The sequence below is a fragment of the Pleurodeles waltl genome, chromosome 1_2 (assembly GCF_031143425.1).
Source record: "Pleurodeles waltl isolate 20211129_DDA chromosome 1_2, aPleWal1.hap1.20221129, whole genome shotgun sequence".
Classification (NCBI taxonomy): Eukaryota; Metazoa; Chordata; class Amphibia; order Caudata; family Salamandridae; genus Pleurodeles; species Pleurodeles waltl.
The window spans coordinates 451,301,692-451,878,407 of record NC_090437.1 but is presented as its reverse complement, the minus strand read 5'-3'; the positions used below and the strand labels follow the sequence as shown (position 1 = coordinate 451,878,407).

Here is a 576,716-nt window from a genome sequence, read left to right as displayed (position 1 = left end):
GCTGGCATGACTGCAAGGGCTGGACAAAGTAGAAAATGGCAAGGAACAGAAAGGCAGCACTGCAGACCGGAGGTGGGAGTCCAGCACCGCAAGAGGACCTGGACGAGATGGAGGAGATGGTTGCAGCCGTCATCCCGGAGGAAATCATCACTTGTATCGCAGGACAGGACAGCGCAAACTACCAGGAAACCACACATAAGCAGGGTAAGTTGCATGAGTGACCAAAATGCCTAAATGTCAAGTGCAAGAAAGGGGAGGCACATACCTACTACAAAATGCATGTCAGCCCTGAAAATTAGACAGTGGAAAGGGCAAAGGGGCACGGCACAGGACTCCCTGCAGTGCCCGTGCCAGGTACATGGGCTGTGCAAGGGCATCCAGGGGCACAGTACTACACAACACCAACAACCTTTGCATGGGGGTACACCGTCATGTGAAGGCTGCTGGAAATGCTGAAGCATACCAGGAGGGTAGGGTAGAATGTAAAACTGGGATGCTGGTATTGTCAGAATATAAACTAGAGGACAATGCTCAATCTCAGGTCATTGGCTCAAGTGACATTTACAATTTACAGCACTTGCCACTACTACCTGTGCTGTGTGTGCTGGTCAATTAGGAAATGGCAGTTAGGTGCCCATGGCAAACACACTCGAAATGAGGGATCAGTGTGACTACATGATCAATCCCCAACAATCCCTATCCAAGTGCAATTCCTGTCAAATGCTCATGCCCATAAACTCAATAAACATCAGGGAGTTTCACGTACAATATGAAGTACATAGCAGTAATCTTATACCCATTCTGCCCATTCCAGGGTCTAACCCTGTGCCTGTGTCACAATAGCTGCAATGCCACCATGCAACATCTCAAGTGTCATAGTGCCAAGACAACAGCATTGAGGGGGAGGACATATTTGTGTAGCTAGGCAAACACACCAGCACAGTCATAAGACAAATGGAACTTTGCCAGGCCCATCAGTGCAATGCAATGTAGCACACATACGCAAACATCAACATGAGAAACTACCAATAGTGACACCTGTATTGTTCATTGGAACCTCATTACAACCTTGGCGGTAAATCCCGCTTACCGCCATGCTGACGGCTGTCAAGATACCATGGCCGCGGTGGAAATCAGCTACAGGTATTACGACCCACATCTCGTAATCTGCCACAATACAGACACCCACACAAGTCCGCCACACCAAAGGTCAGTGATAAACTGGTGATAGCAAAACCTACACCGTCATGCCAACAGGAATACGCCTACACTATCACGACCCACGAATCAACGTGGCGGTCATTTATCCGCGGTAATCCAGTGGTGGTACACACCGCCGCACTCAAAATACACACACATTGAAAAAAAATAAAACATTGGACAATTCACAATACACACACCTGATACACATACACACACACACCCACACACTCACACCACTATAAAACACACACACACATTACCATACAGCCCCTTCAAATGATTTTTTGGGAAGAAGCAGAGCGAGAGAGAATAGGAAACAGAACACCAGCATCCATAGGCACACAACACCATCACTTATACAACATCCATGCACCTCAAAGAACACACACCAACACAACACATCACACAGTACAGCAAACATCACCTCACACATCACCCACACCACATTATGGCACCTCAAAGACACCCCAGGTTTTCTGAGGAGGAGCTCAGTGTCATGGTGGAGGAAATCCGGGTAGAGCCACAGCTATTCGGATGACAGGTGCAACACACATCCATTGCTAGGAAGATGGAGCTATGGCGGAGAATTGTCAACAGGGTCAACGCAGTGGGACAGCATCCAAGAACACGGGATGACATCAGGAAGAGGTGGAACGACCTACGGGGGAAGGTGCGTTCCGTGGTATCCAGACACCAGGTAGCAGTACAGAGGACTGGCGGTGGACCCCCACCTCCTACCCCACAACTAACAACATGGGAGGAGCAACTCTTGGCGATCATGCATCCTGAGGGCCTCGCAGGAGTAGCAGGAGGACTGGACTCTGGTAAGGCAAATATTTACTACTATATACCCCACCCTACCTGCATGCTATCACAAACTACTAGCCCAACCCTCACACCCATCACCCCAACACCCCACAGATACCCCACTATCACAATCCACACATCCCAAAAACTAAGCCCTGCATATTACACCAATGCATGGACACCCATCACCAAAGCATGTCCAGTACAGATACTCACCCAGGCCCCAAAATCACCAATCACACAAGGGCAAAGACAATAAGGCAAGCACAGGAGTAGAGGGTAACTCACGCAATGCACAAGATGGAACACAGAGATACAATAACTATGCATTTACATCCCAACAGGACCCCTACCCAACGTCACCGGACAGGAGGTGCCAGACATATCCAGTCCCCCCACAGAAGAGGCCCACAGTGACAACAGCAGCTCTGCGAACCTGGATCAAGATGACCAGCCCAGCCCATCAGGGACCTCTGGACAGACGGTTCCCCTGACACAGTCACAAACCACCACTGAACCTCCCCCCTTAGGAAATACCACCACAGCACCCACCCAGCGGGCCCATCCCTCTGTCCCCAGGATACGTCAATCAGCAGTGTGTCCGGCACTAAAGGGACCCCAGGCAAACCCACTAACCCAAGACAATTAGGGACCTGGGGTCAGTGGCAGTGGGCACACGGTTCAGGGGACAGAGGCACAGGATAACAGGGAAGCTGGGAGGACTACTGTGCGACAGGGGGAGGACAGGCCCAGGGAACCCACTCTCCATGAGGCACTCTCCAACATCATGGGACCTTACCACCATTCCCAGGAGACCATGGGCACGGTACTGGCCAAGTTTCAGGAGACCCAGCGGCTGCAGGAGGAACAGTACCTGGGGATCAGGGAGTACTTGAAGTCCATTAACACCACCCTGGTCACCATTGCAGGGGTGCTGGCAGACATGGCCAACACCATCAGGGAGACAGTGGCACACCAACGGGCCCCTGACACTAGCTTGAACGATCAACTGCCCTCCACCTCTGCCAGCGCTAGTGGACAGGAGGTCCCGCCTGAGGACCAACAGGCCACCAGCACCCCACCCCCTGCAGAAGGAGAACCACCCCGCAAACGGTTTCTGACATCCAGGAACAAGACAGAGAACATTGCCAAGACCCCCACCAGGAAATAAGATTCTCCTGATTGTCACCCTTCTGTCCCACTATGTCACCCTGACAACCTTGAACTGCCATTACTCCACTTCCTATGCCCCCTTGGACAATGCACCTGTGATACCAATAGACTGGACTCCACCATGGACATTCCTCCACCATCAACCCAGCCCATTGCAAAGTCCCCTCCACTTATTGGCACAGACATAAACATCCTTGAATCACAAATCAATCTGGAGTCAGTCTGTACTTTCATAAAAGTGTAATTGCAACCTCTCTGAAAAATAGCAATGTCAATGTTCATTTTCACATACCAATGTTCGACAGTTGTTGGGCAGCAGTAAACATAGCAGAAAGCAGAAAGTGGTACCAAGATCTGTGAAATGGAAAGCCAAAGTGAACTGTCATGGTCCATACACAGAGGTAAAAAGGCAGAATCATGCAATGTCTTACTGTAGTCTGATATGAGAGGAGGAGCAGTGCCAGTCTCTTACCTGTGTCTCACTGGAAGTATTGCATGATGATGTTGTTTCGGTTGTCTATATCTTCTTCTTCTGATTCCTCTTTCTCACTGTCTACAGGCTCCAGAGCTGCCACAAGACCAACATCTGGCCCATCCTCCTGCAGAAAAGGCACCTGGCGTCGCAAAGCCAGGTTGTGCAACATACAACATGCCACGATGATCTAGCACACCTTCTTCGGTGAGTAGTATAGGGAGCCACCTGTTAGATGGAGGCACCGGAACCTGGCCTTCAGGAGGCTGAATATCCACTCTATAATCCTCCTAGTTCGCCAACGTGCCTCATTGTAGCGTTCCTCTGCCCTTATCCTGGGATTCCTCACTGGGGTCAGTAGCCATGACAGGTTGGGGTAACCAGAGTCACCTGCAAAAATCGAGGGACAACTGTTAGACACACACCAACCCTTAGGGACTCTCCCATACCCAGACACCTATTTAAACTGTGTGGGGAACCTGGGCTCACTTAATAGCCACACACGGTGCCTCTGGAGTTGGCCCATCACATAAAAGATGCTGCTATTCCTCAAAATGTAAGCGTCATGCACTGAGCCAGGATACTTTGCATTCACATGGGAGATGTACTGGTCTGTCAAACACACCATCTGCACATTCATGGAACGGTAGCTTTTGCGGTTTCTGTACACCTGTTCATTCCTGCGGGGTGGGACAAATGCCACATGTGTACCATCAATTGCACCAATGATGTTGGGGATATGTCCCAGGGCATAGAAGTCACCTTTCACTGTGGGCAAATCCTCCACCTGAGGGAAAACGATGTAGCTGCGTATGTGTTTCAGCAGGGCAGACAACACTCTGGACAACACGTTAGATAACATTGGCTGTGACATCCCTGATGCTATGGCCACTGTTGTTTGAAAGGACCCACTGGCCAGGAAATGGAGTACTGACAGGAGCTGCACTAGATGGGGTATTCCTGTGGGATGGCGGATAGCTGACATCAGGTCTGGCTCCAACTGGGCACACAGTTCATGGCTTGTGGCACGATCAAGTCTGTAGGTGATAACGATGTGTCTGTCTTCCATTGTCGACAGGTCCACCAGGGGTCTGTATACCGGAGGAAGACGCCATTCCATCATCTGCCCCAGCGGACGTGCCCTATGGAGGAGAAGGGTGAGCAGAGGGTCATACACCACATAGGTTTCACAAGGGTGTTTAGAACAATTGTGACATCATCGGTGTGTGGCGCTGTCTGTCCATATTACTGCACAAAAGTGATGTGAGGCAGTTAGTTGCCCTACCATGTGCCCCCCTGAAATGGCAGCTGCATGACCTGTAAGGAGGGACAAGGGGAAATGAGGTAACTGCGTTGGCGTTGTGCAGCGTTGCGGTAGGCGGACGAAGACCGCGGCACAATTCAGCATTGGTTATCATTGGCCCCTATGGGTTCCAGGAGCCAATGACGATGTACGCCGGCGGTGACGATACGCACGGCCGCTGTCCTGACCGCCATTTTATATCTGTTCACTCACTTGATACCTGACCTTCAACAGCAGAGGACCTACACTGCAATTACTGCTGTGACCTGAGTCTGGAAGTGACAATGGCTACAGTGTCTGGGGAAAGGGCCCCTGCCTTCAGCATGGAGATGTTGGACAACCTGGTGGCTGGGGTCCTCACCCAGTACACGCTACTCTAGGGTCCTCCAGACTGTGAGCATGATGGATGGGACATGAATGTATGGAGTGGCGTGGATGGAAGATACAGGGGGGAGTGGGCAGAAGCCAGCATGTGGGGATGGTCAGTGCATGTGTTTCTGGGCCAGGGTGGGAAGTTGTGGCCAATCAGTAAGAAGAACCGGACGGGCAAGTAAAATCCATTCTTACCTCACTTTTCCTCTAGGTCAGCGCTTACCAGAAGAAGGGTATTTGGCGTGCCATCGCCAAGGAAGTGCGGGCCCCGGGGGTCTACCATAGACGGAGCACCCACTGCTGCAAAAGATGGGAGGACCTGCGCCGCTGGGGCAAGAAGACGGAGGAGGCCCAGCTGGGGATGGCTTCCCAACGTGGAAGGGGTGACTGTCGCACCATGACCCCCATGATGTACCGGATCCTGGCGGTGGCATATCCTGAGTTGGATGGGCGCTTGAGGGCATCACAGCAGCCACAAGGGGGTGAGTACAGTCTCATTCAGCTGACTCCGTGCTTTATGAGGTGTCTGGGTGGGGGAAGTGGGCTGTGGGTTCCCCTAGGCCAGGGCAAACGTGCCAGGGTAGATCCATTGTTAGGCAGGCTCTGCGGCACTCCAACCCCAAAAGTGGTAGTGGCCATCTACACCTAGACAGGCTCCTGTGGGTACCAGGTGTGCATCAGATGGGTCTAGGCACAGTCCTCCAGGGGCATGTGATTTTCCCCTGAACTGTTAGTACATGGCCTAGTGCATAGGGCTGCTCCCTGTGTGTTGTGTCGCCAACGGTGGTGTTGTTGCAGGCATTGACCATGTGTCTCTTCTGTCTTTCCTCCCCTTTTTGTTTTGTCACCCTGTCCTTGTGTGCATTAGCCTCTTCTGGCGGAGGAGCAGTGGCACGGAAGCAGAAGGGAGCTGCAACCCACATGGCCCAGGAGGGTGAATGTACGGAGTCTGAAGGCACCAGTGGGATGGAGGGCGAAGGGAGCCCCACAACAGGGACAGGAGGAGACACTAGTGACAGCGACTCCTCCTCTGATGGGAGCTCCCTTGCGGTGGCGGGCACCTCTGTGCCCACCGCATCAAAAGGTACATCCGCCACCCTCCTACCAGCACCGCCCTCCCAGCAGCCCCTCAGCGTGTTTCCCGTGCCTGCTCACCCAGGAGGGTGGGCATCTCCTTTGCCCCAGGCACCTCAGCCCCTGCCCCAGTCAGCCCTGCTGCCCTCAGTGAGGAGGCTATTGACCTCCTGCGATCCCTCACTGTTGGGCAGTCAACCATTTTGAATGCCATCCAGAGTGTCGAGAGGAATTTGCAGCAAACAAATGCATACCTGGAGGGCATTCATTCTGGCATGGCAGCCCAACAGAGAGCATTTCAGGCTCTGGCCTCAGCATTGATGGCAGCCATTGTCCCGGTGTCCTGCTTCCCCCCTCCAACTTCCACTACCCAGAACCAATCCCCTCTACCTCAGCCTATCCCAAGCACACCATCAGACCAGCATGCACACTCATCAACACACAAGAGTGGACATGGCAAACATAAGCACCACACATCCCACAGGCACGCACACAAGCACCATACCCATGCAGACACACAAACATCCACTGTCTCCACTGTGTCCCCCTCCTCCACGTCCTCCTCCTCCCTCCCAGTCTCGTCTCCACTCATACCTGCTGCACTACATCCTCAGTCACTACCTCCATCACCAGCACGCCCATCACCACACACCGCTCACGTGCAATCACCACCCCCACTGCCATTCAATCGTCCCCTGTGTCCTCTCCCAGTGTGTCTGCGAGCTCTCCTCCCAAACTACACAAACGCAGGCACACACCCACTCAACAGCCATCCACCTCACAACAGCCTCCAGCCCATGCACCTTCACCCAAACTCAGCAGACGTACATCTCCTACAACCAATACCTCTTCCTCCACTCCCAAACCCCCTCCATCTTCCCGTCCCAGTGTGTTTAAAAAAGTTTCCTTGCTTAACACTGACCTCTTCCCTACACCTCCCCCCCATACTTCCCCTAGGGCCAGGATGTCCAGATCCCAGCCCAGCACCTCAGCCACGAAATCCTCCAGCACTGTGGTCCCTGTAAGTCCAGTAACATCACGGGCGGCACCCATCAGGGCTGCCAGTGTGCCACCTAGTGAGGCTAAGGATCACCCTATTCCACCACCTGCCAAGGTGAAGAAGGGGCCCACATGCCGTAGGGAAAAGCCACACCAACCACCCAGTAAGGCCTCCTCCAAGACAAAAGAGGACAGTGCAGAGGTCCCAGCAGCGACTTCCAAGGTGGGTAAGGGACACAAGGTCAAAGGGAAGTCAGCTCAGGGCACGGAGCCTCCGGTGAGGGACTGGTGGCACCCCTTCTGCAAGACAGAAAACGCAACCACCACCATCTGCACCGCCACCTGCACGTCTGCTGCCTCTGCTACAGTCCCCAGCATCATCCCCAGTGGGCAGCCGTCCAAGGCTGCAGGAGATGTCCTGCTGTCTCCCTCCACAGGTACTGACACATGCACCACCGGCAGCATCTCTGCCGCAGACACCGCCGCAACCACCGCCACCTGCCCCACGACGTGCTCAGACAGTGCCACCAGCTGACATGAACATCATCCCCAGTGAGCAGTTGTCCGAGGCTGTAGGAGACGTCCTGGACCCTGCATACACTACATGAGGCACCATAACCAGCACTGGCAGTACCAGCAGTTGGCAGGCAAAGTCGCCCCAGGGTGGAGTGTGTCTCTGCCTCCATGGAGTATCATGCTACCTGTTTCCAGAAAATCCCATGGCTCTGACACCCAGGTGAGGGAATGGGGACTGCCACACACCATGTGCAGCACTCTGGCCACCATGGCCCCTCCAGAACCAGTGGAGAAAAGCATCCACTACCCCAGTCCTTGGCAGGATGAAGCACTCTGGGCACCATGGCCCCTCCAGATCCAGTGGAGAAAAACATCCACTACCCCAGTCCTTGGCAGGATGAAGCACTCTGGGCACCATGGCCCCTCCAGAACCAGTGGAGAAAAACATCCACTATCCCAGTCCTTGGCAGGATGAAGCACTCTGGGCACAAATCACCCTCCAGAACCAGTGGAGAAAAACATCCACTACCCCAGTCCTGGGCAGGATGAAGCACTCTGGGCACCATGGCCCCTCCAGAACCAGTGGTGAAAAACATCCACTACCCCAGTCTCTGGCAGGATGATGTACTCTGGGCACCATTGCCCCTCCAGAACTAGTGGAGAAAAACCTCCACTACCCCAGTCCTTGGCAGGATGATGCACTCTGGGCACCATGGCCCCTCCAGAACTAGTGCAGAAAAACATCCACTACCCCAGTCTTTGGCAGGATGAAGCACTCTGGGCACAAAGCCCCCTCCAGAACCAATGGAGAAAAGCATCCACTACCCCAGTCGTTGGCAGGATGAAGCACTCTGGGCACCTTGGCCCCTCCAGACCAGTGGAGAAAAGCATCCACTAGAGAGACTGTGGCCTTGCACTCCCCAGGACCAATCAGTGGGCAAACCACCCACTTGAGAGAATGTGGCCTTGCCCTCCCCTGGACCAAACAGTGGGCAAACCACCCATTTGAGAGACCTGAGAGACTGTGGCATTGTACTCCCCAGGACCAAGCAGTGGGCATGGAGGCCCCTCGTGGAGCAGTGGCGTTGTCCCATCATCCGGCTGAGGTGCCTGTTTTTTTTCCGACCTGATGCCCCAGCAGTGTTCTCTCCATTTTGAGGAAGGTATCATGTGTGGGCTTCGCCCATGCATTTTGGGACCACTAGTCCACGGACATTGAATGGAACACTATCCAGACTTGTGTAGTTGCTGTACATATTTGTATATATTGATCTTTTACAGACATGTTGGCCTATCTGGATCTTCAATGATACACTTGTTACAATCATTTCATTTGGTCCTTGCGTTCGTCCAGAGGGTTACGGGGTGTATATGTAATGTTGATGCATGTATTTGTGTGTATGGTGTTGGGGGTGAGGGTGGGGGTGTTGCGTGTGTGTGTCACTCTCTTTTTCCTCCCCTCCTCCCCTGTGTGCTACGTTCAGTACTCACCGTGGTCGTCGCCGCCGTCTTTGATGTTCCTGCTAGAAGAGGAGGTAAACCAACATTGGTAACACCTGTAGTTCGGGCTCCATGGCGTCCTGGTTCCTCGTTGGGTGTCGAGAGGTGAGTGGTTTCTGTTCCAAGTCCTGTTTCCACCGTGCTTTTGTTGGCGTTGGTACGGCCCCGGAAAATCTGGCGGATTGGTGCCTTGTAATACAGTGGGTGGTACATTGTGTTACGCCTGTCTGTTGGCAGTTACAGTTGCGGTATTTGTCTCTACCACCGCAGTGGTCAGTGTGTTAAAGTGGCTGTCTGTGTTGGCGGTTTCCGCCATGGTCGTGATTCCATTTTTTTTCCACCAGCCTGTTGGCTGTACTACCGCCGCTTTAACACCGACCTCCAGGGTTGTAATGAGGGCCATAGTATTGTGCTAGGTCTCAGCACCGTATAGGTGTATGTGAAAAATGATAGACCGGGACAGGGCCTTATTGTTCTGTGTGGTGCATGTGGCATTAGCACACCAACAATCATTGCAAGGCCTCACCATGCTAATGGAAGCAGAGGGAGGGTTAATTAGGGCAATAAGGTGGCAAGCCACAATTTGGACAGAACCCACACCTAGAAGATGTGATGCAGACGATTCCACAAACTGCCCACAATACATGTGACATGCAGGTGGGGCATTGGGCTGAGAGACTGCAAACATTAATGACAGGAACAATGCATGGGAAAAAAGATTACAATGTACTACCAATAGGAAGTCAGTGACTTCACATTACAACTGGCACAACACAAACACACTAATTGTACAATAGCTCATTGCAGAGGACGATGGCTCTCCTGTGGATCTGTCTGTCCTGGACTACCCTGATGACCTGGATGATAGCTGACAACCATCAGCCAGGAAATCCGCCAAGATGTCCTGGGAACCCTCTAGATACCACCTCCAGTCGCAAGGAGGAGCACAAATGTAGCAGCCATCCCAGAGGACCCACCCACCACCCAATAGTATGACCTGCCAGCTCAACACAGCTGAAGACTCTGATGACACAGGGACCACCTTCGAGAGGACAGCAGTGGGAGTACAGCGGGAGCTGGCCAAGGAGGTGCGGGTGGGGATGCACACTATGGCAGCCAGCCTTGAGGGGATGCGCATATGCACGATGACGTCCACAGAACAGTTGGCAGCCATACAAGTCACACAATCCCTACTGCAAGGAGTCCAACATTGTGTGAGGGACCTCACAACTGCTGTGAGGGAGTTGCCACAACACTTGCCCTCCCAGTCTTGCAGCTGCATGCATGACAACCAGCTGGACTCCCTCAGGGCAGACATGGCTGCCTACCACAGTGATGTTGCTGCCATACTCAATAATCAGCAAATCCTCCTTGCTGCAGTGATGCCATATGTAGTTCCACAGCTGCCGGGAAGTAGGAGTCCACTTCTCCAACCACTGAAGTGTGTGTTGCCGCCTCCATCCCACCATCACCACCATCAAGGGCAGAGGAGAAGACACACACATCAGAGGATAAAGATGTAGAACAGATCATATTCACCCGTAGGAGTACCCGGTAGCACCAGCCCATGCCACATGTGCACTGATTTTCCTTTTTCCTGTCCTTGACAGCATGCCAGTGTTGCTACAGTTGGTGACATGCACTCTTCACCGACACACTGTTAACCTTACCACTATGGACTGCAATTGTGTCTCACTACTCAATTGGCAATTCATGTTCCTCTGCACTGAATGACACTTAATATCAGCATGTCCAATGGCGTGTCCCTCAACCTTGCACTTCTGTTGCATCACAATAGAATGCTTTACACTAATGGGCTCACAAACCTGGACTATGTAAATATTGCACTACAGCACTTTAAAATATACAGCACCCACACAACCACTTTGTCTCTGTGTGATATGACACATCTACTTTGATGGAAATTTGTGATGCAGGTAACATATCTATGGTCACAGAGTGTCAATACAAGAGTGCAGAAATAATGTGGGCAGATATTACAAGGGCTATGACTTCTAATTCTTCTGCGCTGCATTTGCCTTATTTTTGAAGTAAAAGCAGTACAAACGCAAAAAATGTCATTGTAATTTGTAAGTTTGCGCTGCTTTTGTGTAACAAAATGAGGCAAATACAATGCAATAATAGTATATTTCTGGCCCAAGGTATCTACAAGATGAAACACAATCCTAGCCACATCCCCTACAAGAAAGTCATTGTGTATGTGACATTTGTTTTAAAACATACATGCCTCACACACAGCATACAGCAGGAATGGCTGTGTAAGAGTGCTTGTCCAATAACGTCTGCTGGGAGTACAATTAAAACACATAGGCGTGAAATTTGTATACTTGACCTCATCTGAAATTGACACTACTCAGTTTAGCAGTGTTTACATGAACATCAGGCTGCAGGCAGACGTCCCACAGTGCCCAACATTCTGACACAGGGCCCAAACAATGACAGCTTTAAAACCACACCTACCTGTCGACTGTGACCATCCCATCTACCTACATATATGTTCTTCCCCTACCCTGTGCCTCAGGGGGTATGGGCATGCAATACATCATCATAACTGTCGAGGACAACCACAAAGCCATGTCCACTGTACATGGATTTAGTGAGTGGAACACATGTGAGGAGGGTTGCCACATAGGAATGAGGTATCCACAGGTCAATCACATCTATGTTCATGGTTCCATTTGTGAACAACCATCAACACCTGATCTGCCAACACAATTCCCAAATCACCCACATTGATGACAGCACACGTCTGGCCTTGACCTGCATTCACTCCTATTACATACCACATAAGTGTCATGTAAATGGAGTTCAACTCATGGGGCTAGATGCTGGGGGACAGTTACCCATATAGTCCAACTTGTACATTACAATACAGGGATGCGCAAGTTTGTGCGGAAAATGAATGCATCACTGTCTTGTGAAAATGAGGGTATGACTCAGTGACAATATTCTGACACTTGAGCACTGGAGTCAAATGTGGGTATACATGTGGCTATTAATCACCTTGTTCACATGCTGCTGCCTATTGCGCAGCACAAGACTCCCAAGATATGACTCTCTTCCTGTGAATGTCAAACCTTTGCATGGAACACTATGTCAACATCCAGTCAAGTAATACATCAGATCACGTGCCAGCTCATCATATCGTGCAATGAGTGCAACACACAAGAGTCACTCACACCACAGCTGCAATCACTACACAGGACAGACATTTTCACACTTACTGGATACATCTGGATCCTCAAACCGAGCCACTTTCCTGATGGTATAGGGGGGCAGTCCACCTGTAAGACATCGAAACGAAATATATGCTCAATGTCAGATCACTGTACAAACGTGTGGACAACATATCACGGTGTGTAACATTTTATATGAGTAAGCTGCTGATCATGCATGTAGACACTCCAACAGACATACCACTGCAAACTCACAATGACACTGACACTCCAGTGAGTGATAGACACACATATGCACACATGCACTAGGCCTAACAATCATGTTGTGCGAAACCTGATTACAAACATTTGTGGCTAATCCATTTCAGATGGTACTCCATGTCATGACTTGTAATTGGATGACAATTTCAATGGCACTTCCGTGGTGCACTGCAATACAAGTGACTCAGGTATTGTGGCTTGTGCATCAAGGGACAATGAGTAACTGTGTGATGGACATGTGGGTCAATTTTCAGTCAGCAATTATCGTGCATTCAGTGCTCCATAACAGATGTGGCACAGTTGTATGTTGGTAACAAATGCCCCATTGGCAGTGTCCCCTAAGCTGTATATGCCCCCTTTGCCAACCTGATCCCAGGGATCATGTGTGTGTAATGATGACAGTGAAGCACTAAACATGAATAGCCCACTTTGCTGTTCCAATACAGTGAAATGTGGTATGTTGACAGTGTCTTAGCTGATCATCAGTGACAGACAGCATGGGCACAGGTGTTGTCATTGCACCTGAAATGTGTTGCTCAGGGCCACATGTACCAAGATCAGGTTTTGTGAGTCACACATTGCAAGACTTAGCAACTAGCAATTTGCAAGTAGGATGATCTGAGGTACAGCACTGTCAATAACACTGTTTGCAATTCACAAATGGGGTAGCAAATGACCTACCTCATGAATTTTGATGAGGTAGGTCTCATTTTGCAAACCCCTTAGGAATGGCAGCACTCACAGGGATGCTGGCCTGCTGGGCTCAGCAGACCACCATGTCGGTGACTGCTTTCAAATAGGGATGTATATTTTTGTTTAAAGGCAGCCTTATTTCAGCAGGGATAAACAGAAAGCATTTAAAAAAACAATATTATGACTGAAATAATTTTTTGGAAGCAGTCAGTGGTCTGTGGGATAACTTCCTGCTCAGAAACAATTTTTGGGCATGCATTCACAAAGGGAAAGGGATCCTATAGGGACTCCTCCCCTTTTGCAAATGGGTTAGCACCAACTTGAAATGGATGGTAACTGCAATTGTTTGGTGGCAGCATTTGTGGTTAAAAAAGAATCAATCAGCAGACTGTGACTCAATAATAGGAAAGGAACGCCCTTTCCTAAATGCCACTAGCAAACTCTGTTTTGTGATTGTGCAATGTGATAGAAGAATGGCAAAATTGGGAGTGTGCATTTAAATGAACATTTTTCCTGACATAAACTCAATAAATCTGAAAAACAGGCCGTTTGTGAGAATTAAAAATAGCTTGGTACATGTGGCCCTAAGTAATAGTCGAACATGACTCAACAAAGCTCAGAACTGCATTGTTAACATGTATAGACATGTGGAATGCATCTCAGTACTGGGACACTAACAGTTTGTTCTGCTCGCATTCAACATGGCCACAAACATTGCATGCAGCACATCAAGACATCTTCTACTGTCACTCAGGAGCATTCTACTGTACACACTTGTCAACGTGATACTCACCAGCAGGGCCACCGATCACCTCACCCTTCGCCGACATGTTCATGCACAACACGTTAAACAGAAAAAGGGAAAAAGGAAGGAAAATAAATCTGAAAAAAGGAAACTTACAACCCAAAATACAAACCCCAACTAACCCAACTAATGTAACCCCCAAACAGACACCCAACAGTACAAATACAATCCAAAGAACACTAAACTACACAAAGCACTTAAACAGGTACAATATACAAATAGAATACACAAAAAGACACAAGAGAGACACCACAAGATACAAGAAACCCAATCCAGACACGAGCAACACCAAGACACAGCCACACAGTCAAGAAAAAGCACAGACTGTAAAGTGAAAGTGAAAGTACATCCACAGTACCATCTCTGTAAACAGGATTTCCTATTACATCACTTCCTGTCCCCTCTGTGGCCCGTTTTCCGTATTGCGTGTATTTTTTTTACGCATACGATGTTTATGGAAATATATTCGACGCACAACCTACATGTGTGGCAAAATACCATGCCTTACTGGGAAACTTCTATTATAATGGATATCTGCATGCGTGGGTGCGCTGGTGGAATTAACGCTAAGGGCCCATGTATGTTTAGTTAGTGTTTGCGTCAAAATTGTTGACTCAAACTGTGTTTGTGTGAATTTCAATTATTTAACATGCATGCACCCTGTATGAAGATGGAGATCGGATGGTATGGCCTGCAGTGTATGGTATAGTGGTTGGCCACATGTGGTGAGCATGCAACTGAGGCCCAGAATTAAACTATCTTTGAGCCACATTTCCTTCATTTTCAGACGCAAAAGTGGCACAACTGTATTTTGTAAGTTTGCGGCACTTTTGCGTCAATTAGTGACGGAGATGCGGCACTACGAAAGTATAAATCATGGCGTGTGTTTTGTGTGTGAATGAACTGTAACACCAATATGTGTGCTTCTGAAGGAATGGCATGCAATACATGTGACGTAATGCTCATGTATGAATGTGTTACAAATGGGTATCTACCTTAGATGGCAATCAGTGATGTACAGCAGTCATGTTATGTGTTTGTAATATGTGTCAACTCATTTGATGTGTGTAGTTGTTTGACTTTGGGGAAACCACATTTTCCACGACAAACAAAACACAGGGATGATTGAGAATGGCTGATGAGGGCTCTGTCAGAAATGTTACCTCTCATATGTCATAAATTGTTGGCTGCAACTTCATTGTGACTTGTGTGTGAACTACCCATATGTCGGCCATTTGTACATGTTTGGTACATACAGTGTTTGCAACACTGTGCCTTAATTCCACTCTTAAAATTGTTATGTACACATCAGTTTGACTCATGAAAATTACCTATGTTACTCTTGTTGCTGTGGTGGACCTGCTGCCCCGGCTGCATGTGTTTACATATTTTCAGATGTGCATTCCATGTAAGTGTCCTGTTCAAGTGTATGGGCATGTTTACCCTGTGCCAGGATTGGGCTCCATGGTGTTACGGTTTTGTTCGGGTCTAGTCAGGAGTTTGTTGGGGCAACCCTAAGGTTCACAGAGAATCTTGCAAGGAAGAAGTGTACCAAAGCAGAAGAGCAGTTAAAGGCATACAAGAGGATAGGGCAGCTATGGTAAGGCAGATAATACAGAAGAGTGAATACAGAGCAACCTTAGTGTGGACAAATATGCAACGGTTCAGTAATGGACAAACATATAGGGCTTATCACTAAGATTGTACACAGGGTAGGGCTCAGAACTTCCCACAGCAACAGGGAACTCAGTGCCTCTGTGCAGATTCATCTCACAGCTAGTCACCACGCAAGCCCCATAGAAAGGTGGCAGCAGAAGTGAATCTGTGTCTGGACCTATAGGGCACAAACAATGATTGTACTTACATACACAAGACTTGCCCTTGTTGGTCGGGCTGGAGACACAGTAACAATTCCTGGAATACAGACATAGCACACTGTCACTGTTAGGCACTAATGACTACATACAACACTAATCAAAGGATGGGGGCTGGATTAGCCTCCTGGAAACCAGGTGCCAGAACAAATACAAAGTTAAACACTTCTAGACAGGTGAGGACTGATAGTACACTTACCAGACACGATACCCCAAGAGGAAACAGAAAGCAGGGGAACCAACTAGGAGGCACAGCCAAGCACAGGGAACAGGCTCTTGTTGACGCAAAGGCTGGAACAGGTCTCGGTAACAGAAAGCAGACTGTGGCAGAAACAACCATGAACAAGGCTGAGAAACAGGGAGCAGAGTCTGACTGGAACAAGCAGGAACAGCTCTGGGTAAACAGAGAGCAGGTTCAGGCATAATCAGGACTGTAACACAGTCCAACAAGGGATCTGGAACACAAAGGAATCGTACTCCAATGCACGATAAAGAGCTTCAGGGAATGGCAGCTTCTAAGCAGTTCCAGGCAGCAGCAAGGCCAGGGAAGAGTCACATGGCTGGGCTGCACAAGAAATGTGACAGGTGTCTGCAGCTTCAGTCTCTCACAAATCCTGGTGGAGAGCATCCAGTACAAAGGGACAACCGGACTTTTCCCGTAGAAAGCAATGGGCAAACGATTACAAGTCTTACTGACTACCAGGCAGTGCATTATGGGATCTGAAGTCCATGCAGGCTTATGTAGTTCTTCTATAGCATGCCATATGGAAAAGGGAAGCAAACAGGAGTCAGATTGGGAGTCTGGGTGAGTGTTAATGATGATTCCCAGAGTACAGATAATCAATTTACAGCACCACCTAGAGATGGGAGGGCAGAGACTTAACATATGGCAGTGGCAGGAATTATTTCCAGGGATGTGCAGGGCATGTGTTGTGAACATTGCTTGTCATACCTGGGACACTCATGCTATCCATTTTCAGAAATGATGCACCTCTTGTCACACAAGCTCCTTACAGAGACAGCATATGTCACACTTAATAATGTCAGGGGTCTGTTCATACATTCCTGTTACCACTGATATTTCACATCCACTGCCTCATGTATGAGACACTTATTTACCTTATGATTGGAGATGTCATAGTTGTGTGTCATGTGCTACTGTAGACCATGTTGACAACGTGGATGTGTGTCATATGCTGTAGTCCTATGATTTTGTCCTTCATATGTGAAATTCAAAAGATTATTTTTTTGTATGTGTGTGATGTTTGCTGTACAATCATACACATCACATGTGATGTTGCATCAGAAGTAGTAAGATTTGTCTTTGTGACATGCTCCCTGAGGTAATACTCACACTCCTAAAGAACATGTGATGGTGAAATAAGTAACCAGAGCAGGATTGTGTGATAAAGTGAGGTGTTTAATTACATATCATAACAAGGTGTTTAGAGTGACCAGTGGTGAAAAAGGTTTTGAACAATCTGCTGTCTGCGGCGCATTCCTGCAGCTGTGTTTGGATGTTCCCCCTCATTTTCCCTGGCACCATCCTCCTCCTTCTCTCCCAGTGCTGTTAGCCCATCCTGCAACCGCAGTTGGTGTGTCAAAGGAGGCCAGGATTTGCCAGAGGCTGTTTTGGTCAAAGTTTGACAGGCTGTCATCCCCAGCCAGATCGTCTTCACAGACAGGCAGCTATCCAGGAGGTGTAGGTACATCCTTCACAATCAGAGAGAGAAATGTAAATGGTGTCCTATGTTACATGTTAACATGGCCTTTACTGACCTTGTGGATATGGAGTGAGGCAAGGCAGCGTAAGTTACTGCGTTGCCTTACTTTGCATCAGTGGTCATACCATGGTCATTGCACTGGATTTTCAAAGGCAAAAGCCATGGTTTTTGTTGCATTTCCTGATTTACAAGGATCTGTGAACCTGGGACTGCAAAACATTGTTATACCTCACCAGGGGAGCCATAACAAAAAGTAATGTTTTTTAATCCTTGTTTTCTCCTCTTTCTATGTGTGTTGCATTCTGCAGCACACACAGTAAGTGGACAAAGCCTGACATGATTGTTTTTGAAATCACAAAGTCTATGTAAAGATGAGAACCACTTTCTTAAATTTTTTATATATCCAGATAGTTTTTATTTAGAAAATCACAAATCCATACCATGGTAAGGTAAGTAAAGGTTAAACAAACATAATTCCATGGGTGTTATCCAGACTTGGACTGTGTATCCGTCAAATATCACAGTCCACCGTACCATGATATGGATTTGTGATTTTCTAAATAAAGACTATCTGGATATATAAACAATTTATGAAAGTGGGTTCTCATCTCTACATAGACTTTGGATTTATTCACAAGGGTTTTTTTGGTCCATACCCCCAAAATTTGAGTTCCCACTCAACTCTACTTTATTGTGGCATTCTAAGGGAAGGGAGTTTTGTACCTTTCTACATGTGGTAATATATGATTGTTTTTGAGCAGGAAGTTATCCCTTCCTGCACAGGGACAATCCTGTCTGCAACACAGGAATCCTTGCAATATGGTACAAGGATACCTGCGTTGGCGTAGGCAGCCCAGTGTGCACCAGTGAGGGAGAGAGGACAGGAATGCATGCAATTCCTCCCCTCTCCATGTTGAACAGGACAGCAAGATGACTAGCAGGGCTGCCCTGCGCTACTTACCTTGTGATTGGGGGCCCCATGTTTTTTACTTTGTGTTGTGGGACTTGTAGTTCTGGTGGCTCATGTTGTGCAATCCACTACACATGCCAGTATACAAAGAGGAACCTACACTGATGCTGCACTTCACACATGTAATGCATAAACGAGATGGAGCCTGTTTAATCGTTGCAACATGTAACTGGGCAATGTGTCTGACGTTTCTGTGCCATTTAACAGGACATGATCCAGATTCCTGCCCTTTTCCCTGCTGACAGCACAATGGAGTGCTGAGACATAGCTAGCTGCATTGCACAACATGAGCTTTTTGCTCACATTGCTCCTTGTTAATACTTATCCTGTGTCTCTGGTATGTTCCTCATGTGCTGCACTGTCATGTCCTAGGACTCCTGCCACCAACTCATCTGGGATGACAGCTTCCACTTGCTCGTCCAAGGCATCCAGCTCCTCCTGGGGGGCAGGGCTCCCTCCTCCGGCCTCATTGCTGCCTTCAGGATGTTGGCCAGTTTCTCCTTTGTCCGGTGCTTATAATCATGCCAGCGCTTCTTGCAGTGGGTGATGGTCCTCTTCACTTGTCCCATACTGTTGGCCTTCTCCACTATGGACTGCCAAATAGTCTCTTTCCTCCCTAGTGCCAATTTTGAGGTGACAAAGAGCTGATGTTGGTACTCTATCACCTCAGTGATCAAGATGCCATTCCCCTTCTCACCGAAGTTACAGTTCCTCTTCCTCTTCCCCTTGGAGTCTGTTCGGACGGGTTGTTGTCCTTGCTTCTGCTGCCTGCTGCTTTCTCCATTGCTGTCTTCTGTGAAGTGTACCAGTTTTTTCAAACAAAGCATCATATTTTGCGCATTTGTTTGATGCATTCAGCAGTCAAAAGTGACGCAGGGCCACTTTGTGTCACTTTACATCCCAGAGGTCATCCCTGCATTACATCTGCAGCAGTAGCGTTAGGTTTCCCTATACCATGGTGCACACAAATCCAGCATTGTTTTTTATGCAAGCAGGATCTTTATGCCATGGTGGCGGTATTGTAAATACAACGCATCCATGGCATAAGATTCTGTCATACTAAAGTGCAAGTTATTTTGACAAATTGCAGACGTAACACAGCGATAAACCATTTGTTGTAAATATGGCCTAGTATCTCTTAGTGAGAAACCTGGGGGTGACTCTCTGATGCTTGAATGCTGCACTGAAAGTGGGCAGTAATGCACCCTACTGAAGTTCTTGCAGTAAATCCTTGGCTCCTTCTCAACATTTTGCTTAAAACCAAGGGTGCCTTAGAGTGTCTTTGCCGGCTGACAATAGGTGCAAAAAAGAATTGACCATTTGAAAAAAAAATGCCTATTTCCATGTTTGTGTTGCTAGGCCACTAAATGCCTCTCATTGAGGGGGTTATTAGCAAAAGTCTTTTGCTGATGCTTGAGTGGCCCAGAGCGACCACAGATCACTGCATACATATTGATACTATGGTAAAAACATGCAAGCACACTACAAAATTGCTCAATGTCACAAAAATTCCCCCACAACCCTTTCAAAATCTAGGCCCACGTTTGGTCTTGGGCTTTATCCAGCTAGACTTCTCATCTTTCCTCTCCTAACTTTCCCAAGTGGGTGGGTTCCCTAAGTAAATTCTTTAAATTTCAAGCACTGTCTGTTGGCTAAAATGTAGATCATATTGGTTCAATGGGTAAGTATTTTGGAGCTAGTGTTCGTACCCTTCTTACCCATTGATATTCTATAGGATTTTGTAAACTGTACATTTAAGGTACCTTGCTTTTATTGTCCTTCACCCATAATAGTAAAAACAGCCTGTTTTGTTCCCAATGAGATAAGGAACTGTAGGAATAAAAGGCTTTTTTTAATTCTTTAATTCTTTCGTTCAGTAGACCTGCCATATTTGTTTTACCCACCCACATTTTGAGCTGAAAAGTCTTAAATATTAGGTAAGACTTTGTGTGACATATATCTCACTGGGAAAGAACAGACTGTTCATACTATTATGGGTGAAGGGCAATAAAAACAAGGCACCTTCAATATACATGATATAAAGGGCCTGATTTAGGTCTTGGCGGAGGGAATACTCTGTCACAAATGTGATGGATACCTCGTCCACCTTATTACGATCTCCATTGGATATCATGGGATCGCAATAAGGCGGACGGGATATCAGTCACCTTTGTGATGGAGTATTCCCTTCACCAAGACCTATATCAGGCCAAAAATCTCAGAGAATATCCATAGGTAAGAAGACTGTTATAACAAGCTAAAATATAAAGGAGGAAAATTAAGGGTGTCCCTTAGGATCTTTTTATTTCACATTCATGGCAACAATATACCGTACACATACTAATCAAATTTGTATGAAATTAGACATGGTAAAAAATAATATAATATATAATAACATCATGCCTATTGATGCTTGATATGTATAAATATACACCATGTTGCTAATTGTGTCTTTTTGTGTTAATATGTGGTATGTATAAAAGCATTTCAGTAATAACATTTTATAACCAACTATATATGTTTAGATAATCTGTTTAACAACAGTGTTTATGGAGATATCTATTTTATGTTTTCTCCTAGTTTTAAATCAGTTATTGGCTCTAAAGAAGGTGGGGTAAAGGTCAAGGAGCCACTGCAATGCTGTGTTGACACTTTATAGTATTTTGAATGTATTCCGTTGTTTTCTATGCTATTTTTAGACCAAATGTTTTTGATGATGTATCTGGTTCAATGGATGATGAACTATATTAACAAATGTCACTTGTATTATATATGTATTTTGTTATTTAGGACATTCTAAATATTATGGTTGGAGCATAATTGGTTATTGCTTGAGATCAAGTGATATCTGTTGTTCTTGTACTGATAATAAAGCATCCACAAAGAGAAGGTTTAGATTTTAACAACAAGTCTAGGGGGAAAGCCTTTGTGTTGGGCAGGAAGGGGTGAGGCCAAGCTGGAACTGACTTGATAGGAATAAAGGTCAACTTCAAATATGAATGATTGTGGTGCATCCTTACAGTTACCCATTACTCCTCCCAGTAACTCTGATCCCCCAGGCATTACTGATACCATGTGTAACATGAAGGGTGGAGTTACTGAAGGAATACAAATGGAACCCTAAGAGTCTATCCTTTGAAATTAGGAATTACCAGGGAATTGGAAAATCTGGGTTTTGATTTTCCCAATAAATTCTCATGCCCCCCATAGATTCACGTGTATCTGTGGAACTTCCATAGAGCTTGTAAGTTCAAAGAGAGCACAAACAACAATTATGGCCTTTTGGGATTATTTGACTGTATACAGGGGTATCCTTCATATTTAGAGATGGTATCTCCCTATTTAAAGTGTATATAAAGTGAATACGCAGGAATACACTCCAAATGGGGCAGACAGGGAAGACTGGTCAGACAGGGCAGCAGGACATCTGCAGTTTAACCCTCTAAATATTTCTACACAAAATGTAAAAGATTTACTTAACAGTTCCAAGAAAAAAGGTTTCTCACTGAGGGCCAGCTTTACAAAGCCATCAGAGGTTGCAACCTTCCTATTCACCAAATGTCAGGGTTTGTGACATTAAATGGGCTTAAAAATGTAGTAAACTCAAAACAGAGTAAAATGTAATAATTACTTGACATCAAAATGACAAAAATCCAAGCAGTAGAACCAGAGTTATGAATTTTTTAAGTTTAAGGTTCAAAGTAGCGACTAAAAGATAAAAGCCGACATCTGGGCGCGCAAGACCGCGTCAAAGTCAAAAGCTAAGACTCACCACGATTGAGTGCAGTTTGAATACAAAAAATGGATTGGACCCAGTCAGCGCTTACCTCTGGAGTTATAAAACTTTTGATGAGAAAATGTCTGAGAAGGTAAAAGTTCAACAGGGCAAGACTGCAGGATTGTCTGAGAAGGGAGCGTCATTGTCAGATGGCCTTGGAGCGAAGCTGTGGTGAAGATTTTCACCTGCAGACCTAATTGCTGAAATGGAAGTTGAAAATCTCCAGTGGGACGAAGCAGAGGGCTGTAGCTGAAGACAGTTCCACAAGGTCAGATACCCCTTTGGCAAAGGACCACTGAAAAATATTTGCTGCTGTGAAGAAGAATGTACGGAAGAACGTGTGAAGTCAAGCCAACCGGCAATGCACCTCTGGCGAATAGGCAAGCAGGTTGGTGCCGATCTCTTCCCGGTTCTAAGAGCATTTTTTAGCCCAATTTCGTCCTAGTCCTCAACATTGGAAAATGGCCATCCGGGCACCTTTAGCACCACAACCAATGGTGCAGGAGTGGATGGAGATCTTTTGGGTGCTCAAAACTCACTCACACTGGCTCCAGGTACCGGTTCAAGATGGTGGGACCCTGTTATATCCCCGGGTGTCACTACTCTAATGCATGGCTGATCCCGCCCCCTTGCCACAATGGCTCTCTGTTTCACTAACCCAGGGCGGTAGCTCAACCAGTTTTTTCAAAACATTTTCAGATTCTTTCCTCGGTCTCAAATTATATTGTGACACTCCAGAAGTCGTATGGTCCGGGAAGACCTCTGCAGATTCATCAGGTGATATAGCACGGCCTTTCTCCGTAGTCAAAATCTCTCGATGATCGGTCAGCACAGTAGGTTCCACCAAGGTAGGTAGCACTCTCTTGCAGTGAGTACTATGGACCCAATTCTTTCGGTTCGTCACTCGAACTGCTGTTGTTCTCACAACGAGCACCTGTTCTGGGCCTCGCCATCTTGGTTCCAAGCTGCTTGATCTTTCAAAGGACTTAATCATCACCTGGTCGCCAGGTCGGAGTTCATGGCCTTCACCTGTAGATCTGTCAGGAAGTGCTTATCGAACCTGTTGATGAATAGAAACCAAATTGTCGGTTAACTGTGCCAAATAATCATTCATCAGGACACAAAATACATCATATACGGATTTTGGCTTAGGAACTCCCCAAATATTAATTGGCCTCCCGAATACCACCTCATAAGGACTAAGGCCGAGTCGGGAGTGTGGCACTGACCTAATAGACAATAATGCCAATGGTAATGCTTCCGGCCAAGTTAAGGATGTGGAAGCTTATATCTTCGCTAACTTCAGCTTCAAAGTAGCATTATACCTTTCCACCAACCCTGCTGATTGTGGGTGGAAAACCGCATGGAACTTCTGTTTGATCCCTAATCCTTTCAGGACATACTTAATAACTTCCCCAACAAAATGAGGTCCGTTATCACTCCATAAAAGTCTGCAAACACCAAACCTAGGGAAAAATTATTTCAAAAGCACCTTCGCTGTGGTAATGGCAGTATTATCCTTTGTGGGGTACGCCTCTATCCATTTACTGAAGGCACAAACCACCACCAAGACATACTTTAAATTGTTGCAGCGTTCAAGCTGAATTAAAACCATTTGTAGAACTTCAAAAGGTGCAGTTGGTGTAGCAAACCCTCCCGCAGGAGTACTTGTCCCTTTTCCAGGATTGTATTGTAAACAGATCAAACAAGACTGTACTGCTCTCTTAGCTGTACTGGAAATTTCTGGATGATCCCAAACTTGCGAAAGCAACTTCGTTATTGTTGAAGCTCCAACATGTGCCAGCCCATGTGCCATCTGAACCATAGGTTGTACAAAAGCTATAGGCAATTTCCATTTATCCATCTGCTTATTCCGCCAACAGCCCTCTTCATCCAATTCTCCATCTTCAGACCATTGCTCACGTTCTTTCACAGAAGCAGATTTCTGTATATCTAATACGTCTTGTCTAGCATTATGCCAACGTTCAGCTTGTGACTTCACTACATACATAGAAGTAGTACTTCGCTGCATCGCAGTCTCACGTGCTACGCGGTCTGCAAGAGCATTACCTTGCCCTATCTTATCGGTCACTTTCTTATGTGCACTACATTTCACAATAGCTCGTTTCTTTGGATATGTCAATGCAGTCAAGAGGTTATGCACTAATTCTCCGTGCATTATCTGTATCCCGTGGGATGTGAGAAAGCCTCTCTCCTTCCAAAGCAAACCAAAATCATGAGCCACTCCAAAAGCATAGCGGCTGTCTGTATAAATGTTCACACATAAGTCAGTACTAAGCTCACATGCTCGTGTCAAAGCTATTAGTTCAGCTGCTTGAGCTGACTTCTGTGGTATACGAGCAGTCTCCACTACCGTGTGTATTGTGGTGATTGCATATGCAGCTGAGGTCATACCATCTGGCAACTTCAAACAAGACCCATCAACCCACAATTCCCCGTCTACATCTAAAAGGGGCGTATCTTGTAAATCAATACGACCCTTTGTCTGTTCTTCGGTAAGGAATATACAATCATGTGTTTCTTGTGACTGAGGCTGAGTCACCAGATATGGCAACAAAGTGGCTGGATTTAGTGTTGCACATCTCTTCAGTGTAATGTGAGGAGCCAGCAATGTCAACTCATATCCTGTTATACAGGCGCTAGTTAAATGTTGTGTCTTTGTTTGATTTAAAAGAGCATCAACCGCATGGGGTACTAACATCAACAGCTTATGTGACAAAACTATCCCTTCACTCTGACGTATTGACACAGCTGTTGAGGCAACTGAACGAAAACACCCAGGCAACGCTCGAGCGACAGGATCAAGTACTGCTGAAAAATATGCACAGGGACGCTGCTTATCGCCATGTGTCTGTACTAAAACTGACAATGCACATCCATCTTTCTCATGTACGTAAAGTGCAAAAGGCTTCATGTACTCTGGAGTACCTAACACTGGTGCGGAACAAAGGGCTTGTCGCAGCTGCCTGAAAGCAGTCTCACATTCATCTGTCCATGGGAGGGGCATTGGAGTATCTTTAGTCACAAGTGCTAGCAAAGGTTTGACAATGTGTGAAAACCCTAATATCCATTGCCTACAAAAAGAAGTAAGACCATGGAATGCCCCAACATCTTGCTGAGTAGAGGGTACTGGTGTGTCTAAAATTGCTTGAATACGATCTGATGTAAGTGCACGGCCCTCCTTAGACAAAAGGTGACCTAAATAGGTTACCTTTGGTCTACAATATTGCAATTTCTTTCGTGACACTTTATGATGGTGTGAAGCAAGAAAAGAAAGTAAGGACAAAGTGCACTTTTCACATTGCTCAGGGGTATCAGCCGCCAACAAAATATCATCAACATATTGTATGAGAGCCACACCTTCAGGCAAAATAAAAGAATCAAGTTGTCGTTTTAACGCTTGACTATAAATACTTGGACTCTCCGTATAGCCTTGAGGAACTCTGCAAAATCTATATGATCGTTTATTCAAAGTAAAACCAAACAAATATCGGCTGTCAGGATGAATAGGGATCGAAAAGAAAGCATTCTCCAAGTCTATCACAGAGAACGTAGTTGCTGTTGGGGGAACCAAAGTGAGGAGTGTTGTGATGTCAGATACCACAGGATATTGTGGTATCACAATCTTATTGATTTTCTTGTAAATCAATAATGAATCGGTAAATCCTAGTATCAGCATCCTTTTTCAGAATAGGAAGAATCAGACTGTTACAAACATTATACAGAACTTCCTCAACAACTCCAACTGCAATAAGATCATGCACAATTTGCGTGAGTGCTTCTTCGCCCTCCTGTGAAATTTTGTATTGAGGCAAACGTGGCAATACAGCTCCCTCCTTAACACTAATATGTACCGGTGGAATAATCATTTGTCCCACATCAGTATCTGAAGTAGCCCACAAAGTACTAGGGAGTGAAGCTAATGCAATATCCTCTTTAACAAGACAAATTCTTTCCATCACAGGATGATTATCATTCAGGAGAGCATCGTATTGTAGCCCTGAAATACTTGAGCATATCAAGACCCACAATATTGTCTGATGTATTTGGAGAAAGCAAAAATGAACATGGAGCAGTAAATTTATCAACATGGAATGCAAGTGGTTGTGACAATGGGCTAGGGGAAGGTGTTCCATCGAAACCTATTGATGTAATGGTTAAGCCAGACAGGGGAGCCCTTGGAATCAATTGTTTAGACAAGGCGCTACGAGTAGCTCCTGTATCAACCAGAAACTGATCAGTAGAACCCAAAACATGTGCTGTAACATAGGGACCCCTCTGATCTACTGGAACTTCAACTGATTCCTTACCCCATCCTAGGCAATCCTATGCATAAGCAGAATCTTGGAAATCAAGCTGCACATAGTTAGACATCTGGTATTGGTTCCGTCTATCAAAAGTGTTAAACCCATCCTGCCCTCGTACATTAGCATCAACCCTAGCATGATCATTCGTGCTTCTTCTAGGTCCTGAATATCCTGAGCGATTTCTCATTTGTTCCCGACCACGTGAACACTGCTGAACACGTAGTGCTGGACAATCGGCAGCCCAATGCCCAAATTTCTTACAATACGCACACTGATCAACAGACAAATTCGAACGAGTGTAAGAAGAACCATAAGATCCACGTCCACCTCTATCACTACCTCTAAAAGGCGGACCATAAGCTTGAGCCAACATAACCTTCGTCTTTAATTCTTTAATCTTTTTATCCTCGCTACCTTTTGCTTCTAATTCCTGACGTTCATAATACTGAGCCATAGGCAAAAGAGAAACCGGAGTAGAGGTAGTCCATGAACTTTCACTAGCTTTTAGACGACTAGCTATTCCTGGTAACAGATTTGCAATATATTTATCGACAAACAAATGTCTGCCCGTATCATCTGCCAATAACTGACCGCTAAAATCATGAAATGCTTCTTCAAAGCGTGTAAAGAAATCAGAGACCGATTCATATGCCTTTTGCTTACAAGACGCTAAAACAGTCCAATCTATCTTTTTAGGGGGAATAATCGTTTTTAACTTAACTAATATGGCTGCAGGAAGATCTAGAATCAACTGATATGGCTTTTTCGCAGGTTCCCTATCCCCGTCCATCTGTTCTAATTCTTTCCATGACGCCCCAAAAACTGCACGATCATCAATTTTACGAACAGTTCTCCACATATCTGGCGATAATATCAATCCGAAAAATAAATCAATGTCAGCCAAAGTCATAGTACAAGAACTAATTGCTCCCTCAACTTCCTCCTAAAAGGCGGCTGGATTTTTCTGCAGGTCAGGTAATGCTGTTTTAAGTGCCATTACATCTGCCCTATTCCAAGGAGTATACACCCAATTACAAATAAAATAACCCTTAGCATCAACAGAAGTTTTATCATCACTTGTACCCAATCCTTTAGGAGGAACATACAAAGGTGCGGCCTCCCGCATTGGTTTCGCGTGAACTATCATAGTCTTATCTGTTCCGAAGATGGAAGCTTGCACCCCGTCGGTCTGAGATGTCCGTGCAACTACGTCCACAGCCCTTATCTCCTCTTGCAAACGGACTGCCACAACACATAATTTCATTAAACGCCTGATTGCATCAACCACCTGGGAGAAAACAAAAAGACCATCACGCATTTGCTTATGATCAGCTGCTACATCATCGGGCTCTAACTCATCAGAATATTTCCGATATAGTTCAATAACTTCTGAGCCAAATGCATCAGTAAAATATAGCTGCTCCTTTTCCATCCACCCTTTCATGTTGTCTAAAAGTTCAGAAGCAGAGACAATGCTACGAATTGTTTTACGAGCAATAGATCTAAGCTCAGACGCACGGTCAGCAGGCAACATAGAGCGACTGTCTCGCATCTTCTGTTGCTCTGAACTGGAGACCTTAGCTAACTCATGAGGGGCAGAAGGGACGACATACAGAGGTGGAGGTCGATCTAGTAACAATAAATCATCATGTGGTTTATTAAGGATAGGATAGAGAGGTTGCCTAACGTTGTATTGGCCAGTTACCTGTAATTTACGTTCTTTCTCTTCTAGCTCCTTTAAGTCATTTATTACTTTCTTTCTCATTTCCAATGCTTTCACATATACATTCTTCCGCTGCTCTTTTTCAAGCAAGGCTTGCTCACGCTTCACTCGTCCATGCACTTCTTTCTCCCACATTCGTACATAGTCAAACATATCTTGCCTAGACTTTCGCTTACACATACATTGTTCCACATAATCAATCTTTCGCAAATCAAATGACCCATGCATAGGCCAACGTAACTCAGGATCCGCACGAGTGTATTTATTCCATAATGTGCTGTACATTATAGAAGAAAGACCATGTTTAACACACATCTCTCTATTTGGCGTCCCCTCTGGGGGTGCCGGTTGTGATTCTTCCAGTCTCAAATTGGTACCATTACAAAAGCAACACATCCTACGAAGTGCGCTAAAAACAGGCATGCCAAAAATAGTGCAAAATATGCAATATTATAATCAAAGTAGCACTTAAGGTGCCGTTCAAATCAAAATTAAATTGGAGAAAATTCTCCTCATTACCTGCCTATATAAATTGCAATTTAGATATCAATTCAAAGGATACAAATTGACTAGTCACCCAAAACACGAGAGCCACAGTAAGTAGTGCTAAACTACATTACCAAACAAAGGCATCAAAACCCACAGCAAGTGCCGTAAAACGTCTCTTACCAATCACAGGGTGTCCAGGTTCCAACTGCCAAGTTCTAAAATCGACCAAATGGTCACTGCATGACGAATGAACAAAAAGGATCTCAGTCGAGGACCGGCGCCACCTGGATGGTCAAATCAGAAAGAAGGGAAAAACGCTGTGGTTGCCAAGACTCGGGTCTCCTCAGGCATTGATCGTCCGCAGCGAGATCCCAATCCTTCGTCGCGACCAATCCGTTGGGCGTCCGAGTCACCGATGAGTCCCTGTTCGGGCGCCAATTTGTTGAAGTAAGCCTCAGCAAGGCCTACTAGTGCAAGGGGTTCACCTTTCTCTGCACAAAGTCCTTAGACCATGTACGAAGAAGTTGGCACAGGAACTGAAATAAAAGACAACGTTTATTAACCTCATGAGGTGGTACTACAGTTCAAACAGCGCCCTTAGGTAATGTCTGAAGTAGCACACTGAACTGAGAGAGCATGGTCCTTTTATACCCACGCAGGGGCTAAAAGGAGGTGGTACAATTATAGAAGCAAGACTTGTATGCATGTAAGGTCATGTGGAAAATGCACAGTCGACAGGTAGGAGGAGCTAACAGTTTTCAAGGACTAACAGCTGCAGACCTTACTGAGCATGTGCGAAAGTGGGAGATGCTAAATATAACTTGTCACTAGGCAGATTTCAAGAGTAGTTAACAGAAAGGTAGGACAGAGCACATAGTGAGCACATGGCAGCATGTGGCAGAGAAAATGGCTGCCATGAATACAAAATGGATTCCGCGAAATGTTCACAATAGTTACAAATACAAGATGTCTTCTGCTAATGCTTAATCTAATCGCTGCTAAACTACAACACTACCTTAAGGCTGCACTGCATTCAGTGGCAGGCCTGGAACACAGTTTAGAGTGCTACTTAGGAGTGTGGCACAATAAGTGCTGCAGGCCCACTGGTAGCACTTAATTTACAGTTCCTGGGTATATGGAATACCATTGTACAAGGGACTTACAAGAAAACTGAATATGGCAGTGGGGTATAACCAATTTGATTATGTTTTAGAGAGAAGGCATATGCAATTTAGCACTGCTTAGCAGTGGTAAAGTGCAAATGGTCCTAAGGCCAACAAAAACAAATTCAGCAAAAAGTAGAGGGTAAAAGGCAAAATGTTTAGGGGTGACCCTGCAGTGAGGGCCAGGTCCAAAAGTGCCTAGTGTAATTGTTTGGAACTGTAATTTCGGTTGCAAGCCATTGATATGTTTCCAACTTCTCAAAGGAGTTAGTAACCTTTTGGAAAAGGGAAAGGGGTCCTGTAGAACCTCATCCCCTATATGAATGCAGAAATATGTTTTGTTGTACTGGACAGCGGCTTAGAGAAGCACTGACATCTTCTAAACAAACTTTTTTAACCCCTTCACTTCCAGGCCTTTTCCCCCTCCTGTGCCGAGCCTTTTTTTGGCTATTTGGGGTAGTTTGCACTTAGGCCCTCATAACTTTTTGTTCACACAAGCTATCCACGCCAAATGTACGTCCTTGTTTTCCAACACCATAGGGATTCTAAAGGTACCCAGAGTTTGTGGGTTCCCCTGGATGATGCCAAGACATTGGCCAACATACAGCTAAAATGTTGACGGTATTTTGGAAAAATGGGGAAAAAGGGCTGCAGAAGAAAGCAGGTGGTTTTTTTCCCTGCAAATAGCACCAACAAAGGCTTTGTTGTGCTAAAATCGCCATCTTGCCAGCTTTCCGGAACAGGCATACTTCAATCAGAAAACCACATTTTTCAACACAATTTTGGCATTCTACTGGGACGTACCTAATTTTTTCTATTTTTTGTGCTTTCAGCCTCCTTCCAGAAAGTGACAGAAATGGGTGTAAAAACAATGGTGGATCCTGGACAGCTAAGCATTTCTTAAAGGTATACAAAATTCTGAATTCAGCAAGGGGTCATTTGTGTAAATCCTACAAGGTTTTCGTACAGAAAATGACAGCTGAAATAAAAAAAATATTGAAATTGAGGTGAAAAAAACAGCCATTTCTGTCCACATTTTACTCTGTAACTTTTTCCTGTTATGCCAGATTTTCAAAAGCAATATACTGTTACGTCTGCTGGACTCTTCTGGTTGCGGGGATATATAGGGCTTGTAGGTTCATCAAGAACCCTAGGCACCCAGAGCCAATAAATGAGCTATACCTTGCAATGGGTTTTACTTGTATACCCGGTATACAGAAATTAATTTGGTAAAATATTAAGAGTCAAAAATAGGTATCAAGGAAACCTTTGTATTCCCAAAATCTGCACAAGATAAGGTATTGAGAAGTAGTGGTTATTTGCACATCTTTGAATTCGGGGGGTCCCCATACTAGCATGTGAATTACAGGGCATTTCTCAAATATACGTCTTTCTGACACACTGCCTTACATTTGGAAGGAACAAATGTAGAGTAAGACAAGGGGCAATAACACTTGTTCTGTTATTCTGTGTTCCCCCAAGTCTCCCGATAAAAATGGTACCTCACTTGAGTGGGTAGGCCTAGTGCCCAAGGCAAGAAGGGTCCAAAACACAACGTGGACACAACAAAATTATCTATTACAAAACTACTTGTTTTTGCAAGGGGGGCACCTGCGTTTTTGGTCCTGGGCTTGGCAGCTATCTAGGGAAACCTATCAAACCCAGACATTTTTTAAAACTAGACACCCAGTGGACTCCAGGGAGGTGTGGCTTGTGTGGATCTCCCATTTTTTTCCCAGAATCCCTTCAAACCTCAAATTTAGCTAAAAAATCACATTTTCCTCACTTTTCTTTGTAGGATCATCGCACCCTTAGGTTATGCTGAATAGACCCCTCACCCACCAACCTAGTGGGTGGCATGCTTCATCATCGAGGTCCCACCCGAGACACCTAACATGTCACGGGTGTCCTTCGATGTCTTATTACAGTGGAGCGGGTTTTTTCATTTTTTATTTTACCACACATACTGGTTGAATTTGACAAGAGGGTGAGTGATGGTTCAATTAACCAAATTTTATTAACAAGAGATTTCACAAAAATTAAATGCATTGTTAATAACTAAAAGGCCAAAAAGCTGAACCAATGACTCACAACTCGTTAGCTGTCAAGGCACCAACCGCTTTACAGTCATTCACACACCTTTCATACGTGACATGCACAAGACTATTCATGCCGCCAGCCGTGGGCCCAGCACATTATAACACTCTCATCAACAGACAGTGCCATTAAAGGGCCCATCATTGTCATACGTCTGCATGCCTGACACAGCAATCAAACCAGCTGACGGAGTCTCTGGACTGGCATTTGGCTAGCAGTGTGTTGTTGTGGCCAACAGCAAGTCACTATTTACACCGCCAGCCACGTGCCGGTCCACGCACACTGCCAGGCAAGCGCCACTCCACGCACACCGCCAGCCAACCGCCACTCCACGCACACCGCCAGTCATGCGCCACTCTACGCACACTGCCAGCCAAGGACCACTCCACACACACCAACAGCCAAGCGCCACTCCACGCACATGCCATCACTTTTATCTTAACAAAAAAGAAAACACTAACTAAGGATAAGTAAGTACAAAACTACAAACACAAAAGCTCTAACTAAATATAGGACAGTAATGCCAATGGTGAAGCTAAATAAAAAAAGATCAAACAATACAGAAAAGGCAGTTTACTCTCACTGTAGTTTCCAATAATTATTTTGGGTTTGGTAACTTCTGAAACAGCCGGCCACACACAGCCTAAGCTTTGAAGGACATTTGGGGCAGTATATACGAGTCTCCCTCCGGATACCTCTTCGGCCACAGATTCTACATTTCTTAGTGGGAAAGTATTTTTTGGGAGTGGGAGGAATGTGACCAGGAAAGTGGCAATCTTTCAATCTAGCCACATCCTCCACCACTGCTACTGTAGGAACTCTTGCCTGTTCCACCACAACAAGGCTCTCTATCACTGACTCTATCACTGACTCCTCAAATTTAACAATTGTCATCTTTGACTCAGGAGAACAATCCATGAACACAATAAAAGCATTAAAAGTTGTTAAATGGAAGCGATGTATAGCCAACTTTTTATACCAAACGTAAGCCTTACGAACAGCAGTGTAAGGTTCCAACCTCTGATAAACTCTGTCTGCACCACCCAAGTGATTATTATAACCTAAAATGCACAGAGGTTTGCGCACTTCGCCAACCAGCCAGACCCCAAACAGTCACAGGGGAAGTATGCTCATCATGGATGGTAATCAGCATGTACACATCCCTCCTGTCTGCAAATTTCAGAGCTAGCAGCTCATCATTATGCAACACACTGCACTGTCCCCTCTCAAGTTTTTTACAGACAAGCTTCCTTAGATACCCTTTCCGGTTAGAGTGGATTGTGCCACAAGCAACAGTGTCCACTCTGAACAATTCCCTGAACAATTGCACTCCAGTGTAGAAGTTATCTAGGTACAAATGGTGACCTTTGTTAAATAGTCATCTACCAAGTTCCCACACAATTTTCTCACTAACTCCAAAAGTGGGTGGACAACCAGGGGAGGTCAATACTTGAATCCCTGCCAGTGTAGAGCCAGACATTTTTAACATATCCTGCACTACTTTCATACAGCATATACATCTTAATTCCATACCGTGCCCTCTTGCTAGGAATGTACTGCCTAAAAAACAAACGGCCCTTGAACAGGACCAAAGACTCGTCCACAGCTATTTCTTTCTCCGGAACATAGACCTCTGAAAATCAATGTACAAAATGATCAAGGACAGGCCTAATCTTAAAAAGACGGTCAGAATCAGGGTGATCTGGTGCCAAGGCTAAAGCATTATCCACAAAATGCAGCATTCGAAGAAGAAGCATATACTGATTATAATTCATGGTTACGGGAAATATAGCTGTTGGCATCAAGGGACTAGTAGACCAATGCGAAGACAGGGACGGCTTCCTTATCAACCCCATCAAAAAAGTGAAACCCAATAACTTTTTCAACTCTTCCAGATTTGTGGGAATCCACTGGGTAGCTCCAGAGTGTGGCATAAGTCTAGCTCTGTTGTCCCTCAAGTATTGCTCAGCATATTAGTCTGCTCAACAATCTCTTCCAATAATATATCATCCATAAACAACTGAAAGAAATTGATAGGAAAAAAGGTTTCTGTGTTCACTCTACACCCCGGGAGGCCAGTAATGCAACTCTGGCTGCTCAATGTTTGGGGCAACCCAGAGGTCAGGTCTTCCAATGGGGAGCCTTTCAGCCGCAGACTGCTGCACAATTGGCAGATCAGTGTCTTCCTCTACAAAAGGTACTTCATCCACACTCAGAGTGACTTCATCATCAACTAATTCTTCTCTGACAGAAAATTCACTGCCAAAATCTAGCACTTCCTCCTCTGCCTCAGATGCAGAGTCAGTCTCACAATCATGGTCAGAAGATGACTCAAAAAGAATACCAACAACCTGCTGAGCAGGCACCCTGCAGCTAGCCGTGATCCTTCCTAGTAAAAGTAACTTGACAAGTGCTTCACCAACAACCAGCACTGTGTAAAATAAGTAATAAATAAAGTATGGCTTCATCACAAAGACTTATGTACTCAAAAAAACAATACCACTCATTTGCCTGAAAAAGCTAAACTCACCAGCAACTATTCTGCACACACAGCAATCACCAATGATATCCCACTAGAAAGGAAAAAGAAAAGAAAATTACATTTAAGACAACACAAATATCATCGTGCACACATCTAAGGACAATTTCACACACAATCCAGCATTTAGTACACCATTTACAAAAATGTAATTCATGCATGGCAACAATACTCATTTGGAGTAACTTGTTTATTCTTACACAAAACATGCAACTATGCAAACTGCCGGTCAGCCGTTGCCAAAACCGCAAGGATTCACAGGAACGGAAGAAAAAGCTTTGAACTAGAACAAAAAAGAGAAATAAACCGTTATATTAACAAATGCCCGCCACCAACATTTAAACATTTTCCCTGGTGTCTAGTGGTTTATGCCCCCCTTGGGGCAGATGGGCCTAAAACAAATAGGCAGATCTGCCCCCTAGGCGGGGTAGATATGGCCAACAGTTGTGTGCCCCCTTGGGGAGCGACCCTTGCCGAAGGGGTCACCCGACCAAACAAAAAAGCAAACTAAAAGAACACCCTGGTGTCTTTGTGGCTCCTGGCCACCTTGGGGGCAGATGGGCTTCAAAATAATAGGCCAATCTGCCCCCCAGGGGGGGCAGAAATGGCCAAATATCATGTTCCCCCTTTAGGGGTGCGACCCTTGCCCAAGGAGTCCCACCAACACAGAAAAAACACACGCACACAACAATTCCTGGTGCCTAGTGGTTTTTGACCCCCAGGAACCAGATCCCCTGAGAAAATTGCTGATCTAGCCCTGGGGGGGGCAAAAAATTTAAAAATATATTGCCCCCGGGGCAGCGGGCCTTGGCCAAAGGGTCGCTGCTCTAAACATAATTGTTTATGAATCCCTGGCACCTAGTAGTTTTCAACCCCTGCAATCTCTCCCCCCCCCCCCCCAAGGGGAAGAGCGGCTGAAATAACAGCCGATCTAGCCCCTGGGGGGCTGAAACACAGATCGATTATTGCTCCTGGGGAGCGACCCTTGCCTTACGGGTCACTCCCCAAAATAAAGAAAAAAACATCCCTGGTGTCTAGTGGATGGATTCCTGCTCCACGATTGTGGGCCTCGACCGCGATCGTGGAGCAGGAATCCATTCAAAACTGGCACAGGGGAATGGAAAAACTCTTTCATTTCCCCCTTTGCCTGTTTTCCCCTCCTAAAAAAACCCTAGGAGAAGGACTCACCAGTTTGCTTCCTCTCTGCGCCGCGCTGGATGCAAATAGCTTCCAGCAGATCCCTGGCAGCCTCTGATGACGTCAGCGAGCAGTGAGCGCGCCAATGTAATAAGATCACCGAGGGGGGTTGAGGGTGCTTACCCTGCCATCCCTGACCAGGGTGTGTGGATGAGTGGCCCACGGGGGGAGCGCTGCAGCCGAGGATAAAACCAGATCATCTACTGCACTGCACGGGTTAAAAAGTACTTTTTTCTGACATGGGAGAACTGTTTCCTGAATGAGCTGCAATTATTAAAAAACAGTACTTTATTTAAATTTGACAGCAGACATGGTTGTACGCTGACCCCAATAGGCCACCATCTCTGTGATAGCATTCAATCACAGTGAATCGCAATTTGCAATCTACCTCATAAATATTGATGAGGTAGGTCGACTTGCAACACACACTGAATGGAGATTTTCTGAGCCAATCTATTAGTAAATAGGTTGATTTGCAAAAATTAGTGCACAATGTGCAACTGCTTTTTACAAATGAAATCTTAGTACCTCTGACCCCAAATTTTCCAGAGTTAATGTCATATTTCAGATATATTTCAAAGTAAAAGTTTCAACTGTGTACACAGAAAGCAAATTTTAGCTCACTGTTCAGTATTAATAAGTGTCCTCTTTTAGTGTGGAAAACTTGTCAAAGACAAAACAAGCCCTGGCAAAGCAAAATGGTTTCACCTATTCAAGGCTTTGTCAGTGCTTTCTATTGCATGTTGCACAGCAGTGCGAGCTGCTGTACAACATGGCTTAAAGTAAAAAACAAAAAAAAGTGCTATGACACAACCAGTGTTGACCAAGTCGTATCACTTTTTTCCCTATAAGCCCTGTTCCACACCAGCCCATACTGTTGTGCAATTTGTCTAAAAGCATTGCTTAAACAACATGAGGGGGTGGGAGGTGTGGTGAGAAACCGCTAGTGGAAGAAGGGTGTGGATGGTAAACACAAAGCATTAAACAACAAACATGGGCAGAGGAAGTGATTAAACAGGAGGAAGGTGGGAGGTACTAAAGAGGACAGAGAGGGATGATTAAACAACTGACATGAGAGGTGGGCGTGGAAATATCCCACATGATAGGAGGGCGGAGCTGGGGAGACAACCAACAGCAGTGGGGGTAGAGAGATAACGAGCAGTGGTGGGGGATGGGAAGACAACAGAAAATGTGGGCAGAGGGCAGTGTGAAACAGGGAGACTGAAGACCAGGCACTCTAGAAGAGTGCTTGTGCAAAAGTAAAAAAGAGAACCTGGAGGAGCCTGCGGCAAAGGGATCCATGCTCCACGGCAGGGACACAGACGAAGACTCAGAACAAAGCCCAAAGTGAGTAGGAGGTGCTGATCAATAGGTTGCAAATAAACAAGAGTGACATGGAAGCCAATGTATGGTAACTAAATGTAGGAAATGGGTGACCCTAATCCCCTTTTAAGATTTATTTTGTTAGAAGACATTTCGCAAGTGCAGTGTAATATAACTCCTCTTCATCCACAAACCATGCGAAGTCCAGATGTGAATATAGATAGAGGTTTGTGGCTCATTAATGTCCATCAACAGCAGCCACATCCCCACATCCTCACAGCCTGATATCTCTTCGTACTCCCTCTCCATTCATGTCACCCTTATACCTCATCCAGTCTCCCACCAATCGAGCAAGCTACAACACATCCCCTTTACTACCAAATAAAATAAAATAAACAAGAACCTTAATATAATTGTGCATAATACACATCATACATATAAGATCAAAATGTAATCATAGCATACCATAATGCATACATTTCCAAAATACATTAGAAGAAAAGAAACAATATCAAGTGAATATGTACAACTCAACATATTATGAAGAAAAGCAAATAAGTTTGTCCATAACTGTTAAGAAACTTTACTGTAATATCCACTTTTAAAGGAAAATGATTACAATAATATGTGTGACACGAAACTAAATATTTTAACCATCCTGGTCTCTTTCTCTGCCTTTTATTCTGGTCACTCCAGAGAATAGTTAGAGGATTCTTATCAACAGAGGGAAGAACTCCAGAATTCATGGGATTCCTGTTGGATTTTTTTAAAGTATTGAACTTTTTAGATGCAATTTCAACAATTTTTACAGTTTTTTACATAGTCCATACATCTCCTGATTCTAGTACTACTTATGCATTTCTCCTCAACTCCTTGATTTTGAAAGGAACCATAAAATTGGATTCCCCTTTCTTCACAAACCTGGACTTCTTAAAATGCACCCAGTCACCCACACACCATCTTCCCCTCTTTGCACCATGCAACCCATCAAAATTGTTTTTATATTCCAATTAATGTTTCCTTATCACTCCACCTTCATGCACCTTTATGTTAGGAGGAAGTTTGGTCCTAGCAACTCTACCTCAATCCCTTAACCCCTTCCCCGCCCTGGACGTAAAGGTTACGTCCGTGGCTGCGGTGCTCAGGCGCCACGGACGTAACCATTATGTCTGGGTACCGGCCCTTGGGGAAGCGCTAGCGCTCCCCCGAGGGCCACCACTCCAGGTCAGGGTTGGAAGAGGAATCGCTTACCCTTCCACCCCCGACCTCCCCCACACCTCGAATGAGGTCAGCGCTCGATCGCACGCTGACATCATCAAAGGGTGCAAGACGTGCTGGAAGCCATTTGCTTCCAGCGCATCCACAGAGGAGGAGGTGAGTTTTTTTTTTCCGCCGGGTGGGGGGGTTGCTCAAAAAGATGCATTGGGGGAAAGGAAGGAGTTTTCCTTTCCCTCAATGTCTCTTTCAGCATTCCTTCTGCCCGATCGTGATGCGATCGGGCAGCAGGAATGTCCACTAGACACCAGAGAATTAGTGTGTATGTGTATACAGTGTGGGGGAGCGACCCCTTGGGCAGGGGTCGCTCCCCTTGGGGGGGAATATTATATTTATCGCCGTTTCTGCCCTCCTTGGGGGAAGATCAGACTTTTATTTTTTTTCTGTTTGAGGGGCGCCCCCTTGGGCAATTGTCACCCAAGGGGCAAAAAGCACTATGGGGCAGTTCTTCCCCCCTTGGGGGCAGATCGACCAATTTTTTTTAGGCCCATCTGCCCCCAACGGAGGCAGAATCCACTTAGCGCCAGGGATCATGTGTATGTGTGTGTGCTTTGTGTGGAGGGGTGGCTCCTTGAACAAGGTCTGCCCCCCCAAAGGGGGCAATATAATCTGTGCCACTTCTGCCCCCCTTGGGGGAAGATTGGCCTATTGTTTTTAGGCCCTTCTGCCCCAGAAATCATCTAGACCCCAGGGATTTTTTTTGTTTGTTTTCTTTCTTTTTTTTTCTGTGTTTGGTGGGAGCCCCCTTTGGCAAATGGCGCCCCCAAGGGGCAAAAAGCTCTATTGGGCAGTTCTGCCCCCCTTGGGGGAAGATAGGCCTATTTTGTTTAAGCCCATCTGTCCCCATGGGGGGCAGTGTCCACTTAGCGTCAGGGATCATGTGTGTGTGTGTGTGTGCTTTGTGTGGGGGGATGGCCCCTTAGGCAAGGGTTGTCCCCCCAAAGGGGGCGATATAATCTATGCCATTTCTGCCCCCCTTGGGGGGCGATTGGCCTATTTTTGTCAGCCCATCTGCACCCAAGCAGAGAACAGTAGACACCAGGGTAAATTTATAAATGGTTGGTGGCAGGTGTTTGTCAACTGGTGAAGTATTTGCATTTGTGATTATAACAGTTTATTTCTACATGTTGTTCTAGTTCAAAGCTTTTACTTCCTTTGCTGTGGCTTGTTGCGGTTTTGGCAGTGGTTGTCCTGTGGTTTGCGTACTTGCATGTTTTAGGTGAGTAAATAAATTTACTCCAAAAGGAGTATTGTTGCCATGCATGAATGATATGTTTGTAGGTGGTGTACTGAATGCAGGATTGTGTGTGAAATTGTCCTTAGATTTATGCACAATGATATTTGTGTTGTCTTATGTCTAATTTGCTTTTCTTTTTAGTGGGATATAATTGGTGATTGCTGTGGCTGTGCTGGTGAGTCAAGCTTTTTCAGGCAAGTGAGCAGTATAGTGTTTGAGTTTATAACTCTTAGTGATAAAGCTACACTTTGTTTATTACTTATCTTACACAGGGCTGGTTGTTGGTGGTGCATTTGTCCAGTTACTTGTTGTAGGAAGGATCCTGGCTAGCCGTAGGATGACCACTCAGCAGGTTGTTGGTGTGCTTTTTGAGTTGTCTTCTAACCATGATTATGAGACTGACTCTGCATCTGAGGCAGAGGAGGAAGGGCAAGATTCTGGAAGTGAATGTTCTGTCAGAGAGGAATCATCTGACGATGAAGCCACTCTCAGTGCTTATGAAGGGCCTGTTTTAGAGGAGGACACTGATGTGTCAATGGTGCAGCAGCAAGCGGCTGAAAGGCTTCCCATTGGAAGACCTGACACGTGGGTTGCACCAAACATGGAGCAGCCACAGTTGCCTTCGTTTACTGGTTTCCCTGGGTGTCGAGTTAATACGGAAAACTTTTTGCCTGTCAACTTCTTTGAGTTGTTTATGGACAATATATTTTTGGAAGAGATTGTTTAGACTAATTTGTATGCAGAGCAGTATTTAAGGGACAACGCTGCCATACTTAGGCCACACTCCAGAGCTAGCCAGTGGATTCCCATAAATCTGGAAGAGTTGAAAAAGTTCTTGGGTTAACCTTTTTGAGGGGGCTGATAAGGAAGCCATCACTGTCTTCATATTGGTCTACTAGTCCCTTGATGGCAACTGCTATATTTCCTGCAATCATGAGTCGTAACCAGTATGAGCTTCTTCTTCGGATGTTGCATTTTGTAGATAATGCTTTAGCCTTGCCACAAGATCACCCTGATTCTGACCGTCTTTTTAAGATTAGACCTGTCCTTGATCATTTAATTGATCGGTTTTCAGAGCTCTATGTTCCAGGTGAAGAAATATCTGTAGATGAGTCTTTGGTCCTGTTCAAGGGTCATTTGGTTTTTAGGCAGTACATTCCTAGCAAGAAGGCACGGTATGAAATTAAATTGTATATTCTGTCTGAAAGTAGCACAGGATATGTTTATAATTTCCAAGTCTACACTGATAGGGATTCCAGTATTGACCCCCCCGGTTGTCCACCCACTTTTGGAGTTAGTGAGAAAGTTGTGTTGGAACTTGGTAGACGACTGTTTAACGAAGGTCACCATTTATATGTAGATAACGTCTACACTGGAGTTCAGTTGTTCAAGGAGTTGTTCAGAGTAGGCACTGCTGCTTGTGGTACAATCCGCTCTAATCAGAAAGGCTATCCAAGAGAGCTTGTCTGTAAAAATCTTGAGAAGGGGCAGTGCAGTGCCTTGCAGAATGATGAGCTGCTAGGTCTGAGTTTTGTAGACAGGTGGGATGTGTACATGCTAACTAGCATCCATGATGAGAGTGCTTCACCTGGGGTCTGGTTGCTGAAGTGCGCAAACCTGTGTGCATTTTAGACTACAATAAGCACATGGGTAGTGTTGATTGAGTAGATCAGAGGTTGGAACCTTACACTGCTGCTCATAAGTCTTATGTTTGGCATAAGAAATTAGCAGTTCACTTGTTCCACTTGGCAACTTTTAATGCTTTTGTTGTGTTCAAGGATAGTTCTCCAGAGTCAAGGATGACATTTGTGAAATTTCAGGAGTTTATCACAGTGAGTCTTGTTGTGCTGGAACAGGCAAGAGTTCCTAGAGAAGCAGTGGTAAAGGATGTGGCTAGATTGAAAGATTGTCACTTCGCTGAGCACATTCCTCCCACGGCCCACAAAAAAAACTTTCCTGCTAAGAGATGTAGAGTCTCTGCTCGAAGAGGTATAAGGAAGAAGACCAGGATGTACTGCCCTGATTGTCCTTCAAAGCCTGGGCTCTGTGTGGGTGGCTGTTTCAGGAGCTACCACACACAGAAGAATTATTGGAAATACCGTGAGCGAAAACATATTTTGATATGTTCAGTTTCACGGTTGGCATTACTGCATTGTATTCAGTTAGAGCTTCTGTGTTTGTAGTTTGGTACTTATTTATAATTAGTGGTTTCTTTGTTGTTTAAAAAAAAAAGTGATGGCGATGTGCATGGACTGGAGCTTGGCTGGCGGTGTGTGTGGGGTGGCGCCTGGCTGGCGGTGTGCGTGGTATGGCGCTTGGCTGTCGGTGTGTTTAGGGTGGCGCTTGGCTGGCAGTGTGCCTGGAGTGGCACTTGGCTGGCTGTGTGAGTGGGTTGGCACTTGGCTGGTGGTGTGCATGGAGTGGCGCTTGGCTGGCAGTGTGTGTGGAGTGGCACTTGGCTGGCGGTGTGCATGGGGTGGCGCTTGGCTGGTGGTGTGCGTAGGGTGGTGCTTGGCTGGCGGTGTGCGTAGGGTGGCGCTTGGCTGGCGGTGTGCGTGGAGTGGCGCTTGGCTGCGGTGTAAATATTGACTTACTGTTGTCTACTGCAACACACTGCCAGCCAAACACCAGTCCACACACTCCCATCAGTTGGTGTGATTGCTGTATTAGGCATGAGGGTATATGTAAGTGATGGGCCCTTGAGTGGCGCTGTGTGTCGATGCGAGTGCTGTAAAGTCCTGGGCCCGTGGCTGGAGGCGTGAATGGTCTTGTGCATGTTATGTATGAAAGGTGTGTGAATGGACTGTAAAGCAGTTGGTGCCTTGTCGTGGCTTTACAGCTCACGAGCTGTGAGTCATTGGTTCAGTTTTTTGGCCGTTCAGTTAATAACAGTGGATTTCATTTTGGGGAAATCTCTTGTTAATAAAATTTGATCTACTGAATCATCACTCATCCTCGTGCCAAATCCAAACAGTATGTGTGGTAAAAATAACAAAACCTGCTCTCCTGTAATCAGGCATCGCAGCACACCTGTGACATGCTAGGTGTCTTAGGTGGGACCCCGATGATAAAGCATGCCACTAACTTGTTTGGTGGGTCAGGGGTCTTTTTAACATAACCTAATGGTGTTTCATTTCACAATTTTTGTGTTTGGAACATCACATAAGTACGTGGACACATCAAAATAATCTATTGCAAAACTACCTGTGTTTGTGGGGGGCACCGATGTTTTTGGTTCCGGGTGCAGCCTTCATCTAGGGAAACCTACCAAACCCAGACATGTTTTATAACTAGACACCCCAAGAAGTCCAGGGAGGTGTGGCTTGCCTGGATCCCCCAACATTTTCTTTCCCAGACTCCTCTGCAAACCTCAAAATTGTCTTAAAAAAACAACTTTTTCTCACTTTTCTTTGTAGGATCACTGTACCGGGACAAATTTCCTACCATCCAGCGTTCCCCTTAGTCTCCCAAGTAAAAAGATACCTCACTTGTATGGGTCCCCAAAGCAGAGTCAGCCTAAAAGATGTATAAAAAAATAAAATGTGCTTATCAACTCGCTGCGCTAACCCCTCAATCACTAAAGGTTATTGACATTTTTGTTTTGCAGGCACCTGGGCCACCTACACAAGTGAGGTATAATTTTTATCGGGACACTTGGGAGAACGATGGATGGAAGGAAATTTGTGGCTTCTCTCAGATTCCAGAACTTTCTGTCACCGAAATGTGAGGAAAAAGTGTTTTTTTAGCCAAATTTTGAGGTTTGCAAAGGATTCGGGTAAGAAAACACTGGGGGATCCACGCAAGTCACACCTCCCTGGACTCCCTTGGCTGTCTAGTTTTCAGAAATGTTTGGGTTTGGTAGGTTTCCCTATATGGTTGCTGAGCACAGGACCAAGAATTCAGGTGCCCCCGCAAAAACAGTTTGTTTTGCATTTGATAATTTTGATGTGTCCCAATTGTGTTTTGGGGCATTTCCTGTCGCGGGCACTAGGCCTACCCACACAAGTGAGGTACCATTTTTATCAGGACACCTGGGAAAATGCTGGGTGGAAGGAAATTTTTCACCCAAATGTTGAGGCTTGTAAAGGATTCTGGGTAACAGAACCTGGTGAGACCCTCACAAGTCACCCCATCTTGGATTCCCCTAGGTGTCTAGTTTTAAAAAATGCACAGGTTTGGTATGTTTCTCTAGGTGTCGGCTGAGCTAGAGGCCACAAACCACAGCTAGGCACTTTGCAAAAAACAGCTCTGTTTTCTTTGGGAAAATGTGATATGTCCACGTTGCGTTTTGGGGCATTTCCTGTTGCGGGCACTAGGCCTACCCACACAAGTGAGGTACCATTTTTAACGGGAGACTTGGAGGAACGCTGGGTGGAAGGAAATTTGGGGCTCCTCTCAGATTCTAGAACTCTCTGTCACCAAAATGTGAGGAAAAAGTGTTTTTTTAGCTAAATTTTGAGGTTTGTAAAGGATTCTGGGTAGCAGAACCCGATGAGAGTCCCACAAGTCACCCCATCTTGGATTCCCCTACGTGTCTAGATTTTAGTTTTAAAAAATGCACAGGTTTGGTAGGTTTCCCTAGATGCCGGCTGAGCTAGAGGCCAAAATCCACAGCTAGGCACTTTGCAAAAAACAGCTCTGTTTTCTTTGGGAAAATGTGATGTGTCCACATTGTGTTTTGGGGCATTTCCTGTCTCGGGCTCTAGGCCTCCCCACACAAGTGAGTTACCATTTTTATCGGGAGACTTGGCGGAATGCTGGGTGGAAGGAATTTTGTGGCTCCTCTCAGATTCCAGAACATTATATCACCAAAATGTGAGGAAAAGGTGTTTTTTTGGCCATATTTTGAGGTTTGCAAAGGATTCTGGGTAACAGAACCTGGTGAGAGCTCCACAAGTCACCTCACCAGATTTCAATGTAAAAATGTGATTTGTCCATCTTGCGTTTCCTGTCACAAGCATTAGGCCTACCCACACAGGTGAGGTATCATTTGTATTGGGAGACTTGGGGGAACACATTTTTTTCTTCCAAATGTAATACAGCGTGTAAAAAAGACGACTATTTGAGAAATGCCCTGTAATTCACATGCTAGTATGGGCAACCCTGGAATTCAGAGACGTGCTAATAACCACTGCTTCTCAACACCTTATCTTGTGCCCATTTTGGAAATACAAAGGATTTGCTGTACACCTGGTATAGAATGAAAACCCATTGCAAGGTGCAGCTCATTTATTGGCTCTGAGTACCTAGGGTTCTTTATGAACCTACAAGCTCTATATAGCCCCACAACCAGAAGAGTTCAGCAGACATAACAGTGTATTGCTTTATAAATTCTGTTTATTTCATCTCAATTTCAATATTTTTTTATTTCAGCTTTTATTTTCTGTAGGAAACCCTTGTAGGATCTACACAATTTACCTCTTGCTGAATTTAGAATTTTGTCTACCTTTCAGAAATGTTTAGCTTTCTGGGTTCCAGCATTGGTTTCAAACCCATTTCTGCCAGTAACTGGAAAGAAGCTGAAAGCACAAAAAATAATAAAAGTGGGGTATGTCCCAGTAAAATGCTAAAATTGTGTTGAAAAAACGGGTTTTCGGATTCAAGTCTGCCTGTTCCTGTAAGCTGGGAAGATGGTGATTTTAGCACCACAAACCCTTTGTTGATGCCATTTTCAGGAGAAAAACCACAAGCCTTCTTCTGAAGCCCTTTTTCCCTTTTAAAAAAAAAAAAAACATTGTTGCTGTATTTTGGCTAATTTCTTGGTCTCCTTCAGGGGAACTCACAAAGTCTGGGTACCTCTAGAATATCTAGGATGTTGGAAAAACAGGACGTAAATTTGGTGCGGGTAGCTTATGTGGACAAAAGGTTATGAGGGCCTAAGCACGAACTGTCCCAAACAGCCAAAAAAGGGCTTGGAACCTTAGGAGGAAAAGGCCTGGCAGCAAAGGGGTTAAAAGGAGAAATTTCCTCTGTCTTATTTAGAGTAGTTCTGTGAGCCCACAATGTTTCTCTGGGTGTGTTTGTCAGGGACATACCCTTTAGCAATACCCTCTGTACACACCCCTTTACGATTTTATTCATGACTTCAATTAAACCATTTGCTTGAGGATGATAAATTGTGATACGTTGATGCTCCGCACTCATAGCACCCAAAAATTCCTCAAAATCATGTGACACAAACTGAGCTCCATTATCACTCACCATGTACCTGGGTATCCCTTCTCTGGCAAATTCTTCTCTCAAAAATTAAATAACCTTCCTTGAAGTAATTGAGCCAAACCATTTAGCAAGAACTTATTTGGTGGTATAATCAACCAGAACAAACCTTTCAGACGTTTTCAACAATCCAGTGGCCCTACAATATGTATATCAAGATTTTCCAAAGGCTCAGTATGTATCTTCACTGGCTCTAATGGGGATTGTCTCACAGTTTGGGATTTGTCAGTTTGTGCAAACATGACACAATCTCTTACAACATCCTCTACCATTCTGTCAATTCCTGGCCACCAATATACTTCTCTCAATATGGCCTTCTTCAAATTCATTCATGAGCTAGACACACTAATGTACTCTTTAGACACTCAGGTGGAATTTTCCTGTTGCACTAACAAAACACATTCATTTCTAAATACATATTTTCCTTGACAACCTGAAAACGTCTTTCATCTCTGGTTAAATTCTTTGTATCTAGCCAGCCAGCGATCACAAACTCACTGATCTTGTTATAGAGCTTATCATCTTTTCTAGCCAGCTCCCACTCATCTTTCTTCACAGTATCTTGACCATCCAAAGACACTAATTCCTACCCTTCAAACTTCTCATCTTCCCTTTCAGACTGGTAACCTCAAGAGGTAATCAGCTACTTTGTTCTTGATTGCCTAACATATTTCACCTCAGAATTAAACATCTCCACTCCTACCATAGATGGATTAATCCTGGGAGTAAAATGCTCACTATCCTTACATGAAAACATATAGACCAAAGATTTGTAGTCACTCCTTACCACAAGTGGTATCTCTCACAGGTAAAACTCAAAATGATGAATATCCCATGTGCATGCCAGTGTCTCTTTCTCTATTACGGAATAATGGCTCTCATGACAGACTTCTGGGGGCAAACACCACTGAAAAGACACTTCTCTCGCTTCACTTGTTCTAATATCTGGTCATGATCTATCCTGTTCTTACCGTAAATAAAAATGTCATCCTGGAAAAATGTCATTTGTCTTACTCCTTCCAGTACATTCCTCATTGAAAACAAGCGGCAGCTGATGCCAGCCAAAAGACATCCGTATAAACCGGAAAGCTCCTAGGGCAGGGACAAAAGAAATTTGATGTCTTAACTTTTCATGCACAAATACCTGTTGAAAGGCTGAGGATAAATCTAACACACTGAATACCTGAGCATCTTTAAGCAATGACAATTCCTCAGATATGTAAGGGAGGGGGTTGAGTGTCTACCCCAATATTCCTATTCAAGTCAGGGAGATCCACAAACATTCAAATATTCCCCCATCCGTTTTTAGGTGCCAAGACCACTGGGGCTAGCCATTCTGAGAATTCAATTTCCTCAATTACCTCTAACTCCTTCAGTCTGTTAAGTTCTTCCTTGTGTGGTTTCATCTTGATATTAGGAACTCTATGTGCTTGTGAACAACCGCCTGCACACCTTCCTTTAAAATGATTTTGTATTAGATTCCATGTAGTAGTCCCAGTTTACTAGTGAACCCAATAGGGTAACAGTCAATAATATCAGCATCCTCACCCACATGCGCCACCATCATTACCTGATTGGAGAATTTGGATTTCGGATAATACCCAGACCACGCCGATGCCTCCAACCCAAAAGGTTGTCACCTCTTATCACCATGTAAACCTTGCACACAGTTTCACTACCTTTATATACAATATTCATTGGTACATATTCCAACAAATCCACATTCACACACCCATAACTCACTCGATTAATGTCAGGTTCAAGCAGTGTGATATCATCATTTCCAAAAATGGTGTTCCAGTTCTTATCCCCTATCAATGTATATGGGAATCCACTAACATACTCATCACTTTCCCTCCAATCGTAACTTGACACTCCGGTACCTTTATTACACTCTCATCACACTCTGCTCCCAACATTGGGGTATCCGTTACCCTAAAAGTAATCTGATTAAGACCCTCCTGTAACTCCTGTACTTGTTGAATAGTTCCTCTGGGGTGATAATGGACAACCTGCCCCAGTACAGATCATCTCGTCCCCACATAATGTAACTTGTTTCCCTCCGCAAATCACACAAAGTCCAAGCCTGAAAATGGATTCAGATTTATTGCTCATTAATGTGTATCATCAGCAGCCCGCATCCCCACGTCATCACAGCCTGCTATCTTTTCTTCACTCCCTCTGTATTCCATTTCAGAACCCTTCTACCTCATCCAATCTCCCAACAATCAGGCTAGATATAGCGAAGTGCAAGCGATGTGCAGTCGAAAACCTAAAAAGATTAACAGAATTTTACTCAGTGGATGCCAGCTTATGTTTATGGTAGGGGGGCCAGAGGTGGGTCGTGGACACAGCATAATAATAAGAAAAAAAAGCACTTATCTTCCGACGTCTTCTGCTAGGCGTCCTCCTGCTCCTGGAAGCTTCATTGCACGGGACCAGGACATGCCACTAACCAATCCTGCGCTCATGCTGGTAAGACAGCAGGGTTAGAGATGTTCAAAGTACCTATGTGTGGCTGGCCGTCACAAGACCGCCGGCCAAAGGGGCATATGCACTTTAAACATGGTGCACAGCTTCCTGGTGCCACTCGACAGCAATTGCCCCGCCCCTTCCTGACACTCGATTCAGGACATGATGCTGAAAAATAAAATGGTAATAAACAAAGTTTATTACCATTTTATGTTTCTGTTATGGGGGTGATAACGCGTCCCTTTATGATAATTTATTACACATCAGGACTCGTTTCAGGCCAATGAATCTTTTGACCCAGTTGAGAGATACCTTAGGACGAGATAGCTAATTAATATGCCAATCAATACGTCTATGATGTCATCAATATTTATCACAACAATGCATTTCACTTTAGTCAAAGTCATTAATCAATTCAAAACACTACCATGACCTTGCAGTCATGAATAACCACACCAGTTTAGTAGAATTTTATGAGTTTTATTCCCTATTGGTTACAATTCTAAAAGCAGATGCGTTAATCTCAAAACCAAGAAACACAATAGCATAGTCACGACATGGCAAATTTGATAAGATTTCATTAAGGCAAGAATCACAAACACCAAAACATAACACGGCGTAAACATAGATCAATTTAGCAGAGTGTCAATAACGCGTCAGTTCAACAAAGCATAGTTTTGGTCGTTTGTCTATTCGCGTCAGTTTAGTGAATACCTGTCCTAACCACTGATTAGCATTAGCATGTTGGGCTTCATGCAAAACAATTTAGAACACCAATTTGGAAAACATCTAACTATGGTCCCTGTCAAAAGTAAGCAGTTGGTACCTAGAAAGGAAAAGCAAACAGACAAATTACAATTGTATTGTCATAATTACCCTCCAAAGTTTAGGTCAGCGCACAGGTTCAGTCTTTGTCTTCAGGACATCAGACAAATCGCCATCAGCCAGAACTCAGCTCCGGGGGAAAATGCAGCACTTCCCTCATAAGGAGGTAAAGTGTAATATGGGCAAATCTAAGGGCGAGGATGGTTTTAAGTAAGCCAACAAGTCACCAAACAGAGTGACAAAGTTTCTTGATAAAATCAATAGCATTCCCTACCTAATTCCTCATGACTCCCTGTGTCCCTACCTAATTCCTCATGACTCCCTGTGTCATGGGTTTTTATCCCTTTTTCGTTGTACATTCCCCTATTATTTGATTGGTCCGTGGTTATACCTCAAAATCTTTAACCTATTAGAAAATACATTAGGTCATTAATCTTTCATCCCATATTATTTTACAAGTCTCTCATTGGTTCTCCTGTTCGATGTCTTCAGAGGTAGCACGTCCGGTATGATTTCATCTTTCTGTAATTCTTTGCACATCTATTGGTCAGTAGCTCTATTGTCTTCACCGGTTTGAATGACTTTGTACATTACATTAATCTTCACTGTTGCATTTTGTTTAATATCACCCTACAAGCAATGAAGAATTCGTGAGAACGGATCTGCTATGGCTACATTCAGCTTCTGGTTTGAAGAAAACAAGAGGTCATGTCCTTTTGCGAGTCAGCACACTGCAAGATAGGAAAAATACATTTAATATGAGAGCCAAGCAGCTAAGCTTCGGCTCATGCTAATTTAAGGCCTACAAAGATTTCAGCACAAATTCAATAGCGCCATTATTAATAATTAGTATAAAACGTATTCAGTATAATATTTATAAACATTTTAGTCATCATTATTAGTCCACGTATACATTGGCGGCCACTCCCCGTGGTCTCATTTCAAGTGCATGTTTAAACAAATACATCAATACAATTACTTAAGTGCCATTATTACACATTCATTCATAAACATTTCAGGTTAATATAGATTATATAAGCTACGCTCTCTCAGTCCCTCCTCTGATGACTTTCGGCATCACACAAACCTTTTCCTTTGAACTTTCACTTAATTTTTCACCTTGCGCATAATGCGCATTTCAACATCTTGTCCCTTGTGTGAACTTTCCCAAATTTCATTAAACATTTTCTCCCTTTCACTTTCTTCATTCTTCTTATTTCTCTTTGTCCAATTTCTTCTAATTTTGTCATTAATTTTGCATGCTCCCCATAAACCTAATAAACAGGCCAGAATAATTAATAGACCCCCCAATATTTTTGCAAGAAACCCATTCCAAATGTTGCTAAACCAGCTCCCTACTCTGGCAATTCCTTTTCCCACTTTCTCCCACACTCCAGGTTCCTTCAAATCCTTCAAATCTGCACTATCTCTAGTTAGGTTAGTAAGCATACCTCTAATCTTTTACTATTATCTGGTATATACGAGCAACAATGTCACTTGTTGAGCATCTTGCAGACTCCTCCGCTCTGTGCTAAAAGAATGTCTAAAGCAAGCCAATTTCATAGCTCTTTCCGCAGCAATTTCAGTATCCATCAGGAGTATAGCCCCTGTAAAGTATGTCAGCATGTTATCCACAATAGTAGACAACTTTCGCATCTTTATGGAGTTTAGAATAACCCCTACTGAAGGAATTATGGCTCCAAATATGTCACCAACGACAGCAGCCGCTGACTCTCATTTTTGTCTAACATGTTGTAATTCAGACGCTTTAGGTATTTGCTTTAAGTCATCAATCTGGTAAATCTTTGGGAAAACTATCCCCAAATAACATGTCCCATACCATCCCTTAGGGAGACGGTAATAAGCATTAAGTCCACAGATATAATAGATCCCAGGGATCGCTGGTTCCTGTCCATTTAACATGAATGTCCACTTCCTCTGGAACAAAAACACATGCCTGCATTCACATAAAGTGGCATGTTCAGATTTCGTCCTATATATACAAAGCCTTCCTACGTGTAATGCATCTATAGCTAGTTTGCCCTGCATCTTTATTGCAGTGTAAGCATAATCATTTGCATATGTACGTTTCTCTAGCCCTTTTTCTAGTCGCTCTTTCAATGCCTTGCGTCTATCATCAGTGTGATCTAAGAAGCTTTTCTCTACAGGTGTTAATAAGCAAGTCAGATTGTTGCGGTGTGCATAAGCTGTCCCAAATGTAAGTGTTGGTTGGAAGAAACCTCTAACTATTTTTATGCTATGCTCCTTAGCTCATTTGTTCAGAAACTCAATCACTGGCACAAAAGAAAACACCACATCCAAATTTGAGTAAAAATATTGCACATGCTCTTGATTATAAAATCTTGTTAGTAGCAAACTACAACTTATCCCGTATGTTAGAGGAAGCCTATGATAGGTGACACCTTCTTGCACTGATGAAGGGGTCTTTGTGCACACAACAATTTTTCGCATCCATGGTTTCAACATACTCATTCAGCAAGCGATAGAAGACATTGGTGGAGAGTTCCTCTTTTGAGTTAGTTCCGTCATGCAAGTGTTTTGTATCTTGCTCAAACTTTTCCCACGGTGTTAGTGTTGTAGTCTCAGGTTTTGAAGCATTGTTAGTCGCTTTCTTATCCAACCATGGCATTCCCACAGTCACACCTACAATTATTATTGCACACACAATACCTAATATAAGGCTTAACCAACCACACACTTTACCCTTCTTGCTACTAACTCTATTATAAGCCATGGTCTGTAAAAAATCAGATAGCAGAATAACTTCAAAGCAAACAATCAACTTGAGGACAATTTAAAAGCTCTCTTTTTTTTTTTTCTTGATGCAAAGTCTCTCTCTCTCTCTGCGTGTATTTACAGCGTTTCACTCACTCCAGGACCCTTTTTGTCAAATCAGGTTAGCAGCTTGTCATAATCGGGTTTTCAAAGTCAATTCAGGTTATCAGTGTCACATTCGGTAATTTATAAGTCTCTTTCTCAGCTTTTCAGCTTTCAATTTAAATTTTAACACAGTCTTTTTCTCTGATTGATTTCAGGTACCGCAGTATTGGCCTGGTACTTCTCGATCAAAACAGAACGCTAGAAATTCTTGTTGCCATTCAGATGTCGTTGCATATGCCCATTCAGGACCTGCGTACCTTCTATTTGCAGTTCTTTTTCTTTTCAACCTGGTTTCACTTTGCAATTCTCCTTCACTTAGATCCTCTACTCGGGATGTATCAGTTACTTCTGTTATTGTTTCACCTGGTACAACCTTTTCTTTCGCAGCCTGCTTCTCTGGCCAGTTATCACCCATATGCGTCTTCTTCCTGCTTGTCTTTTTACGACGCTGAACAGCACCCTCCTCTTGTGCTATGGTGTTTTCTCTTGACGGACCTGCAACTGGTTCAGGGGATGCCGGTGTGCTTTGACCTCTCTCTACTATTTCCCCTTCTTCTTTTTCTTCTGGGTCTGTAACAGGTTCAAGCTCTAACCCGTATCCGTCTACTTCTGGGAGAACCTCTCCTTGATTTAGTTCTCCTGCTGTCTCTACTGAGATAGGCACACTGTCACCTCTCTCGAACTCGTTTACTGTTTGAGGGACTAGGCTGTTCTCAGTGGGCTCTCCTGCAGTCTCAGTTCCTCCTTGGCCCTGAGACTTCCTTCTCTGGACTTGCTGAATCGGAAACTTCAAGTTCCTCATCAGTCGGACACGTTACCTTCTTTGTGTGACTGGCATGTATCCAGTTTGGAACGCCTGCACATTTCACAGCAGTGGTTGTTGTCAGTATTACTTGATATGGCCCCTTCCAGCGCGGTTCCAAACACGACGTTCTCATGTGCTTCTTGACAACCACCTAGTCACCGGTTTGCAGGGTGTGACCTGGATCACTGATCGGTGGCAATGTGTTGGCTTCCACCTGGTGGGAAAAAAAGCGAACCACATCAGCCAAACCTTTGCAGTAGTCCAACACCATATCATCCGTGATATTCACAAGAGCATTTGCGGGCACTGCGGGTAGCCTCATAGCTCTGCCCATAAGGATCTCATGGGGTGATAGTCCTGTCTTCTTATCAGGGGTGTTTCTCATCGACATCAGCACTAAGGGCAATGCATCTGGCCATTTCATATTGGTAGCTGCGCACATCTTTGCCATTCTCGACTTCAAGGTACCATTCATTTGTTCTACTAGTCCTGATGCTTCAGGACGGTAGCTACAATGCAGCTTCTGTTCAATGTCTAATGCAGCACAGAAGAGCTTAATCACCTCATTGTCGAAATGTCTGCCCCTATCTGATTCTAAAGAGACCAGAAAACCGAACCTGGGTATGAGTTCTCTAAGCAACAGCTTTGCAACTGTGAGACTGTCATTTCTACGTGTGGGGTAAGCCCAATGGCTGAAAACACACACAATCACCAACACATATCTTAATCCTCCACAAACAGGCATCTCAATAAAAACCATTTGCATTTTGCTAAATTGACCTCCAGCTCTCCCTATGTGGCTCAAAGTTACCACAGTCCCTTTTCCTGCATTCATCTGTTGACAGATGATGCACCTGTGACAAGTAACTTCTGCGGCTTGTCTGAATTTCGGGTTAAACCAGTCAGTTTTGAATAACTTGATCATTGCATCTCTCTCAAGATGTGCCTGTCCATGGTAAAGCCTTGCAAATTGTGACAAAAGACTGGTTGGCAAAACCAGTTTCCACTCCTCTGAGACCCATAGGTCGTCAGCTCTCTGTACACATTGCATTCTCTGCCAGGAGCGTTTCTCCTCTCTGCTAGCACGACCCTGTAGTGATGTTAGCTCATCTAGTGTATCAACCACCCTTAATGCAAAGTTCAAGCATGTTTAATTTTCAGTTTGCGGTAACAATTCCCACTGATCCTTGAATGACATACAGTTCAATGCACAAAACCTTGCAACTTGATCTGCATAGCCGTTTCCCATTGACACAAAGTCTTGATACTTAACATGAGCATTGCATCTCACCACGTCAATTTCAAGAGGTAACAGAATCGCATGCAACAAGTCCTTAATGTGTTCCCCATTTTTCACTGGAGAACCAGAAGAGGTCATAAAACCCCTCTGTGACCACAATTGGCCAAAATCATGTACAATTCCAAATCCGGATCAGCTGTCAGTATAGATAGTGACTCTCAGATTTTCAGCTGCGTGGCATGCCTTAGTAAGGGCAATTAATTCTGCCACTTGCGCCAAATACACTCTCTCGAGCCATGAAGCTTCAATAATACCAGCTATGGTACACACAGCATAACCAGCTCTCAGCATTCCGACTGAGTCTCTCAAACAGGATCCATTAACAAACATAATGCAGTCATTTTCTTTTAACTGCGTATCTTGAATGTCAGGTCGGGGCTTGGTACATAGTTCTGTTACCTCAAGACAATCATGCTCCACTTCCTCTTCATTATTAATCTCAGTACTTTCAACAGGAAGTAGAGTTGCCGGGTTCAATACAGTACACCGCTTCAAGGAGACATTTGGTGACCCCAAAATAATTGTCTCATATCGGGTAAGTCGGGCATTTGTCATGTGCTGGGTTTTAGTTCAAGTCAACAGAATTTCAACTGAATGTGGAACCATTACTGTTAAGGGATGTCCCATCACTATGCCTTCACACTGCGTGAGGCTTTGACCAACTGCTGCAACTGCACGCAAACAACCCGGTAAGGCTGCTGCAACGGGGTCCAAGGTAGCTGAAAAATACGCTACCGGACGGTTTGCACCTCCATGGACCTGTGTCAAGGCAGACAAAGAGCAAGCATCACGTTCATGACAAAACAGTAGAAAAGGCTTAGTGTAATCAGGCATACCCAAAGCTGGTGCCCTGCACATACACCCTCTCAATTACATGAATGACTCAAGCTCTTCTTTGGACAGAGTTATGGTGTACGTGTCATCCTTAGTTTCTTTGCCTGTCAGCTTTATCAATGGGTTAGAGATAATTGAAAAGTTGGGAATCCACTGGCAACAATAGTCCACCATTCCCAAAAACATCCTGACATCTCTCTTTGTGGTCGGGGGGTTCATCTGCAAAATAGCTGTCACCCTTTCCTTTGATATTCTCCTGGACCCTCTCTCAATCAAGTGTCCTAAGTACTTCACCTCTTTTTGACAGTACTGCAACTTCTTTGGAGACACTTTATGTCTGTTCTTTCCCAAATGATTCAGTGAGGCAATTAGTAAGTCATCAATGTATTGCACCAGAGTCGAACTGAAAGGCAGTTCCAATGACTCCAAATCCTTCTTCAATATCTGATTGAAGATGGACGGTGACTCAGAAAACCCTTGAGGAATTCTGCACCAACTGTACACCTTGTCCAGGAATTTGAAATTGAATAAAAACTGGCTGTCCTCATGAAGAGGCACCGAAAAGAAGGCTTGTGATAAGTCAACAACAGTGAACCATTCAGCATCACACAGAACCTGAAACATGATCACTGCTGGGTTTAGCACTATAGGGCGACATTTTACCACAATCTCGTTTATTTTCCTCAAGTCTTGCACAATTCGAACCTTCCCACAAGGCTTTTTCAGACCCATTATTGGTGAATTACATGGGCTGCTCAATACTTCTTTTAGAACTCCTTGCTTTACAAAATCCGTAATTATTTGCAACACCTGAATAAGGACATCTTGTGCCATGTGGTACTGTGGCATCTGGGGAAACACTGCATTTGGCTTCACTTGTACTTTAACTGGTTCTACTCCTTTTATCAGTCCCACTTCCTTTCCTGTTAAGTCCCACACTTTCTCTGTCACTGTTCCCTGTAATTCAGCTGGTAAGTCAGTCACTCTAAGCATCTGGAATAAGGTTATCAAAGGGTAATCCTCATTCGTGGTCTCTGTCTCTAACTCTGAGAACTGACCATCATCCCCTTCATCATCACTGTTTGTCTGCACCTCAATTCCATCGTTGGAACAGGTAATTGAACATTTCGTTTTGCACAGTAAGTCTCTTCCCAGTAGGGACACGGGACTTGAATCGCAGACTACAAACTTATGCAGTCCCTGGAAGTTGCCAATCTCAACTTGCACCGGATCTGTAATCGGGTTTGTCAAGTACTGGTTTGCTACTCCTACCACTCTTATGGTACGCCCTGAAAGTGGTAATTTCGGAACCTCTGCACTTCTGACTGTAGAGCGCGTGGCTCCAGTATCAACCAAGAATGAAACCTTGTGACCCATCACCTTTCCCTCTACATAGGGTCCCCTCTGGTCTACTTCTAAGGACGCTGCAAGCCTACACTCTTCACTGTCTGAACTCTCATTCGACCATTCATCATTCATTCCATCTTCACAATGCAATGGGACTTGCTGTACTATATTATTTTGGCTCACTACTTGACCTGTGACCTGCTGAGGAAGCATCACCTGTTGCTGTCCCATTGGAGCTAATGGTAATTGCATTTGCTGTCTAGGTACCATGGGAACCTGCTGTTGTACTTGCTGCATTTGCGCTGGTTCAACACGCAGCATTTGCATTTGCTGCATGGGCTGTAGCCCCTGTATCTGAACCATGTTATTCTGGACGTTCTGATTCTGACCTCTCAATTTTGGACCTCTCATGTTTTGAAATGTACCGACATCAGTGCTTTGTTGAACGACACCATCATGCACCACATTTGGGCATTCCCGCTTCCAATGCCCCACACCCCCACTCGCGTGACATGGTGACATCTTTTTCATCCCTTGTATGTCATTTTGAACCACCACAGTATTCAAGTCTGGACCACGATTCACAAAACCTCAACCTCTCGGAAGCACCTGAATTACACCATTCCCTTGCGGTTGCTGCTGTATCATCTGCTGGATTCCATTTCCCTGCATACCTGCCTGCGCTGCCCTTATCTGCATCACCATCACTTTCTCCTTCAACTTTCTCTGCTTCAGCTCAATCTCATCACTACAGTATTTCGCATACTGCAACACCTCATCAATCGGCTTCGCTTGCCAACAAATCAAATGATTCTTAATCATCTGGCTAACCTCTGGTCTCAGCCATTCAACAAATCTGAACACAAGATGATTCATGTATTTCGGTTCAATAGTCTCAGTGCCACTGTAATGTTTGAATGCTTTCAACAACCTCTCATAGTAAGCATGGATCGATTCTTTAACCTCCTGTGAGGTCCGGTCATTTTCTGCCAATCTGTCACTTTCGGCAATACTTTCTGTTTCAAAAACTCAATCACTTTATGATAGTACTTCATCACCCCCTCGGAGGGTGCTCCGGTCACCTTATCCCTTGCCGGCTCCTGTGTCGGCCAGTCTACACCTCTCTTGCACTCAAGCCATAAGTCGGGCGGAACAATGATCTCGAACAAGGTATGCAAGTCTTCCCAGAGACACTTTGCAAGCTTTACAAACCTATCTGTCTGCTGATACCATTCTATCGGCTTCTCCCTCAACCTGGGATAATCATTTGTGAATGACAGAATGTCTCCCCTAGTCCATGGTACATGGATCAGAACCCCACCCGCTGTTTCTTTCATCAGTAACATCTTTACTGATCCCGTATCTGGTGAAGCTTTAGCTTGACTTGGTCCCGGACCATCGCTTTTCTCTTTATCTCTTTTCTTTGCCCATCTGCCTTCCCATTTTTCTAAGGCTCCCCAGATCTGAGCACTTTGCAGTATTTCTTTTAGATGTGCTTTCATTTCGGCAGACCTCATGTGCTCAAAGTCCTTTGAATCGAAGTGTAATCTATAGCTTCTTTTCAAATGTTTAGTATTCTCAATATTAATATTGTATTTGTCTGCCAGGTTCACCAACCTCTGATGTACCTTACCTACTACTTTAGTGATTTTAGGGCACAGATATCTCAATTCTGCTTCTGTATATGACTCTAATCTGTTTACCCCCATTGTTCCCTCCACTAGTTCAGCAGCCTCCACTCCCAGTCATTACTCCCTGATCACACATGCCAGGCTTACCTTGTGCATACGATGGCACCGGTGGACCAACAGTAATTGGCAATGATATGGCAGCTGGTGTCTGACCTGGTCCCAAACCCCGTGGAGCAGCAACTCCAAAGGTTTGATTCTCTGAAGCCGGGGCGGGTACTAATGGAGGTCCTGCTGCTGGATTATACCCTGTTATCAGCTGTTGCTGGGGCAGCAATTGTGGAGTTGGCTCAATCTGCACTAACCTCGATTTTGTATATATCTGGTTGGGCGGCACTATCAGATTCGTAGTAGTCTCTAGTACTGGGACGTCTGGATATATTCTCTGTAGCTGCGGTGGAGGTTGCAACTGTATCTGCATGTCTGGCGCAGTGGGTACACTGACACCATTCTGTGTCAAAACCGTACCACTAGTCTGTACTGTATCAGTAACTCCCTTCTCCTGCGTCTGATTCCCAGGACCCGCACTAGTGCTCTGGACATTGTCGCTTACCGCATAAGGTGGCGGGCGATCATGTAATATCTGATTTAGGAATTCTTCTTCGTATGAATCATCTTCATCTATCCAAGACCTCTTGGTCTCTTTAGGCTTATTAGAGTCCTTATCTGTCTTACAGGTGGCTTTCTTCCCCTGCGTCTCATCTCCGTGTTATTGCTGGAAACAATTTAAGTCTGTCAACTATTCCTCGTCTCCACATTTTGCTCTCATTGTCCCATCTAGCCTCAGCTAAAGTCTTTTCTGCTCTTTTTATTCTCCTTTCGAATTTCTGTTGTCTTTGTTTAATAGCCATTAAATCCCAAATTGCTAAAGCCTCATACTGAGCTGGCCCAGGAGGTGGCTTCTGTACACTTAACATCCACCTCAAATTCTCTAGAACTCTCGTATTGAACGTTCCATGCTCTGGGAACGCCAAACATCCCTCTTTCTCTGTCAGTTTGCGCCACTGTTTCATCCACAAGCAAGGCGCGACACCCTTTTCCTCCATGACTATATAAGCTGGAGTACCCTCAGGCGGTGTAGGCTCCCCTTCACGCGCCATAATGTATGCGTCTCCTTTCAGAGCGCTCTTAAAAGCCTTAATAAAATTCATCTTTGCGTCTTTTCTTTTGTTGTATTTAATCAGAAAGTGACTTTAATTCCCAGGACACTCTTCACCCACCTTTCTCAACCTTTTGCCTCTCACGGACGGCAGCCAATCCGTGCGCGACTCCTCTCGGCAACTGACCTATCTCAGCGCGGCACCACTGACGTCACACTCACACACTGCAGCTGACAAAGTCTTGTGGCTCGTCCGCTCCTCACTAGATTCACACCAAACTAATGCAAAATTACTGCGAGCTCCTTTAACAACAACAACAACTCAAATTTGCTGGTTTACTACAGGAAGGGTAACACATTCGCTTCAGAACTTTACAGAGATTTCACTTGAAGCCTCTGCCACTACTTTCTCCTTCTCAGTTCCCGCATACGCAAGCAGAATTTGACCCGCAAATCCTACTCTCGACTTAGCAATGGTTTGTTCTAGTGCACTTTAGAACTTGCCAAATCTCCATCAAAGGTTTCACACATACAATTTGACTCACACTCGACTTGTCAACCACGCCCAATTGACCTAATTAAACCGCACAAATTACAACATAAACCCAAATGTCTCCCACACTTGTCGATATACTCCGGAGTCTTAGAACACAATGGGTCCGTACACTAACAACCAACCACAAGGATAATTTTGAGCACAAAGCACCACACTCATATGAAATACTCCGACTTCCTTACTCTCATACTGTGGAGTACGCCCACTCCTACTAAAACAACATTACCTGGCCTGAATACACACAAACTTCACAAATCACCTGCAAAATGCATAAGCTGAGCAAGTGCAAATCCTACACCACACATGCCAAAACACCGAGAACATCCCCAACTCACTTAGGCAGGCTCCGAGATCCCAGGAAAGTCATGGTGAATTTAGAAACACATCGGCCCGTATTTATACTTTTTGACGCTAAACTGCGCTAACGCAGTTTAGCGTCAAAAAATTTAGCGCCGTCTAACGCCATTCCGAAGCGCCATGCGGGCGCCGTATTTATGGAATGGCGTTAGCCGGCGCAAGCAGACCGGCGCTGCCTGGTGTGCGTGGAAAAAAACCACGTAGACCAGGCAGCGCCGGCGTAGGGGGAAAATGGCGCTAGGGCGTCTTAAAATGGCGCAAGTCGGGTTGACGCTAAAAAATCGTCTTAACCCGATTAGCGCCATTTTTTCGACGCCCAGACGCCATTTAAATGACTTCTGTCTTAGTAAAGACAGGAGTCATGCCCCCTTGCCCAATGGCCATGCCCAGGGGACTTCTGTCCCCTGGGCATGGTCATTGGGCATAGTGGCATGTAGGGGGGCACAAATAAGGCCCCCCTATGCCACCCAAAAAAAATTGAAAAAAAACAAAAATTATACTTACGTGAACTTACCTGAATGTCCCTGGGGTGGGTCCCTCCATCCTTGGGTGTCCTCCTGGGGTGGGCAGGGGTGGCAGGGGGGGTCCCTGGGGGCAGGGGAGGCCACCTGTGGGCTCATTTTGAGCCCACAGGCCCCTTAACGCCTACCCTGACCCAGGCGTTAAAATGTGGCGCAAATGCGGGGTTTTTTGACCCGCCACCTCCCGGGCGTGATTTTTGCCTGGGAGTATAAATACGACGCATTTGCGTCGCCGTCATTTTTTTAGACGGGAACACCTTCCTTGCATCTCATTAACGCAAGGAAGGCGTTCACGCTAAAAAATGACGCTCTTTGCCAATACTTTGGCGCTAGACGCGTCTAACGCCAAAGTATAAATATGGCGTTAGTTTTGCGCCGAATTTGCGTCGATAAAAACGACGCAAATTCGGCGCAAACGGAGTATAAATACGGGCCATCATATCTCCAATTTGCATTATCTCAGAAAAACAATTTAAACAATAATTCTCCGTCCTATGGCCCCTGCTTTTACTATAAAATGATTCTAGGTGAATATATAAAACATATCTTTAAAAAGACCATAAATATCCTCGAATGATGTTGTGTTGGCTGCCATATAAATAAAGGGCCTGATGTAGAGTTTGGCGCCGGGTTACTTCGCAGTATTTCGATTCACGTAGGATAAAATGGGATCTTAATACACGTTTGTGATGGTAACCCAATCCGCCAAACTATAAATCTGGCCACAAGTCAGGAACCCCACAGATTGCATTTTAAAAGTTGAGCCTGTTTCGATCGAGTCTGTAATAATACTCATTAAATACCACATTCAACACAATAACTAGTACCACATTTGTAATGTGATTTATAAATTACGGAAGAGCTGCAGAGTCTTGCTTACTTCATTTTTCAACCTAAAAAGGTGTAGTTAAACCGGAGAGCACCAAACAGAAATCTAAGAAATTAAACTTCTTCACTAAGCAATGCGAGAAATCGCATCTCGTTAAAATAAAACGCTGCTTTATGGACTGTAGAATCTTTAAATACACAAAGGAATAAAACGGGGGGGACAAATTGCCTGTATATGTAGCAAATTATGGCAATGGTAAGTTTTCTCTCTGCCAAAAAACGCATTTTAATAAAAAATTTAATTACAAGGCAGTCTGGCGCAAACCTCACCAACTATAAACATTTATGTCGGGTAAATGAGACCATTTAAACTTTAAATACACCATGGTTTCCACTTTCTGGTCCAAAATGCAGCAGTGTCAATGGAGCTCATGAAATCAAGTGGACCAGCATTGCGTTGACACAAATGCTAGACAGCAATAAAGGAGACAGTCGTTATTTAATTATTCCAGCCGGCTGACACTATTAATTTTTTATGTGACCCTGGCCGGTCCTAAAAAATAATGCAAAACAGGTTTTCTCTTTCTGGAAAAACGCCAGTTTTCAACTGACGTTTTGGCAAGTTGCTAAATGTGCAACTATGTTGCTTTATCTTATGCTTATGGATATCACGATGATAGAGAATACAAAATTAAATGTTTTTTTGTGAAGCATAAAAACTATCCTGCTTATTTTTACTACAGCAGAGTACACATTTCTCGTCCATTACCTAAATATATTGGCGCTGTTTATGAAATCGTTTCAGCCACACAATGCCATCTCTGAGATGAATTCTATGTCAGGACCGGAGGCTCAGATTATGCTTCTCTTTCCATGCTTTATTTTGAACAGCAGCCAATGAAAATCATGGAAAACAAAAAACGACATATCCCAACACTTGATATGTCACGTGATGATCGTAGAGGAGGAAGCCTATAAAGTGTTGCTTCACACCCAGCCACTCCTCTTTCTTTGCTGCTTCGCAGCCAGTTAAGTGGTTTTCCTATTTTCTCTCATGAGTTGTATGTTAATTGATTTGTGTCTGGGAGCGGTGTTTCCCTCCCTAAAAGCGTCCGTTTGGATCGCTTTTATCCTTGTGGAGTTGAAAGCAGGGGAGCGAGGACTCGCGCGTTCCCGTGCAGTCCTCTCTTTATTGCTGGTACTGTTAATTTAATTTATTATATATATCTTGCACGCTCTCTGCGTGAGCGCGTCTTCCTGGAGTCCGCGCAGTCCCCAAAGTGCGCGTTTTCTCTCCAGAGTGTGTGCCCCGAAGGCTTTGTTTCTCCGCCTGAAGCAGAGCCACAAGAGCGTTTACTCTGCCCCAGGGGGCTGGATATCTTTACTCACGTCCCGAGCGTTTAGTGAGCCGGGCCGAGTTTGATGTTTACTCTGCCCCGGGGGGCCCTTTTAACAAGCGCTCGTGCCGGGGCATTTTGGAAGACGGCAAGTAAGCCTATTAGTGCAATTTCACGCTCGTTTGAGCATTTTTCATCGGATTGAAGGGGGTTTTTCCCTTGTTACACGCTCATGACTGGAGCGTTGTTATTTTAAACAATAAAACTTCACCTGCTCAGCTCCCCACCTACACCCCAGTGCCTGTACACTGGGGTTCCAATAAATTATTATTCAGGCTGGGCCTGCTCTAAGGGTGTGTTTTTTCTCATCTCAGGGCAGCTCCCTCCACGTCCTAAACTAAAGTTGTTTTTTTCTGCCCTGCTTTATTACAACTATTGGCACTGCTCCTTTGGAGCTCATCTGCTGTATTACAGTATGGCTGGCTATGAAGACCAAGCCGAAGATTTATGTTATCTGGATGAACTTGCTGGTTCCTTTGATCAAGACTTGGTATATGCGCTTGACACAGGAGTGCGTCATACTGTTAATCAAGCTTTAGCTCAAGCCATTCAGCCCATTAAACACCATCTCTTGGGTTTTGTGGAGCAGCAAGGTTGGATAGCTCCGTCGGGCACCCAACCCATTGAGGAACTGCCCCTTCTGGCGAACACCCAAGCTTCTAATCAGAGTACTAATCCGCATTCTGCTGACTTTGAATCCCTTATCAGGAATATGGCAAAGGGAACATGATTGTAATTCAGGATCACAAAAGAAAGCTGTAAGTGACCCAGCTTCTTCTTCTTCTGAGCAGTCCTCCGAGCAGGGAGATGATCCCCCTCACACGCACAAGAAGAAGGTTCATCATCAGGAAGCACCTACCCCTAAGGTTCCGACATTCGAGCCCGAAGACATTGTGCACCCCAGGTCCTCGCTTTGGTTACCACCCCCTGAGGTGGCGGATTATGTGGAATCCCACATTATACACAGTTTCAATAAGAAGGTCCGTTCTAGGCTGAGGTCTGAATGTCCCAGACCAGATTTCACCTCTAAGGTGACTGAAACTGACGAATTAGACCCTACTCTGGTCACTTTTCTCAAGAAATCCGCAAAGGACCCAAAGAAGGGTATAGATCGTGCCTGGCGTGGATGTCAGGATAAGCTGTTGGATGTCTCCGGTCCATTAACAAAGATTTTGGAGTTGGCTTTTCAGGCCAAGGAGTCAGGTGAGCCTATCAACCCTGACATTTTAGTGGGTTGGGCTCAGAGAGCACTTTGCTTCCTGGGCAATGACAATTGTGCCATATCTTCTGAACATCGCAGATCAGTATTGATGAAGCTAGACCCCAAATTGGCAGACCTCGCTACCTCTGAATCAGGCCCCGTGGCCCAAGGTTTGTTGTTTGGATCCCCCTTTATGAAAGAGCTTTCTAAATTTGTTTCTACTTACGCCAGTTTGGACAAGGCACAAGGTTCCATCAGAAGAGTGCTGCGTCCACTTTTTAGAGGGGCCGGACGCTACAGAGGGCATGCCTTCGTACTACCAGCAAGGAAGAGGAGGTTTTCAGGAGTACAACTCCTCCTCTTCTACCTTCTACCCATCGAGGCCAAGATCTGGTCGGGGCAGATTCCGCAGGGGGAGATCCAAAGGTCATCAATCTTTCTCCCAGGAGTCGGGAGGCACAGGTGAGCTTGGTTGTAAGTTCAGATGTAATGTTGGGGGGCAGAACTCAGAGTTTTCTGGGATCTTGGCATCTGATATCTTTAGATGCTTGGGTCTTAGAGACCGTACAGGGGTTCAAGCTAGAATTTTACGAGTCCCCGTTTCAGGTGTGTCCACCCAGGCCAGCATATTTTTCCCATCAAAAACACAATCTCATTTCCGCAGAAATTGCGGCTCTGGTAAAGAAAGGTGCCATCGTCAAGGTACCTCATCACCCTACCGGTTTTGTCAGCCCAGTGTTTCTAGTGGACAAGAAAGGGGGTGGGTCTCGCCTGGTTCTAAACTGAAAAGTCTTCAAGAGTTTCTTACTGTATCGTCAAGATGGAGGGCATCCATTTGTTGAGAGATGTTCTCCAAGAGGGAGACTGGATGGTCCGTTTAGATTTAAAGGACGCTTATCTGACCATTCCTATTTTTCCTCCTTATTGGAGATTTCTCCAGTTCCAATGGGAGACCGAGTATTACGAGTACAAAGTTCTCCCTTTTAGTCTATCTTCTGCCCCCTGGTGTTTCGCGAAGGTAATGCGTCCAGTCGTGGAATTTTTCGTTCCCAAGGGGTTCGGTTAATAATTTATCTAGACGATATCCTGATCATGGCCCAGAATCAGGATCTGCTGCTTTCACATCTGGAATGCACAGTGTCGCTGCTTCAGAGTCTGGGTTTCATAATCAATGCCCAGAAGTCCATTCTGACTCCCTCTCAGCAGATGGATTTTCTGGGGTTCCAGATAGACTCAGTTCTATCTCAATTGGTGCTTCCCCCCGGGAAGATTAATTCGATCAAGAGAGAGTTGAGGTCTCTATTATCCAAACAGACTGTATCCTTGAGGGCGATGGCCCGCATGGTGGGCCTGTTTTCCTCCTCGATCCAAGCAATTTTTCCGGGCCCTTTACATTATCGAGCCCTGCAACGTTTAACGATCTCCCACCTTCAGAAAGGTCTTAGCTATGCGGATCAGGTTCTCCTATCAAAGGAATCTCGTGCAGAGATGAGTTGGTGGTTGGAACATATGGAAGCCTGGAACGGCAGAGCTATTTTCAGTTCTTACCCAGATGTAGTGATAGAGTCCGACGCCAGTCATTGGGGATGGGGAGCCCGTTGCGGATCAGTGTCCACGGGAGGTAGACGGTCCAACACGGAGTTGAATCTCCACATCAATTGTTTGGAACTCCTAGCCGGCTAATTTGCGATCAAGAGCCTCTCTCCTCTCAAGGCGAACTGTTGTGTTCTTCTTCGCATGGACAATATCTCGGCGGTGAGATATGTCAACAAGTTGGGGGGAACTCGTTCCCGCATCTTGGCGGAGATAGCCAAGGAGTTTTGGCATTTTTGCCTTCATCACATGATTTCAGTCTTCGTGGAGTACCTCTCAGGAGCCAGCAATTTGGTGGCGGACTAGAACTCGCGTCACCTGAGAGATTACAGCGATTGGAGGTTACACCCCAGAGTTTTCCGGGCACTTGCTGCTCGGTGGGGTCCCTTTTCGATAGACCTGTTTGCGTCTCGCCTCAATCGACAGGTCAAAGTTTTTTCAGTTGGAGACCAGATCCGGAAGCATAGAAGATGGATGCTTTTCTACAGGACTGGTCCCAAGAACAGGGTTACGCCTTTCCCCCCTTCTTAATGATACCCAGGGTATTGGCTCAGATCAGACGTCAGCAAGCGGAGTTGGTTCTGGTGACACCTCTTTGGAGATCTCAGGCATGGTTTCCGTTGGCAATGGAGTTGAGTTGCGATCATTCGATCCTACTTCCCTTCCGGGAGAATCTTCTCCATGAGCCTCTCGGTCTTTTGCATCCATTGATCCGGTCAGGTCAACTATCCCTGGTGGCTTGACGTCTTTCAGGGAAAGATGGCGCATCCCAGGACTTTTGCAAGAGTCTTCCGAATTCATTGCGGGTTCCTGGTCCTCCAGTACTCACAAGAGATACGCTTCGGCTTGGAAGCGATGGTCTTCTTGGTGTAGTTCTAGGGGTGCGAATCCTTCTTCAGCAGATTGCTGTCTGGTCCTAAATTTTCTATCTCCTCTAGTGGCATCAGGTCTAGCTTATCGCTCCATTAATAACTATCGGTCTGCTATTTCAGCGGGACATTTACCAGTGGAGGGCAAACCCATTGGGGAGTCTCCCATTGTTTGTAAATTGATGAGAGGTATCAGATTGGCTAACCCTCCTCGTCCTCGTTATTCTTCCCTTTAGGATGTGACCACTGTTCTTCATTTTTTTGGAATCATGGCCTTCCAATAGATTTTTGTCTAGGAAACAACTTTCAGCTAAACTCACAATGTTGTTATGTTTAATTTCATGTAAGAGGGTTTCAGATGTTAGAGCTCTGGATTTGGCTGGGAGAGTTTTTTCTCCTGAGGGGGTTACTTTTTCTATTTCACATAGAACTAAATGCAATTTGAAGTCCGTTTCTTATCTCTGTTTTGTGGGCAACCCCAAACTATGTGTTGTGCAGTGTCTTAGAGCTTACGAGGTGAGTACAGAAGAGTTTTGTTCTGATATGGGGGGTCAATTACTCATTTAGTTCGTTAAGCCTTATCATCCTGTTTCATCGGCCTCCCTTGCTAGATGGATGCGATGGTTACTGAATGAAGCAGGCATTGATGTTTCGAGATTTGGTGCTCACTCTTCCAGAGGTGCTATGGCTTCAAAGTCTTTTGCTTTGGGTTCTCGTTTAGAGGACATTCTAAGGGCAGCAGACTGGTCTTCTCCTTCGACTTTTAAAACTTTCTATTGTAAACCTATTGTGGATATTGCATCGGTGGTTGTGAATCAGCTTTGAACAAGCATAATCTGAGCCTCCGGTCCTGACATAGAATAAAAAAAGGAGGATTATCCTGCCACCCTGTTGTATATGTTATATTGTGGTACATAATATTGATATGAATTTCATGTACAAGTTTACTGTATTTCAGTGCTAACCCACCCTATTTAGTAGTAGAAATAAGTATCATTTTATGATATTCAGTTTTTATGGCCTGAATTTTCTTTTTTTCCTAGGAAATGACGAGAAGTAAATTCGATCCGTTCTGGTACCGTTCAAGTTTCCAGTCAAGTTGGTTTCCAGTTCTTCCTTTTTTCAGGATTACGTTTACAAGTTTCATGCTAAGACTTTGACTTATCTGTTGCGAATTTTGGACAAAGAAAGAGGAGTGGCAGGGTGTGAAGCAACACTTTATAGGCTTCCTCCTCTATGATCATCACATGTCATATCAAGTGTTGGGATATGTAGTTTTTTGTTTTCCATGATTTTCATTGGCTGCTGTTAAAAATAAAGCATGGAAAGAGAAGCATAATCCTCTCCTCCGTGTCCTTAATAGAATTCAAAAATTCTTAACGCGAATGCTAGATTTTTTTTAACCTTTCACCAGATTTGTATCTCCTCCCACCTTAAACTCCACAAATGGCAAGCCGCATAAGGTGAAGCCAGGGCACAAACGTCACCACTGATTGAATTTGAAATATTTTGAGCCCGTACCATGTTCTGAATTATCTAGTAAATCGATGAAAAATGCGTATAGCTTTTGAAAAAACATTGGAAAGGTTACACCCCAAACAAGTTTCCCAGCAGATTTCTTGGTAGATCACGTGAACGTCAGAGTCCACTCACTCTGTCCAGAGCTCGCCATGGCAGAGAATTCCAGACAGGGGAAACGGACTCTCCTGTGCACATTCACAGTTTTTGGTATTTTTTTCCTAAGGGTTAACATACAAGGGTTTTCCCCTTGGAAAATCACCTTCCCCTACAACACTACCATGTTTGGGGGGGATCTCTTCATACCTCTGAAGGGAAGTAATTACAACCCTTTGCAGGAGTAGATATCCGATATTTTCCACGGTGGGAAGTCGTCATGTCGTAATTTGGGAATGCCGACAAATTTCTAAGTTTGTGTGTGTTTCCAAACATTAAATTCAAGCCATGTTTTGAAACGCCGACTCTCCCCCTCCCCAACTCCCCCCTTTGAGAGATGGAGATCTCTTCTCCATAAAAGGACACCTGATAGGAAACCATTTGTGAATTCCTTACAGGAATAAAAATGGTTAATCTGTTTGTAAACAAACGTTTACAACCAGATTAACTGTTGCAAATAGAGGCCCATTGTGCTTAGTTACACAAAGATCTGAGTTCAATGGCTCTGTTATGTAATCTACAATTGCATATCATGCAAGGTATTTAGGGCTAAGGGATCTCAGGGGTAAGTAGCCAATCCTTGCAAGAAGGATTAGCTTTTGCCTCTGGAACTTAAGTAACTAGATAGAACTGTAAGTTCATTCAATGCCAAAAACTGCATTTCTAGACTTAGGCTGTAAAATCCTATTTAGGGTTGACTGAAGTCTTACTCTTCAAGTGTAGCATGGGGCACAATGCTCAGATAGAGATGACACTAGAATGGGGTGCAGGAAGTATTATGTCCTGGCATTATGTTATTGTGAGGCATTTGGAAGACGCTGCCAATAGGGTACCCAGAACACACGTCTCAACCCAGTGCCTTCCATATAAGAAAGATCCAAACATGTGATTGTCATGTGACACAGAGCATGACTACCTCACTACACCTCGGGCACACCAATGAACTTCACCTTAGATGGGTTCCATGTGGGAGGAAGTTAAGTCTAGAAAAGGAGGATGTCGAAAGAGGGGACAGTCCAATCATCTTTCTTCCAACAGTATTACAAAGGCTCTCCAACTCGGGGTAGGCAAGCCTATGGCGGCTAGTCATAGCCAGACTCGGGGGCATGGCGCAAGCCGCGGTAGACCTCGGGGAAGGCACGGCTTGATTGGATCAAACGGGCGAGACCCAGAAACACATTAGTGCTTCTGAAGTCGTTGTGGCCGCATAGCGGCCCCAGCCATAAAAGGCATCACAAGGCAGCAAGCAGGTCTCTTTTCCCACTCACTGCCCCACAAGGTGGTCCCCAAGCTGCCCCACGAACCTGCCTGGATTTTGTTTCTCTGTATGTCCTTTGCTTTGTTTCAAAGCTTGTGCCCCCAGGAGCTGCATGGGATAAAGTGTATCTCACCCGACCTGAGGTTTGTTCGCTGGTGGCTCTGGTGGTGTGCTTGGGCTGCAGAGGTGAGGGGCTCAAAGGGAGATCAGGGGCATGCTGCTTTTGAACCCAGAAAGGCCATCTTAAGCAGCGATTTCTGGCATTCTGATTTATGAGGGATTGGGCATCTAGTATCTTGTGTGGTTGCTAGTAATTTAGTGTAGGACCAAGGCGCCACACTGTTTCTTCTTTTGTGGGGCAGCACTTTTTGAAGGGCCTATTTGGACACAGTTGCACTTCGGAGGCTGAGTTATGTTTGGAGTGCAATGTTTTGTTGTGACTTTCTTAGAGCAGCAGCACACCTGTCTATATGCACTAACGGGTTCGGTTGTGGCTGATGATCCTAAACTTTTTTCAGGATTGGACTCGGTGTTGTGTTTTGTTTGATCCGATTTTCTGAGTAGTTGCCCTACCGTCAGAGGAAATGTTTGTGTTCCTTTGCGTGCCATGGAGTAATTTGGCACCACACCCTTTGGAAGAGGCCTGGTGGGCTGCATTCTTGTTTGGTCTGTGTTCAGACTGATGGACAGGATGCCAGGCGGTGCAAGAAAGGGCTCCAAATGCACAAAGGTGGAGGTTGATTTGGAGGCATTGATGAGCAAGATGGATGCCATGGATGAGATATTGTCCCTTCTGCACCCACAGGCAACTGGGTATGAAGCCAGTAAACTGGTGCATGCCGCAGAGAGGGCTAGGCAAATGGGGTGGCACCCAGGGTGGCATTTCCCCTTGTTAAGAAGTGGGGTAGAAGTCAGAGACTTGCTGGTGGGTGTGGAGTTGGAGTAGAGGTAAAGGACTCACTGGGGAGGAAGTTGCGACTTTTGGGAGCCCCTTGCAGCCTCCACCATTGGCCAGCACTGACAATGTTGTTGCACAATGGGGGGTTCGGCAGTGATGGAACCAGCAGCATTGTCCAGAAGGGAAATAGTTGCATGGCAATTGGAGTTACACCCCGGGGGGAAGTGACCCAACCTGATCTCGTGGCTAATTTAGTAAGTATCCTGCCCTGGCTATCCAAGGTGGGGATGTTTTCTTCTTCCATAGTGGGTGGTGCTTTGGCCGGTGTGGCAAAGGGAGATAACAATGAGAGGGCCACGAGGTTGGGGGCACACCTTGATGGTTCAAGAGGGGCAGGTTCGTAGACTCAAATGGAAATTTCTGCTGCGATAGGGATCAGCGTGCCATCCTACATTGGTCATGCAGCCATGCGGAGTAAGGAACAACTAATAGTGTTATTCCAGTGGCCAGCTGTGTGCCCCCCATAGTTCCAGTGGTGACAGGAACACCACCTCCAGCTCTAGAGACAGCGGTTGAAGGTACAGGGCAACATTGCCAAGTATTGGGCAGGTGGATGTTCGCTGTGAGCATGACCAGTTGGGCAGACATGTCCCATTGGAGATAAAAGAAAAAATTTGGAAGGGGAGTTATGTTGTCTTCTGTGAATTGATGTGGATAGGCCTGAAAGATAAGAGGACAAGTGGTGCAAGGAGTGCCCACATTCTAGGTATTGCTGTCATTGGCCTTACAAACAGAGGGTGGAGGAGACACTAGTGAACTGGGTGAAGAGATTCATGATTTTTAAAGCTATCACAGTGGAACGTTTCCCAAACATGGGTGTACAATTGGCCTGCTATCAGAGCATGATAGTTAGTGTGCTTGATGAGTTTGGTGGTACAACTTGGAGGGACTACGATAAGGAGTTTCATAGGATTAAAGCCATTAGGCTGACACAAGCATGGAATCAAATAGATGTAAACACCTGGTTGTGCTTTATGAAGCATCAGCACCTTAAGTCCACTCCTAGTCAGACCTTTCAGGTGGGTGGGGGTGCAAAAAGTAGCCCAGATGATGGGGGGAGAAAGACTCTTCTTGTGATTTCAACAAAAGATCCTGCACCAGACACTTTAAGACATGCAAGCTTAAGCATTGCTGTTCCTTCCGTGGCTTGCCATCCCATGAGACAAAATGTTTCAATAAAATCCCCTGTCCAAGCAAGGACCCTCACTCTGAGCAGTCAGGCTTAACTTTAGAAGGCAATGTGTAAAGTATTTGTGCAATAAATCATGCAATTACACAGTAGAACACCACAAAAATACACCACACAGTGTTTAGAAAAATATATAATTTTTATCTGGTAAGATGCAGGTCAAAACGATTAAGATGCAATAAGTATATTTTGAAATATCACTGTAAAAATGATATAGAGTGTCTTTAGTCTCTTGAAAGCATCAATTGTCTCTTGCAAGCACAAAGTACCTGGTTTGCGTTCAAAATCCCTGAAAGGAACCACAGAGGAGGAGATGCGTGGGAAACAGGGCGGTGTGCTTCGATTTCTCGGGCTGCATACAGTGATGCGTCATTTATTTTCTATGCAGGGAAGGCTTTGCGTTGATCTCTGGTGCTCGGACTTGGATCCTCTTCCGGTTGCGGCGTTTTCGAACGCCCCAGGGACAATGCGTTGAAATCCGGCGCTTGCAGGACGAAGTCACAGAGGCTGCGTCAATCCACTGGGCATTGCGTGGAAATTTCTAATGCACGGCAGGCGGTGAGTCGATTCCTCTCAGGAAGTCGGGCTGCGTCTGCCGGCTCAGCTTTGGATTGATCCAGTGGCCCGTGCGTCGAATTTCCGCTCCCTACGCTGGTGCTGCACCGATCTTCTCCTTGTGAAGTTGGGCTGCATCGTTACAGTTCTTTGTGCGGTGATTTTCTCACCGCAATGCAGGCTGTGCGTCATTTCTTGCAGGCTGTGCATCAATTTTCACAGCACAGGGAGTTCTTCTTGCAGGAACAGGGGGCAAGCTCTATCCAAGCCCTTGGAGAGCACTTCTCACCACAGCCAGAGAGCAGCAAGGCAACAGCAAGGCAGCAGTCCTTCTCAGAAAGCAGTCAGGTGAGTCAGTTGGGTAGCCAGGCAGTTCTTCTTGGCAGGTTGCAGGTTCTGGTTCAGGGTTTCTTCTCCAGGAAGTGTCTGAGTTGGTAGGGGCCGTGGCCCTGTTTAAATACCTAAATGCACCTTTGAAGTGGGGAAGACTTCAAAGAGTGGCTTAGAATTGCACAAGGTCCCCTTTCAGCTCAATCCTGTCTGCTAGGGTCCCAGTAGGAGGTGTAGCAGAGCTTTGTGTGAGGGCAGGCTACTGTCCTTTGACATCTAAGTGTTTGGCCCTCCACCCTCCCAGCTCAGGAAGACCCATTCAATATGCAGATGTATGCAAGTGTGACTGAGCATCCTGTGTTTGGGGTTTGTCTGAGTGAATACACAAGGGAGCTGTCAACTAAACCTAACCAGATGTGAGTCGTAAGGCACAGAAGGATTTAAGTGCAGAGAAATGCTCACTTTCTAAAAGTGGCATTTCTAAAATAGAAATATTAAATCCAACTTCACCAGTCAGCAGGATTTTGTATTACCATTCTGGCCATACTAAATATGATCTTGTTACTCCTTTCAGATCAGAAGCTACCACTCAAACAGTACATGAGGGTAGCCCTAATGTTAGCCTATGAAAGGAGCAGGCCTCACAGCAGTGCAAAACGAATTTAGGAGTTTTACACTACCAGGTCATGTAAACTACACAGGTACATATCCTGCCTTTTGTCTACACAGTACCCTGCCATATGGGTTACCTAGGGCCTACCTTAGGGGTGACATATGTAGAAAAAGGGGAGTTTTAGGCTTTACCAAGTAATTTTAAATGCCAAGTCGAATTGGCAGTGAAACTGCACACACAGGCCTTGCAATGGCAGGCGTGAGACATGGTTAAGGGGCTACTGACGTGTGTGGCACAAGCAGTGCTACAGCCCCTCTAGTAGCATTTAATCTACAGGCCCTGGGTGCTTATAGTGCACTTTCCTAGGGATTTATAAGTAAATTAAATAAGCTAATTGGGTATGATCCAATGTAATCATGTTTTAAGGGAGAGAGCATATGCACTTTAGCACTGGTTAGCATATATATATATATATATATAAATTTGTTTTTTACCTACTGGCGGTTGCAATAGATAGTTATAATTTGGACCTATTTTCATTGAAAAAAAGTTTTTTGGCTTGCGTATATCTTTGACACCAATCTTTACGAAATTTTCGAAAAAACATATACCCAAGAATCTTGTTGTGCATGGGAAGTTTCAGGGTGATCCATCAAGTGGGGGCCGAGAAAAAGGGGGCTCAAAAAAAGTGCATTTTCCATTTTAATTCCCATAGGGATTTTATACACGACTACAGCCCAAACTGCTGGACAGAATTACACCAAATTTGGTAGAAAGGTAGTTCTTGGTCCAGAAAGAGTGTTTTTTTTATTTGTGTAATCTGTTCAGTAGTTTTTGAAATATTTAAAAAAAATGTTATATCTGGAGTTGCAAAGGCTTTGCGAATACGCCCGATCTTGTGCAGAGATCTGATTGGCTGCCAACACTTCAACCAGAATGTGTTGCCAGCTGAGTTAAAAACAAAAAGAAAAGAGGTCAAGGAACTGTTACCCTACCCCCCTAGCCTTGGTGAAGGGGTCCCCCATGGACCCCACACCGCCCACATAGGCTTAAAAGTGTTTACATTTTAAATTCACAGTGAAAATCACAGCAGATCCTCAAAACTCCCATGATTTAACAAAAAAGGAAGCACAGTCTCTCGCACGTTCTGTTCATTTTGCCCCCTGGTGGGCATTGCCAAGAGGTAGGAGGAGGGCGCAGGGGTCCCTCTGCTAGGGCTTATGGCCTCCCCAAGGCATAGCACATTATGTAGGGGGCAGGCCCATGCAGCCCCTCTGCAGCCCTGGGGACTTCTATCTCCCTGGGACAAATCTAGTGAAATCATTACAGGGGGCCCAGGTGCCACCCCCATGCAGCCTCAGGGTCTGCCACCTTGCAGGAGGCTGGCCTGGCTTATAGTGGGTACCTGATGGTACTTACACCTTGTGCCAGGTCCAGTTATCCCTTATTAGTAGATTAGTGTTCTAGCAGCTTAGGCTGATAGAGGTAGCTGTAGCAGAGCAGCTTAGGCTGAACTAGGAGACATACAAAGCCCCTACTATACCACATATATCATATAGCACTATATCATAAGAATCACAATACTCAGAGTTACTAAAAATAAAGGTACTTTATTTTAGTGACAATGTGCCAAAAATATCTCAAAGGATAGACTCCCTTAGGAGGTAAGTAAAATGCACAAAATATACACACAAACCAAAATCAGGTAAGTAAATAGTTAGAAAGTATTGCAAACAAGGTAGAATACAATAGGATGCAATAGGCCTAGGGGCAACACAAACCATATACTAAGACAGTGGAATGCGAACCACTTAGGGACCCCAGGCCTAGTGTAGTGGGTAGAGGGTCACTGGGAGTGTAAGAAACCACTAAGGGTGTCCAAGCTACCCCAGCCCAAGACCCTGAAAAGTAGGAGTAAAGTTACCCTACTTCCCTAGAACACACTAGTTGTGATAGGAGATTCTGCAAAGACCACAACAGACTGCAAAGCACTGAGGACGGATTCCTGGACAAGAGTCACGAAAGTGTCCAGGGGGGCAGGAGCCCACTAAACCCCAGATGAAGGTGCAAAATGGTTGCCTCTGGGTGGAAGAAGCTGAAGATTCTGCAACAACGGAAGATGCCAGGAACTTCTCCTTTGCACAGAAGATGTCTGACAGCGTGCTGGAGGATGCAGAGTTGTTTCTATGCAGAAAGACTGCTAGCTGCAAGGGGTGTGGTTGAAAAAAATGGGTGCTGCCCGGGCCCAGGAAGGACCAGGAGGTTGCCCCTTGGAGGAGGAGACAGAGGGGGCGCTCAGCAGCACAAAGAGCCCATGCAGAAGCAGGCAGCACCCGCAGAAGTACTTGAACACAGGTTCAACAGAACTGAGCACAGCAGTCATCTCAACACTACAAAGGAGGGTCCCACGAAGCCAGGAGTCAACTCAGCGAGTTGAGCAATGCAGGACGGAGTGCTGGGGACCTGGACTGTGCTGTGCATGAAGGATTCCTTGCAAAAGTGCACAGAAGCCCTAGCAGCTGCAGTTCACACAGTACACAGGATTACTGTCTGGCGTGGGGAGGCAAGGACTTACCTCCACCAAATTTGGCCAGATGGACCACTGGACCGTCGGGTCACTTGGATCCAGTATCTGTGTTCCAGGGACCAAGCTCGTCAAGATGAGAGGGGACCCAGAGGACCAGTGAAGCAGAAGTTTGGTGCCTGCGTTAGCAGGGGGAAGATTCCGTCGACCCACGGGAGATTTCTTCTTGGCTTCCAGTGCAGAGTGAGGGCAGACAGCCCCCAGAGCATGCATCATCAGGAAACAGTTGAGAAAGCCGGCTGGATTAGGTGCTACAATGTTGCTGTTAGTCTTCTTGCTACTTTGTTGCGGTTTTGCAGGCGTCCTGGAGCAATCAGCTGTCGATCCTTGGCAGAAGTCAAAGAGGGAGATGCAGAGGAGCTCTGGTGAGCTCTTGCATTCGTTATCTGATAGGAAACCCACAGGAGAGACCCTAAATAGCCCTCAGAGGAGGATTGGCCACCTAACCAGGTATGCACCCATCAGGAGGGGTCTCTGACGTCACCTGCTGGCACTGGCCAATCAGAGGCCTCCATTTTGCCCTCACACCTCTGCATTCCAGATGGCAGAGATCTGGGACACACTGGAGGAGCTCTGGGCACCACCCCTGGGGTGGAGATGGACAGGGGAGTGGTCACTCCCCTTTCCTTTGTCCAGTTTCATGCCAGAGCAGGGGCTGGGGGATCACTGAACTGGTGTAGACTGGTTTATGGAAGGAGGGCACCATCTGTGCCCTTCAAAGCATTCCCAGAGGCCAGGAGAGGCTACTCCTCTCAGGCCTTTAACACCTATTTCCAAAGTGAGAGGGTGTAATACCCTCTTTCAGAGGAAATCCTTTGTTCTGCCTTCCTGGGACTGGGCTGCCCAGATCCCAGGAGGGCAGAAGCCTGTCTGTGGGTTAGCAGCAGCGGTAGCTGCATTGAAAACCCCAGAGAGCTAGTTTGGCAGTACCCGGGGTCCATGCTGGAGCCCCGGGGATGCATGGGATTGGCACCCCAATACCAGATTTGGCATGGGGGGACAATTCCATGATCTTAGACATGTTACATGGATATATTCAGAGTTACCATTGTGGAACTGCATATAGGTATTGACCTATATGTAGTGCGCGCGTGTAATGGTGTCCCCGCACTCACAAAGTCCGGGGAAATTGCCCTGAACTATGTGGGGGCACCTTGGCTATTACCAGGGTGCCCTCACACTTAGTAACTTTGCACCTAACCTTCACTAGGTGAGGGTTAGATATATAGGCGACTTATAAGTTACTTAAGTGCTGTGTAAAATAGCTGTAAAATAACGTGGACGTTATTTAACTCAGGCTACAGTGGCAGTCCTGTGTAAGAATGGTCTGAGCTCCCTATGGGTGGTAAAATAAATGTTGCAGCCCATAGGGATCTCCTGGAACCCCTTTACCCTGGGTACCTAGGTACCATATACTAGGGAAATATAACGGTGTTCCAGTGTGCCAATCAGAATTGGTAAAAATGGTCACTAGCCTGCAGTGGCAATTTTAAAAGCAGAGAGAGCACAAGCACTGTGGTTCTGGTTAGCAGAGCCTCAGTGACACAGTTAGGCACCACACATGGAACACATTCAGGCCACAAACTATGAGCACTGGGGTCCTGGCTAGTAGGATCCCAGTGAGACAGTCAAAAACAAAGAGACACACAAGTAAAATTGAGGGTAACATGCCAGGCAAGATGGTGCTTTCCTACACACCTCTGCAGGCTAATGAATGTGGGGCCCCCCAAAGCCTCAGGGATGGCTACCTCCCTTTCTACAAATGTACTTTAAATAAAAGCGTGGAGGCCTACGCCTAAGGGATCACCACCTCCCCAGGGCCCCAATACCTTAATGTAGGGGGTCTGTCGTGGCCCTGCAGCCAACCCCCACTGCGCATAGCCAAAGACAAAGGAGGTGCGTGGTGCAGGGTCCGAGTGGTTATAGGTGGTTGGCTGCAAAGGCTGACCGCAGGACCAGGCCCTGCAGCTAGCCAGCGCCATGCACGGCTGAAGGCCGTGCGTACTGGTGGTTGAATTAACGTATACTAATTAAAATTTCTTTATGTTAAAAGAAAACAGTCACTGAAAAAAACAAAGGTCACAGCATTGTTATAGTTAGGAAATAGAATTCAAAACACCATAGAAAATCACTTAAAAAAACAAAAGTTACAGGACAGTATAGTTAGGCTCTCATTTTTAACGTACAAAACCATAGAAATTCACCTGTTATAGTTACAGTTATCTCAAGTCACTATAACTCATGCCCTAAGGTAACTATAACTCACAATAACAATGTAATATTTGAAGTAAAACTTTTAACAAAAAACTGTGCATGGCGGGGGGTGAGTTATAGTTACCTTAGGACACTAGTTATAGTTACTTGAGATAACCCTAATAATAACCTTTGTTTTTTTAAGTGAACATATATATATATATATATCTACATATATATATATATATATAGAGAGAGAGAGAGAGAGAGAGATAGAGAGAGAGAGAGAGTTTATACTTGTAAAATAAATTTTTGTGGTAAAGGCATGCATGGTAAAGCATATGCATGGCAAAAATATTATAGGTAAGTATAAACCATATATATATATATATATATATATATATATATAACCTTCCTATTGGTGGTCCTAGTTTCCATTGGAAAAGCTTTTTTTGTGTTGCCAATAACTTTGGGGCTGCTTGATGAATCTTTACAAATGTTTCACAACTCATAAACTGTTGGCTCAGCTGCTGTCTTGAAAGTTCTGGGGTGATCGGTCAAGTGGGAGCTGAGAAAATGGGGGCGTCCCAAAATGCATTTCCCCATTTATTTTTCCATAGGGTCTTTAGACACGCCTATAGCCCAAACCCCAGAATGGAACTACACCAATGTTTAGCAGAAACCTAGGTCTTGTTGCACAGATTGTGATTTTTGTGATTTGGTGTAAATCTGTTCAGAAGTTTTGGAGAAATTAAAGGGCAAAATATATAGATATCTAGCGATGTGGATCCTCTGTAGAACCACCATGGGTCGAACCATGGATCCACGAGCCACAGGAAGAATCTCTTTAGTTGGCTGCAACCTAACAGGGAAGTTGCAACTGCCATTTTGTTTGATCAGGGAAGGGGATACGGTTCTCAGGGCTGAAATGTGGGGGCTATGGAGGTTATGGAGTCAGGGTACAGTTTCCCTGACCCCTTGGTACTAAATGAGATGGTTCCAAAGACTAAGGCTCTCATTACAACCCTGGCAGTCGGTGATAAAGTGGCGGTAATACCGCCAACAGGCACTTTAACACTCCGACCGCCACAGCGGTAGCAACAAACACCACGGCGGTAACCGCCAACAGCCAGACGGAAGATAATGTACCACCCACAGTATTATGACACACCAATCCGCCACCTTTTCTGGGACGGTACGAACCCCATCAAAAGCACGGTGGAAACAGTACACATAAGGGAAATGACTCACCTCTCGACACACAAGGAGGAACCACGACGCCATGGAGCCCGACTGCACATATTTCCAATGCTGGTCTATCTCCTCCTACACCAGGAACACGAACGGTGGCGAAGACGACCATGGTGAGTACTGCACCTAGCACACAAGGGAGGGGGAGGAAAAAGAGAGTGACAAACACACACACAACACGCAACACCCCCACCCCCAACACCATACACACAAATAGATACAAAAACATCGCATATACACCCTGTAACCCGTAGGAATAACGCAAGGACAAAAGGAATTGATTAAAGTGAGTGTAATATTAAAAATTTATATCTATACGTCCTTAACCACTTCGCTGCCAGGCCTTTTCCCCCTCCTGTGCCAGGCCTTTTTTTTGCCTATTTGGGGCAGTTCGCGCTTAGGCCCTCATAACTTTTTGTCCACATAAGCTAACCAAGCCAAATTTGCGTCCTTTTTTTCCAACATCCTAGCGATTCTAAAGGTACCCAGACTTTGTGGGTTCCCCTGAAGGAGGCCAAGAAATTGGCCAAAATACAGTGAAAATTTCGTTTTTTTCAAAAAAATTGGAAAAAGGGGCTGCAGAAGAAGGCTTGTGGTTTTTCCCCTGAAAATGGCATCAACAAAGGGTTTGCGGTGCTAAACTCAGCAGCTTCCCAGCTTTCAGGAACAGGCAGACTTGAATCCGAAAACCCAATTTTTCAACACAATTTTGGCATTTTACTGGGGCATACCCCATTTGTGCAATTTTTTGTGCTTTCAGCCTCCTTCCAGTCAGTGACCGGAATGGTCATGAAACCAATGCTGGATCCCAGAAACCTAAACATTTCTGAAAAGTAGACAAAATTCTGAATTCAGCAAGGGGTCATTTGTGTAGATCCTACAAGGGTTTCCTACAGAAAATAACAGCTGAAAAAGAAAAATATTGAAATTGAGGTGAAAAAAACATCAATTTTTCTCTACTTTTTACTCTGTAACTTTTCCCTGCAATGTCAGATTATCGAAAGCAATATACCGTTACGTCTGCTGGACTCCTCTGGTTGCGGGGATATATAGGGTTTGTAGGTTCATCAAGAACCCGAGGAACCCAGAGCCAATAAATGAGCTGCACCCTGCAGTGCGTTTTCATTCTATACCGGGTATACAGTAATTCATTTGCTGAAATATAAGGAGTAAAAAATAGCTATCAAGAAACCCTTTGCATTTCCAAAAAGGGCACAAGATAAGGTGTTGAGGAGCAGTGGTTATTTGCACATCTCTGAATTCCGGGGTGACCATAGTAGCACGTGAATTACATGGAATTTCTCAAATAGATGTCTTTTTTACACACACCCCTATATTTGGAAGGAATAAATGTAGAGAAAGACAAGGGGCAATAACACTTGTTTTGCTATTCTATGTTCCCCCAAGTCTCCCGATAAAAATGATACCTCCCTTGTTTGGGTAGGCCTAGCGCCCGCGACAGGATATGCCCCAAAACACAACGTGGACACATCACAGAAAACAGAGCTGTTTTTAGCAAAGTGACTACCTGTAGATTTTGGCCTCTAGCTCAGCCGGCACCTAGGGAAACCTACCAAACCTGTGCATTTCTGAAAACTAGAGACCTAGGGGAATCCAAGGAGGGGTGACTTGTGTGGCTCGGACCAGGTTCTGTTACCCAGAATCCTTTGCAAACCTCAAAATTTGGCTAAAAAAACACATGTTCCTCACATTTCTGTGGCAGAAAGTTCTGGAATCTGAGAGGAGCGACAAATTTCCTTCCACCCAGCATTCCCCCACGTCTCCCGATAAAAATGATACCTCACTTGTGTGGGTAGGCCTAGCGCCCGCGACAGGATATGCCCCAAAACACAACCTGGACACATCACAGAAAACAGAGCTGTTTTTAGCATAGTGACTACCTGTAGATTTTGGCCTCTAGCTCAGCCGCCACCTAGGGAAACCTACCAAACCTGTGCATTTCTGAAAACTAGAGACCTAGGGGAATCCAAGGAGGGGTGACTTGTGTGGCTCGGACCAGGTTCGGTTACCCAGAATCCTTTGCAAACCTCAAAATTTGGCTAAAAAAACACATGTTCCTCACATTTCTGTGGCAGAAAGTTCTGGAATCTGAGAGGAGCCACAAATTTCCTTCCACCTAGCGTTCCCCCACGTATCCCGATAAAAATGATACCTCACTTGTGTGGGTAGGCCTAGCGCCCGCGACAGGATATGCCCCAAAACACAACGTGGACAAATCACAGAAAACAGAGCTGTTTTTAGCAAAGTGACTACCTGTAGATTTTGGCCTCTAGCTCAGCCGCCACCTAGGGAAACCTACCAAACCTGTGCATTTCTGAAAACTAGAGACCTAGGGGGATCCAAGGAGGGGTGACTTGCGGGGCTCGGACCAGGTTCTGTTACCCAGAATCCTTTGCAAACCTCAAAATTTGGCTAAAAAAACACATGTTCCTCACATTTCTGTGGCAGAAAGTTCTGGAATCTGAGAGGAGCCACAAATTTCCTTCCACCCAGCGTTCCCCCACGTCTCCCGATAAAAATGATACCTCACTTGTGTGGGTAGGCCTAGCGCCCGCGACAGGATATGCCCCAAAACACAACGTGGACATATCACAGAAAACAGAGCTGTTTTTAGCAAAGTGACTACCTGTAGATTTTGGCCTCTAGCTCAGCCGCCACCTAGGGAAACCTACCAAACCTATGCATTTCTGAAAACTAGAGACCTAGGGGAATCCAAGGAGGGGTGACTTGTGTGGCTCGGACGAGGTTCTGTTACCCAGAATCCTTTGCAAACCTCAAAATTTGGCTAAAAAAACACATGTTCCTCACATTTCTGTGGCAGAAAGTTCTGGAATCTGAGAGGAGCTACGAATTTCCTTCCACCCAGTGTTCCCCCAAGTCTCCCGATAAAAATGATACCTCACTTGCGTGGGTAGGCCTAGCGCCGGCGACAGGAAACACCCCAAAGCGCAACGTGGACACATCCTAAATTTTGGAAAAAAACAGAGGTGTTTTTTGCGAAGTGCCTACCTGTAGATTTTGGCCTCTAGCTCAGCCGGCACCTAGGGAAACCTACCAAACCTGTGCATTTCTGAAAACTAGAGACCTAGGGGAATCCAAGGAGGGGTGACTTGCGGGGCTCGGACCAGGTTCTGTTACCCAGAATCCTTTGCAAACCTCAAAATTTGGCTAAAAAAACACATGTTCCTCACATTTCTGTGGCAGAAAGTTCTGGAATCTGAGAGGAGCTACAAATTTCCTTCCACCCAGCGTTCCCCCACGTCTCCCGATAAAAATGATACCTCACTTGTGTGGGTAGGCCTAGCGCCCGCGACAGGATATGCCCCAAAACACAACGTGGACATATCACAGAAAACAGAGCTGTTTTTAGCAAAGTGACTACCTGTAGATTTTGGCCTCTAGCTCAGCCGCCACCTAGGGAAACCTACCAAACCTGTGCATTTCTGAAAACTAGAGACCTAGGGGGATCCAAGGAGGGGTGACTTGCGGGGCTCGGACCAGGTTCTGTTACCCAGAATCCTTTGCAAACCTCAAAATTTGGCTAAAAAAACACATGTTCCTCACATTTCTGTGGCAGAAAGTTCTGGAATCTGAGAGGAGCTACAAATTTCCTTCCACCCAGCGTTCCCCCACGTCTCCCGATAAAAATTATACCTCACTTGTGTGGGTAGGCCTAGCGCCCGCGACAGGATATGCCCCAAAACACAACGTGGACATATCACAGAAAACAGAGCTGTTTTTAGCAAAGTGACTACCTGTAGATTTTGGCCTCTAGCTCAGCCGCCACCTAGGGAAACCTACCAAACCTGTGCATTTCTGAAAACTAGAGACCTAGGGGGATCCAAGGAGGGGTGACTTGCGGGGCTCGGACCAGGTTCTGTTACCCAGAATCCTTTGCAAACCTCAAAATTTGGCTAAAAAAACACATGTTCCTCACATTTATGTGGCAGAAAGTTCTGGAATCTGAGAGGAGCCACAAATTTCCTTCCACCCAGCGTTCCCCCACGTCTCCCGATAAAAATGATACCTCACTTGTGTGGGTAGGCCTAGCGCCCGCGACAGGATATGCCCCAAAACACAACGTGGACATATCACAGAAAACAGAGCTGTTTTTAGCAAAGTGACTACCTGTAGATTTTGGCCTCTAGCTCAGCCGCCACCTAGGGAAACCTACCAAACCTGTGCATTTCTGAAAACTAGAGACCTAGGGGGATCCAAGGAGGGGTGACTTGCGGGGCTCGGACCAGGTTCTGTTACCCAGAATCCTTTGCAAACCTCAAAATTTGGCTAAAAAAACACATGTCCCTCACATTTCTGTGGCAGAAAGTTCTGGAATCTGAGAGGAGCTACAAATTTCCTCCCACCAAGCGTTCCCCCAAGTCTCCCGATAAAAATGATACCTCACTTGCGTGGGTAGGCCTAGCGCCGGCGACAGGAAACACCCCAAAGCGCAACGTGGACACATCCTAAATTTTGGAAAAAAACAGAGGTGTTTTTTGCGAAGTGCCTACCTGTAGATTTTGGCCTCTAGCTCAGCCGCCACCTAGGGAAACCTACCAAACCTGTGCATTTCTGCAAACTAGAGACCTAGGGGAATCCAAGGAGGGGTGACTTGCGGGGCTCGGACCAGGTTCTGTTACCCAGAATCCTTTGCAAACCTCAAAATTTGGCTAAAATAACACATGTTCCTCACATTTCTGTGGTAGAAAGTTCTGGAATCTGAGAGGAGCTACAAATTTCCTTCCACCCAGCGTTCCCCCACGTCTCCCGATAAAAATGATACCTCACTTGTGTGGGTAGGCCTAGCGCCCGCGACAGGATATGCCCCAAAACACAACGTGGACATATCACAGAAAACAGAGCTGTTTTTAGCAAAGTGACTACCTGTAGATTTTGGCCTCTAGCTCAGCCGCCACCTAGGGAAACCTACCAAACCTGTGCATTTCTGAAAACTAGAGACCTAGGGGGATCCTAGGAGGGGTGACTTGTGGGGCTCGGACCAGGTTCTGTTACCCAGAATCCTTTGCAAACCTCAAAATTTGGCTAAAAAAACACATGTTCCTCACATTTCTGTGGCAGAAAGTTCTGGAATCTGAGAGGAGCCACAAATTTCCTTCCACCCAGCGTTCCCCCACGTCTCCCGATAAAAATGATACCTCACTTGTGTGGGTAGGCCTAGCGCCCGCGACAGGATATGCCCCAAAACACAACGTGGACATATCACAGAAAACAGAGCTGTTTTTAGCAAAGTGACTACCTGTAGATTTTGGCCTCTAGCTCAGCCGCCACCTAGGGAAACCTACCAAACCTGTGCATTTCTGAAAACTAGAGACCTAGGGGGATCCAAGGAGGGGTGACTTGCGGGGCTCGGACCAGGTTCTGTTACCCAGAATCCTTTGCAAACCTCAAAATTTGGCTAAAAAAACACATGTTCCTCACATTTCTGTGGCAGAAAGTTCTGGAATCTGAGAGGAGCCACAAATTTCCTTCCACCCAGCGTTCCCCCACGTCTCCCGATAAAAATGATACCTCACTTGTGTGGGTAGGCCTAGCGCCCGCGACAGGATATGCCCCAAAACACAACGTGGACATATCACAGAAAACAGAGCTGTTTTTAGCAAAGTGACTACCTGTAGATTTTGGCCTCTAGCTCAGCCGCCACCTAGGGAAACCTACCAAACCTGTGCATTTCTGAAAACTAGAGACCTAGGGGGATCCAAGGAGGGGTGACTTGTGGGGCTCGGACCAGGTTCTGTTACCCAGAATCCTTTGCAAACCTCAAAATTTGGCTAAAAAAACACATGTTCCTCACATTTCTGTGGCAGAAAGTTCTGGAATCTGAGAGGAGCCACAAATTTCCTTCCACCCAGCGTTTCCCCACGTCTCCCGATAAAAATGATACCTCACTTGTGTGGGTAGGCCTAGCGCCCGCGACAGGATATGCCCCAAAACACAACGTGGACATATCACAGAAAACAGAGCTGTTTTTAGCAAAGTGACTACCTGTAGATTTTGGCCTCTAGCTCAGCCGCCACCTAGGGAAACCTACCAAACCTGTGCATTTCTGAAAACTAGAGACCTAGGGGGATCCAAGGAGGGGTGACTTGCGGGGCTCGGACCAGGTTCTGTTACCCAGAATCCTTTGCAAACCTCAAAATTTGGCTAAAAAAACACATGTCCCTCACATTTCTGTGGCAGAAAGTTCTGGAATCTGAGAGGAGCTACAAATTTCCTTCCACCCAGCGTTCCCCCAAGTCTCCCGATAAAAATGATACCTCACTTGCGTGGGTAGGCCTAGCGCCGGCGACAGGAAACACCCCAAAGCGCAACGTGGACACATCCTAAATTTTGGAAAAAAACAGAGGTGTTTTTTGCGAAGTGCCTACCTGTAGATTTTGGCCTCTAGCTCAGCCGCCACCTAGGGAAACCTACCAAACCTGTGCATTTCTGAAAACTAGAGACCTAGGGGAATCCAAGGAGGGTTGACTTGCGGGGCTCGGACCAGGTTCTGTTACCCAGAATCCTTTGCAAACCTCAAAATTTGGCTAAAATAACACATGTTCCTCACATTTCTGTGGCAGAAAGTTCTGGAATCTGAGAGGAGCTACAAATTTCCTTCCACCCAGCGTTCCCCCACGTCTCCCGATAAAAATGATACCTCACTTGTGTGGGTAGGCCTAGCGCCCGCGACAGGATATGCCCCAAAACACAACGTGGACATATCACAGAAAACAGAGCTGTTTTTAGCAAAGTGACTACCTGTAGATTTTGGCCTCTAGCTCAGCCGCCACCTAGGGAAACCTACCAAACCTGTGCATTTCTGAAAACTAGAGACCTAGGGGGATCCAAGGAGGGGTGACTTGTGGGGCTCGGACCAGGTTCTGTTACCCAGAATCCTTTGCAAACCTCAAAATTTGGCTAAAAAAACACATGTTCCTCACATTTCTGTGGCAGAAAGTTCTGGAATCTGAGAGGAGCCACAAATTTCCTTCCACCCAGCGTTTCCCCACGTCTCCCGATAAAAATGATACCTCACTTGTGTGGGTAGGCCTAGCGCCCGCGACAGGATATGCCCCAAAACACAACGTGGACATATCACAGAAAACAGAGCTGTTTTTAGCAAAGTGACTACCTGTAGATTTTGGCCTCTAGCTCAGCCGCCACCTAGGGAAACCTACCAAACCTGTGCATTTCTGAAAACTAGAGACCTAGGGGGATCCAAGGAGGGGTGACTTGCGGGGCTCGGACCAGGTTCTGTTACCCAGAATCCTTTGCAAACCTCAAAATTTGGCTAAAAAAACACATGTTCCTCACATTTCTGTGGCAGAAAGTTCTGGAATCTGAGAGGAGCCACAAATTTCCTTCCACCCAGCGTTCCCCCACGTCTCCCGATAAAAATGATACCTCACTTGTGTGGGTAGGCCTAGCGCCCGCGACAGGATATGCCCCAAAACACAACATGGACATATCACAGAAAACAGAGCTGTTTTTAGCAAAGTGACTACCTGTAGATTTTGGCCTCTAGCTCAGCCGCCACCTAGGGAAACCTACCAAACCTGTGCATTTCTGAAAACTAGAGACCTAGGGGGATCCAAGGAGGGGTGACTTGCGGGGCTCGGACCAGGTTCTGTTACCCAGAATCCTTTGCAAACCTCAAAATTTGGCTAAAAAAACACATGTCCCTCACATTTCTGTGGCAGAAAGTTCTGGAATCTGAGAGGAGCTACAAATTTCCTTCCACCCAGCGTTCCCCCAAGTCTCCCGATAAAAATGATACCTCACTTGCGTGGGTAGGCCTAGCGCCGGCGACAGGAAACACCCCAAAGCGCAACGTGGACACATCCTAAATTTTGGAAAAAAACAGAGGTGTTTTTTGCGAAGTGCCTACCTGTAGATTTTGGCCTCTAGCTCAGCCGCCACCTAGGGAAACCTACCAAACCTGTGCATTTCTGAAAACTAAAGACCTAGGGGAATCCAAGGAGGGGTGACTTGCGGGGCTCGGACCAGGTTCTGTTACCCAGAATCCTTTGCAAACCTCAAAATTTGGCTAAAATAACACATGTTCCTCACATTTCTGTGGCAGAAAGTTCTGGAATCTGAGAGGAGCTACAAATTTCCTTCCACCCAGCGTTCCCCCACGTCTCCCGATAAAAATGATACCTCACTTGTGTGGGTAGGCCTAGCGCCCGCGACAGGATATGCCCCAAAACACAACGTGGACATATCACAGAAAACAGAGCTGTTTTTAGCAAAGTGACTACCTGTAGATTTTGGCCTCTAGCTCAGCCGCCACCTAGGGAAACCTACCAAACCTGTGCATTTCTGAAAACTAGAGACCTAGGGGGATCCAAGGAGGGGTGACTTGTGGGGCTCGGACCAGGTTCTGTTACCCAGAATCCTTTGCAAACCTCAAAATTTGGCTAAAAAAACACATGTTCCTCACATTTCTGTGGCAGAAAGTTCTGGAATCTGAGAGGAGCCACAAATTTCCTTCCACCCAGCGTTTCCCCACGTCTCCCGATAAAAATGATACCTCACTTGTGTGGGTAGGCCTAGCGCCCGCGACAGGATATGCCCCAAAACACAACGTGGACATATCACAGAAAACAGAGCTGTTTTTAGCAAAGTGACTACCTGTAGATTTTGGCCTCTAGCTCAGCCGCCACCTAGGGAAACCTACCAAACCTGTGCATTTCTGAAAACTAGAGACCTAGGGGGATCCAAGGAGGGGTGACTTGCGGGGCTCGGACCAGGTTCTGTTACCCAGAATCCTTTGCAAACCTCAAAATTTGGCTAAAAAAACACATGTTCTTCACATTTCTGTGGCAGAAAGTTCTGGAATCTGAGAGGAGCCACAAATTTCCTTCCACCCAGCGTTCCCCCACGTCTCCCGATAAAAATGATACCTCACTTGTGTGGGTAGGCCTAGCGCCCGCGACAGGATATGCCCCAAAACACAACGTGGACATATCACAGAAAACAGAGCTGTTTTTAGCAAAGTGACTACCTGTAGATTTTGGCCTCTAGCTCAGCCGCCACCTAGGGAAACCTACCAAACCTGTGCATTTCTGAAAACTAGAGACCTAGGGGGATCCAAGGAGGGGTGACTTGCGGGGCTCGGACCAGGTTCTGTTACCCAGAATCCTTTGCAAACCTCAAAATTTGGCTAAAAAAACACATGTCCCTCACATTTCTGTGGCAGAAAGTTCTGGAATCTGAGAGGAGCTACAAATTTCCTTCCACCCAGCGTTCCCCCAAGTCTCCCGATAAAAATGATACCTCACTTGCGTGGGTAGGCCTAGCGCCGGCGACAGGAAACACCCCAAAGCGCAACGTGGACACATCCTAAATTTTGGAAAAAAACAGAGGTGTTTTTTGCGAAGTGCCTACCTGTAGATTTTGGCCTCTAGCTCAGCCGCCACCCAGGGAAACCTACCAAACCTGTACATTTCTGAAAACTAGAGACCTAGGGGAATCCAAGGAGGGGTGACTTGCGGGGCTCGGACCAGGTTCTGTTACCCAGAATCCTTTGCAAACCTCAAAATTTGGCTAAAATAACACATGTTCCTCACATTTCTGTGGCAGAAAGTTCTGGAATCTGAGAGGAGCTACAAATTTCCTTCCACCCAGCGTTCCCCCACGTCTCCCGATAAAAATGATACCTCACTTGTGTGGGTAGGCCTAGCGCCCGCGACAGGATATGCCCCAAAACACAACGTGGACATATCACAGAAAACAGAGCTGTTTTTAGCAAAGTGACTACCTGTAGATTTTGGCCTCTAGCTCAGCCGCCACCTAGGGAAACCTACCAAACCTGTGCATTTCTGAAAACTAGAGACCTAGGGGGATCCAAGGAGGGGTGACTTGTGGGGCTCGGACCAGGTTCTGTTACCCAGAATCCTTTGCAAACCTCAAAATTTGGCTAAAAAAACACATGTTCCTCACATTTCTGTGGCAGAAAGTTCTGGAATCTGAGAGGAGCTACAAATTTCCTTCCACCCAGCGTTCCCCCACGTCTCCCGATAAAAATGATACCTCACTTGTGTGGGTAGGCCTAGCGCCCGCGACAGGATATGCCCCAAAACACAACGTGGACATATCACAGAAAACAGAGCTGTTTTTAGCAAAGTGACTACCTGTAGATTTTGGCCTCTAGCTCAGCCGCCACCTAGGGAAACCTACCAAACCTGTGCATTTCTGAAAACTAGAGACCTAGGGGGATCCAAGGAGGGGTGACTTGCGGGGCTCGGACCAGGTTCTGTTACCCAGAATCCTTTGCAAACCTCAAAATTTGGCTAAAAAAACACATGTCCCTCACATTTCTGTGGCAGAAAGTTCTGGAATCTGAGAGGAGCTACAAATTTCCTTCCACCCAGCGTTCCCCCAAGTCTCCCGATAAAAATGATACCTCACTTGCGTGGGTAGGCCTAGCGCCTGCGACAGGAAACACCCCAAAGCGCAACGTGGACACATCCACAATTTTGAGAGAAAACAGTGCCTACCTGCGGATTTTGGCCTGTAGCTCACCCGGCGCCTAGGGAAACCTACCAAACCAGTGCATTTCTGAAAACTAGAGACCTAGGGGAATCCAAGGAGGGGTGACTTGCGGGGCTCGGACCAGGTTCTGTTACCCAGAATCCTTTGCAAACCTCAAAATTTGGCTAAAAAAACACATGTTCCTCACATTTCTGTGGCAGAAAGTTCTGGAATCTGATAGGAGCCACAAATTTCCTTCCACCCAGCGTTCCCCCAAGTCTCCCGATAAAAATGATACCTCACTTGTGTGGGTGGCCCAGGTGCCTGCAACATAATAAGGCCCAAAACCTGAAGGGATAGAAGGGATAGCACAGCAAGTTTATAAGGGCATATTCTTTTATACATCTTTAGACGGACTCTGCTTTGGGGACCCACATAAGTGAGGTGTCATTTTACTTGGGAGACTGAGGGGAAAACTGGGGAGTAGGAATTTTGTGCTGGAGCGGTGATCCTACTAAGAAAAATCAGGAAAATATGCTTTTTTATGCAAATTGTGAGGTTTACAGAGGAGTCTGGGTAAGAAAATGTTGGGGGAGCCACACAAGCCACACCTCCCTAGACTCCTTGGGGTGCCTAGTTTTAAAAAGTTTCTGGGTTTTGTAGGTTTCCCTACATGACGGCCGCACCCAGGACCAAAAACATAGGTGGGCCCTCCCCCCCAAACACAGGTATTTTTGGAATATATCACTTTGATGTGTGCACATACGTCCGTGATGTGCCAAACACTAAAATTGTGAAAAGAAACACACTTAGGTTATGTGAAGAAGACCCCTCACCCACCAACCAAGTTGGTGGCATGCTTCATCATCGGGGTCCCACCTGAGGCACCTAGCGTGTCTCAAGTGTGCTGCGACGCCTGATTACAGCGGAGCAGGTTTTGTCATTTGTACCACACATACTGGTTGGATTTGGCACGAGGGTGAGTGATGGTTCAGTAGATCAAATTTTATTAACAAGAGATTTCACAAAAGTGAAATGCACTGGTAATAACTGAAAGGCCAAAAAACTGAACCAATGACTCACAGCTCGTGAGCTGTAAAGCCACGACAAGGCACCAACCGCTTTACAGTCCATTCACACACCTTTCATACATGACATGCACTAGACCATTCACGCCGCCAGCCACGGGCCCAGCACATTACAAGACTCGCATCCACAGACAGCGCCAGTCAAGGGCCCATCACTTTCATACGCCCACATGCCTGATACAGCAATCACACCAGCTGATGAGTGTGTGGACTGGCGTTTGGCCGGCACTGCCAGCCAAGCGCCACCCCACCCACACCACCAGCCAAGCGCCACCCCACACACACCGCCAGCCCAGCGCCACCCCACACACACCGCCAGCCCAGCGCCACCCCACACACACCGCCAGCCAAGCGCCACCCCACACACACCGCCAGCCAAGCGCCACCCCACACACACCGCCAGCCAAGCGCCACCACACCCACGCCGCCAGCCAAGCGCCACTCTACACATGCCATCCCCTTTTTTTTGTTTTTAAACAACAAAGAAACCACTAATCATAAATTAGTACAAAACTACAAACACAAAAGCTCTAACTGAATACATGACTAATGCCAACCGTGAAACCGAACATATAAAAATATAAAACACCAGTTTACGCTCACGGAATTTCCCAATAATTCTTCTGTGTGTGGTAGCTCCTGAAACAGCCACCCACACACAGCCCAGGCTTTGAAGGACAATCAGGGCAGTACATCCTAGTCTCCTTCCTGATACCTCTTCGAGCACAGACTCTACATCTCTTAGCAGGAAAGTTTTTTTTGGCCGTGGGAGGAATGTGCTCAGCAAAGTGACGATCTTTCAATCTAGCCACATCCTCCACCACTGCTTCTCTAGGAACTCTTGCCTGTTCCAGCACAACAAGGCTAGCTATGATAGACTCCTGAAATTTCACAAATGTCATCCTTGACTCTGGAGAACTATCCTTAAACACAACAAAAGCATTAAAAGTTGCCAAGTGGAACAAGTGAAGCGCTAATTTCTTATACCACACATAAGACTTACGAGCAGCAGTGTAAGGTTCTAACCTCTGATCTACTCTATCAACACCACCCATGTGCTTATTATAGTCTAAGATGCACACAGGTTTGCGCACTTCGGCAACCTGACCCCAAACAGCCACAGGTGAAGTACTCTCATCATGGATGGTGCTTAGCATGTATACATCCCTCTTGTCTACAAATTTCAGAGCTAGCAGCTCATCATTCCGCAAGGCACTGCACTGTCCCTTCTCAAGTTTTTTACAGACAAGCTCTTTTGGATAGCCTTTCCGATTAGAGCGGATTGTGCCACAAGCAACAGTGTCCACTCTGAACAACTCCTTGAACAACCGAACTCCAGTGTAGAAGTTATCTACATATAAATGGTGACCTTTGTTAAACAGTCGTCTACCAAGTTCCCACACAATTTTCTCACTAACTCCAAAAGTGGGAGGACAACCAGGGGGGTCAATATTGGAATCCCTACCAGTGTAGACCCGGAAATTATAAACATATCCTGTACTACTTTCTGACAGCATATACAATTTAATTCCATACCGTGCCCTCTTGCTAGGAATGTACTGCCTAAAAACCAAACGACCCTTGAACAGGACCAAAGACTCATCTACAGATATTTCTTTCCCTGGAACATAGATCTCTGAAAACCGATCTACCAAATGATCAAGGACAGGTCTAATCTTAAAAAGACGGTCAGAATCAGGATGATCTCGTGGCAAGGCTAAAGCATGATCTACAAAATGCAACATCCGAAGAAGAAGCTCATACCGGTTACGACTCATGATGGCAGGAAATATAGCAGTTGCCATCAAGGGACTAGTAGACCAATATGAAGACAGCGACGGCTTCCTTATCAGCCCCATCAAAAAAGTTAAACCCAAGAACTTTTTCAACTCTTCCAGATTTGTGGGAATCCACCGGCTAGCTCTAGAGTGTGGCCTAAGTCTGGCAGCGTTGTCCCTCAAAAACTGCTCTGCATGCAAATTAGTCTGCTCAACAATCTCTTCCAAAAATATATCGTCCATAAACAACTCAAAAAAGTTGACGGGCAAAAAGTTTTCCGTATTAACTCGACACCCTGGAAAACCAGTAAACGCAGGCAACTGTGGCTGCTCCATGTTTGGTGCAACCCATGCGTCAGGTCTTCCAATGGGAAGCCTTTCAGCCGCTGGCTCCTGCACCATTGGCACATCACTGTCCTCCTCTAAAACAGGCCCTTCATCAGCACTGAGAGTGGCTTCATCATCAGATGATTCATCTCTGACAGAAAATTCACTTCCAGAATCCTGCACTTCCTCCTCTGCCTCAGATGCAGAGTCAGTCTCATATTCATGGTCAGAAGATGACTCAAAAAGCACACTAACAACCTGCTGAGCGGTCATCCTACGGCTGGCCATGATCCTTCCTACTAAAATTAACTGGACAAATACACCACCAACAACCAGCACTGTGTAAGATAAGTAACAAAGTATAGGTTTATCACTAAGAATTATAAACTCAAAAACTATACTGCTCACTTGCCTGAAAAAGCTTGACTCACCAGCAACTACTCTGCACAGCCACAGCAATCACCAACGATATCCCACTAAAAAGAGAAAAAAAAAAGCAAATTAGACATAAGACAACACAATAATCATTGTGCATAACTCTAAGGACAATTTCACACACAATCCTGCATTCAGTACACCACCTACAAACATGTCATTCATGCATTGCAACAATACTCACTTGGAGTAAATTTATTTACTTACCTAAAACATGCAACTACGCAAACCGCAGGACAACTACTGCCAAAACTGCAACAAGCCACAGCAAAGTCAGCAAAAGCTTTGAACTAAAACAAAAAGGAGAAAAACTGTTATTATCATAAAAGTAAATACTTCGCCAGTTGACAAACACTCCGCCACTAACCATTTTTTCATTTTCCCGTGTCTAGTCTTCTCTGCTTGGGGGAAGATGGGCCTAAAAAAAAAATAGGCCAATCTACCCCCAAGGGGAGGGGGCAGAAATCACCCAGATTACATTGCACCCTTTGGGGGGGGGTGACCCTTGCCCAAGGTGCCACACCCCCACACAAAGCACACACACACATACATAGTATCCCTGGCGCTATGGGGATTCTGCCCCCCTTGGGGACAGAAAGGCCTAAAAATAGGGCCAATCTGCCCCCAAGGGGGGCAGAAATGACAATAAATACATTGCGCCCCTGGGGGGAGCGACCCTTGCCCAAGGGGCCACCCCCCAACACAAAGCACACATACATACATACTATTTCTGGCGCTATTGGGATTCTGCCCCCCTTGGGGGCAGAAAGGCCTAAAAAAAATAGGCCTCTCTGCCCCCAAGGGGGGCAGAACTGCCCAAAAATACATGAGGGCCCCTGGGGGCGACCCTTGCCCAAGGGGCCGCCCCCCAACACAAAAAATACACATCAACAATAAAATCCCTGGTGTCTAGTGGCTTTCTGCCCCCCTTGGGGGCAGATCGGCCTAAAAATAGGGCCAATCTGCCCCCAGGGGGGGCAGAAACGACGTAAAATACATTTGCCCCCAAAGGGGAGCGACCCTTGCCCAAGGGGCCGCCCCCCAACACAAAAAATACAAATCAACAATAAAATCCCTGGTGTCTAGTGGCTTTCTGCCCCCCTTGGGGGCAGATCGGCCTAAAAATAGGGCCAATCTGCCCCCAGGGGGGGCAGAAACGACGTAAAATACATGTGCCCCCAAAGGGGAGCGACCCTTGCCTAAGGGGCCGCCCCCCAACACAAAAAATACAAATCAACAATAAAATCCCTGGTGTCTAGTGGCTTTCTGCCCCCCTTGGGGGCAGATCGGCCTAAAAATAGGGCCAATCTGCCCCCAGGGGGGGCAGAAACGACGTAAAAAGCATGTGCCCCCAAAGGGGAGCGACCCTTGCCCAAGGGGTCGCTCCCCTACACTAATATTCACTCACACACACACACATACAGAAATCCCTGGTGTCTAGTGGGCATTCCTGCTGCCCGATCGCATCGCGATCGGGCAGCAGGAATGCTCAAAGAGACATCGAGGGAAAGGAAAACCCTTTCCTTTCCCTCGATGCCTCTCTGAGAGCACCCCCACCCCGCACGAAGGTGAAATACTCACCTTCTCCCTTGACGCGCTGGAAGCAAATGGCTTCCAGCGCGTCATTCCGCGTTTCCATGAAATCAGCGCGCGATCGCGCGCTGACGTCATGGAGGGGGGTGGGGGGGGGTGGGCGTGAAAGGGGAAGGGATTCCCCTTTCAGCCCTGGCCTGGGGGTGTTGGGGGGCGGCCCTCGGGGGAAGCGCTAGCGCTTCCCCCGACTGCCAGTCCCTGGACGTAATGGTTACGTCCATGGCGCCACACGGGCGCTGCCATGGACGTAACCATTACGTCCGTGGCGGGGAAGGGGTTAAAGCAATAAACAGTATGTACAATATATACAGATGGAGGGACAATGCCCACTCCAAAATGTCTGTGGCCCACAGGGCCATAACACATAGGCCAAGGCCACTCTTGACTCCTGCCTCAATACACTGAACACTGCAGGGGCATCAGGTCAAAAACACACAGGCACCTCAGGGGGGCGGGGAATGGGGGGGGCACCTCAGCCAGAAGATGGTACAACGCCACTGCTCCTGGAGGGGGCTACATGCCCTCTGCGATATCCTGGGGAGTGCAAAGCCACAGTCTCTCAAGTGGATGGTTTGCCCATTGCTTGGTCCTGAGGAGAGCAAAGCCACAGTCTCTCAAGTGGGTGGTTTGCCCACTGCTTGGTCCTGGGGAGTGCAGGACCACAGTCTCTCTAGTGGATGGCTTCTCCACTGGTTCTGGATGGGGGCTTTGTGCCCAGTGAGCTTCATCCTGGCAAGGAGGGGGTGAGTGGATGCCTTCTTCCACTGGTTCTGGAGGGGGCTTTGTGCCCAGTGTGCTTCATCCTGGCAAGGAGGGGGTGAGTGGATGTCTTCTTCTACTGGTTCTGGAGAGGGCCTTGTGCCCAGTGTGTTTCATCCTGGCAAGAGGGGTGAGAGGATGCCTTCTTCCACTGGTTCTGGAGGGGGCCTTGTGCCCAGTGTGCCTCATCCTGTCAAGGAGGGGGTGAGTGGATGTCTTGTTCCACTGGTTCTGGAGGGGGCATTGTGCCCTGTGATGCTGATCCTGGATAGTGCAAGGCCACAATCTCTCACCTGGGTGTCACACCTACAGGTGTTGCAGGGGCCAGGATGTACTACAGCCCATGTAGGCACGACTACACACTGCTCGCCAGCGGTGATGGCTGTTCAGTGGATGGCAGTTGTGCTGCAGGTGGCGGTGCTATCAGTGGTGGGGGGAGGCTCCAGCCCTTCTTCTGCAGCCTCGGACGGCTGCCCACTGGGACTGCTGCTGCTGGCATTGGTGCTGCAGGTGGCGGTGCTGCTGGCGGTGCAGGTGGCAGTGCAGGTGGCGGTGCTGCTGGTGGTCAGGTGGTGCTGCTGTCAGTGGTGGGGGAGGCTCCAACCCTTCCCCTGCAGCCTCAGATGACTGCCCACTGGGACTGCTTCTGCTAGTAGCGGTGCTGCTGGCGGTGCAGGTGGGGGTGCTGCCGGCGGTGCAGGTGGCGGTGCTGTCAGTGGTGGGGGGAGGCTCCAGCCCTTCCCCTGCAGTCTTGGACAGCTGCACACTGGGGCTGCTGCTAGTGGCAGTGGTGCTGCTGGCGGTGCAGGTGGCGGTGCTGCCGGCGGTGCAGGTGGCGGTGCTATAATTGGTGGGGGGAAGCTCCAGCCCTTCCCCTGCAGCCTCAGACCGCTGAAGTGCCATGGCTGGTGTTATTTGCCCAGGTGCTGCTCCAGCCCCAGGTACCAGATCCATCCTGTCTGTGGCGTCAGTTCCCTTTACATTGGCCTTGGCAGCTCTTGTCCCCTTTCTGCCCTTGGCAGATGGTGGTGCCTCCTTGCTTCGGCCAGCTGGTGTTCCCTTCCTGCCCTTGATGGCTGGTGTTCCCTCCTTCCCCTTGCTGGCAGGTGATCCCTCCTTCCCCTTGCTGGCTGGTGGTGCCTCCTTCCCCTTGCTGTCTGGTGGTACCTCCTTCGTCTTGCTGTCTGGTGTCCCCTTCTTGCCCTTGCTAGCTGGTGGCCCGTTCTTGCCCTTGGCAGGTGGTGCAGGCACACTGGCTGTGCTGACGGGTGCCTCCTTGGAGCCTCTCACACCTGCAGTAGCTGCAGGAACTACAGTGGTCGTGGACTGGGTGGCTGAGGTGCTGGCCTGGGTTCTGCCCACCCTGGCCTGAAGTGAAGGAGGGGGGGAGGGGCAGGGAAGAGGTCAAGGGTGGAGAGGAAAAGACGTTTACAGACACTGGGGCTGGAAGAGGATGGATGTTTGGGAGTGGAGGAAGAGGTAGTGGTGGTAGGAGGTGTCAGTCTGGTGTGTTTGGTTGCAGGGGCTGGATGCTGTTGTGAGGTGGATGGCTGTTGGGTGTCTGAGTGCTCGCGTTTGTGTACTTTGGGAGGAGGAGGCACAGACACAGTGGGAGAGGACACAGGGGATGTGTGCATGGATGTGACTGCCAGTGAGGGGCGTGTTGTGATGGGTGTGCTGGTTATGGAGGTGGTGGATAAGGATGTGGAGCATGCAGGTGTGAGTGTAGACGTGACTGGGAGGGTGGTGGATGACGAGGAGGAGGGGGACACAGTAGAGGCAGTGGATGTTGGTATGTCTGCATCTGGATGGTGCTTATGTGAGTGCCTGTGGGATGAAGTATGGTGCTTGTGTTTGCCTGAGCCACTTCTGTTTGTTGATTTGGGTGCATGCAGGTCGGAAGGTGTGGTTGGGATAGGCTGGGGTTGAGGGGAATGGGACTGGGTAGAGGAATTTGGAGGGGGGAGGCTAGAGACAGGGACAATGGCTGCCATCATAGAGTTGGCCAGAGCCTGGAATGCTCTCTGTTGGGCTGCCACGCCAGAGTGAATGCCCTCCAGTTATGCATTTGTTTGTTGCAAATGCCCTGCTAGACCCTGGATGGCATTCCGTATGGTTGACTGCCCAACAGAGATGGATCTCAGGAAGTCAATACCTTCCTCGCTGACGGCTGCAGGGCTGACTGGGGCAGGGTCTGAGGTGCCTGGGACGAAGGAGATACCCACCCTCCTGGGTGAGCGGGCACAGGAAACTCGCTGAGGGGCTGCTGGGAGGGCGGTGCAGGTACGGGGGTGGCGGCTGTACCTGTAGTTGGTGTGGGCACAGAGGTGTCCGCCAACCCCAGGGAGCTTCCATCGGAGGAGGTGTCGCTGTCAGAACTGTCCCCTCCTGTCTCCGTCGTGGTGCTCCTCTCACCCTCCGTCCCACTGGTGCCCTCACCGTCAGTGGATTCAGCCTCCAGGCCCATGTGGGATGCAGCTCCCTCCGTTGCCAGTGCCTCTGATCCTCCGCCAGATGATGCTAATGCACACAAGGACAGGGTGACAAAACAAAAAGGGGGGGAAGAGACAGAGGATACACTTGGTCAATGCCAGCAACAACACTACCGTTGGCGTACACAACTCACAGGGAACAGCCTTAGACACTAGGCCATGCACTACCAGTTACAATGCTAGTCACCAGGTCATGGGGTACAATGCATAACGCCATTAGCTGCACACCTGGAACCCACAGGACACTGATCAGTAGTAGATGCCCACTAGCATTATTGAGGTTGGAGTGCATCTGAGCTTGCCCACCATGGAACATACCCTGCCATGTTCGCCCTGGCCCAGGGGCACCCACAGACCCACATCCCCCACCCAGGGGGTGCACCTTAACGCGTGCAAAGTCATGATTCTGAATCTGTACTCACCCCCTTGTGGCTGCTGTGATGCCTTCAAGCACCCATCCAACTCCGGATAGGCCACCGACCTGGATGCGGAACATCAGGGGGGGTCAGGGTACGACGGGCACCCCTTTCTCGTTGGGAAGCCAGCCCCAGCTGGGCCTCCGCTGTCCTTTCTTGCCCAGCGGCGCAGCTCCTCCCACCATTATCGACAGTGAGTGCTCCACCTGTCAAAGACCCCCAGGGTCCACACCTCCTTGGTGATGGCACGCCAAATACCCTTTTCTGATGGGTGCTGACCTGCCAAAAAAGATACAGTAGAAAAGGTATTATTCATACCGTCTGGACTGTTATACTCATGGCTCACCATATCCCTCCCATCCCCTTACGCAAAGACATTGCCCACTGAACATGCAGCACTCTGCCCAGGACCCCTCAGCCCCCCCCACATGTGGTTTACACACACAGCACTCCATACATTCATGCCCCACGCATTGTGCTCACAGTGTACTCACATGTTTGTCTGGAGGACCATAAAGTAAAGGGTACTGGGGTAGGACCCCATCCACTAGTCTCTCCAACTCCTCAGAAGTGAAGGCAGGGGCCCCTTCCCCAGACACTCAAGCCATGGTTGCTTCCAGACACAGGTCACAGCAGCACTTGCAGTATAGGTCCTCTCCTGATGAAGGTCAGGTAGCAAGTGAGATAACAGATCGAAAATGGCGTTCAAGTCCGCGGCGGTGTGTACCGCCGGCGTACATCACCATTGGCTCCTGAAACCCGTAGGCCCAAATGATAACCAATGATTTGTTGCACAGCGGTCGTTGACCACCTCCCACAACGGCGCACAACGTCAGCGTAATGAATTCATTTCCACTTGTCTCTCCTCACAGGTCAGGCGGCCGCCATTTCAGGGGGGCACAGGCCATTGCACCTAACTGCGTCACAGCAGACATAGGCACATCAACGTACCTACACGTTCACATACTGTTTCTGTAAAAAAAGAAAGGCATATTAATCAGAGTATATGTTTGAATATGACCATCTGCTCACCGTTTTTCACCATAGAGTTCAATCGCTGAGGATGAATAGGAGATGGAGACATACCACGTGTACAGACCTGGTGACAATGATGGACAGGCACATTATCCTAACCTACAGCCTTGATAGGGCCACAATCCAAGAGCTGTGTGCCCAATTGGAGCCAAACCCGATTTCAGCTATCCGCCACCCCACAGGTATCCCCCCTCTAGTGCAGGTGCTGTCAGTGCTCCATTTCTTGGCAAGTGGTTCCTTCCAAGTGGCCATGGGATCAGGGATATCACAGCCTATGTTCTCAAACGTGCTGACCAGAGTGTGGTCTGCCCTGATGAAACACATGCGCAGCTACATCGTATTCCCCCAGGTGGATGATTTGGTCACAGTGAAGGCTGACATCTATGCAAAGGGACATATCCCCAACATCTTTGGTGCTATTGATGGTACACATATTGCCTTTGTCCCACCTCGGAGAAATGAACAGGTGTTCAGAAATCGAAAGAGCTTTCCCTCTCTGAATGTGCAGATGGTGTGTTTCGCAGACCAGTATATATCCCATGCCAATGCAAAGTATCCTGGCTCTGTGCATGATGTCTTGATCTTCAGGAATAGCAGCATTCCATATGTGATGTTTCAACTCCAGAGGCACAGGGTGTGGCTAATAGGTGAGTCCATAGTCCCCACCCAGTTGATGTAGGTATATGGGTGTGTGGTTGGCCCTAATGGTGAGTGTCTGGCTAACAGGTATCCCTCGATATTTACAGATGACTCTGGTTACCCCAACCTCTCATGGCTACTGACCCCAGTGAGGAATACCAGGACAAGGGCAGAGGAATGTTACAATGAGGCACATGGTTGTATAAGGAGGATCATTGAGCGCACCTTTGGCCTCCTGAAGGCCAGATTCCGGTGCCTCCATCTGACAGGTGGATCCCTGTACTACTCACCCAAGAAGGTGTGCCAGATCATCTTTGCATGTTGTATTTTGCATAACCTGGCCTTGAGACGCTAGGTGCCTTTTCTGCAGGGGGATGAGGCTGGAGATGGTCGTGTGGCAGCGGTGGAGCCTGTGGACAGTGACAAAGAGGAGGTAGAGAAAGAGGATGTGGACAACAGAACTACTATAATCAACAGTACTTCCAGTGACACACAATAAGACACTGTAACTTCACCTTCCATTGCAGTTTTGTGTTGGACATGGCAGCCTGATTTTCCTATTTCTATGGCCATTTACTGTACCCTTTGGCATCTCTATTTTCAGATATCTGTGCCCCACTCTGGTTCCTGGTGTGTTTACTGCTGCTCACTATAAGTCATACCTATGTATATATAACTGTACATTTGAATTGCAATATTTACAGCTTGTTAAACTAATACATATTTCAATCAATTGACAGACTCCATACTTGTATTTGTTCCAAGGGTGTTTATTTCTGTGATAATACGTGTGGGGGGTATTGCATTTGGCTGGGTTGATGGTGGAGGAATGTCCAGGAGAGAGTCCAGTTTATTGGTATCACAGATGCATTGTCCAAGGGGGCATAGGGAGTGGGGCAATGGCAGTTCAAGGTGGACAGGGTGACAGAGTGGGACACAAGGCTGACATTCAGGGGAGTCTTAGTTCCTGGTGGGGGTCTTGGCAATGTTCTCTGGCTTCTGCCTGGATCGCAGGGACCTTTTGTGTGGTGGTTCTACTTCTGCAGGGGGAGGGGTGCTGGTGGCCTGTTGTTCCAGTGGTGGGGCCTTCTGTCCACTAGCGTCAGGGGATGTGGAGGGCTGTTCATCTGCATGGCTAGTGTCAGGGGCCCGTTGGTGTGCCACCGCCTCCCTCATGGTGTTGGCCATGTCTGCCAGCACCCCTACAATGGTGACCAGGGTGGTGTGGATGTCTCTCAGGTCCTCCCTGATCCCCAGGTACTGTCCCTTCTGAAGCCGCTGGGTCTCCTGCTACTTGTCCATTATCTGGCCCATGGTATCCTGGGAATGGTGGTATGCTCCCAGGATGTTGGTCAGTGCCTTGTGGAGAGTCAGTTCCCTTGGCCTGTCCTCCCCCGTCGCACAGTAGTCCTCCCAGATTCCCTGTTGTCCTGTGCTTCTGTCCCCTTAACCCTGTGTCCACTGCCACTGACCCCAGGTCCCTGATCGTCCTGTGTTTGTGGGGTTGCCTGGGGTCCTTGTAGTGGTGGACACACTGCTGATTGACGTGTCCTGGGGACAGAGGTATGGGCCCGCTAACTGGGTGCTATGCTGGTGTTTCCTGAGGGAGGAGGCTCTGTGGTGGTTTGGGACTGTGGCTGGGCCACCAACTGTCCAGAGGTCCCTGATGGGCCAGGTTGGTCATCCTGATCCAGGCGTGCAGAGCTGCTGTCATCACTGTGGGCCTCTTCTGGGGGGGGACTGGATGTTGCTGGCACCTCCTCTCCGGTGACGTTGTGTGGGGGTCCTGTGGGGATGTAAATGTAATGTTATTGTTTCTGCGAGTGACATCTTGTGCATGGGTATGTTCCCCTCTATGGTTGTTATTACCAAGGCAGGTTTGGCTTGTGTGAGTTGTGATTTGGTTGGCTAAGTGATTGTCACTAGTGTGCATGCTGATGTGATGGAGGTCCATGCAGATCTGTGATGGGGTCCATGCATTGGTGTTGCATGCAGGGATTGGTATTGGGATGGGTGGGTTGTGATGGTAGGGTATATGTGAGGTGGTGGAGTGATGGGGTGAGGGTAGGGGTAGGAGTTTGTGATGGCATGCATGTGGGGGGGTGAAAGTAGTAAAGATTTGACTTACCAGAGTCCAGTCCTCCAGCTACTCCTGCCAGGCCCTCAGGATGAATGATCGCCAAGACTTGCTTCTCCCATGTTGTTAGTTGTGGGGGAGGACGTGGGGGTCCACCGGCAGTCCTCTGTACAGCTATCTGGTGTCTTGCAACCATGGAATACACCTTCCCCCGTAGGTCGTTCCACCTCTTCCTGATGTCATCCCTAGGTCTTGGGTGCTGTCCCACGGCATTGACCCTGTCCATGACTCTCTGCCATAGCTCCATCTTCCTAGCAATGGATGTCTGCTGCACCTGTGATCCGAATAGCTCTGGCTCTACCTGGATGATTTCCTCCACCATGACCCTTAGCTCCTCCTCTGAGAACCTGGGGTGTCTTTGTGGTGCCATGGGTGTAGTGTGTGTGGTGTGTGTGAGGGTGTGTGGGGCGATGTGTTGGGGCGTGTGCTGTGAGATGCGTGAATGGTGAATGGGTGGTGGTGTTCTGTGGCTCTGATTCAGTGGGTGCTCCTGGCATGTCTCTCTCTCAGTTGTCAATTTTTTTTTAGAAAAGGGTTGTGGGTAGTGTGTGTGTGTGTTTTATAGTGGTGTGGGTGTGGTGTGTGAATGTGTGTCAGGTGTGTGTAGTTTGAATTGTCCAATGTGGTGTTGTATTGTTGGATTGTGTGTATTTTGAGCGCGGCAGTCTGTACCGCCAATGGTTTACCACGGTCGAATGTCCGCCGCGGTGATTCTTGGGTCATAATGCTGTGGGCATATTTCTGTTGGAGTAACAGTGTGGGTTTTGGTACAGCCATTTTATCACTGACCTTCGGGCTAGCGGACCTGTGTGTGTCTGTATAGTGGTGGATTTCTATGTGTGGGTCATAATACGCGTAGCGGTATACTGACGCGGTTGCGGTTTGTTGGCGGCAGCCAGCATGGCGGTAAGCAGCTCTTACCGCCAATTTCATAATGAGGGCCTAAGTAATGGGTAGTGAATGCCTACAAATGCAATTTTGTCATTTGCCGAGATCTGCGGATCCAGCCTCGGGGCTCAGCGCGGCCACCATTGTAAATCCACAGGTGGATCCGCGGATCTCACGAAACATGAAAAAAAAAGTATATATCTGTATACATATATATATATTTTTTTTTCACGCCCACTCAAACAGTCAGACACTCTCCCATCTTCTCTCACACCCAGTCAGACACTCTCACACCCACTTTCATACCTAGACAGACACTCTCACACCCACTCTCACACCCAGACACAACCCCTCACACCAAGGCACACCCTTTCACATGCACTCTCACAACCAGACAAACTCTCTCACACCTATTTCCATACATAGAGAGACACTCTCACATCCACTGTCACACCCAGACACACATTCTCACACCCTCTCTCACACCCAGGCACAAACTCTCACACCCAGTCTGACACCCAGACACACACTCTCACATACACTCTCACAAGAAGACACGCCATCTCACACCCACTCTCATGCCCAGACAGACACTGTCACACCCACTGTCACACCCGCATAGGCACTCTGACACCCACTCTCACACCCAGAGACACACTGCCAGACCTACTCTAACACCCAGACATTCTCACACCCAGACACACACTCGCACACCCACTCTCACGCCCACATAGATACTCTTACACCCACTCTGATACCTAAAGTGAGGCACACCCTCAAACATCCACTTTCACACTCAGACACACAGCCTCACTCACACTCTCACACCCAAACACCCTCACATCAACTCTTACTCCCAGCCACACCTATTCTCACACCAAGAGAAACCCTCTCACACCTATTGTCACACCCAGAGAGACGTTCTCACATCCATTCTCACACTCAGACACACCCTCTCACATCCACTCGCACACCAAGGCACACCCTCAAATGTTCACCCTCACACCCAGACACCGTCACACCAACTCTTACTCTCAGCCAAACATTCTCACACCTACTTCCACACCCTGACACAAACTCTCACACCTATTCTCACACCCAGACAAACCTACTCACACATATTCTCACACCAAGAGACACTCTCACACCCAGACATACACATTCACAACAACATTCTTGTATCTGTAAAAGGGCCCTAGGGCTAAAATGTATGCTGGAATGCTTTCGAAGGGGTCACAGTAGAAGTTCCCCGACCCTACTGGCTTGATATAAATGTGGTGCAACAATTAATAATGGATGTAAATTTAAAGGATTTCTTTTATTTGGCATTTTTAGTGATATTGTGTGAAAAGTAATTACATGTTGGATGGGCTTTGGAGAAATTTGTATTTCTGATGTGGTTATTGTTTTAAAAATTCAACCACACCTGCTAAACCTGGTTTAAAAGTGGGCATGGTGCACTCAGAAACTGTTAGGAATTGTGACCTTCTCTTGTAGCAGAATGTTGCAGTTATCATAGCAACAGAGGTACGGAAGCATGGGGAGAAGGGAATAGAGAAGGACCAGACTGTGACTTTGTAGTTGCAAATCTAATGGTGATAAGTCATAACAGGTATTATGTTGTTGTTGTGAATATATTCTTTTATCGTAAGAAGTGTATATATGGCATTGTTTTCGAATACGTAGGAAAAACAAATGTTGTACTCCCTTGTGGATCCTCCATGAAGTTACACAGGGGGCTGCACTGAGGGCCACAGTGGATCTGTGGGTCTGGAACATCCCCCTATCAAATTAGGCTATCTTTTGAGGGAGTGTTGGAAAGTGCTAACTATAGAAGTCAGTCAAAAGTGGTATAACATAGGTTTGATATGATAGGGACATTATGATTGTTTTTTTCTGACTCACTAACCTTGAAAGGAAAGTTGAAAAAGGTTGCCATTAATTGTTGCCTAGTATGAGAGTGGTGTACCACTCTTCTGCTTAGTTTTTGCACATTTTTCAGTGAGAAGAAATTCTAACTGATATTGAAAGACTAACATACACTCCAAAAAGCGACTTAACAGGTACGTGTTGTCACGCCGCCGCAGGCACAGGCCGCGGCCGCGCAGCATTTGATGAACACCGCGGCCTGCATGCAAGCCGCGGGGGAAGCCGCGGCTTGCAGACAGGCCGCGGGAGAAGCCGCGAGTCTGGACAGGGGTCGCGGCACTCGCCACGCCCCCTTCTTTAGTTTCTGCCGCAAGGGCAGACGCAGCAGGGGTTGAGACCCCGAGTGGGTCTCAGACCTGCCGCGCATAGCGCATTTAGTGCGCTTTACATTCAGACAATTTATATAACCTTCTGCTTCACCACTTACCAGTACTAACAGGCAAAAGCCGAATACCTGCACATGGTGGTGTTTTTATGCATGCCGTTTCCCTTTCCCAGCATGCTGCCCACTTCCTCTCTTCCCAGCATGCATTGTTTCTCTCTGTTTGGACGCATGTTCTTTATTCACTGTTATACTCTTTTCCCCATTCCAAGATGGTGGTGTTTCTAATTCCTGTTTCCTACTTCCTGTATAGGGGTATATAAGGGGAATTCAGCTGCTTACTCATTGCGTTGCAACACTCCTTTGGTGGTAGTCACGCTCCGGCTGGTTTCCTCTTGTGGATCCAGTATTCCCTGACCTGTCTTCGTCTCCAGTGTTTCCTGTACTCTCGGATCTTCAGTTCTAACGCCCTTGTGTCCTCCTTCTGTTTCAGGGAGTTCCTGTTGGAGGTTTTTTACCCTTTTGGGGTTTTTCCTCTGGGACTCCTTCTGGAGGGCACGGACTGTAGTGGCTTGCTATTGTCAAACAGCACCGTGGCTACCGGAAGGGGTCGCCCCTACCTCGGCCAGAGCAGAACCTGCCGGAATCGGGGTCGTTCCCCAACCCTCATCAACCTCGACGGTAAGCCCAGTGAAAACCGTGACACGTGTAGTAAAATGCAATTTATTTTAAAATGTATTTGTAGTGTATGTAAGGTGAATGAAAGTGAGCAGCATGTTGATAAAATGGAAAAATGCAGTTTGTCATTAATATAAAGACAATTAGAAAACTTACCTCTGCTTTGGTTGTAGCTAAGCCAGAGAGTACAGTGATTTGTAATTAAAAGACTAAACATGTTGTACTGAGTTTTACAAAGTTAGATGTGCACGTCCACACTGATATGGGTAGATGTATATGCAATGTCCAATTCATAATGAAACTGACATATTTATTTAGAAAAGGATAGAGCTTCTCTCACAGCCAGTTACATATTGGTGCACGTATCAGAGAGCAGGTATGTATGGAACAGTGTCAAAGGTAGTTGGGTAGTGATATGATACAGTCTCTACAATGTATAGTGAAGTACTTACAGAATCGGGTTGCTCATTCACATAAGTAGTCCTTTAAACATGGTCTGGGTGTAGTTGCCAAGTAGTGATACAACCTACTTACCCATCCTGAGAAGTAGTATTTTAAACATGACTCTGGCCTACATTTTGCAAAGTCTAAGTATGAAGGTGTATTGTCAGCTCGACTTGGCATTAGAAAACCTGCTTAAGAAGCCTTAAACTGTCCTTTTACTACACACAACTCAGCACTCAGCTAGGCTGTAAGTAGGCCATAGAGCAGGGTGCTGTGTCATAAAAAGTTGAAACATGTACTTCTTATTTTCACTGAGGTAAACATGGACTTGCAGACCCCTATGCTCAGTTTTATATGCACTCTCAGACCCATGCTGTCACTCACATACCTATTTACAAAAGCCACACCTACAGCCAGCCAGACACAGAAAGAGACACTTATACATTTGTGTATACATCCACACAGCAGCTGTATATGCTGAAGTATTAGACCTGGTTGGCAACTGATACAGTCACTCTACTATGTAGTAAAGTACTCTCATAACCTAGTTGCTTATTCAGTGAAGTAGTCCTTTAAAAATGGTTTGGGCCTACTAATTGTGAGCCTGAGTGCACAGTTTTACTGTCAGCTTGACCTGCCATTAGAAAAGCTGCTTGACAAGCTGTACACTCCCCATTTATCACACAAATCTCACCCTGTGGCTGTAGGTAGGCCATAGAGGAGAGTGCTTTGTGATTAAAAAGTTAAACATGTCCTTATGAGTTTAACTATCTTAGATCTCAAGTTACAGGCACCTATACCCAGAAATGTATGCAGTCTAGTACACATACTATAACTCGTATAGCTAATTACAAAAGGATAGAGTCATTCACACAACCAGTCAAACACTGAGAAAGCCACTTATACATTCAAGTAGATTCCTAGAGAGCACTTATGTATCCAGTAGTATTAAACTCAGTTGCACACACGGTTAGATACCCTTGTACTCATCAGTTCAGCCAGAAAAAAATATATAGTGGCCTACATGCACATTTACAGGCTTATATACTTACTAAAAGAGCCAGATATATACTGCCATATTTATTTAAACATCTAGTGCTCATCCATAGAGGAACAGATACACTCACTCATACATGCAGGCAATTACTGAGACAACCTAGTTGCCTGCCTAGAGAAGTAGTCATTTCAGCAAGTCCTGGGAATACTACTAGACCTCCTGAGTGATAGCTATTTATAAAAGGATAAAGCCACTCACACACCCAATCAGACAGAGAAACAGACACTTACACATTGATGCATACACCCAGATGCCAGCTATATATGCTGGAGTATGAGACCTAGTTGGCAAGTAATACAGCCATTCCAATATAGAGTCAAGTACTCTCGTAACCTACTTCCTCAAATATTGTGTGGGTCTACTAATGGTAAGTCTGAGTGTACAGCTTTACTGTTTGCTCGACTTTGCATTAGAAAAGCTGCTTGACAAGCTTTACGCTCCCCATTTAGCATACAAAACTCAACTCTTGGGTAGCCTTTAGGTAGACCATAGAGGATTGTGGTTTGTGATTAAGAGGTGAAACAGGTCCTTCTAATGCTTAGAGTGATAGGCCAGATATGTATTAATGCATACAGTAACAAATGTAGGTACACACTGAAGTATACACTGACACACCCAAGCATAGGGTTGTGCATGCTGTGAAATACCCAGACTCACACTGGTGCATACACTGAGACACCCAGGCATACTCTGATGCATATGCTGACACACCCAGGTGATTCATATACGCATTTTTATGTAGATTTAGAGACTCATAGAGTTTCTAAAATAACCCGTTATATAATGGTATACTTACTTAAACATCTGCTGACACACCCTAAAATGACTGATACACTCATTCAAATATGTAGACAAGTACTAACATAACCTACTCACCCATCCAGAGAAGGAATACGACAGACACGGCTCAGGCCTACTACTGTACAGCGTGAGTATGCAGTTTTACTGTCAACTCGACTTGCTATTAGAAAACCTGCCTCATAATTCTTGTTCTGTAGAGCTAAATGTATTGTTTATTTGTGTTCCAGATATCTGCTTCTAATTAACTAAGAACATTCACAATGCCTAACAAAACAGAAAGAAGAAAGAAACAGAAACAACACTACTACCTGGTTAAAATTGACAGTAGAAAAGAAGCTAAGGTGGAAAATGTGCAGAGAAAGAAAACAGTCACTGGTAAGAGTACTAAGTAGTTTTTTTAAAAAAATGCAAGAAGTATAAGGGGAGAAGAGCTGTTATTAAAAGCAAAAGCAATATATTGAGAGTATAATTGAGAAAGCATTTACTGTGAAGAAGAAACTTTTTACCTTAATATTGAACAGAATGAAGACACTAGATATAACAGTATTGTGCATGAGAAAAAGGCATTAAGAAAAAGACTTATTAACAAAACTAATTTTTGATTTTTTTTAAAGGTGAATGGATGCACATATCTAGAACAGAACTGTTTTCAATGAAGAGAGCTATTTACAAGAGAATACATTAGTGCATGCAGTTGACACAACTGGTCATTGCTATGAAGTAAAAGATGGTATTCCCATAGAAAAAGAAGAGATTGTCCCTAGGAGTGTAGAATAAGTGATAGCTAACGAGGTACAACAGTCCCCTGTGTACAAGGGGAAGTGTAGCAGTATTTGTACTATCCGTCAGGAATCATTTGATAAATTGAGAATTCTCCTAAGAGAATTTTCATGCAGAAATCTCCAAAACTGAAAATTATAATGTTGCGAGGATTAGATCCATGCAAATAAAGGAAATACACTAACTTAAAAGGCCATTCGCTGGCATGTCTTTCAAAGAAAGTGTGTAAAAGCAATTTTCATCATTTTAGAATGTTAGCTGTGCATCATTTAAATATGCGAAATGTAGTAAGGTGACTTTACTATGTAAAAACTCCAGCTTTATGTTTTGGAGATATGAATAGATCTCCTTTGCATGGTACTGTGACAGAGGTACAGACAGTTTGTGAACATATTCAGCTTAATTTCTTTGTTCCTCAAAAGGAGTGTAGACAAAATGAGGAGGTAGTGACTGGAGGTGTAGAGCAACAGGAACAGAGATTAGTATTGAACAATTTGCACAACAGATTGGCAAATTCAACCCAGTATTTTCAGAGAAACCTGAGTATGTTTGTATTTGTTGTTGCCACACTCACTACAAAACCAAACATGCAATGTAATTGTATTTTCTAAATTTGAGCAAGATAACAGAAGTGAGTGGCAGGAATTTGTGCATATTTGTCGAACAACACTTTGATTTAGCCACAAATTAAACATTGTGTAAGTATTGTTATGTTTAATTAGAGAATAATAAAATACCAACTAGAGCAATACATAACATATTAGAATTTATGTCAATGCCAGAAGAACGTCAACAATTAAATGTTTAACAATCAATTGTAATACAAACTATTTCAAGCAATAAATAGTTTGAATGGAATTGGAGATAGGGAAACTGCCGCCAACAGGGCTACAGAAAGGACTTAAAGGAAGAGTCTATTTATGATTAGATTTTTAAAAAATGTCAACAGTGTAGGTGTCGAGAAATATGTAGTTGAACCAATCATCACTTTAGTAAATTGAGTGCCTGCCAAATGTAACAAAATCTGGTAAGAGTTAAAAAATGTGAGGAAAGTTATAAAAGCCACATTATACTTGAAAGAAATTAATAATATTAACAAAAATGCTGATATTATTGGAGATGTGACTTGTATTGATTATTATTTTTTATAATCAAGTGAACAAATAAAAAAGTGGATAAATAAAAGTCAGAAGAAATATATGAGCACTACAATATTCATCCACTTCATTCCAAAGATGCTTTGGGGGATGCCATTGATCTTGTCCAAATGAAACAAGCTAGAAGAGCTCCAATGAGTGTGTGGGAAAAATGTTTAGAGGCTTGCTGTTTTCCACAGCTATTTCCCAAGGGAGTAGGTTGTCAATACAATGACCGGCCTGTACAAATACCAACAGCAGAGTACAGGTCAACAAGACTATATTCAGAGGACCAGAGGTTTTGCCAGTGTGTTCAATATATATTCCATCTGCTCTTTTAAAGTGACTGGAATGTCTTATGTTGTGAACCATATTCTAAAAACAGGAGTCAATCTGCAAAATCTTTCTGCAAGGGGGTTTGTTGATAAAATACAAGGTAGGGATGAAAATCTAGAGTACAACTTAATTCATTTGATGCGAGTCAATGTGGATCTAATGAATATTGGTATCGTCATCATGGAGAACTTAAATGCATGCTCTGAAATTTAGGTACACCTACTTGGTTTGTGACACTTAGTTGCGCAGAATATGCACTGGATAATTTACTTAATTTTCCAAGAGACACAAACTCTAACATTAAGGATATTAAGTTGAAGACAGAAGGAGAACTTATCTCTTTTGAGTCTGCTCAAGTTTAAAGTGATGCTAGGTTTTATATGCAACAAAAGATATTCCCCTCTTGGTGAAGTTACAGATTTTATGGCGTGAAAAGAGTACCAGGCAAGAGGTTCTCCTCATATACACATGGATAAAGGATGCATCGCAATTTGGAATTAACAGTGATGAATATGTACTGTCTTTCATAGAACAGTATGTCACATGCAGCATCCCAAATGAGAATAATAAAAAAAGCCTAAGACAGCAAGTTCTACGCTTCCAAACACATAGATATAGCAAGTTTTGTTGCCAAAGATACAGATGTACAGGAACATTTTATACAAGGTGTCTTTTTGGATTTCCGAGACCTATCATTTCCAGAGGGAGAGTGAACAGCTTTTTACCTGTAGTCAGACATACACTGACATGAAAATCACCAAAAAACACATATAGTCTGAGACAATCAGAGGCCTTCAAGTATATTAATGTTTATAATCATATCATTCTGAAATTATGGAATGCAAATATGGGCATACAGTTTTTTGCAGACAATTCCATTGCTGTTGCTTGCTATGTCACTTCATACATCATAAAATAAGAGAAAATAGAGATAAAGGAAATGTGGAGGAGATTTCTTCAAGCTTCAACTTGAAAATTATTTTACATAGAGATACGTTCCTTGAAGTATTGTTACAGGTTGAGTTCACCTAGCTTTTACTCAAAGTATAAGGCGATTGTTTGGGTTAGTCTAGACCTTACCACACTTGAAACAGAGTCTTGAAGTCATTCTCAGAAATTCAGTCCCTAGCAGAGTTTGATCTGGAGAGTACTGATATTGTAAAAGCAAATATGTTGGATACCTACTATTCAAAAATAAGTCCACACCTCAAAAATATGTGTCTTTAAACAATTCTGCAATGCTATAGTCACAGAAACAATGTGGCAGAAAACATTGATGAAGGGAAATATGCTGTGGTTGGTTGCAATGGTTGTTTGGTTCGAAATGCAGAAGGTAACTTAATAAAACACAGAAAACTCAGGGGCATATTTATAAGCACCTTGCACCACCTTAGTGCTGCCATAGCATCATTTTTCTTATGTTCAGGTGGCTTTTCTGCTGTGCCATATTTGCAAAGTGTCAAAATGCTTGCATTGCACCACTTTGTGACCCCTTGCACCACACTATTCCTGCATCGGGAATAATGTTTGCGAGGGGGGGTATTCGGGCGCAGGGACAGGGAGACCCCAAAAAATAGCACAGTGAAATTTACAAGATTTCACTGCGCTATTTGTCCAGAAATTTTTAACACCTGCTCAGAGCAGTGGTTAAAATGATGCACTCATTATATTCAATTGCCCTTCCTGTGCTTCGCTGCAGTAGCATCAACATTTTTTACACTAGTGTAGCAAAGTGCCACAATAGCGTCAAAAATGTTGACGCTATTGTGCTATTGACCCCCATGGTGCAATGTGTTCAAAATACAGCACAACCATGATGTCGTTAGGGGATGGTTGGAGGTGGCTCAAGAAAAGTGGGACATCGTCTATGATGCACCACTCTCTTGTAAATATGACCCTTAATTGTGAAACTGCTGAGAAAAAATAATTGTTCTACTTAGCACTTCTCCAGTTATTCAAATTAAATGGAGTTACTTGGACAATATGACTTCTGTGAAGTCTCTTTTAATGCTGTAACATACAGCATTAGGTGTCCAATATTTCCCAACTACCTGAAAATGTTAAATGAAGAAATTGAACGAGAAAATAATTGCTACTGAGATAGCAAAGGATAGTTCACAAAGCAGCCAGAGTTCTGGACCTCTCTGTCAAGATCCTCTTGGACAGCCAACAATCAAAAATGAAGGCACCGTAGCGATGAATGAGGTTGAGAAATGTTGACTTAGAACAGCTAGTTGAACAACTGAGTGATGAGAAGAAAGAAATATATATATAAGTCAAAGAAAAAATACAGCATGAATTCCTCCATGAAAAGAATCAATGTAAATGTTCAACTTTTAAGCCAATTCTTTTACATATCAGAGGACAGCCTGGCACTGGGAAGTGCTTTTAATCCAAGTTCTAACTACTTATTTAATGAGGACTAAAGACTCCGTATTGTCATGTGTAGTGACAGCACCTACTGGATTAGCTGCACATAACATCAAAGGGATTACATTACATTGACTACTTATGCTACATGTTGAACACAATAATAAACTGAAATGCTAAAAGTTATCTGGTGGAGCTTGTCACTAAGGCCCGTATTTATACTTTTTTTGCGCCGCATGTGCGTAATTTTTTGACGCAAAAACGGCGCAAACTTGCAAAATGTCATTGTATTTTGTAGGTTTGCGCCGTTTTGCGTCAAAAAGCGGCGCAAATGTGGCGCTAAAAAAAAGTATAAATACGGGCCTAAGTTTCCAGAGTTTTGAAGAAATTAAAGCATTTAATCATCCATGAGGTGAGTATGGTCTCAAACTGAATGCTCACCTTTGACTATTTGAGAATACAACAGATTCTAAAGACAGAATATGATGTACTTTTTGAAGGAAAGTGTGTAATTGTTTTTGATGATTTATTGCAACCTACCCTTGTGAAAGGACATCCTGTGATTAAGACAATTTTACATGAAAAAAATCAAAATTATTTAGGAAGTATTGTAAATGTAAACATTTGGTTGAATTTCCAATACAAAGAACTAATTAGAAACATGTATCAAGTATCTGACATTCTGAAATATATTATACTGGGAGTACTGTCAAAGAAGGAAAATGCTGCTTGCAAACTTGACTTATAAAGAACATCCATCCTTCAAAAAATTCTGTAGCACAGCTAATGTTTGACTTTATTCAACAATAGAAATCCATTGTGTGTCTAATACCTACTCTTTAGGAATGTACCTCTTTTAATGAGCAATTGCTACAACTTGAAAAAGAACAAATATTGGATCTCACAGCAATTGAAAAAATGGAACATCAATGAGTATCAATACTGTTCAATGTAATTGATTAGAAAAGTGGTTGCATGTTTTAAAAATTTTTGTGGCATAATTCAAATGTTGAAGCATGATTAATTGATGGTGTAATGGGCAACACACCCAGGCACACGCTGATGCATACACTGACACACCCAGGTACGCACTGCTGCATACACTGACAAATCCAGGCACATACTCTTGCATGCACTGACACACCCAAGCACACGCTCATGTATATACTGACACAGCCAGGCACACATTGATGCATACACTGACACAACCAGGCACACACTGACACATACACTGGCACACCCAGGTACACACTGATCCATACCCTGACACATCCAGGTACAAACTGATCCATACACTGGCACAACCAGGCACACATTGATGCATAGACCAGCACACCCAGGCAGAGACTGTTACATATACTGATATACCCAGGCACACACTGATATGTATACTGGCATAGCCAAGCACATACTCATGCATACACTAACACACCCTGACACACACTCATGCATACATTCAAACACCCAGTTACACACTCATGCATTCACTAACAGAACCTAATACATAGTCATGCATATACTAACACACCCTGGGACAGACTCATGCATACATTTACACACCCAAGCACACACTGTTACATACACTACCACACAGACACTCACTGATATATACACTGACACACCCAGGCTCACACTGATACATACACCGGCACACCCAGGCACACACTGATACATACACTGACACACCCAGGCACACACTGATCAATATAATGACACAACCAGGCACACATGGAAATATAGACTAGCACACTCTGACACACACTGTTACATACACTGACACACCCAGACACACACTGATACATCGACTGACACACCCAGGAACACACTGATCCATACACCGACACAACAAAGCACATTCTGATGTATAGACAAACACATACAGGTGCACAGTGTTACATACACCGATATGCCCTGGCAGACACTGACACATTCACTGGCACACCCAGGTACACCCTTATCTATACACTGACACAACCAGGCACACACTGATGAATAGACTAACACACCCAGGCACACACTGTTACATACACTGATACACCCAGGTACACAATGATACATACTCTGGCAGACCCAGGTACACACTGATCTATGCATTGACACAGCCAGGCACATACTGATGCATGGACTAACACATCCAGGCACACACTGTTACAACACATTAATACACCCAGGCACACACTGATACATACACTGACAAACCAAAGCCCATGCTCATGCATACACTAACACACTCAGATACACACTTAGGCATAGACTCAAACACCCAGATACACACTCATGCATTCACCAACAGAACCTGTTACACACTCACTCATGGATACACTAGCACACCAGTGGCACACACTCATGCATACACTGACACACCCAAGCACACACTGTTACCTACACTAACACACCCAGACACACACTGATGCATACACTGGCACACCCAGGCACACACTGATAAACACACTCACACACCCAGACACACACTGATGCATATACTAACACACATAGGCCACACTCATACATACAGTAACACACCCAGGCACACACTCTTATATAAACTAACACACACTGATACATACACTGAAACACCCAGGCACACACTGATACACACACTGACACACCCAAACACACACTGATGAATAAACTAACACACATATGCCCACACTCATGAATACAGTAACACACCCAGGCACACACCTTTGCACACACTAACACACCAAGGCACACACTGATACATACACTAACACATTCAGGCATACACTAACACACACAGTGACACACTCAGGTACACACTGATGTATACTCTAACACACCCAAACACACATTGATGCATACACAAATGCATCCAGGCACACACTAATGCATAGACTGAAACAAACAGGCACACATTCATACATATACTGACACATCCATCCATAAACTGAAGCACCTAGGTACACACTTATGCATACACTGAGTCACCCAGGCACACACTCAGCCATACACTGACACACCCAAGCACACACTAATACATGCACTAACACACCCAGGCACATAATGATGCATACACTGACACACTCACTAATAAATACAGTAATATCCCTAGGCACAGACTTATTCATGCACTAACACACCCAGACACACAGTGATGTATACAACACCAGACCCAAGCACAAACTGATGCATGCACTAACATAGCCAGACACAAACTAATACATGTACTGACATACCTAAACACACACTTACATATGTACTAAGACACTCAGGCAACCACAGATAGATACACTCATACACTCAAGCTGACACTCCACTCATTTATACATTTATACAGCAAAGCACACACTAATGCATACACTAAAATGATTGCACATACAAAAGTATATATTCATACACCTAATAAAATACTCTGAACCATACAGCACAATAAAACAGACACAGAGTCAGCTCTATGATTTACGACTTAGCGGTTCTAAAAAGAAACTCTATGTTAAATTTTAAAAATAACTTTTTTTATTTTTTCTTGGTCTTTTTAATATTTTTAATGAAAAGAAGAAAAATAGAAACATTTTAAAAAACGAAACTGGATTGAACAAATTCCATTTTTTGGGGAGCAGTGGTGTAGCCCAACCAGAGCAACGAAAACTAACGAGCTCATTACGACTTTGGAGGTTGGAAAACTCTGACCACCAAAGCCACGGGGAAGAGGCAGCTGTCAGGCAGCCATCCTACCGACTGCCCGGGTCAGTACAATGTTCCCACCAGGCTGACTGGCAGGAACATCATATTACAACATTCCTGCTGGTCCGACTGGCTGGAAAGTGCTACGGTTTTGGCCTCAGCTTCATTAAGGGAGCCAAGGCCAATACCATAGCACAGCAGCCCCCTTGGAATGTGCACTGTCTGCAAAGCAGACAGTGTGTATTCCGAGGGTGCTGGGCAAGGAGGCCCCTGCACTGAACATTCCATGGGCGTGGTTAGTGCAGGGCCCCCCAGAGGCCCCCTGCCCTGTGTTTCTGCCAGCCTTTCCATGGCAGGGTCCCCGCCATGGAAAGGCTGACAGAAACAGGAGTCATGATCAGCACAGCGCCCTATGGCTGACCATGAGTTTGCCTGCTGTGAGCCAATCGGGAACCTTGTTCCTTGTGGTGACGGTGGTTCCCTGGCGGTCAGACCACCAGGTTGATAATTTGGCAGTAGGACCACCTTGTGTGCAGTGGTCCGACCATCACCACGGGACTGGCGGTCTCAAGACCATCAGCCTCGTAATGAGGGCCTAAGTCAATAAAAAAACTAACATCGGTATTTTTTAACTGTATCAAAAAATTCATTGACACTTGAAACCTTTAGTGCCACCAACATGTGACACATAGCACAATGTGTCATCATAGCGCTCAACTCTGGGCACCTGTTAGGCAAGGTCACCTCAGGAGCAGATGCTATTCCTCCTGATGTTGAGGCTCTACCAGCATCTTGAGATGTTCCTGCTCTCTCCCTGAGCATACAATTGTAAAAACGTTTGTGTATAGTTTTTAAGTGCTTCCACATACTGGAAGTACCTTAACTGTACTTTTTAGAAGTACTGTGTGAAAGGTGCTTGCCACATAGGTTGCACTGCATGAACCTCGCAAATACCTTTATCTGCTCTAAAGGGATGGTGAAGTATTTCTATACTTCACCTTCTCTTCTTTTCTGCAGCTGGATGTCCCTCCTCTTCCTCATCATGAAACACCTGAGGCTCTTCAGATGGAAGTGCACAGCCATCTGAAGCAAACACAGGAAACAACACCAAGCACATCCTTCTCCAACAAGATATGGCAGAGAAATAACTTCTATTGGTTGTGGCTCCAATAAAATGGTGTGGTGGAAGATACCCAATGAAAAGGCAGGTTTTTCCCTGTCATCGAGCAAATCTGCAGGTCTGGTCATGGATCCACTGAGCTGCTAATATCATAAGAAATTAGCCAAAAAATAAATACACAACATTATTTATATTATGCAAAAAATGTTCACCCTGATACCAATATTAAAAAGAGAGGCCACTATGAAGTAAAAATATTTGTTTTTAATTTACCAAATCAACGGTTCCGGATCTGCGGCTCTAGTCAGGACACATGATTGGTACAAAGAACCATGGAGTATGGTCCCTCTATGTTTTGGTACGGCAGTGGATCAGCGGATGCAAAAACAAAAAAAATATACCACTTGCTAATATTATATTTTACTGCTGAAATATTGCTCACTGTGATGTAACACTATTTTTTCTTTCACTTGTCTTTAGTCTTCACTATTTCTGATTGCAAACTCCTTTATTTTCATTATGATTCATTTACACTGGTACAAAAGTGTTGTGCTTTATCATTAACATAATCTTTTTCATCGCAGAATCAAAAATGATATAGAGCTAATTCATAATATGAAACTTATATACTATTTCTCTTTTCTTTCTTTTTATACTCATTAAAGGAACCGTTTACTGAAGTAATGTACGTGACTAACTACATCTATTTTATATGATAGACCATCCATAAACATACCAAAGTAAAGATAGCTAATTACAGCAATACAGCAATGCACAATTATAAAAACACTGCTATATCCACATGAGTTCTTCTACATACAGTACAGTAACTTACCCAGGCAGACAATTAGCAAAACACTGACACAACCATCCATACTCTGATATAGTCACAGACACAACCAAGCACACACTCATGCATACACTGTGACATGCAGTCATACACTGACACATATACTGATACACCCCGCCAAATAATAATACGATTAATCATACACTCAAGCATGCACTCATACATAGAGTAACGCATTCATGTATATACTAACACACCCACCAGCACAACAATGCAGACACCTACAGACCCACTTACAATCAGTCAAACACCCAGCCACACAGTCATACATACACTGACAAACCCAGGCACATACCAATTCAGACACTAACATACCTGGCTAATAACTTATGAATTCCATAACACGGGTAGGCGTACACTCATGCATACACTGGCAGAGCCACACACAGACTGATGCACACTCTAACATACCAGAAACACACTCATGTATACACTAACATACCCATGCACAGACTGATACATAAACTAACACACTCAGAAATACACTGATCTATAGACTAACCCAACCTCCTAGAAATTCAATGAAAAAATCAAAGATTACAGTGATGATTATAGTTAGGAGATAAAATATCAAAAAATAAAAAAATATCAAGAAAACTAAATAGAAACTCACAAAAAAAAACAAAGGTTACAGAAACATTGTAGTTAGGCTCAGTTTAACTCATACAACAACTATAGAAATTCAGCAGGTATAGTTACCAGACCTAATTATAATTTATGCACCCTCAATGCACTGCTTATGACTACACATATTACATCACTCATAAGATAGTCAGTGACATCACAGATTACATCACTGATGATATCTCAAGTGACATCACTGAGACTCTTGTGCACCCACTCACAGACCCACTCAGACTCCCACACACCCACTCACAGACCAGACCCACTGAAACCCTCATATCCCTACTCACAGACACTGACGCACCCACTCATAGACCCACTAAGACACTGATGACCCACACCCAAACAGACACACTCACAGCCACTCTCACACACAGAAACACCCTCTCACAACTATTCTCACACCCATTGTAACAGGGCACAGCCATCTTCTGCCATGCATGGCCAAAGGCTGTGTGCAGCACAGGTGATTAGGGGGTTGGCTGCAGCATCTGGCTGCAGGCTGAGCCCTGCAGCCAACCCCTGCTGTGAACAGCCAAAGACCGTGCATGGCGCTAGTTTGGGTGGTTATAGTGGTTGGCCGCATGGCCTGGCTGAAGGCCAGGCACTGTGGCAAACCCCTGCTGTGCAGTTCGGGTTGGGTTGTTATAGGGGTTGGCTGCAGGGCCTGGCCACAGCCCTGCTGTGCCAAAGGCTATGTGCAGTGCAGGGTTGGCTTGTTATAGGGGAAGGCTCCAAAACCTGCGGCCTACTGCCGCCATGCACGGCCGAAGGGCATGCGCAGCAGTGGAGGGATTAAAGTATAGTAATGAAAATTACTTTACATTTAAAAAAACATTGAAGTTCACTGAAAAAAAACAAAGCATTGCACTCTCACAACAAGTGTACAAGACGTTCTGCAATTTAACATATTCAGAAATAACCACGTGCACAGGCTGCAGAGAAATAAAGACATGCCTCTTAAATCATTTGCAAGACTTTGCTCTACCCTGTTGTGTAGCCATTTTAGCCATAGCTCCATGTATGTTATTTTAACACACTAGGCCAAGCCACTGTGCACCTTAACCTATATATATTTTATTATTGTTACAATAGCCACTTTTAGGTCTTGTTTTATTTTCAGTTTATCTAACTGTTTTTGCCTAGGCCAGCACTTTGTTCTCAAACAAGACATTCTTGATCACTCTGTGCTTCTTCCAAGGCTACAGCACAGTACATTGCCGGTGAACGTGGTAGAAGTTTAGTCTCCAACATTCGTAGAAAACACACATCCTTACGTGGGGACATTTCCCCAGAACATCAGCTGTGTTGTTAGAAAAAACACTTCCTTGTCCCTTACACGTTAGAGGGAGATTCCAGCCAGAGAACCTCAACTGTATGCTGATCGCTGAATGCTTTGCTACAGATGCTAACGCAGACCGCAGGCCTTTGATCAGGTATGGGGGATGATGTCTTCCCAGGGGAACCTGAAGGGCAAAATTAGGCTTAACATGCTGTGCTCTATCATAGCTTAGGTAGGAGTTAGTCTATTGGCAATCGTGACAATATGATAGCGTTATTCTTATGCTTCACCCTTCTCGTCATGTTGTGTCATCCTGGTTATTGCAGCTCACGCTTTGCTATGTAAGATGCAGTCACTTTATTAAATTCATTATTAAAACATACACTGCCTCTGTTTGTCATTTATATATGAGACAAAATGTTACTGAGAGACAAGGATGAGACCTGAGTGACCACGGCTTCCCTGAGAAACCAAGTATGTCATGCGCTCGGCTGAATAGTCATCCCTATCCCTGGGTAGAGATGAGGCACTGCTAGTTAGCCAGAGCAAAACCCGGATTGGAGTGACAGGCGTCACCTGCAGTGGATTGGACTTAGGCCCTCATTATGGAGTTGGCGGTCTGGGCTGCCATGCCGGCGGTGGCGGGAAATCCCGCCTTCCGGTATGGCGGCCCAGACCACCACATAATGATGACAGGGAAGGCCACCACAGACGGCCCTCATCCACCGCCTGGCTGCTTCCGACAGGCAGCCTGGTGGTGGACGGCATCATTATCCGACAGGGCAGCAGTTCCCATTTCCACTAGCCTTTCCCTGGCGGGTTTCCCCGCCAGGGATAGGCTGGTGAAAGGGGTGCTCCAGGGCCTTGGCATGGGCAGGGCAGTGCAGGGGCCACTGCAGTGCCCCATTGCTCAGGTCGGTGATCTGCACGACAGGTGCAGCTGCACCCGCCGCAACTGAGGCACATGGAGCTGCCGGCAATGTCCTGGCCAGGCATTCTGCTATGGCCGGTGGGGCTCCAGGGGGGCTGGCGGTCACTGAAAAGACCGCCAGCACGAACACGGCGGTGAAAACCGCCATGTTCATAGTGGCCCCCTTAGTCTCCCACACCGCGGGTGATTCTGCCACTCAAAATCCGGTAGTCCCATTGAAATAATGAGAGCCTATGCAACATGGCGCTGCCAACGTTTGGTCAGGCTCTAATTTTCGGGTCCTCCGGAGTATCTCTGTCTCATTATGTACAATGATTCTTCAATACTGTATACGGAGACGTCTGTGGTACTGAGGAGTTCCACCCCAGCTACGTAGGCTGTCCTATCTGAGGCTGGAGTTTGTTCAATCTTGAACTTTAAAAGAAAAACCTTATTTGGTGTGCCTTCTCTGAACATTTCTTCTAGTATGGCGAATCCACAGCAGATAGTAATAGCAGTCAATATGAGACAAACTCTGACTGCACATTTATTAGCAAACGGCGTAACGGCCCAGGGGGCCTAGTCAAATTTGTGGTGGACGCCCATCCAGCTTATAGAGCAGAACTCTTCTATTCTTGGGTCAAATTTCCAGCAGTTGATAGGAACACTAATACATTTGATTATTATGCACACGCAAACGCACCTGGAAAATACAGGGCATATGCATATTTAGAGATACCATTATCTTATCAAGAACATAATAATTGGCTTGATGGTGCCCTACCCCAGACAATATTACCAGTAAGGTTAGGTCCTCTAAGTAACGATGGTCCTACCTGGCCTTTTTTGGCCACCTATACACCACATCCTACAGTAGTGAATTTAGCAGTAGCTGAGGTTCGTCGCTTATATACTGAATTAACAGCGACTTATAGACGATCAGTACAGTTTGTGATGCAAACATTAGATACAAACCCAGCACATGCTGCTCCAGCCCAACCACATGCAGTAACGTCAGGTATAAACCCTGCTACTGTGCATTCGATCATGGGTAAAGTACCCGCCAAACTAGAGGAAACTCCGTTTTGGTTAGCACAAAAAATAAATGAGCTGGAAGCAGTATTCCCCATCCGGGACCTCAGGATAAATTCTAACGATGTGCTTGCCATTTGGGATGGTCCCTACAGTAGATAACTGTAATACTTGGGGCACGGTTTTTGCTGCGCTATAAACAACCGTGCACGGTACACCGACAATTGCCAATTTGCCGGAAGTGTTGAAAGAAATTCAAGATGAATACGGGGCTGCCCTGGCTTTGGACTTGGGGATGCAATTAATGGGCAATTTTGCCACAGTATCCTCAATCATTTTAGGTAATGTTAAAGGGGAAGCGGTCGCAATAGCAGTGCACATGCAGCTCCGTGACGTTCCTCAACAGGATCAGGAACGCAAGCTGCCTAAAATTATCACAGAGACATATTCTAGCATTGGTCGAGATAGTTTAGGGGCCTGGCCAACTAAACCACAATTTGAGGGCAAATCTAATAAAGATTTTTCCAAGCAAGCTCCTGAGTGATAAAAAACAGCAAACTCCTAAAAAAGAGAGGGGAGAATCTCCACGTATGGAGACCCCACAGAATAGATATAGTCTCAGAAATAGAGATAATATAAAAACACCTGATAGATATCAATATACTGATACACACCAATCTCGTTCCTTTCAGGACTCATCGGAAAAACGAAATGAGAGAAGTGGGCGGTCAGAGCGAAGAACAGTGTACATGAAACCGAGACAGGAATAACAACGCTCATTGGAGGTTTCTGTTAAAAAGGAAGAGAAACCTGCCAAACAAAAACCGCAATTCAAAAAGAAAAAGGTGACGGCAGTCGCAGTCCGACATGCCACACAGGAAAAGGGTCCTCTTGAAGAAGTGGGCTCTAGCACTGCTAGACAGCGCGGCAGAGGTCACAATAGTTTGCCAGAGTCTTCTAGAAAATCTGGAGGTGAAAGGAACTGATGACTTTATACAAAGAGAAACTGCCGACATGCGTGTCTCCACGCTTGATTGGGTGTATAAAGTAACGCTACAGTTAGAAGGAGACATTGAGCGTAGTAAATATACATGATGTTTTGTTTGCCGAGCAAGATTGGCCACCTGAATTTGTCCGTACCTGCCCATATGGGAAAGACGTTATTAAATCTTCCTTCTCACCCCTTGTTCAAGAGGAACTTGCTGAATCCTATGCCATTGATTGGGCTTTGGCACAGGCACCTGCGTTATACCGCAATCACGTAGGATGGGATAAAGAATCCCCCTACCATGTAATTCCTATTAAAAATCAACCACAACCTCAGTATCCAATAAAACATGATGCAAAGGCACAAGTGAGGGAAATACTCACGCAATTAGAGTACCAGGGCGTAATTGAACCCTGTGTCTCCCCAATGAATAACCCATTATTCCCAGTAGCAAAACCAGACCATTCATACAGAATAGTCTTAGACTACAGACACTGAAAGAGTCATACATGCACATATGCTATACAAAACTCACATGGCACAGCACTGATGAACAATATAGTGCGTAAAAAATACAAAACAACACTGGACATTTCCAATGGTTTCTTCTGCCAGAATATAGTGCCTGAGAGTAGAGACTTAACAAGTTTCAGTGCACTAGGCTCCCAGAAAAAAATTCTGTTGTTTACCTCCGGGGCATAAGAACAGCCCAGGACTGTTCGCAGCTTGTGTTATTTCAATTCTACACGAGATTGACCCTGAAGCATTGTCCTTTGTAGATTATATTTATCTCATGGATGATAAATTGCTACAACATTTAAGACGGGTAGCCCGCATTGTTGTCGGATTTGCTGAATTTGGTTACAAATCCAACTGCAAAAAAACAAAAATTGCCTTCCTCAGCATCCTGTTTTTGGGATATGAGCTGTCAAGTGAAGGAAAAAGCCTATGCCACAATTCTTAGAAAAATGCACACAACTGCAACCTCCAAATATGATTAAAAAACTCCAATCTCTATTGGGCTTCCTAAATTTTGGCAGAACTTACATTCCACATTATGCCACATGCATAAAACCTTTATATGATTTAATACGTCCTGATTTCTCAAGTAAATTTTGGACAATTGAACATACACGAATTCTTAGAGAACTGCAGACAGACATGCTTGCAGCACAACATTTACACATGAGGGACAATAAAACACATTTGGTCATCAGAGTAACTACTGGTGCCATTGGTTTCAGCTATGTGACATTTAATGAAGGTGAGACAGTCCCGATTGCATACAAATCACACTTATACTCAGGGGCAGAACAATGCTTTGCTCCCACTGAGCAAATGCTCACTGCTGTACAAATGGCTGTCATTAAAGAATGACCTCTAGCCCAAGGAAAACGCATTATTGTCGTTTCTCCAAACCCAGCCCTGGAGGCTGTTACAAAAGCCAGCATTCCAAACACAAAAGCATTACATCCACGTTGGATACAAGGGGCCACGTCTTTGACAGCTACTGATGTAGATTACATTTTTGACCCAAAATTACAAACACACTAATTTTTGCAGTATGAACTAGAATACCCAGTTCCAGCAAATACACTGCCTATCGACAATATCATAGAGTCATGTACACCGATGGCTCTGCACAACATGCAATTGCACAAAACACCAATATTCTGCTGCTTGAGCTGTCATAAGCTGCTATATGGAGGACAATAAATTCTGTCCCGTACATACATTTACGCAAACCCTAGGGGATTGCACTGCACAATTGGCAGAGCTAAAAGCGCTGCTGATGGAACTGGAACATACGGATCCTGCACAGCCAACGCTGATTGTTGGTGATACGTATTATTGTGTCCAGTCTTTTAATGAATGCCTGCATTACTGGTGCCAGAATGGGTTCAGAGATTCTAAAGGCAAACCATTAAACACAGACTTCTGTGGGGGAAAGTAGCAGATCTAAAAGAGACGCTACCCAATGTCCATGTTGTACACCAGCACGTTGGAATACATGTTGCTGGGAATACATTGGCTGATGAAGCTGCAAAGTCAGCAGTGGCTGTGGCTGCTGTTGCTGCAGTAACTCACTTGTTCAAAACCTGACGAAGACATATGAGCTGCCGTGACAGCTACTGCGGATGGTACGCCCTATCCAAAAGGATTTCCTGACAAATATTCCTACCGCATGGAAGGTATGCTGAACGCTGAGGTTAAGATACCAGGCATAGGGGTACGAGATATTCCCAACAGAGATATAAGATCACAATTAATTAAAGCAGCACATGAAGGGGTGGCATCTGCCCATGCTGGTGTGACGGCTACAATTTCAATCTAACAAGCCCGCTATTGGTGGCCAGGTCTTTACAAAGAGACCAAGCAGTATGTCCTTTGCTGTGACATCTGCCAACAAATCAAAGTTTCCACCGCCAAACACCTGCCGCAGATACCCCTCTTGATTTCAAATAAACCATTACAATGTATGTACTTGGACCATTGCGGTCCCCTAACACCGGATAGTGCATATAAGTATATATTAGTCGCCGTTGATTACTGCTCCAGATTTTTATGGGTGTGGCCACAACGCTCAGCTGACGTTTGGACTGTTATTAAAGATTTGCAAGTCTTTATCGGTACATAAGCGGTTGCGGCTTTCCACTCGGACCAAGGACCTGCTTTCGCCTCAATGGCATTCAGGGATGCCATGGCTTCATTGGGGGTCCAACTCCAGTATTCGTCTCCATTTCATCCAGAAGGAAATTGTGTCGTAGAGCGATTAAACCGTGATTGAAAGCAATCCTTAACAGCCAAAGCCTTAGGTACGGGTCGTAGTTGGCTTAATCACCTGTATGGAGTTCAGAGAGCACTTAACAATCTGCCTAGAAGGTCCCTGGGGGGTCGTACTTCATATGAGTACCTGTTCGGAACTTGAATGTATGTTCCTGATCCTTATGGTCCTGGCGTGGAGGCGGCAGAAACACCATAAATGAACACGTCACTGTCTTACAGGACTTGCAACAGTTCCGTGATGACAATTGTTCTACCAGTGCTGCCTCCACAGAAATCAAGGATGCACATGTAACGCCTACTGGCTGGATTCCCAGGGTTGGGGATCCAGTACATGAAAAGGTTGCTGTGAAAAAGGAATTTGCCCCTTTCTATCGAGCACCAGTCCCAGTCTTCGGGATACACAGTACCAGAACTGTGATTCTACTGCCGTTGGCAGGTGCCAAAGAAAATCGTTTTAAGCTCCATTGAAAATGTCAAACTACAACATGTGGCCGATCCTGCACAGCAGACCAAGAGGAACAACCGGTAGTTCCCGAATCCCTCTCACTACTGGTCAAACCGTTCCTCCACAAGTTAGAAGCAGCAACACTGACACCTCTCCGAGCTTGGGGAGGGTGGAAAATGATCTTGCATTGGTTCCACTAACATCAAATAATACAGAAATAGTTGATTGCTTCAATACAGCTTCAACACAAACGGCTGGTCCGATTTATTCTGTGCCACCGCGAGAAACACCAACTCCATCAATGAACACAACTCCAGTTTTGCACAAACTGCTTCGGGATATTTTGCCGACATCAATGATGACTTCTCTGACTCATTCGCCTCTTCGACACCTGAACTGTCAAACACACGTAAGGTAATGAACTGGCTTAAAATAACATATTTTGGCTTTCCTTCACAGTACTAGCCTTCCTACTTTGGATTGGTTTTGTTATCACTTTCCTTTTTATTAATACATGGTCATTTTCTTCCTGAAAAATCAACAGTTGAACTGGTGGATGAGGTCCTAAAACCACATTTTCAATCACATAAGGTCCAGAGAGACTTATCTTTTGTGAACATTTCCAAAATACCTGATGGGAGTGGTTGGGATAAAGTAATATTTGATGTATACGGTCCCAAGGAAGTTATTCAAATATCATATGTGTTCAAACTATCAAATAATTATATTATAATACCAGACATTGTTTCTGATGATTAGGATGTGAAAACAGTTGATTCTATGATGACTGAATTGCAGTATTATACTGTATTTGAAAACTAAGATGTTTATCAATCTAAAGAAAATTATGGTGATATGTTTTGCTATAATTATTATGGGCACCATTTCATACATAGAGCGAGCAGCCCCAAAACTGATTTTAATTATACACAATGGGAACATTGAGCGACTCCACCACACGGGAGTTCCAAAACATATTCTGAAAAGTTTACATATTTTTCTGGGCATAATGTAAAAAATGCGGAGTCATATTATTTTTAATTGCCACCTACTAAAGATATACATATACTATTGACAAATACGAAATGTATATATTCAGAATCCTTTGTTTCCCGGTTGTCTATAGAAGGCTATGAATATTGGCTGAAATCGATTGACTTGCAAAGTGTATGGGGAGCTAGACATTGGCAAATAAGGGGGAAGGAAGCTTTGTTCAGAGCATGCCTGATACTGGTACAAATGATATTCTTAAATGAAACAGTACAACAAGCAAGTTGTTTAGGCTTAGCAAAGATCAAAGAATTAAACACACCCAGTATACCTGCCCCTGCAAAGTTTTATAAATGGCAAAAATATATAAATGCAACTGAAGATCAGCTTGACGAATGGGTCCAGAATGGTACATTTAATGTTTCACTGACACGTCCTGGCGGGTGGTTATTATGGCCAGTAGATACCAATGGGTGCCACCAACGTTTTATCAACTCCTTGGTGGGTTTTAGAACTAATAGGCCGGACCCTCGCTATCTATCATCCAAACATGCGAGTATAGTTATAACATATATTGTAGGGAAACTATGCCAGCTAGAACTTCCTCATTAGATGCGGTTAGAGAACACCTCAATCTCCAGTCTAATAATACTGACTTGCAGGACTTCCTGTTAGGCCCCAGAAAACACACCAGAAAGTGTTTCTTATACGAAGAATATAATGAAATTTGTAAGCTTTCCCAACAGGAAACTGCTGCCCGGTTAAGGCAAATGGACCAGGAAAATCTGAAAAAGGCATTAGCTGTTGTAGATAATGGGATTAAAACCCTGTCCGACCAGATATACACCTTAAATAACATTGTCTCTTCTGCTATAGACATCATACAAACAGATATGACTTCATTACACCATGGACAAAGTCAGCTAAGGTCTATTATGCAGTTGAGTTGGACACTTCAAACATTGAAAGCAGGTCGCGTTCCCTGGCAGCATGTCAGCGCTAGGGAAATATTTTCTTTCTTTAATTTAACATGACAACAACAACTAATAGCTTAGAAGGAAGCGACTTGTGTCATGCTAAACATCGAGAAATTAGAAAAGTTGCCTTTTACTGTGGCTGAAATACCATCTGCTGAGTGGCTAATACACGGGATCCTCAATCTGCCTATTTCTACACTTCAATTCACCTCCTGTTTAAAACACATTCCGGTAGGCAGATATGAAAGGCTGGGAGGTAGTTAAATCCATGAGGTGTGGGAGCTTAGTTTCTCATACAAACATCTCAGTGGCATGAAAGAAGCCTTTCTTAGCGGTAGTGAATGTGAGACTTTAGTCAGCCATTCGATGGTTTGTAAACAGCTGTCCTTGCATGGGGTGTAACGGGTCCGCAGCAAACTTGGCTTGTTGTCTGAAGGGAGTTCCAGTATCCTTGATTAGACCTATGTTCCGGGTGCTTTCAAACGGCAGCTATGTCCTCCTCAACGTTGAAGACTGTTGTGGGATGCGAGCTGGAATAGTTTATGTTGTTTCCATCTCTAAGGCTGTTACATGCTGCGGGAACATACTTTTCCCCCCCACTAGGATAAAAGAAGTAGCCGACATTTGGCCTCACATTGCTCCTTCAAATGTGAATTTTGACAAGTTGAGCAGACTCAAGGCTTTATTGTTTCAAAAGCATGTGGCCCTTACATCTGCACGCGAGACCTATGCACTTCAGGTGGCAAGGTCGTTAGCAGAAATACTGTCCCTTTTAAGTACTAACTTTCCAAGACACTTTGGTGAACTCGTGGGACAGATATTTAATGCGTCCAGTACAACTGGAATCGCACATTTCTTTAAAGCTGTTGGTTCTGGTTTCATTCACACCTTCTCCTCCATATTCGGTTTAATATCATCAGCCATCCTCTCAATTTTCTCTAGTATTTTCGGGAGATTTCCAATAACTTTGGCTTTATTATCTGGCATCCTGCTGTTGCTATTTTTTATGCGCAATGGCTGTCCCACTGCAAAAAGGAGGAATTAAAGCACTCCCATCAGCGCAGCTGTGTCGTGAACGCATGATGCAGTATTTTGGAGCAACACTTCCGGAGCAATTGGAGTGTGGTTGGTCCTTGTCATTGTGACCAATTTTACATTGTGTGCAGCCTGTGTTTCGGTGCCTCTGGTGCTCTTTCGAACACAGTTTGTCTTTCTATGCAGCGCTTGCTTTCATTGGACGCTGATCTGTTGATGTTCTCGCTGAGGGTTCATTACCAGACATGCGCATTGATGTTGCATCTGCTACGAGAAGCTACTTATGAGTTGCCCTTCCTGGAGGATGTGGCTCATGACTCATCACTGGGCACACCACGGAATGCCGCCTTGGCTGAGGCTGAGGCTATGGAACACAACTGCTCCTTGTTCCTTCTTGGCGATGACTTTCCATCTTTAACATCGGCCGAAGTGGAAGATCTCCTGTCCTCTGTGGTCCCAGAATCGATTGGAACTTTTCAAAATTAACTTTGCCCTTTGAAATTCGGTTTTATGACACAAGTTCATGTTTTAAATTGTCCTTCTACATGCTCACGTGTCCCTTCGACTTGTCATAATTGACATTGCTTTTACATATATATTTTAGGTTGAGCTTTTAGTAGTAATTGTATCTGTCCTTAGGCTTTGAACCACCTTCAACCGACAGAGGAGGGTGTTGTGTAGCCATTTTAGCCATAGCCCCATGCACGTTATTTTAACACACTAGGCCAAGCCGCTGTGCACCTTAACCTAGATATCTTTTATTTGGCTTCATTTTATTATTGTTACAATATCCACTTTTACAGTCTTGTGTTATTTTCTGTTTACCTAACTGTTTTTGCCTAAGCCAGCACTTTGTTCTCAAACAAGACATTCTTGATTACTCTGTGCTTCTTCCAAGACTACAGCATGGTACATTGCTGGTGAATGTGGTAGACGTTTAGTCTCCAACATTCGAATACTGCCATGTTGTGTCGTCCTGTTTATTGCAGTTCACGCTTTGCTATCTAAGATGCAGTCATTTTATTAAACTCATTATTAAAACATATACTGCCTCTGTTTGTCATTTATATATGTAACTGAGAGAAACGGATAAGACCTGAGTGACCACGGCTTCCCTGAGAAACCAAGTATGTCATGCGCTCGGCTGCCCAGTTATCCCTATCCCTGGGTAGAGATGAGGCACTGCTAGTTAGCCGGAGCAAAACCCAGATTGGAGCGATAGGCGTCACCCACAGTGGATTAGACTTAGGGGCATATTTATACTCTGTTTGCACCGAATGTGCGTCATAAATTATGACGCACATTTGGCGCACACCGTGCACCATATTTAAACTTTGACATCCAAGCCCGCGGACTTCAAAATTCCTCTGTGTGCGTCATTTTTTGGATGCGGGAAACTGCCTTGTGGTAATGACATGCAAGGTAGGCGTTCCCGCCCAAAAAATGACTTTAAGGCCTGTGCGCCTTATTTATACTCCTGCGTCATTTTGACGCACAAGAGGGGGCAGGCCTTAAAAAACGGCGCACAGCCTGATGTGTGCCATTTTTTAACGTCTGGGTCAGGGACGGCGCTAAGGGACCTGTGGGCTCACTTCCATGTTTTCTGACCATGGAAGGAGTCCAGAGGTGCCCTTCCCTGCCCCCAGGGACACCCCCTGCCACCTGCGCCCACCCCTGGAGGACACCCATGGATGGGGGGACCCATCACAGGTAACTACATGTAAGTTGAGGTAATTTAATTTTTTTAAGTGGCATGGGGGGGCCTAATTTGGGCCCCCCTATATGCCACTGTGCCCAATGACCATGCCCAGGGCCATTGGGCAAGGGGGCATGACTCCTGTCTTTGCTAAGACAGGAGTCATTTCAATGGGGGTTCAATGATTTTTGACTCAAACCTGACTTGCACCATTTTTTGAAGCACAACCCCCATTTTCCCCTACGCCGGCGCTGCCTGGTTTGAGTCTTTTTTTTTTACTCAGACCAGTCCACAGTGCCGGCTAACATCATTGCTTAAATAAGGCGCCGCATGGTGTGTAGGAATTGCGTTCGCCGGCGGTAAATTTTTTTACGCAAACCTAAATATGGGCCTTAGTCTCCCACACATCGGGCAATTCTGCCGCTCAAAATCCAGTAGTCTCAATAAAATAATGAGAGCCAGCGCGACAACCCCACTTCTTGACACTTGTATCAACATTCTTTAAAACGTTTTTGCATCTTGCATAATTCTTAAAATAAGGGCATATTTATGATTTCCCTAGTGCCACCTAGCGCCAGCTTGCATCACATTTGCATCATTTAATTTTTTTTACACAAATGTGAAGTTAAGGTCGCATTTCCCATGTGCCATATTTACAAAGTGGCGCAATGCAAACATTACGCCACTTTGTAAACCCTTGCACCACGTTATGCCTGCGCCAGGCATAATGTATGCAAGGAGGGTGTTCCCATGTACGGAGAACCAGAAAAATGGCGCAGTGAAATTTACTAGATTATACTGCACCATTTGTAGCGTCATTATTAACACCTGCCTAAAGGCAGGCATTAAGATGACGCTCTCATTAAAAACAAAGGACCTCCCTGTGCTTTGCTGCATTAGCGCCATAATGCATGGCACTAATCCAGCAGAGCTCCACATTAGCACTATAAATTATGATGCTAATGTGGACACGATTGCCAATGTGCGCCATATTGTAAATACAGCGCACACATGATGTTTTTAGAGAGACGCAATGGGGCGCTAGAAAAATTGTACATCATGAATGATGCGCACTTTTCCACAAATATGCTCCATAGTGTTAAAAACCTCATGTTATGAGTGGCCTTATAGTTGTCAACAGTTGAGATAATGTGTCACAATGTAATGATATTCCTATATGTGACACTGTGTCACCATGCAATTTACTCCCCTCATATGGAAAAACATAAAGCACACAGGTTCTGTGCGACTTCATGTAAGATCTTCAAGATATTTTTGGTCCGAACTGTCAAAACGGAACTCTCCCTGTGAACTACCTTCTATGCGGGGTAGGCCGTATCCAGTCCAATGTGAAGCCACCTGTACTATAGACCTGTTTGACTGACGGAGATAGCAGCAGAAATGCACATATAGAAAATGCTAAAAGTGCATTGTGCCGAAACTGCAAAGGTCCATAAGGGGCAAACCTTCCCTATCAGCCCCTAAAATGGACGTAACATATGAGCAGGAAGTCTCCATATATAAAGTTCTAAAGTGCATATCTAAACAGGCTAGATAGGGACATAGGAGTAAAATAAGTATAAGCTGTGCTTTTGTCCTGGGCTTGTGGCCCCACTGAGACAGTTTCAGAATATTGAGGCTTATATTGTAACATGTTGACAGTTAATGTGCAAATCGCAAAGTAACAAAGTAATTGTGCTCACCGATCTATGAGATAGATAGAGTATAGCAGCAAGTGGGGATCTACACATCCTAAGGTGCAACAACTCGGATAACATATTAGCAGCAAATCCCCATGTATAAAGTGCAAGAGTGCATACCTAGATGCGCTACAGATGGATGTAGTAGTAAAGTAAGTAAAACCAACAAGCTATGCTTTTGTCCTGGGCTTGTAGCTACCACTAAGATAGTTTCAGAATATGGGGGCAAATCGCAAAAATAACAAAGTGACAGTGCATACCGATCCATGAAATTGATGAAGTATGGCAGTAAGTGGGGATCTGCACATACTAAAGTGCAACAACTTGGGCTCAGTCCCCCAGAAATAGAGGATCTTCATAAAATGGAATTTTGCAGCAATTACAAATCTGTACATCACAAAGTGCAACAGTGCCCCCAAAGTATACATATAACTGCAGGGAGGCGGTCTAAAAATAATTTCACAAAGGAATGATTCATAAAACCTGCAAAACCCCCAGCAGTGAACAGAGTGAAAAACAGTGATGGTGTATTAACAATCAGCACTAATACCCTTCTATAATTCCTACATGGTGACCTTAGGTAAATTACATTATATAATCCTTCAAATAACTAATAGATCACAGAACATCACATAGTTACACTGTGATAGTTTCCTGAAGGATGGCAACCCAAGGAGTTTATAGAAGTTCATGTGGGAACTAGTCTCACCTAGATATGTACATGAGGTTCCTATCCAGGTTATGGCTCCAGGGTGTTTCAGTTCCCAGAAGGAGGATCCTTCTAGATTTACATCTGTGTAACTTCAGTTCTCTGTCACCTCTGCGTGGTTGAGCCTTGATGTGTTTGATACCATAATAACATAAACTACTGGGATTCCACTGGTGCACCTCCCAAAAAGGTTTGGAAATAGGTTAGTTCCTATTCTGTTTTTTATGGCCCTGAGGTGTTGTAGGATGTGAGTCTTCAACTTGTTGATGATACTGCCCACATAGCACATGTGGCAGCCACATTCAGAACATATACAACAAAGTCGGTGTCACAGGATATCCTCTCCTTAACGGTTTATGATCTGCCTTCAAATGTCACATAAGAGGTCTTATTCGGACCATAATTACATGCTTTGCAGCTGTTGCGTTTCTTAAACCCCAAATATATTTGTATACATATATATATGCGTGTGTGTGTATATATATATATATATATATATATATATATATATATATATATATATATAAATATATAAACACACTCACATACATATATATGTATGTGAGTGTGTGTATATACCAAACCAAAGGTTACAGGAATGCTATAGTTAGGTTCACATTTTAAACACACAAAACCATAGAAAGTTTAGAAATGTTACAGTTATACTATGAATGGTGTCATTACTGGTGTAATATTTGGAGTAAGTAGCAGTGTATGGTAAGGGTGTGAGTTATAGTCACCTTAGTGACCAGAGCAGGAGCAAGTCTTTCATGTGTTTTCCTGCCTGCTTGACAGCGGGCAGGAAAGCAGATGAAAAGTCTTCTCCCTGCGGGCGGGAGCAGTTTACCTCCTCTCGCCCACTGGGAGCAGACTTACTTTTTGCTCTCACTTGTCTGGAGCTGTCATAGCTCCTGCCAAGCAACTGCAAACAACAATGTCCTGAGGGTGGGCACCTCAGGACATAGGGAGACAGCCCTGGGGGGTGGCAGTCCCCAGGGCAATTAATGGCTCCAGGAGGGGGGGCTTTACTCATTGTTTTCCATAGTACAAAACATTTCTGTCTTCCTGTCTTATTTTCATTATTTCTGAAGAAATTTCACCACATTCAATGTTGAGATGTCAGTAGGCAGTTGTTGCATTTAGAAGCAAAAGAAGGGGCATTCTTAGCCAGTCTAATAATAAGCTGAGTTTCATCAGCAAAGGAAAATGTTTTGCAACCATGAAATCTAATGAAGTCAAACAGAGAGAAGATATATACATTGAATATTCTGGGGGAGAGGGAAGAACTGCTGGATGGAGAAACATCTCCTGCATGCCTCTGGAAAGTGTGTCTCTACCTCACATTCATCAAGGAAAGGCATACATTTTGTATTCCTATTTCAGCACACACAACAATCATGTGTAAGTGCTGGAGACACAGACTGACCACCACAACAGGGTGGTACAGAGGAATATAGCATGTGCACCCTTCTTTGCAAGTGTGACTATTGTTAACTCAGTGAGCTATGGAGGACTCACAGTGATGATAGTGATACACTTTTAAGTGGCAAGATGGGCCTTTTTAGCTGCCGTTGCCTAGGAGATCTTACAACCTCACCCACATTTTAAAATTTGTCTGCTGGTCCCTTCCAACTGGGTCCTTTGCTTATCTATGAGTGCAGAGGAAGGATGTGAGGTGTGTATGATACATTTGGCTTTTGCTACACTGGAAACAATTCTGTATTTGTTACATCCAAGTGGTAGCTAAGATGCAGTGTAGATGACAACCCATGCAGTAAATGCCATTTGCAGTGCTTTCCTGTAATATTCCATGGATCTTTTGTGGGGGTCAGACTGTTGAGACTTTTGCACAGGAGACAGAATGCCACTTGAAGCTAAGGAGTTTCACCCTGTCCTTTACTTGCCCATTGTTCTCTGGAAAGGTTAAGCCGTACAATTTAACAGGTAGTCAAAGTGGACAGCATTCCTTACTTTTGTAGCCTTGTTTTGGGGTTTTCCTGTCTGGATCTTCTTATCTCCACCCTACCTTCCTGCTAGCACCTTATGACAAATACCTGGCTGGACCAGTCTGAGTTCCATAAGTGAGATGGGCAGAACTGCCCCGAACTGGTCTGCTAAAATGCACAGATACTGTCTACAATTTTAGTATAAATATGAGAGATAAACTTCCCACCAGTGTGCAGAGATTTCTCTAACAGGAATTGTGGCTCTCCACACCATTGGCAACCAAGAACCTCTCAGTACTCTAGGACTAGGATATTCACCACCAGCTTCCCTTTCCAGGTTCAGGCCAGGAAACCCAGGATCTTCAACTGCCAGGAGAGGCTGCCTGGACCCAACTAATTGCTCAGGAAGGTATGAGACCCAGGGATGCTGGAGTGGCCCTGAAGAGTTTTGCAAATTATATATCCTTATGGATAGAAAGTACTGAGGACTTGTGTCCTGTGGGTTTTGCTGCAGAACTGAGCACGAAGAAGTAACACAGTCCTAAGAAAAAGTGGACCACAGCCCCCAAAAGAAGAAACAAGAGTAGCAAACGAGAACCACAATTGCCAAGAAGCTTGACCACAATATGAATGCTGACACAACATGAAAAGGCGTTTAGATTGTTCTGGTGATGGGTACCTGAGGGAGAACCTCAGCCGCAAAATCTGTTGAGAAAGTGAAATAGCAAATTATCATGGAAAACAATATTGTGATACCAGAATGTTGTGTCAGAAATATTGTCAGTTCAAAGTTATTGTGGGACAGAATATAGAAGGTAAGAATATTGATATTGGTATTATGTGAATACAGCATTGTTTTTTTAATATAGTTGGATATATTATGGTTTACTTAAATATATCTGTTTTAAATATGGTTTTTAATTAATTTATTATATCACCTATATTATTTTTGGCATTTTTATAATAATAATTGTTTTAGTAGAGTTTGTGATCTTTAATCTATAAGTTCACTTTTTACATTTAATATGTAGTTTTTTATTTAGTATCAAGATCGTTGGGTTTGCAGAGGATTAGATTTGGAAATTATGTAAAATATAAAATAGAGTTCTTTATTTTTAATTTGTTGTTTATGTTAATTAAATAAGTGTAGAGTTTGAAAAAGGGTTTTTACATATATTATTTGTTTCAATTATTATATTTTAATAATGAATTTATTATTTTTACTGTTGTATTTATGACTTCTTAAAAAATGATGGTGGTGGGTTTTAGTGGGAGTTTTGAAGGGAGTATATTACATTTATTTTATTTATCTGTAATTAATACATTTTTTGAATATGTTCAAATATTGCTGTTATTTATTTATGTTTTTTATGTTTAGAATTTGGAACGATATATATCTAACTACTCCAAAGTGCAGCATCTTCCTCACCGTTGCTAAGATTGCAGGGCAATAGTAAATCTAACCTCTCCACTGTCCCACAATTTCTATACTGTTTCTTGTACTGGAGTGGGAATGGTAAATCTAAGCCCCCCCAAAGTTCAAAACACTTTCCCTGCTTTTGCTTACATTGAAGGGAAAATACAAAATCTAATCTCAAACACTTTCCTACTTTTGCTTAGATTGGAGTGGTAATAGTAAATGCAACCCCTTCAAAATCTAACACTTTCCTGGTTTAGTGTATATTATCGTGGGAATATTAAAATTAACCTCTTGAAAGTCCAAAACTTTCCCTGCTTTTGCTTACATTGGATGGGAATAAAAAATCTAACCCCTTCAACGTCTGACACTATCCCTACTTTAGATCAGATTGGACTGGTAATAGGAAATGAAACCTCTCCAAAGTTCAACACTTTCCCTGCAGTTTTTCAGATTGTAACCGCTCCAAAGTTCAGCACTTTCCCTTCTGTTGTTTAGATTGGAGTTCGAATAGTAAATATAACCCTTCCAAAGTCCAGGACATTCCCTGCTTCAGTGGAATGGGAATATTAAAAATCACCCCTCCAAAGTACTACACTTCCCCTATTACTGCTAAAAGTCCAGCACTCTCCCTGCTTTTATTTACGGTTGAATGGGAATATTAAAATTCACTCTTCCAACGTCCTGCACTTTCTCTAGTGTAACTTTTATTGGAGTGGGGATAGCAACTCAAACCCCTACAAATTTCAACACTTTTTCTAGTGATTTTTTTTGGGGAATGGCATTATTTATGTAATATTTGAATTAAGTATAAAATTATAATTTTTTTATTTACATTTTTCTTAATTTTGCATTGATTTGAATTTTTAGTAAACATGTTTCTTACTTTTTTGATGAAATTCTGTTCCACAATATTTTTGACAGAAAACGTTGGTAGTTTACATACAGAGGCCCGTATTAATACTTTTTTAGTGCCGCATTTGTGCCGCTTTTTGATGCAAAAGCGGCACAAACTTACAAAATACAACTGTATTTTGTAAGTTTGCGCCGCTTTTGTTTAATAAAATTACGCAAATGTGGTGCTAAAAAAGTATAAATATGGGCCAAAGTATGTAGGAATATGCCTTGAAAGGTTCGACTTTGTTACCCTGACAGTAAAATGCTTAAGGGTGTATTTGGTGCCCTATTTCGCATCTAATAGTAGGACTAAGTTCAGGATTACCACTGGTAAAAGGCTATGATTGACAGAGTGTTAGTCCAATAACCTCACATTGCCCTAGGACTCCTGAAAAAGGATTCCACATGAACTGTATAGAGGATATTGATCTCAGCAAATCCAAACGGAGGCAGAGAAAGACTCTAGTTAAAACTTTGTAAAGATGATAAGTACCATACTCCCAACATCTTTTTCAGAAAAACATCTCATGGGCAACAGTACCAAGCATGCTATAGAGGTCGATACAATCAATTCCAATGTGTCACCATCATCAATACCCTCTGTTTTCATCTATGGAAATAACTAGGGCTGACTTAAACCTGGTGGCCAAGCAGCACATCGATCTGAAGCAGCCTGGCCACTATTTTCTGCTTGTTGGAGAGTTATAGGCAGGCAGTTACTAAAATCTTTAGGATAAATGTTTGGCTTTTTCAGAAAAGGAGTAAAACCCCCTCAGTTCCAATGTCCTGACACAATACGTATACAAAGGCAGGTGTTAATTATGTCTGTTACTCTTGAACAAGGAAAGGTTTAAGTTCCCTTAAAAATTGTACTGGGCAAGATTGTCAAGGGAACCAGATTTGTCGCTCTCCATACTTTTGGAAAATGCGTCTTTAAAGGGGAGCTAAAAGTATGCCATTTAGGATTTTCCTGCTAATAAGATGGTAGTTCTAAATATAATTATTTCATTAGTAAGTAGGTGATGACACTTTGATTTACATTTCAATTATTGAGATAAGTGATTGGCTGTTTTTTTTACAGAAATCCTGACTAACTAGAACATTACTACAAAGGCATAAAGGCTCACTGAAGGATTTTTGTCAAGGCTTACTGAATTGTACCTGAGAAACATTTAAACTTTGCTGCAATTAATATTTTTTATAGATTTCTTAATTTAGGCCTAGAGGCACTTCTGTCTGCATCAGTATAAGATTTCTTCGCAGGCCTTTCAGGCTGCTTGGTAGCTAATTTCATCCATTTCATGGTGCCTGATAGCCACACATTATGAGGCGTCCTTCTGGCTGATTTTCTTCTTGTTTTAGGACCATCAGGGTTTTTGGCATTGTGAGATGCACACCGAGTTTAGACCTAATGATTCCCAAATCTGGCTTTCTGCCACTGGCAACATGTTGGCCAAAGTACCTTGAAACTAAGGGTTACTGATTTGGATGCAAAACTAAATTGTACAAAGTGGTGATCTGTCCAGCCCAAAGCAGTCAGAGGAAGTAGAGCTGTACTGTATTCTCCAAGGCCAGCAGTATGTCAAGATTGTGGGCTGATAGATGTGTAGTTCCATTCACGAGTAGTGGCACGCCAAAAATGTACATATTGGTAGTTACAGTTTGGACCTAATTTCCATAGGAAAAGCATTTTTTGGCACAGTTTGGCACCGTTTGACGAATCCTTATGAAATGTTCGAAACTAGTTTGCCACTCACTGCAGCTGCTGTCTTTAAAGTTTTAGGCCCTCATTACGACCCTGGCAGTTGGCGGAGAAGTGACGGTCTTACCGCCAACAGGCTGGCGGTAACAAAATTGGAATTTTGACCATGGCGGTTACCGCCATGGTCATCCGCCACCTCTCTGATCCGACCACCAGGGCAGAGACGACCGCTGGGCTGGAGACTTGGGTCTACAGCCCAGCGGCCGTCACAAGACCGCCGGCGGTATCACGACCCAGCTGACCACCATGGATTTCATGGGGTTGGGAACCGCCATGAAATCCATGGCGGTAAGCACTATCAGTGCCAGGGAATTCCTTCCCTGGCACTGATAGGGGTCTCCCACACCCCCACCCCGCCCCTGCTTCCTCCCCCCACACCCCCCACCCCCCCTACTACCCCCCAAAGGTGGCAGGACCCCCCTCCCCACCCCTAACCCTAACATTGCAACCCAGACACACACCGTACACGCATGCATACACCACCAACACACATACCTGCACACATATCACCAAACATGCCAACAGCCACACACACAGTTATACATGCACACCCACATACAGACATACACGCACACATCCATTCAGACATACAGACAGACACGCACACATTTCCAAACACAACACACCCCCTGCATGCATACATGCACTCACACACCCCCTCTACATACTCACAAGCACACCTCCGTTCACGCACACAACACACAACACCCCCCGCCCCCTCTCCCCTAACGGACGATCAACTTACCTGGTCCGTTGATCCTCCGGGAGGGGACGGGATCCATGGGGGCTTCTCTGCCGCCAGCACCCCGTCAACAGAACACCGCCACGCCGAATCATGGAACGTGATTCGGTGGGCGGTGTTCTGTTGACGGGGCGGTGGAGGTGGAGCAACCTCCACTTCCCTGCCGACCGCCAGTATAGCTTCTGGCGGCTCTCCATCAGGGACCGGAGGGAGGGCTGCCAGCAGTCATAATTCACCAAGAGGAAAACCGCCTGCACTGGCGGTCTTCAGCACGGCGGTCCTTCAGCGGTCTTGCAAAAAGACCGCTGAGGTTGTAATGACCACCTTAGTGTGCTACATGAAGCGGGGGCCGGGAAAAAGAGGGGTCCCAAAATGTTTTTTCCCCATGCAGTTTCCCATAGGGATTTTTAGGCATGACTACAGCCAGAACCACTGGATGGAATTCCACGAAATTTGGCAGAAAGCTAGTTCATAGTCCAGAAAGCGTATCTAGAGATGCGGCTCCTCCGAGGATTCAACAGATCTCATGCTGAGATCTGATTGGCTGCCAACACTTCAACCAAAAAGTGTTGGCAGCCATTTTTAGACCCTGAGTCAGCCGAGTCCTAAAACAAAAGTTAAGAAAGAAGAGGGAGCGGGGTAGTAATACCCTGACACCCTAGGCCTGGTAGTGGGGTCCCTCAGGGACCCCGATGGGCCTAACAAGCATTTTTAAAACTTTTCCCACAAACTTTATCGAGGATCCTTGAATTTCCACAAAAAGTTAAAAAAACAAGCGGGGACCACAGCGCTTGTTTAAGCTCACCCCCAGGTGGGGAAGGTCCCAGGGGCAATTTAAAATTAATAAGTTGGGGAGGGGAGCACACACTGCCCCCATCCCCATGGCCAACCTCAGCCCCAGGGTTAATCACCTCTCCGGGGCTGGCCAAATGCATATGTGGTGGAGTGGGGCTGCATTGCCCCCCTCTAAAGGCCATTTACAACTCCTGGACCACCACCTCCCTGAGTCTAGGCCTGAAAATAAGAGTGGGGCCTCACGGACCACCCTTGGGAGCCCAGTAGGGCCCCAGAAACCACTAGCTCCCTGGAGCTACAGAAATATATCCGAGGTGTGAAGAGCTGTGCGGCCCTCCTTCTGGGTCATATTCAGCCCCGAGGACCACCACCTTCTTGGGGTTTTACATTAATGGCCCTGGGAATGGGAATCACCACCCTCCAGGGCCAGCTCCCTACATCCCTAGGTGCCCATTCTTGGGACATAATTGTTTGCTGTTGCTTGGCGGGAGCTTTGACCTCTCCCGCCAAGCATTAGCAAACAGTAAGTCTGTTCTCAGCAGGAGTGAGCAGGAGTACTGCTCCCGGTCGCTGGGAGCAAACAGATGAAACAATTGCTCCAGCTCCTTGTGTGCGGAAGCAATCAGAACAAGGGGGAAATTGAGGCTCCCCCGTGTTCTAAAAAAGTGCACACTGGGTGCCCGGGATGGGGCCAGGGATCCCAAGAACAAGTGAACTGGTCCACAGGGGATGGGATGGAAAATCAGCTGGGGGAAGGGGGGCCACATGGCCCCCTCCCTATCTAAAAATTGCCCATGTCCCTGGGATGGTTCCCTGGGGCCAAAATCGGTCCGGGGAGGGAGTCACATGCCCCTCCTCCTATTTTTCTTTTCTAGATTGACCAGGCCTGGGGGATGGGGTTCCTAGAGCCAAATTTGGTCCAGGGAGGTGGGGGGCTTGCAGCCCTCCTCCACTTCCAATAATTGGCTGGGCCCCAGGGAATTGGACCCCCATGCTAATTGTGGCTGCATGGTCTCCCTCCACTTTTAATTTTTTGGATTGGATAAGCCCCGGAGATGGGATTCCCAGGGCTAAATTCAACTCAGGGAAAGGGGGTCACACAGCCCCCTCCTTCTCTTACAAATTGACTGGGCCGGGGGGATGAATTCCCCAGGGTCAAAATTGGCCCAGGGAGGTGGCCACTCTGTCCCCTTCCCCTTTCACAAATTAGCCAGGCACTAGGTGATGGGGTCCCCAGGGCTAAAATCAGCCTAGGGAGAGGGTCAGCACAGCCCCCCTCTCCTTTTACAATTGGGCTGGGCCCCAGGAGATGGGGGCCCCAGGGCTGAAAAGGGGCTCCATGCCCCGTCCTGGGTTACCTAAATATGGTGGGAGGGCCACAGGACATGCTGAAGGCCATGCGTGGCATGAAGTTGAGTGCCTACAGGGGGTTAGCCGCAGGGCATGGCCACAGGCCCTGCAGCCAACCCGCCACACATGGCCAAAGGTATGCACAGTGTAAAGTAGGGTACCTATGGGGGTTGGCAGTAGCATCTGGCTGCAGGGCCTGGCCTGTGGCCAAGGCCAATGAGCGGTGAAGTTTGGATTAAAATGAGGTAATTTCACATTACTTAACATAAAGAAAAACTAGAAATTAATAAAATAATAAAAAGGTTACAAGGACTGTATAGTTAGGAAATAGAATTTAAAAACCCTAGAAATTCCCTAAAAAAACAACGGTTATGCACTGCTAATTACCCCACATAATAAATCAGTAATGACATCTATGACATCATTCATAATATAACTGCAACATTTGCAATAAAATTATCGATGAGAAAACAGTGCACGGCGGGGGTGCGAGTTTGGCTACCTTAGGCACGAGTTATAGTTTCTTGAGATAAGTATAACTATAACTAATGAATTTCTATGGTTTTGTGTGTGTAAAATCTGAACCTAACTGTAACGTCCCTGTCACCTTTGGTTTTTTAGTGAAAATATGCATATATATATATGTATATATATATATATAGACGCAAACATATATATATATTACCTAGTGGCAATTGCCACTAGGTAGTTACAGTTAGGACCATGTTTCCATTCAAAGAGCATTTTTTGACTTGCCTATAACTTCACGAAATGTTCCCCCCAAAAAAAAGTGCCCCCGTGATTCTTGTTGCGCGTGGAAAATTTCGGGGTGATCTGTCAAGCAGGGGCTGAGAAAAAGGGGAGGTCAAAAAAGTTGCATTTCCCATGTTATTTCCTATAGGACCTTTAGACAAGACTTCAGCCTGAACCATTGGACATAATTACAGCAAATTTGGTGTAAATCCATCCAGTAGTTTTGGCGATATTAAAGGAAAAAATTAATTGGTATATCTAGGGCCGTGGATCCTTCTCAATGACTTTGCGAATGATAACGTGATTGTGCAGGGAAATGCACAGCTCTGATTGGCTGTCAAAACTTCAACCAGGCCCCATTCTCTCTCAATCACCTGGCCAATGGAAAACACTACGGCGCTTGATGCGTGTGGGTGCATTTCTCCACATGAAGGTGCAAAGAGGAAGAATGGCCTAACAAGCAAAGGTAAAATCACATATTTTTTTAATTCAATTTTGTTTTGCTGCATTCTTTCATTGAAACTGTACTGATTTCTATTATCTTATTTTCATACCACTGCTACTTTCTAAATACCATATGACTGTTGATTTCTGGTTTGACTTCTTTTTGGGACATCTGCTCTTCACTCTCTCTTCTCTTTGTCTTTCCTTACTGTTTCTACATTTATTACCTAGTGGTTCCTATTGAGTGAATTCCCTCTATATATTGCAATGTGGTAGCAATGTGGTAGCAAAAGTGCCAGAAGTGTCTGTTTAAGCCTAGAGTATAAGTATTGCAAACAGTTTGAATCACTGTTGTACAATGCTTCCACTAGTATTGGTGGTATTCCTGCAAGCTTTTCTACCATCAAAGTCACTCCTGTCATGCTAGACACAACTTTTTTGATGAAAAAACTATGCTGTCATGTCAAATGCTCTAAATATAACAGATATTCCACTACAGAAATTCAACTAGCAAAACTTATGATCAGTCTGTTTATATCTGCCTGACTGCCAGTGCCCATCTATCTGTCTGGCTAGCTAGATTTCTGTCTCTCCATCTATTCTTCTGTATGCCTGTCTTATCTCACTGCTCTTTTCTAACTCTCTCTTAATAACCAGCCATCTTTCTATCACATTCTATTACCCTCATTAAGAGTGGTCCATTGAATTCCAGTACATTCGGTAACTTCTGTTACGCACCAACTCAAATTATGTGTTTTACTGATATCATCATACCCCTGCAATTTTCCCAGGTAGACTTTAGCAGGTTAAACTTTACAAATTTTACTCAGATAAAAAATACCTGCTTAATACCGAAACAGTTGGATTTTACTGCAGTAAACACCCAGCTGAACATATTTTTGCCCCAAATCTCATAGTAGGCAACAATACCCAATCAGGCATATGCACAGAGTCATCCATTGGATCCATTTGGAGTGACCTAAAACCCACAATTGACAAGAACGAAGGGGCCACCCTATTGCTTCTGGACCTATCAGCAACATTTGAAACTGTCCACTACCATACACTACCACAAAGAATTTGTTATCTCAGAATATGTGAAGTCATTTGCCCTGTCCACTACCACTGTCACTAGAAAGACTCTATGTCAGAATATGTGAAAATGCTCTAAAATAGATTGTCTCTTACCCTAGAGATAGGCAAAGCATACTTTACCTAACAGCATTCACATCAGCTGCTCATACCCAACTACGTGTAGTCCCCCAAGGGTCCATCATAACTTCTCTATTAAACATGTACCTAACCCTCTTACTAGAACTGATTAAATCATTCAACCTCACGTTAGAACTATGAAAATGCCATGTAAGTTATTCTAAAAAAGGATGGACTGGAATACCTCTTCAACTCAAATCTTGATGGCTGCCTTCACACTAAAAATTCATAGATGATGAGTATCTAACACTTAACGCTGCAAAGACAGCGATCCTAACCTGGGGGCAAATAAAAAGACATTAGCCTACCACCATATGGTCCAAGAAATTCGAGGCCCATCCAACAATATCAAGAGAAGTAGGATACCAAGAAGTAACCATGGATTCAGATCTATCCCCAATACCACATCTCAACAAAGTCACAAATAGCAACTTCTACACAATGAAAACTCTATGTTGCATCTTCCCATAGCTTGGATACCAAGAAGAGTAATGGTCAAGGCACGCTGCATTGCCCACGGAGCTACCATTGGAAAAGGGCCATGATATCTAGAAGTTAAGTTCAAGCAATATGAACAAAATAGAACATTGCTATCCAGGTTTGCACTACAGATCATCATACCTCCTTGCTATAAGAAACTCATATGAGGCGTCGCTTTCGCAGTATGTCAAAAAACTCTAGAACTCATTAACAGTCAAGATTCGAAGCATTCAGGAATATATACACTTCAGAAGAGAGTAGGAAGCATGGCTATTTTCAAAAGAACTACATCCTCCCACAGACCCGGAGATAGAACCTGGCATAATAATCACACATTCAAGTACAATCTAAGTCTCCAGTGAACAGATATGGAACAGCCGAAACAGCATACAACTTTGTATGTCTAGGTAAGTTATGACGAGCTGACCTATTTATAGCCTTGGTATTATATAACCATCTTGACCACCACTACTACATAACACTCAGCTGTTGGTTAGCCGATTGTAGTTTGTATAGGCTGCACAATAATTTTCTTAAACTGCCTGACCCTTTTATACTCACTTAAGAGGGCACTGCAATGGGTCATTTCCATCACCCAGTGCTGTACCCATCCCCAGCCATAAACTTCCCATCACCAAATGAACATGCATGAAATAGCTGAGAGATCTGGCCCAAATTGTAGGCCAACATAGGACTCTAACTTAGTCCAACACTGCGTGTCTCAGCTAGCTACATACTACACCTGCCTATGGACATCTCACAGTGAGAAACTGGGAGGGGATGATAGTAACAAAGTCTATCCCAGCAGATCTTCCAACTATTTCTCTCTCTAACCAATGCCTGCTCAGGACTATAAACTATAACAAAATATCTCAAAACAGACAACCAAGTGCAGGACCCAGCTAAGTGGACTGCGATCATAAAAAAATACCATAAAGGAACCTGCAGAGTGGCTCAGAGCTGCCAGGATACTAAAACCATAAACTCTGTGCCTCTCTCTCATGCTTCTTCATCCATCACATTGCAAGGCAGTACATCCCATAACACGAGAACAGCACCTCTGTAGTCATCACTCAGACATGGAAAAATTTCCCATGTAGGATAAAAAAACACCCTTCCAACCACACCCCTTATATTGTGTAACATGCTGCTCATCTAGGCAAGCACTTCACTGCCCCACATAGAATTAGTATAAATGTTGCAGTATGGTAAAATACAATGCAATCAGTCTAAAAGGTCAATGCTTGACAAGGCACGGTGAATCTTATTTTAATTCTGCTTGCCTGCAATATGCATGAACCTGCTCAGAATTATAAGAGAATAATGTGCATGTTACCTCACATAGGCGACCACTGAGTTTTCTATAGTCTGTGCAACCACAGATATGCAACATGCCTGCGGGAAAAGCCATCTCATAAAGAATCAGTTACACTTGGATCAATTATGCCAGAAGGATTTAGCACAAATCTCTTTATCAATATATCAGTGCTATTGTCAAATCAGCAGCGCTCGGGGACAAAAAACACATTTAAGTCCAGACTTTCTTCAGCCCTTTGAAACTGGTGCAGGGGCCAACCCGCCTGAAAAGTCCTCGTTTCACTTTTCAACTCACTCAGTAATATCCTGAGTCAATAAATAGCCACCGTCGTAATTTGCCTGTTTAATTGCAGTGTTTATTTATTTAGTTGTATTGAATGCATTGCATTAGGGGGTTTATGTGGCCGGCATTGAAAGATGTTGAATTGTTGCTTTATCAAATATGTCTCCTGCAGGCTGAGAAAAAAGAAGCTGTCTCTTAAAACTGATGGAAATGAAAGACAGAGGATGAATCATTGCGGGAGGAAAGCAATTTATTTAGTCACTGTGTGCTGCTAAGTTATTTATTACTTGTCAGCACATGCTGTTAGTTCAATTAAATATAAAAAACGGAAGCTCGTCTCATTTTCAATCTCCCCGTCTCTGAACTGACAAACACTACCTAGAAGAAACATTGCGCAGTTCTTCAGATCTCGTTCAGAACTTTTTGGGTGTGATATTCAGTTTTCATGGTTAATCAAGCGAGATTTATCAGTGCATGGGAAGAAAAGTGCAGTGTTCTACATTGGCAGGAATCTCACGGGGTTCAAAAACATCTGCTGTAAATCCTAATGGAAACAAAATAAATCCAGTCGAAGAGACTCCTGCGGTAAACAGAGGGGTGAAGTTCAGCATCTCCTCAAAAATTACATTGTTGGCAGAGATGCTGGGCTTCCGCCATTGGGGCTTTAGGGGGCAGACGACCACCTGGAGGTCTCCTCCCTGGGAGGATTGGGGAAGTGGGACTGTCTGCGGCGACATTGGGCTTCATGGCCTCCTTTTGGGCTACATCCTAGCCCTATTGTATATAACCCTCCATTTTGCACTACCAGCAACCATTTTATAGAGGTGACATGGAGGCTGGTGGTGGGAGCGGCAAGCATTTTTTTAGATTGATAGTCATTTCCTTATAAAGTTGTTTCCATCCCCTAATCCTGAGGCGCTAGTTGAGCAGTTTGCTACAGTGATAGTGCGGCGTGACAAGACAGGCGATCTCACCGCGAACATGGATGCGAGAATTGAGATGGTGGTGGGGCTGCTCAAGGGGGCTGGCCGCCTTGATCTGCTTTAGAATGAGACCTCAGTGAATGTGAGGCCCGTGGGGTGGGGCTCTGAGGGGGTTGCAGTGGCAGTCCTCGCCTCTGCACCACTGCGACAGGCTCCAAGTCCAGAGGCAAGTGCACTGTGCAGCTTGCTAGTGCGCAGAGCAGCCCCGTGGACAGGGTGTAGGGATTGTAGCGGTGCAGTTGCCGCAGGCCGACGGCATGTTACCTAAAGTGCTCTGGGTGGCCTGCGGCGGTAGGGGAGGGAGGCGGGCAATGTTGGCCATCCCCCGGAAGTCGGTCCAAGCGGGCTCACAGGCGGCAGATGAGAGTCAGGGTGGGATGCATGCAAATGCGCGACAAGCATCAGGGAAGGGCTGGGGGAAGGAGCGGCCTCCCAGCAAACAGCAATGTAATGCCTATCCAATATAGGCAGGAAAAGGGATGGGAGGAGTGGGGACAGGACGGTAAGGCAGCCAGAAGCAGGACAAATGGGGAAAAGAGGCTGGAAAGCATTGTTGCCTCCCAGCCAGAAGGCGAGTAGGGTCCGATTCCAATAGAAGAGGACCCCCAGGAGGCAGATGTGCAGCAGGAGGGCATGTTTTTTTCAGGAACTGCCCCCTCTCCCCCAAGAGGGCTCTCAGGCACAAAAAGGAGTGCAGGCATCCATACTCAGCATTTGGTACATCTGGAGTGGAGTGAAGATGAGGAGGATGAGGTAGGCCTAAGGGACCAGGAGGTAATTAACATGAAGGTGAGGCCCCCAGGGAGGGTGTATGGCAGTGATAACAGGAATCTGGGGTGCAGGGGGTGGAAGGTGATGAACTCGAGGAGGCATGAGCCTAGTCATGCTGTAAGAGTGGGGAGAAGTGGGGGAGTGGGTGACAGTGCAGGAGGAGTCCGATGACGATGCCTCATGCATAGACATGGGAGAGGTAGAGGGGCCTGGGGTGGTGGCGTCTCTACGCCGGACCTCTTTTTTCTTTTTCAAGATGGAGCTGCACAGGCAGTTGAAGACTCAGGAGAGCCTAGTACAGCTTGGCTACACCAAGGGGAAGAGAAGGATGGGCCTGGGGTGGCTAGCCGGACCAACAGTGGATGGAGTTTGCACACATAACAAAGGGCAGCCATGGAAGCCTGCTCATGGATGCAGGAGGGCCGGGTTGGTACACCCGTCAGGGTCATAACCTGAACAAGGCAATGTCCTGGCGCCAAAGACGCAGGGCGCAGGAGTGAGGTGGAAGGCAGTTCACAATCCCAGGACCAGGTGTGGGTTGGTAAGGAACATGCAGGGAGAGCTAGTGCGTGGTTGGTATGTGAAGGGAGAGTGGTATGACACAGTGTTGGACTATGATGAAGAGAACATGGAAGAGGGGGAGATCAGAGATGAGGGCAAAGCAGAGAGGCAGTAGTGGGGAGGAGGTGAAGCAGAGGGGTGGGGCGACTACTTACCCATCTGTTCCTCAGCCGTTGCAGGTGGTAAGTGCGGCAGGGAGGCCTTTCGGGAATTGGGACACTTTGCAGCAGAGGTAAGTGGCGAGGCGAAAGGCTCTGGAACAGATACCAAGCTTGGAGCCAGGTAAGGTGCAGCAAAAGTAACACACGGTTTCGGTAGCAGTAGAGGCCAATAAGGCCATTAAAGGTGGGGGAGCCTGCTTATGCGAAGGTATTTATGTGATGGATACAGGGGTGGGGACTGAGGCGGCACTGTTGCACGGGACTGAGGAAAAGGGAGACAGGGATGGTGTGCAATTGGCTACAGGTGCTAGTGGGCTGCAGGAGCGGGATACTGAAGGAGTAAAAGGGGCACAACAGGAGGTTATGGGACAAAAAGCACAGGAAATGGACAGTCAAACGGGCAAAAAGGAGAGTAAGCAGTTGATAGTCAAAAAGCTACCATACGTGGGAACTGTGAAGCCATCAGGGTCACACCTGATGTCGTCAACCAAGGAGAAAATATGGAAAGGGGAATATGTGGAGATGATGAAGCTCCTACATAGGGAAGTACAATTGAAAGAGGGGTCAAAAGAGGAGGAATGTGAGTTGGCAAATGGCCAAAAGTGCCAGTCAAAATTGAAAACTGGACAGCGGCCTTTCTAACATTCACAAGTGTGTACTGCAAAAAGTACCCAGAGAGAGCAGTGGCGCTTTCCAAATACACGGACATTAAACAGATTAATTACGTTGGGTACGCATGGGTCCAATATGATGAGGAGTTCAGGGCACGGATGGCATTAGACTGGGAGTTTCAGTGGGGAGAAATCGGCTCCGACTTGTGGCAGCACACCATGGGGCCAGCTAAATTTGAGAAAACGATTTTCACTGCTAGCGGTCTCCCCATAGTGTATCCCCCCTTTCAGGGACGCCCCACCCAGGCTCGGATGGGGTCATCAGGGAAGAGTCAGACAAGTATGAGCAGAAGTAACACCAGCCAAGTCAGGGCTTGCTGGGACTTAAACAAAGAGATGCGCACTAGATAGTATTGTAAGTTCCAACACGATTGCGCCAAGTGCGTAGGAAACACCCACTGGTCAACTGCTTCAGATCAGGAAATGGAGCAGGGGGTGTGGGACGCCAGGGGAACACACCACAGTCTAGCGGAGGTCAGCAGCAGGCTAACTGGCTGCAGTCTTTCAGAGGTGCCGGGGGCGCAAAGATCCCAGAGGAAGAACTCCTACTCCAATTAAGTTGGAGTGGCTACATTTCTGGTTGGAGCAGTGTGAGAGGACAGATGTAGCCACAAGGTTGTTAGATGGGTTGGGTTTTCAACTGGGCTATGGGGGCCCACGTGAGCAGCACTGGCCAGCAAATTATAAATTGAAAGGGTCACACAAACAGGTAGTGCAGTCTCAGTTGAACAAAGCGGTGCAGGAAGGTCGCATGGCAGGCCCTTTTGCAGACTGGCCAGTGCAGAACCTTATCATTTGCCTGACTGGAATAGTACTGAAAAAAGAGAAAGGACAGTTTCAGCTCATAAAACACCTCTCATGACCAGAGGGGCCTTTGGTCAATGACATCATTCTAGAGGACATGGTGTTGGTGTCATATGCATCAGTAGATATGGCATTGGAGTCGAGGAAGTCGGACAGGGGGCATTGATGGCGAAGAGTGACATCAAGTCCACCTTACGCCTACTGTCAGTTTACCATGCAGACTGTGAGCTTTTGGGGATTCAATTAGGTGGGAAATGGTACATGGACAAAGCTATTGCATTGGGATGCTCCATATTGTGTATGTTTTTTGAGGCATTTAGCACCTTTATACAGTGGGTGTCTACAAAACACACAGTACATACACAGATCATGCACTATCTAGACGACTTCCTCTTGGTTAGGACACCAGGTTCTCAGCAATGCCAAGAACTATTGTAAGAATTTTAAGTCATCATGGAGGAGCTAGGGATGCCTTTGGCACCAGAAATGACTATGGTGTTTTTTGGGCATAGTGATTGATTGAGATGCAATGATGGTGCACCTCCCAGATGACAAGGAGGCCATGACTTTGTTGTTGGACAAATGTTGCGCAAACAGAAAGTTACGGTTAAGGAGATACAGGTCCTACTAGGCCACTTGAACTTTGTGTGCCAGGTGGTGCGGGCTGGCAGGACCTCTTGTAGACACCTAAGCCTTGCACTTGCAGGTAATTGGCTGCCACATCATCATGAACGCCTCACGGCAAAGGTGAAAGAAGATCTACGCATGTGGCACCTCTTTTTGGATCTTGGCAGGAATTGGAATGGGATGCGCAGACATTTTCAAATGCCGTGGGAGGTACAGGCTTTGTTGTCTATTGGCAAGGAAGTTGGTGAGCGGAAGAGTGGCAGAGTTAGAAGCGGTGTGGGAAGAGTATTGCCTTCCTGGAATTCTTCCCTCTAATGGTGGCGGAGACAGTGTGGTGCTGCCAACTGTCCCACAAGAGGGTGGTTTTTAAGGTGGACAATATGTCCATGGTTCAAATGGTCAATCGCCAGTCAGCCCGGGGCCCGCATGAGCTGCAACTGCTGCAAGTCTTTGTCTTAAGGTGTTGGGGGCATGATATCACATTTCGGGTCAGGCACTTCCTGGGTGTGGACAATGACATCACAGGTGCTTTGTCTCATTCACAGTGAGAGAGGTTCCATGGGGTTCCAAGACACAGATGCCCATGTATCTATGGAACCTAAGAGAGACAGGATGCTTTCATTGGTGCTGCAGTCATTAGCAGTTTCTACGAGGAACGCTTATACACAGGCCTGGCAGGAATTCTTGCAGCATGGGACAAGCAGAAGGGAGGTAGAATGGGAGAGGGTGGAGGATGTAGTGCAGTATTAGTTGGCATTGGTAGATAAGGGTCAGTTCAGGATAACGAAATCAGGTAAGATAGCGGGTATTGTTTTCATGGGAAACTGTTGGGGTTATGCACTGTCAGCATGTGAGTTAGGCTGAAGGATGCTAGAGGGGTGGGCCAGGGAATCAAGAAGAGCATGGACAGGGAGAAAGCCAATCACACTCATTCACTCATTTACTGGAGTGGCTAATACAGTTCCTGCCAGAGATGTGCACTGACATGAATGAAGCACTTTTATTTAGCACACTAATGTCCTGGATGTTCTTTGGGGTATTCCATTTGTCAGAACTGCTGGGAGCTAAAGGCCGGGCAGGAGTGCATTGGCAAGATGTACAATTCCATGAAGGGGAAGTGGGTATCAGGTTAGCAGAGTCCAAAACAGTCCAGGTTAGGAAGGGGAAGCCATATGCTTGAGGAAGTACACCCGGGCAGAGTTATGTCCACTGAGGTTGGGCTGCCAAATGAGTGCATTACAGCTCAGTCTGACTCAATTAGCCTCACTCACTCTCACCCTGACTCACTCACCATTCTCTGATTCACTCAGACTAGACTCACTCAGCAACATTCAGTTACATTCAGTCATTCACTCTCCCTCATTCATTCTTGTAGGAAAGTAGCCTCTTTCTAGCTTGGTTACCCCCACGTTTGGCCTGTTTGCCAGTGTGTTTGACTGTGTCTACTGGGATCCTGCCAACCTGGACCCCAGCAGTTGTGCTCGCTCCCTTAAATTTGGTTTATGGTTACTGTTATCACAGTTTTTCACCACAATTGGAATACTGGTGCCCTCTTATAAGTCACTAGTATGTGGTACTTAGGTACCCAGGACATTGGGGTTCCAGGAGATTCGCTATGGGCTGCAGCACATCATTTGCCACCCACAGGGAGCCCATGCAAAGGGTTCTGCAGGACTTCCATTGCAGCCTGCATGAAAAGGTGCAAGCACCCTTTCACTGCCATTTTCACTGCACCAGGTCACTTATAAGTCACCGCTATTGCAGGCTTTCCAGCCTAGAGGGCAGGTGCAAAGTGCCTGTGTGTCAGGGCACCCCTGCACTAGAAGGGGTGCCCCCATGACCTCCAGGCTCATTTTCCGAGACTTCGTCAGTGCGGGGACGCCATTTTACGCGTGTACTGGAAATAGGTCACTACCTATGTCCAGCTACATAATGGTAACTCTGAACAAAGGCATGTTTGGTATGAAACATGTTGGAATCATACCCCAAGGCCTTTTCAAGCATTGGTTGTATAATTCCATGCACTCTGGGGGCTTCTTAGAGGACCTCTAGTATTGCCATTTCAGCCTTCTGAGGTTTTCCACGCAGCCCCAGCTGCTGCCACCTCACAGACAGGTTCCTGCCCTCCTGCGCCTTGAGAAGCTCGAGCCCAGGAAGGCAGAACAAAGGATTTCCTTTGGGATAGGGGTGTTACACCTTCTCCCTTTGGAAATAGGTGTTACAGGCTTGTGAGAGGTAGCCTCCCCAAGCCACTGGAAATGCTTTGAAGGGCATTTGGTGCCCTCCTTGCATAAACCAGTCTACACCAGTTCAGGGACCCCCAGCCCATGCTATGGCACAAAACTGGACAAAGGAAAGGGGAGTGACCACTCCCCTGTCCATCACCACCCTGGAGGGGGGGGGGTGCTCAGAGCACCTCCAGAGGGTCCCTGGGTTTTGCCAACTTAGATTCAAGGTTGGCAGAGAACTCTGGGAGCATCTGAGTGGCCAGTGCCAGCAGGTGACATCAGAGCCCTCCCCTGATAGGTGCTTACCTGGTTAGGTGACCAATTCCTCTTTCAGGGCTATTTGGGGTCTCTCCTTTGGGTGGTTCCTCAGATTCAGATTGCAAGATTCCAGCAGGAATCCTCTGCATCCTCCACTTCGACTTCTCACTGAAGAAACTGCATCTGGACCCTCCAGGAACCTACTAGTTGCAACAAAGAAGCAAGGCGCCTTCTGCAACATTGTATCTCGGGCTCCTGCCAGCAACTGCAACAGTTTCCCGGTCGTGCATCATCTGAAGATAGCCCGTTTTCAGCCTGCATCAGAGGGAAGAAGGAATCTCCCTTGGGGTGAAGGAGTCACTCCCCTGCTTCTGCAGGCACAAACTGCGATGACGACTGGCTGCGTGGATCCCCTCTCCTGCTGAGCTGCGTGAATCCTGCATCATGGGTGGTGGACTGAAGTGGTACCAATGGTCCTCTCTTCCAGCTGTCCCACTTTGGTGTAGGTAAGACCTTGCCCCCCCACGCAAGACAGTAGCCCCGTGCACTGTCTTTTGCAGCTGCCAAGGCTTGTTGGCATCCTTCCTCCAAGTCTTTCATGCATTTTGTAGCTCCGGTCCCCAGCACTCTATCCAGCAACGCACAGCTTCCTGAGTGCTTCTCCAGCAGCATGGGAGCCTTTGTCGTTGTGCTGCATGGACCTCTTCTGCAACTTTCTTGTCCCTATCCTATGGGACTCCTGTGTATGCTGCCTGGTGGTTTGTGGGCTCTCTGTGTCGCTGAAGACTCCTCTGATTCTTCCTCCTGAGTAGAGTCCACCTGGTCCTTCCTGGTCCCCGGCAGCGCCATTTTCCGCTAACCACAAGCTTTGCGTGTGCCAAGACTTGTTGGTGGACTCCGACTACGCAAACCCGACTGCAATCCTCCATCTGGCGTGGGACATCACTTGCACACTCCAAGAACCCGGTTCAGTACTGACTTTTCTTCTCCACCGGTGGTTCTCCTTTTTCACCTTCATCCGGGTGCTTCTTGGACTTGGTCCCCTTCCTCCACAGGTCTTCTTGTCTAGGAATCCACTGTTGGTGTCTTGCAGTCTCCTCTGGGTTTTGCATAATTCTTCTCATTTCTGTGTGTGTTCTGGGAAAGTTACTGTGATTTACTCCTGCTTTCCTGGTCACTGGGGTGGGTTGTGGTATTTACCTTTGGGCTTTTCTAGTACTTCCAGCTCCCCTCTACACGTTACACTTGCCTAGGTGGGGGTCAGACCTTCGCATTCCACTTCCTGGTTTGTGCTCCCCCTAGGCCCATTTCTAACTGTTGTGATTTTCACAAATTGCACTGTTTTCTAACTGTTTAATGCCTATTTCTGCATACTAGTCTAAATAATTTGTGTATTACTTACCTCCTAAGGAAGGATAGTCTCTATGGTATTTTCTGTATTTGTGTCACCAAAATAAAGTACCTTTATTTTAGTAATACTGAGTATTTTCTTTCATGTGTGTGCGTACTGTGTTACTACAGTGGTGTTGCATGAGCTTTGCATGTCTGCTAGATAAGCCTTGGCTGCTCATCCACAGGTACCTCTAGAGAGCCTGGCTTCTAGACACTGCCTACACTGCACTAATAAGGAATAACTGGACCTGGTATAAGGTGTAAGTACCAAAGGTACCCACCACACACCAGGCCAGCCTCCTACAATTCTCACTTGTACTCACTCTTCTTATCACTCATTGTCCTCACTTTTACTCGCTCCTTCACTGACACTCTTAGCTTTACTCACACATACATACACAGACATACAGGCATGCTCACACACTCTTGTTACAACTTTGTCATCCCATCTCTAGGGGGCGCTGTGAATGGACCATCTGTAGCCTGGGAATTATCATTAACACTCACCCAGAGTCCCTTTCTGACTTCTGTTTGCTTCCCTTTTCGATATGGCATGCTATAGAAGAACTACATTTGCTCCCATGGACTTCAGGTCCCATAATGCACTGCCTGGTAGTCGGTAAGACCTGTAATCTTCAGTCCATTGCTTCACATCGAAAAAGTCTGGTTGTTCCTTTATACTGGATTCTCTCCTCCAGGACTTGTGAGAGACTGAAACTGCACACCTGTGACCTCTCTTGTGAAGCCCAGCCATGTGACTCTACCCTGGGTTTGCTGCTACCATTTCCTGAAGCTCCTCGTTGGTGCATTGGAGATCGATTCCTTTGTGTACCAGACTCCTTGTTGGATTGTGTTCCAGTCCTGTTCTGCATCTGCCTGAACCTGTTCTGTGTTTCTCAGCCCTGTTTCTGCTCGTTTCAGCCAGAGTCTGTTCCCTGTGTCTCAGCCCTGTTCCTACTTGTTTCAGCCAGAGCTTGCTCCCTGTTTTCCAGTCTTGTTCCTTCCTTGTTTCAGCCTGAACCTGCTCCCTGTTTCTCAGCCCTGTTCCTGCTTGTTTCAGCCAGAGTCTGCTCCCTGTGTCTCAGGCCTGTTCCTGCTTGTTTCAGCCAGAGCCTGCTCCGTGTCCCAGTCCTGTTCCTGCCTTGTTTCAGCCTGAACCTGCTCTCTGTATCCCAGTCCTGTTACTGCTTGTTCCAGCTCTCTGTATTCCAGTCCTATTCCTGTGTGTTCCAGCCAGAGCATGGTCTGTTTCCCAGTTCTGTTCTTGCTTGTTCCAGCCAGAACCTGCTCTCTGTTTTTCCAGTCCTGTTCCTGCCTTTGCTTCAGCTTGAGCCTGTTCCCTGTTCCTGCCTTTGCCTTCTAGTTTGTTCCTTCTGTTTCTGTTTCCTCTTGGGTTATCGTGTCTGCTAAGTGTACTATGATTCCTAACCTGTGTATAAGTGTTTTCCTTTGTACTGGGGTTGGCTCCTGGTTTCCAGGAGGCAATTCCAGCCCCCATCCTTTGTCTAGTGTTGTAGATAGTCTTTAGTGCCCAACTGTGACAGTGTGCTATTGCTGTTTTCCAGGAATTGCCACTGTGTTTCCAGCTGGGCCCACAAGGGCTAGTCTCATGTATGTAAGTACTATCCTTGTTTGTGCCCTAAGGGTCCAGAGACAGAATAATTTTTCCTGCCTTCCTTCTATGGGTGGCTATCTGTAAGAGTAACCTGCTCAGAGGCATTGACGTTCCCTGTTGCTGTGGGAAGTTCTGAGCCCTACCCTGTGTACAACCTTAGTGATAACCCTAGTGTGTTTGTCCATTACTGATCCGTTCCTTGTTTGTTCACACTAAGGTTGCTCTGCCTTCACTTTCCTGTTTTCTGTGCCTTACCATAGCTGTCCTTTCCCCGTGTATGCCTTTAGCTACTCTTTTGCTTTGGTACACTACCTCCTTGGGAGATATTCTGTGAACTCAAGGGGTGCCCCTATCAGAGTCCTGACAGACCCGCCCAGAGCCGTGACAACTCTCTCATGGACACACACTCTCACACACACAGTATTGAAAAGCAGTTTTTACTTACCTTGCTGTCTGTGTAGATCCCCTTTGCTGCTGCTACTTTCAGCTTTGAAATTAAACTTTCTCATCTTCGGACACTTGAAACTGAAACCTCAAACCTGCACAGTCGCAGATTTGAGTTTTCAGTCTGTGCTCATTCACCCCACACTTTCCCAACTCTGTGACGAGTCAGGAAAGGGTGTGGTGACTGGCTGAGTGACATGTAGCCATGGGCGCTGCAGGGCTTAAGCCTGCAAAGCTTGTCATAAACTTTATCTGTGACACTTCAACACGTCATGGACTGGGAGGCGCTGAGGCGTCCCAGAGGTCTGAGGCCAGGGCTGGGGATTTCATAAGCCCTGGATAATCTCTGATGACTTGTGCAGGTGCCTTTGTGTGCCTGCGCCAGACATCAGACATTCTCACTAACAGAGCTGAGGCTTCTGCTGCTAGACTGCATTTTCTATTTATACTAAGATGAAGAAAAGATTATTATTCACTCTTGGTATACAAAAGCAGGGGAGGTGAAGCCCTGGAGCCCCAATGGAAAAACTACCACTGGGCTTGGTATTCCAACATGGGGGCAAGAAATCAGTTACAGCCTTCTAGTTGTTAGCCATTTTGCACAAAGGTTTACACCATTTGGGGGTTCAGACCTTTGGCACACCTTGTTTTAGAATAGGTGTGGCGGTAGAAGGAGGCAGGAGATGGTGGCCCACGTATAGGTTAATGAATGTTAGTAGATGGAAGTCAGACTGCTATCAGTGCTACCTATGACGTGGTGGGGGGTGAAATGCAGGTAAGCTTCTGATGTTGTTCTTTGTGTCCGGCAGGTTCAGTCCCAGGTCCGAAGCTGACTGGGATATCCATATGGCTGGTAAGACACTCGTTTGTAAAATGGGCTCAGAGACGCACAGCAAGCAGCAATTACGGGATAAACCTTGGCTTAGATGAGTCTGTCTACAGGGTGCAATGGGAAGGAAAAGGGGGCATGCGATGGAGCAAATTGCTGCCATGTTTAAACAGATGCATGGTTAGGGAACAGTGTCCGGACATGTTGGTAGTACATCTCGGGGAAAATGATTTAGTGGTGCAGAAGGGTTTAGCGGTCATAAAAGCCATGAAGAAAAAACTGCAAGACATTTTATGGCAATGGCACAGATGTCACGTGGTATGGACAGCATTTGTTACACAATGGGTTTAGTGAGGGGCTCACCCGCCGGGGGCTATTGAACAGACATGCTGCAAAGTCAACAAGGAGATGAGGGCTTTTTGTAAGGTAGGGGAATTTCTGTGCTAGAAGTGGGGGATTTGAGATTTGAGGAATTCTTTAAGGGAAACAGAGTTCACCCCCTTCTTCATGGACATGGAGCTGTATATGTTTCAAATCAAGGACTCATTGAAGGGTTTGTTGCACATAACTTAAGTGAGGCCAAAGGGAGGGGGGGTAGAAAACATCTGGGGGCCTGGGTGGTTGAGGCATGGCAAGCTGCCAAGGCTACGGATATTAAGGGCTGTTTAGTAGAAGTACAGATGCTTAACAAAGGGTTGAAAACAGCAGTCATGGATGAGCCACGAAGTTAAATGTTTCATGGCCAGTTGAAGGATATGGCCGAAATGCATCGCCATGATGCAGGAATGAAAACTTATCGCGCACAAAAGTAAATACAATTTTGAAATAACTAGAGTGTGCTGCCATCATCTGTGGTCTCTGTGTGGCGTGTGAAGCGATACTGCGCCACATAGGAGATGGCAAGGTGATTTGAGTCAAAAGTTAAATGTTTGTTAAGAATGTAACTTAGTTACAGGTTTAGGGGCAGATTTGAGAGTCTCTAGCGCTACCTTAGCGCCGCCATACTGTAATTTTTTTTTACACTTAGGCGGTGCTAAAGTGGCATTTTCCCGGCGACATATTTACAAAGTGACGCAATGCATGCATTGCGCCACTTTGTGAACCCTTACGCCACATTATGCCTGCACCAGGCATAATGTATCCAAGAGGGTGTTCCCCCATTAGGGGGGGGGGCATAAAATGGTGCAAGGAAATCTAGGAGATTTTCAATGTGAGCGCACCTGTTATCAAGAAAGCAGCCTTTTCCACACTTAAGCCTCTGTCTGTGGTCAGTAATGTTCCCATCTCCCCCAAAATTGTATTTGGGCGGCGGTAACAAAAAGCTGCAGTACGCAGCCTGCATCAAAAGGAGAAGCAAATATGAAAGTCGGGGCAGAAGGTGCAGAATTGATCACCCCTGATAGCACCCAAAATTGAGGTTTATGCCACCTGGTAAAAATGTTTGGACTGCAAGTGGGTAGAAATGTGCAATGCCTGACTACCCGGCAGGGAATGGGGTGGGACCTGGTAGGCGAGGGAAGGGCAATCTTACTGCCCGGTCGTAAGTGGTAATATTACCATCAAGGCCCTGATCACAAATATAAGTGCTATTTATTGCACCTGATACATATTTATAGGTGAGATAAGTTTGTGTTTGTGTTTAACGCATCAAAATCTGCATGGTATGGTAAATAATGCATATCTTTCCCCTGTTAAAATTCAGCAGGTTTGACCTCCCGAAATTTAACAAAACATTACGCATCTGATAATTATCAGATGCATTAAATAAATGCCTATAGACTTGGAATTCCGACCCATGTATAAACAAGGGTTTAAACATGAGTCAGAATTAACCGACCAACTCGTAATCAGGCATAAGTCTTTCGCATATTTGATATAACTGACATTGCGTAGCATGGCCAACTCAGGCTCTTATGAAAACTCTCTGCATGCAGCACTGTGCAACAAAAAGTGGACCAGAACCCAAGATAAAACAGACTAGAATTGCCCCCTTTGGGACTGTGTAGATGCCTGTCCATCAAAAACAAGATCTGCCAACCACTGTTGTCTGTACTTCAGGCCGAGCCTCACCTTTGTAATATTTATGGATTGTAGGATAACTGACCACATATCCACTCACTACTCAAGTCATGTAGACTCGTGGATGCACCACAAGTAATATCTCAGTCCCTATTCTATCATGATGAGAGTTATAATCGGTTCAAATCTGATTCAAATGTATTTATTATGTATCAAAATACCAGTTTTTACAATCATTCAAATTCTTCTCATTGAGTCAAGTGCTATAAACTGCAGTTCATGCCAGAATACCAAATGCCAACGCATGTTTTGTGCTTCTGTATGGCATCCGCATGATCATAAACTTGATCTTAATTTAAATTTATTTGTGACATCGAGTAACAGCCTTTTTGCTATTCTCGACACATAAATGCTTAGTATTCATTAATCTAGGTCCATCATTTTTAGGCTATGGAACCTAACAGAGACTATCAGACTCAACGTGAATGCTATTAAGTAGCCAGAAATAGAATCCCTCCTCCCACTTAGAACTATATCCAAAATAGTGGTGAGTGACTCAGTGATGTGAGCAAGCCCATTACTTGTTTGTGGAGGTGGGAATGCCCACATTATTTTTTCATCCTTCCATAGCTCAGTTATTCCTTCAGTCTATCCATATATCCATCCATCCTTCCTTCCATCCATTCTTCCATGTCTCCAACCTTCTTCTCATCTTTTATCCTTTCATCCATCCATCCATCCATCCTTCTGTTGAATCCACCTGTCAGCCATGATTCATCCTTCTTTCCTTCCTTTACTTGGTCTATCAATCTCTCTCTCCTTCCACTCCTACCTCCATTCGTTTGGGCTACGTTTCATTCTTCTCAAAATTAATTCTTCTCTTCATCATCCATGCAGCAATCTCTCCATCCTTTTCACCATCAATCCAAGTACTCTTCCATCCTTCCTTCCATCCACCCACCAATCTAAATGAAAAGTTATCAGTGCTAAAATCATATATTTAATTTTCATATGCAATATGATACTCATACAACAAATAAACAATTACAATCGGTAGCTTAGAATTGTAGTTTATGAAGTGCTCACCCAAAACATAAATGCAATTAAGCAATAAAGACAATGGCCCTCATTATGACACTGGTGGTCTTCTGACCGCCAGGGCCACACTGGCGGTTTCACCTCTCTGCCAACCCACCACATCCCCGCCTGTATCACCAGGGTGGTTGGACCCGCAGGAGATTAGAATCTCCGACCCAGCAGTCCAATGAAGTACCGCCGGCAGTATTAGGAGCCAGCTTTCCACCAGGATTTCTGCACGGTAGCACCGCCATGAAAACCCAAAGGCTACCGGTGACAGGGAATTTCTTTCCTGTCACTGGCAGACAACTCCCCCACTCCCCTGCAAGCCCAATACCCCCTCCATACCAGACCCCTCACCCCCCTACCAGAACAGCGCCCTCCACCCCCCTTTTAGTACAGCACCCTCACCCCCCTTTCTTGTACAGCGCCCCCCACCATCATCCCCGCATACGCGCACACAGATACCCACACGCACCCCACATACACTCATTCACGCACCTCACATACACTCATTCACCAATACTGACACACACGCATTCACTCACAAGCATCCATACATGCATACAGTCACAAGCATCCATACACGCATTCACCTCAACATTCATAAACGCACTCACTTCAACATTCATGCACACACTCACCTCAACATTCATACATGCACTCACTTCACCATTCATACATGCACTCACCTCAACATTCATAGATGCACTCACTTCAACATTCATACACACATTCAAACATGCATACACACGCAAACACACATGCATTCAAACATGCATTCACACACGTATGCAAACATGCAGACACCACCCACTCACACACACAACCCCCCCACACTTCAACCCCCCCCCCTGTTGGATGCCTGACTTTCCTTGTTCAACAAGGAGGTCGTCTGGCAGGGAACAGGCACTTTCACCACCGGCAGCGCCCCGCCATCATGCAACCGCCAGGCCATATTACAGGTCGTAATACGTCCAGTGGAGTCCTTTTGGCAGGGCGGGGCCAGTGGTGGAACCACCCATGCTCTCCGACTGCCAGCACGACTACTAGAGGGTTTCCGCCCAAAATGTAGCGGAAATCCTGCAGTACTTGTGACATGGTGGGGGGAAGACTGACATCACTGGCGGTCTTCTGTCGCCCACGGCTTTGGCGGTCTTGTAGAAAGACCGACCAAAGTCATAATGAGGGCCAATATTTTCTGTTTGGATGTCAAATTAAATATGAGGCATATAAAGGCCTTAAACAATTTTTGGGGGACCTTATCTGTGGCAGCCTTATACCAGGTGAGTCAGACAACAGTTTTCCTCTCTCAATCTTCACATTTGTGCCCACATGTTCGCTCACATGTTGATGTGTAACCTCCATAGGGCCTCTTATACTGTACTGCAGTAACAGACCTTATTTTACAATGGGATTCACTGATATTTACAGCTCAGAACCTTAGTGTGGAAATTGCTCCATTGTGGCATTCACTCATAGAAGAGATCGAAAAATCAGGAGGTGCAAAATAAAAAAATGAGTGGGATTTTACAGGTCAGAGTCAAATTCTTCAAAATAATCTTGTAGCAATGAAACCCTCAGATCAGCGTGGCATGTCTTATATAATTACAATTAGCAGAAGGATCTGAAAATGTGCTAATATAGAAACCACCACCTTTTGAACAAATGGACCCCCAAATATTGCTGCTATAGTGGTATGCCATCCTGAAAAACTTTAAAAATACCAAAAAAAATGAAATGCTATGTTTTTCTTTGTTTTTTTTTTTAATCTTCCTAATATTCATTAACACCAGGAGAGATTTACAAAAAGCAAATTGCATTTTGGAGAGGTATTTGAAATGAGGAACTTTATGCAGATTTACCAAACTCGTGATGGCAGTCCGACGGCCGCACTCCTGGCGGTCCGAACACCAGATCACGACCCTGGCAGTCGGACCACCACTTCCACCAGGATCATAGATCCCGACAGGCTGGCGGTGGTCGAAGTCGTGGTCAGCCACGGTGGCCCTGAGTTCAGTACCACCACGCCGATCACGACTTTCCTTTCTACCAGCCTTTTCATGGTGGGGTCACTGCCATGAAAAGGCTGATGGAAAGGCAGTGCTGGAGGCCACAGGGAGGCACCTGCACAGCTAACAATCATGTTGTGGGCAGTTCAGAGGCTCCCCTGCCCAGCACCCTATGAATGCGCACTGTCTGCTGCAGCAGACAGTGCACATTCCGAGGGTGCTTGGGGCACTCTCTGTGCGACAGCATTAGCCTCAGCTCCCTGAGGAGCCGAAGCCAATGCAGCTGCACTGTTTCCACCAGGCTGACCCACCAAAACCTCCAAATAAGGAGGTTTCCACTGGTCAGCCAGATGAAAACATTTTAATAGGGCTGGGAGGGAGACCTCCAGCTCTGTGGCTGTCTCCTCCTCACAGGTCTGGCAGGTCAAAGGGCGGCCCACTAAACTCGTAATGAGGCCCTTAGTCTCATTGTTTCCAAATAGTAAAATACTTGCACACTGGAAACAATGGTGACATCAGCGATGGGTCCTGAAGTCATCTAGCGTCCACTTGCAGATCGGACTAGTTATAGCTACTCTCTTGGTAGCACCAGAATGGGGTGGATATAAATAAATTCAAAGACAAATTATGACTTGTGTCCTTTCTGTTGAATCCAAGAAAACTTCTGTGATCAGGACTTAGGTAATATTGGATCCCAGGGCAGGTGTAAATATAACAGAATCAAAGACACTCAGATGGTTTTCATGCTTCTGAATGAATTTGCAGTATACCTTTAGTGGGTGAAGTGATGCATGCAAACACAGGTCATTATCTCTGTCATCCATTGATGTCAATGGACGGAACTAACCCCTGTGAGTTATACTGAAGAATGACTTTACAGAGAATAATGGGGTTATGAAAAGGATCTATGGGATGACAGCTGTAAGTCAATCCTATTTCTATGCTGGTGGTGTCTGTCTTCTTGTGTCTGTTGCACCATCTACATTGTCAGTTTTATCAAAACAGAAATACAAGAGGGGGTTTGTACTACAGATACTAATAATATATTTTAGTTTATCTCAGGCTATGATAAAATTCGTAGCACTATGTTGTTTTGTTAATTAGTTAGCAAAAGTGAACTAAGCACATACTATGCAATTTTGAACATTAATTGATAAAACTGTACTTCTCATGCACTTTACAGATGGTTAGTAATTCTGTAACTATGACATGGTGGGCCTAACAACATTCTAATAGGCTTCACAGTTTGTGGCTTAAAGCTACATATTCCTGTAATATGAGATAGTTTTGTTGTAGATCTGCAACTGCATTCCTACTGTTTGTTGTCTGTCATGAGCATGACCATGTATTTATCAGTGGGCAATGAGCAGGATTTCATATGAGAATGCAACAAGCATCTAGAAAGAGTGTACATGAGTCTGTGTTACCATGAAAACATTTGAAGCCATACAGCAAGATTGGATTAATGAATACATACAAAGCACAGCAGTAATCTCAGCAAGGTATCCCAGCACTGAAAAATAAAGCCATGGGACGATCAGATCACCAATGTTAAATGTGCTTAAGGGAAATCAGGGTTCCTGAGCTTTCCTAAAAGCAAGGTGGTTAAAAATAGATCTAATAAAAGAGTGAAGGTTGTTCCATGCTCTTTCTGCTGAGAAGGAAATTAATCTACCTCTGTAAGTGGAGTGTTTATGCGGGAGGCACTAAAAGGTTTACTGATGGTCAGTGCACTGGACGTGATGGATCATACATCCTAAAACAAGAACTGAGAAATGTTCAACCAATCCTAGTCACAGAAGCAGGAATTTAAAGCTTTATGCAAGGGAGCAATATCTGATTGAAGATATATGTTTATTACCAATTGCATATAATTTGCACGAATATGATAAATACATCCATGTTCCTTGATTAGATGGACAAGCAGAATCAAGTAAACTGAATTAAAGCTGAGCTCTGTCACACTTTTGTAGTTAGTGAATGGAAAAATGAACAAAATGGGGGGATTTGTCCTGTTTTTCCACTGTTAGTTAGGAATGAAGAAATCCATGTATGGACACCATCTCTCACCCTCAACTCCCACAATCACTATTGGTAAAAGAGATGAAAGATAGTATCCAAAAGAGCAGATATGCTCAACAGGATTGAAAGTGTTGAGCTGCCTGTGACTAGTGTGCAATGTAGGACATCAAAGTTGGTCACAAGAAATTATTCAACACTATGCCCCAGACAGAAATCAGCTTGCTAAGAATTCAAGATAGGATGGACCTTATTCACAATGTTTAGTGAGTTTACTATTTTTTCCTTATTCACAAAATCTGAATGTGACTACTAAAAAACAAAAACACAGTATTAAGTCCAGCACCACACATATCCAAAAACTGGTACTACACTCTCCCAGAGAAAATAATTGAGACAGGGAATTAAAACAAAACGTAAAAGGAAATAATGCCAGATTCAGTTATTTGAAATAATTAAACTATAGAGAAGCACATTTAATATTAAACAATATTTGTAAATAGTGCACAGTATTAAATTATACACAAATTATAGATATTTTCTAATTGAAAAATTATTCTAACAATAATGTATATTACAATATACCTATAATAAATTTAATTAATTATATAGATCACTTTTAATAATTATTAATGCATAGTAAAAAAATATTTTTCAGGTGGGAATGCATTATTTTGTCCTGTGGGTCCATATCACCCACTCTCAACATTCACTGCAGTATCCAACAACTTGTTGAATGTTGAAAGTGAGTGAAATGGACCCACAGAACTATAAGGTGGTCTCAGCAGCAATTCGGTGACATAAGTGCAGACTCAACCTTGAGGGAGTTTGGAGATGGAATAAGCGATGTTGTGTTACAGGGGGTCATACTTGCTGTAACAGTACCATGCTCCACATTTAACAGCCCTGAAGACAGTCCCTGGGTGGGATTAAATGGGTTGGCTATGGGGAGAGAGAAGAACACTTTTTAAAAGAACGATGAGAATAAAGGAAACCTCTAAAAGAACACACTGAGGAGTCTTTGCTTCATGTGGCTGTGTTCGGATTAATTTGGACTTGGTTGACCAGTTAATATTTGGAAACTTTCTTTTGACTGGGAATTACTATATGGTGCTTGGCCCTCTGTTTCTATTTTATGTTAAATATTAATATAAATTCATTTCATATATTTATTTTAAATGAAGAACAAAATATACAATACTACAGTACTATTAACCTAATTTTGGAATAAATCTTTAAATAATATAAATATATTACATTAAATTACTTTAGTGAAGTTTCAATTAAAAAATAAGTATATATCCATCTTAAGAAACAAAAAGTTATTATGCATTGATGCCATTCACGTGGGGGCGGGTGAACCTGCAGATCCCATTTTTTAAGTCTGGACCCTCTAAATTGTATGGCATCAGGAAGTACCTGCCGGTCAAGGGAAAGTGTTTGCTTATAAATTAAAATGTATCTCATTTTCAAACATACATTGCTTTAAAATATGAACACAACACAAGCAAAAACTCAGGACTTGCTCTACAATATGCACTAAATGCTTCCCAAAAAGCAAACAGTATTTATTTTAACATACAAATAAATAAGTGCTACTCTCTGGGAAAAGAAAACTCATTGATTGCCCTGTTTTGCACACAAATATACTTATTTGGAAAATAATCATCAAAACGGCTCCTTAATGTTTATCTATTCAAGTGAAGAGAGTAAGTTTGAAAAAGTACACGTTGAACATCATTTACATAAATGTGACTTGCTTCTCCCAACCTCTTTAAGAAGGCATGGACAGAGTTTTAACAAACTTCATACCACAACCTATTTCTCACTTTATTACCCCTAATATCACATCTACATTTCTCATCCATCCTCACACTCAGCACCTTAAGTGACACCCCGGCTCTCTACAAGCACTTCTGCTCTCATGCCCCAACATCTGTAGTGTGTGAAAGCTGATTTTGATTTACGAAAAATGTGTGCTTACCATAATGAACATTTCTGCACTAAAACGAAAACACGGCACCTTTGAAATACTGTATTTTCCTGTATTTGACAACTTGGCCCAACTAGGCCTCGGCTCCATTTTGCTTTTCAATGCAGCTATGATGTGGGTTTTCATTTCATTTGGACACCGCACATTTTCAACTTGTGCCTTGATGCTCTGTGTTCTCAAAGAACTCCAGAGGAAACCTTTTGCTACATTCAAGGCTCTTCCAGCCAATAACACTGTGAATATGTTATGTGATGTGATGTTATGTGATATTATGTAATGTTGTGTTATGATATGTTATGCAAATTCTTAGAGCAAGCTATCACCTGGGAGGGCATCCTGGCATTGAGCAGGTGTCAGTCTAGGCACACCGAGAGCGTAGTGGGACTACCCCAAAAGCCTGGTCTTCGGCTTCTATTGTTTATGTAACTAGTTCTGCTCACCATATGCTGACTGTTCTATTTCCATAGATTTCTAATGTGAATTTGTCTACAAAAGCTGTAACATTTGGAGGGGAGCCAGTCTACTTTGCTCTGCCTCTATAAGAGAAGGAATGCCTCAGTCTGTTTCTTGAATCTGACTTACAATATTTATGCTTTGAGACTTCAGTTCATGCCAGACTTTTGCTGTATTGGATTGTGCCTTATGTTAATTTTCTATACTCTTTTACCACGCATTCTGCTTAACCATATCATTCTGCCTTCTGTGTTGATCCATAATTTTAAGATAAACGTTTATGATTTCTAAGTGTGCTTTTTTGATTCAAAGCTTTATCATTGGCTATGGTGGTCATTTGCTGTTGGAAATGTTATCTGTTGTATTGGACTTTTTTTCTTATGCAGGGTAATCCCCAATCTTTTTGCCTCCTGCCTCCTATTTTTTCTGACCTGTTGCTGTTGGCTGTTGAACTCTGAGCCCTTTACCACCGCTAACCAGTGCTAAAGTGCATATGCTCTCTGTGTAAATTGTATGTGATTGGTTTATCCATGATTGGCATATTTGATTTACTAGTAAGTCCCTAGTAAAGTGCACTAGAGGTGGTAGGGCCTGTAAATCAAATGCTACTAGTGGGCCTGCAGCACTGGTTGTGCCACCCACATAAGTAGCTCTGTAATCATGTCTCACACCTGCCACTGCAGTGTCTGTGTGTGCAGTTTTAACTGTAAATTCGACTTGGCAAGTCTACCCACTTGCCAGGCCTAAACCTTCCCTTTTTCTTACATGTATCCTCTAATTTCTGCACAGTTGGAGCACATTTTAACATAGTGGCAGGAGAGTTAACATATGTGCGTTCATCATTTCGGGCGGTGCAAATTTCTTTTAATATTCCTCACAGAATTAGCTGCAGTTGGGATAATTTGTCTACCACCTCTTTACAAGAACAGATGGTAAAATCATTGGTTTGTTTAGCTTGGGCCCTTTTTATCAAGGCATTTAGTTCTTCCAACTTGCCATCTATTCTGGAGACAAATATAGCCACTGTATTTAGCAAATTTACCTGAATGTCCATTTTATTTGAATGAAACTGAAGTGCCATAACTGTTGTTTGCATTGAGTTCAGGAAAGCGGACCACATTTAATTTGCGCTGATTACCGCTGAGGATTGTGATTGTGAGTTGGCCTTTTGGTCCCCTCTTGGGACTCCTTTGGTTGTATTTGCTTTGAAGAATTCATTCTGAGAGGTTTTCGCTTTCTCTTCCTCTACCATCCTGTTAGGTGCACCCGGTTTTGTATCCCACTGCTCCTGCTCCTCGCTTTCAAATCCATACGTCAGGAAGGAGTAGAGCTTGGGGCTGGGGCACATTGGACCATCTTGCTGGGAGTCTTGTTCTAGGGTTTCCACAGTTGCTACCATCTCTGAGTCCAGAATGGATAGGTTAGCTGGGCCAGACATCCGATGATGCTTGGCAAGATCCGAACAGGTGTTCCTCATGGTCTTTGCTTGTTTGGGTGTATGGGGGGCTCCTGTTGCGAGAGCTGGTAGTACTGGGGCTATGAGCAACTCGTCTCCCGTCAGAGGCTGCCAACCATGATAACTCCTGTTGGTGAAAGGGGAAGGTGGGTGGTAGATTCTCTCTGGCCTTCTTTCCAGGGCTTCCTTGTATTTGCAGGGCTTGAATGAATGGTGTACCGCCCCCTGAGTTTTGTTGGATTGTTGCCAGTGGATCACTCTTACTTTCACCATAGACGCTTGCCACCGAAAAGTAGTCAGTTATCTTACAGTGATTGAGTGGGGCAACTTGGCTAGTTCCCCCTCCTGGGATGTCCCAATTTTCCAATTGTCTAATTCTCCCCAGCTCATTTTTTCCATCCTAATATTTTGCTCAGCCGGGCTCCTGCCTGTTTTGTTAGGTGAGCCCTGCCCCTTGCACTGGCTGAAGTGATCTAAATCACTACTCGCTCTCCTTTTTACCATTACTTCATCCAAAACCTGTTCTCTTTTCCTTTTCCTCTTGGTTTGGTTAGTGGTTTGGTTGGTAGCGTTTCGTGCTTTACCTGATCTCATACTCCTTCTCCTGATTGATCAGTCTGTCTACTAAATGGGAGATTAATCCACTCTGGGGGACCTTCAGCTGTGTAGCCATGGACTGTAGGTAAGATTATTCTCTAGGTCTGTTCCAATACTGTTCGACTTTATTCCAGAGTACTCTCCAATTACTGGACTACGCACCAGACTGGTGATGCATTTGACTTTGACTATGACTGTCATAGCACTTCGGTTTCTTATGTCATTTGAGAGTCGAAACAGTAGTGGAAACCGGAGAGCAAGCGGGGCTTGCTATCCGCCCCACAAGCTCACCCGGGCCTAACCAGGCCGCCTCTGCAGGGGGCTGCAGCTAACTCTTTGCGATAGCTAGCTATTGCGCTTGGGTTCACCTGACCACTCAAAACTAGTCCAATGCTAGTCCAATGCCAGCACAGCCGTACCCAGTGCCAGGCCATGAGCTGGGCTGAGAGCTGTGCCGTGATGCACTGAAAGAGGCACCGGACCTGGTCCTGATGCAGGTCTTGATGCAGATACTGGTGGAAACAGAGAGCTCAGTGGCACTACTGATGGATAAATGGCAATACTAATGGTCTATGGTCTGTGGTGGTGCTGGTAGTTGGTATTTGGACAAAGTCTGCGTGGAGCCACCCCCTTTTTTTGCAGCCCCACTTTTAATGTTGAAATCCCCTTTTTTTGCACACACCGTACTTCTTGCAACTTTCTGTACCTTGGTGTTAGGTCCGTGCCACGTCCGTGCTCTGCTCCAGCTCCACTCTGCTCTGCTGCTCTGCTGCTCTGCTGCTCTACGCGGCTCTGTGCTGCTTAACCCACTCTTGACCCGCTCTTCATACCTTTGTGGTGCCTCTGGGGCCTTCTGGGCCTTTCGGTGAGGTTTGCTAGGTTCTCTAGGTTCTCTGGGTGACTTGCTCCCGCACTGCCCCACAGGCTCCACAAGCAGCCGATGCCACCTCTCTTTTTCCGTCACTTCCCTGCCTGCCGGACCACAACTGCCACCAGTCCTTCTCGCAGTCCTCCTCGCAGACTGAGGGCTGAGGCACATCAGCTGGCCACTTGCCGTGCTCGAGTGCTGCTCTGCTCCGCTGCTTGCCACTGCTTGCTGCTCGCCAGTCAGGCCCCTTAGCGCACACTGCGCTACGCCCGCGTCACTGAGTCAGGCACTCCAGGCTGGCCATGCACCACTACAGCCCAAAAAGTCAGTGACCCGTTGTCCAGGTGCCCAAACCTGTGCCGGGGGCTTGGAGGCTGGGGGTCGAGGGGCCGGGAAGCTCAAGCATCTGCGCTCATCCACCTCACTGCTCCTGCCTCACTGCTCCTGCTTCTGCTTCCGGTTCTGGAAAAATTGAAATATTGTGTAACTGGAACAGGTGCAATGACATGGGAACACAGAAACAAAGACACAGTCATATTGACACCTACACTTATAAGGAACATAGAACTCTTCCACTTTCATATGGACACTCAATGACATGGAGACGGGATGCTGACATGGGAATACTACCATGGATGGACATCTACATCTGGACTCTGACAATAGGACATGGCACATACACAGCGACACTGATACATTGTCACTGACACTGAGACAAGGGGTTCTGACTTGGGGGCACTGGTGGAGAGATACTGAGAGGAATACACAGAACATGAACTCAGGGACACAGCAGTACTAATTTTAAGGACACTGACACATGAACATGAGAACACAGTAGCACTAAGACACTGATACATGGTCAATGTCATTGGAAGAGGCAATAAATAAGGCACACTGAAACAGAATAAAGTTTATTTTGGTACGATTACTGACATCTAGAAAACAAGGCTGGGACACTGGCACAGGCTCTTGGGCCACAACACTGACACAGGAAAACTGGTGTAATGAAAATGATGGAAATAAAACATGGCAATGGGGACACATTATAGAACATGGACATGAAAACACTAGAACAGGAATACTGTAATTGTGTCATGGACACATGGAAATTGAGAAGCAAATTTACAAAATGTGACGTGACACGGTGCACTAACCAAAATTACTGCTCTGCATTGTGTCTAAGGAAGACAGCAGTACAGCTCAATTTATATTAAGATATGGCACTGTTTCTCTCTCTCTCCCAGAGCTGGTGGACTTTTGGCTGTCTTTTGCCAGCACACATACTGTGGTACAATAGTGCAAGGGTGTGTGTGTAATGTTTAGCACAGGTCATGTACTGAAAGAGTTTCCTTCAACCACAAAATATTATGCTTAGAAATAGTTTTAAAAATTTCTAACTTTGTATGTGTGCAGTACAGTACAGCACACATACACAGCGGAAATTTTTTATCTAATATTACACTGGCCTCAAGAAGGCATAGTTCTTTAATGTAAGACCCTGTCTACTAATGTTAGGGATTTTGCAGCAAAATCCATTGACAGTTTTATGGCAAAGCCTATATACCACGCATGGTACGCCCCGTGAGTAAAATTACGAGTTAGGTGCTATTTACACACCTGATAAATAAAAATACCACAAGTTACGTTATTAATAGGGTGAGATAAATAGTACCTCTTATGAGTTGGTGGAGAAAATCATGCAGATTTTGGTGTTTAACGCACCATAATCACATGTTGCGTTAGATACCATAAGCCTTTCTCCTATTCAATTTCAGCAGCTTTAATCTGAAAAAACTTAACAAAGGTTGAGGCATTCAAAGCATCAGAAAATTATCGGATGAATTCAATAGCAACTAACCGGAGTTTACGCACTGATCGGAATATACAGAGCAACTCGTAATGAAGGCCTATAATGCAAAGTAGTGCAAAGTAGTACATAGCATAACTTTGCATTACTCTAGGGCAACTTTCCAGTGCAAAACAGGTTTGGCGCTGGAAAGTAGATTTCACTTCAACATTTTGTGATGCAAACCCAGCTCAAAATGTTAGTACATTTGGGCCTGACAGTGGGGCACTAGTATTTGGACACTGATAACGAGAAACTAACATTAGAGTATTGGCATGGTAGCATGGTCATAAGGGAATTCACATGGGGACAGCACAAGTGGTACTTACCTGCTCATGTGTTTTAAAGAGAAGTTCTTTAGAACTGTCATCCACAAATTATTTTTCACTTTTTCCTTCCTACAGGATACCTATTCTCTACAGAATCTCTCATCTACTATCATTGGATGCCCTAATGGGTATCCATCCGCCATCCATCACTTTCTTACCTATCACTGCCATTTTGTTTCCCAATTAGAGTTCGATAGCAATAGCGCTATGCAGATAAACATCATGACAGCATTTTCACACTGAATCACAGATACTAACAATGGGCCTTGGACACAGTGGAGACTCTGATATCGACATAAACACTGAGCTTCTGCCATTAAATTTGACTGTGGAATAAGGGGACACACAGAAACCAACACTGAGAATGGAACACATTTACTGACATTGGAACATTGTCAACACTGGCCTGATGAAATGACATCGACAGGGAGATGCTGGGATACTGACACTTGAAGACTGGAAGACACAAAGAATATCTGAACTCTCAACACCAACATAAGGACAGAGCACCAGAATGAGAGGCACTGATATGGGGACAGTGAGACAGGAATACTGACACTGTCAAGGGACACTGGGAGTGATGAGATGAGAACACTGGCACATGGGCATAGGAACCTTAGGACACTGACACTGGAATACTAAAATGAGGGCATGAACACATGAATATGGATACCAGAACATTGGCACTGAGATATTGACATTGGGGCTCCGATGTTGTAACATATCAATAATATGTACATACTTACACTCAAGTTAATTAGCATTCAAAAGGCACCAAAAACCATTAGATATTCAAGAGCCAGAGCAGTCGAAGTTGGAAAACTTAAAAAGTGGTTCTAGAAGAAACAAAAGTTATTTAAACCATTCTTAAATTGTTCAACCCCACAAAGTTTCTTAGCTTAAAGGGAGATGATTTCACCATTTATACCCCATGATTTAAAATAATTTACTACCCAGAGAAGTGTGGCACAGTGGTTAGAGCGGCAGACCCTGAAACAGAGATCTGGCTCAAGACCAGGGTTCAAGTCCTGCTTCGGCAGATCTTGGGCTCAATTCCCTTGGACCAGATAATTCTCGCCTCAGTGCCTAATCTAATTAATGGGTGCAACTCTGGGCAATAGCTTGCTTAATCTCCACAATGGCCCCACCAGTGCTTGGATGCCTGGCTTCACCCTGGGGGTGCCCAGGAGTGGGCACCTCACAGTGAAAAGCCAGGAAGGGTTCCATAGTGGTATGAGTACAGTGCCTTGAGACCCTAACGGGTGAGTAGTGCGCTATACAAGTGCAAAGTTTACAGAGTTGTATTAATCTAGGGAACCATCCAGGAAAGGAAGGGTACAACAAGGAACATACATTTACATTCTGGGCTACCAGTGGGCCAACCCTTCTTAATTATTGATCCAGTGGATCTAAATAAGTGTATAGATGTCAGTGGAACCTACACTAGTTGGGGGTGTTGGGGCATGCTTTTTAGGCCCCACCACTTCCCAGTTGCAGCAACCACAATAGTGATAGCTATTATGTCTCAGAGTCACTAGCGTGGCAAGAAGCCAGGCACAGTGGCGTACTGACACTTTGGATCACATGGAGGCATGAGCATAATGGAGAAGTGAAACTGGAACACTGACCATGGTACTGTCATGGATATTTTGACAGTCATCAATGGTAATGCCAGTTAATGGCATAGGGACTCAGAATCTGACACAGATTGTCAATGGGGTCCTGGTATGTGGACATCAACTCTGGGGAAACTGAGACTCTGCTATGAGAACTTCCACTGGAACTAAGGGAACACATACAGTGGAAGACTATGGGCATGAGACTATGGACATCAGCACAAGCACCAGCCAAGCAGCACAATTTTACATTAACCCCCAGAGTCAAGAGACAATATAATCGGGAATGTTCAACTTTACTAATAAAATCTAAGATTTATATTGAATTCTAAAGTGATAGATTAAGCAAATATCACATGTATAGTCCTGTTTGCACAGGCTAGGCCACCCCATTTCTTTTCCATTATATATTTTAGTTTCTTCTTGACACCATTTCCCCACAAAAAACTACAGAGCAGATTATGTTGTAGAGCATTAACGTTGGGCTTTTGTGCTCAATTCACATTCCCTAGAGCTAAAGAACAGTGTGGGCTGAGCTTAAAGTAGATTTTGTTGCTTTGTACAAAGAAAGATGCCTCTCTGTTTCACCCATATCATCACAAAGCAGGCACCCACAGGTTCCATGTCATCTTCAGGCAGTCACGATATGGTAGCTGACAACATTCACAATGCTGGAGTGAACTGACCCATGTTTATAATGGTAAACATTTGCTAAATTTCAAAATCCAGGGCATTAACTAAAACGGTTTCTTGATGGCCTCCTGCCATGGGTCAGTTAGCAACTTTGTTCACTCCCTCACGAGGATCATTATGAAGCAATCAAGAGCATAATCTGGCTGTGTCACTATGGCTCTTAAAACATGAAATGAAGGGTTGGTTAATTTCCTGTAAAAAGTGAAAGTGTTTTCCATTTAACCAAGTTGCACTGAAATGTAAATGAGAAAGTGCACAAATGAATGAATGTTTCATGTATGCCACATTTAATCATTATTTGAAAACATTTTGTTATAGTATTTTAAACATGATTATTCTTTATAATCATTTTAGAAGACTTACAGAAATCATTTAATTTGAAAGTGTACTTAACATATTTAGCTTAGCCGGAGTGAAGGCCCACATTTGTCCTGTGTTTTAATTTTCAATGTAAAGTTTGCTTTTTGCACGTTTTCTAAAGCTGCAGGTGCTGAAACTAATAAGGTGCCTATTGTGCATGAAAGATAAGAGATTCCAAGAGAAGAGTTACAAGGAGCAACCTGAATTGGCAGTTATCGTTTTGAAATTCCTGAGCACGAGGCTGCACCAAGGCCACATAGAAGACTATTATTTGTTTGTTTTATAATTTTGTTTTTCAGGGAAAGAGTTCGTCAATGGTGTCATTTTAGAAGGATTGAGATTTCAGTGTGGCTTAGTTAGTGAAAGGTTCAGACCCCTTTATTCCTTTCAGTAGAGTGGACCTATTTGAGGTAAGGACCTCAAATTCCTAAAGATTCACCTGCTTTATGCTGCACACACATCTCTTGATGGAATCTTCTACAGAAGTTCTGTTATGCTGACATTTTCTCTGAAATCCTTCTAAATATTACAATAGTTAGGAATCTAGATTCAATGGTTAGGGAGGAGAATTTGATTTGGGATTTTAAACAACAAACACTTCTTGATTTTCTGCAATGTCATATGTTTATCCAATTCAATGTTGTGCGACGTTTAAATTCTCCTTTAGTGATTTTGTATATCTATACTACAGCTTTGAGATTTATGCAAGTTTGACTTTGAGTCTGTAATAAAGCCTTTTGAAAGTTTAAGTTGGTTTCCAGGATTGAATGTGTGGACATTTTGTTGCACTGTAATTCATCTCAAATAATTTGATGCAAGCCTTTACAACCCTCCGAACAGAGAAGGAAACATTCATCAGTCAACAATTGGAGATATAGTACAAGCTGGATCAGTTGGTAGTGACAAGGATGGTTTTCTTTCTGAAGTGAAGAGAACTAGAACCATACTCTAGAGTAGTTAGTCCGGTAGAGCACAGTCCCAAGTGCCAATGTCAAGAATTGGCGAAGTTGCAGAGACTAGGAAGAGAGTCATATTGGCATTGGGAACGTGAGTATAAACAGGGTTGTGCAGCAGTTCCCATTTAGCTTGCGATGATTGTGAGGTTTGATGGTGTCTTGCAGAGATGTTTGTATGTTGTGTGAGTGTGGTGATTTATGAAGGAGTTGAAATGGTTGTCGGGTCTGACGTAGCCTAAGATCCCGGGATAGTTGAAAAGATGTAGAATACACCATATTATATTGTCTGCTAAGAGATTGTCAGTTGTGAGACATTGTGAGAACAAAACACAACCAGGGCACTCCGAATAATAAGTCCACGATGAAGAAAGTTGCAGATTTCTTTATTCCTTTGTATTGATAAAGATCAAATCAATGTTCAGAGATAGCCATATCCTCATGTTTGAGAGAAATCACATCAATGTTAAAAAACAGCCAACACGTGTTTCGTCCACACAGACTTTTTCAAGGCTGAAACAAGGGAAAAGCGGAATCTCTTACAAATTACAAAACCTACCATCAGGTAGGTATGAAATACGTCAACAAACCAACTGATTGATTGACAGTAAAATAAAATAAAGGAAACTATTCTCCATAAAGTATATAGCCCTTAGGCGTGACAAGAAATCTAAAAAAGAGATACTCCCATGCTGGAAAGTGTTTGAGAAATGTTAACGAAAATAACCACCAAGAGGTGCCGGTAAAGAGAACAGAAAAGTGAGAAAGATCAAAGCACTAGGTAGGTGAGAGTAAAAAGATCACCACGTGAATATTAGGTACAGTCAAAGGTGAAAATTCCCAGAAGTAAATCTGGAATAACAATGATGCCGAAAAAATGCTCTAGGAAGGAGCTTCAGGAACCCCCGCAATACTATAATTGGAAACTGGTGTTGAGAAAGGCCAACTGCTAAGGTCCTCATAGAATGATCCCCCAAATGGGTCACATGAAGAGAAAAAAGCCCTTAGTAAGTGTACACTATAATGTGAAGTCCCTGCTGGAAATTTCGTGCGAGAAAAAGGAAAAAGGAGAGACTGATTCAGTCATACCAAAAGGATGGTTGACGACAGCAGTGTCCAGAGATGTCCCTTATTGCGCAGGGAAGTGACGGTCCTTGAAGATGTAAGGACTGTGTAGATCGAAGGAATCCGAAAATTATGGGATGGCACGTGTACGGGCCCTGATAAGCCCACACCTGTGTAGCAGAAAAACAATGAAGGCACAAAGCAAGTGAGAGGAGCCTGCCATCAAAACTATTGATCTTATCACTACCATCTCAGTGCTTAACAACAACAATGAATTTGCAATGCTAGAAGGTAACTTATCCAATACTGTAGACAACCTTCTGATCTTCAGGTCATTCAGAATACTTCCCACTGTTGGAATCAATGTGCCAAAGACATCCCCTACAATTTCAGCAGCCCTTGCTCCTCGTTTGGTTCTAGCTTTCATCTTCCACACAGGGTCTTCAAGGTGTTCCACATGATAGATCTTTGGAAACACTATAACTAGATAACATGCACCATGCCAACCTTTCGGCAACTTAAACTATGCCTGCTGTCCACAAATAAAATACACTCACTCTTTCCCCTGACATCAAAAACATGCTTACAATCACTTTTCCTAATAAACAATGGATCTATATTGTTCTGGTCACTGTGTATAGACAACTTCCTTGTACGTTGCCAGTCCAGACCAAAGCCAAAGCTGGCAAATTCCCTCGCACTTGATGTTCTAGTTCCTCTTTCTTCCATTTGTGTTGTGCTCTAAGATCCTTACCTGTTTTGGATTCTAATTCTCTTCGATCTTTTACCAAGTTTACGAATTTCTTTTCCATTTCAGTCATTGAACATGCTAAATTATGTCTATGGGCATATGTAGTGTCTAAAGGTTTTAATGATGCAAAATATTTCCCTGAAATTTAAGCACTTTTAACATATAGATTTTTGTTCAGATGCTTAAGATAATTTCTACACTAGGTCATAATTTGAGAAATAATATTGGAAATGTCCCTCGTTTTAAAATATACTCAATAGTACACTACAAGAAATGCCATATGTCAATGGAATATGATGATAAGTGATACCCTCAGATGCAAAAGAAGGTAACTGTGGACAGACATAGTAATCACTTGCCTTCATGGTATTGATATATTCATATAGGAATTTAAAATATACATTAGCTGGAAAATCTCCTCTAGACTCATCTAAATGTAATGCTTTCTCATTTAACATATAGTGATTATTATCCTTAGGACTAAAAGTAAACAGGGAAACTCTAGGGGATGATGCCTTCTCTTCAGAATGTTGAGAAGAAAACACTTCTATTGGCAACACTACTAATATTACAAGAAAATAAGCACCAAAGCACCTATTATGTGTTCACATCTAACTTTCTGATTTGGCTCGATTACATCTTTAGAATCAGATCTAGTATCAGATAAGCACAGCAGTGGTAAAATACTCCTTTGTTGGTTTCACCAATGTGAACAGCAAGAGAGTTAAATAAAAATTATCAGCAACATGCAGATCTTCATGAGACTTCCCTAGCCCTACTCCACGTTTTTCTAGGTGACAACCTAGACAGGAGAATTTGATTTTGGATTTTAAACAGCAAACACTTTTCTTGATATTTTGCATTGTCATATGTTAATCCGATTCAATATTGTGTGATGTTTTAACTTTCTTTTAGTAATTTTGTATATCTACACCCTAGTTTTGCGATTGATTTATGTAAGTGTGACTTTGAGTCGTAATAAAGCCTTTTGAAACTTTACGTTGGTTTCTGGGATTGAATGTGTGGCCATTTGGTTGCACTGTAATTGATCTTAAATAATTTGGTGTGAGCCTCTTCAACAATCCGAAAAGAGAAGGAAAGATTCATCTGAGTCATCAATTGGAGATATAGTCCAAGCTGGATCACAACCCAGAAATGTGTGCACTGTCCCATAAAAGTATAGATTTCCAAATGATAAGCTCTGACACCATCCAATAAATATGTGGTAGCTCTGTTGGGAAATGTTGAAAAGCACATCCACTACAAACGTGTTTCTATCATCAATTAAAACAGAGCAGACTTCTTGAGAAGGTCCTCTAAACGGATATCTAACTTTCTGAAATGAATAGGTAATCAGCTATAAATGTTTGGTAGGGCTGCAAAGAGTGTTATAACTGCATACAAAAATGAAGGCAGCACTGCACAAAAAGTGTTGGTCTAGTAGCATATAAGGTTTCTTAGCCCTGCTGAGAAGTAAATATGGTACATCAGTGACGTGATTGGTTCTACCCCAAATTCACCTATGAGCACTAACAACTGCCTAAAAAAATTACGTATCTCATTCAGTAACCCTTTCCCTTTTTAGGAGGAATTGGGTTTGTTTTCCATTTTTTCACTTCTTATTTGAGATATCTGTATTCTTAATTTTTGCTCTGTGTTTTAATTTTTTGCCTGAGTCCTGCTTTAGAATCATAAGAGTTGCAAACAATAGTTAAAAATGGCCTCTGTCTTCCTTTATCTGCAGTTCTTACAAAATGGGACTAACTTTGGATGTTTTGAGAGGCAAGGTAGATGGAACCTGAAGGCACTAGATATAAATAACTTAAACCTTTGCACGCTTATAGTAGAAAGGGACATTGTGTAGTCATTAATGTTCCGGCTATGGCCTTGTGAAGTAAGGCAAGTTGTCTTCTGTCTTAAAAATTTCATTTAATCAGAGTTTTGTGGGACTATTAAGTAGATTTTGTCTTTCTGTAAGGGCGGTAAATAATAAGATTTAGCCTGTATATCTGTTCTTTTTAAGGAGACTGAATATAATGAAGAACGTTCAATATTTCCTACAGTTTAAGAGATATGAGAACACCCTCATTCAACATATTTTTCATATGATGATGAATTAAAGGAAAATGGGAAATGTGGTCTCTCCCAGAGACCAACTACAACTACTGTGCTTTCAGGAGCATTGAAAAGAGGCACAGTAAGTGTTCTGTTTACTGTTTAAAGCATAAATAAGACACATAAATTCCTGCCTAAATCACTAATAATGAAGGCCAAACTTAGGCAGCATGTCTCCAACTCCACAGAATGGGTCATTGCAGTAATTGCTAGGGAAATATGAAGAATCCTTTTGCTACTTCAGGAGACTGCATAAGCAAACAAGTAAATACATGGCCCGTGCTGGATTTAACTCACCATGGATGGTTACATTCTCAAATTATTAACACTCATTGCATCTCAGGGCCTAATTCACAAAGGTAAACTTACACTTTGGTGTAAGTTTACTATTTTGTTTCAATACATACTATGACTTAAGAAGTTTATGACTGTGAAGCCTCTGCAGTTGGGGTGGAGAACGCTGCACAGAAAAGATAAGCCTGCCCGATGTTTTTATGTGTGAGGTTCTCCGCTACGACTGCGGAGTCTCTTCAGTCATAAACATACTATAAACTTGTCATTTGTGAATAGCAAAAAAAGGTATGTTTACCTTTGTGAATCAGGCCCTGAGTGTCTGCAAGCTTTCCACTCAACCAAATATTGTCTCGAACCCCAAGTCTCCTCTATATACAACTCAACATTCAGTGCTCTTATACAGATCATGGATCATGAAAAATCCTCTCCACCCAGAAGACCTGAAGGCTTGAAGAAGTTTCAAATTGCCTGTACCTGATTTTGATGTGGTTTAATGACTATAAACCCACATTTGAAGTGCCCAGTTCAACTCAATGTTCTATGCATTTGTAAACTTCGAATCAGGTTGGCATAGCTCAATGGCTTCTTTGACTACTTTTGCCCATCACCTTACATTAGCTTTCTGCATTCTTCAATACCAAAGATTAAATTCTTCATCTCAGGCTTTGTGGTGGCTTGCTGGTAACAACTACATTATTTGGATAGAAATATGCTAATCTTACTTTAAAGAACAGACTGATTATGCTTTTATTTTTGTTGGTGTAGATTTCAATAATAAATATTACTCAAGCCCCAATACCAAAGGTGAGCCATGATCCTTAAAGGAAAAGCTATGGCCCTCATTAAGATCTCGGCGTCCCAGCGCTGGCTGTCAACAGAAGACCGCCAGTGCGACGGCCCCTCTGCCGGCCGTATAATGTTTTCCCTGCTGGGCTGGCAGGTGGAAACAGCATTTCCGCCCGCCAGCCCAGCAGGGAAAAGGGCCTTAACATTGACAGCGGCTCCAAATGGAGCCGCCGCCAATGTTGGTGCGCAGCGGGTACACGAGTACCCATCGCGCAGATCACTGCCCGTAAATCGGCAGTGACCTGCACGACGGGGCACTGCACGGGGCCCTGGAGCACCCCCTCCGCCAGACTTTCCCTGGCGGGGGAACCCGCCAAGGAAAGGCTGGGTGAAACAGGGTACATTACCAGGAGGGCAGCGCTGCTTGCAGCGCTGCCCTATCACATAATGTATTCTGCCATCGTCAGGCAGCCTGTCGGTGGCAGCTTGGCGGTGGCGGAGTACCACCTGTGGCGGTCTTCCCTTGTTATTTATATGCCGGTTGAGACCGCCATGCCGGTGGCGGTAATTTCCACTGGCGTGGCGGTCTTGAGTGCCATGTACATAATGAGGGCCTATATTCACATTGTTGACAGAGTTCTAGTAGGAGGAGAGGGAGGAGTTTCTCTTAAATCACGATAAAGGGTTGAGAGAGCCCATCTGAGTACTTCAGAACCTTGTACCAATATCACTGGACAGACCCTTTCACATTAAAAGTCAGCTAGACTGAGCTAGGTCTCACTTTGCTGGTGATATGCAGAGCCTGATTGCCATATTGTACGCATTCCTTAGGAATGTGGGAAGCTGAAACATTAATGGGAGGAAATATGAGACAGAGTTAAATCTGATTCAGGGATGGAGGTTGCTCTGGATGCCCGGGCTGTGCTGCTCCAGGATACACCAGGTTTTCCTGAAGTCATGCACCAATGTCGTAGATGTTCTTAATGTCTTTGGCAGTGGCTAAAATAGGGATGCCAAGGTTATGAGTCCCATCAAATGACCCTTCAAAGTATTTGTGGCTCCATGGAAAGTTTAAAAAGGCAACATACTAGAAAACAATTTAATGAGCTGAATGATCAGATGTGTACATTTAAAGAAATGTTGGTTAGTTTCCTCAAGACCTGACTTGTGATAAACATAGCTATAGCTAATGATTTGTTTTGAATGCCTGGGTGATGTTAGATAGTAGATGAATGATATTTGGAATTGAAACACATCTTGAAGGTGGCTTATAATGTTAATTTAATTGTTTTTATATTGGTCTGCATACTTTGGCTCTCATTACAACTCTAGCGGTCGGTGATAAAGTGGCGGTAATACCGCCAACAGGCCGGTGGTAAAAAAAAATGGAATTATGACCACAGCGGAAACCGCTCAGACAGACAGCCACTTTAACACTCCAACCACCACGGCGGTAGCAACAAGCACCATGGAGGTAACCGCCAACAGCCAGACGGAAGACAATGTACCGCCCACAGTATTACAACAGGCCTATCTGCCACTTTTTCTGGGGCGGTACCAACGACATCAAAAGCACGGCAGAAACAGAACACAGAAGTCAAAGGGCTCACCTCTGGACACTCAGTGAACAGCCACGACGCCATGGAGCCTGAGCTGCACATTTTCCCCATGCTCGTCTACCTCTTCCTGCATTACGAGCAGCAACGCTGGCGAAGACGACCACGGTGAGTACTGCCGCCTAGCACACAAGGGAGGTGGGAGGAAAAGAGAGTGACACACACACGCAACATCCCCACCTCTAACACCATACACACAAACAGATGCAGTAACATTACATATTCACCCCCTACTCCTCGGGAATAATGCAAGGATAAAAAGATTGGAAGAAAGTGAGTATAATACAATCAAATAACATGAATAAGTGCATCAAAATACAAACGGATATACATATTTACAAATGGAGGGACCCTGCCCAGTCCTCAATGACTGTGGGCCACAGGGCCACAACACATAGGCCATGGCCCCACCTCACACCTGCCACAACATGGAGAGAACACTGCTGGGGCATCAGGTCGAAAACACACAGGCACCTCAGGGAGACAAGGAATGGGGGAGCACCTCAGCCGGAAGATGGTACAACACCACTGGTACTGGAGGGGGCTACATGCCCTGTGTGATGTCCTGGGGAGTGCCCCCTACCTGCATGCCATCACAAACCCCCACCCCTAGCCTCACTCCCATTACTTCACCACCTCCCACATCCCCCCCCATCACAACCCACTCATCCCAATACCAAGCCCTGCATGTAACACCACTGCATGGACACCACTCACAGACCTGCATGGACACCCATCACTAAAGCATGCACATTAAAGAGAATCACCTACTCACACAAGGCAAAGCTTCCAGGGCAATGACAACCATGGAGGGACAGTACCTGGGGACCAGGGAGGACCTCACAAAAATCTACACCATCCTGGTCACCATAGCAGGGGTTCTGGCTGACATGGGCAAGATCATGAGGGAGGCAGTGGCATAACAAAGGGCCCCTTACACTAGCCAAACCAGAGTCACCTGTAAATATTGAGGGATACCTGTTAGACACACACTAACCCTTAGGGACAACCCCATAACCAGGCACCTCCTTATAGTGGGGGGGGACCTTGGGCTCACCTATTAGCCACACCCGGTGCCTCTGGAGTTGGCCCATCACATATGGGATGCTGCTATTCCTCAGGATATAGGCCTCATGCACTGAGCCAGGATATTTGGCATTCACATAGGAGATGTACTGGTCCACCAAACACGCCATTTGCACATTCATCGAATTATAGCTTTTTCTATTCTTGTACACCTGTTCATTTCTGTGGGGGGGACAAATGCCACATGAGTACCATCAATGGCACCAATGATGTTGGGGATATGTCCCTGGGCATAGAAGTCAGCTTTCACTGTGGCCAAATCCTCCACCTGGGGGAAGATGATGTAGCTGCGCATGTGTTTCAGCAGGGCAGACAACACTCTGGTCAACACGTTGGAGAACATTGGCTGAGACATCCCTGATGTCATGGCCACTGTTGTTTTAAACGAGCCACTTGCCAGGAAATGGAGCACCGACAGGACCTGCACTAGCGGGGGTATTCCTGTGGGTTGGCGGATAGCTGACATCAGGTCTGGCTCCAATTGGGCACACAGTTCTTGGATTGTGGCCCTATCAAGTCTGTATGTGATGATAATGCGTCTGTCCTCCATTGTCGACAGGTCCACCATGGTTCTGTACACCGGAGGATGACGCCATCTCATCATCTGCCTCAGCAGTTGTACCCTATGGAGGAGAACGGTGAGCAGAAAGTAATTTACCACATAGATAGCACAACTGTGTTTGAATTAATGTCACAGAAGGAGTGTTTAAATTCGAGAGTCAGAATATGTGCCAATATCTGCTGTGACGCAGTTAGGTGCTATGCTATGTGCCTCCCTGAAATGGCGGCTGCCTGTCCTGTGAGGAGGTACAAGGGGAAATGAGGTAACTGCGCTGGCGTTGTGCTGCGTCGCAGTAGGTTGACGATGACCGCCGCGCAACTCCACATTGGTTATCATTAGGCCCTATGGGTCCCAGGAGCCAATGGCGGACGTCACTGCCATTTTCTACCTATTCACTCACTTGCTACCTGACCATCAACAGGAGAGAACATACACTGTGAGTGCTGCTGTGACCTGAGTCTGGAAGCGACAATTGCTAGAGTGTCTGGGGAAAGGGCCCCTGCCTTCACTGCGGAGGAGTTGGAGAAACTGGTGGATGGGGTCCTCCCCCAGTACATGTTACTCTACGGTCCTCCAGACTAACAGGTGAGTACACTGTGAACATGATGCGGGGGCCATGAATGTATGAATTGGTGTGTGTGTAAACCACATGTTGGGGGGTGCTAAGGCGTCCTGGCCTGAATGCTGCATGAGAGGTGGTCAGTGTATGTGCGTCAGGGCATGGGTGGGAACTGATGGACAATGAGTATGACGGTCCGGACGGGTGAGTAATTGCAATTTCCGCTGTTTTTTCCCTCTCGGTCAGTGCCCACCAGAAAAAGGGTATTTGGCGTGCCATCGCCAAGGAGGTGCAGACCCTGGGGGTCTATCACAGGCAGAGCACCCACTGCCGCAAGAGATGGGAGGACCTGCGCCTCTGGACCAAGAAGACGGCAGAGGCCCAGCTGGGGCTGGACTCCCAACGTGGAAGGGGTGCCCATCGCACCATGACCCCCAGGATGTTCCGCATCCTGGTGGTGGTCAATCCGGAGTTGGATGGGCACTTGAGGGCATCACAGCAGCCACAAAGGGGTGAGTACAGTTTCAGAAAGTTGACTTTGCGTGCTTTAGGAACTAGCTGGGTGGGGGATGTGGGCTGTGTGTGCCCCTAGGCCAGGGCGATCATGGTCGGGTAGGTCCCTTGTTTGCAGGCTCTGAAGCACCCCTACCCCAATGGTACAAGTGGCCAACTACTACTGGGCAGGGTCCTGTGGGTATCATGTGTGCAGATGCAGGCGTTAGGCATTGTACCCCATGGGCTGGTGACTACCTTAGTGAGTGGTTGGGCATGGCCTAGTGCATAGGGCAGCTCAGTGTGTGTTGTGTACGTCAACCGTAGTGGTGTTGCTGGCACTGACCATGTGTATCCTCTGTCTATCGCCCCCTTCTTGTTTTGTCACCTTGTCCTTATGTGCATTAGCATCATCTGACGGAGGAGCAGAGGCACCGGCGACGGAGGGAGCTGCATCCCACATGGCCCGTGAGGGTGAATTCACTGAGGGTGAAGGCACCAGTGGGACGGAGAGCGAAGGGAGCTCCACGACGGGGACAGGAGGGGATACCAGTGACAGCGACTCCTCCTCCAATGGAGGCTCCCTGGCAGTGGCGGACACCTCTGTACCCACCCCAACAAAAGGTACAACCGCCAATCCATCCTGCCAGCACCGCCCTCCCAGCAGCCCCTCAGCGTGTTTCCCGTGCCTGCTCACCCAGGAGGGTGGGCATCTCCTTTGCCCCAGGCACCTCAGGCCCTGCCCCAGTCAGCCCTGATGCCCTAGGGTGAGGAGGCTACTGACCCCTGAGATCCCTCACTGTTGGGAAGTCAACCATCCTGAATGCCATCCAGTGTGTCGAGACAACAAACAAATGCATCCCTGGAGGGCATTCATTCTGGTGTGGCGGCCCAACAGAGACATTTCAGGCTCTGGCCCCAGCACTGATGGCAGCCATTGTCCCTGTGTCCAGCCTCCCCCTCCAACTTCCACTACCCAGACCCAATCCCCTCTACCTCACCCTATCCCAAGCATACCTTCAGACCAGCATGCACACACATCAACACACAAAATTGGCTCAGGAAAACATAAGCACCACACATCATCACACAGGCACTCACACAAACACCATACCCATGCACACATACCAACATCCACTTTCTCCACTGTGTCCCCCTCCTCCACTTCATCCACCTCCCTCCCAGTAGTGTCTCCACTCACACCTGCATGCACTACATCATCAGCCACTGCCTCCATCACCAGCACGCCCATCACAACACACCCCTCATGAGCAATCACCACCCCCACAACCATGCACATTTCCCCTGTGTCCTCTCCCAGTGTGTCTGTGAGCCCTACTGCCAAAGTACACAAACGCAGGCACACACCCACTTAACAGCCATCCACCTCACAACAGCATCCAGCCCATGCACCTTCACCCAAACTCAGCAGATGTACACGTCCTACAACCACTACCTCTTCCTCCACTCCCACACCCCCTCCATCTTCCCGTCCCAGTGGGTCAAATAAACGTTTCCTGGATAACGTTGACCTCTTCCCTACGCTCCCCCATCTTTCCCCTAGGGCCAGGATGTCTAGATCCCAGGCCAGCACCTCAGCCACCAAGTCGGTGTCCGCTGTGGTCCCTGCAAGTCTGAGAGGATCCAAGGGGGCACCCGTCAGGGCTGGCAGTGTGCCACCTACCGATGCTAAAGACCGCCCGAATCCAAACCTGCCAAGGTTAAGAAGGGGCCGTCATGCGGAACGGACAAGACGCACCACCCACCCAGCAAGGCCTCAGCCAGAACAACAGAGGTCAGTGCCAAGGTCCCAGAAGTGTCTACCAAGGTGGGGAAGGGATACAAAAGCAAGGGCTAGTCACTTCGGGGCTCGGAGCCTCCAGGTGAGAGACTGGTGACCACCATTTGTCCTGACAGGCCAGCAACCTGTACCACGGTAAGCACTGCCGCAACGACCGCCACCTGCACCACCACCTGCCCCGCCATCTGCACCGCCCCCTGCACCGCCACTGCCACAATGACAGTCACCAGCATCATCCCCAGTGGGCAGCCGTCCGAGGCTGCTGGAGACGGCCTGGTGTCTCCCTCCACTACTGCAAGCACCTGCACCACAGGCAGCACCGGCAGCATCTCCGCCACAGACACCGCTGCAGGCACCGCCATATGCACCGTCATATGCCCAGCCGGTGCCACTACATCGGACATCAGCAGCATCCCCAGTGGGAAGCCACTTGAGGCATCACCACCAGCACTGGCACTACAAGCAATTTGCAGCCTAAGTCGCTGCAGGATGGAGTGTGGCTCTGGTTCCATGGAGTATCATGCTACCTGTTCCCTGCACATCTTGTGCCTCAGACACCCAGGTGAGGGAATGTGAACTGCGATACCCCAGGTGCAGCATCACTGGGCCCAAGGCCCCCTCCAGAACCAGTGGAGAGATGCATCCACTCACCCAATCCTTGGTAGGATGAAGCAGACTGGGCACAAGGCCCCCTCCAGAACCAGGGGAGAAATGCATCCACTCACCCAATCCTTGGCAGGATGAAGCAGACTGGGCACAATGCCCCCTCCAGAACCAGTGGAGAGATGCATCCACTCACCCAATCCTTGGTAGGATGAAGCAGACTGGGCACAAGGCCCCCTCCAGAACCAGTGGAAAAATGCATCCACTCACCCAATACTTGGCAGGTTGAAGCAGACTGGGCACAAGGCCCCCTCCCGAACCAGTGGAACATGTCACCCACTTGTGAGACTGTGGCTTTGCACTCCCCAGTAGCAAGCAGTGGGCACACCACCCACTTGAGAGACTTGAGAGACTGTGGCTTTGCACTTCCGAGGACCAAGCAGTGGGCAACCAACCCACTTGAGAGACTTGAGAGACTGTGGCTTTGCACTCCCCAGGAGCAAGCAGTGGGCACACCACCCACTCGAGAGACTTGAGAGACTGTGGCTTTGCACCCACCCACTTGAGAGACTTGAGAGACTGTGGCTTTGCACTCCCAGGACATCGCTGTGGGCATGTTGCCCCCTCGAGGAGCAGTGGCGTAGTACCATCTTCCGGCTGAGGTGCCCCCCCGTCCCCCTGAGGTGCCTGTGTGTTTTCGAGCTGATGCCCCTGCAGTGTTCTCTCCGTTTTGAGGCAGGAGTCAAGTGTGGGCTTCGGCTATGATTTGTTGGGCCACTGGTCCACGGACATTTGCAATGGACAGTGTACGGCCCTCTGTCATATTGTACATATTTGTAGAAACTGTTGTTTTCAATAGTTCACTTTATATGCAATTTCAAAATATCACAGATTTGACTCAATTCCCTTTGTCCTTGCGTTCTTCCAGGGGGTAACGGGGTGTATCTGGAATGTTGTTGGATGCGTTTGTGTGTATGGTGTGGTGGGTGAGGGTGGGGGTGGGGGGTGGGGCTGTTGCATGTGTGTGCCACTCTCTTTTTCTTCCCCTCCTCCCCTGTGTGCTAGGTGCAGTATTCACCTTCTTTCGAATTCCTGGTGTATTAGTAGATACACCAGCATGGAGAGGACCTGCAGTTTGGGCTCCATGGCGTCCTGGTTCTTCATTGAGTGTCGAAAGGTGAGTGGTTCCCCTAAAGAGTAGTGTTTCCGGCGTGCTTTTGATGTCATTGGTACTGCCCCAGAAAAGCTGGCGGATTGGTGCCTTGTAATACGGTGGGCGGTACATTGTCTTCCGCCTGTCTGTTGGCGGTGACCGCCGCGGTGTTTGTTGCTTGTCGGAGTGTTTAAGTGGCTGTCTATGATGGAGGTTTCCGCCGTGGTCGTGATCCCATTTTTTTGTCAGCCAGCCTGTTTGCGGTATTACCGCTGCTTTATCTCCGACCGCCAGGGTTGTAATGAGGGCCTAAATGTATTTTAGATTTATAACCAAACCTATAGGGCATGTTATTGCTTTTCAGAATTATCAGTATTAAAATAAACTAAAAACAGTAATGTTTTTGTTACCTGAGTCACCCATGGGAGATCTGCACAAACCCCAAGCTTGCACAGCTGCTACCTTTTCTCACTGTAGGCCAAATGTATTAAGCACTAGTCTCACAAATATTCATGAGGTAGGTTGAATTGCAACCCGCAATTTGTGACCAGTATTTTTGCAACTACTGTGGTATTTTGCAAACAGACCTATGCACTAATAGGTCAGTTCACACAATACCAAACCATATTGGATCGCAATTGAAACTACCTCATGAATATTAATGGAGCAGGTCACAAATTGTGACCGACTATGATTCTCTGCCATCACAGGGAAGATGTCCTGCTGGAATCAGCAGACCACCAAGTCTTTGATTGCTTTCAAATAAAGCAATCTTTTTTTTAAAGCAGCCCGGATGTGTTTGAAAAACAGAAAAGTTTAACAAACATTTTCCTTAACATAAGTGTTAAAAATGTTTTTGTCAACATTGGCAAAGGGAAAGGGAACCGTTGGGGACAACTTCCAGTTTGGGAATGGTTACTAGCTTGTAAAACAGTAATGTTTTTTGGCCGGATTGTAGTCGCAAGACATTAAAACATCCCACTCTGAATTGCTGTTTCGAAGGGATTCCCTAAACACTCCCCTTATAAATACTGATTTGGTATGTAGTTGCAAACCCAGATTTCAATTTGTGTTTGTTTCATACAAAAAGTCCGTGATTTTGCGAATCAGACCCTTTGCGACAACAAAAAGCGCTAGTACATCTGGCCACAAGTTATGCATTAACGAAACCAAGCGGTTACATTTCCCTAAAGAGTGAAAACGCTTGCGTCTGCAAAGTCTACTTTATATGGAGGAAGAAGTTACTGAAGCTATGAGGATAAGCTGGCAGTGGACAAATTTAAAGGACAATCCAATCACACGTGCACCTCGATTTCAAATTAAAAACTCATTATAAAGTCCTGCAGTTTAGTTATGGTAATATAAGCCTTCATGTTTATTGGTAAGTCAATCTGCAAGATATGGCGAAAAAAATGTTTATTATATTTGTATTATTTACGGCCAAATTTAAATGTTAAAATCCTGCGGTTTTTTTGTCAGGCCTCGTGTTTTATGGGTTTTAGTTTCCATTAATATTAAAATATGTAAACAGCACACATAAAAGGTAAGGGGGAGCCTGAAGCATGTTAAAAGGTTTCTGCTGCATATCCGTTAATCAAATTGACTTTGTAGTTAGACGAGGAAAGAACCGAAGAGCATAACTGTAAATATGCTCGGTTATTAAACTGCAGAGGACAAGTAATCATCTCTGTTAAAAAATGCATGCCCACACTGGTTGGCCAGCCCCTTCGGAAACGCATGAAGAGAATCCATTTTTGCACAAGGGACAAGTTATTTGCAGCCTGACAAGACGTCTGTATTTCAGGCTTACATATACATGTATATGAACAAGCTGTTTTGCTAGTGCCTTTGCCTTTAAAAGTGAAGGCTTTATTCACAAAAGAAAATTTCAGTCATAAACCTGTCAGGTGTAAATGGCTTTACTACTATGTAATTGGATGCCACAACAGAGTACAACTATGCAGTTTTAAACCCCACATAACAAGCGAGAGTGGGCAGATAAAGTTGTAGCTTGCATTGACAGTTTCTGATAACCCAAAAATGTGGAATTGTGTTACTATTCACAATCTTCTCTCATACCTCTTTCCAGCATGGAAATGGTTAGTGGTTTACTCAACCAAAAGGCTGGAGTAACTTATCTTCCCTGGTGGAAAGAGACACAACCTCCCCCTTCCAAAAACCTTCATGGGCAATATGGAAAGGGGTTTCTTCACGGGAGGAAAATAAATTACAAAATAATTTGCAAACAGGGTTGCCTTTCCCCAGTGTGGAGTTAGGACCGGTGAAGATAACAAACTAGGGAAATTAAGAAGGCATAATGCAAGCAGCATATGTTCTAACAATTGATTAGTTGGGAGGTCAGTGCAAGAAGGAGTGTTTAAGTCCTTTGAGTGAAGGCAGAGCACAGTCTATTGAGTTGTAAGTGGGGCTGTGCCCAGCTCTGCCCCACCATCATGCCAGTAATGGCCCATCCAGATACACCTAATCCCTCCAGTAAGTCGTATGATCCCGGAACAGGCTGCAGGCACCAAATACTTAGAGCAGTCAAATGCCAACATTCTAAAAGGGGCATTTACGAAATTGTAACTTAAGATCCGACTCTAACATTAAAGATGATCTAAAATTACAATTTCACAGACACCAAGCATGAAACCTTTACCAGTTTTCAATCAAAAGTTACCATTTATTAATTGTAATAAGGCAACCCAATATTATCCTATGGAGAGGTAGGCCTTACAGTAGTGAAAAATGAACGTAGATGTTTTTTGATACCAGGACATGTAAAACTTAAAAGTACATGTCCTGTATTTTAATTACAATGTACCCTGCCCTGCGAGCTACCTAGGCCCTACCTTAGGAGTGACTTATATGCAATAAAAGGGGAGCTTAAGGCTTGATAAGGGGGTCATATTGCTTAGTCGAATTGGCAATTTAAAAATGCATTCAGGCTGCAATGACAGGTGTGGAACTTGTTTTAGGGGGCTACCTAAGTTGGTTGCACAATAAGTGCTGCAACCCCACTAGAAGCATTTTATTTACAGGCACCGGGTTTATAGTTTTCTACCAGGGACTTGTAAGCAAATTAAATATTCTAGTCAGGTGTAAGACAAGTTTACCATGCTTTAGGGAGCGAGCACAAGCAACTTAGCACTGATTAGTAGCAGTAAAGTGCACAGAGAGCTAAGACCAATAAAAACAAATTCAGCAAAAATAGGAGCTGCAAAGAGGGCAAATCGAACAATATGTCACTGATTTCAGTGCCTAATTTGTAAGAGAATGAGTGCCTGTGCCTGAAGCTCTGCTCACAACTCCGGGGCCAGTGCAACTAAATGTTGCTGAGCTGAATGCCAAGGCTGTGTAATATTGAACCACTACCCAACACTCCCTGTCCCATTATCTCACTCTTGCAGGTTACTGCTTTCTTCCTTTGTTGCTGTTTTTCTGTCTTTCTTTTCCTCCGTCTTTCCATTGTCTGTATATTTCTCTCTCTTTAAATGTCTGATGTGGAAAAATTAGTAGTGGTTCCCATACATGAGTGCCAGTGATGGAGACCTGCAACCACTGCCTGCCTTAAATTAAGCACTGTCCAACTTGAAGTAGGAAGGAACACCCGAAACATGGCCCCTACAAATTTCAAAGCAGTAATCACACAATTTAGCAATAGCAGGGTCTGTAATGTAGTGATTTGCAGGGTTTAAAACCAATAAATCACTTGGCACATCTGGCCCATGGGTGATATTTTAGATCCCCTGCTTTGCGTCTTACAATTAAATTCTAGAGTAGCCTATTAGTTATATTTTGTTTTGAGACCATAACAAGTACACTTTGCCCTATTCTGTATCAAGGGAGCATCCCTGGGTGTTACAAGGGTGCCCCCATACTCCCATACATGGTTTGTGACATAAAGCCCTATTTGCTAATATGTGAAGGAAGGGTTTTGCTTTAAAACAATATGTGAAGAAGGCACAAGTAACAAAACTTTTTCATAAACTTTTTCCACTTTCCACTGTTCAGCACATATGCAAAACGGGAAAACTGCAGTTTGTCTACCATTGTATTTTGTACTGGAAGGGTACATTCCCAGTACAAAATCTGTGCTAGACATCATGCATGTAACGCACAAGATAGCCTGCTTGTGCGCCAGCGCTTGGAAATAGAGAAGCTATATCTTAGTTGGTATGGAGCTGTTCTGTTCGCGCCCTCTCAAGCAATGTAGTGCAGCAACACATTAGTAAATCTACCCCTACGTCCTAAAGAATATTGACTCCACACTTAAAATGGGAGTGCCAGTGCTGTCCTTTGGCCCATTCGAATGGAGTTGAGGGTTTCCAAATGTTTCTGAAAATAGTCAGGCAGTTATATGCAATAGCCGAAATTGCTTTTATAATCACAAATCTGTAAACTATCAGAAACATATTCACTGTAGACTTATTGAATATTACATTTGTTTTTTTACCTTTCTTTAAGAATGGGAAGCAAGGCAACAAGTGGAAATCGCATAAAAAGGGTATAAAGCAAATGCATTCTGACTCTGGGAGCCCAAAAGGACCTTTAGTGAGACCAAATGAAATAGATCAAGATGTGTGTGGTGCCCGATGAAGGATGGAAGTAAAACTCTTTCTTTAGGTAGATAATGCCCAGCAGTCATTTTAGATGCTGGTACTTCCACCCTTAAAATATCAGATAGATCTTGCTTCCACTTCCTTTGGGTAATAGTTACCTGAGAGATAATCCAAATATCATCATTTCAAGAGAATGCCATAAATGTGACTTTGCCAACTGGAATTTTAAACAGTCATTGACTTATCGAAAATATCTTAGAATCCTAATCTCTAAAGCAAGGAATTGTCCATTTTAATGAGCTACAACATCTTCGCATGCAGTTTGTGTAAAAAACCTGGAGATGGTCTATTTTTAATTTGGTGCATTGGGAAAAATTAAGCACCCCTGAAATGATAGTCCTAATGATGATTTTGTGTTTGTGTCCTACGTTTGTTATTTACCCCGCAAATAAGATGAAAAAAACTGTCAACTACAACTACACAATGACAATAAAAACATTAGATTTTGTCACATCATAAAACACTAAAACTTTGCCATTATAGATTCAATTTCATGCAATATTCAAGATTCTTCTACATAGAGTAACATTCAGTTACTGTAAAAGAAGACAATACAGATTCAGGGTGTGTTCAGAATTTGATTTGTTACCATATTCCATAAGAACAAGCTTCTCAGGGCTCATCACTGCAGAAGAGTAGGCTATACGTATTCCAAGTCTACACAACAAAAAACTCCATAAATAACAAACTTAGCAAACATTTGTAAGAAAATGAGCTATTGGTTGAGAGGGGTGGAAGCCCCACACAGGCAACAACGAAAAATCCTTGTCAGGATGAACCACAAAAGTCACTAAATTAGCCTGTGCTTAACTCTTTGGTAATTTAGTACATTGCAGTCAGACTTAATACAGAGACAATGTGTAAATTATTTATGCAACACACAAATGGTAATAAAGTGAAAACACACCACAAGAAACATTCTAAAGTAACATTTTGAAAAACAGAGTAAATTTTAATAAATACAGCAACACCAGAAAAACAAAATCCAATCAGCATAATCAGAGAGATTGAGTTTTCAAGTTTTTAGTCAAAATAGTACAAAGAAGCAGGCTATCTGTTCTCGCTGGACAAGGAAAAACATAAGTTCAGGCCGACTATGATGAAGCATGGGCCAGGTACAGGAAGCAAGTTAGTCCTGCTGAAAAGTTCTCAAGCCTAGCATGAAGAGATCCATTTGCATTGTAGGGGACTGTGAGGAGGAGGCTTTTGCCGTGAAGAGCAGGTTGAGCGTTACAGATTGTCTTTGCTGTAGCGTCAAGATCCGGTTGTTATTGACCAGGTCTCTTTTGGCGGCCGATAAGGATGGTCGTTGTCAGCACAAAGAGCAGGTCTTGATGTAACTTTGCTTGGTAGTCGTAGCGGGTTCGAAGAGCTTTGGCACAAAAGGGCCTGGTCACTGTCACGTACAGCCAAAACTTCAGGATTTTCAGCTTTTTGTTGTGGAGGAGCTCTCACTGATGTCAACCAAGAGTCTAGGATCTGGGATGAAACTCTTGGGAATCAGGACTCACTTTAGCAAAGGCCAGCAGCAGGGCTCATGCAGGTCCAATTGGTGCTGATCAGTTGCCTCTGGAAGCTTGTTGTGTCCGTGGCTCATACAGGAGGTCAGTAGGTACAATCTTTCTTCTTCATACAGTAAGGCAGTCCATTCTGAAGAAAGGCAGTACTTCTGGCAGGAGGACATGCCTTCTGATGAATCTTCCAGAGGCCCAGGAGTGTTCTGATGTGGGGTTTGAAAGTTCTATTTTTATGCCTGGTGCAGGCCTTTGGGTGTGGAATTCCCTGGCCTACACTCAAAACTGGTTCTGGTCAGTTTTACCCCTTCCCAAGGTCCTGGCTCCAAATTGTCTTGAGTAACAAAGGCAACGGCATGCCTAGTGTCTGGTTCCTTTGGGTGTGCTGTGGACAAAGTGAATTACAATCAGGGCACGCTACAGCTCTTCCTCAGCCATTCTGCCATGAAGACGATCCCCCAGCTACACCTACGTATTATTATTCACTATCTGAGCCTAATACGCATTCTTCATGGATTGAACCATTAACAGGCCCAGGCAGCTGGAAACTCTTAGATAGTCCTCAGAAACTTTGGGCATGAGAATTCCAACTTTTTAAGTGGCATTTTCAAAGTTATAATCTAAAATGTGACTACCATTGAAGAAGATTTTAAATGACAATTCCTTTGAGTGCAAACATCACTTCTCTATCTGCCCCAATCTGCAGTTAGCACTTGTTAAAATGTAATTAGTCATCCCGGTGTTAGCCTATTGGAAAGATAGCCTTACAAAACTGTTTTTAGGAGTTTTTCACTGCCAGGGCATGTAAAACTTAAACACATGTTCTACTTTTCAAATACCTTGCACCCTTCCCTATGAGCCTTTATGGCCTGCCTTAGGGTTGACTTATAAGTATTAAAAAAAGAAGGCTTAAGTCTGGTAAAAGATTAATTTTGCCAGGTCTAAATGGCAGTTCAAAACTGCCCTACCGACTCAAGTGGCAGGTTTGAGACACATTTTAAAAGGCTACTAGCTGGCATAATACGCAGTACACCTACAGAGGCCCACGTTCTTATAGCACTCACTCTGTACTTAACAGAAGTGAGGTTTTGAATAGCCATACAAGTGGAAGGGAGTTAGGGAGCTCACTTCAGAGGAGAAGATCTGGAATGAGAAGATCATGGTGTGAGTAAAGGGTGTAACTTCTTGCAGTGTTAACTGAATTTTACATTAGCAACAACCAAAGAGCGTTACCAAAAAATAAGCTGTCATAGCTGTTGTAAAACAGTACTTAACTTCACCACCTAAAATCCTTGTCTTATCACAACACCATCTTAGTGAACAACCCACTCTTCAGACCGAAAGACAAAGGGATGAACAATGATTATGGGTTGCTCAATAAGAAAGTTTTTTGTTTCTAACAAGGAACAATGCTCTAAAATGTACTCAATGAACGGTATACAAACACCAAAATATCTGAACTATTGTCATGGCAAAATTGCTCTGATGTTTCCTGATGCCCTGCTCCTGTTCTCAATAACAAATTTGTTTTTCTTTTGGAATCCTTAGCCTTGGACACTTGACTCTTTCTTACCTTTAAATGGGGCCCATCATCCTGCTGCCACCAGCCTACCCATGCACTACAAAGCACAGAAGACCTTACGCAGTTCCAAGAGCTAAAGATCATACAAGCTCTACCAGCTTTCCGTGAAGAGTCTTCAGTTGGGTTGCAGACAAGCTACGTGATTTTCTTTGGAAGGCATACTGCTTGTGAGGAAAACAGCTCCATGTACACGGCCTTTTTCAAGAAGTAAGGTGCCCAAGAATAGAAGTGACACTGCCCCCAGGATCCTAAAAGAGGAGCACCCCAACTGCTCATACCAAACAAGGAGAATATGGAGCAACACGGTTTGTGTGATCTCTATTTGTAAGGCAGCATCCCAAATGGCTGCTTAAATTATTCTGGCCACTCAAGACATATTGAATCTTGCCTTGGAGACCGACCATGCAAACACAGATAACCAGCTCTTTCATGGCAGTAGCATGGTTCAGATATGATGAGCTACAACTATACTGTCTTCCAGTGCTCTAGTGCGCTTGCCACTTTCCAGTAGGATGAGCACCAAGAATGAAATGGTCACAGGGGTCGACCATGACAACATCTTAACAATACCAGGTATTATCAATATGTGGAAGATGACCCTGCAGGTGGCACGTTGAATTCAGTAATTATAAAAGTTGAGGAAGTAGAGAGAAGGGGGCTGGATGGGGACACTAAATGATTTTGCTAAACGAAAAACATATTTTGTGATCTTCACAAACCTATGCCCTGTGATCTACTTACAAGAAATAAGTAGAAAAGTGAAAACTAGAATCACTGATCAGGCTTCAGTGATCAGAACAAAAAAAGAAGAGGCGCCCCAGACTTGATTGAAGAGATTCTCAATTGATAATAGCTGTTTATCTGAACATGTCTAAAACTGTGGGAAATATCAGTTAGTGACTGTAACATATTTTGCATTAAAGAGCTGCCCATTACTATTCTGTCCAAGTTTGCACCCACGTAAAAAATCAAGTTCATTATGTTAAAGAGATCTAAAGAATTGTGTTACCTGGAGATCTAGAAGGGCACCTCTAAAAGAATAAAACTAATCATTAGATAGTCACAAAGTAAATGTTAAATGATCACGCTCATGACTGAGTTATTAGAACCACATAAACAATTACTCATTATAATATTTCTTCCAAGGTGTCGCCTGAGTAAATATTGAGGCATGCAGATTTAAGAGATCAAAAGATTTTAGTGCCATGGAGATCCAAAGGAGATCGAATAGAGCCATTTAGTAGTTAAATTGATATAAAGACACGTTGTAAACACCCCAGAATAGAGTCAATCTAACCCAAAGAACATTTACCTGAGACAATGAATCACTTTTGTTTTAGTTCTCAGCATAAATGGGTCTTTATCATTAATGTATTACAAAGGAAAAACCGGACAAGATGCTGAGCTGGGAAACAGTATGTAGGAAAATGTTTAGGTTTGTCTGTTAATTAGGGTTTGCATGGCTTTGCATGGCGTCACACATATGGCTTAGTGGTTTGTGCCACACATGTAGCACGTTGTGTGGTGCAAGCATGGCGCAAACCGCTCATAAATATGCCCTCAACTGTCTACCAGTTTTCTCATTCTGTCTTTCTCTGAATGGCTGTTATTGTCTTGCCCTAACGGGTCAGAGGGCCTATAATGACACCAGAGATTAGAAACATACGAGTAGTAATTAGGAACTCTTATTCTTATTTTTTACCCCTCAAAGGTTTTCCTTTACTTCGGGCTATATATAAAAAAAGAGTATAAGGTAGAAAAGAAAACAACAAAAAAAATGTTTTTAAAACAGTGTTTTCAGCCACAAGAGGCTTGTTTACCTCGTCCTCTCTCCTTGTTAGTAAAAATGTCCAGTTTGTATTCACATACCTGGTCGAGCCATGCTTCATACTCGGATCTGACTATTTTAGAAGTTTCATTGGTGGGAGGGCCGATGCCACCAATGGAGTCTCATGCTTCCTTTGCCTCCTCGCCCTGATTCTGGTCACAGTGTCGGCTGGTCCGTCTTCGGCACTCCAAGTCAACATCTTCCTCTTTGCTTCTGGCTTCCCCTTATGGCCTCAAGGATTCCCTTGACAGTTTCTTTGTGTCTCCTTTTTGGGCCCATTCGCAGCATCTGGGTCGGTGTCAGCGTTCCCTTCTTATTCTTGTTGACATGAAATTATTCCTTTTTCATCAAATTATTCGGTTTTCTCGCTTCCCTTTTCAATGTGGACTGACTTCTCTCTTCATTGCTCTCCTGTCTACTCTTTTCTTTCTAGCAAACCCTGACTTGTGGCTTGATTTAGAATTAGGGCGGACAGGGCAAAAACTTGTCTGAATGTCCTGTACTCCAAACTGACAGTCCACCAGCTCTATTTGTAGTCCAGCAGACCACTCCAACAGCAGGGGAAATTCAACACCTATGGGCTGATGGAATTGGGGCAGTCAATGTAGGTGCATAAGCCCCATCCGCCTGTTTAGAGCACATGGTCTAGTGTTCTTCTTTTCAGTTTCAAAATGTAAACTTTTTTAGATTTTAAATTTTCCTGAAAATCTGTCATCAGCCAGCAAAAAGCATACATCAAGCTTAGCATGGGCCACCTCCTCTAGACTGGATGTGCATCTAGTACTAGAAGCTTCAGAAAACTACAGGCCAAGGAAGTCTTAAGTAGTAACAAAATAATCCAATGCCTTGGAGTTTGCCATTACCCTCTTTGAAGGAGGGAAGACTTGTGAAAGGATATAGTCCAAAACAGCCACCACAAACTGATTCCACTTGGACAGCTGGGAGAATGTAGATTTCAGGTAGCTCGCTAAGAATGCAAGCTTGTATTTAGTCCTATGTGTCAAGGTTAAGTTGGACTCTCAATTCTCCATTAACATGCCTCCAATCCCTACCTGCCTGTGAGTCATGCGGCAGACCCTGCAGCAGTATAAAATTTGCTGCTTTTACCCACCTGCCTCCTGATTGCACCCAAGCTGCAGGGGACGCTAGTTTGCTGTGTGGAGACCTACCATGCACACCACGGGTCTGGAGGGGTAAAGCCTTGTAAATTCTTGCTGCTTTACAGACGCCCTCCCTGCGCTCTATGTCACTGCTTTACTGTTCTTCTCTGGAGACAGCTCTCCCTCACCTGGCGTGGCATTTCCAAGCTGCCATGTTGTCTCCAGCTGAAGCGCACTGATACAGCTGCGCCGCCTACTAATCGTTGTAACTACTACTCATTCCTGTAATTTCCACTGCACCTGCGCTAGTTGCGTTTTCAAAGAACCAATTCCCTCAACTTGGCGCCACACTTAAGCTACGTTAAAACCCTGCACGAAATTGCCCACGGCAGGGTGCCTTGCACTGGTAGCTCCGTCCTACTCACCAGTTTTGGACAAACACCACTCACCTGTAAAGGGGCCTGCCACTGTCTACTAGTTTTCACATGAAGATTTGATCATCAGCAGACCAGACTTGAGGCAGCAGAGTAATGCATATCAGGGGTAGGAGAAGGTGCTGCCACAGAGAACAAATGCCTGGAAAAGCTGGAATGGCTGCTTAAGTCAGTGGCTATGAAGAATGAGGATATGGAAGCCCGGGGTCACTGCAATAATCTCTGCATACTGGGGGTAGCGGAATCCACAGACACTGGCGATCTTGACCTCTTTGTGGAATGCCAGCTGTCTGAACTGTTTGAAAACCAACCGTTTACTGCCACTTATGTTGTTGAATTGGCCTATCGATCCTTGGGTCCCTGCCCTCCCCCCACCGGTGCCACCAATTCACCAATAGTGGCCAGGATCCTCAATTTCCGTGATCGTGATGTTGCATTCTCTCTTGCTCGTGATTGCGGCCTCTGACAGTGGCAAGGGTCTATCATCTCTCTGTTCCCGTATTTTACCATGGCGGTTCAGGAGGCCTGCCGCAAATTCACTGAGGCTAAAGCTACATTGCAGGACCTGGGCCTACAATATACCATGTTGTATCCAGTTAGACTGCGGGTCAAAGACCATGGAGAGTCAGTTTTTTTGACACACCTGCAGATGTGTTGACCTTCTGAAAACAATACATAAAGACAGGGCCCTCTCTTCTGCATGTGTCCCTTGAATGCTCTCCACTTGACACACAATACACTACCAATGCTAAATTATTCCTCCTAGACTAACTCAGCTCCCCACGATAGGCCATATATGTGAAAAACCTGACCAGTTGATTGCACCTGTTTGATCCTCTCTTGAACTGTAATTCTTAACATGGATAATGCCTACACACTCTATTTCTTGGTCCATGCCTAGAAGTTTGTCATATTTCCAGTTTGACTGGGACGGTTGTGCCAAGGCGTTGCCACACCCTCTGTGGCACACACACCTATGGAGACTTTTCCTTTTCTGTTATGTTGGGGCTTTTCTCTTTAGGACTTGCTGGGCTTGTTCTTGCCTGGTATGGGTGGGAGTGGTGGATTGTGGGTTATGGGTTTGTTTTATTTTCAGTTGACCTTCACTCGAATGTCTATATGTACCGATTATTGGTGCATGGTGCAGGATGCTGACCCTCTATGTAGTGTGCAAAACCAGGCAGACTGTGTAGAGAGCCCAGGCAACCACATGTTGGTTTAGAGAGGTGAAACCTAGACCACCTAATGCTCTAATTCTTATGGTAGCTTGGTCAAGCAGTTAGTCTAATCTTGGAGAAGTGCAAAGCATTTGTTGTACTCATAGTACCCATAAAGCAAGACACACACTCAAAAGAATAACTTGAGACCAATTTACAAAAATACTTCAGATTTTTATAAAACGTTTGAGACCAGGATCATCAAAATCTGGTAAGTACTTTTTAAGTTATGACTTTTTAAAGTTCAGAAAATGTCTCAGTTCTGTGCATAATTAAGCACCATAGGAATCAATGAAGAAATACTTTAAACATGCATATAAAATCAGGCAATACGTTTACAAATGTCTCCTTTTGCAGATAGGTCGAGGTCATTGGTGGGCCCTGTGGACCAGCTGAAGAAGTTCGGAAGGCTGCTGGTTTCAGCGGGAGCAGCTGCAGAAAGTCATTGGAGCTGATGCAAGGCCACTGAGGGGGCCACTTGGAAAAGCACCTCACAGGTGGACGTCAAGGTGAGTCCAGTGGGTCCCATTGGAATGTCGAGGTCAAAAAGGCTGGAAGACCCTTAGGGCACAGCAGGATCTTTGGTGCAGGGCATATGGTGGCCGGGTGCCGAGCGAATCAGTGAGCCAGGAGTTGTGCGCAAAGGTGCCCTTGGAAGCAAGAGGTAGGTCACTTAGAGGGTCGTTTGTAGGTCAGTAGGGGAAATCTGATGAGAAACCCTGGTGTTTTCTACAGTCCCTCCACTGGAGATCCCTCCTGGCCCCTTTTTTAGTCCACATTGGACTGTACTTTTGGGTGTCCAATGTAGAGTGACCAGTACCTGGGGCTATTGCTCAGTTTTGCCACTGGAGGTCATAGTGCCACCAAACTACACACACTGGTAGGTTCTGTCCTCGTAGTCTGTCAGGTGAAATTTAGTCTGGCTGCAGTGTCCGGTTCCTTGATCAGCAGCCGGTCAGTGAACTGGACTTCACTGGTCTTTTGGTCTTGGTTGCAGGAGAGTGATGCCTTCACACTGGAGGGAGAACTTTAGAAATTTTTAGAAGAGTGGAGGTCCTCGGGGGTTTGTAGAGTCTGATGTCCGAGCAAAACCTCAGTGTCGATTGTCAAGTCCTGGGTTCAGCAGGCACAATTTGGCGCCTTCTTCTTGGTGCAGTAGGAATTTAGTCCTCATGCCTTGGGCCTTCCTTGTTGCTGGTCTTCTTTTGTCCTTGGAATCTGAATCTCTGGTCTAGGGGTGCCACTAAATACTGTATTTAGTGGACGTTTAGGGAGGTAGCTAGTGGTGACTAATGGGCCATCTACCTTAGGGTGGCTATATCCACTAAATGACCACTTCCTGTGGGCAGAGGTCACTTTACTACACCTGATTGGCTATTTTCCTTCCATGAAAGATGGAGGAAAATTAAATAGAGGGGTCACCTCGCATGCAACACCTATGGGGGAGTGCAGCCTGGGGCAGACCACTCTTCCTGTTCTTTGTGTGTTTTCCTGCCATTGCTCCCGCCAAGAGTTGGGGTTTGCAATGGGAGCAGCCATCTGCTGCTAACAGTAGGCTTGGGTGTTGAGTTTCAAAAGCAGTAAGCCCTTTGAAGCTCGTTAGCAGTGCAGTGCACATTCCTGAGGAAGAAGGTGTAACACCTCCACCCAGGAAGGGCTTTGTTCTGGAACCCAGAGAGCAGGAGCTCTCACCCCAGGGTTCCAGAATCTTGTCTGGTGGTGGCAGGCTGGTTGGGACCGGCCAGCAACCATGCCAGGGTTGTTATCTTTTGCAGGGGGTACCTCTAAGGTGACCCTGGGTACATTTTAGAATAAATCCAATGCTGGTACCAGTTTGGATTTAGTAATCAGAGTTGTTTGATACCAAACAACCCAGGGTTTAGAGTGGCCATCATGTAGCTGTGAAACTCGTACTGACCAGTGTCCAGTGCATACATTTAAAATGTCTGCTCTGTTCACTTACTATGTCCCAGGTTTGGCAAGGACACATTAGGGGCATATTGCTCTTGCATCTATGCCCACACATACAGTATAGGGCACCCTGCCTTAGGGCTGGAAGGCCTGCCAGAGGGACGACTTACCTATATTGCATGCAGTGTATACTGGTCAGGGGACACAGGTTGTCTGCCATGTCTAGATTGTATTTTAGGATTGCACCAGGACACTCAGCCTGCAGGGGCAGTGCTGGGTGCATCTGGATGCATGGCCCTAGAGGGTGGCTGCTGCCCTCAGGGGCCTACCCTTAGTACCCCATGCCCTGGGGGCCTATGTACCATTTACTAGGGACTTATACTGGCAGCTAAGGGTGTTGTCAATTGTGCCAATGCATCACAACAGTTTTGGGAAAGAGGTCTGGCCCAGGGAACCTGGTTACCAGGGGTCCTGGGAACTAACAACTTTGAGACCACATCAAATACCAGGCAAAATGTGGAGGCTAACCATGATAAAAGAGGCCTTTTCTCATGTTACCCCCACCCCCCCCACCCCACAGAAGAGGATGAGACTACCCTTTTCCTAGTGAGTCTTCATCATTTAAGTGGAAGAACCTGGAAAGGCATCTGCATTGGCATGGGCAGTCCCAGGTCTGTGTTCCACTCGAAAGTCCATTTCATGTAGGGAAATGGACCACCTAAGCAGTTTGGGGTTTTCACCCTTCATCTGTTGTAGCCATCTGAGAGGCCTTTGGTCAGTCTGATCTATGAAGTGGGAGCCAAACAGGCCCAAACCACAGGAAAGGCTTCCCTCGCTATGCCACTCCAATTGTATTCCCATGGGAGTAGCCTTCTGGTTATAAAATCAACAGGCTGGTCATGTCCACCATCACTTTTCTGGGCTAGGACCACTCCTACCCCCAGGTCTGAGGCATCCGTTTGTACATTAAACTGCCTGGAGTAGTCTGGAGCTTATAGGACTGGAGTAGAGCACATATCATTCTTCAGAGAGTCAAAGGCCTTTTGACAACTCACTGTCCAGTTAAACCTTTTGGGCATCTTCTTGGAGGTTATTTCTGTGAGGGGGGCAACTATGGTGTCATATTCCTTCACAAATCTCATTCAATACCAGTCAAGCCAAGGAATGCCCTGAACTTAGTCTGGGTTCTGGGAGCTTCCCAGGCCAGAATGGTCTGAATCTTGGGGTTGAACTTGGCCTCTACCAACCAGGTGGCCCAAGCAAACATCTTTACCCTACCCTATCTGGCATTTACTGGCCTTGATAGTGAGGCCTGTTTTCTGCAGAGCCTCAATATCTTCCCTAGGCAGATCAGGTGATCCTGCCAGGTGGAGCTATAGACAACTATGTCATCTAGGTAAGCTGCATCAAAGGATTGCAGCCCAGCAAGGAGTTGGTTCACCAACCTTTGGAAGGTGGCAGTGCATTCTTTAGTCCAAAGCGCATAACAGTGAACTGATAATGCCCACTAGGAGTGGAGAATGATGACCTCTCTTATGTTACTGGGGTCAGGCCAATCTGCCAGTATCCTGAAGTTAAATCAAAACTACTCAGATATTTGGCTGCCCCTAGTCTGTTTATGAGCTCATCAGCTCTTGGGATTGGGTGTGCATCAGTTTTAGTCACAGAATGGAGGCCCCTGTAATCCACACAAAACCTCATTTCCTTTTCCTCTCCTTTAGAGTGAAGTTTGAGGACTAAAATTATTGGGCTAGCACAGGGACTCTCTGAGGGTTCAATGACACCCCAAATCCAACACCTTTTTGACTTCTGCTTGTGTGCTCTCCCTGTCATGGTCTGACTGTCTGTAATTTTTTATTTTAATGGCAAGCTGTCACCAGTGTTCACATCATGGGTACACCAATCAGTCTTCCATGGGGTCAGGAAGAATAACTCAGCATTGTGGTTGAGAACGTGCCTGCAGTCAGCCTGCTGTTGTTCTGAAAGGGTGCCTGATAAGAGCACTCCACTCACAGAACGATCTTGTGGGTTGCTGGAGAAGAGATCTGAGAGGCTCACTCTCTTCTTCCTGTCCTTCATCTGTAACCATGAACATGGCCACTCCATCTCTGTCAGAATAGGGTTTTAGGCAGTTAATATGTATCATTTTGGGGGGATTTTTGCAACGGCCTAACTCCACCAAGTAAGTGACTTCCCCCTTCCGTTCAAGAATGGGATGGGACCCAGACCATTAGTCCTAGACAGCCCTTGGAGCAGCATGCTCCAATACCCAAACTTTCTGCCCTGTTTGGAACTCAACCATAGCAGCTTTTTGGTTAAACCAGAGCTCCTGGCTGGGATGAAGACTTTGGCTGCTTTATCCATGTACTCTGCTATCCTAGAATGTAGGCCAAATACATAGTCCACTATGTCTTGATTTAGCTCTTTGAGAGGTCTCTCCCAGTCTTCCCTTACATGACTTAACGCCCCCCTAACAGGATGCCCAAACAAATGTTCAAATGGAGAGAATCCTACTCCCTTTTGTGGCACTTCCCTGTAGGCAAAAAGTAGGCATGGAAGTAAAACATCCCATTTCCTTCTGAGTTTTTCGAGGAGTCCTCCAATCATGCCTTTTAGGGTCTAGTTAAATATTTCAACCAACCCATTTGTTTGTGGGTGGTATGGGGTTATGAACTTATAAGTCACACAACATTCCTTCCACATGTTTTTAGGTATGGAAACATGAAGTTAGAACCTCTGTCTGATACTACCTCCTTAGGGAAACCTACTCTGGTAAAACTGCCATGGAGGGCTTTTGCCACTACAGGAGCAGTGATGGTCCTAAGGGGTATAGTCTCAGGGTATCTAGTGGCAGGATCCACTATACCAGAATGTACCTAGGCCCTCATGCTGTTTGAGGGACAAGGGGCCAACAATGTCAACACCTACCCTTTCAAAGGGAACCCCAAACACAGGTGGTAGCATTAAGGGGCTCTTTAAGTGTCCACCTGCCTTGCCACTGGCTTGGCAGGTAGTGTAGGACTGGCCTACCTACTCCAAGTTTTGTTTTGGTCTAAATGCCCAGCTAGGAGAATGTCATGAGCTAGAGTCAGGAGAAACTCTCTGAACTAATGAGGTACTACCGCCCTCCTGGTTGCACCAGACTTGAGATCTCTGGCTACAGTGTACAGGAGTCCATCCTCCCAATAAAAAAACCCTGTGGGTGCCACTCACACTGCCCCTTTCTTCATGTGCAGTGTACTGCCTCAGGTCTTCAAGAGTGGGGCAGGTTCTCTGCCCCTGGCATAGATCCTCCCTTAAGGGTCCCCCTGTGCCCAAGAGCTCTGGGTGGTAAGGCCCAGGCTCTGCAAGCTCAGTTCCCTCTAGGAATGGCAATTCCTCTTCCTGGGAAGAGGGGTTCTGACTTGTGATCTGATTGGAAGCTGGTCCCTGTAGGAGGCTGGACTGGTTTGTAGCAGGTACCGAATGTACTTACACCTTATACCAGGTCCAGTTATCCCTTATTAGTGAAATGTAGTCAGTGTCTAGAAGTCAGGCTGTCTAGAGGTAGCTGTAGCAGAGCAGCCAAGGCTGAACTAGGAGGTATGCAAAGCTCCTGCAATACTACTGTAGTCACACAGTACGCACACACATGAAAGAAAATACTCAGGGGCTTATTTATACTTTCTGGTGCAAAACTGCACTAATGCAGTTTTGCACCAAAAAGTTTTGCACCGGCTTGCACCATTTGTTAGCACCAGCTGGGCACCATATTTATGGAATGGTGCAAGCCGGTGCAAAGGGTAGGCTAGCGTAAAACAAAATGACGTTAGGCAGGTTAGAGTAAAAATAAATGACTCTAACCAGATTAGCGTCATTTTTTTATGCTAGGGGGCATATTTATACTCTGCTTGCACCGAATTAGCGTAAATTTTTTAACTCTAATTCGGTGCAAAACTAACTCCATATTTATACTTTGGTGCTAGACCCATCTATCGCCAAATTTATGGAGTTAGTCATTTTTTGGAAGTGGAAACCTACCTTGCCTTAATGAGATGAAAGGTAGGCGTTCCCGTGCAAAAAAATGACTTTATGGCCTTAACGCCATATTTATACTCCCATGCAAAAATGGTGCAAGGGAGGGGTCAAAAATGGTGCAAAGCTTGCTTTGCACCTTTTTTTAAAGCCTGGGTCAGGGCAAGCGTTAGAGGACCTGTGGGCCTATTTCCATGGTGGAACACCATGGAATAAGCCCACAGGTGCCCTCCCCAGGCCACAGGGGCACCCCCACCCACACCAGAGGGACTGCGGAGGATGGGGGACCCCATCCCAGGTAAGTACAGGTAAGATTGCATTTTATTTTTGAAAGTGCCATAGGGGGCCCTGAAATGGGTGCAATGGCCATGCCCAGGGGACCCTTGTCCTCTGTGCTGGCCATGACTCCTGCCTTTTCTAAGGCAGGAGTCATGTGTTATGGTAGGTTTAGCACCATAAAATGACACTAATCTGGTTAGAGTCATTTTTTTTACTCTAACCTGCCTAAAGTCATTTTTTGGTGCTAAACCCCCTTCTTCTATACCGCCAGCCCCACCCGACTAAAGTCTTTTTTTTTTACTCTAGCCTACCCTTTGCACCGGCTTGCACCATTCCATAAATATGGTGCCCTGCTGGTGCACAGAAATGGTGCAAGCCGGTGCTAAACTTTTTGGTGCAAAACTGAGTTAGTGCAATTTTGCACCAAAAAGTATAAATAAGGACCAATATTTTGTAAGTTTGCGCAATGTTTGCGTCAAAAAATTACATTAATGCAGCGCAAAAAAAGTATAAATCAGGGCCCTGGTGCTAGACGGGTCTAGCAGCAAAGTATAAATATGGAGTTAGTTTTGCACCGAATTAGAGTAAAAACAATTACGCTAATTTGGTGCAAACAGAGTATAAATATGCCCCAGAGTATAAATATGCCCCTAAATATGGCGTTAAAAGTCATTTTTTGCACGGGAACGCCTACCTTGCATCTCATTAAGGTAGGTTTCCACTTCCAAAATATGACTTTAACTCCATAAATTTGGCGCTAGACGGGTCTAGCACCAAAGTATATAAAAGGAGTTAGTTTTGCACCGAATTAGAGTAAAAAAAAAATACGCTAATTGGGTGCAAACAGAGTATAAATATGCCCCTCAGTGTTACCAAAAATAAAGGTACTTTATTTTGGTGACACAAATGCCAAAAATACCTTAGAGACCATACTCCCTTAGGAGGTAAGTAATATACACAATATACACACTAGTATCCAAAAACAGGTAAGTACACAGTCAGAAAATAGTGCAAATAGTGAAAATCACAATAGGTTGCAATGGGCCTGGGGAACACAAACCATATACTAAAATGGTGGAATGCGGAAGTCGGTTTCCCACCTAGGCAAGTGTAGTGTGTAGAGGGGCACTGGGAGTGTGGAAAACACCAAATGTAAGTAATAGAACCCACCCCAGAGCCCAGGAAAACAGGAGTAAATCACAGTACGTTTCCTGAAACACACAAGAAATCGTGTTAGAAGATTATGAAAGAACCAGAAGAGACTGCAAGACACCAACAATGGATTCCTGGACCTGAAGACCTGTGGAAGAAGGGGACCAAGTCCAAAAAGCACTGAATAGTCCAGGGAGAACAGGAGCCCCTGCTAACCCGGATGAAGGTGCACAAGAAGAGCCACTGGTGAGAACAGAAAGTCAGTTATGCACCCAAAAAGACAGATACGGGTTCCTGGTTGGTGCAGAAGATGTCTCACGCCGGATGATGATTGCAGTCTGGTTTGCGTCACTGGATTTTGCCAATAAGCCTTGGCACATGCAAATCTCGCGGGTAGCGGAAGATGGCACTGCTCCGGACCAGGAGGGACCGGGTGGCCTCTACCCAGGAGGGGGAGACAGAGGGGGCTCTCAGCAACTCAGAGAGCCATCAGAAGACCAGGCAGCATGCACAGGAGTCCCACAGCACCGGGACAAGGAAGGTGCAAATGGGGGCCCACACAGCATGATACAAAGGTATCCCATGCCTCAGGAGATCCACTCAGGAAGCGGTGCATCACAGGATGGAGTGCTGGGGGCCTAAGCTGTGCTGTGCACGAAGAACTTCTTAAAAGGTCACACACAAGCCTTGGCAACTGCAAGGGGTTACTGTCTTGCGTGGGGAGGCAAGCCCTTACCTCCACCAAAGTTGGACAGCTGGACCTTGGGCCTGTTGGGGTCACTTTAGTCCACAACCCGTGTTGCTGGATCCACTCTCATTGCCTGGAGAGGGGACCCATGCCACCGGTGTTCGTTGCAGAGAGGTGCCTGCTAAAGCAGGGAAGTGACTCCGTCACTCCACGGGAGATTCCTTCGGTTCTTCTGGTGCAGGCTTAAGACAGGCAGTCCTCGCAGGATGCACGACCTGGAAACTATTGCAGATGCTAGCAGGAGCTGAATTTACAATGTTGCAGAAGTCGTCTTTGCTTCTTTGTTGCAGTTTGTAGAGTTCCTGGAGGGTTTAGCTGCGGTTCCGTCGATAGAAGATGAAGTAAAGGATGCAGAGGAAGCTGGAGTCTTGCAATCCGAATCTGAGGAAACTCCCATAGAAGAGGATCATAAGTGGCCCTGAAAGGGGGCTTGGTCACCTTGCCAGGTAAGCACCTATCAGGGAAGGGCTATGATGTCATCTGCTGGGACTGGCCACTCAGATGCACCCAGAGTGCGCCACCACCTTTGAATCCAAGATGCCAAAACCAAGGGACACTCTGGAGGAGCTCTGGGCACCACCCCTGGGGTGGTGATGGACAGGGGAGTGGTCATTCCAGTTTCGTGCCAGAGCAGGGACTGGGTGTCCCTGAACCGGTGTAGACTGGATTATGTAAGGAGGGCACCATCTGTGCCCTTCAAAGCATTTCCAGAGGCTCTGGGAGGATACCCCTCCTATGCCTGTAATACCTATTTCCAAAGGGAGAGGGTGTAACACCTCTTTCCCAAAGGAAATCCTTTGTTCTGCCTTACTGGGCTTGTGATGCTCAAGCAACAGGAGGGCAGAAACCTGTCTGTGAGGTGGCAGCAGCTGGGGCTGGCTTGAAAACCTCAGAAGGCTGGCATGGTAGTACTGGGGGTCCACTGTGGAGCCCCCAGAGTGCATGGGATTGTACAATCAATACTGGTATCAATATTGGTGTACAATTCCCAGTTGTTAGACACCTTACCTGGTCATATTTGGGGTTACCATTGTTAAGCTGGGCATAGGTATTGACCTATGTTCAGTATACACGTAAAATGGCATCCCCGCACTCACGAAGTCTGGGGAAATGGTCCTGGATGATGTGGGGGTACCTTTTCTAGTGCAAGGGTGCCCTCACACACAGGTACCTTGCACCCAGCCTTCAGGGCTAGAAGGCCTGACATATAGGTGACTGATAAGTGACCTGGTACAGTGAAAATGTTGGTGAAAGGGTGCATGCACCATTTCACGCAGGCTGCATGGCAGTCCTGCAGAAGCCTTTGCATGGGCTCCATATGAGTGGCAAAGGTAATGCTGCAGCCCATAGGAATCCCCTGGAACCCTAATGCACTGGGTACCTAAGTACCATATACTAGAGACTTATAAAGGGTGACCAGTATGCTAATTTGTAGTGAAATGCTGGGTTACCAGTATGTAGCGATCAATTTGGAAACAGGGAGAGCATAAGCACTGGGGTCCTGGTTAGCTGGACTCCAGTGACATAGTCAAGCATACTTTCAAAAACAGTGAAACATTCTGACAAGCAGGCCATAAACCATAAACACTGGGGCCCTGGATAGTAGGATTCCAGTGCACAGTCAAAACACACTGACATCAGGCAGAAATTGGGGGTAACATGCCAAAAAGAGGGACCACCAGTCTTCCTGCCTCTTCTCTTGGAAGGCTGGTCCACTATTTCAGGAACCAACTGTCCTTTTTCTCTCTGAAGTTTACTCTGTGCCCTAGTCTTGACACAGGACCATTCTGGGATCCCAAGCATGGCTGCATGGGTTTTAATTTCTACTTCAGCCCAGGGGGAATGCTCCAGGTCATTTCCAAGCAGGCAATCTACTGGGATGGATGAGGACACAACCACTTCTTTCCACCCTACTACTCCTCCCAATCAAATGTTACCATAGCCATGGGATGGAACTTTGTCTCATTATCAGCATTGGTGACAGGATAAGACGTCCCTACCAGGAACTGATTTGAGTGGACCAAGTGTTGAGTTACCATGATAACACTAGCTCCTGTACCTCTCACAGCTTTAACTTTCTCCCCACCAATCAAAGGGGACTACCTGTATTTTTGCATATTACTTGGCCAGGCAGCACAGGATATATCTACCCCTCCCTCAGTTGGCTCTGTAAAATCACTGACATGGTCAGACCACAACTCTGATCCCATTTAGAGATTAGCAACTGCATTTACTGCAGGTTGTCTAATGGCATTCTTTTTGTTTTTACAGCTAGGGTATCCAGTTTGGTGCCCTCTATTCTTGCAGTCATAGCACCAAGCCTTGTTGGGATCAACGTTCTTGCCTTTGTACCTACTCTTAGACTGTGAGGAGTCTCTGAGTCCACCCTCCTGTGCAGATTTTTGGGTGCCTTGTGAAGACTCTTTATTTTTGTTTTTGCTCCCATCTTTCCCCTGGGGGCACTTTTTGGCCTCTTTTTTTGGTCTCCTCCACCAGTGGTAGTTTTGGTTACCCTTGTTTTGATCCAGTGGTCTGCCTTCCTCCTCAACTCTTGAGGGGAAAGTGTACCTTCGTCTACCAGGTATTGATGTAGCCTATCATTATAACAATTACTCAGCAGACGCTCTTTCATGAATATGTTACACAGCCCATCATAATCTTGTACCTTGTTACCAGATAACCGACCACCCAGCATTTTTACTGAATAGTCCACAAAGTCTATCCAGGTTAGGCTCTTGGTTTTCTGAGCCTCCCTGAACTTTATGCGGTAATCTTCAGTTATAAATCTAAATCCCTCAATCAGGGTACCTTTCATAAAGTCATAGGATTTAGAATCTGTCCCATTCAGTGTCAGGAACAGGTCCCTGCATTTTCCTAAGAATAATTCCCACAACAGTATGCCCCAGTGGTTTTTCTCCATTTCCAAGCCAGTGCAGGCTCTTTCCAAAGGCAGAAAATCATTACACTATATCATCCCCATCTGTGAAGGGAGGGACAACTCCTTTTGGGGGTTTAAGATTGAACGGTCTCTCTTTCAATTCTTGGATGCTGCCACCAAGGATGGGTCCTAGGCCAAACTATTTTCTCTTTGTTTCTATTTCCAAAAGCTGACTCTCGAAGGCCAGACGTTTGGTCAGCCTGGCTAATACCAGGTTTTCCTCTGTGGGTGCACTTATGCCATAGGAAGAGGAGCTACCCCCATTGTCCACAGGGTCTTCCTCTCCATCAGAGATGTCACCATCGACTTCCTCTGTGGAGAGGGATTTCTCATGCCGAGTTACCAGGAACCTAAGCTATTCAACTTTAGCATGTTTTCCAGTAGGATTTTTTTACAGCTTGCAGAGCTTCCTTAACTAGGCATCACACCACCGGCTCATCAGATCAGCTAGGAAATTGGCCAATCAGGAGCAAATCAACACCAATGCACACAACAGCAAGGAACTTTTCACCATAGTCAAGGAATTCACAAAACCCGACACAGACACCACAGACATCTCACCCTCCCAAGACCTCTGTGTCAACCTCACCACCTTCTTCCACCAAAAAATACAGGACATCAGTAAGGAAATGCCTCCTTGGCATGGTTACTCCCTGACTTTTTGCCTTTGCTGATGCTAAGTTATGATTTGAAAGTGTGCTGGGACCCTGCTAACCAGGCCCCAGCACCAGTGTTCTTTCCCTAAACTGTACCTTTGTCTCCACAATTGGCACAACCCTTGCACTCAGGTAAGTCCCTTGTAACTGGTACCCCTGGTACCAAGGGCCCTGATGCCAGGGACGGTCTCTAAGCATGTCTTATGCCACCCTGGGGACCCCTCACTAAGCACATGCACACTGCTTCACAGCTTGTGTGTGCTGGTGGGGAGAAAATGACAAAGTCGACATGGCACTCCTCTCAGAGTTCCATGCCAACCTCACACTGCCTGTGGCATAGGTAAGTCACCCCTCTAGCAGGCCTTACAGCCCTAAGGCAGGGTGCACTATACCACAGGTGAGGGCATAAGTGCATGAGCACTATGCCCCTAAAGAGTCTAAGCCAAACCTTAGACATTGTAAGTGCAGGGTAGCCATAAGAGTATATGGTCTGGGAGTCTGTCAAACACAAACTCCACAGCACCATAATGGCTACACTGAAAACTGGGAAGTTTGGTATCAAACTTCTCAGCACAATAAATGCACACTGATGCCAGTGTTCAAATTATTGTAATATACACCCAGAGGGCATCTTAGAGATGCCCCCTGAAAACATACCCGACTACCAGTGTAGGCTGACTAGTTTTTGCCAGCCTGCCACACACCAGACATGTTGCTGGCCACATGGGGAAAGTGCCTTTGTCACTCTGTGGCCAGGAACAAAGCCTGTACTGGGTGGAGGTGCTTCTCACCTCCCCCTGCATGAACTGTAACACCTGGCGGTGAGCCTCAAAGGCTCACCCCCTTTGTTACAGCGCCACAGGGCATCCCAACTAGTGGAGATGCCCGCCCCTCCGGCCACTGCCCCCACTTTTGGCGGCAAGGCTGGAGGAGATAATGAGAAAAACGAGGAGTCACCCCCAAGTCAGGACAGCACTCAAGGTGTCCTGAGCTGAGGTGACTCTTACTTTTAGAAATCCTCCATCTTGTAGAAGGAGGATTGCCCCAATAGGATTAGGGATGGGCCTCCATCCCCACAGGGAGGAGGCACAAAGAGGGTGTAGCCACCCTCAAGGACAGTAGCCATTGGCTACAGCCCTCCCAGACCTAAACACACCCCTAAATTCAGTATTTAGGGGCCCCCAGAACCTAGGAAACTAGATTCCTGCAACCTAAAGAAGAAGAAGGACTGCTGACCTGAAGCCCTGCAGTGAAGACGGAGACGACAACTGATTTGGCCCAAGCCCCACCGGCCTGTCTCCCTACTTCGACGAAAACTGCAACATCGACGCATCCAACAGGGACCAGCGACCTCTGAAGCCTCAGAGGACTGCCCTGCACCCAAAGGACCAAGAAGCTCCCGTGAACAGCGGCTCTGTTCAACCATCTGCAACTTTCTGCAACAAAGAAGCAACTTTAAAGGCTCCACGTTTCCCGCCAGAAGCGTGAGACTTTCCACTCTGCACCCGACGCCCCCGACTCGACCTGTGGAAAACAAACACCTCAGGGAGGACTTCCCGGCGACTGCGAGCCCGTGAGTAACCAGAGATGACCCCCCTGAGTCCCTACAGCGACGCCTGCAGAGGAAATCCAGAGGCTCCCCCTGACCGCGACTGCCTGTAACAAGGGACTCGACGCCTGGAACCAACACTGCACCCACAGCCCCCAGGACCTGAAGGAACCGAACTCCAGTGCAGGAGCGACCCCCAGGTGACCCTCTGCCTAGCCCAGGTGGTGGCTACCCCGAGGAGCCCCCCCGTGCCTGCCTGCATCATTGAAGAGACCCCAGGGTCTCCCCATTGATTCCAATACAAAACCCGACACCTGTTTGCACTCTGCACCCGGCCGCCCCTGTGCCGCTGAGAGTGTACTTTCGGTGCCTGCTTGTGCCCCCACCCCCGGTGCCCTACAAAACCCCCCTGGTCTGCCCTCCGAGGACACGGGTACTTATCTGCTGGCAGACTGGAACCGGGGCACCCCTGTTTCCATTGAAGCCTATATGTTTTGAGCACCTCTTTCACCTCTGCACCTGACCGGCCCTGGGCTGCTTTTGTGGTAACTTTGTGGTTGCCTTGAACCCCCAACGGTGGGCTACCTTGGACCCAACTTTGAACCCTGTAAGTGTTTTACTTACCTGTGAACTTAACAATTACTTACCTCCCCCAGGAACTATTGATTTTTGCAGTGTCCACTTTTGAAATAGCTTATTGCCATTTTTGTCAAAACTGTACATGCTATTGTGATTATTCAAAGGTCCTAGAATACCTGAGTGAAATACCTTTCATTTGAAGTATTACTTGTAAATCTTGAACCTGTGGTTCTTAAAATAAACTAAAAAAATATATTTTTCTAGACAAAAACCTATTGGCCTGGATTAAGTCTTTGAGTGTGTGTTCCTCATTTATTGCCTGTGTGTGTACAACAAATGCTTAACACTACCCTCTGATAAGCCTACTGCTCAACAATACACTACCACAAAATAGAGCATTAGAATTATCTCTTTTTGCCACTATCTTACCTCCAACGGGAACCCTTGGACTCTGTGCACACTATTTCTTACTTTGAAATAGTACATACAGACCCAACTTCCTACAACATCTATGAAGGATTCGCAAGCAAATGCCTGCCCACCAGCACCATCACAGGCTCCAACCACCAACCGATCGTGGACCACTGTACCCTCCTCACCCTGGAAGACACCCTGAAGCTCATGAATACCATCCACTCTAGGGTACCCTCAGAACCATGCCCCCACCACATCTTTAATCAAGCCAGCGTCACCATCGCAATCGAACAATGCTGCACCATAAACTGCCCCGTAGAGACAACCATCTTCCCAGATGCCTGGAAACACACAGAGATAAACCCCCTACTGAAGAAGTCCTCTGCATACCCAATGGAACTGAAAAACTACAGACCGATCTCACTGCTCCCTTTTCCAGCCAAGGCAATTGAAAAAGCCATCAACATACAGCTCACCAACTTCATTGAGACCAACCACATCCTCAACCCCTCCCAATCTGGATTCAGGAGCCACCACAGCACCAAAACTGCACTTCTAGCAGCCACGGATAACATCCGCAATCTACTGGACCACGGTGAAACAGCAGCCCTCATCCTCCTGAACCTTTCCACCACCTTGGACACCATCTCCCAAATCACCTTGTGCTCCAGACTACACAACGTCAGCATTCGCGACAAAGACCTGGAGTGAATCCACTCCTTCCACAATGGCTGAACCCAGAGAGTCAGGCTCCCACCTTTCACCTCGAAGCTGATGGAAACTAGATGCGGAGTTCCCAAGGGCTCCTCCTTGAGCCCCACACTCTTCAACATGTAGATGATCCCGCTCGCCGAGATCGTCAGACACCATAGGCTCAACATCGTCTCATACGCCAATGACACACAGCTCATTCTTTCCCTCACCGATGAACCATCAACAGCCAAAAAGGACTTTCACAACGGAATGAAAGCAGCCATAGACTGGATGAGAGACAGCTGTCTCAAGCTCAACTCGGACAAGATGGAGTTCCTCATCCTGGGCCCCACCAATACTGCTTGGGATGACTGTTGGTGGCCCAGTGCCCTTGGAACTGCCCCATCTCCTACCGACCATGCACGCAACCTCTGCATCATTCTTGACTCCTCACTGTCCATGATCCTCCAAGTCAACGCCGTCTCATACTCGTGCTTCCACACTCTCCGCCTGCTCCAAAGATCTTGAAGTGGATACCCATTGATGCAAGAAGAACAGTCACCCAGGCACTTGTCAGCAGTAACCTCGACTACGGCAACGCACTGTATGTCGGAATCAACACAAAACTCCAAACTAGGCTACAGAGAATACAGAGCGCCGCAGCCAGACTGATCCTGGACATCCCACACCAGAGTTACATCTCCAACCACCTGAGAGACCTACACTGGCTCCTCATCAACAAATGCATCACTTTCATGCTCCTGACACATGGACCTTAACAACATCGGACCCTCCCTACCTCAACCACAATCTCTCCTTCTACACACACTCCAGGCAACTTCGCTCTGCTTAACTGGCACTCGCCACCGTCACTAAGATCTGGAAGAACACGGCTGGAGGAAGATGCTTCTCCTACCTACTGCGCAGACCTGGAACACAATGCTGCTCCTCCTCAGGCAGTCCCCCTCGCTGGCTCAGTTCCGGAAGGACCTCAAGACCTGGCTTGTCGACTGACCCGCGTCCCCTAGCTAGCATTGAGACCCCCCAGGTGATAAGTTGTGCTTTATAAATACTGATTTATTGATATATGTCTAGCAAGGGGATCGGTCAAGCTCCTGGGTCTGGTTGTCTGCATCTGACATGTTTATGCTACTAAAGTTGAGACCTTTTAATAAATTTGGAACCAATTTTTGGATAAGGCCAACTAAAGTAAAGACTTTTTAATTCTAACTATTGTTGTAGGCTCCTTACCAGGGCCCTAACAGCTAGTTTAAAATAATGTTTGCAAAAATTCTAGGCAATTGAAAAAAAAATTATTAAGCTAAAGGCAATTTGGAGAGTTATTCATGTGCTCACAAATTGACAAAGTGATATTAGCAAATGCAAAGTCTTTATCCCACCTCTGAGACACCAAATATAGAAGGCTGGCTCTCTATGTAGTGCGCAAAACTAGGCACACTGTGCAGAGGGTCTGGGCAACCACACTTTGGTTTTTCAGAGGTAAAAATTAGACTACCTAATGCCCTAATTTTTATGGTAGCTTGATCGAGCAGTTAGGTTAATCTTGGAGATGTTGAACGTATTTGTTGTACTCACGGTGTCAATAAAGCAAGACACACACTCAAAAAAATAACTCAAGACAAATTTACAAAAATACTTCAGATTCTTATAAAAAATTTAAGACAAATATCACCAAAATTGGGTAAGTACTTTTTAAGCTATGAATTTTTAAAGATTATAAACTGTCAGTTCTGTGCATAATTACGCACCATCGAAATCAATGAAGAAATATTTTTTTAAAGTATATAAAATCCGCCAATGCATTTACCAATGTCTCCTTTTGCAGATAGGTTGAGGTCATCAGTGGGCCCTGTGGATCAGCTGGAGAAGTTTGGGCAGATCCTGGTTTTGTCGGGAGCAGTTGCAGAAACTCGTTGGAGCTGGTGCAAGGCCACTGCAGAGCGCCACTTGGAAAAGCACTGCCCAGGTGGACTTCAAGGTGAGTCCAGTTGGTCCCCTTGGAGTGTCGAGGTTGCAAGGGGTGGGGGACCCTTAGGGCGCAGCTGGATCTTAGTTTTAGGGCACAGGGCGGCCCAGTGCAAAGCGAACCAGTGAGCCAGGAGCTGTACGCAAAGGTGCCCATGGAAGCAGGATGTAGGTCACTTTGAGGGTCGCTTGCAGGTCAGCAGAGGAACTCTGGTGTGAGGTCCTGGTATTTTCTGAAGTCCCTGGACAGGAGCTTCCTACCAGTACATTTTCAGTCCAGAATGGACTATCCTTCTGCGTGTCCAGCATGGAGTGACCAGTACCTGGGGATATAGCACAGTTTGGCCACTGAAGGTTGTAGTGCCACCAAACTTGGCACACTGGTAGATTTTGTCCTTGTGTTTCCTAGGGTGAAGTTTGGTCTAGCTGTGGCATCCTGTCCTTTAGTCAGATGCCGGTCAGTGAACTGGACTTCACTGGCCTTTAGGGCTTGGTTGGAGGAGAGTGATGCCTTCACTTTGGAGGGAGATCTTTGGCAATTTTTAGAAGAGTGGTGGTCCTCTGGGGGTTTGTGGAGTCTATCTGAAGTCCAAGCAACCCCTCAGTGGCGATTGTCAAGTCCTGGGTGCAGCAGGCAGGGGTTGGCACCTTCCTCTTGGTGCAACAGGACTCCAGTTCTCAAGCCTGGGGTCTTCTTTGTTGCTGGTCTTCTTTTGTCTTTGAAATCTAAATCTCTGGTCTGGAGTGCCCACTAAATACTGTATTTAGTGGGCATTTAGGGGAGTACCTAGTAGTGACTAATGGGTCATCTACCTTCCGGCGGCTACACCCACTAAATGACCACTTCCTGTGGGCAGAGGTCACTTTGCTTCACCTGATTGTCTATTTTCTTCCATACAAGATGGAGGAAAATTAAATGAAGGGATCACCTTGCATGCAACACCTTATGGGTGGTGCAACCTGGGGATGATCACTCCTTCTGTCCATTTGTGTGTTTTCCCCCTGTCAAGAGTGGGGGTTTGCAATGGGGGTGACCATCTGCTGCTAGCAGCAGGCTTGGGGGTCAAGTTTCAAAGGTGGTAAGCTCTTTGAAGCTTGCTAGCAGGACAGTGCACATTCCTGAGAAAGGAGGTGCAACACCTCCACCCAGTAAGGGCTTTATTCTGGGATCCACAGAGCAGGAGCTCTAACCCCATGGTTCCAGAATCTTGTCTGGTGGGGGCAGGCTGGTTGGGACTGGCCAGTAACCATGCTAGGGTAGCTAGCTTTTGCAGGGGGTGCCTCTAAGGAGGCCCCTGGGTAGATTATGGAATAAATCCGATTCTGGTACCGGGTTGGATTTATCACTCTGAGTTGTTTGATACCAAACAACCAAGGGCTCAGAGTGGCCATCATGTGCTGTGAAACTCATACTGACCAGCGTCCAGCACATGCATTTAAAATGGCTGCTCTGTTCACTTACTATGTCCCAGGTTTGGCAAGGACACAGTAGGGGCATATTGCTCATATGTCTATGCCCACACATACAGTATAGTGCTCCCTGCCGTACGGCTGAAAGGCCTGCCAGATGGGTAAATTACCTATATTGCATGCAGTGTATAGTGGACAGGGCAGACAGGGTGTGTGCTATGTCGAGTTTGTATTTTAGGATTGCACCAGGACACTTAGCCTGCAGTGGCAGTGTTGGGTGCATCTGGATGCATGGCCCTAGACGGTAACACAATCTGTGCTGCTGCCCTCATGGGCCGACCCTTAGTACCCCATGCCCTGGGTACCTAAGTACCATATACTAGGGACTTATAGTACAGCAAAGGGTGTTTCCAATTGTGCCAATGTATCAAAATAGGTTTGGGAAAGAGATCTGGCCCAGGGAGCCTCGTTAGCAGGGGCCCTGGGCACGAACAACTTTGAGACCACATCAGATACCAGGCAAAAATTGGGGGCTAACCAAGACAAAAGAGGCCTTTTCTCACACATGGATGCTGTCTTCATACATTGCAACTGTACCCTAATGCCTAGAGAGCGAAATCATTGTGTCCCATTTGAGGATGTCACATTTCTCTCTTGGAACATATGCAGCCTCAATCACTGTCACAAGGGTATACAAGTCCTCTAATATTGATCCAGACATGGAATAAAATTGGCTTTCTTCAAGGAGACCCACCTCCCACTGGGGAAATCCTACACGTTGGCTTCCGCATTGGGTCCACATCGTTATTTTGACTGTTACAGCACATATTGCCAGGGATAACTATTTTAATTCATGAAAGTCTTCCACTTCACCCCACATCATCACTCCTGGATGTCTCTGGCAGATATGCATTATCCATGGGCACCTTGATGTGTCACAGGGTGCTGCTGGCCAACATTTACACTCCCAACGATGATACACCAGAGTTTTTCTGCATACTCTTTACACACATGGGTAAGATGGAGTATGATCATGTTCCTCTATGAGGTGACTTTAATTTACTGCTCTATCCACTGCATTGGCCGCCACTACCAAGCATAGGTCATAACACGTGATTCGAAATCTCTGCAGCATAATTCTCCTTCGTGACCCCTGGTGCTTGCTTCATGCCTCGGCCTGGTCTACACGCATCATGCCACACCCCATGGCACTTGGTCCCACATTAACTATTGGTTGATTTCCTCAACATTATCCCTTTGGCTAGGTGACATTAACTACCTAGCTGGCAAGCTTTCTGATCATGCCCCCATGTGCTTGTCATGCTAAATGTCTTATGGAAGTGTCCTGGAAAGACACTGGTGATATCCTGCTATAGCGAGGCATAGTGGCCTCTTTTGCTCTGAGCTCTGCTCGGTGATAATTGAATACTTTGCACTCAATGTAGGCTCCGTCTCATCCCATTCTACATTATGGAAATTTTTAAGGCCTCTATCCGGGTGGGGTGCATATCCAAACAGACGGGGATGTTGCATGATAACCAAGCTAGTCTGACCTGTGTGGAAACAAAATTGACAGAGTTAGATGAACTCACTGTGCAACATCATATTGCCCCACCTCCCACACAGTGCATCTCTCTCCTAGCTGAATACCGGGACACAGAAGAGAGTGAGGTCCACTTTCTGGGGAAATATGCAAGAGCCCGTCAGTATGGGGAAGGTGAACGTCCAGGACACACACTGGCTAGGTTACTGCAGACCCCCAGGAACTCTTCTTACATTCCGGACCTGCTTTTGCCTGACGGCACTTGGGTCACAGACAGAGAGGGCATTTTGTCTGCCCTACTTTGTTATTGCACACAATTATACTCCACTCAGCTATTGTAATTAATCCTAGTTTGTTTTAATGGGTTACAGGAGTTAGCTTAGCCTTTGGCTTGCAGACTCGTGCCCCCGTCACCTAGTGACTTTTACCCTACTTAGCGTGCTCTGTTTTAGCACATTAATTTAATTAAATATTTTAAGATGGCTGCCTTATTTTTAGTTAGGCCAATGTTTTAGTTTGCATTATCAGTGCCACCGCGCTAAGGCGTCAATATCAAGGGACAAATATAAACAAACTGTAGGTGTTCACTTGACGTGCTTTCCCTCTTCATGCTTTCGACGAAATTGTTTATATAAATTACCGTCCCAAGCATGCCTTGTTATTTATTGTTAGGGAACAGACCTACGTCAGTGTCCAAGCAGATCTGTATAAATACTCCTCACTTAGATAGTCAGAGAGATTCCGACCAGATGCCATTGCTACTATCGATGCTGCATGTCGCCTTGACGCTGACCCAGTCTTCGTGTCCTTACGGAGTCTGAGCTACGGACCTCATTCCAAGGTAACGAGGGTTGGCGGCTCTTCTCATGGACATGCATTGGCAGATTAGGTTTAACATACCTAGCTCTCTTTTAGGTTAGAGGTTAGGCCTCTCATGCTAGGGTATTAGGACATATTTCACATTTCATGTCCTTCCATGTTTTTGTAAGATGGTGGGGATCTTTGTATTAATGACTCTTGTCTTTGCCATTCTGTTTCTTGCACTGTTCATTATCCTAATCATTGCAGCCCATGCAACTTATCTCAGAATGCAGTTTTTGCTAAATAAAACCTAGTGAAACTTTACTTCATCTTCTTCTTTGCCTGTGTTTGACTGAGACATGTCCTTTATATGAAAAAGGGGTAATATCCGTTTAACCACGACACTCCCTGAGATGTCACATTTTTTAGTCCATGCGTAAAGCCTGCCACAAATCACCTTTTACTGTTTGGGTTTCTGGTGAGGTGCTGCTTGTGAGCTCGGAGGGTTGGGACGACAGTTGCAACTTGTTGTGGGACTGGCATAGTCACCTACAAACATAAGTACTGACATCCTTAAAACAGCAGTCTTGCCTAGAGCAAGAGTCCAACTACGACACTATCGGGCAATACTACTAGTCTATGCTCGTATCTAGAAGATGTAGCCATAGTGTGGATCTCCAGGGCTCAGCAACAAGATTTCGCCAAACCCATATCCTGTGAGGAGCCATACAGGCCATTGACTCACTGGATGGTAATAAAGCCCCCCGACTAGACGGATTAACTGGTGTATTTTATAAACAAGTTTAACACCTCTTCGCTCCCCATCTCCTGGCCATGTACAGAGAATCACTTGAGACAGGGACTCTTCCCCCGACATTGCGCAAAGCAGTTATTACTTTACTACTTGAACCCTACGAAGATCCACTGCTCTGTGGCTTCCACCAACCCCTATCACTCCTCAACGTCGATAATAAGATTCTGGCCAAGATCCTTTTGAACCGATTTATGTAGCAGATTATTTTACCGGTAAAATCTGGATTTGTCCTCTACCATTCCATATCCCTGAATCTTCACACCATATTTTCAGTTCTCATTAAGATTTGCCCTGACACCTCTGCAGCGGTCACATTACTGGATGCTGAAAAGGCCTTCGGTTCCTTGGAATGGCCCTTTTTGCATGCTATGCTATGTAAATTGGGCATGCCCTTAATTTTGTCTCATTGATTACGTTATCATACTCCCAATCGACAGCGCGAATTAAGGCCAACGGCTCCTTAACAGCACCCTTTGCAATGACGGGGGCAACAGGCAGGGCTGCCCCCCCCTTCTTTTGTCATTGAAATAGGCCCCCTAGTCCAGCATCTTTAGGGAAAACATATGCACTGCAGACTACAATTTAAATCTGGCCCGTTACTTCTCTCCTTACATGACGATGCCATTCTGCTTTTAGTACGCCATCCTTCTGTCATCTCCTGCCTATTCATCATGAAACTACCCGCTATGGGTCGTATTCTGCCTTCATATTAATGAATCACAAGATAGACATCACTGATGATACCCACCTCCCCGCGGTTACTCAGATGGACCGTTTTATTATGTGGCACATCCAGAGTGCACTTTGCGCTGTCATACCGACCTACCCTTTAGTCCTGTCTGAATTCTCCCCCTTGACCTCTTTGATACCGATGATGGATGGCAACGATTGGTCTCCAAACTTTACCACACTTGCAGTGCCCTTTCCCCCCCACGACGAGAAGTTACATCACTCCTGGAGGCCAAATTGGGGTGCACACTCACTGACAATATGTGGTTGGCCTGCTGCATACAAACGCCTCTTGTATCACCCAATTATCCCCATAAACATCTGCATTACAAATTTCTGCATAAGGGGTATATACGCCCAGCTTCCTAGCGTGCCTCGACCCCATGAAATCCTCTGCCTGTCCCAGATGCCATAGCTCAAAGGCTGACTTCACCCACCTCTCCCGGACATGCACCCACATTGCCTTCTATTGGCAGACCATTTACGATCTACTGGCATAAATGATAGTCTTAACCGTCACTTCTGAGCCTTTGGTAGCCCTACTAAGATATATACAAGACATCCCCAAGTCTGTGCGTCAATTCACTGTCATTGCACTACTGTTGGTTAAACATATGATAGCACTCCACTAGGGCACTAGATGCTCTCCCACCATCAAGGATTGGCTCAACAGCCAAAGTCTTCTGTGACACCACCTGTGAACTGTATGCCACACTTCTACCCCTCCTTGTACTAAGGACATGTGGCAGCTGCTGGTCATCCTAGCCAAACCCCCAGATATCGCACCTCCAACTAGGCCCCCTCCCCTCTCTATGCCTCTCTCCTTTGAGGGACCAGATGTACTGCTATTTGATGCGGTCACCCTGTGGTTTTCTCTTTTGTTTTCTTACCGTTTAGTTGTATTACTCATCGTGGGATGTTTGTGTTTGCACCTCTTTTCGCTTCACTACTACTTCTTGCATGTGATCACTGATGTTCTACTTCTCACTTGAAAATAAATAAATAAAGCATGAAAAAAACACTCTGCAGTCTCAAATGAGTCAAGGGTCTTTACTGGCGGGATGAGTGGTGAATGTGTCTGCAATAACACTTGGATGGCACTTAAAAAATTTCCTTTGACTGCCCTTATCTTGTATTGCTCAAATGTGCACGATCAAACAAGTTGTTCCTATTGAAAGGGAGGTTGATGACTTTTTCTTGATCACTGTTTTATATCCAGGATTTGAGTGATAATGTTTCTTGCATTGCCAGACTAGAATTCATTGTAACATCCATTGCGCTGGTGAAGTCCTTTATTTGTCCAAGTTCAGCAGTAACTGGTTCTCTTACTGAGCATAGTTTAAGAGCAAGGAGTTGTATCTGTTAGAGATGGAGCCCCTAATTGGCCATGATGGCATTAGCATTCACTTATCTCAGAGACGACCAGATTCGTATATCTTCTTTCTGTATATCTGCAGACTCTTCTTTTCTTTGTTTTGTGGAAAGATGCAACGTTAGCCTTCCCAGAAACTGACATACCTCTAGAAAGTGGGCTGTCCTTTGGGGCCCTATACTTGTTTCTAATGCTTTTAGATATGGCAGGCGTAAAAAAAGGCTTCCTCACAATCTCCAAAGATGCAGAAGCGTTGTGTCAAAGTGCATTTTAGTTCTATGGCTTTCTGCTGCAATGTAGTTTGGCACCCCACTACCTATAGCGTCACTTTTCTCACTTTTCTCATTTTCTTCCTTTCTGTTCCCTCGGGTTAGGCAGAGCTTTTTCTATATGTTTGGGCTTCATGGTGAGACAGCCTCCATTTGAAGTTTCCTTTACTGCCTGGCCAGCTGGGTTTCTCCGCTCATTTATTGGTGTTACGAGGAGCCATCTGATCAGTAAAGACTTACAAATGATTATTTTATTCATATTATGTACTTATCAAACTGCGTTTTACTTCTTTATGTACAAGAACATATATCATCTGTCCGATGACACATGCTGATGTGATGTACCTGAAGGCGCCAATGACTGATCTCTCTTTCTTCCTCTTCCCCCTGTTCGTGTCTCTTTGCCTATCCTCTCAGCAGAGTGAGTGGGATGACTGTCCCTTTGATCGAGCTTGACAAAGAGGTTTCAGTCCACGCTGTTCTACGGTTAAAAAGTAACTTGAAGAAGGCAAGCATAAGCGTAGGGAGTGGGCATGGCAAGCGTGATGCATGCCTGGATGTGCGGCGCCTTCTTGCAAAGCTCTGTATTAACAGGCAGAGACACAGGCGGCTAGGACGAACACAGGATGAGAGGCAAAACAGTCGTGGTGCTGAACCTTACTGAATGAAAAAGACAGCCTTTCCGGGAGAAACAGTCAGATATAGAAAAAAACGTTTTTTTCCTGTTGCTTCTTTCAGTTTTAGCTTTTTTTTAAAAAAAATCTTTGTATTGAATTTCAGTATATAGAAAACACGGGTGTCCATAGATGGTAATGCAAAAGAAACAATAAAAATGGCAGCAAGGAGACAAGGAAAGATTTCACTGCAAATTATAATAATAGGACCGTTTGTATATGTGAAAGCGTCTGAAAGGCTCAGGAGCATTGGGGTGCAACAGTAGGACATTAAATATGAAGGGTTACATCAACTCAACCAAGAAGGCAAGGGGAGATTGGAGACAGGGGTGGGAGAGGGAGGGGCAGGCGGAGCATGATAGGTGCAGGAGGTCTTGACCTTAGTGTCAGTCATCGGTGTCGGAACTGGAGTTGGCGAGAGTGGAATGTTGCAGCTGGGGAGAAACTAAGGCAACTGGGGTGACAGTGGAGAATGGGAGTTCAGGAAAGCGTGCTAGGGGAGCGGGTATGTGGGGTGAATGTAGTGACAGGGGGAAAGTGCCTTAATTTATCTCTCGGAAGAAGTGAGCCAACGAAGTGGTCTAGTGGGGGGCAGATTGGACGCCTGTGCCTCACCTCCTCATATGGAAGGACATCTTCTTCAGCTGCACCCCATTTCCGTACTGCTCCATGCCATGCAGTAATAGGAGGGGTAGTGGGGGACCGCCAGTGCAATGTGAGGGCATTGGCTTGGCCAAGAAGAGTGCTAGTGAAGTGAAGCGGGTGCACATCTTCTGCTGTGTTGAACACTTGAAGATTCTGAGGGAGTATGCCTCCCATGTGTGTAAGCTGGGGATTTCCATGAAGGCCTGTAGAGTGGAATGTGCAGAGTGCCAATAGCAGTGGAGGGCGGTGCAGGACCAACGCATATACTTGAAAGCAAGCTGAAAAAATTTAAAGAAAACTTTTCATTTTTATTTTTGAAATGCATCCCGTTTTCCTTTAAGGAAAACGGGCAGCATTTAAAAAAAACTGCTTTTTTTAAAAAGCAGTCACAGACATGGTGGTCTGCTGACCCCAGCAGGCCACCTTCTCTGTGGGTGCGGCCATTCCCCAATAGGTCGCAAATTGTGACCTGCCTCATGAATATTAATGAGGCTGGTCCTTTGTCACCCATTTGGGAATTGCTAACAGTGTCATATACACTGTTGTACATTACAGTTTATGACTCGCACAAAAATGCGAATTGTGATTCACAATCTGTAATGGTCATACATCAGGCCCGAAGTGCCTTGTCCCACTCCTTGTCGTGTAATGCTCACCCAAAATCATCTCCCCATTTTTGGCAGAGGGGCAACAAGGATGTGATTGTAAGGTCATGTATGGCTCTGTAAAGCCACGTGATGAGGTGTCGACCAGTGCTCATGGTAAGGTTGGATTGGATTACAGGGTGGGTGAGGAGTTCCTCCCCGTCAGTGTTCCAGAGTTTACGGCAGAGGGGGTTTTGAGTTGTCGATGCAAGATAAACTGGCCTGTTGGTAGGCTGGAATCCTCAGCTTGCTGTGTGAAGGGGAGAAATAGTCCCTCATAAAAGAGGTCTCCAAACATGGTTAGTGAGTGTTCCTTCCAGATGTGTAGGGTCGTGGCAGAATAAAACCCCAGATGGCAGCGTAAACCGATCAGCGGAAAGGTTGAGGCGTATGCTGGGATGTTACAGGAAGGGTGGTGTATGAGGGACATACAAGAAAGGGAAACAGAGACCTGCAAGGAGGAAGGGGCTACGGAAAAAGGAAACCCAAAGTGTTGATACAGGGATAGGCCCTTGGTCAGTGGTGGCCTCCCAAAGGTATCCGTTCGCAGTCCAGCGAGATAACCATTGAAGATCTGAAGCTAAAACATATGCTTCACAGGACGGGGCACCCAGGCCCTCCGATCTGTTGGCAGTTGCAGCTTGGCAAGAGCCAATCAGTGTGTCTTAGCTACCCAAATTAGTCTGGACAAGATTGTGTCTAATTCCTTAAAAAATGTGATCATGGGGGGACAATGGGTAGGTTTGCAAAGTAGTAGAGGAGGTAGGGTAGAATGATCATCTTTGCCAATGCTAATTTTGCCAGTGGAAGACAAGGGGATTGACTGCCAGAATTGACCTTGAGTTTTAATCCCAGCCAGGGCCTTACAACGGTTCTCCTCATAAATGTCTGTGTGGATGTAGTATAAATAAAGTCCCAGATATCGAGTTGTTTGCATGCACCAGTTCAATTGGATATTGCCCAAGTGCTGGTTATGGGGTGGCTGGTCCGGGCATAATGGATGTATAGCTGACTTCATCCAACTGATATGAAGACCAGCGACCATTGTAAAGTCCACCAGGGTGGTGTGAAGGGGAGTGAGATCTACTGATGCGTCTCGTAAGTATATGAGTAGATCATCCACATACAGTGGTGCTGCATGTGTCCTGTCCGCTAGTGGGATGCCCCAGTAGCGACCCTCACCGAACAGACACTATCAGTTTTAGCTCGCCGTCTTCACAACTGGTTCAGAATGCGTGTATCACATACAGGACTAGAACAAAATCTTTTCCAAATTTAAAACTGATAGCTTTCACACCTGAATGTTGGAGCATCGCACATGAATAGTCTGATCATGTCTTAGTGAGTGTTGTGAAAAGGGTATGGAGCTAAAGACCTAAGGGCCTAAGGTGCAAATCATGTGTGAAAGTGGTCACAATTTGTACACCAACGTTTACCAAATGCATTGGCTTTTTGCAAACAGACATATATTCAAACATGTTGGTTCTCTAACTTCTGATTCATAGGGGGTCACAATGTGACCTACCTCATTAATATGCATGAGCTAAGTAATCCATTGCAACCCACTACGAATCACTCACGGGGATGGTGACCGGTATTGCTGATGCTCTTTCCTGATGGCAATATAAAAGTAGGCATCTTGGAGATTAGCCTCTGATCCAAAGCATTCATTATCTGTCCAAGACTTACTATATAAAACGCAAATGCTAACAGAAACAAGTCAAGCGCAAATGTGGCTTGGATAGGCTTGATGCATCAGTTTTGTTCACAACAATGAAGTACCTGAAGTAAAGCCTGAAATACATTCTTCTGATTTACAATGAGTTTGATACTTCACAAAAGCAGAAGCTTCTGAATTTAGTCTAGAAGCACTGAATAGGGTTTATAAAAATGTATAAGGGGTAAGGGTAAACTGAAGTCAGATTCCCTTCAATTATCATTTTCATTACCCACTGATCTTGTGTGATAGAAGGCCATTGAACACTAGTTGATCACTTGGGGTGAAAGGAGATGAACACCCAATAGGGTGTCACGTAGATCACTTGTTTGCATCTGTATGACTGGTGGACTGAGTTGCAGACTTGTTCTTAAAACAAAATCAGTGTTTTCCTAGAAGACTGATTACAGGAAGAGAAGTAGTTCTTTTCAGAGGTCTTCCTAGCCATAAAGGGTTTGAAAGCATGTGAAGGCAAAAGTGTGTCCCTTAAGTTAGTTTGAGAAATTGGAACATGGCAATTTAGCAGTCGCTGCCTCTATTTCACTTTTTTCAATGAGCTCATCCATCGAAGGCGCAAAGAAAATTTAGTGGGTAATGAGGAAATCCAAGACCCAGAGGCAGCCACCACTTACTGTTTTCGTCGTGCCACCCGTCTCCCGCCGCCTTGCTTCTCTTCAGGTGTCCCAGCATTTGCTGGGACACCAGCACAGGCTCCTCAGCAGTCCTGGGGCTGTTTACATGCTAAACATAGCATGAAAGCAGCATCAGGATTGGTCTGAGTGGCTCAGACTGCTGCTCAGACACAAGCATGGGGTCTATTCTGTTTCTCCAGCCCAGCTGTGTATACAGCCAGGTTGGAGAAACCTAAGTGCGCATGTGTGTTTGGCCGTCTTCAGATTGACAGCCAAACACACATGTGCACTTAGTGCACTCTTCCCTCCTCCCCCATCTCACCTTCCGTGGCCCAGCCATGCCCCTCCCTGTACACACAGCTGGCTGATCCAGCAGATGAAACATGAAATATAAAACAATAGCAAGCTATCATTTTATTTTTAATTTGCTGGCTCAGCCAAGGGGGTGATGCTCCTCCGCGACTACGGAGGAGCTGCCCATACCAAGACCTTGTCCCGAATCCTCACTTGTGGGCAATACCTGACAATAAACACTAAGCCATTTATACCACAAGTCATAGTGATCACAACATCTTTGTGAATCTGTCACTGCTCAACAGTAGCTTCCTTGGTGTCCAGAGGCAAAACTCTTTAGCAGCCTTAAGGGAAAGACATTCTGCTGTTTCAGATATAAAACCGTAGAAAGAATAACACAAGGTGCAGAGAAAAGGACGAAAAAGTACACTAAATATATTAAAAGAGGAAGACTGCTGCAGTGGCATAGCAAGGGTGTCAAGGAACCTAAAGAAAGCAAGCACAAAGGATCATCTTGGTCTCTGTTTGAGTAGTAAAGGACAGTCATATTTGGGGTGCAGTGGGCCCATAATGTCTTGATAGAATGGCACTTGCCGAACTATTGGTAGCTACGCCCATGACCATCTGGCAAAAAGCATGTATATAGCATGAATAAGGAAGAGCTAAACTAAAAAGAAAAGCACCAAAGTTCAAAGGGCATAGTGTAGGTACATAAAATTGACTGCTTTGCAGACTCTTCTCTAAGGAGAACTTTGCACTCTAAGAAATCCAACCTCTGACTTGATATCTTTTCCTCACTTTTCTAATGTTCCCTTTATAATTCAAGTCTTATTTTATATATTCCTTTCTTCCTCATTTTTCTTTTACTCATTTATATCTGTCTTCGTACTTGCAGTGACTATTCCTTATGGTCCTCCCATTTTGGATCCTTCCTGTTTCCCATCCCAATCTCCTGTTTATTATTTTACTTTCTTCTTTTCTATTAGAACTTTTTTAATTAAATTAACAGATGTGACAAATCTTTGTGTTTCTTGTGAGGCAGTTGTTCATGTTTGTATTTCATTAAAAGATAAGCAGACCTAGGGAAGTTAATACATATTTAATAAAAATTAAAAGTGACATTTAAAGGCAAAAAGTGATGATTTCTGATAAAACTACAAGCTTTCACTAGAGCCAAATGAGTTTAGCTACCCAAAAGGCAGGGCTTGTATCTGACAGCAAAATGTAAAACTTAATTTCGTGTTTGGAGACAAAACATTCCTGAAATATATTTATAACCGACAGATGGATAATAATTTATGTTGAGTCATACAGATGTTATTTCCTTTGTGCAGATGGCACTTGCTCTTAGAGCTATAATTTCATCACTTATATGTAAGCATTTCATACTGATAAAAACCTCTGGGATGCTACTCTTCGTAACTTGTCTGATGTGCGAGAGTAGTTACTACTCTTAATCACGTAAGCAGTGGTTACTTTTTTAATCTTGCCTTATAGTGTCAGTAGTACAACAGTGGTGAACAATATATTTCTCTTCTGCGTGGTGTCAAGCAGCTCTTCACTGACTCCATACCGCTCCAGAAGTGGTGTAGTGGAGCTGCACATAAGCACCACCCCTGCGCTCTGATCTCAGTTTCTTTTCATTTCCCCTTCTGTGCCCTTTGACACAGAGCATGAACATTTGTTCGCAACAGCATACTGAATACTAATTTGGAACCTTTCTAGAGGCTAAAAAGAGACTAATCCACAAACCGGGGAGGCGGGAGGGCAGTGAGGAATCTGTGGTTATCTACAGTATCCACCACAAAGACCACTAACAAAGGTAAGTAACTTTTTCTCTAATGGATACCTGTTAGATCTGGCATCCTTGGCGTGATTATCCCTAACGTATTGCCCTCTGACCTCCTGTTTTCTGACTTCACTTTTCTTGGCTTTTACGATTCTGGGCACTTTACCACTGCTGACTATTGCTAAAGTGCGGGTACTCTGTACTCTAGACCATGGTAAAATTGGTTTATCCAAAATTAGCATATTTAATTTACTTGTAAGTCCCTAATAAAGTGCACTACATGTGCCAGGGCCTGTAAATTAAAAGCTACTAGTGGGCCTGCAGTACTGATTGCGCCACCCACTACAGTAGCCCTGAAGACATGTCTCCGGCCTGCCACTAAAGAGCCTGTGTATGCAGTTTTAAACTGCCATATCCACATGTCAAGTGTACCCACTGGTGCACCACAGCTTGTTTTTGAATATATCCATGCTGTTGAGAGAGAGCATGTCTGAAGATGCAGGCAATAACTTAGCCTTTGAGCATCCATAAAAAATACGAATAATTATGGTTTTACTTTGGTGTGCTTTCTACTACACTTCTGTTATATTTACACTTCTGCCTCGCTAGTAGTTTGCACCCCTTGATTCAGATTCAAATACAAACACCAGCTGAGGCCATTTGGCATTACTGAGTTATACATTGTTCAACAGCAGGAGCCATCTGTGAGCCATTGATCCAAGGACAGCTATTTATGGAGCACTGTCCTTCATTTCCCAAAGGCTTCAACGTTCGAGTTCCAATATACATGTATCATCAATGTTTGTTTAAGCACGGTTTACATCAGTTTATTTTCTGTAAATATTGGTAGAACTGTTGCAAATTATTGCATTTTCATATTGCATTTTAGTAATTAGAAATTACTGTTTGGCAGTGTGTTATTTTGTAGAATCGCATTACTTTTATGCAAGTGTGTCATGGTTTATTTTAGCACAGGGTTTTTGTGAAATTCGCTGGGGGTCACATGATATAGGGCCTCATTCCGACCCTGGCGGTCATGGACCGCCGGGGACGGAGGAAGCACCGCCAACAGGCTGGCGGTGCTTCAAGGGCAATTCTGACCGCGGCGGTAAAGCCGCGGTCAGAAAAGGGCAACCGGCGGTTTCCCGCCGGTTTACCCCTGCCCCAAAGAATCCTCCATGGCGGCGCTGCTGGCGGCGCCATGGGGATTCCGTCCCCCTTCCCGCCATCCTGGTCCTGGCGGTACGGTCTTCTGGCGGTGCCTGCCGGGGTCGGAATGACCCCCATAATCTCATGGCAAGATACAAAATGTTTGATTTCTCCTGCACTGGTTAGGGAGGGTTGGATTAAAACCAGGTTTTTCGTGGATCCCTGTTTCATTCGTTTACATCTGATGGTATAGCTGGTGGTCTTGGCGTCCATAAGATGTTTTTATACCTTAGCAGGTATGGAATATTTAGCAATTTATTGCATGTGCACGTTTGGTTTTCTTGACCTTGGTTTTATTTTGAGTCATGCACACTGATTTATTTGGCACTGTTTTACTTTTGAGGCATGTTTGTTTTGTTTTAGTGTTCACTTTCTATGTTCAAAAATGTTTTAGGTATTAAGTGCACAGCAGGAGGTGAAACTATTTTAGTAACACTTCCGTGGTGGTTTCTTTTGCATTGTTTTTAATGAAGTGCATGTTAATATTTTACTTAAATGCTTAATTATGTGCAAACATAGAGGGATATTAATGGCTGCTGATGGGCTTTTCATGTGTTGTAGTTACACCTGATGAAGGGCTTTTAGCCTGAAATGCATTGGGTTTACATCAGCTGGGTTATGCAGAATGATGAGTGTATTCCGACATGTTGGGGAAAAATCTTGGATGGGCATTCCTCATACATTTGAAGATTGGATACATGATGCCTTTGCATTTAACATAGTGAAAATTGGAGAAAGTTCAATAAAAGACAGGATTACCTGGATTCCTTGTTGATTGCTTCTGACTTCAGCTGTGGGTTTTGGTGCTTGAGTGCCTCGTACACACCAGTTTGTTTTTGAAGTGTACCAACTTGCCAGGCCCAAACCTTCCTTTTTAGGTTGAGCATAGCAGCGCGCAAGCGCTGCTCTTCCGACATGTTGGTATGTATCTGGGCTTTTAACCACACCCACTGCACCCCCATCAAAATCACTCGTTCATGGGCTTGACTTTCAAAAATCCTTTGTTATCATTGGTAAATGCTTTACGTTTGTCCCTCCTTAGGGCAGTTTTGTTACCGCTTTGGCCAGCGACCCTGTTACCTGTTAACCTGTAACTTTTTTTGATAACTTTGGCTGTGAGCGAACTTCTTTTTCATTTTGTCTCTCTCTTCGCGCTCACGGAGGAGCTTTGAATCGGCTCGCTTATGTCACCTGTTTTATTTTTCATTTTCAGTTTGTGTGGCAAGAAAAGTCCAGTAAGGAATTTACAACGCTAATAGCTCTAAAGGGAGCAAACGCGAGACCCATTGCGTTGCAAATGCTTGTTATTACATGTAAGTCACCCCTAAGATAAGCCCTAATCAGCCCCTGGGGCAGGGTACAGTGTATTTATAAAGTTGGACATGTACTTTTTTTAAGTTTAACATGTCCAAATAGTGAAAAACTCTTAAAATGTGTATTTCACTATTGCAAGGCCTATCTCCCAGAGGATAACATTGGGATTATCTTGAACCCTCTTTTAAGTGTAATTTCCAATTGGGAAAATATAGAAATATGGAGTTTGTTGTCTCTGAACTCACAATTTAAAACCAAACTTATAGGAAGTTGGCATTTTCTTACTTTAACCATTCTGTCCCTCGGCCTGTCTGGGGGCACGTCAGATGACAGTCCTACACAAAGGGAGCTTAGGTGAGACATTTGCATCCGGATGGCCCATCACCAGGCTGATGGGTTATCCTGGACTAAATGCATGGAAGGAGCTGGCACGTACACCTGAATATGGCTGTGCCTCACCTCACACAAAGGCCTACATACACCCCCCCACCCCCAACACACCCTAAAGTATCTGGAGTCAGGAAAGTAAGTAAGGAAAGGGACTTTGTGATTTTCAAAGGCCTCTTTTGAAGTCTCCCCTACTTCAAAGACACATTTGGGTATAAGTATTGTATCCGAAACCCCCGAAAATCAGAGCTTTACTGGAACCAAGGACATTCTGACAGGAAGAAGGACTGCTGTGCTGCCAGGAGGGACTGCCACTCTGCAACTGTATTGCTGTGTTGGCCTACTGCTTCTTATGTGCTGTGCTGTAGGAGGGACTACCACTATGCTACTTGCTTTGCTGCGTTGGCCTGCTGTCTGCTGCTTCTTGTCTGCAGTGAGAAGCACTGGACCTGCTCTTGCCATCCTTGAACCTAAGTTCTCCAAGGGCTTGTTGGCTTGTCCCCATGAGCGACAATTGCCTAAACCAACTGGTCTTGAGGGACCGGTTGAGATCTCTTCATTTGGGTGAGTGTTGAACACTGTTTTGGTTGGAAACTCTGACATCGCATAACCGCCGATCCCCCGACAGGAATCTTTATCTGTTTACCGTGATCACAACACAACGTGCTACTAGATGCAAGTGCAATGTGAGCACTGTATTTATTTCCGTACTTTACATATTCGTAACTCAAGAATTACTTATTTGATTTTTGTTGTTTTGGTCTCACTTTGCTCAGATAAATATTTTCTATTTTTCTAAACTGGTGTGTTGTCTTTTTGTGGTGTTTTTCACTGTGTTACTGTAATTAAGTATTGCACAAATACTTTACACATTGCCTCTTAGGTTAAGCCTGCCTGCTCTGTGCCAAACTACGCGAGGGTGAGCACAGGTTATTTTAGGTTGTGTAACTGACTTACTTAGACTAGATTTGTAGTCCTTACTTGGACAGGATGTATACCTCTGCCAACTAAAGACCAATTTTGAACAACACCTCTAACCCCAGATTCCTCACATTAGACTAGATACCAAAGCACTAACTCGCCAGGGTGGAGGATCGGTGAAGTGGGCTCAGACCAAAAAGTCCTAAAGAACCCACTGGGTGAACCTTCCTTCCAACTACACCTGGCTGACAAGGCAGTAGTGCTTCATGAATATGTGCACAAAGGCCCACATCACACCATGGCCGATGTCAATGACAGGCACCCCTCATGCCAACACACTGGTAGAGGCTAAAACTTGCTGACTTTGAACCCTAACTTTCACTGAACTCCAAGTCACTTGCATTTGCCCCAGACACCATACTCACCCTCAAGAAACACACTGACAAAAAACACAAAGACAGGTCGAAGTCACTTGGATTCCCCATTGACACCACCCTCACCCTGAAAAAAAACACTGCCAAAATAAAACAAAGATCAGCTGGTACCAGCTCTCACTTGGAATTAAATTAAAACAGTTTGTTATAGAAAGCAAATTCAGAGATGCTGTTCAAGCCCTCATACTATTACATCTGGATGGTAGTAACACCCTGCTCCATGACCTTCCAGACTCCACAATGGCACCCCTTAAGAAATATAACCACATCACCCTTATCCTGATGAAAGTCTGTAGGCCCCCCGTGCCCACATCATTTTCAAAACCAAACGTATCATTTACACAGCCATCATGACCAGCACCTCTGTCCTGCAGACAAGCACACCGTTTCCAGTAGTTCTTGGCCCACCTGGAACCGGGGCACCATCAAGATGCCTAAGAAATGTTAAAACAAACAATGGAGAAGGCCTTTTGCATTATGCACCCAGGATCTGGAACAACATCCCTATAGCCATTAGGACTGTCCCAATGCTGCTCCAGTTTTTGGATACAGGTGAAGACACCTCTTTAAGGAACATTACACCACAATGCATTACCAGCCCACAGACCAGCTGCCTCTATCACTCGATGACTTTATGATTGTCTTTGACTCTGTAGTGTGCTCCACTGCCTTTTGGCTGGGTTTGCGCTATAGAAATAAAACATACAAACAGACTGACAGTACCTGCAGTTCACATATGCAACAAGTTGACATAAATGCAATGAGGAAAACTTTTTTCAAGGTTAAAAGGCAGCAAGCATTTATGCATAGGCTCAAAAGGCAAACACATGAGGAATATTCGGACCAAATTAAGGCCCCACTGCAGCACCACAAATAGTTTAGAAGGGGGCATGTGTGTCAAACCTTTAATAAACCTCAAAATAGGTTATTTAAACAAGGGCGGATGGTCCGGGAAATGTATCAAGGCTAAAAAGGCTGGTGAATTATCTTATATAATGCTCTCTACAAGGCCTTCCAGGGCTAAAGACAAAACAAACAAAACATTGTCTAATAGCTTCATCTGTAATGCATCAGTGTCCCAAGGTACTAGGTTACAAATTTGTCCCAGCGCCTGGCGTAAATTGATTTAGTAAGGGACGTTTAGCGGCAAAGATGACACCTCCCACCTCTGGTGACAAATCAAAAGCCATTAACTGACTCCACTCAATCTCCACGACTCGAGTGTAAGTTGAGTATATTCAGATGGAGGACTCTGCCTGCTGCTGGCACTTGAGGTCCTCCCGAAGTGGTAGCTTGCCTGGAGGACACATGCTCATGCTCACAGGCTCTGAGTACCACACACTCCTGGCCCAATCTGGAGCCATCAGTAAGACTTCAGTCCAGTTGAACGTGACCTTCTAACTACATACAAGGGGTAGAGAGGACAATTAGGGTAGAGGGTTCCCTCATTTCCCCAGATTTTGAATCCTACATGAACAAAAGGGAAGGATAGTCCTAAATGGGGTAAAAACCCATTAAGAGGAGGATATTTATTTTTTTAAAAGGGACTCACCCACATATTTCTATGTTCAGTGCTTCATCATTGAGGTCCTTACCCAGTGAGATGGTCTGTCAACAGGTGGGCTGTGCCCTGCTCTGGAGGGGAGCTCTTTGATCTATGTTATAGATGGGGGACCAGGAATTGTTAAAATGCCCTAAGGTGTCTAACTGAATTGCTTTAAAGTTTATTACTAATGAGATTCTCCAAGCAGGTTAAAAGCCACAAAGGCGGGGGCAAAAAGGCAGGTTACTGCAGTCACAAACAACTTGAATCCTGTTGTTTTTAATAGGGACACTGTCCCCTAGCTCACTATGAAAAAGTTGGAGTAAGAGGAAAACCAACAAAGTCCAAAGAGTTGGAAAGCACAGAATAAAGGAACTGACCTTAGCACAGAAGGGTGGTGATTATATGCAGCTGCCCTCCAAGACTTCCAAGGTGGTATGGAGTCAGCACAGAGCTAAACAATGCCCCAGAGTGGTGCATTGGAGTACTGCTATGAAAAATCTTCTGATTCACAGTGGTGGCTTGTGACAATTAAAAGTTACGGGCGTAAATGTCTGTCCTGAATGCAATATGGTGAGGGAGCCAAGGAGATTTGGGGTTGGATGTTCCCCCACTCCCTGAGACAAATGTTAAAAATAGGGGCAAAAACAATGCATTTTAATGAAATATTGGAGTGCACCTCAGTTATGTTGAAAATAAACTACTTGAAACAATTTGACTAGTGAAATTGTGACATGTCTCGGTGATACCAAAAGTGGATGCAGCAGCCTCCTGCACTCATCATCCGTGTTGCCATTGTAGACAGTCACAGCTGCTTTTCTTCACAGCTGGAACATTTGTGCCTGATCAAACATTGCAAAAGAACGAGTTACTTACCTTCGGTAACGCCTTTTCTGGTGGATACACTAGCTACCTGTGGATTCCTCACTCATTGAATTGAATTTTCCCCATGCGCCAGCTTCCGACGGAAATTTTCTTCCTAGCTTCTGCACGTCGACGAGGACGTCACAATTGCCCACGCGACGCCGTCTGACATCCTACAGGCAATAAGAGGTCCTCGACGGCGTGCTGACGTCAGTACCAACATTTTTTACGTGCATCTGAGACGAACAGGCAAATACTAACAAAATATATATACAATTGAAACAAATGCCTCAAATAAAATCTTATATCATAACACTTAATTAAACCAAATAGAGAAAACATCAGCATAAATATGTAAATACGCAAAAATATATACATATAAACTATATATAGTTACATCATCACGAATCTTTTTTGTTTAAACATATATATATATATATATATATACACATATGCATATAAAAACATCATATTACCAACAGGAGCTCACCCAAGGATAACTTGGTAAGACCAGACAGGCAACGGGGAGGCGGGTGGGACCGTGAGGAATCCACAGGTAGCTAGTGTATCCACCAGAAAAGGCGTTACCGAAGGTAAGTAACTCGTTCTTCTGATGGATACAGCTACCTGTCGATTCCTCACTCATTGAATAGAGTCCCAAAGCAGTACCGCACTCGATGGAGGGTGCCTGAATGGTCAAACCAAGAAATCCTGCAGCACCGACCGTGCAAAATGGCCATCCCTCCTAACCTCCGAATCCAAGCAATAATGCTTTGCAAAAGTGTTGAGGGATGACCAAGTTGCTGCCTTGCAGATGTCAACCACAGGATCACCCCTAGCCAAGGCTGAAGAGGCCGACTTAGCTCTGGTGGAATGAGCTCTTATTCCATCAGGGGGTTCCTTCTTTGCCAGAGAGTAACACAGCTTAATGCAACGAATGACCCACCTGGAGAGTGTTCTCTTGTGGACTGCCCTTCCTCTCCTCTTTCCCATGTACCCAATGAAGAGTTGATCTTCCAATCTAAACTTCTTCGTTCTGTCGACGAAGAAGCTCAGTGCTCTTCTCGGGTCCAAACTATGCAGTCTTTCTTCCTCTTTCGAAGGATGAGGAGGAGGATAAAAAGAGGAGAGTGTAATAGACTGACCCATATGGAAGGGTGAAACAACCTTCGGCAAGAAAGCAGCCTTGTTCCTCAACACCACCTTATCCCCATAGAAGGATGTATATGGGGGCTTAACAGAAAGAGCCTTTAGTTCACTCACTCTTCTAGCTGAAGTAATAGCAACAAGGAAAACAGTCTTTAGAACCAACAGCCTCAAGGGGCAAGAATGCATCGGCTCAAACGGTGAGCCCATAAGAAACGTTAAAACTAAGTTCAAATCCCAGTGAGGCATAATGAAAGGAGTGGGAGGATATCTATTAGTGAGGCCTTTTAAAAACCTCAATAGTAAAGAAGATTTAAATAAAGAAAGCTGGTCAGGCAGACACAGAAAGGCTGACAGAGCCGACAAGTAGCCCTTAACTGTCGCAACTGCACAACCCCTCTGTGCCAGGGACAACGCAAAAGACAAGATATCCGATAAGTGGGCACGTAAGGGATCAATTTGCTTCTCTCCACACCAATTCACAAATTTAGCCCACCTGCTAGCGTAGATAGATTTAGTGGAGTGTTGCCTGGCCGATAAAATAACATCCACTACCTCAGGTGGGAGAGAAAAGGAACTCAGGTTGCCCCGTTCAATCTCCAGGCATGAAGGTGCAGGTTCTGGAGGTGGGGGTGTAAAACCTGCCCCAGCGATTGCGAGAGGAGGTCTGCCCTGTGAGGGAGACGGAGCGGGGGGCACAGAGAGAGTTGGAGAAGATCTGAATACCATACCCTCCTTGGCCAATCCGGAGCTATTAAGATGACTTGGGACCGGTCTTGGCGAATTTTCGTCAGAACCCGAGGAATCAAAGGTATGGGGGGAAACGCGTAAAGCAACTGGTCGCACCAGGACATCTGTAACGCGTCACCCAACGTTCCTTGCACCGGATACTGGAGGCTGCAGAACAACGGGCAGTGCGTGTTCTCCCGAGTGGCAAAAAGATCTACCCGAGGGAATCCCCATATCCGGAAGATATGCAGGGCTAGATCTGGATGAAGACGCCACTCGTGATCGGTCGAAAAGTGCCGACTTAGACTGTCCGCACGCACGTTCAAGACTCCGGCCAGATGGTTTGCTACCCTTGCCCAGGACCATAGCCGCAGAGCTTCTCTGCAGAGAAGGTATGACCCTACTCCCACCTGCTTGTTGATGTACCACATCGCGGTAGTGTTGTCCGTCAGGACTTGAACTGACTGACCGTGAAGGGAAGGGAGGAAGGCCTTGAGAGCCAGACGTATCGCCCGCAATTCCAACAGATTTATGTGAAACATCTGTTCCACTGGAGACCAATGACCTTTGACCTCCAGGTCCCCCAGATGAGCTCCCCACCCTAGAGTGGAAGCATCCGTTATCACTGTGGCCACTGAAGGAGGCAGCGAGAACGGCCTTCCTTGGGAAAGGTTGCCGTCCGCAGCCCACCATCGAAGATCCACTGCAGCGTCCCTGGAAATCTTTACCGATCTCTCAAGATCCCCTTTGTGCTGAGACCACTGCTTTCGGAGGCACCACTGAAGAGCCCTCATGTGCCAGCAGCATGAGTGACCAACAGAATGCAAGTAGCGAACAGACCGAGCAGACGAAGGACCTTGAGGACTGGAATGACCGCTCCACTTTGAAACATTGGAACCAACGCCTGAATGTCTTGAATCCGCTGAGGCGGAGGGAAGGCACGATTCAATGTTGTGTCTAGTACTGCCCCTATGAACAGGAGGCACTGAGAGGGCTCCAGGTGAGATTTGGGCACGTTCACTGAAAAGCCCAGATCGAACAACAACTGGGTTGTCGACTGCAGGTGACGCAGCACTAGCTCCGGAGACTTGGCTTTGATCAACCAATCGTCTAGGTAAGGAAATACTGCTATCCCCTTCCTTCTGAGCTCTGCTGCAACCACCGCCATCACCTTCGTGAAGACTCGAGGTGCTGAAGTAAGACCAAACGGAAGGACCGCAAACTGATAGTGCTGCGATCCCACCACAAACCGGAGATACTTCCTGTGTGACTTGAGTATCGGGATATGAAAGTACGCATCCTGCAAGTCGACAGACACCATCCAATCTCCTTCGTTCAATGCCAAAAGCACCTGAGCTAGGGTCAGCATCTTGAACTTTTCCTGTTTGAGGAACCAATTCAAAATCCTCAGGTCCAGGATTGGTCTCAACCGACCATCCTTCTTGGGGATCAGGAAGTATCTTGAATAACAACCCTGACCCCTTTCCTGCTCTGCAACCAACTCTACTGCACCCTTTGAAAGGAGGACTAGAACTTCCTGTTCTAGTAACAGGAGATGTTCTTCTGAACAGAAGGAAGGACGGGGCGGGATGGGGGGTGGAAACTCCCGAAAGGAAAGGGCATAGCCTTTCCCAACAATGCTGGTGACCCAGGAGTCCGATGTTATTGCCTCCCACATGTGGAGAAAGTTAATTAACCTCCCCCCTACAGGAGTGGTATGCAAAGGAATTGATGGATGACTAAGGCTGCTTCCCATGCTGCACCCCTCCATAGGAAGAGGAAGAGGCAGAGTGCTGCTGGGTGGCTCCTCTGGTTCGGACCCTACCCCTCCCCCTGTATGATCTATAGGAGAGGGCAGTGGCGGCCTGCTGCTGAAATCTGCCCCGAAAGGAGGAGGAGGAGCCATAACCAAACCCCCTAAATCTTCTGAACAACCTAGAAGAAGCAGAAGAGGAGGCTTGCAAGCCCAACAATTTTGCTGTGGCTCTACTCTCTTTAAATCTTTCAAGGGCAGAGTCCGCCTTTGATCCAAAAAGTTTATCCCCATCAAAGGAAAGATCCAGCAGGGCTGACTGAACATCGGATGAAAACCCAGAAGAACAAAGCCAGGCCTGTCTCCTCGTAGCAACAGTAGTGCCCATAGCTCTGGCCACAGAATCAGTCGTGCCCAGCCCTGACTGGATTACTTGGGTCGTCGCAGCCTGAGCATCAGAAACAAGGTTCAACACCTCCTGAGGCACTTCCGAATGAGACGACTTGATCTCCTCCATAAGGGCGTAGATATACCTGCCCAAAATGCATGTGGCATTGGTGGACTTGAGAGTCATACTACAAGATGAAAATGCCTTCTTGGAAGACTGGTCCATCTTTTTAGAGTCCCTGTCCGAAGGCACACCCGGAAAAGAACCTGGAGCAGTGCGAGATGAACATGAAGCTTGTACAACCAGGCTTTCTGGAGTCAGGTGCCTCGACAAAAAGCTCGGATCCGCAGGAGCCACACGATACCTGCGCGCCACTGTCCTATTAACAGCCGTAGATGAAACTGGCTTTTTCCAGATCTCTAGAATCGGATCCAGGAGAGCCTCATTAAATGGCAGAAGTGGCTCTGCAACTGCTGAAGCCGGATGCAGCACCTCCGTTAATAAGTTGGGTTTTGATTCAGCCACTGTAACTGGAAGGTCCAAAAAGCCAGCTGCTTTCCTTATAACAGAGTGGAATGAAGCAGCCTCCTCTGTATATTCTCCAGGAGATGTTAAGTCCCACTCTGGAGAAGTGTCTAAGCCACTTGCCGTATCCAAACCCTGGAGATCAATCTCCCCCTCCTCCAAGGCCTGCTTTCGATATTCCTGTTCTTCAAGGAGGCGAAGAGCTAGCCTCCTTGAATGAAGCCTGGCCTCGATCCTTGGCGTCAACAGGGCGTCCGACCAAGGTAAAGGATGTGCAGGTGAAGAACTCTCCAGCGCCGGAACAGCAGATCTCATCGGAGTCGCAGGTTGCGTAGGCGACGCCAAGGGAACCGGCGCCGAACCAGCACCTCCCATAGGAAGGAAGGGCATGAAAGGTGCCGGACGTAAAGGAGCCGGAACACCCATATTAAAGGCCAATGGCCCCGTAGGACCAGCCGGTCCACCACCTGGAGCCATCTGCTGAAAAATGGCAAACATCGCATTTAGAAATGCGGAACTATCAGCACCTGGAGCGGGGAAAGCCGGATACTGAGGAGCCAGAGCACGAGGTGATAACGACGCCAGCCCCGGCATCTCTGAAGCAGGTGAGAACTCCTGTTCCTGCTGAAGTACCTCGAAAACAGATGGTGGAGTCGTAGGCGAAGTCGGTGATGCGGGAGGCGTCTGCGGCTGAGGAGTGATGGTGGGACTAACCTCCCATGTCTTTCGGCGCTGAACCGAAGGCGACCTCGAGCGATGATGACCTGCGCCGATGCCGCTTCTCCTTCTTTTTGGACTTTGCCAAAAACAGCTTTGCCTCCCTTTCCTTCAACGCCTTTGGATTCATGCGTTGACAGGAATCACATTTCTCCACGTCATGGTCAGAGCTCAGACACCACAAGCAATCCACATGTGGGTCTGTCACCGACATCTTGCCACCGCACTCCCTGCAGGGCTTAAAGCCCGATTTTCGCTGAGACATCTCAAAAAAAGAAACTGTATCTGTAACTACGCAGAGTAGAAACAGTTGCTCCCTCAAAGAATAACCGTCGCTTGAAAGCACGGAAAAAAGGGAACTGACGTCAGCACACCGGCGAGGACCTCTTATTGCCTGTATGACGTCAGACGGCATCGCGTGGGCAATTGTGACGTCCTCGTCGACGTGCAGAAGCTAGGAAGAAAATTTCCGTCGGAAGCTGGCGCATGGGGAAAATTCAATTCGATGAGTGAGGAATCCACAGGTAGTTGTATCCATCAGAATAAACCATTTTGCTCAACACAAGGACCTTGTGTAAAGCAGGGGGTCCTGCTTTGTGCAACGAATTATACTGGGGAAGGAAAAGCCTTTGCCAGGAGCTCAACACAGCTCAGGGACATGATGGGGAATTGTTAGAACCATGGGGTTAGAGGGAGAAATTTTCAAAGAATACATGTGCTTCCAAGTTTCAAAAATATGTGGGGCGCTGTAGTAAAATTCAGGGATTCTTTACAACATTATCCATTTAAAAGCGATCTAAGTTCTAATGTTATCTGGATCCTGCTGTCCATTTGAGAGAGCTATGGAGGAGTGACATGTACTCACTTCATGGTAATTTGGTGACCAGTAACATTAACTTTAGGGATATCTGAGGGCTCCAAGCCGTTCATTAATTTCACTAAGATGCAGTGTTTCCTCAAATTCGAAGAATAGTGACAGATAAGCACACTTCAGACTTGAAAATGTCAGTCAAGCAAAGTGGATCTTTGCCTGCTATGAATAGATGTCTCAAGTTCATGCAAACATGGGAGCCCCTCTTCCTCGTGTTTGTTGTTATCCAGACCCGTGGTAGTCTGCTTCAATTCAGTCCTTACTGCCAGCAGAATGCTGCAGCCCCCAGTCTGCCTGAATAATATGGTCAGAGATGGAGCTGCTTTAGTATCTCTTGAATGTGAGAATTACATTGAGAAACTGTTTTGACAACTACATATGACAGACACAATGAATAAACTCTTTCTTTCAACAGTGCATTTTATAATTTTGTGGTCAAAGGTAAAAATGTAAGCACTTTCAGAAGAAAAAGTCACATAGTTGTCAAGTTTAAGTGAGTTTGACACCTTCAACCTTTCTGGCCTAGTGAACAGTAAATTGTATTCTGGGGAATTGATTGCACTTTCAAGTCTATCCTTGTAAGCATGCGATCCTGTTGCATGTGGCAAGAGGACACTTGGCATCTATGGAGGAAGGGACTCTAGGTGGATTCGGTACTATGACCGGGAGAGAAAATAGTATTCATTTCAGCAGCTGTGTTATTCTAGCGCAGACTTTTCATAATCCTTACCGTTCATATAGTTAAGTTTTGCAGAGGGGTTCATACATGTTTATTCGTCCTCTGCACTGCTGCACAGCAAGGCTTTCCTGAAATGCCAACTTAGCGTTAATTTCCCCCGGGCATGCTCAGGAATTGCTTCACAGAGCCCCTGGCTACATGGCTATTCTGCTGCACACCCCCACCCCTGCGGTGCATGTCATTCACTGCAGCACAGTTTGCTTCCTGTAAGCCCAGCCAATCCCAAAATGCAGCATATCCCCAATATGGAACCGATACGGCAGATTTTTACCACATGCTGTGGTCTTGTTCTGCGGTGACAAAATACTGGACCAGAGTGACCCGGGATCTATCAGGTGTCCTTGGATGTGAGGTTTCCCTTTCCCCCTTGTTGATATTGCTTGGTGTGTTTGAGGGCTCAGGGGGGCTTGAGGGCTGAATGGTAATTTCTGGGTATGGTCCTCCTAGTTGCTAAACAAGATATTGCTGCACGATGGTTGTCTCCTGCTTCCCCTGCCCTGTAGGGATGCAGGTGATGTGTAGATTGGTTTGCACAACAGTAGCACGTGGTCTATAAAGTCCGGGGCTGCCCCATAAATACAGACGGGTTTAGGGAAGTGGTTAGGTCAATTTGCTTGAGATTGTACCAGACATAGAAACATGGACAATGTTTATTAGAATTATGATGTACTGCTCGAGAGTTGATAGTTTTTATAATCGCAGCCTCATTTGTATTGTGACGTGTGTGTCATCTGTGGCACTTTTTTGTGGTTTAAAATCAATAAAATCTGTTTATAAAAAAATACAGAATATCAGGTTTTCAGTAAAGTGTATGAGAACAGTGTTGGGATTGGCTTGAGCAGGACAATCCAGCGCTCCATCAGGAGACCAGGGACCTGTCGTTTTTGTCCCCCAGACTCCCTATAACGGCACAGGTTTAGGGGCCTTTAAATTGCACGTCTGATTTGCCTCACCATCAGGTCTTGTCCAACCCAACATGCGCACTTTAATTCACAGCAGCCGGGTCACCTAAATAGTGACTACAAGAGGAGGACCACGTCTCCTGCTCTATATAACTAAGTACAAAACTGCATGGTGGTGGTCCCTATGTTTTGCTAATGTTTTTTTGAATGACTGGGGGAATTGAAAATTTAACAAGAATATAGTGCAGCTATCAAACATTTTGTGGCAGCACCTAGGTGGAGGGGCAATGCTCAACAGCCTTTAAGGACGAGCTGCCGCTGCTGAATCAGTCTGGCACCTGAGGAATATTCTAAAATGAGGAATCCACAGTTAGAAGTATCCATCAGAAAATATTTACCAGTAACTACTGTTGTTTTTCTGTGCTCAGAATTATCTCATTACACAGAAGGCTGGAGACCACTGGATTATTCCATATCCAAAATATAAAGCCCAAGCTTAAACAGAGGTGTAGAAGCAGCGGTCTTAGAGGAGAGGGGATTAAATCAAGCATCTGCATGGCTTTGAGCATTAATGTTTGGAGTGGCATGGTCAGGAACAGAATAGAGTAGGAGATGCTGTTCCTCTCCTCTGTCCCAACCTCCATGCTTTTACTAGCACTAAAAGAAGGCTGGAAACTGTGGAACTCAGGTTGATTAACTAAAGAGGCCCTGGCGCCACAACGAATTTGCGAGATTCCAGGAGAGAGTGGCAGAAGCACCATTATGGATACAGGGCTGCAGTATGCTGCAGGAAGAGCAAAATCACTGCCACTGTCAAAGAAGCCCAACTCAAGCAACAACCACAATCCTTGTCAGGGTGAACCACAAAAGTCAGTAAATTAACCTGTTCTTAACCCTCTGGTAGCTTGGCACAAAGCAGTCAGGGTTAACTTAGAGGCAATGTTTAAAGTATTAACGCACCACACAAACAGCAATAAAGTGAAAACACACCCGGAAGAAAAATCACAAACCAATTTTAAAAAATGAGGTGTGTTGTAATAATTAAAATGATACCAGAATGACTTATCTAATCAAGAGTATCGGAAATATAAATTTTAAAGTTTTAAGCGAAAATAGCACCAAGAAGCAGAAAGCGTCAGTTGTGGTTAGGTAGTGGTGCTTGGCCGGGGAAAGTCACAAGTCCAGACTAACCGCATTCGATCACAGATCGGATACAGTGACAAGGTTACTCCTGCTTAAAAGTTATCTTCTCAATTCCGGCACAAACCTTTCCATTTGCGATGAAGGAGCTCATCAGGAGAAGGCTTTCAGCACAAAGAGCAGGTCGAACATCACAGACAGTCGTTGCTGGAGCTTCGCACTGGTGGTCACCATGGGCTGTCGTTGCTGTACTGCTAATTGCAGGTCTCCCATTGTCAGTCGTTGCAGATGGTCACTGTCAGCCTGAAGAGCAGGTCCCGCTGGAGCTTCGTGTTGGAGTTTGTCGTGGACTGTCAATCTTCGGTACAAAGAGGTAATTTCTCAGTCGCGATGAACCCAAATTTCTGGATTATCACCTATACTTGTGGAGGAGCTCTCACTGACGCCAGCCAAAGGTCCATGACTTGGGGGGGGCACCTCTTTGGGATTAGGGCGCACTCCGGCAGAAGCCAGCAGCAGTGCTTACCTTAGAATTCCCTGGCGTCAGCTTTGAATACGGAATTTTTCTGCTGAGCAGTACCCTGCGTGCGCCGTCGGGTGCCTTGTTCGGATCCGCGTGCGTCTTCCAGCTCTGCGTGGTGTCATCAGCGTCGTTGGAGCCATCTATGACGTCACGGTTGTCTATATAGACGCCACCTCGGTGCGTGTATGTCAGTTCTTTTCCCACAACTTTCCACGCCAGAAGAGCAGAGTCATGGAAGAACCAACAGTATTTAGTTTAGCTTTTTCACTTAAGAAAAGCAAAAATACCAAAAAAATATAAGTATATATATATATATATATATATATATATATATATATATTCGCAGAGCAGGGAGCCTTGGATGGGTGTAAGGAATCTGCAGCTAGATAGAGTTTCTACCAGATAATTTGTTACAGAAGGTAAGTAACTTGTTCATCTGATAGAGACTTCTAGCTGCAGATTCCTTACCTTAGAATATATACCCAAGCTATAATTCCTGGCGGTAGGTCTTGAGGATATATTTTATACCAGGAAGCCCTGCAGGACTGAGCGGGCAAAATGCCCCTCCCTTCTCACTTGGCTATCCAGGCAGTAGTGTCTCGCAAGCGTGTGCAAGGAAGCCCACGTTGCCGCTTGGCAGATGTCAAGCACCCGCACGCCATGAGCTAACGCAGCGGTAGCAGCTGGTAGAGTGAGCCCTGAAGCCCTCTGGAGGTTGCTTCTTAGCCAAAGCGTAGCAGATCTTTATACAGAGAACGACCCAGCGCGAAATGGACCACTTCTGTACTGCCTTTCTTTGCACCAACATACCCCACAAAGAGTTGGTCGTCCACCTGGAACACTTTTGTGTGGTCATGGTAGAACGATGACACTCTTTTTGGGTCCAGCCAATGGAGACGCTCCTCTTCCTTAGAGGGATGCGGTGGCGCAAAGAAGGTGGGCAGGGTGATATTTTGACCCAGATGGAAAGTGGTCACCACCTTGGGGAGGAAAGAGGCACGAGTTCTTAATACTACCATGTCAGGATATATTGTGAGATACGGTGGTTTTGATGATAAAGCCTGCAGCTCACTCACTCTCCTGGTTGATGTAATTGCCACCAAAAAGGCTGTTTTAATAGTGAGCAGCCAGAAAAGACAGTTATGTAAGGGTTCAAAAGGAGCACACATAAGGAAAGTAAGAACAAGATTAAGATCCCACTAGGGCATGACAAAAGGCACAGGTGGAAACAAATGCACAAGACCTTTCAAAAACCTTTGTACTATAGGAGACAAACAAAGATGGTTGATCGGGCAAGCGTAGAAAAGCCGATAAGGCAGCAAGATAGCACTTAAGAGTCCATAAAGAGGAACCCTGTTGGGCAAGAGATCAAATAAACAAAAGCATATTAGATAGAGAAGAAGAAAGGGTATCAATAGACCTCTCTGTACAATATGAAACAAAAAGTTTCCATCGGCAGGCGTAAATCGATTTAGTAGAGGCACGCCTGGGTGCCAGAATGACATCACAGACTTTAGAAGGGAGGTCATAAACCATCAACTGTCGCCGATCAACCTCCACGCATGAAGCCGCAAAGTTGTCAGGTTCGGGTGAAGAACCTTCCCCTGCTTCTGCGACAGAAGATCCTCCTGAAGAGGCAACCTGATTGGAGGACTGATGCTCATTTTGAGACGCTCTGGATACCAGACTGTCCATGCCCAATCCAGAGCCACTAGGATTACTTGGGCCCGGTCGGTCCTAATTTTCTTGAGAACTCTGGGCAGAAGTAGTATGGGCGGAAAGGCGTACAGGAGGCCTGAACTCCAATCGCAACGAAAAGCGTCACCTAGCAATAGCCCCCTTGGAAACTCCAACACGCAAAACTGCTGACATTGCGCGTTCTCTACGGAGGCGAACAGATCTAACCAAGGCCAGTGCTGAAAGAGTCCTTGCCCCACCTCCGGATGGAGATAACATTTGAGATCCGCTAAGCATTTTCGACTGAGCTCGTCCGCCCTGGAGTTCAGAGAACCTGCCAGGTGTTGAATCACCAGGGTTATGCCCTGCTGTTCCTGCCATGACCAGAGACGCAGAGCCTCTTGACAAAGGGTCCACAACCCCACACCGCCCTGCTTGTTGCAGTACCACATTGCGGTGGTGTTGTCCGTGAACACCTGCACTACCTTCCCTTTCACAACAGGAAGAAATGCCTTTAATGCTAGTTGGATCGCCCGAAGCTCCGACAAGTTGATATGGAGCCTGGATTCAGCTGGAGACCAGTGACCTCTATTCTCCACCTCACCCAGGTGGCTGCCCCATCCCAGAAGTGACGCATCTGTCACTACTGTGAGATCTGGTTGGGGAAGGGAGAGCAGTCGGCCTTTGACCCAATCGCAGTTCACTAACCACCACTGCAGATACTTTGCAGTTCCTGCCGACATCTGAACCATGTCGGTAAGATTCCTCTGATGCCTTGCCCATTGGAACCTCAGGTCCCACTGCAGAGCCCTCATATGCCATCTGGCATGCTTGACCAATAGGGTGCAGGAAGCCATGAGTCCCAGCAACCTCAAAGTCTGTCTCATCAAAATCCAGGATAGAGGCCGAAGCATCGGTTTCATAACCTGAATATCCTGGACTCGCTGCTTGGGAGGATAAGCCTGATGCTGCACTGTGTCCGAAACAGCTCCAATAAACGTGAGCTTCTGAGAGGGAGTCAGGTGTGACTTCGGGACATTGATAGTGAACCCCAGTGAGTGCAGGAGGTTCACGGTCGTCTGGAGATGGGTGACGAGAGCCTGGAGCGTGGGAACCTTGAACAGCCAATCGTCGAGGTAGGAGAAGACTGAAATCCCTGACCTGCGCAAATGAGCTGCCACCACAGCCATCACCTTTGTGAACACCTGAGGGGCACAGGTGAGACTGAAAGGGAGCACGGTAAACTTAAAGTGCTTGTGGCCCACCTTAAACCACAGGTAACGTCTGTGGGCTGGCAGGATGGGGATATGAAAATACACATCCTGCATGTCCACCGCTACCATCCAGTCTCCTTGAGCTAGGGCAGACAAGACCTGAGCAAGAGTGAGCATCTTGAATTTCTCCTTCTTGAGGAAGAGATTGACGTCCCTTAAATCCAGGATAGGGCAAAGGCCCTTGTTCTTTTTGGGAATCAGAGAGTAGCAGGAGTAACAACCACTGCCTGCTTCTGACATCAAGACCCTTTCTAAGGCTTCCTTGGCCAAGAGAGCCGTAACTTCCTCGCAGAGCAAAACCAAATGGTCCTCCATCAGCCGTTCTTTTGTCGGAGGGATAGAGGGAGAAAAAGACTGGAAGGGGAGGGAATAGCCTTTCCGTATGATCTGCAGAACCCATTTGTCGGTTGTGATGGAAAGCCAGTGAGGGAGCAGAAATTGAATCAACCCTCTAACTGAACAGACGTGGTCCTGCTGAACCACACTAGGAGGGCTTGGGCAGTGGTGGGGGGCTGTGTGGTGGCCGACCGCTAGCTAGACCCTCTGGGTTTGATGGTACCACGGCCACGTCCTCTTCCGGGATGGTGTGAAGCCGGTGGATGGTGGCTAAATTGTGGCTGGCGTGGTACCACGCCCCTTCCAAAGCCTCGAAAGGGGCAAAAGACAGACTGCTGTCGTGCTGGTGCTGAAAGGCCCAAGGATCTGGCCGTAGCTCGAGAATCCTTGAATCTCTCAAGCGCGGAGTCTGCCTTTTCACCAAAAAGGCAGAAGCCATCAAAAGTCATGTCCATCAAACTTGACTGGAGATCCCCCGAAAAGCCAGTTGAATGTAGCCAGGTGTGACGACGTAGGGCCACTGACGATGCAATCGCTCTGCCCAGCGAGTCGGTCATGTCCAATCCACACCTGCTCGTAAACTTGGCTGCATGTCTCCCATCCTTGACAGCCTGGGTGAGAGTGTCCCGTACGCCCTCAGGGACCTCAGCAGGACCTGTGTCACCATTTCCTCAAAAAGTATTTGAAAAAAAATGGCGCAAGAGGTGTTTACTGACCTCAATGCCAGGCTGGAGGAAGAAAACATTTTCTTTCCAAGCTGATCCAGCCTCTTGTATTCCCTGTCCAGGGGAGTGGAAGGGAAGGCACCACGAAAAGTAGAGGCTTAGACCACCAAGCTCTTTGGGGTGGGGTGTTGGGTCCGGAAACTAGGGTCGCTCGGAGTGGGTCTATGGCGGCGGCCGACTGTCCTATTCACAGGAACCCCTGTGCTGGGATTGGACCATGTTCCCATAAGGACGTCCGTTAGGGTCTCATTGAAGGGCAACATCGGCTCTGATGTTGTCACCCCCGGTTGAAGCACCTCCATCAGGAGATTCGTCCTGACTGGCACCGTCAGCAAGTCTAGGTCCAAGATCTCAGCTGCCCTATGCACCACCATAGTATAAGAAGCTCCCTCCTCTGTAGCCACATTAGGAGGAGAGAGCATACCAGTATCTGGAGATGTGTCCAGTTCACTGGCCTACCCTAGATCCTCGTACCAGTCCTGTTCTAGGCCATACTCTAAAGGGTCCTCAGACCCCTCCCATTCCTCTCCTATGCTTGGCTGTTCAGAATAATGCTCATACAATGATCAGGGCCGATTTGGCGCCGTCGAAGTCGGATCATCCGGAATGAGGATGGGGCTACCACCGGTGGGCGCCGAAGGTGAAGGAAGCGTGGGTGTCGGACCCGGCGCTGGAGGAGGTCGACTGTGAGGGTCCGGCACTGGTCCGGATCTGGTATCGGATCCTGGGGTCCCCAACGTCGCCAAGGCCGAAGCTGCCAACGTCGAACCCTGCTGACCCCGAAGAGCCACCCGCGGGTGCAGCCCGCTCAAAAACAAGGGGCATGGCCTTGTAAAATTATTTTATTTGAGCGGGGGTCGCTCCGGTCCCCGGAAGAGGGGGAAGACGTGGAGTGGACCCTGGTGACGGCTCCACGGAACCGCACTCGGAACATTGACGTGTTCTGGAAGCCTCGTCGGCCGACAGGCATGCATAGTCGAAGTCTGCTTGGACTTCTTCTTCCTCTTGTGCCTCTTACCTGAGCGATCAGACGACCTCGAATACGAGGAAGAGGACTTGGGGCTCTGGGAGCGGTGCCGCGACCGCCTCCTACTGCAGGACCCTGACCTCCTCGGGCAGAATGAAGCTTGAGGGATCTCTCCCCCAAGGCCTTCGGAGCCATGGCCCGACAGACGGAGCACGCAAAGTCGTGATCCTTCTTGAGGCACCAAAGGCAAACTCGGTGCGGGTCAGTCACCGACATGGTGCGATGACATGCACCACACGGTCTGAACCCAATCTTTCTCGAAGACATGCTTCAAATAATCAAAAAAACGACGTTCGAAGAAGAAAAGGGTAGCTCTTATCCGGATCTGCACTTAACCGGCACGGAAGGAAAAGAACTGACGTACACATGCCGAGTTGGCGTCTATATAGACAACCGTGACGTCATAGACAGCTCCAACGACGCCACGCAGAGCCAGACGACGCACGCAGATCCAAACGACGCCACCTGACAGCGCCTGCAGGGTACTGCTCAGCAGAAAAATTCTGGATTCGAAGCTGACGCCAGGGAATTCTAAGGTAAGGAATCTGCAGCTAAAAGTCTCTATCAGATACAGCGGTTTGTCCATCTCAGCAAACATGTGATGAGGCTAGTAACTCTGCAAAGTAGAAATGACTCTAAACAAGAGCCAATCACAAGCTCTTTACCTTTACAGGCACTGCAACCTGTACCAGAGTCCAAACCCATCAAATACCGATTGCTAGACCATTAAACAGTGGTGTTAGTTCCATGAGGAATATAAGCAGTAGTATCTGGTGTCAGTCCACGTTGGTGATCTTCCCATAAAGATGGGAAATCAACAGGTAGTCTATCACTGCACAATAACACTGAGAACATAAGCCAAAGACCAGAGTGGGCAGACAGAAAGATCGCTCCCTCCACTAATAAAAAAACTTTCAGGAAGAAACTGCTCAGGAAGATTATGAGGCATTAGGTGAGCGCTGCACACTTGGCTAATTGAGAGATTCTTAAAGCAAAGCGGAACATAACAAAGCACTGCCAAGCATCCAGAGACCACACGTAGGGTATCTGGCACTGCCTACTACTACTTCACAGACCATTCTCATTTAGTATGCCTTCAGACAAAGATGGGCAGTGCAACGGGCTGTGTGTTGAAGAGCAATGTGACAGCAACAGCAATAATCACGCTGCAATAGAAAACAAAAGCTGGTCTATTACATGGATACTCACAAACATTTTCCCAGGGACCAAAAAAATCTGGTCTGATGAATGTCTGAGGGCTGCACTGTTGTCAGCAGGGTTGAGGATGGGGGTGCGGTAAGCATGGGTGGAGCAAACCATGTAATGATATGGACTGTGAGTGATAGTTATTTTGAGGGTTTCATTCCATACTGCCGTCCTCTAAATCAAGGTCCTAGTTCCTAGAACAGACGAAGATCTGATATAGAGTTTGCAAGACAAGGTAGTGCCCCACAAACATGACTCACATCCCTTTCTGCTAAACTGATGGTCCACCTGTCCTATTTAAAGTCGAGGTGATGCAACCATGGCATCTCTCCCACTTGGGCATCCAAGAACCAGGATACCTTGCATAATTCCAAGGTTTCCAGGTATCAGAAAATGCCACATGAAGCCCACAGCTACAGACTGAGAGTTTCATCACTGGGGGTTGCTTTCCCTCATGCTCCTGGGTTCCTAGCTGCTGCTCCTTGCTCATCTAGCTCCAAATGGCAATTGCTTGCCTAAAGGTTTGCAGCTACCTTTTCAAGCTGTTCTGCAGCTAGTACTGTTCAAGTTTTTGTTCCTGTACTCTTCTCTTCTCCATCATAGCTGTTTCTTCTTGATTCCTTATTGTTTTTCCCAATACGTTTTATCTTGTGTGATGTTTGATGTAATTTCCTTTGCATTTTCGTTTACTATATAAAGGCTTCAGTCCAGTTGGGGGATACATCACAACAAAGCTTTGATCCTTAACTTGTTTCCTCGCTCCCTCCACTTGCTGATCCAAATTCTTCTCTCCTGAAGAATACCAGTAGCAGATTCCTGGTTTTCTTCAACCGTCTGAAGCAATTTTTAATACCTTTGGCTTTTTCCTCCTGAGGTGGTGGTGGCTTCTCAAAAGCACTTGCCTATCACATATTCTAGTATGTGGTGACATTGTGGTTTCCAGAAACAGTAGCCTTTATATCAGTAAGTGTCGAGACCTGAGCGGCCTGCTAGATCTGCCTTCAGAACTCCTGAGCCCAAAGGATTTGGGGATGTCAGTGTAAGTACATCATACTGTTCGCCCAATATGGAGTGGATTGTCTGTAAGTCCTGAACACAATATTTCGAAAAGTTAGGCCTACGCCCCGGAAAAAAAACTTACATAGAGTCAGGGTCCTTTAGTTTTTGTTGTTTCTAAAATAAACTCCCAGTTTGGGAATCTGTTTTTGGAAACCACAAAAGGTTGGAGAGCGGCCCCTTAAAACATGGCGGACACTCACCAAACATTCAATGCTTTCACTGTAGCCACAGTGAGGACGTCTCCTCTGAGAGCACAAAGATCTCCGCAGAGCGGCAACAATCTCAAAATATGGGTGGCAATAATCCAGCCAGGGTGCTGGAGCAACCCTTTGCAACCCTGGCAGACAGAAGGCTGCTTGCAAAAGTATGAATCAGGCCCATAGATTTGACAATAATGTCTTAGGCTATTATCTGAATAACTATTATTTTACCAGACCCTGGAGTAAGTCTTCTCAACTTGCTAGCCTTACCTTTGGAAAGTCAAGAGTACAAAGGGGGTAACTTAATTATTGAATTGTAACAAAAATAGTCTTTGGCCTTTGTATCTCCTCATGCCTTTCCACTCTTCTCTGCAAACAGCAGTACTTATAAACAGGCTCAGTTAAGATAGTCAGTGCTATAATAAAAACCTTAACAAGGATCTTCAATGATGTGTTGAGAGACAAACACTCAACCTCCACCACTAGACATGGTCCAGGGAGAATATTTTAGCCGTTTCACTAGGAGAGGTGACATCTAATCCTGACTCATTAAATTTTAGAGGCATAACACAGCAGCTTTTCTTTGGTGAGTGTTCGCTGAAACTTGCCATCGTAAACACTTAAACTTCAGTTGTTGTGCAGTAAGCAAAACAGAAACTGAAAGGAGAAGACATGTTTTTTGGCCGCAGCCTCTCCTTATGACTAATTGTGTGCTCTTGGGCAAACACCTTCTGAGCATATTCCTCTTGGTTTTGCTTAAATAGGAAGAACTTAGAAAGAAACAACAGTAGTACAATAGGAAAACAGGACTGAAACTCAACAATCATCGGATTTTACCCAAGGGGGAGACAACATCCACTCAAATGTAGGGTGATAGTTATGGATCTTGAAAACAAGGAGTCCTGCATTACAGTCTTATTGTTTTGTTCCTACTTCAGCTAATTATTTGATCATGGGCAGATCAGGTCCTTCATATGCAGGTTTCTCTTTACCTCCTATTATGTGAGAACTTTTAAAACCGCCACGGTGTCGAGAATGAGGAAAAATAATATAAAAATGTTCCCAGGCCAGGACGCCTGTTGAAAGGCAATAAAGACCTAGACTTGCACTATCTCGTTATTTACCTACGTCTTAAATTCCACCCTTTCAGACATAATGAACGAGTTACTTACCTTCGGTAACGACTTTTCTGGTGGATACATTAGCTACCTGTGGATTCCTCACCTAATGAATACTCCCATGGCGCCAGCATTCGACGGAAATCTTCTTACTAGTCTCTGCATGTCGACGAGGACGTCACTCTAGCCCACGCGACGCCGTCTGACGTCATACAGGCAATAAGAGGTCCTCGACGACGTGCGGACGTCAGTACCAATCATTTTTTTACGTGCATGAGAACAACCAGGCAATGCAATGAAAGAGCAAGGCAACATCCCATTATATTGTAAAAATACACAACATTGCATGAATAACTGTAAATCTTTTATATATATATATATAACTCTCTCTTTTTTTAAAAATATATACACACATCAAGTATATACACAAAGATATATACATATATACATATATATAAATATATTATATACAACATCTATTGCACCCTCAAAGACCAAGAGGAGCGCACTCAAGGATTACTTGGAAAGACCAGAAAGGCAACGGGGAGGCGGGTGGGACCGTGAGGAATCCACAGGTAGCTAATGTATCCACCAGAAAAGTCGTTACCGAAGGTAAGTAACTCGTCCTTCTGATGGATACAACTACCTGTGGATTCCTCACCTAATGAATAGAGTCCCAAAGCAGTACCACGCCCGGCGGTGGGTGCCTAAATGGTCAAACCAAGAAATCCTGCAGCACTGACCGTGCAAAATGGCCGTCCCTTCTAACCTCAGAATCCAAACAGTAATGTTTTGCAAAAGTGTGAAGGGACGACCAAGTTGCGGCCTTGCAGATGTCAACCACAGGAACACCCCTGGCCAAGGCCGAAGTGGCCGACTTAGCTCTGGTGGAATGAGCTCTAATGCCCTCAGGAGGATCCTTCTTTGCCAAAGAGTAACAGATTTTAATGCAAAGAACAACCCACCTGGATAGTGTTCTCTTGTGGACTGCCTTTCCTCTCCTCTTGCCCACGTATCCAATAAACAGCTGATCCTCCAGCCTGAAATCCTTTGTTCTATCAATAAAGAAGCTCAACGCTCTCTTTGGGTCCAGACGGTGCAGTCTTTCTTCCTCTTTGGAAGGATGAGGCGGAGGATAGAACGTGGACAAAGTAATTGCCTGAGCCAAATGGAAGGGTGAAACAACCTTCGGGAGGAAAGCAGCCTTGGTCCTCAACACCACCTTATCCCCATAAAAAGTTGTATAAGGGGGCTTTACTGATAAGGCCTGCAACTCACTCACTCTCCTTGCTGATGTTATAGCTATCAGGAAGACTGTTTTTAAAACCAAATACCTTAAGGGGCAAGAATGCATAGGTTCAAAAGGGGACCCCATAAGGAAAGTCAGGACCAAGGACAAATCCCATTGCGGCATAACGAATGGCTTTGGAGGATATTTATTTAGAAGACCTTTCAGGAATCTGATAACAATAGGGGACTTAAATAAAGATGGTTGGTCTGGAAGACATATGAAGGCTGACAAGGCCGATAAATAACCCTTAATGGTAGCCACTGCACAACCTTTCTGCGCTAGAGACAGAGCAAAAGACAAAACTTCCGATAGATGAGCATGCAAAGGATCAATCTGCCTCTCTCCACACCACGCAACAAATTTAGACCATCTATTAGCGTAGATAGATTTAGTGGAGTGTCGCCTGGCCGCTAATATAACATCCACTACCTCAGGCGGGAGAGAGAAGGAACTCAGGTTGCCCCGTTCAATCTCCAGGCATGTAGGTGCAGACTCTGGAGGTTGGGGTGTAGAACCTGCCCCTGCGACTGCGAGAGGAGGTCTGCCCTGAAAGGGAGATGGAGCGGAGGGCACATTGAGAGTTGGAGAAGGTCGGAGTACCATACCCTCCTTGGCCAATCCGGAGCTATTAGGATGACTAGAGCCCGGTCCTGGCGAATCTTCCTCAATACTCGAGGAATCAAGGGTATGGGAGAAAACGCGTAAAGCAACTGGCCGCACCAGGTTATTTGAAACGCGTCCCCCAACGCTCCCTGCATCGGATACTGGAGGCTGCAGAATAACGGACAATGCGCGTTCTCTCGAGTGGCAAACAGATCTACCCGAGGAAACCCCCACCTCTGGAAGATTAAACGGACTTGATCTGGATGGAGACGCCACTCGCGGTCTGCCGAGAATTGGCGACTGAGACTGTCCGCACGCACGTTCAAGACTCCTGCCAGATGGTTTGCTATCAAGCAAATCTGATGGTCCTTTGCCCAGGACCATAGTCGAAGAGCTTCTCTGCAGAGAAGGTACGACCCCACTCCTCCCTGCTTGTTTATGTACCACATCGTGGTAGTATTGTCCGTTAGGACCTGTACCGACTGACCACGAAGGGAAGGGAGGAAGGCCTTGAGAGCCAGACGTACAGCCCGTAACTCTAACAGATTGATGTGAAACATCTGTTCCTCTGGAGACCAAAGACCTTTGATCTCCAGATCCCCCAGATGAGCTCCCCACCCTAGAGTGGAAGCATCCGTTATGACTGTGGCCACTGGTGGCGACTGCTGGAACGGCTTTCCTTGTGAAAGATTGTTGCTTGCAATCCACCACTTCAAATCCACAGCAGCATCTCTGGAGATCTTGACAGTACTCTCTAGATCCCCTTTGTGTTGAGACCACTGCCTTCGGAGGCACCACTGAAGAGCCCTCATGTGCCAGCGAGCATGCGTGACCAACAGAATGCAGGAGGCAAACAGACCGAGCAGACGAAGGACCTTGAGGACTGGAACTACCGCTCCATTTCGAAACATTGGAACCAAATCCTGAATATCTTGAATCCGCTGAGGCGGAGGAAAGGCCCGACCCAATGTTGTATCCAGTACTGCCCCTATGAACAGGAGGCGCTGAGAGGGCTCTAGGTGAGATTTGGGCTCGTTCACCGAAAAACCCAGGTCGAACAACAACTGGGTTGTTGACTGCAGATGATGCGACACAAGCTCCGGGGACTTGGCTTTGATCAACCAGTCGTCCAAGTAAGGGAATACTGCTATCCCCTTCCTTCTGAGTTCTGCCGCAACCACCGACATCACCTTCGTGAAGACTCGAGGTGCTGAAGTAAGACCAAACGGAAGGACCGCAAACTGATAGTGTTGCGATCCCACCACAAACCGGAGATACTTCCTGTGTGACTTGAGTATCGGGATATGAAAGTAAGCATCCTGCAAGTCGACAGACACCATCCAGTCTTCCTTGTTCAACGCCAAAAGCACCTGTGCTAGGGTCAGCATCTTGAATTTTTCCTGCTTGAGGAACCAATTCAAGATCCTCAGGTCCAGAATTGGTCTCAAACGACCATCCTTCTTGGGAATCAGGAAATACCTTGAGTAACATCCTCGACCCCTTTCCTGCTCTGGGACCAACTCCACCGCGCCCTTGGAAAGGAGGGCTTGTACCTCCTGTTCTAGCAACAGGAGGTGTTCCTCTGAACAATAAGAAGGGCGGGGCGGGATGAGGGGCGGGAACTCCCGAAAGGGAAGGGTGTAGCCTTTTCCCACAATACTGAGAACCCAAGTGTCCGTTGTAACAGTCTTCCATTTGGTGAGAAAATGCTGTAATCTTCCCCCTACAGGAGAGGAGTGAGTGGGAAATGGTGGAAGCCTAAGGCTGCTTCCCCTGCTGCACCCCGCCAGAGGATGAGGAAGAGGCAGAGTGCTGCTGAGAGGCTCCTCTGGTGCGGACCCTACCTCTCCCCCTGAAAGATCTATAGGGATGGGAAGAGGCAGGTTGCTGATATCTTCCCCGAAAGGAAGAGGAGGAAGAGCCACGCCCAAATCCACGAAACCTCCTGAAAAATCTGGTAGAGGCCGTGGAAGAAGGAGCTTGGAGCCCTAACGACTTAGCCGTGGCCCTGCTTTCCTTAAAACGTTCCAAGGCCGAATCAGCCTTGGCTCCAAACAGTTTGTCCCCATCAAACGGGAGATCCAACAATGTGGACTGTACATCTGCAGAAAAGCCTGAGTTACGGAGCCAGGCCTGTCTCCTTGCCACCACAGTTGTGCCCATTGCTCTGGCTACAGAGTCGGTGGTATCCAGTCCCGTCTGGATAATCTGGGTCGCAGCAGCCTGGGCATTTGAGACAAGATCCAAAAGACCCTGGGGAAGCTCTGTAAACGATGAGGAAATGTCATCCATCAGAGCATGAATATACCTCCCCAGGATACAGGTTGCATTGGTGGCTTTTAACGCCAGACTGCAGGACGAAAAACATTTCTTCGACTGTGCCTCTAGCTTCTTTGAATCTCTGTCCCCAGGCACCGTCGGGAAAGAACCAGGCGCTGACTTGGCTGAACAGGAGGCCTGCACCACCAAGCTCTCCGGCGTAGGGTGCCTAGATAGAAACCCAGGGTCAGTCGGAGCCGCCCGATACCTCCTGGCCACGGCTCTGTGAACTGCTGGGGAAGATGCCGGCCTCTTCCACACCTCTATCACCGGATCCAGCAGAGCGTCATTAAATGGCAACAGAGGCTCCGCCGCAGCTGAGGCCGGATGTAGCACCTCTGTTAAAAGGTTTTGTTTAGCCTCCACCACCGGCAAAGGCAGGTCCAAAAAACTAGCTGCCTTCCGTACCACTGCATGAAAGGAAGCAGCCTCCTCAGTATACTCCCCCGGGGACGAAAGTTCCCACTCAGGGGAAGTGTCCAGCCCACTGGCCGACTCCAGTCCACGCAGCCCATCACCCGAGTCCTCTAGCTCTCCTTCCTCCAGGGCTCGTTGGTACTCCTGCTCTTCTAATACACGGAGAGCACGTCTCCTGGAATGAAGTCGCTGTTCAATACGCGGAGTCGACAATGCCTCCGCCGAAGTCGAAGATCGGCGCCGATCTTCAGAAGCCACCGACGCCGCGTCCGGCGCCACAGGTAACTTCGGCGCCGACGAAAGAGCAGCTGAAGCAGATGGACCCACCGGAGTCACAGGCCGAAATCCCGACTTCGACGTCGACGGGATGGAAATCCCCGGGGCCAATCCTTCTGAAGCCACCGGGGCGGCCACCGGCGCCGACACTGGCGCCGAGCCCACATTCCCAAAAGGGAGAAAGGGCATAAAGGGTGCCAGCCGAAGAGGCGCAGGATCACCCAAAGAAAAGGCCAAAGGCCCAGCCGGAGCACCCCCTGGAGCCATCTGTTGGAAGATGGCATACATCGCATTCAAGAATGCGGAACTATCGGCTCCAGGTGTGGGAAAAGCCGGATACTGAGGTGCCTGTCTCGGAGGCGACCCCGACGCCGGCCTCGGCGTCTGCGCCGGAGAAAACACCTGAGGCTCCAATACCTCAATCACCGACGCCTGTCCAGGTGAAGTCGGAGACGCCGGAGAGGGCAACGGCGTCGAAGGATGCGGCGTAACCGTGGGACTGATCTCCCATGTCCCTCGGCGCCGATCCGAAGACCTGGAACGAGTCTCCTTCGAATGACGCCGAGATTCTCTACGGCGCCGGGAGTCTCGATGACGCCGATGTCTTGGAGAAGAAGACTTCTTGTGATGCTTCTCCTTCGATTTAGCCATAAACAAAACAGCTTCGCCTCACGTTCCTTGAGGGCCTTTGGATTCATGTGCTGGCATGAATCACAAGTCGAGACGTCGTGGTCGGAGCTCAAACACCAAAGGCAATCAGAATGAGGATCCGTCACCGACATCTTGCCTCCACACTCACGACAAGGCTTAAATCCAGACTTTCTCTGCGACATTATTACCACAGCGAAAGACTACGCAGCAAAAATACACTGTAACCAAAAAAGTAACAGTTGCTCCCTCGAAGATAACCGTTTCGAATGCACGGAAAAAAGGGAACTGACGTCCGCACGTCGTCGAGGACCTCTTATTGCCTGTATGACGTCAGACGGCGTCGCGTGGGCTAGAGTGACGTCCTCGTCGACGTGCAGAGACTAGTAAGAAGATTTCCGTCGAATGCTGGCGCCATGGGAGTATTCATTAGGTGAGGAATCCACAGGTAGTTGTATCCATCAGAAACTTACATTATCAAGACCATGAAGCTGTGTGAAAATAGCACACTTCACACATCTCTTACCCGTGAAAAACATTTCAGCAGCCACAAAGTTGCATTTTTCTCTTTTTACAAACAATGCAATGGCTCAAATTATTAGTGTCACACGTCCTCAAACTTTCCATTAATTCACTTTGCCTAATAATGAGGTTTTATGGCAGTCCCAGTTGCTTCAGGGCCCGTTCTTTGCTATTCAGGTACCTCCCCAATAGGTGTTCACATTATTATTTATTAGTGTCTCTAAATATGAAAGTATTCTTCAAGATAAGTTGTGAAGGGCACGATCTGTGCCTCATTTCCTTTTACTGCCAGTTAACACATATGTAAATGCTTGCAGTCTGTTTGACATCTTTCTGACTGTAGATGTTCTGTCAGGAAAACAGCAGCCTAGTACCTCTGTACACCAGGGGCCATATCTAAAGGTCAGGCATGGTGTACAATGAGTAACTCCGGTCTATTATATTAGACACCAAAAATCAAAAGAAGTGAACCCTGGTATTAACATATTAAGGGCCCTCAGAGAGATTCCTTGAAAGACTCTCAACTACGTATTCTACTCTCAACTGTGTATATTAGCAACACGAGGTGATCTCATGGATAGTATCATCACAGGGTCTCATATTCACTTGAGTGTCCAGTTCTCCAAGTAAATATCATCTCCTGCCCGGAGGGTGGGTGTCTCTGTGAGAACATATCTTAGAAAAGTGGATTAAAATTACTTCCTATCCATCAAGTTTCTTTATTCATAGCCATAAAAAGGACGGAGTAAGATTAAAAACCTGTGATGTTGTACGGACAAGTAATGAATCTGACACATCAAAAAAGTGTGATCAACATGCTTCAGCCTATAATGACCACCCCGAGAACAGGAGTAGCAGCATTACTGAAATCTGAATTTATAAAACTTGTGTTGCCATGGCACTGTTGGCTCATAGACTAGTACTTGCTGTGTCTGATACAACTGATGGGGTAGCAGGGTAATCCACTTCAATATTTTCATAGATTTATTGTATGCTATATACAGCATGTCACCCAAAAAATCAGAGGATACTTAACCTGGTCACCAGTTAAATGTGTGTACACTTCAAACTACTGGGGAAATGCTTGATACTAGATGGGTAATACTGCATGGAACGGCTTTCCTGCAGTATGAAACATTTTGAGGAAGCCTTCAAAGACACTTCCAGGCCCATAAGAGACCAGAGTAGGTATAAAAATCTTGTGGCGAAACTTGCCCCTTATCCACTTGTTAAAGATGTGAGGGTAATGGGTGATACCCTCCAGGAACTCAAAGACTTATTACACTCTTAACAGTGGAGGGCTACCACAATTATCGCCCATAGACCTCTGGTCAATCAAGTATGAATATTCACTGCAAGGAGGGAATCACTGGGTAAGTTTATTTCTGCAACTCACAGAGCAGCTGCTGAGGGGACATTCAATAATATCCCTTTTTCAAGGGAAGATGTACCTCTGTTGCACTTAATGCAGTATTTATAAGAGGATGCCTGTAAATACTGATGAATGATGTGCCCTGGATTCTGAGAATGAACTTGTAGCAAGCTTTAGCATGATACACAGAGGGGTTTGAAAGGCGGGTGATAATTCCATTCTGGTGATGAATGCATTCTTTATAATGAAACATACATTCAGAAACCGTTTTTAAAGTTTAAACTGCCAGATTGAAAGACGATTCAAGCTTTCAGACTGTTGTTTTTGGTAGCAAGAAATCCCCTGAAGCATTAGAAATAATGTTACAATTTACAAAGGCAGCTTATTTCTCTATATTAAATGGATCAAAGATAAGATTTGGTCGAACTTGGATATCTTTCAACAAAGCGTTTTACATAGTGATAACATCTCGACCCCACAAACAATATCCTAAAATGGCTAGTAAAATAGTTGGGAAGTGTTTGAAAAACAATATCCTAAAACATTGTTTTTTAAGTGTCTTTCGAATAAACGTAGAGCTTACAAACATGCATAATGCTTTCAAGAGAAAGCTTGGTCATTTTGTCTGGAAACAATATAATTCACAAGTATCTCCTTTTACCCGAAGCCAGGACTGCTTTAGAAGGTATACAGTGTAAACAATATGTGACTGCTTGCTGATTTATGTGACAACACGTGCGTTGTCATGAGCAGACGCTGATCAATAAGTGCCAAACTAATCAACTTTTGTCAGTTGAAGAGAAGAAATAAACACAAAGAAGACGGAAATTCCGGTTTATAAAAACAATTCAAACTGCAGGTCACAGAACACAAACAGGCAAACAGGATTGAATAAGAAATGTACAAATTACATTGCTGTAGGAAAGAACAGGAATAAAGGCTCTGCGAAGACTTATAAAGGTGTATAAAAAATATATAGAATGACTATATTAGGGTTGCTTGTTTACATCGCTGGCTTTCATAAGGGCCTTGATAGCCCTTGCCCTCATTTCAAGCTCCAAGAGCTCGAGCTGCTGCGCGGAAGGTTGAACATCAGTCGTAGCAGGAGTGGCAATGGCAGCTCCCTCTACTGCTTTTGTCTCCTCTCCAAAGCCCAGTATCTCGTTCACACTTTTCTCTATGTCCATTTGCAGTTCATCAGGCTGGTCAGCTCCAGGCTTAGGGGCAAGGGCGGGTACGTCCAGGCCCTCCTCTTCATTTTTCTCCATGCCTTCAATGTCGCTGTCATAGGCATCCGCATTTATGCTGATTGCGTCGCTGTCTTCCCCCTTGCCTGCAAGCATGAAATATTCCAGATGTTAGTAAGTGGCGAATAACCATGATAAAACCAAATATGCTTTAATTACAAGTGGCCTCTTAAGTGTGATGACGACGGTAATAGCAGCTACCAATCACACCTAGTCCATAATAAGGAATTATCAGTGGAATCGGATCCAGAATTATGAATTCAGCCAGTAAAGCCCCTGTTTCCTCAGTGGAATCACAAGGCTCATCTTCTAAGGGTATGGATTTTCCCTGCCCCCTGCAGAGAGAGTACAACAGGTATTGACATCTTGAGACATGGGGAAATAGCCATTTTTCTGGGCCCGTCGTAATAAGGGCAACAGCCATTTTTGAAGAATATTGTCTCACTGTTCTTCAAACAAGCAGAGAAGCAATGCTGGGGCTGTTATTTCACTGCACTTGATTTTGTTGACCAGCCACAATCCTACACGCTTCTTTCCTGCCCATGGAGTCAGAGCAGGCTTACAGTAGGAATGTTTATTCTTTCATATATAAATCAATGGGGTGGAAAAAACAGAGGCAAGATGTGTAAGAGCAAACTTCTTTGGGTCTTATGGCAAAGAGAGAATCATTCGGGTCTGACAGACTCATAGTCTGAGGTGTGAAAAACAATGTGTAGATTTTTTACTCCAGGACAAGGTAATTTATGTTCTAAAAACAAGAACAAGAACATCAGTGCCCCGAGGCAACAATATAGATTGTTTTGTATGGAAACACATAAACAGAATGTTTTTAACATTGTAAGTCTGAAACGTATAAGTTACTCACCAAAATAATGTTTGTAAAGGAAGTACCATAAATCCTCTTTCTTGTGACTCATGGGCTGACCAAGACCTGGTCAGGATACCAGAATATCTCCTACTCATCAAAATAATAAAAATTGGGAGAATGCGCTAGCCAGTTGCATCGGCTCAGAACTCTGACGTGGCTTATGTTTATGGGGGCTATGTATGAGACAGAGAACACGGGTGGTTGGGAAATGGCTTTAGTGGTGGCAGAAATATTAGTGCTTGTCACTGCCAACAAGTCAATTTTTATTACTCCCCCACCAACAAGAATTGCGTGCAGTGCTGCCTCCCTTTACAAAGTGGTATCTCAAAATGTTGGTGGCCATGGCACTTGGCCTCGTTAGTGAGACAGCCAGCCGTGGTTGAGATTCCAAGCAGAAGGGCTTTGCAAAGCCCCTACAAATTCAGAGAGGAGGCCCCACCTGCATTTCTGGGAGACCAGTGATGAAGAGGGCTATGGCATGGGTACAAAGAAGGTAGGTGGCCCTTGCAGCTAACAGAAACCAAAACACAAGCTCGCAGGCCAGAAAAGACACTGCTCTATGAAAGCAAGACCTAGTGGGGTTTGTTGGGATCTGTGAGCCCTGTTCTGCTAGTTTCTATCCTTGCTTTTGATTTGCCACCACCATTGGTGGTACATAATACGCCTAGTAATAGTGCATCCATATATCTCAAAAAGAACACAGAAGTAGACACAAGTACAGAAAACAGGGTCATCAAACAGTGCATTTTAAACCACCATATTGACATAAAACTAATAAAAAGCCATTGGCTTTAAAAGGGTATATATCATGGACGGCTCATCAAAAGGGGTGTTTGGGCCATACACTGCCACCTGAGATCAACCACATAATGCCTCCAGCCTCTGCCCCTCTACTAGTCATTTAAATTAGGCTTGTTCTTTAAAATGCAATGTTTGTATTGTAAAGAACATTGCCTCAGCACGACAACCCTCGCAGCATTTTGAAATTCATGATCACAGGATGAAGGCACTTACTACAAAGTAAGCCCATGTTGTCCAAAATCCGCTGTAGGTTCCTTCTGTATGTCAAGAACAATGTGCCATTGCCATAACATTTGTCATGGGTACCCCTTTATGCCAAGAATGATAAACAATATGGCAGTACTAGAATATTGCCATTGATGCTGCCCATATAACGTGGGGTAACCCCTGCCAAACAGGACTTATGGTATGTCACAGCCATCATTTTTTTATGGTGTGCCTCCCACCACCCCACCAACATGTTGTCATGGGTGTCCTTATATGCCATGAACTACCATGGATTAGTATGGCATGATTCCAGTACTGCAATGACGAGCCAGACTTCACAACAGGGCATGGATAACACGAGGAAGAACCCGTTCTTGCCATCTCTCAGCCTCTGAGAGGGCTGGACGCACAGCCTTATCAAAAGCTGAGATCGAACGTGGGATTCTGCCCCAGTTGTTCCGTTTGTATCCTCACCGCCTCGGTGAGGCACTTATTGGCACCTTGACAGGTACATTTCAGCAGAAATACTGTAGTGCCTAAAGCAAGCACAGCACGCATGTGAGTAGTGTGGATTATGCCTATGAGAGGGGATGCAGATGAATAAATTCCCTCACACAAACACAATGCCGATATCCATTTGCAGAGTTCTGACTTCTTAAACAGCACATTGCGATTGAATCACGGCTCAACCCATCCAACCTCCTGCTTCCTCTGTGCATCAGGAGCCTGGTGAGGCTGAGGGCAGATATGCATGCAGGCAGCCTTCATGGACGAACGTCGTGTTTTCATGAACTTTGTTAAATAAAATACCATTGTGGGCATGGGCTCAGGGTATTAGATAGCGCATCACAGGTTGCAGAGTACTGCCTAAGCAATCCAGTTAACAAGTTGCCTTGGCAGTACACAAAAGGAACAGACGCTAGGGGACATTGGTCACTAATGTTAATTGGTGTAGAGCATGGGGCCCAGAGGAGAATGTATTAGATTAGGTTACAAGGTGGGACCAAACAGATGCTTTGTTTTATGAAGGGCAGAATGCCGGAGCATTGGATGAAGTAGGCATGCGTAAGAACAGTGTTTGGCACAATTTTATTAGAAATATGAGAAACTGAGGAAGGCTAAACATTTACGCAGCAGTAAGGGTGTTTTATACCTACGGGACTGCAAGTACTGAAGAAAAGTAGTAGACTAAATGTACAAGGATTTTCCTTGAGCTTCGAGCATTTTGTTATATATCAGAGTACTTTATTTGACTGCAGTGGCATGGGATATGCATGGACTTAGTCAATCCAGATTATTAATATGAAAACAAGTTACTTACCTGTAACTACAGTTATCCAGTATTGGTATCTTTCATAAATTCACATGCTTGAATCATCCCCGTCGTCGAAGTGGGAGTCCCACGGTACATAAAATAGCAATAAATAATAAATACTTTTTTTTTGCCATAGGCTACAGTGGAGCCAGTACTTGCTCACATAGCCTATCCATGTCCTTTTGTGAAAAAGACCCAAACCTGCCTGCTGTCCAATCAGGCACCAGCACCCTCTAGAACCTTCCCCAGAGAAGCTCCCTTCCTCAGATTTTCCAGCACGAGAGTGAAAGATTAAAACCTGAGAGGAAATGCGAGCATCAAAGGGGAGGAGGGTGGGTCGCATGTGAATTTATGAAAGATACCAATACTTGATAACTGTAGTTACAGGTAAGTAACTTGTTTTCTTATGCAGTATTGGATCTTTCATAAATTCACATGCTTGAATGTGAATAGACAGCAGTATTGTTGATAAACATTGTATCCAGCGTGGGTGGAGGGTGCGAGCATGAAGACCCTCTGTCTGAGATATCAATAATAATAATAATAATAATAATCACAGTAAACTCATACATATCCATAAATACCTACATACACCTTACGTATTCACATGGAAGCATAATAGAAACTTGGTTATTTGCATCTCCATCCATATGACTATAACTAAGGAAAAGGTCTCACCTTAATGAAAGAGATGGCGTAACACAGCTTGCCCTACTAGAGAGTCTGTTCTTTGTGATGACTCCAGACAATAGTGCTGCGTAAAAGAGTGTGTAGTTTTCCATGTCGCAGCCTGGCAAATCTTTTCAAGGGAAATACCTTGAAACAAAGCAGCCGATGTGGAGACTGCTCTTGTGGAGTGGGCTCTCGGACGCCTAGTCAAGGGTTTTCCTGCCTTGGTGTGGCAAAATTGGATTGTTGAAGAAATCCATCGGGCTATAGTGGCCTTGGTTACTCCTGTTCCCCGACGCCCCAGAGAATAAGATACTAGGAGTTGGTCTGATTTTTTGATGTGCTTGGTACTTTGCAGGTAAAATTTTAGGCATCGTTTGATGTCCAAAGAATGGAGAGTTCTCTCTGCTATCGTAGTAGGGTTTGGAAAAAAGGTTCGTAGAATAACTGGTTCATTGAGGTGGAACGAAGATGGAACTTTGGGAATATATTTGGGATTGGTTCAGAGCATAATGAAATCCTCAGAGAAAACTAAAAAGGGTTCTTTAGTAGTGAACGCCTGTATATCACTGACTCTCCTGGTAGAGGTGAGAGCGAGTAAGGTTGACACTTTCCAGGTGATGTACTTGAGTTCAGCACTATGGATGGGTTCAAAAGGAGCTTTCATAAGTTGGGAGAGAACAATATTAAGGTGCCACTCTGGCGGAGGTAAGCGTACCGGAGGAAAGGTGCGGAACAGCCCTTTCATAAACTGTTTGATGACTCTGGTTGAACCAATAGACGGCATGTTAGCCAATCATCTGTAAGAGGCTATAGCTGCTAGGTGAATCTTGACTGATGCATAGGAAAGACCAGCTTTGGAAAGGGAGAGCAGGTAAGGAAGAATTTGCTCAGGATTAATTTGAAATGGGTGAAAATTGTTCTGAGAACACCAAACACAGAATCTCTTCCATTTTAGTTTGTATGTCTTGTTTGTGCTCTCTGCTCGTGCTTTAGATAATATGAGCCTACATTCTTGATCAATGTTCATATCTTGGAACTCTCTGTACTCAGGAGCCAAGCTTGCAAGTGCAGTGAAGTTGGGTCGGGATGTAAGATGAGACCCTGATTCTTCGTTAGAAGATTGTGGTTGCAAGGGAGACGGACTGGATTGGCTACTGACCGGAGGAGGAGCTCCGTGTACCAGTACTGCCTCGGCCACTTGGGGGCTATGAGAATGATCTTGCAGCATTCGGTCTTCATTTTCCTGAGGAGCCTGGGAATCAGTGGAATGGGGGAAAAAGCGTATGCAAAGATCCCGGACCATCTTATCAAAAGAGCATTTCCCCACGACCCCGGGAGTGGGTATCGACTGGCGTAAAACTGGCATTTGGCGTTCAGATTGGTGGCGAACAAGTCTAGGATCGGCCGACCCCATCGTTGGAAAATGTCTTCGAGTATAGTCTGGTTGAGTTCCCACTCGTGACAGTTGTCGCCTGTCCTGCTGAGAGAGTCCGCTAGAGTATTGTTGACCCCCGCCAGGTGCTCTGCCCTGAGGCGGACGTTGTTCAGTGTGAGCCAGTTCCAGAGAGACTGAGCTTCTCTTGAGAGGGAGAGGGATCTGGTTCCTCCCTGCTTGTTGATGTAGAACATGCTTGTTGTGTTGTCTGTTCTGACTAACACTGATGATCCTGCGATGCGCGGCAGAAAAGCTTTGAGCGTAAGATGAATCGCTTTCAGCTCTAACAGATTTATGTGCATCTCTTTTTGGAGCTTGGACCATCTGCCTTGAATGCGCATGTCCTGTAAGTGGCCTCCCCATCCTTCCAAGGAGGCGTCCGTGGTGATAACGAAATCTGCTATTGGTGCCAGAAAAGTTAGACCGTGGGAGAGGTGGTTGATGTGAGACCACCATTTTAACGCCTGCCGAATCTTTGGTGTGATAGTTATTAAGTCGTCAAAGGATCCTTGCGACTGGGTCCATTGAAGTTGTAGTTCTTCTTGCAGCCGCCTCATTTTGAGTCTTGCCAGCGGTACTAGGACTATGGCTGAGGAAATCATGCCCAGAAGCGATTTGAATAGTCGTACTGAAACGAACTTTCTTGCGGAGATTGAGACAGCCAATTGGGTCAGCTTCTGCTGCCTTGCTAGGGTAAGATATGCCTTGTTTTGAATAGTGTCTAATTCTGCTCCCAGGAAAACTCTCCTGCGTGCGGGAAACACGACTGACTTCTGTAGGTTCACTGTAGGACCCAAACTGTTGAATAGTTTTAGGCAGGCGTCTGTGGCTTTTGAAGATAGTAGAGATGACGGAGCTTTTATGAGCCAGTCGTCCAGGTAAGGGAACACCTGGAAACCCTTGCTTCTGAGGGAGGCTGCAACTGGGGCAAGGCATTTCGTGAAGATTCTCGGAGCTCATCTGAGGCCAAATGGTAGGACTCTGAATTGATAATGGGCACCGGCTACTGTAAAACGAAGATATTTGCGATGTTTTTGGTGAATTGGAACATGGAAGTAAGCGTCCTGGAGATCTAAAGTTGTCATAAAATCTCCAGGATTCAAGAGGTGCAAGATATCTGACAGTGTGATCATCCTGAAGGATTGTTTACGAAGGAACTTGTTGAGTTTCCTGAGGTCTAGTATAGGACGCCACTCTCCTGACTTCTTCCTTATGAGGAAAAACCGGGAGTAGAATCCGAGACCCCGTTGTTGCAGAGGAACTGTCTATATATAGCCCCTTTGGCCAGAAGGCTGAAGACTTCCGCTTGAAGCAGACGAAGGTGGAGAGCGCTGCCTGATGTTGGTGGGTGAAGCAGTGGCTTTTGTATGAATTCCAGGGTATGACCTCTTGTCACTATATCCAGCACCCATTTGTCTGATGTTATATTCTTCCACTCTTGGATGAAGTTGGAAATGTTTGCTGCTATTTGCTGATGTTGCGGGCATTGGGGGAGCATAGCCGGTGCCTGTAGAAGATCATTGTTTCCTGGGTTGATCTCTGGATTGCGAACCCTGTCTTCGTTTACCTCCTTGTCTGGTATAGGAGGCAGTCGATGATTGCCTGTACTGCTGTTGGTATGAAGGCCTGTACTGGGATTGCTGGTATTGTCTATGGAAGGAACCTTGAAATGAGGTGAAAACTCTCCCTCTAGCCCCTCGAAAGGGCTGCTTCCGGTACTGCAGGGTACCCAGGGACTTGGCAGTGTCTGTGTCCGTCTTAATGGCTTGAAGTGCGTCATCCACATGTTTGCCAAACAAAGATTCCCCATCGTAAGGCATGTCTAGAATTCAGGACTGCACTTCTGGTCTAAAAGATGTGGCCTTAAGCCAACCTTGTCGTCGTAAGACAGCGGCACCCGCTAGTTGGCGGAAACCAGTAGAGGCTATGTCTAGAGCGCAGTCAATAATCTCTTCCGACGCACGCTCCCCTTCCTTTAGGATCTTTCGTGCCACTTCTTGTTTATTTTCCGGGATGAGGTCCAGGAAAGGTTGCATGTCAGACCACATTTGGCAGTCATATCGGCCTAAAATTGCTAATGAATTTGCTGCCCTGACAGTGATTGCAGACATGGAGGAGAATCTCTTGCCTATATTATCCAGTCTACGACCTTCTTTGTCTGGAGGAGTGGAGATAGGCGTTGATGGATTTTTGGAGCGTCTTTGAGCAGCCTGTGAGATGACTGAGTCAGGCTTTGGATGGCCAGTAAGGCATGCCGGAGAATCTTGGGTTGCCTTGTATTTTTTATCCAGTTTTTGTGGAACTGGAGGGACCGTAGCCGGATTCCGCATAATTTTTGTGCCCTCGCTCCAAATGTAATCAATATTCGGAATGGACCGTACCGACTTCCGTGATTGCTCCTTGAAATCATGTAGGAAACATTCCGATTGGGAGACAGATGTTGGGAGGTGGAAACGTACTGCGGCTCTGTCCATAAGATTATGGAAACCACCTATGTCCTTGGGCGGAGAATCAGAGGGGCGAGGAGGTGGTGGAGAAGGAATGGGGGCCAAGTAATCATCCCATTCCTCGGCAGGATGTTGTGGAGTGGAAATTTCTTCTTCTTCTTGTTCTTCTTCTTCCCCTGAAGTGGAACCTTCATCTCTGGGGGGTGCAGCTAACACTGAGTGTGATGTTGATCTTGGGGTAGCTGGAGGAGGAGGAGCATTAACTGGCGTCACCGTAGAGATCGGCGCCGGTGGTTGATCTTCTGCTGGGAACCTTCTCCTATAATCCTGAAGCATGGATTGTAAATCCTGGATTAAGGAGGAAGGCATTTGCACGGTATCTCTGTGTTGAGGCTCTCGTGTTTCGTAGTATTGCTCCTGATGAGAGTAGTATGGTTGATAATGTTCATACTCATCCTCTTCATCGTCATCTTGGTATTTGACATGGAGCTGCGAGGGGCTATGCGCATCTCCGAAAGGACCTTCGTCCGATTCCTCCCAGTCAAGAAGATGACTGGGTAGTAAAGCCGACACCTTGTTTGGAGATGGGTCGGTTGGATAAATGTCCTGTGCAGTAGATTTCTGATGCAGACCATGGCTCGGAGATCTGGAGACCTGGAAGAGGTAGGAGTGGCCTCAACCTGTCTACTAAGCACCACTGCTGTCGATGGCGTAAAAGTTGATGCAGCCGTGGATGGTACAGATTTTTCCGTCGACGGTGGTCTCATCGACGGTGGTCTCGCTGACGATGGTTTCGCCGACGATGGTTTCGCCGACGATGGTCTCGTCGACGGTAGTGTCCTCGACGGTAGTTTCTTTGACTGTGTCCCCGTCGATGGCGAAAGCGCCGATGAGAATGGCGTCGCTGAAGTTATAGTCGACGGGGCAGTCGTTGACGGTGCCAATGGAGTCTTGAGAGAGGGGATAGGATCCCTTACCGTCGATGTTAAGGTCGTCGACGCTGACGACGGTCTCGTCGACGATGAAGTGGAGTCGGTAGATGTAGGTACCGTTGTCGTCATCACGGTCGTCGACGGTGTTGTCGTCGTCGATTTAATTTTTAGAGTCATTTTTCCAGAAGTGGAAGGCTCTGAAGAAGGAGATAGATGGTAGGTCTCCTTCTTCTGAAGAGGAGAGGAAGGCTCAGAGGAGACTGAAGTCTGTAAGCCCTTCCCATGATGAGATTTCTGCCTCTTCCTGGATTTTTCCATGTGGCCTAGGTCCTCAGATCTGGACCTTTTATGTGGCCTCTCTGACCCACTCTCCTCACCTGAAGTACAGGATTTGGCATGTAACCATGTCAGGAGCCTGCTCTCCCGGTCTCTGAGGGTCTTTGTGGAGAAGGTGTGACATATTTTGCAGTCCTTAACCTGATGTTGTGGGTAGAGACAGTATAAACAGTCTTTATGTGGGTCATCCACATGGAGCCTTTTCTTCCCACAGGTCTTGCAAGGGCGGAAAAGGCCTTTTCTAGAAGAATCTGACATATTTCCAACTCTTTTGAGAGAACATTTCTGAAGTAGAAGAAAAAACTGAGCAGAGCTCAGGGAGACTCCCTTCACACGACGTGCGGTAGAAAATCTGAGGAAGGGAGCTTCTCTGGAGAAGGTTCTAGAGGGTGCTGGTGCCTGATTGGACAGCAGGCAGGTTTGGGTCTTTTCACAAAAGGACATGGATAGGCTATGTGAGCAAGTACTGGCTCCACTGTAGCCTATGGCAAAAAAAAAAAAATTATTATTTATTGCTATTTTATGTACCGTGGGACTCCCACTTCGACGACGGGGATGATTCAAGCATGTGAATTTATGAAAGATCCAATACTGGATAACATATGTTACCCTGGCTGTCAAAATACGGAGGAACTGAAGCCTGTATGGTGAAGAACAACAATGTGGATATATATCTGTCTTGGAATGTTTATAGACAAGTATGGGCAGGCTTGAAAACATATTTCAAAGCTGTAAGATACCCACATAATGGGACCAAAACATTCAGATGTGTAGCACAAGTATCTGCAGTATGGGTGGTCCCCATGTTTACCTATTCAGCCGGGTGCTGATGGGAGGCTTGTAAGAGGAGATGGGAGATACAAGAGAGATAAGGGAAAGTAAAGAATATATTTATCTCTTGTAAAAGCATATGCAGAATCTAACACAGTGAAGGGCATGCACACATTCTTTACCACAATGTAGTGGGTGTGCAGTCTAGCATGATAAAATGGCCATGTAATCTGTGACAGCAATAATCACCATATTTTCTTGAAGGAAGTAGGACTTTCGTCATGGGGACTACAGGTTTCGGGCAGCAGCAACACCGTGTGAGGGAGACTGAGTTTATTCCACACCATCTGGTAGCTGCTGGCTTAACTCTTTCAGAAAGCTAGCAGAACCTCACCAAACCACAAAAGTAAAGGTGATTTGTGGCAGTCTGATGCATGACACTCTGACTCCTCAGGGACGTCGTGGTGGAACAGATCTTACCCCTTTCTCTCAGAGTTACCTAAGTCTCATACATGCAAAGACAAACAGAAGCAGGGTTTGGTCAATACACTTATTGAAGTCACTATGTTCTATGTAGAAAGCCATGAATTGTGATTATTAGGAAGATGAAGCACAACAAAATTTTCATTATGACAAGGAACGAGAAACAGATAAAGAAGTCCCAACATCCTGTCACACTAGTGAATCCAAAATCCCTACCTGCACTACTAAAATCTACATGAGAGTGTTAGCCCTAATCTGCCCATATTAGTCTCTGCAAGAAAACACCATCCCCATGCCTGAATAACACATAGGAGTTTGCCTGTTGGTCTGCTGGCCGCTCTCCCAAGGGGATGGAGCGACGATGTCCAGTTCAGCAGAGCTGCGACGACATGGTACAGCATGAGATGGCCGGCTGGAATGTCCCCTCTAACTTACTTTGTACTCTTTGACAGGCAATACTCAGTAAATTATCATGTACAGAATTATACAGCCTTGGGCTGAGCACAAGATGAAATTTTGTGCATAAGAACTAATAACAAATTCTGTGTGAAAGGGCAGCTGATAAAAATAATAAAACATCTCCTCTAAAATGAAGCCTTGATGAAACCATAAAAAGGAATACATGAAATGAACTAGGTAAAAGGGCACAGGCTGCAGGTCCAGAGCTGAAATAAATGTGCCCATAAAAAGCGCTGAAATACCCCCACAACAGCAGCAATCAAGATTATTTTAGATTACATGTTTCTAGTGGACCTAGGCGTATTATTTCTCCGAATGCACCAATAGGGTATAAAAGGCATGAGAAAAGGGTTTATGGCCTTAATATGGCAGTGCTTAGGGGCCACCAAATTGGCAGTAGGATAAATAAACAGGAAAGAACCAGCCTCCATGACCCAGTGGCCCTCAATGTCATGGAACATCTGGGTTTAGTAAGCAAAGTTAAAAAAGAAGCCTAAATTGATTACATCTGGAGCCAATGCTGAACTATCTCTGATAAATTAGAGCTCTGGGTCTCTTCTCACAGAGTGCTATTGAAGGAGAGAGACTTGTAAGAGAATATTGGCAGCATAAAAAGAGATGACGATCGTAGATCAGAAAAATGGAGGCACAATCAAACTGGGACTGTAGTACTGATGCAGACATGAAGAAAACGAGGTGGGTGCATGGAGGATTGGTTATTTTTTAATTGTTTGTCAATTCGAGAGTTCATTCGTATGATGGTGTAACTTCAACTTCAAAACGTTATGATGCAAATATATTCCTCTACTATATGTTTAAAAGCTATTAGAATAATGCTAATAAAAATATCTGTGTGGTTAAGAGAAAGACCATGCCTTACAATGACTTCATACCAGTGGAAATCAGCCTCTAGAAAAGTAACGTACAAATGCATACTCCGTAAAATACCGCAGCGCAAGCATTAGTACTATGTGTATGTATACATTACAAGCTGCCATCACGGCTCCTGGTTTTGTTTGATACACTGTCTGAGATATTCGATAAGTTAAAGTGCATTTCCTCCTACAGTTTTACATCGTATCCAACGTAGTCAATTTTTAATGATTTCTTTTTAAGTTCTATTTTAGTAGCACATACAGCAGTTCCTGGAAAATGTATTCCATTATCTGGAGATAGATGATCTATTTACCTAATTAAAATGTCATGATGTTTGAGATCCGAACATAAGCTTCAGCACAGCCAAAACACAAAACAAAACAATATCACTGCCAGAAACATTTGGAAGGAAATGGAATCAAACGATAAGTTTCCAAATTTCCCTGTAGCTCAGAATTTGCTGAACTACAATGCTCGTGGCACATTTCTAGCTTTCACTCCAAGAGCCTACACCTGTAAATGTCTTTGACTGTGGAAGAAAAAAATATACACCAAAATTTGTGGCACAAGTTATATTTATATTGCACGATGGAGGACAGTTTCATAACATACATGATACTGACATAAAAAAGATGTGATTTGTAGAAACAGGAAGAACAGTTGCTTATTATTAGTTATATACATGCATATATTATTAATTTATCAGGTATCCTTAATGCTCTTTACGTTCGATATAACAAGGTCTAAAATTTGACTGAAAAAACTAAAAGATACACGCTGAGTAAATATATTGCATCTATTTGTGTGTCTCATTCTATACTAAGGTGGAGGACTATTTTCATTGAAATACATATATAAAATAAGACTTGCAAGCAATCTGACTTACGGACAGGATTCCCAGTTAGTGTTGTTGCCCAGGACTTTCTCTTCTATTTCCCATCCATCCAAGTTCATTGAAACTAACAAGCCTTCGAATATTTCACGTTCTAGGCCCTCACGCTTGATCAAGTGGAAAGTACTCAAATTTCAGCCACCGGTTCGATGCTTACCTCTGCACAAGTGTTTGTAATTCAAGAACATCTCGCTCTCTTTACCCTGTTCTTGCTGAGGGTACAGACCCTGCCTTCCCACAAGATACGATTCCAGCAGCTTTTACTCAAGAGATATGCATATTTCGTTTGATAAAGGCCACTTTGCCCCCTCACAATTAAACTAAACATAGAGGCACATTTCCTAAAACTAAAAAGACAGTAGTAAGGCAATTCCAAATTCACTTGAAGTTGGGAAACCATCTTCCTAGTATTTTCTGTGGTGGTAGTGGAAGCAAGATTACACTAGTAGGAGATTATAGGATATCAACTGGTGATAAGGGCAGGGTAAACCTATTGATTCCACAGACACTTATGATGCCAAAAATGATCAAACAACACGTAGAGATCTTTGATCACATCCTTACTTCCACACTGGTTTAAATATTGTTGAGTTCCCAAAACTACCTAGAAAAAAACTGGCCTTCTGATTTGCAGAGTGCCTAATATTATTGCCAGGGCTACCACACTCCCAACCACATAAATTAGGCGCTCATGTGAATCAAATCAACAGAATTTTTCCTTTGTTGAAAGTGGAAATTGACAGTTTTGCTCTGTCTGCCGAGGAAGAGAGGAAGAACGGTTCCAGCCATAGGAGATTTTTGTGGCCCAGTTCCAGCCATAGGAGATTTGTGTGACTCTAGACAATTTACAGTGATTTGAGAGTAATTGAACTAAGAGGGCAGCGTCAAAGAGTGAAAAAGTAGATCAGTTCTGAGAATACTGTTACAGGTGGGATGATACTGGAAACATGGGTGCTCCAGGATGTTCCTAGAGATGTGCAAAATTAAAATTACATTTTTAGAGAGATTAGGTGGGTTGATGATTTAAAAGTTAGGTGCTGGTTTGGCCAGGTGCTAGTCGAGAGCCAAATCTCAGGATAAGCTATTAAGACCATTTCAACAAAAAATAAAGCAACAAATATAAATGTATTACACATTTCAATATACTACCAAAGGTGGGTCAGGTTTCAGTCTAACAATAAAGCATTTGACTATTTTTATGTATGAGATGTCAATGGCCATCAGTTGATTTGCAAATAACAGCTACTGTACTTAGCGAAACACCTATAATGCCAAGGAAATCTGTAGCTGCATAGGGAGAGCCAGGGTATCAGTTCAATCCAGTGGTCTGGGTGAACTACACTTGAGAAAATGATTTCATTCGTACAGAGAGAAAAGACCAGCTCATCTCTTTCTTCCATTTCATTAAAGATGGGAGGGGTCAGGAAAAGACTCGTAGTTAATCCTTATTCAGTTTTCATGAGGCTGGCAGGTATACAAAATCTTTTTTCTTCATTGTTCATTGCTCCAGTACAGCTTATAGTTAGTTTCTGTTTCAGACTGACAGCAGTGAAGAACAATTAGTGATTCTCATCAAAGTCACTAGAACTGAGTTGCCCCTCTTGCACACGAAATCCAGGACCATTTTAATAAATATATGGATATAAATGTATGCAGATACACATTTAAGCAAAGCTTTTCAGTACAAAAGTGTGCTTTGCACAGGAAGAAAATGACTCCGCAGGTCAACGGACTAAAACTGGCAAACTTTTTTTTTCATTTAAAAAAAATAAACAATTAAACCAAAAATATAGCAAAAGGTGACTAAAATCTTTCACAAACCTTTTATATAAGGGAAAACGAGGGCAATGTTAGTAAAAAAGGCTGACATAGACATGACAATAAAAACGGGCACTGTGCCTCTCAGTTCCTCTGGTGCCCCATAGTGCCCCACAGGTGACAGTTAGGTTAGTTAATGTTTTATCGAATGAAGAGTGCCCATGGTGTAGGAGAAAAACGTTGTTCGCTCACTTGCCTGGCGAGGTAAGTAAGTTGCTTATGATTTGATGAGTACTCATCTGGAGGAGAACTAGAATTACAGGTAAGTAACTTTTATTCTTCAGAGGATCATCATTAATAGTCATGAGTACTGAATGGAAAAGCAAGCCCATCACTCTAGAGGAGGAAGGCGAAAGCAAAACAGTATCAGCCATTGCCCTAGGAATCGTCAAAGAATCCTAATCAATCTGAGGATCAGCTTGGAGTCCAAATCAAAACAAATAGTTACTTGTTAAAAGATGGACAAATTTCTATGTAGCGGTCTTATATATCTGTGAAATAGGGACATCTCTCAGCAGAGATGCAGTAATATGTTTTCTCCTGGTTGAATGTGAGTTAAGTCTATGAGGGGGAATTCTGTTTGGTTATTGGTAACAAAGTAGAGAACAAGACACTATCCATCTTGAAATGTACTTATTTGTTGTGGGTAAGCAGTTCTTACAGGACCATAGTTTATTAACAGACAATCAGATCACCTAACATCTTTGGTCCTGTCCAAATACAATTTTAAACACCTCTTCTTGTCTAACGCATGAAGGTATTTCTCTGCTGGAGTTCATGGGTTCAGAAAGAAAGTCTGCAAGAGAATGTTCTGATTGACATGGAACACTGAAATCACCTTCAGGAGAAAACTTAGATGAAGTCGCTTCACCATCTTGTTTTTAAGGAATACATTGTAAGGTTCCTGGGAACACAATGCCTGAATCACATTCACTCTGTGAGGGGATGAAATAGCTACCAAAAGAACAAGCTGCTTACCTTTGGTAATGCTATTTTTGATAGACACTCTATCTAGCTGCAGATTCCTCACATTTTGAATATTTCCCAAGCATTAAACTGGATCTGGAAATGTTTTCCCTAGTAACTCTTTGTGCGGGTAGGTGGTGCTGGTCAGCTCTGCACTGACACCGTTCTGCTCCAGTAGTGACATGTAGGGCCTATAAAGGTGCCACTTGCAAGCAATGATGTCAGTTGAGTTCAAGAATGTCCACACCTCCAAACGTGGAGCCCCAAAAGCAAACTGATGGACCAGTGTGCAGATTCCTAGACTTCGGATCATATTAATGGACAGAGTCCAATCACAGAATGGGAAAGATAGGAGGGTCGGTGAGGAATCTGCAGCAAGATAGAGCCTCTACAAGAAACAGGGTTACCAAAGGTAAGTATCTTTATCTTCTGATAGCCACAGATGTCTCACGTTTTGAATGGATACCAAAACAGTACCTAATAGGAAGTGGGCTGTGAATGGACTCAAACCAGAAATTCCTCCAGGACTGAGCGGGAAAGGTGCCTTTCTTAGTGGGCCTGGTTGTCCAGACAACAGTGCTTAGTGAACGTTTGGAGTGATGGCCAAGTAGCTACCTGGCAGATGTCTAAGACAGGGTCTCCTAAAGCAGTGGTAGTAGCTTTGGCCCTAGTGGAATTGTCTTGGGGACCTTCTGGGAATGCTTCTTTCCTAATGGTACCAGATCTTAATGCAGAGCACAGTCATGTCCCTAAATAGTGGTTGAGTCCTAATGACACAGACTAGGTGTTATAGTAGGCTTACAGGAGAGCGAATGGGGGTTGCATGAATGATCTTACATTTACCTGGTCCCTACACTACATCACGCAGACTGCAGAGCAGCAGAAGAAATACCCTTACCTGCTTCACGTATAGTCATGAGTGATAGGGGCTATAAAAGTCTCTGAGCCCGGGTTCATTGCTTGACACTCTCCTGTCACATTTGGACATCATTCCGATTTCCTACTACATCCTGAAATCAGCCTGCAGCCTGTAGCAGTCCTTGCTGTGCTACTGTCACATCCTGGAGTGGGCATGTCCTTCCCTTCCAAGCAGCCAAGAGTACTGACTCTCGCTCCCACTGCAAATCTAGCTTACCGCTGGCACCCTGTTCTCTGGTTGTTTTGTGGGAGGAAAAACAGGGAACCCCCTTTTTGGACCCGTGCGACACTCGACGAGAGCTGCGCACACTCGGAAGGGCACATTTCAGTTCTGGTAAAAGAACCCTGCTAAGCTCCGTCGCAGAACTGTGTCAAGTTTCAAAGCAAGTGCCATGCACTCTTGAAGGAGTACTTCTTATTGCTTATGCATGTTTCTTTAAACTCTTGGAACCTTTTTCCCTTCAACCTTATGTGGTTACTTGACTGTTTTAAAGCACACTCACAGAAGGTGCAGTGCTTTTGGTGGAACAGCCTTTTTTCTTTTTCCATTGACAAATTTATGTTTATGCTGCACAGTACTTTTTGGAGGCATGCTGTGAGCCTCTAATTTCTCCTGGTCGACTAGAGAAAGCATTTTCTGGTCTGCTGAGTATTTGCCCCATGGAATACTGTCCTTTCACGCTCATTGATTTCCCTCAGTACTCTGGTTATGTTCCAGTCCAGCAGGATTCTTTGTGACTGATCCTATACCCTGCTTATGTTTCAGACTTTATACAGGAGTGCAATCTACAAACTCATTGCCTGTTGTGACAGCCTGGTGTACTTGTGAGTTTGACTGAGTAAAAGAGCTGGGAGGAATTGGCTTTGATTTGTTTAATATTTAGATTTGCACATAATAGACTCTTGTGTTCCCTATTTGCAGGTTGCACCCCCTATAATTGGCATATTAGAGATGCGGACTATCCCAGTTCCTCTGGTGACGACTCAGCTTAGGAGCCCATCCAGTATTCCTGACTGTTGTTTTATTGTTTTCTCTACTTCCCCTTTTCCCCTGAGTGTTTACCTCAAGGGGGAAGTCCTTCCTTGCTCCACCGGGAAGAACACAAAAGGGAAAAGGTCGAACATTCCTCACTCCATCGTCCCCGCCGAATGGAATGGTCAGGTTAGTGGTTACAAGCTGACAGCACAATCTAGTGCGAGGTGGTATACGTCTGCACAGCCTTGCTTTTCTTTGGTCCGGTGAACCCCACAAAGAATAAATGTCGCAATACCGCTTGTCCCACCGCCATATCACCTTAGCATTACTGCCTTGCAAATGTATGCGTTGATTTCCAGGTGGCTGCCCTGCAAATGTCTTGAATGGGCACTCCTGTGACGAGCGCCGTGGATGCGGCCATTGCCCTTGTTGAATGTGCATGAGTTGGTCTATGCAAAGGTTTTCCTGCCGCTGCATGACAATAGTTAATAGCGGAGGCTATCCATCTTGCAATCCCCTGCTTGGACAATGACTGGCCTTTTCCAGGAGCACTGAATGCCACAAGAAGTTAATTTGATTTCCTAAAATGCCTAGTTCTATCCAGATAAAATGTAAGACACCTCTTAACGTCCAATGAATGAAAAGCCTGTTCCCCCGGTGTTGAAGGATTAGGGAAATACGACTTTGGCACCACCGGTTGATTAATGTGGAAATCCGAAGGAACTTTAGGTATAAACTTTGGATTTGTTCGTAAGACTACCCTGTCTCTCTTGAACTGTAAGAAAGGGTCTTGGATATTAAATGCTTGGATCTCGCTCACTCTTCTGGCCGAGGTAAGAGCGAGAAGGAGAGTGACTTTCCAGGATAAACATTTTAAGTCTGCCTTGTGAATCGATTTGAACAGAGGTTTCATTAATTGGGACAACACCAGGTTAAGCTGCCACGATGGTGGAGGAGGCCTGACTGGTGGGAAAGATATAAACATCCCTTTAAGAAATAGTTTTATGACCCTTGAGGATTACAAAAGAGGTGTGTTGTCCTTACGTCTATAGCGGGAAATTACTGCTAAATGGACTCTAATCAAAGAGTTCACCAAACCTGATGTGGCCAGATGGAGAAGATAAGGTAGTATCTGCTCCGGCGATGAAGAGAAAGGATGTACCTGAGCCTGCGTACACTATCAGCAAAACCTTTTCCAATTCAGGCGATAACATTTGTTGGTACTGTCAGCTGCAGCGAGGATGACTCTACAGTCTGAAGGAATATTTAGGTGTGCAAATTCATAGTGTTCAGGAGCCAGGCTGTCAAATGAGGCGAAGCTGGATCCGGGTGGAGAATTTGACCCTTGCTTATTGTTAGGAGGGACGGCATTACTGGAAGAGGGATGCTGTGGCTCTCTAAGAGGAGAAGCAGCTCTGTATACCAATACTGCCGAGGCGATGCTGAAGCGAACAGGAGAAGTCTGCAGCGTTCGTTCTTGATCTTTGCCAGTACTCTTGGTATGAGGGGAAAAGGAGGAAAAGCGTAAGCATAAATTCCTGACCATGCCATCGAAAACGCATTCCCCTAAGAACCCCGATGGTGATACCAACTTGCAAAGAACCGGCATTTTGCATTTTGCGGGGTGGAGAATAGGTCCAGGTTTGGTTTTCCCCATAGGGAGAAAACTCAATTTAACACCCCCTGATCCAGTTCCCATTCGTGGTTGGATGACACTGACCTGCTCAGATAGTCTGCTATGATGTTCTGAACACCCAGGACACGTTCTGCTCGAAGGTTTATTCTGTGACTGATGGACCAGACCCAAATGCGCTGAGATTCTCTCGATAAGAGGAGGGATCGTGTTTCTCCCTGCTCGTTGACATAATGCATATGTGTAGTGTTGTCTGTCCGAATGAGTACTGATGAGCCCCTTATCTTTGGAAGGAAAGCACGAAGCGCTAGGTGGACTGCCTTCAATTCTAGGTAATTGATGTGAAAAGACCTCTGATGTGGCTTCCATTTGCCCCTGACTTGTAAGTGCAGAAGGAAGGCTCCCCAACCTACGAGAGATGCATTGGTAGTGATCAACCACGGAGCTGGTTGGAGGAGAAAAGATAGTCCCACCGACAAGTGAGAATCGGGAGTCCACCAAGCCAGAGATGATATCATGGATTTCGTTATCCTGATTAAATCATCGAAAAACCCCTTGGACTGCGTCCAATGAAGGTCCAGCTGTTCCTGCAGGGGTCGCATTCTGAGATGACAGAATGGTACCAGTGGAATTCAGGAGGATATCATTCCCAACAGGGACTTGAAGAGGCCAACTGAAACAGACTTTCTTTTTTTGCAGCAGCCTGGCCAGGGATATAAGCTTTTTCAGCCTCTCTCCTGTAGGGGTTGCCTTGTTGTGGGATGTGTCCAAAACTGCCCCCAGAAATGTTCTTCTTCTTAAGGGTTGGAAAGCTGATTTGTCGCAGTTGACCGTTAGGCCCAGATTTGTGAATAGCTCCACACAAGCACATGTTCATCTCAGCGCCTGAGATCTGGACTTGGCCTTGATGAGGCAACCATCCAAATACAGAAGGACCTGATGGTTGTCTCTTCTGAGGAAGGCTGCGACTGGAGCCAGACATTTGGTAAAAATTCTCAGGCCGATTTCAGTCCGAAAGGAAGTACTATGAACTGGAAATGCTCTCCGACTACCACGAATCTGAGATATTTCCTGTGGGAAGGGTGTATAGGGATGTGGAAGTATACGTTCTGCAAATAAAGGGTGGACATAAAATCTCCCGGATTGAGAAGGGACAGGATATTTGTTAAGGTAATCATACGAAATGACTTCTTCTTGAGGTAAGTATTGAGATCCCTGAGATCTAAGATTGGACACCAATTTTTCCACTTCTTTTGAATCAGGAAGAACTGAGAATAAAACCCCCTCTTTTTGTCTTGATGCGGAACTCTCTCTATAGCTCCCTTAAGGAACATTGACTCGACTTCCTGTTTGAGCAAATATACGTGTTTCACCATTTGTGGAGGGTGGGGTCTTGCAGGTGGAATCTGCAGGAATTCCAAAGTATGGCCAAATTGAATCAGGTTTAAGACCCATTGGTCTGATGTAATTTTTTGTCAATTGCGAAAGTGGAGCCGATATTAGTACCGAATGGTTTCTGGACCTGTGCTGCACAGCTTGGGTAATGACTGAGTCCGGTTTGGGATGTCCCGTGAGGCAGTCGTCGGGTGCCCTATATTTTTTGTCTAGACGAGGCAGGACAGGAGTGACGGTAGCCGGGTTTTTCATTACTTTGATGCATTCACCCCATATGTAGTCCACTATTGGCATTGATTTTATACTCTTTTGAAAAGGTTCTTTAAAATCATAAAGGAAACAATCCATTTGTTTCACTGACATGGGCAGCTCAAACCTCTTTTGAACAGCTGATCCTCCAGCCTGAAGTCCTTCGTTCTATCAATGTAGAAGCTTAACGCCCTCTTTGGGTCCAAGCGATGTAGTCTCTCTTCCTCCTTTGAAGGATGAGGCAGAGGATAGAACGTGGACAAAGTAATTGTCTGGGCCAAATGGAAGGGTGAAACAGCCTTCGGGAGGAAAGCAGCCTTGGTCCTCAACACCAACTTATCCCCATAAAAGTTTGTATAAGGGGGTTTTACCGATAAGGCCTGCAACTCACTCACTCTCCTTGCAGATGTTATAGCCACCAAGAAGACTGTCTTAATAACTAAATACCTTAAGGGGCAAGAATGCATAGGTTCAAAAGGGGACCCCATAAGGAAAGTCAGGACCAAGGACAAATCCCATTGAGGCATAACGAATGGTTTTGGAGGATATTTATTTAGAAGACCTTTCAAGAATCTGAGAACAATAGGGGATTTAAATAACAATGGTTGGTCTGGAAGACAAATGAAGGCTGACAAGGCAGACAAATAACCTTTAATGGTAGCCACTGCACAACCTTTCTGCGCTAGAGACAGAGCAAAAGACAAAACATCTGACAGATGAGCATGTAAGGGATCAATCTGTCTCTCTCCACACCACATAACAAATTTAGACCACCTATTAGCGTAGATGGATTTAGTGGAGTGTCGCTTGGCCGCTAATATAACATCCACTACATCAGGCGGGAGAGAGAAGGAACTCAGGTTGCCCCGCTCAATCTCCAGGCATGTAGGTGCAGACTCTGGAGGTTGGGGTGTAAAACCTGCCCCTGCGACTGCGAGAGGAGGTCTGCCCTGAGAGGGAGACGGAGTGGAGGGCACAGTGAGAGTTGGAGAAGGTCGGAGTACCACACCCTCCTTGGCCATTCCGGAGCTATTAAGATGACTTGGGCCCGGTCTTGGCGAATCTTCCTCAACCCCCGAGGAATCAAGGGTATGGGGGGAAACGCGTAAAGGAACTGGCCGCACCAGGTTATCTGAAACGCGTCCCCCAACGCTCCCTGCATCGGATACTGGAGGCTGCCGAATAACGGACAATGCGCGTTCTCCAGAGTGGCAAACAAATCTATCCGAGGAAACCCCCACATCTGGAAGATTAAACAGACTTGATCTGGATGGAGACGCCACTCGTGGTCGGCCGAGAAATGGCGACTGAGACTGTCCGCACGTACATTCAAGACCCCGGCCAGATGATTTGCTACCAAGCAAATCTGATGGTCCTTTGCCCAGGACCATAGTCGAAGAGCTTCTCTGCAGAGAAGGTACGACCCTACTCCTCCCTGTTTGTTTATGTACCACATCGCGGTAGTATTGTCCGTCAGGACCTGTACCGACTGACCACGAAGGGAAGGGAGGAAGGCCTTGAGAGCCCGCAACTCCAACAGATTGATATGAAAAATCTGTTCCTCTGGAGACCAAAGCCCTTTGATCTCCAGATCCCCCAGATGAGCTCCCCCACCCTAGAGTGGAAGCATCCGTTATGACCGTGGTCACTGGTGGTGACTGCGCGAACAGCTTTCCTTGTGAAAGATTGTTGCCCGCAATCCACCACTTCAAGTCCACAGCAGCATCTCCGGAGATCTTGACAACACCTTCTAGATCTCCTTTGTGTTGAGACCACTGCCTTCGGAGGCACCACTGAAGAGCCCTGATATGCCAGCGAGCATGCGTGACCAACAGTATGCAGGAGGCAAACAGACCGAGCAGACGAAGGACCTTGAGGACTGGAACTACCGCTCCATTTCGAAACATTGGAACCAACTCCTGAATATATTGAATCCGCTGAGGCGGAGGAAAGGCTCGATTCAATGTTGTATCCAGTACTGCCCCTATGAACAGGAGGCACTGAGAGGGCTCCAGGTGAGATTTGGGCACGTTCACCGAAAAGCCCAGGTCGAACAACAACTGGGCTGTTGACTGCAGATGATGCGACACAAGCTCCGGAGACTTGGCTTTGATCAACCAGTTGTCCAAGTAAGGGAATACTGCTATCCCCTTCCTTCTGAGCTCTGCCGTAACCACTGACATCACCTTCGTGAAGACTCGAGGTGCTGAAGTAAGACCAAACGGGAGGACCGCAAACTGATAGTGCTGCGACCCTACCACAAACCGGAGATACTTCCTGTGCGACTTCGGGATATGAAAATAAGCATCCTGCAAGTCGACAGACACCATACAATCTTCTTTGTTCAACGCCAAAAGCACCTGAGCTAGGGTCAGCATCTTGAACTTTTCCTGTTTGAGGAACCAATTCAAGATCCCCAGATCCAGGATTGGTCTCAACCGACCATCCTTCTTGGGAATCAGGAAGTACCTTGAGTAACAACCTCGACCCCTTTCCTGCTCTGGAACTAACTCCACAGCGCCCTTTGAAAGGAGGACTTGAACCTCCTGTTCTAACAACAGGAGGTGTTCTTCTGAACAATAAGATGGGCGGGGCGGGATGGGGGGCGGAAACTCCCGAAAGGGAAAGGTGTAGCCTTTTCCCACAATACTGATAACCCAAGTGTCCGATGTAATAGCCTCCCACTTGTGGAGAAAATGCCGTAACCTCCCCCCTACAGGAGAGGAGTGAGTGGGAAATGGTGGAAGCCTAAGGCTGCTTTCCCTGCTGCACCTCTCCAGAGGACGAGGAAGAGGCAGAGTGCTGCTGAGAGGCTCCTCTGGTGCGGGCCCTACCCCTCCCTCTAAATGATCTATAGGGGAGGGAAGAGGTGGGTTGCTGGAATCTCCCCCGAAAGGAAGAGGAGGAAGAGCCACGCCCAAATCCACGAAACCTCCTGAAAAATCTGGAGGAGGCAGAAGAAGAAGGGGCTTGCAGCCCTAATGATTTGGCTGTGGCCCTGCTTTCTTTAAATCTCTCCAAGGCCGAATCTGCTTTGGCTCCAAACAGTTTGTCCCCATCAAACGGGAGGTCCAACAGGGTCGACTGCACGTCCGCAGAAAACCCTGAGTTACGGAGCCAGGCCTGCCTCCTTGCCACCACAGCCATGCCCATTGCCCTAGCCACCGAGTCGGTCGTGTCCAGCCCAGACTGGATAATCTGGGTTGCGGCAGCCTGGGCATCCGAGACAACATTCAAGAGTCCCTGGGGAAGCTCCGTAAATGAAGATGAAATATCGTCCATGAGAGCATGGATGTATCACCCCAGAATGCAAGTCGCGTTGGTGGCCTTCAACGCCAAACTACAAGAGGAAAATATCTTCTTGGATTGTGCATCCAGCTTTTTAGAGTCTCTGTCTCCTGGTACCGTCGGGAAAGATCCAGGCGCTGACCTAGAGGAACAGGAGGCTTGCACCACCAAGCTCTCCGGCGTAGGGTGTCTAGACAGAAAGCCAGGGTCAGATGGTGCAGCTCGATATCTCCTGGCCACAGCCCTATGAACAGCCGAGGAAGATACTGGCTTCTTCCACACCTCTAACACCGGATCAAGCAAAGCCTCATTAAATGGCAAGAGAGGCTCCGCTGCAGCAGAGGCCGGATGCAGTACCTCAGTCAGTAATTCTGCTTCGCCTCTGCCACCGGCAAAGGCAGGTCCAAAAAGTTAGCCGCCTTCCTCACCACAGCGTGAAAGGTAGCAGCCTCCTCCGTATATTCCCCTGGAGATGAAAGGTCCCACTCAGGGGAAGTATCCAGCCCACTGGCTGTATCCAGACCATGCAGTCCATCACCAGAGTCCTCAACCTCTCCTTCCTCCAAGACTCCTTGGTATTCCTGCTCTTCCAAAAGACGGAGAGCACGCCTCCTCGAATGTAGTCTTTCCTCGATACGCGGAGTCGACATGGCCTCCGCCGAAGTCGAAGATCTGCGCCGATCTCCAGAACCATCCGACGCCGCGTCCGGCGCCACAGGCAGCTTCGGCGCCGAGGAAGGAGCCGGACGAAGAAATCTTGGAGTCTCCGATGGACCCGCCGGAGTCACAGGACGAAATCCTGACGTCGACGGGATGGAAACCTCTGGGGCCAAAACCTCTGGAGCCACCGGAGCGGCCACCGGCGCCGACACCGGCGCCGAGCCCACATTCCCTAAAGGGAGAAAGGGCATAAAGGGTGCCGGCCGTAGAGGCGCAGGATCACCCAATGAAAAGGCCAAGGGCCCCGAAGGACCAGCCGGAGCACCTCCTGGAGCCATCTGTTGAAAGATGGTATACATCGCATTCAGAAATGCGGTATTATCGGCTCCAGGGGCAGGAAAAGCTGGATACTGGGGTGCCTGGATCGAAGGCGACCCCGACGCCAGCCTCGACATCCGCAACGCCGGAGACATCACAAGAGGCTGCATCACCTCAACCACAGACGCCTGTCCAGGCGAAGTCGGTGACGTCGGAGAGGGCAATGGCGTCGATGGATGTGGCGTGACTGTGGGACTGACCTCCCAAGTCTTCCGACGCCGAGCCGAAGGCGACCTCGAACGAGACTCCTTGCTGGAATGACGCTGTGAATCCTTACGGCGCCGGGAGTCTCGATGACGCCGATGAGACCTTGGCGAAGAAGACTTCTTATGATGTTTCTTCTCCTTTCTCTTCGACTTCACCATGAATAGTTTAGCCTCACGTTCTTTCAGGGCCTTCGGATTCATGTGCTGACATGAATCACAAGTTGCGACGTCGTGGTCGGAGCTTAAACACCATAGACAGTCGGAGTGAGGATCAGTAACGAACATCTTGCCGCCACACTCTCGACAGGGCTTGAAACCCGACTTCCTCTGAGACATTATTACCGCAGAGAAAATCCACGCAGCAGAAAATACACTGTAACTATGAAAGTAACAGTAGCTCCCTCGAAGATAACCATTTCGAATGCACGGAAAAAAGGGAACTGACGTTGGCACGTCGGCGAGGACCTCTTATTGCCTGTATGACGTCAGACGGCGTCGCGTGGGCTAATGTGACGTCCTCGTCGACGTGCAGAAGCTAGGAAGAAGATTTCCGTTGAATGCTGGCGCCATGGGAGTATTCATTAGGTGAGGAATTCATTAGGTGAGGAATCCACAGGTAGTTGTATCCATCAGAAATGTGTGTTTCTTACCAAAGTCCGAAGTTTGCAAAAGCTTCTGGCTAAATGTAACTGGTCAGAGCTACGCAAGTCACGCACCCCTGGATCCCCCTGCTTGTCTAGTTTTCAAACCCCACATTACAAAAAAAGGATCCATTTTCAGTGTAAAAATGTAACATGACTATGTTGTGTTTTGGGCCGTTTTCTGTTGTGGGCACTAGCCCTACTGCCACAAGTGAAATACCATTTTTAGTTGATATTTAGGGGAATGCTAGGTGGAAGGACTTAGTGGCTCCACGCAGATTCCGGAACTTTCCATCACAGAATGTGAGGAAAATGTGTTTTTTTAATTACAGTTTGAGGTTTGCAAGGGATTCTGGGTAAAACAAATATAGTCAGTGCCACTCGTCACCCCACCGTGGATTCCCTAGGAGTCTAGTTTTCCAAAATGTGCTAGTTTGCTAGGTGTCCATAGGTGCTAGCTGAGTGAGAGCCCAAAATCCACAGATACCGACTTTGCAAGAAAAGGGTTCATTTTGAGTGGAAAAATATGATGTATCAATGTAGAGTTTTGGTCTGTTTCCTGTCGCTGGCACTAGGCCTACCCCCACAGGTGAGGTACCATTTATGTCGGGAGACTTGGGGGAATGATGGATGTAAGGAAGTTTATGGTTCCCCACAGATTCCAGAACTTTCCATCACAGAAATATGAGGAAAATGTGTTTTTCAGTCAAAGTATGAGGTTTGCAACAGATTCTGGGTAAAAAAACACATGGTGAGAGCCATGCAAATCACCAAACCCTGGATATCCCCAGCTGTCTAGTTTTCAAAAATGTGCAAGGTTACTAGGTTTCCCTAGGTGCTGGCTAAGCTAGGGCCCAAAATCCACAGCTGCCCACTTTCCCAAAAAAACAGTCAGTTTTGAGTGGAAAAGTGTGATGTATTCATGTTGAGTTTTGGGCCGTTTTCTGTCGCAGGCACTAAGCCTACCCACACAGGTGAGGTACCATTTTTATCAGGAGTTGGGAGAAATGTGAGGAAAATGTGTGTTTTTTGGTCAGTGTGAGGGTTGCAAGGGATTCTGGGTAACAAAACGTGGTGAGAGCCAGGCAAGTCACATCACCCTTTATTCCCCCAGGTGTCTAGCTTTCAGAAATGTGCAAGTTTGCTCAGTTTCCTTAGATGCCGGCTGCGCTAGGGTCGCACTGGGAAACATTGGAAAAAAGGGTCAGTTTTCAGTGGAAAAATGTGATGCATTCTTGTTGTGGTTTGGCCCATTTACTTTCGTGGGAACTAAGCCTACCCACACAAGTGAGGCACAATTTCTATCGGAAGGAAGGTGGGAGCAGTTGAAACAACTTGAAGATATGCCATTAAAGACATATTTAAACAAAAAGGCATGTGGGAGCATAGAATAGTTGAACATTTGTTATTACTAATTGGATTTTGCTGCATTTGTGCCTTACAAATATAAGCCAGTGTTTAAGAAAGACGACATTTTGAAAACTACCCTCTAAATCATATGCAAGGGCAGGTACCCACGAATTTAGAGATGTACAAATAACCACTGCTCATAAACTATATCTCTTGTGCCCATTTTAGAAATACATAGGTTTCCTTGATACCCATGTTTCACCATATAAATTGGTCTATACTCAGTACACAATGAAAAAACATTGTACAGTGCAGCTTAGTTGTTGGCTCTGGGCACCTTGTGTTGATGGAGAACCTACAAACCCTATATATCCCAAAAACCAGAAGGGTCTAGTGGATGTAAAGGTATACTGGTTTTGTAAATCAGCCATTGTGACACACAGTCGTCACAAATGGCTGTTTTCTTCTACTCATTTTCAATATTTTCAACAGCTAGGGCCTCATTTTGAGGTTGGCCAACGGGAAAGCCTGTCTGTCTAACTCCTGACAGGGTGGCTGCTGCAGTATTGGCGACCACCCCGCCAGACCTATTAGGTGTTTCCCACTAGGCTGACCAAGGTTTCCGCCTGTCTGCCTAGTGGGAAACAGGTGGCAGAATTGTCTCAGACTCGTAATGGAGCCGGCGGCAATGCTTTCGCCTGAAGAGTGCTGGGCAGGTGGACTACTGCACTGCCCATGCCAAGGGAGGCCCTTAGTGTCTATGGGAAAACCTTGAGTCATCTGCACATATGACCTCTTGATGAATTCAGACTTTTGCCTACTTTTCAGAAGCTAAAGCTTTTCTGGATCATCCATGGGTTTCACACTAGTTTCCACGACAAACTGAAAGCAGATTGAGAGTACAAAAAAAATAGGAAAAATTAGCTATCTCTTTAAAAAATGCCAAAACTGTGGCAAAAATAAGGTTGTTCCAGAAAGCTGGGAAGATGGTGACTTTAGCACAGCAAACCATTCGTTGATGCAATTTTTAGGGGAAAAAACAGGCACTTACCTGGAGCACTTTTTTCCTATTTATCCCAAAAACCTCAAAATGTATCTATATTCTCGGTCCCTTCCAGGGAAATCCACAAACTCTGAGTACCTGTATAATTCCCAGGATGTTGGGGAAAAAGGACACAAACTTGGTGAGGTGGAGAAAAGCTATGGAGCCCTAAGCCAAAACTACCCCAAACAGCCCCAAAATGGCTTGGCACTTGGGGAGGGTGGCCCAGCAGTTAGGGGGTTAGGATTTATGTAATTAAAGGATGCCAGCAACACGCAAGGTAAATGGGCCATGAGGAGAGAAGAACACGTTTTATACAATGGACACCAGACAAAAATGAAGTGGACATAAACATGGGTGAAGATTAATAAAATCTAAGTTATGGCATATTGTTATATTCTGCATAAATGTATCAAGGAAATAATGAAATGGATGAACATCTCTGAACTACATTGGGCATCTTTTATAAAAAAATAGTCTTCTGTTATCAATATGGAATAATAAAAAAGCTACAGCCATTTATATTGCACCTCTGCTCATCTACAAGTGCAAGAATGCAAAGTCTTGTTTACCATACAGTTAAATGTTTACCTTGTTTTAAGTCGATCCCCTCAGCCTCTATGTTTTCTTTCAGAGAAGAGTTGGAGTGTACAATGTTGTCTTGTCTAGAAGAGAACCAAATATGAATCTATATTAGTGAACATTGTATGCATGTACTGTAACAAGGGGACTTTGTTTTAATATAGCGGTAGAGATTATTTCCAGAGTGTAAAAATCAACTGTTTTTAACAACGATTAGACATTGGGCAGTAGGCTGGGTTGCCACAGTGCCTTAGCTTTTAAATTAAAAGTTGAAACATGTTAAAGTGATTCACGGCAAGTGGCTAGTCTAGAAAGATCTTGGTGATAGCTGAGACTTGAGTGACTGACACATTAAGAATTACCATTAAGATACAGAAACGGTGATCTTTATTACCCAATTTTGTGTACAAGGAGGCTATCTGAGAGTCTGTTATAAGACTATTAATTTTGCCAGAACTCACGGTTTGACACACAGGTTAAAATATGTACAGAGACAGTTTACATGACAAAGAAATCTCATGGATATGCTAATTTCAAACAGTTATGAGACATAGGGACATACAACCCAGACAACTCCATCTTAATATTCTTGTAGCTATTATATGTCGGAGAACTGTAAAGTATGCAGGAATGGGAAGCCAGACGGCCTGATACAAATTATCTTGAAGTTGCCTGAGTATCCCTTCGGAGTTCACCATATTGCTTCTGAAGGAATTTGAAAAGTTGTCTTTTACCAGAATGCTAAATCCACAGTTGAGTAGCATGAAATAATTCTGTAGCTGAAGAGAGAATAGTTACCCTAGGAGATGCTGCCCAGGTGGAGGTCATAGTTGGTTGAATAAACATAAAGCCTTTTCGTCATGTATTACAGGCAACTGAATTTCTGACGAGGAATCAATGGAAGGTGAAATGATGTAACAGTCAGGCATGTTTATGTCATCTGCAAGCTTTAGGAAATTAGGAAAAAGGTTGATATCCATTGCCCATGTAGGTAATTTCTGTAGTTGATGGTGATGGGATAGTCTATTGACCTAATGTGGTCTTCAGGGTTAATGATTTGTTAACAATTGTGCAGTGTTAGCTCCTTACAAGCAAGGTGATATGATATAATGATTTGACTACAGAGATCCTGTAGATTGTCATCGTCATGAGCAAGTCAGAATTGATGAAGGTAGATGAGTGAATCAAAATTATACGGTGCATGCGCTCTCTCAGGAATACTTGAAGGTTGGACCAGATGATAATATGGCAAGTATGGCCTATGAAAATTGTAATTTCACAACCGGAAACTGATCACTCATATTTGGACAGATGAAATTATGGTAGTGGTGGTGGTGATGGTGTAATGGCTGCTTTGGAAGTTGAAAGAATATGGAAAGTTGACACTCTTTGTCCATCAGACAAGCAACAAATAAAGATTTTTCAACATGTAAATCCACCATGTTGGGTTTTATGGTGTTAATTAAGGAAATAGAGTACCCCTTTAGTTGCCCTTTTATTGTTTTCTTTCATGCTGTTGTAATGTACCATCAGCTAAAGCTGTACTTTGGATTTATTGTCTGTTGAGATCCAGCATAACAATGCTAAAATGGTAAGCTGTGGACAATTTCTGCTTGATAAAAAACACATCCTTTACACCTACCAAGTTATTACAGTTAGTCATTAGGAGGAGGGGTCACAACACTGAGAACAGAAGATGGATTAACAACAGGGCAAGTGGGAAAGTTGGATTAGGCAAGAAAATGAAAGACAGGTCACTAGAGAAAGAAGATGAAAGCTGCTGCGTTACATCGAGGAGTTGATAATCAACAGATCACTAAGGAGTTTAGATATAAAAAAATTCACTGGCTAAGGAATATGCAGGATAGGTCAATGGAAAAAGATAATGACCAGTGTTTAACAGGGTAGAAAAGGGTAAGGATTTACTGGATAGATATACTAGACAAGTTGCTTGGGACATAAGGATTTTTGTAGTTTGGGGATATAGAGGGGAAGGGTTTGGTAAGTAAAGTAGGGAGTCAGGTTCCTAAAAACAGGAGGGCAGGTCATGAGTAGATGAGAGGGCAGTCATTCTGATAAGAATAAAAGGTGTAGTCAACTCTAACATTAATATGAGAAATTAAAGAGAGGATGTCTGGAGAAAGAAAGATGAGGATAATGATCCACATGGAGAATGGGGACTAGGACATGGACTGTAGAGAGCTAAAACAAAGGTAGGTTACTGAGTAGAAGAAAGGGAGTGTCACTCGATAGAGTGTGTGGGCCTACTGAAGAAAGGCTGGAAATGGGCATTGCGCATATAAATGGATACTGGGTAGAGGTCACTGGAAGGTTGTGTCACTGAATTCACAGTTTGCACAGCTCTTTGTAAGCAGTAACCAGAGATCTTTGCCTAAATGTTGTATCCTGCTGTGGATTCAGTTCCATCACATGCTTTTCCCATATTTACCTGAGAGGGCTCATGTGATCTCTTGTGAAATCAACAGCAGTGGTCCCAAGTAATGTAAAGCATCACCACTAGATGACAACATGAGGAATGGTCACAGTAGATAGGAGGACTTGCCTAAAGAGGCATAGCTATATCTACAGCTACTACACCACAATCACTGACTTGACTGGAGCCATACTGGGTGAAGACCAAACCTTTCAGCAAGATTAATTCTTCTCTAAATTCCCTGCAATGGTGGGAAGTTAAAAGATGGAATGCACGGAAGAAATAATAGCACACAGATTGTGTGTTGTTTATCAGTGTATCTCACTTTTGGCCTGACAGGGGCCTCCAATGTGCACCCTTGAAAGCCCACGGGGGGACACTCTTAGGAAATGTAATGCAAATGTTTAACATTTGTTACAAGCAACGGGCTTTAAATATGTTTTAAGAAGTTGCTGAAAATAGCAGATACAATCATCATGAGGATGCATTCTATCTGGATATAAAGTGGAATATCACATAGTTGTCTGGAGAATTACAAAAATATTGGGTCATAAGTATCTTCACTACAGCAATATGGAGTGACAAGATTTAGAAGTTAGGGATATCTTTTTTAACACATACATAACATTTGTAAAAATATTGTTGTATATAATATTGTTCACTTTAACATTATTGTAATTAAATATATAATTTTTAAATTTATTTAATATACATTAGTTATAATAATTGTAGGTGTTGATATTATTATTGTAATGTTTCACATTGTTTAAAGTATGGTTTGCAATTTCTAATGTGTAATCAAATTTTTCACATTTGTTAAGTAATTTATAATGTAGTAGTGGATTGTAGGGTTTGTAGAGGAATAGGATGGGAAGTTACATATATTATACACTGTTATTTTTAATTAATGTATGTTGATTTAATACTTAATACGTTTTTAATACTGTAAACTGATGAATTGAATAATTGTTATGTTAAATACTTAAGTGCATTTTGTGATTTTTAGTGTATATTTTGTTTTTGAATAGTTATATTAGCAATCTATATTTAGTTGTAGGTTGTTGGGTTTGTAGTGGAATAGGACAAGAAGTTATTTGAACTATATTTTTTTAATTACTTTTTTATCTTAATGAAATATTTAATTGTTAATTCTGTTAATTTATTCATTGATTATTTAAGTAAATGTTTGTTTTCTAATTGGTAATTAACATGCATATTTAATAGCAGAATTTGTAAAACATACTTAATATTTATTCTTAGTTATAATTTAGTTGTATTTAATCAATATTTGAATTTTAATGTTTTATTTATAATCTATAGTTTTTCGTTGGTGGTGGTGGGTTTTTTGATCGCAGGGAGGGAAACACATTTTTAATTTATTTTGTAATTTGTCACATTATTTTTTATTCATGCTTTTGTATTTAGTTTTATTTATGTAGTATATATTTTTTATTTTGAAAATGATTGAATGACCTTATGTTGTTAGATATTTAAATATTTGTGTACAAATTATTAGAATTTGCAATGCATACGTTAGCCTTCCTAAGTACAGCACGTTCTCTGACCTTCCTTATGTTGAAGTGGGAATAGTACATTTAACCCCTTCAAATACCAATACTTTCCCTACCATTTTTTAGACTGGAGTGGGATTAGTAGATCTAACTTCTGCAAAAAACAGCACTTTTCCTAACTTTTGCTAACATTGGCGTGCGAGTATCATATCTAACCCCTTCAAACGAAAACATTTTTTCTACTTTTACTTACCATGGACTGGGAACAGTATATGTAAAGCCTACAAAGTCTAACACTTCCCTTGCTTTTGCTTACGTCAGAGTGGGAATAGAAAACCTAACCCCTCCAAACTCCAACTGTTTTCCTACGTTTGCTTAAATTGGAGTTATGCTTAGTCTGACTCATTTGAAGTGCAACTATTTTACTAGTGTTGTTTACTCTTGTTTGTTTTGTAATGTGCAATTTTTCTTTGTTTGTTATTTTTTTAAAGTATGTAATTTTTCATTTAACGTTTACTTTTATGAACATTTATTTTATTTTTTAATTGTGAAATGTTACTATTAACATGTGTTTGTTAATTTTATGTTTCACTTATTGTTAATCTTATGAATGTATTTTATTTACTTTTTAAAAATATATTTTAATTTATTTCACAGTATTAATTAAAACATTTTTACATTAGCCTATATTTTTAAATTAAGTTACATATATATGTTTTAGTTACATATATGTTAGTTAATCATTACTTATAAATCTCGTGTTTCCCAAACTGTGGCATTTGACCCACTGGTGGATCGCAGGCTGATTTTGTTGGGTCGAAAAAGTTTAACCAATAAAAAAAGATGCCTTTAAATTCCGCAGAGCCCCAAAGTACCTACTGACACTGCGGGACCTCCTGGACACCCAGGGAGATGCTGAAGCCCAGAGACGCATCCCACAGCATCGACATACAAGGAACCCAACCGGGCCGTGGCCAACCTGCGGTGGCTGAGATGCAGGCAGCCGCGTGGTGGTGGGGATAGCCTGGCCACGAAGGAGACGGCACACAGAGCCCCAGAGTGCCCCCTCAACCTACAGGACCTCTTGGTTACCCAGGGAGTCACTGCAACCATGAGACATGTCCCCCAGTGCTGACGCATGACAGACCTGATTGTGCCGCTAAGATGACAGTGTGGCCCCCTGAAGCAGACCCCGATGATGCCAAGACTCGAATGTACATGGAACCAGGAATCCAGCTGAGGACCATCCAGAGGATGGTGCACAGCCTGTAAGTGTGACGTGGCACGTAATATCGGCTGCTGTGCAACCAATGCTGCTTTCTCAGCTGATCCCCAGACCCGCCCAGCACTTTGCACCTGTCATACGCACCCCCTAGCTGGTGAACATATGCCCACGACACCCACCGATGTGTGGAGATCCAAGGGAACAGCTTTGGCATGGCACCCTGTACCAATGCAGCTGGCACTGGGAGGAGAGGTGAGCGTGGAAGGCCCTGCCTTCTCACACAAAGCACTTGCTGATGTCTTGTGGACCCCGCACTGGGCAGCAAAAGGTCTGAGACGAACTGATGGGTCCTGGGGACTAACTTTCTTCTAAACTGGCCACGGACACAGGAGTCTAGATTGGGCCCCCCCCAAAGTGCCCGCAAGGGAGAGCGCAGCACATCTGGCCTGGAAGCATCTCCTCTAGAAGCCTGCTGGGAGACTGCTAGAGGGGTGCTGCCGACTGGTGTGTTTGTGACCATGTGTTGAACAGCCGGGGTTGCTGGCCGTGGGACTTTCATGCCCTGGAAGAATCTAGACTTGCTCTTCCTTCCGTAGCCCCAGGACCGCTGAAACCACACCTTGGGTGAAACATAGCTGGTCATGTCCCACATCAAGTGGTTCCCTCAGGCCTTATGTAGGACACTTCTTGTTTTAGGCAGAGGACTCCCTTGAATCCACAGGGATAACTACATCTTGGAAACAGGAACTTAATTTCTGGGGTGTACAGACAAAAGAGGGGCCTCCACAGTAAATCCACAGAGGGATCTACTCTGTGACCCTGCTGGGTGCTGACTCTCCACACACTTGCAGCCCTGCAGTGAAGGCACCCTCCTACTGTGCATCATGAGAGAGTGGTGACTATGACCATCCCCCCCCCAAAGACGAAGGAAGCATGACCAGACATCTACATGACGGCAGCCCGAGGTAAGAAGGAATGCTTCCTAAGAGAAATGCTGACTAAGCCGCCCAGAAGTCAGACGGGGAACAGACCTGCCCCCACCTGTCCAAAGCAGCAATCTGAGGGGGACAACAGTGAGGGCCTAGTGACCCATACTTTTTTGAAGGCCTTATTTGCATCTCTCCGGTATGATCTCCAAACTGTTAAAAAGGATCTTTCACAAGATCTGAACTAGGTTCACTGAGAGCTGGCAGAAGTAGGGGGCAGGTTCTTCACTCTAGAGGACCACAAGATTGGCCAGGACGAAGAACTTGAGCAGCTTCAGCAAGAAGTCATCCAACTCAGAGACCAGCAGATTGACTTACAGGCCCATGCCGAGGACTTCGAAAACTGACCAAGGCGGAATAATGTACGAATTCAGAGGGCCCCTACCAACACTGAAGAAGCCGATATTGATACCTATGTGAAGGCCCTCTTCATCCGAATCCTGGAGACACCACTCAACAAGGAGATACAGCTTGATGGGTTACACAGAGTTGACCCTCACAGTCGGAGAACAACCGCACAGCCGACATCTCGGACTGAGTCCCTGATTATCAGCTTAAAGAAATGATCCTGCGCAAAGCCAGGGACTTACACTCCTTAAAGTTCAGGGGGCACACACTCGTACTATATCAGTATCTGTCAGCTCTCACCTTACAAAAAGGTGTGCCTTCTGTCCAGTTACCACCTACCTCCATCACAAAGGTGTGATCTACTCTTGGGGGCACCCCTTTCGCATTGTCTTCTGAGGGGAAAGGAATCTCCATCTGATTTGATCCCTAACAGAAGCATGCAAAGAGTTCCAGATTGAGGAACCCTCTGAGAGGAACCAACGGGCTACTCCCTAAAGTGGAAGGCCAGGAAACACTTTCAATGGTGAAGGGGCGGCCTCCTTAAGCGGTCTCTCTCTGGACCCTGAGACTTTGGCTGTGGAGCAACCAGCGGTGCTGGAGACACTATCCATGAGACTCCAAAAGGCAAGAGCATACCTGAATGAGGCTGGGCCTACTACACCGTTTACAATGGCTGCAGAGCTAGGAATGGCGGGGCACGGTGCAGGGCAATGGGGTGATGGGAAGAAGGCAGTATACTGAGCTATGGACCCCCTACACTTATAAACTCCATGGGACAATGCTGGGCATGACCGGTTCTTCACCTTTGTTGCTATTTTTTTTATTTTTTATCGTTAGTTCTTGTATTCTTGGGGGCGGAGTTTTTGCACTTTGGGAAAGCACAAAACACTATAGTACTTACCAGCATATGGGTTACCCTCAAGCTTGCCAACTCTGGGAATACACGGGTGGGCTCTTAGAATGGATGACAATCTGGGTGATGTATTTTATCTTCCCTACTACACAATAAACTAAACGTTATTACCCTTAATGTGAAGGGGCTTAATAATGTGACTAGATGCTGAGCAATCATATCATATCTAGAACAGACTGGAGCAGACCGATATCTTCTACATAAGACCCATCTAGTTGCTGGGGACTGTCAAAGACTCAGATATTGGGCCTTCCTACAATAAATGTTTTCACCTGCAGATACTAAAACAGCCAGAGTAGCTCTCTTGGTCTCCCGCGCCTTCCAGGGGAAAGTGGGTGATAAACTAGCCAAGATCAAGTGAAGACTGTTAACATATACAGTAGGCGTAGGAAATCACACCTTTGTTGTGGGTTCCATGTATGTCCCCAACGATGGCCAGAAATGATTTCTAGGCAGGCGTGGCAGAGGTCTTGTCCTCTCAAGACAATGCTGCTGTATGAGGTCCTGAACCTAGTGTTTCGTAATGAGCTAGGCCAGTCAGCGCTCCAATATGGGTTACTGGGGCCCTCCCCCCCAGAGGGAGCTCTATGAGTACTAGGACTGAGAGACCTCTGGCGAGAACACCACCCCAAGACTCGGGACTATACACTTTATTCCCACATGACCTGTGCCCGCCTTGATCACTTTCTGGGTACCAGGGAGCTACAAACCCTACTCACACCAACAGAAATTAAATCCAGGTCTCGCCAATCAAGCATCAGTATCTCTCACACTAGCTCTTCCACCTTTGCAGCGTGCACACCGACCGTGGAGACTGAGGGAAACCTTACTTCAGAGGCCCGAACTGGTTGCAGAGGCCACTCAAGCAATCTACTTACTTAGACATAAACAACACAGCTAACACTCTTATCTCTCTCCTCTGGGAGACTCTGAAAGCAGCCATCCAGGGAGAGCTAATTATGATCTCTGTGGCAGATAATTAAATTCACCAGGATAAGAGGGAGCAGTTGCATCAGCAGGTATAGGAGTTAGAGCGTATACACAAATGCAACCCCAAAGAGGCCCTCCCAGCCTTTGTAGAGGAGATGGAAGCCTTTGGCAGAGCTGCAGGATTTTGGATCAATATCCAGAAGTCACAGGTCCTTAACCTCTCGGTTCCCCCAGAGACGTTAGCCAATCCAATGGCACCCCATCTCTATCCCCTACCTGGGAATCCAGTTAGCCCGACTATTAAAGTGGCATTCTTCAGTCCCTGCGAGGTGGGTTGCATTGCCTTTTATGGGTAGAGGGGCAGCCTCACATAAGTCATTGACAGAGATACCGGCCTCAACTGTAAGGGGTCTGGGGATCCCAAAGCTCACACAATATTATCACGCAACGCAACTCTGCTATGTGGTCGAATAGTCCAGGGAAGAATCTGTAAAACACTGGCTGTTTATGGATCGGGCAGTCATGGGGACCCACCTATGGAATGTCCTGTTCTTGACTTGCCCACAGAGACTGTGGGGTCTTTATTCTTCTCCAGCACCTACAGCTGTCTTGAATGTGTGGGACCAAGTAGTGAGACGTAAAGGCCTATCATCGGTCCTGTTCCCGTTAACACTGGTCATAGGCAATACTGATTTCACGACTGGATTGGATCAGGTTGCATTCCACCACTGGCAGCGTACATTATGGCGATCTGTTGGCCACTCTTCAATGAGGAAGGCCCTCTTCCCTTTGAACAACTGCAAGCAGACTACATGTTCCCAAAGTCAGAGAAGATGCAGTATCTTCAGGTCCAGCACTGGATAACGCACCTAAACAATATGCCCTGAAGCATAACGCCCCCTTAACAAATTCGAGGAATGATTGATAATGAAAACTACTGAGAAATGCCTTATTAACAAACAATACGAAATATTGCAACACGCTTCCCAACCACCTAAGATCTCAGGACAGAATCGTTGGAAACTAGAAGTAGGTAGTCAACTAACAACAAAAGAGTAGGATGTGGTATATTACAGCACGCAACACAGCCAGCATCTTGATGGCTATGAAAATAGTTACGTACTGGTACCTCACACCACCTCATCTGCAAAGGGGTAATCTTACTCATTGTTCCGACGCCTGGAAACACTGTGGGTCCCCCGGGACACTAGTACATTTGCTATGGGAATGACCCAAACTCACTCAATACTGGAACGGAATACTGAATGATACTGACACATTCCTCGATACTCAACTACCTCAATTCCCCACATACATTGACTTAGGACTCCCCAACGCACTTACCTTCCTGCCTAGGTCACAAAAGGGGCGGCAAATCAGCCTAACACTGGGAGCAGCCCTCCAGAATGTCCTCACACACTGGGGCACCAACAAACTTCAAACACACCTTGGGTGGCTCCACTACTTGGGGCATGTGCTGGAAACAGAGAAGTTTACCCTAGTCCTAACTGCCCTGGACGACTCCTATACAGATTGTATTAAATGTTAATACATTTATGTTAACGTACTTTTGTAAATTGCTTAATTACTGTTTTAGATTTTTTATTGTATATGTATGTGTTTGTGTATATATATGGAAAATGTCACTTACCCAGTGTACATCTGTTTGTGGCATGTAGTGCTGCAGATTCACATGCTATGCATAGCTCATCTGACATCTAGGCCCTCATTATGACATTGGCGGTAAGTCCTGCTTACCACTATGCTGATTGGCGCCAACATACCGCCGGCGCGGCGGATTACCGCTACGCATATTATGAAACATACATACGGGACAGAGGCACAGAACAACAGGGAAAATGGGAGGACTGCTGTGAGACAGGGGGAGGACAGGCCCAGGGAACCGACTCTCCAGGAGGCACTTGCAGGGACGATCGGCCCGATACTGGACAAGTTGCACGAGACCCAGCAGCTGCAGGAGGGACAGTACCGGGGGATCAGGGCGGACCTGAATTACATCAACACCACCCTGGTCACCATTGCAGGGGTGCTGGCAGACATGGCCAACACCATGAGGGAGGATGTGGCACACCACCGGGCCCCTGACAGTAGCCACACCGATGAACAGCCCTCCATCTCCGCTGCTGCTAGTGGACAGGAGGCCCCGCCACAGGAACAACAGGCCACCAGTACCCCTCCCCCTGCAGAAGGGGAACCCTGCGATCAAGGCAGAAGCCAGAGAACATTGCCAAGACCCCCACCAGGAAATAGGACTCTCCTGGTTGTCACCCTTGTGTCCAACTCTGTCACCCTGTCCACCATGAACTGCCATTGCTCCACTTCCTATGTCTCCTCGGACAATGCACCTGTGATACAAATAGACTGGACTCTATCCTGGACTTTCCTCCACCATCACACCAGCCCATTTCACATACCCCTCTACTTATTGGCACTTAAATAAACACCATTTATAAACATACAAGTATGGAGTCTGCCAAATGATTGAACTATGTATTTGTTTAACAAGCTTTAAAACACTGCAATACAACTGTACATGACTATATGTATAGGAATGACCTGCAGTAGGCTGCAGTCAACACATCAGGAGCCAGAGTGGGGCACAGATATCTGAAAATACAGATGCCAAAGGGTACAGTAAGTGGCCATAGAATTGGGAGAATCTGCCTGCCATGTACAATGTCAAACACAAAACTGTCAATGTAAAGTGAAGTTACAGTGTCTTACCTGTGTGTCACTGGAAGTACTGTCGTATTATTGCTGTTCAGTTGTTCTCATCCTCATCCTCTGCCTCCTCATCTTCACTGTCCACAGGTTCCACTGCTGCCACACGCCCATCTCCAGCTTCATCCTCCTGCAGAAAAGGCACCTGGCGTCTCAAGGCAAGGTTATGCAACATGCAGCATGCCACGATGATCTGGCAGACCTTCTTGGGTGAGTAGTACAGGGATACTTTAGCAACACAAAAGGATGGTGGACGGAGTGCTGAACAATGCAAACACTCATCCCCAGTCACAGATCTGGGTTTAATCCATTGTTCTTTTGCTCACCATGCCACCCCAGTTTGGACCTAGCCATATGCAAATCAGTCTTGACCCTGTTCCTCATGGGAACAGTCCAGCCCGAACTGCCAAGCCAGGTCCTCCCTGGACCGGAAACAAGCATCCTGGGACCGGTTTCAGGGTTTCACCCTTCATCAGCCAGGCTAGCTTGAATCCAGTGGCACAGTGAGCAAGGGACCCACTTCTGGGCATACCCTTCCCATTTAGGGCAACTTAGGGCAACTGGGGTGGCATGGTGAGCAAAAGAACGATGGATTAAACCCAGATCTGTGACTGGAGGTGAGTGTTTGAAAAGTTTCAACACTCCGTCCATCATCCTTTTATGTTGCTAAAGTTGCCCTAAGTGCCAGCTTTGCATATATCAGCCATTGGTATGTTTCCTAAAAATGCCAATGACGCACCTTTCTTTCTTGTAGAATGTGCTCTAGAAGGTATTCAAAGTTGACTTTTTGCCTTGATGTAGCATGTCTGTATGCATCTATCAATCCATCTTGCTAAGCCTTGTTTAGATATAGGATTGCCTCTATGTGGCTCTTGAAAAGCAACAAAAAGTTGTTTTGTTTTCCTAAAGTCTTTAGTTCTATCTATATAGTACATAAGAGCTCTTTTGAGATCTACAGTATGATGTTCACTTTCTGCAACTGAGTCTGGCTGTGGGAAGAAGACTGTCAATTCCACTGTTTGGTTGATGTGAAAAGAAGATACTACTTTTGGTAGAAATTTTGGATTTGTCCTAAGTACGACTTTATGTTTGTGTTGTTGGAAAAAAGGTTCCTCAATAGTGAAGGCTCTTCTTAATGAAGTAATAGCTACAAGGAAGGCAACCTTCCATGTTAAAAATTTAATTTGACAAGAGTGCATGGGTTCAAAAGGTGGGCCTAGGAGTCTGGTAAGTACGATATTTAGATTCCAAGAAGGAACAGGTGGTGTCCTAGGTGGAATAATGCGTTTTAATCCTTCCATGAAAGCTCTAATAACAGGGACTCTGAATAGAGAAGTATGTTGAATATTTTGTAAATATGCAGATATTGCAGTAAGGTGGATTTTGATAGATGAGAAAGCTAAATTTGATTTTTGTAAATGAAGTAGGTAGCATACAATGTCTTGTATAGATGCTGTGAGTGGATCAGTATTTTTAGATTGACAGTAGTAAACAAATCTTTTCCATTTGTTAGCATAACATTGTCTGTAGGTTTACATGCCTGTTTAAGCACTTCCATACATTCTGATGGAAGTTTTAGGAAAGCAAATTCTATGTCTTCAGGAGCCAAATTGCTAAATTGAGAGCATTGGGGTTTGGGTGCCTGATTTGACCTGTGTTCTGTGTCAACAAATCTGGTCTGTTTGGAAGTTTGGAATGAGGTACTACAGACAGGTCTAAGAGTGTTGTGTACCAGTGTTGGCGTGCCCATGTTGGGCCTATGAGTATCACGGTAAGAGATGTTTGACGTAGTTTGCTCACCAGAAAGGGAAGGAGTGGGAGAGGGGTAAAAGCGTAAGAAAATATCCCTGACCAGTTGATCCATAGAGCATTGCCTTTGGATAGAGGATGTGGGTGTCTGGATGCAAAGTTTTGGCATTTTGCGTTTTCACTTGTTGCAAACAGGTCTATTTCTGGTGTTCCCCACTTTTGAAAGTACTTTTGAAGTACTTGGGTGTGAATCTCCCATTCGTGAGTTTGTTGGTGATTTCTGCTTAGGAGATCCGCTAACTGATTGTGTATTCCTGGAATTTATTCTGCTAATAGATGAATGTGATTGTGAATTGCCCATTTCCATATTGTTTGGGCTAGTAGAGACTGTTGAGATGAATGTGTCCCGCCCTGTTTTTTGAGGTAATTTATGGTCGTCATGTTGTCTGTTTTTATCAGAACATTCTTCTGTTTGAGATGGGGCTGAAACGCTTTTAGGGCAAGAAACACTGCCAGTAACTCTAAGTGGTTTATGTGAAGTTGTTTCTGTTTGGGATCCCATTTCCCTTGAATAGTGTGATTGTTGAGATGAGTTCCCCAACCTATCAATGATGCATCTGTTGTTATTATGGTCTGAGGTACAGGGTCTTGAAATGACCGCCCCTTCATTATATTGCTCAGATTCCACCATTGAAGGGATGTGTGCGTATGGCGGTCCATCAACACTGGATCTTGAAGCTGACCGTGTGCCTGAGACCATTGTTGAGAGAGGCATTGTTGTAAAGGCCTCATGTTTAGTCTTGCATGTGGAACTATGGCTATGCAAGATGCCATCATCCCTAGAATTTTCATGATAACTCTTACTGTGTATTGTTGATTTGGTTTGATATGTGGGATGAGATTTTGGAAAGCTTGTATCCTTTGTGTATTTGGATATGCTAGGGCTTTTTGAGTATTTAGAATAGCACCTAGGTAAGGGTGTACCTGTGCTGGTTGAAGGTGTGACGTATGATAATTTAGAGTGAACCCTAGTGTATGCAGTGTTTCTGATACATATTGAGTGTGTTGTTGGCATTGTATAAAACTGCTTGATTTTATTAGTCAATCGTCTAGATATGCAAAGACGTGGATGTGTAGTCTTCTTAAGTAGGCTGCTACTAATGCTAGACGTTTTGTGAACACTCTTGGAGCTGTTGTTATGCCGACCGGCAAAACTTTGAACTGGTAATGTTTCCTGCTATGACGAACCTGAGGTATTTTCTGAGCTGGATGGATGGGTATATGGAAATACGCATCTTTGAGGTCTAAAGCGGTCATGTAATCTTGCTTTTGTAGAAGTGGGATGACATCCTGCAGAGTTACCATGTGAAAATGTTCTGACAGGATGTATAGATTGAGAGGTCTGAGGTCTACGATAGGCCTTAGAGTGCCATCTTTTTTGGGAATGAGGAAGTATAGTGAGTATACACCTGTTCCTTGTTGAGAATGTGGGACCAGTTGTATTGCGTGTTTTAGTAGTAGGGATTGTACTTCCTGTTGTAACAGAACATTGTGTTCTGGGGACAATCTGTGGTAATGTGGTGGAATGTTTGGAGGGGTGGAGTTTAACTCTAGGCAATAGCCATTGCGGATAATTGATAACACCCAATTGTCTGTGGTGATGTTTTGTCACTGAGAGTGGAATCGTTGTAGTCTTCCTCCCACGGGATATGTGTGTGGTGGAGGGGTGGGAAAGAAGTCACTGTTTGGATGGTATAGTGGCTTGCTTTTAGGCTTGGAATTTGCCTCTGTTTCTGAAATATTGTCCTCTATAGGACCCTCTAAAGCCCCGTCTTTGATATTGTGTCTGTTGTCCCTGCTTTGACTGGGAGGTAGAAGGTTCAGAGGATTGTGCCTTAAATCCTCCTCTGAATTGGGCTCTGCGAAAGGAGCCTCTATATGGTGCGGTATATAATGCTCCCATTGCCTTTGCAGTATCTGAGTCCTTTCTCAGTTTTTCTATGGTGGTATCCACTTCAGGCCCAAATAAGTGTTTTTTTATCGAAAGGCATGTTAAGTACTGCCTGTTGAATTTCTGGTTTAAAACCAGAAGAGCTTAACCATGCATGCCTTCGTATTTGAATGGCTGTTTTCACACTCCTTGCGGCTGTATCAGCAGCATCGAGGACAGACCTTATCTGATTATTACTTCTAGCCTGTCCTTCTTCTACAACCTGTTGTGCTCTCTTTTGATGCCCTTTTGGGAGGTGTTGTATGAATTCTTGCATCTCATCCCAGTGGGCTCTATCGTATCTGGCAAGGAGTGCTTGCGAATTTGCAATTCGCCATTGATTAGCTGCCTGAGTGGCTACTCTCTTGCCAGTAGCATCAAATGTCCTACTCTCCTTATCAGGTGGAGGAGCATCTCCTGATGATTAGCTGTTAGCTCTTTTCCTAGCCGCACTCACCACTACCGAGTCTGGAGGAACTTGATGTGTGATGTAGTCTGGGTCTGTAGGAGCAGGTTTACATTTTTTGTCAATTCTAGGAGTAATTACTCTAGCTTTGACGGGCTCACTAAACATTTGATCAGCATATTTGACCATTCCAGGCAACACTGGGTGACACTGGTATCTAAAAGGTGTAGAAGACAGTGTGTTGAATAACAGATCTTCCTCTAGGGGTTCAGAGTGCATAAGCACCCCATGGTAAGCAGCTGCCCCAGAAACTACCTGAGTGTAGGCAGTAGTGTCCTCTGGTGGAGAAGGCTTGGAGGGGTATAGATCAGGATCATTGTCTGGAATTTGATCAGAGTAATATAGATCCAAGGATCCACTGTATCTCCATGCGAGTATAGTGAGTGTGTTGGGGAAGGTAATGGTGGTGGACTATTATGAGGAGGTGAAAAAGAAAGCTGTGGAGAGTGAGGAGAAGTAGGGAGAGGTGCTGGCTTCTCCTTTTGTTTTTGAACCTTTGCTAGTGGTTGAGCAGAGTCTAATTCCTCTTGAAAGGCCAGCTTTCTTTTAGTCTTTAAAGGAGGTGCAGTCAAAATTCTGCCAGTCTCTCTATGTATATGGATTCTAGATTGTCTTTCATCCATAATGTCCAATATTGGCTGAATCTCAGTGTCCTCATGTAAGGAAATGCCCCCTTGGCATGGTTACCCCCTGACTTTTTGCCTTCACTGATGCCAAGTTATGATTTGAAAGTGTGCTGAGGCCTGCTAACCAGGCCCCAGCACCAGTGTTCTTTCCCTAACCTGTACCTTTGTCTCCACAATTGGCACACCCTGCCATCCAGGTAAGTCCCTTGTAACTGGTACCCCTAGTACCAAGGGCCCTGATGCCAGGGAAGGTCTCTAAGGGCTGCAGCATGTCTTATGCCACCCTGGGGACCCCTCACTCAGCACAGACACACTGCTTGCCAGTTTGTGTGTGCTGGTGGGGAGAAAATGACTAAGTCGACATGGCACTCTCCTCAGAGTGCCATGCCAACCTCACACTGCCTATGGCATAGATAAGTCACCCCTCTAGCAGGCCTTACAGCCCTAAGGCAGGGTGCACTATACCACAGGCGAGGGCATAGGTGCATGAGCACTATGCCCCTACAGTGTCTAAGCAAAACCTTAGACATTGTAAGTGCAGGGTAGCCATAAGAGTATATGGTCTGGGAGTCTGTCATACACGAACTCCACAGCACCATAATGGCTACACAGAAAACTGGGAAGTTTGGTATCAAACTTCTCAGCACAATAAATGCACACTGATGCCAGTGTACATTTTATTGTAAAATACACCCAGAGGGCATCTTAGAGATGCCCCCTGAAAACGTACCTGACTTCCAGTGTGGGCTGACTAGTTTTAACAGCCTGCCACACACCAGACATGTTGCTGGCCACATGGGGAAAGTGCCTTTGTCACTCTGTGGCCAGGAACAAAGCCTGTACTGGGTGGAGGTGCTTCTCACCTCCCCCTGCAGGAACTGTAACACCTGGCGGTGAGCCTCAAAGGCTCACCCCCTCTGTTACAGCGCCACAGGGCATCCCAGCTAGTGCCGATGCCCGCCCCACCGGCCACTGCCCCCACTTTTGGCGGCAAGGCCGGAGGAGATAATGAGAAAAACAAGGAGTCGTCACTGGCCAGTCAGGACAACCCCTAAGGTGTCCTGAGCTGAGGTGACTCTGACTTTTAGAAATCCTCCATCTTGCAGATGGAGGATTCCCCCAATTGGATTAGGGATGTGACCCCCTCCTCACCGGGAGGAGGCACAAAGAGGGTGTAGCCACCCTCAGGGCTAGTAGCCATTGGCTACTATCCTCCCAGACCTAAACACACCCCTAAATTGAGTATTTAGGGGCTCCCAGAACCGAGGAAGAGAGATTCCTGCAACCTGAAGACGAAGAAGGACTGCTGACCTGAAGCCCTGCAGAGAAGACGGAGACACCAACTGCTTTGGCCCCAGCCCTACCGGCCTGTCTCCCCACTGCAAGAAAAACTGCAACAGCGACGCGTCCCCCAGGGTCCAGCGACCTCTGAAGCCTCAGAGGACTACCCTGAATCTAAAAGGACCAAGAAACTCTTCCCGAAGACAGCGGCCCTGTTCCACAAAGACTGCAACTTTACAACAAAGAAGCAACTTTTAAAGACCACAAGTTTCCCGCCGGAAGCGTGAGACTTTCCACTCTGCACCCAACACTCCCCGGCTCGACCTGCGGAAAACCAACACTACAAGGAGGACTCCCCGGCGACTGCGAGCCCGTGAGTAGCCAGAGTTGACCCCCCTGAGCCCCCACAGCGACGCCTGCAGAGGGAATCCAGAGGCTCCCCCTGACCGCGACTGCCTGCTTCAAAGAACTCGACGCCTGGGAAACACACTGCACCCGCAGCCCCCAGGACCTGAAGGATCCGAACTCCAGTTCAGGAGTGACCCCCAGGCGGCCCTCTTCCTAGCCCAGGTGGTGGCTACCCCGAGGAGCACCCCATTGCCTGCCTGCATTGCTGAAGAGACCCACGGGGCTCCCATTGAATCCTATTGCGAACCTGACGCCTGTTTGCTCTCTGCACCCGGCCGCCCCTGTGCCGCTGAGGGTGTACTTTCTGTGCCTGCTTGTGTCCCCCCTAGTGCCCTACAAAACCCCCCTGGTCTGCCCTCCGAAGTCGCAGGTACTTACCTGCTGGCAGACTGGAACCGGGGCACCCCTATTTCCATTGAAGCCTATGTGTTTTGGGCACCACTTTGACCTCTGCACCAGACCGGCCCTGAGCTGCTGGTGTGGTAACTTTGGGGTTGGCTTGAACCCCCAACGGTGGGCAACCTTGGAGCCAAATTTGAACCCTGTAAGTCCTTTACTTACCTGCGAAGAACGAGTTACTTACCTTCGGTAACGACTTTTCTGGTGGATACATTAGCTACCTGTGGATTCCTCACCTAATGAATACTCCCATGGCGCCAGCATTCGACGGAAATCTTCTTACTAGTCTCTGCACGTCGACGAGGACGTCACTCTAGCCCACGCGACGCCGTCTGACGTCATACAGGCAATAAGAGGTCCTCGACGACGTGCGGACGTCAGTACCAATCATTTTTTACGTGCATGAGAAAAACCAGGCAATGCAATGAAAGAGCAAGGCAACATCCCATTACATTGTAAAAATACACAACATTGCATGAATAACTGTAAATCTTTTATATATATACATAACTCTCTCTTTTTAAAAATATATATACACATCAAGTATATACACAAAGATATATACATATATACATATATAAATATAATATATACAACATCTATTGCACCCTCAAAGACCAAGAGGAGCGTACTCAAGGATTACTTGGTAAGACCAGAAAGGCAACGGGGAGGCGGATGGGACCGTGAGGAATCCACAGGTAGCTAATGTAACCACCAGAAAAGTCGTTACCGAAGGTAAGTAACTCGTTCTTCTGATGGATACAACTATCTGTGGATTCCTCACCTAATGAATAGAGTCCCAAAGCAGTACCACGCCCGGCGGTGGGTGCCTAAATGGTCAAACCAAGAAATCCTGCAGCACTGACCGTGCAAAATGGCCGTCCCTTCTAACCTCAGAATCCAAACAGTAATGTTTTGCAAAAGTGTGAAGGGACGACCAAGTTGCAGCCTTGCAGATGTCGACCACAGGAACACCCCTGGCCAAGGCCGAAGTGGCCGACTTAGCTCTGGTGGAATGAGCTCTAATGCCCTCAGGAGGATCCTTCTTTGCCAAAGAGTAACAGATTTTAATGCAAAGAACAACCCACCTGGATAGTGTTCTCTTGTGGACTGCCTTTCCTCTCCTCTTGCCCACGTATCCAATAAACAGCTGATCCTCCAGCCTGAAATCCTTTGTTCTATCAATAAAGAAGCTCAACGCTCTCTTTGGGTCCAGACGGTGCAGTCTTTCTTCCTCTTTGGAAGGATGAGGCGGAGGATAGAACGTGGACAAAGTAATTGCCTGAGCCAAATGGAAGGGTGAAACAACCTTCGGGAGGAAAGCAGCCTTGGTCCTCAACACCACCTTATCCCCATAAAAAGTTGTATAAGGGGGCTTTACTGATAAGGCCTGCAACTCACTCACTCTCCTTGCTGATGTTATAGCTATCAGGAAGACTGTTTTTAAAACCAAATACCTTAAGGGGCAAGAATGCATAGGTTCAAAAGGGGACCCCATAAGGAAAGTCAGGACCAAGGACAAATCCCATTGCGGCATAACGAATGGCTTTGGAGGATACTTATTTAGAAGACCTTTCAAGAATCTAATAACAATAGGGGATTTAAATAAAGATGGTTGGTCTGGAAGACATATGAAGGCTGACAAGGCCGATAAATAACCCTTAATGGTAGCCACTGCACAACCTTTCTGCGCTAGAGACAGAGCAAAAGACAAAACGTCCGATAGATGAGCATGCAAAGGATCAATCTGCCTCTCTCCACACCACGCAACAAATTTAGACCATCTATTAGCGTAGATAGATTTAGTGGAGTGTCGCCTGGCCGCTAATATAACATCCACTACCTCAGGCGGGAGAGAGAAGGAACTCAGGTTGCCCCGTTCAATCTCCAGGCATGTAGGTGCAGACTCTGGAGGTTGGGGTGTAGAACCTGCCCCTGCGACTGCGAGAGGAGGTCTGCCCTGAAAGGGAGACGGAGCGGAGGGCACATTGAGAGTTGGAGAAGGTCGGAGTACCATACCCTCCTTGGCCAATCCGGAGCTATTAGGATGACTAGAGCCCGGTCCTGGCGAATCTTCCTCAATACTCGAGGAATCAAGGGTATGGGAGGAAACGCGTAAAGCAACTGGCCGCACCAGGTTATTTGAAACGCGTCCCCCAACGCTCCCTGCATCGGATACTGGAGGCTGCAGAATAACGGACAATGCGCGTTCTCTCGAGTGGCAAACAGATCTATCCGAGGAAACCCCCACCTCTGGAAGATTAAACGGACTTGATCTGGATGGAGACGCCACTCGTGGTCTGCCGAGAAATGGCGACTGAGACTGTCCGCACGCACGTTCAAGACTCCGGCCAGATGGTTTGCTATCAAGCAAATCTGATGGTCCTTTGCCCAGGACCATAGTTGAAGAGCTTCTCTGCAGAGAAGGTACGACCCCACTCCTCCCTGCTTGTTTATGTACCACATCGTGGTAGTATTGTCCGTTAGGACCTGTACCGACTGACCACGAAGGGAAGGGAGGAAGGCCTTGAGAGCCAGACGTACAGCCCGTAACTCTAACAGATTGATGTGAAACATCTGTTCCTCTGGAGACCAAAGACCTTTGATCTCCAGATCCCCCAGATGAGCTCCCCACCCTAGAGTGGAAGCATCCGTTATGACTGTGGCCACTGGTGGCGACTGCTGGAACGGCTTTCCTTGTGAAAGATTGTTGCTTGCAATCCACCACTTCAAATCCACAGCAGCATCTCTGGAGATCTTGACAGTACCCTCTAGATCCCCTTTGTGTTGAGACCACTGCCTTCGGAGGCACCACTGAAGAGCCCTCATGTGCCAGCGAGCATGCGTGACCAACAGAATGCAGGAGGCAAACAGACCGAGCAGACGAAGGACCTTGAGGACTGGAACTACCGCTCCATTTCGAAACATTGGAACCAAATCCTGAATATCTTGAATCCGCTGAGGCGGAGGAAAGGCCCGACCCAATGTTGTATCCAGTACTGCCCCTATGAACAGGAGGCGCTGAGAGGGCTCTAGGTGAGATTTGGGCTCGTTCACCGAAAAACCCAGGTCGAACAACAACTGGGTTGTTGACTGCAGATGATGCGACACAAGCTCCGGGGACTTGGCTTTGATCAACCAGTCGTCCAAGTAAGGGAATACTGCTATCCCCTTCCTTCTGAGTTCTGCCGCAACCACCGACATCACCTTCGTGAAGACTCGAGGTGCTGAAGTAAGACCAAACGGAAGGACCGCAAACTGATAGTGCTGCGATCCCACCACAAACCGGAGATACTTCCTGTGTGACTTGAGAATCGGGATATGAAAGTAAGCATCCTGCAAGTCGACAGACACCATCCAGTCTTCCTTGTTCAACGCCAAAAGCACCTGTGCTAGGGTCAGCATCTTGAACTTTTCCTGCTTGAGGAACCAATTCAAGATCCTCAGGTCCAGAATTGGTCTCAAACGACCATCCTTCTTGGGTATCAGGAAATACCTTGAGTAACATCCTCGACCCCTTTCCTGCTCTGGGACCAACTCCACCGCGCCCTTTGAAAGGAGGACTTGTACCTCCTGTTCTAGCAACAGGAGGTGTTCTTCTGAACAATAAGAAGGGCGGGGCGGGATGAGGGGCGGGAACTCCCGAAAGGGAAGGGTGTAGCCTTTTCCCACAATACTGAGAACCCACGTGTCCGTTGTAACAGTCTTCCATTTTGTGAGAAAATGCTGTAATCTTCCCCCTACAGGAGAGGAGTGAGTGGGAAATGGCGGAAGCCTAAGGCTGCTTCCCCTGCTGCACCCCGCCAGAGGATGAGGAAGAGGCAGAGTGCTGCTGAGAGGCTCCTCTGGTGTGGACCCTACCTCTCCCCCTAAAAGATCTATAGGGATGGGAAGAGGCAGGTTGCTGATATCTTCCCCGAAAGGAAGAGGAGGAAGAGCCACGCCCAAATCCACGAAACCTCCTGAAAAATCTGGAAGAGGCCGTGGCAGAAGGAGCTTGGAGCCCTAACGACTTAGCCGTGGCCCTGCTTTCCTTAAAACGTTCCAAGGCCGAATCAGCCTTGGCCCCAAACAGTTTGTCCCCATCAAACGGGAGATCCAACAATGTGGACTGTACATCCGCAGAAAAGCCCGAGTTACGGAGCCAGGCCTGTCTCCTTGCCACCACAGTTGTGCCCATTGCTCTGGCTACCGAGTCGGTGGTATCCAGTCCCGTCTGGATAATCTGGGTCGCAGCAGCCTGGGCATTTGAAGCAAGATCCAAAAGACCCTGGGGAAGTTCTGTAAACGATGAGGAAATGTCATCCATCAGAGCATGAATATACCTCCCCAGGATACAGGTTGCATTAGTGGCTTTTAACGCCAGACTGCAGGACGAAAAAATCTTCTTGGACTGCGCCTCTAGTTTCTTAGAATCTCTGTCCCCAGGCACCGTCGGGAAAGAACCAGGCGCTGACTTGGATGAACAGGAGGCCTGCACCACCAAGCTCTCCGGCGTAGGGTGCCTAGATAGAAAACCAGGGTCAGTCGGAGCCGCCCGATACCTCCTGGCCACGGCTCTGTGAACTGCTGGGGAAGATGCCGGCCTCTTCCACACCTCTAACACCGGATCCAGCAGAGCGTCATTAAATGGCAAAAGAGGCTCCGCCGCAGCTGAGGCCGGATGTAACACCTCTGTTAAAAGGTTTTGTTTAGCCTCCACCACCGGCAAAGGCAGGTCCAAAAAACTAGCTGCCTTCCGTACCACTGCATGAAAGGAAGCAGCCTCCTCAGTATATTCTCCCGGGGACGAAAGATCCCACTCAGGGGAAGTGTCCAGCCCACTGGCCGACTCCAGACCACGCAGCCCATCACCCAAGTCCTCTAGCTCTCCTTCCTCCAGGGCTCGTTGGTACTCCTGCTCCTCTAATACACGGAGAGCACGTCTCCTCGAATGAAGTCGTTGTTCAATACGCGGAGTCGACAATGCCTCCGCCGAAGTCGAAGATCGGCGCCGATCTTCAGAAGCCACCGACGCCGCGTCCGGCGCCACAGGTAACTTCGGCGCCGACGAAAGAGCAGCTGAAGCAGATGGACCCACCGGAGTCACAGGCCGAAATCCCGACGTCGACGTCGACGGGATGGAAATCCCCGGGGCCAATCCTTCTGAAGCCACCGGAGCGGCCACCGGCGCCGACACTGGCGCCGAGCCCACGTTCCCAAAAGGGAGAAAGGGCATAAAGGGTGCCGGCCGAAGAGGTGCAGGATCACCCAAAGAAAAGGCCAAAGGCCCAGCCGGAGCACCCCCTGGAGCCATCTGTTGGAAGATGGCATACATCGCATTCAAGAATGCGGAACTATCGGCTCCAGGGGTGGGAAAAGCCGGATACTGAGGTGCCTGTCTCGGAGGCGACCCCGACGCCGGCCTCGGCGTCTGCGCCGGAGAAAACACCTGAGGCTCCAATACCTCAATCACCGACGCCTGTCCAGGTGAAGTTGGAGACGCCGGAGAGGGCAACGGCGTCGAAGGATGCGGCGTAACCGTGGGACTAATCTCCCATGTCCTTCGGCGCCGATCCGAAGACCTGGAACGAGTCTCCTTCGAATGACGCCGAGATTCTCTACGGCGCCGGGAGTCTCGATGACGCCGATGTCTTGGAGAAGAAGACTTCTTGTGATGCTTCTCCTTCGATTCTGCCATAAACAGCTTCGCCTCACGTTCTTTGAGGGCCTTCGGATTCATGTGCTGGCATGAATCACAAGTCGAGACGTCGTGGTCAGAGCTCAAACACCAAAGGCAATCGGAATGAGGATCCGTCACCGACATCTTGCCTCCACACTCACGACAAGGCTTGAATCCAGACTTTCTCTGTGACATTATTACCACAGCGAAAGGCTACGCAGCAAAAATACACTGTAACCACAAAAGTACCAGTTGCTCCCTCGAAGATAACCGTTTCGAATGCACGGAAAAAAGGGAACTGACGTCCGCACGTCGTCGAGGACCTCTTATTGCCTGTATGACGTCAGACGGCGTCGCCTGGGCTAGAGTAACGTCCTCGTCGACGTGCAGAGACTAGTAAGAAGATTTCCGTTGAATGCTGGCGCCATGGGAGTATTCATTAGGTGAGGAATCCACAGGTAGTTGTATCCATCAGAAACTAACAAATACTTACCTCCCCCAGGAACTGTTGAATTTTGCACTGTGTCCATTTTTAAAATAGCTTATTGCCATTTTTGCCAAAACTGTACATGCTATTGTGATGATTCAAGGTTCCTAAGATACCTGAGTGAAATACCTTTCATTTAAAGTATTGTTTGTAAATCTTGAACCTGTGGTTCTTAAAATAAACTAAGAAAATATATTTTTCTATATAAAAACCTATTGGCCTGGAATTGTCTTTGAGTATGTGTTCCTCATTTATTGCCTGTGTGTGTACAACAAATGCTTAACACTACCCTCTGATAAGCCTACTGCTCGACCACACTACCACAAAATAGAGCATTAGAATTATCTCTTTTTGCCACTATCTTACCTCTAAGGGGAACCCTTGGACTCTGTGCATTCTATTTCCTACTTTGAAATAGTACATACAGAGCCAACTTCCTACACCTCATGATCAGGATTGTAAGATTCTTGCATTGGCTTCGAGATTTGTTTAAGTTTACTCGAAAGTCCTTGTTCCTCTGTGTATGAGGCTTTTTTTCAGTTCCGAAGTCTGGATTTTTTTCGGTCCCGAAAATGAAGTGGGCTGTTTCGGCTCCTAAGCAGGGCGTCGAATCTTCGACTCCGAAGAGTGAGGACGCTTACTGGAGTTCGGGGTGGAACTTCTGACCGACTTGCTCGACTCCAAAGTAGACGGAGGAGTGGCCTTTTTCGGCGCTGAACCTGAGGGTCTGCCGCCTACAGTCTTTTTTCAGGCTGGCCCATGGCCTTCTGGCAGTGGTGTACCCAAGGCCTTCAGTAGTTTTTTATGTATGGGAGTAGGGGCAGACGCACTCACATGCTGGCCAGCCTTGATGGGTCTATCTTCTTCGGATTCCTGCTCGGAATCAGTATCTCAAATGGAGACTGCTGTCTGCACCTGCTCTTCTTCTGTGACGCTGAGATGTTCTGTGCTCTTCGAGGCCATTTCCAATCTTCGGGCTCTACGATCTCTTAAAGTCATCTTCGATCGAAATGATCGACAGGCCTCGCTATCTTCTTCTCGATGGTCAGGAGTAAGGCACAAATTACAAACCAAATGATGGTCTGTATATGGGTACTTCGCGTGGCACCGAGGGGCAATCGAAATGGAGTCCGATCCATCAGGCTTCCATGCGGTAAGCCCGAGTCGGGCGCACGCACCCCGAAGGGTGAAAGTTAGATTCCGACTGTACTACCGGTTCGATGCTAGATGGAAATGCGATCGGTAAATAGGTTTTCTAAGGTTTTCCGATTTGTAATCTCGGAGCGAGAGGAAACATGTCTGAACCCGACAGCAGAAAGAAAACAATCTAACAATGGAGTTGATGCCCATGCGCACTGTAACCGAGAGGAGGAGTCACTCGATCCTGTGACTCCGAAAAAACGTATTAGAAGAAAAACAACTTGTAACACTCCAAGCCCAACACTAGGGCCCTCATTACGACCCTGGCGGTTTGTAACCGCCAGGGCCGCTGGACGGGGAGGCACCGCCGACAGGCCGGCGGTGCCCCGTGGGGCATTCTGACCGCGGCGGCTTAGCCGCGGTCAGAGAAGGGAAACCGGCGGTCTCCCGCCGGTTTCCCGCTGCCCCCAAGGAATCCTCCAAGCCGGCGCAGCTTGCTGCGCCGGCTTGGGGATTCCGACTCCCCCTCCCGCCATCCAGTTCCTGGCGGTTCTCCCGCCGGGAACCGGATGGCGGGAGGGGGAGTCGCAGGGCCCCTGGGGGCCCCTGCAGTGCCCATGCCAACGGCATGGGCACCGCAGGGGCCCCCGTAAGAGGGCCCCAAAATGTATTTCACTGTCTGCCTTGCAGACAGTGAAATACGCGACAGGTGCAACAGCACCCGTCGCACCTTCCCACTCCGCCGGCTCGATTACGAGCCGGCATCCTCGTGGGAAGGGAGTTTTTCCCTGGGCTGGCGGGCGGTCTTTTGGAGACCGCCCGCCAGCCCAGGGAAAAACTCATAATACCCTCCGCGGTCTTTTGACCGCGGAGCGGTATTATGGAGGGCTGAATTCTGGCGGGCGGCCTCCGCCGCCCGCCAGAATCAGAATGAGGGCCTAGATGTCGGAAGAGCTATGTATCTGCAGCTACACATGCCATCGAACATATATATATATATACATATATATATATATATGTGTGTGTGTGTGTATATATATGTGCACATATACATTAGCAGTCGCCAGTACGTAGCTATAGTTAGCACCATGTTTCCGTAGAAAAAACATTTTTTGACTTGCCTATATCTTTGGCACCGTTTGCTGAATTTTCACAAAGTTTATCAAAAGAAGTGGAGCAGTGATTCTTGTTGTGCATGGGAAGTTTCGGGGTGATCTGTTAAGCGAGGGCCGAGAAAAAGGGGAAGGGTCAAAAAGAACGAGTTACTTACCTTCGGTAACGACTTTTCTGGTGGATACATTAGCTACCTGTGGATTCCTCACCTCATGAATACTCCCATGGCGCCAGCATTCTACGGAAATCTTCTTACTAGTCTCTGCACGTCGACGAGGACGTCACTGTCTCGCACGCGACGCCGTCTGACGTCATACAGGCAATAAGAGGTCCTCGACGACGTGCGGAAGTCAGTACCAATCATTTTTTACGTGCATGAGAACAACCAGGCAATGCAATGAAAGAACAAAGCAACATCCATTATATTGTAAAAATACACCACATTGTATGAATAACTGTAAATCTTTTTATGTACATATATATATATATATATATATAAAACTCTCTCTTTTAAAATATATACACACACCAAGTATATACATAAAGATATATAGACATATACCTATATATATATAAATATATTATATATATACATCTATTGCACCCTCAAAGACCAAGAGGAGCACACTCAAGGATTACCTGGCAAGACCATAAAGGCAACGGGGAGGCGGGTGGGACCGTGAGGAATCCACAGGTAGCTAATGTATCCACCAGAAAAGTCGTTACCGAAGGTAAGTAACTCGTTCTTCTGATGGATACAACTACCTGTGGATTCCTCACCTCATGAATAGAGTCCCAAAGCAGTACCACGCCCGGCGGTGGGTGCCTAAATGGTCAAACCAAGAAATCCTGCAGCACTGACCGTGCAAAATGGCCGTCCCTTCTAACCTCAGAATCTAAACAGTAATGTTTTGCAAAAGTGTGAAGGGACGACCAAGTTGCGGCCTTGCAGATGTCGACCACAGGAACACCTCTGGCTAAGGCCGAAGTGGCCGACTTAGCTCTGGTGGAATGAGCTCTAATGCCCTCAGGAGGATCCTTCTTTGCCAAAGAGTAACATATTTTAATGCAAAGAACAACCCACCTGGATAGTGTTCTCTTGTGGACTGCCTTTCCTCTCCTCTTGCCCACGTATCCAATAAACAGCTGATCCTCCAGCCTGAAATCCTTTGTTCTATCGATAAAGAAGCTCAACGCTCTCTTTGGGTCCAGACGGTGCAGTCTTTCTTCCTCTTTGGAAGGATGAGGCGGAGGATAGAACGTGGACAAAGTAATTGCCTGAGCCAAATGGAAGGGTGAAACAACCTTCGGGAGGAAAGCAGCCTTGGTCCTCAACACCACCTTATCCCCATAAAAAGTTGTATAAGGGGGTTTTACTGATAAGGCCTGCAACTCACTCACTCTCCTTGCTGATGTTATAGCTATCAGGAAGACTGTTTTTAAAACCAAATACCTCAAGGGGCAAGAATGCATAGGTTCAAAAGGGGACCCCATAAGGAAAGTCAGGACTAAGGACAAATCCCATTGCGGCATAACGAATGGCTTTGGAGGATATTGATTTAGAAGACCTTTCAAGAATCTGATAACAATAGGGGATTTAAATAAAGATGGTTGGTCTGGAAGACATATGAAGGCTGACAAGGCCGATAAATAACCTTTAATGGTAGCCACTGCACAGCCTTTCTGCGCCAGAGATAGAGCAAAAGACAAAACGTCCGATAGATGAGCATGTAAAGGATCAATCTGCCTCTCTCCACACCACGCAACAAATTTAGACCACCTATTAGCGTAGATAGATTTAGTGGAGTGTCGCCTGGCCGCTAATATAACATCCACTACCTCAGGCGGGAGAGAGAAGGAACTCAGGTTGCCCCGTTCAATCTCCAGGCATGTAGGTGCAGACTCTGGAGGTTGGGGTGTAGAACCTGCCCCTGCGACTGTGAGAGGAGGTCTGCCCTGAAAGGGAGACGGAGCGGCGGGCACGTTGAGAGTTGGAGAAGGTCGGAGTACCACACCCTCCTTGGCCAATCCGGAGCTATTAAGATTACTAGAGCCCGGTCTTGGCGAATCTTCCTCAATACTCGAGGAATCAAGGGTATGGGAGGAAACGCGTAAAGCAACTGGCCGCACCAGGTCATTTGAAACGCGTCCCCCAACGCTTCCTGCATCGGATACTGAAGGCTGCAGAACAACGGACAATGCGCGTTCTCTCGAGTGGCGAACAGATCTACCCGAGGAAACCCCCACTTCTGGAAGATTAAACGGACTTGATCTGGATGGAGACGCCACTCGTGGTCTGCCGAGAAGTGGCGACTGAGACTGTCCGCACGCACGTTCAAGACTCCGGCCAGATGGTTTGCTATCAAGCAAATCCGATGGTCCTTTGCCCAGGACCATAGTCGAAGAGCTTCTCTGCAGAGAAGGTACGACCCCACTCCTCCCTGCTTGTTTATGTACCACATCGTGGTAGTATTGTCCGTTAGGACCTGTACCGACTGACCACGAAGGGAAGGGAGGAAGGCCTTGAGAGCCAGACGTACAGCCCGTAACTCTAACAGATTGATGTGAAAAATCTGTTCCTCTGGAGACCAAAGACCTTTGATCTCCAGATCCCCCAGATGAGCTCCCCACCCTAGAGTGGAAGCATCCGTTATGACTGTGGCCACTGGTGGCGACTGCTGGAACGGCTTTCCTTGTGAAAGATTGTTGCTTGCAATCCACCACTTCAAATCCACAGCAGCATCTCTGGAGATCTTGACAGTACCCTCTAGATCCCCTCTGTGTTGAGACCACTGCCTTCGGAGGCACCACTGAAGAGCCCTCATGTGCCAGCGAGCATGCGTGACCAACAGAATGCAGGAGGCAAAAAGACCGAGCAGACGAAGGACCTTGAGGACTGGAACTACCGCTCCATTTCGAAACATTGGAACCAAATCCTGAATATCTTGAATCCGCTGAGGCGGAGGAAAGGCCCGACCCAATGTTGTATCCAGTACTGCCCCTATGAACAGGAGGCGCTGAGAGGGCTCCAGGTGAGATTTGGGCTCGTTCACCGAAAAGCCCAGGTCGAACAACAACTGGGTTGTTGACTGCAGATGACGCAACACAAGCTCCGGGGACTTGGCTTTGATCAACCAATCGTCCAAGTAAGGGAATACTGCTATCCCCTTCCTTCTGAGCTCTGCCGCAACCACCGACATCACCTTCGTGAAGACTCGAGGTGCTGAAGTAAGACCAAACGGAAGGACCGCAAACTGGTAGTGTTGCGATCCCACCACAAACCGGAGATACTTCCTGTGTGACTTGAGTATCGGGATATGAAAGTAAGCATCCTGCAAGTCGACAGACACCATCCAGTCTTCCATGTTCAACGCCAAAAGCACCTGTGCTAGGGTCAGCATCTTGAACTTTTCCTGCTTGAGGAACCAATTCAAGATCCTCAGGTCCAGAATTGGTCTCAAACGACCATCCTTCTTGGGAATCAGGAAATACCTTGAGTAAACTCCTTGACCCCTTTCCTGCTCCGGGACCAACTCCACCGCGCCCTTTAAAAGGAGGACTTCTACCTCCTGTTCTAGCAACAGGAGGTGTTCTTGTGAACAATACGAAGGGCGGGGCGGGATGAGGGGCGGAAACTCCCGAAAGGGAAGGGTGTAGCCTTTTCCCACAACACTGAGAACCCAAGTGTCCGACGTAACAGTCTCCCATTTGGTGAGAAAATGCTGTAATCTTCCCCCTACAGGAGAGGAGTGAGTGGGAAATGGTGGAAGCCTAAGGCTGCTTCCCCTGCTGCACCCCGCCAGAGGATGAGGAAGAGGTAGAGTGCTGCTGAGAGGCTCCCCTGGTGCGGACCCTACCCCTCCCCCTAAAAGATCTATAGGGGTGGGAAGAGGCAGGTTGCTGATATCTTCCCCGAAAGGAAGAGGAGGAAGAGCCACGCCCAAATCCACGAAACCTCCTGAAGAATCTGGAAGAGGCCGTGGAAGAAGGAGCTTGGAGTCCCAACGACTTAGCCGTGGCCCTGCTCTCCTTAAAACGTTCCAAGGCCGAATCAGCCTTAGCCCCAAACAGTTTGTCCCCATCAAACGGGAGATCCAACAATGTGGACTGTACATCTGCCGAAAAGCCCGAGTTACGGAGCCAGGCCTGTCTCCTTTCCACCACAGTTGTGCCCATTGCTCTGGCTACCGAGTCGGTGGTATCCAGTCCCGTCTGGATAATTTGGGTCGCAGCAGCCTGGGCATCAGAGACAAGATCCAAAAGACCCTGGGGAAGCTCTGTAAACGAAGAGGAGATGTCATCCATCAGAGCATGAATATACCTCCCCAGGATACAGGTCGCATTAGTGGCCTTTAACGCCAGACTGCAGGACGAAAAAATCTTCTTCGACTGCGCCTCTAGCTTTTTTGAGTCTCTGTCCCCAGGCACCGTCGGGAAAGAACCAGGCGCTGACTTGGACGAACAGGAGGCCTGCACTACCAAGCTCTCCGGCGTAGGGTGCCTAGATAGGAAACCAGGATCAGTTGGAGCCGTCCGATACCTCCTGGCCACGGCTCTGTGAACTGCTGGGGAAGATGCCGGCCTCTTCCACACCTCTAAAACCGGATCCAGCAGAGCGTCATTAAAAGGTAACAGAGGCTCCGCCGCGGCTGAGGCCGGATGCAACACCTCCGTCAAAAGGTTTTGTTTTGCCTCCACCACCGGCAAAGGCAGGTCCAAAAAACTAGCTGCCTTCCGTACCACTGTATGAAAGGAAGCAGCTTCCTCAGTATATTCCCCCGGGGACGAAAGGTCCCACTCAGGGGAAGTGTCCAGCCCACTGGCCGACTCCAGTCCACGCAGCCCATCACCCGAGTCCTCTAGCTCTCCTTCCTCTAGGGCTCGTTGGTACTCCTGCTCTTCTAGTACCCGGAGAGCACGCCTCCTTGAATGCAGTCGTTGCTCAATCCGCGGAGTCGACAATGCCTCCGCCGAAGTCGGAGATCGGCGCCGATCTTCCGAAGCCACCGACGCCGCATCCGGCGCCACGGGTAACTTCGGCGCCGACTGAAGAGCAGCTGAAACAGATGGACCCACCGGAGTCACAGGCCGAAATCTCGACATCGACGGGATGGAAATCCCTGGGGCCAATCCCTCCGAAGCCACCGGAGCGGCCACCGGCGCCGACACTGGCGCCGAGCCCACGTTCCCAAACGGGAGAAAGGGCATAAAGGGTGCCGGCCGAAGAGGCGCAGGATCACCCAAAGAAAAGGCCAAAGGCCCAGCCGGAGCACCCCCTGGAGCCATCTGTTGGAAGATGGCATACATCGCATTCAAGAATGCGGAACTATCGGCTCCAGGGGTGGGAAAAGCCGGATACTGGGGTGCCTGTCTCGGAGGCGACACCGACTCCGGCCTCGGCGTCTGCGCCGGAGAAAACACTTGAGGCTCCAATACCTCAATCACCGACGCCTGTCCAGGCGAAGTTGGTGACGCCGGAGAGGGCAACGGCGTCGAAGGATGCGGCGTCACCGTGGGGCTGACCTCCCATGTCTTTCGGCGCCGATCCGGAGACCTGGAACGAGCCTCCCTTGAATGACGCCGAGATTCTCTACGGCGCCGGGAGTCTCGATGACGCCGATGTTTTGGAGAAGACTTCTTGTGATGCTTCTCCTTTGACTTGGCCATAAACAGCTTCGCCTCACGTTCTTTAAGGGCCTTCGGATTCATGTGCTGACATGAATCACAAGTCGAGACGTCGTGGTCGGAGCTCAAACACCAAAGGCAATCGGAATGAGGATCCGTCACCGACATCTTGCCTCCACACTCACGACAAGGCTTAAATCCAGACTTTCTCTGCGACATTATTTCCACGGAGAAAGAGTACGCAGCAAGATATACACTGTAACCGCAAGAGTAACAGTTGCTCCCTCGAAGATAACCGTTTCGAATGCACGGAAAAAAGGGAACTGACGTCCGCACGTCGTCGAGGACCTCTTATTGCCTGTATGACGTCAGACGGCGTCGCGTGCGAGACAGTGACGTCCTCGTCGACGTGCAGAGACTAGTAAGAAGATTTCCGTAGAATGCTGGCGCCATGGGAGTATTCATGAGGTGAGGAATCCACAGGTAGTTGTATCCATCAGAAATGTGTGTTTCCTATGTTAATTCCTGTAGAAGCTTTTAACAAGACTACAGCCAGAAACGCTAGACTGTATTATACCACGTTTTGCAGAAAGGTAGCTTTCAGTAAGCAGATCACGCTTTTTGTTATTTGGTGTAAATCCATTCGGAGGTTTAAGAGAAATTAAAGGAAATCCAAATTTGTATGTCTAGGATCGTTGATCCTCCCCGATGATTTTGCACAAAGGGAGCTTGTGCACAGATCTGCAAAGCTCTGACTGGCTGCCAACACTTCAACCAGGAAGTGTTGGCCGCCATCTTGGGACTTCAGCCGGGACCCTAAAAAAAGTAAAAAAATAAGAGAAAAGGGGCCAGGGTAGGGACACCCTAACTCTGTAGCTCTGGTGCTGAGGACCCTGCAAGGGCAAAAAAGCCATTTAAAAAAAAATGTTTGCCATTAATTCTCAACAACGTCATAAATTTGTGGCAAAAATGTTTTTAAAGAAAGTGTAGTCTCCCGCTCGTGTTTTGATAAAGACCCTGGGTGGGCCAGGTCCCTGAGGCATGTAAAAAATAAAGGAGGGGATGCACAGGACCCCCACTTGGCCTTATTTACTGCCCCAGGGACTGACACCTCCCTGGGGCTTTGATTCAATAGTATGGGCGGGCTGCGCCCCTGGGACCACCACCTCCCCAGGGCAATTCATTGAAATTAGGAGGGGGCTGCGTTGCCCCCAGCAGCCCTGGGAACCCCAACCTCCCCGGAGTTAACATTCAATTAATGCAGGGGGCCGTGTACCTGCCCCAGGCCCCTGCTGCCCCAGGAACCACCACCTCCCTAGGGCTGAACCAAAATAATGAAGGGGGTCCGTTGTGGACCTCGACCCCGGGGACCGCCACCTCCCCAGGGCTCTTTACAAACATTGTATGGGGGTCACTTTGGCCCTAGGGAACGCTACCCCCAGGACCAACTCCTGCTTTGTCCCGGGGTGCACACCCCGGGGACAAAGCTGTTTGCTCTGACTTGGCAGGAGCTTTCACAGCTCCCGTCAAGTCAGAGAAAACACTCCAGTTTCAGCAAGCGAGAGCTGTCAAACAGCTCTCGCATGCTGGAAGCGGAGGTTTCCTCTGTTTCCCTGCCTGCAGACATGTGGGCAGTGAAACAGAGGAAACAATTGCTCTCACAGAGAGGGAGATGCATGTTTAGCAGCTCCCTGTCTATGAGAGCAATGCTGGCTCCTGCAGGAGGCATGGAGCCAGCTTGGATTGCAAAGGCCTTCAGGGTCCCCCGTGCTCCCATTTCACACTGGGTGCCCTGTGGGGCAACGAGGACAGGTGGCCAGGCCCTGGGGGGGTGGGGTACCCGGGATTGAGATCGACCTGGAGAGGTGGGCTGTGCAGCCCCTCTCCATTAAATTAAGGCCAAGCCCGGGGGATGGGGTCCTCAGGGATGAGATCAGCCAGGGAAGGGGGGCCGTACCCCCACCACTGAATTGTGTAAAACTGTGGGCTGTCGTTGGATAAACAAGCAGATGAGCTTCCGATCTGGCCATGATGCTCATTCCCCAGAAATTAAACCTCAACAGGAAGAACTTACCAATGTAGATGTACCAGGTGCCCCAGTTGAAGCTCCACTTCTGGAAAGGACAAATGATCCTAACTCCTGGGCTTGGTGAAGGCAAAGCAGGTGTGCTTACTCCCCAATTCCATATTGAAAAACAATCTGAAATGCTTTGTGGAGGTGAATGCATCTTTCATCTATTGGAGTGCAATCAGACACTCTCACACCCACATAGACCCTCTCACACTCATCCTCACACCCAGACACTGTCACAGCCACTCTCACACCCAAAGACACCCTCTCACACCTATTCTCACACCGAGAGAGACAGGTCCTGCGGCCAACTCTCGCTGCACACGGGCAAACGCTGTGCGCAGTGCAGGGTTGAAGGGTTACAGGGGGTTGGCAACAGGGCCTGGCCACAGGTGAGGCCCAGCGGCCAACCCCTGCCGCGCATGGCCAAGGGCCGTGCATGGTGCTGGTTGGATTAACATATAGTAATGAAAATTACTTTACAGTAAAAAAATAAACATAGAAATTTCACACAAAAAATATCAAAGGTTATACGGACATTATAATTAGGAAATAGAATTAAAATAACCTTAGAAATTCACTTTAAAAAAACAATGTTTATCGGGACGTTATAGTTGAGTTATTTCAAGTAACTATAGCTGCAGCCTAAGGGAACTATAACTCACGCCCTCGCCATGAACTGCTAATTACCCTAGATATTACAGCACTCATGACAACTTTTATAACATCAATAAAAATATCAATGAAACATTAGAAGTTAAATTATTAAAGAAAAAAACTGTACATGGCTGGGGCACGAGTTATAGTTACCTTAGCCCCTGAGTCCAGAGGAAAAGTCATAATGAGGTTCACAAACGCAGTTGGGTTCAAAATCATCCATGCTGCAAATGGTCAGCAGAAATAGGATTTTATATTTAGGTGTAAAATCACTAAACAAACAAGCTACTTACCTTTGGTAACGCATTATCTGGTAGAGACTATCTAGCTGAGGATTCCTTACCTTAGATTTTCCCACCAGGCGTCAGGCTGGATCCGGAAACTTTTGCTGAGCAATACCCCTTGTGTGCACCGTCAGGTGGCTTCATTCGGCGCCACGTGGCGTCGCTGGTGTCGATGGTGCCGGGTGTGACGTCAGGGCCACCTATATAGGCACCACACAGGTGCGTGGGGGTCAATTACTTTTACCATAACTTTCCATGCCACAAGTGCACAGCCATGAGTCTCTACCAAAGAAAGCTTTACCAAAGGTAAGTAACTTGCTCATCTGATAGAGACTTCCAGTTGCAGATTCCTTAACTTTGATTAGATACCCAAGCCATATCATCCTAGTGGTGGGCTTCAGACAATGTTTCAGACTAGAAATTTCTGCAAGACCAAACAGGCGAAATGCCTGTCCCTGCAGACCTGACTATCCAAGCAGTAGTGTTTGGCAAACGTGTGCAGGGTGCCCACGTTGCTCCCTAGCAGATGTCCAGGACTAGAACTCCACGTGCTAATGCAGTGATAGCAGTTTTCCTCTGGTGAAATGGGCCCTTAGGCCCTCAGAAAGCTTCTTCTTAGCCAGAGTGTAGCAGATCTTAATACAGAAAACAACCCAGCGCAAAATAGTCCATTTCTGTACTGCCCATCCCTTCTTCACTCCCACATACTCCAGAAAGAGTTGGTCATACACCCAGAACTCTTTTGTGCGGTAAAGGCAGAACAACAACACTCTTTTTGGGTCCAGAAGGTGGAGTTGCTTCTCTTCCTTAGAGGCATGTGGGGGAACAAAGAAGGTGGGCAAGGTGACAGTTTGACCCAGATGGAATGGGATCATCACCTTGGGGAGGAAAGAGGAGCGGGTGCGTAGTATACCTTTTCTGGAAACACCATAAGATATGGCGGCTTAGATGATTAGGCCTGTATCTCACTCACACTCTGGGCAGATGCTATTAACACTCAGAAGGCTGTCTTGATGGTGAGCAGCCAGAAGGGGACAGTTGTGTAATGGCTTGAAAGGAGCGCACATGAGCTATGTGACAACTAAATTGAGATTCCCACTAAGGCATGACAAAGGGCATAGGAAGAAACATATTTAAAAAGCCATTTAAGAAACCTATTTACAATAGGGGACTTGAAAAGAGAGGGTTGATCAGGCAGCCGCAGAAAGGCAGATAGAGCAGAGAGATAACACTTCATTGTCCCCAGAAAGGAACTCTGTTGGGCAAGAGAAAGAATGAAGAGAAGAATATCAGACAGAGAAGCAGAGAGAGGATCCATGAACTTCTCTTTACAATATCTTACAAATCTATGTCAACAGCAGGTGTATACTGTTTTTGTGGAGGAACGCCTGGCTGCCAAAATAACATAACAGACTTCTGGAGGAAGGTCAAAGGCTGTCAAACTGCCGCCACTCAATCTCCACATATGAAGGCGCAGAGTTGACAGGCTCGGGTGGAGGACCCTCCCCTGCTGCTGTGAAAGAAGATCGTCCTGAAGGGGCAGCCTGATCGGAGGATCGATGCTCATTTCTAGAAGCTCGGGATAACTGACTCTTTGTGCCCAGTCCAGAGGTCAAGGATTACTTGGGCCCAGTTGTTCTTGATCTTCTTGAGAACTCTGGACAGGAGTGGTATGGGCAGAAAGGCATACAGGAGGCCTGACCTCCATTGGCGATGAAAAGAGTTTCCGAGTGATTGCTGCCTTGGAAACTCCAACGCGCAGTACTGTTGTTATTGCACGTTATCTTCAGAGGTGTCTAGATCTAACGAAAGCTCTCCCCACATATGAAAGAGACCTTGTACCACTTCTGCCACTCGTGATCCTCCAGGCATCGACGGCTGAGTTCATCTGCCCTGGTGTTCAGTGAACCTGCCAGGTACAGAACCACCATGGTCATGCCCTGCTGTTCCAGCCATGACCAGAGACGCAGGGCCTCTTGACAAAGAGTCCACGACCCCAACCTGCCTGGCTTGTTGCAGTACCACATGACAATGGTGTTGTCTGTGAACACCTGCACTAACTTCCTCTTGACAGAGGGAAGAAATGCCTACAATGCTAGTCAGATCGCCCTGAGCTCCAACATTTTGATGTGGAGCCTGGAGTCTGTCGTAGACTAGAGTCCTCTGACCTCCCCCTCTCCCAGATGGCCGCACCATCCCAGGAGTGATGCATCTGTCACTAATGTGAGGTCTGGGTGGGGAAGGGAGAGGAGTCTGCCTCTGACCTAATCAGTGGTCATTAACCACCACTGCCGGTCTTTCGCAGTTCCCTCTGAGCTCTGGACCATGTTGGAGAGATTTCCCTGATGCTGCCCCCACTGGAACTTCAGGTCACATTGCAGAGCCTGCATATGTCATTTGGCATGTTTTCCCATCAGGATGCAGGAGGCCATGAGGCCCAGCAGCTTCAGTAATTCTGACCAAAATCCAGAACAGAGACTGAAACATCGGTATCATAGCCTGAATATCCTGAACTCACTGCTTAGGAGGATAAACCCAAAACCGCACTGTGTCCAGAACAGCTCCTATGAAAGAGAGCGTCTGAGAGGGAGTCAGGTGTGACTTCGGCACATTTTTAGTGAACCCTAGCGAGTGCAGGAGGTCTGCCGTAGTCTGGAGGTGGGAGACAACACCCTGGGCCGTGCCTGCCTTCAACAGCTAGTCATTGAGGTAGGGAAAGACTGAAACCTCTGCCTGCGCAGATGAACTGCGACCACCGCCATTACCTTGGTGAACACCTGAGGGCGCTAGTAAGGCCAAATGGCAGTATGGTGAACTGAAAATGTTCATGGCCTACCTTGAACCTCAGGTAACGCCTGTGGGCCGGCAGGATGGAGATATAAAAATGTGCATCCTGCAAGTCCAGCGCTAACAACTAGGTCTAGGCCAGATAAAACCTAAGCAAACATGAGCATTTTAAAGTTCTCCTTCTTGACGAAGAGATTTATGGTCCATAGGTCTAGAATAGGGCGAAGACCCTTGTTCTTTTGGGTTTCACAATTTAGCCGGAATAACAACCACTGCTTTCTTCTGATATCAGGACACTTTCTATGGCTCCCTTGGTCAAGAGAGACGTAACTTCCTCTCAGAGCAAAGACAAATGTTCTTCTGCACGCTATTCAAATGTTGGTGGAATAGGAGGAGGAAAGGATTGAAAAGGCAGGGCATAGCCCTTCCTGATGATCTGCAGTACCCATGCATCTGATGTTACAGACTTCCAGTGGAGGAGATGATGGTGTATTTTGCCTTCAACTGGGCAAGCATGGTCTTGTAGGTGCAAACTAGGAGTGTTAGAGGCTGCAGCTGTGGTAGACGACTTCTGACCTGGAGGCCCTCTAGGTCTTAAGGAACTGCGCCCACGTTCTTGCATACCCTGGAGTGTAGTGTAGGACGGTGACTGGCATAAGGCTGGCACAGTGCCACAAAAGGGGCGAAAGGCAGATGGTGGACAAGGGGTTGCCGAGAGGCCCATGGACTTGGTCGTAGCCCAAGAGTCCTTAAAGTGCTCCAGCACAGTCTGCCTTCTCACCAAACAAGAGAGTGCCATCGAAGGGCATGTCCATCAAATTTGCTTGGACATCCCTCGAAAAATCAGATGTCCTTAGACAGGTGTGGCAGTAGTTGACACAACCGCTCTGCCCAGCCAATCATATGTAAGCCGCACAGTAAGGTGAACTTAGCTGCGTTCCTCCAGCCTTTCACCACTTGGGAGAGTACAGCCCAGGCCTACTCTAAGACCTGAGGCAGCACTTGCACAACTGTGTCCCAAATGGTATGGGAGAAACGACCCAATAAGCATGAGGTGTTCACCGACCTCAGTGCCAAGCAGGTTGAAGAAAACAACTTTGTTCCAAGATGGTCCAACCTCTTGGATTCCCTATCTGGGGGAGCAAAGAGAATACTCTGTGGCACGTTAAGGCTTGGACTAGCAAGCTCTCCAGGGTGGGGTGTTGGATGAGAAAGCGAGGGTCATCCAGAGCTGGCTGATGGCGGAAGGCAATCGTCCTGTTGACAGGAGCCCCTGTGCTGGGTTTGGACCAAGTTCCCAGCAGGATGTCTGTAAGTGACTCACTGGAGGGCAAAAAGGGATCAGATGTAGGAGCCCCAGGCTTAAGCACTTCTGTCAAGATGTTGGTCTTAACAGCCACTGAGGGCAGTTCGAAGTCAAGGATCTCCACTGCCCTACGCATCACCATTGCATAGGATGCTCCCTCCTCCATAGCCACAGTGGGAGGAGAGAGTAAGCCAGTAGCTGGAGAGGTGTCCAAACCACTGGCCTTTCCTAGGCTCCTCACAGCAGTCTAAAGATCTTTCCAACAGGTATTCTAAAGGGTCCAGTGACCCCTCCCCCTCTTCCCCAATTCCTGTCTGTGTAAAACAAGACTCAGGCAATGATCTGGCACCTGTGGGTGCCGTTGGAGCCCAAATCGGTGCTGTGCAACTTTGTTCTGGCTCCGGATCATCGGGTGTAAGAATGGGGCTAGTGCTGCTGGTGGGCAACAGTGGCGCAGGGAGCATCTTTGTCATGACCAGTGCCGGGAAAGGTCGCGTTGGTATGATCAGCACCGGTCTGGATCCAGACTCAGATCCATGAGACAACGTCAGAGCTGAGGCCAAAGCCGCCGGCAGTTGCAGTCTCGTCTCACCCAGTGGGGCCCAAAGGCATGCCAGAGAGGTCCATCCGCTTGAATACGCAGCACATGGCCTCATAGAACTCCTTTATTTGAGCGGGTGTCAATCCAGCTCATGGAAAAGGTGAGAGGCCTGTAGTTGAACTGGCTAACGGCTCCACAGAACTGTGCTAGGAACACTGATGTTACTCGCTCATCTTGTTGGCCAATAGACGAGGTGAAGTCGAAGTCTATCTGGACTTCTTCTTCTTATGCCTCTTTACTGAGTGTCCTAAGAATCTCGAATTGAAGGAAGAGGACTTGGGGCTCCAAGATCGGTCCCACGACCTCCTTCTTGACCGGGACATTCACAGAGTCGCATGCTCCGGTGTTTCTGACTGCCAGGCCACAAGCAGCTTTAAGCTCAAAGCCTTCGGCACCATAGCTTCGCAGTCAGCGCATGACTTGGAGTCATGGTCGCTCTCGAGGCAACAGAGGCAAACAAGGTGGGGGTCAGTGACCGACATGGTGCAGTGACAGGTGCCTTCCTCGAGGACATCTCGACACGCTTAAGGAAAAACTCAACAAAAAGTCAAAAAAAGGGGTGTCAAAAAGCAACAGAGGGGTAGCTCTCTCTGGATCTGCGCTAACAAGTGTGGAAAGAAATGAATTGACACCAGCGCGCCTGGGTGGCACCTATATAGGTGGCCGTGGTGTCACATCTGTCACCAATGACGCCATGCGGAGCCGAATGGAGCCACCCAATGTCGCGCGCAAGGGGTATTGCTCAGCAAAAGTTTCCAGATCCAGCCTGACGCCTGGGAAAATCAAAGGTAAGGAATCTGCAGCTAGAAGTCTCTATCAGGTACAGAGGTAAATTAGGATAGTGACAGGTGCAAAAGGTAAACATCAGTAGTGAGTTAAAGGTTTACATGAAAATCACGCTGAGGTGCAAAGAACAAGTTACTTACCTTTGGTAATGCCTTATCTGGTAGAGACTATATCTGACACCAGATTTCTTATCTTTGAATTCTCCCCAGGCATCAGACTGGATCCGGTAGATTTTTCGTAAGCAATACTCTTGCGGACCGTCTGCTCCCTGTCTGTCATTGGCATTGTCTGTGCCGGCAGTGATGTCTCTGTACCAATATAGGTACCACCCAGGCATGCTAGTGTCATTTTCTTTTCTCAACTTTCCACGCCAGAAGTGCGAATCCATGAAGAACGCTAAGCACTGGTGTGTCAAATTAAGGCCCTGAAAGTGTCATTCCTGTTCCCAGAAATCTGTTTGCAGTTCGGGTACGTTGGTAAGGAATATGCAACTAGATACTGTCTCTACCAGGTAAGGCGTTACCAAAGGTAAGTAACTTTGTTCATCTGATAGAGAGTTCTCACTGCAGATTCCTTAACTTTGAAAAGATACCCAAGCAATATAATTCCCGGAGGTAGGTCTGAGAACCAATTTCAAATGAGAAGTTCTGCAGGACCGAACCTGCATGGTGCCCATCCCTACGGGGCTGACTGTCCAGGCAGTAATGTTTAGTAAACATGTGCAGATATGTCCATGTTGCTGCCTGGCAGATGTCAAAGACCAGAACTCCGCGTGCTAATGCAGTGGTCATAGCTTGAGCTCGCAAACCATCAGGAGGTCGCTTCTTGGCCAGTGCATAGTAGATCTTGATGCACAGTACGACCTGTTGTGAGTGTAGGAGGCTGCCCTGGCTTATAGTGGGTACTAATGGTACTTACACCTTGGTCCAGGTCGAGTTACCCTTATTAGTAGAGTGCAGTAGTGTTCTAGCAGCTTAGGCTGATAGAGGTAGCTATAGCAGAGCAGCCAAGGCTGAACTAGGAGACATGCAACGCTCATGCAATACCACTTATATCATATAGGTACTATATCATAAGAAAGACAATACTCATAATTACAAAAAATAAAGGTACTTTATTTTAGTGACAATGTGCCAAAAATATCTCAGAGGATATATTCCCTTAGGAGGTAAGTAACATACACAAAATATACACAACAAACCAACTCAGGTAAGTAAAACAGTCAGAAAGTAGTGCAAACACTGTAGAACACAATAGGAAGCAATAGGCCTAGGGGCAACTCAAACCATACACTAAGAAAGTGGAATGCGAACCCCAAATGGACCCCTAGGCTAGTGTAGTGTGTAGAGGGTTGCTGGGAGTGTAAGAAAACACTAAGGGTGTAAAAGATACCCCACCCCAAGACCCTGGAAAGTAGGAGTTAAGTACTACTATTTCCCCAGAACCACACTAAAGTCGTGATAAAGGATTTTGCAAGGACCACAACAGACTGCAAAGCACTGAAGACGGATTCCTGGACCTGAAGACCTGCAAAGGAAGGGGACCAAGTCCAAGAGTCGCTAAAGTGTCCGGGGGGGCAGGAGCCCACTAAACCCCGGATGAAGGTGCAAAATGGTTGCCTCCAGTTGGAAGAAGCTGCAGGTTTTGCAACAACGAAAGGAGGGAGGAAATTCTTCTTCGTGTAGAAGATGTCCCACAGCGTGCTGGAGGATGCAGAGTTGTTTCCTTGGCAAAATAACGCAAACAAGCCTTACTAGCTGCAAGAGTCGCAGTTGGAGAAAAAGGGTGCTGCCCAGGCCCAGGAAGGACCAGGATGTCGCCACTTGGGAGAGGAGACAGAGGGGGCCCTCAGCAACATAGAGAGCCCACGCACAAGCAGGAAGCACCCGCAGAAGTCCTTGAACACAGGTTCAAGACGTCTGAACACAGCGGTCGTCTCAACACTGCAAAGAGAGGTCCTACGACACCGGAGATCAACCCAGGGAGCTGAGCATCGCAGGACAGAGTGCTGGGGACCTAGGCTCGGCTGTGCATGCAGGATTTCTTGGAAATGTGCACAGAAGCCCTTGTAGATGCAGTTCATGCGGTGCACAGGATAACTGTCTGGAGGGCGAGGCAAGGAGTTACCTCCTCCACATTTGGACAGTTGGATCACTGGACTGTCTGGGTCACTTGGGTCCATCACCTGTGTTCCAGGGGCCACGCTCGTCAGGATGAGAGGGGACCCAGAGTACTGGTGACGCTGAAGTTTGGTGCCTGCTGAAGCAGGGGGAAGATTCCGTTGCCCCACGGGAGATTTCTTCGTGGCTTCCAGTGCAGTGTGAAGGCAGGCAGGCCCCAGAGCATGCACTACCAGGAAACAGTCAAGAAAGCCAGCAGGATTAGGCGCTACAATGCCACTGGTACTCTTCTGGCTACTTTGTTGCTGTTTTGCAGGCATCCTGGAGCAGTCAGCGGTCGATCCTTGGCAGAAGTCGAAGAGAGAAGTGCAGAGGAGTCCTGCTGGATTCTTGCAAGTCGTTATCTGAGGAAACGCCCACTGGAGAGACCCTAAATAGCCCTCAGAGGAGGATTGGCCACCTAGTCAGGTATGCACATATCAGGAGGGGTCTCTGACGTCACCTGCTGGCACTGGCCACTCAGAGACCTCCAGAGTGCCCTCACACCTCTGGAAACAAGATTGCAGAGGTCTGGGACACACTGGAGGAGCCCTGGGCACCCCCCCTGGGGTGGTGATGGACAGGAGAGTGGTCACTCCCCTTTCCTTTGTCCAGTTTCACGCCAGCGCAGGGACTGGGGGTTCCCTAAACCGGTGCAGACTGGCTTATGCAAGGAAGGCACCATCTGTTCCCTTCAAAGCATTTCCAGAGGTTACCCCTACCGAGCCTTTAACACTTATTTCCAAAGGGAGAGGGTGTAACACCCTCTCTCAGAGGATATTCTTTGTTCTGCCTTCCTGGGACTGGGCTGCCCAGACCCCAGGAGGGCAGAACCCTGTCGGTGGGGTGGCAGCAGCAGTAGCTGCAGAGAAAACCCCAGAGAGCTGGTTTGGCAGTACTGGGGATCCATAGTGGATCCCCCAGGATGCATGGAATTGGCTCCCCAATACCAGATCTGGAATGGGGGGACAATTAAATGATCTTAGACATGTTACATGTCCATATTCGGAGTTACCATTGTGAAGCTACATATAGGTATAGACCTATATGTAGTGCATGCATGTAATGGTGTTCCCGCACTCACAAAGTCCGGGGAACTGGCCCTGAACTATGTGGGGGCATCTTTGCTAGTGCAAGGGTGTCCTCACACTTAGTAACTTTGCACCTAACCTTCAGCCAGTGAAGGATAGACATATAGGTGACTTATAAGTTACTTAAGTGCAGTGAAAATGGCTGTGAAATAACGTGTGCGTTATTTCACTCAGGCTGCAATGGCAGTCCTGTGTAAAGGTTTGTCTGAGCTCCCTATGGGCGGCAAAAGAAATGCTGCAGCCCATAGGGATCTCCTGGAACCCCAATACCCTGGGTACCTAGGTACCATATGCTAGGGAATTATAAAGGTGTTCTAGTATGCCAATTGAAATTGGTAAAAGTGGTCACTAGCCTATAGTGACAAATTGAAAGGCAGAGAGAGCATGAACACTGAGGTTCTGATTAGCAGAGCCTTAGTGACACAGTTAGGCACTACACATGTATACACATTCAGGCCACAAACTATGAGCCCTGGGGTCCTGGCTAGCAGGATCCCAGTGAGACAGGCAAAAACATACATGTAAAAATAGGGGTACCATGCCAAGAAAGATGGTACTTTCCTACAGTGAGGACCTCCAGGACCTAGATTAGTCACCCCTGTTTTAGCTTAGTTTTATAGTCCATGTATTATTCATTTTAGTTCATTTTGGTAAGGCTGTTTTTTAGCTACGGCTTTTGCACATTTTATCAGTTTACTTTTATTCCATAAAGGCAAGGAACACGTTGCTCATCTAGTTAGCCTTTGCACAACATATAATCATTGCTTTCTGTCCAAGACTGGAACGAAGTACACAATATACTAGCTTGTGTTGACCATTCAGGAGACAGGTTCTATCTCCTAGATACAGCATTGCATTGGACCTGTATACCCAAGGTGGTATGGTTTAGTATAGAAATGGTGCACTGACCCAAGAAGGGTAGAGGGCATTCCAGCCACGACTATCTTGGATCGAAAGCTGTGCGACATGCAGCTTGAATGGTGCTCATCTGCCAGCTTCCTTAGATGATTGCCAGCTACACCAGAGGTTGATTGCTGACAATCTTTTCAGGTATGGGGCTGGAGCTAATCCTTTAGATTGGGTCAGGCAGAGAGTTACAACCACTATGCTCTCAGAATAGACCTGGGGTAGGTAGGAACCTCTAGTACATCTAGAACCACATACACCATTGTTAGATTGTTCACCTTCTTTGCCATGTTTGTAATGCTGATTACCTTGCTTTGTTTTCATTTGCCTAATTATCACAGCTCACTCTTTGTATGCTAGATTGCAACTGTTTCAATAAATGTATTGAAAACTTATTTTGAATCCTTTTGTTTCACCTTGGCATGCATGAGTAATAGTATGAAAGGGGCACGATCTGTTTCCACAGTTTCCCTGGGGAGTCCGAGCGTCATGTTCAGGTTGCCATATTCACCTTTTATCCCTATGGGTTTGGAGGTGTGGATGAGGCATAGTGAGCTAGCAAGGAGTTAGGCTGACAGTTACTACCTGCACAGATAGACTCAGTCTCCCACACTCTGCCTTTCTGCAATCCTAAACACGGAGTCCTAAAACCAAAGTAGGGCCCGCATAACAGACCCAACGAGAGATGGTTTGCTTCTGCACTGCCTGACCTTTATTCGCACCCACATAACCCCACGAAGAGTTGGACCCCACCCGGTAGTCATAGGTACGGTCAAGGTAGAACACCAAAGCTCTTTTTGGGTCCAGGCGATGGAGTCTCTCCTCTTCCTTAGAATGATGTGAGGGACATTAAAAAGTAGTCAGGGTGATTGATTAGCTTACATGAAAGGATGTGGCCACTTTTGGCAGAAAAGAGGTCCTTGTGCGAAGCACCAATTTGTCAGGATATGTAGAGATGTACGGCGGCTTGGATGACAAGGCCTGGAGCTCAGTGAGAAACCCGAGGGGACAATTGTGGAGATGCTCAAAATGAGAACACATCAAAAATGTTATAACCAAATTCATGTCCCACTGAGGCATAATGAATGGGGAAGGAGGAAAGAGATTAGTAAGACCTTTGAGAAAGCTATGTACAATAGGGACTTAAACAAAGAGGGTTGGTCAGGCAATCTCAAGAAAGTAGAAATAGCAGATAAAAAGCCCTTAAGAGTGCCCAAAGCAGTGCCCTGCTAGGCAAAGGAAAGAATGAAAAGTAAAACCTCAGAAAGAGGGGCAGAAGGGGGATCAACAGATTTTTCTCCACACCATGCCACAAATTTCTTCCAACAGCAGATGCATGCCGTCTTGGTGGAGGGATGCCTGGATGCCAAGATGAGGTTACAGACTTCGGGAGAAAGGTAAGAAGGTCAAAAGCTGTCAACAGCCACCACTCAAGAAGGCGAAGAGTGGACAGGTTTGGTTGAAGAACCCTCCCCTGCTGCTGCACATAAGATCCTCCTGAAGAGGCAGCCTGATTGGAGGATCGATGGCCATACTCAGTAGCTCGGGATAGCAGACTCTTCGTGCCCAGTCTGGAGCCACAAGGATGACTTGGGACCAGCCGTTCCTGAGCTTCTTGAAAAGTCTGGGAAGAAGTGGCATGGGTGGAAAGGCGTACAGGAGGCCTGGATTCCACTTGAGACAAAAAGCTTTTCCGAGTCAGAGCCGCCTTGGAAACTCCAGCTTGCAAAACTGCTGACATTGAACATTCTGGCACAGGTGACCAAATCTAACCAAGGCTCTCCCCACTGCTAAAATAGACCTTGCTACACCTCTAGGTGGAGACACCATTCTTGATCTGCTAGGCATCTTCGGCTGGTATTGTCTGCTTTGGTGTACAGTGAGCCTGCCAGATGCTGAACCACCAGGGATATGCCCTTCTGTTCCAGCCATGTCCAGAGACACAGAGCTTCTTGACAAAGGATCCATGATCCCACCCTGCCCTGCTTTTTGCAGTACCAAATGGCAGTGATGTTGTTCATGAATACCTGCCCTCGCCTTCCCCTGATGGTGGGTAGAAAGCTCTTCAATGCCAGTTGGATCCCTCTCGGCTCCAGCAGGTTGATGTGGAGTCCAGATTCCGCCAGAGACCAGAGTCCTCTGATCTCCACCTCTCCCAGATGGTTGCCCCATCCCAGGAGTGACTTATCTGTTACTACTGTCATATCTGGATGGTGAAGAGAGAGGGGTCTGCCTCTGACCCTATTGCGGTTCGTTAGCCACCACTGCAGATCTTTTGCAGTTCCCTCTGAGATCTGGACCATGCCAGAGAGATTCCCTTGAAGTGGCACCCACTGAAACTTCAGGTCCCACTGCACAGACCGCATATGCCATCTGGCACGTGTCACCAGCAGAATGCAGGAGGCCATGAGTCCCAAGAGCCTCAGAGACAGTCTCACCAAAATTCAGGAGAGAATCTGAAACATCGGTATCACAGCCTGAATATCTCCGATGCGCTGCTCGGGAGGATAAGCCCTAAACTGCATCGTGTCCAGAACAGCTCAGAAGGGGGCATCTGAGAGGGAGTAAGGTGTGACTTGGGTATGTTTAGAGTGGCCCCAGTGAATGCAGCAGGTTTGTCGTAGTCTGGAGGTGGAAGACGACAACCTTGGGCAAGCCCGCCTTCACCAGCCAGTTGTCGGAATAGGGGAAGTCTGGAACCCCCGATCCCTGCAGATGAGCTGCAAACATGCCATCACCTTGATGAACACCTGAGGGGTGCTAGTAATGCCAAAGGGGAGCACAGTGAATTGGAAATGCTCATGGCTTACCGTAAACAGCAGATAGTGTCGGTGGGCAGGCAGAATTGGGATGTGAAAGTAGGTGACCTACCTTCCAATTTCTTAGGTTCGGGGCAGAAAAGAACTGCGCCAACTAAAGCATTTTGAATTTCTCCTTCTTGAGGAAAATATTAAGGCTTGTAGATCTATAATAGGGTGAAGACCTCTATTTTTTTTTGGGAACCAGAAGATAGCGGGAATAACAATCACAACCTACTTCTGGCACGAAAACCCTCTCTATTGCTCCCTTGGCCAAGAGAGTCATGAGATGGTCTTATGGGTAGTCTCGAAGGGGAGGGAGTAGCCCCTTTGGACAATCTGCAAAACCCACCTTTCCGATGTTATGGACTGACAGTAGGGCAGGTGATGGTGAATCCTGCCACCAACTGGATGCCCATGGTAGTAAAAGGGCAGCCTAGGAGGGTTTGGAGGCTGCTGAAGTTGGTGGGGGGAGGTGGTGGGGCTGGGCTGGCAGACTGACCAGACCACTGGCCTTCTGACCCACAAGGTCTGTGGGTTCGGCGCTCTTGTCCACGCAGAGGCTAGGAAGCATGCTCGGCACAGGGCTGGCTGAGAACTAGCACATCTGGAAGCCCCTTCCATAGTCATGAAAGGAGCGAAAGCCAGATTGGGGTAACAGGGGCCGCCGCAAGGCCCAAGGACCTGGCTGTAACCCGAGAGACCTTGAAGCGCTCAAGTGCCAAATCTGCCTAGTCTCCGAAAAGACAGGTGCCATCGAAGGGCATGTCCACAATAGAAGCTTGGACATCCCTTGAAAAGCCAGACATCCTTTGCCAGGCATGGGGTCTCAGGACCACTGTCATGGAAACCGCTGACTAGCGAGTCAGTAGTGTCAAGTCCGCAATAAACTGTGAACTTTTCTGCATCTCTCCCATCTGCAACAGTCTGCGAGAGTAAAGTTTGGACCTCCTTCAGTACCTGTGGTAGCACTTGTGTACCCGTGTTCCACAGAGTATGGGGATAACAGCCCAAAAGGCATGTGGTGTTCATGGACCACAATGCCAGGCTGGCGGAAGAAAATATCTTCTTCCCAAATGAGTCCAGACTCTTGAATTCCCTTATCCAGGGGAGCGGTAGGGAAAGCACCTTGGGAAGTTGAGGCTTGGACCACCAGGCTCTCAGGAGTAGAGTGCTGCAGGAGGAAAGTTTGGTCCCCAGGTGCGGGGTGATGGCAGCAGACAATTGTGCTATTCACAGGAACCTCTGTGTTGGGTTTGAACCAGGTACCCAAAAGGACATCTGTGAGGACATCATTGAACTGGAGTAGGGGTTTGGATGTGGAGACTCCCGGTTGCAGCACCTCTGTCAAGAGATTAGTCTTGACTGCCACCAAGGCTAGGTGAAGGTGTAGGTCCTCAGCTGCCCTCCACACCAACATTGCAGAGGAAGCCCCCTTCTCCTTAGCCATGGAAGGGGGAGAAAGCATACCAGTATCTGGAGAGGCATCCAGTCCACTGCCTTCACCCAGATCCTCATGCCAGTTAAAGTATTGTTCTTCCTCATAGGACTGGTATTCTAAAGGGTTCCGCGACCCCTCCCAGTCTTCTCAGAGCCTAGCCAGAGGGAATAATTTAAGAGGCAAGGCTCCTGCCGGCATCAGCGTCGGAGAGGTCAATGGTGATGGTGCTCCCTGTGTGCACCGGGAGTGGCGCATTGGGGCTGGGGAAGGTCAAGATGGAACGATGGGTGCCAGTCCAGATCTAGGACTGGATCCTTGGAGGCCTGCAGGAGGTGAACCAGATGGGGTCCCTTCTCCAACCCTATGGGGCCCAAAGGTGTGCTGACGGGTTGGACTACCCAAAAATGAGACGCATGGCCTCATAAAACTCCTTAAGTAGGGCAGGGGTCTCTCTGGCTCCTAGAATGTTGGGGAGGAGTGGACTGCTCCAACAATAAAAATCTGTGCACCTTGAAAACCATTACAACTCATTAAGTCACCTGGGAGTTAATTTATCTGACTACAGTCCTCAGGCTTCCGAAGAGAGAGGGTGGTGAGGAATCTGCAAAAAGCCAGTGTATTCACCAGATGAAGCATTAGTGATGGAAAGTAGTTTTTTAGTCTGATGCACACTGCTTCATGCACAATCCTCAGCTTCTGAATGAGTCTCAAAGTAATACCAGTGCATACAGTGGGACCGGTGAGTGAAATCACTACAAAACATCATGAAAACAGCCCTGACTAGTGCTCCAGGCCTCAAGTTCAAACAATAATGCTTTGTAAAAATATGGAGAACTAACCAGGTTACCACATGGCAGATGACAACCACAAGGACTTCTCTGGATAATGCTGTGAAGTCGGTCATGGTATTTGTAAAGGGGTCTTCATGCCTGCGGAAGGCCCCTCCTTGGCCAAAGCATAACAAATGCTAATGCACACAACCATCCATCGCAAAATGGTTGCTTGGAAAACACCCTGCTTTTCTTCCGCTCAGTGAACCTCAACACGTGCAACCTCTCCCACTTCGGAGGATGAAGAAGAAGAAGGAAAACAGGCTGAGTAATAACCTGACCAGATAGAAGGTAGAAAAAAAACTTTCTGTTAGAGGTAGGATAAGAGTGAATCATCAGCTTACTCAGTAAACACACGGTATAGGAATAAACAGAGAGAACATACAGTTTACCTGCCCTCTGTGCAGAAGTAGCTGCAATCCAGAAAACTGGCCCTCTGTGCAGAAGTAGCTGCAATCCAGAAACAATCTTCAGTTTGAGCATCCACAAAATGCAGCGATGCAAGGATGAAAATGGGATGCCATTAATCACATCAGAGCAAAATTTACGTCCCACTGGAGGACCAAAAGGGGAACAGGATAACTATACAAACTAAACATTTCAAGAGCTAACACATCAAAGATGACCTGCAATGAAGGTTGGTCATGTAAGCACCAACAATGCAACAAGGCAAGGCAACAATCACTCCTTGTCTAGTCAGATACTGGGAGAAAGGAGGAACATATCAAACCCCTACTTCAAAGAGATCCAGACCTTCCTCTAAACACCAATAAACAAAACAAGACTAATGACCTGCATAGACAAAATTGGTCAAAGAAGTCTTCACCACCGAAATAACAAAGAAGCCATCAGGCAAAAGATCACATGGACTCAACTTCACCCACCTTTATCTCCAGGCATGAACAATTGACCAGTTGGGTCGCTGAATGGGAATCCAAGCTCCAACATTAGGATCTGCAAAAATAATCTGGCTAATACAGGAGGCTTAAAATGATCATGATGAATTTCTTAGAAGAGCATAACACTGTAGGGCAATCTAATAATCCCAGAGGAGGCTGAGAATGAACATAAACAACACAAAATGACCCTTGAAAGAGAAAGTTCAGCTCAGTGTCTTGTTTGGGGGTACTGTAAGAATATTTGCTGCCCACTATGCAATGCGCAAAGTAGCGAAACACCTATGGATTGTACAAATTGCAAATATACAAATCAAATCAAATAGAATCAAAAACATTTATAAAGCGCGCTACTCACCCGTGAGGGTCTCAAGGCGCTAGGGGGAGGGGGTTACTGCTGCTCGAAGAGCCAGGTCTTGAGTTGCCTCCGGAAAGCGAGGTGGTCCTGGGTGGTCCTGAGGTTGGTAGGGAGGGAATTCCATGTCTTGGCCGCCAGGTAGGAGAAGGATTTCCCATCTGCCGTGGTGCGGCGGATGCGAGGGACGGCGGCGAGTGCGAGGTTGGCGGAGCGAAGTTGACGGGTGGGCGTGTAGAAACTGAGGCGGTGGTTGAGGTATTCGGGTCCCTTGTTGTGGAGGGCTTTGTGTGCGTGGGTGAGGAGCCGGAAGGTGATCCTTTTGTTGACGGGAAGCCAGTGCAGGTGTCTCAGGTGGGCAGAGATGTGGCTGTTGTGGGCTATGTCGAGGACGAGGCGGGCGGAGGCGTTTTGTATTCGCTGCAGACGTTTCTGGAGTTTAGCGGTGGTTCCTGCGTATAGGGTGTTTCCGTAGTCCAGGCGGCTCGTGACAAGGGCGTGGGTCACAGTCTTTCTGGTGTTGACGGGGATCCAACAGAAGATCTTTCGGAGCATGCGGAGGGTGAGGAAGCAGGAAGATGATACGGCGTTGACTTGTTTGGTCATGGTGAGAAGTGGGTCCAGGATGAAACCGAGGTTGCGTGCGTGGTCTGAGGGGGTTGGTGCGGTGCCAAGGGCCGTGAGCCACCAAGAGTCGTCCCAGGCGGAAGGGGTGTTTCCGAGGATGAGGACTTCCGTTTTGTCTGAGTTCAGTTTCAGACGGCTGAGTTTCATCCATTCTGCGACGTCTTTCATTCCATCTTGCAGGTTGGTCTTGGCACTGGTGGGGTCCTTGGTGAGGGAGAGTATCAGCTGAGTGTCGTCGGCGTAGGAGGTGATGTTGATGTTGTGTTTGCGTACAATGTCGGCGAGGGGGCTCATGTAGACATTGAAGAGAGTCGGGCTGAGCGAGGAGCCTTGTGGGACGCCGCAGATGATCTCGGTGGGGTCTGAGCGGAACGGTGGGAGGTAGACCCTTTGGGAGCGGTTGGAGAGGAAAGAGGTGATCCAGTCCAGGGCCTGTCCTTGGATACCGGTGGAGCGGAGGCGGGATATTAGGGTTCGGTGGCAGACGGTGTCGAAGGCAGCCGAGAGGTCGAGGAGGATGTGGGCGACTGTTTCTCCGTTGTCCATCAGAGTTCTGATGTCGTCTGTGACTGAGATGAGGGCGGTTTCTGTGCTGTGATTGGCTCGGAATCTGGACTGAGAGGGGTCGAGTAGGTTGTTATCTTCAAGGAAGTTGGTAAGTTGCTTGTTGACGGTCTTCTCTATGACTTTGGCAGGGAAGGGGAGGAGCGAGATGGGGCGGAAGTTCTTCAGGTCGCTGGGGTCCGCCGTAGGTTTCTTCAGAAGGGCGTTGACTTCTGCATGTTTCCAGCTCTCGGGGAAGGTGGCAGAAGCAAGCAAGCTGTTGATGATGGTCTGGAGATGCGGGGCGATGAGGTCGTCGGCTTTGTTGAAGATGAAGTGTGGGCAGGGGTCCGAGGGGGCACCGGAGTGGATGGAGTTCATGGTAGCTTTGGTCTCTTCCGTGCTGATGTGAGTCCAGGCGTTGAGGGTGATGGCTGGGGTTGTAGGTTCAGTGGTGGTTGGCTGGGTCTGGTGTCCGAAGCTGTCGTGTAGGTCGGTGATCTTACGATGGAAGAAGGTGGCGAGGGAGTTGCAGAGGTCTTGTGAGGGCGTGATGGCGTTGGCGTTAGTTTTGGAGAGCTCTTGACAATGTTGAAGAGTTCTTTGCTGTTGAGAGTGTTCTTGTCCAGTCTGTCTGTGAAGGAAATTCTTTTGGTGGCGCAGATCAGTTGGTGGTGTTCGCGGATGGCGTTTTTGAGGGCAGACATGTTTTCTGCGGTGTGGTCCTTGCGCCAGGCTTTCTCGAGGGTGCAGCAGGTTTTTTTAGACTCCTTGAGGGTGTCTGTGAACCAAAGAGGTTTCCTGGTGTTGGTCGGTCTTGGGAGGCGTCTGAGGGGTGCGAGGTTGTCCGCGCAGTTGGTGATCCAATGCGTGAGGCTGAGGGCTGCGTTGTTGGGGTCGGTGGAGAAGGTGGGTTGGTTGTCGCTGAGAGTGGAGAGAAGCTGTTCCGTGGGGATTTTGTTCCAATGTCTGCGTGGGATGGGTTGTGTGAGGAGGTGGAGAGTCTCGCGTTGGAAGGTGAAGTGGACACATCTGTGGTCGGTCCAGTGTATTATGGAGGAGTGGCTGAAGGATACGTGGTTGCTGGCGGAGAAGATGGGGTCGAGCGTGTGTCCGGCGATGTGGGTGGGGGTGTTCACCAGTTGCTTGAGACCGAGGTTGGCGAGGTTGTCGAGCAGGGCGGTGGTGTTGGGGTTGTTGTTCTGTTGCAGGTGGAAGTTGAGGTCACCGAGGAGGATGTAGTCCGGCGAGGCAAGGGCGTGCGGGGAGATGAAGTAGGTGATAGATTCGCTGAAGAGGGCGCGTGGTCCAGGGGGTCTGTAGAGGAGAGTTACTCTGAGGGTGGTTCTGGGGTCGGTGTGTATCTGGAAGTGCAGGTGTTCGGCGGCGAGGGGGGTGTCTTCGGTGGAGGTGGTGACGTTGATGGAGTCCTTGAAGACAATGGCGATTCCTCCACCGATTTGGTTGGTGCGGTCTCTCCTGGAGATCTTGTAGCCGTCGGGGATGGCTATGGCGATGTCGGGGGCCGAAGAGGCGTTCATCCAGGTCTCAGTGATGAAGGCGACATCTGGTGCGGTGGAGTCCAGGAGGTCCCATAGTTCAATGGCGTGCTTGTGGACGGAGCGTGCGTTGATCAGGATGCATTTGAGGTGGTTGTTGGCGCGTGGGCTTGCGGGCGGGGTGGTTTCGCGGTGGAAGGTGAGTTTGCAGGTGAGGCATGCGAAGGGTCCATGGGTGCGTTTAGGGTTGGCTTGGAAGCAGGTACTGGAGCGCCCCGGGTTGAGGGCGTGGAGGGTGTTGGGGTCGTAGCGGTGCTGAGGGGTTTGGGAGTGCTGGGGGCTAGGGGTCGTGGCGCTGGGCGCGGTCCAGGCGCGGACGGGCGCAGACGGGCGCAGACGGGCTTGCCTTTGGCGCGCCTTCGGCACGCCAGCGGCGTGGCCGCGCAGCGGCCGCCATAAGAGGGAGGAGGGGTGGAGGAGGGGTCGGCTGGGGGCAGGGGGTGGGAGGCGACGAATGGGAGCAGGGGGGGCGGGCCGAGCAGGAGGTGGTGGCGGGAAAGCGGAGGGTGGGGGGGTCAGGTAGAGGGGAGGGGAGAAAAGATAGGGGAGGGGGGATTACAGAGGTGGAGGGGAGTCAGGAAGAACAGAAGAGGAGAAGAGAGAAGAGTCAAGAGAGAAGAGAGAAGAGTCAAGAAGAGTAAAGAAGAAGAGGAGAGAAGAGAGAAGAGTCAAGAGAGAAGAGTCAAGAGAGAAGAGAGAAGAGTCAAGAAGAAGAGTCAGGCAGAAGAGGAGAGACCTGAGAAGCAGAGGGGAAGCGTCCAGAAGATGAGGAGAGGCCACAGAGGAAGAAAAGGAACACGCAGAGAAAAGTACAGAAGAGGAGAAGAACACGCAGGTCGGGGTGCAGAGAAGAACACAGATGAAGAAAGAGGAAAGAGCACGCAGGTCGGGGTGCAGAGAAGAACACAGATGAAGAAAGAAGAAAGAGCACACAGGTCGGGGTGCAGAGAAGAACACAGATGAAGAAAGAAGAAAGAACATGCAGGTCGGGGTGCAGAGGAGAAAGAAGAACACAGATGAAGAAAGAACACGCAGGTCGGGGTGCAGAGGAGAAAGAAGAAAACAGATGAAGAAAGAACACGCAGGTCGGGGTGCAGAGGAGAAAAGAAGAACACAGATGAAGAGCAAAGCAGGAAGAGAACGCGGTGAGGAAGAGGAGAAAAGAAGAAGGACACAGATGAAGAAAGAACACGCAGGTCGGGGTGCAGAGGAGAAAAGAAGAACACAGATGAAGAGCAAAGCAGGAAGAGAACGCGGTGAGGAAGAGGAGCGGGCCGAGGAAGAGCAGAACACGCAGCAAGTGGGCTGCAGAAGAGGAGCAGAGAGCGAAGGGAAATGGACAGCAGAGGTGCGGAGAGAGATTGGAGGAGAGAGCAGAAGGCAGAAGACAGAAGTGCAGGAAAAGAGAGGTGAGTAGCGCGGGGCTAGGCGAGGGGCTGGGCGGGGGGAGTACTTACGGTTTTAGCAGGTCTTGGTGGGAGGTGTCAGGAGCCTGGGCTGGTGGAGCTGCAGCGGCAGGGGGAGCGACCTACTCTTGGGTCAATAATAGTTATACAGGGCGCACTTCTTTGTACAACAACACAAAGTGAAAATTATTAATCACAATAAAACCATGTTGTTAGGGTTAAAACAGTCCTCAGTATACTGCTGTCAAATCTAAATCACCAAAAGTACTGTTTAAGTCCCAGTAGTGATACGAGACAGTCGTTAGGACCACCCTACTATAATGGCCTCAACTGATAATTTAGAGATATTTCTTTGAGGAAAGGTTTGAGAATCCTTCAAATTTGGTAATTGTGGTGGTCAAGCCGTCAACTGCCCGTCACATCCTGTTTGGGGTCAAGGGCAACAAGTTTTTATGTTTACTTTGTCCTTGGGACAAGTAGGCCCAACCCTCTGCAGCACAAACCCTTTGGCTGCCTGTTTACAGAGAGTGAAACTAATGTGTTTCCAAAAGACAATGCTGTTCTAACTTGTATTTATGGTTCATTATTTAAAAGCCTTCTTTATTAGGGTAAGTGCTGTAAATAAATGTTTTAAGGTCACACTTCACTACTGACGTTGGTTCCAGTACAAAAAAAACAAACGTGTATACACATTTTTTAAAAGTTTAGGCTATGAGGCTAAGTATAATGCTCCCAGAATGCTCTCTGATTAGATGCAAATGAAGTGTCATTTAGTAAAATGTGTTGATGCATGCTAGTATTTCCCAAAAATATTTCTAATGGAAAATCAGTGTAACCATTTTCAACACGATTATGGGAAGCATGAAAATAAACAAACACTGACAAAGCCAACTGATCTGACATATTTTTATAAGTCTTTTAGTTTCATCAATGCGTGTCTTGTTTTGACATGGCTTTTGTAACACTTTATTGTTGTGGGAGCTACCAGGCCCTCAACATTGTAACGAACACTGGCAAAAAAAAAAAAAAAAGTTTTTGAACTCTAAAAGCACACGTTGCCACCAGTGGCATAACAAAGGCCCGCAGCCACCCTCCAGGGGGCCCCTTCAGCACAGCACCTGCCCTGAGTGAGTCTGGAGAGGGGGCTCCTCCATGTTCTTTGCAAAGGGACACCCTCCAGTTTCGTTACGTCACTGATTGCCACTGTAGTTCCTGACACTGAACAAAACTACTTTGTGTGCCAATATGCTCCGTGTGGAAGAGCAGAATGCGATCACTCACAGTAAAGCCAGCCGAAAGAGAGAGAAATAGAAGTTTAATAAAAACAAAATGTCTTTGTTAACACTAGACCTAATTAGGGACCAAGACCCACATGTAGGTAGCTTTTTGCATGTCGCAAACTGCGACTTTAGCTGTTTGCGACGTGCAAAAAGCACATTGCGATGCACAACCCCAGTTTTGCGATTCGGTAACCTGGTTACTGAATCGCAAAACGGGTTTGCGACTCGCAATTAGGAAGGGGTGTTCCCTTCCTAATTGCGACTCGCAGTGCAATGTAGGATTGTTTTGTGACCGTGAACGCGGGCGCAAACCAATCGCAGTTTGCACCCATTTCAAATGGGTGCTAACACTTTCGCAAAACCATTGTGAATGTCACTGTAAACATTTTTTCACAGCAGGCAGTGGTCCTGCGGACCACTGCCTGCTCTGAAAAAATGAAACGAAAACGTTTCATTTTTGTAATGCATCTCGTTTTCCTTTAAGGAAAACGGGCTGCATTACCAAAAAAAAAAAAAAATGCTTTATTGAAAAGCAGTCACAGACATGGTGGTCTGCTGTCTCCAGCAGGCCACCATCCCTGTGAGGGCCGCCATTCGCAAGGGGGTCGCAAATTGCGACCCACCTCATGATTATTCATGAGGTGGGCATTTGCATAGCCCTTGCGAATCACAGATGGTGTCAGGGACACCATCCTACATTTGGATTTGCGACTCGCAAATTGCGAGTCGCTCTGACTCGCAATTTGCGGGTCGCAAATCTGAACCTACCTACATGTGGCCCCAAATTCTTAAAGAAAGTCACAAAAGTGCACCCATGGTATATGTCGTACCCCTATAAAATATTTGTGAACTGTATTTTAGCATGGGTAAATACGATGTGTAGATTTGCTCATGTGAAAATCTATTGAGCATTTGCAAGTTCATTTTCCCTCCAGCCACTTTCTTCCCAACCCTGGAAGAAGTTCTAATTCTGCCATTGTCAGGAGTAAATGTCCAACCTTTCTTATTATGGGAAAATATTAGAGAGAAGCTGGTGAAAATCTTTAAAACATGCAGGTTAGTAGGTTTGCAGACTCAAAGGCATTCCAGCCCTGGAACTATTGCTTACTGCTTCCTCCAGCCCCAGTATGCAGATCTGCAGAAAGGTGGCAAAATAAGGAAATTGCTACAGCAGGGATTGAAACTGCAAGCCCTACTATGGTAGTAGCCCTGGCATAATCAGAGAGGCTATTATCAGAGCTCTTACATAATGAGATTGCTGCCATAATTTGTCGCCACACTACATGGCACCAAAGGGACAAGTAGATCTTTTTACAGGACAAGTAGATTTGAGAAGCAACCTGTCCCCTGGACAAGTAGATATTTTAATAAATTCCACACCCCTGTCAAAGTGTATAGACCCTTCATATATCGAGAAGCAAAAGGCATATTTCGAGCAGTAGGCCTGGAGAAGGGGCCCCTCAGTGTATACAAGCACAATTCGAATGCCAATTAATTAATCAAGGTCGATAGTTCAAAATCTATTGAAACAGTCGTAGAAAATAAGTGTATTCAACTACTTAGAAATCCTCAGTGAAACCAATTTCATGAAGGGAATAGAACTGCATCTATCAAGTGAATCCAATGGCCTACTGGTAACATTTTATTTGCCGAATGCTGTATTTAGGTATTAAACTAAAACCAAGCAGTGTTAACATGTAAAAGTGATCTAAGACTGACACAAAATGTGGCGCGTTATGCCACATAATTTGTATTTTTCTTACAGCATAATTTATTCAACCCTGCCACATAATTTGGCCCGCCTCTGTCACCTGATTGTAGAGGCCCTGCGGTTAATTGACTCACCTAGGATACCTGCATTTGCCACCCTATTAAGGCAAGAACAGCGTGCCATCAGAGTATCAAGAAGAGGACGTACTTTCTTCTCAAGATCCCAACGCCAAAACATTTGCCTTTTGCTCCTTGAACTGCTCTGAGGTAACATCATACTAAAAGAGCAGGGAATACCAATATAGCTATCAAAGAAGGCAAGATGTGAGCATGCTAGTATTTTAGGCCATATGCTCTCCAGAAGTGAAAAGATAGTGAACACTGAAGAAATTATCTCCACCCTCTTGTTGACCAGGAACCAGAGGAAAAATTACATTTCTCATCTGAGCGGCACACTATACAGTTTTTTTACATCGCGTTTCTAACCTGAGTCACAAAAAGAAACAAGAATTTGCAAAGCCAAAAGGTTTTGCCTTTGTTTTTTCTTTTGCATTCTATCTTAGTAACTGGATTATAAATATTAGAAAAAGGTTATAACAATGTGTGTTTTGTATTTGATAAAGCATTAATAAATGTTTATGTTGTGATATATGTTAAACTAATATCCCAGGGTTCCAAACTCGTATTTTGTACCTTATTTAATATGGGACTTTATTAGAGTGTAGTAATGAGTAGTTAGTAAAGTGCCACTGCACCATTCAAATTATGCCCCTTTTAACGGCAGGGTATCTGCAATTGTGACTGCCTGTTTAGTAGTAAAATATATCAATCTTTGGCCCCACTGCCACTGCACCTGCTGCACCATTCAAACCATGACCTTAATGCCTGCAAGATAACTGCACATGGGACTGTCTGTTTAGAAGTAACATTTTGTAATAATTTCAGTTTACCTATAGCTTTTGGGCACTGTGCCACTGCACATGCTGTACCATTCAAATCAAAACCCTAATGCCTGCAAAGCAACTGCAATTATGACTTCTGGTTTAGCAGTGAAATATAGCAATACTTGGTGTTTAGAGGGGCTCCTAGAGCTTTTGGCCCCAGTCTCACTGCACCTCCTCCACCACTAAAATCATGACCCAAGTGCCTGCAAGGTAAGCGCACTTTTGAATGCCTTTGTGTAGTAAAATTTAGCAATAATCTGCATTTAGAGGGGTTGTGACAGTGGTGCAACTGCACCTGCTGCACCATTAAAACCATGACATTGGTGCCTGCAAGATGACTGCACTTGTGACTGCCTGTTTAGTAGTAAAATATAGCAATATTTGGTGTTTAGATGCGTTCAGACAACTTTTGGGCCTGGTGCCACTGCATCTGCTGCACCATAATCATGACCCTAGTGCCTGCAAGATAACTGTACTTGTGACTGCCTGTATAACAGTAAAATATTGCAATACTTGGTGCTTAGAGGAGTTATGACAACTTTTGGCTCTGGTGCCACTGCACATTCTGCACCATTCAAATCATGACCTAGTGCCTGTAGGATAACTACTTGTGACTGCCTGTTAATAAGTCACTGAGAGAATAACAACTCAAAATAAAACGTCGCTCAATTATACAAATGACTTTTCTTTAAAAATAAGTGACTGGTAATTTAATAAACAAACATACAAATAATTGTAATACTTACAACTATTATTCATCAGAAATGTAATTATTAAGTAATGAAAAACACAACATAATGAGCCTACTCGCTGCTTGCTTTACATCTACGCTTGATACTCCATTGCAAGATGGCCGACATGTTTACACACATTTCAATGCAAAGTAACCAATCATCAAAAACCGGAAGGTGTAGCAATGGCAAAAGCAGAACAGAAGAGCAGGGTGTGACCTGCTAGCCAATAACAGCAAATAAATTCAAGCAACATTTGAATGAACAACCAGGAAGTTGAAGTAAAAAAAGAAGTGAAGTAGCGGCGGATTCTAAGTCCCTTTAAAGATTTTTTTTCGTAACATAAGCCCTCACAAGCACAGCGCGTGTTGTGCAGGAGAAACCTAAAACTGGTTTGCTGAGAAACACAAACGATTTTGCGCTGGAGAAAATTCAAGCCCCGGTTTCTTAGAGTTAAGGTAAACAACTAAGGGCTTTATTTTGAGTTGCAGGATTTCAGCCCAGTATGCCCCCTCACCTCCAAGTTACTGATAACAGTGGCATTGGCAATTTCAGGAGCGAGAGGACTGGGAATACTCCCCGTGCAGAATAAGCAACAATGCGAAATTTCCTAGCTATCGTGAAGGAAAGTTTCAATTCTATTAAGGACACGGAGGCGAGGATTATGCATATCTTTCTGTACTTTTATTCAAACAGCAAGTTCAAAGTTAAACAAAAGAAACAAAAAACGGCAATGAGCTCCACGAGACTGCCACCATGGAAACCATCGTCCAATGAGGGTCCAGTGTTGCCGGCAGTATATATATCCACGAGCCTGTCAATCTTCCTCGACTTCGCTGCGAAAGGAATTGTAGATGTCTCAAGAGGCCGTTGTCTCTGATCCTATGGGTAGATATGAGAAATTAAGTAGACTGATCCATGATGATAACAGCAAGCAACAAATAGCCCGTATGTCCCTAAGATCTTAGCTATTGCATAAAGAATACAAGTCAAGAATTAGTGCAGACAAATCCAACTATTAAACTTGTTAAAGAACGCATACAATTAAGTATATATGTACACAATATAAATATATAAATATATATATATATATATATATATATATATATATATATATATATATATAATATATAATATATATATATATATATACCACCTCAGTACGAGGAGACGTGAAGTTCGGGTGGGAAAAACACGTGTCCAGTGTTGGGTGGGATAATCCTCGCCTCCGTGTCCTTAATAGAATTGAAACTTTCCTTCACAATAGCTAGGAAATTTCACATTCTATGTCAGGACCGGAGGCGAGGATTATGCAAGTTCAAAGCTTACTTACCACTAGAGAGTCTGCATCATGTATCGGTTTGAAATAAAACTTTTTAAAAGTGGATTCTGAAGACCAATCCGCTGCACTCATAATATCTTCCAATCGACCTCCAACTTGGATGGCTTTTGAGGCCATGGCACCCCAAGTGGAGTGTGCACCGAACACCTGTACGTTGACACCTGCTTCCGCTAAAATCCATCTAACCCACCTGGCGATGGAGGGGGATGAGACTGCCTTAAAAGGCTTCTTTAATGAAATTAGAAGTTGATTCTCCCCCGGAGGTCTAAGTTCCATTGTTACGTCCTCATAGGTTTTGAGGCAACGTAATACACATAACTTAGGAGCGCTAGGGAAAGCGGGGTAAGATACCGACCTTGTATTATTTTTAGTTCTCCTAGAGATCGTAAAAGTTACTCCTTCTGGAGAAAAAACTCTAGCAGAGATATCTAAAGCCTGTATATCCTATACCCTTCTACATGAAATGAGGCATAAAAGAATGCCCAGTTTCGCTGACAACTCCTTCCTAGACAGGTATTGATTATCCTGCCACGACGATAATAAATTAAGAACTAGGTTGACATCCCAGAGCTCCGAATATCTAGGTTGCGGAGGCCTGGAAAGTCTAATACCTTTAAGGAGTTTACATATCCAAGGATGTTCCCCGATCGGTTGATTATCAAGAGGAGGATGACCTGCTGAGATGGCTGATCTAAAAGAGTTTATCGTACAGTAAGCCAAACCTGATTCCGCCAGTTCTGCAAGAAAATTCACGATGTCGGTAACTCGGGCCCCCATGGGATCGAAATGTTTGTCCATACACCAGCGAGACCACCTATTCCATGCGGAGCTATACCGTTTACCTGTCCCAGGTGCCCAGGCTTGTGCAATGAACTTTCTAGCTTCTTGTGAAAGTCGGCAATCTTGCCAGCGATACCTGAAATCTTCCATGCCACCAGAGATAAGTGGCCTTGGAGAACTAGGGGATGGAATACCCCTGCTGGATCTCGTAGAATTGAGGGGAAGACCGGAATGCGGATTGGAGCTTTGCATGAGAGCTCCAGAAGAGTTGGAAACCACGCCTGGGATCTCCAAAGCGGGGTTATCAGAACCACTGTCGCTCCCTGGCGGCGAACCTGAGCCGAAACTCTCGGGATAAGGAGAAACGGGGGAAATGCGTATCCCAGATGCGGTTCCCAGTTTTGGAGAAATGCATCCACTGCTGAGGCTTCCGGAACAGGGCGCCAGCTGAAATACAGAGGCAAGTGGGCGTTCCATCTGGATGCGAACAGGTCCACTGAGCAGGGACCCCATCGATTCATTATTGACTGAAAAATCAAGTGGTCTAATTGCCAATCGCTGGAGTCCGTTAGGAAACGGGAACTCCAATCCGCTACAACGTTCTGAACCCCCGGGAGATACTCCGCCGTGACAGATATCTGATGTTGAAGGCAAAAGTGCCAAAAATATTTCGCTCGATCCGCTAGAGCCTTTGAACGAGTCCCCCCCAGGCGGTTTATGTATTGAACCGCTGAGACATTGTCCATGCGTAGGAGAACAACACATGAAATTCTGTCCCGTGTTAGGGACTTGATCGCAAAAGAGCCTGCAAGAAGTTCCAGGCAATTGATGTGCATATCGAGCTCCCGAGGGGTCCAGCGTCCCCCGAATGAGATGTTCCCGCAACGCGCTCCCCAACCATGGCGACTGGCATCCGACTCTATCACTAGGTCTGGGGAGGCTCCGAAGATGGCCCTGCCATTCCATGCCTCCATGTGGTCCAGCCACCAATGTAACTCCGTCTTTGTCTCCAGAGAGAGGGAGATTAACTCGGAGTATGTGACCCCGCGTCGAAGGTGATAAGCCTTGAGACGTTGAAGGGCCCTGTAGTGGAGGGGCCCCAGAAAGATGGCCTGAATCGATGATGAAAGCAGACCCACTATCCTGGCCAACTGGCGCAACGAAATCCTGTCGCATCTTAGGACCTTCTTTAATTCCTTCCTGATCTTGGAGATCTTCGGGCTGGGGAGACTGAGGGATGCTGACCGGGAGTCTATAAGGAAACCCAGAAAGGTCATGGTTTGGGCAGGGAGGAGATCTGACTTCTGTTGGTTGATCACAAAACCTAGATTCTGCAGAAGCACAATAGTTGTGTTCATATTGGAGATAAGCGGGAGATAAGGAGGATGTCGTCCAGATAAATGATAAGACGAATTCCCTGCGACCAGAGAACCTCCACTACAGGTTTGAGGAGTTTGGTAAAGCACCATGGTGCCGATGACAGACCGAATGGGAGAGAGGTGAACTCGAACACCTGATCCCTCCACTGAAATTGTAGGAACCTGCGGTGAGGCGGAAAGATCGGGACTGTGAGATAAGCATCTTTGAGGTCCAGGCGGACCATCCAGTCCCCTTTCAGTAGGAGATCCCGGAGTAAGTGAATGCCCTCCATTTTGAAATGCCTGTATGTTACCCATTCGTTGAAGGACCGGAGATTGATGACCGGGGGAAACCCTTTGTCATTTTTCTCCACAAGGAAGATGTTGCTTATGAAGCCTCTGGGATGCAAGGACGTGACACAAATTGCTTCTTTTTGGAGGAGATCCTGAACCTCCGTATCTATGAGATTGGATTCTGCCACTGAAAAAACTAAAGGAATGGGTAGAGAGTCCTGGATTGGGGTTCCCCAAAATTCTATTTGAAAACCGGAGACTGTTTGTAGTACCCAAGCATCGGAGGTGATACGTTCCCAAGCGGTCTTGAATAAACGTAACCAAATTTTCGAGGGGAAAAAGGGGTAAGCCTTACCCGAGGGTCCTCCTGGGGCATTACTTGCTCCCCGGGCGAGTCTATGCGCTCTGCCTTTTCCTCTGCCTCTGCTGGGGTAGAAGGTTCCCTGGCGACCGTCACGCCAACCGTTGTTTCTGTATGCAGCGGGCCTTGTTGGAAATGGCGGCCGGAAGAGCGACCCCTACCTCGTCCGGCCCCTCCAAAAACCTTATTTGGAAAGATCTTTTTAATAGACGTCTGTGCTTTATCAAGTGCTGAAAAGGTGGCTACAAACTTTCCCAATTCCTTCACAAAAGGATCACCAAATAAGTTGCCTTGGGCAATAGCCCCTGCCTCCGAGTTGGAAAGATCTCCCAACTTAGGGTCAATTTTTATAAGCAATGATCTGCGCCTTTCAGCAGAGAGGGCACAGTTTGCGTTGCCCAGGAGACTTACAGCTCTCTGGGCCCACCCTGCTACAACGTCAGTTGGAAGGGGTGAGTTTGACTGTTTGGCACGTTCTGCCAGTTGAATTATTTGAGTAAGGGGCCCTAACACATCCAGGAGTTTGTCCTGGCACGTCCTCCAGGACCTATCTATACCCTTCTTAGGGTCCTTCATGTACTTGGAAAAGAAGGTACACAGCTTCGGATCGATATCCGGCGTGGCTGCTACCTTGTCCATTAATGTTGGACGTGGGCATTCTGCTTTCAATCGGGAGCGCACCTCTTTATCAAGAGGTTGTGTAATTTTTGCTGCCACGTACTCAGCCACCTTGTGGTCTGGTATCCATTCCGACGAACGAGGATGATAAATTCCTTCTGGTTCAAACATGTCTGATCCAGAGTCCTCTGAACCTAAGGTTTCCTGCAAAGAAGCTCCAGGACGCCAAGGGCGACCGGTCTCATCGTCCTCCACTGAGGAGGAGTCCCCATATGAGTCACCAGTGATGCCTCTCTGAGACCCAACAACAAGGTCCAATTTGTGGTGAAGCTTTTCACCCATTACACCGGGTAAATGACCCTCCCGGGAGGGTATGCGCTTTTACGTGCGCGCACTCTTACTGAAGGCGCCAGATAAAAGCAAAACGTCCTCAAGGTGCCCCGCGTTGCGCTTGCAAGATTTCCTGGGAACTGAAGAGGATATACCTTCCATTCCCGTCGCGCCAAACATGCCCGTCCCTTTGGAAACTTGTTCCGTGAGCTGCGCTACACTATCCCTAAGAGGAGCGGGGGCTTGAGAAATGGCCTGATAAAACAACATATCCATTCCTGGGGGAAGGGAACGGTGAGAAGGGCCCTCACCTGGGGACATATTGGCGATAGATTCATTGTCCTGACTGGACTGCATCTTGTGACTCATAGGATTTGACAGAAAAACACCCAGAAAAATGTACAAAGGGTAAGAACCCCCCTTATCCAGTTCTGCCAGTAGCCAAAGGCTTTAAAAGTATGGAAAATGAATAGTCTTCCCAACTGGGGTTAACAACTACCGTAAAAAACGGAGTCCGCTGGATGGGGAAAAGCCTAGGCTTAAATTTGCTCTCAAAAACTGAGAAAAACGCGTGCTGAGCGCCGAAGTGACCCGAGCACCGAACACGCGAGTAAAATATTCTAGGAATGCGAAGCGCGCGCCCTCTAGAGGGCCCGACGCGTCTCCTGAGGGAAAAAGCGCTCGGGCAGAAGCCCGCTGCGCTGAGGAGACGCGTCAAAATAAACACCGTCAACCGGGAAAGTCAACAAGAAGAACGTGCGCAAGCAGTAACGCGATAATAATAAAGCGCGTAATTCAAACAACGCTCAGAGGCAGAAAGGCACTTATCTTGTCCTGAGCAGTGAAGAAAGAGGAAGATTGACAGGCTCGTGGATATATATACTGCCGGCAACACTGGACCCTCATTGGACGATGGTTTCCATGGTTGCAGTCTCGTGGAGCTCATTGCCGTTTTTTGTTTCTTTTGTTTAACTTTGAACTTGCTGTTTGAATAAAAGTGAAGAAAGATATGCATAATCCTCGCCTCCGGTCCTGACATAGAATTATTAGTCTCTTTGTGAAATGCTCTATCCCGTTATCACAATGAAGCAAGTACCAATCATTACCTGCACCAATCGGTATTACTGTGGCACTTGGAATGAGGCCCTAAGCTGTTAATTCAAATCTCCCATAGACACACATACAGTGCCCTAATAGAGCATATGATATATAGCACAATTGATAAAATCCGACACCACATTGGGCAGAATTTATTCAATGCAATAAAACAGAACCTAGTATAAAAAAAATCCTCAAAAATTGGGCACAACATGTAGATTTTGGTGCTATTTGCACGAAACTTCACATGTCAAAGTAACTACTGTTTGTTGCTCACTTTTTATATTCCGGCGGTTCTGACCTGCTCAGATTTATCTGGGTGAAAAAGTCCACATGAGTATAGTTCCAACTCCTGTGCACAGAGGTCTACATTTTCCAGCCCACTTGTATGGAGGGCCTAAAAGTAATCTGAACTAAATTGTACTTTTCAGATAGGCTGGCCGACACGGGTAATAGACCTCTGTCTCGAGGCCTGCACCTTCTGGCTGACTGCATCTTTTCACAATTCCTATTTAACGTTCCATTTATTTTATACAGATAATTTACTGCTTCTACTCGATGGTGCAGCTCTCCACATTACTGGCAAACGCAAAGCATTTATTCTTCAAAATAAATGACGGGCGATAAATCAGTACAAGTAACCTGATTCACTTGTTAAGATGTATTTTTGGAGGTCTGTGAGGGAAGCAAGACCTACAATACAAATGTGCATTAACATAGGCATACTGGCATGGCAGGTAGTAGGCAAGGAACAGTGACAAACAAGACGTCCAGCCAACTGCAGGGTGACAGGCACGTGGAGCCTCGTGTTCGCACCAAAAGGCAGAACACAAAGACCTGGTCAAAACCTACTACTGAAAAAGGCCCTTGTGTGTGCCCCCTCAAGTATAACCCCTTTCACACAAAGCCCAAACTAATGACAACATGTCCACCAGTAACCTGAATGACTGAAAGGACTGGGTAGTGGTGTGACTGGTGTCTACCAATTTATTGAGCTTGGAAAGATTAAAGAGTGCAGTTGGGTGTCAAACTCTGAGTTGTTATAATGGCTTTAGATAAGTGTTGCTTGTGGAGAGTATGGTACATGATCTCTGAGCTTAGACACCCAAGGGTGCTCCTGGAAAAGGAGTGGGTATGTCACGTTCTTGGACACACACTGGTGTTTGTAGAAATGAAGACTCCTATTGGTGCTGGTCCAGATGGAGAGTTCAAGGGTCGAAGAGCTTAGACACCTAAGAAAATGGTGGTGATGTATGTTTTCAGGCCTCGGGGATCTAAGGTTACCAAACGAAACGGAGAGCAAGTTTCATAGCTCAGACAACAAGGGCTACCACTGGATATATAAAATACATGTCTACTCAAAACGCATACATTAAGATTGTCCTAGGAGGTTGAGGGATACATATTCTCCATGCTCAGAATTCTAAGGATGCACATGAAAAAGGGGTATATATCCTCATCCCCTACACCCGAAATCTCCATTCCTGTACACTGGAGTAGCCATTTTTGAGTTCCAAGACCACAACGCACAGCCATGACGCGCCATAGCAACCACCTAACATGGCTGCAACACTATGGATCTCAAGACACCAGTCCACAGACATTCTATTGGTATGTCTTCTGTCTAAATAGGTAACAGTACATTACTCTAAAAACATTCCATGACGAGGTCCACCTAGAGACTCGCATCAAGGTAAGAATACATTAAATATTTTTTCTTTGTGTCTATTCAAGAACAATAAAAAAATATTAGTCCAGCCAACCTCGAAGAAATGTCATTGGCTGATTACTGCTACCTGTCATATTTTGTATTTAACTGATTAATGACCAGCCCAGTGGACAACCATACATGTTGTTTACTAGATGCACAATATTTGGCCAGATCAGTTCCAGCTTGCAATGTTTATCAGTATTCCTGCATGGAAAGCCATAGCTCCGTTAAACGAGCTTCTTGTCAGCCATATAACCTTATTGGCACAGAACCAATTAATCCCATACCTAAAATAATACACCATTCAAAAGCAAGCCATACAGAAATGCCTGTTCTTACCTGTAAGCAGGGCAGGCATCACAATCGCTTCTTGAGTAAGGCTTAATGTTGCATCTTCACAATTAAGCAGTTGTCTCTAATTGATAATTGTACGGTTAAGCAGCTTTATGTAAAGACTATTAAAAGTAGGGGCGCTAGTCATTAGAGCTACCTCTAGCGGTGCACGGCATTGGGCTGGAGGCGATAGCTTGTAAAGCATACAAGCAGGTTTGAGAATGCACAACATAACTTCTTAAGGAGTCTCGCAGTGGTTGTGTGGATGAAGGAAAGAGTGTTTAACAGCAAATTACTTAACTGGACATGTAAATACGGATGCCGAGCCTTTCAATGGAGGCAGCTTAAGACTCTGGGCCCTTAGTTTGACAATATCAGACATCCCAATTCAGCTGATAACAGGAGTCACCACCAAATACGGATTCCAATGTGTGCGCTAATTGTGCACCGTCTAGGATTTGAGTAGATACGCTGTGCGAGGTAAATCCTGGCAGAATATCTCTCCTGAAACTGGGTTTTCTTTGTGACTCAAATTCTCTTAGGACAACAAGCATAAAGGCTAGGGACCTTCACCACTTTAGAGTATACTGTAGGAAGGGCCTCCCCTGGACAAGGGACATTCAAGATACTGCTGTGCGGAACCCTAGGGAAAAGCGGGAAAGCACGTGGTGCCAAAAGGCCAGTCATAGCATAACCAGTGGCGGTGGGTGCTCAGCAGCCACCACAGAGGGTACCTACCACACCTTTGCTATCCTGATACAGCCAGTCTGGGGTGACAGAGCAGGTGTGACAATGTGCTGAGCTGTGGGTCCATTGGTCCTATTGTCCCCACCATCTCAATTATGTGATGCAGCTTACTACCTACCGAGGTCCCAGGAGAGAAAAGAGGGGTGATGCAGCACTCCCATCAGCAAACGGAGACCCCTAAAGTTCAGCTAGGTCCCCTTGTGCTGGCACCAATGAAAGGGAGCATGCCCAATGTGTTTTTTTCCCAGCACTGTATCTGCGAGCTTGTGAGGAAGGTATCGCTCCACGAAGGAAATTATGCTCCGATTTATCACTAAATTACCAGCTACAGTGTGCATGGAAATAACATGCACTGAAAATATATTCGTAGGCCCTGTGAGTTATTAAAAAGCAGACCTGCTAGAAGTACTTGTACTTATTTCTGTTGAGGTAATACACACAAAGCAGTAGTGTAGCTGCCCTGCTGCAAAGAGCTAATAATACTCCTTCCAGAATAACCGCCAGACCACAAGTAACAAGTGGCACATTAGCAACCTGAGCTTTATGACCAGAGCTGGATGATATCTGTGTGCTTCTCGAACACAACGTTATCAAACACACACGGATTGATGTCTAAACCACTTGCCTACCTTGCAGCAGAAACACTTAACCAGCAGATATAGTTGGTATGATAGCTCGGTGGGCTAATATTCTTACTGTGCATCTCCGGGCATCTTAAAGTCACAGAATCCAATAACAGCTAGCCAACTCAGCTTTTCTTTCTTCAAATGTTGATTAAATGAGTAACACTGAGTGAAAACAACACCTAATATGTGGGTACAGACAAGAGACACTAGTACATGTTTTTTTGTGTGTGCCCGGCATTGTCAGAATATAGGAGATTGTAGTTGAAAAATATTCTTAGGTCACTAAATATATGCTCATGTAGGCCGGCTGTTATCAGTTGGTTAAGTGGAATTTCAATCCTATTTTCTTGTCGGGGGACTAAATTTATGGTTCAGGCCCATAAAGAAATGGAGAAAATAGCTGAGTAGGTAGCGTGTGCCCAGCCTTTTCGGTCCATGCTTGATGAGTATCCAGATGGTAAATTTTGGACCCTAGTTAATAATCAGTTTTAGTAATTAGGTTTAATTTTGTCATTCTCTTAGGAAACTGACTGTGTGTTTATTTTTATTAAGCAGGATGCAATGTGCTTCCACACGGATGTAAGTAAGTGCCTGAACTTAAGACCAACAAAGAAAGGATGAAACTAGATGAGCAGGCTTTAATCACATATAAGTTTAATATTTTACGACATAATTTAGGATTAGGATAAGCCAAATTTTTTATATGTATTCAAACCTTAAACTAAGAGTATGTTTGAGTATTTATATAGTATGAATGTGTGTTTAATTAACTTTGCTAATAATACATTTTTCAACTTTTTTTTTTCCAACACTTAGTATGTACAGTATTCCTTAATGTCAATATCATGGCCAAGAAAACTACAATCAACACAATAAAGCTATAAATGAATAAGGCTAAACCTATTATTTTTTGTAATTATTACAAACTTGAATTGGTTATACAAAGATCCAATTCACAATGCAGCAATATCTATTGGTGGCCCGGCTGAAGTCGCCTGTGGAGTCAACCCTGCGCAACACTCTAAAGTTAAATCGTGAATTTATGATTTCAAGATGAACTGTGCCGGTTTTACAGTTATTATGCTGTCAACAAAAACAAAGAAAAATGCTTAGAGGCACTGAGCAACTATCAAACTTTGTCTTAATTTTTTATTTCTCCTGGACTCTAGAGGGCTAGATACACTGCGATAAATACATTCGATCCACCTCGTGACCCCCTCTAAATAACTCCACTGAAGTCAGGTACCCACCTGCCAACCTCTTTGACAAGGTGAACATGAGTGTCATGTGATCCCAGCCTTGGTGATGCACTTCTTCACGTTCTAGATAGCCACTGTTGGCATGAGGTGTCATGAGATGTCTTAACTTTGATCTTGATGGACTTTACATCTTTCTGACCATAGTAAAGGTTCTTTACTGTACCTTATGATTAGCCCTCGACTCCTTAAATAATCTTTTTCAGAGAACTATTCAGAAATAACTTTGACTACCTAGAATAAATCTACCTTAATTATAATCCTAAAACATTGCAACACCAAACAGTGCCCACAAAGACTAAATAATTAATCTAAATGTACCCTGCTTTATCAACCCCAAATGGCGATGAAAGACCTGTTGGTCCTTTTGTCAGACCCGAATGGGTGATTAAATGAATTTTTGCTACACCATACTAGACATCAATCGTCTCACAACAACTGATGAAAGCCAATCAGAACATTCACCACTAATTGGGTCCAGACTCAACCTGCCTGACAAGATCAAGTTTGACTATCCTAAGCGTTACCCTACCTATACTTATCTAACCGCTACGTCCCTTACTCTTTTCACTGAAAGAGTAATATTTACAAATGAGAAACTTTTCCCAATTCTTGCGAGTGTGATCCCTGAAAGAAATGTACTAACCCTGTGGAAATGACGGGATCTGTAACTAACATGCTAAATAAAGGAAGGAAGATACCTCAACGCATTACTAAACTCCTGCAACAAATAAAGGCTTTCACTCAACTGCTACGTGCTCCTCAGCCTACCCGCTGCACTTATTCAAACTGCTTTGCGTCTAGGTTCCCAGCTCAAGAAACGCACTTACATCAGAGTGGCGCCCCATGGTGGTGTTGCTGCAGAAGATCTAGTCTAACCAATATTTTAACTTATACTGATGATTCAATAGATTTAGTAAGAGAAAGAGATAGCGACGGAGGCCTTAAAGTTTGACTCCCGGCACTCCCCTTCCATCTCTACGAATAACTTCTAGCAAAAAAACTGAAAAAGGTGATTTTTCACAACCTCCAGTTCCTAGCCTCAACTACCAGCTTGGATACAGATGTGGCAATGATACAGGCTGAAAAAGATAAAGTTGAGACATGGGTGGTGGCCAGGGTGGATTTTTCCAAGCTCTTTCGCTTTTTGTTACCCTGCTGATGGCTGCCGTGCTCAGAGTCTCCCTGCACCAGCCTTAGGATGGATTGGACGAGGACAGGGAATTGCATTTTAATAGGGCACTGGTTTCATAAAAACGCACTGTTTACCTGACGCCATTTCATAGCATTATGAAGTGCATGATTTACAACCACGTGGGCATATGTAGCCTCGCATGGGTCTCAGCCCACACCTTCTTTGTCCTTTACATAGAGCACCCCTTCTCCCATACCGAAGATGGAGCGAATGGGGGCTGAAGGCTTGCGTCCCTGCCACCCCACGATCCCATGGAGCATTAACTTGATTAAAATACGTAAATGCAGTTAACTCTTTTTAGGTCGGGGTCTATTTTTGTAATGTTGTCACATGTGAGAAATTTCTAACGAAGGTTGTTTTGACATGGAAACCCAAGCTGTGAAACCCATAAAGAGTGTTTTAAGGCACACGGGGATGCTGCGATGTGGGTAAAAAAAAATCATCGTTTACACAGCGTGAGAGTAAAAGGCTCTAATTGCGCAGTTCCTGCAGTGGCCATCCATAATAGTTATACAGTGCAGTTCATCCCAAACGCAGGTTCATAAGAGATAAGGGCTGCAGTGTCGGAAGACCCTTATTGCAAATTTGAGAGTTTGTCAGAAACGCTGTTTATAACAGGCTCCCGGAACCCTCTGGCACTGGCGTTTGAAGTTTTCTTATTTTTTCCAGGTGAAATCCTGATTAAAATACAATCTTCAATTTTAAGGTAGATCATGACATATCCGAAATGTTTAAAACAGACGATATGCGGAACATGCTTTATAGGAGATTAGCAGTTTTTACCGACAAATCATAAAGACTAATGAGGTATTATTTTGCATATGACAGAATGCGAACTTTTCAGCCAAAATATTAGTGCCTCAAAATGCAGCATAGTTTGTCATTTTCTGCCATGTAGTAGTACTTATTTGCCAACTAAGTGAACAATTAATTAAGTTGCCATTTTGTAATTACCAAATGATGGAGTGCCAAGGCCAGAGAGGGAGGTACCGAAGATGTGACTTTAGAGATAACACTCAAATTCAAAATGTATTATGTGCTAAGTTAATAAAAACCATTGCATAAAAATACCCTTTTTGAAGGATATGGTAAAAGGTTAAGAAACCATAAAATTGGGTCAATCGTATGAATACAATTTGCACGCGATGGGCATGAACTGCATGATTGCTTATAATGTTCGCTCGAAGAGCTGTCAGTTAAGTACTGTTGATTTCATCTGGATGGATTATTTCCTGCGACAGAGAGTTTTTTTGCAATCTGAGAAATAATACAATATCGTTTGTTGACTCCGCCGTAGTTGGCAGATTCCACTCTCGGAGTAGTTTTCACATGCATGGAAATATTAAGAGGTTGTGGTTTACAATGAAAAGGTTTGGTTGTGAACAGTTAGAAGAATGGAATGTTGGGAGTGCCACTGCAGACACTGGGGTAGAGTGCTGGCCCAGTATTTTAGCGCCAGCGTATATCTTTCTATTTCTTGCTGATAATTTAGAACGTTCTACCCTCAGAGCATGAAATGTCCCTTCTGCCTTGAGCTATACCGATTGGGATAGGCCAACTCCCTTGTCATAGGCCCTCAGCTGTGGTTAGTGGCTATAGCTTAACTACAGCACTTTCAACCCCGAGCATAGGTCTCAGGAGCCAGCTGTGTTGCTATACTGGAAAATGTTTGAACACATCAATGTAAAACAGAAAAGGCTGCAGCAATATGTCATGCCCACAGCAAAAAAAAAAGTATTTTTCCACTAAAACAACCATCTTGTTAATTACACTACAATAAACAAATCTAATTTGAACATGCCGGTCAATTGAGCTTTGGCAGGCTGTAATGTCGGTGCTTGTGGGAGTACTTTTTGTCACAGACCTTCAAACGGTCCCATGACCGCACACGTCGACAGACGTCATGGTGGGAGAATAAACAGGCGTGACGAGGTGCGCCGAGTCTACACCAGTGTGAGACACATTACAGCATGGTTAATTCTGCGTTCGTTTGCTTACGTTTCCCGTCAGCTGCCACCCAACAATATAACTTGCCACGAGGCGGCCCAGTGACGTTTCCTAGCCCCTGCATACCGGGGCTCGTTAGAGACTTAAGAGGCGCTGCGAAGGTCGCCTCGTCCTCACCCAGAGCTCAGCATACATTGCTGGCACCAGTGGCCCTGCTATTCGTGCTGCACGAGGCCCTGCAACCTCAGTCGTTTATTGAACACTATAGTTAGACATGTCATAAAACTACGGTTACAAGCGTCCGATGTAGCTGTGAAGCCATTGTGTATGTTGCAGGCAATCCTGCTACATAAAAGCATCGCATAAATGTCCGTCTCGCGCTATTAGTCTGCCAAGGACCCCGCAGAGAAACGGCGACTCTTCACACGTTCTTCTAATTAAGCCTTCTTGTCTGCACTTGATGACCTGTGCACGGTGACAGCGAGACCGGAGACCGAACCAACCGTGACTGCCGACCCCCCAGGTCAGACACCAGGCATAACTCTTTCTTGCACCCTTGTAGCAGAGGAAGCGAGTGAGGTGACCAATGTAAAGGAGGCACTATGAAGACAGCCTCCTTGAAGACCCTCCGTGACCACCCTTTGCGCTGTAGTCAGCAAAGGATTGCATCTGACTAAAAGAGTCTCAAGTAACGAACGGCAGGAGCGTTGCAACCTGCTTAAAGAGAGTGCCAGCCGCTGTTTTCAAGAGCATGCAAATGCGCTCTTTATACGTTGGGAGGCCTGTCTGCTTTCCTAGTGCTTGTTAAGTAAGTCAACACACCCCAGCAAGAGTGAAGGTTGAAAATATGGTCCATTGAGAGAAATACTGGACAACTTGCTGCCTTCATCTGCAAGTGCTGTTGACTTTAATTTGACTAGCGAGTGACTGATGCCATCTTGTGGTAGTGCTCAACAAAAGCAAATTATTTCACATTTCTCGGTCCTTATATCATTTTTTCAAAAATATTATTTTATCTACCTTAATGGAGAATTAGATATTATGACGCGCATATTTCATATTGAAATGTTTAAACTAGAACGCTACAGGTCAACATAATGGTAATGCATTTCACAATTTAGACCGTTTTCGCAACTGGCTGCAGTAAATGCATTTGTCAAAGGTAATAAAGGAATTATCCCAACTTAAAATGATCACTGACTGGCAAAAGATTTGCCATTGTCGCAATGTGTTTTTATTTTTGCACTTCGTGTTTTAATATTAGTGGTTATATCCTCGTACCTCGTCACACTGAATACTACTGAAAGTGTGCAAAATGGCCGCACTCAAAAGCTCTTAACTAAAATCAATTTTACCTTTCGTCTCCCCCCCAACCCTTAAAACTCTCTTGTCCAATAATTAGGAAATACACCCCTTCCTCTTCTTGCTTCCTTTGTCTGCCTGCATGGCATACCAGTTAACACCCCTGGATAAAGAAAATGGATGGTATGGCTGAAGAGTATTTATTTAATTTTTTTTCATTTTTTTGAATAGCTGCAACGCTGTCCAGTTGGAAGTCAGAGAGCTTTACAGAATTCGAGCAGAATCTGAACCCAGAACATTTAAAGGAGATCCAGTCTACACAATAGTTTTCTTTGTGGTCGCACGAATAGATGTAGGAGTTTGTGAACCATTACTGATGTAATGGATCAGTACTGTGCTGTCTGGATAATTCTACATGAGTACATTCACAACTCTCCATGACTAGTCTATTTAAAGGGCGTTCCCCTTCGACAACCATCAATGGTACCAGGAGGCGAAGTCTGGCCATTTCTTGTTTCCTTCCTCTGCAAACAATTCTATTTGTAAACAGCCACGAGTGCAGTAGATGCCTTACAGCACTTCATTCTGAAGTCACTCATGATTTTCTTGGAATAACCTGCTGAGTGAGTTTACGTCTGAATTCTGGATCCCTGCCAGATTATCCACCACCGTGGGCAAGTTGCTTACTATCAGCTATCACCGGATTGTTTGAGTTTCACAGGATGGTGATCTTGAATGTGTCCCTCTGTGCTTATTCAAATAATACATTGGTGCTGTATTGTGAATATGAATACTGAAAGACTACATTTGAAAGATGGAAGTAACATTTTTGGAGCTAGATGGATTACTCACAATTACAACATTCTGATAGAAGAGGGCTTCTTCTTCAATTGTGTTCCTTGAATCTGGAGATGCTCTGTGTGTGAGCCCGATCTTTGAAGGAAAGCTTTAGTTATTGCCTCGGTTGGGACATCTTCGTGAAATGGAATACATTTCAACAGATTCTTTGACTCACACCACTAGGGTCATTGGCAGGAACAGTGCAAGCTTGTTCTCCAATTTTCCTGTAAGTTGATTCCATTGACCCTCCAGGTATTGCTGTAGTAGCCGCAAGTGAAACCGGACATGAGGACCCAGAAAGACCCAAGAAGACATTGATACTTGGAGGGACGATATCTGGTGTGCCATGAGATGAGGTGGTTATAACATACTGCCTCACTTGAGATGTATAGATGATAGTCTTTCTAACGGAGAGATGCCAGTAGTAGGAGATGATAGTCTCTCCTTCAAAGAAAACAGGTGTGTGACCTGAGTGGCCACGATCACCCCAAATACTATGGGGGTTATTACAACTTTGGAGGAGGTGTTAATCCGTCCCAAAAGTGACGGTAAAGTGACGGATATACCACCAGACGTATTACGAGTCCATTATATCCTATGGAACTCTGCCCCTCTTCTACAATAGTGTGTGGAAGTGCAAAGTCACTGTCTTGGGGATGGCTTCCCAGCAGCCACAGGTGGTTGCTGGCATCCTCTTCTCTTAAAGGACTTTATTTGGTGGTAGTAGTGTCTCTGCTGTTGCTGTTGATGTGAAAATTAAGGGGTTTAAACCTCTGAGAGAAGTAGCAGTTATTGTATTGTCCGTAGGACCTTCTGTAATCCCTTATGCTCTCCAGGCCCACAGCCTTTTGAGTCTCCATTTCTGCTTTCATTCTGTTAATTTCATTGCATGAGAACTAAACAGGAATTTCCTTATAACATGGACGTTTTGGGAGTTGCTGCTGTGCCTCTAGCTTTAGACAAGTGAGTTTTAACCAGAATCTATATTCAAGCACAGCACGTGCTAATATCCATTGACTGACAGCTTGAGACAAGCATTCTTTGCAGCAGGACATTCTATAAATCTTGCCTCTCTTCTCTCTGCAGCTTCTCCGTGAACCTCAGAGGGCAATCTCAAAGAGATCTGTCATACCAACCCAACAGTGTGGTGGCACCGGCAGATTTCACTGCTGTAGCTAAAGGGCTGCACATCTTCCTGCCGACTAAGTCCATCTGCATGCTGTCTTTTTCTGGATGGGCAACGCAGGTAAGACCCACTGCATAGGATTTTCTGGCTGGCGAAACAACAGGGTCCATTTTGAAGAACAGAGGTACCTGATCTGGGGGCTTATACTTTTTCTGAAAATTAGATGGAGCAGACTTCACAGATTCTGGTGTTAGAAATAATTGCAATGCAGCTCCAAAAGGCAGGGGCCTAAGGCAGAAAAGGTCTAGAAGTAGATCTGTGATGCAGGACCTTACAAATTAGATGCTGATTTATTGGGAACAGGCAGTGGAATATTAGGATTTGCCTCTCTTACGGATTCCTCACTGGAGATCGTTTTGATATTTAGCAGAGAGAGATGCACATAGCAGGAGAGTCTGCAATGTAAGAAAATAATCCCTGGCAGAGAAGAATTGCTCTAAGTATCAACTGGCTAGGAAGGAGAGCATCTATGTTTGTGTGTGTAACCAGGAGAGTGGGCTCTCCAGCTGGAGTTTCCGGAATGCCTGAAACAAGATGTAGACCTCCTTCTAGAAATGACTTCAAGATGGTGTTTTTGTCTTCCTGAGGGGGTTCCTTTACTTGGAGGATTCGGAAATAGCAGAATAAGGCACCTTCAGATGGACTACTGGTGACTTTGGCAAGTGTAGGTTAGTCAAAGGCACCGGAGAAGTTGGAGGCACTGTCGAAAATGAGAAGAGATTGCTCTCAGATGATAGAATAAATAAGAGTAATTACCCGAGTAACAACTCTTGAGATGGACTAGGTTCTTGAGTACTCCGAACCAGAGGTGTCTCATACCCTCCTCTTTTCAAATGGCAGAGATACTCTGAAAAAAAGTCTTCTTGAAGTGAATGCCTTCTCTGTAGGTAAAATGCTAGTAGATCTCAATGTCAAGGGTGGTATCGGCGGTGAATAGCCTCTAGGACTCGATGTTGAATATGTAGTCGATGGCAACAGATCTCTTGGCCTCGACTGTGGGCAACTCTTGGGTGCTGATATTGAACCAGGTCTCGACGGCTAAAATCTGAGGTCCTTCAATGTTGATTGTGTCAGCAGTGCCCCAGCCTTCAAATGCAAACACGCAGGTTTTGTCTTCAACATCATGGATCTCGACGTGGACTGGGAACACTGCCTCTTCTACTAATGGTGTCTCTTGCTGGACCTACCACTGAGAGTGTCTGTATAGAGTGATGTGGGAGCTCTGGTAGAAGGTATGCTTTTTAGTCGAACCTCAGACCTGCCTGGAGCAGTCTCCTGGAATCTTTTCATAAGGCTGTGCAGCCCGATCTCCTGCCTGTTCTTCAGGGTTCTCCTAAACATCTTTTGGCAGTGGTTGCAGTCTTCAGAGCAACTGTATTTCAGAAGGCACGCTATACAAAGGTCATTAGGGTCAGACTGGCCATTCTTTCTGCCAAAGGCAGAATACTTCACAAAAAGTGAAGACATTCTGCTTGGAAAAATAAATGTTGTCTTTCAGAAAGAGTCTATAAGACATTATGGGCCAGATGTATCAAGTTTCCCAGTAGCAATTACCAAATTGCGATTTTTGGTGAATCACAACTAAGCAATTGGAATATATGAAACTCCAGGAGTTTCTTATAGCAATTCGTAAGAGCTCGCAAATGGACCTACCTCATTAATATTCACGAGGTAGGTTGCAATTTGCGACCCACTGCAAATGGCTACAATCACATGGATGGTGGCCTGCTGGGCTCAGCAGACCACCATGTCTATGATTGCTTTTCAATAAAGCAATTTGTTTTTTAAATGCAGCCCGTTTTGCTTAAAGAAAAATGGGCCGCATTTAAAAAAGAAAAATGAAACATTTTCTTTTCATTTTTTTTAAGACTAGGCTGTGGTCTGTGGGACCACTGCCTGCTCTTAAAAAATGTTTTCACATGCATGCATGCACATTGAAAGTTGTGGTAACCGTGATTGTTTTGCGACCGCATTCACAGTCACAAAACAATCATACATACCTCTGCGATTCGATATTAGGAAGGGACGCCCTCGACACGCCCGTTCCTAATACCGATTCGGTATGTAGTCACAAATCCAATTTAACAAGTTACCGAATCGCAAATAGAATTTGACACATACCAAAATGGGCCGTTTGCAATCGCAAAACTGTTTGATACATCTGGCCATAAGTTCTTAAGGCTGTCGAGGGAAAACAAGTAGGAAAGGCCTGGAAATGTTTCTAAAGAGGAAAAAGGCAAAATGGCCAGATCAGTGCTCCAGGATCTTGTTACCATGAGTTAGTTAAAAAAACTGAAATATCTGTCACCTGTGGAGCATGATGGGTCACAGAAGGAATGGTAAGGGAGTTAAAGGTGTAGTGCCAGTTTTTGCTCTCATGTCTATTGCAGCCTATCTGCTAATATTGCTCTTCCTTTCCTTTCTTTTTTTGGTCTAAAAATGTTTGGTTTGTAAAATATGTTTCTAGTCACCTTTTTGATAAATTTGTGACTATTTGGTTTAATCGGCTTCCTTTTTAAAAAGAAAATAAATTAAATGTAGCCAATTTTCATCTGATGATAGGACGCAGAGACTGTTTTCTCAATTTAAAGTGCACCTAAGAAGCCTTGAGCATAAGTATATGTGTATATATTTATAAATATATTTAATAAAGCGCTCTGGGATCCTCCTCACGAGCAGGCTATTCAGTGCTAATTACTACTGATTAGGCTCCTCTGAGAAGAAGTAATGCTCCATTCCTCGTGGAGCGGCACACCCCAGTACTCTGCCCAATGCGATGCCTCAACAGGGTTTTGAAGAACGGGCTTTCGATACTATTAACTATGTGTAGCTTTGCATAGAAAAGCAACGCGCATTCTAAATTCATTTCCCTCAGTGCAGCCTTCACTTTAACCTTTAACAAAGTCTGGAGTGCCATAATGAAAAACTACCTTAACATTCTCAAACATCACAGCCCCAGTCTTCGGTTTGAAATGCCGATTGCAGTAATTAAACATTAAAACTATCTGGACCCATGGAAGGGCCCCTGAACAGGTCTGGTGATTGTGGCACCGTGAGCACTTTCAATGAAGAGAAACTTTAACTGATCTTTTGTGGCCACCTTTCATGGCAACGATACCTCCCTAACAGTCTTTAAGTATGGGAGGCATCATTTCAGACCTCATGCTGCTAGAGCCAGTGCTTTAAATGGACAGGTACTGACCGGTACTGAGTACCTGCACTTCTTTAATTTGCTTCTTTACCTGCTCATCTCAGCACTAGTGCAATACATTTAATTGGGAGAGTACAGGGCTTAATTCGAGCTGGTGGCACCAGCACTTATTTTTGAGGGCCGGTACTTAGTTTTCTGCATCAGGAATTTACTGCAAGCAAAAGACACATATGAGAAAGGCAGAGGAAGAGAAAAACACAAAAAGTGTCACAAAGGGAGAAAGCAAAAAGCTGCAAGAGTGAACTGAAGGGGCAGGGGTTGGCTGTAAGTGTATTCAAGAGGCCTGAGATAGCTCCAGGATTAGGCGGCCTCAGTATGAATCGCTCACACATTTAAATGCAGCAGCCGCGTGTTTCAGAGGAGAGCTTTGGGAACCGGCACCTTTTTATTTACAAGTTAAGCACTGGGACAGTACTGATACTTCTCAGAAGCAAGCAGATAGTGAGTATCTGCACTTCTGTATTTACATTTAAAGCTCTGGCTAGAACAGTAAGGAGGGGGAGACAGTACTACCTAGGCGCCAGCCGCACCAATTCATGGCACTCACAAGTGGTGGGTGTTAGATGAAACCTTACCTCTGCTCACCTGCACGAGTGCAAAGGTCAGCACTGCCAACATAGCAGCTCAACCAGTGATTCTCTCTCACTGGGATATGCAGAGGTTTAAAACGCGAAATAGCTGGCAGTCAGATATGATCCAGAGTGGGCAATTCACAAGTCCCCCCCAAAAGCGTCAAGTCCAGGTCATGGTGCACTTCCTCTCGTCACCTACAGAAGCATACACTCCTCACAGCTGTCACCATCTACCCTTGTGCAGCCCTATGAGAGGGCACAGTAACCTGCGTGGCCTCAATCTCTCTGGGCTGTCCTTCATGCCCCACTGTCATTGGCACACCTGCCTTCACCTATCCAGAGCTAGGTCTGATGCACCTTCCTGCCCGGCAGGGCAGAGGCCGAAGGATTAAGGTCTTAAGCTGCAGTGAGTCTAATGAGTGAGGTGAACACTGGGGGATACACATTAGGGAAAAATGAATATTGTACAGTTCAGGAGCAAAGAGCTATGTGCATTTTTGTGACACAGGGTGGCTCTCAGCAAGACGCACATGACTATATAAAATGGACGAACATTGTGATGTGCAGCAAGGGAACTTGTCACACCTTCAGTCCAAACTATATTTTTTGGAGAGCAAAATTTTGCATGCTAGAACTTGTAAGTCTAAACTTATCACAAACAATGCCATAAGTTTCAGGATGCAAAATATGTTTGCTTACAAAATGGTAACTGCATGAGTATGTCACACAAGACATGGGTTACTTAGCAAATGCGCACAAAGATGAACGGATGAAGAATAAAAAAAGCTCCATGTCAATTTGACATGAGTTTTATTGTTTTGCTGAAAACGTCAACTTCCTATTGCCAATTTGACGCAATTTTATTTGAGGTTTTCATGTTTTCTTTGGTTACCGTAAGTATTGTAGTGCTGGGGGCCGTAGGCCCTCATGCTAGTAATAAAGGTGACACGGACACAGCATAGTGGGTGCATACAACTGGCCCAGGCATGTGCGCCCGGCCCTTTTTATTAGCAGGGTCACCTGGCTGGTGACACCTGTGATGGGTGGGTGTGGGTAGAGTGTGGAAGCCAGCCCTTAGCAGAATAGCTGGTGGAAACACTAGAATGTGTTCAGCAGGACACTACATCCCTCCCAAACTTTATTGAAAGCAAACAACCAAGTCCAACCTGTGGGGAGAAACAAACACTGAGGGGGTTATTCTAACTTTGGAGGAGGTGTTAATCCGTCCCAAAAGTGACGGAAAAGTGACGGATTTACCACCAGCCGTATTACGAGTCCATTATATCCTATGGAACTCGTAATACGGCTGGTGGTATATCCGTCACTTTACCGTCACTTTTGGGACGGATTAACACTCCTCCAAAGTTAGAATAACCCCCTGAGTCTCTTCAGGCAGTCCGCCGGACATGCTGCATGGAGCAGGTATAGCTGGGGGTACTCAGCATCAAGGCACGCCTCTGTAATTTAACCAGACTGCTGTGGACACGAATGGCAGTGTTGATGAAGTACGGATACCTCAATCGCCTTTCCACAACGTTACACTGTTGATCCTGTCCCACCTGGGCTCACGGTGTTGGAGTCTATTTACACAGTTTGATGCGGGTGCATCAGGAGCAGTGGGGAGTCCACTTCAAGTATCTCTGGAAAGGCATTCAGGCTCCAGGAATGGCACACCCTCAAAGACTGAAGATGACCTGGATAGAAAAGCGTTGTCGTTGAAGGCCATTGTGCATCTTAACATCCACTGGAAGAGCAGTTTCAGTCTCCCCTTTCGTGCCAGAACTCCATTGGATGGGAGTCTCCTCGAGGCCCTTTGGCAGGCTGCCACAGGAGCGTGTGGACTGTGCCGGGCTTATCGCAGGCCAAGCGGAGGCATCGCTGAGAAACTGCCAACAGGACCACATTCAAGTCGCATTTGGAGCCATAAAGGTGGTTGTCACAGGGTCAGTGTGCTCTGGCCATCAGGACTCAGGTGCTCTGGCCTTTTGTGCAATAGTTTTTGAGTGACAAGGCACCGTTTGTGACCTCTTTGCTTCCCGGTGCCTGTCGTAGAGCTGCCTCGGACACATCTCTTTTGAAGGGATTCCCCGCTCACTGGAATCCCCTTGAGGCCCTTGTCCCTGGACTGCCATGGGACTGCATGGGCTGTGCGGGTCATTGGTAGGCCACGCCAAGGGGGTCGCTGCGGAACTCCCAACAGGGCCACGTCCAAGCCTCGTGCAACCCCATGGTGGATGATGCAAATGGCCGAGTATGCTCTCTGAGGCAGGTGTCTGGTTCACGGGGCTCACAGCAGGGTTCTGGGTGGTCAGCCTCCCATGGTACCAGGGATGCCATGTCAACTTCTGGTCTTGTTGGTGACTTTCGCTATACTCTGGTGGTGCTGTGCTCCTTAGGTGGTTTGGGTGATGCACCTGGTAAGGATGAGGATATTACCATGTATTTATGCAGATCAACTGGTGGCGGTGTTTTCCTTGGGGAAAGGGATGACTGAAGGGACTTCTCGGCCACATGCTATTTGTTGTATGGCATGTGCAGTTGGCAGCAGGGATGCCATTGATTTCAAGCAGGCAGTGACAGGTGGCAGTATGGTTGTACTGAGAAGCGTGGGGCCTGGACATGGTTTGCGCTTGCTAGTGGCTTACAGCTGGTCCACCCGCAGAGCTGTCTCCAGTGATGTTTGCTCAGCCCGGTGGCTGGCTTGTGGTGATGGATGCCCTCTCCTATGCTGGCACGAGTCCTCGGTCCTGTCGCTCTTCTCCCTACCTCTTCGCGCACCTGTGGTGTTCTTGATCTTCTATGTGATAGGGCTGTCACACTCTTTTTCTGTTCAACCATTCACGCCGTGGCATCATGCCACGTTCTTTTCTACTCACTTCTTGACGCGGTGTTGTGCCATAGGTCGCATGTTGCCCCATATAGACCTCTCACTGGCTTGTGCTGCACCTCCGATGGTGCATCATCTTCTGTCGCAGCCTCTCGCAGGCTTAGTCCTGTCAGTATGACTTGATCCGCTCTCCTCGCAGACCTCTTGCAGGTCTGGTCCATTCCGGGATCTTCTTAGTCGTCCGCTCCCTGATTAAGGGTCACTGTATCCTTCTTCGCATCTTCACTCAAGGGCACAGCGTTGCTCCTCAAGACTGCGTAGTTTTAGCGCGTACTCCTACCTCCGTCTGGTTTGCTTGGCAGGGTTGGTCATTTCTCCTTACCTGCTCAACGATGGGCCAACGGTGGCCATCTTGTGCTGCGGTGTGGCCGACTAGCATGGCCTCTTCCAGTTGGCATTGTGACTCACTCTCAGAGGGCTCTGTCTGTCTCTCGGGCTCTAACCTGTGCTGTCTGGTTCGCTGGTGTGGCCCTCTGCGCACCTCTGACATTGTCTCTTCCTCCCAGGACACCCGTTGGTGGCGCCTAGCATGCCCATTCTCCAGGGCGTACAGTGGTGGCCATTTACCGCTGGATGTATGCAGCGCTATCTTCCCATTGATGGCAGTGGTGGCAGACAGCCGCTAAGGGTTGCACATGCCATACACATTCTCCATGTTCCCCATGTGGTTGCTTTGGCTAATGCTCAGTATATATTTTTTTTAAAGGGGGGTGCAGTAACCACCAGTGGCACTGCAGCTTTACTTCTCACTAGCTGTGTCTCTCTGTCTGCTGTGTACTCAGGGTTGAGAGTGCTGGTGCGGAGCCATGCGACACTGGGGCAGCTCCTCTCTCAAAGGCAGTCATGGCTGCGTCCTCTGCACACAAGCAGCACAGGTATGGAGGGCAGTCTCATTATCTGGAAAAGGCAGAGGCAGCCTTTCCAGTGCTGCGGGCCATGCTAGCCCTCATGGGCTGTCCTCTGCTTGTTGCAGGGGTGTGCAGCAGGAGTGACTAGGGCCCATCAAGGCAGCGTGGCCCGATTCCTCTGCCTCTCCCCACCGCGCACATCCTTCCTTCTCTTGCATCCCTGCGGTGCAGGCGGGAACGGGGTTCCTTTATTGCTGGGGTGCACTCAGCTCACCTTGCCTTCCAGCAGCCTCGTTCTACACCCCAGCGCTATGCTTCGGTCCAGTGCAGTTCTATGTCCTGGGTGCTGCAAAGGCAAGTGCTAGGGGCCGCGGTACCTGGCAGTGTGTGCCCTGTATTTGCGCACACCACACTGGGGACCCAGCTGGTGCAGCCCCGTTCTGTGCAGTCCCTGTTGCCCGTGAGGGGGCTGGGGGGGATTTAGTCTCCACTATGCTTTCTCCCCCCATGTAGGTGGGGCTGCGGTTGCTCTGACCATTGCCTCGGCCCTGCTCAGGGGTGGCAGCAGGGTGCTCTGTGACATCCTTATTTTCAGGGCCTTGCTTCACCTGGGTTGCGCTGGCCACCGATTCACACAGTCATCCAGCAGATTGACAACAGCAGCGGCATCGGACTGTCACTGGTGGACAGTCTCTTCTCACTCCTTTTTCCCGGCAAGGAGATGATTTCCCTTTTCTTCATGGAAGACCATGGGGGCGCCTCATGCTCTGCATACTCTTCCTCCTACAAGGAACAGCGAAGCAGTAGACAGCACGCATATGGGGTCAGCCCACTCGTCACCACTGTAGTGCTGGGGGGCCACAGGCCGTCATGCTACTATTAAAGGTGACACAGTCACAGCATAGTGGGTGCATACAACTGGCCCAGGGCACGTGGGCCTGGCCCTTTTTATTAGCAGGGTAACCTGACTGGTGGCACCTGTGATCGATGGCTGTGGGGTGAGTGTGGAAGCAATCCCTCAGCAGAATGGCTGGTGGAAACACTAGAATGTGCCAGCAGGACACAACAAGTATCACATTAAATGAACACAAAGTGTCTCTCGAATAAAGTTTTCACTTATTTTACAATGCTTACCCAGCAGTGTTTTTGCTACAGACAAAAAACAACCATTGTACTGGTGCATGTGAAAGAAAAAAGTCTCAATGAATGAACCTTGCTGCCATAATCAAAAGATTTCAGAGAAGTTCGGACTTTTGTTTTTTTTAACTATTCTTGATTGTTTTTTCTGACAATGAAACAAAAAGTAATTAAAACAAAGAAAAATTAAACCAGTAATAACGAGCATAGCATAGTACGTTTGGTGCCAAATCAGTTCATTTTTCAGGTCACAGCAGGCGTTCAGCGCCCATTGGGCTAAAGGGGCTTTAGCCCTCCCACCCCATCGTCTGCACAGCCCCGGGCTCCTGAAACATGGTATAACATGTTTCTGCTGTTGTGGGCTGCTCCAGGCTGGGGCTACGAGGCCTCAAGGTCAGCCTCACCAAAAGTTCTATACCAGCCTTTCAAAAATCAATTTCTGACTTATGAGGCTTTGTTTTGCTTTACTGTTTTTCTTTTAATAACATGGAGACCTCACTCTCCCTATCTATTCAGTCCCCTCAAAGGTAACCATCAAAGCTACTTTAAGTGTCTGAGGAAAGAACAGCAGGGGCATTAGCCGCTGGTGGGACTTTCAACCTAATCTAAAAATACATCATAGGCGTCCCCAGCTATTCTCAGTCTAGAGCAAGAGGCCGAGAATGCTAAATGTCACCTGACATAATCTAAAGAGGGGCAGAACAAACAAGAGAAGAATTTTGCCTTCCAAAGTAAAAACCATGAATGTTTGCCAGCCCTTAGAAGAGAGCCTCACGGTCATATCTTAATTTCACTGCTGCAGTGCATTGCATGGAATATTGGTAAGCCTACCCTTACTTTTCAGTGCACAACTTATTTTCACTGGAAAGATCCTTAAAAGTAATGCAAAGTGTCAAGGGGCTGTCACACAAGGGCGTTTCCACTCTAACATCAATGTTTTGTGACACCAAACCTTCTCTGCTACAAACTGTTGATAGGGTTTTGCACCAACAAAAAGGACACCTCTTTGAGGCAAGCACAAAGTGAGAAAAACGTTTTTATTTCTCCAAACTTACAAACTTGGCATTTGTGCTGCACTGTTTGGCACACATACAAAATGGTAAAAATTTTAAAGTGAAAGTCTAAACATAGGCCTAGATTTACTCGAATTTTGCAACATGAGTGCTTTACTTCTTTGGCACAGACACAATGCAAAATATATTTTGGGATTTATAAAGTATGCAAAACATAAACCGTGGGCTGTGGGCCTTAGTGTGGCTTTGTAAAAGTAAAAAAAAAAAAAAAAAGATGAACTCATGGCAGCACACATACTTTGCGTTGGGGTGGCGTTACGTGGGTGGGGAGTGGGTGTTCCTGTGCATCGACCCATACATTTTGACACAAACCCAGATTTACTCAAGCCTGTCAACCTGGGTTTGCACCAAAAGAACAAGTTACTTACCTTCAGTAATGCTTTGTTTGATGGATACAGTATCTACCTGTGGATTCCTCACCTTTTGAATTCTCACAAAGCGCCAGCATTTGACAGAAATGTCTTTCTAGCTCTCCACGTCGAGTGAAGACATCATAATTGCACAGCCCGCACGCGCGACTCTGTCTGACATCAGAGCCATAAAAAGTCCTTGCCAGCATGCTGATGTCCGTTTCACCCACTTTTTTACTGTGCCTTCGAGGAGAACTGGTGAATACCAATATCACAAGCAAGCGCAAACTCAATATATAAAAATATATATCTATACATCCCTATATAAACATTGATTTTGAACATATATATACATTTCAGAAATACATTTATACTATATATATATATATATATATATATATATATATATATATATACACACACACACACACACACACACACACACACACACATACATACATACACAAGTAATATCATTCTTGGTGTGACCAGACAGGCAATGGGGGGCAGGTGGGACCCTGAGGAATCCACAGGTAGCTATTGTATCCACCAGAAAAAGCGTTACCGAAGGTAAGTAACTTGTTCTTCTGATGGATACATCTACCAGTGGATTCCTCACCTTTTAAATAGAATCCCAAAGCAGTCCCACACTTGAAGGTGGGTGACTTACAGGTTAAACCAAGAAGTCCTGCGACACAGAATGGGCAAAATGACCATCCAACTCACTTCCAAGTCTAAACAATAATGTTTTTTGAAAGTGTGGACGGAAGCCCAAGTTGCTGCCTTAGAAATATCAACAACAGGCACAGCTCTAGACAAACCAGAAGGGGCAGAATGAGGTCTAATGCCCTCAGGAGGTTCCTTCTTTGCCAGACAATAACATGTCTTTGTGCAAAGAATGACCCACTCTGACAGAGTTCGCTTTTGGGCTGCTTTGCCCTTCATCTTGCCCATGAAGCCAACAAAGAGCTAATCATCAGATCTTATGTCATTTGTCCTTTCAACATAGAAGCTCAAGGCCCTCCTCGGATCCAGATGATGCAGCCTTTTCTCCTCCTTCGATGGATGGGGAGGAGGGTAAAAGGACAGAGGGGTTTTCGATTGTCCTAAATGGAAGGGTGTCACTACTTTAGGTAGAACATTCGCCCTGGTTCTCAAAACATCCTTATTAGTATGGAAGGTAGTATAAGGGTTTTTTTACAAGAAGATCCTGAAGCTCACTAACACGCCTAGCTGACGTGATGGCTATTAGAAAAAAATGTTTTAAAAGTCAGGAGCCTCAACGGGCAACTATGCATCGGTTCAAACGGTGAATTCATCAAAAAAGTCAAGACTAAATTCAAATCCCACTGAAGCATTATGAATGGAGTGGGAGGAATTCTATCAGTTAAACCCATTAGGAACCTTAACACTAAAGGGGACTTAAGCAAAGAGGATTGATCAGGTAAACAAATAAAAGCAGACAATGAAGATAAATAACACTTCACTGTCGCAACTGTGCACCCTTTTTGCGCTAAGGAAAGAGCAAACTGTATAGCACATTCGACATATGGGCCTCTAAAGAATCAATGTGTCTCTCCTCACACCAACTTACAAACTTTGCCTATCTGGCAGCATAGACAGTCTTGGTGGAGTGTCGCCTGGCCAATAAAATAACATCCACCACTTCTGGAGGGAGAGGAAAGTAACTTTGGTTGGCCCGTTCAATCTCCAGGCATGTAGGTACAGGCTCTGGAGGTGGGGGTGTAGAACCTGCTCCTGCGACTGAGAGAGGAGGTCTGCCCTGTGAGGGAGACAGAGCGGAAGGTACAGTGAGATTTGAAGAAGATCTGTGTACCACACCCTTCTTGGCCAATCTGGGGCTATCAATATGACTTGGGCCCGTTCTTGGCGAATCTTCCTCAGAACTCGAGAAATCAAGGGTATAGGAGGAAACGCGTAAAGCAGCTAGTTGCTCCAGTTCAGCTGAAACGCGTCACTCAATGCCCCCTGCATCAGGTAATGGAGGCTGCAGAACGACAGGCAGTGCACGTTCTTGTGAGTGTCAAACAGGTCTATCTGAGGAGTTTCTCACAACTGTAAGATGTGAAGAACCACCTTGGGAGACGCCACTTGTGATCGGCCAAAAGGTGCTAACTGAGACTGTTCGCACGTATGTTGAGAACTCCAGCCAAATGGTTTGCTACTATGCAAATTCGATGGTCCTGAGCCTAGGGCCAGAGCAGCAGAGCCTCTCTGCAGAGAAGGTACGACCTTACTCCTCCCTGTTTGTTGATGTACCACATCGCAGTAGTGTTGTCTGTCAAGACTTGTACCGACTGACCGCGAATGGATGGGCCAGACGTAGCGCCCAAAACTCCAACAGATTGATGTGAAACATCTGTTCTACTGGAGAGCAAAGACCTTTGATCTCCAGGTCCCCCAGATGCACTCTCCACCCCAGAGTCGAAGTATCCGTTATGACTGTGGCTACTGGAGGTGGAAGGCAAAACGGCCTTCCTTAAAACAGGTTGCAGCATCTCAGGAGATTGTTATTGACTATTCGAGATCCCCTTTGTGTTGAAACCACTGCTTGCAGAGGCACCACTAGAGAGCCCTCATGTGCCACTGTGCATGAGTGACCAAAAGAATGCAGGAAGCGAACAGACCGAGCAAATGCAGGACCTTTAGGACTGGAACGGACGCTCCATTTTGAAACATTGGAATCATAGTCTGAATGTCCTGAATCCTATGAGCAGAAGGGTAAGCATGTTTCAATGTTCTGTCCAGTACTGCCTCGATGAACGGAAGGCACTGAGAGGGTTCCTGGTTAGATTTGGGCACATTTAAGGAAAAGCCCAGGTTAAACAACAACTATGTTGTCACATGCAAATAGCTCAACACTAACTCTGGGGACTCATGAAGACTCGATGTGCAGAGGTAAGACCAAATGAAAGGACTGCAAACTGGTAATGCTGCAACCCTACCAAGAATCGGAGATACTTCCTGTGCAACATCAGAATGGGGATGTGAAAATACGCATCCTGCAAGCCAATAGAAACCCCAGTCTCACTTTACCAGCGCTAGAAGCAACTGAGCTAGGGTCAGCATTTTGAACTTCTCATGCTTGAGGAACCAAATTAAAATCCTCAAGTCCAGAATGGGCCTCAAAGAGCATCTTTCTTGGAAATCAGGAAGGACCTTGAATAACATCCATGACCCTTTTCCTGCTCCGGAACCAACTCTACTGTGCTCTTTAAAGGTAGATTTTGCACCTCCTGTTGAAGCAACAGAAGATGCTCTTCTAAGCAAAAAGAATGTCAAGGAGGGAAGGGAGGGGGAAACTCTTGAAAGTGAAGGGCATATCCATTTCGCACAATGCTCAGCACCCATGAGTCTGATGTTATCAACTCCCACTCTTGGAGAAAATGAAACAACCTACCCCCTCCAGGCAACACATTCTGGTGAAAGAGGAGAGAACTAGGTCTGCTTCCCTGACAAGTTCCCAGCAAAAAAGGAAGAGGAAGAGGAGGAAGGCTGCTGGGCAGCACCCCGCAATCTAAGTCTTGCACAATCTCTGTAAGTTCTGTAGAAGGGGTTGACAAGCTGTTGAACTTGGAGCTGCTGCCTCCCTCGAAAGGAAGATTCATGGCAAAACCCCCTGAACCTACGGAATGGTTTGGAGGTTGTGGACAAAGTCTGAAGGCCCAAGGACTTAGCAGCAGCCCTACTGTCCTTTAATCTTTCTAGGTCTGAGTCAGCTTTAGCACCAAAAAGCCTGGATCCATCAAATGGAAGGTCCATTAGAGTAGATTGTACATCACAGGAAAATCCAGTTCCTCTGAGCCAAGCATTTCTTCTGGTTGCAATGGCTCTAGCAACAATGTCCTCAGTGTCCAGGTCTGATTGAATCACTTGTTTCGTCGCCGCCTGACTATCCTGCAACAGTTCCGCAAAATGGCCCTGTCCATCTTGCAGCAATTTAGGAATGACTTTCTTTGCTGAGTCCATCAATGAATGGGTGGACCTCCCAAGTACACAAGTTTCGTTAAGTGACGTCAGAGCCATGCTTGCTGAAGAGAAGGTCTTCTTTGCCGATTGCTCCATATGCTTTGATTCACTATCTGCCGGAGTTGTAGGAAACAACCCTGGAGACATTTCTGATGAGCAAGAAGCTTGCATCATCAAGCTTTCAGGAGTTGGATGCTGACTCAAGAACTGTGCGTCACCTGGTGCAACTCTGTACCTCCTGGCTATGGAATTCAAAACTGCAGGAGTAGGAACCGGCTTCTTCCGTATCTCCAATATTGGATCCGACAACATCTCATTAAACGGAAGGAGGGGTTCTGATGACAAGGTTGTAGAATGTAGATCCTCTGTCAAAATATTTGTTTTCAATTCCGCAGCAGGCAAATGCAAGTCCGAAGGTTCTGCTGCCTTCCTAATTACCCCATGGTAAGAAGTTACTTCTGAAGAAAGCATACCTCCAGGGGATAACAACTCATACTCATGGGATGTATCAAGTTCACTTGCTATATCAAGTCCTTGATATTCATCGGCAAGTACTGGTATCTCCCCTTCCTCCAGCTGTTGCTGTTCCTCCAAATACTGCTGTTCTTCTAGCAGCCTCAAAGCTTCCCTCCTTGATTTCAGCCTGGATTCCAGGCGCGGCATTGATAAAGAGTTTACCGATGTCGATGTAGCTTTAAGGGCAAAGGAGCATCCGGAGACGGCTCCAGTCCTTGCTCTGCGCCGGAGTAAATTGAGCCGACGTCGGTCGAGGTCTAGCCGATGCCGGTATCGGCGCCATCATCTCTGACAGGGTGGTGTCTTTGGCGCCAAGCCAGTCTATTCATATGGAGTCAAAGGCAGAAAAGGGATGAATGGAGCCTGCCTATACAATGCCGGCATCCCGAGCATAAAAGCTAAAGGACCCATGGGGTAAGCAGGCGCACCAGAGGGGACTATCGCTCTATTAAAAATGCTAAACATAGCATTTAAGAACATAGGTTGAACTTGATCTGTCGCCTGATCTTCCAACTCCTGACCGTGTGTGGATGCAGGAGAAAAATGAGCCACAGGACTCGAAGATGACGCCAATATCTCCACTAAAGACCCTTCAGGTGACACTGGTTGGGGAGATAGAGTGGGACTCGCTTCCCAAGTTGTGCGGCACTGTGATCTCGAAGTCAGAGATACAAACCGAGGGCTGTCATCTCAGGACGAACGATGCCTTGATCCATGATGATGTCGCTTCTTGTGTGATCTCGACGATCTATGCGACAAAGCATCCTCCGGAGTCCTGGATCTATGACATCCTCTCTTTTCTTTCTTGGCCTTTGAGAAAAAGAGCTTTGCCTCTCTTTCTTTCAGAGCTTTTGGATTCATGCTCTTACAAGATGAGTAACCTGCGACGTCGTGGTCCAAACTTAAGCACCAAAGACAGTTCTCATGGGGGTCGGTCACGGACATATGACCCCTGCACTTTCTACAAGGTTTCACGCCGGATTTCCTCGGCGGAGACATTGTAGCAGTTAAAATAAATTCCCTTGAAACAGCTGCAACACAACGGAAAGCTAGAAAATCTTAAGTGTCAAAGGTGTAGGAGAAAGGGAACTGACGTCAGCACGCCGACAAGAACTTCTTATGACTCCAATGATGTCAGACAGAGTCGCGCACGGGCTGTACTATTGTGATGTCCTCATTCGACGTGGAGAACTAGAAAGAATTTTCTGTCAAATGCTGGCGCATTGGGAGAATTCAAAAGGTGAGGAATCCACAAGTAGATGTATCCATCAGAATAGTGCATCTATCTTAGGCTGCCGTAATAAGGAGAAATATCTTTATTTCTATTTGTTGCTTCCTCTTTGCAGTTATGCCGCATTCTGCAGCACTCATAAAAAGAGAAATAAGGCTCAAACAATAGATTTTGTCAGGAAGATACCCCTCCCTGAACAAAAAAAACTATTCTGACCAAAACACAAGCACTCTCGCATCGTGGTACAAATGTGCCTGAATTGGCACTAGGCTGCCACAAGAGATCAGAAGTGCGTATCTGTTAGTAAATATGGCACTTTTCGGCACTTTCTGGACTTACACTTGCACCTTTGTATACTATAGTGCAAACGTGTGTCAGTGGAACTAAGCAGCCTGCTTGTGCACTGGCACTTGGAAAGAGAGCAGAATTGCCATATCTTCGTAGTCATATTGCTGTCTTGCTCACTCCCTTTCACGTAATGCTGTGCAGTAGCTTTTCTTGCTGCACTGCTTGAAATAACAGTGAATTTGCCCGTAGGTTCCATTGATGATTTTAATAAATGCTGTATTCTTTTCAGCCTGAGTGATCCTCTCCTCCCATGTAAATGCTGGTATAAGGAATGTGTATTTTGGGTGTTGTTCCTGTTGTACTGTGGCGTGCACTGTTAAAAAAACAAAAAACTACAGAACCTGTTTGAGGGTGATTGGGTGAACTCTCAGGCCTTAGAGCTGCCTACATTGCTAGTTTCTAATTGATTCTGTCTCTCCTACCTTTCCTCTATCCTATCCTGTGTTCCTCATGTGTGATATCTTCAGATCCGCCTCACAGGGGGTTACAGCATGTTACCTACACTCCTCCAGCACTCCCAGCTCGCCTTCTCTATTGAAATTAGGTGATTGTGCCTTCCTGTGTAATTGCGGTCACGAGCAATGTGTATTATAGGTTATGTCGACCTGTGTGTAGTGCATATTTTCCACACACAACTCGTCTCCTGAAATTCAGCACTCTGGTGTTTCTTAAATTACCCTCTCAGCAGTACATTATCTGATGAACAGTGAAATAGGGTTTTAGTGAGCAGGGCAGGATGGGTGTAGTTCAGGGGCATCGAATAGAGGTCAGCAGGAGAGAACCAGAGCTGAAGTTCCTCCACCCTTGTATTCAAAACCTATACAATGTTGCAGTCAGCAATTCACAAATGTCTACGTGTGCACTTACATCAGAATTTGAAAGCGCTATGAGATGATATAAATGGTGCAACTTCACTACACAAATGTTGGTAACATACATAGCATCTTACAGGTAAAAATGTCCCGCTTTTATTCTGGCAATTCCAGCTATACTTCTCTACATGACTCAGGGTTCTAGGTTGAAGTTTATTCTATTTTTACACTATGGGACTGCAGTTAATTTGTTTCTGATAAGAAGCTGCCACTCATTACACTTGGGCAGCCAAATAAGTATGCATGACTTTGGCTACAATTTGACTTTAATCAGGAATAAGAAGACCACAAAGCGACAGACTGTAACATCAAAAATGCAGTTTCCAGCACTCAGAAATGTTGAGGCTGACCAATCGAAGCTCCATAGGTTTTCATAGGGCTAGTGGTCTACAAGGGAATTATTTTAACTTGTACACATTTCATTATATTATGGCAGAACCACTAATGTCCTCATTACTTTCCAGTAACCTTCAACACTCATAATCCTACTGGTCCTCTTCACAGTCATCAATTGTGAGGTTAGCCTATCTCCAGACAGGAAGCCCTCAGGAGCATGCTGAAAAGACAGACCACCACTACTGTAAGAGCAAGTTACTTACCTTCGGTAATGCTTTCTCTGGTGGATACAGTGGATTCCTCACCTAATGAATTATCCACATGCGTAGCATTCAACGGAAACTTCTCTCCAGCTCTGCACGTCTTCCTGATCAACCCACTTTGTTCAAATCCCCTTTAGTGTTAAGGTTTTTGAAGGGGCTTACCAATAGGTTTCCTCCCACTCAGTTTATCATGCCCCAGTTGGATTTAAATCTGGTGTTAACTTTATTGATGGGCTCTCCCTTTGAGCCACTTCATTCTTGCCCTTTAAGGTTTTTGGTTTTAAAAACTGTGTTTCTAACATCACGTCGGCTAGACGTGTGGGTGAGCTTCAGGCGCTTTCTGTTCATCCACCTTTTACAACCTTTCATAAAGACAAAGTGGTTTTGAGGACCAGGGCGGCTTTCCTCCCCAAGGTAGTGTCTCCGTTTCATTTGGGACAATCCATCACTCTCTCGACATTCTACCCTCCTCCGCATCCATCTAAGGAGGAGGAAAGACTCCATCGTCTAGATCCCAGGAGGGCTCTCAGTTTTTACATAGACAGGACGAGAGAGACCAACTCTTTATTGGATACGTGGGGAAGAGGAAGGGGAAGGCTGTCCACAAACAAACGCTATCCAGGTGGGTCGTTCTTTGTATTAAGATATGTTATTCATTGGCGAAGAAGGATCCTCCTGAGGGGATCAGCGCCCATTCCACCAGGGCCAAGTCGACCACATCGGCCCTGGGCAGAGGTGTTCCAGTGGCGGACATTTGTAGGGCCGCAACTTGGTCTTCCCTCCATACCTTTGTAAAGCATTATTGTCTGGATTCGGAGGTGAGGACGGATGGCCATTTTGCGTGGTCTGTGCTGCAGGAGTTCTTGGTATGACCAGACGGACACCCTCCTCCGAGGTGGTACTGCTTTGGGACTCTATTCATTAGGTGAGGAATCCACAGGTAGTTGTATCCATCAGAAGAGCAAGTTACTTACCTTCGGTAACGCTTTTTCTAGTGGATACACTAGCTACCTGTGGATTCCTCACGGTCCCTCCCGCCTCCCCGTTGTCTGGCTGGTCATACCGTGATCTCCTTGGGTGTGCATTTGTATATTTTATTTATGTATATATAGATATATATATATATATATATATATATATATAGTTGTATTTCTGTTTATTTGCAAGTTCTGAATTTTGTTCATAATGGTGTAGAACATTTAGGAAGGTGCATTGGTATTGTTTCTATTATTGGCAATTGTTTTTTTCATAAAGGTTTATTGGATACAGAAGTGTTTGGATTATCAATGTTTATCTATTCGTCTCAAACGCACGTAAAAAATGACGTAAATTGACGTCGGCGAGGGCCTCTTATTGCCACGATTACGTCAGGCGGAGCCACATGGAGTCGGGCAATTGTGACGTCCTTGCCGACGTGCAGAGCTGGAGAGAAGTTTCCGTCGAATGCTACGCATGGGGAGAATTCATTAGGTGAGGAATCCACAGGTAGTTGTATCCATCAGAAAGGGTGTGCTGTAAAAGGTGTGCTGTAAAGGGTATGTCTTCAAAGCACACACCCTGACTTATCGAAGTCAATTCAAAAACTGAAGTCAAGGAATGGTTGGCTTTTTGTAATGTCTGTGATGAGGATGAGTAGGATTAGGATCAGGAACAGTGACATATACTGGTAGGTAATCGAAACAATACCTCTTCATCCCTCATTCTTGTCATTATAGGAGGTAAACCAAAGTCAGAGGCATGGCTAACTGCCGAAGATGGTGTCAGCATGATTGCTGAGCTCCCAGGCCCGACCAGGTCATCTACCTTTATTTAGCACAACACCAACGCATCCTGTCACCATGATGCATCCCGAATAACCCTGAGTGGTGGTGGCACCAACCCCTGAGCCTGGCGAGCAGCACCACTCCATTAAGTGCCCTCCATGACATCGGGCCTCGGGTGGCGACTCAGCCTGCTGCAGCAGACCTGACCCGGGGTGGGGCATCATTGCTGTGAGCTGTGGGCTGAGATCGGAGCCCTACTCTGGCTGCTGCATATCTGATATCTACACCGAAGCCTATTCGGGCGAGCAGCAAGCTGGACCCATAGGCACAACTCTTAGGAGTGCGGCCCAAGGGACGATGAGCAGAGCCTGTTGCCGAAGGCACACTTGGTGGCTGTGGCCTGGTGGCTTGCAGCATGAAGCAGAACTGTACCCCAAGGCAGTAGCACCAGCTCGTGCTGCCCAGAGGACTCCCGAAGCACCGGCCAGATGCAGAGCAGGCTTGGTGGATACTCCGCCCTGGCATGAGGTGAGCCCATATGGCGCCACTGGACCGAGTCGCTTCACTGCCCCGCTGCCCTGTTAATTGTCGCAACAAGACATACCACGGGCTGGACACCTGAGAGGACTCAGCATCCCCAGCGTGGTGCTCCCATATCAACAATAACAGAACAGACAGAGCGATGCTTGCATGACAGTAGTGATGCCCGAGGGTGGTTCAAGGACCACAACTGCCTGCTATTCCAAAGACAGACTTTTGCAGACACTACAGTCTATACACTTAGGATGTCCAGGGCCTGCCATACGCTGAGATCTGGCAGGTCTTCTTGTAATGGCTCAACCCCTGCCGCATCATGCCGACCCCCTAAGCTACTGCCATATTATACAATGAGGTGCTGGGTGGATTGCCTTCCTACCAGTTAAGACGCCTCTATGAGAAATGGATCCTCCATCGTTGGCTTCTTTAACACTCTGCAGACACCGAATACAGCGGGTCTGGAGCACTCTTCTACTTTGCAGCCCTGAAAGAATAGCCGCAGCTGTTGACTCCTGGGAGGACTATTGAGTGGACATACCCCCTGAGCACAGCACTCCTTGACCCGAGCCGCTCTAATCAGCAGGGACGAGGTTCTCCGGACAGTGGTTATACTGCATTGTTGGCTAGTTGCCCATGTTTGGTGCACCCCAGAGCCATTTCCTGGGAGGGATTGAAGACCCTCGCTGCCTCATACAAAGCACTCTCTCTATCAAACTGCTGCCGGCAGCATCAAGCTTCGCAGGCTACCAGAAGAGTGCTGAAGTGTTCGCCCCTCTGCAGGCCATGGTCCTACTCAACGGATGGTGATGGTTCTTCCATTAATGAGTTTCTGCCAGCCTACTAACGGTGAGGAGCACGAGTGCCGGTCATTCCCACTATCGCATGGCACTATTTCCATTGGTCTGCACCTCACAGCGCCTCATGCATCGGGGGTGCAGGAACAACTGTTAAGCTCATGAGTGACTCCTACATACTTTGACCTCTACCTTGCCAATCTGAAGATTTAGGTACATATGTATGCTACAGCCCTGCTGCGGGCAAAATCTCATCGCACAGTTGACTGTCCATGTCTGCTGGAAACCCTTGCCTTTTTTAATCTCTTTTTGTGGGCTGCTGGACGTGATGCCTTCTCTGTCTACTGGCTTCCCTAGCCAATGACACCCACAAGATGGGAGGAAGATGCCCAGCAGTTACTGTGCCAGACTGACTGCACTATCCACCACCTGCAGTCCACCAGGATGACTAGCTCCACATAGCGCCCCCACCAAGCTGCCAGCACCACAAGGGAGAACCTTCGTTTAGACACCTTCTTCATTACTCATCCCAACCTAGGCTTCCTTAAGTGACACAATAGTTGTAGCACCCCCTCGGGCATGAGCTGGACTAAACCTGGCCTTGGCCATATTGCCCACACACGATGTAGGTGCTCACACAAGATGGGTCACACTAAAGCCAAAACAATTGAACCCACAGTACACCCACATGCTCCCAGTCGCCCGTCTGAGGGCTCATCCATGATGACACCAGACGATTGTGTACCACCAACTTTAACAAACCCTCATACGGATAAGCTGGGTGTAATTCTACAAGAAATCCAGGACTTGCAACTGGCCACCAAGCAACGTCTCGGAGTACTCACCACAGACCTTACCCTCCTTAAAGATGACCCCAACAAGTTCAAAAATAGTGTCAAAACTACAGAAACTACCATCTCCTCGTTGTCCCCATGGCAAAAAGAGCAAAGAACTGCTAAAACACTCGTGCAGCATCAGGTAAGATTCTACAGTACTGCGCTAACGAAGAAGGGCGTGCACGCTGTAATATTGTCAGAATTTACTGCCACTCCAGACGGTTCGGAGGGATCCAATGCCACACAATACATCAAGTACTGGCTTCGTGCTAGAGTAGAACCAGAGGACCTTTCAGACTTGTTCACGGTGGAGAGGATGCACCGAGTCCCGGCCAAGAGACCTAACCCTGGTGCACCACCACGTCCATCTGTGGCCCACATATTGAACTATAAAGATAGGGAAACCATTCTTCATGAAGCATGTGAGAAACTGTCTATTTTAAAGGACAATGCCTGGGTTTTTTGTTTTTCCTGACTATATGCTTACAGTACAGTATAAACAAGCCTCTTTTCAAGCAGTTGAAAATCAACTCTGCACTGCTGGCCTCACATACGCCCTCCTGTTCCCAGCTAGGTACAAAGTAATGTATGAACAGAAATCCTATTTCTTTGAGGTCCTGGAGGGAGCTTGGTACTAGATAGAACGATATTTCCTTGACACCCAAAGACACAAGAATCCACAGCTAATGGTGTCTACAAAGTAGGGCCCATCTCAAAGCCGGGTGATGAAACCATCCCAGTCCAAACTAGGTGACACGATTCCGTTCTTTCAACAAGAACTCAAGGGCCAAAAGGCTGCAATTCTTTCAGCAACTTACCACAGTGCCACCCAAACAATCATCAGGTCTTCTCAGGAAAGTGCCTCAGACAGACTCAGGGGGCAGTTTGGCACTGTTCCCCATGATCACCCCACCAATGACTCATGACCTGCTGGGCTAAGGTTTCCATAAGTAATGTTCCCTCCAGAGTCCCTCTGGTGTGTCCACTGTGGCTGTGTGTTCATTGATCCCACCACAACTATGGCTTGATTTCCTGACAAGGTTGTCCATTTATTCTCTGGGATATACCGCACTCACCCCCTGACTAATATGTTATGTGTTTTAACACGGCAATCCCTTGCTCACATGTTGACTCTAAATACATGTGTGACACACCTGCCGGGGATCCTCTCTTCATGTTACATAGGCTCTAACTGCCCCCCACATCCTTGGCTCTGACCTGGTCATGTCTGCACAACGTTATTCCCTCATCCAATCCTCCATTGTTGAGCGCTGATCAACGGATTACCTACAACACACCATCCTTTGTCAGAATGCCTCACCCCATCCCACGGCGCTGGGTATCCGGCCCAGGTAGATGTCAGCTCCTGATGTTACAACTACCCCTGCTTTACTTCCACAAGCTATACAACATGTACCCCAAGGGTGATTGCACGTACTGTCATGACGTTTTCTGTTCTCTTTCACAGTCCTGGTTGAACAATGTTACATCACTAGACCTTGTATTAGAAATGGTTTAAGTTTGGGTTCTTGATTACGGGTATAATGCATGGTCACTTCTCAATTATATTTTGACTGATGTCAATTTCCAGCTTCGATTACAATGCATATGCTTTTCCCTGCCAATTAACAATGTTAGTACTGCATACATATAACATGATAGCCTGGAATGTCCGAGGCATGGGATTCATACAAAAAAGGTACAGGATCCTGGCCCAATTACAGTGTCACCAGGCACATGCGGAGTGCTTGCAAGAAATCTACCTCATAACCAGCGAAGCTCTGAAACTTTGCAAGAAACTGGAAGGCCAACTTTTTCACACTTCCTATTATGCATTTTCTGATGGGGCAGCAGTATGAATTAAAGCAGCCGCTCCTTTCACCGCAGTGGAAGCTAGGATTGACATGCAGGGGAGATAGGTTCTCCTTCGCTGTACACTCAATAGCACACCTGTAGTGATAGACAGCATATATGCCCCTAACCTGGAGCACAACAGCTTCCTAGCTCATCTATTAGTGACTCTAGCAGACTGGACACATTACCTGTTGCTCCTAGGTGGGAATTATAATGCAGTATTGGATATAGACCTTGACAGATCACACCCCCCTATTCTAACTGCTGCCTTGGGTGGAGGGATGGTCACTTGGTGATGTTTGGCGCAATTACAACGCAGGCACGTGTGAATATTCCCATTATCCCATGCCCCTCATTTACTCCACACACGCCTCAACAGGATCCTATGCACAATACACTGTCACACATGCAATATATTTAGAAAAAAAACTCCAGTCGCCTAAGGACGGGTACCAGCTCCCATCCCCACATGCGATCTCCAACCTCAGTTAATAGGGGATGTAGCTTTTTGTGACACATTGGCTAACACAACAGATAATTATTGCACGAAGAACACTGACTCCACCTCATCTATTTTAACAGAGTGAGAAGCTTTTAAAGTAGTGATATGTGGGACATCCATAAGTACAGTGGTGAGAGCTCGTAAAATGACCCTTCGTGAGCTTACCCAACTGGAGAAGAGTATGGGATCCCTAGAGAGGGCAACAGCAAATAATGAGGACCACACAGGGAAACTGCAAGATGCTAGAGTTGAAAATGCAGAATTATTAAAACGATTACGTGTAGTGGACTATACAGCTTGCATACAGAGGACCCAAACTGAGGCTGATAAATCAGGGGGATTATTAGTTCGTTTGATAAAACCACTGCCCATGCTCACCCTAATCCTCACAATCACCACATCGCACAATACTCAAGTAATCTTCCAACTGGACATAAACACTGTATTCCTTGATTTCTATTCAACTCTATACGCAGCCCCCTCAGCAGTGGATCCAGTTGCAATTCAAAATTTTCAAGATGCCCTGACCCTTCCTAAGGTGACGGCGGAGGAGAGAGATAAGTTGGGAACCCCTATCACAGCCAGTGCGATCCAGGGAGCAATTAAACTAGCCAGAAACAAGACCCCTTGGGTTCTCATGGCCTCCTACACAACATTTGCTATCCAACTGGTCCCATAATTAGAGTGTCTCTTTAAATCCTTTTGGACATTGGTACATTACCCCTACCACAGCCCAGGCACTGGTCACCTCACATTAAACTTAACAAGCATCCCTCTGACATGTCCTCTTACAAGCCTCTTACCATACTTAATAATTAATACAAAATCCTCAGTAGGGTACTGGTGTGCTGCTTACTTTGGATGCTATCCAAACTCCTTCACAACGGTCAATGCAGCTTTGTCCCCAATCGCCATACCTCTCTCAATATTCGCCAGCTGCACCACATTATAGACGCTATATGTGGGCAATTTCGCTGGTTGTATTTCGTTGGATTTAAGTCAGGCATTTTATACACTAAGCTGAGACTTTATGATTGCTGCTCTTAAAACACTATGGCATTCCTCCTCAATGTATTTGGTGGATAAAATTGCTCCTACAGCACGAGGACACACAGGACAACATATTCCTGCTCCTTATTTGATACAGCGTGGCACGCAACAAGGCTGCCCTCTTTTGCCGCTTCTTTTTTGTCTTGGCACTAGAATCATTGGCACTGCAAATAAGTCAAGATGCTCAAGGATGGGGCAGCTTAATAGGACCCACAACCCAGGCAATTTCATTATATGCTGATGATATGATATTGTACATTAAAGATCTCTGCCTGAATATAGTGGAAGTGGCTACACACTTCACGGTTTTTGCACCTGTCTGAGCTCCAAATTAATGTGAATAAATCCCCTGCATTTTCCTTTGAAGACACTTACAACCAGCCATCTTTGCCATGCAGGGAATCTTCTCTTCAGGTGACGCCCCATTGCTTTCCTTATTTAGGGGTCTAAGTTCACTGAGATGCACTCAATATGTTATAAGGTAATCTCCTTAAACCTATAACAAACCTCGAGTAGCAAGTAAACTTCTGGACTACCTTACCATTATCATTAGCGGGAAGACTAGCCCTAGCAAAAATGGGTATGCTATCCCATTTACTTTACCACTTCGTAAATATTCCAGTACTCATCCCTGCTCAGATTCTTAAAATATTGAACACTCTCCTGATTTAATCTGGGCTAGCGGCCACCATAGGGATGCCTTCCCCAAGTTCCAACTCCCCCCTGACAAGGGCAGAATGGGTGCTCCCAATTTCAAACCTTAATGTATTGTAGGATAACTACTACGGCTCTCCCACTGGCTTCTCGGCCGCAACCTATTCAAAATCGCCTATACCATGACCATGCTTAAGCAAGGTAAACTACAAAGTATGATGTGCCCAGGCTCCTCCCTTCCTGAAGATGGCCCGCTGTCACTGCATATCGGCCTCTCCTATTGGAAGATGGCCTTACCCAACACCTCCCCACAAGTGCCTTATAGCTCCAAATATACCACTAATGGGCCTCCCTACTGCCTCTGTGACGTTTATAGCGCATAGACTGCAGTCTTGGATACAGGGTGGAGTAGAACAGCCGATGACCTCTTTGCAAAGGGTACCCTATTGAATCACACAGACTTCACACACACACACGGCCTACCAGACACTCTATTTTAAACTCACTGCAATATTACTCTCTATATAAGTCATCATTGGGCACCTGATGGAGCCGAACCATCCCCAAACAAACTACTCCAAGCAATACACACAATGGGCTATGGTTGTCACTTAGTTTGTTGGCTCTACTGGGGTATCCATGCACATTTACAGGTCCCTTTGACCTCTTTAAGGGTTAAATGGGAAGAGGATCTATTATGGAACCTACATGAAAAAGAGTGGGAATTCCTGATAGAATATCCCCGGAAAATGTCCCAGAACTCCAGATTTAAATTAATGCAAATTTCCATTTTACACTGAGCTTGACTCACCCCATACAGTCTTCACACCATGTTCCCAATGACACCTTCAACCTGTCCATGATGTCGAACATCAGACACCAACTTACTGCATATGTGATCGAATTGCCAAATATTGACCCCCTACTGGGCTCATATCACTGCTCCTCTTTCAGACCTCACTAAGCTGCATCATTGGCACACCCCGGAATTCTGCATACTTGGTCTCTTCCCTAGACCCAAAATCGCTAGAATGACATTGCATTTTGTCGATTTGGCACTATTATTGGCTAAGTGCCTTCTGATGAAACTTTGGAAATCCTACTACGCACCTTTGGTTTCCCAGTGATGAGAGGAAGTGGAGAAATGGGGCCTGGCGGGGAGCGATGCCCTATGCTGTGAGGAGTATCGGGGCTTACAGAAAAAGCCATAGCGCTGGAATGGGATGCCAAGTTGGAGTCCTTTAAAACCTTGGACACTGAAGATTCTTGACCTGGCTTATTACACCCAGCTGCGGATAATCTTTATAGCATATTTTACAAGAGTAGCTAAACCATGCATAAACGCACATACATCACATAGCGCCATGGCCAAACTGGAGTCCCCATCTGTTAGACTTTTCATCCTTGGCGTGGTCTCCCTTAACTTTTTGCCTCTGTTTCCCAGGTTGTTGATGTGCGCTGGACTCCGATTTTGCTGTTTTTGTTACTCTGGGCACTTTACCACTGCTAACCAGTGCTAAAGTGCAAGTGCTCCTTTTCAAAATGTGTATGTAATTGGCTTATCCATGATTGGCATATATGATTTATTAGTAAGTCCCTAGTACAGTGCACTAGAGATGCCCAGGGCCTGTAAATCAAATGCTACTAGTGGGCCTGCAGCACTGGCTGTGCCACCCACATAAGTAGCTCTGTAATCATGTCTCAGACCTGCCACTGCAGTGTCTGTGTGTGAAGTTTTTAACTGTAAATTCGGCTTGGCAAGTGTGCCCAATTGCCAGGCCTAAACCTTCCCTTTTCTTACATGTAAGGCACCCCTAAGGTAGGCCCTAGATAGTCCCAAGGGCAGGGTGCAGTGTATGGTTAAGGTAGGGCATATAGTATTGTGTTTTATATGTCCTGACAGTGAAATACTGCTAAATTTGTTTTTCACTGTTGCAAGGCCTGTCCCTCTCATAGGTTAACTTGGGGGCTACCTTTAAATATGATTAAAGTATAGATTCCATTTGGGAGTGGCTAGACATGTGGAGTTTAGGGTCCATGAGCTTACACTTTAAAAATACATCTTTTAGTAAAGTTTAAGATTGTGTGTTTGAAAATACCACTTTTAGAGAGTAAGCATTTTTTTGCTGATACCATTTCTGTGACTCTGCCTGTTTGTGGATTCCCTGTCTGGGTCAGTTTGACAGTTGGGCTGGTTGCACCTCACACTAGACAGTGACACAAAGGGAGTTGGGGTGTAGTTTGCATTTCCTGATGAGCCATCTGTGCTAGGAGGGCGCGGAGGAGTGGTCACTTACATCTGAAAGGGCTGTGCCTGCCCTCACACAAAGCAGTCTCCAACCCGCTGGTGAGTGTCTGGGGCCTGGCCTGGGCAAGGCAGGATTTCACAATCAAGAGAGACTTTGCTTTGAAGTAGGCCTACTTCAAAGGAGAATTTGGGTATAAAAAGGGCACCCAAAACCACAGACTTTAGAACACTTCTGGAAACCAAGAGGAACCTCTGCCTGGAGAAGAGCTGAGGAAGAAGAGCTGCCCTGCCTGTGACTGTGCTTTGTGGAGCTATCCTGCAATTGTTGCTTCTGCCAGAGCAAGAAGGCAAAGACTGAACTTTGTGTGCCTTACATCTTGTGAAGATCTCCAATGGCTTGATTTAGAGCTTGCCTCCTGTTGTTTGAAGTCTCAGTGACAGCAAAGACTTCTCTCTGCCAGCACCTGGAGTCTCTGGAGAGACTCCTACTCTGTCCTGTGGTGCCCATCCAGTTCCTGGGACCCTGAAAGGAGAAGCTGGCAGCCTAAGAGGAAGAAATCCACGCACAGAATGCCGTGCGGGGAAAAGACTGACAACTCCGATCAGCGGCTGAAAAATCAACGCATCGCTGGCTTCGCGGCTGAAAATCGCTGCTCGCCTGCAATGCGAACAAAGAATCGACGCACGGAGCTGGAGAAACGAAGCACAGCATCGCTGACGGAGGCTGGTGAGATCGCAACCCGCTCTGTGTGGTTTTCGGATCATCGTGCGGCTGGATTTCCAACGTAAACACCGCTGGGTGTGTAAAAACAACACAAGGCCTGTCCGGACCCGAGAGTGCTGACCGGATCAACGCATCGCTCTCCTGTGGAGAGAAGAAACAAGGCTCCCCGACCCGACAAGAGGAGAAACGACGCACAGTCTCGCTCGTGATTGAAATCAACACGTCGCAAGCCCTTTTTGACACACCCTCGCCTGTGCGGGGTTATTTTTGACGCCCCCACAGTACATTTTCATGCTAACAGTGTTAGTGTGTGTTTAAAACTACATGAAGACTCTTTTTGCTTTTTAATTGATAACTTGACTTTTGTATTGTGGATTTCTGTAATTTTGGTCTTGGTTTGTTTAGTTAAATAGTCTCTATTTTTCTAAACCTGTGTTGTGTCATTTTGTAGTGTTTTCATTAAGATACTGTGTGTGTTGGTACAAATACTTTACACCTACCACTCTGAAGTTACGCCTACTGCTCGTGCCAAGCTACCAAGGGGGTGAGTGGGGGTTAGCTGAGGGTGATTTTCTTTTACCCTGACTAGAGTGAGGGTCCTTGCTTGGAAAGGGGGTAACCTGACTGCCAACCAAAGCCCCCATTTCTAACACCATCTTACAATATTATTATGACCGCTTTAGACCTCCTCTTTACTTGGGTTTGTGCCAGTATAACAACATTAAGTTGACAAATGTATGTTTTTTTACATGCTCAGTTTAAAGTGACGATGACTAGTTTAAGGTGGGTGGGAATTGGGTTACTTTGCTCATGTTTGAGAATCTATTGTATTGCTACTCTTTTCTTACAAACATTGTTAGATCTCACAGCCTTAGGGTGGTCATCTCCCAACTTTTTGCCTGCCTCCCTCCCCTTTTCTGACACTGATTTTGCTGGTTTTAAGAATCTGTGCACTTTACCACTGCTAATCAGTGCTAAAGTGCATGTGCTCTCTTCCCTAATCCTGGTAACATTGGTTCCTACCCAATTGGCATATTTAATTTACTTGCAAGTCTCCAGTAAAATGCACTACATGTCAGGGCCTGTGAATTAAATACTATTAGTAGGCCTGCAGTACTGATTGTGCCACCCACATAAGTAGCCCCTTAACCATGTCTCAGGCGTTCCATTGCAAGGCCTGTGTGTGCAGTTTCACTGCCACTGTTACCTGGCATTAAAAAGTACTTGAAAAGCCTTAAACTTCCCTTTTTCTACATATAAGTCACCCTTAAGGTAGGCCCTAGGTAACCCATAGGGCAGGGTGCTATATAGGGTGCTATATAGGTAAAAAGCAGGACATGTACCTATGTATTTTAGATGTCCTGGTAGTGGAAAACTCACAAAGTTGTTTTCCACTAATGTGAGGCCTGCTCCTCTCATAGACTAGCATTAGAACTGTCCTCATATACTTTTAAGTGGTAAATTCTGATATGGAAGGAGTAGCCAGGTCATATTTAGTATGGCTAGAATGGTAATGGAAAATCCTGCTTACTGGTGAGGTTGCTTACTGGTGAGGTTGGATTTAATACTATTTTAGAAATGCCACTTTTAGAAAGTGGGCATTTCTCTGGGCTTACTGCAACCTGTGCCTTACAGCCTGTCTCCAATCCACATCTGGTCTGTACTGGTTGACAGCTCCCCTTGGGTATTCCACCCAGACAACCACAAACACAGGACACTCATTTGCATTCATCTGCATACTAAATGGGTCTTCCTGGGCTAGAAGGGCTCACACTTACGTTTCAAAGGCCAGTGGCCTGCCGTCACACAAAGGACTGATAACCCCCCTCAGAGACCTTGGCAGACAGGACTGGGCTGAAAGGGGAACGTGTGCACTTCAATACCACTCTTTGAAGCTTCCCCCACTTCAAAAGCCTTTTTGGGTATATAAACTGGGTCTCTCACCCCACCAAATCACACACTTCTGGACCTACACCTGGACTCTGTCAGAGAGACTGCCTGGCTGCCCAAAGGACTCATCTGGACTGCTTTGCTGAAGGACTGCTTTCCTGCTTGTTGCCCTGCTGCCTGGTGCTTCTGACTGCTGGAAGGACTCTGCCTTCCTCCTATAGTGCTCTCCAAGGGCTTGGATTGAGCTGGCATCCTCTTTCTGAAGCCTCAGGGCCTCACCCTCAGGAAATCCTCGTGCATTGAAAAATCGACGCAACACCTGCAGAAATCGACACAAAGCCTGTTTTGCGACTGGAAAATCACTGCACCGTTGACCGGAATGACGCAGCACCGGACCGGCAACCGGAAATTGATGCAGCGTCCGCCTCACGGCTGAAATTTTGCTATATCGCCTACCAGATCGATGCAGCGCCTGCTCCTTCTACCAGCATGTCAAAGATTTTTAACACATCACCCCTGGGCATTAAAATGTCTCTGCATCGCAGTAAGGAACCAAGGCTGCACTCTTAAATTTCGATGCATCACCTTGCAGGGTGAAAAGAAACTATGCATTGTCTATGCCGCACCAGAAAATCCAACGCAACACCTTATTTTTCCATGCATCTCCTCCTCTGCAATCCCCGTGTGTCATATTTTTGATGCAACCCAAGTTATGTGTGTTACAAGGATACAACCACTGTTTCTTAAGAACTGAGACTCTTTTAAACTTTTTTAAAGTGATATTTCAACTTGTATTTATTGGATTTTTGTCATTTTTACCTTATTTTAATCAGATACGTATTATCTATTTAATCTTAACATGTGTGGTGATTTTTACTTTGTTACTGTATGATTGAATGCACAAATACTTTACACATTGCCTTCTAAGTTAAGCCTGACTACTCAGTGCCAAGCTACCAGAAGGTGGGCACAGGATCATTTGGATTGTGTTGTGACTTACCCTGACTAGGATTGTGGTCCCTACTTGGATAAGGGTGTATACCTATGCCAACTAGAGACCCCATTTCTAACAAACTTCAACTGTGCAATGTTTTTTTGCATGTGATACTGCGTAAACATCTATAGTTTATTTATATGTACTAAATGACATGTAAGTCTTTAAAAAAATTCAAAAAAAGTTTGTGTTAAAAAAGGAGGTAAGCCAAAGTGAAAATCAGCCTTTAACCAACAACATAGGAAAATATAAACTATGTATGTCACTTACTAAGGTAACACCCAGTGAATAATGTATTGGTAACATGCAAACTTTAAGGCAGGACAAACCTAAGTACACCCGGTCCAAAAGAACACCTTCAGACAATTGATTTTGAAGCCTGTACAGTTGTACAAAGGTTTGGGAAGAGGCCAAAGTAGCCACTCGTCAGATTTCAGATTAAGTGAAAACCCTGGAGTACCACCCTGGAGGTAGCCACACCCTTATGTATCTATCCTGGAGATGCTCATGGAAAGGGAGTAGAAACCAAGCAGCAGGCTAAAAAAAATAATTTTTAAACAAATCCATGGACTAATTTCTAATGAAGAATCATTTCACCCCCTTCCCAGCTCCTAAAATTTGTTACAAAAAGATGATCAAACAAAACAAAAAACTTTAAAGAACTTTTAGAACATTCCAAATAAATCAAAAGTGTCCTCTTTACATCCACTGAATGTAAGCCTTCCCATCCAGGGAAGTTGGGGAAGGGAAAAAGATGGACAAAATATTCTCCTCATCCGTATGAGTTGAGGTTACTATCTTGTGGAGAACTTCAAGATCTGGGCAAAACACTATACTGTTTTCAAAAATTTGCAAGAATCTGCAGGACGAGGGAAACCTTGGGTCACCCAAACTGACCTGAAGATCATAAAATGTTCTGACTGCTGCCCAGTGTGGTGTAAGGTGGGGTAGCAAGATTCTTCCGAAAGTCCCCCAAGCAAAATAGTAATACAGAAGAACAAGTTACTTACCTTCGGTAACGCTTTTTCTGGTGGATACACTAACTACCTGTGGATTCCTCACCTTATGAATTTAATCCTTGCGCCAGCATCCGACGGAAAGTCTTCTTCCTAGCAGTCTACGTCGACGAGGACGTCATAATGGCACGGCTCCACGTGACTCCGTCTGACATCAACGTGCCAATAAGAGGTCCTCGTCGGCGTACTGACGTCAGTTTCACCTCATCTATTTTCGTGCTCTTAAAGCAAACAGGAGTAAACCGACCATGAAAAATGACAATTAATATAGAAAGATATACGCACACAAAACCCTTGTCCATTTAAACCATCCATTGTTATTGAGAGCTTAAATACCCAAATATACAAAAATATACAGAGAAATATCACTATATACATATATATACACACATATATATACATATAAATATATAAATATAAGAAATATTAAACCAAAGACTGCAAGATAACTGTGCAATCAGGCAGGCAACGGGGAGGCAGGAGGGACCGTGAGGAATCCACAGGTAGTGTATCCACCAGAAAAAGCGTTACCGAAGGTAAGTAACTTGTTCTTCTGATGGATACAACTACCTGTGGATTCCTCACCTTATGAATAGAGTCCCAAGCAGTACCGCACTCGGTGGTGGGTGCCCGCCTGATTACACTAAGAAATCTTGCAATACCGAGCGAGCAAAATGACCGTCCCTCTTCATCTCAGAGTCTAAACAGTAATGTTTCACGAAAGTATGGAGGGACGCCCAAGTTGCCGCTTTACATACAGGGAGTGCAGAATTATTAGGCAAATGAGTATTTTGACCACATCATCCTCTTTATGCATGTTGTCTTACTCCAAGCTGTATAGGCTCGAAAGCCTACTACCAATTAAGCATATTAGGTGATGTGCATCTCTGTAATGAGAAGGGGTGTGGTCTAATGACATCAACACCCTATATCAGGTGTGCATAATTATTAGGCAACTTCCTTTCCTTTGGCAAAATGGGTCAAAAGAAGGACTTGACAGGCTCAGAAAAGTCAAAAATAGTGAGATATCTTGCAGAGGGATGCAGCACTCTTAAAATTGCAAAGCTTCTGAAGCGTGATCATCGAACAATCAAGCGTTTCATTCAAAATAGTCAACAGGGTCGCAAGAAGCGTGTGGAAAAACCAAGGCGCAAAATAACTGCCCATGAACTGAGAAAAGTCAAGCGTGCAGCTGCCACGATGCCACTTGCCACCAGTTTGGCCATATTTCAGAGCTGCAACATCACTGGAGTGCCCAAAAGCACAAGGTGTGCAATACTCAGAGACATGGCCAAGGTAAGAAAGGCTGAAAGACGACCACCACTGAACAAGACACACAAGCTGAAACGTCAAGACTGGGCCAAGAAATATCTCAAGACTGATTTTTCTAAGGTTTTATGGACTGATGAAATGAGAGTGAGTCTTGATGGGCCAGATGGATGGGCCCGTGGCTGGATTGGTAAAGGGCAGAGAGCTCCAGTCCGACTCAGACGCCAGCAAGGTGGAGGTGGAGTACTGGTTTGGGCTGGTATCATCAAAGATGAGCTTGTGGGGCCTTTTCGGGTTGAGGATGGAGTCAAGCTCAACTCCCAGTCCTACTGCCAGTTCCTGGAAGACACCTTCTTCAAGCAGTGGTACAGGAAGAAGTCTGCATCCTTCAAGAAAAACATGATTTTCATGCAGGACAATGCTCCATCACACGCGTCCAAGTACTCCACAGCGTGGCTGGCAAGAAAGGGTATAAAAGAAGGAAATCTAATGACATGGCCTCCTTGTTCACCTGATCTGAACCCCATTGAGAACCTGTGGTCCATCATCAAATGTGAGATTTACAAGGAGGGAAAACAGTACACCTCTCTGAACAGTGTCTGGGAGGCTGTGGTTGCTGCTGCACGCAATGTTGATGGTGAACAGATCAAAACACTGACAGAATCCATGGATGGCAGGCTTTTGAGTGTCCTTGCAAAGAAAGGTGGCTATATTGGTCACTGATTTGTTTTTGTATTGTTTTTGAATGTCAGAAATGTATATTTGTGAATGTTGAGATGTTATATTGGTTTCACTGGTAATAGGTAATAATAAATAATTGAAATGGGTATATATTTTTTTTTGTTAAGTTGCCTAATAATTATGCACAGTAATAGTCACCTGCACACACAGATATCCCCCTAACATAGCTAAAACTAAAAACAAACTAAAAACTACTTCCAAAAATATTCAGCTTTGATATTAATGAGTTTTTTGGGTTCATTGAGAACATGGTTGTTGTTCAATAATAAAATTAATCCTCAAAAATACAACTTGCCTAATAATTCTGCACTCCCTGTATATCTATTAATGGAACTCCTCTCGCCAGAGCCGAGGATGCAGATTTAGCTCTAGTAAAGTGGGCCCTGATACCTTCAGGAGGGACCTTTTTTGCCAAAGAATAACAGATCTTGATACACAAGATGACCCACCTGGATAGTGTCCTTTTCTGAACCGCTCTGCCCTTTTGCTGACCAGCATATCCAACAAACAGTTGCTCATCTAAACGAAAGTCCTTAGTCCTTTCGAGGTAAAACTCAGGGCCCTCTTAGGGTCCAACCTATGGAGTCTCTCTTCTTCTTTAGACGGGTGGAGAGGAGGGTAAAACGCAGGAAGAGTGATATTTTGCCCTATATGAAAAGGGGTGACAACTTTCGGTAGAAAAGCAGCCCTGGTTTTTAGAACCACTTTATCAGGGAAAAACACGGTAAAAGGAGGCTTTACGGAAAGCACCTGAAGCTCTCCAATCCTCCTGGCAGAAGTAATTGCAATTAAGAAAACAGTCTTAAAGGCTAAATATCTCAATGGACATGAATGCATGGGCTCAAAAGGCGAACCCATTAAGAATGTTAAAATAAGATTTAAGTCCCACTGAGGCATGTGAAAAGGAGTAGGAGGAAATCTATTCACCAAACCCTTAAGCAACCTATGTACAATCGGAGACTTGAATAAAGATGGCTGGTCCGGAAGGCAAAGAAACGCCGACAGAGCTGCCAAATAACCCTTAACTGTAGCTATAGCACAGCCTTTCTTCGCCAAACTAAGAACAAACAAAAGTACATCTGAAAGATGGGCCTTTAAAGGATCTTTATGGTTCTCTCCACACCACAGCACAAATTTTGCCCACCTTCCGGAATAAATAGATTTAGTGGAGTGTCGCCTGGACGATAGTATAACATCCACTACATCCGGTGGGAGAGAAAAGGAACTCAGGTTGCCCCGTTCAATCTCCAGGCATGAAGGTGCAGGCTCTGGAGGTGGGGGTGTAGAACCTGCCCCTGCGATTGAGAGAAGAAATCTGCCCTGAGCGGGAGACGGAGTCATCTTCAAAAGCAAGGCACGCTTCAAATCACCATTTAAAGGCACCACTAAAACAAGAACATATGGCACTAGGACATGGAGCTGGGTCGTATTGTATCGGAAGCAAACTCCGACCATGGGAGCAAAACGTGTGTGCTTGTGAATAATGACTTTTTGCTCTACGTTGCTTGGGTAGTTTTGGAGGAAAGTGGTCGCTCTGGAAGAGGCGTAGTAAAAGACGGTAACATCGTCATCGCAGGAAGAGTACAGAAAAAACGAGGGAAAGTGCGCAGAGCATGAATGAGGGAGGCGTGCAGGTGAGGCAATGTGTTGAGACCTCCCTTGCCAATCACTTTGTAAAACCCTGCATGGCCCAGTATTAGGCATCTGTGTTCTTATTAAATACAGCAATATGCAGAGTACTGTAAAACTGAGCAAAGCAACAATGTGTGTGCACCCTTACAGCAAAAGAGAATTGAAACCCATGTGCCCTGGGCCATCCACCCTATAAGCACCGAATTCCTTTAAAAGGTTCACATTTCTATTCCCCAATCATCTTTGTACATGCTGCTACTGCCACTTAAGCCATCAGGACTAGCCTCCCAGAGGGATGTCCTCACGCATAATCAAGTGTTCCGTGTCTCCAGTGCAGGAGTTATTGGGTCTTCAAACTCCAGAGCTGATAATGCCAGCCTGTAGAGGCCCTGGTCGAAGGGATGGATCTCTGGGGAGATGCGGGCAGCTGCCGCACCCTTCCCCAACAACAACGTGAAACAATAAAGTATATGGCAACACTTGGAAGATACTCCGTATCGCGTAGCTCAGAATACAGCGAAAGCTCATAGCAAGAAATATTTTACAATACACCCTTCCCATCCAGCCCACTGCGATTTAAGCCTGGTCAGTGCGCTGCATTTCAAGGCAGAAAGAAAAATGCAGCGGAAAAAAATAAACAGTGTATCACCACACAAAGACAGAAACGATCTCAGTGCCCCACCCTCCACCCGAACAGTCTAGAACTCGGTCATGCTCTACAATTCCAGGCAGGCAAGATCCCAAACAGTGAACTAACCACAAATATTATTGGCTACCCAGAGCTCGGGGATATAACATCTCAAAGGAATCTAGCATATTCTTCCTACATAAAAAACATAGGGGGTCATTACAACATTGGTGGGCGGCTGTAACCGCCATGCGGCCGCCAATGCAGCCGCACTCCCGTGGTGCCCATTACAACATCCCCGCTGGGCCAGCGTGCGCAAACCTAGTTTACGCCCGCCGGCCCAGCGGGGATGCGGCGCAACATAGGAGCCGGCTCCTAATGGAGCCGGCGGTGTTGCGGCCGTGCGACGGGTGCAGTAGCACCCATCACGCTTTTCACTGTCTGCTATGCAGACAGTGAAAAGCTGCACAGGGCCCTGTTAGGGGGCCCCTGCACTGCCCATGCCAGTGGCATGGGCAGTGCAGGGGCCCCCAGGGGCCCCAGGACTCCCCTTACCGCCAGCCTCTTCCTGGCGGTGCAAACCGCCAGAAACAGGCTGGCGGTAGGGGAGTCATAATCCCCAGGGCAGCGCTGCTTGCAGCGCTGCCCTGGTGGATTATCACTGCCGGGGCTAAAACGGTGGGAAACCGCCGGCTCCGGCGGTGCGACCACGGCGCTACCGCCGCGGTCATAATATGGGTCTCCGTACCGCCAGCCTGTTGGCGGTACGGACGCCACTTTAGCCCTGGCAGTCTCCGACCGCCAGGGTCGTAATGACCCCCATAGTGTGTTCCATTGTACACCACCTAAGCTTCACCAAAAAGTGCACGGAAGCAACAAAGCCCCTCGCTCCCTTTTCACCCATCCGGATAAGTAGTTTTCCTTTCCTAATCAAAATGTCAAAGTTTATGTTAAGGAAAAACAATAGACATCTATTGCCCAAGTGTCACATTGTGAAGAGTTGCTTGAAGAATTTTCTGTCTCGATTCCGCCCAGTGAATAGCCATCATTACTATCCTCATTCCTTTAGGACCTTGGCAATGTCAGTATGCAATTCTCACCTTACATAGATCTGATTCCAATCCCATCTCCAGAAGCTCTCTCAGCATTTTCGTCATTTGAAAATGTGAGAAAAAGCCTCCCACATTTTGCCTAGTATTTTAAGTGGTATCAAAGTTGTTAGTGCCCAGGGCCCCAGCTAACCAGGTTCCCTAGGCCAGATGTCTTTCCCAAAACTCTTGTGATGCATTGGCACAGCTAGCAACACCTTTAGCTGCCACTACAAGTCCATAGTAAATGGTACTTAGGTACCCAGGGCAGGGGGTACTAAGGATAGGCCCTTGTGGGCAGCAGCACAGATTGTGGCACACTCTTGGGCCATGCATCCAGAAGCACCCCGCACTGTCATTGCAGACTGAGGGGGTCATTACAACATTGGCGGTAAAAGCCGCTTACCGCCGTGCAGAAGACCGCCAACACACCGCCGCGGCCGCAGAATTCCGCCACGGTCATTATGACCCACAGCTCGGAATCTGCCAAAATTCAGACACCCACACAGGTCCGCCACACCAAAGGTCAGTGATAAACTGGCGAAAACAAAACCTCCACCGTCACGCCAACAGGAATACGCCCACACTATCACGACCCACGAATCCACGCGGCGGTCTTTCAACTGCGGTATTCCATTGGCGGTACCAGCGCAGCGCTCAAAATACACACACATTTACAAAACACATCCACATTGGACAATTCAAAATACACACACTTAATACACATACACACACCACTCCCACACACCCAATACAATATAAAACACACACCCACATCACCCACAAACCCCTACGACCAAAGTCCCGAAAGAAGGCCAGAGAGAGACACTACAATCTACAACCAAGCATCCACAAGCACACAGCACTATCACCCACATAACATCCACGCACCCCACACAACACCACTAAATATCACCACACATATCACAACACACTTTCCCCACACATCACTCACACCACCCCATGGCACGGCAAAGACACCCCAGGTTCTCTGAGAAGGAGCTCAGGGTCATGGTGGAGGAAATCATCTGGTTGAGCCACAGCTATTCGGATCACAGGTGCAGCACACCTCCATAGCTAGGAAGATGGAGCTATGGCGCAGAATAGTGGACAGGGTCAACGCAGTGGGACACCACCCAAGAAATAGGGATGACATCAGGAAGAGGTGGAACGACCTAGGGGGGAAGGTGCGTTCCGTGGTATCCAGACACCACCTTGCGGTACAGAGTACTGGTGGCGGACCCCCACCTCCTCCCCCACAACTAACAACATGGGAGGAGCAAGTCTTGGTGATTCTGCATCCTGAGGGCCTCGAAGAAGTAGCTGGTAAGTCAAACGTTAACTACCTTATTCCCCCACCCTACCTGCATGCTATCACATACCCCCACCGTCGCCCTCACCCCCATCACTCCAACTCCTCACAGATGTCCCACTATCACAAACCACACATCCCAACACCAAGCCCTGCATGCAACACCAAAGCATGGACACCCATCACCAATGCATGGCCACGGCACATACCCATACACCCCCCTAAACCATCATCACACAAGGTCCCACACAGGAATGCAAGCACTGGGGTACACGGTCACCCACCCATTGCACACCATGGTACACACAGATGCAATAATCATGCTTTTACACCCCTGCAGGACCCCTACCCAACGTCACCGCACAGGAGGGTCCACACATGTCCACACCACCAACAGAAGAGGCCCACAGTGATGACAGCAGCTCTGTCCAACTGGATCTAGACGACCCATCTGGGACCTCGGGACAGTCGGTTCCCCTCACACAGTCACAGGCCACCACAGAGCTTCGCCATTCTGGAAACACCAGCACAGCACCCACCCAGCGGGCTCATACCTCTGTCCCCAGGACACGTCAATCAGCTGTGTCCCCACCACTACAAGGAACCCAGGCTAACCCACCACACCAACAACAACAGGGACCTGGGGGCAGTGGCAGTGGGCACACCGTTCAGGGGACAGAGGCACAGGAACATAGGGGAACTGGGAGGGCTGCTGTGCGACAGGGGGAGGACAGGCCCAGGGAACCCACTCTCCACGAGGCCCTCTCCAAGATCATGGGAGCATACCATCATTCCCAGCAGACGATGGCAATGGTACTGGCCAAGTTTCAGGAGACCCAGCGGCTGCATGAGGAACAGTATTTGGGCTTCAGAGAGGAACTCAAATCCATAAATTCCACCCTAGGCACCATCGTAGGGGTGCTGTAGGAAGTCCTCAACACCAGGAGGGACACTGTGGCACAACAAGGGGCCCCTGACACTAGCCTGGACGATGAACTGCCCACCACCTCCGCCGGCGCTAGTGGACAGGAGGCACCGCCAAAGGACCACCACACCAGCACCCCACCCCCTGCAGATGGAGAACCACCCGCAAACGGTCCCTGAGATCCAGGACAAAGACAGAAAACGATGCCAGGACCCCCGCCAAGAAATGAGACCGCCCTGAATGTCATCCTTTTGTCCCACCTTGTCACCATGTCCATCCTCAAACTGCCCCAGCTCCACTTCCTATGCCCCTTTAGACAATGGACCTGTGAGAATAATAGACTGGACTCTGCCATGGACATTCCTCCACCATCACCCCTACCCATTTTACAACCCCCTCTAATATTGAGCACTTAAACACCCTTAAAGCACAAAACAGTCTGGAGTCTGTCTGTGATTTTGAAATAGTGTATTAGCAATTACAGTGACAAAATGCTCTTTCAATTGTAATGTCAACATACCTATGTCACACAGCTCTAGTCCATGAGGAAACAAAGCAGAAGTCACAGAGTGGGACCCACATCTGTGAAATCGTAAGGGAAAGTGAAAACTCAGTGACCATACACTGGGTGAAAAGGACAGACAGTAGAGAGGTAGTAGTGTTAAATTACATGTAGTAGGCAGGTTTGTCTTCTTACCTGTGTCTCACTGGAAGTATTGCAGGATAACCGAGTTCCTGTTGTCGATGTCCTCTTCTTCTGCTTCCTCGTCTTCACTGTCCACAGGCTCCACAGCTGCCACAACACCTCCATCTGGACCATCCTCCTGCAGAAAAGGCACCTGTTGTCGCAAAGCTAAGTTGTGAAGCATACAGCAGGCCACGATGATCTGGCATACATTCTTTGGTGAGTAGAATAGGGAACCACCTGTCATATGGAGGCACCTGAACCTGGCCTTCAGGAGGCCGAAGGTCCTCTCTATAATCCTCCTAGTTCGCCCATGGGCCTCATTGTAGCGTTCCTCTGCCATTGTCCTGGGATTCCTCACTGGGGTCAGTAGCCATGACAGGTGGGGTAACCAGAGTCACCTGAAAAAGGCAAGGGACAACTGTTAGACACACACTAACCTGTAGGGATATCCCCAGACCCAGACAACTATTCCCACTGACTTGCTTCCAGGTGCTCACCTAATAGCCACACACGGTGCCTCTGGAGCTGCCCCATCACATATGGGATGCAGCTATTCCGCAGGATGTAAGCGTCATGCACTGAGCCAGGGAATTTGGCATTCACATGGGAGATGTACTGGTCTGCCAAACACACCATCTGCACATTCATCGAATGATAACTCTTCCGGTTTCTGTACACCTGTTCACTCCTGCGGGGGGAACCAAGGCCACATGTATCCCATCAATGGCACCTATGATGTTGGGGATATGTCCCAGGGCATAGAAGTCACCTTTCACTGTAGACAAATCCTCCACCTGAGGGAAAACGATATAGAGCCGCATGTGTTTCAGCAGGGCAGACAACACTCTGGACAACACGTTGGAAAACATAGGCTGGGACATCCCTGATGCTATGGCCACTGTTGTTTGAAATGACCCACTTGCAAGGAAGAAAATAAGTTACTTACCTGTAACTGTAGTTCTCCAGTATTGGAATCTTTCATAGCTTCACATGCTTGAATCATTCCCCGTCGTCGAGATGGGAGTCTCTGGTATAATTTACACAAGTAGTGTCAAAATATAATAACAAAGCAAAAAGGCCCTAGGCCTCTTCAATTTAACAGTCTATCAGAGTCGTTTTGTGAAAAGGACCAAACTTGAGCATCCACCAATCAGGTGACAGCACCCTCTAGAATCCTCCTGAGAGAAGCTCCAGCATCTCAGATTTTCCAAGCACAAGTGCGTACAATATAGGAAAAAAGAGAGAGAGAGAGATAGAGGGACAGAGAGGTGAAGTGAGCTTCTACGGGGAGGCGGGTGGGTCGCATGTGATTCTATGAAAGATTCCAATACTGGAGAACTACAGTTGCAGGTAAGTAACTTATTTTCTTACTCCAGTATTGGAACTTTCATAGATTCACATGCTTGAATCAGAGTAGAGAGCAGTAGCTATGCACATTGTAGTATAATAACATATTTGATCGAAAACACCTTGATACATGAAACCTCATTATATTCCTGTATATAAATCTATGTAACTATAAAGGTATACCTATATATATATATATATATATATATATATATATATATATATATATACACATATAGATATCCAGAATGACAAAGCAAAAAGTATCCCAAAACACGTATGTAATATGAATACTATCATTAAAAATTACTACTTATCTGTCTGTCAGAATGTTTTCTTACTCTTGTTTACTTTCCTTTTTTTTTTTAACTGTGTAAGGGAATATAAGGGATATAAACAATGTGCATAACTGTTCTAGGATGGAGGGATGGAGAAGAGATGGCTCACCTTCACTGAAGAGATTCCTGAGAACCGCTTGACCCACTGCTACCTCTCCCTGAAATAAAGAGTCCAAGCAGTAGTGTTTTGTGAATGCATGACAGCTCTTCCATGTTGCTGCCCTACAAATGTCTTGTAGTGAAACTCCGGCGAACAGCGCCGCTGACGATGAGACTGCCCTCGTGGAGTGAGCATGTACAGGTGAGTGCAGAGGTTTGCCCGCTGCTTGATGGCAGAAGCGAATGGCTGAGGCGATCCATCTGGAAATACTCTGCTTGGAGAGTGGATGTCCTTTCCTAGGAGCACTGTATGCTACGAACAGCTGATTAGAGCGTCAAAAAGATTTAGTCCTGTCCAAATAGAATTTAACACATTTTTTAACGTCTAAGGAGTGTAATGCCCTCTCAGCCGGAGTGGATGGATGAGGAAAAAAGGATTTGAAGACTAAAGGTTCATTGGTGTGAAAGTCTGAAGGAACCTTTGGAATAAAATGCGGGTTAGTGCTCATTAGCAGTCTGTCATGTTTAAGCTGTAGGAATGGCTCTTGAATGGAGAGAGCTTGCACCTCGCTGACTCGCCTAGCTGATGTGAGAGCTACCAATAAAGCAACCTTCCATGAAACGAACAAGCAAGATGGATCGGCTGAAACGGATGCCTCATCAGCTGTGCTAAGACGTTATTTAGGTTCCAAGAAGGAGGTGGTGGCCTGAAAGGAGGGAAAACTCTGAAAAGTCCCTTCAAGAACCTCTTAATCAGACGAGAGGAGTAGAGTGAGGGTGTAGCATCCGAACGTCTGTATGCAGCTATCGCTGCTAGGTGAACTTTAATGGAAGAATGTGCCAGGCCAGCTTGAGCTAGCTGCAATAGGTACGGTAATATTTCCTCTGGTGGTGAGACTAATGGGTCAATCTGACGTTGATGACACCAAACACAGAATCGTCTCCATTTACAATAATAAGTTTTATTGGTGCTATCCGCTCTGGCTTTTGACAAAATATCCCTACATTCCTGTGGGATATTCAAATGTGCGAACTCCCTGTGGTCAGGAGCCATGCTGATAAACGCATCGACTTCGGATCCGGGTGCCAAACCTGGTCATTGTTCATTGTCAACATTTGGGGAAAAGGCTCCAGCGGAATGTGAGGCTTGATTGACAGAAGAAGCAGTTCCGAGAACCAATGCTGACGCGGCCAGTACGGAGCTATTAATATCGGAGTGCACAGCTCTGCTTTCATCTTCGTGAGGACCCGTGGGATCAACGGAATTGGAGGAAAGGCGTAAGCAAAGATGTCTGACCAGACTATTGAAAACGCATTCCCCCAAGATCCCTTCTGGTGATGCCAACTTGCAAAGAACTGGCATTTGGCGTTGTGCTTGCTTGCAAACAGGTCTACTGTTGGTGTTCCCCACTGGGGAAAAATGTGGTTCACTATTGACTGGTCTAGCTCCCACTCATGGCAGCTCGACTTCTGCCTGCTGAGTGCATCTGCTGTCTTGTTGTCTATTCCCGGCACGTGTACCGCTGATAATGTGATGCCTTGCTGCGAGGCCCAATTCCAGATTGTCTGGGCTTCTCTGGAGAGAGTGAGAGATCTTGTGCCTCCTTGTTTGTTGAGGTAATGCATCGTGGTGGTGTTGTCCGTCCTTATTACCACTTGCGATCCTGATATCTTGGGAAGAAACGCCTGTAAGGCCAGGTGCACTGCTCTGAGCTCCAGCCAATTGATATGCATTGATGCCAGATGCGGTGGCCATTTGCCACTTATTTGCAGATCCTGTAGCACAGCCCCCCAGCCTTACAGGGATGCATCCGTCGTTATGGAGCTGGCTGCTGTAGAAACGAAAGGCCGATTGATAGATGATGCCTTAGAGACCACCATCTCAGAGCTATGAGTATTGTTGGAGTTATAAGTATCTGATCCTCGAAAGTGCCTGACAATTCAGTTGCACCTGTAAGAGGCGCATCTTTAAACGGCATAGAGGAACTAGAGGTATGCATGAAGACATCATGCCCAATAGAGACTTGAACAGACGGACAGTAACCTTGCTTCTTTTCTGTATGGAACTTGTTAGAGTCAGTAACCTTTGTTGCCTCTCTAAAGTGGGACATGCAATGGTGGATTCTGTGTCCAGTTTTGCCCCTAGAAAGGTAATGTTTCGTGCTGGTAGAGGTTTGGATTTCTCCCAGTTGATGGTGAGTCTGAGGTTGGTTAGTAAGGAAACGCACTTTCTTGTTGATCTGTGCGCTCCTGCGTAGGTCTTTGCCTTTATCAGCCAATCGTCTAAGTATGGAAACATTTGGTGTTTTCTCCTTCTGAGAAAGGCTGCGATTGGTGCTAGACATTTGGTAAATATTCTGGGAGCTGATTTCAGTCCGAAAGGAAGGACACGGAATTGAAAATGGCTGCCGGCTACGGTGAATCTCAGGTATTTTCTGTGGGACGGGTGGATGGGTATGTGGAAGTATGTGTCTTTCAGGTCTAGCGTAGACATGAAATCTCCCTGGTTGAGACGCAGGAGGACGTCTTGTAGACTGATCATACGGAACGATTGCTTTTTTAAGTAGGCATTTAGCTGCCTTAAATCGAGGATCGGCCTCCAATCCTTCCACTTTTTCCAAATGAGGAAGAACCTGGAATAAAATCCTGTTCCCCGCTGGGCTCGAGGTACCTTCTCTATAGCTCCTTTGAGAAGCATTTTGTCAATCTCCTTTTTGAGTTGTTGAGGGTATCTTGAAGGAGCCCTGCGGGGGGGGGTTGGAGGGAAGGTAGTTGGGTACATTCTAAAGTATGGCCCCCTTCCACTAATTGTAGGACCCACTTGTCTGAAGTGATGGCTTGCCCTTGTTCGAGGAATAGAGATATCCTCCCGCCCAGAATGAAAGGAGGAGAGTTGGACGTAGCCGGAGCCTCGGATGCATCAGGTTCTACGAGTCGAATCTTTAGCCAGGCGGGTTGAGCGTCCACGACCTCCAGGTCTACTGTGAGTAGTATTGGCGATATTGTTGGGAAGAGGAAGGATAGGTGGAATATCTGTGTTGTTGATATCCTCCTCTGTATGAGGGCTGGCCACGCCCTCTAGGTCGAAAGGATGACTTTCGATATTGCAGAGTCCCTAGTGACCTTGCCGTGTCTGTGTCCGATTTGATGGATTGTAAGGCGTCATCAATGTGCTTTCCAAACAACGCCTGGCCATCAAAAGGTAAGTCCAAGATTTTATTTTGCACCTCTGGACGGAAAGAGGTAGCTTTAAGCCAACCTTGCCTCCTAAGCACCGCTGCACCGGCAAGCTGTCGAAAAGCAGTGGTTGCAATGTCCATTGCACAGTCGATAAGTTCTGCAGACGTGCGTTGACCCTCCTGTACAGTTTTGTTTGCCTCTGATCTTGTATCTTCCGGCAACTGGCCAATATAAGGTGCAATGTCCGCCCAAAGTTGCCTATCAAACCTAGCCAGTATAGCCAAAGAGTTGGCGGCTCTTACCACTAGGCTAGCCATAGAGGAAAACCTTTTACCTATATTATCTAGCCGTCTACCCTCTTTGTCTGGGGGTGCGGAAATCGGGGCAGAAGGGTTCTTAGATCTTCTTTGTGCTGCCTGAGCTACCACCGAATCCGGAGGAGGGTGTCCAGTTAGAAATGTTGGTGCATCGTACGGTGCCTTATATTTCTGATCTAAACGAGGTAGTACTGCAGTAACTGTAGCCGGATTATGCATGACTTTAATACCCTCTTCCCACAGGTAGTTAACCATCGGGATAGAGCGCACGGATTTCTGAAAAGGTTCCTTAAAGTCGTAAAGGAAACAGTCCTTTTGCTTGGTTGGCATTGGTAAAGCAAAACGCTTGGCAGCTCTCTCGAGAAGATTGTGAAACCCTCCTATGTATTCTGGTGGGGATTCCACCTTAGATTGAGAAGGAGAAGGAGGAGCAGGGATGATGTATTTGTGCCACTCGGAGTGAGTGTCCATGAGCTCCCCTTCTTCCTGATCTCCCTCTGAGATGTCCGTATCCTGAGGAAGTGTCATATCAGGAGTAGCCACATTCGTGAGAGGTAAGGAAGTTGGCCTCTGATGTGGAGTGGTAACCCCAGAGACGTGCAATGGGGAAGGTTGTTCTCCTTGAGGGGAAACCGCCTGCTGTAATCAGCCAACAACGCTCTGAGGTCAGTCAATAGGGAGGATGGAATATATGCTCCCTGTTGGTATTGCTGTTGTTCTGCATAAAATTGGGGGTCATAGGCTTCCTCATACTCCTCCTCTTCCTGATACTTTACATTCAGTTGGGATGGACTGTGGGCTGTTCCAAATGGTCCCTCATCATCTGAGTCTTCGTCTCCCTCTAAAAGGTGCACTGGAACAAGGGAGGACACCTTACTAGGTGATGTATGAGTTGGCGTCAGCTTTTCCACACTTTTCTGATGTTTCTCCCTCGTCGACAGTGTCGTCGATGGTGCATACATAGACTTCGTCGTAGGCGGTGTCGTAGACGCTGGACGCACGGAGATCTTAATAGAAGAAAGTCTCGCCGACGAGTCTACCGTCGATGACGATAGGGCTGACACTGACATCAGCGCCGTCGATGATGACGACATGTAGACGGTCGTCGACGCTGATGTCGTAGCTGCAGTTCTCGTCGACGGTGGGGTACCTGTCCTCGTCGACGTTGTCACCGACGGAGCCGTTGACAGTGGAAGCGCAGAACTGGATGTCGTCCTCGGAAAAGTACTCACCGACGGTACCGTCGACGATGAATCCATCGTCGACGATGCTTTATTCCCAGTTACAGAGGATGGCTTCTTAAAAGGCACAGATGGTGGTACAGAGGAAGATTTTGTGTGCCTCTCTGAACTGGTAGAATGACTTTTCCCCTCTTTCCTGGAAGCTTTCTTAGGAGAGGAAGATGGGCTGCGGCCCTTATAAGACACTGAAGCAGTCTTTTTGTGGACTTTTCTTGAGAGTTGGGAGGGAGATCTTGAGCCTGATCTCGCCCTCTTTGATGATCTCTTGGATGTTGAAGATTCATCACTCTCAGAGTCAGAAACTGGATTTTCTCTATGTTTTAGTTTCTGCAGCCATATCAATTATCTGCCTTCCCTGTCCTTTAAAGTCTTAGAGGAAAAGGTACGACAAATCTTACAGTCTTACAGCTGAATGGTCTGGGTAGAGGGAGTAAATGCAGTCCTGGTGAGGGTCTTCAGAATGAAGCCTTTTCTTTCCACAAGTCTTGCAGTCTCTGAAAAGACCCTTCTTCTCCTTGTCAGACATAGTTGGAAAATAGTTGACAAATCAAGTTAGATAAGTTTCTCTGAGAGAAAATGTTGAAAAGGTGTGAAGAAAGAGCAGAGCTCTGAGGAGACTCCCTAGCACGACGTGCGGTAGAAAATCTGAGGTGCTGGAGCTTCTCTCAGGAGGATTCTAGAGGGTGCTGTCGTCTGATTGGTGGATGCTCAAGTTTGGTCCTTTTCACAAAATGACTTTGATAGACTGTTAAATTGAAGAGGCCTAGGGCCTTTTTTCTTTGTTATTATATTTTGACACTACTTGTGTAAATTATACCGGGGACTCCCATCTCGACAATGGGGAATGATTCAAGCATGTAAATCTATGAAAGTTCCAATACTGGAGTAAATGGAGTACTGACAGCAAATGCACTTGATGGGGGATTCCTGTGGGATGGCGGATAGCTGACATAAGGACTGGCTCCAACTAGGCACACAGTTCCAGGATTGTGGCACGATCAAGCCTGTAGGTGATGATTACATGTCTATCCTCCATTGTTGACAGGCCCACCAGCGGTCTGTACACCGGAGGATGCCGCCATCTCCTCACATGTCCCAGCGGACGGTGCCTATGAAGGACAACAGCGAGCACAGAGTCAACCAAATCAGAGGTACGTACACACAGAACACGATTCATAATCCGAAATTTGCATGTATGAGTGTTGAGGCAAGGCATAGTTATGTGTGATGCAGTTAAAAATAAAGCCATGTGGGCCCCTGAAATGGCGGCTGCCTGACCTGTAAAGTGGGACAATGGGATATGAGGTAACTGCGCTGGCGTTGTACACCGTCGCGGTAGGCGGTCAAAGACCGCGGCGCAATTCTTCATTGGTCAACATTGGACCCTATGGGTCCCAGGAGCCAATGACGATGTATGCCGGCGGTGACGGTACGCACCGCCGCGGACGTGACCGCCATTTTCTATCTGTTCAATCACTCGATACCTGATCTTCGACAGGAGAGGACCTACACTGCAAGTGCTGCTGTGACCTCAGTCTGGAAGAGACAATGGCTCGTGCGTCTGTGGAAAGGGCCCCTGCCTTCACATCGGAGGAGTTGGAGAAACTCGTGGATGGGGTCCTCCCCCAGTACACGCTACTCTACGGTCCTCCAGACAAACAGGTAAGTAGACTGGGAGCATGCTGTATGGGCTATGCCTGTGTGGAGTGGGGTGGATGAAAGATAGGGGGGGGGAGAATGGGGCGTGCATGAAACAACGGTGAGTGCATGTGCCACATGGCAAGGGTAGGGATGCAGGCCAATGACTGTGACAGTGCAGTTGGTAATAACTTCTCTTTTTCCCCTGTACAATTCCTGTAGGTCAGTGCCCACCAGAAGAAGGATACTTGGTGTGCCATCGCCAAGGACGTCCGAACCCTGGGGGTCTATCACAGACGGAGCACCCACTGCCGTAAGAGATGGGAAGATATTCGCCGCTGGAGCAAGAAGACGGCGGAGGCCCAGCTGGGGGTGGCCTCCCAACGTGGGAGGGGTGCCTGTTGCACCATGACCCCCCTGATGTTCAGGATCCTGGCGGTGGCATACCCGGAGTTGGATGGGCGCTTGAGGGCATCACAGCAGCAACAAGGGGGTGAGTACACTCTAATTCTGCTGATTCAGCGCGCAGTGGAGGTGTCTGGGTGGGGGAAGTGGGCTGTGGGTTTCCCTAGGCCAGGGCGAGTGTGCTAGTTAGGTCCCCTTTTTCAGGCAGACCCTGTGGCACCCCACCCCACCTGTGTACAGTGCCAACTACACCTAGTCAGGCTCCTGTGACATCCATGTGTGCAGATGTCGGCCATAGCCTTGTAGGCCATGTCCCAGGGATTGAATAGTGGACCCCAAGTGCGCGGTGTAGTGCAGGGGGCTTCTGTGTCTGTCGTGTCCGCCAACGGTAGCGGTAATGCATGCACTTAACATGTCTTTCTTCTGTCGTCACCCCCCCCTTTTTGTGGTCTCCCTGTTCTTGTGTGCATTAGCATCATCAGGCGGAGGAGCAGTGGCACCGGAGCAGGAGGGAGCTGCATCCCACATGGCCCTGGAGTGCGACACTACGGAGTCTGATTTCACCAGTGGGACGGAGGGCGAGGGGAGCTCCACGGCGGGGACAGGAGCTGACACCAGTGATACGGACTCGTCCTCTGATGGGAGCTCCCCTGTGGTGGCGGACCCATCTGTGCCCCCTCCCCCATCTACAGGTACAGCCGCCACCCCCCCACACCAGCACCGTCCTCCCAGCAGCCCTTCAGCCTTTGCCCCGTGCCCGCTCACCCAGGAGGGTGGGCATCTCCTTCGCCCCAGGCACCTCAGGCCCTGCACCAGTCACCCCTGCTGCCCTCAGTGAGGAGGCCATTGACCTCCTCAGGTCCCTCACTGTTGGGCAGTCTACCATTTTGAATGCCATCCAGGGTGTAGAGAGGCAGTTGCAACAAACCAATGCATTCCTGGAGGGCATTCATTCTGGTTAGGCAGCCCTTCAGCGAGCTTTTCAGACTCTGGCCTCAGCACTGATGGCAGCCATTGTCCCTGTCTCTAGCCTCCCCCCTCCAACTTCCTCCACCCAGACCCACACCCCTGTACCTCAGCCTACCCCAAGCACACCATCAGACCAGCATGCACACACCTCAACACACAAAGGAAGCTCAGGCAAACATAAGCACCACACATCCCACAGGCACTCACGCAAACATCACACACATGCAGACATAGCAACATCCACTGCCTCCACTGTGTCCCCCTCCTCCTTGTCTCCCTCCTCCCTCCCAGTCACGTTTCCACTCACACCTGCATGCACTACATCTACAGCCAGTAATTCCATCACCAGCACACCCACCACCACATCCCGCTCATGTGCAGTCACCACCTCCACTAACGTTCACTCATCACCGGTGTCCTCTCCCAGTGTGTCTGTGACGCCACCTCCCAAGGTACACAAACGCAGACACACACCCACCCAACAGCCATCCACCTCACGACAGCCTCCAGCACATGCACCTTCACCCAAAGTCCCAAACAAACACCTCCTACAACCACAACCTCTTCCTCCACTCCCAAACCCCCTCCAGCTATCGGTCCCAGTGTTCCCAAGAAACTTTTCCTGTCCACCCTTGACCTCTTTCCCTCACCTCCCCCACCCCGTCAGTCTCCTAGGGCCCGACTCTCAAGGTCCCAACCTAGCACCTCAGCCACGACATCGGCGGGATCAGTGGTGCCAGTAGTCACCGGATTCTGGAGTGCACCAGGCAGCAGGGCAGGCAGTGTGGCAAGGAGCCACAGCACGGACAGTCCCCCACCTGTCAAGCATCAAAAGTTGGCCAGTGCCCGGCGGGAGAGGGGAAAGACACCAGCCACCAAAGCCGCTCCCAGGGATACAGGTGGGAGTGTGGAGTCAGCTGCGACACCTTCCAAGGTGGGGAAGGGGCACAAGAAACCCGGCAAGTCTGGGAAGATCAGCACGGCAGAGAAAACCGCCATCAGCCCCGCTGCGCAGGAGGCGACCGCCATCAGCCCCGCTGCCCAGGAGGTGACCACCAGCCCGCTGCCCAGGAGGCGACCGTCATCAGCCCCGCTGCCCAGGAGGTGACCGCCAGCACCGGCCTGTAGGAAAGTACCATCTTGCCTGGCATGTTACCCCCATTTTTCACTGTATATATGTTGTTTTAGTTGTATGTGTCACTGGGACCCTGGTAACCCAGGGCCCCAGTGCTCATAAGTGTGCCTGAATGTGTTACCTGTGTAGTGACTAACTGTCTTACTGAGGCTCTGCTAATCAGAACCTCAGTGGTTATGCTCTCTCATTTCTTTCCAAATTGTCACTGACAGGCTAGTGACCATTTTTACCAATTTACATTGGCTTACTGGAACACCCTTATAATTCCCTAGTATATGGTACTGAGGTACCCAGGGTATTGGGGTTCCAGGAGATCCCTATGGGCTGCAGCATTTCTTTTGCCACCCATAGGGAGCTCTGACAATTCTTACACAGGCCTGCCACTGCAGCCTGAGTGAAATAACGTCCACGTTATTTCACAGCTATTTTACACTGCACTTAAGTAACTTATAAGTCACCTATATGTCTAACCTTTACCTGGTAAAGGTTAGGTGCAAAGTTACTTAGTGTGAGGGCACCCTGGCACTAGCCAAGGTGCCCCCACATTGTTCAGAGCCAATTCACTGAACTTTGTGAGTGCGGGGACACCATTACACGCGTGCACTACATATAGGTCACTACCTATATGTAGCTTCACCATGGTAACTCCGAATATGGCCATGTAACATGTCTATGATCATGGAATTGCCCCCTCTATGCCATCCTGGCATTGTTGGTACAATTCCATGATCCCAGTGGTCTGTAGCACAGACCCTGGTACTGCCAGACTGCCCTTCCTGGGGTTTCACTGCAGCTGCTGCTGCTGCCAACCCCTCAGACAGGCAGCTGCCCTCCTGGGGTCCAGCCAGGCCTGGCCCAGGATGGCAGAACAAAGAACTTCCTCTGAGAGAGGGTGTGACACCCTCTCCCTTTGGAAAATGGTGTGAAGGCAGGGGAGGAGTAGCCTCCCCCAGCCTCTGGAAATGCTTTGTTGGGCACAGATGTGCCCAATTCTGCATAAGCCAGTCTACACCGGTTCAGGGACCCCTTAGCCCCTGCTCTGGCGCGAAACTGGACAAAGGAAAGGGGAGTGACCACTCCCCTGACCTGCACCTCCCCTGGGAGGTGTCCAGAGCTCCTCCAGTGTGCTCCAGACCTCTGCCATTTAGGAAAACAGAGGTGCTGCTGGCACACTGGACTGCTCTGAGTGGCCAGTGCCACCAGGTGACGTCAGAGACTCCTGCTGATAGGCTCCTTCAGGTGTTAGTAGCCTTTCCTCTCTCCTAGGTAGCCAAACCCTCTTTTCTGGCTATTTAGGGTCTCTGTCTCTGGGGAAACTTTAGATAACGAATGCAAGAGCTCATCCGAGTTCCTCTGCATCTCCCTCTTCACCTTCTGATAAGGAAACGACCGCTGACCGCGCTGGAAGCCTGCAAACCTGCAACATAGTAGCAAAGACGACTACTGCAACTCTGTAACGCTGATCCTGCCGCCTTCTCGACTGTTTTCCTGCTTGTGCATGCTGTGGGGGTAGCCTGCCTCCTCTCTGCACCAGAAGCTCCGAAGAAATCTCCCGTGGGTCGACGGAATCTTCCCCCTGCAACCGCAGGCACCAAAAGCTACATTACCGGTCCCTTGGGTCTCCTCTCAGCACGACGAGCGAGGTCCCTCGAATCCAGCGACGCTGTCCAAGTGACCCCCACAGTCCAGTGACTCTTCAGCCCAAGTTTGGTGGAGGTAAGTCCTTGCCTCACCTCGCTGGGCTGCATTGCTGGGAACCGCGACTTTGCAGCTTCTCCGGCCCCTGTGCACTTCCGGCGGAAATCCTTCGTGCACAGCCAAGCCTGGGTCCACGGCACTGTAACCTGCATTGCACGACTTTCTAAGTTGGTCTCCGGCGACGTGGGACTCCTTTGTGCAACTTCGGCGAGCACCGTTTCACGCATCCTCGTAGTGCCTGTTTCTGGCACTTCTCCGGGTGCTACCTGCTTCAGTGAGGGCTCTTTGTCTTGCTCGACGTCCCCTCTCTCTTCAGGTCCAATTTGCGACCTCCTGGTCCCTCCTGGGCCCCAGCAGCGTCCAAAAACGCCAAACGCACGATTTGCGTGTAGCAAGGCTTGTTGGCGTCCTTCCGGCGGGAAAACACTTCTGCACGACTCTCCAAGGCGAGAGGGATCCGTCCACCAAAGGGGAAGTCTCTAGCCCTTTTCGTTCCTGCAGAAACCTCAGCTTCTTCTGTCCAGTCGAAGCTTCTTTGCACCCGCAGCTGGCATTTCCTGGGCATCTGCCCATCTCCGACTTGCTTGTGACTTTTGGACTTGGTCCCCTTGTTCCACAGGTACCCTAGATTGGAAATCCACAGTTGTTGCATTGCTGGTTTGAGTCTTTCCTGCATTATTTCTCTAACACGACTTCTTTGTCCTTAGGGGAACTTTAGTGCACTTTGCACTCACTTTTCAGGGTCTTGGGGAGGGTTATTTTGCTAACTCTCACTATTTTCTAATAGTCCCAGCGACCCTCTACAAGGTCACATAGGTTTGGGGTCCATTCGTGGTTCGCATTCCACTTTTGGAGTATATGGTTTGTGTTGCCCCTATCCCTATGTTTCCCCATTGCATCCTATTGTAACTATACATTGTTTGCACTGTTTTCTAAGACTATACTGCATATTTTTGCTATTGTGTATATATATCTTGTGTATATTTCCTATCCTCTCACTGAGGGTACACTCTAAGATACTTTGGCATATTGTCATAAAAATAAAGTACCTTTATTTTTAGTATAACTGTGTATTGTGTTTTCTTATGATATTGTGCATATGACACTAAGTGGTACTGTAGTAGCTTCACACGTCTCCTAGTTCAGCCTAAGCTGCTCTGCTAAGCTACCATTATCTATCAGCCTAAGCTGCTAGACACCCTATACACTAATAAGGGATAACTGGGCCTGGTGCAAGGTGCAAGTACCCCTTGGTACTCACTACAAGCCAGTCCAGCCTTCTACATTGGTTGTGCAGTGGTGGGATAAGTGCTTGAGACTACTTACCACTCTTGTCATTGTACTTTTCATAAGAGAAAAATATACAAAACAAGGTCAGTGTATATACACATAGCCAAAAAGTTTTGCATTTCCTCTTTTCACTCTTTTCTAAGTGCTGAAAAGTACTCCTAAACTTTCAAAAAGTTCTTAAAAGTTTAAAAAGTTTTTTTTCTGTCTTTCCAAAAAGTTCTGAAAACTTTTGTCTATTTCTCTATCACTTTAACTCTCTCTAAAAAATGTCTGGCACAGGCCAAAGTGTTGATCTGTCCAAACTTGCATATGACAACCTTAGCTGGAAAAGAGCAAGGAGTCTCTGTATAGAGAGAGGTTTGAGTGTAGGGAAGAATCCTGCCTTGGAACTGTTAATTAACATGCTTAGAGAACAGGATAAGGCCAGAGGTGGCCCATCTGTTGAAAAAGTACCTAATAGTTCCCAATCTGATTCAGGGACTCCCCCAGGAAAAGATTCAGGAAAGAAACTTTCTAGCCTGCCCATTACTAGACAATCTAGCATAGATGGTAATGATGATGAGCCACACCAAAGAAATAGTGTTGTCTCACATCATAGCAAAAGCATGTATTCTCACCATACTGGTAGTAATGTTTCTGTAAACCAAGCTGTTAAGTTGGCTTCTGTAAGGGACAGGTCTCCTTCTGTTCATTCCCATCATAGCTCTGTTTCTAGAAATGTCCCTCCCACCAACCCTGATGACAGAATGTTAGAGAGGGAACTCAATAAGTTGAGGGTGGAACAAACCAGACTGAAGCTTAAAAAGCAACAGCTGGATTTGGATAGACAGTCTTTTGAATTAGAGAAGGAAAGACAGAAGTTGGGTTTAGATACCCATGGTGGCAGCAGCAGTATTCCCCATAGTCATCCTGCAAAAGAGCATGATTCCAGGAATCTGCACAAGATAGTTCCCCCTTATAAGGAGGGGGATGACATTAACAAGTGGTTTGCTGCACTTGAGAGGGCCTGTGTTGTACAGGATGTCCCTCAAAGGCAGTGGGCTGCTATCCTATGGCTATCATTTAGTGGAAAAGGTAGGGATAGGCTCCTTACTGTGAAAGAAAATGATGCCAATAATTTCCAAGTTCTTAAGAATGCACTCCTGGATGGTTATGGCTTAACCACTGAACAGTACAGGATAAAGTTCAGAGAGACCAAAAAGGAGTCTTCACAAGACTGGGTTGATTTCATTGACCATTCAGTGAAGGCCTTGGAGGGGTGGTTACATGGCAGTAAAGTTACTGATTATGACAGCCTGTATAACTTAATCCTGAGAGAGCATATTCTTAATAATTGTGTGTCTGATTTGTTGCACCAGTACTTGGTGGACTCTGATCTGACCTCTCCCCAAGAATTGGGAAAGAAGGCAGACAAATGGGTCAGAACAAGAGTGAACAGAAAAGTTCATACAGGGGGTGACAAAGATGGCAACAAAAAGAAGTATGGTAAGTCTTCTGACAAGGGTGGGGACAAATCTAAAAATGAGTCTTCATCAGGCCCACAAAAACACTCTGGTGGGGGTGGTGGGCCCAAATCCTCCTTTAATCAGAACAAGGAAAAGAAACCATGGTGCTATTTATGTAAAATAAAAGGCCATTGGACAACAGATCCCTGTTGTCCAAAGAAAGGCACCACAGCTCCTACCACTACAACCCCTACTGCTACACCTAGTGTCCCTACTAATAGCAGTGGTGGTGGGAGCAAACCTACTAATAGCCAATCCAAGGGAGTAGCTGGGCTCACTTTTGGTAATTTAGTTGGGGTTGGTCTGATTAGGGAGACCACAGAGGCTACTTTAGTCTCTGAAGGGGCTATTGATTTAGCCACTTTGGTTGCTTGCCCCCATAACTTGGAGAAGTACAAGCAACTAACCCTAATAAATGGTGTTGAGGTCCAGGCCTACAGGGACACAGGTGCCAGTGTCACAATGGTGATTGAGAAACTGGTGCACCCTGAACAACACATACTTGGACACCAGTACCAAGTAACCGATGCTCACAACATAACACAAAGCCACCCCATGGCTGTTGTAAATCTCAACTGGGGGGGGGGGTAACTGGTCCAAAGAAAGTTGTGGTAGCTTCAGATTTACCTGTAGACTGTCTATTAGGGAATGATTTGGAGACATCAGCTTGGTCAGATGTGGAGTTGGAGGCCCATGCAGCAATGCTGGGCATCCCAGGGCATATTTTTGCTTTGACAAGGGCTCAGGCCAAAAAGCAAAAAGGACAGGGAAGCTTGGATCCTGGAACAATGGACCAAGTGCTCCCTAAAGCTAGGGCTAGTAGAAGCAAACCACTTCCTACTATCCCTCCCTCTACAGTGGATTCTACTTCTGAGGAAGAAGAATTCCCTCCCTGTGCAGAACCTACACCAGAGGAGCTGGAAGCAGACACTGCTGAGCTTTTGGGTGAAGGGGGGCCTGCCAGAGAGGAGCTGAGTGTGGCACAGCAAACCTGTCCCACATTAGAGGGTCTCAGACAGCAAGCTGTCAAACAGGCTAATGGGGATGTCAGTGACTCTCACAGAGTTTACTGGGAGGACAACCTCTTGTACACTGAGCATAGGGATCCTAAACCTGGAGCTGCCAGGAGATTAGTGATTCCTCAGGAGTACAGAAAGTTCCTCCTAACACTGGCACATGACATTCCCTTAGCTGGGCATCTAGGACAAATGAAAACTTGGGACAGGCTTGTTCCCCTGTTTCATTGGCCTAGGATGTCTGAGGACACAAAAGAATTTTGCAAGTCCTGTGAAACCTGTCAAGCCAGTGGCAAGACAGGTGGCACCCCAAAGGCACCCCTTATCCCACTGCCTGTGGTTGGGGTTCCCTTTGAAAGGGTAGGGGTTGACATAGTTGGCCCCCTTGAACCTCCTACTGCTTCAGGCAATAGGTTTATCTTAGTGGTAGTGGACCATGCCACAAGATATCCTGAAGCTATTCCTTTAAGGACCACTACAGCACCTGCAGTGGCAAAGGCCCTCCTGGGAATATTTTCCAGGGTGGGCTTCCCAAAGGAAGTAGTATCAGACAGGGGAAGCAATTTCATGTCTGCATACTTAAAGGCCATGTGGAAGGAGTGTGGTGTAACTTACAAGTTCACAACACCCTATCATCCACAAACAAATGGACTGGTGGAGAGATTTAATAAAACTCTCAAAGGCATGATTATGGGTCTCCCTGAAAAACTCCGCAGGAGATGGGATATCCTTCTACCATGCCTCCTTTTTGCCTACAGGGAGGTACCCCAGAAAGGAGTGGGCTTCAGCCCCTTTGAACTTCTTTTTGGACACCCTGTTAGGGGTCCACTCACACTTGTAAAGGAGGGTTGGGAACAACCTTTAAAAGCTCCTAAGCAGGATATTGTGGACTATGTACTTGGCCTCAGATCAAGGATGGCTGAGTACATGAAAAAGGCCAGTAAAAACCTTCAGGCCAGCCAAGAGCTCCAGAAGCAATGGCATGATCAGAAGGCTGTTTTGGTTCAGTACCAACCAGGGCAGAAAGTGTGGGTCTTGGAGCCTGTGGCCCCAAGAGCACTCCAAGATAAATGGAGTGGACCCCACACAATTGTTGAAAAGAAGGGTGAAGTCACCTACTTGGTTGACTTAGGCACTGCCAGGAGTCCCCTTAGGGTGCTCCATGTCAACCGCCTGAAACCCTACTATGACAGGGCTGATCTCACCCTGCTCATGGCAACAGATGAGGGACAGGAAGAAGACAGTGATCCTCTACCTGATCTCTTCTCTTCCACAGAACAAGATGCTCTTGTGGAAGGTGTAGTTTTGGCTGATTGTCTTACTGCTGAGCAGAAAGATAATTGCATAAATCTCCTAGGACAATTTTCAGAACTCTTCTCTACTGTGCCAGGCACCACTTCTTGGTGTGAGCACACTATAGATACTGGAGACAGTTTACCTGTCAAAAGTAAGATCTATAGGCAGCCTGACCATGTCAGGGACTGCATAAAGCAAGAAGTTCAGAAAATGTTAGAACTAGGAGTGGTTGAGCACTCTGACAGTCCATGGGCTTCTCCTGTGGTACTGGTACCAAAACCCAATTCTAAAGATGGAAAGAAGGAAATGAGGTTTTGTGTAGACTATAGAGGTCTCAACTTGGTAACCAAAACTGATGCTCACCCTATACCCAGGGCAGATGAGCTTATAGATACACTGGCATCTGCCAAGTATCTAAGCACTTTTGATTTGACTGCAGGGTATTGGCAGATCAAATTGTCAGAAGATGCTAAACCTAAGACTGCATTTTCTACCATTGGAGGACATTACCAGTTTACTGTAATGCCTTTTGGTTTGAAAAATGCACCTGCCACTTTTCAGAGGTTGGTGAACACAGTCCTGCAAGGGCTGGAAGCTTTCAGTGCAGCATATTTGGACGATATAGCTGTCTTTAGCTCCAGCTGGGATGATCACCTGGTCCACCTATGGAAAGTTTTGGAGGCTCTGCAAAAGGCAGGCCTCACTATCAAGGCTTCAAAGTGCCAGATAGGGCAGGGTAAGGTGGTTTATCTGGGACACCTTGTTGGTGGGGAACAGATTGCACCACTTCAGGGGAAAATCCAAACTATTATTGATTGGGTTCCCCCTACCACTCAGACTCAGGTGAGAGCCTTCCTAGGCCTCACTGGGTATTACAGGAGGTTCATTAAGAACTATGGCTCCATTGCAGCCCCTCTTAATGACCTCACATCCAAGAAAATGCCTAAAAAGGTATTATGGACAGCAAGCTGTCAGAAAGCTTTTGAGGAGCTGAAGCAGGCCATGTGCTCTGCACCTGTCCTGAAAAGCCCTTGTTACTCTAAAACATTCTATGTCCAAACTGATGCATCTGAATTAGGAGTAGGGGCAGTCCTATCACAACTTAATTCTGAGGGCCAGGATCAACCTGTTGCTTTTATTAGTAGGAGGTTGACCCCTAGAGAAAAGCGTTGGTCTGCCATTGAGAGGGAGGCCTTTGCTGTGGTCTGGGCTCTGAAGAAGTTGAGGCCATACCTGTTTGGCACTCACTTCATTGTTCAGACAGACCACAAACCTCTACTTTGGCTAAAACAAATGAAAGGTGAAAATCCTAAATTGTTGAGGTGGTCCATATCCCTACAGGGAATGGACTATACAGTGGAACATAGACCTGGGAGTAGCCACTCCAATGCAGATGGACTCTCCAGATATTTCCACTTAGACAATGAAGACTCATCAGGTAATGGCTAGTCTTATTGTCCTTCGTTTGGGGGGGGGGGTTGTGTAGGAAAGTACCATCTTGCCTGGCATGTTACCCCCATTTTTCACTGTATATATGTTGTTTTAGTTGTATGTGTCACTGGGACCCTGGTAACCCAGGGCCCCAGTGCTCATAAGTGTGCCTGAATGTGTTACCTGTGTAGTGACTAACTGTCTCACTGAGGCTCTGCTAATCAGAACCTCAGTGGTTATGCTCTCTCATTTCTTTCCAAATTGTCACTGACAGGCTAGTGACCATTTTTACCAATTTACATTGGCTTACTGGAACACCCTTATAATTCCCTAGTATATGGTACTGAGGTACCCAGGGTATTGGGGTTCCAGGAGATCCCTATGGGCTGCAGCATTTCTTTTGCCACCCATAGGGAGCTCTGACAATTCTTACACAGGCCTGCCACTGCAGCCTGAGTGAAATAACGTCCACGTTATTTCACAGCCATTTTACACTGCACTTAAGTAACTTATAAGTCACCTATATGTCTAACCTTTACCTGGTAAAGGTTAGGTGCAAAGTTACTTAGTGTGAGGGCACCCTGGCACTAGCCAAGGTGCCCCCACATTGTTCAGAGCCAATTCACTGAACTTTGTGAGTGCGGGGACACCATTACACGCGTGCACTACATATAGGTCACTACCTATATGTAGCTTCACCATGGTAACTCCGAATATGGCCATGTAACATGTCTATGATCATGGAATTGCCCCCTCTATGCCATCCTGGCATTGTTGGTACAATTCCATGATCCCAGTGGTCTGTAGCACAGACCCTGGTACTGCCAGACTGCCCTTCCTGGGGTTTCACTGCAGCTGCTGCTGCTGCCAACCCCTCAGACAGGCAGCTGCCCTCCTGGGGTCCAGCCAGGCCTGGCCCAGGATGGCAGAACAAAGAACTTCCTCTGAGAGAGGGTGTGACACCCTCTCCCTTTGGAAAATGGTGTGAAGGCAGGGGAGGAGTAGCCTCCCCCAGCCTCTGGAAATGCTTTGTTGGGCACAGATGTGCCCAATTCTGCATAAGCCAGTCTACACCGGTTCAGGGACCCCTTAGCCCCTGCTCTGGCGCGAAACTGGACAAAGGAAAGGGGAGTGACCACTCCCCTGACCTGCACCTCCCCTGGGAGGTGTCCAGAGCTCCTCCAGTGTGCTCCAGACCTCTGCCATTTAGGAAAACAGAGGTGCTGCTGGCACACTGGACTGCTCTGAGTGGCCAGTGCCACCAGGTGACGTCAGAGACTCCTGCTGATAGGCTCCTTCAGGTGTTAGTAGCCTTTCCTCTCTCCTAGGTAGCCAAACCCTCTTTTCTGGCTATTTAGGGTCTCTGTCTCTGGGGAAACTTTAGATAACGAATGCAAGAGCTCATCCGAGTTCCTCTGCATCTCCCTCTTCACCTTCTGATAAGGAAACGACCGCTGACCGCGCTGGAAGCCTGCAAACCTGCAACATAGTAGCAAAGACGACTACTGCAACTCTGTAACGCTGATCCTGCCACCTTCTCGACTGTTTTCCTGCTTGTGCATGCTGTGGGGGTAGTCTGCCTCCTCTCTGCACCAGAAGCTCCGAAGAAATCTCCCGTGGGTCGACGGAATCTTCCCCCTGCAACCGCAGGCACCAAAAAGCTGCATTACCGGTCCCTTGGGTCTCCTCTCAGCACGACGAGCGAGGTCCCTCGAATCCAGCGACGCTGTCCAAGTGACCCCCACAGTCCAGTGACTCTTCAGCCCAAGTTTGGTGGAGGTAAGTCCTTGCCTCACCTCGCTGGGCTGCATTGCTGGGAACCGCGACTTTGCAGCTACTCCGGCCCCTGTGCACTTCCGGCGGAAATCCTTCGTGCACAGCCAAGCCTGGGTCCACGGCACTCTAACCTGCATTGCACGACTTTCTAAGTTGGTCTCCGGCGACGTGGGACTCCTTTGTGCAACTTTGGCGAGCACCGTTTCACGCATCCTCGTAGTGCCTGTTTCTGGCACTTCTCCGGGTGCTACCTGCTTCAGTGAGGGCTCTTTGTCTTGCTCGACGTCCCCTCTCTCTTCAGGTCCAATTTGCGACCTCCTGGTCCCTCCTGGGCCCCAGCAGCGTCCAAAAACGCCAAACGCACGATTTGCGTGTAGCAAGGCTTGTTGGCGTCCTTCCGGCGGGAAAACACTTCTGCACGACTCTCCAAGGCGAGAGGGATCCGTCCACCAAAGGGGAAGTCTCTAGCCCTTTTCGTTCCTGCAGAAACCTCAGCTTCTTCTGTCCAGTCGAAGCTTCTTTGCACCCGCAGCTGGCATTTCCTGGGCATCTGCCCATCTCCGACTTGCTTGTGACTTTTGGACTTGGTCCCCTTGTTCCACAGGTACCCTAGATTGGAAATCCACAGTTGTTGCATTGCTGGTTTGTGTCTTTCCTGCATTATTTCTCTAACACGACTTCTTTGTCCTTAGGGGAACTTTAGTGCACTTTGCACTCACTTTTCAGGGTCTTGGGGAGGGTTATTTTGCTAACTCTCACTATTTTCTAATAGTCCCAGCGACCCTCTACAAGGTCACATAGGTTTGGGGTCCATTCGTGGTTCGCATTCCACTTTTGGAGTATATGGTTTGTGTTGCCCCTATCCCTATGTTTCCCCATTGCATCCAATTGTAACTATACATTGTTTGCACTGTTTTCTAAGACTATACTGCATATTTTTGCTATTGTGTATATATATCTTGTGTATATTTCCTATCCTCTCACTGAGGGTACACTCTAAGATACTTTGGCATATTGTCATAAAAATAAAGTACCTTTATTTTTAGTATAACTGTGTATTGTGTTTTCTTATGATATTGTGCATATGACACTAAGTGGTACTGTAGTAGCTTCACACGTCTCCTAGTTCAGCCTAAGCTGCTCTGCTAAGCTACCATTATCTATCAGCCTAAGCTGCTAGACACCCTATACACTAATAAGGGATAACTGGGCCTGGTGCAAGGTGCAAGTACCCCTTGGTACTCACTACAAGCCAGTCCAGCCTCCTACATGGCCCCACTGCCCATGAGGCGACCGCCATCAGCCCTGCTGCCCAGGAGGCCAGCACCATCCCCGCAGCCTAGGAGGCGACCGCCAGCACCAGCCCCGCTGCCCAAGAGGCGACCGCCAGCACCAGCCCCGCTGGCCCAGACAGGATCGCCAGCACCAGCCCAGCTGGCCCAGAGAGGACCGCCGGACCGCCAGCACCAGCCCCGCTGGCCCAGACAGGACCGCCAGCAGCAGCCCTGCAGGCCCAGACAGGACCGCCAGCAGCAGCCCTGCAGGCCCAGACAGGACCGCCAGCAGCAGACCCGCTGGCCCAGACAGGACCGCCAGCAGCAGCCCCGTAGGCCCAGACAGGTATATGTATTATTCCTTTTTTATTAGTCTTATATTACCTTTATTATGTAATGACTACAGACGAGTGGCAGGTAGTTAAAACTCTCTCTATGCCAGGCCTAAAAAAATACAAGCGATGGGCATACAAGGATTAAAATAACAAATACAGACTAAAAGAATAATTTATCCAAGCTATCAGCTCTTTCAGACTTGTGGGGATGTGGCTCTTTTGACGGCTGAAGGTTGGTGTCCTGAACCTATGGTTGAGGCCTGTGATACTCGGGTTATCCGGGCCATCCATTTCTACATTGTTAAGCCCAGATATAGACACTGGAGTCAAGGGAAAAATCTATGTGTGTCATATTATGAATTCAGTAGTTGGATAGGATGGCAGTGCTGAACCTCAGAGTAAACGGCCAGCGGCAGTATTAGTTCTCAAATAGTACAGGGTCAGCAAACGTTACATTACATGTCTTTGGAGAAGGCCCAGCTGATTTGTTTGCGAAGCCTAAATCCCGATAATTGGGTGGCACATATTTTCTGTAAATTGTATTTTCTTACGCTTTCAGTTTTACTGTAATTTTGGCTTGAGAGAGACTGGCTGAAGCAGAAAATGTAATGGAATCTGTGAAACTAGATGCGGGTCACGTTCTCTCAGTAACCTACTGAATTCTATGCAGATGACACTGAGAAAGTACCTCACAAAAGTTTTATTGGCAAGAGCATCATTACTCGTGTACATTTTTCACATACAGAATTCCATCCCGAGTTAATTAGGCATTATAACCTTGTTTTTTATGAAAATTACTTTAGTGTTTGAAAATTTTATGAAATTTCACCCATTCTTACTTTTGAGTCCCTGTGATTTTACCGAAGGGACATTTCATGAGTTTTAAATCTGTGAGATTGGTAAAACTGACATCAAATGACAGCTGACCACAATAACACCAAATAAAGTTGTATCAATGAAGATGCTGATCCATCCTATAAGTGAGCGTTACATTAAAGATATAACTATATTGTCAAAGAGGATTTAAGGCTATTTTAGTTTGTTTTTTTTAAACTGGGGTGCTGCAATGATGTTCTTAGTACTGCCATCTTCTCTGAACGAGTCTGCTGTCATATGTCAATGTTGTTTAATATGTTTCTGTGATGTCATTACATTTCATGGGTACTCTCATAATATATCAGAATACAGTCAACATATGCCAGACTGAGGCCATAGCCTGTCTACAGGCTGCTCAATGTGCCTGTTTACTTGTATAATTTGCCAGGCTTAAAATTAGTGTTCCTGCCAACATAATCTTATCATATGTTAGAGTGCTGCCATGTCAGCAACATTGGCATGCGTAAGAGACACTGCATTATTTTCCTGAGAGCTGATTTCAGTATCTGTGTCTTACTCTGGACCACAAGTACTGCATCAGATATGGTACAGAAGAACTAAGGGACTCATGAGTTTGGCGGTCAGACAAGCCAACTACCAAACCAGCGGGGACGACGCCATCGCCATGGTGGGGTGACCTCTAGCAAAAGGCGGGCAGAAAGCTGAGTTGCAATCAGCACGGCGGCACTGAGTTCAGCGTCACCGTGGCTGGGTGTAACTCCGGCTGCCGTCTACCCATCGGGAACCACGTTCCCAGCGGGGATGTCGGTCCACTGGCGGGTCTGCTTATCAATTGTGGTAGTCCAACTGTCACTGCGCGCCTGGCAGTCCTTGGACCGCCAGCCTCGTAAAGAAGCCCTAGGCACTCAAAGTTTGGAGCACCAACCTCCTCATGGGCAGATGAACCAGGCTTTAGAGGCAGCCAGGAGGGGTCTTACAGTGCCGCAGCGCAACATAGCAGGCATGGGGATGCATGCGAGGACTAAACAAACAGGACTGGAGTCACAAAAGTAAGTTAAACTTTTGAGAAAGTTTACACTTACTTTTTTCGGTATTCATAATCTCAGTGTCAACTTACCACAAAAGTGTATATTACATGTCTCCACACCAGAGTAATGTAATTGGCTTACTCGTGTGTGGACAGGTAACGACCTTAAACCCCTTCCAGGCCCTTCCTAAACCACTCTTACGCCTCCCTAATTCTATACACTTTTGTAGTAGGTCTGCACCTTTTTCCATCCACTAAAATCTATACTTGCATGTGCGAATACTCTTCAGTCGGGGCAGAGAACGCCACAAATATAAATGTAGGCAAGAGTTACATTTTGTAGTACGTAATGTACTACAAAGTGCAGTTTGAGAATAAGGCCCATAAAGTACGACTGCCAGGGGAGCCAGGCATTCCAGTGCAGCAAGCTGGTCCCTTCTGGGCTAGTATAAGAGGTGGTTACGCTGCATCATTTTGGAACAGGTCATTCTTCTAAACCTTTTGCAGGATTTCCTGAGAAATATATTCAAATATTCTCCTAAGACCACTCTTTAGTCTGTTATTTACTTTGAAGCCTACTTTCCTACTAATTCCCTTGACTTTTGTCAGAGCTAAGTAGTTCCTTTCGAAACTAATCTGAATTCTTCTGGTGTAAAGTCCAATCTCCATACTTAACGAATGACAGTTGCAACTCTAAATTACTGTAATGTGGGCTGATCTAAAATATGAATGACAATTGCAACAATCAATGGTGGAGTGCTCTCCATTGTTACCTGTTGATTTTATACTATCTGGCGCACATCTTAAGCTATGTTAGCCGAAACGAAACATACCACTAATACAATAGTATTTTCCTCGAGACTGAAAAAAATACAGTGAAAATAGGCTTTCATTTTTATAAAAGAGGATACAGGAAAATACACTTTTACATACATTCCCATAACTAGCCTTTTTCCAGCACAAAGTAAAAATAGGATGGTCGATTGCCTTTTTTTTCTGTTAATCGCTGCGAATATTTGTGTAAAATATGAGTACATGGCACCCTCGTGTGGCCAATCTCTGCTTTAGACTATTGCTTGTAAGGATATTAGACAAAAACTGTATCTAGTCGTGGTCATCATGAAATAATGATATATTGATAAATAAAAATATCAGTACACATGCAGACGTGCAGAGTGTAACATGCTATTCATTACCGTCGTTGAGATTCTAGAGACCTCATTTTTATTAGGAGAGTTGTTTCCCCGTGTAAAGCAATGTTTACATGCATGAATGAGACAATAAAAAGTGTTCTTATCATGTCAGTATTGCCACACTAAAGCAATCACACTTGACTTTTGCACTGTAGTAATAAATGCGCTAATGTACGTTTTTCAGCAAAGTACAATAGCTCCAAATAACATCTATTATGTGACCAGAAAAAGAGAAAGAAATGGTGTAACAGAGAGAGAATGCATCAAAGGTAACTGTAATTTGGTTCAATATTGCCAATGGGTTCTAGTGCCATCATAAACCATGAGGCAGAAGACTGAGTGGTTTGTATATGTCACCTGAAGCCCGAGGTGGCAATATAAGACGTTATAAGGTATTTATCTTGAAAAATATGTTTTCTTCAAAGTGCTGCTAACAATGGGCACTGATTGGAATTGGATTATTTTGGTTATGCTTACCTTTCATTATTAAATTGCTGAGTAAACAACAGACAAGGGCGAGGGCCGATGAATTTATGTGATTCCGTGGCTGCAGCAATTACAAGATTTGACACATAATTTGCAAAATTTTAAGATTTAACAAACATATCACTAGCTCAAATGAATGAAAATAACTGCCAGAGAATGTGTTTCATAATTTGTGATTTGCTGGATAATTTAGATAATTACACTGCATAACTTGGTTCTCTATGTTGCCTAATCCTAGTAGTCTGGGCAATGAAAAAGTTCTGCACAGTGGTTCAGGGGCAGTTTCTATGACAATGGCATTCGTATTTCAGCAGAAAATGAGAAACGTTTAACAGAGATTCCTCTGTATATGAATATAAAAATAACAGCAACCAATAAGTAATTTGTCCAGTACATCCTCAAGGTGAACTGTTAGACCTGTCAGCCTGTGGGTGGTCTTACCCCATGCTTTTTGCATTACTTCTCCTGTTTTTGCCGAATCTGTTTTTGTTGGGTTTAGGACTATGAACAATTTACAACTACTAACCATTGCTTAAGTGCTTGTGCTCTCACCTTTAAACATGGTAGGATTGGCATACACCCATTTGGCACATTTACTTGTAAGTCCCTAGTAACCTGGGACTACAGGTACCCAAGTCCTGTAAATTAAATGCTACTAGTGGGCCTGCAGCATTTATTGCACCACCCACTAAAGTAGCCCCTTTAAAACGTCTCGGACCTGCTGTTGCGGCATGTGAGTGCAACTTTGGACCGCCATTTTGACCTGGCAAAATAAACCTTTTACCAGGCATAAACCTCCCTTTGTAATACATGGAAGTCACTCCTAGGGTAGTGTATTTCAAAAGTTGGTCATGTATTTTTAAGTTTTACATGTCCTGGTAGTGAAAAGCTCCTAAATTCATTTTACACTACTGTGAGGCCTGTCTCTCCGATGGGATAACATTGTGTTACTTATAATATTTAATAAGTGCTAACTTTCAAAGCTGGAATTTTCATATCCTAATTATTTGGTGCCTGCAGCCTATATCCTGGGTCACGTGACTTGGTGTGGATGGCAGTTGGGCTTTGTGTATTGCCTGGTCCCAGACAGTGAGACAAAGGGGTAATAGGTGTTGGAAGGATCAGTGTCAACACACTCACAAAGGGTTTCACACCAGGCTATTGTGCCCCCAGAGAAGCTGGGGCAGGAATGCAGCACATTTCAGACAGCTCTGTGGGAAGACTCTAGAAGTTTCTCCTACTTCAAATTGGGCACCAGGTATACATATTCGACCCTCAGCCCCAACTATTCAGTACACCTCAAAACCGGTGAAAGACTCAGAAGGTCTGCTGAGCTGCTCAGCTGCAAGAAAGACTGCTACTCTGCTGCCTGAGTGAGAAGGACTGGACCTGCATCTTGAAACCAGGACTACAGAGTGACTCTAAGACTAGTTGGCTGGCCAACTGATAAAAGCCTAAGAAACAGGAAAGGCTTCATCCAACTTGAACCCAGCACCTGGACAGTGACTGCTGTAAGTTCCGCCCCCTCAGTAGTGCCACCTCAGTGCTGGACCCTTGAAAATGGACCTCAAGTTGCTCTGCCAGCCCAGCTAAGGTCTTCTGGGCAGAACTGAAGTAGCGTGAAGCATATACTCGCAGCTCTGCATTAGATCCGCTAACGCACAATGCATTCTCAATGCAGAACCTTGCATTCCAGCCCCTAGGAACCGCTACTGTGCAATGCATCTACAAATCATCCTCAACACAGAACCTTGCAATGCAACCCCCAGCTCATCAGAACCGCCGCTGCATGACACATGCTCAATGCGGGACCTCGCAATGCTTCACAACCAAGATTTAAGATACTTTGTTTAGCTGACCTAACTTGGTCCCCGTAGCTGGCCAGCGCTCCACTGTAATCGTCTTGAACTTGTAACTTTGGTACAATCAGATGACCACAGTTGGTGCTTTTTACTTTTAAGCACTATTTTTACCTAAATCTTTAAAAATTCATATCTCTGTTTGTATTGATTGATTTTTGTAATTTTGGTGTCAAATAATTTGTTAAACTTTACCCTATTACTCTAAATTGAAGCAGGATTTTTCTTGTTTTGTATGTTGACTTTATTACTATTTACGTGCTGCATAATACTTCACACATTGCCTCTAAGTTAAGTCTGACTGCATTGTGGCATGCTACCAGGGGGTTAAGCACAGGTTACTTTGGGGTTTGCTTGTGTTTCACCATAATAAGCATTATGGTTGTTCATTGAGTAGGGTTTCATCCCCCTTAACTAGCAACCCAAGTTACTAGAGGAACAGTTTGGGAAACAGTTTATGTGCATATTTATTTCTCACTTACACAGGTTAGGGATATCATAACTCGGACATGATTTCAAGCTCATTTTAAGTCCTATAAAATGTAAAATAAGTTGACAACCAAGATTTTGGCTTTGTCCAACTGCTGGACATAGGGCATAAGTAGCTGCACAGAGGACAGAAACGTTGGGGTAGCTATGATCTTCAGTTCTTCAAAAATACAGAGCCTTAGTCATACAATGAATAAAACCACATACTGTAGACATATCAATTACAAACAGTGATTGTACTCACTGACTAGATGATTCTGCTCTGGCCTTATCTCCATCTCCTTCTTCGTCCGTGGCAGAGTCAAGTCCACTCTCACCTTGAATATAGAAAGTAAGACTATCATCACAACTGTGGTTAATGAAGTCACTGCATATATTTAAATGATACAGTTTTGTAAATAAATATAGCTCTTTTGCCAAGATGGTGCAGAATTTAATATAAAGGAGGTGACTAAATAGAGTCTAAGAGCCTAACGAACAAGTTACTTACCTTTGGTAGCGCTTTTTCTGGTGGATGCAGTAGCTACCTGTGGATTCCTCACCTTATGAATTTTCTCAGTGTGCCAGCATTCAACGGCAACTTTCTTCCCAGCTCTTCACGTTGACGAGGACGTCACAATTGCTCGGCTCCGCACGCGACTCCGCCTGACGTCATTGTGGAAATAAGAGGTCCTCGCCGGCATGCTGATGTCAGTTTCAACAGTTTTTACGTGCCTTTGAGGCGAACAGGTGAAAACCAACCTCACAAAAACAACATATATATTGCAATCCAAATACAATATAAACACAATATTTATTAATATAAGAATACACAAAAATGTATATACAAAACTAGCAAAAGAAGTCTTGTTATGACCAGACAGGCAACAGGGAGGCGGGTGGGAATGTGAGGAATCCACAGGTAGCTACTGTATCTACCAGAAAAAGCGCTACCGAAGGTAAGTAACTTGTTCTTCTGATGGATAAAACTACCTGTGGATTCCTCACCTTATGAATAGAGTCCCAAAGCAGTACTGCACTCGGAGGTGGGTCCGTGACCGTCACACCAAGAAATCCTGCAACACAGAACGTGCAAAATAGCCATCCCTCCTAACTTCCGAATCCAAGCAATAATGCTTCGCGAAAGTGTGGAGGGAAGCCCAAGTTGCTGCCTTACAAATATCTACCACTGGTACACCTCTAGCCAAGTCCGAAGTGGTGGACTTAGCCCTGGTGGAATGGGACCTAATACCCTCAAGAGGAACCTTCTTTGCCAGTAAATAACAGATCTTTACGCAAAGAATGACCCATCTGGATATGGTTCTCTTATGGACTGCTTTGCCCTTCATCTTGCCCACATATCCAACGAAGAGTTGCTCATGCACACAAAAGTGTTTTGTTCTTTCAATATAAAAACTGAGAGCTCTTCTCGGGTCTAGGCAATGAAGTCTTTATTCCTCCTTTGAAGGGTGGGGAGGAGGGTAGAAGGATGAAAGAGTAATAGACTGCCCCATATGGAAGGGAGCGACAACCTTAGGAAGGAAAGCCGCCCTGGTTCTCAACACCACCTTGTCAGCAAAAAAGGATGTAAAGGGCGGTTTGACACTAGGGCCTTCATTACAACCCTAGCGGTCGGTGTTAAAGCAGCGGTAATACCACCAACAGGCCGGCGGAAAAAAATGGAATCACGACCACGGCGGAAACCGCCAGCATAGACAGCCACTTTAACACTCAGACCACCACGGCGGTACAAACAAACAGGGCGCCCGTAACCGCCAACAGACAGACGGAAGACAATGCACCGCCCACCCTATCACAACTCGGCAATCCACCACCTTTTCCGGGATGAAACGAACGTGAATAAAAACACGACGGAAACAGTACACAGAAGGGAAAAATCACCCACCTCTCCACACCCCACGAGGAACCAGGACGCCATGGGGCCAGAACTGCAGATCCTGCCGGCGATGGTCTTCCTGCTCCTCTTTCAGGAGCTCCAACAATGGCGGCAACAACCACGGTGAGTACTGCACCTACAACACAGGGGAGGGGGGAGGGAAAAGAGAGTAACACACACACGCACCATGCAACACCCCCACCCTCACCCACAACACCATACACACAAATACATGCTGCAACATTACATTTACACCCCTCCACTCCCCCTTGAATAATGCAAGGAAAAAAGGAAATTATTTGAACGATTGTAATCAATAAAAATCCAGTAGTCAAAACTCCAAATCCAGTATATACAATTATGTACACCAACTACACAAGTCTGGATAGTGCACCAATCACTGTCCGTTGACCACTGGGCCCAAAATGCATGGGCGAGGCCCACACTAGATCCCTGACTGGAAACGGAGAGAACACTGCAGGGGCATCAGGTCGAAATGAAACAGGCACCTCAGGGGGAGGGGGGGTACCTCAGTCTGATGAACTTATGACGCCACTGCTCCACGAGGGGGCTCCATGTCTATTGATGTATTCTGGGGAGTGCAAACCCACAGTCTCACAAGTCATTTCAGTGGGTGGGTTGCCCACTGCTTCATCCTGGGGAGTGCAAAGCCATAGTCTCTCAAGTGGATAACTGTCTCTACTGGTTCTGGGGGGGGCTTTGTGCCCAGAGTGCTTCATCCTGCCAAGGACTGAGGTAGTGGATGTGATACTCCACTGGTTCTGGAGGGGGCTTTGTGCCCAGAGTGCTTCATCCTGCCAAGGACTGAGGTAGTGGATGTATCTCTCCACTGGTTCTGGAGGCGGCTTTGTGCCCAGAGTGCTTCATCCTGCCAAGGACGGAAGTAGTGGATGCCTTTCCCCACTGAAAGTGATGCTTCATGGAAGCTGCCCAGGCTCCTGGAGCTCACCACCAGCCTCAGACGACTGACCACTGGGGATGGCATCAATGTCTGCGGTGGTGCCCCTGGCTCAGGATGTTGCGGGGCCACTGGCGGTGCTTGCGGCGGTGTCAGTCGCGGCGGGCTCTGTGGCAGCAGTGCTTTCGGCGGGCTCTGTGGCGGCGGGCTTTGTGATGGCGGTGCTGGTTGCGGGCTCTGTGGCAGCGGTGCTGGCGACGGGCTCTGTGGCGGCAGTGCTGGTTGCAGGCTCTGAGGCGGCAGTGCTGGCAGCGGTGCTGGCAGCGGGCTCTGTGGCGGCGGTGCTGGTTGCGGGCTCTGTGGCAGCGGTGCTGGTTGCGGGCTCTGTGGCAGCGGTGCTGGTTGCGGGCTCTGTGGCAGCGGTGCTGGTTGCGGGCTCTGTGGTGGCGGTGCTGGTTGCGGGCTCTGTGGTGGCGGTGCTGGTTGCGGGCTCTGTGGTGGCGGTGCTGGCGGCGGCTCTGTGGCGGCGGGATCTATGCCAGCGGTGCTGGCGGCTGTGCAGGTGGCGGTCTTCTCCGGCCGTACAGGTTGGCGTCGACGTGGAAAGAAGGTGTGACACTGGTCCCTCAGTCGGTGCCACCATGCCCTCTCCTGACCTGCCCTTCAGTTTCTGGCCCTTCCCCACCTTTGATGATGGCGCAGCTGTCTTGCCACTATCCCATTTCGTTTTCCCTGACCCCTTGGTGGGAGGTGTTTTCTGCTTCTCCCTCCGGGATGTGGGCAACTTTTTTAGCTTGGCAGGTGGCGGAATGTCCTTGCCCTCGCTCCGTGGCACACTGGCAGCCCTGATGGTTGGCACACTCCAATAGCCCGCAGTTGCTGGCACCACTGTGCCTGGGGATGTGGTGGCTGAGGTGCTGGGTTGGGATCTGGAAAGCCTGGCCCTAGTGGACGGACGGACGGGGGGGAGGTGTAGGGAAGAGGTCAATATTAGCCAGGAAAGGTTTTTTTAGGCACACTGGGACAGGTAGATGGAGGGGGTTTGGGAGTGGAGGAAGAGGTAGTGGTTGTAGGAGGTGTACGTCTGCTGAATATGGGTGAATAGGGGCATGGGCTGGAGGCTGTTGTGAGGTGGATGGCTGTTGGGTGGGTGTGTGCCTGTGTTTGTGTACTTTGGGAGCAGGGCTCACTGACACACTGGGAGAGGACACAGGGGATGTGTGAATGGTAGTGGGGGTGGTGAGAGCACGTGAGCAGTGTGTGGTGATGGGCGTGCTGGTGATGGAGGTAGTGGCTGAAGATGTAGTGCATGCAGGTGTGAGTGGAGATGAGACTGGGAGGGAGGAGGAGGACGTGGAGGAGGAGGACACAGTGGATGTTGGTATGTCTGCCTGGGTATGATGCTTGTGTGAGCGCCTGTGGGATGTGTGGTGCTTATGTTTGCCAGAGCCACTTTTGTGTGTTGAAGTGTGTGCATGCTGGTCTGATGGTGTGCTTGGGATAGGCTGAGGTACAGGGGATTGGGTCTGGGTGGAGGAAGTTGGAGGGGGGAGGCTGGACACAGGGACAATGGCTGCCATCACTGAAATGCTCTCTGTTGGGCTGCCTGGCCAGAATGAATGCCCTCCAGGTATGCATTTGTTTGTTGCTAATGCCTCTCAACACCCTGGATGGCATTCAGAATGGTAGACTGCCCAACAGTGAGGGATCTCAGGAGGTCAACAGCCTCCTCACTGAGGGCAGCAGGGCTAACTGGGGCAGGGCCTGAGGTGCCTGGGGCGAAGGAGATGCCCACACTTCTGGGTGAGCGGCCACAGGACACACGCTGAGGGGCTGCTGGGAGGGCGGTGCTGGCAGGGGGAGTGGCGGCTGTACCTGTTGATGCGGGGGCACAGAGGGGCCCGCCACCCCAAGGGAGCTCCCATCAGAGGAGGAGTCGCTGTCACTGCTGTCACCTCGTGTCCCCACCGTGGAGCTCCCCTCGCCCTCTGTCCCACTGGTGGCTTCTGACTCCGTTGTTTCGCCCTCCAGGGCCAAGTGGGATTCAGCTCCCTCCTGCTCCGCTGCCACTGATCCTCCACCTGATGATGCTATTGCATACAAGAACAGGGTGACCACAAAAAGGGGGGGGGGGGGGGGAGACAGAAGAAAGACATGTTCAGTGCATGCAACACCACTACCGTTGGCGAACACTACAGACACAGCAGCCCTCTGCACTACGCCCTGCACTTATTGTTCCTAGATTATTCACATGCCCATGGGGTACAAGGCCTAAGCCCGATTGCTGCACACATGGAAGTCACAGGAGCCTGACTAGGTGTAGATGGCACTAATCACTAGTGGGGTTGGGGTTCCACTGAACCTGCCTCTCAAGGGACCTTGCCTACCAAGCTTGTAGGGGAACCCACTGCCCACCTAGGGACCTGGCCTAGGGGAACCCACTGCCCACCTCCCCCACCAAGACACCTCGTAATGCGCGCAGAGTCAGATGAATGTGACTGTACTCACCCCCTTGTGGCTGCTGTGATGCCCTCAAGCACCCATCCAACTCCGGATACGCCACCGCCAGGATCCAGAACATCAGGGGGGGTCATGGTGTGACGGGCACCCCTCCCACGTTGGGAGGCCATCCCCAGCTGGGCCTCCGCCATCTTCTTGCTCCAGCGGAAAATGTCCTCTCATCTTTGACGGCAGTGGGTGCTCTGTCTGTGGTGGACCCCCAGGGTCCGGACGTCCTTGGCGATGGCACGCCAAATATCCTTCTTCTGGTGGGCGCTGACCTAGAGGAATAGTACAGGGGAAAAGGAAGATCTATACCCGTCCGGAACGTCATACTCATTGGCCCACGTTCCCACCCTTGCCCTGATACGCGTACACTCACCGTCCGCTCATGCAGGCCTCAGTTCCCCCCCCATGTATCTTCCATCCACACCACTCCAAACAGGCATTGCCCATGCAGCATGCTCACAGTGTACTCACCTGATTGTCTGGAGGACCGTACAGTTGTGTGTACTGGGGGAGGACCCCATCCACTAATTCTCTAACTCCTCCGAAGTGAAGGCAGGGGCCCTTTCCCCAGACACATGAGCCATCATCGCTTCCAGACTGAGGTCACAGCAGCACTTGCAGGGTAGGTCCTCTCCTGTTGAAGGTCAGGTATCAAGTGAGTGAACAGACAGAAAATGGCGGTCACGTCCGCAGCGGTGCGTACCGTCACCGCCGGCGTACATCATTGGCTCCTGGGACCCATAGGGTCCAATGTTAACCAATGCAGGATTGCGCCGCGGTATTCGACCGCCTACCGCGACGGTGTAGAACGCCAGTGCAGTTACCTCATATCCCCTTGTCCCACCTTACAGGTCAAGCAGCCGCCATTTCAGGGGGCCACATGGCATTAATAATAACTGCGTCCCACCTATCTAGGCCTTGCATACACACAGTTAACAGGCACATTGGGGATTAATAAATGTGTGCAAATGACATTTTGTGATACCGCAGTGTAGGCTGACTCTCTGCTCGCTGTTCACCTCCATAGGGACGTCCGCTGGGGCAGGTGATGAGATGGTGGCATCCTCCAGTGTACAGACCGCTGGTGGACCTGTCGACAATGGAAGAGAGACACGTAATAGTTACCTACAGACTTCATCGTGCAACAATCCATGAACTGTGTGCCCAGTTGGAGCCAGACCTGATGTCAGCTATCCGCCATCCCACAGGGATAAACCCTCTAGTGCAGATCCTGTCAGTACTCCATTTCCTGGCAAGTGGGTCTTTTCAAACAACAGTGGCCATCGCATCAGGGATGTCCCAGTCAATGTTCTCTAACGTGTTGTCCAGAGTGTTGTCTGCCCTGCTGAAACACATGCGCAGCTACATCGTTTTCCCTCAGGTGGAGGATTTGCCTACAGTGAAAGGTGACTTCTATGCCCTGGGACATATCCCCAACATCATAGGTGCCACTGATGGGACACATGTGGCCTTGATACCCCCACGCAGGAGTGAACAGGTGTACAGAAACCGGAAAAGCTATCATTCGATGAATGTGCAGATGGTGTGTTTGGGCGACGAGTACATCTCCCATGTGAATGCCAAATTTCCTGGCTCAGTGCATGAAGCTTACATTCTGAGGAATAGCAGCATCCCTTATGTGATGGGGCAACTCCAGAGGCACCGTGTGTGGCTAATAGATGAGGGCAAGGACCCTATACAGTGTGAAGGGCGTCTGGGGTTGTCACTACGGGTTAGTGTGTGTCTAACAGCTGTCCCTCAAAATTTGCAGGTGACTCTGGGTACCCCAACCTCTCATGGCTACTGACCCCAGTGAGAAATCCCAGGACAAGGGCAGAGGAACGCTACAATGAGGCACATGCGTGAACTAGGAGGGTGATCGAACGGAACTTCGGCCACCTGAAGGCCAGGTTCCGGTGCCTCCATTTGACAGGTGGTTCTCTCTACTACTCACCAAAGAAGGTGTGCCAGATCATCGTGGCCTGCTGTATGCTGCACAACCTGGCTTTGTGACGCCAGGTGCCTTTTCTGCAGGATGGTCCAGCTGGAGGTCTTGTGGCAGCTGTGGAGCCTGTGAACAGTGAAGAAGAGGAGGCAGAAGAGGATATCGACAACAGAAACAACGTTATCCAGCAATACTTCCAGTGAGACACAGGTAAGAAGATGTCACTGCCTCACACATCTCATACTATTGTTTGAGCTATCAGAAGTCTGTCATTTTCACCCAGTGTATGGACCCTGACTTGTCACTTTGACTTTCCATTTAATAGATGCGGGTCCCACTTTGTGCCCTCTGCTATATTTCCTCAAGACCTACAGCTATGTTCCATCGGTATGTGGACAATTAAATTAACATTGCTATAATTCCATAGTTATTGCATTTACACATTAGTGAAAGCACAGACTGACTCCAGATTGTTTTGTGATTGATGTGTGTAAGGAAATGCCTCCTTGGCATGGTTACCCCCTGACTTTTTGCCTTTGTTGATGCTAAGTTATGATTTGAAAGTGTGATGGGACCCTGCTAACCAGGCCCCAGCACCAGTGTTCTTTCCCTAAACTGTACCTTTGTCTTCACAATTGGCACAACCCTGGCACTCAGGTAAGTCCCTTGTAACTGGTACCCCTGGTACCAAGGGCCCTGATGCCAGGGAAGGTCTCTAAGGGCTGCATGTCTTATGCCACCCTGGGGACCCCTCACTCAGGACATACACACTGCTTGCCAGCTTGTGTGTGATGGTGGGAAGAAAATGACTAAGTCGACATGGCACTCCCCTCAGAGTCAACCTCACACTTCCTGAGGCATAGGTAAGTCACCCCTCTAGCAGACTTTACAGCCCTAAGGCAGGGTGCACTATACCACAGGTGAGGGCATATGTGCATGAGCACTATGCCCCTACAGTGTCTAAGCAAAACCTTAGACATTGCAAGTGCAGGGTAGCCATAAGAGTATATGGTCTGGGAATCTGTCAAACACGAACTCCAAAGCACCATAATGGCTACACTAAAAACTGGGAAGTTTGGTATGAAACTTCTCAGAACAATAAATGCACACTGATGCTAGTGTGCACTTTATTGTAAAATACACCCAGAGGGCATCTTAGGGATGCCCCCTGAATACATACCCGACTTCCAGTGTGGGCTGACTAGTTTTTGCCAGCCTGCCACACACTAGACTTTGTCACTCTTTGGCCAGGAACAAAGCCTATACTGGGTGGAGGTGCTTCTCACCTCCCCTTGCAGGAACAGTAACACCTGGCGGTGAGCCTCAAAGGCTCACCCCCTTTGTTACAGCGCCACAGGGCATACCAGCTAGTGGAGATGCCCGCCCATCCGGCCACTGCCCCCACTTTTGGTGGCAAGGCTGGAGGAGATCATGAGGAAAACAAGGAGGAGTCACTCCCCAGTCAGGACAGCCCCTAAGGTGTCCTGAGCTGAGGTGACTCTTACTTTTAGAAATCCTCCATCTTGTAGAAGGAAGATTCCCCCAATAGGATTAGGTATGTGCCCCCCTCCCCACAGGGAGGAGGCACAGAGAGGGTGTAGCCACCCTCAGGGCCAGTAGCCATTGGCTACTGCCCTCCCAGACCTAAACACACCCCTAAACTCAGTATATAGGGGCTCCCAGAACCAAAGAAGACAGAATCCTGCAACCTAAAGAAGAAGAAGGACTGCTGACCTGAAGCCCTGCAGTGAAGACGGCGACGACAACTGATTTGGCCCCAGCCCCACCGGCCTGTCTCCCTACTTCGACGAAAACTGCACCAGCGACGCATCCAACAGGGACCAGCGACCTCTGAAGCCTCAGAGGACTGCCCTGCATCCAAAGGACCAAGAAGCTCCCGGGAACAGCGGCCCTGTTCAACAAACTGCAACTTTCTGCAACAAAGAAGCAACTTTAAAGACTTTACGTTTCCCGCCGGAAGCGTGAGACTTTCCACTCTGCACACGACGCCCCCGCCTCGACCTGTGGAAAACGAACACTACAGGGAGGACTCCCCGGCGACTGGGAGCCCATGAGTAGCCAGAGTTGACCCCCCTGAGCCCCCACAGCAACGCCTGCAGAGGAAATCCAGAGACTCCCACGGACCGCGACTGCCTGTAACAAGGGACCCGACGCCTGGAACCAACACTGCATCCGCAGCCCCCAGGACCTAAAGGAATTGAACTCCAGTGCAGGAGCGACCCCCAGGCGACTATCCACCTAGCCCAGGTGGTGGCTACCCCGAGGAGCCCCCCCTGTGCCTGCCTGCATCGTTGAAGAGACGCCCGGGTCTCCCCATTGATTCCTATCTGAGACCCGACGCCTGTTTGCACTCTGCACCCGGCTGCCCCTGTGCCACTGAGGGTGTACTTTCTGTGCCTGCTTGTGTCCCCCACGGTGCCCTACAAAATCCCCCTGGTCTGCCCTCCGAGGACGCAGGTGCTTACCTGCTGACAGACTGGAACCTGGGCACCCCTGTTTCCATTGAAGCCTATGTGTTTTGGGCACCTCTTTGATCTCTGCACCTGACCGGCCCTGAGCTGCTGGTGTGGTAACTTTGGGGTTGCCTTGAACCCCCAACGGTGGGCCACCTTGGACCCAACTTTGAACCCTGTAAGTGTTTTACTTACCTGTGAACTTAACAATTACTTACCTCCCCCAGGAACTGTTGATGTTTGCAGTGTCCACTTTTAAAATAGCTTATTGCCATTTTTGCCAAAACTATACATGCTATTGTGATTATTCAAAGTTCCTAAAGTACCTAAGTGAAATACCTTTCATTTGAAGTATTACTTGTAAATCTTGAACCTGTGGTTCTTAAAATAAACTAAGACAATATATTTTTCTATATAAAAACCTATTGGCCTGGAATCAGTCTGAGTGCGTGTTCCCCATTTATTGCCTGTGTGTGTACAACAAATGCTTAACACTACCCTCTGTTAAGCCTACTGCTCGTCCACACTACCACAAAATAGAGCATTAGATTATCTCTTTTTGCCAATATCTTACCTCTAAGGGGAACCCTTGGACTCTGTGCACACTATTTCTTACTTTGAAATAGTATATACAGAGCCAACTTCCTACAATGTGTGTTTATTTCTGTGCAAATAAGTGGAGGGGGCTGTAAAATGGACAGGGCTGATGGTGGAGGAATGTCCATGGCAGAGTCCAGTCTATTTGTTTCATAGGTGCATTGTCCAAAAGGGCATAGGAAGTGGAGCAAGGGCAGTTGAAGGATGGACAGGGTGACAAAGTGGGACAGAAGGGTGACAATCAGGGGGGTCTCATTCCCTGGTGGGGGTCTTGGCAATGTTCTCTGTCTTGTTCCTGGATCTAGGGAGCGTTTGCGGGGTGGCTCTCCATCTGCAGGGGGTGGGGTGCTGGTGTCGTGGTCCTGTGGCGGTGCCTCCTGTCCACTAGTGCCGGCAGAGGTGGAGAGCTGTTCATCATCCAGGCTAGTGTCAGGGGCCCCTTGTTGTGCCACAGTGTCCCTCCTGGTGTTGTCAAGGTCCTTCAGCACCCCTACAATGGTGACCAGGGTGGTGTTAATGGACTTCAGTTCCTCCCTGATCCCCAGATAGTGTTCCTCCTGCAGCCGCTGGGTCTCCTGAAAGTTGGCCAGTACCGTTGCCATCGTCTCCTGGGAATGATGGTACGCTCCCATGATGCTGGAGAGGGCCTTGTGGAGAGTCGGTTCCCTGGGCCTGTCCTCCCTCTGTCGCACAGCTGTCCTCCCAGTTCCCCTATTTTCCTGTTCCTCTGTCCCCTGAACCGTGTGCCCACTGCCACTGCCCCCAGGTCCCTGATTTTCTTGGGGTGGTGGGTTTGCCTGGGTTCCCTGTAGTGGTGGACACACTGCTGCTTGACGTGTCCTGGGGACAGAGGTATTGGCCCCCTGGGTGGGTGCTGTGCTGGTGTTTCCTGAGGGGGGGGAGGCTCTGTGGTGGCTTGTGCCAGTGTCAGGGGAACCGACTGTCCCGGAGTCCCAGATGGGCCAGGCTGGTCATCTTGATCCAGTTGTGCAGAGATGCTGTCATCACTGTGGGCCTCTTCTGTGGGGGGACTGGATATGTCTGGAACATCCTGTCTGGTGACGTTGGGTAGGGGTCCTGCAGGGGGGTAAAGGAATGATTATTGCATCTGTGTGTGCCATTGTGTGCAATGGGTGAGAGACCCTGTACTCCAGTGTTGCATTCTTGTCTAGGTCCTTGTGTGATTTTTGGTTTGGGGTCTGTGTGGGTATGTGTAGTGGACATGCTTTGGTGATCGGTGTCCCTGCTGTGGTGTTGCATGCATGGCTTGGTTGTTGGGATGGGTGGGTTGTGATAGTGGGACATATGTGAGGTGTTGGAGTGATGGGGTGAGGTTGAGGGTGGGGGTATGTGATGGCATGCAGGTAGGGTGGGGGATATAATAGTTAAGAGTTGACTTACCAGAGTCCATTCCTCCTGCTAATCCTGCGAGGCCCTCAGGATGCAGTATTGCCAAGACTTGCTCCTCCCATGTTGTTAGTTGTGGGGGAGGAGGTGGAGGTCCACCGCCAGTCCTCTGAACTGCAATCTGGTGTCATGAGACCACGGAACGCACCTTCCCCCGTAGGTCGTTCCACCTCTTCCTGATGTCATCCCATGTTCTTGGATGCTGTCCCACTGCGTTGACCCTGTTGACAATTCTGCGCCATAGCTCCATCTTCCTAGCAATGGAGATGTGCTGCACCTGTGATCCGAATAGCTGTGGCTCTACCCGGACGATTTCCTCCACCATGACCCTGAGCTCCTTCTCAGAGAACCTGGGGTGTCGTTGTGGTGCCATGATGTGGTGTGTGTTGTGATGTGTGAGGGGATGTTTTGTTGTGTGTTGTTTTAGGTGCATGGATGTTGTGTGAGTGATGATGTTGTGTGTCTGTGGATGCTAGTGTTGTTTCTGGTGGTGTCTCTCTCTGGCCTTCTTTCAGAATTTTTGGTAGTAAGGGTTTGTGGGTGATGTGGGTGTGTGTTTTATATTGGATTGGGTGTGTGGGAGTGGTGTGTGTATGTGTATCAGGTGTATGTATTTCGATTCGTCCAATGTGGTTGTTTTGTAAATGTGTGTGTATTTTGAGCGCAGCGGTGTGTACCACCAATGGAATACCGCGGTTGAAAGACCGCCGCGTGGATTCGTGGGTCGTGATAGTGTGGGCGTATTCCTGTTGCCGTGACGGTGGAGGTTTTGTTTTCACAAGTTTATCACTGACCTTTGGTGTGGCGGACATGTGTGGGTGTCTGTATCATGGCGAATTCCGAGCTGTGGGTCGTGATAGCTGTAGCGGAATTCCACCGCCGCAGTGGTGTGTTGGCCATCTTCTGCACGGCGGTAAGCGGCATTTACCGCCAATGTTGTAATGAGGGCCTAAGAGCCTGGCTTGTGTTGAAACCACTGCTTGCAGGGGCACCATTGGCGACCCCTCATGTGCCAACGTGCATGAGTGACCAACAGAATGCAAGAAGCGAACAGACCAAGCAGACGTAGGACCTTGAGGACTGGAACAACCCCTCCATTTTGAAACATTGGAACCAACGCCTGAATGTCCTGAATCTGCTGAGGCGGAGGATATGATTCAATGTCGTATCCAGTACTGCCCCTATGAACAGGAGGTGCTGAGAGGGCTCCAGGTGAGACTTGGGCAAGTTCACCGTAAAGCCCAGGCTGAAAAACAACTGTGTTGTCATTTGCAGGTGACCAGCCAATCATACAGGTAAGGGAATACAGATACTCCCTTGCTTATGAGGTTTGCTGCAACCACCGCCATCACCTTTGTGAAGACTCGAGGTGCGGAAGTAAGACCAAAAGGAAGGACCACAAACTGGTAGTGTTGTGACCCTACCACAAACCAGAGATACTTCCTGTGTGACTTGAGAATGGGGATATGAAAATAAGCATCCTGCAAGTCACCAGACACCATCCAATCCTCCTTGTTCAACGCCAGAAGCACCTGCGCTAGAAACAGCATTTTGAATTTCTCCTGTTTGAGGAACCAATTCAAAATCCTCAGGTCCAGGATAGGCCTCAATCGACCATCCTTCTTGGGAATCAGGAAATATCTTGAATAGCAACCCTGATCCCTTTCCTGCTCTGGAACCAACTCCACTGCACCTTTTGATAAAAGGACTTGAACCTCCTGCTGCAGCAACAGGAGAGGATCTTCTGAACAAAACGAAGGACGGGGAGGGATAGGAGGGGGAAACTCCCGAAAAGGAAAGGCATAACCTTTCCCCACAATATTTAGTACTGAAGAGTCCGATGTGACTAATTCCCACTTGTGGAAAAAATTAAGTATCCTGCCCCTTACGGGAGAAGCATGACTTAAGATGGATGGGAAACTTGGGCTGCTTTCCTTGTTGTGTTCCCCAAGAGGAAGAGGATGAGGCAGGGTGCTGTTGGGTGGCTCCTCGTTTCCTAAACCTCCCCCTCCCTCTAAAAGATCTATAGAGAGGGTTGGCAGGATGTTGAATGCTGGACTGAGGTCTCCCACGATAAGCGGAACCACGGCCAAAACCCCGAAAGGATCTGAAGGGAGTAGATGTAGAAGCCTGTAGCCCCAAAGATCTTGCAGTGTCTTTGAAACGTTCTAAAGCAGAGTCCGCCTTGGCCCCAAACAACTTTTCGCCATCAAACGGGAGGTCTAATAAAGTTGCCTGGACGTCTGTTGAAAACCCAGAAGACCTTAGCCACGCATGTCTCCTGGTGGCCGCAGAAGTACCCATTGCCCTGGCTACTGAGTCTGCTGTATCCAGACCAGACTGGATGATGTGTTTGGCCGCCGCTTTGGTGTCCAAATGGAGATCGTCAAACTGCGCCTGTATATCCTGAGGCAAGTTAGGCACCACAGCTTTAGCTGTGTCCATCAGGGCATGAACATATCTACTACCCAGCACACAGGTAGCATTGATTGATTTTAGGGCCATACTACAAGAGGAGAAAGTATTTTTGGCTGCTTGCTCCATCCTCTTGGACTCCCTGTCCGATGGAGTAGCAGGAAAGGAACCAGGTGCAGAACGAGCAGAACAAGAAGGCTGGACCACCAAGCTCTAAGGAGTCGGACGTTGGGATAAAAATCCTGGATCCCCAGCAGCAACCCTGTACCTCCTTGCTACAGTCCTGGACACCGCTGGAGACGTAACAGGCTTTCTCCAAATGTCCAAAATAAGCTCAGTAAAAGCATCATTGAAAGGGAGCAGGGGCTCAGCCGAAGTGGAGGCAGGATGCAATACCTCAGTCAAAATGTTTGTTTTTACTTCCGAAGATGGCATTGGAAGCTCCAAAAATTCCGCAGCCTTCCTTATGACAGTGTGATAGGAAGCTGCCTCCTCCGTAAATTCACCCGGGGATGAAAGATCCCACTCAGGGGAGGTATCCAGTCCACTAGCTGAGGCCAGACCCTGAAACTCTCCCAAGGGCTAAGAAATCTCTCCTTCCTCCAATAACTGTTGCTGGTATTCTTGCTCTTCCAAGAGCCTCAATGCCCTCCTCCTCGATCTCAGCCTGGCCTCCAACCTCAGCGTCGATAGAGAGTTAGCCAACGTCAATGACGTCGGCTTCAAGACTGATAGACGTGGCACAGGAGATGAAGGAGATACACTCCGTCCCGACCAGGACCCATCCTGCACAGGAACTGACTCCATCGGCATCATTCGAGTTGACGTCATCGGCGCCGAACCAGCATCCTCAGCCTGATAGACAGGCACAAACTGAGGCGACTTGTATGGAGCCGGTGAACCCAAGGAGAACGCTAATGGACCCACAGGACCAGTCGGTGCACCAGCAGGGACCATAGCTTTATTGAAAATGCTGAACATAGCATTTAGAAAAGCCGCCGGATCCACTCCCGGAGTTAGGAAGGCAGGAAACCTCTGTTCTTCTTGCGGCGCTTGGGTCGGATCCAAAATCTGTGCCACTGACTCCTGAACCCACACATGTGAAAAGTCAGTCGGAGGACTCGCCGGGGACTCGACTACCCTCGATCAGTGATGGCGCCGGAGAAGCCTGAGGACTCTGAGGTTGGGGAGTAACAGTAGGACTGACCTCCCACGCCGTACGACCTCAACAAGAAAGAGTCTGAGACCGATCTCAAGAAGAATGGCGTGGAGAATCATGTCGGCGCCGCTTTCTTGAGTGATCTCGACGACTTATGAGATGAAGAGTCCATTGTCTTGGACCTCTGATAACTCCTGCGTCCACTCTTCGTTTTTGCTAAGAAAAGCTTAGCCTCTCTTTCTTTTAACGCCTGTGGATTCATCCTCTGGCAAGAAAACCACCCTTCCACGTCGTGGTCCGAACTCAGACACCACAAAAAGTCTTCATGAGGGTCCGTGGCTGGCATACGGTCCCCGCACTCCTGACAAGGCTTAAAACTTGATTTCTTAGGCGGAGACAATGTAACAAGTACAATAAGACACCTTCAAAACAGTAGCTGTTCGAGAGTTGGGAGAAAACCATAAGCGTCGAAGGCGCGGAAAAAAATGAACTGATGTCAGCACGCCAGCGAGTACTTCTTATTGCCACGATGATGTCAGATGGAGTCGCGTGCGGAGCCACGCAATTGTGACATCCTAGTCGACGTGAAGAGCTGGGAAGAAAGTTTCCGTTGAATGCTGGCACATTGGGAAAATTCATAAGGTGAGGAATCCATAGTTTGTTGTATCCATCAGAAATAAGGGAACATGATGTTACAAGTGGAAAAAGTGTACTTGCAAACAAGAGCTGAAGAACATGTTACTAACCTTCATTAGTGCTCTTTCTGGTGGAATGAGTGGGACGGGTATTTGGAAACACGTATCCCGCAAATCTAAGGCTGCCATTCAGTCTCCTGGGTCCAGCACCGATAGGAACTGAGACAGTGAGCATTTAAAACCTGCCATTCTTCAGAAAAGAGTTCAGTGCAGGGAGGTCCAAAATAGCTTAAGGCAACTGTCCTTCAGAAAAAGGAAGTAACGCAAGTACCCACCTCACCCATTTAGTGGCACCCCAGGACAACAAAAGGTTGATATCCTGCATCAGTACTGCAGAGTGATCCTTCAAAAGTCATTCCAGTGTGAGAGGATGGTTGGGAGGGGAGGAAATGAAAGGGACAGCATAGCCCCTTTGCACAATTTGTATGAACCACATGTCCGAGGTAATGAATCTCCAGTCGGGGAGGAAATGATGTATTGTCTCCTACTGGCTAGGCAAGAGCCTGAGAGAGCAAACTAAAGCAGCTTGGTAGTCACTGCAGAGGAGAAGGAAGAAATGGTGGTCTGCTGTTCTTGCTGGATTGAACAGTTTCTGCCAGTGCTTCTAAGACCTCAAAGGAGTGAGTGAGTTGTTGCAGTACAGTTTGGAAGGGCTGGTGTTGCCTGTAAACCAACAGAAAGTAATTTGGATTAACCTTATGTTTTGAATATTGAACAATCAGGCTCTCAAGTTCATAATGCTTACTTAGGACGTCAGAGTGACAGAGGGCTTGTCTATCTCACCTAACATAAGTTACATACACAGGCCAACTGACTGACTGGGTTTGAGCATGGCTTCGACCATGCTTTTCCAACGAGTAACTCGCAAGCTACTGGGAGCTCTCCAGCTACCAGTAAGAGGCTCTCCTGTGTCCAGCTCAGCCTGCTAAATTAGAAGGTTTTTTTTTGCTTATACATAATACCAAAATGGAAAATTGTTGATTCGAAATGAATGTATTTCGGAACTCCTATGCTGATGTTTGGAGAAAAATAGTTGTATTCCTAAAATATATTTGAAGCTTAGTAATAGTTTTACCATGGTGCCAGGGCAATTAAAACTATAGCTATTATGTATTTTCTATGAAAAGACATAGCAACCTGACAAAGCGTCTTTTTACATCACTGATGGCTACCCTGCCTGAGCACAGAGGTAATCATGGCTAGTCATCATGAATGGTGTGGCTGCTAATGTAATCTTGGCTGATGAGGTCACTATTACAACATTAATACTGTTAGTTTCATTGATAAGTAGCTCTAAATACAGAGAAGGTTGGAGACCCTTGGCTTAGATAATGTAACCAGAAGTGCATTGGTAAGGACTTTATTAAATGGCTATCATGGATCATATGAATCTGGTCCTGGCTGAAGAATCTCAGTCAATATGTTTATTTTAATCTCTGTTCTACAGTGTTTCGGCTGCCCTCAGTTTGTACCACTGCAAACAAAGCTCATTCTTATGTTGGTGAAACAGGTCCACCCCACGAGATGTATTTAGCCCACTAATCTTTTGTAAGATGAAATACCATTAATCCTAAATATAATGAGGGGGGAAGCAACTTTTCCCCTTCCTCAATACCACCAGTGCCTTGAGAGGTATTAGGTTCTTTTTGCACTGCATCCAAATCATCATCAAAAGTCATCCTCAGCATCTGCTGATATTAGCATCAAGGAATAGGTATTGGCCTTGAATCCGGCTGCAGAACTACCAGTTTTGTGATTTCATAGCCTGATCTAGGCCTGAATCTGGTTGATCGGTTTGGGGTCTGAGATCGGTGTTGAACCGGATCATCAATTGGCACTGGAGAGGGGTCGGTGTTGGCACTGGTATGAAAGGAAACAACATGGACTTTGGTGACTGGATAGAAGTCAATGCATGCCAGATTCAATAAGGGCCCATTAGTGGGCCCAGCAGATGCAGATGGCATCAAGAACAAGCCCGCTAGTGGAAGTCCGATTTGAGACCCCCATAGCTCTGTGAATCCTGAAGGCATGCCAGAGGGGATGTAGGTAAGTGCCCCCTTTTTGGCATAGTCACCTTCACTTTTTGGCTGGTATTTAATGCAATTTCGACTGAAAGTGCATGAAGTCTTGCTAACCAGGTCCCCACTGCCAGATATCTTTCCCTAAAACTGTGCACTTGTCCCCCAATTGGCAATACCTTTAGCCCCCTATAGGTCACTAGTAAATGGTACCCCTGGTTCCAAGAGTATGGGCACATAAGAGGGTCCCCAAGGGCTATGGCATGTATTGTGCCATCTTCAGGGACCCCTCACCTACCACATGCAGACTGTCGCTGCAGGCTGCGAGTCTTAGTGCAGTTAAAAGTGAAAACACGACATGCCCCTAACACTGCATGCAATATATGTATGTCAGCCCTACAACAGGCCTTACAGCCCCAATGCAGGGTGCTTTATATTAAATGTTAGGACATATCTGCAAGAGCAGATATGCCCCTGCTATGTCTTTGTCAATTCTTAGACATAGTGAGTGAACAAGGAAGGTATTTTAAATACACGTGCTGGACATTAGTCAATAAGAGTTCATCAGCTACATGATGGCTTCACTGAAAATAGGGATATTTGATATCAAACATTTGATATTAATAAACCCTCATTGATGCCAGTGATGGAGTTATTAATGCATGCACCCAGAGGGCAACTTACAGGTGCCCCCTGAAAAACCTACCATTTTTCAGCGTGCTGGATGACTAGTTCTAACTGGCCTGCCACCACCAGCCACGTTTCTGACCCCCAGGGGTGAGAGCTTTTTCTCTCGGGTGGATAGAAACAAAGCCTGCTATGGCAGGGGTGTTAGAACATCTTCTCAACAGGATGACCTGGGAATTTGCATTTCAAGACAGGGGGCTTCAAAGAAACCCACCGCCCTTGATATGCAGAGCTGACATTACTCAAAGGAGACATGCTGCCCCTCTGACCCAGGGCCGATTTGGCAACTAGACAGGTGGGATTTTGTTTTTTATTCTCAGAGGTGTGCCCAGCCCTTAGGTCAGTCCTAAGGTGGGCTGCTTAATGTGGACACAACATTTAGAAATCTGCCATCTTGGTGTTGGCAGAATTAGGAACCCTGGCACAGGGTTATATAGGAAGCATAGTGACCCCAATGCTAAGTAGCCCATTGGCTACTATCCTACACTCACCTAACACTCCTAAATTCAGTATTTGGGGAGCCTCTAGCACCAGAAAATCAGATTCAAGCTGACCTACAAAGAAGGACACTCAAGAGCCACGAAAGCAAAGACTGAGGAAGAAGCACTCGATTTGGCCCAGCCCTGCTGGCTTCTCTGCTGTTTCCGCCCTGCTGGCCAGTCTGTTTTTCCTGTCGATTTTTGCCAAAGTCAACTCTTCCTGCAAGCTACTATGCCTCCAAAAGCCTGGGATGACTGCCAGCCTTTAACAAAGACCCAGGAACTCTTGTGGCTCCCACCTTGGACTTGCTCACTGTGGACTCCCTGACGCCAGCTGCAGCCTCTGCCTGCAGGCCCCCTCAACTGTGAGTGCTCCCGGTGGAAAAAAACCCGATGCCCCTGGCCTGTGGAGAAGTAGTTCTAAGGTGTCCCAAAATCCCTGAGCATCTCAAGACTATAACCCACCTGTTGGTTCTCCTCGACTGGACTCCCTGTCCAAACCTAAGGTTTCTTTTCAACCAGACCAATCCCATTTGGCTAACATTGGGCACCCAACACTGTACTGCACCTCTGCACTCGGCCGCCCCAGTGCCACCCAGTGTGACCTGGTGGTGTGGTCTTGACTCTTGCCCCATACTCATCTTAAGTCCAGGAGATTGGTCCCGTAGTCTCTGTATTATACCTGAATGCAGTACTTGTCTTTCCTCCATAGATTAACATTGCCACATCTGAAAAATGCTGTAAGTGTCAAATTTCTTAAACCAGAAAGTATTTTTCTTGCAAAACGTACTTACCTGATTGCAATGATTCTAGTGCCTAAATATATATAAAGATACTTGTTGTTTTTGTAAATTAGTGTGGATCTCCTAATTGTGTCGTGTGACTCACTTATTGACTGTGTGTGTATTTGCAGATGTCTTAACACTCCCCTCTGATAAGCCCAAGGCTGCTCAACCACACTAACCCCAAAAAGAGCACCTTGGGATTGCTACAGCAAGTCTTAGTCCACTGGTAAGGGAACCCAGGGACTTTCCATTGTATACCTCATTTTGGTATACCATATAAAGTGCCAGCTTCGTACAGGGACCAAAGGTACCTGGTACTCCCACCTCGACGACAGGGAACGATTCAAGTATGTGACTCTATGAAAGTTCCAATACTGGAGTAAAGTAAAATACAAAAAAAAAGCAATAGGTGATGAAAGGGGCTACATTGACAACTAAAGAGTCCCTACCAGATAATGTGTTACCGAAGGTAAGTAACTTGCTCATCTGACAGAGACTTCTGGCTGCAGATTCCTTACCTTAGAATAGATACCCAAGCCATAACCTCCTGGCAGAGCGCTGTGGACATATACTTTATACAAGAATGTCCTGTAGGACCGAGTGAGCAAAATGGCCATCTCTCCTCACCTGGCTATCCTGGCAGCAGTGCCTTGCGAACGTGTGCAAGGAAGCCCACCTTGCCGCCTGGCAGATGTCTAGGCTTAGCACACCTCGACCTAACGCTGTGGTATCAGCTTTTCCCCTTGTAGACTGAGCTCTCAAGCACTGAGGAGGCGGCTTCTTAGCCAATGCATAGCAGATTTTAATACAGATAATGACCCCGCGCGAAATGGTTCATAGCTGAACTGCCTGACCCTTCTTTGCACCAACGTACCCCACAAAGAATTGGTCATCCACTCTGAACTCTTTTGTGCAGTCAAGGTAGAACGACAACGCTCTTTTTGGGTCCAGACAGTGGAGATGCTCCTCTTCTTTAGAGCGAGCGGTGGAGCAAAGAAGGTGGGCAGGGTGATGTTCTGACCCAGATGCAAAGGGGTCACCACCTTGGGGAGGAAAGAGTCACGAGTTCTAAGGACAACCTTATCAGGATATACCGTGAGATACGGCGGTTTTGATGATAAAGCCTACATCTCACTTACTCTCCTGGCAGATGTGATCGCCATTAAATAGGCTGTTTTGATAGTGAGCAGCCAGAAACGACAATTATGTAAAGGCTCAAAAGGAGCACACATAAGAAAAGTGAGCACCAGATTAAGGTCCCACTGGGGCATAACAAAAGGCGTAGGTGGAAACATATGCTCAAGCCCTTTTAAGAATCTCTGTGTTATAGGAGACTTAAACAAAGCCTGTTGATCAGGCAGTGGAAGAAAAGCCAATAAGGCAGAAAGATAGCCCTTAAGAATCCCTAAGGAGGAACTCTGTGGGGCGAGTGTCAGAATGAAAAGAAGGGTATTAGAAAGAGAAGAAGAAAGAGGATCAATAGACCTCTCTGTATAATATAATACAAAACACTTCCCATGGCAGGCGTAAACCACCGTCTTGGTAGAGGGACACCTGGCTGCCAGAATGACATCACAGACTTCGGGAGGAAGGTCATAAACCATCAACTGCCGCCGGCTCAATCTCTACGCATGACGCCGCAGAGTTGACAGGTTGGGGTGGAGTACCTTCCCCTGCTGCTGCAACAGAAGATCCTCCTGAAGAGGCAAACTAATTGGAGGACTGATGCTCATTTTGAGAAGCTCTGGATACCAGACTCTTCGTGCCCAATCTGGAGCCACTAGGATTATTTGGGCCGGGTCGTTTTTGATTTAATTGAGAACACTGGCAGAAGTGGTATGGGTGGAAAGGCGTACAGGAGGCCTGAACTCCACTCATGACGAAAGGCATTGCCTAGCGATAGCCATCTTGGAGACTCCAATGCACAATACTGCTGACATTGCGTGTTCTCTTTGGAGGCGAATAGATCTAACCAAGGCTCTCCCCACTACTGAAAGAATCCTTACGCCACCTCTGAATGGAGACACCATTCATGATCCGCTAAGCATCGCCGGCTGAGTTCATCCGCTATGGCGTTCAGAGAACTTGCCAGGTGTTGAACCACCAGGGTTATGCCCTGGTGTTCCAGCCATGTCCAGAGACAGAGTCTCTTGACAAAGGGTCCACAACCCCACACCTCCCTGCTTGTTGCAGTACCACATTGCGGTAGTGTTGTCCGTGAACACCTGCACTATCTTCCCTTTCACAACAGGAAGAAATGTCTTTAATGCTAGCCGGATCGCCCGAAGCGCCAAGAAGTTGATATGAAGCCCAGATTCCGCCAGAGACCCTAGACCTCTGATCTCCGCCTTTTCCAGATGGCCGCCCCATCGCAGGAGTGACTCATCTGTCACTATTGTGAGATCTGGTTGGGGAAGGGAGAGGAGTCTGCCTTTGACTCAATTGCAGTTCACTAACCATCACTGCAGGTCTTTTGCAGCTCCCTCCGAGATCTGAGCCATGTCGGTAAGATTTCCCTGATGCTGTGCCCACTGAGACTTCAGGTCCCACTGCAGAGCCCTCATATGCCATCTGGCATGTTTGAATAATAGGATGTAGGAAGCCATCAGTCCCAACAGCCTCAGAGTCTCTCTCACCCAAATCCAGGATAGAGGCTGAAACAACGGAATCATAACCTGAATACCCAGGACTCACTTTTCAGGAGGATAGGCCCGAAACTGCACTGTTTCCGGAACAGCTCCGTTGAAAGGGAGCTTCTGAGAGGGAGTCAGGTGTGACTTCGGCACATTTATAGTGAACCCCAGCGAATGCAGGAGGTCCGTCAAAGTCTAAAGGTGGGCGACGAGAGCCTGGGGCATTGGAGCCTTCAACAGCCAGTCATCCAGGTTGGTGAACACCCGAGGGGCACTGGTGAGACTGAAAGGGAGCAGAGTAAACTGAAAGTGCTCGTGGCTCACCTTGAACCGCAAGTAACGTCTGTGGGCGGGCAGGATGGGGATGTGAAAATACGCATCCTGCAAGTCCAGCGCTACCATCCAGTCTTCTTGGTCTAGAGCAGACAAAACCAGAGCAAGAGTGAGCATCTTGAATTTCTCATTTTTGAGGAAGAGATTGACGTCCCTTAAATTCAAGATAGGGCGAAGACCCTTGTTCTTTTTCGGAATCAGAAAGTAGCGGGAATAACAACCACTGCCTACTTCTGACATCAGGACCCTTTCTAAGGCTCCCTTGGCCAAGAGAGCTGTAACTTCCTCACGGAGTAAGATCAAATGATCCTCCATCAGCTGTTTTTTTACCGGAGGGATAGAGGGAGGGAAAGACGGGAAGCAGAGGGAGTATCCCTTCTGTATGATCTGCAAGACCCATTTGTCCGATGTTATGGACCGTCAGTGAGGGAGATGAAATTGAATCCTCACTCCAACTGGGCAGACATGGTCTTGCAGAACCATACTAGAAGGGCTTGGGTGTTGCGGTAGAGGGGGGCTGGGTAATGGCCGACCTCTGCCTAGACCCTTTGGGACTGAAGGTACCACAACCTCGCACAGGATGCTGTGAAGCCAGAGGACGATGGCTAAGCTGTGGCTGGTGTGGTACCACGCCCCTCCCGAAGCCTCGAAAGGGGCGATAGACAGACTGCTGACGAGCCGGTGCTGAAAGGCCCAAGGATCTGACCGTAGCTCAAGAATCCTTGAACCTCTCAAGTGCAGAGTCTTTCTTCTCACTAAAAAAGCGTGAACCATCAAAAGGCATGTCCATCAAATTCGACTGGACATCCCCCGAAAAGCCAGTGGTACGTAGCCAGGTGTGGTGTCGGAGGGCCACCGTCAAAGCGAGTCGGTTGTGTCCAAGCAACACTTGATAGTAAACTTGGTTGCATCTCTCCCATCCTTGACAGCGTGGGTGAGTGTGTTCCGTACGCACTCTGGGACCTGGGGCAGCACTTGTGCCACTGTGTCCCATAAAGTATGGGAAAAATGGCCCAATAGGCAAGAGGTATTTACCAACCTCAATGCAAGGCTGGAGGAAGAAAACAACTTCTTTCCAAGTTGGTCCAGCCGCTTGGATTCTCTATCCGGAGGAAACTAGGGTCAGTTGGAGCTGGTCTATGGCGGCGGCCGATTGCCTTATTCACAGGAGCTGCTGTGCTGGGTTTGGACCTCGTTCCCAGAAGGACATCTGTGAGGGCTTCATTGAAGGGTAACATCAGCTTCGATGTAGCAACCCCTGGCTGAAGCACCTCTGTCAGGAGATTAGCCCTGACTGGCACCGAAGGCAAGTCTAGGTCCAAGCCCTCAGCTGCCTTACGCACCACGATAGCATAAGATGCCCCCTCCTCCGTAGCCACAGCGGGAGGAGAACGCATGCCAGTATCTGGAGAAGTATCCAGTCCACTAGCTTCCCCTAGATCCTCATACCAGTCCTCATGCTCCAATCCATATTCCAAAGGGTCCTCGGACCCCTCCCACTCATCACCTGTGCCTGGCTGTTCCAAATAAGCCTCAGGCACTGATCTGGGCCTAATCGGGGCCGTCGAAGTCAGAATCGGCATCACACAACGAGGATGGGGCTACCACCACCAGTGGGCATCGGTGGTGGAGGGAGCATCGACGTTGGGCCCGGCGCCAGAGGAGGTTGACTGTGAGAACCCAGTGCCAGTCAGGATCCACTATCGGATCCTGGGGCCCCCAATGGCACCAAGGCCGAAGCAGCCGACATTGAACATGATGGGGCCCCTGCTGACCCTGAAGACCCACCGAGGGTGCAGTCCTCTCAAAAACAAGTCGCATAGCCTCGGAAAATTCCTTAATTTGAACAGGGGTCGCTCCGGTTCCAGGAAAGGGGGCAAGATGCAGAGTCGACCCTGGCAACGGCTCCGCAGAGCCACACTCGGAACGTCGATGTTCCCTGGGTGCCTGGTCGGCCAACGGACGTGGGGAAGTCGAAGTTGGATTTCTTCTTCTTTTTGTGCCTCTTACCCGAATGCCCCGATGACCTCGAATGCAAGGAAGATGACTTAGGGCTCCTGAAGTGGTGCCGCGACCTCCTTCTAGAGCGGGACTGTGATCTCCTCGGAGTCGCACCAACTGAAGACGGCTGCCGGGCCGCTAGAAGTTTGAGAGATCTCTCTCTGAAGGCCTTTGGAGCCATGGCCCGACAGGCAGAGCACAACTTTGCATAGTCATACCTCTCGAGGCACCAGAGAAAACGTGGTGTGGGTCAGTGACCGACATGGCGTGATGACATGCACCACGCGGTTTGAATCCAGTCTTCCTCAAAGTCATTCGCACAAACAATCGAAAAAGTCTTCGACGAAACATTGAAAAAAGGGTAGCTCTATCCGGACCTGCACTTAACTGGCGGGGAAGGAAAAGAACTGACGTACGCACGCCAGGGTGGTGCCTATATATAGAAGACCATGACGTCACAGATGGCTCCAATGACGCTGGCAAAGCCACGCAGAGCCGGATGATGCACACGGATCCGAACGAGGCCACCCAACGGCGTGCACAGGGTACTGCACAGCAGAAAAAAATCCTGATTCAAAGCCGACGCCAGGGACTTCTAGGGCAAGGAATCTGCAGCTAGAAGTCTCTATCAGATATACCATTTTAATAAGCTATTCAGAGCGAGAAGCCCCTGCTGAGAGATAGGACCACCACCCAAGAAATATCATACATAGGGGTTTGGACCATGGAAAGGAAAAGATTGTGGTCGAAGACAGAAACTAATGGTGTATAATTGAGAAACCGAAAGAACAAAAATAAGTGAATAAAAACTCTGTCAGTGCTGTATTCAAAGGACAACATGAAAAGAATATACAAGGAGAAAAAGAGACAATGTACCCAAAAACTTTTGAAATTGTTTATTTGCTCTTTTTAATAATGAATCTGTTACAAAAAAAACTAACCTATCCCGCAGATTGAGAACAAGTGGAAACAAACAATAAAATTAAGAAAAGCAATACTGCATTGAAAATCTTGTACTGCAATGGATTTATACAAAAGAAGTATGTTGTATGAGAAGATACGCAAATATTAAATTAAAAAGCAATGGAAGTAGTTTTAAAAACACCTTAAAATAAATATTAAAAACAATTAAGCATATCCTCAATGTAAAACAGTAGCAAAAATAGGACTTCAGTACTAGGACCCTACCTGTTGACTGCACCACTTGAAGGGTCCAGGAGTTTGAGTGACCCTCGTGGATTACTTATGACAGAGATAAAGCAAAGTAAAAAATGCTCCACGGTGGACAAGGGTGGGCTCCAAGTAGCTTGGATACAATTTGAAGGAACTCTAAAACTAAACAATTACCAATGGAGGGGACCTTTGACACAATTCACAGTACCGAGGACAGATGCTCAGACGTCTCAGTGGGAAACTTGGAAGACTTCCTAAGATTAAGAAGCTATAGACTGAAAACATTCCATTTCTGTCTTGATAGTATTCTGAGAACTTAAATGCATTTGGGGGAGGCCCAACCATACTATTGCCATGCCAAAGAATCGGGTGCTGCAAAAAATATGGGTTATATATAGTTCGTCCCATTTTTCTGTGAACACAATATTTTTATCAAATCAAAAATACAGTATACAGTATACATAATAACATTTTTATGAAGTCTGCACATAAGTTTGAAGAATGACCCTAACATACAAACCCCTGATTGCCAGCGTTCAGCATAGGGTGATTTGCAAAAATCTGATTCATAGTGAATTGCAATTCAACCTACCTCATGAATATTAGTGAGGTAGGTCCAAATTGCAACTGCATCCCGCTATGGATTGCAGCCATCACAGGGATGGTGGCCTTCTGAGGTCAGCAGACCACCATGTTTGCGACTGCTTTTAAAAAAAGCAATTAAAAAAATATGCAACCGTTTTTCCGTATAGGAAAATAGGATTAAAAAAAAAAAAAGTCTAAGTAACACTTACAAATGTCAAATGTCAACATCAATAAAGGGGAAGGGGTCCTTTGTGGACCCCCTTCCTGTCTGCAAGCGGCTTATCACCTCCTCTAAGAAGGTGGTAAAATATTCATGTTTTGTAGCCAAATTGCAGTGGTAAAACACTAACACATCCCATACCGAATCAGCATTTGGAAGGGAAGCCATAAGCACACCCTTTCCAAATACTGATTCAGTATTTAGTCGCAAACACAAGCTGCGATTCAGTAACATGTTTGATTCGGTAGTGTCATGCATACAAACAAGCCTTTTTTGTGATCACAAATCGACAGATTTTGTGACCTTTGGCAAAGGCAAAGGCAAAAATACTTTATACATCTTACCCACACTACCTTATTTTTAAGATCGTCTCGTGCATTAGAGGATAGTTTGTGAGATGTCATTTACTTTGCTTATCTTACTCACTGGAGGGAGCACTACCAAACGTGTAATCTCCAAGAATGCAGCAAAGTAATATTTACCTTCAAGAATCTTCAGAAGTTTCTTCTCAGACACCAGCTCCAATTGTTCCAAGCAAAGCTTCTTAATTTCTTCCATAGAGCAGGTCTAAGAATAAATACACAAGACACAATTGCACAATTAATCACTGTGTTCAGTTCCAACCCATGTAAAATAAAGGTAAGATATTTCCCTTTAAGCAAAGGTACAACAAGTTCCTCTGCCGAGGATTTGCTTTAAATATACCCCACAAGCCAGAGCGGGAGACTGGAAATCTTTGAATGCCATCATAGCGTGATATGAATGCCACACTACCAGCCAGAGTTGACTACCTCCTAGACTACAGAAAATATATAAAGAAATAAACTACCCAGCAGAACTAATCTGATGATCGCAAGCACGTACATTTTTCCCCAAGGGAATACTATTTCCTTTGCAACTTCCTTTTCTGTGAAGGACTTCCCAAGCAAAACTCAATAAATCAAGAAGAAGCCATTATGAAACCCCAATAAAAATGCAAAGCGCATATTGAATATTTACTGAACTGACCCTGTTAAAAAATGCTTTTGCTTGAGCATCAAAATCACAGTAATAATGCTGTGCCAAAATTTGCAAAAAGAACAAAGAGGTTTAATGACAGATCTTTATTGGATTACATTTTAAGATGCTGTCAGAGGTGATCTTTTTGTGGAATGAGCAATTATTTCTCCATAGAGTAGTCTTGTTGTTGCCTTATAGCATGGAGATGTATTGGTCACCTTCAAACTATGGACCTGATATACAAAGTGTTTTAAAGGTCGCAAATCCTTAGGTTTGGTAAATCTGAGGTTCTGCCATACGTTAAACACTTTTTATAACTTACTAAACCCAATTAACATTTTGGAAAAGGTTTTCAGAATCCTTAAATGGCTTGTTAAGAGCGCCCCTTCCGAATACAGATTTTATTATGGTTTGTATTAATGTTATGCAGCTGAAATCCAGTCGCAAAACATATTTTACTACCAATTCAAAATCCAAATTTGATGGTAAACCATTTGCAAACAGGAAGGATCCTCCTGGGATATCTTTCCCCTAGCGAATGTTGACAAAAATGTCTAAGATGCCCTCTGGGTGTATTTTACAATAAATTGCACACTCGCATCAGTGTGCATTTATTGTGCTGAGAAGTTTGATACCAAACTTCCCAGTTTTCAGTGTAGCCATTATGGTGCTGTGGAGTTCGTGTTTGACAAACTCCCAGACCATATACTCTTATGGCTACCCTGCACTTACAACGTCTAAGGTTTTGCTTAGACACTGTAGGGGCATAGTGCTCATGCCCTTATGCCCTCACCTGTGCTATAGAGCACCCTGCCTTAGGGCTGTAAGGCCTGCTAGAGGGGTGACTTACCTATGCCACAGGCAGTGTGAGGTTGGCATGGCACTCTGAGGGGAGTGCCATGTCGACTTAGTCTTTTTCTCCCCACCAGCACACACAAGCTGTGAAGCAGTGTGCATGTCCTGAGTGAGGGGTCCCCAGGGTGGCATAAGACATGCTGCAGCCCTTAGAGACCTTCCCTGGCATCAGGGCCCTTGGTACCAGGGGTACCAGTTACAAGGGACTCTCCTGGGTACCAGGGTTGTGCCAATTTTGGAGACAAAGGTACAGTTTAGGGAAAGAACACTGGTGCTGGGGCCTGGTTAGCAGGGTCCCAGCACACTTTTAAGTCAGAACTTAGCATCAGCAAAGGCAAAAAGTCAGGGGGTAACCATGCCAAGGAGGCATTTCCTTACAGTGCCCAAAGCAGAGTCTTGGGCCAGGGAAAGAAGAAACAACAAAACATGGGACAAGGATGCAGAAAAGTGGTCAACATCTTTGGAGGAACATATACTAGACGTATACTGTCTTGGTTGAGGGATACCTGGCAGCCAAAATGACATCGCAAACTTCAGGAGGAAGGTCAAAAACAGTCAGCGGCCGCTGCTCAATCTCCAAGCCAGAAGGCAAAGGGTGCACAGGTTTGGATGCAGTAACCAGAGTAAAGTCAGCATCTGACAACGCATATCCAGCTCCGTATCGGAGTCGTGTAGGACTATGGGTTTGGAATAGTGGTTTGGCACCGCCGCAGGGTGTTAGGAACAATGGCATTGCAGCGGACTCCAAGGTAGATGGCAGTCTTGCAGGTGCAGCTGCTCTGGATCCAGCACCGGATCTAATGGGCCAAACTAGCGCTGAGGGCCATCCCGCCAGCGGGAAGCCAGTGGGGGCTACCTCCGTACCCATGTGGTCGAAGGCGCTCCAGGCGGGGTTGGACAGCCAAATATAAGATGCATGGTCTCGTACAACTCTGAGTTGGGAGGCGTTGCTCTTACTCTGGGAAACTCTGGGAGGCATGGAGCAGGCTCAAGCACAGGCTCCTTGGTGGAAACTAGGCGGACCTCAATTTGTCTCAGTGTTTTCACACCTCATTTGAAGACTTAGATTGGTGCCGTGAAGTCAAAGTCGAGGAGCGCTCTGACTTCTTGGACTTAGTTTTGTGGGTCTTTTGACAAACACTTGCCATGAGTTGACAAACGTAGTAAGGAGCTCTGTCTGCGGTCCCTAGATCTTCCACGCAACTGGGATTTGGATCGTCGTGGGTTCGTCTGATGTTGAGCAGCAAGGAGCTTCAAGAAGTGCTCCTGCAATGCTTTTGGGTGTATGGCACGACAGTTCTCACAGGTCTTGGCATCGTGGTCCCGCTTCAAGCACCATAGACAAACCAAGTGGGGTCTGTCACAGACGTCTGCCTGTGACAGGCACTACAGGGTTTAAATCCTGTTGGATTTTTGGGGGGCATCCCTAGCACACCAGGAGACAGCCTTGAAAAAAGGCTTCAACACAACATCAAAAAAGGTCAGCCAAGAAAAGACTGGAGGGAGCTCTTTATGGATCTGTGCTGACTGGCACGGAAAGGACTTATGTTAGCGCACTGGGGTGGTGCTATATAAGCACCACTCACATCACTTCTGGTGCAGACAAAGCCAGCATAGAGACAATCAATGCCAACTATCGGCGTGCAGAGGTACCCCTCAAAAACTTTAGAAATAAAGGTGGTCAATATGAGTTTAGCGGTCACCTGCCAGATCAAAACTTCGGTGGTTTGGCCGAAACCAAACCATCAAAACGCTGCCCGTACCACAGGACCGGAGGAGAGCACATCCGGCCAGGCGGTAGCCACAATACCGCCATCTGTATTATGACTCTGTAGATCGCCAGCATTTTCGCAGCAGTCGCACCACCATGAAAATACTGGTGGTCATGCACCTGGCGACAGGAATCTAAATTCCTGTCGCCAGCAGACACACCCCACATGACCACACACCTACATGCAGGCACCCCCACTCACCCACACATTCACTTACATACACCCCTACACACTTGCCCCCAAACTCTCCCTCAAATACACCCATTCACTCGCATACACACACTCAGACATACATATTCACTTTCATGCACGCATTCTGACATACACATTCACTCGCATGCACGCACTCCGACATACACCACCTTCCCCCTGTATTCACACAAACATACACGCACTCACACATACACAACACCCCCTACCACCCTCGGCATACACGTACTTACACACACACACAGACACACCCTTACCCGCTCCCCGTATTCATACACACATGCAGACAACACTCACATTCACACAACACCTCGCACCCTCTCACCCCTCCCCCTTTCGGACGATCAACTTACCAGCTTCGGTGAGGTGGCCGTCCGGGAGGGGATGGGTCCCGGTGCTTTCCACCGCCGGCACTGCACCGCAGTGCAGGAAACTGCCACGCCGTATTATGAGTTGTAATACAGTGGGTGGAGTCATGTTGGCTTGCCGGGGCTGGCAGAGGAAACCACCTCTATTACGACGTCAGCCAGGCCGATGGTGTCGGATTTCTGCCCGAAATCAGGAGAAAATCGGCATGATGTCGTAATATGGCAGTCTTCTGGCACCCGCGGCTTCGGTGGTCTTTTTGTAAGACCGTAATGACCACCAAAGTCTGATGCCAGGGGATTATTCTAAGGTAATGAATAGGTGGCTAGAAGTCTTTTTCAGATGTGTGTTTACCACATCAAGCAACGTGTCAATTATATCAATTAAAGTCTATTGGCCCTGCTTCAGTTTTGCCGTAGCTTGAAACTTGATTTGTTCTGAAAGGTTGAGCATGAATTCAGACCAAAATATTCTGTAAACTGCATCTGTTCCGGAATGGCACCCTTTAATACCAGAGCTCCGAGGTGCATGGCCAAGATAATGATAGGACAGGACACACCTGCTTCTTTCTACGTCCTTCATCATAGGGCATTTCATTCTGGAATTGGATAGCCAATGCCTTTATCAACAATAGCAAACTGCTTCCATTGTTAGATCACATACCCTGACTCTGGGTTGGCCAGAAATCCCTATTGCTGTTGCTCAGAGACAATCCACAAAGATGAAGGCTGTAGGATCTGATTGAGGAGAATAATTGCACCACAGCTGTATGCCAGCAATGCCGGCAGAGCCCTGAGCCCCCAGAGCGGAGGATGAGAGACGATGTCAGCTTGGGACAGTGACCACAGCAGCCCTGTCCCTTGTGATCCCTTGGCCGATCCATAGGGGATTCAGAAGAAGAGGGTGTTCTCCAGCCATCTTCCCCGTAGAGCCCTTTGAAGCATCAGTAAACCCAAAACATAAGGCTAGTTCACCTGAGACTTTAAGTGGGAGACAAAGGTGCAACTTTGGGCAGGGGTAAGGCCAAAATGCAGGAATAGATCTGAAAAAGGTACAACCAAGGACCCTGACTAAGGACGTCAATGAGCTATAAAACTGATCTACCATCACCACATAAACATACAGTCATTGCCTTGAGCAAGATCAATCACTTGGCCAAAGTTATCAAAAGAGGACATTGATTTGCAGTGGGTGGTAGGAGCCTAGGAACGACACAACTCCCAATGTGGGGAGCAGGTCCAGGACTCTCCATGAACAGGATAGACTCCACCAGCTGTCACGAACTGCACTTGAGTTCTCACCTCTGGATGCAGGATTGGAAAACACAACCAGTCTTCTACAGGTTCTGGATAATCCCAGATATGGGTGACCCTTTCTATTAGCCACGGTGCCGCTTGACAGGGAACGCCAAAGCAGACCGTACCCTCCAGAAGGAGTCCCAGAGGAAAAAATACCAAGAACTGGGAAAAAACCTCAAACAGGAACTCCTAAAAAAGAAGAAAAACAGGGCTTGAAAACAGGAAAAAACAAGGCAAAAAATACTCCAAGGTAAAAACAGGAACGATGAACAGGAGCGAAGAGCACAACCAAAGGGAAATGTATGCAACGCAAGGTAGAGCAAGACTGAGTGGCTTATATGCTGAAAAAGGGGAAGTGACATCACAGGAAATGAAAAGGACACCATCTTGAATTGGGAAAAAGCCCTTAGAAAAAAATAGGAAAAAAAGAGGCAGTATATAAGAAAAAGAGCATGCTGAGAAATACAAACAGGAAGAAGACAAGATGGACACAAACATGAACATGAAAAGGGCAGAATACTGAGGCAAGAAAAAAGAAAACGAAAAGAAAAGAAAAAGACCAGAAGAAGGCCACCACCGACAGGGGAAATGAAAATGCCTTACAGTAGGTAAGTGCAAGGCGACCGGGAGCGCAAAACACGCTTTCCAGGACTTGTTGCCAAAGTGACCAGAAAATGTGGGGAACGGCGCTCCGAGAATCGGCAGCGCGTTCCGACCGCGGATGCAAAAAGAGACGCCACGTTGAGGCGCGGCATTACAGTAGGTCTCCTCCCCGAAGCCCCAGGTTTGTCAGGGTGATGGTAAAAAAACAGGCGAACCAAACGGAGAGCATGGACGGAGGAAGCATCCTCCCAAGAGCAGTCACTGAGAGGGTATCCCTTCCAGTGAACCAAAAATTGCAGTCTGCGCCGCAAAAAAAATAAATCGGGAGTCACAAATTTCCTGGACTTCATATTCAGGCTGGCCATCAATGAAAAGAGGAGGAGAACGCTGGAAATGTCGGTGGTACGGATCAGGAACAAAGGACTTTAATTGGGACACATGAAAAACTGGAGGAACTCTCCGGGTATGAGGTAAGCGCAGTCGCACAACAACAGGATTTAAGATTTGCAAAATCCAAAAGGGCCCATAAAAACGTGGTTTGAATTTATTGACAGAAAATCGAGAAGGTAGAAATCTGGAGGAAAGCCACACCTTGTGGCCTACTTGATACGAAGGTGCAGTTTGTCGATAACAATCCGCTTTTCGTTTCATTGTTTGTTTCGAAGCTAAGAGAGTTGTATGAAGTAGGCTCTTGATTTGGCGGATCCGACGTGCAAAAGAAGTGACTGCATGAACAAAAGAGGATGTACTAGAAACAGCAGATATGGTCCTAGGAGGACATCCATAGGTGTAATACCTATGCACTGTGCACTATGCACTGTGTTATTATAGGAGAACTCGGCAAGAGCAAGAAACTCCCACCAATTACTTTTTGTGGCATTACAGTAACATCTCAGATACTGTTGGAGTTCCTGATCCACTCTTTCAGTTTGACCATTCGTTTGTGGATGGAAACCAGAGGACAAGGTGACCTCAATGTTTAATGAGGCACAAAAGGCTCTCCAGAAACGTGACACATATTTTGGCCCTCTGTCCGAAATGACCTCTTGCGGGAGACCATGGAGGTGAAAAATATCCCGCATGAATATGCAACTCATTTCTGTTGGCTGTTGGTAACTTTTTTAAAGCTGTGAAATGTGCCATCTTGGTGAATGAATCTACTGTTACCATGATAACATGGTTACCAGAAGAGGTAGGAAAGGAACATATGAAATCTGTGGATAATGTACACTAAGGAGCTGAGGGAACCGGGAAAGGCCTTAATAAACCTGCTGACTTAGTTCGGGGTGTCTTGGTCTGAGCACATACTGGACATGCTGAAACAGGTTTCTGTATCTGTCTTAAGCGAAGGCCACCAAAATGACCGTTGTAGCAGCTCCTGGGTCATCTTGATTCCTTGATGTCCGGCTATCGTGGAATCATGACACATTTGTAATGCTTCTGTCTGAACTTTCTTGGTAGGTAAGAAAAGAGCCTGCTGATGATAGAAGTAGTCGTCTTTCTTCTGCAAAAAAGAAGCCACTCTATCCCATTCCGAAGTAGAAAGAAACTGGTACTCAGATTTAACACGTTCTTGAAAAGATTGAGTAGCTCCGATGATTCTACTAGACTCAATAATGTGTGGAGAAGAGTTCTTAGCGACGTCAGGATATCTACGGGATAAAGAATCTGCCACTGAATTCAGGAAGCCAGGTATGTACGTGATCACAAAATTGTATCGGCTAAAGAAGAAAGCCCATCTTGCTTGACAACTGTTGCGACACTGGAAACTCCGAAGACATTGTAAATTGCGATGGTCAGTCCTGGCTTCAAAAGGCTCTCTGGATCCCATCAAGAAATGCCTCCATTCCTTACATGCTACTTTGAGAGCAAGTAATGCTCGTTCCAGTACTGAATAATTGCATTCTGCTTCTGATAAGATATGAGAAAGATAAAAGATAGTATGTTCTAATCCATCGTTGTCTTGTTTCTGCAGCAGAACTGCCCCAATGGCTCTGTCTGAGGCATCAGTCACCACGATACATTTTTTGGTAATGTCAGGGTGTCGCAAAATGGGTGCTTGGGTAAAGGCCTTCTTTAATTCTTGAAAAGTGCATTCAGCATTCTCGATCCAGACGAAGCCCTTCTTCAGATTCTCCTTCTTAATTGTTTGTGTAATGAAACTTTGTAGGTGGGCAAAGTTCTGGATAAACTGACGATAGAAGTTTAATAGCCCAAGGAAACATTGCATTTCCTTTTTTGACGCTCGAGAAGGCCAATCTAAGATGCCGCTGACCTTGTCAGGGTCCATGGATATTCCGTGTTGATTGATACTGAACCCCAAATACTTCACTTCGGTCCTATGGAATTCACACTTCTCTGGTTTACAAAATAAATGGTTCTTCTTAAGCCTTTCCAAGACCTGCAGTACATGTTCCGTATGTTGCTCAGGATCACGGGAATATATCAAGATATCATCCAGATAGATTACTACATATTGGTTTAATAAATCAGGGAACACTGAGTCCATCAATGGTTGGAAGACAGAGGGTGCATTGGTCAATCCGAAAGGCATGTCACAGTACTCATAGTGCCCGAAAGGAGTATGGAAAGCTGTCTTCCATTCATCAACTTCTTTGATCCGTAAAAGATAATAGGCACACCTTAAATCTAATTTGGTGAACATCTTGGCTCCTTGAATGGCATTCAATATATCCCTAATTAAGGGTAACGGGGAACGATCCTTAACTGGTATTCTATTGAGTTCGCGAAAGTCGACACATGGACGCAGATCTTTCGTCTTCTTGGGGACGAAGAAAAGAGGAGCCCCAGCAGGAGACGTAGAAGGAGAAATCAATCCGTTCTGTAAGTTATCATCTAGGTATTCCTTGAGCACCATCTTTTCTTGGTCTGTCAAAGAATGCATTCGACCAAAAGGTACGACTTCTTCAGGAACTAATGGAATAGCACAGTCATAGATTCGATGAGGAGGTAGAATGGGATTACTGGGTTTCTGAAAAAATCCCAGTATATTCCCGATAACAATCTGGGACTCCATGAATCATGTTTATGGAGTTATTATTATCCTTAGTTGACTGACAGGACCTTGTAGGAGACCAATAGGAGTTAGTAGAATAACAGTTCTGCTGACAAAACAAAGATGTTAGAGATATTGTTCTCGTTTCCCAATTGGTGTAGGGGTTGTGTCGAGTTAACCAGGGTATTCCTAAAATCATGGTGTGATTTGGTGAGGCTATAAGATCAAAGGCAACGTGTCCTTGATGCCCCCAAAATGTCAGACAAAGTGTAGGAGTTGAGGCCACCACAGGACCTGAGGTTAAAGGAGAGCCATCAACCGTGTGTACCTGCTGAGGAGTTTCCTTAGGAATACGGGGAATGCCCTTATTCATAGCCCAGGTCTCATCCAAATAGATTCCACTGGCTCCACAATCTATGAGCGCCAGGAGATGTTCTTCTTGATCCTGTGAACTTTGTAACTTGACCGAGAGGATAAACAGGGTGGACATACTTTCTCTGGAGGAACATATTGATGGTACTTCAGCTCCTCCTGTCTCCTTCCTCCTTACAGGGGTCAGAAGTTGGCGTTTCCTGCAGGTCTTGAGGGACGTACCGGGCAACTATGAATCAGATGGCCAGCCTTACCAAAATACAGACAAAGTCCCTTTCGCCTTCTATCCTCCCTTTCTGATTCAGTTAATGGACCACGGACGAGATCAATCTGCATGGGTTCTTCAGTGGGGGATGGAGAGGCTTCGGATGGAACTTCGTCCGATCGCCGACTGCTGGTACAAAAATTACCAGACTGGTATGGGACTTGCGTTCTACGTCTCTCCATCTTGCGCTCTCGTAGTCTATATTCAATGTTCATGACTTGATCCATCAATTCCTTCAAGGAACAAGCTGGAGGAGAATCTACAAGTTCATCTTTAATTTCTTCACACAGGCCTGGGCGGAATAAGGTTATGAAGGTGCGTTTCACCCAAGAGGTTTCAGCTGCCAGCTGTTTGAAATTAGTTATATACTGCAGAACATCCTGATAGCCCTGCTGTATATCACATAAGGCCTCCTCAGCTGCTGCTTCCACCCCAGGCTTCTCAAACATCTGTTTGAAAAGAGTCAGGAAAGCAGGATAATTAGCCAGGACTGGATCTTCTGCAGAGACCAGAGGAGTCGCCCAAGCAAGTGCAGGACCAGACAAGGCACTGATCAGATAGCCCACCTTAGCCCTATCAGAGGAAAATTGGAGTGGACGAAAGGCAAAGAAAACCATTAGGGCATCCAAAAACTCCTTTATCTTCAGAGGATCTCCTGAATGTCGATGAATAGCGGCAGATACGGGTGGTATATCCATTGACCGGGAGGACAGGACCTGTTGTAGTGCAGTGTTTTCAGCCCGTAATTGTTGTAACTCTTAAACTTGTTGTTGGACTGTCTGCAGCATAGCTTGAGCATTTTCTGCCGCCTCTCCCTGTGGATCTTCCATGGCTGCCTCGCAACGCGGAATCTTTTGGCCTTGCAATCTGTCACGAACTGCACTCGACTTCTCACCTCTGGATACAGGATTGGAAAACACACCCGGTCTTCTACAGGTTCTGGATAATCCCAGATAAGGCAACCCTTTTTAGTAGCCACAGTGCCGCTTGACAGGGAATGCCAAAGCAGACTGTCCCCTCCAGAAGGAGTCCCAGAGGAAAAAAAAAACAAGAACTGGGGAAAAACCTTAAACAGGAACTCCTAAAAAAGAAGAAGAAAAACAGGACTTTAAAACAGGAAAAAACAAGGCAAAAAATACTCCAAGGCAAAAACAGGAACGACGAACAGGAGCGAAGAACACAACCAAAGGGAAGTGTTTGCAATGCAAGGTAGAGCAAGACTGAGTGGCTTATATACTGAAAAAGGGGAAGTGACATCACTGGAAATTAAAAGAACACCATCTTGAATTGGGAAAAAGCCCATAGAAAAGAATAGGAAAAAAGAGGCAGTATATAAGAAAAATAGCATGCTGGGAAATACAAACAAGAAGAAGACAAGATGGACTCAAACAAACATGACAAGGGCAGAATACTGAGGCAAGAAAAAAGAAAACGAAAAGAAAAGAAAAAGACCAGAAGAAGGCCACCACCAACAGGGGAGATGAAAATGCCTTCCAGTACATAAGGGCAACGCGAGCGGAAGCGCAAAACACGCTTCCCTGGACACGTTGCCAAAGTGACCAGAAAATGCGGAGAACGGCGCTCCAAGAATCGGCAGCGCGTTCCAACCGCAGATGCAAAAAGAGACACCGCGTCGAGGCGCGGCGCTACACCAGCGAGCAGGAGCAGATACTCAAGACAATTTGCAAGGGAACGTTAATGCTATAATCCAAGATGCTACGCAAAAGCAAACTATATGACCCACCCTGTTGGTGGTCCCTGAAGCACCAGAAGGCCCAGACATCACCCAAAGCAGGCAGAGGGCTAGTGCATAGAGGACTACTTGCAGTGAATGTCTAGGTGCTTCATTCAGGCAGATAAAGGAGAATCCATCAAACTAGATCAAATGCATATGACACTGAGGTCCAATTCCAAAAGCAACAGGTTGCTTGAAACCTTGACCAGGGTCCACCACTTTTAACAGAAGGCAAAATTAATAGAAAAGGCACAATAAAATCAAGCATTATGTTCTAGGGGTATTTGATCACCTTTTTTCAGCACAAGTCAAATATTACACTGAAAAAGAGGTTATATCGAATGATCACTGATTTCCTTCATGAAAGAAACATTGTGTACCTATGGAGGCACCTGTTTTGTCTCATCTTCAATGGCAAGCACAAACCTGCCAAACAGCAGAAGTAAAGATCAACCTGACTGACTAACAATCACCTACTTGAAACAGATGAGCAAGAATCTCCCAGAAAGGATCACCACTCTAAGCCAGGACTGGGTTTAGGGAGCAGAACAATGAGGAGAAGAAGAGAGAACTTAGACTACATAGATTAAGAAAGACCAGCAGTAATTACTCAGCTTCTCAAGGGGATCAACACCACATTTAGCACGATGCACAACCAAATTTCTCCTCTGGGACGTAAAGAGGATTAAAACATGTGACCTGCCCTGGACAAGATGGGGATGAAAACACAAGAGTAATAAATGGGGAGTTGAAGTGGGTAGTCAGGCGTGGAACAGAGTGATGGTGAGTTGAGACGAAAGGAACTAGTCAAAAGACAGAAGACTGTTTAGCCACAAGAAGGGAAACTATTATATTCCAGCAAGGGAGTCCTAGTGTTAGGATTCCTATTCAGTTGACAAACAATTGAAGGTGGACAGGGGAGTGTGGAAGGGACCAGGCAGTACACTGTCCAGCACTTGTGCTCATATTTGAACTAGATGATTACCCGTCCACTTTTCCTTGAACAATCCCAAGCAGAGGCATATTTGGGGTAGCCTCATCCCAACCTGGAGTGATGAATGAAATTTATCTCTTAACATCTGAGAGTTAACATCTCCCAGTAAAAGTTAGGAGACTATGTATTATTTATTTAACTTATTTATGAGCTCAAGATACATGGTGGCTTAGATGTTGTTCTTTCCCCCAAGCAACACTTGGCCACAGCTAAGAATAAGTTGAAAGGAATAGGTGGCCACATAGGTGCAAACACAGGTTTCGCACTCAGCCAGAGAGGGCTGGTGGTTGCTCCCAAATGGTAAACTGTGGGGTCAACAGGTAACCCTTGCAAGCATATTTACCCCATACCGGGGTCAGAAATCTTTTTACTGTCACATTATACATAAGGGGAGAGGCTGCCACCTGGTGTTCGACAGACGCAAGCACTAAAAACGATCAAAGATATGGTATATGGTAGTTCAATTCAAATTCAGATAAAACAATATCCGTCATTAAGTGACAGAGGCGAGTTCAGCCTAGCAACAGACTGGGATACACTTTAGGCTGTAGTTAGGAGGACATGTACCTCTCAGGCCTCTAGATTGAGTACTATCAGAGAACAAGCATAGTAAAGCTTTCAGGATGGCTTCTATAGATTAGACATTGAACATAAACAAGCTCTTTCTCAGAGAACCTGAAAGAGAATATAAGCAGATGTAGGGTAAAATACTCTCTGGCCAAATTAGACAGAAGTATTATGAAGAAGGAAACAAGGTGAGGAGACTACTTCTGACAAAGCTAAAAAGAGAGCCAAGCCCAGTACAAGTAAGGAATATCCCGGTAGAATGAGGTAAAAAGATAATCCAAAATTCGGATAAGCTAGCAGCATTTCATCAATATTCTCAACACCACTACGACCAGGACCTGGAGAATCTGGTAGACAGAGCAAATTACCTGAATGATAGGATCTCATCCTCACCAATGGAAGAATAAGAGAGTCCCAGCACCCCAAAGGAGGTAATTAAAGCAAGCAATTCTCTCCAACCACATAAAGCACCAGCTCCATATGGCTATCACCCTTCCCTTTACAAAACTATGCTGCCTAGACTGTCGGTCTGAATGACTAAACCTTTGAATAACCTCCCTTCAACAGGAAATATTACCCCCTCACTCCCAGAAGTCAAAATGTCAGTGTTGTGAAAGCCAAGCAATGACTGAGAGATTGTGGATCATGCTGTTTTCTTATAAACAGTCTTAAACATCTTCTTCTGGCAATGTAGCTGAATGACTTCATGCTTCAGCTAATACACCCAGACCAGGCAGGGTTAAGATCCAAAGGGGGAGTTGACAATATAATCAAAAAAGTACCGTAAGCCCACATGATTCATAGAAATGGGGACCTCACAGAAGGGGGGTGAGGTTTACTGATTAATTCAAAATAGTTCGCTTGCGGATAATATTTTTATCTTTTTTTTCTGACCCAGTGAGCTCACTACAATCCTTAATAAAGGAACAAGATCAATACTGTTTGGTTTTTGGTTTAAAATTGAAAATGTACGAACCAGAAGCACTAAGCCTCAACACTGTGTGGAGTAACTTGGCCACGTTAAGACAGCTTTCAACCTTCCCATTAGTTATCTGGGATAAAAATAGCTGCATCCGTTCAGAGATTATTCAAGACCATTTGCACCACTGCTCCAAATCATTAAAAACAATATACAAAACTGGCACAGCCATGCCATCGCCAGGCTCGGATGCACAGCCACAGTTAAGATGATTATGTTATCACACATGCACTTCCAACTCCAGGCCCTGCTCATTCAAGTAAAGAATAAACACCTGGCCTAATTACAGTGCCTCTGTTCTGATTTAATCGAATTGGGAAGAAAGATAAAGGTCCGGCCTGGCTGGGCATCACGAACATATTACAACATCACCAGGTGCGAATTCTTTGATACTTACTGGATTGGTCCAAAGCTGAAATTGAAAAGCATTGGTGTCTTTTGGACCATATGCTGGCATGGAGGCCTCTCTGGGAGGCCCCCGTTTATTCCCGAACATGAACCAATCAATAATGGCTCAGGCTATACTTCTGGTAAGGAACCAAACATGGTCAAGGTATGTTCTATCAAATTTACCCTCTCCATACACCAAGAGTTTAACCCAAGATTAGACAGAAAGATGTTTACGAACTGGCAGATAGCAAGATGCATTAAACTGTGAGATATGTTTGTGAAAGAGACACTAAAGACATTTGAGCAACTTGATAGAGACTTTCAGGTGTAGATGCATACATGTGCAACACCTACGCATGATTTGTCATCTTAGAGAAGCAGCCACCCAACCACTGAAAACATCTGAAAACTGCTTAAGCATGAGCTTAAGCATGAGGACAGTGAAGCAGACCTCACCTCCGCAGTGGTAAGGTTGGCTGGCACATAAATGAACAACATGAAGCGGATTGAATATTTATTAAGTTATCGCTGGGTTGGGACCAGCTAGAAATATAATTAAACCATTCTTTTTAATATTTATTAAAAGCCCACTTAATGGTGAAATTGGATTTTTAATAACTATTAAGGAAAAGTAACTTTTAGAAAATTGCCTTTTCCCTGTAGCCTAGTCAATGAATAGCCCCTGATGGGATATGAAAGCTGCTCCAACAGAATCAGGCTAGGCATGAGGTGTTTTCTCTTCCTTTGGCAGGAAGATCAATAGGGGTGTACCCAGAAAGAAAATAAGTTACTTACCTGTAATTGTGGTTCCCCAGTATTGGTATCTTTCATAGTTTCACATGCTTGAATCATTCCCCGTCGTCAAAGAGTCCCACGGTACATAGAAAGCAGTAGATTTAATTTTAACATTGAAATCAATGGAAAAATACATTCACTTTTAAATTTTAACATTGAAATCAAGCTTATTAGTGCCATTAGAAAAGACCCAAAGTCCAGCCAATCAGGCGAGACCACCCTTTAGAACCCTCAGCACAGATGCTCCAGTCTCTCAGATTTTCTAGCACAAGTGATGTATAAAAGGAAGAAACATGAGGTGAGCCTCTATGGGGAGTAGGGTGGGTCGCACGTGAATCTATAAAAAGATACCAATACTGGACAACCACAGTTACAGGTAAGTAACTTATTTTCTTCTTTTTCTTCTCCAGAATTGGGGTATGTAAGGAAATGCCTCCTTGGCATGGTTGCCCCCTGACTTTTTGCCTTTGCTGATGCTATGTTTACAATTGAAAGTGTGCTGAGGCCTGCTAACCAGGCCCCAGCACCAGTGTTCTTTCCCTAACCTGTACTTTTGTATCCACAATTGGCAGACCCTGGCATCCAGATAAGTCCCTTGTAACTGGTACTTCTAGTACCAAGGGCCCTGATGCCAAGGAAGGTCTCTAAGGGCTGCAGCATGTCTTATGCCACCCTGGAGACCTCTCACTCAGCACAGACACCCTGCTTGCCAGCTTGTGTGTGCTAGTGAGGACAAAACGAGTAAGTCGACATGGCACTCCCCTCAGGGTGCCATGCCAGCCTCTCACTGCCTATGCAGTATAGGTAAGACACCCCTCTAGCAGGCCTTACAGCCCTAAGGCAGGGTGCACTATACCATGGGTGAGGGTACCAGTGCATGAGCATGGTACCCCTACAGTGTCTAAACAAAACCTTAGACATTGTAAGTGCAGGGTAGCCATAAGAGTATATGGTCTGGGAGTCTGTCAAACACGAACTCCACAGCACCATAATGGCTACACTGAAAACTGGGAAGTTTGGTATCAAACTTCTCAGCACAATAAATGCACACTGATGCCAGTGTACATTTTATTGAAAAATACACCACAGAGGGCACCTTAGAGGTGCCCCCTGAAACTTAACCGACTATCTGTGTAGGCTGACTAGTTTTAGCAGCCTGCCACAAACCGAGACATGTTGCTGGCCCCATGGGGAGAGTGCCTTTGTCACTCTGAGGCCAGTAACAAAGCCTGCACTGGGTGGAGATGCTAACACCTCTCCCAGGCAGGAATTGTCACACCTGGCGGTGAGCCTCAAAGGCTCACCTCCTTTGTGCCAACCCAGCAGGACACTCCAGCTAGTGGAGTTGCCCGCCCCCTCCGGCCAGGCCCCACTTTTGGCGGCAAGGCCGGAGAAAATAATGAGAAAAACAAGGAGGAGTCACTGGCCAGTCAGGACAGCCCCTAAGGTGTCCTGAGCTGAAGTGACTCTAACTTTTAGAAATCCTCCATCTTGCAGATGGAGGATTCCCCCAATAGGGTTAGGATTGTGACCCCCTCCCCTTGGGAGGAGGCACAAAGAGGGTGTACCCACCCTCAGGGCTAGTAGCCATTGGCTACTAAACCCCCAGACCTAAACACGCCCTTAAATTTAGTATTTAAGGGCTACCCTGAACCCTAGAAAATTAGATTCCTGCAACTACAAGAAGAAGGACTGCCCAGCTGAAAACCCCTGCAGCGGAAGACCAGAAGACGACAACTGCCTTGGCTCCAGAAACTCACCGGCCTGTCTCCTGCCTTCCAAAGATCCTGCTCCAGCGACGCCTTCCAAAGGGACCAGCGACCTCGACATCCTCTGAGGACTGCCCCTGCTTCGAAAAGACAAGAAACTCCCGAGGACAGCGGACCTGCTCCAAGAAAAGCTGCAACTTTGTTTCCAGCAGCTTTAAAGAACCCTGCAAGCTCCCCGCAAGAAGCGTGAGACTTGCCACACTGCACCCGGCGACCCTGACTCGGCTGGTGGCGATCCAACACCTCAGGAGGGACCCCAGGACTACTCTGATACTGTGAGTACCAAAACCTGTCCCCCCTGAGCCCCCACAGCGCCGCCTGCAGAGGGAATCCCGAGGCTTCCCCTGACCGCGACTCTTTGAACCTAAAGTCCCGACGCCTGGGAGAGACCCTGCACCCGCAGCCCCCAGGACCTGAAGGACCGGACTTTCACTGGAGGAGTGACCCCCAGGAGTCCCTCTCCCTCGCCCAAGTGGAGGTTTCCCCGAGGAATCCCCCCCTTGCCTGCCTGCAGCGCTGAAGAGATCCCGAGATCTCTCATAGACTAACATTGAAAACCCGACGCTTGTTTCTACACTGCACCCGGCCGCCCCCGCGCTGCTGAGGGTGAAATCTCGGTGTGGACTTGTGTCTCCCCCGGTGCCCTACAAAACCCCCCTGGTCTGCCCTCCGAAGACGCGGGTACTTACCTGCAAGCAGACCGGAACCGGGGCACCCCCTTCTCTCCATTCTAGCCTATGTGTTTTGGGCACCACTTTGAACTCTGCACCTGACCGGCCCTGAGCTGCTGGTGTGGTGACTTTGGGGTTGCTCTGAACCCCCAACGGTGGGCTACCTTGGACCAAGAACTAAGCCCTGTAAGTGTCTTACTTACCTGGTTAACCTAACAAATACTTACCTCCCCTAGGAACTGTGAAAAATTGCACTAAGTGTCCACTTTTAAAACAGCTATTTGTCAATAACTTGTAAAGTATACATGCAATTTTTATGCTTTAAAGTTCCTAAAGTACTTACCTGCAATACCTTTCGAATGAGATATTACATGTAGAATTTGAACCTGTGGTTCTTAAAATAAACTAAGAAAATATATTTTTCTATATAAAAACCTATTGGCTGGATTTGTCTCTGAGTGTGTGTACCTCATTTATTGTCTATGTGTATGTACAACAAATGCTTAACACTACTCCTTGGATAAGCCTACTGCTCGACCACACTACCACAAAATAGAGCATTAGTATTATCTCTTTTTACCACTATTTTACCTCTAAGGGGAACCCTTGGACTCTGTGCATGCTATTCCTTACTTTGAAATAGCACATACAGAGCCAACTTCCTACATTGGTGGATCAGCGGTGGGGTACAAGACTTTGCATTTGCTGGACTACTCGGCCAATACCTGATCACACGACAAATTCCAAAATTGTCATTAGAAATTGATTTTTGCAATTTGAAAAGTTTTCTAAATTCTTAAAAGACCTGCTAGGGCCTTGTGTTAGATCCTGTTTAGCATTTCTTTTAGAGTTTAAAAGTTTGTAAAAGTTTGAATTAGATTCTAGAACCAGTTGTAGATTCTTAAAAAGTATTCCAACTTTTAGAAGCAAAATGTCTAGCACAGATGTGACTGTGGTGGAACTCGACACCACACCTTACCTCCATCTTAAGATGAGGGAGCTAAGGTCACTCTGTAAATAAAGAAAATAACAATGGGCCCCAAACCTACCAAAATACAGCTCCAGGAGCTTTTGGCAGAGTTTGAAAAGGCCAACCCCTCTGAGGGTGGCAACTCAGAGGAAGAGGATAGTGACTTGGAGGACAATTCCCCCCTACCAGTCCTATCTAGGGAGAACAGGGTCCCTCAAACCCTGACTCCAAAAATAATAGTCAGAGATGCTGGTTCCCTCACAGGAGAGACCAACACCTCTGAAATCACTGAGGATAGCCCCAGTGAAGAGGACATCCAGTTAGCCAGGATGGCCAAAAGATTGGCTTTGGAAAGACAGATCCTAGCCATAGAGAGGGAAAGACAAGAGATGGGCCTAGGACCCATCAATGGTGGCAGCAACATAAATAGGGTCAGAGATTCTCCTGACATGTTGAAAATCCCTAAAGGGATTGTAACTAAATATGAAGATGGTGATGACATCACCAAATGGTTCACAGCTTTTGAGAGGGCTTGTGTAACCAGAAAAGTGAACAGATCTCACTGGGGTGCTCTCCTTTGGGAAATGTTCACAGGAAAGTGTAGGGATAGACTCCTCACACTCTCTGGACAAGATGCAGAATCTTATGACCTCATGAAGGGTACCCTGATTGAGGGCTTTGGATTCTCCACTGAGGAGTACAGGATTAGGTTCAGGGGGGCTCAAAAATCCTCGAGCCAGACCTGGGTTGACTTTGTTGACTACTCAGTGAAAACACTAGATGGTTGGATTCAAGGCAGTGGTGTAAGTAATTATGATGGGCTGTACAATTTATTTGTGAAAGAACACCTGTTAAGTAATTGTTTCAATGATAAACTGCATCAGCATCTGGTAGACCTAGGACCAATTTCTCCCCAAGAATTGGGAAAGAAGGCGGACCATTGGGTCAAGACAAGGGTGTCCAAGACTTCAACAGGGGGTGACCAAAAGAAAGGGGTCACAAAGACTCCCCAGGGGAAGGGTGATGAGACAACCAAAACTAAAAATAGTAAAGAGTCTTCTACAGGCCCCCAAAAACCTGCACAGGAGGGTGGGCCCAGAGCCTCTTCACAAAACAATGGGTACAAGGGTAAAAACTTTGATCCCAAAAAGGCCTGGTGTCATAGCTGTAAACAGCATGGACACCAAACTGGAGACAAGGCCTGTCCCAAGAAAGGTTCCACTCCAAACTCCCATCCAGGTAACACTGGTATGGCTAGTCTCCAAGTGGGATCAACAGTGTGCCCAGAGCAAATCAGGGTCCACACTGAAGCTACTCTAGTTTCTGAGGGTGGGGTGGATTTAGCCACACTAGCTGTCTGGCCGCCTAACATGCAAAAATACAGACAGCAACTCTTAATTAATGGGACTAGAATAGAGGGCCTGAGGGATACAGGTGCCAGTGTCACCATGGTGACAGAGAAACTGGTTTCCCCTGGCCAATACCTGACTGGAAAAACTTACACAGTCACCAACGCTGACAATCAGAGAAAAGTACATCCCATGGCAATGGTTACTTTAGAATGGGGAGGGGTCAATGGCCTGAAACAGGTGGTGGTCTCCTCAAATATCCCAGTGGACTGTCTGCTTGGAAATGACCTGGAGTCCTCAGCATGGGCTGAGGTAGAACTAAAAACCCATGCAGCGATGCTGGGTATCCCTGAACTGGTGTGTGTGAAAACAAGAGCACAATGCAAGGCACAGGGTGAAAAAGTAGAGCTGGAGTCTGGAAAAATGGCCCAGCCTACCAAGAGAACAGGAAAGTCAGTTGGGAAACCAACTGCAACACAGCAAAAGAAAGGGAACCTCTCTTCTCAGGAAGAAGTTCTGCCCTCTGAGGGAACTGAGCCTTTGGAGCTTGAACCTTACCAGGTTGAGCTCTTAGGCCCAGGGGGACCCTCCAGGGAGGAGCTGTGTAAGGGACAAGAAACCTGTCCCTCTCTTGAAGGCCTTAGGCAGCAAGCTGCTGAAGAGTCCAAAGGCAAGAAAAATGGAACGCATAGGGTCTATTGGGAAGATGGACTCCTGTACACTGAGGCCAGAGACCCCAAACCTGGTGCCACTAGGAGAGTGGTAGTGCCTCAGCTGTTCAGAGAGTTCATCCTAACATTGGCCCATGACATTCCCCTTGCTGGACATTTGGGACAAACCAAGACGTGGGAGAGGTTAGTCAACCACTTCTACTGGCCCAATATGTCCAACATGGTTAAGGAGTTTTGCCTCTCCTGCCCCACCTGTCAAGCCAGTGGTAAGACAGGTGGGCATCCAAAGGCCCCCCTCATTCCACTTCCAGTGGTGGGGGTTCCCTTTGAAAGAGTGGGTGTGGACATAGTTGGTCCACTGGAACCTCCCACAGCCTCAGGAAATATGTATATCCTGGTAGTAGTGGATCATGCTACCAGGTATCCTGAAGCTATTCCCCTTAGGTCGACTACTGCCCCTGCAGTAGCCAAGGCCCTCATTGGTATCTTTACCAGAGTGGGTTTCCCTAAGGAGGTGGTGTCTGACAGAGGTACCAACTTCATGTCAGCATACCTAAAGCACATGTGGAATGAGTGTGGAGTGACTTATAAATTCACTACACCATACCATCCACAAACTAATGGCTTGGTTGAGAGATTCAACAAGACATTAAAAGGCATGATCATGGGGCTCCCAGAAAAGCTCAAAAGGAGATGGGATGTCCTCTTGCCATGTCTGCTTTTCGCTTACAGAGAGGTGCCACAGAAGGGAGTAGGATTCTCACCCTTTGAACTTCTGTTTGGTCATCCTGTAAGGGGACCACTTGCCCTTGTTAAAGAAGGCTGGGAGAGACCTCTCCATGAGCCTAAACAGGACATAGTGGACTATGTACTTGGCCTTCGCTCTAGAATGGCAGAGTACATGGAAAAGGCAACCAAAAACCTTGAGGCCAGCCAACAGCTCCAGAAGTTTTGGTATGACCAAAAGGCTGCACTGGTTGAGTTCCAACCAGGGCAGAAAGTCTGGGTTCTGGAGCCTGTGGCTCCCAGGGCACTCCAGGACAAATGGAGTGGCCCTTACCCAGTACTAGAGAGGAAGAGTCAGGTCACCTACTTGGTGGACCTGGGCACAAGCAGGAGCCCCAAGAGGGTGATCCATGTAAACCGCCTTAAGCTCTTCCACGACAGGGCTGATGTCAATCTGTTGATGGTAACAGATGAGGATCAGGAGGCAGAGAGTGAACCTCTCCCTGATCTTCTGTCATCAGACCCAAAAGATGGTACAGTAGATGGAGTGATCTACTCAGACACCCTCTCTGGCCAACAGCAAGCTGATTGTAGGAGAGTCCTACAACAGTTTCCTGAACTCTTCTCCATAACCCCTGGTCAGACACACCTGTGTACCCATGATGTGGACACAGGAGACAGCATGCCTGTCAAGAACAAAATCTTTAGACAGTCTGACCATGTTAAGGAAAGCATCAAGGTGGAAGTCCACAAGATGCTGGAATTGGGAGTAATTGAGCGCTCTGACAGCCCCTGGGCTAGCCCAGTGGTCTTAGTCCCCAAACCTCACACCAAAGATGGAAAGAAAGAGATGAGGTTTTGTGTGGACTACAGAGGGCTCAATTCTGTCACCAAGACAGATGCCCATCCAATTCCAAGAGCTGATGAGCTCATTTATAAATTAGGTGCTGCCAAATTTCTAAGTACCTTTGACTTGACAGCAGGGTACTGGCAAATAAAAATGGCACCTGGAGCAAAAGAAAAGACAGCATTCTCCACACCTGATGGGCATTATCAGTTTACTGTTATGCCCTTTGGTTTAAAGAATGCCCCTGCCACCTTCCAAAGGTTGGTGAATCAAGTCCTTGCTGGCTTGGAGTCCTTTAGCACAGCTTATCTTGATGATATTGCTGTCTTTAGCTCCACCTGGCAGGATCACCTGGTCCACCTGAGGAAGGTTTTGAAGGCTCTGCAATCTGCAGGCCTCTCTATCAAGGCATCCAAATGCCAGATAGGGCAGGGAACTGTGGTTTACTTGGGACACCTTGTAGGTGGAGGCCAAGTTCAACCACTCCAACCCAAGATCCAGACTATTCTGGACTGGGTAGCTCCAAAAACCCAGACTCAAGTCAGGGCATTCCTTGGCTTGACTGGGTATTACAGGAGGTTTGTGAAGGGATATGGATCCATTGTGACAGCCCTCACTGAACTCACCTCCAAGAAAATGCCCAAGAAAGTAAACTGGACTGTGGAATGCCAACAGGCCTTTGACACCCTGAAACAGGCAATGTGCTCAGCACCAGTTCTAAAAGCTCCAGATTATTCTAAGCAGTTCATTGTGCAGACTGATGCCTCTGAACATGGGATAGGGGCAGTTTTGTCCCAAACAAATGATGATGGCCTTGACCAGCCTGTTGCTTTCATTAGCAGGAGGTTACTCCCCAGGGAGCAGCGTTGGAGTGCCATTGAGAGGGAGGCCTTTGCTGTGGTTTGGTCCCTGAAGAAGCTGAGACCATACCTCTTTGGGACTCACTTCCTAGTTCAAACTGACCACAGACCTCTCAAATGGCTGATGCAAATGAAAGGTGAAAATCCTAAACTGTTGAGGTGGTCCATCTCCCTACAGGGAATGGACTTTATAGTGGAACACAGACCTGGGACTGCCCATGCCAATGCAGATGGCCTTTCCAGGTTCTTCCACTTAGAAAATGAAGACTCTCTTGGGAAAGGTTAGTCTCATCCTCTTTCGTTTGGGGGGGGGTTGTGTAAGGAAATGCCTCCTTGGCATGGTTGCCCCCTGACTTTTTGCCTTTGCTGATGCTATGTTTACAATTGAAAGTGTGCTGAGGCCTGCTAACCAGGCCCCAGCACCAGTGTTCTTTCCCTAACCTGTACTTTTGTATCCACAATTGGCAGACCCTGGCATCCAGATAAGTCCCTTGTAACTGGTACTTCTAGTACCAAGGGCCCTGATGCCAAGGAAGGTCTCTAAGGGCTGCAGCATGTCTTATGCCACCCTGGAGACCTCTCACTCAGCACAGACACCCTGCTTGCCAGCTTGTGTGTGCTAGTGAGGACAAAACGAGTAAGTCGACATGGCACTCCCCTCAGGGTGCCATGCCAGACTCTCACTGCCTATGCAGTATAGGTAAGACACCCCTCTAGCAGGCCTTACAGCCCTAAGGCAGGGTGCACTATACCATGGGTGAGGGTACCAGTGCATGAGCATGGTACCCCTACAGTGTCTAAACAAAACCTTAGACATTGTAAGTGCAGGGTAGCCATAAGAGTATATGGTCTGGGAGTCTGTCAAACACGAACTCCACAGCACCATAATGGCTACACTGAAAACTGGGAAGTTTGGTATCAAACTTCTCAGCACAATAAATGCACACTGATGCCAGTGTACATTTTATTGAAAAATACACCACAGAGGGCACCTTAGAGGTGCCCCCTGAAACTTAACCGACTATCTGTGTAGGCTGACTAGTTTTAGCAGCCTGCCACAAACCGAGACATGTTGCTGGCCCCATGGGGAGAGTGCCTTTGTCACTCTGAGGCCAGTAACAAAGCCTGCACTGGGTGGAGATGCTAACACCTCTCCCAGGCAGGAATTGTCACACCTGGCGGTGAGCCTCAAAGGCTCACCTCCTTTGTGCCAACCCAGCAGGACACTCCAGCTAGTGGAGTTGCCCGCCCCCTCCGGCCAGGCCCCACTTTTGGCGGCAAGGCCGGAGAAAATAATGAGAAAAACAAGGAGGAGTCACTGGCCAGTCAGGACAGCCCCTAAGGTGTCCTGAGCTGAAGTGACTCTAACTTTTAGAAATCCTCCATCTTGCAGATGGAGGATTCCCCCAATAGGGTTAGGATTGTGACCCCCTCCCCTTGGGAGGAGGCACAAAGAGGGTGTACCCACCCTCAGGGCTAGTAGCCATTGGCTACTAACCCCCCAGACCTAAACACGCCCTTAAATTTAGTATTTAAGGGCTACCCTGAACCCTAGAAAATTAGATTCCTGCAACTACAAGAAGAAGGACTGCCCAGCTGAAAACCCCTGCAGCGGAAGACCAGAAGACGACAACTGCCTTGGCTCCAGAAACTCACCGGCCTGTCTCCTGCCTTCCAAAGATCCTGCTCCAGCGACGCCTTCCAAAGGGACCAGCGACCTCGACATCCTCTGAGGACTGCCCCTGCTTCGAAAAGACAAGAAACTCCCGAGGACAGCGGACCTGCTCCAAGAAAAGCTGCAACTTTGTTTCCAGCAGCTTTAAAGAACCCTGCAAGCTCCCCGCAAGAAGCGTGAGACTTGCCACACTGCACCCGGCGACCCCGACTCGGCTGGTGGCGATCCAACACCTCAGGAGGGACCCCAGGACTACTCTGATACTGTGAGTACCAAAACCTGTCCCCCCTGAGCCCCCACAGCGCCGCCTGCAGAGGGAATCCCGAGGCTTCCCCTGACCGCGACTCTTTGAACCTAAAGTCCCGACGCCTGGGAGAGACCCTGCACCCGCAGCCCCCAGGACCTGAAGGACCGGACTTTCACTGGAGGAGTGACCCCCAGGAGTCCCTCTCCCTCGCCCAAGTGGAGGTTTCCCCGAGGAATCCCCCCCTTGCCTGCCTGCAGCGCTGAAGAGATCCCGAGATCTCTCATAGACTAACATTGAAAACCCGACGCTTGTTTCTACACTGCACCCGGCCGCCCCCGCGCTGCTGAGGGTGAAATCTCGGTGTGGACTTGTGTCCCCCCCGGTGCCCTACAAAACCCCCCTGGTCTGCCCTCCGAAGACGCGGGTACTTACCTGCAAGCAGACCGGAACCGGGGCACCCCCTTCTCTCCATTCTAGCCTATGTGTTTTGGGCACCACTTTGAACTCTGCACCTGACCGGCCCTGAGCTGCTGGTGTGGTGACTTTGGGGTTGCTCTGAACCCCCAACGGTGGGCTACCTTGGACCAAGAACTAAGCCCTGTAAGTGTCTTACTTACCTGGTTAACCTAACAAATACTTACCTCCCCTAGGAACTGTGAAAAATTGCACTAAGTGTCCACTTTTAAAACAGCTATTTGTCAATAACTTGTAAAGTATACATGCAATTTTTATGCTTTAAAGTTCCTAAAGTACTTACCTGCAATACCTTTCGAATGAGATATTACATGTAGAATTTGAACCTGTGGTTCTTAAAATAAACTAAGAAAAGATATTTTTCTATATAAAAACCTATTGGCTGGATTTGTCTCTGAGTGTGTGTACCTCATTTATTGTCTATGTGTATGTACAACAAATGCTTAACACTACTCCTTGGATAAGCCTACTGCTCGACCACACTACCACAAAATAGAGCATTAGTATTATCTCTTTTTACCACTATTTTACCTCTAAGGGGAACCCTTGGACTCTGTGCATGCTATTCCTTACTTTGAAATAGCACATACAGAGCCAACTTCCTACAGGGTATCATTCATACATCCACATGCTTGAATCTGAATAATTAGCAGTAAACATAAAATTAAACATATATATATATATATGAATAAGTTACTTACCTTCGGTAACGCTTTTTCTGGTGGATACAGTAACTACCTGTGGATTCCTCACCAAAAGAATTCTCCCCTCGCGCCAGCCTCGACGGAAATTTCTTCTAGCTCTGCACGTCGACGATGACGTCACAATCGCCCGACTCCACGCGACGCTGTATGACGTCATCCAGGCAATAAGAAGCCCTCGTCGACGTGCAGACGTCAGTTATCACCATTTTTTTTACGTGCCAAAGAGGCGAACAGGTTAAACCTAAAGAGCACATATTTATCCAAAATGAATGAAAATAGAACATTTATTATAGAACAGATTCTAATAACAGTAATGAATGCACAATACTAGAGATAAATAAATATGAACATATATAAGTCAAGATCAAAAGGTCTTCTTTGAACCATCTTAATTCGTAAAGAAATTGTATATACAGTTAACATAACTATATACATGAATCAGCTATATACATATTTACAAAATCAAGGATGCGCACCCAAGGATATCTCGGTTTGACCAGTCAGGCAACAGGGAGGCGGGAGGGACCGTGAGGAATCCACAGGTAGTTACTGTATCCACCAGAAAAAGCGTTACCGAAGGTAAGTAACTTATTCTGCTGATGGATACACCTACCTGTGGATTCCTCACCAAAAGATTAGAGTCCCAAAGCAGTACTACCTCCGGAGGTGGTTGCCCAAATGGTCAAACCAAGAAATCTTGCAGCACCGAGCGAGCGAAATGGCAATCCCTCCTAACCTCAGAGTCCAAACAGTAATGCTTGGCAAAAGTATGGAGGGATGCCCAGGTCGCTGCCCTGCAGATGTCAGCCACAGGAACACCTCTAGCCAAAGCCGATGAAGCTGCTTTGGCCCTGGTGGAATGGGCACGAAGCCCCACAGGTGGATCTCTCTTCGCGAAAGAATAGCAGATCTTAATACATAGAATGACCCACCTGGATAGCGTTCTCTTGTGGACCGCTCAACCTTTCCTCTTCCCCACGTATCCAACGAAGAGCTGTTCATCCTGTCTGAACTCTTTCGTCCTGGCGACGTAGAAGCTCAGTGCTCTTCGCGGATCTAGCCGGTGGAGCCTCTCTTCCTCCTTGGATGGATGAGGTGGAGGGTAAAAGGAAGAGAGAGTAATTGACTGCCCCAGGTGAAAGGGTGTAACAACCTTCGGTAGGAAAGCCGCCTTGGTCCTCAACACCACTTTGTCCTTGAAGAAGGAAAGGTATGGGGTCTCCACAGTGAGAGCCTGAAGCTCACTAACCCTTCTGGCAGGTGTTATTGCCACCAGGAAAACAATTTTAAATACTAGGAACCGCAGAGAACAAGAGTGCATAGGTTCAAACGGGCCCCCATAAGAAAAGTTAAAACTAAGTTAAGGTCCCATTGAGGCATAACGAATGGCGTGGGCGGATACTTATTAGTGAGTCCCTTTAGAAACATTAGAACAATTTGAGATTTAAAGAAGGATGATTGATCAGGAAGGCACAGAAAAGCAGATAGTGCAGATAGATAACCCTTAACAGTGGCAATTGAAAAACCTTTTTGTGCTAGATAGAGCGCAAATGACAAAATGTCAGATAAACTAGCTCTTAAAAGATCTAAACTATTCTCTCCGCACCAGCTTGTAAATTTAGCCCAACGATTTGCATAGATTGACTTGGTGGAGTGTCGCCTGGCCGATAGAATAACTTCCACCACTTCTGGATGGAGAGAAAAGGAACTCAGATTGCCCCGTTCAATCTCCAGGCATGAAGATGCAGGCTCTGGAGGTGGGGGTGTAGAATCTGCCCCTGCGACTGCGAGAGGAGGTCCACCCTGAAAGGGAGACGGAGCGGAGGGCACTGAGAGAGTTGGAGTAGGTTCGAATACCACACCCTTCTCCGCCAGTCCGGAGCTATTAGGATGACTTGGGCTCGGTCTCTGCGGATCTTCCTGAGAACTAGAGGAATCAAGGGTATGGGGGGAAACGCGTAAAGTAACTGACCCTTCCAGGTCATCTGAAACGCGTCCCCCAAAGCTCCCTGCACCGGATACTGGAGGCTGCCAAATAGCGGACACTGCGCATTCTCTTGAGTGGCAAACAGATCTATTTGCGGATATCCCCACATCCTGAAGATATCCAGAACTAGATCTGGATGAAGACGCCACTCGTGATCGACCGAGCTGCGTCGACTGAGAATGTCTGCACGCACATTCAGGACTCCGGCCAAGTGATGTGCAACCAAGCAGATCTTGTGGTCTTGAAGCCCGGACCAGAGACGAAGAGCTTCTCTGCAGAGAAGATACGACCCCACTCCTCCCTGTTTGTTTATATACCACATCGCGGTCGTGTTGTCCGTTAGAACTTGGACTGACTGACCGCGAATGGAAGGGAGGAAGGCCTTGAGTGCCAGATGTACTGCACGCAATTCTAACAGATTGATGTGTAATTTCTGTTCTACTGGAGACCAAAGGCCTTTGATCTTCAGGTCCCCCAGATGAGCTCCCCACCCTAGAGTGGAAGCATCCGTTACCACTGAGGCCACTGGTGGGGGTAGCGAGAACGGCCTTCCTTGTGACAGGTTGTCGACCACTGCCCACCATTGAAGATCCACTACAGTGTCTCTGGAGATCTTTATCGAGTCCTCGAGACCCCCTTTGTGCTGAAACCACTGCCTGCGGACGCACCACTGGAGAGCCCTCATGTGCCAGCGTGCATGAGTGACCAACAGTATGCAAGAAGCAAACAGACCGAGCAGACAAAGGACTTTGAGGATTGGAACTACCGCTCCATTTCGAAACATTGGAATCAAAGCCTGTATGTCCTGAACCCGCTGTGGCGGAGGAAAGGCCCGATTCAATGTCGTGTCCAATACTGCCCCTATGAACAGGAAGCGTTGAGAGGGCTCCAGGTGAGATTTGGGTACATTGACTGAAAAACCCAGGTCGTACAACAATTGAGTCGTCGACTGGAGATGGCACCGCACGAGCTCTGGAGTATTGGCTTTGATCAACCAATCGTCCAGATAGGGAAACACAGCGATCCCCTTCCTTCTGAGCTCTGCTGCTACCACTGATAATGCTGTGATCCCACTACAAACCGGAGATACTTTCTGTGCGATTTGAGGATCGGAATATGAAAATACGCGTCCTGCAAATCGACCGACACCATCCAGTCTCCTTCGTTCAACGCCAAAAGAACCTGTGAGAGGGTCAGCATTTTGAACTTTTCCTGTTTGAGGAACCAATTAAAAATCCTTAAGTCCAAAATCGGTCTCAGCCGACCATCCTTTTTGGGAATCAGAAAGTATCTTGAATAGCACCCTTGACCCCTCTATTGCTCGGGAACCAACTCTATTGCACCTTTTTGTAAAAGGGATAATACCTCCTGCTGTAACAGGAGAAGATGGTCTTCCGAACAGAAGAATAGGCGGGGAGGGAAGGTCAGAGGGAATTCCCGAAAGGGAAGAGCGTACCCCCTCTTCACAATGCCGATGACCCAGGAGTCCGATGTTATGACCTCCCACATTGGAAGAAAAAAGGCAAGTCTCCCCCCTACCGGAGAAGAATGGACAGGGAATGGTGGAGGACTACGGCTGCTTTCCTTGCTGCACCCCTCCCGAGGAAGAGGAAGAGGCAGAGTGCTGCAAGGTGGCTCCTCTCGTACGGACTCTGCCCCTGCCCCTGAAGGATCTGTAAGGCAGGGTAGAAGGAGTTTGTTGTGGTCCTTGCACTCTTCCTCGAAAGGAACCACGTCCAAATCCATTAAATCTCCGAAAGCCTCTAAAGGTGGATCAGGCCGACGATTGGAGTCCCAAGGACCTAGCTGTCGCTCTGCTCTCTTTAAAACGTTCCAAGGCTGAGTCAGCCTTAGAGCCGAAGAGTTTTTCCCCATCAAACGGAAGATCAAGGAGTGTGGCCTGCACGTCCGTCGAGAAGCCTGATGATCAAAGCCAAGACTGCCTCCTAGAGACTATGGTCGTGCCCATAGCCCTAGCCACCGAGTCCGAAGTGTCCAATCCAGACTGGATCACTTGCGTCGCAGCCGCCTGAGCATCCGCTAAGAGTTGCAGCATCTCCTGGGACAAATTAGGGTGGCCCTTTGCCTCTTCCATAAGGGCATGGATGTAACGTCCCAGTATGCATGTGGCATTGGATGATTTTAGGGCCATACTGCAAGATGAAAATGTCTTTTTAGCAGCATGGCCCATCTTTTTGGACTCTCTGTCCGCAGGGGCCCCAGGAAACAAGCTAGGAGAGGATCTGGAGGAACATGAAGCTTGGACCACTAGGCTCTCCGGAGTTGGTTGCCTGGAAAGAAACGGCGGATCCCCAGGCGCCGTCCTGTACCGCCGAGCCACCGCTCTGTTGACCGCAGCAGTGGATACAGGTTTCAGCCAGATATCCTTAATAGGGTCCAGCAGAGCCTCATTGAATGGTAGAAGAGGCTCAGCAGAAGCAGACGTCGGATGGAGGACTTCTGTTAATAAATTTCTCTTGACCTCTGCGGTAGGAAGGGGAATATCCAAAAAGTCTGCAGCTTTACGGATGACTTTATGGAAAGAAGCTGCTTCCTCCGTGACCTCTCCAGGGGAAGCCAGATCCCATTCCGGGGTAGTGTCAAGGCCACTAACTGAGTCCAGTCCCTGGAAGTCACCTGAGGGCTCTACAATTTCTCCTTCCTCCAGGTGTTGCCTCGCGTACTCCTCTTCCTCCAAGAGACGAAGGGCCAGGCGTCTTGATCTAAGTCTTGACTCCAAGCCTGGAGTCGACAAGGCGTTGGCCGACGCTGAAGATCTTCGTCGGCGCCGAACCTCGGATTCGTGCGAAGCCGGAGGCTCCGGCTCCAAAGTGTTCTTGGACGTCGATCGGATCCGAGGCGAATCCGACGGCGCCGTAACAGGTGTAGCCATCCTGAGCGACGTCATAGGCATTGGCGCCGCTTCAGATGCAGCAGGCATAAACGGGGTGAACGGCACCGACCTGTAAGACGCCGGAACACCCAAATCATAGGCCAAAAGGGCCAGACGGACCTGCATGACTTCCACCCGGCGTCATGGAAGCAAAGATGCTATACATAGCGTTCAAAAACGCTGCAGGATCCGATCCCGGAGTCGGGAAAGCCGGGTACTGTTGCTGCTGCACTGGCGCCGGCAGAGCTGCCGAAGAGGGTCCAGGTAACTCCTGGCTAGGAGAACCCTCAGGCCTCTGGGGAGGCTCGACCTCAAAGACTGACCCAGGTGACGTCGGGGGTCGCCGGAGGTGGAGGGGTGACGGTCGGGCTTATCTCCCACGTCGGACGACGCCGAGCCGACGGAGAAGCCGATCTAGATCTGGACCGTCCCTTGCTCGATCGGCGCCGAGATCCATGACGGCGCCGAGAGCCACTGTGACGACGACGAGACCTCGAAGATCTCGACGAAGACTCCCTCCTATGACGCCTCTCTTTCTTCTTCTTGGACCGGCCCAAGAATAACTTCGCCTCCCTCTCCTTAAGTGCCTTAGGGTTCATGCGTTGGCACGAACCGCATGCCTCGACCTCATGGTCGGAACTAAGGCACCAGAGGCAGTTCTCGTGGGGGTCGGTAACTGTCATCCGACCCCCGCACTGGCTACAAGGTTTAAAGCCGGATTTTCTAGGCTGCGACATCGTAACCGTCCGTTGGTAACAGTAGCTCCCTGTGAGCCTCGAAGAATGAACCGTTATTCGGGCACGGAAAAAAGGGAACTGACGTCTGCACGTCGACGAGGGCTTCGTATTGCCTGGATGACGTCATACGGCGTCGCGTGGAGTCGGGCGATTGTGACGTCATCGTGGACGTGCAGAGCTAGAAGAAATTTCCGTTGTGAGGAATCCACAGGTAGGTGTATCCATGAGAAGTATACATAAATATTAGAGGATGGTGGGTAAAGAAATATTGACTCACCTTATGCCAATAAATTACGCAAAACGGCTTGTCCTACCGCAGCGTCCATCCTGTCTGCGGCATCAAGGCAGTAGTGCTGAGTAAATGTGTCACTGGTAGACCACAATGCTGCTCTGCAAATCTGCTGTAGAGGTACTCCTGCGAAAAGAGCTGTGGAGGTGGATACAGCTCTGGTGGAATGAGCTTTGACGTTGGTTGTCAGTGGTTTTCCCGCTAGCTGGTGACAAAATTGTATGGCGGTGGCTATCCACCGAGCTATAGGGTAACAAGATACCCCTTTCTGAGTTATCCGTAGCCTCCAAACAATTGATCAGCTTTACATAAGCTGCTAGTTCTTAGTATGTAAAATTTTAGATATCTCTTGATATCGAAGGAATGTAGCGCTCTTTCTGCTGGAGTTTGGAGGTTTGGAAAGAAAGTCTTTAATATTACTGGTTCATTCAGATAAAAGTTTGAGGGAACTTTAGGAATTCATTTTGGATTAGTTCTTAGGATGACCATGTCTGGTTTAAATTGAAGAAAAGGTTGAGAGACTGTGGATGCTTGAATGTCACTGACCCTCTTTGCTGAGGTAAAGACTAGGAGAAGGGCTGTTTTTCAGGAAATATATTTCAATTCTGCCTTGTGGATAGGTTCAAAAGGACGTTTCATCATTTGCGAAAGCACAATATTGAGGTGCCAGGGAGGAGGAGGGAGTTTAATTGGAGGAAACAATCTGAATACTCCCTTTAGGAATTGCTTTATTATTCTGGAGGACCATAAAGATGGTAAAGCAGCAGTACGGCAGAATCGAGAAATGGCTGCCAGGTGAGCCTTGACAGATGAGTGAGAGAGACCTGATTTTACCAACTGAAGAAGATACAGAAGTATCTGTTCTGGAGAGGATGTCAGAGGGTGGATACTGGAAGCTTTACACCATGTACAGAATCTCTTCCATTTGAGTTTGTACTTTTTTTTTGTAGACTGGGCTCTGGCATTGGCGAGCACTTCACAACAGTCTGGTGGAATATCTAGGTCGGCAAATTCATAGAATTCAGGAGCCAGGCCGATAACTGAAGAGAAATCGGGTTGGGATGACGGACCTGGCCCGAGTCATCGATAGCAAGTCCGATATTGGTTTCAACCGAATGTGAGGTTGTTCCGAGAGGAGCAGGAGCTCCATGAACCAAAATGTGGCGTGGCCATCTGGGAGCTATTAGTAATAGTCGGCAAGGTTACCTCTTCATCTTCTGTAGAATTCTCTGCATTAGCGGAAGCATGGGAAAAGCATAAGCATAGATTCCTGACCATTTGATCAAAAATGCATTCCCCCTTGACCCTCTCTGCGGTTGCCAGCTTGCATAGTATTGGCATTTTTTGTTTTCTTTTGTCGCAAATATGTCCAGATTGGGCTTGCCCCAGTGAAGAAAAAGATGATTGAGAGTTCCATGTTTGAGCTCCAACTCATGGAAAGTCGTTGAAGTTCTGCTTAATGAGTCCGCCAGAGTGTTGGATATTCCTAGAACGTGTTCTGCTCTGAGAGTTATGTGATGTTGAAGTGCACAATTCCATATCTCCTGCGCCTGAAGAGACAGGGCCTGCGATTTTGTACCTTCCTGCTTGTTGAGGTAGTGTATAATTGTGGTTTTGTTGGTTCGGATCAAAACCAATGAACCTTTGATCTTGGTCAGGAAGGATTTGAGCGGTAGGAGTACCGTTTTTAATTCCAACATGTTGATGTGAAGCATTGCTTCCTGGATGCTCCATTTCCCTTTCACTGTCAGGTCTTCCGAGGTGCACAACCCATCCCTCCAGAGACGCGTCTGTGGTCAGAACATGTGTTGGGGTTTGATTCAGAAAAGAGAGATCCTCGGAGTTGTGGGGGATCTTCCTCCACTATTTCATGGCTTGTTTCATTGGTGGGGTTATTTGGAGAATATTGTCAAAAGATCCGTTTATTTGTTTCCACTGACTGTTCAATTGTTGTTGAAGTGTTCTCATGCTGATACGGCAGTTTGGTATCAACGAAATGCACGAGGAGAGCATCACCAGAAAAGATTTGTAAATCTGGACAGAAGTGGACTTTCTTTTGTTGAGGTGGAGCGTTAGACTTCGAAACCTCATCTGCCTGTCCTGACAGGCGAAAGCTTTTGCTTGTTCCGTATCTAATATGGCTCCTAGAAAGTTGATATTTTTGACTGCATTAGATGCGATTTCTGGTAGAAGACTGAAAGGCCTAATCTCCGGAAGAGGGACAGGCATGTTGTTGTGTCTCTGGCTGCCCTAGACTCTGTTTGTGCTTTTATTAGTCAATCGTCCAAGTATGGAAACACTTCAACTCCTATTTGTCTGAGGTACTGTTAGAAATGGGGTTTTTGGTTGGCAGTCAGGTTGCCCTCTGTCCAAGCAAGAACCCTCACTCTAGTCAGGGTAAGTCACACACAATCCAAAATCAGCCTGTGCTCACCCTCCGGTAGCTTGGCACGAGCAGTCAGGCTTAACTTAGAAGGCAATGTGTAAAGCATTTGTGCAATAAATCATACAACACCATAGCATAACACCACAAAAATACACCACACAGTGTTTAGAAAAATATATAATATTTATCTGGGTATCTTCAAGTCAAAACGATCAAAGTTGCAATACGAATTTGTAAAGATATCCCTGAAAAGTGATAGAAAGTGTCTTAAGTCTTTAGAAAGTAAACAAAGTCTCTTTTAAGCACAAAGTACCTGGTTTCTGGTGGAAAATCTCCTCAGAGGGCCACAAAAGAAGAGGTGTGTGGAAAAAGGGTGTGTGCGTCGATTTCTCCCCAGCACACACGGACTTGCGTCGTTATTTTCCACGCGGGGAAGTCGGGCGTCGTTTTCCGGCGCGCGGACAGTCTCTTTCTGTGGATCGCGGGGATTACCAGATGTCCCGGTTCTGTGCCTCGATTTTCCTGCTTGTTCTCCGGCTGCGCGTCGATCTGCGGGGCTGCGCGTCGAAATTACGATCTCACGGCAGGCGTTGCGTCGATTTCTCCTCTAGACTTCGATCTGCGGGGCTGCGCGTTGAAATTACGATCTCACGGCAGGCGTCGCGTCGATTTCTCCTCTAGAGGTCGGGCGGCGTTGTCCTTGCGAGGCCGTGCGTCGGATCTTCGATCGTCCCAAGAGCGTCGCGTCGATCAGCGTCGGACTGCAGCGTTTTTCTCGCCGCGAAACAAGCTGTGCGTCGAAATTTTCGACGCACGGAGCGTCCAAGTAAGAGAGAGAAGTCTTTTTGGTCCTGAGACTTCAAGGAACAGGAGGCAAGCTCTATCCAAGCCCTTGGAGAGCACTTTCACAGCCAGACAAGAGTTCAGCAAGGCAGCAGGGCAACAGCAAGGCAGCAGTCCTTTGTAGAAAGCAGGCAGGTGAGTCCTTTGAGCAGCCAGGCAGTTCTTCTTGGCAGGATGTAGTTTCTGGTTCAGGTTTCTTCTCCAGCAAGTGTCTGATGAGGTAGGGCAGAGGCCCTGTTATATACTAAGTTGTGCCTTTGAAGTGGGGGTGACTTCAAAGAGTCTCTAAGAAATGCACCAAGCCCCCTTTCAGCTCAATCCTGTCTGCCAGAGTCCCAGTAGGGGGTGTGGCAGTCCTTTGTGTGAGGGCAGGCCCTCCACCCTCCCAGCCCAGGAAGACCCATTCAAAATGCAGATGTATGCAAGTGAGGCTGAGTACCCTGTGTTTGGGGTGTGTCTGAGTGAATGCACAAGGAGCTGTCAACTAAACCTAGCCAGACGTGGATTGAAGGGCACAACAACATTTTAGTGCAAAGAAATGCTCACTTTCTAAAAGTGCCATTTCTAGAATAGTAATATTAAATCCGACTTCACCAGTCAGCAGGATTTTATATTACCATTCTGGCCATACTAAATATGACCTTCCTGCTCCTTTCAGATCAGCAGCTGCCACTTCAACAGTGTATGAGGGCAGCCCCAATGTTAGCCTATGAAGGGAGCAGGCCTCACAGTAGTGTAAAAACGAATTTAGGAGTTTTACACTACTAGGACATATAACTACCCAGGTACATGTCCTACCTTTTACCTACACAGCACCCTGCTCTAGGGGTTACCTAGGGCACACATTAGGGATGACTTACATGTAGTAAAAGGGGAGTTCAAGGCTTGGCAAGTACTTTTAAATGCCAAGTCGAAGTGGCAGTGAAACTGCACACACAGGCCTTGCAATGGCAGGCCTGAGACAGGGTTAAGGGGCTACTGAGGTGGGTGGCACAACCAGTGCTGCAGGCCCACTAGTAGCATTTAATCTACCAGCCCTAGGCACATGTAGTGCACTCTACCAGGGACTTACAAGTAAATTAAATAGTCAATCATGGATAAACCAATCAGTAGTACAATTTACACAGAGAGCATATGCACTTTAGCACTGGTTAGCAGTGGTAAAGTGCCCAGAGGTCAAAAGCCAACAACAACAGGTCAGAAGAAATAGGAGGAAGGAGGCAAAAAGTTTGGGGATGTCCCTGTCAAAAAGCCAGGTCCAACATGACCCCCTACCAGCCTAAAGCCAGGGGAGGACAATCACTATCCTGATGTACTTCCCTGTTTGAGGCGACAGAACAAGGACCCAGGCCCACAACAGCAGGGGCATGCTCCAGTTCTTCGCCTTCCTGACTCCAATTGGATCACTCTGTCCATACTCTCAGGGCCCACTAAGCCAACCCATGGGGAACCTTTCTCCTTACCTGCGGATCCCATCTGTGCAGCACCTAACCTTACTTTGCTCACAGATGTATCCCAGGAGCCGGATAGTACCACCATGACCAACACAGTGGTGTTGCCCATTCTACCCCCGGGGTGTGACACTTGTCCCCTCCCCAGGGATAACTCTGTCCACCCGGACAGCAAGCCACAGTGATTACTGACAGCTGTCAGGGATGAGAGCCAGGCCCCAGGCCTCTCAAAGCTCTCCAACCACTGTGGCTGTGGAGAGTGGGGGGCGGTAGCCCCAGGTGCTGGGCACCCTTTAACCACTCTCCCTTCCACCAGGTCAGGGATGACAGCCTGAACCTGGTCCTCCCCTCTGGGGCTCTGTACCCTCCCTCCTGGAGCGGTACCCCCAGAGTCCAACATGGTCAGGGTGCTTACAGAAGTCGCCCTGTACCATTCCTCCACCAGTGCAGGGATGTTAACCTGCAACTGGCCCTCCAACCTGGGGTCTGTACCTTCAGGTTGGACTAGGGCCCGGGGTGAGGCTTCCCTCCCCCTGCCCTCCCTTCTGGGGTCCAGCACCCTCCAACTAGGAGTGGCCTCCTCAGAAGACAACATGGTAGGGGCACTGTTATCAGTAGCCCCTCCCTCCAGGTCCGGGGGGACACCCTGAACCTGGTCTTCCAGCCCAGGGTCTGTACCCTCAGACTGGATCACTGCCTGGCAACCCAGGACTTTCTGGGAGGCACACCTACCCCCCACCAGGTCAGAGTTTAACCTCTGCACCTGACCATTCAACTCAGAGTCACCACCCTGAAGTTGAACAATTGCCTGGCACGCCAGGACTTCCTGGAGGGCACAATGACCCTCCACCAGGTCAGAGTTTAACCTCTGAACTGGGCCATTCAACTCAGAGTCACCACCCTGAAGTTGAACAATTGCCTGGCGCACCAGGACTTTCTGGGAGGCACACCTACCTCCCACCAGGTCAGAGTTTAACCTCTGAGCCTGGTTTCCCAACCCAGGGTCACCACCCTGAGGTTGGGCAATTGCCTGGCACGCCAGGACTTTCTGGGGGGCACACCTACCCCCCACCAGGTCAGAGTTTAACCTCTGAACCTGGTCATCCAACCCAGAGTCAACACCCTGAGGTTGGACAATTGCCTGGCACAGCAGGACTTCTTGGGAGGCACACCTACCTCCCACCAGGTCAGAGTTTAACCTCTGAACCCGGTTATCCAACCCAGAGTCAGCACTCTGAGGTTGGACCACTGCCTGGTACACCAGGACTTCCTGGGGGGCACACCTAACCCCCAACAGGTCAGAGTTTATCCCCTGAACCTGGTTAGCTAACCCAGAGTCACCACCCTGAGGTTGAACCATTGCCTGGCAGGCCAGGACTTCCAGGGAGGCACACCTACCTCCCACCAGGTCAGAGTTTAACCTCTGAGCCTGGTTCCCCAACCCAGGGTCACCACCCTGAGGTTGGGCAATTGCCTGGCACGCCAGGACTTTCTGGGGGGCACACCTACCCCCCACCAGGGACACACCGTCCCCAAGGGCCACACAAGAGTCTGGTTGGCGCAGGTCTCCCAACCTCTGTCCATCCGGCAGAGTCTGGGTTTCCCCCAAACCAGAAACGGTTTCACCTGGGTCATTCCTGGGGGGCTCTGCTCTCAGAGCTGTCCCCTGACTCTCAAGGTTCTCCACTGGGGTCTGCAACCCCCTCTCAACCCTATGTCTGGACTTCTGCACCCCCTCACTAGGAGGGGTACTGCCAGACACCAGAACTGTTGGGATGCTGGCTACAGTCACCCCCCCAAGTTCTTCTGACACTGCGGGGCTTCCCTCAAAAGGTGGCCCTACGGTACAGGCTAGGCTTCCCTCCTGGTGTTCCCTCATGGAACCCTCTAGGACCTGGGACCTACCTGGGACACTACAATCCTTTCCCACCACACTCGGCTGGGAACCACCTAGACCACTCCCTTCAGGAGCACCCCCAAATGCCTCTTCAGACTCTCTGGTACTCACCCAGAAGTCTGCCTCCATTGTAAGTTCCCTGGGGTCAGAGAACTCACACTCCACCTGGTGTTGGCGTAGCTCTGGAAAATAAGGACCAGACATATGCTCTCCAGCAATTACATCACTCTGCCCTTCACATGTATTAACCACAGTACCCTTCACCCAACCACCCAGTAACTCAACCTTGGAAAAGCACTCTACTTCACCCTCCTGAGACTGGTGAGACAGTATCTGTCTGTCCCTGACACTCAACCCATACTCTTCTGGGATGTCTCTACACTCTATATCCAGGACGTCCACCAGGGGGGAACCCTTTTCTCTGTCACTCTCTGCTAGAGTCAGTAAAGTGTCCCTCCCCCCAGTAGGAATATGACTCCCTGTGCCAGTTCCCCAATCCTTCTCAGGGACCCTGTGCATAACGGGAACTACCTCATACCCTTGAACTGCCTGGGGTGTGTCAACTCCCTTCTTCAAGTTGGGCACCAAATCTCTGGGCTTGTGCCCTTCTTCAGCAGTACTGGATGCAAGATTTTTGCTGCCACCATCTGAACTGGACTCAGCCCTTCCGGCCTCCAGTTTCAGCTCTTCACAGCTCAGCTCTTGAGCTGCAGTCCTTTCTTCTTCCAGGGCTAAGAGACTTGCTGCCTCAGCCCTTTCAAGAAACTCATCTAGCTCTTCCACACTCCGCTGTAGAGCTAGAAGCCCTTCATCTCCCTCTAGTTCTCTTTCCTCATCTGAGTAGTCTTCCTCCTCGTGTGAGTAGTCCTCCTCCTCATCTGAGGGGTACTTAGTCATTTGGTTTATTGCTGCCTCTCTCTCTGCCCATCTTTCCTCCCCCCAGACTATGTAGTGATGGAGCATCTCCGCTTTAGTAGATCTCCTTGCTACAGGAAGGCCCCATTTTCTGCAAAGCTTCCTTAGGTCAGCCTTAGTGAGGTGGTCAGTACGAACAAAGAATGAGTAGGTACACAATCCCATTCTGATAAGATCTTCTCAGCAAAAACCAAAATTCAAAGTCCAAAATATCAATAGTATATCCAGGAGGACATCAGAGAATCCAAAGCCAAAAAAGATGAAAAATCAAGTTGACCTTCAACTGTGGGTAGGTAGTGAAATACTTAGCTACTGTATGTCACTGCACAAACACAAGTCCTATCCTCACCGCTGATCACCAATGTTAGAAATGGGGTTTTTGGTTGGCAGTCAGGTTGCCCTCTGTCCAAGCAAGAACCCTCACTCTAGTCAGGGTAAGTCACACACAATCCAAAATCAGCCTGTGCTCACCCTCCGGTAGCTTGGCACGAGCAGTCAGGCTTAACTTAGAAGGCAATGTGTAAAGCATTTGTGCAATAAATCATACAACACCATAGCATAACACCACAAAAATACACCACACAGTGTTTAGAAAAATATATAATATTTATCTGGGTATCTTCAAGTCAAAACGATCAAAGTTGCAATACGAATTTGTAAAGATATCCCTGAAAAGTGATAGAAAGTGTCTTAAGTCTTTAGAAAGTAAACAAAGTCTCTTTTAAGCACAAAGTACCTGGTTTCTGGTGGAAAATCTCCTCAGAGGGCCACAAAAGAAGAGGTGCGTGGAAAAAGGGTGTGTGCGTCGATTTCTCCCCAGCACACACGGACTTGCGTCGTTATTTTCCACGCGGGGAAGTCGGGCGTCGTTTTCCGGCGCGCGGACAGTCTCTTTCTGTGGATCGCGGGGATTACCAGATGTCCCGGGTCTGTGCGTGGATTTTCCTGCTTGTTCTCCGGCTGCGCGTTGATCTGCGGGGCTGCGCGTCGAAATTACGATCTCACGGCAGGCGTTGCGTCGATTTCTCCTCTAGACTTCGATCTGCGGGGCTGCGCGTTGAAATTACGATCTCACGGCAGGCGTCGCGTCGATTTCTCCTCTAGAGGTCGGACGGCGTTGTCCTTGCGAGGCCGTGCGTCGGATCTTCGATCGTCCCAAGAGCGTCGCGTCGATCAGCGTCGGAGTGCGGCGTTTTTCTCACCGCGAAACAAGCTGTGCGTCGAAATTTTCGGCGCACGGAGCGTCCAAGTAAGAGAGAGAAGTCTTTTTGGTCCTGAGACTTCAAGGAACAGGAGGCAAGCTCTATCCAAGCCCTTGGAGAGCACTTTCACAGCCAGACAAGAGTTCAGCAAGGCAGCAGGGCAACAGCAAGGCAGCAGTCCTTTGTAGAAAGCAGGCAGGTGAGTCCTTTGAGCAGCCAGGCAGTTCTTCTTGGCAGGATGTAGTTTCTGGTTCAGGTTTCTTCTCCAGCAAGTGTCTGATGAGGTAGGGCAGAGGCCCTGTTATATACTAAGTTGTGCCTTTAAAGTGGGGGTGACTTCAAAGAGTCTCTAAGAAATGCACCAAGCCCCCTTTCAGCTCAATCCTGTCTGCCAGAGTCCCAGTAGGGGGTGTGGCAGTCCTTTGTGTGAGGGCAGGCCCTCCACCCTCCCAGCCCAGGAAGACCCATTCAAAATGCAGATGTATGCAAGTGAGGCTGAGTACCCTGTGTTTGGGGTGTGTCTGAGTGAATGCACAAGGAGCTGTCAACTAAACCTAGCCAGACGTGGATTGAAGGGCACAACAACATTTTAGTGCAAAGAAATGCTCACTTTCTAAAAGTGCCATTTCTAGAATAGTAATATTAAATCCGACTTCACCAGTCAGCAGGATTTTATATTACCATTCTGGCCATACTAAATATGACCTTCCTGCTCCTTTCAGATCAGCAGCTGCCACTTCAACAGTGTATGAGGGCAGCCCCAATGTTAGCCTATGAAGGGAGCAGGCCTCACAGTAGTGTAAAAACGAATTTAGGAGTTTTACACTACTAGGACATATAACTACCCAGGTACATGTCCTACCTTTTACCTACACAGCACCCTGCTCTAGGGGTTACCTAGGGCACACATTAGGGATGACTTACATGTAGTAAAAGGGGAGTTCTAGGCTTGGCAAGTACTTTTAAATGCCAAGTCGAAGTGGCAGTGAAACTGCACACACAGGCCTTGCAATGGCAGGCCTGAGACAGGGTTAAGGGGCTACTGAGGTGGGTGGCACAACCAGTGCTGCAGGCCCACTAGTAGCATTTAATCTACCAGCCCTAGGCACATGTAGTGCACTCTACCAGGGACTTACAAGTAAATTAAATAGTCAATCATGGATAAACCAATCAGTAGTACAATTTACACAGAGAGCATATGCACTTTAGCACTGGTTAGCAGTGGTAAAGTGCCCAGAGGTCAAAAGCCAACAACAACAGGTCAGAAAAAAATAGGAGGAAGGAGGCAAAAAGTTTGGGGATGTCCCTGTCAAAAAGCCAGGTCCAACAGGTACGCTACCTCCGGAGCTAAGACCTTGGTGAAAACTGAAGGAGCCGATCTCAGGCCGAAAGGTAACACCTTGAATTGGTAGTGGGGGCCTGCAACCCTGAAGCGTAAGAATTTCCTGTGACTGGGGTGAATAGGGATATGGAAATAGGCGTCTTGGAGGTCCAAGGCCATCATGAAATCCCCTTGGTTGAGCAATCGTAAACATCCTGCAGAGTGATCATCCGAAATGATTGTTTTTTTCAGGAATTTGTTTAAACATCAAAGATCTAAGATCGGGGAGCCAGTCTCTTAGCTTTTTCCGGATAAGGAAGAAGCAAGAGTGGAGGCCAGTTCCCCTCCGAGACTTCGGTATGATCTCTATTGCTCCTTCGTCCGTTATGTTGGAAATCTGTACAAGGAGCTCTTTTAAGTGGGCAGGTGGGGGTCCTCGTGGCGGTACCTCCGGAGGAGGTTGCTGAAATTCCAGCGTATGCCCTTTGGTGATGCTATCGAGGACCTATCGGTCTGGGACCACTGGTGGGAGAAGCTGGAAATTCTGCCCCCTATTAAAGTGTTGCAGTAGGGGTTGGATGCAGGCACTTGGTGGAGGTCAGTGTTTTCTGGCTGTATCTTTGTCTCTATAAGAAGACTTTCCTCTTGTGGTATGTCTGTAGGCTGCAGATGGTGGTTGCCGATAGAGCTGTGGCTGCTGTTGACTGGTGGTTGAACGAAACTGTGCCTGGTATGGTTGGTACTGGCAATACTGATGCAGGCCTCCTATGTAAGAATACGGTCCTCCTCCTCTTGCCTCTCGAAAGGGCTGCCTTTTGAACTGCAGGGTACCCAGTGATCTAGCTATGTCAGTGTCTGTTTTTATAGATTGAAGCACATCATTGACGTGCTTGCCAAATAGTAGTTCTCAGTCGTAAGGCATATCCAGAACTTTCATCTGAACCTTTTGGGCGGAAGGAAGTGTCCTTTAGCCACCCCTGTCGTCATAATACTGCCGTTCCGGCTAGCTGGCAGAAACCTGTAGATGGCACATCTAATGCACAGTCTATGAATTCGTCAGAGATCTTTTCTCCTTCTTGCAATATCTTCCAAGCTTCAACTCTAGCATCCTCGGGAGGTAGCTCGATGAATTGGGAGATGCCTGACCACATCTGTTGGTCGTATTTGCCTAGAATCGCCAAGGAGTTTGCTGCTCTTACTGTTGTAGCCGTCATTGTGAAAAACATTTTCCCTATAGTATCTAAGCGCCTTCCTTCCTTATCTGGGGCGCAGAAAGCAGAGAGGATGGATTTCTGGATCTGCGCTGGGCTGCCTGAGATATTACTGAGACAGGTTTAAGTTGACCAATTAAACAGGCTGGTGAATTTTCCGGTGCTTTGTATTTTTTGGCCAGCCTAGGAAGCACCGCTGGAATGGAAAATGGTGTCTGCATTACTTTAAGGCCCTCTTCCCAGATGAAGTCTACATTCGGGATCGCACAAAGTGATTTCCTGGTGTCTTCCTTAAAGTCGTAAAGAAAACAGTCTGACGGTTTGGTTCATATGGGAAGCTGGAACCTTTTAGCTTCTCTTTCCATTACACTATGGAACCCTCCAATATCATGTGGAGGAGAATCTACTGGTGGTGGCGTAGAGGGGGATGGTGTTGGCGTTTGGTAATCATTCCATTCAGTGGGGAGTGAGACAGTGTCCTGTATTTCTCCTCCTTCCTGTTCGACTTCCGAAGAAGATAGTTAATTTTTGGGAAGTGGCAATGCAGTTACTATCGGTAACGTAGGTACTTGAGAGACCGATGGTTGATCTCTGGGAGGAGAACTCAACGGCTTTTGCAGATGCTGCGGAGGAGTGGTTGATTCTGGCGGTGGGAATCTTATACAATAATCTAGCATCATATGCTGCAAATAGGCTATTAATGATACTGGCATCTGCACGGTTGGCTCGTGCTGTTGTTCTTGGGCGCGAGTGTTGTTGTTGTGGAAATGAAAGCAGAATATATACTTCACTCTTTTCTTCCTCGTCTTCTTGGCATTTAATTTGTAGGCCTTAAGGGGTACGTGCCACCGGAAAGAGACCATCGTCGGAGTAGTCATCTCCCTATCCCTCTTCGTCCTCATCAAGGAGATACGGGTGACACCTTACTAGGTGAGATATGTGGAGGCAGCAATGTCTCTGGAGTTGATTTACGTTTAATTTGTATAATTCTTAAGAGCAAAAGGTAAGATGCTCCTGAATCCACTGCCGTCAGCAGTGAGAAATGGGCCATCGATGAAGCAGTCGCCGACGGTATGCTCGTCTCGGAGCCATCGTCGACGGAGTGCTCGCTCTTGTGGTTGTCAGAGCAGGTGTCATCGGAACCGATGCTGACGGGGTTGTCATCGACGGAGCTTTAATCTGTGGCTCACATGTCAACGCTGACGGTGTCATCGACGATATGCGTGCGACGATGTAGATTTTGATTTCTTACCCGTTGACGATGTTAACTTCTTTGATATCTTTATAGCCTGGGTCGATAGCAAAGACCCATACTTCAAGCTCACCAATGTTATTGTCGTCCGTGACAACAGTGACAATTTTATTATCATGAGCGACGATGGAGCTGTGAACCTTGCCGTCGCTGTGGTAGCAGATGATACGAAACCTGTTGTGGACGACGCGCTCGTCTACAGCCTCGTCAACAAGACTGAGATTTTTTACGTCGATGGTGGCAAAGAGCTAGACGGGTTTTTAAGTTTCATTGAAGTGGCAGCTGGAGCGGAAGGTTCAGAATTAACTTTCTCGCCATGTTTCTTTGCAGTAGAATGAATGTCCTGAGCTTTTTCCTTCATAGATTGCAGTTTTTTCACTGTCTTACTTCGTTATGGAGAAAAACTCCCCACAGACCTTGTGCTCTGGGTGAAGACAATAAATGCACTCCTTGTGAGGGTCCTCACAGTAAAGCCTTAGGTTCCCACAGGTGTTGCAGGGTCGAAATAAACCTTTCTATGCTGTAGACATGTTATAGAAGTCACAGCTGTCGATGTAGGACACAATATTCAGAAAATATCCTGTGAGGAAAAGTTAAACTGAGCAGAGCTCAGGGAGACTCCCTTACGACGTGCGGTAGAAAATCTGAGAGACCAGAGCCTCTGTGCTGAGGGTTCTAAAGGGTGATCTCACCTGATTGGCTGGACTTTGGGTCTTTTCTAATGGCACTAATAAGCTAAGTGAATGTATTTTTCCATTGATTTCAATGTTAAAATGTAATCTACTGCTTTCTATGTACCATGGGACTCCCACTTTGACGACGGGGAATGATTCAAGCATGTGAATCTATGAAATATACCCCAATACTGGAGAAGTTAATATACTTCAAAGGAGACTTTGAAGTAAACATAAGGTGACACCTAGTAAGGCCCAACTTTGGTCTTCTCAGTCAGGCACAAAACCTAGTGGGGGGGGGGGACTGCCCCCCAGAATTCGTTTGAAGAGACCGAGGAGGCAGGCGCTTCTCATTACCCTTACCACACCTCTGGGTGGGCACACAGTCTGCACACAAGGTGAAAAGTGTTTCTCTACCTTGGATTTTGAGAGTGAGGGGCACTGTGGAATTGTGTGCACTGGAGCAAACAAGAACAGCTGCAAAAGTAAGTGGAGTTAACCCTATGAAACCTTTACCCATTGTTTTTTGACAAGAGACTCCCTCACCCACTATCTAGTGCCAGGCCTAAAAGAGGCATCCCATGATACCCTCCCCAGAATACTTTCTAGACCTGTAAAAGAATAGAAGAGAACTGGGCCTGCTATCTGTGGCCTTAGAGGAGTCCTGAAAGACTAGACCTGGTCCCTTTTGTACCCTGGACCAAGACGCGGACTCTAATGGTCAACTGGCTTACCTCTTGTGTGGCTACAGGGCTACCAAAAGCTGCAAGAGGTGTTTTCTGAAAGTTCCAAGTTGACCAGGAAAAACTGGATCTGACTTGGACCCTTCTGGTAGGCTCTACTGGAGTGAGCATTGTTCCCCCACGTGCTGTCCTTGATGTTTTAGAACCCTTGGTTATGTAACGTGATGTCTCCTACTACTCCTGAAAAACTGGGATGCAGAAAATATTTGGACTTTTAGACTTCTGGAGGAGCATGACAAATTACCCCAGCATATCCAACCAAGGCACAACCTCGCTGAGCTAAGAAATCAAGTTTCTCACACTCAGAGCTTCTCCACAGAAGCAAATGTAATTCAGTAAATCTTGGAGAGAAGGTACTTGGCCCCTTGGATCTCGATGTCAGATACAGCTGCAGCCTTGACCAATGATTTATTCCGATCTCCAAAAAGAAACTACGCCCAAAAATAAATATCTTGACCGGGCAAAGATGCCTAAAGTATCCAACCACCATGAGGACTTATCTGAGGATGAAATTTTAATTTCTCATGCTAAGAGCTTTTCACGCTAAAACCACCATCTTCAGCAGTGCCTCAGCCATTTCCAATCTGACTTTGTGAAGACTCTTGGGATACAGGTTGCTTCCTTGCCCCAGAGAAGTATTCTGACTTCCAGAATAAAGGCTAATGCCTAAGATAACAACTTCTACAGAGTTGAACCTGGTTGGTGTATCTGATCGGCACTCCATTGTGGTCAGCCTGAAACCGCGCCTAGGTACCGGCCTACCATGACCATTGACTACCAGTGGCGCTTTGTGCTTTTTAGAACTATTTTTCCTTTCATTTTTTAAAAGTTTCTATCTCTCGTTGCTTATTTGATTTTTTTTGTTTTCATGTCATTTTTGCGTTCAATTTTACTCTATGTTTATAAATTGGAGTGGGATTTAAATTGAAATGATTTACACATTTTCTCTACATTAAGCTTGTTGCGTTCTGTCATAGCTACAAGAGGTTGAGCTCAGATTTAAATTACTGACACCTTTAACTGGACCTAAGAGAATACAGCCTTCATTAATTGTAATGTACCTCAATTGACTCCAACTAATAAACTGCTTTCTCATTGTATGGTCTTGTCATTTCTTCAATTCTGTGTTCAAACTACATGGAGGAGTAGCAGATGAGGTGGCTGAGATGGTCTGTTCTAAACTGGCACACCACCCTCATAACATTCTCTCTCTTTGGCATTCTAAACACAGGTACAGAAGATCCAAATCCATTTTCAATTTGTTCCACACAAAAGAGACAATGTTTCCCACCCTGGCTCATTTATAATGGGGTAAACCTAAAAGTGAAACAACATATTAAACTCTATTTTCTATTGTACTTCAGGGCTGTAATTTAACCCAATTGGTATCTGCCTGCAACCATGTCTGTGGCATTGTTGATTCTACAGTTCCTAATATTATTTTCTCTGCTGAGAACATAACTTGCAATTTTTTGACCTGGAAGTGTGTTTGGGTCATAGCACTAAAATAGTTACCTTATATACAGCTGTTTTTCTGGCTGCAAAATGAATGTCAGACACGTTTCTGCCTCTAGAAGGCCAAAGTAAACATTAGAAGATAGGAAAGCTTTCAAAAAGCTTTAAAAGCTGCAAAATTTCAGCAATTCTGAATCTCCTGAGGGAGGTCATGCCAAACAGTGGGTTCAAGAGTAAGGAAGGTTCTACCACCAAAAGGGCATGCTAGAAGACAGGTGGACTCACAATGCAGAAGCCAGGCTACCTGGTTTCTCTGCATGCCACATAGCCTAAGGAGTCACTTGGAGAGATAGGAAAACCAGGTCAGTCTAATGAAAGTCTCTAAGGGTGAAACATAGTGTTTTGAGATTGATCCTCTCATTTATAGGAAGCCTTTCCAAGTTAACCCTTGTTTAGGAGCCATGTTCACATGTTTTAAGAACCCTTAACAAGTCTAACAACTATGTTCTGCAGCCTTTGAAGCCTAGAAATGGCATGGTCAGGAAGGCATAGATAAAGCCACATAACACATAACCCTGCCACCAACCTGAACTGTTCAGTAGGGATGAAAGGATTGATCTACACAGGATTTTTAGCTGAACCAAGGCTTTTTGAATCTAGAGAAAGAAAGATAGCTGTCAATCGAAAATCACTCTGAGATTCTTGACCACCTCTACTGGTATGGGTGTGGATTCAAGTGACTGTGGACAGAAGTCAGAGGTCCAAATCTCAGAAGTCCCACTGTTGATTAATATTGCTGTCTTGTCACCATTTATTTCTATGAACTTGCAGAATATCCATTGTTGGACACCTGTCAGACAACCTCACAGCCATCCAATACAGTTCATGAAAAGTTGCTTAAAGAAACAACTGTGTATCATAATATAGGCTACAGATGCAAACTCAAAAGAGTGTATTAGGACGCAAAATGGCTTGATGTAAATATTGACCAGGACTGGGGACAGAGTAGCATTGGGGAACCTCGAGTGGAGTGAAACGTCACTGGAATGATACGGAGGAAGCAATACAGGTGTGTTGTGTGTGTAAGAAGTAGGCAAGCCAATGTAATGTCTGTGGAACTTCCCATTGGCTTTGAGATAGTACGACAGGATGTCATGGTTGACTGTATCAAAAGCTGCTGAAAGATCAAGAAGTGGATTTCCTCCACAGTCCCACATCCTGCCAATATTAATAGGTTGAGTATACTAAGCAAGATGCTATATTTTCCACTGTTCTCAGTAACATACCTAAAATGACCTCACAATAGACTTTACATACATATGGGCCATTCATGTGGGGAACAAAATAAAACTATACATTTTTGTGGGAAATACGGAAGGTTAGAATTCATAGTGTGGGGCGGAGGGGGTTACAACTGTATCTACATTTCAGTAAGCCTTTGAACATCATATAATATTATTATGGATTACTGCAGATGAAAATTAGTTACTTACCTGTAACTGTAGTTCTCCAGTATTGATATCTTTCATAGATTCACATGCTTGAATCATCTCAGTCGTCGAGGTAGGAGTCCCACGGTAACCTCAAATATACATAGCAGTAAGTGTTTTACACTAGGCCTCAATCAGGCGACAGCACCCTCTAGAACACTCCCAACAGATGCTGTTTCCCTCAGATTTTACCGTACAAGTGTTAAGTATATAGTCTTTAGAAATAAAGGGAGCATCTAAGGGGAGGAGGGTGGGTCGCATGTGAATCTATGAAAGATATCAATACTAGAGAACTACAGTTACAGTTAAGTAACTAATTTTCTTCTTCAGTTATGGATCTTTCATAGATTCAGATGCTTTAATTAGAGCAGCGAGCAGTTATACCATTTATTCTAGCCATAACATCGATAACAAAAGGAATGATGCCACATTTAGCGAATATCAGAAAGCAATATACATATGTATTGAGAATGATAAGAACAAAATAAGAATCATAATATAATATTAGTAATAGCAACATTAAGAACAATAACATTAAACAACTATAGATCACATACTTTTCAAGTGGAAGGTGGGATAACCAGAGAGGCTCACCTTAATGGAATAGATGTCTTAGTACTGCTTGCCCAACTGCCGTATCTGTTTTGTTCGTCTCATCTAGGCAGTAGTGCTTTGTAAATGTACGTTGGCTGGACCGTGTTGTGGCCCCGCAAATGTGTTGCAGGAGTACTCCCGCAAAGATGACCGCTGATGTGGCTACCACCCTGGTAGAGTGGGCTTTAACCTTACTGTGGAGCAATTTTCCTGCCTGGACATGACAAAATTGTATAGCTAGTCCGATCCACCTGGCAATGGTCTGCTTAGATATCGCAGAGCCCTTTATTGTATCCCCATATGCTACCAATAGCTGGTCCGATTTCCGAATGCTCTGTGTTCTTTGAAAATAGAACTTTAAACATCTCCTTATATTCAGCATTTGCAGTGCTTTCTCCGCAACCTTCTGTGGGTTAGGAAAAAACGTTTTTAAGATCACTGGCTTATTTGAATGGAAGTTTGATGGTACCTTTGGTATATACTTAGGATTTGGAGTGAACTGAAGAAAAGGTTCTTTGATGGTGAAAGCTTGTATGTCACTCACTCTTTTTGCGGATGTGAGAGCAAGTAAAAGTGACATCTTCCAAGAGATGAATTTTAACTCTGACGTGTGGATTGGTTCAAAAGGAGACTTTATGAGTTGTCCCAACACTATGTTTAGGGAGCACAACAGTGGAGGTTTACGCACAGGTGAAAATACTCTAAAAAGGCCCTTGAGGAATTGTTTCACAATCTTGGCAGAATATAGTGAGGAGGTGTGCTGAGAGCAGCGGTATCTTGAAATTGCCGCCACATGTACTCGTATTGAGAAGTACAAAAGCCCAGATTTAGCTAAATGTAAGAAATAAGCAAGTATTTGCTCCGGGGGCGACAAGATAGGATTGACCCCTTTCGTAGCACACCACAAACAGAAACGCTTCCATTTTAGCTTATATGTCTTATTGGTGGTGTCCGCTCTAACTTTGGTCAATATTTCTCTACATTCCGATGAAATGTTCAAGGTGGAGTATTCATGGAATTCAGAAGCCAGGCCGATAAGTGTAGAGATGAAGGATCTGGATGCCTGAATTGGACCTGGTGCATAGTCAGTAGGGCTGGTGTCTGTCTTATTAGAACATGTGGTTGTGTTCCGAATACAGAAGGAGCTCTGTGAACCAGACCTACCTGGGCCACCTGGGTGCTACTAGGAGACAACATCCCTCTGCTTTCATTTTGTTGATCACTCTGGGGATGAGCGGAATCGGGGAAAAAGCATAGGCATAGATTCCTGACCATCTCATCAAAACCGCATTTCCCCACAACTCTTTTTGGGGATGCCAGCTTGCGTAATATTGGCATTTCCTGTTCTCGTATGTGGCAAAAAGATCCAGATTCGGCTTGCCCCACTTCTGGAAAAGTTGGTTGAGAACTTGTTGGTCGAGTTCCCACTCGTGATACAGGATGAATGTCCTGCTCAAAGCATCCGCTAGGAGGTTGGTTTGCCCTGGCAGGTGTTCCGCTTTCAGAGAAATTTGGTTTTCTATGGCCCATTCCCACATGCTCTGAGCTTGACGTGAAAGCTGCAATGACTTTGTGCCGCCCTGTTTGTTCAAGTAAAATATACTTGGGGTATTGTCCATTCCAATGAGAATTTTTGAGTTTCGTATTCTTGGTAAAAAGGCCTTCAGCGCTAGATCTATTGCTTTGAGCTTCAGTTGGTTTACGTGAAGCTGTTTGTCCTTTTGTGTCCAGTTGCCACTTATCCACAGATCTTGAAGGTGGGCACCCCAACCCATCTGTCGCTATTATATATTGCGGCACTTGTTGAAGAAAAGAAGAACAAGTTAATTACCTTCGGTAACGCTTTTTCTGGTGGATACACTAACTACCTGTGGATTCCTCACCTTATGAATTCGATCCTTGCGCCAGCATCCAACGGAAAGTCTTCTTCCTAGCTGTCTACGTCGACGAGGACGTCATAATGGCACGACTCCGAGTGACTCCGTCTGACGTCAACGTGCCAATAAGAGGTCCTCGTTGGCGTACTGACGTCAGTTCACCTCATTTTTTCGTGCTCTTAAAGCAAATAGGAGTAAACCGACCATGAAAATTGGTAATTAATATCGAAAGATATACGCACACAAAAACCTTGACCATTTAAATCATCCATTCTTATTGAGAGTTTAAATACATTAATATACAAAAATATATAGAGAAATATCACTATATACATATAAATATATACGCATTCATATACATACAAATATATATATAAATATAAGAATAAATATTAAACCAAAGACTGCAAGATAACTGTGTAATCAGACAGGCAACGGGGAGGCGGGAGGGACCGTGAGGAATCCACAGGTTATTAGTGTATCCACCAGAAAAAGCGTTACCGAAGGTAAGTAACTTGTTCTTCTGATGGATACAACTACCTGTGGATTCCTCACCTTATGAATAGTGTCCCAAGCAGTACCGCACTTGGTGGTGGGTGCCCGCCTGATTACACTAAGAAATCCTGCAATACTGAGCGAGCAAAATGTCCGTCCCTCCTCATCTCAGAGTCTAAACAGTAATGTTTTATGAAAGTATGGAGGGACGCCCAAGTTGCCGCTTTACATATATCTATCAATGGAACTCCCCTCGCCAGAGCCGAGGATGCAGATTTAGCTCTAGTAGAGTGGGCCCTGATACCTTCAGGAGGGACCTTTTTTGCCAAAGAGTAACAGATCTTGATACACAAGATGACCCACCTGGAGAGTGTCCTTTTCTGTACCGCTCTGCCCTTTTGCTGACCAACATATCCAACAAACAGTTGCCCTTTTCATATAGGGCAAAATATCACTCTTCCTGCTTTTTACCCTCCTCCCCACCCGTCTAAAGAAGAAGAGAGATTCCAGAGGTTGGACCCTAAGAGGGCCCTGAGTTTTTACCTCGAAAGGACTTAGTCTCGGCAAAGAAGATACAACCCCACTCCTCCCTGCTTGTTTATATACCACATCGCGGTAGTGTTGTCCGTCAGGATCTGAACTGACTGACCGCGAAGGGAAGGGAGGAAGCCCTTGAGCGCCAAACGTACAGCCCGCAATTCCAACAGATTGATTTGCAACATCTGTTCCGCTGGAGACCAACGACCCTTGATCTCCAGGTCCCCCAGATGAGCTCCCCACCCTAGAGTGGAAGCATCCAATATCACTGTGGCCACTGGTGGCGGCAGTGAGAACGTTTTTCCTTGGGAAAGGTTGCCGTCCTCTACCCACCAAAGAAGATCCGCTACAGCGTCCCTGGAGATCTTTATTGAATCCCTGAGATCCCCCTTGTGCTGGAACCACTGTCTGCAGAGGCACCACTGAAGAGCCCTCATATGCCAGCGAGCATGAGTGACCAACAGAATGCAAGAAGCAAACAGACCCAGCAGGTGTAAGACCTTGAGGACTGGAACTGCCGCCCCACTTTGAAACAAAGGAATCAGCGCCTGAATGTCCCATACCTGCTGAGGCGGGGGGTAGGCCCGAAACTTTGTCGTGTCCAGTACTGCCCCTATGAACAGGAAGCGTTGAGAGGGCTCCAGGTGAGATTTGGGTACGTTCACCGAAAAGCCCAGATCGAACAACAACTGCATTGTCATTCGCAGATGAGACAACAATCTCTGGAGACTTGGCTTTGATCAACCAATCGTCCAGGTAGGGAAAAACCGCTACCTCCCTCTTTCTGAGATGTGCTGCCACAACTGCCATCACCTTTGTGAAGACCCGGGGTGCTGAAGTAAGACCAAACGGAAGGACCGCAAATTGGTAATGTTGCGATCCAACCACAAAACGGAGATACTTCCTGTGCGACTTGATTATGGTAACATGAAAGTACGCGTCCTGCAAGTCGACAGACACCATCCAGTCTCCTTCGTTCAACGCCAATAGCACCTGCGCTAGGGTCAGCATTTAGAATTTTTCCTGCTTGAGGAACAAATTCAAAATCCTCAAGTCTAGGATCGGCCGCAACCGACTGTCCACCTTGGGAATCAGGAAATATCTTGAATAACACCCCTGACCCCTTTCCTGCAACGGTACCAACTCTATAGCGCCCTTTGCCAACATGGCTACAACCTCCTGTTGCAACAACAGAAGATGGTCTTCTGAACAAAAGGAGGGACGGGGGGAAGGGAGGAGGAAACTCCTGAAAGGGGAGAGCATAGCCCTTTTCCACAATTCCTAGCACCCCACGAGTCTGTTGTAATTGACCTCCATTGCTGTAGAAAAAGACTCAATCTTCCCCCCTACAGGAGACGTATGACTGATAAAGTGGGGAAAACTAGGGCTGCTTCTGCTGTTGGCCACCAGAGGAGGATGAAGAAGAAGAGAGCTGCTGGGCTGGACCTCTAGCCCTAGCCCTACCCCGCCCTCTGAAGGCACGATAGGGCGGGTTGGCAGGTTGCTGGGCATAAGATTAAGACCTACGAAAGGCAGAGCCTCTAGCAAATCCTCGAAACCTACAAAAAGGTCTGTACAATGTAGCAGAAGGGGTCTGCAAACCCAGGGACTTAGCTGTAGCCCGACAGTCCTTAAACCGTTCAAGGGCAGAGTCTGCCTTGTCCCCAAACAGCTTTTCCCCATCAAACAGAAGGTCCATTAAAGTGGATTGTACATCTGATGAGAAACCCGAAGATCTTAGCCAGGCATGCCTTCTCGTAGCCACCGATGTTCCCATGGCCCTGGCAATAGAATCCGTGGTATCCAAGCCAGATTGTATAATCTGCTGTGCAGCAGCTTGTGCATCCAAGAAAAGGGACCCAAAAGATTTTTGCATTTCCTGAGGCAGATCTTTTGCCATCTCCTTAGCAGAGTCCATTAGGGCATGGATGTATCTGCCTAGCACACAGGTGGAATTGGTAGCTTTTAGGGCCATGCTGCAAGAGGTGAAAATTTTCTTCGAGGATTGCTCCATCCTCTTGGATTCTCTGTCTGTCGGAACACCTGGGAATGTACCGGGGGCAGACTTTGCAGAACATGATGCCTGAACTACCAAACTCTCCGGAGTTGGGTGACGAGATAGAAAAACTGGATCTCCTGGGGCACTACTATGCCTTCTCGCCACTGCCCTGTTCACAGCAGGAGATGTCACCGGCTTTTTCCATAGGTCTATAATAGGCTCCGTCAAAGCCTCATTAAAAGGCAGCAAAGGGTCACCACTGGAGGAAGATGGATGGAGAACCTCTGTGAGCAGGTTAGTCTTTACTTCTGCCGTGGACAAAGGCAAATCCAGGTAGTCAGCTCCCTTCCTCACCACAGCATGGAAGGAGGCGGCCTCCTCAGTAAACTCCCCCGGAGAAGCAATGTCCCACTCTGGGGAAGTATCCAAACCACTTGCAGTGGTAAGCCCCTGGAAGTCATCAGAAGGCTCTATCTCACCTTCCTCAAGCCTTCTGTATTCCTCTTCCTCCAGAAGCCTCAACGCCTTCCTTCAAGATCTAAGATGAGTTTCCAGAGCCGGCGTCGACAAGGACTCAGACCCCGAACCGGTTCAGGAAGGCTCCTAGATTCAACCGGCGTCGGAGCCGGCGCCGGCCTGAAGTCGGCAGATGACCTCCTCGAAGCCGAATGAACGGAAGGAGATGGAGCCTGTCTGGATGAGGCCATCAATGACGCCGGATGGTGCGGAGAAGGAGTCGGATGAGAAGCCGACGGATCCACGGTCCCAGGCGAAGGACTCCTGCCAGGGGAAACCCCCAGCGCCGGACCACCAGGCTCTGTAAGGCAGAAGAGCATGAATGGAGCAGCCCTGTACGACGCCAGCGAGCCCAAATTGAATGCCAATGGCCCCGTGGGACCCGCCGGTGCACCAGCAGGGGCCATGGATTGAAAAACAGCATACATCGCATTCAAAAATGCGGCCGGATCCGTCCCTGGAGTCGGGAAAGCTGGGTACTGCTGTGTAGATGTCTGGGAACATCAGGATCCCTCGACGCCGGTGAAAAGTGAGGACTACCTTGAGTGACCTCATAGACTGAAGGCGCCGGTGACAACCCCGGACTCTCCGGCTGAGGCGTGACAGTAGGACTCATCTCCCACGTCTTCTGACGCCGTGACGAACGAGACCTCGACCTCGAACGACTCCTCGATCGGCTCCGCTCCGAACGGCGCCGAGAGTCATGACGGCGCCCAGAGTCATGATGACGCTGCTTCTTATGTTTTTTGGGAGAAGCATGGGAGGAAACCTTCTTGTGTTCCTTCTTCTTTGCCTTGGCCAAGAAGAGCTTCGCCTCGCGTTCTTTCAGAGCTTTCGGATTCATGCTCTGGCACGAAGAACAACCTTCCACATCATGTTTGGAGCTTAAACACCAAATACAGTCCGAATGGGAGTCGGTCACGGACATCTGACCCCCGCATTCCCTACACGGCTTAAACCCGGACTTCTTCGGAGGTGACATTGTAACTTCGAGAAATCGTTACAGTTACCAACGGGCCAGGAAGAAAAAACGTTGGCGTCGAAGCACGGAAAAAGGAAAAACTGACGTCAGTACGCCGATGAGGACCTCTTATTGGCACATTGACGTCAGACGGAGTCACGCGGAGCCGTGCCATTATGACGTCCTCGTCGACGTAGACAGCTAGGAAGAAGACTTTCCGTCTGATGCTGGCACAAGGATCGAATTCATAAGGTGAGGAATCCACAGGTAGTTGTATCCATCAGAAAGGCCCTTGGATAAGCTGGTCTGTTTTGCCCACCAAGACATGGCAGTTCGCATTTCCAGTGTGATGAGAATTGGATCGTCGAAGGAGCCATTCACTTGGAGCCACTGGATGTCTAGTTGCTCCTGTAGAGGTTGCATGTGCAGTCGGCAATTTCAGATCAGTGGAATACATGAAGAAATCATTCCTATAAATGATTTGTAATTCCGAACTGAAACAAACTTTTTTGTTGATAGCTTTTGAGTCATGCTGAATATCTTTTGCTGTCCCTCCTGAGATGGAAATGTTTTGCTTTGGATAGTATCCAGTATTGCTCCTAGGAAATTCAGCTTCTGTGTGGGATGGAAGTGTGACTTGCGATAGTTGATGGTAAGACATAGAGTTCTGAACAACCGGAGGCAGGCGGCCTGTGTGGTCTACCACCTGAGTTCTTGTGGATGCCTTTATGAGCCAGTCATCCAGATATGGAAAGACTTGTATGCCCAGCTGGCATAGGTGAGCCGCTACCGGCGCTAGCCCTTTGGTAAAAACTCTGGGGGCCGACTTTAATCCGAATGGGAGAACACAAAACTTTAGATGCATACCAGCAAACCTTGAACCTGAGAAATTTTCAATGGTTTTGATGTATTGGGACATGGAAGTACGCATCCTTGCAGTCTAGAGATGGCATGTGATCTCCTGTGTTCAAGAGGCATAGAATGTCCTGAAGCATTACCATACGAAACGTTTGTTTTTTCAGGAACTTGTTTAAGGACCTCAAATCTAGTATGGGACGCCAATCCCCCTAAAGGCTTTTTTACTAGAAAAAAGCGGGAATAGAATCTCTGGTTCCTGTGCAGAGTTGGAACAAGTTCTATTGCCACTTTGTGTAACATTGCATATACTTCCTTGAGGTGCTGTTTTAACTGTGGAGGTGGTGGTCCTAATGGAGGGGTATTTGGAGGTTTCTGAATGAATTCTAGAGTATGTCCCCTGAATACTATATCTAGTACCCACTTGTCTGAAGTTATCCCCGAACACTGAGGGATGTGGTAAGCGATGCGACCTCCAATCTTTGAAACACAGGTGGGGTTGGTAGCTGGTATGAATGCCTAGTCATTGTTTTCTACCTGTTTCTCTGCCACAGGCTGCAGTTCTTCCCCTCGTGGGGTGTCTATAGGCAGCTATAGGTGGTAAATCGGTATTGCTGCTGGTGTTGTCCGTACTGCTGTCGAAAACCTGCTTGAGCCGTTTGGTATTGTGGTCTACATGCTTGGAAACCACCAAGAAAGGAGTAACTTCCTCTGCCTCTCTCCCCTTGAAATGGCTGCTTTTTGTACTGCAACAACCTAGGGAATTGGCCATGTCTGTATCCACCTTTATGGATTGTAACATGTCATTCACATTCTTGCCGAAGAGGCTTTCCCCATCATATGCCATGTCAAGTAACCTACTTTGAACCCCTGGCCTAAAAGAAGTAGATTTCAGCCAGCCCTGTCTGCACAAGACTGCTGCCTCCGCCATTTGTCTAAATCCCGTTAGTGAGATATCAATCGCACAATCGATCACTCCGGCTGCAATCCGCTCTTCTTCCTCCAACACTTTCTTTGCCTCTAGTTTAGCGTCCTCGGGCAAGAGGTCAATGTAAGAGGACGTCTGCCCACATTTGACGATCATTTCTGCCTAGAATGGCTAACAAGTTGGAACCTTTTCCCTATGTTGTCCAGACGGCGTCCTTCTCTATCTGGCGAGGGTGTTATTAGTGTTGACAGGTTTTTCGGGCAGTGTTGCGCTGCTTGAGATATCACGCAATCCAGCTTCGGTTGCACTGGGAGGCCTTTGGGTAGCCATGCGCTCTATAAATCCACATAACATAACAAACAAGCTGGAGTATCTTCCGGGGCTTTATACTTTGTCTCCAAACGCAGGATTTGGGAAGGTATTGTAGCTTGGTTTTTCATTGCTTTCAATCCTTCCTGCCTTATAAAGTCTACTATAGGTATGGCTCTCATTGACTTTTTTTTATGGCTCCTTAAAGTAATACAGGAAACAATCAGTTTCCTGAGAAAGAATGGGCAGTGTGAGACGTTTAGTCGCTCTTTCTATCAAATTATGGAATCCCCCTATGTCGTCTAGGGGTGAATCCACCGGTCATGCCACCAGTGGTGATGGCGTAGAAATCAGGTATTCATCCCACTCACTAGAAGTAGTTTCAGGTATTTCTCTCTCTTCCCTTTCTTCATCTGTGGATTGAGGGTCATCCCGAGGCGGCCATACGAAAGGGATGTTCGTATCCGGTCTGAGTGGTGTCCCTGGATGGCTAGGAAAAGGGGTCCCGCAGTCTCACTTGTAGGTTATACTGCTGCATGGTCAGAGTTGCTGGTACTGAGGGTGGAAACCTTCTGTAGTAGTCCTGCAACATGCTTTGGAGATCTGTCACTATGAACTCTTTTTCTCCCACAACTGTCACAATTACTGAAAAGTCCTTTTTTAGTCTCTTGGGACATCCTGTCCACTGGAAATCCAAAATCTCTGAAACAAAATTTTATGTTATGCTATGCTGAACTGACACGTATATGACATTTGTCGTATTCTGATCTATGTTCACGCCGTGCTATGTTCTTATGTTTGTAATTCTTGCATTAATGAAATCTTACCACATTGTGACCATGCTTTTATGCTTCCTGGTATTGAGATTAACTCTTTTGTTCGTAGATTGTAATCAATAGGGAATAAAATTCATAAAATTCTAATAAAAAGGTGTGATTATTCATGTCTGAAAGGTCATGATTGCATCGACAATTTGATTAATGTCTTTATCCAAAGTAAAGTGCATTGTGGTGGTAAATATTGATGACATTATTGATATATTGTTTGACATATTGATCAGTTATCTCGTCCTACGGTGTCTCTCCACTGGGTCACAAGATTCATTGGTCTAAAACGAGTCCTAATGTGTAATAAATTAACATAGAGGGACGCGTTAGCACTTGCACACAGAATTGCACACAGCAGCACCACCACACCGATACTGCCCAATATTAGTGGACAGGAGTGTATGGTCCTCTACTCCTTGAACCTGCATGATGTACATGGAGAACTCTGTTTTAACACTGTATGTCAAATGTTTGTAACTTGTTTCATTAAAATAATACAAATACGTTTTTAAAAAAACACAGAAATGTATCTCACTGAGAAGACAGATAAGTGCTTCATTGTCTACGGCCAGCACATATCCAGAAGCAGGGTTAATTAATGACATCTTACACCATGGTGTGAGCACAGAAGTACAGAGAAGACAACGTACATTTATGTCCAGTAGGATAGTACCTTTAAAACATCAGGGAGCATTTTCTGCAGCTTCTTCTCCCCAACAACCCGGAAGCACTGCTGCAGCATTTCTTTCTTGTCAGATATGTAGAAGCTGATAGGCTTAAGGGGCACACTCAGATCCAGTCCACCTTCTTCAATGTCACTTGGCTCCTCTACCTCGTCTTCTTTATCAGCAACTGTTGGAGGGGGACATTTTACTTCCTAGGAAGAGAAGCAAATTCAAGAAATTGGAAAGGACTACAGAGTTTGCATAAATGCAACAGATTACGTGCGGTACCATAAAATTGGAAAATAATATATCATGAGCACTTATGTGCACTACAACTTATCTATCCTTCGCTCTAGCAAATATGTTACACACATTTTGTGTCAACCAAGTGGTTCTTGAAACAACTACAGGTTCTTTATTCTTATAGGAGCAATGATTTTAGAGATAAACTGATCACACAGAGGGATGCAGCTACAACAAGTAAGAGGCACAGGAATAGAAGCTGGTTAGACTTCACAATGAAATCTCACATACAATCCTTACTAAACATGAGCAGGGTGAATGCTAGGAAGGAGGGTGGGGGTGGTAGAAATGTAAGAATGTGGTTAGTTATTCAAAATGACAAACACATTTTTTAAAAACGAAATCCTGAGTGAAGTCTGCATGGATTCACAGAGAGATTGGGAAGAAAGAGAATGAATCACATAAAATTCTTACAAAGCGCATGTAAACTCCAGTTTACATCAGACTGATTTATGCAACTAAGGTAAGGTAAACAACAAGTACATTATGATCAATGTATTCCAACAGGGCAGTTTAACAGCCTATCAATGGCTTCTGCAAAACTTGTAAGACAAGTTGATTGTCTTTTGTCTCAAATTGAGACTGTGGCACAAAGAGGACACAGTGAATACCTTAATTAGTCACTGGCAACAAGGAATCATTTTTCTGAACTAATTTATTATGCCTCATACAGATAATGCAGTAGTCTAGAGTTAAATAAGTTAAGCATTCAACATATAGAAACATCAGTCTGCTTCACAACGACATAGAACACACATTAATACACAACACAGACAAAGAAGGTTTTTAACAATTTCAGTTTATTGTGATTGGAATCCAACCATCCTTATAATCCACAAAGATGTGGGTGTAATCTTCAGTCTATAAGGCAATCCACATTGGAGATAGTTGCAAAGTAGAACACATCAGGTAGATACTTCTGTCCATTTCTTATAACGGACGTGTTCTAAAATTCTTTTAGATATTGTTAAAAATTCAAGCAACTCCTCCAATACATACATTCAATGCATTTCTGGTCCTATTCATTGTGGGCCTCCTCAGGACCATAGGGGAGAGAGGTACCTAATAGGCAAACAAATAGTGGACATTCATAAAATGTGTTTAAAAACATATTCACAAGTTACTCAATCCTATAGAAACTCTTTCTGTTTCGCAAAACAAAACCAGTGACTAATGAAGGTGTTCACTGGTGTATGACTGGTAATATTATCTTTCCCTACAATCAATCAATGTTTTCTTTTTGCATAAAACTCTATTTACCCAGGTTTAGTGGGGTCACTAGGATAAGCCTTTGCAAAGGGCGTGTTTAGGGCAGCCTTTCCAAATACCTAATTGTAGTGGTATATATTAATGTTTTGTAAATGAAATGCAGTCGTAAAACATAAATATTTTACAGACGACTCAAAGGAGGTGGTAACCATTCACAAGTGGGAAGGGGTCACCATGGGACCCCTTCCACTTTGAGAATGTTATAAAATACATTTTTTACAAGCAGGTAGTGGTACAACAAACCACTGCCTATTCTTAAAAAACTAAATTTAAATGTTCAATTTTTCTGTTTTGGAAACATATCCCATTTGCCTTTAACCCCTTAGTTGCTGGGCCTTCCCCTCCCAGAGTGCTGAGCCCTTTTTGGCTACTTGGGGGTAGTTCGTGCTTAGACCCCCATAACTTTTTGTGCACATAAGCTACCCACGCCAAATTTGCGTCCTTTTTTTCCAACATTCTGGGCATCGTAAAGGCACCCAGAAGTTGTGGGTTCCACTGGAGGAGACCAGGAAGTTACCCAAAATACAGCTAACATTAGTTTTTTGTTTTTTAAATGGGAGAAAGGTGCTGCAGAAGAAAGCATCTCTGATTTTTTTCCCTGCCAATGGCATCAACAAAGGGTTTGCGGTGCTAAAATCACCATCTTCCCAGCTTTCAGAAACAGGCAGATTTGAATCAGAAAACCAAATTTTTCAACACAGTTTTGACATTCTACTGGGACATTCCCTATTTTTACTATGTTTTGTGCTTTCATCCTCGTTCCAGTTAGTGACAGAAATGGGTGTGAATCCAGTGGTGGAACCCAGACAGCTAAACATTTCTGAAAAGTAGACAACAAACTGAATTCAGCAAAGGGTCATTTGTGTAGATCCTTAAAGATTTTCCTACAGAAAGTAAAAGTTGAAATTAAAAAATATTGAAATTGAGTTGAAAAAAAAAAACAGCCCTTTTTCATTATGTTTTCTTCCATATTTTTTCCAGCTATGATAGATTTTTTAAAGCAATATACCGTTATGTTTGCTGCACCCTCCTGGCTGCACGGATATATAGGTCTTGTAGGTTCATCAAGAACCCAAGCTACTCAGAGCCAACAAATGAAATGAAATGAAATGGATTTTCATTGTATGCCGGGTGTACAGCAATTAATTTGGTAAAATATAAAGAATGAAAAATAGGTATCAAGGAAACCTATGTATTTCCGAAATGGGCACAAGGAACGAGTTACTTACCTTCGGTAACGACTTTTCTGGTGGATACATTAGCTACCTGTGGATTCCTCACCTAATGAATACTCCCATGGCGCCAGCATTCGACGGAAATCTTCTTACTAGTCTCTGCACGTCGACGAGGACGTCACTCTAGCCCACGCGACGCCGTCAGACGTCATACAGGCAATAAGAGGTCCTCGACGACGTGCGGACGTCAGTACCAATCATTTTTTACGTGCATGAGAACAACCAGGCAATGCAATGAAAGAGCAAGGCAACATCCCATTATATTGTAAAAATACACAACATTGCATGAATAACTGTAAATCTTTTATATATATATATATATATAACTCTCTCTTTTTTAAAATTATTTATACACACATCAAGTATATACACAAAGATATATACATATATACCTATATATAAATATATTATATACAACATCTATTGCACCCTCAAAGACCAAGAGGAGCGCACTCAAGGATTACTTGGAAAGACCAGAAAGGCAACGGGGAGGCGGGTGGGACCGTGAGGAATCCACAGGTAGCTAATGTATCCACCAGAAAAGTCGTTACCGAAGGTAAGTAACTCGTTCTTCTGATGGATACAACTACCTGTGGATTCCTCACCTAATGAATAGAGTCCCACAGCAGTACCACGCCCGGCGGTGGGTGCCTAAATGGTCAAACCAAGAAATCCTGCAGCACTGACCGTGCAAAATGGCCGTCCCTTCTAACCTCAGAATCCAAACAGTAATGTTTTGCAAAAGTGTGAAGGGACGACCAAGTTGCGGCCTTGCAGATGTCGACCACAGGAACACCTCTGGCCAAGGCCGAAGTGGCCGACTTAGCTCTGGTGGAATGAGCTCTAATGCCCTCAGGAGGATCCTTCTTTGCCAAAGAGTAACAGATTTTAATGCAAAGAACAACCCACCTGGATAGTGTTCTCTTGTGGACTGCCTTTCCTCTCCTCTTGCCCACGTATCCAATAAACAGCTGATCCTCCAGCCTGAAATCCTTTGTTCTATCAATAAAGAAGCTCAACGCTCTCTTTGGGTCCAGACGGTGCAGTCTTTCTTCCTCTTTGGAAGGATGAGGCGGAGGATAGAACGTGGACAAAGTAATTGCCTGAGCCAAATGGAAGGGTGAAACAACCTTCGGGAGGAAAGCAGCCTTGGTCCTCAACACCACCTTATCCCCATAAAAAGTTGTATAAGGGGGCTTTACTGATAAGGCCTGCAACTCACTCACTCTCCTTGCTGATGTTATAGCTATCAGGAAGACTGTTTTTAAAACCAAATACCTTAAGGGGCAAGAATGCATAGGTTCAAAAGGGGACCCCATAAGGAAAGTCAGGACCAAGGACAAATCCCATTGCGGCATAACGAATGGTTTTGGAGGATATTTATTTAGAAGACCTTTCAGGAATCTGATAACAATAGGGGATTTAAATAAAGATGGTTGGTCTGGAAGACATATGAAGGCTGACAAGGCCGATAAATAACCCTTAATGGTAGCCACTGCACAACCTTTCTGCGCTAGAGACAGAGCAAAAGACAAAACGTCCGATAGATGAGCATGCAAAGGATCAATCTGCCTCTCTCCACACCACGCAACAAATTTAGACCATCTATTAGCGTAGATAGATTTAGTGGAGTGTCGCCTGGCCGCTAATATAACATCCACTACCTCAGGCGGGAGAGAGAAGGAACTCAGGTTGCCCCGTTCAATCTCCAGGCATGTAGGTGCAGACTCTGGAGGTTGGGGGTGTAGAACCTGCCCCTGCGACTGCGAGAGGAGGTCTGCCCTGAAAGGGAGACGGAGCGGAGGGCACATTGAGAGTTGGAGAAGGTCGGAGTACCATACCCTCCTTGGCCAATCCGGAGCTATTAGGATGACTAGAGCCCGGTCCTGGCGAATCTTCCTCAATACTCGAGGAATCAAGGGTATGGGAGGAAACGCGTAAAGCAACTGGCCGCCCCAGGTTATTTGAAACGCGTCCCCCAACGCTCCCTGCATCGGATACTGGAGGCTGCAGAATAACGGACAATGCGCGTTCTCTCGAGTGGCAAACAGATCTACCCGAGGAAACCCCCACCTCTGGAAGATTAAACGGACTTGATCTGGATGGAGACGCCACTCGTGGTCTGCCGAGAATTGGCGACTGAGACTGTCCGCACGCACGTTCAATACTCCGGCCAGATGGTTTGCTATCAAGCAAATCTGATGGTCCTTTGCCCAGGACCATAGTCGAAGAGCTTCTCTGCAGAGAAGGTACGACCCCACTCCTCCCTGCTTGTTTATGTACCACATCGTGGTAGTATTGTCCGTTAGGACCTGTACCGACTGACCACGAAGGGAAGGGAGGAAGGCCTTAAGAGCCAGACGTACAGCCCGTAACTCTAACAGATTGATATGAAACATCTGTTCCTCTGGAGACCAAAGACCTTTGATCTCCAGATCCCCCAGATGAGCTCCCCACCCTAGAGTGGAAGCATCCGTTATGACTGTGGCCACTGGTGGCGACTGCTGGAACGGCTTTCCTTGTGAAAGATTGTTGCTTGCAATCCACCACTTCAATTCCACAGCAGCATCTCTGGAGATCTTGACAGTACTCTCTAGATCCCCTTTGTGTTGAGACCACTGCCTTCGGAGGCACCACTGAAGAGCCCTCATGTGCCAGCGAGCATGCGTGACCAACAGAATGCAGGAGGCAAACAGACCGAGCAGACGAAGGACCTTGAGGACTGGAACTACCGCTCCATTTCGAAACATTGGAACCAAATCCTGAATATCTTGAATCCGCTGAGGCGGAGGAAAGGCCCGACCCAATGTTGTATCCAGTACTGCCCCTATGAACAGGAGGCGCTGAGAGGGCTCTAGGTGAGATTTGGGCTCGTTCACCGAAAAACCCAGGTCGAACAACAACTGGGTTGTTGACTGCAGATGATGCAACACAAGCTCCGGGGACTTGGCTTTGATCAACCAGTCGTCCAAGTAAGGGAATACTGCTATCCCCTTCCTTCTGAGTTCTGCCGCTACCACCGACATCACCTTCGTGAAGACTCGAGGTGCTGAAGTAAGACCAAACGGAAGGACCGCAAACTGATAGTGTTGCGATCCCACCACAAACCGGAGATACTTCCTGTGTGACTTGAGTATCAGGATATGAAAGTAAGCATCCTGCAAGTCGACAGACACCATCCAGTCTTCCTTGTTCAACGCCAAAAGCACCTGTGCTAGGGTCAGCATCTTGAATTTTTCCTGCTTGAGGAACCAATTCAAGATCCTCAGGTCCAGAATTGGTCTCAAACGACCATCCTTCTTGGGAATCAGGAAATACCTTGAGTAACATCCTCGACCCCTTTCCTGCTCTGGGACCAACTCCACCGCGCCCTTGGAAAGGAGGGCTTGTACCTCCTGTTCTAGCAACAGGAGGTGTTCTTTTGAACAATAAGAAGGGCGGGGCGGGATGAGGGGCGGGAACTCCCGAAAGGGAAGGGTGTAGCCTTTTCCCACAATACTGAGAACCCAAGTGTCCGTTGTAACAGTCTTCCATTTGGTGAGAAAATGCTGTAATCTTCCCCCTACAGGAGAGGAGTGAGTGGGAAATGGTGGAAGCCTAAGGCTGCTTCCCCTGCTGCACCCCGCCAGAGGATGAGGAAGAGGCAGAGTGCTGCTGAGAGGCTCCTCTGGTGCGGACCCTACCTCTCCCCCTGAAAGATCTATAGGGATGGGAAGAGGCAGGTTGCTGATATCTTCCCCGAAAGGAAGAGGAGGAAGAGCCACGCCCAAATCCACGAAACCTCCTGAAAAATCTGGTAGAGGCCGTGGAAGAAGGAGCTTGGAGCCCTAACGATTTAGCCGTGGCCCTGCTTTCTTTAAAACGTTCCAAGGCCGAATCAGCCTTGGCTCCAAACAATTTGTCCCCATCAAACGGGAGATCCAACAATGTGGACTGTACATCTGCAGAAAAGCCCGAGCTACGGAGCCAGGCCTGTCTCCTTGCCACCACAGTTGTGCCCATTGCTCTGGCTACCGAGTCGGTGGTATCCAGTCCCGTCTGGATAATCTGGGTCGCAGCAGCCTGGGCATTTGAGACAAGATCCAAAAGACCCTGGGGAAGCTCTGTAAACGATGAGGAAATGTCATCCATCAGAGCATGAATATACCTCCCCAGGATACAGGTTGCATTGGTGGCTTTTAACGCCAGACTGCAGGACGAAAAAAAATTCTTTGACTGCGCCTCTAGCTTCTTTGAATCTCTGTCCCCAGGCACCGTCGGGAAAGAACCAGGCGCTGACTTGGCTGAACAGGAGGCCTGCACCACCAAGCTCTCCGGCGTAGGGTGCCTAGATAGAAATCCAGGGTCAGTCGGAGCCACCCGATACCTCCTGGCCACGGCTCTGTGAACTGCTGGGGAAGATGCCGGCCTCTTCCACACCTCTATCACCGGATCCAGCAGAGCGTCATTAAATGGCAACAGAGGCTCCGCCGCAGCTGAGGCCGGATGTAGCACCTCTGTTAAAAGGTTTTGTTTAGCCTCCACCACCGGCAAAGGCAGGTCCAAAAAACTAGCTGCCTTCCGTACCACTGCATGAAAGGAAGCAGCCTCCTCAGTATACTCCCCCGGGGACGAAAGATCCCACTCAGGGGAAGTGTCCAGCCCACTGGCCGACTCCAGTCCACGCAGCCCATCACCCGAGTCCTCTAGCTCTCCTTCCTCCAGGGCTCGTTGGTACTCCTGCTCTTCTAATACACAGAGAGCACGTCTCCTGGAATGAAGTCGCTGTTCAATACGCGGAGTCGACAATGCCTCCGCCGAAGATCGGCGCCGATCTTCAGAAGCCACCGACGCCGCGTCCGGCGCCACAGGTAACTTCGGCGCCAACAAAAGAGCAGCTGAAGCAGATGGACCCACCGGAGTCACAGGCCGAAATCCCGACTTCGACGTCGACGGGATGGAAATCCCCGGGGCCAAACCTTCTGAAGCCACCGGAGCGGCCACCGGCGCCGACACTGGCGCCGAGCCCACGTTCCCAAAAGGGAGAAAGGGCATAAAGGGTGCCGGCCGAAGAGGCGCAGGATCACCCAAAGAAAAGGCCAAAGGCCCAGCCGGAGCACTCCCTGGAGCCATCTGTTGGAAGATGGCATACATCGCATTCAAGAATGCGGAACTATCGGCTCCAGGGGTGGGAAAAGCCGGATACTGAGGTGCCTGTCTCGGAGGCGACCCCGACGCCGGCCTCGGCGTCTGCGCCGGAGAAAACACCTGAGGCTCCAATACCTCAATCACCGACGCCTGTCCAGGTGAAGTCGGAGACGCCGGAGAGGGCAACGGCGTCGAAGGATGCGGCGTAACCGTGGGACTGATCTCCCATGTCCTTCGGCGCCGATCCGAAGACCTGGAACGAGTCTCCTTCGAATGACGCCGAGATTCTCTACGGCGCCGGGAGTCTCGATGACGCCGATGTCTTGGAGAAGAAGGCTTCTTGTGATGCTTCTCCTTCGATTTAGCCATAAACAGCTTCGCCTCACGTTCCTTGAGGGCCTTTGGATTCATGTGCTGGCATGAATCACAAGTCGAGACGTCGTGGTCGGAGCTCAAACACCAAAGGCAATCGGAATGAGGATCCGTCACCGACATCTTGCCTCCACACTCACGACAAGGCTTAAATCCAGACTTTCTCTGCGACATTATTACAACAGCGAAAGACTACGCAGCAAAAATACACTGTAACCAAAAAAGTAACAGTTGCTCCCTCGAAGATAACCGTTTCGAATGCACGGAAAAAAGGGAACTGACGTCCGCACGTCGTCGAGGACCTCTTATTGCCTGTATGACGTCAGACGGCGTCGCGTGGGCTAGAGTGACGTCCTCGTCGACGTGCAGAGACTAGTAAGAAGATTTCCGTCGAATGCTGGCGCCATGGGAGTATTCATTAGGTGAGGAATCCACAGGTAGTTGTATCCATCAGAAATAAGGAGTTTAGGAACAGTGGTTATTTGCACATCTCTGAATTCAGGAATCCTCATACTAGCATGTGAATTACAGGGCATTTCTCAAAATGACGTCTTTCTTACAACTGCCTTACATTTGGAAGGCAAAACTGTAGAGAAAGACAATTGGCAATAACACTTGTTCTTCTATTCTGTGTTCCACCAAGCCTACTGATAAAAACAGTAGCTCACTTGTGTGGATAGGCCTAGTGCCGGCGACAGGTAACGCCCCAAAACGCAACATGGACAGATCACATTCTTCCGTTGAAAAATGATGGGTTTTTTGCAAAGTGCCTAGCTGTGGATTTTGGGCTGTAGCTCAGCCATCAACTATGGAAACTTAAACCTATACATTTATGGAAGGTAGACACCTAGAGGAATCCAGAATGATGTGACTTGTGGGGCTCTCACCAGGTTGTGTCACCCAGAATCCTTTGCCAAACTCAAAATTTGGCTAAAAAAAACACATTTGCTGCACATTTCGACGATGGAAGTTGTGGAATCTGAGGGGAGCCACAAACTTCCTTCCACCCAGCAATCCCCCAAGTCAGCAGATAAAAATGGTACCTCACTTGCGTGGGAAGGCCTAGTGCCCGCAACAGGAAATGCCCCAAAACACAATGTGGACACATCACATTTTTCTAATGAAAACTGACAAGTTTTTTGCAAAGTGCCTAGCTGTGGATTTTGGCCTCTAGCTCAGCCGGCACCTAGGGAAACCTACCAAACATATTAATTTATAGAAAATAGATACCTTGGAGAATCCAGAATTGGGTGACATATGGGGCTCTCACCAGGGTCTGACACCCAGAATCCTTTGCAAACCGCAAAATTTGGCTAAAAAGCATGTATGATGCACATTTTGGCGATGGAAAGTTATGGAATCTGAGTGGAGTCACAAACTTCCTTCCACCCAGCAATCCCCCAAGTCTACCGATAAAAATGGTACGTCACTTGTGTGGGTAGGCCTAGTGCCTGTAACAGGAATGGATCACACAACGGTCAATGTTAATCCTTAAATGAGGGCCACTGTTGACCCCCGGGTTGATTCATTCCTAAAGCACACACTAGGTACAGGCACTCAAGTAGGGTAGCGTTTTTATCAAGACAGGTGGGGAAACACTGGGTGGTAGGAATTTTGTGGACCCCAGCATATTCCTGTAGTTTGTGTGACAGAAATACAAGAAAACAGAGTTTTTATTCAACATTTCACTTTTGCAGGGTATTCTGGGAAAGAAAACTTTGGAGAATCCACACAAGTTACACATCCGTGGACTCTCCTGGTTGTCAATTTTCCAGAAATGTCTGGGTTTGGTTAGTTTCCCTATATGGCCGCCGAGCCCAAGAACAAAAACGCAGGTGCCTGCCTTACAAAAGCAGGTTGTTTTGTGAGAGATAATTTTGATGTCTCCACAATACGATTTGGGCGGTGGAATTTAGGGCTGAACTAATTTGGGAGCCCCCAGGAGAGCACTCTTTCTGTGCTTGCCGCTGCATGCACCCGCTCTCTTCGTTGGGCTAACCCGCTATTGTCCCGCTGCACAGACTGTGCTTGCGAAGAGACAGCACGACTGTCCTCATCACCTCCTTCAGAATCAGTTGAAGAGGAGTTGTTGGATGCGACTCCTCCGACTAAAAAATAACTCTCAGAGTCTGTTCCATTTACTAGCCCTCAGATGATGTCTCAGTATCTGATGTTTCAGCCTCTGATCCTACGTCAGAGCTGTCCTCCATAACCCGAGTTAGGGCTTGAAAAGTAGGCATCCAACGAGATGCCATCTCTGCCACTGGCTAAACTGCCCCTCTAAAAAACTAGCCTATGTAGACAGTCACAAAACTGCTGGTGGGTGTGTGTTTACTCCTAGGCAAGAGAAGAGTTTCACTGTGCTAGGGCACAAACACCAGCATTGGTTGCAGGATGTGACATACTGCTGTGATCAACTTGACACCTATGCAGAAGAGCTCCCCCAGCCTCAAGGCCAAAAGACATTTGGAGTCCCTTTACCACTTATTTGCTCACATTGACGGATGAGTCTTAGAGCGTTGGGACTGCTGTCACAACTGTAGGGGCCAAAGTTGGCATGTAATGTGTACAACCATGCTTATGTTCTGCTGACAATTTATTCACTGTGGTAACATATGACAAATGATGCCATTGTTTAATGTTTGTTACTTTTTGAAAATGCATAAATAAAATAATAATTAAAAAATCCTTTTCACTACTGCAAGGCCTATCTCTCCCATAGAATAACATCGGAAGTACCTTATCACACCTTACAAGCATAAGTTCCAAATGGGGAAGAGAGATTTGTTTAAAATCAATCACAGACATGATCGTCTGCAAACCACCATCCCTGTGATGTCTGTCATTTTTAATGGGTCACAAACTGCAACCTACTTCTTTAATATTCACGTGGTGGGTTGAGTTCAAACCCACTAGGAATCACTATCTCAAATATAAAAGTTTGGTACATTAGGAATACCGATTTCCTAATCACGAACTACAAAAACAAATCGCAATTTGGAATCGACATAACCAATGTTAGTACATCTGGCCTCTAGTTGTTGTGATTTTCATAATTTTGTCACATTTCTGAGCTGGATTGTTAGAGCTTGTTATTTTTATTTTTTATAAGTGTAAGTTCCAAATGGGAAGAGATAACAAGACCCACCCTCACTCCCCCTGTCTTTATTGTCTCTGGACTCAAAATTGAAAATCCTAACTTATAGTGAATCCTAATTTTAAATTGCAATTCTGAAAAATGCCTAGAAAGTTGGCATTTTCTTGCTATAGCCATTTGGTGTCTGCAGCCTGTCTGATCACTTGTCTGGGGTGGGTTACTGCTGGGCTTTGTGTATTCCCCCTAGACAGCTACACACAGTGAGAGCTTAGATGTGACTTGATGGGCTTCGATGGGTCATCCTGGGCAGGATGGGAGGGAGGAGCTAGACACAGCCACACTTACACCTAAATAGGCTGTCTTCTTTCCACACACAAAGGGAAGTATACCCCCCTGTAGTGAGCTTGGAGCCAAGGCAGTAGGGGAAGGACAGCTCTGTGATTCAAAGGCATGTCTTTGAAGTCTACCTCACATCAAAGGGACCAGTGAGTTAAAAGAACTGGACATCAGGCCCCTTTTCTTCAGTACACTTCTGGATCTGTGCATACTCTACCAGAAAAAAAAGACTGGTGTGCTGCTTAAGGGCTGCTACCCTGTTGGACTCCTGCTTTGCTGTGCTGACCTGCTGCCCTCTTGCCTTGGAGTGAGGACTAGATCTGCAAGAATGAGAAAGAATGGATGTGGATCTCTCAAACCCAGAATTACTCCAAGGCCTAGTTGGATGGCCTGCAGATCTGAAGTCTCAGGAACATAAAAGACATCCAACTATCCTGCTTCTGCACTTGGATTCTGCCATCTGCGAGCCTGCCCTGACAAAAGGTGGCACCCCTGTTCTGGACTCTTGGAAAGGAGCTTAAGGTGTTTTGCTCCAGCGGAACAGACACATTGCCACTGCAGCATGGATCAGAATGGTTGCATCACCGCTGCTGCGTGGGCATCGCCACTCAACACTGCATGTTGAGACCAGAGCATCGGATTCAGGATCACTATTCGAAGCACACTCCAGAGCAAGCTCCTCACATCTCTCATCGACTGCAGCCTTGACAACAACGCCAAACCTCCTCATCACCACTACTGAGTGGATCGAAACCACCTCATCTGCTCGACTGCGCCACGCATCTTTGACACCGGTCTTTGCATCGCAAGCCCTGTAGACTGGATCCTCAACACATCAGGATCTCGGACCACAGCCTTGCCACATGTCAGAACCAATGCATCACCACGGATGCAAAACACATCTTTGTTTCGGACCCATGCAATGCTCCACAACCAGGATTTAAGATACTTTGGTTCAGCTGGCTTAACTGGGTCTCTATAGCTGGACTGCGCTTGTTAGAAATGGGGTCTTTGGTTGACAGTCAGGTTACCCCCTGTTCAAGCAAGGACCCTCACTCTAGTTAGGATAAAAGAGAATCACCCTCAGCTAACCCCTGCTTACCCCCTTGGTAGCTTGGCAGAGCAGTAGGCTTAACCTCAGAGTGCTGGGCGTAAAGTATTTGTACCAACACACACAGTAACTCAATGACAACACTACAAAATGACACAACACCAGTTTAGAAAAATAGGAAATATTTATCTAGACAAAACAAGACCAAAACGACAAAAATCCAACATACACAAGTCAAGTTATGATTTTTAAAAGGTTTAGAATAAAAAGAGTCTTTAGGTAGTTGTAACAACACACTAGCGCTGCTAGCGTGAAAATGTACCTGGTTTGCGGCAAAAATAACCCCGCACGGGCGGTGTGCGTCGAAAATAACCCGGCACGGGTATATGCGTCGAAAACAGCTCGGCTCGGCGAGGCGCGTCGAAAAAGCCAGCCACGCGACGGTCCGAAGTCCCGCGGCGCTGGTTGCGATCTCTCAGCCTTCGTCAGCGATGCTGCGCGTCGTTTCTCCTGCTCCGGGCGTCGATTCTCCGGTCGCGTTTCCAGCGGCGTCGTTTCTCAGCTGCGGAGCCGGCGTCGCGTCGTTTTCTCAGCCGCGATCGGATTCGCGTCGATCTTTTCTCCGCACGGTGCGCGGTGCGTGTATTTTTGTCCTTAGGCTGCCAGCCTCTCCTTTCAGGGTCCCAGGAACTGGAAGGGCACCACAGAGCAGAGTAGGGGTCTCTCCAGAGACTCCAGGTGCTGGCAGGAAGAAGTCTTTGCTATCCCTGAGACTTCAATAACAGGAGGCAAGCTCTACATCAAGCCCTTGGAGATTTCTTCTTCAAGATGGAAGGCACACAAAGTCCAGTCTTTGCCCTCTTACTCTGGCAGAAGCAGCACTGCAGGAAAGCTCCACAAAGCACAGTCACAGGCAGGGCAGCACTTGTTCCTCAGCGATCAGCTCTTCTCCAGGCAGAGGTTCCCCTTGATTCCAGAAGTGTTTCTAAAGTTTGTAAGTTTGGGTGCCCTTCTTATACCCATTTTAGTCTTTGAAGTCACCTTTCTTCAAAGGGGACTCACACCTTCTTGTGAAATCCTGCCTTGCCCAGGCAAGGCCTCAGACACACACCAGGGGGCTGGAGACAGCATTGTCAGAGGCAGGCACAGTCCTTTCAGATGAGAGTGACCACTCCACCCCTCCCTCCTAGCAGAGATGGCTAATCAGGAAATGCAGATCACACCCCAGCTCCCTTTGTGTCACTGTCTGGTGTGAGGTGAAAAACAACCCAACTGTCAAACTGACCCAGACAGGGAATCCACAAACAAGGCAGAGTCACAGAATGGTTTAAGCAAGAAAATGCTCACTTTCTAAAAGTGGCATTTTCAAACGCACAATCTCAAAATCAACTTTACTAAAAGATGTATTTTTAAATTGTGAGTTCAGGGATCCCAAACTCCACCTGTCCATCTACTCTCTAGGGGAATCTACACTTTAATCATATTTAAAGGTAGCCCCCATATTATCCTATGAGAGAGAGACAGACCTTGCAACAGTGAAAACGAAATTGGCAGTATTTCACTGTCAGGACATATAAACCACATTACTATATGTCCTACCTTATCCATACACTGCACCCTGCCCTTGGGGCTACCTAGGGCATACCTTAGGGGTGCCTTACATGTAAGGAAAGGGAAGGTTTAGGCCTGGCAAGTGGGTACACTTGGCAAGTCGAATTTACAGTGTAAAATTACACATACAGACACTGCAGTGGCAGGTCTGAGACATGATTACAGAGCTACTTATGTGGGTGGCACAACCAGTGCTGCAGGCCCACTAGTAGCATTTGATTTACAGGCCCTGGCACCTCTAGTGCCCCTTACTAGGGACTTACTAGTAAATCAAATATGCCAATCATGGATAAACCACTTACATACAATTTAAACAGGAGAGCATATGCACTTTAGCACTGGTTAGCAGTGGTAAAGTGCTCAGAGTTGAAAAGCCAACAGCAACATGTCAGAAAAATATAGGAGGCAGGAGGCAAAAAAGTCTGGGGATGACCCTGCAAAAGCAAAAGTCCAACACGACCCCCTACCAGCCTAAAGCCAGGGGAGAACAATCAATACCTTGATGTACTTCCCTGATTGGGGCGATAGAACAGGGACCCAGGCCCACAGCAGCAGGGGCTTGTTCCAGTTCTACGCCTTCCTGACTCCAGTTGGATCCCCCTGTCCATACTCTCAGGGCCCACTAAGCTAACCCATGGGGAACCCTTCTCCACATCTACAGACACCATCTGTGCAACACCTAATTTTACTTTGCTCACAGATGTATTGCAATGGGCAGATAGTATCACCAGGGCCAACACAGTGGTGTTGCCCACTCCACCCCCGGGGTGTGACTCTCGTCCTCCCCCCCCCCAGGGGCAACTCTGTCCACCAGGACAGCAAGCCACAGTGGCCCCAGACAACTGTCAGGGAAGAGAGCCCGACCTCAGGCCTCTCTAACCACTGTGACTGTGGAGAGTGGGGGGTGGTAGCCCCAGGTGCCTGGCACCCTTTGACCACTCTCTCTTCCACCAGGTCAGGGATGACAACCTGACCCTGGTCCTCCCCTCTGGGGCTCTGTACCCTTCCTGCAGAAGCGGCACCCCCAGAGTCAAAAACTGTCAGGGTGCTTGTAGAAGCAGTCCTGCACAATTCTTCCATCAGTGCAGGGATGTTAACCTGCAACTGATCCTCCAACCTGGGGTCTGTACCTTCAGGTTGGACCAGGGCCAGGGGCGAGGCTTCCCTCCCCCTGCCCTCTCTTCTGGGGTCCTGAACCACCCAACTAGGAGTGGCCCCCCCAGAAGACAACATGGTAGGGGTACTGTTAGCAGTAGCCCCTTCCTCCAGGTCAGGGGGGACACCCTTAACCTGGCCTCCCGATCCAGGGTCTGTACCCACAGACTGGATCACTGCCTGGCAACCCAGGACTTCCTGGGGGGCATACCTACCCCCTACCAGGTCAGAGTTTACCCTCTGAACCTGGTCATCCAACCCAGGGTCACCACCCTGCGGTTGAACCACTGCCTGGCACACCAGGACTTCCTTGGGAGCACATTTACCCCCCATCAGGTCAGAGTTTACCCCCTGAACCTGATCATTCAACCCAGAGTCACCACCCTGCGGTTGAACCATTGCCTGGCACACCAGGACTTCCAGGGGGGCACACTTACCCCCCTCAAGGGACACACTGTCCCGAAGGGCCACACAAGAGTCTGGCTGGCGCAGGTCTCCTGACCTCTGCCCATCTGACAGAGTCTGGATTCCCCCCAACCCAGAAATGGTCTCACCAAGGTCATTCATGGGGGGCTCTGCTCTCAGAGCTGACCCCTGACCCTCCAGGTTCTCCACTGGGGTCCGCAACCCCCTCTCAACCCTCTGTCTGGACTTCTGCAACCCCTCACTAGGAGTGGTACTGCCAGACACCAGAACTGGTGGGACGCTGGCTACAGCCGCCCCCCCAAGTTCTCCTGACACTGTGGGGTCTCCCTCAACAGATGGCCCTATGGTACAGGCTAGGCTCCCCTCCTGGTGTTCCCGCAGGGAACCCTCCAGGACCTGGGACCGGATCTCGGGCACCTTGGGCCTCAACCCATCCCCATTCCCTCTCCTCTGAGACTGGACATGGGGTCCCTCACCCATCCCACTACACTGGGACCTACCTGGGACACTACAATCCTTCCCTACCTCACCTGGTTGGGAACTACCTAGACCACTCCTCTCAGGAGCACCCCCAAATGCCTCTTCAGACTCTCTGGTACTCACCCAGAAGTCTGCCTCCATTGTAAGCTCCCTGGGGTCAGAGAACTCACACTCCACCTGGTGTTGGCATAGCTCTGGAAAATAAGGACTAGACATATGCTCTCCAGCAATTACATCACTCAGCCCCTCACATGAATTAACCAAAGTACCCTTCACCCAACCATCCAGTGACTCTGCTTTGACAAAGCACCCCACATCACCCTCCTGAGACTGGTGAGACAGTACCTGACTGTCCCTGACACTCAACCCACACTCTTCTGGGATGTTTTCACACTCCATAACCAGGACTTCTACCTGGGGGGAACCCCTCTCCCTGTCACTCTCACCTAGAGTCAGTAGAGTGTCCCTCCCACCAGTAGGAATATGACTCCCCATGCCAGTTCCCCAATCCACCTCAGGGACCCTGTGCATCACTGGAGCTACCTCATACCCCTGAACCTCCTGGCGTGTGTTAACTCCCTCCTTCAAGTAGGGCACCACATCTCTGGGCATGTGCACTTCTTCAGCAGTAATGGATACAAGATTTTTGCTGCCACCATCTGAACTGGACTCAGCCCTCATGGCCTCCAGTTTCAGCTCTTTACCGCTCAGCTCTTGAGCTGCAATCTTTTCTTCTTCCAGGGCTAAAAGTCTTTTTGCCTCAGCCCTCTCAAGCTCTGCATCTAGCTCTTCCAGACTCCGGATTCGAGCTAGGAGCCACTCATCTCTTTCTGTTCCCTCCTCTTCGGAGTAGTCATCCTCCTCAGACTCATTTGGTGGTGTTGCCTGACAACGTTTCAATTCATACTGAAACAGGGCTGACTCAAGATCCTCCCTTCTGGATTTCTTGTTCACAGCCAGTCCCCTTTCCATGCAAAATGCTTTAAGCTGCCACTTTTTATACATAAATAGGTGCCAGAAATTGACTTCCATTCTGCAAAGGCTTCACAACCAAAAACCAAAGTCCAAAAATATTAGCAATACTTCCAGGAGGACATCAGAGAACAAAAAGCAGAATCACAAGACAAGTAGTATGTGGTCACGTAGTGGTCTGAGATCAAAACAGTAGTGTACACTCAATTACTGTATGTCAAGTACAAATACAAGTCCAAATCCCGACCGCTGGTCACCAATGTTAGAAATGGGGTCTTTGGTTGACAGTCAGGTTACCCCCTGTTCAAGCAAGGACCCTCACTCTAGTTAGGATAAAAGAGAATCACCCTCAGCTAACCCCTGCTTACCCCCTTGGTAGCTTGGCAGAGCAGTAGGCTTAACCTCAGAGTGCTGGGCGTAAAGTATTTGTACCAACACACACAGTAACTCAATGACAACACTACAAAATGACACAACACCAGTTTAGAAAAATAGGAAATATTTATCTAGACAAAACAAGACCAAAACGACAAAAATCCAACATACACAAGTCAAGTTATGATTTTTAAAAGGTTTAGAATAAAAAGAGTCTTTAGGTAGTTGTAACAACACACTAGCGCTGCTAGCGTGAAAATGTACCTGGTTTGCGGCAAAAATAACCCCGCACGGGCGGTGTGCGTCGAAAATAACCCGGCACGGGTATATGCGTCGAAAACAGCTCGGCTCGGCGAGGCGCGTCGAAAAAGCCAGCCACGCGACGGTCCGAAGTCCCGCGGCGCTGGTTGCGATCTCTCAGCCTTCGTCAGCGATGCTGCGCGTCGTTTCTCCTGCTCCGGGCGTCGATTCTCCGGTCGCGTTTCCAGCGGCGTCGTTTCTCAGCTGCGGAGCCGGCGTCGCGTCGTTTTCTCAGCCGCGATCGGATTTGCGTCGATCTTTTCTCCGCACGGTGCGCGGTGCGTGTATTTTTGTCCTTAGGCTGCCAGCCTCTCCTTTCAGGGTCCCAGGAACTGGAAGGGCACCACAGAGCAGAGTAGGGGTCTCTCCAGAGACTCCAGGTGCTGGCAGGAAGAAGTCTTTGCTATCCCTGAGACTTCAATAACAGGAGGCAAGCTCTACATCAAGCCCTTGGAGATTTCTTCTTCAAGATGGAAGGCACACAAAGTCCAGTCTTTGCCCTCTTACTCTGGCAGAAGCAGCACTGCAGGAAAGCTCCACAAAGCACAGTCACAGGCAGGGCAGCACTTGTTCCTCAGCGATCAGCTCTTCTCCAGGCAGAGGTTCCCCTTGATTCCAGAAGTGTTTCTAAAGTTTGTAAGTTTGGGTGCCCTTCTTATACCCATTTTAGTCTTTGAAGTCACCTTTCTTCAAAGGGGACTCACACCTTCTTGTGAAATCCTGCCTTGCCCAGGCAAGGCCTCAGACACACACCAGGGGGCTGGAGACAGCATTGTCAGAGGCAGGCACAGTCCTTTCAGATGAGAGTGACCACTCCACCCCTCCCTCCTAGCAGAGATGGCTAATCAGGAAATGCAGATCACACCCCAGCTCCCTTTGTGTCACTGTCTGGTGTGAGGTGAAAAACAACCCAACTGTCAAACTGACCCAGACAGGGAATCCACAAACAAGGCAGAGTCACAGAATGGTTTAAGCAAGAAAATGCTCACTTTCTAAAAGTGGCATTTTCAAACGCACAATCTCAAAATCAACTTTACTAAAAGATGTATTTTTAAATTGTGAGTTCAGGGATCCCAAACTCCACCTGTCCATCTACTCTCTAGGGGAATCTACACTTTAATCATATTTAAAGGTAGCCCCCATATTATCCTATGAGAGAGAGACAGACCTTGCAACAGTGAAAACGAAATTGGCAGTATTTCACTGTCAGGACATATAAACCACATTACTATATGTCCTACCTTATCCATACACTGCACCCTGCCCTTGGGGCTACCTAGGGCATACCTTAGGGGTGCCTTACATGTAAGGAAAGGGAAGGTTTAGGCCTGGCAAGTGGGTACACTTGGCAAGTCGAATTTACAGTGTAAAATTACACATACAGACACTGCAGTGGCAGGTCTGAGACATGATTACAGAGCTACTTATGTGGGTGGCACAACCAGTGCTGCAGGCCCACTAGTAGCATTTGATTTACAGGCCCTGGCACCTCTAGTGCCCCTTACTAGGGACTTACTAGTAAATCAAATATGCCAATCATGGATAAACCACTTACATACAATTTAAACAGGAGAGCATATGCACTTTAGCACTGGTTAGCAGTGGTAAAGTGCTCAGAGTTGAAAAGCCAACAGCAACATGTCAGAAAAATATAGGAGGCAGGAGGCAAAAAAGACTGGGGATGACCCTGCATAAGCAAAAGTCCAACAGCGCTCCATTGCAGTTGGTCTAAACTTTTCACTTTGTCCCAATCAAGTGCAACCAAATATCCCCGGTTGGCGGTTAACTAATATTTTACAGTCTATTCTTTAAAAATTCATAACTCAAGTTCTACTTATTGGATTTTGGTCTTGGTTATTTAAATTCAGTTATATTTTTCTAACTTGGTGTGGGATCCTTTTTGTGTGATGTTTTCACTGTTTTACTGTGTGAAATGTTGCCCAAATACTTCACACATTGCTTTAAAATTAAGCCTGACTGTTCTGATTGCTCTGTGCCACGTGGTTTTGAGTCATATCAAGTGAATATGGGTGCTGCATTTAAAAAGTCTAAAGTTCCCATTATTAATTGGGAAATAATATCTCTGGAAGATTCTCCCACTTATGAAATTATGTCAAATTGAGGACTTCATGCATGCATGTAGCTAAAAGAACAGAATGAGAGTACAACTGATGACAAAAACATGCAATTACCTTTAGTGGGTACCTTCAGTGTTGGAAAGCTCGAGAATTTGAGGTGTGTGATGCAATCTAGACCTGTACAGTTTGAAGAACTGAATGAGCGGGATCATGCAGCAATTGAGAAGGAATTGAAGAAAATAAGGAGCCAGGTCAGGAATGCTGTTAACCATTGGTTAAATTCAAAATGGGAAATGCAGCGAAGAGTATGGAGAGAGAATCCTATGCTGGGGGTGGGCGTGGTCCCTGCAATGGTCAATGAAACAAATAAAAATAAAATTGATAATGATGAAATGAAAAATGAGAAAGAAATAGGAAAGAGCTGTATGAAGAATTATTCAGATGAGAATAAGGAGGATACATTTTTAGAAGATTTATTAGACTCAGGACCTCTCCAAATAATGATGTTTCACAATTACCCAGACAGTATGCACACACTGGGAGTGTGTAGGAGTCTGGCTCTCTATGTAGTGTGCAAAGCTAGGCACTCTGTGCAGGGAGTCCAGGCAACCACAAGTTGGTTTACAGGGGTAAAAACTAGGCCACCTAATGATCTAATTTTTATGGTAGCTTGGGCGAGAATTAGGCCAATCCAAGGGAAGTGCAAAGCATTTCTTATACTACCAGCATTAATCTAGCAACTCATATGCTGAAAAGGGATAACTCGAAACCAATGTATAAAGATACTCCAGATTTTTAAATACATTTTAAGATTTTTTTCTAGATATGAATTTATGAAATTTAATATAAATAGCCTTTCTGTGCGTAATTTCACACCCTAGGAATCAATGGTAGATAACCTTTAAAAATACATATAAAATCACACAGTGGGTTTACCAAGTTCTTCTTTTGCAGGTTGGTCAGTGGGCACACTGTGCCAGCTGGAGAAGTTTGGGTGGCCCCAGGTTTCGGCAGGAGCAGCAGGAAAAGGCCTTAGAGCTGGTGAAGGGCCACTGTGAGGGATCACTTGCAAAATCACTTCACAGGTAAGTTTAAAGGGGAATCCAAAGGGTCCCCATGGAATGTTGAGGTTCCAAAGGGTGGGGAACCCTTAGAGCACAGTTGGTTCTTTGGTGCAGGGCACAGGGCGGCCAGGTGCAGAGCAAAACGGTGAAGCAGGAGCTGTGTGCACGGATGCCGTCAGAAGGAGGTAGGCTTGTTCAAGGGTCAGTTGCAGGACAACAGGGACACTCTGGTGGGTGGTCCAGGCTGTTTCTGAAGTCCCTCGACTGGGGCTTCCTCCTGGTCCTTTTTCAGCCCCGGTCAGGATGTCCTTCCTGATGTCTGACGCGGGCTGACCAATGCCCTATGTACTGGCACGGTTTGGCTGCTGGAGGTCACAGTGCCACCAAACTTGGCACACTGGCAGGGTTTGACCTTGCAGTCGTTGGGGTGTAGTTTGGTCCACCTGCGGCGTCTGGTTCCGGAGTTAGCGGCTGGTCAGTAAAGTGGTTTGATGGTTTCTAGTGGTTTTAGAGTGGTACCTCCACTCTGGAGGGAGTTATCTAGCTATTTGTGAAGCCTGGAGGTCCTCTGGGGTTTTTGAAGCATTACCCAGTTGTCCAGCAGCTCTTCAGCGGCGACTGTCGGGTCCTGGGTGCAGCAGGCAGGGTTTTAGCACCTTTTCTTTCTTGCAGCAGGTCCACAGTTCTCGTGCTTCGGGTCTTCTTGGTGCTGGTCTTCTTTTGTCAGTCGAATCTGAAATCTTGGCCTAGGGATGCCCACTAAATACTGTATTTAGTGGGCGATTTAGGGGGAACCTAGTAGTGACCAATGGGTAATTTACCTTAGGGTGGCTACACCCATTAAGTGACCTCTTCCGGTGGGCAGAGGTCACGTCCCCACACCTGATTGGCTATTTTCTTTCCATCCAAAATGGAGGAAAATGTAAAGAAGAGTCCACCTTGCGTGCAACACCTTAGGGGTGGTGCATGCTAGGTAGGGCAACTCCTCCTGTTCTAAGTTTGAATTTCCCACGATTGCTCCAGCCAAACGTGGGGTTTTGCAACATGGCAGCTATCTTCTTCTAGCAGCAGGCCTGGGGGTTGAGTTTCAAAGGCAGTAAGCCCTTTGAAACTTGCCGCCAGGGCAGTGCACATTCCTGAGGGAGAGGGTGTTAGCACCTACACCCAGGAAGGGCTTTGTCTTGTATCCCAGGGGGCTGAAGCCATCACCCCAGGGGTGCAGACTTGTGTTTGGAAGTGGCAGGCTGGTTAAGACCAATCAGCAACTATGCCAGGGTAGTTAGCTTTTCGGGGTGGGGGGGCGGAGGCACCTCTATGGTGACACCTGGATACATTTTATAATAAATCCAACACTAGTACCAGTTTGGATTTATCATTCTAGTTGTTTGATGCCAAACAACCCAGGGTTCAGAGTGGCCATCATGTAGCTGTGAAACTTGTATTGACCAGTGCCCAGTACATGTATTAAAATGGCTGCTCTGTTCACTCACTTTATCCCAGGTTTGGCAAGGACACAGTGGAGGCATATTGCTCATGCAGCAAGGCCCTCACATACAGTATGGTGCACCCTGCCTTAGGGCTGAAAGGTCTGCCAGAGGGGTGTCTTACCCTGAATGCATTCGGTGTATTGTGGACAGGGCACACAGGCGGTGTGCCATGTCGAATTTGTGTTTTGGTTTGCACCAGAGGACTCAGCTTACAATGGTATGACTGGGTGCATCTGGATGAATGGCCCTGGAGGGTGGCACAATCAGTGCTGCTGCCCTCAGGGGCCTACCCTTAGTAACTCATACTCTGGGCACCTAGGTACCATTTACTAGTGGCTTATAGTGGCAGCTAAAGGTATTGCCAATTGTGCCAGTGCATCACAACAGTTTAGAGAAAGAGCTCTGGCCCAGGTCATAAATCAGGCTATAAGTGGGGGTTTAACCTTGTCAAAAAGAGGCCTCTCCTCACAGAGTGTAAACTGCACCTGCGAGTGAAGTTGGTACTAGTAGGATTATTACTATGAATACCATTACATCTACTATTGATACAGTTGTTGCTACTGTTACTACAGTACAATCGAGTCAACTGACAATGACGGAAATTAACATTTTCCAGTTGAAATGTGTATTTGCACAATTTGTGAAGGGTATCAATGGGATAGAAAGACTGGCTATATATATATAATCTCAGAAATAGGGAGAATGTTAAAACTCCAGACAGGTATACTGATTCACGTCCCTCACATTCCTTTCAGGACGCACCGGATAGACATAGCAAGAGAGGGGGCGGTCCTGATCCATGTCCTGAATACGTGAAACAAAAGAAAGACTCGCCGCAGTCTACAATTAAAAAAGAAGAAAAGACTCCTCAGCAAAAGCCACAGTTTAAAAAGAAAAAGGTGGCAGCACTGACAGCTAAAAATGCCAGTACACTTGAGAATACTGTTGAGGAACAAGACGTGGGCAGTGACTCTGTTAGACAGCACAGCAGAGGTCACGATATGTCGCCAGAGTCTGAAAGATCATCTGGATGAGACAGCAACTAGCGGTTTTATTGTAGTTGAAACTGCGGACGGCTGCGTTCTCCCACCGACAGGGTTTATGATTTAAAAATTCAGATAGAGGGAGACGTGGAGCGCACCATTGGTGTGATTTTTTGGGATGAGCTTACAAGTGACATTCTATTGGCCGAAAGAGACTGGCCACCTGAACACGTCCATAAGCTCCCGCATGGCGAAGATGTCATTTTGCCTTCTTTCTCTGATCTTGTTCCAGAAGCAGTAAAGGAAGCCTATGCTGCTGAATGGGCTTTAGCACAGGCACCTGCGTTATATTGCAATCATGTAGGTTGGGACAAGAAGTCTCCTTGTCATGTTATTCCCGTTAGTTCTACAACCTAACCGCAGCCACAATATCCTGTTAAACATGAAGCAAAAGCTCTGGTGAGGGAGATCCTCACCCAGCTCGAGTACCAGGGAGTAATTGAGCCCTGTACATCTGCAGTGAATAACCCGTTATACCCCGTTGGAAAGCCAGACCATTCCTACAGAATAGTCATTGATTATAGACATTTAAATAGTCATACACACACATATGCTATACAAAACTCACATAGCACGGCACTAATAAACAATATAGTGCGTTTAAAATATAAAACAACATTAGACATATCTAATGGCTTTTTCTGCCAGAACTTAGCACATGAAAGTCGGGACCTGAGTGCATTCTCATTTGGCTCTCAGAAACGCTTTTGTCATTTACCCTATGGCTACAAAAACAGCCCAGGGCTATTTTCAGCCCGTGTAACATCAATATTACATGATATTGATTCCGAGGCATTATCCTACGTGGATGACATATCTCACAGACAACAACCTCGACATTCATCTTGTAAGGGTCGATCGGATCATTTTGGGATTTGCAGACCTCGGTTACAAATTCAACTTTAAGAAAAGTAAGATTGCCTTTCTCAGTGTACTGTTCCTGTGATATGAGCTATCAAATGAGGGGAAGAGCCTAGCCCCACACTTTCTAGAGAAATGTGCTCAACTGCACCCTCCTAACTCCCTTAAGAAACTACAGTCACTACTGGGTTTCTTTAATTTTGGCAGAACATACATTCCAGACTATGCACAACGTATCAAGCCACTTTATGACTTGGTTCAGCCCAATTTTTCTAGCAGACACTGGACAGTTGAACGCACACGCATCCTTAGGGAAATGCAAAAGGACATGCTAGAAGCTAAACACTTGCACACATGCAACAATAAAACAAATTTGGTCATCAGAATTATTGCTATTGCCATTGGATTTACTTATGTCACCTTCAATGAAGGTGACACGGTATCCATGCATATAAATCATTTATACTCTAATGCAGAAGATCGTTTTGCACCTACAGAAAAGATTCTGACGGCAGTTCAGATGGCTGTCATAAAAGAGAGGCCACTTGCAAAGGGGAAACGCATTATTGTCGTTACCCCGGTGCCGGCCTTAGAGGCCGTCACCAAAGCAAGCGTTCCTAACGCTAAGGCATTACATCCACGTTGGATACAGTGGGCAACGTCTCTAACCGCCACTGATGTTGATTACATTTTTGACCCAAAACTTCAGACACAAGAGTTTCTCCAGTACGAACAAGAGTACACCGCTCCTCTAAATATCTTGCCATTAGACAGATACCATACTGTCATATACACTGATGGTTCAGCACAACCAGCTGTAGGTACTAAACATCAATACTCAGCCGCTTGCGCAGCCTTGAGCGGAGTGATGGAAGATAGAGTATTCCACCCTCACAATACCTACACGCAGACCCTAGAGGATAGCACAGCTCAGTTGGCTGAACTTAAAGCTCTGATACTAGCGCTAGAACACACAGAGCCAGGAAGCCTGACTTTAATAGTCTGCGACTCATACTATTGCGTCCAGTCATACAATGATTACCTTAATCATTGGAAGCTGAACGGGTTTAGAGATTCAAAAGGGAACACCATTAAACACAAGACATTGTGGGGGAGGGTGGCGGATCTTAAGGATAAGCTACTGTGTGTCCATGTAGTACATACATTGGGCCATCAATGTGTAGGAGTACACGTTACTGGCAACACCTTGGCTGATGAAGAAGCCAAAGCTGAAGTAGCTATGGCTTCTGTGGCTGCAGTGACACGTTCACAAACAAGACTGAATAATGAAATACTGACTGCCGTGAAAGCTTCGGCTGCAGGCAAGCCCTTTCCAAAGGGATACCCTACAAACTATTCTTACCATATCAGTGCACAGAATGTTGCCTACGCAACAATTCCTGGGGTTGGTGATCGAGTGATCCCCAACAAAGGCCAGAGATTAGATCTAGTAAAAGCAGTGCATGAGGGTGTCGCTTCTGCACAAGCTGGTATATCGGCAATAATAACACTTTTACAGAAACGCTTCTGGTGGCCTGGTCTATGCAGATGGACAAAGAAATATGTCCTTTGCTGTGACATTTGCCAGCAGAAAAAGGGTTCTAATATCAAACACCCACTGCAGACATCCCTCTTAGTGTCCAGCAGGCCACTACAGTGTGTGTACCTGGACCATAGCGGTCCACTACAGCCTGATGGTGCATACAAATATATCCTAGTCTCTGTAGATTCTTGTTGTAGATTCCTGTGGGTATGGCCGCAGCGGTCGGCTGACGCTCGAACAGTTATAAAAAAACTTGCTGATCTTTATCAGTACATATGCGGTTGCAGCATTCCATTCGGACCAAGGCCCTGCATTTGCCTCTAAGGCATTCAGGGACACCATGGGGACGATGGGTGTTGAACTCCATTACTCCTCACCATACCGTCCCGAGGGAAATGTGGTTGTGGAGAGGCAGAACCGTGATCTAAAGCAGTCCTTAACGGCTCGGGTATTAGGTTCAGGCCGCAGTTGACTTCATCACCTATGTGGGGTCCAGACAGCAGTGAATAATCTGCCAAGACGGTCCTTGGGGTTCTCTTTGGGATACCTATCTATGTTCCAGATCTTGATGCCTCTGGTATGGTGGCAGCAGAAACACCATTTGACATAAATGAATGTCTCAGTGTCTTACAGGAGCTTCATCAATTGTGTGATGATAAGTCATCTACCAGTGCTGCCACCTTAGGAATAATGGATTTAGCAAAAACTTCGACTGGCTGGATTCCTAAAGTTGGGGATCTGGTTCGGGAGCAGACCACTGTGAAGAAGGAATTCGGTCCATCATACAGAGCACCTGTACTGGTCTTGGGAATTCAAGATACCAGGACTGTCATCTTACCACCACTGTCTGGTTCTCAAACAAACAGATTAATTTCCATTAATGAAATCAAATTACACCATGTGGCCAATCCTTCACAGTAGACCGAGAGGACCCTTGGGTGGTTTCCGATCCCCTCTCACTGCCCAACAGGACATACATCTACATAGTAGGATGAATAACACTACTACGGACTATGCAACAATGTCCAACGCTGTTCCAGACACCTCCTCGACCATGGGGAGGGCAGAAAACGAACTTTTGCTAGTTCCGGTCACCACTTCAATGACAACTCCTGTCCATAATTTGGCTGTTTTTTACATGAACACTTCACAGACTGATGACACTGTCTACTAAGAGCCTCCACGAGAAGTGGACCAAAGAACAAATAATGCACCGGCTCCAGTTTTTGCAGAGACTGCCTCTGGCTATTTCATAGACATTGATGTATTTTCTTCAGACTCATCCACTACTGTGATTGACAATGTTTCAACAAGAAGTAAGCTGTATCAATGGCTTAAAAATAATTATTTAATCTACCCATGGAACTATTTATGGGTCTGTTTGACATTTTCAGCATTATTTTTTGGGTTGGTTTTGTGACTGTTTTCTTTTTGCTCATAAATGGTCACTATATTACTGAACGCTCCTCTGTTAAGCTTGTGGATGAAGCCTCAACTCCATATCATTCCTCCTATAAGGTCCGAAGAGATTTGGCCCTTGTAAATATTTCAGCAATACCGATTTCTGAGGGGATTGTGTGGGACAGTGTTCCCTTTGATATATACGGGCCTACGGAGGTTATTCAAATTCCATACGTGTTCAAAATATCTATGACAGATGTAATTACACCTGATGTATCAGATGATTGGGATGTCCAAACAGTTGATTCCATGCTAACTGAAAGGAAGGACTATTCCGTATTTGAAAGTGATGATTTTATATGAACATACAATAAATTATGGGGAAATGTTCTGTTACAACAATTGGGGACATTACTGCCTACACCGTGCCACTAGACACAGACCAGTATTACAATATACACAGGGGGAACACTGGTCAACACCACCAGTGGGGAGCCCAAAACACTATACAGATAAATTTACGTATTTCTCTGGGCAAGACACAAAACATGCAAAGTCGTATTATTTTAAATTACCTCCAGCACAAATTAGGAACATTTTGCTAACAAACACAAAACTCAGTTGAAGGTTACGAATACTGAAAGAGCACTATTGATTTGAAAAGTGTATGGGGAACACAAGATTGGCAGATACAGGGTAGGGAGGCTTTATTTTGAGCATGCCTGATTCCTGTGCAAATGATTTTCTTAAATGACACTATTCAGCAGACATCCTGTCTGGGGTTAGCAAAAATTAAAGACATGAACACGCCCAGTATCCCCACTCCGGCAAGGTTTAAAGATTGGCAATATTTCCTTAATATCACTGGGGAAAGACTAGATGCAATGGTTAAGGCTTGTACCTATAATTCTTCACTTCACTTTCCAGTCCCGGCGGGCGGTTAATACGGCCAACCAACACTAATGAGTGTCAAGCGTGTTTTTTTAACTCTTCAGGGGGTTTTACAATTAACAGGCCAGACCCTCGCTTTGTATCGGGTCAACATACAGTTGTTGTATAATTACAACATACAGTGTGGGTAAACTGTGCCAACAATGGGTACAGACTAACACGTTAGCCGCAGTTAAGAAACATCTGAACACTCTTTCTGAGGATGTAGACTTGCAGGATTTTCTGCTAGGTCCTAGGAAACAGCACTCGAAAAGGTTCCTATGTACTATGTAAAATGAGGTCTGGAAACTTTCACAGATAGAAGCTGCTGCACCTAGTCACTATCAAATATAGTGTTGTCTGCTATTGATATCACTCAGACAGACTTGTCCCAGTTATATCATGGACAAACACAGCTACGTTCCATCATGCAGCTGGGTTGGACATTACAGACGCTGAAAAATGGCCGCATTCCATGGAAATACATTAACAGGAGGGAATTATTCACTGCTTTTAACCTTTCTGTGGAACAACAGAAAATTGCTAAAAGGGAAGCTAGTTTCACCGTGCTTCATGTAGAGAAGTTAGACAAGCTGCCCTTCACGGTAGCAGAGAGTCCTTCAACTATCTGGCTCTTACATGGCATAATTAATTTACCCATTTCGACCTTTCGTTTCTCAAGCTGCCTGAAACATCTTGCAGTGGGAAGGTACAAGCAACTAGGAGATAGCTACATTAAGGAAGAGTGGGAGTTGCCCTTTGATTATAAATGTCCGAACGGCGAAACAGAGGTCTTTCTTAGCGGAAGCGAATGTGAGTCTACTGTTAGTCATGTAATGATATGTAAGCAGGTGTCCCTTCACGGCCTTTACAATGCGGGGGTCGCGAACTTGGCCTGTTTTCTGAAAGGTACTCCCATCCCTTTAATTCGATCGGTATTTCATGTACTTTCCAATGGAAGTTATGTGGTACTGAACGATGAAAGTTGTTGCGGCATGAGACCAGGAATTGCCTACGCAATCTCTGTCTCAAAGGTCGTTACGTGTTGCGGACATGTTTTATTCCCCCCCACACGAGAGATCAAAGTATTTGACATGTGGCCCTACATAGATACTATTAATAGGAACTATGACAAGCTGAGCAGCCTAAAGGCGCTATTGTTTCAAAAACAGGTCGCCTTGACATCCGCTAGAGAGACGTATGCTCGCCAGATAGCGAGATCATCAGCCGAGATACAATCCTTATTAAATACCAACTTCCCCAAGCACTTTGGAGAACTGGTATCCAGAATATTCAATGCTTCATGCACTACGGGGATTGTCCATTTCTTTAAGGCTGTCGGGCCTGGTTTCGTGTCCCTCTTCCAGACTGTCTTTGGAGTCATCCCATCAGCCATCCATTCCAAGTGTGTTTGGTGGCTTTCCGATCATTTTGGCTTTGATTGGTGGACTTCTTTCTATTTCTTCTGATTCGCAGTGGTTGTTTCTTTCCAGCTACGCAGAGCAATGGAGCCACTCCCGCCAACTCCGCTGTGCTGTGAACGCATGGTTCGGATCTTTTGCTGGTGGAATTGGAGCATGATTGGTTGTTGTCTTTTCGGCCACTTCTCTGGTGCGTACAACCAGTTTTCCGCTGCGTGTGGTGCCTCTTCGAACACCTGCCCATGTTCTGTCTTGCTATTGCACCGACATCTCCTGTGGACCACGAACTGCTGATGTCCCCAATGAGGGTTCATGCACAGTCATGCCCCTTGAGACTAAGGTTGCTCCGCGAGGCCACCTATGAGTCTTCCGTTCTAATGTCTACCATGGACGACGGCACTGCAGTGGATGACGTTACACTAGAGACTACTGCTCACTACTGCTCTGTGGATCCGTTTGTCCGCCCAGCGCTCGATTTAACATCAGATGATGTTGACTCATTTTTTAGGTCCTTGGTTGGTGACTTCGATGACACTCTTTGAGATCATGATTACAGCAAATAATATGATGAACTGGCATGCCATTTCCTGATTAAAATTATGCATTCAAATTGACTTTTCTTTGGCACGCTGTGCTTGTCATGGTTGACATTAACATCTCTGTATGTATTTTAGCTGAACTGTTTTTACTCCCTTTTTATCGCATTTTAAAGAGTTTTTTTTAGCTAGTTGTTATTGCTTATAGCTTTTTAGTTCAGAGCAATTTTAGCGTGTGGGTTCCTGTACAGGTGTACTGTTCAGTCAGAAACTGAATTAGCAATTAAGATGCCTTTAAATCTTTTTCTTGTCACATTTGCTCTGTGTTCGGAGACAGAGGTCAAAAGCCAGTTTATCTTCTTGCAATGCAAATACTTTTCCTTGTGACTGCTGAGTTCCAGGATTTTGTAAGGTGAACTGACTCACCTATGTGAAATAAAAGGCTGTTGGTATCAGGTTTTTCCTAACACTCAACATTAATATAACTAAGTCAACTTTATAAACATTTCAAAATATATTTCAGTAGCTGTGAAAGACCATTTTTGTACTTCTGTGTGATGAAAATAATAGGTTAATAGGATGGAAAAAAAAGTCAGAACACTTTACTTGATGATGTGTAAATTATAAATGTTTACTGAAACCCAATTTTCACAGAATATTGTTAATACACTATATAGTTTTATCAGTAAAGCTGCAAGTTAGTGGGAAGGTTTTTGGACATTTCTTGGAAATTTACTGTCTGTAAATGACAGTGCTCTACCACATCATTCTTTAGTAATATATTTATTAAAAGTAAGTGTTTAAACATAAACTGAAAAACAGTCCTGCCCGGATGGCAAAGCTATTAGTAAACTAAGAGGCAAATCATGCATGGATCATGTGTACCCTACATGTGGGCTAGATTTATTATACATGGAACAAACGTTTAGTGTATTTAATCAAACAAAAGAGGATTTTTTTACAGCAGAAATGCTGAACTCACATATTTGAAGGTGCACTCATGTGAGAATGAAGAAAAGGGTGACTGTGAAATACAATATTTGCCTAGGATCACACTATTTGAGACACATTTTCGGGTCAAGTGCATTACAGTTAGGTCCAGTAGATTATTCAAGCTACTCGACCTGCAGGTCTAGTAACATTTTTATGATTTTTCGAGACCTGCAAATCAATGTGGGTTCTTAATTACATCGTAATGTGTGTTGGGGACCATAGCCTTGGTCTCTTGCTTCCAAAGTCAGCATAAGATGAACTGGGACCAATGTTCCTCTACAGTGTACCTCGCTATAATGTTAACATAACCAGTTCTAAAAACAGCTGTAATGCTAACGTCAACACAGACAGTTCTAAAATGTTTTCGCTTATATTCTTTTTTATAGATCGCGTAGCCACCTTTTGCTTGATGGAATAAAGAACAGATAACAAGGACATTCACTTTAACCCCTACAGTGCGGACGTTGGCCACTGGCTGATGCCCACACTACCTCCCTGGTGCAGGTCACGACCAGTGGCCGACACCAGGGAGGGGGTTAAAAAATCCTCAAGTGCACCCAAGGATTTTTTTTTTTAGGTAAAAATACCCCAGGATACACGGAAGATCTTCCATGACTCCCCCCGCCTATCCTCTTGTGTCGTCAGCAGCCTCTTCCTGCTCCGGTGGGGAAAATAGCCCTAAGCGGCCTTCCCGACGTTCGGGAAGGCATCGTTTGAAAGAGGAGACTCTCCCCTTTCACACGAGACCTTCCCAAACGGGTTTCCTGAGTCTTGATTGCAGCGCAGCTGCTATCTAGGGCCAGGAAACCCCCACTAGACACCAGGGATTTCACTTGGGGGAGTCGGCCCCCTGGGCTAACAGGCCAGCAAAACCCCCTCCTCCCACCGGGGCATATATTTTTTTTAAAGGTAGATTTACCCCTGGGGGTAGTGCGATCGCGCCCGATCATGGCCCCAAGGGGTGTAAAAAATGTTTAAAAACATTGAAAAAAAATAAAATGGACAGGGGGTTGCCCGTGAGCAGGGTGACCCCCTGTTGGGGCAATAATATTTTTTTTAACAGCTGTATGGTTTCCCTGGGTCCACTATGGCCCCCAAGGAGACCATACAGCTGTTATAAAATATAAAGATCTATATATGTCGTATATATATATATATTCGCCACCAGTTCTCTTGCAGTTGCAGCTTGCGTTTTCAAAGCAATGCACATACTTCAACTGACGCATTTCAACTGTAGCTTTTAGGCAGCAAATAAAAAAGTCAAATAATTCTTGTGATTACGTTCCTGCTAGAAAAGGATCTGACTTTTGACTAGTGGCAGTTTTGGTGCCATAAAGCAGCGCAGAAGGTTTATATGCCTATTGAAAGAATCAAAACTGTATTATATATGAATAGCTGAGTGGATTTGTAAAGCCAGCCATTACCTGCGCTACAATACAAATTAAATGTATGTGCGCGGGGGCTATGGAGAGATGAAATGCACTTTTGCTGGGCGGTAGTGAGGGAATCGGAGGAGGTAATGGGAATGGGAGAACCAATAATGATCGTTGGACTGAGCGCTAGAGGCGCTAAAGTATGACTATTGGTATGTGACAAGGTGATGCAATAGTGTGTCTTTTTTGTTTTTTTGAGTGTCTTGAGAGAACATGCTGATTGAGGGAAGAAGTGAAGGTAAGGTGACCCCTACTGTTGCAGGCATCACACACATAACCACCAGCAATTTTGTGACTGTCTACGTAGGCCAGTGTTTTAGAGCGACAGTTTAGCCAGTAGCAGAGATGGCATCTCATTGGATGACTGCTGCTCAAACCCTAACTCGGGTTATAGAGGCCAGCTCTGACGTAGGATCAAAGACTGAGACAGCAGATACTGAGACAGCATCTGAGCTATGGGGCAATAGCGCAGACTCTGGGAGTGTTTTTTCAATCGGAGGAGTCCCATTCGATAACTCCTCTTCCAGTGATTATGAGGGAGGTGATGAGAACAGTCGTGCTGTCCATTCGCAAGCACAGTCTGTGCAGCGGGACAATAGTGGGTTAGCCCAACCCAGAGGGCAGGTGCATGCGGTGGCAAGCACAGAGAGAGTGCTCTCTTGGGAGCACCCCAATTTAGTTCAGACCCAAATTACACCACCAATATCATATTGTGGAGACATCAAAATTACCTATCACAAAACAAACTAGTTTTGTAAGGCAGGCACCTGTGTTTTTGGTCCTGGGCTCGCGGCTGCCATATAGGGAAACATAACAAACCCAGATATTTCTGGAAACAAGACATCTGGGGGAGTCCACGGAGGTGTGACTTGTGTGGATTCCCCAAAGTTTTCTTACCCAGAATACCCTGCAAAGCTAAAATGTTGAATAAAAACTCTATTTTTTCTTGCATTTCTGTCACACAAACTACAGGAATATGCTGGGATCCACAACATTTCTACCACCCAGTGTTTCCCCACCTGTGCTGATAAAAACGCTACCCCACTTGCGCGCCTGTACCCAGTGCCTGCATCAGGAATGGATCACCCCAGGGTCAACAGTTGCCTTAATGTAAGGACCAACATTGACCATTGTGTGATCTATTCCTGTTGCGGGCACTAGGCCTACCCACACAAGTGAGGTACCATTTTTATCGGGAGACTTGGGGGGTGCTGGATGGAAGGAAATTTGTGGCTCCTCTCAGATTCCAGAACTTTCTATCACCGAAATGTGAGGAAAAAGTATTTTTTTGGCAAATATTGAGGTTTGCAAAGGATTCTGGGTAACAGAACCTAGTGAGAGCCCCACAAGTCACCCCATCTTGGATTCCCCTAGGTGTCTAGTTTTAAAAAATGCAGAGGTTTGGTAGGCTTCCTTAGGGGCTGGCTGAGCTACAGGCCAAAATCCACAGCTAGGGCACTTTACAAAAAACATGTCAGTTTTCAATGTAAAAATGTGATGTGTCCATGTTGCGTTTCCTGTCACGGGCTTTAGGCCTACCCACGCGAGTTAGGTACCATTTTTATTGGGAGACTTGGGGGAAATACGGAATCGCTGAACAAGTGTTATTGCCCCTTGTCTTTCTCTACATGTTTTCCTTCCAAATGTAAGACAGTGTGTAAAAAAGACGTCTATTTGAGAAACACCCGCACCCCAGGATTCAGAGATGCGCAAATAACCACTGCTTCTCAACACCTTATCTTGTGCCCATTTTGAAAATACAAAGGTTTTCTTGATACCTATTTTTCACTTTTTACATTTCAGCAAATGAATTGCTGTATACCCGGTACAGAATGAAAACCCATTGCAAGGTGCAGCTCATTTATTGGCTCTGGGTACCTAGGGTTCTTGATGAACCTACAAGCCCTGTATATCCCCGCAACCAGAAGAGTCCAGCAGAGGGAACAGTATATTGTTTTCAAAAATCTGACATCGCAGTAAAATGTTACAGAGTAAAACATGGAGAAAATGGCTGGTTTTTTTCACCTCAATTTCAATATTTTTTTTTTATTTCAGCTGTTATTTTCTGTAGGAAAACCTTGTAGGGTCTACACAAATGACCCCTGGCTAAATTCAGAATTTTGTCTACTTCTCAGAAATGTTTAGCTTTCTGGGGTCCAGCATTGGTTTCTCACCCATTTCTGTCACTAACTTGAAGTAGGCTGTAAGCACAACAAAATAGTAAAAATGGGGTATGTCCCAGTAAAATGTCAAAATTGTGTTGAAAAATTGGGTTTTCTAATTCAAGCCTGCCTGTTCCTGAAAGCTGGGAAGATGGTGATTTTACCACCGCAAACCCTTTGTTGATGCCATTTTCAGGGGAAAAACCACAAGCCTTCTTCTGCAGCCCTTTTGTCCCATTTTTTTCAAAAAATGAAATTTTGGCTGTATTTTGGCAAATTTCTTGGTCTCCTTCAGGGGAACCCACAAAGTCTGGGTACTTCTAGAATCCCTAGGATGTTGGGAAAAAAAGGACGCAAATTTGGCATGGGTAGCTTATGTGGGAAAAAACGTTATGAGGCCTAAGCGCGAACTGCCACAAACAGCCAAAAAAAAAAGGCTGTGCACAGGAGGGGAAAGGCCTGGCAGCGAAGGGGTTAAGGCAAAGAAACGATTCAGAACGGTGGTATAAGAAGGCCAGAGTCATGGTGATTAGAACCGATATAGTGACGTCATTGCAGGAATGATGGGAAATATAGTTTATGCTAAAGTTTCATTTTGACGGTCTGCTGTACCAAATGCAATAATAAACAGCGAAGAAAGAGAAGCATAATCCTCACATCAGAGTTCGTAATAGAACTGAAAATCCTAGACGATTTACCTAGAAAGCATTTTGGTGCAATGAAGCTACCTGAAATTACAAGTTCCCGAGTCTGTTATAATATCAGAACTGAACAACTGCTGTAATATCTCTGACACTCTAAGAAGGATTTGCCTTTAAGAAATTCATCAAAATAACACCCAAACCACTTACTTTTACAATAATTTCTACATTTTCGTACTACCGCACTTTTTATTTATTTTTCTATTTAAGACACAAAGAGCGAAACTAGCTCCAGTTCAATATGGCCGCCGTGTTTGCAACTGTGCTACTCACTTAATCAAGGAGAGATTTCAACTACTGGTATTCCAATCCCCGTGTCCCTTTTCTACCTCAAGCTCCTCCCCCTTCGACTGCCCACATGTATTTAAAAATAATTGTGGTAGAGGAGTGCGGTATGCGTTAAAATATGAACTACATTGCACTTAGACCACAGCTGTCCCGTCTTGTTTTCACGAATAACTGGGTTTGCGTTTCTCACCCACCTTGGTAGAGGGGCTGTCGTGACTGGGATCCAAGCCGCTTCTCCGGCGCTTACCCTCGCCGCTGCCTCCGCCGTGGTTCTCCGCGGAAAGTCCCTCTGCGGAGCTATGGCTCTTTCGCTTCTTTTCCTTAGAGGACTTTTTGCCCGCCATGAGTTAGTTGTTTTCTTTGTGCTGGCTGGAAAATAAATATGCGCGTTAGTAACCGCTGTTCTTCCTGAGTGATTATCAATTTTTACACTATTGCTCGAGGTGGTGAGTGGGCAGGTTTGCGTCCCCTTGAGGGAGGACGGGCGTTAACACTCGGCATCTGGGGCCTCAATTCCCTCCAGCGTCGGTGGCTGAGCAAAAACGCTGATAGGTTTACTCAGGGAAATTTTCAGGATGTCAAAAATTGCACCTGGTTATTTGACACTTGCGGCTTACGAAGCATATGGCGTACCGTCTATTGTCTAGAGCTGAAGGTGACGGCGCTACGAGAGAAGGAGTTGGGTACTTTACAGCGCACTTCTGGCTATGTAGCGTCAACTCCCTGACGCGCGCACCCTGCATCTGTGTTGTTTTAAAAGATAACGTTCCCTGTGTTTGTGATGTCACCTTTTTCGATTGCCTGCTGAAGCCTTCTACAGAAGCAAAAAATGGCAACGTAGATTGCCAGTTGTCATCATTTGTCGCACACTAAATTCACTGATGATTGGAAGTGAATAATTACACATTTCAAAGGGGGGAGAGGGGGATGCATACAAATGGAACTGGTGACTACGTTTGCAAAACAAATCACAGTGACAGGTTGCTGACATGGAAGAGAGACTCCAGATGCTAGACCGCAAACATAAAAGATGGACTTCTTTAGGACTGTTCTAACGCTGTCGTTTGTAATATGGCTTTTCAGCCTTTGTTTACTTAAGTGCTTTAACCCCTTCGCTGCCAGGCCTTTTTTTGCCTATTTGGGGTAGTTCGCGCCTAGGCCCTCATAACGTTTTGTCCACATAAGCTAACCAAGCCAAATTTGCGTCCTTTTTTTCCAACATCCTAGTGATTCTAGAGGTACCCAGACTTTGTGGGTTCCCCTGAAGGAGGCCAAGAAATTAGCCAAAATACAGTGAAAATTTCGTTTTTTACAAAAAAAAATGGGAAAAAGTGGCTGCAGAAGAAGGCTTGTGGTTTTTCTCCTGAAAATGGCATCAACAAAGGGTTTGCGGGGCTAAACTCACCAGCTTTCAGGAACAGGCAGACTTGAATCAGAAAACCCAATTTTTCAACACAAATTTGGCATTTTACTGGGACATACCCCATTTTTTAATTTTTTTGTGCTTTCAGCCTCCTTCCAGTCAGTGACTAAAATGGGCATGAAACCAATTCTGGATCCCAGAAACCTAAACATTTCTGAAAAGTAGACAAAATTCTGAATTCAGCAAGGGATCATTTGTGTAGATCCTACAAGGGTTTCCTACAGAAAATAACAACTGAAAAAGAAAAATATTGAAATTGAGGTGAAAAAAACATCAATTTTTCTCTAAGTTTTACTCTGTAACTTTTTCCTGCAATGTCAGATTATCGAAAGCAATATACCGTTACGTCTGCTGGACTCCTCTGGTTGCGGGGATATATAGGGCTTGAAGGTTCATCAAGAACCCTAGGTACCCAGAGCCAATAAATGAGCTGCACCCTGCAGTGCGTTTTCATTCTATACCGGGTATATAGCAATTAATTTGCTGAAATATAAAGAGTAAAAAATAGCTATCAAGAAAACGTTTGTATTTCCAAAAAGGGCACAAGATAAGGTGTTGAGGAGCAGTGGTTATTTGCACATCTCTGAATTCCGGGGTGACCATACTAGCATGTGAATTACAGGGCATTTCTCAAATAGATGTCTTTTTTACACACTCTCCTATATTTTGAAGGAAAAATGTAGAGAAAGACAAGGGGCAATAACACTTGTTTTGCTAATCTATATTCCCCCAAGTCTCCCAATAAAAATGATACCTCACTTGTGTGGGTAGGTCTAGCGCCCGCGACAGGAAACGCCCCAAAACGCAACGTGGACACATCCCATTTTTTTTTAAAGAAAACAGAGGTGTTTTTTGCAAAGTGCCTACCTGTAGATTTTGGCCTCTAGCGCAGCCGGCACCTAGGGAAACCTACCAAACCTATGCATTTTTGAAAACTAGAGACCTAGGGGAATCCAAGATGGGGTGACTTGTGGGGGCTCTGACCAGGTTCTGTTATCCATAATCCTTTGCCAACCTCAAAATTTGGCTAAAAAAACAAATTTTCCTCACATTTCGGTGACAGAAAGTTCTGGAATCACAGAGAAGCCACAAATTTCCTTCCACCCAGCGTTCCTCCAAGTCTCCTGATAAAAATGGTACCTCACTTGTGTGGGTAGGCCTAGCGCCCGCGACAGGAAATGCCCCAAAACGCAACGTGGCCACATCCCATTTTTTGAAAGAAAACAGAGGTGTTTTTTGCAAAGTGCCTACCTGTAGATTTTGGCCTCTAGCTCAGCCGGCACCTAGGGAAACCTACCAAACCTGTGCATTTTTGAAAACTAGAGATCTAGGGGAATCCAAGATGGGGTGACTTGTGGGGCTCTGACCAGGTTCTGTTACCCAGAATCCTTTGCAAACCTCAAAATGTGGCTAAAAAAACACATGTTTCTCACATTTCTGTGGCAGAAAGTTCTGGAATCTGAGAGGAGGCACAAATTTCCTTCCACCCAGTGTTCCCCCAAGTCTCCCGATAAAAATTATACCTCACTTGTGTGGGTAGGCCTAGCGCCCGCGTCAGGAAATGCCCCAAAACGCAACGTGGACACATCCCATTTTTTGAAAGAAAACAGAGGTGTTTTTTGCAAAGTGCCTACCTGTAGATTTTGGCCTCTAGCTCAGCCGGCACCTAGGGAAACCTACCAAACCTGTGCATTTTTGAAAACTAGAGATCTAGGGGAATCCAAGATGGGGTGACTTGTGGGGCTCTGACCAGGTTCTGTTACCCAGAATCCTTTGCAAACCTCAAAATGTGGCTAAAAAAACACGTTCCTCACATTTCTGTGGCAGAAAGTTCTGGAATCTGAGAGGAGCCACAAATTTCCTTCCACCCAGCGTTCCCCCAAGTCTCCCGATACAAATTATACCTCACTTGTGTGGGTAGGCCTAGCGCCGCAACAGGAAATGCCCCAAAGCACAACGTGGACACATCCCATTTTTTGACAGAAAACAGAGCTGTTTTTTGCAAAGTGCCTACCTGTAGATTTTGGCCTCTAGCTTAGCCGGCACCTAGGGAAACCTACCAAACCTGTGCATTTCTGAGAACTAGAGACCTAGGGGAATCCAAGATGGGGTGACTTGTGGGGCTCTGACCAGGTTCTGTTACCCAGAATCCTTTGCAAACCTCAAAATGTGGCTAAAAAAACACATGTTTCTCACATTTCTGTGGCAGAAAGTTCTGGAATCTGAGAGGAGGCACAAATTTCCTTCCACCCAGTGTTCCCCCAAGTCTCCCGATAAAAATTATACCTCACTTGTGTGGGTAGGCCTAGCGCCCGCGTCAGGAAATGCCCCAAAACGCAACGTGGACACATCCCATTTTTTGAAAGAAAACAGAGGTGTTTTTTGCAAAGTGCCTACCTGTAGATTTTGGCCTCTAGCTCAGCCGGCACCTAGGGAAACCTACCAAACCTGTGCATTTTTGAAAACTAGAGATCTAGGGGAATCCAAGATGGGGTGACTTGTGGGGCTCTGACCAGGTTCTGTTACCCAGAATCCTTTGCAAACCTCAAAATGTGGCTAAAAAAACACGTTCCTCACATTTCTGTGGCAGAAAGTTCTGGAATCTGAGAGGAGCCACAAATTTCCTTCCACCCAGCGTTCCCCCAAGTCTCCCGATACAAATTATACCTCACTTGTGTGGGTAGGCCTAGCGCCGCAACAGGAAATGCCCCAAAGCACAACGTGGACACATCCCATTTTTTGACAGAAAACAGAGCTGTTTTTTGCAAAGTGCCTACCTGTAGATTTTGGCCTCTAGCTTAGCCGGCACCTAGGGAAACCTACCAAACCTGTGCATTTCTGAGAACTAGAGACCTAGGGGAATCCAAGATTGGGGTGACTTGTGGGGCTCTGACCAGGTTCTGTTACCCAGAATCCTTTGCAAACCTCAAAATTTGGCTAAAAAAACACATGTTCCTCACATTTCTGTGGCAGAAAGTTCTGGAATCTGAGAGGAGGCACAAATTTCCTTCCACCCAGCGTTCCCCCAAGTCTCCCAATAAAAATGATACCTCACTTGTGTGGGTAGGCCTAGCGCCCGCAACAGGAAATGCCCCAAAACACAACGTGGACACATCACATTTTTTCATAGAAAACAGTGCCTACCTGTGGATTTTGGCCTGTAGCTCAGCCGGCACCTGGGGAAACCTAGCAAACCAGCACATTTTTGAAAACTAGGGAACTAGGGGAATCCAAGATGGGGTGACTTGTGGGGCTCTGACCAGGTTTTCTTACCCTGCAAACCTAGCGCCCTCAAAAGGAAATGGCCCAAAACACAACGTGGACACAACATATTTTTTCACAGAAAACAGAGGTGTTTTTTGCAAAGTGCCTACCTGTGGATTTTGGCCTCTAGCTCAGCCGGCCCCAGTGGGGGGGCAGAAATGGCCTAAAATAAATTTGAACCCCACCGCCCCCCAAACTCCCCCCTGCCCGGGAGCGACCCTTGCCTACGGGGTCGCTCCCCCTGCGTGACATTGGCGCCAAAGTGGTTTCTTGACCTAAAATCGGCCAATCTGCCCCCAAGGGGGGCAGAAATGGTCTAAATACAATTTGCCCCCCAGGGGAGCGACCCTTGCCTGATGGGTCGCTCCCCATCTCTAAAAAAACAAACAAACAAAAAAAAAACACAAAAAAAAAAAATTGCCCTGGCGCCTAGAGGTTTCTGCCCCCCCAGGGGCAGATCGGCCTAATAATAGGCCGATCAACCCCCGTGCCTATGGGGTCGCTCCCCCTGCGTGACATTGGCGCCAAAAAACAAATCCCCGGTGCCTAGTGGTTTCTGCCCCCTTGGGGGCAGATTGACCTAAAATCGGAATGGTCTAAATACAGTTTGCCCCCCAGGGCAGCGACCCTTGCCTGATGGGTTGCTCCCCATCTCTAAAAAAACAAACAAACCAAAAAAAAAACACAAAAAAAATTTGCCCTGGCGCCTAGAGGTTTCTGACCCCCCTGGGGGCAGATCAGCCTACTAATAGGCCGATCTGCCCCCAGGGGGAGCAGAAATGGCCTAAAATAAATTTCCCCCTGACCCCCACCCCCCCCGGGAGCGACCCTTGCCTACGGGGTCGCTCCCCCTGCGTGACATTGGCGCCAAAAAACAAATCCCCAGGGCCTAGTGGTTTCTGCCCCCTTAGGGGCAGATTGACTTAAAATCGGCCAATCTGCCCCCAAGGGGGGGCAGAAATGGTCTAAATACAATTTGCCCCCCAGGGCAGCAACCCTTGCCTGATGGGTCGCTCCCCATCTCTAAAAAATACAATTTGCCCCCCAGGGGAGCTCCCCACCTAAAAAAACATAACAAAAAGAAAAAAAAAAAATGATCCCTGGTGCCTAGAGGTTTCTGCCCCCCCTGGGGTCAGATCGGCCTAATAATAGGCCTTCCCCCAAAAATGCCCCCCCCCGGGAGCGACCCTTGCCCAAGGGGTCGCTCCCTTTTGTCACTTTCTGAAAAAAAAAAAGTCCCTGGTGTCTAGTGGGGTTTCAAAAGCCGGCTTTTGAAACCCTGGGAGAGACTTCAAAGGGAAGGAAATACATTTCCTTTCCTTTGAAGCCCCTCCGGGCCTCCCCCACGTGATTGAAAGAGAAATGCTGAGCAATTCTTGATGGGGGAGGCCCCTGTGACAAATCAGTGCGCGCTCGCGTGCTCACGTCACAGGAGGGGGGGGTCGGGGGTGGAAGGGGAAGGTCTTCCCCTTCCATCCCCGCCTTGGGGGGGAGGGGGGTGCAGAGGGGCGACACGCTAGCGCTCCCCCAAGTTCCCGTGCTTTGGACGAGGTGACCTCGTCCAAGGCACACGGGAACTGTAGCCTTGGACGAGGTGACCTCGTCCAAGGCACAGAAACGGTTAACCCCTTCGGTGTGTTGACGCATCCCCTTATGACTAATTTGCTCACTTTTGGACTCGTTTTAGGCCAATTAATCTTTTGACCCTGATCGAAGACACCTTAGGACGAGATAACTAATCAGCATGTCAATCAATAAGTCAATAACCTCATCAATATATTCACCCTAATAAGACAATTCAAATTGGTCAAAGACATTTAATAAAACTCAAAAACCACCATGACCTTTCAGTCATGAATAACCACACCAGTTTAGTACGATTTTTGTGAAGTTTATTCCCTATTGATTACAATTCTACTAATAAGTTTATTAATCTCAAACCCAAGTAACACATTAGCATAGTCACAGTATGGCAACTCTGATAAGATTTCATCCAAGCAAGAATCACAAATATTAGAATATAACACGGCGTCAGCATAGGTTATCCTTAGCAAAGCATCATTACCACGTTATTCAACAAAGCATAGATTCAGTCATTTTGTCTATTTGCGTCCGTTTAGGGAACCCCTCATCTAACCTCGAATAAGCATTGGCATGTTGGACTTCATGCAAAACAATTTGGAAACACTAATTTGGAAAAATATCTAACTATGGTCTTGTTAACGCGTCCCTTTATGATATTTTATTGCACATCAGGACTCGTTTTAGGCCAATTAATCTTTTGACCCAGTTGAGAGACACCTTAGGACGAGATAACTAATCAATATGTCAATCAATACATCAATAATGTCATCAATATTTATCACGACAATGCATTTCACTTTAGTCAAAATCATTAATCAATTCAAAGACGCTACCATGACCTTTCAGCCATGAATAACCACACCTTGTTTAGTAGAATTTTATGAGTTTTATTCCCTATTGATTACAGTCTAATAGCAAATGCGTTAATCTCAACACCAAGAAACATAATAGCATAGTCACGATATGGCAACTTTGGTAAGCTTTTATTAAAGCGAGCATCACAAACAACAGAACATAACACGGCGTGTACATAGATCAATTTAGCAGGGTGTTAATAACGCGTCAGTTCAACAAAACATAATCTTGGTTGTTTGTCTATTTGCGTCAGTTTTGATGAACCCCTGTCCTAACCACTGATTAGCATTAGCATGTTGGGCTTCATGCAAAACAATTTAGAACACCAATTTGGAAAACAACTAGCTAAGGTCTCTGTCAAAAGCAAGCAGTTGGTACCTAGAAAGGAAAAGCAAACAGACAAATTACAATTGCATTGTCATAATTACCCTCCAAAGTTTAGGTCAGCGCACAGGATCAGTCTTCATCCCCAGGACTTCAGTCAAATCGCCATCAGTCAAATCTCAGCTCCGGGGCAAAAGGGCACTTTCCTCATAAGGAGGTAAAGTGTAAAAATGGACAAATCTGAGGGCGAGGATGGTTTTAAGTAACCCACCTAGTCACCAAACTGAGTGACAGAGTTTCTGGATAAAATCAATAGCATTCCCTAACCCAACTAAATGACTCCCCGTGACATGGGTTTTTATCCCTTCTTCGATGTACATTCCCCCAAAATTCTATTGGACATTTGCTGTATCCCATTATCTTTAACCTATCATAAAGCACATTAGGTAATCTAACTCTTCACCCCATATTATTTTACAAGTTTTTGATTGGTCTTCGTAATTGACGTCTACAGAGGTGGTACGTCTGGTGTGAATTCATCCTTCTGTAATTCTTTGCACATCTTTTGGTCAGCAGTTCCATTGTCTTCACCAGTTTGAATGACCTTGTACATTACATTAATCTACATTGTTTCAATTCACTTTTAACATTTATTTTGCAAACGAGAAGAAGCGGTGAGAAAAGGATCTAACATGGTTACATTCATCTTCCAATTCGAAGAAAAAGAATAGACAGGGTCATGGCCCCTTGTGAGTCAGCACACTGGAAAATAGAAAAATGCATTTAATATGAGAGCCAGGCAACTAAGCTCCGGCTCATGCTAACTTAAGGCCTATGAGGTTTTCAGTACAGATTTAATAATGCAAATGTTAGTGTATTAAACGTAATATAAACATTTTGATTATCATTATTTGCTTGCATATACATTGGTGGCCACTCATCGTGGTCACAATTCAAGCGTACGTCTAAGCAAAATTTCTATTATTATAGTTTCTATGTGGCAGCATCACACCTTAATTCATAAACATTTCATGTTAATATAGATTATATAAGCTGCGCTCTCTCATTCTCTGTCAAAAGAAGCAGTTGGTACCTAGAAAGGAAAAGCAAACAGACAATCACAATTTCATTGTCAAATAGTTACCCTCCGTATTGAGTCAGCAAACATGGTTTGTCTTCGTCCTCAGGACATCAGTTGATTCGCCATCAGCCAGGAATGCAGCAAGTTGGGTAAAGGGACACTTCCCTCATAAGGAGGTAAAGTGTAAACGGGCAATATATATATAGCTAGAATGGTTTTAAAAACCAAACAGCAAAGTCTCTATGCAGAGTGACAAAGTGTCTGGGTCATAGCAAAACGTGACAGTATCTCCTTCTCATCTATCTCCTAGTCTCCTATTCTGATTTACTTCCTTGTGTCAAGGGTTTTTATCCCCTTTTCATTGTACAGTCCCCTAATTCTTCATTGGTTGAGGGGTTGCACCCCACTATATCTATCCAATAATTTTTCAATTAGCTCATCAAATTTGTCACCCCATAACTGTTCTCAAGTAGTTTATTGGTCCTTATGATTGATGTCTTCAGCGGTTAGTATGATTTCATACTCTCGTGGTCTTTTGCACATCTTCAGTCAGTGGCTCCATTGTCTGTACCGGTTCAGGCGACCTTGTAACTGCAAGTAGTCTACACTGTTGCATTCAGCAAGAATGTTTCACTAAGCAAGTCGAATTTCATGAGAACGGGTCTACTACAGTTAAATTCATCTTCTAGCTTTGGAAAAACAAGAGTTCATGTCCTTCAGCAAGTCAGCACACTGCACGTTAGAAAAACACATTTAATATGAAACCAGGCAGCTAGGCCTCGAATCATGCTAACTAAGGCCTAATGATTTATTAGCAGAACTTTAGCATATAACCTTTTAATATTAGTGCAAAATTATATTTTAATATAACATTTCATCATTATTAGTCAGTTTCATTAGTCATTGTATATGTTGCCGGCCACTCCCCGTGAGCACATTTCAAGCGCACGTTTAGCAAAAATATATTAATACATTTTCTATGCAGCATTATTACACATTAATTCTTAAACAATTCATGTTAATGTCTAAGCATATAAGCTACGCTCTCCCAGTTCCTCCTCTGATGACACTTGTCATCACACAAAACCTTTCCCTTCACAACCTTTCATTTTCTTTAAATTACGCATCTCAATTTCTTCCTCCCTATGTGATCTTTCCCAAATTTCTTTGAACATGTTCTCTTTTTTTTTCTTCCTTTCTTTTATTACATTTTGCCAAGTCTCTTTTAATTTTTATATTAATTTCGCATGATAACCATAGTCTGAATAAACAGATTAGAACAATTAACATACCCCCTAATATTTTTGCAAAAACCCTATTCCAAATACTACTAAACCAATTCCCTACTTTGGTAATTCCTTTCCCAACTTTTTCCCAAACTCCACGTTCCTTCAGCTCCTTCAAATCTGCAATATCTTTTGTTAGGTTAGTAAGCACACCTCTAATCTTTTTACTATTATAAGGAATAAACGCACAACAATGGCGCTCATTAAGCATCTTACAGACTCCGCCACTCTTTGCTAAAAGAATGTCTAAAGCAAGCCGGTTTTGAAGAGTCATAGCTCTTTCCACAGCAAGTTCAGTATCCATCAGGAGTATAGCCCCTGTGAAGTTTTTCAGCATGTTATCCACAATAGTAGACAACTTTTGAATCTTTATGGAGTTTAAGATAACCCCTACTGAAGGAATTATGGCTCCAAATATGTCACCTACAACAGCAGCCGCTGTCTCTCTCTTTTGTCTAGTATGATGTAATTCAGACATTTTAGGAATTTGCTTTAAGTCATCAATCTGGTAAATCTTTGGGAACACTATTCCCAAAAAACATGTCCCATACCATCCTTTAGGAAGACGGTAATAAGCATTAAGCCCACATATATAATAGATCCCAGGGATCGCTGGATCCTGTCCATTTAACATGAATGTCCATTTACTCTGAAACAAAAACACATGCCTACATTTGCTTGTTCCTACAAATAAAGTGTCATGCTCAGATTTCGGCCTATATACACAAAGCCTCCCTACATGTAATGCATCTATAGCTAATTTGTCCTGTGTCTTTATTGAAGTGTAATCATAATCATTTGCAAGCGTGCGTTTTTCTCATCCCTTTTCTAGCCTTTCCTTTAATGCCTTTCGTCTATCATGAGTGTGATCTCAGAAGCTCTTCTCTACAGGTGTTAGTAAGCAGGTTAGATTATTGCGGTGCGCATAAGCTCTCCCAAATGTCAGTGTCGGCTCAAAGAAACCCCTAACTAATTTTATGCTGTGTTCCTTAGCTAATTTATTTAGAAACTCAATTACAAGTACAAAGGAAAACACTACATCTAAGTTAGAATAGAAGTATTGAACATGTTCTTGATCATAGAACCTTGTTAACAGCAAGCTACAGCTTATCCCGTAGGTTAGTGGCAGACTATGGTAAGTAACCCCTTCTTGTACTGATGAAGGAATCTTTGTGCACACATAGCAGTTCTTCGCATCCATTGTGTCGATATACTCATTCAGCAAGCGATAGAAGACGTTAGTAGGTAGTTCCCCTTTTGAGTTAGTTCCCTCATGCAAATATTTTGTACCCTGCTCAAACTTCTCCCATGGTGTTAGTGTAGCAGTCTCATGATTTGAAGGATTGTTAGTCACTTTCTTATCCACCAATGGCATTCCCACAATCGCACCTATGATTATTATTGCACACACAATACCCAGAATAGCACTCAACCAACCACACATCCTACCCTTATTACTATTATATCTAGTGTAACTCGTGATCTGTAAAGAATCAGAAGGCAGAATAAGGCAAAGCAAACAATCAAGTTGAGGACGATATAAAAGCTCTTTTTTTTCCTTCTGTGTAAAGTCTCTCTCTCTCTCTCTCTCTCCGCGAGTATTTATAGCGTTTTCACTCACTCCAGGACCCCTTTGTCAAATCAGGTTAGCAGCTTGTCATAGTCAGTTTTTCAGAGTCAATTCAGGTTATCAGTGTCACATCCGGTAATTTATCAGTCTCTTTTCTCATCTTTTCATCTTTTAATTTTTAATTTCAATTTAACACAGTCTCTTTCTAAAGTTGAATTCACGTGCCGTAGTATTGACCTGGAACCTCTCGATCAAAACAAAATGGCAAGAATTCTTGTTGCCATTCAGCTGATGTTGCATACGCCCATTCAGGACCTGCGTACCTTCTGTTTGCGACTCACTTTCTTTTCAGTTTGCGATCACCTTGCAACTCTCCTTCACTGAGATCCTCTTTCCTGGTTGTATCAACTTCTTCCTCTATTGTTTCGTTAGGGATCACTTTCTCCCCTGCAGCTTGTGATTCCGGCCAGTTATCTCCTTGAAGTGTTTTCTTTCTGTTTGGCCTTTCAGGACGTTTAACAGCGCCCTCCTCTTGTGCTATGGTGTTTTCTCTTGATGGCTCTGCAAGCGGCTCAGGAGGAGTCATAATACGTTGACTTCCTTCTGCCTCACTCCCTTCGCCTTCAGGGTCTGTTATGAGCTCTACTTCAAACCCATATCCGTCTGCTTCTGGGAGAACCTCTCTTTGCATCGGTTCCCCTGTTACCTCAACTGAGATAGGCTCACTGTCACCCCTCTGGAACTCGCTTTGAGTGACCAAGCCGTCCTCAGTGGGTGCTCCTTCAGTCTCAGTTCCCCTTTGAATACTCTCCGGCCATGAGACTTCCTTTTCTGCAGCTGTTTTGGACACTTCAAGTTCCTCATCAGTTGGACACGTCACCTTCTTTGTGTGACTAGCATGTATCCAATTTGAAACTACAGTAGTAGTAGTCAGTATCACTTGATATGACCCCTTCCAGCGCGGCTCCAAACACGATTTCCTCATGTGTTTCTTGACAACAACCCAGTCACTGGCTTTCAGGCTGTGACCTGGATCACTTATCGGTGGCAGTGTGGTAGCCTCCACCTGGTGAGAGAAAGAGCGGACCACGTCAGCCAGACCCTTGCAGTAGTCCAACACCATATCATCCATGATATTTACAAGAGCATTTGCAGGTACTGCGGGCAATCTCATAGCTCAGCCCATTAGAATTTCATGAGGAGACAGTCCTGTTTTCTTGTCAGGATGTATTTCTCATTGACATCAGCACTAAGGGCAATGCATCTGGCCACTTCAAATTGGTAGCTGTGCAAATTTTTGCCATTCTCGACTTCAAGGTACCATTCATTTTCTCCACTAGTCCTGATGCTTCAGGGCGATAGCTACAATGCAGCTTCTGCTCAATGTTTAATGCAGCACACAAGAGCTTAATCACCTCATTGTCGAAGTGTCTGCCCCTATCTGATTCTAAAGAGATCGGAAACCCAAAATGTGGTATTCACTCCCTAAGCAGCAGCTTTGCTACTGTGAGACTGTCATTTCTACGTCTAGGGTAAGCTTCAATCCAGTGACTGAAAACGCACACTATCACCAACACGTACCTCAGTCCTCCACACACAGGCATCTCAATGAAATCTGTCTGCATTCTGCTAAATGGACCACCTGCTCTCCCAATGTGCCTCATATTCACCACAGTCCCTTTTCCTGCATTCATCTGCTGACAGATGTTGCACCTGTGACAGATAACCTCTGCAGCTTGTCTGAATTTTGGATTGAACCAATCAATTTTGAACAACCTGATCATTGCGTCTCTCTCAACATGTGCTTGACCATGATAAAACCTTGAAAACTGGGACAAAAGACTGTTTGGCAAAACCATTTTCCCCTCTTCTGAAACCCATAAGTCATCAGATCTCTGTACACATTGCATTCTCTGCCAGGAGCATTTCTCCTCTTTGCTGGCACGTCCCTGCAGTGATTTTAGCTCATCTAATGTGTGAACCACTCTTAATGCGAAGGTTAAGCATGTCTCAATTTCAGTTTCAGGTAACAATTTCCACTGGTCTCAAAACGATATACAGTTCAATGCACAAAATCTT

At 46.4% G+C, this 576,716-nt stretch overlaps 1 protein-coding gene across 3 annotated transcripts; it reads right to left on the bottom strand.

Moving 5' to 3' along the window:
- Positions 1 to 265,693: 265,693 nt before the first annotated feature.
- Positions 265,694 to 564,202, bottom strand: CAAP1 (caspase activity and apoptosis inhibitor 1). Of its 3 annotated transcripts, none has more exons than XM_069240801.1 (7): positions 564,039 to 564,202; positions 563,445 to 563,619; positions 527,209 to 527,412; positions 468,195 to 468,279; positions 441,048 to 441,120; positions 294,726 to 294,799; positions 265,694 to 266,206 (listed from the first exon to the last, which is right to left on the bottom strand). In XM_069240801.1, the coding sequence occupies exons 2-7, from the start codon at positions 563,592 to 563,594 to the stop codon at positions 265,863 to 265,865; spliced, it is 930 nt and encodes a 309-aa protein (XP_069096902.1). In that variant the 5' UTR covers positions 563,595 to 563,619; positions 564,039 to 564,202; the 3' UTR covers positions 265,694 to 265,862. The 3 variants fall into 3 exon arrangements, with proteins under 3 accessions (XP_069096902.1, XP_069096912.1, XP_069096919.1); XM_069240811.1 differs by lacking the exon at positions 564,039 to 564,202 and adding an exon at positions 563,884 to 564,028; XM_069240818.1 differs by lacking the exon at positions 564,039 to 564,202 and having other exon boundaries at positions 563,445 to 563,796.
- Positions 564,203 to 576,716: the final 12,514 nt, after the last annotated feature.

What these genes read in the sequence shown, in the direction of transcription:
- CAAP1 (XM_069240801.1), bottom strand. Translation starts at nt 563,594, where the DNA reads ATGGCGGGCAAAAAGTCCTCTAAGGAAAAGAAGCGAAAGAGCCATAGC. An exon ending in ACGACAGCCCCTCTACCAAG is followed by an intron (nt 527,413 to 563,444) that starts GTGGGTGAGAAA and finishes TTCTCTTCCTAG; the next exon opens with GAAGTAAAATGTCCCCCTCC. An exon ending in TGCTCCCTGATGTTTTAAAG is followed by an intron (nt 468,280 to 527,208) that starts GTACTATCCTAC and finishes ATTTATTCTTAG; the next exon opens with ACCTGCTCTATGGAAGAAAT.